Source organism: Betta splendens, chromosome 22 (assembly GCF_900634795.4).
Source record: "Betta splendens chromosome 22, fBetSpl5.4, whole genome shotgun sequence".
Taxonomy (NCBI): domain Eukaryota; kingdom Metazoa; phylum Chordata; class Actinopteri; order Anabantiformes; family Osphronemidae; genus Betta; species Betta splendens.
Window position 1 is genome coordinate 9,216,057 of NC_040900.2, and position 463,431 is coordinate 9,679,487.

Consider the following 463,431-nt stretch of genomic DNA (forward strand, 5'->3'; position numbering starts at 1 on the left):
AGCCGCGAGTTGACCGTGACGGCTAAGAACCGCCGCGGCCGCCCGGGCACGTCTGGGGCGAGGCGGGACAGGGGCATTATGGGAAATCTACTGCATACGCCAAGCCACTGTTTTTGAATTTAAAAAAAAATCCAATATGTTCGTTGGTGAGGTCACAGCACACGCAGAACCACCTGCAGAAGCTGCTGCATGTACTGATGCAGTTCTAACAATCACCTGGATGTTTAACAACCACAGACCTCAGGTGCACTTTTAAACTCGCACTTTTAAGTCTCCTGTGATCTTTTAAAGCCACACGCATTCCTTCTCTCCTCTCCTTCATGCCACACACACACACGCACACGCACACACACACACACACACACACACACACACACACACACACACACACACACACACACACACACACACACGCGCACACACACACTCATACTGCCCCAGTGCCCTCGTGTCCCCCGGGGGGTCAACGAGAGCAGCTTTACAAATCCAGACTTTATAAAAGCACTGGGAGAAGGTGCTCATGGGACTCAACCCTGCCCAGGCACCCAAAACAGTGAATTACAGGGAGCTTACATGGTCTCTGCGTCCCCCGGGGACGTCACGCAGTGAGACGGGCCCCTCTGCAATCAGAATCAGTGTTTTTCTTTGCATAATAGTAAAACTTGTATAAGCTGTGGTGGCTTGTGACAGATCTGCAAATTGTGTGTGAAAATAATAAATCAGAGATTAGATTTTACTGGCTCAGCTGTGCAGCCTCTCACTATAACCTGCAGCTCTAAAACTGCACATTTTCTTTGAGGACACACTAATTCTCTAAAACTGGAGCTGATTAATGGAGGATTGTGAGAGCCGGGTCCCGTCACTCCAGGACAACAGCTCGCTTGTGTGAGTGCTTTGTTTCCCAGCTCTTCAGTGGGGGGCGTCCCGCTGGGAGCAGATTAGCCTCTTCACGGGGGACGTGTCGTCCAGAGAGGAAGTTTAAGAAGAGGACAAACACGAGGACAAAAAACACCGCGGAGCAGACAAACAGCGGCTTCTTCTGAACTGAAGCGTCTCTTTCGGTTCACGTCCATTCAACTGCTACTGAGACAAAGACAAATAACAGAAGATGAAGTATTTTTTTATTTGTGACTTTTTCAGCATAACTTGTTTGGCTCAAAATAACTATATTTCACTCTGGGTCAATTACAAGAACGCAAAAAATGTAACTCTAATCCTGAGTCAGGAACTTGATATTACAGTCGTTTGATTGTTGATAAGCGTCAGCCTTGTTGTTGTCATGCGCTGCAGAATTTCACGACCGATAGATGGCGACAAAAGCAAGTTGATTCCATCAGGATCAATACTCTGGTGTCTGAAATAATCTCAGGTTAAACGTAAACTCCATATAAAACTTCCTGTTGTATCTTTAACGTCTACAAATACACAACACACGAGCTTTGACTTCGTGTGTTTACATTTATTCACTACCGCTATTAAAGAACAGACAGATAAACAACACCCTCGTTGCTGGGTGATTGACAGCTTGAGGTCAGACTTCAGCTCTTTCCCACGCGACCCTCAGCCGCAGTTTAGCAGATAATTAAAATATAAATCGGACAAAGACCTTTAGTCTGCGGTTAAGCGTTACAAAGGGAGCAGCCGCATCCCAGAGGTGGTAAACCAACACCTCGTCACCGAGACCACCGCTCTCCGGCAGCTGGTCGCGCGGCTGTGCTGCGTTCGCGGCACAAGCGCCCAGAAGCAGCGGGAGCGACGCTGCGTTCGCGTGCTTGTGGAAATACAGGTATCTCAAGCGCAGTATTTCGCAGCTTTCTGCTGTTGTTTTTATTATTATCTAAATTCCGGTTTAAGGTGTATAAAACGATCACCGTTATGAATATTTTATTTTAATAGGTTTTGGACAATGCAACATTGTGGTTGTGACTGCATCAATGCGTTTCACTACTCTCTTGCTCTTATTAAACATCAAGCGTCACAACAACATTGACTGAAAACTGTCCCAAGATAATTGGATGAATGTGATTGATAGACTGGAATTTGCATTTTAATCCAGTGGAGTTCATGTTCATTCAGCTGTGAATGTCCTGACTGCACCTGAATGCAACAGCGGAACTGCTCCCTGCTGAGCGTCTCACGCAGTTCAGTCCAGTCCGGTGGCTGTGAGCCCTCGGGTCCATCAGACATCGGATCTCCTTCGCTCAACCCAAACATTTGGCTTGAGATAAACCCAATAAGAGCCGCGTCACCAGCAATCACTGCCCAGTAACAGCTGCTGTGACAGACAGGAGGACGCGTGTTAATAATACGTGATAGTGACAGGTGTTTCTGTTGGTAACAACACAAACACATCTCTGTCCCAAAGATTTGCTGTTATTTCATCTTGGTGTATTTATCTGTAATTCTATATGTTTATTATTGAGCATCTGGAGTGGGTTATATTAAAATGTGGTTGTGATGCTTTGACTCATTAGTTTGCTAAACAACAAGAAGTTACGTTGAGCTATTTCCTAACGATAGGAGAATATAACTATCAGTTGTCCTGAATCTGCTTTTTCTCAGAACTTATTTAATGTATGGAGGGAAATTAGCTCCAGGTAAACGTCTGTCGCTTTAAACCAGATGAACAAATTCAAAGATGATAATATGTCATATCCTGCATCAGTGTGTGCGGGAGGTGTTGCCTTTTAAGCACATCTGTCCACGTATGATGATCTGAAGTCTATTTACAGGCAGTCGCAGCTGTTTTCGGTCTGTGTGAGCTTCAGACACGAGGACAGGAGCGTTTCATTACGTTTATCAGGGTTGAGGGACTGGACCCTGATTAGGTTTCTAATTACCCAGTTTAAACTCTAAGTAGGCCATTTGCACTGTGCTGCTTTACATGGATTCGTCTCAGGCCTCGTCTTTCTGTTGCTCTTGGCTCCACAGAGAGAGAGGCAGCTGCTGCCTCTTATTGTCCACCCAGTGTGTGTGTGTGTGTGTGTGTGTGTGTGTGTGTGTGTGTGTGTGTGTGTGTGTGTGTGTGTGTGTGTGTGTGTGCGTGTGTGTGTGGATTAGCTGTGGTGAGGTAACAGCTGTCGTTGTCAGATTCTGATATGAATCTGTGAGCCCGATGAGGAGATGATTGACAGCTCGACTCCAGGAATAGTGGAGGAATATCTGAGGAATTTCTCTTTGATGAGGCCTTAATCTCTGAGTTGAGCTTTCTATGGAAGTCTCTCTGCCATCTTGGTGATTTGGGAGGATAACATCTTAATTAGTCAGATTAGCCTGTCAGAAACAGCTAAACGTTTCAGCCTCTCGTTCAGAGCCTGGCAGGCGTGTTTATGACTCCTAGGTTTGTCTCCTGAGTGATTACAGAGTCGTCAGGGGGCCTTTAAAGCTCATATTGGTCTGTAGAGCATGAGGCAGTTTAATAAATCAGACAGAAAAATCCCACCACAAGGTCCGTTTCAAAGCTGGAGCTCTGAATCCTATGACACACATTTCATCAGCAAAGGCAGTTTGAGTACAATTGTTTAATCTTCTGACCTCAAAAATATTGTCTTGAATTGGAAATTAGTTTTGGAACTTTTAAAGTATGACTGACCATAATGACAAATTACCAATTATATTATATTATATTATATTATATTATATTATATTATATTATATTATATTATATTATATTATATTATATTATATTATATTATATTATATTATGTTATGTTATATTATATTATATTATATTATATTATATTATATTATATTATATTATATTATATTATATTATTATTATATTATCAACAGGGGGCGCTGTTGGTTTCAGCTGATGCTTTACATACTCAAAAATCAAGTCTGCAAATTATATTCAGAACAATGACACTAAAAGTTCAACTGTTAAATTGCTGTTGTGTTAATTAACTACTATTTACATGTTATTTCAGGACATTTCAGAACTGATCTCACTTCTCAGGACAATGTTTGGTGGATTATTTGTAGTAATCTGTAGTTATCAGATTTCCAATCGTCCATTATCTCAGCCCTCAGCAGGCCGTAATGGTGCATGCAAAGCGTGTTGCACGTTTTGATTTGCATGAGTTTTTTTAATGCATCATCGAGGTCAGAGAGAGGTCAAATTCTTGCAGGTTAACAGGACGGACATCTTCTCACAAGGCAACACCAAAACATTTCTAACTCACGAGAAGTCCATAAAAATTTAATAACCAGACAATTTATTCCAACATTGTGACTCTTGAAAGTGAAAAATATTTATTATTCAGTCGTCTCATTCACTTTGAAACCAGCAAACTAATTTATTCTCAAAGCTCATTATGCCTCTGCTAACATTAAATGAACAGATCTGCAGTATCTGAAGTAACACCATCACAGTGGACAAATTGATTGTGCAGAGCTGTGATGAACTTGGCTGTGTAAGAGTCAAAATGTTAATATTGCAGTATGAAAAATTAAAAACATGCATGGTTTTATTCTACTTTTGTTTGGGGCACGTTTCCATCTTCGCCACCAACTTCAGGATTTGTGAATTGGCCTCTTACCCGTCCCCACTTCAGACTCTGTGTGTTTACTCTGCTTTTACCTTGGTGGAAAATCTCAAGTGCTTCTGTCAAAATACCACAGAAAATCCCCTCAATGAAACTAAACGTATTCCTGTCAAGACAAATTGGCCCAGGAAGCAACATTTCACACGTGGGCGGCAGAAGCCTCAGTGTGAGATAAAAGCCGGCTTCAGGGACAAGCTGTGCTCTTCAGAGCTTCATTTGCTTTGATAGACCTGGTTTGTGGTTGAATCTGAATAAAAACACATGTGAGGGTCCGTTTGGCTGCACGCGGCAGCAGCATCTCCTCCTCCTATCGGTCACTGTGGGGCAGAAGTGACGAAAGGTCAAGTAAGTTCAGACAGACTGAAGTGGACCCAGGAGCATCGTCCGCTTCATGGTGACAGCTGGGAGAAGGCGAACTGGGCCTGGATGGTGAAGGGGGCACAAGAGTCATAGCAATAAAGAGTGAAGTTTTTTATTTTAGTTTGTTAAACAAGAGACCATAAATAAATACGGAATCAGACTAACAGCTTGAAAATGACTCCCTGCATATGTGATAATGTGAAGTCATGTTCCGTAAAACAAAGCACATCCCTTAAATAAGTTCTGGATCTGTTGCCATGACGACGTGAAGTCTCAGCCTCAGTTCGATTGCCATTCAAGTTCCCAGCAGATTAAACCGAAACCATGAGGATAAGCAACCATGGCTGCTTTAACAAGTGGCCCCACATGATGACTGGGACCCACAGTACCTTCAGTTCAGGTTTTAGCCTCACATGATTTAAGGCTTTTATTGAGGTAATATGAATATGTTCACTGAACGGCTAATGGCGAATAACCTTGATATATAATCATCAGTATCATCCTTTTATGTGGTACCACAGTGTATTTTGTAACTTTTTGGTCGCCTTCTCTCTCTCTCGCTCTCTATTTGTGATTCGGAGTCGAAGAGGCGTTCAGGTGCTCACTAAAAACTGAACAACGCTGTAGACGTTATTTGAGCCTGGTTTGCCTTCTGTGCATGTTTTAAATCTGTTTTGCAGCCGGAGTGGCTGACTAACAGTTTTACGGCCGCGTCCTGCGTCGTCGCGTCGCGTCGCGTCGCGTCGCGCTGCGTCGTCGCGTCGCGCCGCGCCGCGCCGCTTCGCTTCCGCGCATGCAGCCACGTGCCGCGTCGGCGCGGAACTTCCTCGTCCTGCAGGAGGGTAGAGGCGTGACGTCGCTGCCCGCAGAGAGGCCCGTGCGGCAGGAGGGAGAGGCTGGGACTCGCCGTGCGGGGGGACGGACGCTGCTGCTGCCGCAGAACAGACCGCGCACACCGCTGCGAGACGCGACCGAGCTCCACGCGGCCACTTTGCACACGCGCCAGAGCCATAATGCGGCAGCGCCCGCCGACCCGGAGCTGATGGGACTGTGAAACCCAGACGGGCACCACCACCTCCGGCGCCTCGCCTCGTTGTCGGCGGGTCTGCAGGCGGACGGGGACATGTCCTCCCCGAACGGGGCGGAGGACCAGAAATGGGTACCGACGCACGTCCAGGTGACGGTGCTGAAAGGCAGAGGCTTGCGGGGCAAGGGCAAGCACGGCACCAGCGACGCGTACACCATCATCCAGCTGGGCAAGGAGAAGTACTGGACGTGCGTGGTGGAGAAGAGCACGGAGCCGGAGTGGAGGGAGGAGTGCTCGTTCGAGCTGCAGAGCGGCGCGCTGCAGAGCGGCCACCCGGCGGCGGGCGGCGAGCTGGTGCTCACCGTCATGCACCGGGCGCTCATCGGCCTGGACGTGTTCCTCGGGCAGGCGGTGATCCCGCTCGACAAGCTCTTCGCGGAGAGCAGATGCGCGAGAAACGAGTAAGTTCGCCCGTTCGCGTGCCGCTGCGTGCGCGTGCTCTCGGGACACCAGCGGCGTCCGTCGCTGGCGCGCCTGCTTTTTCCCACGTTCAGTGAACTCACCAGGGTGTTTGGGTCCTCCACCCTGGTTCCTGTAGTGCCGCTGCTACACAGTTTGTTCCCAGACCCAAACAGCTGTCAGAGCTCCGGCGCTGCGTCGGGGCCCTGCAGACACAGCACCAGCAAACTAAGTGAGCTTCACCTTCTAGAAAGCCCACTGTTCAGGGGATGCCCCATCAGGTGCCGCCTGTGTTTGTTTTGCTGGGGCTTCTTGGGGCCTGACGTAGAGCTGGGGGGATTAGGGCCTGTCCCAAATCCAGGGATTATCCAACAGTTTCATGATCGACCAGCTCCTAGGTATTTTTAGAAAACGTGTTTTGCAAATAGCTTGTGCAACTCGGATGTTGCACGGATTCCCTCTAAACGCTTGTGCGCCTGTGCTGTCGCACAACTTCGTGATCGGTCGCGTTTCGAAACCTCCAACGTGTCAGCACCTCCAGGAAACCGGCCCGAACCTGTAGCTGCCAGTGATAAAACGGCGTGAAGGCTCCAACGTGGGCCTGAAACGACATCTGGGCCGTTTACTCCAAACCGTCACGTCGCAGCAATGCACTGGGGTCGCTTCGAGCTATTGTCAGTGGGAAAATAGGACATTGTGATTTTCTTTTGTCTCATTGTGTTTTGGTGCCAAAATACATTTTTGCTTTTGTTTCGACCAGACACAACCATGAGGTTGTTGTCTAGTTCTAAGACAAGAGAAGCCTTGTTGACATTCTCCCAAACAGTTAAATTCCTCTTTTCCAAGGTTGGTTTTAACCAGTGTTACTGTACATGTTCGGTTTGCAAGGCTGTCACATGTAGATTATGGCTAATATCATCATCTGAACGTCTGCACTCAGCACCATGGTGTCACTCAGACACAGCACACGACCTCAACCTCGCGTGTTTAGGCTCCGTTGGCTCAGCGCTGCCTCCTCATCCTCCTCTTGACCCCGTTGGAGCTCGGAGCAACGACTGCTTAGTAAAGTTCAGTACAAGCGACACAAAGTACAAGCCAAACCGGTGTTAGACGTGTTTTCACAGGACTGTAACACTGATTATCTGATCGAATGAGATCAACGGACGAGACAAGGCCCTGAGAGAGCACTCCGAGGTTTCAGAGGGTTACTATTCCACGTTTTTACAAAACGCGGACCCAGATGAAGCAGCATTTTAGTCAACAACATAGTCAGTGAGTGGAAAACTTTAAATATGTGCTATAACGGCTGCTTTGTGATGGGCGGCCCTGGAGGAGGCCGAATGAATTTGCATGTTGAACTGTCAGAGAGGAGGCGATTCTTGGAAAAGTGGGCGTCGGGTGAATTCCCCTGCAGGGGGTGTGAGGAGGAGGCTACAGCCTCACCCACGCGGCAGCAAGCGAAGCCAAGCGTGGAGAACGGCTTCTTCACCCATTTAAAACTTCAGCTCCACTTCCCTGTTTAGGTTCTGTTTCGTCACTGTCCCTGGTTGAACGTCCTCTGATGATGCTTCGGGCCTCTGTGATACTGAGCCTGGCTGGAGGGACCTCCATCTGCTGAGCGAGGCAGAAAGGCTGTGTGTGTGTGTGTGTGTGTGTGTGTGTGTGTGTGTGTGTGTGTGTGTGTGTGTGTGTGTGTGTGTGTGTGTGTGTGTGAGCGCGCGCGCGTGTGTGTGTGAGCGCGCGCGCGCGTGTGTGTGTGTGCGCGCGCGCGCGTGTGTGTGTGTGTGATGGAGATCCAGAACAATCCTGTGCTCAGAGCCAACACACTGAGTGGCTGCTGGCTGGAGGATGTTCCAGCTTATGTAACGTGGCCCGACAAGCAGCGCATGATAACAGGAACCTATTCCTGGTTTAAGTGGGAATGCATCTCCCTTAAGCCCTGACTTATACTCATGCAGGGGTTGTCATTGCATCACAGGTCTCCTGACGGAGGTGCGTCTGTAATGCAGGTTGTGTTGGTGCTGTTGGTAACGCACCTGAGCAGCGGGTGAGGGCTAGAGGTTCTGAATCCAGGTCACCGTGACAGACAAGCTGCCTGCTTCGCTGCCTGCAGGGGCTTTCCCACGTATCGCATGCGCCCCGACCCGTTCCTGCTCCTGGCCGTTAGTCGCAATGCATCACTGGCTTCACTTTAAGAGCTCGTGTTATTTCACGTGAGCGTCACAAAGATCGAGGTATTTATAAAATGCGCTGCATCCAAAATAAACAAAACGTGTATCGCATGATATCGTAGATAGAGAATGTCACAGATCAGCTTCTCTGTTAAGAACCACCACAACTACAAGGGAATATTAAAAATATCTTAATATATATAAAATATTAAAAAACAAGAGCTAGTTGTTATGTAGGAGATTTAGCACATTTATGTAAAGGACCAAATGCACAATCCAGTCCAGTCAGACACATTTGGACCACCTGCAGCATCTCCTGTTTGTGCTGATTTTGCTTTTGTAGGTCCAGTTTATTCATTTCATGACTTTGGTGTGAGGAGCTCAGTCCTGTTGGCGGTGAGGTCAGCGCTCATGGCATCCAGATGTGGAATGTGGTCTCCTCCTTGGAGCGTGTCTGCTGACGGGGCAGCGGTCCGGGCCTCGGTACCTTTATTATCCACGCTTCTCCAAGACGCTTAGTCGGCCCAGTTCATTGTATGAATCTGTGTCATACCAGTGCGTCGTCATGGGTTGTACTGGTCATTCCCTCAGGACCCTGCGCCAGTTAAACCACTCTGGTTAATTTGGAGAGAGATCAGACACCACCCAGGCTCAGAGACGTGACTACACGCAGGATAAAAACCCCCTCCCCAGTGGCCGGGACGGCAGGGAGATGAGGAGACGGTGTCGCGCTGGGACGGGTGGAGCGCCGTGATTTCCTGTTTTCGCTCGATGGGGAAGCAGATACGCAAGTTACGCTCTGCAGCTCTGTTTACAGAAAGAGATCGGCCCAGACGTCCACGCAAATCCAGCAGCATTCCAGCATAAAGCTGCGCAGCATGTGTGCGGCTCAGCAGCGCGTGCTGCCTCTCCGACCCGACCCGACTTCAGAAAGCAGCTCCTGCTTTTGTCTGTGCTGCACTTTCTGTATTTAGACACCACGTCTGTCGACCCGTGTTTGCGTCTGTTGTTGTCGGGCGTACGCCTGCATCTCCTGACCCATGAGCCCAGGTGCATCGTGCAGACTGCAGCTCTATTTTCTCCACGTGATAGCTTTTAAATCGAGCCATTCACACCTTAAATAAACCACAAATGAGCATCTGTCCGTTGAGGCCCCAACGTGCGAGTTCCGCCATCAGCGAGTAGTGAGAGTAGTAGGCGGACGCCTGCAAAAAGTCCTCCTTGGCCGTGTGCGTGGAATGTGAACCCCACCTCGGCCACAGGGAGTTGGCTGCACGTCAGGACGGGGCCGGATGCTATTGTTGGAGCATCGCTGTGAAACCCAATCCGTAGCTGACAGGCATGCGAGGTGTGCAGTAGTATTCGGCCCGCGGCTTCACGGGAATGTGGCCCATTCAAGGTGCGCGTACATCTGGATCACTGCACTCGCCCATTGTCAAGACGTGTGACGTTCTCGTCCCTGTGGAGCTGCAAAGAGCCGGCGGCCCCCTCTGTGCTGCCCGGGCTCCACCCGCGTCTTGTGTTCCCATGGGAGCTCCTCCTGGGTTTTGCTCCGCGCTCAGGGCCGACCTCGGTTCTAGCGGCACGCTGATGCACGGTGATGTTTCTCGGTGCAGCCTGCCATTATGTCCGCGTTCTCGCCAGAGCCAGACGGCGCCCGCGGGCCTCTGCGGTCGTACGGCCGCCCTACAGAAAGCAGGGATCTTGTTCCGCGCTGCCTTTTAAGACGACGCCTCAGTCGACGTGTGAAGTCGGTTTGGTTTCTCAGATCACACGTGCATCGTGGGGTTCGCTCAGGTCTCGGCTTTGGTTCGTGTTCACGCTTTCATTCTTTGCCTTTATTGTTCAAACCGCCAGTTGTGTAACTTTCTTCAGTCTCACCATATGACATTTAGATTTTCCGGCTGACTCAGCAGAACAGCAGCAGCTGTTGCAGCACAGCCTCTGACATGCTTTTTTATTCTGAGGGCTGAATGATTGCACTGTTTGGGGCCCTCTGGCCTTCAGCTGGTCGACAACCACCCTGACATTGTCCTGAAGGAGGCCTTGAAAGTTTTGGAATATATTTCCCCTGTATGTGTCCAGGCCAAGAAGCAGCCAAGGAACCTCAAATCATGCTTCTCCCTCGACTGGACTTCACCATCAGAATAATTGTTTTCGTGTTTGGTTGGAATCACATTTTCTGCAGAACACTACACCATTTTCTTCCAACTATATGTGTCACCTGGCCTGATAAACAGAATTAACAGGCATTGTGGTTGATGTGAGAGGTGTAAAATAGCCGAGCGACACAGGAAATGTGAAGATAAGAGTGGCTCTTGGTTTCAGGCCTGTTTATTCTGATAGCCTCTCTTCGCCACCAACTTCCCCATTGGCCTCGTTGAGTGTTAGAAAAACACACGGGGAAGTTTTTTCACTCAATTTGTTCGAACCCGTCACACTAGATGAGACTTTCCCATGAGTCATTTTGTGGCTTGGGTCCACCCACCCACCGGTGCATGGCATCGCCCCTCCATGCTTGACTCTGTGCTCGTCCAGTAATAGCATTTATGTTTCTGCCATATTCGATGTATGATCATTGTCCTACTTCACTGTTGTTCTTCAGCTCAGTCTTATACAGGCCGCTTTGTAGCTTATTGGGACACACTCTTGCATCAGGCCAGATTATCCCCATTCACGCAAACAATGCAGCCATTCACGTACTTCATGACCCCACTTGTTGCTGACCTCAGCTAACTGTTAGTTAAACATTTTAGACAAAAGATAAATGACTCGCTTCTGTCTTGGGTGCAGGTGGTACAGACTCAACTCCAAGACAGGGAAGAAGGAGAAGGAGCGAGGAGACATTCAGGTCACCATCCAGTTCACGCGGAACAACCTGACTGCTAGCATGTACGACCTCGTCATGAAGGACAAGGGCACCTCCACCTTCAGCAAGCTGAAAGAGCGCATGAAGGGGAAGCGGAAATCCAGCGAGGAGGACTCGTCGTCCGCTGTTCTGCCGGGAGGCTACGGGTCCCTGTACCGCATGAGGCAGCGGCTGCCGAGCGACGGAGGCGGAGAGGAGGACTACGAGGACGACGAGGGGGGCGAGGTTCGGCGCAGCAAGATGAGGACCTTCTTCCTGAGGGGGAAGCTGCGGAAGTCGTCGGACACCCGCTCCAGCACGTCGCTGGGCTCCGAGAGCAGCGAGTCGTCGTCGCGGGGCGGGAGCCTGAGTCCCACGGCCGGCATCAGCGTGGTGGTGTCCGATCTGTCCAACTCGCCCAGCAACAGCAGCAACCTGACGGCAGACAACAGCCCAGGTGAGACAAGACAGGTGTCCAGCACTCGCGGGTTAGCAGTGAACTCCAGCCCCAATGCTGGAGATGAACAGGAGGCTGGACAGCAAGCAAATGCAGCAATGTAATAAAAGTCAATCAACAAGTGTGCACTTGCATGTGCACTTGCAACGTTTGCACGTTTTAATTAAGTAAATAGTCAAGGTTTAATCACCAGATGAAGCTGCTTCAGATTCAGATTGATCACATCCGCCATTCTATCGCTCTCTTTCTTTTTATTTACTTCCTCTTGTCTTGTTTTTGCAGAGCACACAGCGAACACGTCGCCCAAGTCGGCCTCTCTCAAATGTGACTTTGGCAACGAGGCTGGTGAAATCACCATTGCAGTGCCTCAGCCCACTCTGTGCGTTAACGGAAGCCATGCTTACACAGTCCAGCCTCTGGGCCCGGGCTCGGGGAGGCCGGCGGATTTGTTAGGCGTGGGACAGCTGCACAAGTCTCTGCCCCTGTCACTGTCGCTACAGAACCTCAGCCCCCGGGCCTCCACGGACCCCCTCAAAGGCCCGGTGGGAGACGGGCGCCGCTGGTCCTTTGACAAGCCCGGCGAGGAGGAGAAGGCTGCCATAGCAGCAGCCTTGCAGCAAAGTGGCCCCATGCTGGGCGAACAGGACGAGCGCTCGGAACAGGCTGCTCCGCCCAGAGCCGCCTCCACAACAGAAGCGGAAAGCCAGGGGAAAAAGCAGAGGAGGAACTTTTTCTCCCACGGGAGGAACGAGTCTCCGGGGAGAGGGCCGAGTCACTGCAAGGATGAGCCTGAACAGGCCCCGGCTGCCGCCGAGGAGAAACACAAGGGATGGTTTGGATCCAAGGACTCGCACAGCAAACCCAGGTGAGAATGATGGGTCACAACCTGTCAGGTTCGTTAACTGAGGCCTAATGTGATCTGGGGACGTTGGTTTTGGTTTTGGTCGTGCGTTGCTTAGTTGTACAACAGGCTGCACAGAGCCAGGCTTTGTCAGTAGTAGATTAAGTGAGGAGTTTAAAAGGAAGCAAGGCTGAATTTTAAGAGGAGCTCGTGTTTGGGTTTTATGACCTGAGCGCCAGTGTGGCTGCTACAAGCTGCCTAGAGCTCTGTGCACGTCCCTCCTCAGATGGGTTCAGTTCCTGGCTACAGCAGGTGCCTGCAATGCAGATGGAGGAGCAGAGCTTATCTCGGCGGAGCCGTGTCACGCTTCAGTAATGATGTGGGTTTCGCTGGAAAATAACGATTGGAGCCGGACCATTCGTTAATGTCCACAGGTTTTTGTGTAGATGCCGGCTTCGTCTAAGGATTGTGTGCGTGGGTGGGTGGGGGGTTGTTGGGGTGTGGGGGTGGGGGGGGTCTAGCACATTCTGGAGCGGCTCGTTTACTCCGACCAACTGTTCCTCCCGCTCTCTACTTTGCCGCTTTGCTGTAGCATCAGGCCAACGGGTCCAGCGTTGTCATGTCCTCGCACACGAAGCGACGGCGAGCTGTTCTGGACCACAGTGCGTTCAGCACCTTTCTGCCAAGCCTGTAGCTATAGGACTTCGCGGCCTCACGTGCCAAGTTGGCACCGGTGGCAGCAAGTGACGGCTCCATCAGCTGCAAAAGCGAGCGTGTCAGTTTTGATGGGTACTAAACTTAAATTCACACTTAATGTGTGACGAAAGCTTTAGATGGTGTGTAGTAGAATCCTGGAACAGTTACTCACTGATGCCCTTCCTTTTCACAGCCCCGTGATGCCCGCTAAGCTAGAGCCCAGCACTGAGCCCTATCCGCCATGTGCCTCTCTGGTCTCCCCACTGCATCACACTAACCCTTTCTACCAGTCACAGACTACCACACCCACCCTGTCCCCCCGCAACCCTTTCTTTTCCTTCCTCCAGCAGATCCCTTCCGTCGAAGACGCGCTAACCCCTCCGCTAAACCCTCCGCCGCCTCCTTTGCCCTTTCTCTCCAGCTCCCGGCCTGCTATAGGTCGGTTCTTTCCCCAGGCGAGTTACGCCGACCCCACTCTGAGCCACGACCACCCAGCCACGGACGGTGAAGGTGGCGCGATAGCAAAAGCCGTGAGACAACGCCGGCCTCCGGCTCTTGCAGAAGGAGAGAGGCCTTTTGGCGGGAGGATGTTCAACCCTTTCCTACCCGCCCGAGAGCCAGAGTGGGATGACTCCTTTGAAGCGTTCGCAGCTGGAAGGCTGCACTCTCTGGAGGATACGACCCCAGGCTGCACAAACCAGCCAACCCCGCCCGGCGACCGTCCACTGGAAAACCGCAATGACGCCAGAGCGCTACCCCCTAGAACAGATGCTGATCGCGGCACAAATGTGAGTGACGCGACACAACCCCAGGCACATAAAGCTACGAGTCAGGTGAGCAGCACTAACAAACAAATGCTGGAAACCATCCCAGAGCACCTGAGCTTTGAGAGCGACCACATAACATTAAATGCCCCTTCTGACTCTCTGACGCTGGATGCATGCTCTGAAACGACTCCAACTAACGGTAGCGGCACTAACACTAATGATTCACCCAGCACTAATGTTCATCAGACTTCTCGTTGCATCTTGTCGATGCAGCTTGACAGCAGCTCCCCCGATCCCGGTTCCTCGGGTCTCGGCAGTTCAGCCGAGGAAGACTTCCCCTCGTGCCCTTCCTCTCATTCAGACAAACTCTCTGCGTCCTCCTGTGAGGAAGCTGAAAGCAGCATCCTCAGCTTTGAGAAGTCTTCTGAGCCAGCGGAGGAAATGAACGTGGAGCCCTCAGAACCCGGAGATGACGTTACTGACAGAAGAAATGACCTGTCCTCAGTTGATCTAACCCTGCAAACGCTTGTAGATCCAACCACATCACCGGATCAGCAGCTCATGGTTACTGCAGGCCAGAATGAAACTCAAGGCGAAAACACACTAAATGTTTGTGATGAAGTGGACTCCGACCTGTTCAGAACGTTCAAACGTTCAGAACCACATCTGATTTCTGACTTTTCATCACAATCAGAGTCTGGACAGCAAGACGCCGATGAATTCAGCGTCTTGATGATGGATTTCAGCAACAGCCCTGTAAACAATGAACATGTGATGAATCCAGCCGCTCCGGAGCATCAGCTTTGCTCTATGATCCCTTCGTTGTTCATCACAACCTCTTCCCCTGATGCCAGGCGGTCGTTTCTAGACTCGCCTTTAGAGAGCACTACTTTATCACAGGACACTAGTCAGCTTTTTATGCCGTTTGGTGAATTCCTCACTGCCAATCCTTTCCAAGACCTCAACGGCACACTGCTGGACTCTGTGGGGTCTGATCAGAGACCCGGCAGCTTCCTCCAGAGCCTCTATGTCAGTACTGACTCTCAGATTCACCAGATCGGGGAGTCTGAGGTCTCATCCACGTACTTCAGCGTCTTGGAGCCGAGCGAGATGCTACACTGCCGAGGAGAGGATGACAACAAAGCAACCGTAGAGACGGTTTTCTTAATGAAGGGTGACTTCAAAGAAGCACAGACGGGGTCTACTGTGAGCTGTAATCCAAGCAAGATCAGTGACGGAGGCGTGGAAAGCCAGCACGTTATCTCAGGTGGCCCCCAGGCACAACCTGCTCCACTGCAGCGCTCCCAGTCTGAGGGCACGCTGACTCCTTCCTTTGGCCAAGTGCTCCTGCCCTCCTTTGGTAGCGACCCCGGTGCCGTAAAGGAGCCACCCACGGCTCAGCCCGGCCCAGATCTCCTCTGTCTGTCATCCTGTCCTCTTTCCCTAACCCCTGACAACATTCGCTCCCCTGCGGCGCTCTGTTCCCTCCCTGCCAACGCTCCGGCGAAGCCTCCGCCCACCTCGGCACCAGATGCCGCGCCAAAGCCAAGGCCTCTGGAGCCAAAGCAGCAGCAGGCGGCCAATCAGCAGAACAGGTGAGGTTGCACGTGCTCGGCGCTCGGTCTGAGAGGTGGAGGGGAAGCAGTTTTTTCAAACTCCGTGGAATTTCTGTCCTGTCGTCTCCTGAGTTTCCCTCCGCGGCTCTGCTTCCGCCTGCCTTTCTTCTGCGCCGCCAGCTCTCTGGGGGTTTCTCCTTTTGTGCTTTGACCTTCTCTTTTTTTTTTTTTGGTCACACTCTTTAAGACGCACACAGTGGTGTTAACAGGACCTCTCTGCAGGTGTCTCGTGTGGGTCCTGGCTTCGTGGTAACGGGAGGGGAAACAGAGTCTCAGGCCAATTAACAGTTATTATTTTGCCCTGGTTCCTACCACACGCCTCCTTCCTCTCACAAACACAAACACCATCTCTACCCACGGGGGCAGCCACTGTTCTCACACAGCTACGCCTATTTGCCAAAATCCCCACCAGAAACCAGGCTTTATGCGAGGCTCTAAGAGGTGTTGCTGTGTTTCCTTTTCACCTTGGGGTAATAACACATTTGACACAGTTCTTCATGTTTGGTTGCACCAGTGCATGAAATTAAGTCTTTCAGTTGGGAGCTAATTTCATTTCGGCGTTCACAAGTGTTAATTTGCTGATTAGTGTGTTGATCACCTTTACCTTCTACGGTTTAAGAGGTTTGTCTTCTCTAGTGTTGATGCCCTGTGTCATCATGCAGGTCTGAGGGAGGATGTCTTGATTGTGGTTATATCATTGTCACTGCAGTAAGTTAGCGAGGTTTCCTTGTAAATGTAGGTCACCAACACAGGAAACTGTCCTTCCTGTGTTACTGCACTGCTGTAGTGACAGACAACTGCAATAATGTGAACAAAGGCCAACGAATGACCTGCAGGTGAATGTACTGAACAGAACTCTTTCAGACGGTCTTTGCCAAATGCCACCAAGTGGAGCGGTTTAGCTTTTAGCCACACGTGTCCAGGACAACTCCACCATGACACCGCATCGGGTCCCGCGCTGCTCTGACGTCCTGTGTATAGGCGCCTGGGGGTCCGAGAGCCTCCACCTCACCGTGTGCTGCGTTGTGTGCTTGTTCCACCCAGCCCCCACCCTGTGAAGCCCCTGACCACTGCCACGGCGGCCGAGGAGAAGCGCGCAGAGGGCCGATCTGTGCTGGCCACCGGCCTGGAGAAGCTCAAGTCCACCATCCACCCCGGGAGGAGCAGCCAGCAGAGCGAGCAGGAGCCGGAGAGAAGGAAGGGACAGGTAATACTGCAGGAGCGCTCCCACCTTAGATACAAGAAGAATGGTTTTAATATACACATTTATTTCCTAATCTTGTGTTTTTAGACACTGAAACATCTGTGTATGACTGACAATAATCAATCTTTGACACAAGTCTGTTGTGTCTTGATGCGAATGTGATTATTTAGTTTGCTGCTTAATAATTATAATTTGTATTGTTAGTAATTTGATGAATGAAAACAAATACATTGCCTGCATCATAAGCCAGTCGATATAGCTGCTGTTGCCATGAGGAAAACAAAACAATGACATGCTGCTCCGGTTATGGTTTTTAGGAATCCAGCAGATGATCTGTAGGTAATTTCATATTTCATGTGAAAATACCACATTAACATTATGACTGTCTGTCTGTGTTGGACATTAATTTAAACTGTAATTTTATTTTCTCTATCGTAATTGAAGCTGTTGATTAATTTGCGTAGCATTAATTTTGTTCAGCGTGATATAAATTTCTCTCAACGAAAGACTGATATTCAAATGCCCTCCCTCCAACCAAACGACCTGAAGCAAAGTAGGTGCCAGATGGGTGGGTGAGATAATAGAGTCTGGGGAGGCGGACCGTGGACTGTGATGCTGCTGTCCTGGTTGCAGCTTACTTCTCTGTTCTCCCACGCGGACCCAGAAGGGCAGCATTTAACAATCAGAGGGATGCACAGAGATAGGAAAGAGCAGACATGAATCTGGTTTATGGATAAAAGTAGCTGAAACAGGCAAATGGCTCCACCTACAGAAACTCATGACACTGTTCTCGGCACTGATTATTTCCTCCTCCCTCCACCTTCAGTCTCTGACAGAAGGAGCGGGCTCGTACTACCACCTGACCCACAGCGAACTGATCGCCCTGCTGGTGCAGCGTGAGGGGGAGCTGGCCAGGCACAGGCAGGAGTTCGAGAAGCAGAGAGTTCTGCTGGCCAAGCGGGAGACGGAGCTCAAGAGGCTGAAGCCGCAGGTCAGAGATCTGGAGGACTACATCGACACGCTGCTGGTCCGCATCATGGAGCAGAAGCCCACTCTCCTGCAAGTGCGCTCCAAGTTCAAGTGACCAAGAGGGGGGCGGGGTCCGCATCCGTTCACTCTAACCTCCACAACAGCTCTTTAGTGTTGTCACTGCTACGCTGTCCTTTTTGATACCAATATTTAGGCACTGAGAGACGTCGGAGCGGTGTTTCCAGTCGGCATGCTTTCCTGTACTGAAACCCGTTCTCGCCGAGGGGTTGGGTTCAGGCGGTTCTGAATGTAGCAGGTCCTCAGGTTGTTTTCAGGTTCACACAGCCAGTTTGTTGTTAGCTCACAGAGGAGTGAGCCCAGCGGGGTCAAAGCCAGACACTTACTTTGGGATGTGGATTGTAGGAACACCTCACCTGTCACTCCTATCACCTTAATGCAGGAGAGAGAAGTCGTTTCAACTGCTGTACTTCTATAAACACATGGTGGTTTTGCATGTTTTAGCCCATTTAATGTTTTTAATCCATAAAACAAAAACAGTGATTCACTCCAAACTATGGTTATAGGTGCTTTTACTTTTCCAACTTAAGCTTCAGTTAAGCTTTGGGTTTTTTTATTGAGACTAAATTTACAATTTGGGAGAATTGTTCTTCAGATGACTGGTAATTTGAGTAAAACATGAAAACCCACCAGTGTGATATATTTATTTGTTTTGTTTTCAGGGCGTTTCCGTAACGCACGACTGACTTGTTCCAGATGGTGTTTGTTACTGAACTGACACTTTGCAAATGTTCCCTGATAAATCTCGAGGGCTCTGACTAGTTATTCGAAACTACGAAAACCAAATGAGCGGTGCGAGAGTTCAGCCCGTCGTGAGCACGTTGCCGTGGGAACGTCCTGTAGCTGATGAATGTTTAAAAGTGTTCTTAGCCAGTGAGTGGACGGTTTGGTTTGCCACACGCTCAGTGCTGGTCATCTCTTGCTTGTGTCTTCCTTTTTTCTCTTCCTTTCTTCTTTCTGTTCGCTGGGCCTGTCTAGCCCGGACACATAAGCTGAGGCGTTATCAGGTGAAGACAGTATCATTCAGTATCCAGTCTGCATCCAGACCGGGCATCACGGCTTCTCTGATCTCATGCTGCTGCCTTCCCTCGTGTGTGGTTGTCGACACGACTTCGCCACAGTGAGAAAATGCCTGCGACATGCTGGTACTTGACTCGCCCCTTCCTCTGTGTCTGTGTGCCACACCCACATCTGCTCAAGCACGCGTGTCGCTACTGCTTTCAGGTGTTACAAAGGGATATATATAGCGTTTTCTAGCATATATGCCGTATTGAAAGCCAAATGCTGCCTTATTTTAAGTTTTGTTTTGACATTCAGAGAGAATCTATGAATTTATTTTACTCGAGGCGGGTTTTTTAAGAAAGAGAAGCCATCAGCTCAATGACCGTTTGTTTTGCTCATTTTTAATGCTTTGTTATGACGTTGTTTAGGTCACTGCACAATCGTAAATAGTATGCATATGAATAGACAGTGAGTAGTACCAGTGATTTAATGTGAAATGCCAAAAAAAACAAGCCTTCAGACTTCGATCGATACACCATGAAGTATTCTGATATGATGCCACCTTTAACAGCATTTGTGGATGTTCTTGCACTACTTAATCATCGGAACATAACTCTACTGTGCCCGTCTGTCTGATATTGGTATAGTTTGCTCTACTTTTCACTGTATGGCACTTTCTAATTGCTCTGTGATTAAAGCACTTGGCCTACTTTGACACCACCACAGTGACAAGCCAGTGAGCTTGAAGCATACAGAAATAACATCCTAATTTGTCTAGTCACCTCAGTTCTGCAATTTGAAATGCATAGATGACTGTAGAGACATATTTACTTGGCACTTATGCAGCGCAAGAAAAAAATGCCCTCTTTCATGTCTTCCATTTTGGAAAGGTATTATTTAAGTTCAACTTGATTGCGATTTTTTCCTTGTTGGAGTATGCTCAAGGTAGTATGTAAGACTGGAAAGTTTACAATTCGTAATGCAATTCTGTTTCACAAATTTTGTATATTTAATAAAGAATATTTTGTGTTTCTTGCTCACAGTAAGTTTGTTTGCAAATATTTCATTTGAATGTGTGTTAGTGTCAATTTTTGTTCATGATTAGTTTTTCATACCTAAACTTGTTCTGAACTAGTGAAACAATGAAATACTACAACACTCACACCCCTTTACTGACCTGTAAGCAGAACCACCACATCTGATATCTGATTAACTTGTATAGTATTGTATAGCAGGAGAGAGCAATGTTTTCACATGTAAAATATATGACTGAATATTAAATATGTGATAGGATTGGCTAGATCAAAATATTATTGGTTGTATTATGATATGGCAGGTGATAGTTCATTATTGCATCTAAATTTACACTTTGCACCCTATACATCTTTTCCTAAAACCTCCCAAATATCCATATAATGACACACCCCATTAACTCGGATTGCATGAATGAGTGAACTAACATATAATTCATCGATCTAGTATATTAATTGTTTTTACAATTTAGCCCCGACTTTAATTCAAGACCGCCACTAGGGGGCTATGTTATCGCTTTAAAAACAACCTCTTTAAAGACCTTTTCCGAGTAGTACTCTTTAATAAAAACGTGACAGATTTTGATTTTTACTCCGAAGGGAGCTTGTGAAGTTTTACCTCTCCGTTTGAAAACAAATATTGGTTTCCTGGGAAGTGTAGTTCATTATTAGGTTAAAGTTCAAAGGTATTACTGTACTGTTGAGGCAGCCTTAGAAACTACATTCCCATAATGCACCTCGGGCCGAGTATACAGCTGAGTCTTAGCAGTGCAGCTTCGCAAGCGTTTGCGAACGGCGTTTTGTATAAGTGCACTGGGAGATAACGCGTGTGGCAGCAGCATGTGTGAATATCCGAGCTTCCGGTTCGGTAAACCTCGTTTCGACCAGGTAACGGACGAACGCTAGCGGGAGTGGAGTGGCCGTGCTTTTACATGTGCGCGCTGCTGTAAACATGTGATCGGTTGCAGCTCTTTAGTTCAAGGGGGTGTTTTATTCAATGTCTCAGGGTAATTGAACATTTTAGTGTGGTTAGTTTTGCACCTTCACACTAAACCAAGACAGATTTTGTTTAACAGTAGTAACAAAGCATAGTTTAATCTACACAAGTAAAAGTGAATAATATTTCCCTTTTTCAATTTTAAACAACAATGAAACGTCGCATCGTGCTCTTTCGCTCCATTTCACTAATCTTGTGTGAACCCAATAATGACGTCAACGTTTACAGGTGAACGGGGTTAAAGTTCAAACGCTGCTTTGAAGGCATGTGCTCCAGCCAGTGAATATTAGAAAAATATTTTGCAGCACACCTTTTTGTTCTTTATAAGTCTTAAAATTGTAACTTTGAATTTGAGTATCTTGCTGACTTTTTAACCAAGACAGCTGCAACAGTCTTTAGGTAAAGATTCGCAGTCGTCCATAGTTAACGGTTGGACCTAGGTAGAGTTAGCCGCTAGCGTTAGCTAAAGTGTTTCCAATTACATACTTTTAACTTGGCTAACAATTTCGGGTTAAATTATTACTAGTTGCACTTATTTACTTTTTTTTTATTTACCATCTTTGTATAAATTTGGGTTAGAAATATTAAGTACCTTTGTAATATTTTCTTTAACTACTTTATAACATTTGCATTTAGGACTTTATATTGTGATAAATTAACATATTGCAGCTTAAAATGAGGAGTTAATTGATTGAGTCATCATATTTTGACACCATGTCTATTTAATCCTGAGGTAATAGCACTAATTTTGTTGAGCATTGTTCAGGTGTTGTTATGGGTTCTCACTGCAACAACAGTTTAAGAATTTACAGCATATAAACAAAAATGACTTAAAAAATAATCACCATATCATCATTAGCTGCTGTTTTATACAAAATATTAAAGTTAATACTTTGTTTTATCTAAAGTACTTAATTATGCAGCATTAGTTTCCCTGCTCTGAAATATGCTGATTACATTTTAATCATTGAGTCTTTAAAATGCAGTTTGTTGGTCAATACAGTGACTTGCTAAAACATTTTTAATAACATAATGAAATTGAAATGAAGGGGCCGAAATGTGACTGGTCAAAATGGTAGAACGTTCCTGAAGTGTCTAATATTCAGGTAAGGTGGGTCCTCTCTTTCCACTGCTTGCCGGTGTTTGTGCCGGCTGTTCCAGCATGGGTTGATAATTGAATAAAACAGATTTAGGAAAAAACTACACCCCCTTGACCATGTTTTTACCAACCTTCCATATGTTCAGGAAGGCACAGCAGTGAGTCAGATACCAGACTTTCATCCAAATTAACCATGTCATTAAAGTCCGTCAAAGGGACGAGGATGGTGGCGTTCCAGGCTGCATGGTGTGTTGCTGCATTCTCCAAAACCGTTCCTTATGCTCAGTTATGAATAAATGATTGAAAGGTATTTCTGGCATAGTCATTATAGAAATTAATTGCGAATTGTGTGAGTGTATTCAGGTCCTTTTTAGAAGATACGTATAGGAAACAGGTGGTCTAAGGTATTAATGAGGAGCCTCCACCTGGTGTGTTAAAACAGCTGGCACGCTCTAATACCGCTGTTTATCGACTGACAGCTGGAATTGGTGACTCTCAGCCCGAGGAAACCGAATATGATTTGCTTTCCTATAATTGAGTAAAAAATAGATGGACTTCACCTGTATTACAGATAAAAAGTAACAGTTTTAAACTTCAAATCCCTTAAGTACATATTGAAAAACACCACATAATGCATCTAACAGCTGCTGTTTAGCGGACTTACCACAATAATGTTTAGTTGAAAAGTAACCATTTAGTTAACAAATGGCCGTATAAACTTAATGAATGTCTATAGTTAATTTTGTTTTATTTGATGTGGCATTTACTGTTAATGTTTCCTTCTTCTAGAACACATTTCTGGGTCGGTTCAGACACTTTCTGGATGTGATTGACCCCCGGACACTCTTTGTAACAGAGGTACACACCTTTATTATGGATATTTATTATAAGACACTTTATGAAAACTAAACTGAACCATCTTCAGTCTGTGTTTTCCTTGGACAGTTTCTGACTATGTGCCTCACTTCAGTGGAATTTAGTATTTATGGAGTTAGACTTACAATGTTTATAATACTGATTTGTTTTGCTAAGGAATGTAAACGTATGTCTTTTTTTGCATTTAATCTTCTCCATTCATTGCTGCTGTGAGGTTAAGCTAAAACCTGCGAGGTATACATCGTGTTTATTATGTTAGCCTTTAAAATCACCTAATATGCCCCCATTTAAACAGTTCGTTGAGCTTCTGGTTTCCACATCACTCTCTCTAAAATGCTGGAGTTCTCTGTCCATCATAACATTTCTCCAGGTCCTGGCTGTGTTGTGGTAATTTTGCTCATGGAATCATCGGTTCTCTGGCGCACTGGGTAATGAAGCTGTTAGCTGGCTCATTGGTGACAGTAATAGCAGCAGTATCTCCTGGGATGTGACGAGGTGTGGACAAGTGGGGCAGCTGTGAGGGGCGAGGAGTGTGTTCGTTCTCTCACAGATGCACGGGGGCACCCTGCTGGGCCGGGAGTAGCCTCGACTTGCCACTAATGATGAGTGAACTGGGATGGACAACACACACACACACACACACACACACACACACACACACACACACACACACACACACACACACACACACACACACACACACACACACACACACACACAGTCTCCTATGCACAAAGGGAAGGTGCCCTCCTAACAGTGTTGCACACAAATGTAGAGAAAGGAATACGCACTCCTACACTCCTACTGGCACCCAGATGGCAGGCTCATTAGAACTGGACCACATGACCTTGTATTTGCTCAGTATTAGACAATGATCACACCACAGAAAGCTGTTCATTACCTTTTTAAGGAACCCATTTGTGAACTCAAAATCAGCATGACAGGTTTAATGAAACATAGTAATTTCACATTAACCCAAGTAGCTTCCGTATTGATTTCAAAACTGACCTAAACCAGGCCAGTGATTTTGATCTTGTTTCAATGCAGAGACAACTGCAGGAGTGCATCGATCTGCTCAACCTCTTTAAACAGGGAACGCTGCCTCCAGGAGTGACACATGCCCAGGTGAAGAGAGAAATGCTGTTAAACATGAATTAAGTATGCGTTTTTGATCATGCAAAGCTTCTGATTTCCTCAACATTTGTTAGTGGAGGATGCATTTTATTAGTACATTAGATACAAGTGAATTTAGTTTATCTAGAAATACTGAGGTGACTGCTGCAGCCTCTCGTCCGTATCAGACGGGTGGCCTGAGACATAAGAGTGATGGCTGTTCTTTGTTAGCTTGGTCATAAATTGCTGATATTATCACTAATCAACAACTTAGGACAGAGATTTTTTTTAATAATTTTTTGATCAGCATTAAAATTAATCAGCACAAGTAACTCCCTGTGCTCCTTAATTAACCTGTTTGTGCTTCCTTTTCCATCTGTCAGTTCTGACAAGTGCTCTGCACAAAATTCTGAATCTGCAGTCTCCATATGCTGCCTGTTTCTAGCAGGTGTGTCTACATGTGCCTCACTCATGTACTAAAGTAGAAATGTGCACGTGCATCAGTGCAGTATTTTTGGTGACTCTTCACCTGCATGTAAATGGTTGGTTTCATGTGCATTTACATTACTTTTCAGTTACACGTTTCGAGTTATTGACATCTTCTCAAAACCAAGTTTTATGTTTGTAATTAAAGAAAAGTTCACACCATCAAGAGTCAAAAATAGACACAAATGATCACTCAACCCTAGTGATTAGAGTTTGTATTTATTCATCTTTGTTTTATCTTTACAGCTTTGGCAAGCTCAGAAAATAAAGCAGGTACACACACATACAAACATTAACCTCGTCATCTGAATGTACAAAACTTTGCACTTGGCTGATTATTTACAACAAATTGAACATGCATTGAAAGACCACATTGCAGTGTTTTTTAATGAAGTGACTGAATTAAATTCAACTAAGAACATGGGTAGTGTTGACTCTGCTACCAATTAGCAGTAAGTACCTGCATCTGACGAGTAGACAAAAATTGAGAGAAGACTCACTTTTAGTAAATGATTTTTTTTAATAAATCTGCCCTAACATCACACTGGGATGTACAAGGTTTTAAAGCTAATTACTCAAACTTGAATGAGTTAGGCCATAAGTTGAAAGTATGTTGTGAACATGGCATGAGTGTGTCTGATGTGACTAATTAGTACAGAGATTTACCAGCCAAAGTAATATTTCTAGGTTTCATATCTATGAATAAGTGCATAGGTGATTTAAAAGCTAGATTAAACTGAAGATGTTAATGCTTTTGGAAAAACTGTCTTCCTGATTAACCTAATGAACCCAACCTAAATCATTCAGTGCTCATTATTTTCTAATTTTATTCACTATGCTTTTCAGGCCATCGTCCACCCTGACACCGGGGAGAGGATTCCTATGCCCTTTCGTATGTCAGGTACAGTAAGTTGGTGTGGAAACCTTGGGGGAAGTGGGATCTGAGGGCTTGTTATGTGGGCCAACATGGAGGCGTTCACCCTTGGAACTGTCATGGCTCTACAGGGCTCTTCGGGTTGTCTCGGGCCTGGAAAAGGTCACACTCAGCTGGACGCTGATTAAAACCTTCTCTCCTTTTAGTGACAGACACGCTCTCAAGGCCCCAGATAAAGCAAGCAAAATATTTAGTCTCAATTCACCTCTTTTTTGTAGGGCAACTCCATTACAGGGATGTGGGAGTGAGAAAAAGGACGAATGAAGCCGTTAACACGTTAGCCTTGTTTCAGGTTTTGTCTGTACAGATTAATATAGTAAAGACACAGAGGAGATGCATTTCATAGCATCACTCTAAAATATTTATATTTACTAGAAAAATTTGAAATTAATTAGGTGGTAGAATAAAATGATGACTGTCTTCTGCAGGTTTTATTCCCTTTGGAACTCCAGTGGTAAGATGCCTCATTTCAGATTATGGAGTTTAATCTATTGAGATTACAATCAAATGTTTGCCACTTTTTTTATATTATTTATGTTGTAGTGGATTTGTTAATTGGTGTTTGTACAGGTTGTTGGCCTCCTTCTCCCAAATCAGACTTTGCTCTCAACCATCTTCTGGCAGGTAAATACGCGTACTTAATCATCAGTAAACCACAGCCTGTCGGAATAATAACTCCATTTCATCTCATTTAGTAAGACAACACGTATCAATTAACATTTATGCTGGTGTTAGTCAGCTGATATCATTTCCAACTGCAATTCATTGGCAAGACATGTTCTCTACTGAAGTGACAGGTTAAGTAACAGGCTGATAATAAGATGCCAAATTGACAAAAGTAGCAGCGAAATTAGCATCAGCACTTGGAGAGTCCACAAACTAAGTGATCACACATAACAGAAAGCAGCAGAACATTCGTGCTGGGCTGGAATGCGATCCATTTTTCTCTCACTTGACACATTTTTTAATGCGTCAGCTGTGAAGCAGTGGATTTATGACCATGTTTTACATGCCCTTAAAAATAAGACTTTGATTATCTAAAGCTCGTTGATGTATCTAAATAAAGGCAGCATTACTAGAGCGTCCATGGACTTGTTGTGTTACATGGTTTATTTATTTACACTTTATTAGACAGTGGCGCATCCCTGTGGTGCCAGATGTGACAGGTGTGTGGGCAAACAACACGCTCACCTTCCTTTGTTCACATTCACAGTGGTTAAACCAGAGCCACAACGCCTGTGTTAATTACTGCAACCGCAACGCATCTCAGGTAAACGATCTGCCAACGCGACACGCTGGTGTTGTAGGCTTTTTATGAACTGTTGTTTTGTACTTAGCTGCATGCGTTTGTGTTCATCAGCCAGCTCCAGTTTCCAAATTCATCCAGGGATACCTGGGAGCAGTGACCAGTGCAGTCTCCATTGCTGTGAGTCCCCTTTAGTACCTGTGCCCTGACTGAGCAGGGGCCTGATTCCTGTAAAGCATTACTGAGACATAAGAATACAGTAAGTAAAGGGTCAACTCAATAGACCAACAGTTCTCGACTTCAGCTTGCAGTTTGAAGTTGTAGTGGCTGCTCCAGATGTTTTTAATTTCAAAAACCAAAAATAGCACAGGTCCATTTTTAAAAATCTATATATGAAACTTGAAGCCAACTTTCTCTGTTATCTAAGACCTTGATGTCAAAAGATTATAATACACAATTACACACCTGCCTGGCACCACTCTCAGTATGGACATAGGGCTCAAAATGAGCCAATTACTGGTCCCGCTGGGTGCTCATCCGGCTGCTGCCCTCAGGCTTGACAACAGCAACAAGCACAGGAAAAAAAAGTCATGGGGTGTCTAGAGGGCAGAATGACAGACTGGAAGGGGGGCAAGAGCTCTCCAATTAAATGTCTGCTCTGGTGACAATCCCCTGCTGGGCGAGGGAGAGCCGGGGCTTGAAGGGCATGGTGCTGTGTTGTCAGAGACCTCATAGCCTTTTAGCTACAGCCCTTAAGTGTTTTATAATACAGCCAGTTCATTTACTGAAGAGTGTATACACTGAAACCAAGAGGGTTTATAACCTTCCTCCCAATCAAGCCATTTTTCACACTCTCTGCCTGATGCAGTTCTTTTCACTGATTCTATTTTTGTCCCAGCTGTTATCGTTATAGGTGCAAAGTGCAATGCACACGAGTCATGATTTGACTCGTGTGCATTTGGTTCATAGGTTGGGTTGAATGTGTTGCTCCAGAAAGCGCGTCGTTTCAGGCCAACCACCAGGCTCTTGGTTCAGAGGTTCATTCCTTTTCCAGCTGTTGGTAAGTTCTAAAAGCTCAGTGAAACATTTAATGGATGACACAGGTTTGTGCATCTAAAAATGCCTTTGATGAATTTTAAAACCTATTTCAGACACAGACACATTGTTTTAGGCAATATTGACTAGAGGCCGTTTCAAATGTAATAGATGTTACATGTAATATTTTTTTCAAGTGGTTTTATAAATGATTGCTGTATATTGTGTCTGTCTGAGAACCGTGCACACGAGAGACTTTGTGTTCCTGTGTGATGTGACGTGTGTGTGTTGCCACAAAGCAGATTTTCGTGCCACTTTCCCGCAAACACCGTCTCACCCAGGGTTATAGACCCGTGTGTCCCCGAATGCCCCAGGCTGCTGCCTTGTAATTAAATTGTTTGCCTGCCCCCCCTTCCTTACCATGGCAGTTCTTCTAATTAAATCAACAGGTTTCCTCAGTGCAGCCTCTGGTAATTGGCTGCTCGTTAGAACTCTGCTGCCGCAAACAAATTGGATAATTACCCCTAAAGTGGCGTCTATGTCAAGGCCTCATTTACCTGATTTCTGTTTGTTCATTGTTAATGCTGCTGTTGTTTTGGTAGGCCCACATAAAAGGTAATTAAAACGGCTAATTGAAGCGAGTCAAAGCAAAGTGGGGTTTGAATTCTCACCCGCTTGATTTTATTTGCTTACTTAAGGCTAGATTTATTTATAATAACCTAATCAAGCTGTGGCCTGTCATTCATTTTAATGATCGCAACCTTAAATGGAGAGAATTTATGGGGACAATTAGTTTATTGTCTTTTGAACATTTCTGTCATTATTTTTCATATTTAAAAAGGTAATTGACTGAAATTTGTCTGATGGATTTCCATAGGTGCACTGCTAGTTATTGTTAGAATAGTAAATAGTGCCTTCATGTAATTATTTCAAATAATTACACACTGACACATATTTTAGCATTTCGCTGTACAGACGTGGTAATTATCAATTCAGTTTAGTAATTTCTACAATGCTTTTTGTTTAATTACAAACAGCTTTTTGAAATCATGATCTGTTTGCTGTAGTTTTTGTTATTCTTTGCCAAAGTCCTTCTATCTGCCGCTCTATTAATTTGATAAGAAATAAAACCCTTGTAGGTAAAAAGAGCCATTTGCTCAGTCAATTGAATTTCTCTCACAAAAAGACCTGCAGCCCCTCAGTAAAGATAACTTTGAATGCTGTTGTCTTAAATTAAAAAGGCTCGCGGCACCACCACTAAATTCTTTAAAATTAGTTTGTCTTATTTCTATTAGTCGAACAGCAAGGTCTGTTTATCTTAACCTACACTGGGGTTTATTTGGCAGTCATGAATGCATCACAGGGGAGCAGTGCTGGTGATGGTCCGGCCTATCAGTCACCTCATCTGTGATGTCTGTTGCAGTTATGCTGTTATGACACACATTACAGATGATGCATTTAGTGAGTAGCAGGCAAAGTCTAGTTTCACAGTTGTAAATAGAAATGTTTGCTGTCCAAAAACTATTAAGAAAAATATCAATATGTTTGTTATGCATTAGATGATTTTAGATTTTATCCTTCCGAAGGACTATACATTTATTCTGTCTTAATAATAAAGTACGTCAAGCTCCATCACTTATTCATCCATCACACAGGGATGTATTGTATTGTGAGTTCAGGCTCATCGCAGAATGTGCTTTACTGGCCTTTTGCCATCAGGCTCATTTACATGTGCCACGCTGTGTGAAATAAGAGAAGTCAATGTGCAATTTTTTTACAACGTCGCTTCTTTGCAGCGAGTGCAAATGTCTGCAATGTGGTGCTCATGAGACACTCTGAACTGTCGGAGGGCATCAGTGTGCTTGATAACCAAGGGGACGTGGTGGGGACATCCAGAATAGCAGCCAGGCATGTATGTTGCTTACCTCTAAAAATGTAATATCTCAAATTTTTGCTAATGTAAACCATAAACTGTATGGTGTTGATTAATACTTGCAGTACAACTCTACCTACAAGCTTGCATTTGATGTATTGACTTTTTCCCCAGGCACTTTTAGAGACCGCTCTAACCAGAGTGGTTCTGCCTATGCCCATCCTGGTGCTCCCTCCCATGATAATGGCTGTTCTGGAAAAGTAAGAAACTGTTCATTTATTTTAAAGTATTGAATTCCTCTGAAGTGCTGTTCTAAGGAAGCCCACACAGTGCTTAACCATTTACTGTATAACACTACATTTCGGTGTTGCGTGAGGTGGCTGTAATGATATCCTAATGGTGACGTCCTGAGATCGATGGCCTGACCGCGCCTGCCATGTTCTAAGGAATGCGGCCAGACCTTGACAGCACTTGTCTCGACCGCTTTGAGCAGGCGAACTGAGAAACGCAGCCAGCTGCACAGGTTTGTTTGGGATTTCTGGCAGCTCAATGACTGACTGATTACAGAGAGGCTGAGAGTGTGAGAGAGCGGGGGCCTGTGACTGTTTGAGTGCAGCCGAGTAGTGCAGAGCTACCCACTACCACAGCTCACCTTCACTGGCTCTCAATGGGGCGAAAACAAGGGGGCAGAGATGGGTCCCTGGAAGGCCCCTCAGTGATGGATGACACTGCTGAGAGCAGATGGAATACGATGTGTTTTGGTAGTTGTGAGCGGTTTCTGGCCCCTGAGTGTATTGGCAAGTGGGGTTTTATATTGGTCTGGAGATATTATTATTATTATTATTATTATTATTATTATTATGTGTATGTAGTTTTTCCTTCTGTATACAGTAGAAAAATAAATCCTGTAGATGTTCAGTGGCAGAACAAATGCTTATAGTGGAACTTTTTAATTATAACTCATTTAATTTGCAGATCTTGAAAAGCAGCCAAAAACTCTTAACATATCTAATCCTAATGCTGCGTGTAGAGGGAAATGTGCTATTAGTACAGTGAAAAGTGAACTCATCTCTGCAGCAGCCAAAGCATTTAAACACTATCTTTTGTGTTGCTGACAGGGAAGCACCTGCTGTTGTTTAATTCAGTTGCATTTTCATGTTCATAATCACCTCCACCTATCATACACCGCATTGAACATAATTACAAACCTGCTTTACCGTCATCTACAACACAGAAAACATGCATCAACAGGAAAGCGATAAACGGCACCAATAATAATTTAAAATGTGCAAAAAGACAGTTCTGCAACTAAAAGCACCACTACTTTTATCAGAGGGGAATGTTTGTTTGTTTCTTTACATCATTTAGTGGCATATTGTTGCATCTGACTCTGAGACAACATAAGTCATCATTGTTATTATTAATTGCTTCATACGTGGCAACAGAGAGATTCAGTCAGAGGTTCATGTAAACAGTCAAACCTCCACCAGAATATGGCCACTGGCCAGATTATTGGGAGCGTGTGAACACAGCCAGTATTCTGTGACATTGTGTCATTAAGTTTGACTAATATCGCTTTTTCACCTGATTGGAATGTTTTCAAACCGGCGCGTGTGCCCAAACCTACCCTCCATCGCAACTCGTACATCACATACCTCACAACTTTTTCTCCCATTGACTCCTCTTTGTCATGCAATTCCATCTAAGGTGTGTATTTGCACGCGCGTGTGGATAGGGGTGTGTGTACGGAGCCTAATTAAACCATGGCAGCCATATGTGTTAATGAGCTCCCTCATTAGGCAGTAGCTCTCCTCGTTAGGGGGAGAGGCGTCGCGGGTGGAGGAGGGATGGAGCGGCTCTTTTCTCAAGCTCCCGCTGAGTTCACTGTCCCACACGCCGAAGAGGGGATTATCTTACAACAGTGAGCCGGGAAGAGAAATACGGGCTGAAACCAGAGAATATATTTCAGGAGATAACGCTCAAACGTCATTAGACGTTCTTTGTGGGGAATGCGCAGTGAAACAGAAGCGCTGGTGTTAAACGTGATGTTTGTTGTCTCGAACCTTCTCACAGTTTTATGTTAAAGCATGAAGCAGTATTTTATTAGAAGTCGGCGGTTATAGGTCTTCAAGGGTACAGTTTTGGCAGGTTGCTGTGTAATAAAGATACTGAGCTGTTCACTCACTGATCCATATCATCATTAAAGCTTGTCTTCCTACTATTAGACTGTGGGTTTTTAATTATCTGAAGGTGCTGTGTGGAAAAGCTTCTGGGGTCTCGAGGCTACTTGTGTGTCAGGGGCTGTAGTTCATCTCCATTAGAAGGTCCTGCCTTTTTCTGTTGGTTAGAGCTTCATGTTCCTAAACGTTGCCTGAATCCGACTGCCTATTGTTTCTTTGTACATTTATAAAATGTTATTTGCTCTTTTTGATGATTGGGTGTGTAATAATAATAATAACATACCATTATTCCTCCATCTCCCTAACAAGCATATTGTAATTGTTTTTGTTCAGGCTGGTGAACATGCCAGTAGCTCTATCAAAACTATTTTGTTGTAGCGTTAATAGGATGGAGTCAGTGACTCCAGTGTCCTGTGTCCCAGCAGGCTCCCTCTCCTCCAGAGACGGCGGTGGCTTGTCCTGCCTGTCCACAGTCTGGTGTGTCTCGCTGCCTTCAGCCTGGCTCTGCCTCTCGCCATCAGTCTCTTCCCACAGATGTCCAAGGTAATTGTGCTTAAGAATGCAGCATTGTTGAGTATGACCTGCAAACGTTGCCAGACGTAGTCCTTGTTGCTCCTCAGGCGTGTGTTTGGAGTGCAGTGATAAGTTGTTTAGGTCTGAATCAGTGACTGATGTTGATGATTGGAGTATCCTGACCGTTTTTAACTTTCACTATTGAGCTTTATGGAGGCTCTTTCCTAATGAGGCGTAGCTTGCTCTGATCTGATGTGCTCAGCTTCCATGGGTTTTGTTCATCCATGTTATCAGGCTGTGATCTAACTTTAGGATGAGTGCCTCGGTGTGATTCGACTTATTAAGGGCTGTGGTAATATTTTGTTTTTCCACTTTATATCTCTTTTTGTCTTCCCTTTTGCCAAGTGACTTTGTGACACAAGCCAACGAGCGTTGGCTTTAAAATGTTTAGGATTTAATTACCACTGGAAATAGCTCAGACAGCCATATGGCAAAAAACTTCAGACATATGTGCCGCCAACAGTCCTGTGAAAAATTGCCGCCCGTTCGTCGGCGGGGCCTGTTTTTCTCTCACAAGTCCTTTTTGCACTTTCACAAGGATAGCAGATGAAGGGAAAAAGAACTCCCCAAAAAGCAACATGATTGCCCCTCTCCCCTGGACCCCCCGCCTTCTCAATTTGTCCCACTTCCCCATTTCACACCTACCAAGATGTCTGATTAGGACTCTGCCTCCAACTCCAACAGCCATCTGTCTCTGGTTCAAATATTAGGAGATGCAAACCTCAAATTAGACTTTAATCTGCCAAATTGGCTCCTTTTGCACATTAGCAGTAAATACAGAACATTTAAAGCCTTTAAAAATTATTTAGTTACGAATTAAACAGTTTCAAATCTTTAAGTAGCAGCTTGTGTTGACGCCTATAGATGCATACGCTGTATGCAAACGTCTTAAATCTGATGCACTGTGCCAAATGTTTACTATTGCACTATTGACCTTTTTCGTACGGCTTTTATTCCCACAGATCAGTGTCACTGACCTGGAGCCTGAGATCGCCATGGCAACAAATTGTAAAATTGTTACATACAATAAAGGCTTGTGAGTGATCTCACCTGCTCAACACCTGAAGATGGAAGAGTCTGCTTATAATGGTTGAGCGAATGCATTATGATAAATTTATCAACATTATTAGGTGCTTATGATACTTTTACCAGACCAGGAGTTTTTTTTTAAATAAGTAAATAAAGGTCAAGATGAACAGTGAGTTTTTCCTTCTGTTAGAATTAGCTCCTCTTTTTCTCCCCCAAATACGGCTCATAGCAGATTTGGTATTATTTACACTCTGATGTACATTGTGAAACAATATAAACCTTCAAATACAACTTCTGGCTATTTGTTAAATGTATTAGTGGTTTGGAAATTCACTGTATTTGCTTTGGCTAAAAATCACAAGGATATTAAGTAAGATTTTTACTGTGTAAATATTTTACTGCTATTAAGATGCTGCTCGGCCCATGTTGTGTGTGTGTGCTAGCACCCACTTTATATAAACCCGACATCTTCAAGTGTTGTATGATCTGTGATTAGTATGTTTGCATGGTTGCCAAGGGAACGCGCCGCGATGTGAAGTAATACTACAAGAAGCCACACACAGGAACGGCGGAGGACGCCGGGTGTAAGTTTTGGCACATAATTCAGGTGAGATAAATACTGATGAGCCACATTCATAAACAAAACTGAGGATTATGTGAATCGTTTTTATTACTGCGTTTTCATGATCTCAAGTATCAGTAGTGTCACAGGTGGAGAGAATTACCTTTGGCATCTATGGGGGAATAATGGTATTTCAACTTTTGAACATATCCACTCTGCATATTTATATGCACTATTGAAATTAGGCTTTCAGTTAAGTCAAAGGTTGTTTAGTCAGACATTTGAAAAATGGATTAAAAGAAGGCTCGTTAATTAGGTTGTAAATTGTGATTCAGTGTGTTTACTGCTTCCTGAGTGGAGCTGATACAATGTGACAACTGTGACAACGCTGCATGATTTATCACTCGACATGCAATTTTACAATAAAACACGTCATTTGTAATTTGTTGTGTTCGCCGAGAAAACAGAAGGCTGCATACCTGCCACGGAAAACGAGTAATGGCACGGTAATGATCTTCAGCAGCGGGGGTCTGGTGGCTGCGTACCCCCACCCCCCACCCATCGTACATGGCGCTGCATCTCCAGGGGGATTCTTGTTTTTGCTCAGGACCCTCCTGCTGGAGAGCTGACTCAGCCAACAAGAGGTGCAACGTTCAGGGACACTGGTTCTTCCAGGTAATGGAGGCCCATCTGTTAATTATTCAGGCCTTTTACCGTATAGATAATCACATCCCCACCTGTTTGTCAAGAAAACAACCACTGCATAAGCTTTACATGCCAGAGCTGAAAACCTCACTGGTGTTTGTTTGGTTAATCAGGAATGTTGGATCTCCTTTACTATATATTTGCACCTGTGGTGAGTATAGGATATCCTGCTGAATGAAAACAAGGCCTGTGGCCCCCTTTGCAACTGCACATGCCTGACATGTTTGTGCACCTTTCTAAAAAGCTGAGACTACTGCGTGCTCCGCTCTTCGCTTACAAAACAAGACCGCAGGGTCAGACATCAGGGCTCATCCGTGAAGCCTCGGGGTCATTAGGATGAGATTCCTTCCGTTTCTTTTGGCAGGTGATTACTGAGGCGTTGTGGTCAAAGAGCTGCTACACAATAACGACTTTTCCTTTGTATTCCTTGAGCCCTTGCACTGTGAATTGTTCTAGTTCCCCTTCTGTTGGAATGTAAAGGTAACACACCTGACACCTGTGTTATTGCTCTGCATCGTTAGTTGCCAGCTTCCCAACAGAGAGAGAGGTTTTGATGTCATTTTTAAGATGCCATAAAATAGAACTATTATTTTTAACATTTTCAGATTTAGGGATTTTTAGCTGGAAACCTTTGAACAGTTCTGCACTTCATGTGCGACAGAGGCCTGGGTTTCTGCAGGTTTCCCTTCCAATCACCCACTGCAGCAGCATGATTCACACTGATTTGCACGTGCGCTTTGCGACGAGGGGAGCAAATGAGTGAAACCATCGTTTCTAATGACTGGTGGGAGCGAAACCCTGCATGCTGAATAAATGCACCTGAAATATATGAAATCATTGCGTTTTCCATCAGAGAAATAATTTAAGTTTTTATTTCTAAAACATCTTTTTGTAATTGCACGTTCTGTTGAAAAGTATGTTATATACGCTTTATGGTACACAGTTTTATGAAATTTGCAGACATAAAACAAGTGGAGGAGATGTAACAAACATGGCCTGACAGAGGCGAAAAGCTGGGAATTAGGTTTATTATGTGGCAGTAACTACAGAGCTTTCTGCAGCTTCTCATCTGTCCAAGAGTCGTGCACAGCCAAGTACCATTTACTCTGTGGAGGATCTTAGTTCAGAAGCAAACCGGAGCGCTGCGGTGACTTTCAAGCCACCAAAGTTCAAATAGTCCTGCAGAGCGTGATCAGTGTCGTCTGCGGCCGAGGCTCACTTGGTTCGGCCTGTTCTACACACCCGGCGGGTCAATGCTGGGCCGTCACTCGGCTGACATTTGAATGGAAATGGTACACAGGTGGTGGAGAGGAATGGGGTGTTAATGACCTAAGCAGGTGGTACAAACAGCTTTAATGAAACAAGTAATCTCCTTCAAAAACAATCTTCGTGACCTATGTACAGATTTTAAAAAAACAAAAAAAACACCCAGTGATACAGGCTCATGTCGTTTCCCCTTCTTCAGAGTGGATGTCACTAAGCGGATATTTTTCCAAAGTCAGTAGTGTAGCACCTCTATGAAGAGATGTGATGATGCGCTGGTGCCGCCTCCTAATGTTTCTAATTATACTGAATGATATTAATATTACGTAATAAATAGTGTTGGTCCTCTGATGCGTCAGAAGGGGGGGCGGCGTGCAGGGTTTAGTCCTCTGAGGTCACGTCGATGTCCTCTGAGCTGGCCTGCTTGGTGGCGATGCGCCATCTGTTGATGTGGTGGCTCCCCTTCTTCTTCTGTTGACTCTCTGGCCCCTCCTCCTCCAGCTTCTGTCGCTTGTACTTGGTTCTCCTGTTCTGGAACCACACCTTCACCTGTGCAGAAAAGTAAAGCGGTACGGTGACGCTGAGCAGACCATAGTGTCAGTTCACCTCTCATCTCCAAACTAAACAGAATTAGCCCATCATCGTTATCTTTCACAAAATGAGATGAGCCGTGTGTGTGTGTGTGTGTGTGTGTGTGTGTGTGTGTGTGTGTGTGTGTGTGTGTGTGTGTGTGTGTGTGTGTGTGTGTGTGTGTGTGTGTGTGTGTGTGTGTGTGTGTGTGTGTGTGTGTGTGTGTGTGTGTGTGTGTGTGAGAACAGATGCATGGAATCTCTCCTTCACAGAGTGAGGGTGCATCAGTCTGCTACTGAAGCTGCTCTCCACAGCAGACAGTGAGTCCAAATACACAGGAAAAGGTCAGCGAGCGAAGTAGCTTCCTGGCTTGTGTTGCTACTGTGATGTTGGAATATGAGCTCAAGGCCGATATGTGACCGGTGTATTTTTAAAATGGCAGAAGATCATTTGGCTAAATAATAAAATGACTCCGTCTCACCTCTCTCTAACCTGTTCACTTGCTTGTTGTTTTGTAGATTTAGTTATAATGATTGGTCTCACCAGATATGTCTTTAACTGTTCGCTGTCATTTTGATAGATCGTGCTACTGATATTGCCTTTGTTGTCTTATGTTTTATTGCTGCACATCATCTGATTGATGTTGATTGTTGCTGGACATTCAGGTCACAGACTCATGGCCTGACGCAAATCTTTAACTAGCAAGCAGCATTGATCCAGTTCGCTGACTCAGGAAATATCACCTTTTATTGCCTGTTAGGCCTAATTGAAACCAGTGTGGACTCATTAAACTCAGTAATGCTGTTTTTCTAGCATTCTTATAAGATGCTTTAGCTTATTTAATTGTAAAACGGCTGAAAAGGATAAAACAAATTTACAGTTTGCCCAAATTTTCATGTCCACAACGTTTAAACATGCAATTCCTACAATGATCAACAACAGGGGCTATAAATAGTTAGTGCAAATAGTGCAAACTAATGTTTTAGAGTGGAAATAATGAGCGGATTGTCCTGAAATACAAAAACAATTTCACTGGAAAAAAATAATTTATTTAAATTATTTGTTTTACTCTTACCAAATATTGGCTCACCTGTAATGTAAACCATTTAAGCACATCCTACGGACGTTATCATTAAGTAGTAATTAAATTAATTAAAACACAATTTGTTTAAAATTAAAATTACTTGAAACCGTGAAGTTAACGTTAAAAAATGTGATGTATATTATACATATATAATATAATGTTTATATTATTATAACATTTTCTGTCATACTTTGTTTAGTATTTTATTTTTTGGGGCACGAGCTGAAGTATCAAAATGTGTCTCCCACACTCAGACTAAGTTTATTGTTTAAATATAGAATTATCGTCTTTACTATAGTAAGATTTTTGTTATCGCGACGTTACAGTAACGAAAAACGTAACCACAGCAACGCTTCTTAGACTCTACTACTGAACGAGTAGACGATGAAAAGGACTAAAATAGCTCAATTCTCAGTAAAGGTTTTAGAGCTTCGTTGTGTTTGTGACTGATTTTAAAAATCTGCTAGTGTGTGTTTTAATGCGGGTACAATTAATTCGTCCAGCCCTTCGTTAGTTTCACTCACCTGTGTTTCAGATAAGCTCAGGCTGTTCGCCAGCTGCTTCCTCTCGGCTCCCACGACGTAGTGGTTCTTCTCGAAGGCCCGCTCCAGGCGGAGCAGCTGGGACGGGGAGAAGGCCGTCCGGATCCGTTTGGGTTTGCGGGCGAACGGACCGTGGAGGAGCAGGCTGTCCTGGGACACGTCGTTACCTGACGGCGAAAAGACCGAGGTAACACTGTTGTTAGTTAATTAATTAACTAATTGTATTATTATTATTATTATTATTATTGTCAGTAGCAGCAGCACTTGTATTAGATAACATAAGATTGCTATTGTCTTCGTTATGTTGCGGGTCCTTTGGGCCAGTTAAATAAAGATTTAAAGCCAGTGGAAACAGCCCACAGCAAATCAAGATAAAGCGTGTGACCGTGTGAGCGGAGCCAGGCTCCATTATCTTCATTTTAACTTGTATCGAGGCCAATTGACTGGCCACTGATTCATTGGAATATATGCGTGGGGAACAATATTGTAATACTAAATATTGTATTATTACTGTTAGAGACTATTTCTATTGAACTTCTATTTGTATACCTTTATCAATAGTAGTAAATTAGTTTTATTATTTAATTTTAGTTTCGTTTTTTTAAATACTTATTATCATTTATGTTATGCAATTGCCAATATTTTGATTTTTAAATGTAGTAATAATAATGCACTGAAATGCGTCACGCCGATTAATTTAAGTAGCTGAGGTTTGTGAAAATAAATGACTGCGGACTGTGTTACAGTCTTTTGGAGTTGCCTTTCTCTTCCCATCGTTGAGGCAATTCTTTTTCTGGCGTTTGTCCACGTCGCCTGTGCACCTCGGCTGGTGTGGGCCGCTCTTTGTAGTGAAGCTCTAACGTAACCAGGGCTTCTACATCAGCGCTTATCTGCTCCCCGCCGAGGCTTTCAGCCGCGGCTGCGGGCGATGGGAGTGGAAACGTGAGAGCCGCGCGGCCTGCGCTCGTGCTGCCTGCGGCTGCACGCTATTGTTCCACTGAACCATGTCTGTCCTCACAACCCGAGTCGTGCTCACAATGTCGTGCGTGGCACCGGCGTGCCATCTAACTCAACTCGGAGCAGAGACTGAAGAAATGCGCACCGCTCGAATAATGTGCGCGTGGTCTCCGGGTAAATTCCACTTCATTTACCTTGAAATCTGTGTCCGAAAAACCTGTTCCTTAGGACCCAGGGGTAGAAGTTGAGCGGATCTCGGTGTTGCGTCCCGAAGAAGTGCGGATGCTGTAGGTGGGAGCCAGCGAGCTGGTGGGGGGCCACGGTGAGGGAGTGGTGGTTCACCGTTTCTGGGAACACCAGGTCCGGGCTCTGGTAAAGGGACCTGGCCGGCGGAGCCTGGTAACCGTTTATCAAGGCGTCTGTGGTCGGGTTGGAATACGTTAAAGCCGTCGGGCAGAGGGGTTCCTCGGCTGTTAGAGGGTTCTCTTTGGCCACCAGAGACTCTATGGTGAAGCAGCGCTTGCCTGCAGACGAAAACATCCTCTTTCGATGCAAATGGAAACCAGCACAAAAAGAAAGCGATCAGTCTTCCTCCTTCCTGCGGCTGGAAAAGAGTCCACCCCCTCCTCAGAGACGCATGGTAGTCAGCGATGGAGCGTGAGCCGAGGGTTTGTCTGCGCAGTGGAGATGCTGCTTCAGAACTCAACAGTCCTGCAAATTGGCCCGATCCATGGAGTGTGTGCGCACCGGGAGGGTTTCTGTGCAGAAGTGCGCGCTAAGTAAAGCGCCTCCAACCTGCAGTGTGACTTGACGCTGCGCAGGAAGAGCGCTGATTGGACCACAGCAACTCCCAATGGGTCTCCTCAGGTACCCGACGCGTAGATCACACAAGACAGCAGCCTGGTTAGACACGCTGAGAAAACATATGCTCCAATTGATGGAGCATCGGGAGTGTTCAGCCTTAAGATGTGGGTTTTCTTCAAGGGAAACCAGCCTGTGGCGGCGAACAGGTCCTCGCTTTTATCCTCGTCGATTCCTGGTAGAGCCGAATATTGAAGGAAATTACTTGCTGAAGTTACTCATTGGGCGGAAAAGGGATGAAGCGGTTTGTTTACGATGACACTTCACCGCTTCACTCTCCTTTAATCAGTTATGATTCAGTTATACCCACGAGAAATATGTGTACACTACGAATGAGAGACAACACAACTCTCCACTCCTCCACGTGTTTTTATTTTTGGTGGAAACACACAAGCATTTTTTTCTTCATCTGCAGAATTTCCAACATTTAATATTTTACTTAATTATCATATTTTCTCATACTAAATCTTGTGAATAATAATAATAATAATAATAATAATTAATAATTAATAATAATAATAATAATAATAATAATAATAATAATAATAATAGACAGAGATAAATGATCTCTCTGCACCCTGCAGACATCTAGGAACACGAGGCTCCGTTTGTTTTCATGAGAACAGCGCACAGCAGGTGAAAACAACCGTTCGAGGCCGCCTGTTGTCTGTGGCGCTCCGCGGCTGCCTTCATCCCTCGGCGCTCGGCCTCCGCGGTGCAGGAACCAGCCAGCTTAATAATTATCCCCTTAAAGCGCTCGTTTGAGCCGAGCTTGCATTAGAAAATCATTACCGATGGAAATTATGAGGTAAAACAAGTTGTTGATTAGGCGTTTAGAGCTAAAGGCTCCTAAAGACCGCAGGAGGTTCCGTGAATGGGTCAGCGTGCAAAAAGCGCCGTTTCCCCTGCGGTGTCATTTCATTTAATCACCACTGTAGGACTGGGAGAGAGATAAGCATCTACAATTTTCTAGGGGACTCGGAGCACATTTCCTTTTAAAGCGGTTTCCTTGGAAATACTTTTCATTTGAATGATTCATGAGAACTGAACCGAGCATTAAAAACAAAAAAAGGTGTATTATTAGAGATTAATTGTAAAAAAAATATTATGCCTTTAATTACATTGTTAATTACAGATATTTTGAAATGTTAAAATGTGTTTTTTTTTATTTTTGTCACCTTTATTCAGTGTTGGGATGTCACCAAAAATCTGCAAAATAAAGGATTAATTTATTATGAGAGTTGGTGACGATGGCGCGTCTTTGGAGCGTGTTTCGCTCATCTGTGTCTTTATTGAGATATTCTACACTCAAACCCCTGTCTGCTCCGTCTGCAGCAGGAACTCCAGGGCTGGTGGAGCGGGTTGAGTTGAATGGTGAAACCCCGCGGGCCGTTGCGCGCTGACCCTGATCGCTGCTGGTTAATAGCTGATCAGGCCGCGGAGCATTAACGAAAACCGAGCCGAGCGCGCTGCCGCTGCTGCGCACTTGCTGTTGATCTTCCCGCGGGCGGCGGAAGAAAGTTCCCGAGTCTGAGCAAAGTGATCTTCAGCCAAGAACCCGAGCAGGGTGGGAGCTTTATCGAAACCGCTTGTTCCGAATGAAGCCAGTTATTTGGTTTCTTGCGTAAAAGCTGTGGCTGAATGTGACCTTGAAGTCGTTTGCATTTCAATGTTTTGAGCGTTATTATGAAATAGAAATAAAATGGGTAACTTTATGGTTCCCGTTGCGCATGAGATATGTTGTCATCAGATTATATATTAATACTGCGGCATGGGAGAAATCGTTCAGTTGTATCGCAGGTTACTCATTGGCCCAGTGAGTTCACCGGGAAACAGCGACGGACTAAAAATGTTTATACTCCAAAAACTCTCCACTGTAAATAACAGAATAACGTTTCAGTGCCGGAAGTAAATACCCAAACGTCAAACAGCGTCTAAACAGTTGGGAAATGCTGCTGTTCCATTTGCTGCTGGAATAATCCTTCAACAACCGCATCTTTCAACAAGTTGGATTAAGAACTGAACTGAGGTTCGGCAAGTGCGTAAAAATGATATATTTTACGATTTAAGTCAATGCGCATGACGCGTAGAAAATGGAATGACCGTGTGGCTGTAAATGATAAAGATTTAATTGACATCGTTCCACAGTAGAATAATTTCTACAGTCTTCCGTTACACATTACAGCGTCAGTCTGTGCGACGTGTGTCATCACCGCTGACTGATACAAGCGATTGAGCTCAAGAGTGATTAGCGGTGACGCGCTGAATCAAAACGTTTGGCCAATGAAGCGGCTTTAACCACATACTGGCAAACGTCAAGTGTTTGTGATGGGAGCTCAGCTGGAGCAGACGGTCTGAGGCGAGTGGTGCCCCCTGGTGGTCCGTCTGACAAAGGCGCTGACGTCACACGCGCGCGCAGGATCCCAGGGTTGTGCTGACTTCTTTCATCGCTTTGAGAAAGCGACTGTTTGAATCCGTGTTATTCATAGAGATGTTTCCACTGGTTCCAGTGACCCATCCCAAGTAGACACTGTAGAAAAGCTGCGCAGGCCCTCCCTACGCATTAACGGTTTCCTGTTCACCCGCAGCTTCCTACCACAATCACACAGCCGCCTTATTTGCTAGCAATTGTCTGCGCGTGTCCTCGGTGACAGTTACGGATAAATGAATCTCTCACCAGGTCCACATCAAACCTCTATTCGCCGGAGAAGTGTCGTTTGGTAGGTCACTGCTTCCACCCAGTGGCCGAACCGAGGCAGGACAGGTTCACGGGCTGAAAAGTTCAATTCAAATTCAAAAATTTAATTCAAAACTATAAGTTTGATTAAAAAAGTACTTTTTAACATATTGATACAAAACGATACCAAAAACTACAAACTGGAGGAAGTTGAACTACTTGCATAAACGACCTTACATAACCAGTTATGTACTGGTCTGTTACTGGTTACTTGGCTACAGATGGAAAAACGCAGCATTTATCTTATTCCAGATTAATATGAATAAGTATCGTAATGCCGTTTGTGTTGCTGGTCTTCGCCTCGTGCGCACGATGTGGATTCAACTCTCAGTCTAGTCGTCGGCTGCAGCTGAAACCCGGGGTTTCACTCTCTCCTCTCGCCTCCATTAATAAACTAATTGGCCATTTTGTTTCGCATTAGCGTTGTGTGTTCAGCTAATCTGTCCCACTAAAATACTTGGAAAATTTCACCCCATTATAACGAGCCGGGAGAAGTGGCACGTCGCTGCGTTTGTGCCACCTGCGTGAGAAGTGGGGACGTTTCGCCACCTGTACAGACCCCGCTCCCCCGCCGGCTCCCCTCCTTAACATAAACAAACACGCACTGGTAACAAAGTCGCCACAAAAAACGACTTTTTTTGGAGACGCATCTATAAAAATCAGGTGTAGTAGTGATATTCCATACTGAACGTCATCGACATGTCACCTTTTAAAGCATTATGAAAAATAACGTTTTATTGTACACACAGGTGGAATGATGCGTAAAATGCGCACCTTTTATGCGCAAACTGGGGACCCAGTGACCGTTCGCGCTGCTGTCGCTCACATTTCCTCAGAGAAGCGGTTCACTCCAGGCAGCTCCTTTTGTCCGTGCCCGTGTCGGAGGCCTTTGTCCCGTCCCCAGAAGCCGCATTCGAGACGCACAAAGGGCAGCTTCGACTTCAAACGCTTGTAATGAAAGCTAATGACTATTAGATGGAGTGGATGGGCCCTGGCCTCTGCAAATAAAATGCAAAGCACGCCTTTGTCTCACAAGCGGCCGCCCTAAAAACGCGCGTCGCTCAAACGTCGGTACGCGATCGCTATTGGAGATGGAGGTTATTGCCGTGCATGAGAACTTTCACACCTTCTGCCTTGTTACGCTGACGGAACCACGGACTCTTGGAGTGGACGCACAGGGCCGTCGCGGCCCTTAAACATCCACTTGCTCCAGTTTGGCGCCGTTTGCATGAATTCTCCTGAATCCAAAAGGATCCAGATGTTGCTCAGTCTGAGAACTGAACGCAGTGTTGTTGTAGACGTCTGGTTTACTAACAGTTCATTTGACCTTTTAATTTTATTCAATAGGATTAGTTTGAGACAAAGTAATAAATAAACCATTTGTTTTAATTTTATATTTAGTTTAGTTTTAGTCATTTTTCCAGATATCAATAAAACATGTCAAATTGCCTGTTTTGTCCGATCAACACTCATTTGTGTAACGTCTCCTGGGCAAATACAATATCTGCGCATTTAAAAGATAATTCTGGACCGAATTGTCATTTAGTTCTTCTATCGTCGTTACTGCTGATGAGTTTTGGCATCAACTAATCAACCAGCGGCACAGATAAAGTACTTGTACGTGTTTGAAGTGCTCAAACGCAGCAGCAGCAGCAGATCAGGAGACAAATGGAGACGTAACTGTCGCCGTTCTTTAGGAGCTGCAGCTCAGAGCCTGTAGAGCGCGAGGAGCCCAGCCAGCGTCGTCATGTTTCCAGCCGTTAAGGTGCCCTGTGCTAATTGGGACAAGGAGCCCCCCCCCCCCCCCCCCCCCCCTTCTCTTCCTCCCCTCCCCAGGACTATCCAACTTTTCCCAGTGCTCCGGCTGCTTTCTTCTGTCCCACAATGGGATTACGTTGGGCTGTGGAGGAGGGGAGGGGGGGCTCTGACTCTCAGTTGATCACATCAGAGACGGTTCTCTGGGTTTTTTTTTTTTTACAAAAATTCATCTCCTTCAACGGAGCTCAGCTCTAATCGGACTAAGACTGGACGCCAGGAGGGAGCAGGCAGGGGGTGACGGACAGGAGACACAGAGATCAACTCTGTCACCGTTTATTAAACTCCTGTCCTGGACACTGTGACCAACTGTGCTCTCTCTCTCCTCCTGCACCTGCACCAGAGCTAGCTGCGAAATCCACACGATGAGAAAATGAACATGAACGAACCTCCAACAATGAATCAGCAGATACTTCAGCTCCGTCTGTTCACTTCCTGTTCATTTTAGCGGAACTGAGCCTTCTTGTGATGGGGTGGTGTTGTGCTTGAGTGTAGTCAGCTTTACAGTGTCAAAGAACTGTGGTAGTTTGCTTGTGATATGATTAAATCTCGTAAGGAAACCAAATATATACATGTTTTCGGTTTTAGTGTATAATACTGAAGTGTAAACCTCTAAATGGGGGACGTTTGTGATGGCTCCAACTTTTACTTAGGAGTCTTCCACAGAACGTGGAGGCCGCTGCTGTTCCTCCCTTTGTTTATGTGGACTCTCAGGCCGACCAGCCCAATTAGCTGCTCTGATGGACCCATTTGCTGCGTCCCAATCCTTTCTGCACGCTGCCTTGTCTGGCGCTTCATCCGTCATGTCTGCCAGGCAGGCTTCGGCAGACAGCAGGAGTCCCGTCCCGGCCGGGAGGAAGGACTTTGGGTCTGAATGGGTCTGGGCCCAGGACACCTGCTGGCGGTGGGTGGGCGTGTGGGAGCCCTGTGCTTTGAGAAGCAGTGAGAACCGGCGTATTGGCCATTTAAAGAGATTAAACCAGCGAGAGCCCGCTCTGTAGCGCTGAGACAGACCGACCCCTGCCACCGCAGGTCACAGATCACCCAGCTAAGCCCCGAGTGGCTTTATTTGCTTAGCTTTAACCAGAGGGGAAGGGTAACGCGTTCCAGGCTTAACGCGAGATCAGACCGGGGAGGAAACGTCTTAACGTGACTGCACTGTTTTCAAACCAGGCAGTGTGTGATGAGATGAGCAATGAGAAGAGGTGCTTAAAAAGTTTTTGAATGGGTTGGTACATGAGCCAATTCAGCGTCTGGGGTTCATTTGCCGATAAATAGTCATTAAGGAGAAGAAGCCTGGCAGCACTTTGTTTTCATGTGGGAAGAAACTCAACAGCAAAGGCTTTAACAGCTTTTACTGTGTTGATATAAATATTCAAATGTTGCACTTATGATATTACTATTGGTCCCAGTGGATGAAAAAAGGACTGGACGGGAGTTTCATTTAATGTCATAAAATATATTTGAGTTTTTCATTCATATAAACAAAAGCTGAAGCAATGAAGTGTGAACTCATCAAAGAGCAATAAATGCAGGACATTAAATATACATCTATTAAATAATCTTAGTTGGAGAAGCAGCTCCGCACTATGTACACAAGTCTTTATTCCACTGGTCCTCTGCGTGGGTTAACAGTGGTCAGTGCAGTCGTCGGACACGTCCACGTCCACGTCTGACTCGGAGAACTCCTCGTCGCCTTCATCCCCGTGGCCCTGGGACCCGGGACTCTTGGGCGGCGCCGCCAGGCCCAGTTTGGCCAGCTTGGCCTGCTGCTGCTCCAGGCTCTGCTTGCGCCACTTGATGCGTCGATTCTGGAACCACACTTTGACCTGGAGACAGCAAAAGCCACACCTTTAGAAACGTCGTAGCCGTCCCTAGATGCGCAATAGGCGCAGTGCTAACTGTGATGACGTGATCTGCTCGAGCGGTTCTGTACCTGGGCTTCTGTGAGCTGCAGAGCCGAGGCCAGGAGGAACCGCTCGGATCCCACCATGTACTGCTGCCGCGCGAACTCCTTCTCCAGCCGGGACAGCTGCTCCATGGTGAAGCTGGTGCGCATCCTCTTCGACTTTCCGCCCTTGCTTTTGAACGAATGGAGGTCTGCGCTGACTTTGGACAGTGAAGCTGTGGAGGATAAAAGCCGACACATTTAATCACAGTCTCGTGATTTTTTTTATGCATTGACACCAACGCTTCCGTGCTGCGCTCCCGGTGAACTCGTCGTTACCTTGTGCGTAAAACGCTCCGCGACACGATGTCTGGCAGGTGAAAGGTGGGCAGCAGTAGACAGGATATCCAGGTTGCGCGTGCAGCACGTTGGGCGAGTAGACGTACGGCGCCGGTGCCATCGGTAAGCCCGCGTGCCCGGTGACGGAGAGAACCGTGGCCGCAGGCTGATACTTCCCTCCACACTGACCAGGACTCGCCCGGCCGCTGCTCGTGTCCTCAGTCTTGCCGAGCAACGCGTCGATAGTGAAGGATTTCCCACTCGGAGGTTTCGTGGACGAGGCGCACGGGCTCCCCTGGTACTGCGGGTACAGCGATGCCGGCGCGTAATTACGCACGGAGTATCCATAAGTTCCAACGGGCACGGCGGGCACCTGCATTGTGGGACGTGTTACCAGGTAAAAAAAACAACCAAAGCAGGAGAGGTCCTCGCTGAGAGACGCCGCTTCTCCGAAGTGCAGCCAGAAAGTGAACGCGGCTCCTGTGCGGAGACGCCTCATTTATAGTGCGCGCGGACACGGAGGTGTCAACAGCCCCCCATCGATCCTTTGTCTTTCTAAGTAGCAGATGAGAGAGACGAACATCCCGACAACGTATCCAATTAATTGGTGGAGTGGTACAAGCTGGGATTGTCAAACATCCTCAGCCTTTGAATGACAAGGCTTTTGAAGCGTCGTGGGGGCTGGGAACCGGGCAGATTTAGTGGCCTACAAATTCTTGCATAGATCCTAAGTCCAAATGTAATCATTACCGCTGGGCAGGCCTTGATGTTACCAAATCACCTTATTTGGAGCCTTTTAAGTCGTGACCGCTCGACAGATGCTTTAAGCAGCGTAACAAGTCCCTTCACAATAGGAGCCTGCCTTAAAGCTGTGCAGTTTACAGGGAAACTGGCGCGCTCAGTTAATTGTGCTTCTGTTGGAGTTCCAACACTTTTAAACACGTTTTTAATTTTTTCTCACTGAGGCATAGTCGCGATTGTAATTTGTACTTGTCTCAAGTAGTTGTAAATCAAGACTCAGTGCCGCGTGTAAACAGTCAGTCGTTTGTTTCCTGTCCGAAACGAATGCGCCCCGTTTCCAGCGTGCGCGTTTTAACAGCAGCGGTGTCGCTCTTCAAATCGAATGAAACCGAGAAGCGTGAAATTCGGCGGCTCCGGTGACGGAGCGGTGCCGCCGCCTTCCACCCATCTGCAAGTCGCATCCCAGTCACTGCGCTAATCCACAGGTTGATCCGTTCTATCCTTTGGCTGCAGCAGCTCTGGCTGGGAAAGGCTTGAGCTCCGTTTGATTTGGTCTAAAGCCTTAAATCTGATGTGGGTTTATTTTGGTTCGGACGGCGCGTCTTAAGAATTGGGGGAAATTCAGCCTCTCACCTGCAAAACTCTTACTTTGAAATCCATTTTCACAGGAAATCATATGTGATCTTTTCTTTAATCGGGGGTTAAAGGTGAAGTGCCGCGCGGCTTCTTGAAAGGAAGTGGTCGCTTTCTGACACCGCCCGGGGACAAAGACGTCCTCTCTTTCAACTTGGATTATTGCCAGCTCTGCAAACTTTCCAGGCTCATTTCCATCATTTGGAAGTGACAGAGCGCGTCTCCAGAGCCTTAAGTAACTGTTAAAACACATTTAAACACCGAGGCGAAGCGCTCAGTCCCTTTGACCTCGGTGCGTTTTATTTATCCTCCTTCGGTGACACTAGAACGTCTAATGAAGAGGGCAAACACAGACGTTCTCAACAAAAAGGATGCTACTTCTGATGTGTCTACGGCCAGACCACCCACCCCAGTGTTTACTGGGAAGCCTCTCCATTCACATTCAGCCTCAGAGCGTTCATCAGACTCAAACTTCATCAAGGACAGGGATTCAAAGTCGAATGCGTTTGAAAAAAAAAACACTTAGTTGAGATCAGCTTTATTATTATCACTATCATTATAACAAATGGAATGAGCAAATACATTTATTTTAAACAAGGAAAACAAACTTGCAGGTTTTCTGTAACATTAAAAAAATGTGTGTTTGTTGGTTAGACAAAATGAGGCAACTGAACTTTGGGAACATGTGATGGACACTTTTTCTGGTTTTCCTTAAATTACAATCAAAAATATATAAAATGAATAAAAAATATATGAAAAAAGAACATGACCATGTTTTGTTATGGTCGCAGCGTTACTTTTCATTTCCAGTGCAGTAGATTCCAGCTCTACCTGCTCCTTTGAGGGGTTTCGACCCTCGGGACATGTTGTTGTTGTCGTGGAGTCAGAGCGCATATGAAAAGTGAAACCCCCTAAAAGCTGCTCCTCGGAGCTGCAGCGATGGCAGCGCGTCCCGCTTGTGTATTGGAGCCAGACAAGGAATACACGCACCACTGTCCCACAGAGGCCTCCTTTCATAGTCACGGCCTGAGAGGAGCGGCAGCTCTCTAATAGCTGTGGGCCATCGTCCCTAAATGAGGCTCCCGTCAAACAATGCAACTCTCTGAATGCAAAGCAGTTGTGCGCGTTAACACAGTTATTTCAAGTTTCCCGACAAGTGGAATGACTGTGAAAGCAAGAACTATTTTCAAATGAGCCTCTGTGGATCGATCTCCCTGGTTTCCCTGCTGAAGCCCTGCTCTGACGCCGGAGAAGCTCCTGTGATCTGCTCCGTCTCACCTTGTCGCAGTTCACACGTGATTGAATGGAACAAAAGCATAAAGAAACACCCATCATTACTGCCGCCGAGCTGAAAGGAGGCGTTTTTTTTTCACCTGCCCGGCACATTTGACAAGCACTGTAGTCGGTGCATGCACGTCCATCACTAATGAGTTTATGAAGCCATTCACAGCAGCGTCCGCGGCCTCTGCCGCTACTGGGACGTCACCTCAGGGTCCACGTCCAGGTTCTGTCCGGCTCCATACGCATCCAGATAGCTGTTCTTCAGACCCTTCAGTTCTAATCCTTTATATAAGAATGCACTTTGCGATTTGTGACGCTTCATCATTTCACCGCTTCACAATCACTGTCAACAAACTGTGACAGGGACTCGTGAGTGGACGTCACTTTGCTTTGAAGGATCCCAAGCAGGAAGGACAGCAGCTGCCGGAGTAGACGGAGAATCAGTGGTGCCTTTGGAAGTTTCACTCATAATCGTCAATAAGTCTTGATATTTATTACATTTAATGTTTCAAGCTGCAGGGAAAAAAACTGCATATAGCAAAAGAAAATAGATTTATATATATTGCTACACTGGTATAATGGTGCTGCTAGAGACATCTCAACTAATGATCAACTCACTCAGTGACTCATCAGTTTCCCCTCGAGTTAAACCTGTGATCAGTTTTTCACAGTAAATGAAGCCTAATTTACACTTTGAGCTAAATGATGGAAATGTGAAATGAACTGACTAATTCTAGCTCTTTTGCATGTCACTACTCAGATTGTGTGCGTCTTCCATTTACATGTGTGGCAGGAGGGGGGGTGCAGCTAATCAGCCGTTAGCATCGACGCCGGCCGCTGTGAAGCTGTAGCTGCTCTCAGGTCGGGCATCGAACGTCCCGCGTGCACTCGCGCAAATGAGCGTCCGTGTCGTTACCGGCTTAACGAGGGATCAACTCTGAACGCAGACGTGAGGATTCGGACCCGGGAGCGCCTGACGAACTGATGGACTTTCTTGTCCTCCTCCACCTTTTAGCCACGGGTCTTCGAGAGGCGTGTCCCCTCTCAGCTGATGTGTAAACTTTATGAAACCCATCACGGCGGCGTTTTAAAGGGGCCTCTGCCCAGGTGCCTGGAGGACTTTAATGGAGGTGAGAATTGGCGGGTTGGACTTTAACACTTGACCTCTGTTTACACTTCCTGTGGGTGTCGGGGCCGGTCCATAAAGCGCCGCTGGCCGGGCGCTGCTGCGCTGGAAGGAGCGGCGGCGCTGCGAGCTGAATGCACTGCTGCTCCTGGGCTGTGATTACTGGCAGAGGCCATTTCCTCTCCTCTCATTCTCTGTTTGCTTATATTACTGCCACACTTCCCCGGACGGCACCCCCCACCCCGCCCCACTCACCTCCTCTGGCCTTTTACAGGAAAACGATGCCTCGGTCCGCTGTCCGATGCACGTTCAAGGATGTTCTCAGTGGAAATGGGCTGAAAGTAGAGTTTAGTGATGACTCGTCTGTTTTGTTTTTCATTCAATTTGAAATTCTCACACGTGCTTGCAGTTTGAGCAGAAATAGAAACTATGATCAACTTGCCTTTTAGAGATGATACAGTGTCTGATTATGGTCTGGAAAAGGCTTATTGTTTTAACTGTGATTTACCTTTAGAAACACCTGCTACTCTTGAAACATTGATCCAAACTGAGCTGAATAGTTGAGACAATGAGCCACACCTGGATGAGACATGTGGGTATCAAGTGTTTCCAACATCATCTGAAGCTGTGGACAGCGTTTTGCTCTGTTGCTCCTGGTCAATAGACGAGCGGCGCCTCAAGGCCTGGTTCATGTTGGAACGTGTCACCAGACACTGTCTCAGGCTGGTGTTTGTTGTGGAGCTTTGGTCCTTTTTTTCATTCAGTAGTGGGATGATGCCTAAAGGAAGATGCTGTAAAGACCCGCGCGTTAGTGCTCACTCCTCTCCAGGTTTTACGCTTGTAGTCTGTGGGAGACAATCAGAGCCTCTGACTGCAGATCAAAGCAGCTGTTTCCCTGGAGAAAGGCCGGACAAAGACAGAAATGTGTGTGTGTGTGTGTGTGTGTGTGTGTGTGTGTGAGTGTGTGTGTGTGTGTGTGTGTGTGTGTGTGTGTGTGTGTGCTGTAATAGACTCTGACTGAAGGTTAAGTGTTGCCAGCAGTCATTAGCTCCAGCTAAAGGCACATTACACCTCACTTCCTGTCTTACTCTTATGCAAAGAGAGAGGAGAAGTGGCAGATTTAGTGTTTTTACATTAGCGGAGGGAGAACTTCAAACAGGACCACACACAGGCTGCACGTACTGGAACGTACCTGGTAACATCTGGTGACATCTGGCGACATCTAGTGGACAAGGGAAGTTTTCAGCTTCCGACTTTAATTTTCAAAGCAGCCTAAGTGGACTCACAGGATTCTGCCAACACCGCCCTCGTGTGTTCATACTACGCAACACCACGGCTCCACAGATCATTGAATCCATCCTGTCCAGCTCTATTACACGTCCAACACCGGCCATATGTGTAATAGTAGCCACTTTTCTCCACTCTTGGTAAAAATCAAATTAAATCTGTTTAAAACGAATCTTATTCGTACCTTTAACATTCAGGTTAAGATAGAATATGAGGCACAGTAGCTATTAAAATGTTTGACCGTTTGAATGTAAAATAAAGTAATAATGTACCTTAGCGGTGGTGGCGAGCTCCCTCCGCCATGTTTGTAGTTCAGAGTTTGTTGTAGTTTTTTGGTTACTTGCAGTCACATTATTTGCCTGCAGGTGGCGCCACACTGTAAATAAACCCGTCACCTCTGCTCGTCAAAACAGCTGCTGTCGCCGTCAGCTGATTGTGACACGGTACCTTTGGATGCCTTCAGTTAAGCAGTGAACTTTAGGCATCACATTTTAATGTGAAATAACATACGGCAGAACTGTGTCCCGTAGGAATTGTTGGACCTTTCAGCTTTGTTTGCGTTTAGTTTTGTTAACATATAAACTGTAACCGAAGTGTCCAGGACCAGACAGACCTCAGTCCAGGCCTGAGCTCAGGAACCTCTACACATGTGACATGAGCTGCAGCCTCCTCCTATGACTGAACCAGTGCTTTGACCCCTGCAGGGGGGGTGATATTAATCCCAGTTAATCCAGTATTAATAAAGAAGCCGTCAGTAGGGGCCTAGGACTGTGGCTCACCCCTGGTACTTGTTGAACTTCATTTTTAATCCCTGACCTCATCCATGATTAATAACTCTGGGTCGGCTCCTTTAAACAGATGGGCGTCCCAACTGCTGCCAACTGCTTTCCATGTCGTATTCACAGGACATTAGCAGCCAAACAAAGGGGCCGGCCCACAGCGCAAGGTCTCATCCAAACAGGATGTCGCTCTTTTCTCTCAGTTCATTAGCAACATGGAGACGTAGCCCGTCATTTACACGAGAAAGGCCGGCAGGCGTCACGCAGAGAACCGGGGTCGGGTTCTTGTTCTTGTGTTGGTGCTGAGCTGGTTTTTGTCACGTCACCGTCACGTGAGACCAACTCCAAACTTCCACACATGAAAAGATGCGTGCACGTATTTGGGGGGATGCTGCCAGCTAAACAATTGCTTGTGTAAGAACATGCATCACCACAGTTGACTACAGCTGAGCACGGCCCACGGGCCTCATAGATTGGGATCAGCCAATTAAGCCGTCACACAATCCACTGCATTGACATACAAATTCTCCAACTGTTTGTTCTGTACATGGTGAGAATCCACTCACCACAGATGCACATTGGACCAAACCCCTGCGGAGAGTTTTTATTCATTTTCATGTTACAGCTTCTAGAACCATCACAATCATTTTTAAATAGTCTAAATTATTTATATTATCACTATAATGAGCTCATTATTTTATAGGTTTCTCGACCTCTACTTACATTCTCACATTGATCTGTCTTTTCCTCCTCCTTTTATTTCATGGCAAAATAAACTCAAACAGTCATTTGTCATTATCAGGACATGTCACCTCTCTTTATGACCCTCCTCCTCCTCACTTCTTCCTTTCTAACCCCCACATCCAGCCTGTGCTTCGTCCCCTCCTCGTCTTTTGTTCGTCTTTCCCTCCAGAATTCCTTGCCAGAGGCCGGAGCTCGCTCCCTCTGCGTTGCCGTCCATCTGTCCGTTGCTGGGCCTCCTCTTCCTCGACCTGACCCTGGAGGGGCAGGGGGTGCTGGCTGACCCATACCAAGGAGGCACGGCCTGTAGCCCACTGACACGAGTGAGGACAATGGCGTGAAGGGTCCCCATGCAGCGCGGAGGTCGGGGGAAGCAGCGGCAAACTCCCATGTCTGCTGCAAAAGCTGCGTGGAAACAGGTTTCAGGCCGCTGTCTATGATCAGCATTAATCACAACCTGGAAACGTCGGGAGACTTTATTCATTGTTGACTGTACACAGCCGGCAGCATTAGGAACACAACATCAAATGTTTATCTGCACTAAGCTCTTATCTTCCACGTTTGCCGGGGTCTCTGTGATAAGCAGAGGTCCCAGCGTTTACACTAGGTGAAGGTTGCCTGTTGTGTTGCAGAGAGATAAACACCCTTAGTATTATTGTTATTAACATTATAACTACATCATTACTTGTGCACGTGCGTAGTGTGTTTCGTGCTCCAGTGGTTCGCTTTCCCAACACGACTCAGATCAGGTCTGGATCTAGATAAACGTTTGCTAGTGAGCCTGACGTTGCCCTTTGGATGACTGTAAAGACTGAGACGTTGCTGCCTATCCTTACTTTATTGCAGGTTTGATTTTATTATATAACATGTATCTGTATAGATATCTCAGGGAGATCATTAATTATCCTGTGAGGGTCAAAGGGCTTGGAATAATCCTGCTTTGATCTGTGTTTGAGCACCGGGGATGGATTTTTAGTGCTTTAGTTACTGCAGATCAGGCTTCAGCGTCACGCTGGTTTAACTGGCTCAGCCCACAGTCTAATATAGAGTCAGTGAGACCGGTAAGAATATCTGACATAATATCCACTGGCCCGGGAAATAATGGCCACGCTGCTGCAGAGCGAGGCTCTGAGGCTTCTCCCAGTCGCGAGCTGTCTGTGATGTTAATTAGCCAAAGCGGGAGTCAGCGGTTTGCAGCGTCTCCACCGTCCGTGGGACAGTCTGTGTTCTGTGATGCATCTGTGCTAATGACCTCTGTAAGCTGGTGTCAATGTTAACGCAATTGCACCGCCAGCGCCACAGATGAGACGAATGCAACTGCTCGTCAGCTGCCGGGACCTTGCAGAGGCTCGTGATCCGCAGTCGGTGGGTCGTCTCATCAAAGGCACCATGTTTGCTGCCAAACAAAGCGGAGACGTTGGTTTTCTTTTTACTCTGGAGTCTGGCTACACATGTGGAACCACACGCTGACGTCCAGCTTTCCTGCCATGCGAGTTCGCCTTTCACAAAGACCACTCGGAGCCTCACACGTGGAATGATGAAGCATTATTTATGAGCCTTAATTACAGCTTGTCACCAACCAACCAGCATGGGCAGCTTCCTGCAGATATCAAGGTTGGTCCTGACACTAATGACTGTTTTATAGCAGCATTCACACACACGGAAAGCTTGTTTTTAATTCTGTCTGCTTTTAAACTCTGTTCATCACATTTGTGAAGTTTAACAGGTCACATGTTGGGCACCTGTGTGAATTGTATGTTGTGTGGGTTGCATTAACCATTTATGCATGCATGCATTTGTGGATGAACACATAACAGTATGCCTTTAAGAAGTCGAGTTTGTCCTTGTTATGTCGTTGAAAGGCAGAATTCAAAGGTATCATGTCACTGTCAGTGGTTTCTTGTTTTTTTTCGCAGCAGATTGCGAATCGTGGCCCATTGTTGTTCCTCTGTTTGTGCCCGTCGATGTGAGCTTGTTAAGGTGTCGGGGGGCCTGTGAAGGTTCACCATTATTCTCTTTGAGTGAGCTTGTCTGCTCCTTTCAGGTTCGGGGTGGGGAGCCTGCAGCCACGGAACGGTGCTGGCAAATTGCTAAACCTTTATTTACATGCACGCTGCCAGTCACACTGATACTTTGACAACAAAGCCGGTCACAGCAAACAGTGATTCCACAGCCCAAAGTTCAGGAGTAGCAGCTACTTCACACCCCGTTTTATAACTCAGGGCTGCTAAAAATGAAACTGAGCATCTTGTTGGGGACAAAGCACTGTTGTGCCAGAATGCATGGATCAGATTCAAAGTGTGCATATTTAGAATATAGATACAAGTAGAAGTAGGTACATAAAAAGACTCTCATCAACCCCAGGCAGAATACAGACGTGTTTCTGCTCATGACATTAGTCCGGTTGAGCAGCCTCGGCAGTCTGGTTGAACTAGTTAATTGTAGGTATGTGTGTGCAAATATGGGCTCTGATCTATGTTTGCAGACTAAATGAATGCTACATATGTCCCAATGAAGTTGTGTAGAACCACCAAAGGAGGATGGATACATTTGTTGAGATCAATTGGAACAAGAACAGAAAATTAAATCGAAGTTAGGAAACTGTTGTCTGAGCAAAATAAGCACTGTTTTAAACCAGTTTCATAGTTTATAAGACAGCACATGATGTTTGAGGATGAAAGGTGGAACTGAACTCACTGAAAAGCTGCATCCACCCAACACCAATCGATACACAGACACAAGTTGATCAGTCAGTCCCAGCCTCCATTCATGCATTAAATATAGTAGTAGAAAGCGTATGAGGGGAGAGCGTCTGTGGGCAGCACAGCGAGGAGAGAACAAGACAAAGGAAGTCTTCATTACATCACTAACAATCATTTTCTTATTGTCTGACTCACTTTGAGTGGGAGGCACAACGTGCTTTGGTAAAATGGTGCACAGTTCTCAGGCTGAAAAGACATTTACTGGATTTATATTCCATGTTAGTGTCCTTAAAATGTGAATGCTTATTGTGCTTTTTATTTGTAGAGCTTCTACTCCAGTAAATCTATGTGAAGAGCCTATGAATGACTTGATGTTTTTTTGTGAATCACTCGTTCACTGAAAGTGAATCTTAAAAGTAATTCAAGCACAGCACAAACGTCTGCAAAAGTCTTAACACGAATGTTTTTTAAGCTGTGGACTTCAAGTTTTAGAAACCTAAACAAGCCAAAGTTTACAGTTTAGGAGAATGAGGATTCGGTTTTATGCACATCTTGATAAAATGCTGAGGCTGAACAATAGACGTTTAAGAGGAAACATTGTGTCACATCCTTATTCTTCCCCCTCACCCGACGACGGGACGAGTACCGTTCCAGCTGATTGGGCAGCTGGATGTAAGAAAGGCGCTGATTGGCTGACAGATTGCCGCTCCTGAGCTTCTATTTTGAACATAAATACGAGCCGCGTCGACTCAGTCTCCAGAACACAAGGCTGTCAGAGAAGCAGGTCGCGCCGCCGTGGCTCCCCAGCACTGACAACAATGCGGCTTTATTAATTCAGATTTTTACTTTATACCAAAATATTGAGGCGCCTACAGTCGATGTTTTTGCATCGAAGATTTGAAAATGTTTTCTTAAACTCACTCGGTAAGCTAAAGGATTAGCTCCCTGGTTAGCTTGACGTTTGGGTGGTCTTGCTAACTAGTTTAAATTATCCGATTCCAAACAAGTCTTCCACTAAGGAGTAACGTTCACCTGCAGGACTTGCAAAAATTTCCCCGCCGGCGATGGAGTCGACTCATGTTTTTGCCAGCACCAGTCCTGGTCGCTCCATTTTTAAAACTAGGCCCGACGGGATCCCCGGCCTTTCCTCGCTCGCTCTGCCCGACCTGAACACAAAGACCCCGCACTGCGGGAATCTGTTCTCCCCCGGACCCGCGGCTGTGCTGTCTCCTGTGACTAACCTGGCCCAGGACATGAACAATTTAATTGGACTCGGAAGGTATGTTTTACCTAATGCTAATGTAGCCTGGCATGTCATGTCTGGTTTACTGGTCCAGCCATTCATTTTCTAGTTCCACTCTTTTCCCACGCAGCCAGTGTGATACCCCGAAAAGAAGGAAGCATCCCCCCCTCGAGAAAGTTTCCTCCTTTGCTTCAGACGTCTCATCAGATGCTGGTGAGTGTCCCACTCAAAAGCTATTGTCTGTGCTAAGAGACAGTAGACTAATGTGCATCTAATACCTGTAACGTTATAATGGTTTTGGCTCATATATGTATTTAGCATGAATATTAAACACAAAAAAAAAATCAAGAATTACAGCTTCACATCCTTTTCTGTAGGCCTTGGCATGGATCTTCCAAGTCCCATGGATGCTGTTGAAGTGGAGGACACGTGAGTTAAACTGTCCTCTTGTCTCTTCTAGTGTGTGTGTGTGTGTGTGTGTGTGTGTCACGCACCATGTCTATAGCCCCCATAACATCTCGCACCCCCACCCAGTGCTTGGGCTCAGCCGAGACCCGTTCCAGTTCTCATCTTTAGGATTATTTGTATAGCCGTTGGCTTTCAGATTATAGTTTCACTTGGTTTTTACTAAGTAGATTAGTACAAGGGGTGCAGCAAGACACAGTACTCTGCACTGTCACTAAATCAATATATTCAGTCTTGAAAAGTTAGTTTTGACTGTGCCTCTTTTCTTGCATCTTGTCAGAAGTGGAGAATTTAACAAACAGTTTATATCAAAACAGTAGGCAAAATCCACAGACATGTATTGGGGTGTGAAATGTGTAACACTTGGTTGTACTCTGCTTTGTTATTTTGTGTATTTCATCAGCATATCCTCAGCTGTCTAATCTTGGGTGGCCCTTTTCTGAATTCTCAGTGGGGTGAGCCTCTGGAGACATCTGTCTCCGTCTGATGCGCGAGTTCCTTTACAGCAGCATTTGGTGCCTAATAAGAGGCTATTCACCTTGGCTACAGCTGTTCAGTTGCTAGGAGTGCTCCTCACTAGGGGTTAATGATAGCCCACCCCCTCTGGGTTTGGGCACACTCTTCCTAAGCACTGTTATTTCAATAGGAAAAGGAAGGCAGGAGTTTCTTCTGTCTCAGGACTATTGAAATGAGGGCACCCCCAGAAAATTGCCCTCCCTTTCTGTGGTCTGCACTGAATAGGACACGCTCCCCCTCTGCAAACAAAGAGCTTTAGCAAAAGGGGTTGGCGGCGTTGGCTCCAGCAGGCATATGGTAGATTAGCTGATCTTCATCCCTTCTTTTACCCCCTCTCCCCTCCCCTGAGCAGCACACTCAGCCCTCGACTCCTTGTTTAGCATACAGGTGGGCGCTGCTCCAATGAAAGACCACCTCTTGCCTCTGTGCATTCACCCAACTTCCTCTAGTCCAACCGTTTCTTTTGGATTTTTATAAAGCTTCAAATTCCTTATGGTTTGAGTGTGCATTCAAGGTTTTCCAGCTCCTGCCCTGAATTTATTACAGGAACATGTCACCGTACATAGAGCACAGTATTTTCCAAATTAACAAATAAGCAGGTCTAAATACTTTAATTTTTCTGTTACAGATTTGAAAGGGCTATTCAGCAGTCAAGCAGAGTTGTCAATGAGTAAGTTTCTTTACATAATAATCAACCTTTTTACCTTGTCATGTCAAGTAATACCCAAACTTAAGTGCCCTTTACATTTGTAATAATTTTTTCCTCTCCCTTCTTTCAATTATAGTAAGATGCCAATTCGACGAATCAACTCGTTACCAGTAAGTAGATTTATCAAGTCTGTTCTTTGTAGTCCAGCATGCTTTATTATGAATTATCTCTAAACCTAGATACTAATGTAGCTTTCACACAGTCTAAATTGTTAAAGTTTTTTGATCTTGTGGAATACAAGACTGCTGTGTTCATGTATAAAGCCAGGTACAATTTATTACCTGGTGGAATTCAAAAACTATTTAAAGAAAGAGATGGGGGATATAATTTAAGGGGACAGTCAAATTTCATGCTATTCGCACAAACAAAAAAAAAAGGTTTTGTATTTCTTTAAGTTGTGCAAAACTATGGAATAAATTAAGTGAGGACTTGATGTGATTGATGAGTGTTGATGTTTAAACATAAATATAAAGGCATGTCACAATCAAGATATAGGCAACAACAGGCTCATGATTAATTAGAACATTGTGGGAGTGGTGTACGAGTATTAACATTCTGTAATAATTCTTTATTATAATAATAATAATAATAATAAATAAATATGGCTCCAAAGCCTTTGCTAAATGTGTCCCTGTTGTCCCTTTTAAGCTCCAGCTTCTGGGTTTCAGTCCATGTCTAAAAGGACAGGAAACGGATTGTCATCGCTACGGAATATTTGGCCAAAAACCTTCACAAATGATTGACCCTTCATCGCATGGTGAAGAAAAAGAGAATGTACCAGAGGTCAGTGTTGCTGTTTCTGCCAGGGAACTGCTGACTGGATACAGAGGCTGCTGTGGAATGTTTTAACACCTGTTTTGTTGTATTTTGTAATTTGGCTTACAGTTGTGTCATTGTAGTATTTTTCATTTTTAACTTTTATTCTTTTTTTTCCCTCCTTTCTTTTATCGTAGGAGGGCTTTGAATTCAAGAAACCAACCAAGCCGGCGTCACGATGCCGCATGCGCTCCTTCAATGGTGGACAGTCAAAAGAGGCATTTGCCTGCCGCCCCAACTCCGCACCAGCTCTCATGGTACATTAAGTTTTGATGCGTCAGTATGTTTGTGCACAAGGCTAACACCGTTAGCAAGATGCTAAGTTGCCTTTCCTCTTTCCTCTAGTTTTCGTCACCTCCTCCAGTCCAGCAGCTTGACTTCCATGATTCAAGCCCCATGTTCCTAAGACGCTCCTCTCTAAATGCTGATGACGATGATGGCTTCTTGGATGTACTTGAAGACAACATGGAGGTACACTTTGTCTACAGCCTACCCGGAATCCATTGAGATACAAACTAAACTTTGGCTCAGGACTCACCCTTTCTAAACCTGTGTCTGCCACCTACAGAATGACTCCGACATGCCGATGGGAATGGCCAGTTTGCTCACTGCTCCACTGGTGGGAGACAGCTCAGCAGAAGACTCTGTGAGTTTGCACAATGAGAAACAAAACTCTGTAGTTCACTTTATCCAAAAGGGAAACGTAGCAGGGAAGCAGTGGTAACTGCTTTATATGCAGCATCTTAACTAGCTATCTAGGAGTGAGAAGCTTTTTTTGCTGGTGTCCAATCCTACACTCATGGCATCAATCTATATGTGACCAGCAGACCAAAGATGGTGCGTTGAGGTTAAGCATGCATCTCTCTTGCAGCCTTTGGTTCGCTGCCGGCCACGAAGCTTGTTTCGCTCACCTTCCATGCCCAGCCCAGTTTCATCACGTCAATCTGTCAAGCGTCCCGACTGTCCTGGAGACGAAAACACACCAGTGAGGGTGAAGAGGCGACGCAGCGTGGCAGGGGCGCAAGTTACAAACATGGAACAGAATCCTGAATCCCCACGACTGGTGAGTCCTCGCTCACTGCTGTCTCTAATCCTAATGTTTCCTAAGGCCTTTGGCGACTGTCCGTACCCATTAGTAACGGTAGCTGGAGGCTTTGACCACTCTCTGGACACTGATGTTACAATCTTGACATGCCTAATTTTCTTCCCGACCATTTCCTCGTCTTCTCAGAGCTGTTCAATGCTTCAGAGGTCCAAGTCTTTCTGCCAAACAGAGATTGAAAAACTGCTGGATGGGGAGGAGGATGGTTCGAATGAGCTCATTGGAGACTTCACCAAGGTAATGAAGTCTGGAGAATTTTTGTTTCTTTTGCAGCATAAATATGTGAATGTGTCTGGTCTAATCCAGTGTTTTGTTTTTCCATCTAGACATTTGTACTGCCCACAGTGGAGGGCAAACATCAAGACCTCAAATACATTACCTCAGAAATGGTGAGCAAAAAAATCTACACACACACTAATTTTAACTACTAAAGCTGTAGAATACAATTTTATAACATGTGTTCTCTGGTCCTCAGATGGTGGCAGCTCTGAGCGGCCAATTTAACAATCTAGTGGAGCAGGTCATTGTCATCGACTGTCGCTACCCTTATGAGTTTGAAGGAGGGCACATTAAGGTGAGTCAGCATCTGTTATGTTCAGTCTGGGGTCATCTGCTGTGTATTTAAATGGTTCAATAGTTGTACAGGAAGTTGTAAGTGGGGAAAATGTCTCACAATCTAGCTAACATGAGAAAAGGTACAATATTCAAGTGGGACATAAGATGTTTAGTAGAAACTGTGTCAAGGTCTTTCTACAATCTTTCTGTTCTGCTGTTTCATCTCTCAGGGGGCTCTGAACCTGCACCAAGAGGACCAAGTGGAGGACTTCCTCCTCAGGTCCCCCATCATCCCATCCTGCCCGGACAAGCGCATCGTCGTCATCTTCCACTGCGAGTTCTCATCTGAACGTGGCCCGCGAATCTGCCGCTTCGTCCGCAAGCGAGACAGAGATATGAATGACTATCCCAAGCTCCACTACCCCGAGCTGTACATCCTCAAGGGCGGATACAAGGAGTTCTTCCCACATTTTCAGGTTGGTTTTTCCAAAGCTATTAATTTTTCAAAAAGTAATCCTGATCTCTGATCAGTAGATCTTTACTGAAAGCTTCTGTTCACTAGTTTGAATGTGTTAATTTCTTTTTTCCAGGCGCAGTGTGAACCGCAGTCCTACCGGCCCATGCACCACGAGGACTTCAAGGAGGACCTGAGGAAATTTCGCCTGAAGAGTCGCACCTGGGCTGGAGAACGCAGCAAAAGAGACATGTACAGCAGACTGAAGAATTTGTGAATTGTCCTTGAGTTAGTGCCCTCACCCATTGGAAATTTTTCCTTTCTGGTGCCTCACCCATCACCAATGATTTGTTTTCTTTTTTTTTTTTTTTTTTTTTTTTTTTTTGAGAATTATGACAACAGAATGGGGATTTTAAAGTCTGAGTTTCATCTGACTTACTCAAATAGCTTTATGCAAATGTGAGGAGAGATGGGAAATATTTTACTGAGGTTTTAAGTTGCATTTTAATCTGCAGCAGTGAGATCATTTTTAGAAACCACTTGGACCTACTGCTGGTTTAGCTTTTTTTTGTTTGTTTTTTTTTTTACATTATGCTGGTGTTAGAAACGGCCATATTGCAATAATCCAACCAAAACCACACTGCCACGTCTCCTCACTGGATGTTTGTTTTATCTTGAGTTTGTCATGTCCTGTTTTATTTAAGCACTTATTTAAATACCGTGAAGTGGTGAGGTGCTTTGTTTTGATACTTTTTTTTTTTACATGGAATTGGTTTGGTGTTGTCCTGTGATTTAGACAGTGATTTAACATTATGCCCCCTCCCTCAAAGTTATTTGGATATTATTATAGTCAGGAACTTTTCCTCTTCCTGATTAGTTGCAATACTTGTGTATGTGTGCGTGTGTGTGTCTGTGGGTTCTTTCTTTTTTTTTTTTTTTTTTTTTTTTACAGCAGATGTGAAGATTTTAGATTCAAGAGAAACACCCTTGTTTTGCATTCTCCTCCTGCAGGACTATTGTCAGTTTAATGAATGGGGTGCTCTCAATGTTTTGGTGCCGGATCGTGGGGAGCTGCTGCAATAAAGATCCAATGTGCGTTAAACTGGGACTTACTGCATTATTCTCTCCTTTTTAAATGTTTTTGGATGGGGGCAATATGCATTTGTAATACAACCTTTCAAAGGTTGCATTACAAGTACAACATTTGACTCAATTGTCAAACGGAATGCCATTCAATCAAAAGATGATTAGACAAAGCTAATCTTATCTGGCATCTTATGATGCTGAGATTAGATACAGACTCTTCCCTGTATTTGTTTTCAGAACTGGTTCCGGTTGTAGGTTAGAGTGCAGCTGACTGAGTTTGACCCTTAACAGGATGATGCATGGATGAAATAATCTGGTCACGATCACATTGATCCACACGTGTTTGATGACCAGTTGTTGAGTGGATTAACTGTGGTGCAAGAGAGAAATGTTGTAAAAGCTGCAGAGAACCATTTGCAGAATAAAACCAGAGTTGAACTACAGAAGTGTCCATAATGTCAGCAGGGAGCGTATTCACCATAATAGGCCCTTGAAACAGAATTATGACCTAAACTGGCAACTGAATAGTCAGATTTCTAGTGAAATGACCTGCAACACAGTTCTATACATAACACTTTGAAGAGTTGACCACTCTGAACGGTAAATGAGCTACTAGCCCGTGACGTGTTCACCGTAAAAACAAACTGCTGAACTGTGAGAACATCGTATCAGCCGTTGTGTTTGCGCCTCTGCTCTGCGCGGCGGGAGTCGAGCAGTTCCTGTTTTTCAAATTGAGCCTCTCCAGCCAACCCTGGAAGCGGCGGCACGTGTCCCCCGCACACATTCCTGCTGCCGAGGGACTGACGGGCTCTGACAGGACAGAACAGTTGTGTTGCAGGAGGGAAAATCAGGCCCGTCACGTGCCGGGAGCATGTGACCAGTGAAATGTGGAGGAGCTTGTGAAAGCACAGCTCCCGCTCCTCTGGCACTTTCCCAGAGTTTGAAGGCAGGGCCGGCCTTTGTTTGCATTCCGCCCACCTCTAATACTAATTTACAGACCTTTCAGCTCAAGCAAGTGTGTTGGTTTGCACCAACTGTTAAATTCTTTACTAGAGCCCAAGAACAGTGACGCTCATCAGGTTACTTATCACCACCTTTGCCTGAGCAGGACTGATGACACGCACTCTCAGATGAGCTATACATGATGCATCTGCAACAGTGTGGCCTCTGAAACCTGGGTTTGAGAACATATGTTCGGCTTGTGCGACTGCTTGTTCCTCGTCTCCCGTGTGACTACAGCATGTGCACACTTTCCTTTAAAAGGGCGACATCTCTGCAGCCGGGCCACAACAACCCTGCGAGGTGGTGAAACGTAGGTTGTGACACTGTGGTTGCAGGATGGGTGGGGTCGTTGTTTTCTCAAGTAGAACCGTTTGTCCTGCACATCCTCTCTGCTGCCGCGGAGGCTCCCGCACGCGTCCTCCTGCTGGGACTGGACACGAGGGCGCGTCCGTCCCCTGCTTCTTGTTTTTAGCCTCCCTCATTTCAAACTCGCGGGGCCGCGTGTTACTGGCTGATGGTGTTTCCCTTTGCCCACATCCTGTTGTTCTTATTCAGCTGGTTGCTGCGTGACTCACGCTTCAATAATACTGAAACCTGTTCAGACCTTTCTTGTGGTGAACAGGAACCCAAGAGAGCATACGTTCCATAAAGCGATGTTTCTCAGAAGCTGTTGCAATTGTAAATAAATCGAATATTTCCGTTTCTGGCTACACCTTCACTCTAATGTGGACCTATTATTAGCTGCAAACAGTCACTGACTCTGTGTGGATGTATTCCATCAAATGTCCTGCCTTGGCTTTAACATTAACTATTGACTACTAACTACTGTAGAGGCGCAGGTCAACAGGTGGTGGAACAGCAGCTGTTTAGCAGCTGCCACTCTGCAGACTGGTCTGCTTGACATCACTGCCCCAAAAATGACGTTAGCAGTCCCAGTGGTAAGTTGGTAAGTAAGTGGTAACATATTCTTATTATGCTATTTTCCCAAAGTTACCAATGATTAACAGTGTGACCATCACATCACCTCAGTGCTCTCGCAGAGAATTGCAGTGATTAAACTTAAGAATAAAAGTGTAATGTTGATAATAGATTGAGATAGAGATTAATTGGTAGTCATAACATATATACATATATTTACTACATTGTAGGAAGGTGTTGTAAACAAATTCCTGTATTCCTGTATTGTTTTACTAAGGAAAAAGTTTGACACAAAAAGCGATGTGTGAGCGCCACCTGGTGTTCGCCTACGGAGGCCGCGAGCGGTCAGCTGACTAACGCGGAAGTGAACAGAAACATTGCGGAGCATTTTAAGCGCTGTTCGGGAGGACTGAGTGCGTTGTCTTGTGTTTTTGTGGCACCATGGTTCGGTGTTTCCTGATCCACACCGTGTGTCCGGTCTCGGCGCTGTCTGCGGGGGAGAGCAGGGTCCTTTACTCCCGGAGCTTCGGTCCGGATGAAGCCGTCCTGTCGGACCGGTACCGGGACCTCAGGCCGGAGGAAAGACGACTCCTGCAGAAGGAGAAAATTAGCTGTGGTGGCGAGGTGAGAGATTTATGGAAAAAATAAATAAATAATTAAATAAAACATTTGCATCTGTAATTTAAGGCAGAAATCATCACACATTTATCTCTGTGTTACAAATCTCCAAAACTGGTGTTTTAGTTCAACATCTGAAACTATAAATTTACTGTTGGGTACGACAGTTATGTCTGGTGATTTTTGTTTTCGTTAATCTATTCCAGACATAATCTGTTGATTATATATACTTAGGTATTGTGATGTTTGTAACGGTGGTGACCTGGTATTTAGGCAGGTGCGAAGCGCCGTCTCCCTGTTCCGTGAGGCCTCGGAGCGGCCGCCGGTGGAGATGCTGCCGGGCGACGAGGCCCTGGCTCTGCAGGAGGCCGACAGCGGAGTGGAACGCCTGCGCGCCGGAGACCCCTTCTCTGTGGAGACGAGCGCCCTGTGGCTGGGGGTCCAAAGTCTGGCCTTCACGCTGGTCTGCGAGCCCCACGAGAACCTGCTGCTGGCCGAGGGGACCCTCCGCAGCCTGACCCGGCACTGCCTGGACCACCTGCACATGCTGGGGCAGGGCAGCGAGGTGAGAAACGACGCCCAATGGGAAAAAGTTCATAAGTAGACTAGATGGAAAACAGGCAACAGCAACGTCTCCCTGTAAACCGTTTTTATATACAGTGGCAATAACAGGTATCTCAAGGTAAGACCTTGCACAATACACCTGTGTAGAATTCTATAGAAAAAAAAAACAGATCCCACTGAGCAGCATCAGGAGACAGTGGTGATTAGAACCTGATCTGGGTAGAGAGAGAACGAACACAGACGGGTTGGTTGGATGATCAGCTGCCCACAGGAAACAACAACATCATGATGGTACCAGAGAAGGTATTTAAGGTTTGACAGGTCAATAATGGCGATAGAGTTGTTGCTGAGCTACACTTGGTCCGACAACGTCACAATGTCATGAACTCATAATTCACCGTCACAGTCTCAGTCACTGTGGTCTTGCTCCAACAAGTACCTTGTTTTTATATCTAGACTTACACAAAGGCACTAAAGGTGCCTCAGATCTAACGCAGCGCTGAGATCAAGTGTAGTGTTGGTTATAAAGCTTTAACCGGTGCAACGGCAGAGAAATATTATTCTGCCTCATATTTCAAACGTGGAGACAGTCGTCAGCCTCGCTGGGATTTGGATTCATAGAGGCAGTAAGTGGATCCAGCTGGGCTGAGGTAAAATCAGTGTGAAGCAGACACATGGCGCTGCGGCCGCTTTCTGAGCGACCGCTAATAGGCTCTGTGTTCTGCTGTAAGCGTATTGGCTGAGGAATAAGGTCGAGCTGCCGCTGTTCTCCTGTTTGTAACCAGTGTGTGTGCTCGAGTTTAATGAAACGGACGTCTGGCTGTGTTCGATTTACTGTTGGCCAGTGTGTGAAGCGGGGATTAGAGGAGGAAAAGATGTATAATTGGAGAGTTTAGCTCTTCCCTTCCTCCTTGGGAGACATTTTTTATTTTGGTCTTAAAGGATAAAACTGGTGAGATTCAACAAATCCCATGAAAAGATCAAAACCAACAATGGCTTGATCCCACTAACATGTCTGTTTATCCCCAGCGCTGATAAATCTTGTTCCTTTGAGCCGTGGAGCTGCTCTGTGGTCCAAAAACAGGGATGCGGCTGCTGCAGGGGCGACATCTTCCCTCATTAGCATGAACGTAGTTCTAGGCAGAAGCGGCCGCGGCGCATTCCAACAGAACCGAGCCGCACGTGCTGCATGAATAAACGATGAGAGTGAAGCGTGAGTAGGGCTCGAGGTTCTAATCGTCCATTTTAAACGCTAGAACCACCTTCTTAGTAATAAACCTTTAGAAGATCATCACCACCTCTGACAGATTCAACTATAAACCTGAGAAACCGGATGACGGAGCAGCTGTGGGGGGTCGGATCAGGCTTTGTCTGTCTGTCTGTCTGTCTGTCTGTCTGTCTGTCTGTGTCCTCGCGGCCTCATCGCTAACACCGCTCTCCTCCAGGTCCTGCTGAGGAGCAACCGCATCGACGCCCTCCTCAGCCGCCTGCTTCCTCACGGGCAGCTCCTCTTCCTCAACCACCGCTTCGCCCAGAGCCTGGAGAAGGACGTGGCTGCCTACATGGCCAAGTGACGCCGCTGTGCGTTGAGGGCGACCTCTCCCGCTCCGGTCCCCGCGCTGCCGGCCTCCAAACACCCGCGCCCGCTGTTGTCTGCCTTCGGTGACTCCTCGGCGGCGGCAGAAGAAGCGGCGGCTGCTGGCATCTGCTGTTTCAGATTGCACGAGTTGGTAAACACACGGAGTGGTAAATATCTCCCTCAGCCACTCGCTGCTCACTGTTGACTGTTGACTGTGTGGGAGGCTTCAGTTCAAATCCTGTTTGTCAAATTGAAGAGTGGAAAGGAGAATGTGGCAGACTTAAGTGCGCGGCTGAGGAGGCCATTTAAAAGCCACTTGTCAGCATCAAAGGCTGTTATTTATCTGATTCGCCATAGTTGAAGTGCCACAGCGTGACCTTGAGCTGCCGGGCTTCACCTGCGTTTTGACAGCTTTTGGAAAAGGAATGAATCTCGAGTGCATTATTGGCTCATCCCGGGCCTCTAGTGAACTCGTTGCTGTTTGCGACTTCATGTGCAAAAGAAACAAGCAAAAACAGAGAGCGAAGCCAAGTGACAGTCAGCTGTGCTCAGTGTCAGGATTCATGAGACAATCTGCAGAGATGCTGGCGTGCAGGAAGCATCCAGACGTAACGAATACATGTTGATGCAGCTTTCATCATCTCTCGTTTTACGTTTTTTTTTCTGTACTCTAATAAAAATTAAAACTAATTTCTTGAATTACCCCGGGTGCATTGTTTGAAGCCTGTGCATCAAAAACACACACCCATGAGACGTAGGGGAGAAAGGTTTAAAACGGATTAAAGCCCAGAGAGAAGGAATCAGGTTGGAAATGTCACATGGGGAAAATAACGTTAGCTGGATTAGAGCAAATGCGACCGATGCGGTCCACGTCGCCACCAGCAGGGGGCGGTGTTTGCGTGGCAGTGCAGCAAAGGGCTCTGATCTGGAGACTGGGGTGCAGTAGGAGCAGTGAGGCAGCGATACAACAGTTGCTTTAATGTACGGTGGATTTAGCAGCGCAGAGACAGTTTTTAGCAGACGGAGGCAGGCGGCTCAACGCGATCGCGCACACCGCTCCCTCCAGTTGTGCTCCAGCAGGGCAGAGGCGTGTTTGCAGCTTGTTCTGGATGCGGCCTGGAGCCCATCCATCACCTCTGGGACAAACTGTGAGTCCTGCGTTTCGCCCCAGCATCAGCGAGCGAGCGCGTATGAATAAGTCACAGCCTGCGAGAGGCTGCTCCGGCTGCAGGCTGCGCTGCTGAGCTTCCAAAGTGCATTGAAGAGTCTCCTGAGGTCCACCTGCATTCTCCTCTAGACCTTGGATGCATGTTTGGGTCTGACTCTATAATGAATCAGACACCTCTATTTCAGGCCTTTTTGGTCTTTTGTTCTGCTGCCATTTCTCTGGTATAAAAGTCATTGACTAGTGAATTTCTAGGAAAAACGTGTGGCTACTGAGACACAACATTAGGCTTTATTGACTTCCGTAGCTCAGCACATCCAGTTGTTTGGCTTCATTAGCGCCGGTGTGTTAAACTCACTGCAGCGTCAGGCCTGAGGAGCCGGGCTTCGCCCACTAGGGGCCAGTGTGTAGCCAGGCATCTGTGGCGTGTGCTGTTGGTGACAGGAGGCAAACACAGGCAGACTCCACCGGGCTGTGACGTCACCAGTTCACAACGAGCCGCTCGACGTCAAACAAACGGCGCTCGGATCGCTCTCGCGTGCGGCCGCTTTGTAATTGCGCACGGGAAGCCGAGTTCTGTCTGCAGGCAGCTGTTGGATAACACGCACGGGTCCGTGGGCGGGTTCAGGAGCACGGACGCTAAACAGCAGTGGATGTGCTGGGTTTCATTTGCACAGGGCTGGAAAATGCAGCAGAGCGACGTCGCTGTGAAGCCAGGCCACCGTGGGGGTTAAAGGTGAAGGATGAAAAGGGTTAAGGTGAGCGGCTCCACCGAAGCCAGAGAAGTTCTGTTTAATGTCATCCAAACGCTGATTAGCACCAGACTCAAGCTCGTGTGTGAAATCAGCCGCGGTTGAAATGAAACCCCAGCGCTCAACAGCACTTGCTCAGGGAATAAACCGAAGGCCATTAACTGAAGTACGTAACGTCCTCGTAGCAAAAACAACGTTAGACTCTTCAACAACTGTGTGTTTGTGATGTCATAGAGGGCGGTGACATCCCGCAGTGACATCACGAGTCAGGAAGCTGCGTTCTGACCCGTCTGCTTGAACCCGCACCATCGTGGAGGTGAAGCTCAGCCGTCTTTGCTGAGCTCGTACAGTCCAACTGGGCAGTAACTGGTCCCGGGATGCTTTTTCGTCCCGGGATTTCACGCACTCGTTGTGGGACCTCGGGGACCGCTTCTCTAACACACAATGGGAGCTTTTCCCGCCTCTCTCCTGCCTTTCTTCCCCCGGTCCAAGGCCCGCCTCGCTCGCCCGCTCCCTCCTTTTCATTCGGTTCTCCCCCTCCCACCCGCCTCCAGCGCCAACAAAAGCTTTCTCATTGAATTTAGCGACTGGCCATTGAATATGCCAACTCTTGAGTTGAAGGATTTTCCTCTTAATATTTTTTTCTCCTGCCTCATTAGATGCCTCCCTGACTATTGTACGCCTCGTGGCGGGAGCACAGTGGAGAAAATGGGCCCAGCTCCAGCCAGGGGTTCAGTATGAATTTCAATGCGAGTTGACAACTTATTTCACTTTAGCCTCTGTCGGGGCGCGCGGCGTGAAATACCTGAACGCCACGGCTCCCATTCATATACATTAGCCTTCATTTCTATCCCCTCTCATGCGAACAGCCCCAGAATTTCAACGATTCCTCTCGCAGGCGGGAGTTGAGTGGAGTTCGTATCCGAGCGGAGGGTGAGGAATGCGCGGTGATAAAGGGGCTAAACACTATTCACATGAAGTGTCACAACAGACCCGTGCGGCCCGTGCACTCGGGACGGAACCGGCGTCGCTTCTTCGCGTTCTTCTGCCACATTTCTGCAAATTCCACCTGGAGATTTCCTAGAACGCGGCCCTTCCTCCTCCGCACCGCGGCGCAAACATAGAACAAACAAACATAGAATGGAGCTCATCCGGCCGCTCCGGCGCCGGGAGAGAGGCGTTCTCTCTCTCACCGTCTCCAATCTTGTTAGACTCTCAATTTCAAGCCTTTTATTTCATGTTTTCCCCCCAAACGTTGTCTTTTTCCACATTTCCACACCCGCCGCTGTATGAATAGGAACAGCTCGTTGCTGTGACATCATCCAATCACCTCGAACAACTCAATTAATGGGAAATACAGTAGAAGTCAATTAGTACCTAATTAGGTTCTTTCTGCACAGAGATTCCTCGGTAGGTTTGCTGCTGTTGCTCATTATCAATGAAAAAGCTGCAGTCTGCAGGGAAACGGCCGACTAAACAACAACTGCGCGGGAAGAAATGAGAACAAGGGCTCCCTCATATCTTCGATTTTCTGCTTCCTGTTTTTGCTTCTTTTTGTTTCCCTCCCATAAAATTGATTTGTTGATCTGTAAATAAGCCGAGCGATGAAGGATTCCAGTCTGGAGGGGGCCGCGTGCCCCCAAAGCTCCGACGGCGCCTCGGGGGCCTCGGCCACAAACAGGACGCCATCTGCCTCCGAACTTCATCATTCACATCACGCTTTAGCGCCGCGAACCAACGCCGGTCCGACCGGGCAGGAGACCTTCTGCTCCTTAACGGGCTGCAATCGATCCTTCATCGCCAATGGAAGAGTAATTAAAACAGCGCTGGCGCTCGTAGCCTGTCTGTGTTGAAACACCGTCATGTGGGATCATAATCTCAACAGCTCTGAGCAAATGTGATCACAGCCAGCGCAGAGAAGCAGCTATAAAGTGTTATGACCTCCTTGATTCCTTTATATTACAGTGAGACAGTGAGCCAGTGTGTTTGAGTCGGGCCGGCGGGCGTTTAACGGGTCGCACCCCTTTATTACACGGACGCTCCCTCCCTCGTCCTCTTTGCTCTTCTCGCCCACCCTTCTCCATCAGCCTTCGGCCTGCAGGGGAACGCTGGGAGCAGACACTCAACCGCTTTCCTCACTGAAGTTTCACTTCAGGTTGTTTATTCGCACATGCAAATTAAAAATAAGTGCAAACACAAAGGAAAGGTGTGCAGTTAAAAGCTGAGAAAAAGTAGGTGTTAAACAACGTGCGGGAAGGAATGGAAGCGTTTACGGCGTCTCGCTGCTGCCACTGGGCGACACCTGGACTGGGCCCACACATACGCCTCCGGAGAACCCGGAGAACCTGCGCGAAAGCCGCACGGACGTGGGGAGAGCGCGCGCACCCCTGATGCATAACTGGAGAGAGGCAATGACTGGGATCAGGCCCCGCGTCCCCTGGTTCTGATGACGGACGCTCGCCTGAGCGCCCACCGGGACAGGCCTGATGCCGCGTGCAGCGCCGGCCCGGCGCTTTTAGCCAGGAGATGCCTTTCCGCATCTTCAGGCAGCTGCCACTCTTAAGGTAATCTGCATAAATAAACCAGCCAATTTGCATCTCCCCTTAAAGTATGAACATTATGCGCGTCTCGAGCTTTTTGCCCTCACGCCAATTTACTACGGTCCATTAACAGCTTTGAATTTAACCACGCGGTTCTCACGGCACACGAGACCCGGAGTGGGAAAGTACTGTGCAAAAGTGCCTCATTATGGCTGCTTCCCAAATTAAACGGAGACGATGTATTATTCATTCGCAGAGAATCCCCCTGCGCGTGAGACCCAACAGGAAAACAGGGAAGTGTGTGCGCCTCTCTCTGAGTCAGCCAGACTCAGGGCCGCCACCAGAACCAGACCCAGTCCCCAGCCCACGTCTGGGTTTGGAGCTGCTGTGCTCTGAGCCGCCTTCTGTCTCCTCCATTGGCTGCATCATGTTTAGTGGAGCATCGTGTGAAGCCCGGTCAACTACTGCAGGACCCCGATCCATGCACCTGGAGTTTGGGTGCGTGTGGTGACTTGTCAGTGAACGCATCGCCGGCACCAGACTGATGAAAACACCATTTTGTCACTCTGCATCATATTAAAGTTGAAAATACTCCATTAATGCATCAAGTCACAGTTAAGTGTCAGTTTAGAAACTGGGTCCCGTCCCTGATTATAACTTGCACTTGTTTGGCGTTTCCAGGGCAACGTCCTGCTTTTAATCTGAAACCGTGCCTGTAAGTGGACCGGTATATTCAGCGTGTGTGGCGTCAGAAGCGGGTCGGGCCTTGTTCTAAACGCACGCGCGCACGTGTTGCGGCGTAAATACTCATGCTCCCGTGTCTTACATCATGAACGTGCTGCACTTCTAGGATCTGAGTCCCACTGGCACCGCTGCGGGCGCTGGTTGTCAGCAGCTGGTCCCGGTCACGTGGTCCCACGCCAGGACGCGGTCACGTGATCGGGCAGGTCGAACCCCACCTCCTCGTGCCCACCGCGTGTTGGATGACGGCTGTCGCGTTCCGTGCTTCCGATAACTGCATCCGTTTATGCAGATTAGAGCTGAAAACGCTGCCCTACCTGGTGTCGGGCTCGGAAGTATTTCAACGATCTTTCTTAATTGTACACACGTCGCCAGTGCGATGTGTAATTATTTGAGGACGTTCAGGACCGCGGCGGCGCCATTCACTGGCGATGACAGCTTAATAATTACCTGCGTGTGCGTGTGCGTGTGGGGGCTGCTGCTTTTTTGTCTTTCCATGTGGGAGCGATTACTCTGGAAATGACTGCTGCGTCCTCTGAACACGTCACGGATCACTGTCCGTCACTTCGATCCAGTTCAGGCGTTGGAAGAGAATGGATCCAGGGCCGTGTCTGGGGGATATTTTATAACGTTTATGCTGATGTGTAGATTGTTTGAACGTTTTCCTCCAGATTGGGTGAAAGCTGTGAAAGAACAACATTTGGCAAACACAGAGGTAAACAACGCTTCAAATGAGACACACATCAAACGAGCATCAGACAGTTCTGACACCTTTGACCCCAATACATCCATCACTGACTCCTGATCCCAGTTCAGATCCTAGACCTGATACCTCTTCTTACCATCGAGAGGCGTTGACATGAAGTTAACACCTTTTTACGCTCGAACCAGCTCCCAGTTCATATGTTTTCATCCTAGTCGTGACCTTTGACCCCATCTTGTCCCAGTCTGCCTCATTTATTCTTACTCCTGCTTCTGAAGTCCTTCTGTCAGGTCGGGTCCGTTGGGGAGCAGACAGGGACAGTACAATACATTCCCACCACATCACATCGGTGCTTCTCCCGGTATTTATTTCAATTTTCCTGTTTTTTCCCCAGTGACCTTTGACCTCACAAGTGGCCCAGTTTTAATTACTGTTGCTTCCTCTTTGAATCCAACCCACATAGGAACACGAGTATTCTTGTGGATCAGTCTTCCAACACAACAGTACAAATAACGACATTGCTGGAGTGATGATCAGGTCCACTGTTGATTTCACCTAAACACCGCTTCAATTTATTTCCTAACAACGGGGATGGATTTATAATTTGTGCTAACAATGGAGGCGGCATCCATCAACCCCAAATTACGTTCTCTTGGCTGGTGTAGACAGCGATATTTAATAGCTCATTGCACATTACTCTCGGTCCTAATGAGAGAAATTTCTGTCCGCAGCTTTCCAACTGTCACAGCTCATTATAGCAGCTTTCAAAGGTGAAGCAGCCTGAAGTTTGATGTCTTTTCAAACTGGAGCTTTCACTTTCCTGACACACTCTCAAAGTGTGCGAGTCGTCAGCGATTGCCACACCAAATATACTTTCTGAGCTCTCCAGCAGTTTCAACTGACAAATATTTTCCGTGATATGATTAATCTCCAATTAGGGACAGTTAAAAACATTCAAACGTGGTTTTGATTGCTTATACACTCACTGTGGTGTTTAAACGTCTGGCGTTGCACTTCCTTTAAACTTCTTCAGTTTGACTTAAAAGGCTTTCACTTTATCAGAACAGAGATGGTTCCTGCGTCCTTGATCACTGTTTCTTAGATAAAAGCTTTTGTTTTTTACATTCTTTAAAGCTGAACTCATCTTCAGACAATTCTTGGAAGCAATTAGAGCAGCGATTAATATTTCACAGCAACATTTGTCAGTGTAATAATTTTTACAATGAGGAATTCACACCAAGCGGGAAGGACCGAGTCATTCAAGGTGTACAAGGAGGAGATCACATGAACACATATCATCCAATAAGAGGCTTGATATGAAAAAGCACAAATCTGCCACCAGAAAGTTTGGCTGCAGGCGGCTTTAAGGTGTTTGAAGTGTAACGAGTGGAGGAAGATCACCCGCCCTGAGCCCGGTTCTGCCCGCTTTTCCTCTCCACTGTCTGCTGGTGCTGCTCACTGGGATTTGTTGTGTTCTTTCTCAATTCAATGTGTCCAATTTTACACAAATCTTAATTAAACGCCGCTTAGATCATTTGTAAAGGCCACGACAGAGCAAGGTTAAATACTCACAAAGAGATTAATGACATCTATTAATCTCTGGGTTCTGTTCTGTAAATTATAATCTGTCACGCATAAAGAAAAGTGCTAGGCGTGAGTCGATGAATTGCATAGAGTCTTCTCTTCGCCACCATGAGCTGGGCTGACGAGACTCTACTAAACTGACACGCGGCGCAGTGTGCTGCATTATTTACAGCTAAAAGCTAATGTTCGAGACGAAGTGAAAATCCCAACGCATGTGCATGCACCTGTTGTCCTGGGATCCCAGCAGGGCCTGTTGCTAAGTGCAGCTTGTGACCTCTTGACCTCCTAATTGGAGACCTGAGTGGTTCAACCACTGTGATGCCTAAAGGATGATCGTGCCTTTGTAACCAGGACCTTTCCATCTTCTGATATATTTTTGTTGCAGCTTTTAACAGATTGAAGAAAACCGCATCAACAATTGTCAACACTATTGCTTCATGTCTAAAACAGAGTTTAAGGAGGTCTTTTTTACTGCTCTGTTCAGAGCTTGTTTTGGTTCACCAGTGCACAGCTGTGCACCCAAACTCATGGTGAGAGTAAATGAGTTTATTATAATGTATTTCTCCCCACTGTGGCGAGCTGGAGGACAAGTGAAGCCCACCGACATCTATATTTGTAACCTCCGTTTGTTCTGTGCGACTTTGCCTGCCACTGGAGGCCGCTGAGGAAGGCGGCTGCAGCAGGTGGAGTCGTGGAGATGTCCTTCCTGTCGTCCCGGCTGCGATGGAGAGGCAGACAGAGCAACACAATCACACACTGGGCCATGAAAAGGAGCAAATCTGACCGGGCCACTGGCTAAAATGATCAGACAACGCTTCAAACAGCTCAGACCATTTAAAGAACTGCAAATGTGATGAATGCAAATGAGTCCCCGAGTGGAACAAAGATGGCAGCTTGTGAGCCAGCTAATAAGTAATGAATTATTAAACATGATGAAAAAAATTGGAATTGCACGTTGCAGGTGCAGTTGCCAGAAGAATGAAGATTTGAAAGTGATATATATATATATATACATATATAAATGCACTGATGCGTTGTAAATGCAGTATACTCATAAATAGAGAAGTTGTGACTTTGTGGAATAAAGACTGTATCAAAAAAAGAAAAGGTGATTTATCAGTTCCTGCGCGACATCAGTGATGTTATTTATTATGTTATTTATTATGACCAGTTAAGATGTTAACATTATTTTCTAGAGTTTAAGTGAGGACCTGATGGAAGGAAGGCTCCCCAGTGGGTGGAAAGAATGCAGCTAATGCAGGTAATTATAGGCTCCACGGCTTTAAACCCCAGGTCGATGTAAAATGAAAAAAATCCTAGTTTACCTTTTAAAGCATGAACTATTAATAAGAGCAGCCTACACAGTCATAAAAACAATCATTATTAGCGGAGTTACTGACGTGGGAAACTACTTTGTGAAGATCAACATGACTCCAGTCATAGCAGCACTCTGGGTAAATGGATGATGAGAATTTTTAAATTATTATAATTATTATAATTATTTATTCATTTGTCGTTAGGCCCTTCAGAAAGTATGGCTAAAAGTATGGTTTGTCTTGATTATTGGAGTCTATAAGCTTTTATTTTGAAAAAAATGCTCGTCTCGGTCTTGTTACGTACGTCATTAACTTACCCTACAAGCTAGCTAAAGTGATTAAAAAACAAATGTCTTAGAAGAACATTTTTGAAAAGGAAAAGACGCCCAATAAGAAGACAGATGAAGAGTGTGGAAAAAAACTCCATTTAATATTTGGAGTTTTTTGAAAGGGGAGAACGTGAACAAGATGAGGTTTGCCAAACACGACTTCCGTTTCCAACACCTTTTTTTGGGAAGCGGGAGTCTCTGTAGTGACCGTGACCAGAAGTAGACCATAAACAAGCTCACTGCTCCCATCAATTCAGCAGGTACATTGTATTTTTACGCATATTTTAGTTGTTTCTTTACCAGTCCACGAAATATGTTTGTACGTGAAACAGGTCCTTAGCGCAAAAAGGGTTTAAACGTTTCAAATTATAAATGGACAGCGGGTGGCGCAATATGGAGCCTGGCTAATGAGTCACCGCGTGAAACGGTAGGAAAAGAAGTAGAAGCAACGCCATTAAACGTGAATTAGCCGGACACCCGCCCCTGAAGGCCCAAAGATGGACACCTGTGTCGTGTTTGCGTTCTTTAGCTGCTACCGAGGAAGAACCGGGCTGTGACGCAGTTCAACGGCTTCTGGACGGAGTAAGGAGCACGTGACGGTCCGTGACGTACGTCAGAATCCAGGTAAGTTTGTTCCTTCTTTCCTGAAAGCTGATGCTCGTGAATTAATGCGCGTCAATTGCTGTTATTATATGACCAACATGATGACGTGTTTATTATTATTTTACATTTAGTCATTCTGTGTCCTGACCTTTTATTGAAATCACCTAAAACTCAACAAAGTTAGTAGCATTTTTGAATTTCTCTGACGTAATTATACGACAAGCAAAAACACTGAGATGTAATATATGTACAAAAATAAATTTGAGTTTTAGAGAGAGTCTTGACAAATGATAAACTTAAGGGATAAGGGAACAGAACGGAGCACTTAACTCTAAACGATACCAAGTTGTTTTTATATACTGCAATACTTGCTGCCAAAGACGTTCACGTATGCAAGTATTAATAGTAGGAACGTGGTAATAGGAGGATTAAGTTTTTAGTTACTGGCTGCAAAGAAACCAACATGACGGTTGTTCAACAATCTTGAATTGGGTAATTGGCTGCGCTGTTTTCTGGACAGACTACAATGAACTGGGACACACATGGATGAGCTTGCCAAGTAAAATCCAAGTGGGGAATGTGATGGTGCTGACCAGTGGGAGACTATATTTTTCCTACGTTTGTTGCATTGGCGGGCGGTGTTTTCAGCCCATGTTGATGATGAAATCATTCCTTATCGTGCATGTGCTGCAGCAGTCAGACCACCTCCACGCTGCACTGCTCCAGCGGCTCCCGTGAGTCCCACTGATTCCTGATAATGGCGCAGATGCTGTCATGTGGCCCTTCTTCACCTCACGGAGGGCCACAATTAGCCAGCAAAAGTTAATCTCAATCAATTTCAATTTCACCTTTTGTTGAAACGATTGACAACACAAGGGGTTAATTATGCCTCTGGAGTATTGACTGGTGTTACTCACTGGCCTGTTAATTAGTGTGACTGACCCGGCACCTGGGCTGGAGTGAGAGATAAACGATAAGCGTGAGCACAGGGGCCACTACAGCCTCAGCCCTCCTCGCTGTTCCTCCTCTTCCTATGAATCCAGCTGCGCTCGTGGCTGAGTAATGTAAAGGCTGCAGATTCAATCTTCTTCTTTCTGTCTTGTTACGTTTGACAAATGTGGCTTGATGGAAGCATTTTCTGTTGCTGCGAGGCCTGTGTCTTTGCATATAGTGTGCTGTTTACCTATAACGGGGACATACGCTGAAATATGTAGTTATGTATTTTTCACGAGGTGCTGCTTGCAGACGGAGGCATAAAAGCTTATTATTGTCTTCGCTTAAAGAAGATACCCCTTGGAGCTGTCTCGTTGACGCGTCTCGTTGATGGGTGCATGATATGGAATGAATAAAACCCAGCCACACAAACACTTTGTAGCTCCTCCGCCAGCGCCGGGCTGCCTGCTGCTCGGTTATGCTTGGCTACGCGGGTGACACCGCGGCTCAGGCTGCGGAAGCCAGGCGAGGCAGAGCTGCAAGGCGAGCCTAATTGAAATCCCCGCCTATGTGAGACGCTGGAGATGGAGCTGTAAAAGAGCCTGTAATTACTGAGGCCACTAATGAGAGATAATTAGGTCATATGGCAATGTCTCTACCAGGGCTCTGCTGCGAGGGATGTGTTTAGGAATAAAAAGGTGGGCAAAGTACGGACTCCTGTTGCTCATCACCATTATGCAGCACTTCATTAGCAGTAATTAGTTATAATATTGAAAAGGTCTTTTTTCATCACTAACAGTAGAGTCATGCTGCAAAGCTGGCATTGAGGTGATTTACGCAGCTCCGTGGAGCCTACAGGCCTCGAGGGATCTGCAGATAAGCCCCACGTGGGCCAATATAATGTCCTCACATCCTTTCTAACGTCACAGCATTGTAGTTTACTTTAATATAAAAAACTGTACATATAGTGGTCGTGTGAGAAAAGTATTAGTTTCTTTCCATCCTTTTACGATGCTGTAGGGGTGCAAATTTTTCTTGGCTATTATTGAACTGTTAGTTAAAAGGTAAAAATATCTTTTGACCTTTCTCAGATTCTTCCGGTCTGCCTGACCGGTGGTGGATTATCCAAAAATTCTGCAGCTGTAGAATTAAAAGGAAGGTTTCAGTTCTTTAGAGAATCACTCTACATCATGCAACATGGTTTGGATGTATATTCAACAAGAAACCCCAAATTACCATAAACTAAGTGTGGGCGATTTCTGCTTTTCATTCTCTCCTTAAAATCCTGATGAATTTAATCCGCCCCACGCAAGTGGAAGGATAAATTAATAGCACTCCTGCATTCACTAACGCACACCAGCCTTGTTCCATCTTGATTTCATTGCTCTTTAAACTGCTCCGAAATTATGCAGCTTTGTTAAACACTGATGAGTACATTTAGATTCATGTCAGATTCTGGTGGAGGACATGGAGGAAGCGTGACTGCACGTCTGAAGTGTGACTGTGCGGAGCTGCGGCGTGTTAGCGGATGAGTCCAGAGCTATGTACTGTATGTGGAATCCTGTTTGTGTTTACTCGCCTTCTCCGGCTGTATGCATTAATGTTGCAATCCATGCAACATGGCTGTTCATTTGTATACCATTTAGTTCACTGTTCCTCTAGAAGGGCTAACGGAAAAGTCAATACGTGTTTGATTTGTTTTGTGAGCAGTGCTCAGTTTGTGGAAAACATCGATTTGTTCTTTGGTATTTTTCTTTTGGCTTATCTGGGTGTTCAGGGATAAAGCTCCGTCTAGCTCAGGCTGCATGTAGCTCGGAGGGTGGAGGTGAATGGCTGATCGGTGCGTATGGATGATGGTGCACGCGGACAAACACACATGCTTGACTGCATGTGTTCTTTGCATTCAATAAAGTGTTTAACACACCGGCCAGCAGCCCCGTAGAGCACAGTCGGCCATGTGTCTTTTTACTGGAGAAACAGAAAACCAAAGTGGAGGAGTCATGGGTCCAGCTTTAGAAAGCCTTAATGGGCTTCTTCAGCGCTCTCCAAGATAATGACCTCTTCAGCTTGCCAACCATTTAAGTGATCTCCAGTTAATTGGGCAGGAACCTCAATCATGTTGGGGTGTTCCTCCCCGTCTGACCTCGCTGTCTTTTTATCCATTAGGAGTATTTCTATTCCTCACTGTCCAGGGTGCCTGCAGAGCAAAGAATTTGCAGGGTTGTGGAGTGTCTTTAGAAAAGTGTTTACAATTGGCTCAAGCAGTGAGATGCTCATGCAGACTTTAAATACCTGCTTTAACAGTGTTAACAGATCGGCCCATTGATCCTGTATTTTGGGCATCCTGCTTCTTCAAGCAGGGAAAAAACTGCCCAGGCCAGTTTTTGTCCTACAACATAGTTGTGGCTGAGTTTTTTTGTCTTTCTGTTCATGGTTCCTGCTTGGCCTGCTCAGAATTGGAGTCTGGCATATGTGGACTGGGCACCTAGGACATCCGTACTGGCCCCATGAGAACCGGGCCGAGAAAATGGTGATGAGAATCAGGCCGAGGGAACGCGAGGGCACGACTTTGAAAGATGCTTCGACTAGACGAGGGAGACAACTTGGGAACGATAATGGTGAGAATGGGAAGAGGCGCGAGGAGACGATGAGGTGGGAGAAAGGATTGCGTCGGGAAGATAACTAGACAGCGAATGAGCCAAAGTAAAGGTGTAGGAGTGTAGGAAGAGAAATGCGGTGTGAAAAGCTGGGGGCTCGCAGAGAGAACGAGGAGGAGGAGGAAGACTGAGGGGAAGTGAAAGGAATTGCTTCGGAAAGATGAGTAAATTAAAGCGATGTGAGAAAGTGACAAAGGATGCAGGGGAATGGAGAAGTGGAGGGGATGGATTTGGAGCGACGTGTCGACGCAGAGAGTGAGGGGGGAAAGGTGTGGAAGTTTGGCGGCTGTGTAAGGAATGATTTATCACCGGATGAAGACAGAAGACAGAAACTGACCCCCCCCTTCTCTCTCTCACTCTCACACACACACACACACACACACACACACACACACACACACACACACACACACACACTCACTCCCAGCCCATCCTGTGCGCTGGCTGCTCGCTTACCTCTGGACAGGCTGCTGCTGCTCTCTGGTCGAGGGATAGGTAAACAAGGCCTCTGCTCGCAGATGGGTCTGTCTGAGATGGATGGCTTTGTCTCAGGTGCACTCGCACAAGGAAATCCACACATCCTCGCAGCGTGCCAACCCGTGGCAGAGACGAAAAACCTGCACATGGACAAACGCGTCGGCCACAATCGCTTCAGGCGAAACATGTCTGTTTGTTTGTTTGTGGTCATCAGGGCCTCAGAGGAGGAAGTGCTGCGATCTTTAATTCAGCGTTTAAAGAGGTGAAGCTGGGGAAGGAGCTGGGTGCTGTCTGTGTGTGACGAAAACCAGCAAATCACATTTTAGGCTCTTAAAGTCAGCGTGTTTGTGTGTGTGGCTGGGTAGTTTTCTTTAGTTATACTGCGATTCATTACCTTTATGCTTCCCTTTAGTTCGTCCGTCTATTGTTGTATTATTCGTCTTATTTGCATAGGTACCAAACAGAGTCCCCGGTAGCATGTCTGAACACAGGCGGAAGCATGGAGAAACAAATGAAAAAGTAGTCATCAGCGTTAGATTTTTCATTTGTCAGCGAGGCGCAAGCATGACTTGAAATATGAATATAGAGAGCCTTGTCATGCTGCCGCCTCACGCATCGGTCAGCCTTGCTCAACTGGGTAAGATTGGAAAAGGGAATTCATTGTCTCAAATGTATTTAAATGCAGCCAAGTGCCAGATTTCATCAGAGTTGAAGTGCATAATATTCCAGTTTGGTTAACGTTCACATACAGTGTGCGGTGATCTACTGTAACTGGATGGCTGCTAAAAATACTGTTTTACTGTACAGGGGTATTTCATGCTTTTATAAGCCTTAAGCTTAATCTGTTATTTGGTGCAACATGCAGTTGTTTATATTTTCTCTGTTACGTTCTTTCTGTAAGTACATAGCAAGATGTAGAGAAGAACATTGGATCGGTGCTGGAAGCTGTTGCACAACAGTTGCACAGCGAGCGTGCCCTGCATTTGTATTCTGAACCCCGCCGCCTTCGACTGTCAAGATAAGATGGTCCCACCCTTCTCACGTCCCATGCCTCCATGTAAGATGGGATTTATATCAGGTGAAGGTTTTGTGATCTGTGCAGGTATATGCCAGGGTAGAAATCCAATCTTCTAATCCAGACTCACTCAGTTTGGCGCCGAACTTTGGTATTTTATCCATGTTCCAGCGTGTTACCCTGGTATCTTTCTGTATTACATCACATTACTGGTAGTGCAGGTCCCAGTGAGATGAATGCTATGAGGTAAGATCCCAGTAACAACTGTCACTGACATTGTCCCAAAAGAGTCTGACTCAGTGAGCTTGATAATGAATTCTTATACGCACTGTTAGTTTGGCCACGATCAGCATTAAACACACAGAAAGTCTCCCCTACCGTATCTACATCACAGATCAGATGAATATATTGCTGATCGCTGCACATTTCGCCATCACGACTGGGGATTTCATTTGTCTTTTACCTCCTGCATCTTTGTTTTCCTCTTGGTCGGACTTGAAGAGAGGAAGCAGAAACCGTCCCCTCCTGGTGTGACACTGCATGACTGCAGCACGGCCCTTAATTTAAAGAAAGGCTTCAGCTTTTTGGGAACTAACTTTAGTCTTTGTGACAGTGCGATGTTGTAAAAGGGTTGAAAGAGATTTTAGAAGCTTGCAGCTGTGTGTGAGTTAATAATGCCTGATGATGAAAGATTGCTTTTTTTAAGGGGGGTTTATTTTAATTGGGAAATTGAGCATAAAACTAAAAAACGGGAGGGAAGGTCTGTCTAAACACTGGCATCTTATCCACTTAGCAATCACCTGCACACACAATCCTACTTTCTCAGGGCCGAAGATTTCACAATTACAGTCTTCTTAGTTGAAATAACAGCGTAATTGGAAGCTCTGATGATGAGCCAAAATAACGACGAGATGATCTTTAGGTTGTGTTCTTTGGCGTTTACTCTTTTTATAAATTTACTATTTTATAAATATGCAGCTGGAGGTTGTTATTCTTCTTTGACCAAAGATGACGTTTAGGTTATGTTGGCTGTTGAACGGTTCCATTTACATTCTAATATAAACCACATGCTTGAAAACTCCAACGGGAATAATCAGAGCAACAAATACGCCAATCACTTCAGTTCCTATATGTTCGTGATCGTAGCCTGAATGAGTGGTTGATGGCACTGAGCAGCAGATAAACAAACAGCCAAGGAGTCTGACTCTCTGGAAAAGCCTCAGGGATGGAGACGAGTGAAATGAGCAGGTGTGTAGTTTAAAGCAGCTATCCACACACAGCACAAGTATTTGCACAGGCAAGTTTTCCTTTGCTGTCAGTTAATATGTTAGCAGATGTAGGTTACATCCCAGAAGAGGGATGAATAGAAATATCACGAATCCGGTCTTGCCGTGATTCTGAGGCGAGTGTGTGCCCCCCCCAGCGTGAACTCACCCTCCACCATCAAACCTCTTTCTTTTACCTGGAACAACAGTCAGGATGGAGACAAGGCTTTCCGTCTGCTTTCAGACAGCTCGTCCTCACAGGAGGGGGGCTCGCACCAACAATCATTCGTTGTCATTTTTTTAATTTTGGGAGCAAGGTGACGCCCAATGGGTGCTGTGAGAATGGCAAGCTGTGAAGTGACAGGTTGCCTAAATCGGTTCTCTGTGCTGGATCCTCATCGGAGGCAGGCTGTTACTGTCGGAGCCGGGTGATTTCTGGGCGTCATGTCTCGGGTTATGTTTGCAAGGCGGCTAAATCTCCAAATGCACTTTCGCTTTCTGTTTGTAACCCACAGAGGATGCGTTTTAAATATACATGGAGGCCATCGGGTTTGCATAACCGCTGTGTTTTTCCAGCTTGACTCCAGTTGGATTCTTCTACAACACAGAACCGTGACCTTATGTGTCATCCAACATTACATTTAATCCTCATCTCTGGTCCCCTGGCAGCTGACAAATGGCATGTGGTGGATGCTCGTTTGTTCATTAAAATAACATGAATGCCACCGTAGACTAGAAATAAAATGCCACGAGTTACCGGTCCCTCATGTGATCTTGTCATCTTTTCTCATAACATAATCATACGATAGTTTTTCTCAGCCTTACATTTCACTTTGGAAACTCTTTTAGTCTTTTAGCATTTTAGTTAAAAGCTAATTTCTAAAGTCTTACTATAGAACACAGACATAACCCACCTGCCCACTGCATTGACTCAAAGCCCTTTACGTTTGCTTGTTCTTCATAGACTGCTACTAAAAATCTAAAAGCCAAGCTTTGTCCAGTTATTTATTCCCAAGGACGTAGGCATGTCCTTAGGAATGAATGCACCCGAGGCCGTGACCAAGTGTACCACACCTGGATGCCTGTCCTGTGACCTACAGCTAAGCAGTGAATCCATTTAAAATGAAATGTCCCCGTCTGAAAACCCGACGTATGAGCGCATTTGATCAGGAGGCTTTTGATCCTGATCCAGTCGTTTGCTGTGGCTTCCAGGCAGCGGCTGGTATTTACTGTACCTGTCGCTGTGTCTCTGCTGTATTCGATGCGTCTCTGGGAGCAGTGTCTTGACTGCTGGAAAAACTAGGTGGTTTTCATCATGATGGAATTGAACTTGTCGCCATCAGCACTGCAATATGTAACATATGAACATCAAAGTGCAAACAATACGACACTAAAATAAAATGAAAAACTGCTTCCTTCCAATTGTGTTGTATAGTATTTATATGTTACATTAATGTATTCAAGATGTATCTTTTGTAAACGTTAAACATTATTAAATGGCAGAGATTCATCATAATCACCAGTACCTGCAGTAAGCATTGTAGATTCGATGCTCAGGTATAAACAGCCTGTCTCAGAGAAGCGCAGTATATTACGTTTATGGAGACTTCTTTATGTTGAACTGAATCGTAACTTCATTTGTTTTACGCAGGGAGATGACAGTAACGTAAAGTAAGTCATTAGAATCTGTGTTGTGTTTGCTGTGTGCAATAAAAACCTGCTGGTGTCCCTGGAGCATAAAGCTCGTAAGATCAAAGGATTGCAATAATTAATCCTTATTAATCCAGAAGCGTGGGATTGCCTCCAGATTGCAGCCCTCCCTGATTCGTTGACACCTGTCCATTGGCAACGGAACATTTTGATGATAAACATCGTCAGCGGAATATATGGGAAATGCTTTGAAATCGATTCCAGCCGCCTCTGGGTTTTCCGAGGGTTTTTCATATGTTTTTGTTTTAAATAATCTCCTACTGCTAAATAGTTCTTGATAACGTGCCACTGAACCCACTGTCCTGAAAAGCGCTGTGCCAGTAGAATGTTTTATCATAAGCTGAGCTTGAATCGAGCGCAATGTGACTTTTAGATCAGTTCGTGCATACAGTAGCACCCAGTCATGTATGACACTGATACCTCAGATATTCAAGCATATTAATCCCTTATCAAAATATTTTAGAAACTGTTGTAATGCTAAATCTCAAATAAATTCACAAGAACGCTGGATTATATAATTACTATTTTTACTACAGTCTGCATATTGCAATTTGTAATTACTTTGGAAACCCTGGATCTGCAGCATAATCATAATCTGTTCTACATGTTGAAATATACCCTGTAATTGGAACCACAGAACGTTACACTGCGGCAACAAGAAACAACTACATCATATGATATTTAATTGGGAGGCCTCATAGTTAATGCGGCTGTGGTCATGGAGACTCTGACCGGAATGGTAACAAAACGAAAAGATAAGCAACCCGAGCAAAGGTTTCGGCTGTGAAAGTGTGCTGCAGCTTCTTGTTTTTCCTTTTTTCTGCAGACGCTCTTCTCCTACGCACCTGTCACTGTGTCCCCAGGTGTAGCTAAGCTCTGCTGCTTAGTGAACTAAGTAACAAAAAGTATAGTGTCATAGATTCCAGCCCTCTGTTCGTTGCACTCGGTTGCGTTATGAGCCCAGTGGACCTTTCCCCAAATAATGTGCACAGCTCCTGCTCTCCTGAGGAAAGACCTTTTTTATTATCTTAAGGATGCCTGGTTTACTCTGTGCTTCTGGTCTGCCCGTTTTTCATTTGGTACCTTATTTAATTCATTGAATGTTCAGCAAGAAACATCACAAGTCACTTTAGAGGCTCGGACCCCCTGGGACCCCCATCTACGATCAAACAGACTGACATAAACATGTCACCACTCAGTCTCTGTTTTTGCAGTTGGGTGTCCGTGTCTGTGATGAATCCACGCTCCCGCTTTTGCCTTCGGGGGTTCAAATACCACGCGTCATTTAAATGCAGCTCAGCCAGTTGTGTTAACACTCAAGCCATTAGCTCCCAGGCTGCTCAATTATGCACGGTTATCATTATTAAAAGATTCTTTCAAACATCTTTTGTGGCTTCTAATGGAAGAAAGTACCCCTAATGCATTGCAACACACCTCTCAATCTGCTGTTCGGAAAGCATCTCATTTTCTTTTCTTCTCGATAGCCTTCATTCCCCAGCCAGCCCTATGGGAGAACACACTGCTTTCATTTAGCTTCTAAAGGAAGATTGTGTTTGGAAAATTGGAGTTTTCTGCTTTAGAAACTATATACATAGGAAAAGAGGTTCATTACAGTCCTAGACACTAGACAGGTGAGCCGATGGGTTGTAGGCAAAACTATGAGACGTTCTCCACTGAGAAGAAGCAGTGAGGAGCTGGGATGTGTGCCCAGAGAGGAACCACAGACAGGAAGTCTCCTCTGCCCCAGTGTTGATCCCTCTGCCCTGAGGTCTCCCTCAGCGAGCCAGATTGCTCTGGTGGGTCTATACAGTATAACATTTTTCTTGGGATTCTCCAGGCAGAGCCAGAGGTTGTCGCTAAAACAAGAGAGTAAATAGATAAATTAAAAATGTATGTTGCTTTTTTGAGTGTGTTTATGCTTTTTCTGGGGGTGAATAGTTCACTGTACCTTGGTGATCTTCCACACTTTTCACCCCAAGAAAGAACCTGCATCTTTCCCTTTACTGCAAACTCGAGTGTGTTATTAGCACATTGATAATTTTTTGCATATGTTTTTATTTTCACAGTTGCACATCTTGCGTTATGATATAATTACTATAGCCTCTGATCCTAGTGGACCCTTTTGGGCTGTCTTTATTCTTTCTGCCTTGTTCAGCTGGGCTTGATGTTTCCATTTCATTGAAATGTTTCCAGAACACAACTAATATTTTAATATTTCTAAGGCGTTTTTTACAATTTTTAAAAGGTCCTCCTGAGATATAATCAAAGGAGCAGTGAGTGGTGGGCGTTCAGTTCACATACATTGAAAACTTTGGTCCATCTGATTGTTTATAAAAACAGCCTCAATCAACGAGAAGAAAGAAAATTTGATATTCTGTTGCTGATGATAATTTTTTTTGTCAGTGGGAAAGAAGGATCAAAAATCTTTCTAGAGATAATTATCAATTACCATTTTCTCTTTTGTGTTTTGGTCGGCCTTTAGCTCCATGTGCGGTTGCCGAGCTCTAGTTATCCTTGACACGTAGGTGTTAAATCTCTTCTCTCTGGTGCCCTGTGTTGTTGTTTTCTGGCCAAGATTTTTATTGGAGGAGAGCAGGATGATGGATAAGGTCTATTCCCATGATCCCTTGCCTAGGGAACGCATCATCAGTATCAGGCTTTGATAGGAGCTCAATGTGACGGGTGTCAAGGGCTAAAGCTGCAGTGAGAGGAGGAGGAAGGTGTGAGATCAGGGCAATAATGGTGTCCTCCTCCTGCCGAGTCTGCCTGTGGCCACATACTGTACAGTGTTTACACTGAACAAGGGGACGAGAAGCTCATGCTATGAAGCAGATATTCCGAATGGCCTCTAACTGGACCTTTGATTTTGTGTTTCATTTGCATGTTTCTAATACAAGGAAAACAGCTTTAAGGACAAATGAACCTGAGCTCAGTATTAGAAAGTTCAGAGTTTAAAAATAAGATAAGTCATACTTTATTGATCCCCTTGGGGAAATTGTTTTCTCTGCATTTGACCCATACACAGAAAAGGAGTAGCCGCGAGCAGCCACACAAGGGGAGCTAGTTTGTCTAGTGTCTTGCTCAAGGACACGCCTCGTGGGATCAGCTGGGTTCAAACAGGCGACCTCCTGCTCCCCAGACTAATGCGCTACTCACTGACCCACCAGGCCACTAATGACTCTTTATTTTTTTTAAATCATGGGAATATAAGCAACTGATTAACTGAAACTCTATAAGATAAATTCTTGTTTGTCTTTACATTTGTTGTCTATCCAGCTATAACTACAGCTGACAAACCACCTTTAAATGCCACCTATTGTGATTTGTCAGTGAATCTACTGCCACTGTAGGTGATTTGCAAACATAACATTTAGTTGTGCTGCAGGCTTGTATCTATCCTTCAGCTCCCTCCTCCTATAAACACTGCTGGCTTTAAATAGCAATTTGCCAGTTTGATCAGTTAAGCGCTTTTGACACTGCTGTCATTGAGTAACCAATGCCCTCATTCATACTGTACTCTGTTGGTGGGATTAGCTTCAAATCCTCTCCTTGTCTAAAATCCTCTGTAGGGAGCGTAGTCATTGAACCTGCTGTAACAGAGCTCTCTCCTATTTTTATTCCCTTTTCTCTTAGTCAGCCTTGGTGCAAAACATCAAAGCGCATTTGTAGTTCCGCAAAAAAGCAAAACCAAACCCCTCATTTTTTAACTGGTTCACAGCCAAATTAATTATTCATTCAGATTACCGTTCACCGACACGGGCGCCGGGGAAGATAGGCACCGTCGCGCACAAACACGTACACAAGCTGAGCTCGGCGTGCGTCAGAAGAGTGAAGGGCAGATAATGAGAGCGGTGGCCGTGTTTTCAGTCTGCCGAAAAGCTCTCACCTTCCACAAACTGCCTGAGAGCGCACAACGTGGAGGTTTACCGCGCCGCCCAACTCCGAGGTGTTTCAAGCAGATTAGTAGGTGTTTTGAAGCAGATAAGCATACAGATTACCAGAGGAGTTACGAGTTCACGCCGTTAGTGTCTCTGACGGGTAATTGGGCTTCTGGCAAGACAAACAACATCATACATAATCGCGGCCAATGAAGAACAGATACGCGGAGCACATTTAAATTAAACAATGCAAAGTGCTACAGATGGAGTTAATGGGGTAGTCAATCAGGGCCATTTAGGCAGGATTAAAGCATACAATATGGATGAGTCATCCAGGTCATAACTGGGCACAGTCATGAATTTTAACAGGCGGCGTGGAGTCGAGCATGACGAACATCCTCGTTTTTACACAGTTCGATCTTAACGTGCATGAGCGTCACGTGTCGCCTCGCCGGATGCTACACCTGCAGCGTTTCTATGCAACGCAGACGCCACTCGTCTCCGTCATGTTCTAGTTTGCACTCGCAGCGTTTAAGCGAACTGCACCGAGCAGTGAGACGGGAAAAGAATAAAGTGCATAAAAGGCTCCTCAAATATTTATTGAGGAGGTTGACACCACTGTAGCCTGTGACATGCCTGTAAGTGCTCTGCAGGTGGAGAGCCGATGGCCGGAGGGGGAGGTGTTGGATGAGATCTTAACACTTATTTGGTAGGAAAGCCTGCCTGTTAAACATCTGCTGTGTGGAGGAGCAGTCATAAATCAGTCCAGGATTAAACGCGGAGCTGGAGATTTCTAAATGAGGCGTTTAAAACAGCCTCATTGTTAAAACACTGCCATGTTATGCTGGATACTCTGCGCTGCTATATTTAGTGATGAAATTAGGTCCTCCTGTTTACATAACTCACTTTCACCTACCTGTATCATCTTAGTCAGTCCTGTTTTTCCCCTCGCTCTCCTGCTTGTTTTACTGGATGGAAAGTCATCATCAAAATCCAATGAATTCACTGAAATGCCATTGTAGGTTGAAGGAGAGCATCGCAAATTAATATTAAAGGTTCGGCTGAGATTTGAGGCTTGGTCATCAGCCAACAGGACTCACTGTCTGTTGGGCACCATAAAGACAAGCAAAGGGCAGGGGTCAGCACACTGTGGGCCCATCCATGTTTGATGTCACAGCGCGTGTGACACGGGAATCATTTCACAATGACAGACTTTGCTGAAGTGGAGGGAAATAGATTGATGGCGCACGTCTGCTGCTTCTCAGGATCTAGTGGAGTTCTGTGTCCTGTGTCCAACAAATGAGCACAGCTGTTTCAGGGAGGACTTGTGACTTAACGTCAATGTGATGCGTGTCAGTCGCCTTCTGGACATCATTCGTCATTTCAGCACTGAAGTAGATGGAGAAATGTAGGGTATTAATACTGTATGAATATTAATTATTTTTAAATGAAATCTGATGAAATTAATTAAATTAAAAACACATTTCTATTTCATGATGTTTTTGTTTGAGAGATTCAGTATACTATTACCTTTTACATGTATTTTAAGCCATTTCTTAAAATGAGATTTTCACATTCACTTTTAATCCCCTCAGAGCAACAAAGAAGTCCAAGTACTTTTAGAATTAATATGTGGATAATTATCCAGCCTTTTGACTCTGTCTTAACAATGTACTGTACCTAATGATGTACATTACACAACACAGAGCCTATGTCTCTGCTAAACCTCCTTTCACCATCCTTATATTGTGGATCCTTATTGAAAAATGTCGAAGTTGTTTTCTATTTGCGTTGGTTTGGCTGCTTTTCTGATCTGAGGGCAGCTGTAACAAAGCAGAGCACTCCCTCCTGGGAATAATAAAGTTTTTTTTTTTTTGAATCTTGAATTAGAAACCTTAAAACCTTAGGAGTTCTGAGCTGCTGAGATTCAGCTGACACTCTGATGCTTTGCCCGTGTTTTCATGCGTCTTTTAAAAATAATCACTGGCCTCGCTCAACGCGCATTTGGCAAAGCAGGGCTCCGACTGCGCTTGTTACGTGAAATTACTTAAAGGAGGCAGCGGAATCTGAATGTAGGGGCAGGAGTCTCTCAGCAGGGGGTCTTTATGCTGCCCATGTATTTAGCTGTGCTTTGTTGTAAAACGGGTGGTGGTCCTGCACTGGTCCACTCAGCCTGGCTCAACGTACTGTACATACTCGGAGGCTAAATCCTCCTTAACAGCTGAATAAAGCTCCCGCTGCCTCTGAGGAGGAAACCGACACGTTTTTGTTGGTATTCTGCTTTCCTGCCTCTTGGCTCAATGCTGCATCCCTCCGTGGTCAGGGCGCAGACAAAGCCAGATGTGAGGCGCGCAAAGCCTCGTGAGCGGGGGGGAAACACTTGCCTTCTGTTTTCAAATCTGGCCGAGCAGGTGTTTTTGTGCTGCTCGTAGACTGTCGTTGTGTGTGTGTGTGTTTTTTTTTTTTTTTTTTTTTTTTTTTTAATGCATCTCAACCCTGCTGCCGTTTGCGTCATATCAGCTGTTCTCCAAATAATTTTCCCCTGCCTGCGCGACGGGCATCTAATGTGAGGACTAGACTGTGGCTCATTCCGCCTTCCTCTGTCTGTCTGTCTCGCTCTGCACCGGCTTTGATCATGTTTGGCTCTGGATTGAGTCAGACGTGAACACATACTAATGCACAGCCCACACAGTTCCTGCACATACATTCACACAGACGACTGGATGAGGCTTGCACAGATGCTCTGGGTTGAACATGTCTTTCCACACCTCTCTGTCTGCATCAAGGTGGGAAGGAATGTGTATATATAGTCTCTGCTGTAAAAAATATCTGGCTGTTGTTCATAAAGACTAGTCTTTTACTGTCATTAGCACATTATCACACTGTTACAATGTCACATCATGACCTGTAATGACAGTTAACTAGCCTGCTTCCTACCTTTTGCATATTTAGTTTTGCAAACCTGGACCCATGCAGGACACTGGTCAGTGGTCAGCTTTCTGTCAACTTGTTTTTGCATATACACCACAGAACCACTCAGACAGTAAAGGCCAGTGCTCCTCGTATCTACTGAACTGTAGTTAGACTGAAACGTATGCTGCTGTTGCTGCTGGTGGTTGTCGTTATTGTTATTGCTTCTATCAGAACATAATGTGGCACTTAAATGCACTAAATGGGTTTAGTTTTCTAAATGTTTTCATTGTTTGCAATTTAAGCAATGGAAATATAGATTTTTTTTCTCCCAAAAACAAACCAATTACTTGTTCATTTAGGGAATGTGTCTTAGTTTCTCTCTCTTAAATTAGTGCTGCTCTAACAAAGAAATTGGTTCTCATCAGATTACGAGATTCATTTCTAAAATAATTTATTTGAATTACTAAGAAAATGACCAGCTCCCAGCCCTAGTGTAAAAACTGTACATAACAACACCCAACTGCCACACATGGGGTGTACAAGGCACAACCTTACTGCATAATGTGGATAGTGAGAGAGAACTTGGACCGTTGCAGAAAATGGTCCAAGGCTATTGAACCTTTTACTTTTGGCAGAGGTTTTAAATGGTGGAGGTTATTTTTAGTCCAAGGACATGATCTAATGAAAGCCCTTGTGATTATTCCAGGTGTTGGTCATGCTGTTGGTTTTTTTGTTGCTGATTTGTTCTCCGTGTGTCATCCACTGCAGCTGTTTCTGTGGAATGGACACGTGTGCGTCTGACAACACTTCCTGTGAGTATGCTCCTTTATGCTAACAGTGCTGCAGTTAATAATGTCTTCATGGATGCGGAAATGACAGGTGTGTAACATTTACACGGTGTGTTCCACCATGTAAGTGTGGGCGGCACACCTTTTGGCCCAATTTATTCGGTTCTGTTAAATATTACATGGGGAACGGTCGAGTGTTCTGCTTGTAACATGATGCTGTTATGAGTTGACAGTGTGGCTGTCAAGAAAATCAGAAAAGTGACGCGAGGACTGTCAACAGTGTAAAAACTCCAGCCAGATGCAGGCTGCATTAAAAATGAATTGAGCCCATGTTTGACAGAGGCATCTTTGTGTGAATATCAAAGCGGGGGCGTGTGTGTGTGTGTGTGTGTGTGTGTGTGTGTGTGTGTGTGCGTGCCTGCACACTCGAGTGCGAGTCTGGCATGTGGTAAACAAAAGACACATCATTAGCACACCGATCACTACAGGCGGTGCTCTTGCTTGATTTTTTTTTTTTTTTTTTTTTTTTTTTGTGAACCATGGCTCCTCACTGAAAACCTACGAGCTATGACAAGTTGTCAAGTTAAAAGTCGGTCAGAGTGTTGGTGTGGACTCTTGGCAGTAGGTTAAATTTCTATTTTCCGTCTTAATGGGTCATAGCTGACAACAGTTATTTGGCCTAGGCTGTGGGACCTCCTGTGCAGAATGGAGGTCTGTGTTGTACTAGGTCCAATTTGCTCTTAAAGCAGAAAGTCCTTGAATAAATGAGCAGATTTAAGGCTGTTGTTTAGTTGTCTGTACACAACCTCTTGCTTTAAGTCAAGAAAACTAATATATTCAGGAAAAACACATGGTTTTAATTGCTTCGCATTATGGGCGGGAGTGATGGTTACCGGGGCAACGACTGCATTTTTATTTAGCATTTTATAATTCAAAATAGATCAACACCATGTGCCAAAAGTAGGAGTGTGAATATTTTCCAGACTGAATGTAAGTGGGGTTGCATGTTGTCTAATTGAATTAGCCATGGGATAGCTTGGAGAATTAACCACTTAGTGAGGTGTGACACTGCTGGGAATATGCCGCCAACATACTCTATAAACAAGGTGTTTTTTTTCCCACCACAAGTGTAAAAACATAATCATTTCTTGCTTTATATTCACTGTTGACAACGAACACCGGTGTATGCCCTTTTGATTGCGTAGCAGGGGTGGGAGACGTGCTTTTCAGACCACGTATATGCAAATCCACTAAGCAGAGTGTGAAGCGCAGAAAATGGCACCTCGTGCAGCTAAAGCCTGCTCTAATGTAGACGCCCACCTACTGTATGTCTGCGTTCTGCGTTCAGGTTGTGTGTAGGTACGGTATAAAGCCTGTCAGGTCATCGCTCATTTCCAAACCATACTACCTTTTGCCACTTTAAAGGTTTTAAACATACAGAACTATACTCGAAGAAGAGATGATTGTGTGTGCAAACAGTTGGACGGTAAAAATCCGAAGGCATCAACAGAACCCTGAAATGAACAGGCCCGTGGAATGGCAGCGCTGGTTCGATCGCCAGCATCAGAGCAGCATCCTTCTGGCTGGAGCCCTCTGTTCGACTCCGCTGCTTCCGAAGCCAACAGCCTCGCGGGTCGTTTCAAAGCGCGAATGATGTCACCGTGAATGGAGCCGTAATAAGCACTCAGAGCGCGCCCTGGCTGAGCTGAAGCGACAAAACCCCTGCACCCCCCCCCCTTCACTGCCTGAGCTATGAAAGTACCTGCAGCAACAGATGAGCTCGGCTCGCTGCAGCATTCGAGCGGCTCTGGTTCCACGCTAACGTGCCACCTTGTTCCTTTTTATGGATGGTCCGATCCTGGCAGCGCTGCCATGTGCCCCATGAGCACGCAACGCCACAAAGAGAAGGAGGACTAATCCAATAACCCTCCGCTCAACTCACCGTCTTCAGGCTGTTGGAAGCGCTGATGAAGTCGCTATCAGCTGCAGAACAGCGACTTTCCTTTTATTTATTATTTAGTATGGACTTGGCTAAGGCAGAGTGGGTAACGGGGACACTGTTAGTTTGAAAGGAGACTTTCCTGCGTGCATTTTCGTGTTCATGCACATGTTTAGTGGTTGTCTGGTGTTTGGTTCCTATATATTTTTTGCGGTTGGGGCACAAACGGTGTGAAATTCTTATTACAGCATGAATCACTTAGTGTGTGTGTGTATGTGGTTGTGTGTGCTTATCTGCCAGCGCAGCCTTTTAGGTGACCGTCTTTGCTCTTTGCTCACATGTGGCTGTGCTTTGTGTGTGGCGTGTCGACGGATTCATCCCTCCTGTGCAGCTTCCTGCTTTGATTTGTGTGATGCTCGATCCTCTTCAGATAACAAACTACGGCCTCTCAGAGAGCCCAGCCTGCAGCTGCTCTGTCTCTCGCCCCGTCCTCCATCTTTCTGCCCTTCTTCCCTTACGCACTCAACAGCTTTTATGGAGGCAATAAATAACCTCCCGCTGTCTCCATGTTTAACTTGGTTTTAGAGGCCAGTGGAGCAGGCCGTCTCTGGCAGCGTCACACATTACAAAGTCTGGGTTCACCTGGGGGTCATCAGAGTCCCTCAGAGAGCTGAGGAGGAGCCCCTTTGGGGACCACTTTGAGATTTGATTTTAGTAAATAATCTTGTCCTGCCTAGAGTTAGATGAAAGATTTATACTGTTTGTATATATATGAAGTGGATGCATGTCAGAGACATATATGGGCTGTGTTTCACTCAGTGTAACTAAAAGGCTGGAAGAGGAGATGCTGCTCTAGTCTGGTTAAAGCCTGAAGTCCAAAAACTGCTGAAAATGACTTTCAGATGTTGTAGAACTTATTACAGCTTTGCCCATTAACTTCTCCTCTATAGAACATGGCATGTCATATTTTGAAAGGCAACAAGAGAAGCCAATTTCCAATTAACCAGTGTGTCCAGTTCATCCTGCTCCGCTCCTTACGACAAAACAACCAAGACACACTCGGTGATAGTGCACAATAGCCTGCTTCATTGCAACAGACTTTAGGTTGGTGAGCATAAAACTGTGAGATTAAAGCAGCCAAACTGATTAAATATCTTCACAACCGAACTTTGTTTAGATATGGACTGAAACAAAATTATTGTGATACCGAATCGTCTGACCTGTCTGTAAAGAACCTATTGGTTGCGCATCAATTGATTTTCCCCACCGTGGAATCATCCAGCTAAGTGCATCCATCCATGCATCCATCCATGCATCCATCCATGCATCCATTCATCTATGCATCCATTCATCTATGCATCCATGCATCCATCTGAAGCATTAGAAAAATTTAATTGTTGGTTTCTAAAATCTTAATCCATGTTTATTTGTCAAACTATCCTGAAAGTAATATACACTTCATTAAAGCCCAAAGGGAAGTTAAGGTATCCTGGTGGATAATTAGGAAAGCAAAAAGAATAACTGGAAAACTGGTATTTAAAAAAAAATGAATCTCTCTACACAAAGTTAATTTAAAGTTTCATATTTGATCTGATCGTAACGTTTGTCTTGTGGAACCCAGCGATTATTTGGCCCTTTTTACCCTTTACATTCATTCACATTCACAGGTTTAGTCAGGCTAGAAAGTTTAAGAATCTAATTGTTTTGTCATCAAAACTCAGTTGAACTGCATTCTTTCTTTTAACTTTGAGTGTGAACAAGAAAAATGTCGAGTGTTACTATAAATAGGCTTTCTGTGTAAATCCCTCCTCATGTCAGAGATGCAGAGGTACCCTGGTACATCATGAATCATCCTCAAGGCACTTTCTGACGCTCGTGTCTCAGGTTTGTAAAAACTGCCTAAAGCTTCCTCTGAGGCCTTTTACCTGCTAGAGGCTTGATTAAGCCGAGCTAAAACAAACGTAGTGGTTCCTGGAAGGGACAGGTTCTAACGGAGTAGCCCCAGCTAAGTGGATGAAAAAGGGGTTTGAAGGAGGCTGAGGTTGCTCCCATTAATTGTGCAAGGATTAACCAGGCAGCTGGAGGAAGCAGCGTTTCTCTGGGTGGCCATCCAAGAGGCCCTCGTGCATGTGGAAGGCAAATACCATTTACATCTACAGGGGAGAAGAGGCAAAGACACACACATGCAGGATGATATGCATCAGCTGAGTATTACAGCCACCTCTTGACAATATTTATAGTCAAGTTTAACTTTCTAGCAAACTTGATAATACGTCTAACAGCCTCAATTACTTACTGTGTCATCATAATTGTCGTGAACGAGCACAAACCCGGTGTGTTTACACGTCTCCGGAGCTAAACCGCTCTGCACGAGCAGGCAGCTCTGCGGCAGCTTATGGCATCTTAAAACATTAGCTCACTCCTCCTGATACAAGTGTCACGTTGTTTTCCTCCATTCCTATTTCTTTGCTTTCATTGCGGCTTTTTTTTTGGGGGGGAGCGCTTTGATGTCGCGGAGAAAGCATCTCGCCTGCCAGCAGTCAGCACAATTAGCCACGTTAGGCTGTGATCAAACTGTACTGCAGGTGCAGACTGCACCATTTGTGCCTTAATGCAGGGAAGCGCCCGAGGCAGAGCGCCTCGCTAACTATTTACTCTCAAAGTTGCATTTGTCAAAGTTTTCAGGAATTCTCGCTTCTTATTTTTAACGGCATCTGATCTGATGAGCACTTTTCTCCGTTGCGAAGTATTTGGAGATATTTCGGAGATTTCAGACCACAACACCTCCTCCCTGCTTCAGACTAATGCCTTCTGGCAGGTTAGTTCATACATTAAATAAGTTCAACCTCCAGTGCTGTCGAATCGTTAACAGTTTCTTGACTCCTTCAGAGCGGTGGCCTCTTCACCATCCAGTTGATTCATTGTCTTATGTTTGGTTGGCAAAACAGAAATGTGCTGTCATGTTCCCATCTCCACTGTTATGCACGCACACGCACAGCATGCAAACACAAGGTTGACATTTTCTAATTAAACGTTTCCTTAAGCTGTGTACATTTCCCTGGGAAGTCTGAAAGACGCAGACGCCCTCGCTGCCGAGATGAAAGAACTCATTATTTTCCCTCACCCGATATCGTCCTCATGTTTCTCCCCTTTTTATCCAGATAACAGAACTATTCCATTTAATCAATGCCGGCTGCCGGAGTGTAGCAGAGCAGCCGCGGTCAAGAAAATGCACCTCAACAAGTAAGCATAAAATTCAATTCTGCTTCCCCACGCCACCCCAAAACAAACAAGCACACAGAGCAGCGGGGCATTCATCATTGCCGTTTCTGGGTTGACAACTCGCTCTGTTTTAGTATTACAATCATAAGCCCTGAATTGGATAGGGGCAGCAGGAGAGGTTGAAAAATGGAAACGCAATGGATTTGGCCCACCACCAACAGAAAATCCCCCCTTTCCTGTTCAGCCGGCAATGATAGCGCTGCACAGAAGTTGCAAGAGGTCTGAGATTATATTCTAATCCTCGGCTCACTTCAGCGACCCACGGGCATTGTGAAATACGCCTTAATATGGAGATTGTTTAACAAGCCAGGGAAGGGGACGAAAATAGTTCCAGAATGTATTTATTTACTTACTTATTCTGTTTCTGGTGTTGAGCGGCAGCAAAAGATAGAAGAGAATAATTGACAGATGTTTCTTTTGAAAAATGGATTAACGGTGATCAGTGTGTACAGGGAGGACTGGGCGCGGAGTCAGCTCTGCAACATATCAAACTCCGCTTAATGTATAATACACATTGTGGGATATACGTCTCCAAAACCAGACTATCTGCGCTGCTTATAGGATTCAGTTTGAAACTCCGTCAGATGTCTCGCTGGCAGACAGGCAATCATCGGTCCAAAGCTGAGCCTTAGGCCGCGCTATCTGTCGCTGCTAACTGTGCGTCTTCTCCCTCTCACGGCAGAAACCGAGTTTGTTTCTTAGTTAAAAAAAACAAAAGGAAGAAAAGGAAAATCTCTATTGTTCTTGCAGACTGAATTCCAGATCAGTCGCTTTTTTAAATTGGAGCTCTCAGCAGGAGCGGAGGGGTATTAAAGTTTGCCTTGCAACAGATCGCTTTCGCTGCAAACATATTGGTTATCAAAGCCAAATATATGTCTTTTACTGCCAAATATTGTTTAACAGCTTCTCACAGGGTTCAGTTCATCTAAACAATTTCATTCCAGCTTTGTATTTTTCAACCCTCTCGCCAAATAGAATATTAAATGATTGGAAACACTTCTACAGTCTCTAGCTGAAAGCCAGCTGCAGTAGGATCAAAGTCAGCTTCAGCCTAACTACTTAATTTTAATTTGCATTTAGTCATGTGTAATAGTTGCTGATTTAATCCACTAAAAACCAAACTGCAGTGTCTGGTACAGACGGCCAGGCACTCAGAGTCTAACACCTACTTAGTGTAAATTGAACTGCTTTAAACTCATTTGTACCTGTTTTCTATTCAGATTGTAAATCGCCCTCTGGGCACTAGGTGTTGAATTTTAAGGTTGGAGTTATGTGCAATAATATTATGTTTTTAATGTCTTGTTTATTTTCTCGTCATGAAGTGGTTAGAAAACAAAAATTATGTTGGCTGCGACCTGTAGCTGCATATTATTTTGTTAACAAGTGCAAATCAGCATCCCAGAAGATAAACTGACTAAATCCTAAAAATTTGTTCACAGATGATTTATTTATATAAAGTCCTGTAAATAGAACTTGTGAAACACTAGAACACGTTTCAGCGCAGGAGTAAACGAGCAAGCTTGCAACTCTGTAATCTGGCATCAGAAGCAGCATATTTAAAAGCTGCACCAAGCTTTTATTTATCAGCGCTTTATGCTTACTACCGCTGTAGTTTTAACGGATGATGCTCTCCAGGAAATAAATTGCACGGATTCTTCAGGCCTGCCTGCGACGCCGCACGGGCTAAAATCTGTTAGGACCGTTGTGATAAAAAAAGCAATTGCACCAAATAGAATATGCAAAGTAGTGGAGCAGCAGGCAGCGTTCACAGTGGCTAAACACCTTGTCTTTTCATCAGGTTCATGGTGAATTAGAGTTTAGTTTTAAAGGGGAAAGTTTCACCTGCAGCTCAGATCACAAAAGATTTTGGCATTTAATATTTTTCACACTGACACAAGCAGTATCGCTGTTTTTCAGTGTTCTACCTGTGACACAGTAGCTTCAATGAACATTAAATGATTTATTTTCTCTCAGATTTCTTTGCAGCCCAGCTGACACTTTTTCTGTTGGAGAAATTCTTTGTCATCGTATTAAGAACACCTGAAATTGCCTTTTTAAATTTTATAATAACTGATGTAGTCTAATAGTACTCGCAGCCGAAACAGCCGAGGAATCCTGCCTGTGTTTAACCCACAAAGCAGGGAGCCGGTTGTTGGAATCTGTAATAATTGAACTCCGTGAATCTGGGCACCTTTTCAACATCATCCCCGTTGTATCTGCTGCTCAAGGGCAACAGAAAAAAACAGAGATGAACTCCTTGCATTTAACTTATGAGGAGTCGTAGTCGTCCTGTTTTCTGTGACAGTAAAAACATGGGCTGGTCTCTGGACATTGAGGTTGTAGGCAAAGGTACAAAAACATTAGGATTCACCAAATCAATCAAGACCATTTAAATGAATCAGTATCATGAAAAGGTATGTTTGCCTTCCTTCACGCGCTTGATGTTCGAAACCTTTAAATCAAATTTGGAAGTTGCGTCAAGCGCACGTGTCTCTGGTCAAATAAAGACCTTTGGTGATGAGAAAACAGCTGTGTTTGAAGTGAGTTCACTTTGCTGCAGGACGGATCCGTTGGAGAGCTAGTAAACACATACATCACCCTCCTGTGGCGAGCCGAGAGAGGCTCGCCGTGGTGTGGATGTGTTATTTACGCAGGTTTATGCACGCATGTTTACCCCCTGTGTGCGGCCCATTCTCGCCGGCTATGCGCCGTAGGCAGCCAGGTGTTGGCACATCTGACTGCGGTAATAAGTGTCGTCCTGGTTGGAGGAATACTTAAGACTAAAAATGACTCAAATGATTCAGACTTGCCAGCGTGGTCTGCTGGGCTCCCACTCACCACAGCGTGAAAATATGGGCTGCAGCAGCACAGTGAGAAATGCTGGTCTCTCTGTGCTTCGACTTTGTGTGTGAGGAGTGGAGGCAATGAAAAAGGGGCCTCACACAGAGCCTGGCACACTCCAGCTACTGTAGTAGACTCACCCCTTGAGAAATTAGCACATAATGTTCCTAAATTATAATTCATAATGTTCTTTTAAAAGCTTGTTAGCGCCGTGGTTGGCTGTTTTAAGAACAAATGGCCCCACGGAGATTGTAGTGGGGTATTAAAGAGTTTACGTGCAGGCTGTTTAGAAAGAGATCCACCTCAGGAAGCGCTTGTGGAGGATGCCTTGTGCTCAGCAAAAAAACCCACCACATCTCCTAAAAGATCCAGTTCAGTCATTTCATGGCTTTAAAAAAATGAAATGATATATAACTCAAGCCCTCATCCAAAAGTAATAGATGTTAATGGACTAAGGAAGTATGCAAAGTGGTCATTCTATGGTAATGTACTTCCAGAGCTTTTATATTTCTAGTCTAATAATGTTTTAATAATTTAATCTAATTTAATTTCAACAGAAACACCGGTTGTGAATAATGGATGTGGCGCTGTCATTTTAAAGCCCACCTCACGGTTGAGAACATTTTGAAGTGTTGTGTTGAGTCCTGCGGAGAATATTTCCGTTTTAATGCTGTGAAGCTTAATTCAGCGAGTTGTATCGTTTATTCCTGTTACAGCTCAACGTGTTGAGTCGTTAAAGCTGCAGGAACCAATGTTTTTCCTAATTCTCTAAAATTCTGAAGTGAAAAACGAGCTGCGACGTGTTGTCTCTCAGCTTTTGGTTGATTGACTTGGTTGACTGCTCACACATTAACCCTTATTACCGCCAAGAGAAACCTGTGAAAACATTAGGCTTTAGTGCAGGTTGTAAGATTAGGTGATTGTAGGAGCAAAACGCAGAAATCCCAGCTGTAGCCACTTGTCAAACAATGTCGCAACGTGGACCTAGGGCCGAAGAAGCAGCGAGAGCTCAGGACAAATGGTGGATGTGGAGCAAAATGAAGCTGAAGAAGCAGGAGAGGAAGGGGCAATAGGCTAAAAGCAGCAAAGGCTTGTTTTGGTTCTAAAGTAAAAACAGCATTTATATTATGCATCAGTAGCTTGTTATTAATTCAGTGGTTCCTATTTTATAATAAGATCTACAGTAACTACAGCTATTGTGGTAATAAGAAGAGAAGTCAACCTTTTGAGATTAAATGTTTTTTTTCCACCCCCCCCTAATTAACTCTCTTTTTCCCACACTTCAGTTCTAATTAATTAAGAGACGACCTCTGAGGAGATGCGATAGTTCTCTGCCACAGACGAACAATGCCACCCCGTCCCTTCACCCTCCGCCCTCACGGTGACGAGTGAAGCTGTGGTCGATTCCTCATACGCATGCGGAAAACGACAGCGAGTCGGGGCCGTTCTCGCGTGGGAGAGACGGCGACGGACGCCGTCGTGCTCACGCAGCCGTTCCTCTGGAGCCCTGCTGGATTTCTGGCTTACATTTGCTCAGTCATGTGGTCAGAGCGCAAGAAAATAACAGTTTGGCCCAAGATGTTATTCCAACTCCAGCTCTCTGATGTTTTTCTATTCAGTCCCTGCAGACATAATAATACACTGTTTTCATACAGTTATGCAGCAGCTCAGGAGTGGAGGAGGAAAAGCAGTGACAATATGCATTAAGCTTGAGAGGATGCCACTATTATCTCTGCTGGTAATGACAGCACCGATCTCCACTGATACCAGTCTTTTACCGTTTATTTTATTCCTTTGTGTCCCCACCATCTCCTCTTGCATCACATATACTTGAATTATGTTATTTTCCTCAGAAAAGTGTGAAGCTCTTTCCTCAAATCCAATAAGATGTATTATTTACTGTTTTTGGAAGCTGTGGGAATCCTTGTAGGCCTCAAGCTTCTCTCTGCATCGTGTGGTGTGTGCTTTGAATATCGCCTCGAATATCAAGTGCGGTGGAGGCAAGTGTTTAATAGTCAGCACGACAGCTGCGGTTTAGATCACTTATTAATGAGGGAATGTACAAAATCCACAAACCTGCCGCGGCAGTAGCAATAACACAGTAGATTCAGGTGAGTCTTAAATGATAAAATCAATAATTTACAGTCTCTGTGTGTCGGTGTGGCGCGTCCGCCTGACATTCTGCATCATCGTCAGGCTTTTTGTGCTTCCAGAAACGTCTAAACACGTCAACTTGACTTAATTTTTAATGTGGGAATTATCAAACCCTAAAAGGAAACTTCTCGTGCGAGTTGAGGCTTGTCAACACACAAAGTTTGGAAAATGTTTAAAAACCTGTTAGGATGTGACTTCTAGTGGTAACAAATGTGCACAACTTGACTTATTTCACCCAAATCATTAGGATGGAACAGACACTAATGGCTAAAAAGTGGAAAGTGTCAGTTTGACAGCAATCCACATTGTCGTGTTGCTGTCATGCAGCATCAGGCTGGTTCTTAGCAGAGATCCAGAATTTAACATTTATGTTGTTCGACAATGCAATACTTAATATTTAGAATATTTAATTAACTTGTCAAAATCTGCTTTATATTGAAGCAAGCCACACATAAAATGTAGACAAAGCACGTACTGTTAGATCTACGTACGAGTGCTCAGCACCACCTTTCCAGGAAATGAACTGTCTTGATGATCTCAACTGCTGTTGTTCCCGGGCCGGGAGGATGTAATTAGTTAACACCCCAACAGGATTGATTAGCTGGCCTGAATTAAGACGCTTCCCCTGCAGATTAAACGACATGCGAGCCGACCAGTAAACCTGCAGGGTGACGGGAGGCGACGCCGAGCTGCTGTGATGAAGGGCCGGGGCGGCGCGGATCAGGAGCAGCGGCGTCGCTCCAGGTGTTGCAAAGGCAAATCTGCAGAACAGGAAAAAAAAAATCAACTTGCACGACGCGATCGTTGCTGCAGCTGCTAATTAAATATGCTCCGTAACAACACCCCGCATCCTGCAGACCTGCTGCTGCGCCTTGTGTTCTTTCCGCAGCAGCGAATGGTTAGAACACGTCCGGAGGGACCCCAGTCGATATTTATGAATATTGCTGCTGTGGGCTCTTCCCTAATGGCGCATGGTTGCTGAGGTGTCCATGCAGCAGGTCGCTTGAGGCTGGCAATAAAAAAAAAAAAAAAAACAGCTGAGAGAGAGCTATAAAGGAAGCGTATCGGGGAGAGAGGGCAGGAAAAGGGCTTCATAGAGCGCATATTGACCTGGCCTTTGCATTGGTGAAGTTGCAATCTCCTGACCTGGCCCCGGGAAAAGGAATCTGTTCAGTTTAAAGCGCAGAAAAATCCGCTTGTTGGTGTGCGAGTGTGTACTCGGCTGGAGACAGACCTTGTGTTGCAGTTCAGTACTACATTAATATAACAGTGACTTGCCTGTATTTCATTCTACCTTGAGGGAAAGAAAGCCGGTACTCCTAGAGCTCTTCCCTTTCTTTTCAGTCTCCTCCTGCCCCCATCACCTCCCCTTCTGCAGTGCAGCAGGCCAAAAAGCTGAAGCTCCGCTTAGCACGGCGGCAGATGTACCGTTGGTGGAGATGGATGTGATTACTGACATTATTTCTTCATCCCGCTAGAGTTTCAGTGTGTCATGACATAATCGTATTGAGCCATATTGACTTCTCTCCAGTCGCCGTTTAAGCGGAGCCGTCTGGGAGGAGCGCAGCTTTTGGCAGCCTCTGTTTGCTTCTACGGCGCCTGTTAAATCACAATAGCTTCGGTTCGTTCTTGGATCCGAACTTGGTTCATTACTCGTTCTAATGTGGAACTTTCAAACTAATGCTCATGTTGGTCCTAAATGCACAGATGAGACGTTTCTGCCGTTCGTACCGACGTTTTATTTCCCTCCAATCCGATTTTGACGCATCCAAGCTGTGCGTGTGCCAACGTGTTAACAGGAAGTTAATAACAGGCAGCTATTTTCAACCAGACTCTCTTGTCCGTATGCTGGGAAGCGTCATTACCTGCTGATGCACTTGCTCTGTGATTGTGCAGCTCGCTGCAGCTGTTGTCCCATGAGAGGCTGTGAGCGTGCCTTCTGATTGCCAGCCTTCCCCCGTGTCGCCTCCTTTATTAGCTGCTGAAGCCCAGTTTTGCCGCTGCTGAAAGTTGGCTTTAATTAGAGCCTGCATCTTGTGCTAATGCCTGATTTTCATTGTAGCTATTTAAGGCTCTGATGATTGTCAGTCTTTTGTGGCAGTTTTTTCTTCAACGCAAGAAAAGTCACAGCTATCCACTGTGTGTGTGTGTGTGTGTGTGTGTGTGTGTGTGTGTGTATATAGTGGACCCTTCTGAATGTCATTACTTCATTTTCATTCATCAGCTGTAACTGCACTTTACTTTCAGTTCATCTTGTTGTTGTTATGGCGTCCTCCCAAGATGCTGCAAAACTTTTTTTAAACCCCTCCCCCTCAAACAAGTGTGAAATATTAATAATGTGATCAAATAGATTAGAATGAGACGAGACCAGGCTCATACTGAGCATCGCCAAGTCGCCCGGCTCCACTCTCCTCCTCTTTCTATCTTGTCTGCTGGAAACTGCGGGAAGGAAAACGAGTCCGTGCCGACATAATAGATGAGTTCTGCCACAGTCCAGGATTTCCTTTAATAAAGTGAGCTGTGATGAGCAAACTCTAACTTGCTTCCAAGCGTGGACTCAGTCAGCCCCTAATTAAAAGCTAAAGCTGCTTCCACGCTGCTGCTTCCCGGCTAGAAACGAATATGTTAATGCACAGCCCGCGTTGACAAAGAAGTATTACACATTAATATTCAGCAGAATGTATGTATTTGTCAACACATACACATTCGAATACTGTTTAAATACTTGAGTGTAGAGAATTGTCTTACGCTCATCCCTGCAAGTGTGTAGCTGAGCGTGTGTGTGACAGACAGAGACTTTGCTGGAACAGATCATTAGCGCTAATGCATGTGGACTGTTTCTTCACCATATTTAGGTTTATTCATGTTTTGGAGGAGTCACCAGGTGAAACTAAAAGCTTGTGCAAGCACAATCTCCATGGAGGTTGGACATGTGCTATGTAGACCAGGGCTCATTATCACAACGGTATTTTAGTCTCTGCACACGGAGGAGGAGAAATAGATTTTCAGTATGAAGCAGCAATTTTGAGATTGTCTGTGCCCAAACCAGCATCATTCACTAAATATAGACTCTTGAAGAACATGGCAATAACAAAAAGGGAAGTTTTAGTATCGATATGTGATCCAGTGGCTCCTGGCTAGTCTTCGTTTAACACCACAGGTTGTCTCTTCATGTGCTAATGAAAACTGGCCCTGGGCTGGTAGGGAAGATTAATTCGAGGAAATCTTACCACCTCGTGCTGAATGACATTTCCCACTCCCACCCCGGAACCGCTCGGTGCTTTTCCTGCTAATCTGCCTTTTAAATCACACATAGACAGAATGCAGTAACTACTGTGGAGTGGAGCCTTCGCCATCACGCTCACCCACCTCGAGCTCGCTGTGTTAAGCCATGCGTCAGCTTCCAGACAACCTCACCTGATGACTGAGAATCTCCACTGACATATTAATTACAGCCATTTGGGATCCCAGTCGGAAACTCATCAAAGCCCACTTCATTCTTCTTCCCTTCCTGTCTTGTTTGCATTAAATAAATGAGGCGCGTCTTTTTCTTATATTACTGCTTAAAAGATTAGCAAAGAGGAAGACGTGTTATTAAATGTGTCCTTAACTGGCACCAAGCCTTTATTTTCTGTTCAACCCGGCGAGTGTCTGCGTGTCCTGAGAATGACACGTGTGTCATTACTGATATTCACAGGAATTATTAAAGGTGCTCACCGACTCGAAGAGGCTTCGAAAACATCAAACACACTTCTCTTCTTCACTTTGTGCGGCTGCAAAAAAACAATAAAAACGAAATTTCAGTCTGAAGGCAAAGATGACACAAGTCTAATCTTTGTAATACAATAACACGCACACTTTGTTTATCAGAAAGATAAAAGCAACGCGGTGGTGAAGACCTACTCTGACAAACAGCCTCCATTTGGCCCCGTGGAAACGGCCTCAGAGTCAAATGTAATCTTCAAAGGGACGTACCTGAGGCTTCCTCGTGGCTCGCGTGAACCCTGTGTTTGCATATGGAACAGGACGTCAGTCACGTGGCGTCTGCGTGGCGCTCCCTCGCTTCCACCCCCGGTCTTTTAATCTTTCTACTACAGTACTTTACATACAAACAACAAGAAACAAACAGAGAGCACTAATAATCCTGCTGCTTCGTTTTAGAAACGTTTGTACTTCTCCTCATTGTGGATGTAATGCACATCAGGAGGAGGATTAAGACTTTAATGTTTCCCTGTAACTGAGGTCAGAGGTCAAAAACGGCAAGCTTGGCTCTTACACAGTTTAATCACGTTTGTGTTGATTATGTTCGAAGCCTGTTAAGGTTGAATCCTGTATTAATCGATTGCACATCAGCTGTGGTCTAACAACCTGGTACTGTGGGCACAGGAAGCCATGCAGGCTCTTGGTTCTTAACGCTTAACCCTCATTGCCTTTATGCAGCTCAAGACCTGTTTAATTGGGTAACTGGATAATTAACACGAGTGCTTCCCTCGCTTCCATCTACTACACATGACACGAAAGAAGTTGTGAAAATTGCTGTAAGTCCTGAAAAACTAGTCACCGCTGCAGCATGTTGGTAGAAACTTTCCCTTACGGAGGCAATATGTGGGTCGGGCCTCTCTTTTTGCCATGGGAACGATGGCATGCCAAAGCATTTTGAGTGTTTTCCATTAGTCTGAGAAATGCTCAAGAGACATAATGTACCAGTTGAACACCTCCCGTTCGAGTGTGTTAGACGGCGAGTGAATTGCAATGTAAGTGTTCTGGAGAGGTGGAGGACTGGGAACGAGGGAGGCAGAAAGAGCAGAGCGGGGGGGCAAATCAGCGATGAAGAGCAGGAGAGACGGATCAAGTGGTCAAGGGACGATGCGGGCGAGGGAAGCGGGGTGGGGGGGCGAGGCCGGGGACATAGACACAGGCATGGACGGCCCGACAGTGGGATGTGGTCCGGATTCTGAGTTGTGCCGACAGATTCCTAAAGAAAGCACAGTGGATATTGGATAAGTCATCAGATAACTAGTGCCGAGTTGCTGCTTCTTCCGTGCGACAGCTCTGGTTGATATCGCGTGCTCTGATGAGCTGCTGTCTGCTCGTTGACCTGTATAACTAGTGAAACGATTGTGCTTAATTTTTCTTTTTAGATGCTTGTTCGCTGCCACAGAGTCGCTGCCTCTCCTCGCGCCGCGTGTGATTTCCAGCGTTATGAAAGACGGAAGACGTAATCTCTCATGTCCTAATTGTTGCACTAGAACTAGTTTATCTGCCCTGAGTTGCACGAGTGAAGTTGTAATGAGGGGACAAATAGCACCAGGAGACAAAATGCCGTGCCTGCGTCGTTTGATTAGATATGGATCTTCACTGCTGGCTTTGACAATGTGCATCCAACACTGTGTAAAATATGAACAGCCAATCACAGCCAGCCAAGGTGCAAGCACGTAAGTTGTTAATTTAAATGAGGTAATGTGCAAATTGATCACGCAGGCTCATATGTTTATGCCTCATGTTTTTGAAAACATTGCTCACCCCTAATCGTACAGGACAGAGTTGGATTCTGAAGTCGCTATGATGAGTCAGACTGGAGCAGTCGTGCCTCCAACCCTACAGTATGCTGCCTTCGCTGGCTGTCTCCCTGCTGAGCAGCTGCAGAGGCTGTTTCCCAAAGCAGCCAACTGCCCCAAACCTACTTGGGGATGCAGTCAATTATTTCTCACAAGGTGATAAAACCAACCTGGCACCAAACCTGTTTTTGCTGCTCATAGGTTTCAGACTTGATTTCACTGCAGCCTTTTCTTCAGACGAACCTTAACATTGCACCATTGGTTCATTCATGTGTTACTGCAGAGACGCCTTTGGAAAAGTGCAGCTTCACACCTTGTCTACTGGGCAGAAATGACACACTCGGAAACACTCGTTTGACATCTGAGTCTTCGTTTTTTAATCAATAGTGGGTGACTAATGTGAACTGAAGCGTTTGAGTTGAAGCGACAGTATCAGAGATGTTACACAAGTACAATGGTGGTGATCTGTCAAGAACACATTAAATAAGGCACATGCTCTATTTTTCATTTGTTGCTTTGTGTTGTTAGTGAGAAATGTGGAAGATGGAAATCAGTTATTTGTACGCACAGTTTGTCCTTTGAGCGAAAATCCCTCCACTTCTGAAACCGTGAGCTGCTGCTGTTCAGTTTTTCAGCAGAACACCTTCTTCCAGCGCACCTGACGACCTTCTGCAAACATCAGGACGGCAGCGCACGTCAAACACGATGCTTCAGCCATCATTCCTGAACACGCGGCCTCGTCGCTTCCTCCCGTGCGCGCCGTCAAAAGCGGACGGCTGTGCGTCGTGCCGCCAGGTGTGGGTCGGCTGCAGCCATCAATTTAAACCGGTGTCTTGTGAAAGGAGAGTGTGCGCTCAGCAAATCTCCCCAGGATTATAACGAAGCACGCCGCCCCGTTAGCGAGCATCAAAGGAGCGTGTCTCATGTTCTGCCTCGTCTCGTCTGACGAACGGTGACTTGGACGTAAACCTACAGCGGTTCTTCTGATCGCCGCTAAATATAGCATCACCGCGGTGCCCCGGCTCGTGTTAGACTCGATCAAAGAGACGCTGAGTCAGCATAAACATTAAACTAAATTTGCCTCCTCTGCCGTTCTTATCATTCGTGTTATGAATATATGGTTGTAATATGTGTTGTCATTTTTCTTAGCAGTGTTTAACATCACGTCCTGGGTGTTTGGTAAAGCAATGGCATTAAAACATGCCTGCGGCTGATTTCAGCCGAACGCGAGCCGGGGGAATTGGCTGCTTCGTTCTCGTGTGGCCGCCGTGATCGATGGCGAGCCGCGGTTTCTCCGTTGCCGCGTGTGCCGCTGATCTGATCTTGGTAAACCCGCGGGGAGGGAGTTAATGGCCATGCTGTAAAGCAGCTCCGGCTCCCAAGGTGTTCAGTCATGAAGGTCATTACTGTAATGGAAAAGGTTTGTTAAGCTCCACTTGTTTGTGTGCACAGACATGACGGGTAGAGTGCCCCGGACACAACAGGAGAGGGTCCGACGGGGACAGACGGGAGCACGAAGCTGGGTAAACTTTAAGACTCCCATCGCCTTTTTTTTTTTTTCTTGAGTCACTTCCGATCGGATCCGCATCCAACTGAACTTTGTTGAATCTATCTCCTAAAAAGCAGTTCTTGGCTTTATAAAATAGCAGCAACGCGCGACTGCCTCAAAGTAGCCGCATGCCTGCAAAGCAATAACCCAGGCAGTATTTAGCAGGAGGTAATTTGACAGGCAGATGTCTGCAATCTCCACGCGGCATCTGTACGCGGCGACTCGCAGAATCCTAATGAGCAACGGCGGATACAATGGCTGCCTCGCTGTTCATTTGTGCCTGGGACGGCGGCTCCAGTCGCGGCTCCAGTCGCTTAACCGTCGCATGAATATTCCTTATTGCAGATTAGCGTCTCTAATAAGCATCGGTCTGAGACGTGCGCCGAGACGGAGTTAACCACACGCCCACCTACATACAGTGCAGGGAGGAAGGGGAGAGTCTAACCGCCGCAGTCGACGGGAGGACGCCTGGAAAGAATAACAAGCACATTTTTGTATGAATATTCTCTCATTTACACACACTTGAATATAGTCCTTGATGAAGAGGAGCGGCACCAGATTACATATGGCAAAAATGGATACTGCTTAATTTATTAACCAGTGTAAATAATGTCCCTTAGGAGAAAAACCCACAACGTGAAGCCCAGCAGCAGAAGCATATAATTTAGCTAAGTACACAACCATAAATCCATAAATTCTGGATACCACCACTCAGTCATCCAAATTGGGCTTGTTTGATCCAAACAGATGTTTCTGCTCGGCCGCTCAAAGGCATCATCAAGGGATTTTCAGTATCGGAGGAACTAACAATGTTATTGGAGTGCGACGTATGTTTGCGTCCCCGGTCCGTCCGGATGAGTGGCCTCGTTTGGTTCACTGCTCCCAACATCCCTAGTACCTACGCTACATGCACGGAGACGCTGCTCAGACCTTTGACCCCGGTGAGCGATGGGAGGTGACACGGATGGAGAAGCTGAGACATGCACACACAAACCGCGCTGACTGCGATGTCCAAAAGAAAATTTGCTTCACTCGTTTTAAGAAAGAAAATATCAGTGAGTAATAAAAAATTAAGGGCTGTATTATTTAGTTTAAGCCTTTAAAATCTACACGCTGATACATTTCTCACCATCTTTGGCACCTGCTAAAAATTCATTGATCTGTTGCATGACAATTTATCACTGTCTGGAAAAAAGTCATCACTGTGGGAGGAAAAGGTGTTGGAACTTAAAAGAATCGTCGCATGATGAGTTTCCAGTTTTCCAGGCTTTTATGCTTCTGAACAGGTCGCTGTCACATTTTCAAGAAACTTATCTGCTTTTAGTCACAAATCATTGTCAGAGACATTTAAACTTAATATATTAATAAATGCTAAGTTACACTTAAAAATACAAGCAATAAGGAAATGCAGACGTGTGTGGGGACCTTGGGTGCTGGAAGTGGTTTAAAGTATTTGATTGATAAATATCATGTAAATATATGCGATGTTCATTATTCACCAAGGTAATGATGAAATGAAACGAAACCGAACAATTAGTGCAACAAGATTATTTAAAGAGTCTGACTTGGAGAATTCTAGTCGCTGCGTGGCTCCGCTAGCTGGCGACGCGCTGTGATTGGGATGGCGCTAGGCTCATCATGCAGCCGGTTGACGACGAGCGGTGGCTGCGTTAACGGCGCGGTGAAGGTGAAAGGTAACGTCTCCGCGAGGGGAAGGTTATTAGATTAGTCTGAGAGAAGTGTTTCACCAACGGGCCCCGCAGGGTGAAGTGATTGAGCTATGAAGACAGATTGTTTGCAATTACAGTCCATTTGTTCCAGCCTGACCCGCCTCCCCCCTCCTCCCCCCTCCCGTTGGACGGGACCTGGTAATAGAAGTGGCTTGCTGGCTTCCAACTGCCCGCTATTGTTTTTGACTCGTCTCTTTTCCTTCCCCGTCGTCTCCCTCCTCCTTCTTTCCTGACGAGCCAAATCACTTCATCCTCCAACTTCAACAAATGCACCAGATCTCTCTCCTCCTCCTCCTTCAGTTCTCCTGCTGGCGTCTGTCCACGCTTTGCTTTCCCCTTTTCCTCTTCTCTGTCTGGCGAAAGCAATTATTTGCCTCCCAGCTTCCAACTAAACTTCCTTTTTTGTAAGTAAGTAGCCCCATCCCTTGTTATCCCACTTGGCCTCCTACAGAGGACCCCGCGGAGTCCGTCACTGAGAGGATATATCGAGTGGAACCTAATTGGATGAATTGCTTGACACCAGCAAATGTAGAGGGGCCTCACATCGATGCAAAGGGACATGGAGAGGACATATTAATAACAGATCTCTCCACAAAAACAAAGTCCATTCTTGCCAAATGGCTGCATGTCCCGTCCTCCTCCTCCTCTTCGTCTTCATCTGGCCGTAGCAATTAAAAGCTTTGCCACTCGTCCCTGAAGCTCCTTTCTTTTAGTACTAACCCTTACTAAAAAAAAGTGTTTCTGCTGCCTCACTACAAAGCAGTTCCACTTGCTGCCTTGCGCGAGACCCGTGGTTCTCTCTGAAGGGACCCCGAGGAGTCGGACTCCTGGGATCACCCTCGCCAGAGTTGGAGTCGAGCACAATTAGATGGCGGTGGAGGGACTCGCATGCAGTGAAACAAAGAGGAAAGAGCCCGTCCTCTCATGCCGTCCCACAGTGTGTACTGTGCGATGCAGTGACTCATGTCAGTCACAATGTCAGCTCATGCAACTGTGTAACAGCAAAGTGCTCGTTATGGAAGCTCCAGACGGTGTGTGTTTAGGTGGAGGAGTGTGTAGTTACAGTTTGGCATTCTGTGTAGTGTTCACTTTACTAATTAGTTTAGTTGAGTAGTCTTTTTTTAAATTAATTGATCTGATTTATACAGTACCTGTGTTTGCATTTGATTTATGTACATTTAAGTCAGCAAAACCCTTCAAAGTTGACGTTAAATTGAGTTTTTTTCTCGGCACTTTGCTTGTAAACCAAGTAAGTCAATTTATGACGCTACAGTATTTGCATATTACGTCATGACTGCAAATCCCGAATCAATAATTGCCACATTTACTGTATTCAGTCTTTACTGAGGTTTTTGTAGCTATTTGAAATGTTAGTAAGTTTGACATGTGGTTGAAAAGTTGTGTTCCTGAGGGACGTTGATGTTCGGACAGTATCACACTCTCTGCTGTGCTGGCTGTTTTGAAGATGTTGGACCAAGTGTGATTGTGCCCTTCGGCTTTCTTTGTCTTCTGGTCTGGAACACAAATATCCTGCCTCTTTGCTAAATCCCTCTCTTTTCATCAGCAAACCACCGCTGCCTCTCTCCTCCCCTCCACCTCCGAGCAGCCTCGTTCGCCCCTCGCTCAGTCCCTCTCTCCTGCGGGCCGCGGAGCGCGTCCCCGGGGTGCGCTGCTGAACGGAGCACAATTAGATGAACTTTCCGCAGGCGTTACTGCATGTCACAGATCACACTGCTTCTTCAGTTTTAGGAGGACAGGCTCTGTCAGAGCGGCGCCATCAGAGGTAATTAGCTTCACATTTCATGTGGCTCCTTTTGACAGCGTGTTGTAACACAAGCGTGTGACTGAGGACTGAGGGGGGGGAGAAACCGCAGCCTGAACTGCTGAGGCCGCGTCAGAGTCGCTAACCTGACGCTCATAGTTGCCTCCTGACAACCTCATCCATCACATCACATCCAATACAGAGAGCAGTTTGGCGCTTTTGGCATTAACGCACACACACAAACACACACACACACACACGAACACACACCTGCTTCCCAGTCTCAGCCTCCTGTTTGTTCAGCTATTGTTTACTTTTATGATTTGCTGATAATGTTGCTAATTAGTGCTTAAACACAGTCTGCCTGTAATGCACTGGGCCGTACATGCTCCCACCTGACTGTCCACATTAAGGAGGTCCTTCTGCATGAGTTAAATAAGTTGTTGTTTCAAAGCTTGTTAAGTGGCTTCATTTCCCTTTTTATTTCCTCCACTTCTCTTCTCACAAGTAAAGGCTCATAGACTCCCTTTATTTGCACACTTCATATTGTTCCCTTGCAAACACCTGCTCTGCTTTGCTTTATTTGAATTGCTGCCCTCCCCAGACCTCCTGGGCCGTGTGCAAGCCCATCTCTCTTCCAGCCTCTTCTGTGGCTGCGTCGCCATCTCTGCAATAAACTATGCGTACAGTTCCTTCTCTTTGTTTTTGCCAAGCCATAGGTAAAACTGAGGACTTGCTCGGAGGCTTGTGTAGCTGATGCATTCACTGTCATTGCTGGTAGCAGTGCATTCGGCTTGTATTGCTCTTTTCAAATGCACAGTTGAAGTAAAAAATGAGTGACCAGCACCTGGTGCCAGAACATCCCCCCAGACTATTCCATTAGTTTGAATCATGAATCATTCAAATGAGCTACAGCTGTCCAACGTTTTGTCTGCTGCCCTGTCACGCCTAAAAGGTAAAATTGAGGTTGTTTCCTGCCAAATCCATAATCTGTCAAAGCTGTTACTTACTTTTACTTCTGATGATGATGGGCTTGTTGTAATTGCACCTGAATACATTCTAATAGTACTGTATTTTATGGTGGTTTACTTGCTCCATGTGTCAGCTTTAGGTACAGTAGGCAGTGTTTTTTCATAGTCTTTGCACAACTGTCCCAAAGTCCTGGTGTGTTTTTAATCAGCCGGTGTTTGGAAGTGGAATCTCCCCCATCACTGGCGTAATCTGTCCACAACAGGGTCCAGGTGCAGCTCGGCGGGAGACTTCTCCCTTTCCCCGGAAACCTGGTGATTACAGGACAATTACAGTAAACACTTACAGCCGAGCTCCATCCTAAACACGGGCTTTATCAGTCAGCAGCCGCCTCTCTCCAGGCAGCGCTGGGCATTTATCTCCATCTAGACAGGCAGACAACAGCTTCAGGCAACATCCTGCATGGAAATATCTTCCCTGTAAACATGCTCGTCTTAGGAAGTGGTTTATTCCTGTATTGGTTTGTATTGTCTTCTTTCCCTTCAGAGTGAAAGTTTAAAGCACATTAAATACTTTGTAGTATTTGTGTTTCTTTGCAGCTGCAGCAGGCAAAGAAACACAAATACTACAAAGAAATAGCAGGTGGAGGTCTTGAAAACAGAATTAGTTGCATTCCTTGTACACAACTTCTTTTAATGTATTTACAGATAGATATTATCAGAGACGAGACATTGTCATCAGACAAAGCCAGCTGACATTATCCACTTACTTTAAACAAACTTTGTGGTAACACTTTGCAGCAAGTTAAACATGATAAGAACTTTTTATGTACACAGACTTGTCCCTGTAATTTAAAAACAAACACGACTTTCAAACAACTTTCTCACTAGAGTTCTACTTAGTTTATAGAGAAAACCCACTTCAGTGTGACTAAGATCAACATTTCATACAACGAACACATTCAAACTAATCTTAGTTTGAGTCAAGAACATTCGAAGCTAACGGCAAATTGAATTTGTGCTGTGGGCTTAATGTGTTTGGCCTCATGTCATTGTTCTGAATCATGATGCTAAAACCAAAGCAGCTTCAATAAACAGTGCAATAAGTAAAATGTAACATTCACAGTGAGGCTGTAATTTGGCGCCGCTGCGTTCTGATGCCCTGCAGCCACCGATCAAGTAAACGGTGGAAACTTCCCCACGTCAGCCCACGCCCACACGTCGTAGGCCTCATCTGGAAGCTTTCAGGCTGATTGGTCTGAACAATTGTGTGTTTTGTTAGTTGTTCTGATTATCGTGCTGACCCTTCAGCGCCGGACAACAACAGAGCAGCTGCTACACCTGAACGGGGCTGCGGTCCGTTTTGTGCTGATTCTGTCCCGCTGCTGGCCAATCACTCTTAAAATAACATTGTAATTTAGGCTAATGATGCGCATTCATTCTGCAGCAGGTTGTGTGTGTGTGTGTGTGTGTGTGTGTGTGTACAGTATGTGTGTGTGGACACTGTACACGCCTGAGCATACAGCGTAGCCTTGAGGAAAGACGACTTCATACACAAGGACATCGCTCATCCATCTGCTCCCCTTCTCCTCCCTCCTCTGCAGTCTGTCATGTCTTCCCCCTCTGCGCGCGACACCGCCGTGAACTCTGGGAACAAGTGTCCTGCAGCTGTGTGCACGCCGGTCCTGTGGCACCCGTGCGCCGCTCGCTGATAGTCACACTCCTGGATCCTGAAGGATACAGGGCTTATTGTGTTGGGAAGCGAGAGCCACGCTGGTGGAGTTTTACCATTGTCTGCCTAGTAAATCCTGGATTGATCTGGGCGAACTGTCCTGCTGCAGTGATGCACAGGTAGTAGATCAGAGTGGCCACGGACACAACATTATTCCGTTTGAATAGTTCGGCTGAAACGGGGCCCAACTGGAGCCGCTTCGCTCCTGTGAATATCACACCGGACTCTATCAAATATCCAATCTCAACATGTCGCTGCAGCTCTGATAATAGTCCGAGCACGAGCTGTCAATCACCAAGGTTGTAAACAACCTCAGTTCTTTTTAATGCTGCTGTAGCCGACATATCCAATTTAGGTCGCAGGCCTACTTCGTGCTTGAACTGTGATGTGTTGAGTTCAGTTTTGCCTGCAGGAAGCCACTGGGACCGACATCACAGGCGAGCTGGACAAAACAAACCAGACCTCATTGGGTTAAGTCGTTGTTCTGATTGTTATTTTTTTCAACTCTGGGCCATTTTACTAAAGTTGTCCCAAGCCAGCAACTATTGATTATTTTTATGGAAGATTAATGTGCTGCATAATTTGTCAATTGATGCCTTACAGTAGATGAACAATTCAAAAGCAATCCTTTTCATTTAACATAAACATAAGTCTCACATCTACTGTAAATGCTGATTTACCTTTTTCTGGCATTTTTATAACCATGCATTGATTATCTATGGAGCTGCCAGTGGACGTGTTGATCTTGTGGTTTTGCAACTGCAGGTAAAGGAGCCACATGGTCATTCAGCCACATGCCTTGACTTACAGCAGCATCACGGCGGCCGTTTGTCCTTCCTTCCCTGCGGCAGCCTGCTCATTACTCCTCCACGTTTCCCATCCTGACCTTCCCTCCAGTTTAAGAATGACCTTCCAACCTCTCTCTGCAGTCTGGTCTCAGTACCTACATGTCCTCGCTGATCTCGCTGCCACCTCGTATGAAATCACAGGAACCACCGTGTTCAGCACAGATCAGTGATTCTGTCATTGTGGCCCCGGACTTGAGCATCATTTAATTGTTTGAGGAGCGCGTTTTCTACAAAATGAAGGCCTCTGTTTAGTTTGCCTCCTCACTCGGTCATATTTGGTGCAAACGCTCCACCACAGTGTGGATTATCATTTCTTTTTGATCACAGTCGACTGGTCAGGCAGGGAAACGGATCGCGTGTCTCCAAATTGACACAGACAAACATTACATCACAATCAAAGCCTTGATCTAAAGCTCTCTATTTAACGCCAGCCATTCATGGGCCGAGTTTAAATTGCTAACAGCACCATGCTGTGCCAAGTCTCCATAATCACAGTCACAATATACAATATTCTGGCCTGTAGGCAAGAACTCCCTCTCCAATTATGTTTCTCTTGGCCTCAGATTGAATCTATTACTGTGTAATTGCCTCTATATCTCCAACTATCACCCGCAGCACTTCCACAGATTATTTATATGGTGGGTAAATGTTTGGTGGAAATCAATGCTATTTTTAGGATGTTGTTGATGTTGAAGGAGCTCTGTCCTGATGTCACCCGCAGCGGCTGAGCAAAGTTATTGAAGGACCGTCTTATTTTAAATTGTTGACTGGGGCAGCGTCTCCTTTTCAGACTTTATTGAAGTGGAAAGAAAAAAAAAACGATTTGGAGAAGTACATATGTGCATAAAACCAGGTTTGTGACAAATCAATTTCTACATTGCTGTAATCTTCTGGTCCCAGGTGGGTGCGGTTCACTGCTTCAACCTGAGTCAGATCGCATCAGTCAGACAAGTGGACCTGACTTTCCTGTGCTGTCTGGCACAGTCAGGCTTCAGATCTCTTGCTGGGATAGACTTGAAGAATTAAATATTTATCACTGAAGTTCAAGTAGAATCATATCTTCGTTGTCTTCTGTCCTCTTCTCTCCCCACCTGCTTCCTCCTTTACTTATCTCTCCAATAGCAGCAGTGAACCAACACACACATACAGTATAGCTGACATCTGGGAAACTTGATGAAGGTGGCGGATTACGGAGAGCACAGTGAGCCCATATGGAAAGACATACAGACGTATTAAAGATGTACAGCGTGAACACAGCCACTCTCTGAGAAGACAGGAAGTCGTCATTATGCAGATTTGCCACCTGCAAATGAGCCGTCTACTCTAGGTCTAAGTGATGGTCAGGCCTCCCGGAGCCTCGGGTGAACCGGATCACATTCTGCTCCGGTGAACGTGACACAGCTGATCATTTTGTATTTGAACGTCTAGGAGGAGGCAGAAGTGCAGACACGTGGCCTGGTAATGGCGCCGTGATCCTGTCCTGACAGCTGCACAAAGCAGGAAGATGACAACGCGGGAGCAAGTGGAGATAGAAAAGTTATCTGCTGCTACTGACAGTATGTTTCTCTCTGAAACTTTTCTTTGTATGACACTTACGTGTATATAGTTGTATAACATCACCTCCTTGACTCCAGTAGCGTTGTTCTAGTTTCAGCGCGGTTGGCATTTGATTGAATGTCCTGTGGGAAAACAAAGGATGAATGAAAGAATGGCGGATGCATGCAGCTGATAGTAATAGAGGCAGCTGCTGTTGGGTGACGTGCGTAGTTGCAGCTGATGTTGTTTGACACCTGACTGATTTATTAATCTGCCTTGGCCCCGGGACTATGAATATTAAACTCATCATGTGGCCTCAGGACGGAGGTTGGAACCCCACCGCGACAAATCTAATGCTGTTATTTTTAGCAGCTCTGCTGCTATTTCAGAAGGAAAATTAAAAGGAGGCTTCAGTTGTTTACGTGACAGGAGTCGTGACCTGTTGGATGCATTTTTTCCTGTTTGAGTCCAAGCTTGGTTATTTAGCTTCTTTAGCTATGGTGCAGATGAAACGGTGCTGGAAGACGTTTTAGCAGCAGCGGACTCGATAACGATTTTTTTGTTTTACTAAGGCCCTTGTTTGCAGTTATAAATGTATGAATTGGTGCCGACGTGACCCACAGCTGTTTGTGCCTAATGAGCTGTCTAATGTATCTGAGAACAGTCAGGCCAGCACAACAACAGCAGCAACAACAACAACAACGCATAATGAATCACATCACATCAAGCAAACCATTGTCTCACTCGCTGTTAGTTTCACTACAAGTTCGGGTTAAAACTCTCAACATGAGTTGCAGGAAACAGAGGTCTCACGTAAATAAGACTGAAATAATGTTAGCATTGTAGTTTTTTTTTATGGACTGTAGCTGTACACAGTGGAAGGAAGTCATTCAGGTCGTTGCACCTTCCAGCCTTGTTTGATGAAACATCTACTGTACCAGCAACCGGTGCCACAGAAGCACAAATGTCCTGCGCGCTCCCAGGCTGCTCGGTGGCTGATGGCGCGTCTGGCCGCCCCCCGGGCCGTAATGCAGTAAACGACCCTGTGTTCTTAGTCAACGTGCTAAATAAGAAGGTAAATGCAGTAAGTCAGCGCTTTGTGCCGCTGCTCGCTGGATTGGCTTTGACGTAAACTGCTATTAGGTCGACTTCAAGCGGGGCCCTGAAGGCAGACGTGCCTTTGTTTTGCTGGGTACTACAGCGCTGCTTGTTGTTTTATTCGTATTAGTCTGGATAAATAAACATCACACTACTTCTTCAGACACATTGTTATGCACAGCGGAGTGAAACCGCAGCTACTGTACTTGCAGGGTTATGGCCAGTCGCTAACGCGCTGCTCAATGTGGTGCCACATTATTCAAACACCAGACTGGCACGGCTGAAACGCGTCTGCTGCCCGTTTGCCCACTAAGACCCGGGCTCATTGCAGTGTCGCACCATCGTATCCACTGAATAGTTCATATTCTTTGTCCAAATCCCTCTCTGTTCTACAGGCATGGCCAATGTGGCTTTAACAGGAGTAATGAAAGTAAAGCTCCCCTACAAAATTCAATTACACTGCGAGAATTAGGAGCAGCTAAACCCCTGTAATGGGTCTCATTGCATTTCATTTAGAGACGTTGCACATTTATCTTGATTCCACATGTATCTCTTCTTTTGACTTTGAACATCAGAGGTCGGTTTTATTTTTCAGAAGCGAGTGAGTGTAAACGCCCGAGGGTCCATCAGAGCGAGATGTTAAAGACGCTGTGATGTTGTCAAAGTTCAGAGTTCACAAAGCGTTTGAGAAAGGCGGCCTCAGAGAGTCACAAGCCCTTAGGGTTTGTGCAGCAGCTCCCAGGTGAATATGTCTGTTGATATTAATTAACTTGATCACTAAATGTGCTAATCCATTATAGTTTTCCTTAGCTACTGTCCAAAGGTTTAGTTCCTGCTCCATCAGGTTCCTATTAATCAGTGATCAAATAGGAAATAGTTTTGCTAAGAACTTAACCAATAGTGAAATCAAGGGCAAATTACTACGGTGAGGCTTTTAAACAAATGTTAAAATGTTGACATTACTGCTAATGAAAGAGTAATGGCTCTGAGTTGAGTTTAAACCCAGATGCAAACAAAATAACAGCCTGCTTTTCTCCCGGGTTTAAATGTATCCTCAGTGAACAGATATGTTATTCTGCTTTTTAAAAAATGTAGGAATTAGCACTTTGCGTGACCCTCTTTAAGAAGTTTTGTCATAAGCTGAAGCAAATGGGCTGAGTGCTATCTCCGGAGAGATGGAACAAATGTCCTGCCATGTTCTGTATCTTAGATTGCAGTAGATTAGACTCGAGTTTCATCCGTTGGTGAAAACGCATAGCCTGTTTTGGAGCGTCCGTGTTTAGTTTTTTGGTGCTGGCGTGAAGCTACATGAACAGTTTTTAGAGGCTCTGTGTTCTTCAGTCATTCTTACCCAGAGTCAAGCGGACCTGCCTCCAACCTCAGCCCTTCCGGTCCCACACAGATAGGGGGCGCCAGCATTGGAAGCTTCTCTGTTCTTTTCTGTTCTGTTCTGTTCAGTATCTTCAGTCCTATCAGTACTATGTCAGATATTGAGTTTGCTTTATACTGTATAGTTTTCTATTGAGAATAAAAGAAGGTAATTGTACCTCTGCCATCACATGTAAGGAAAACTGACTTCACTTTCTAGAGTCTGTGCTGTAGAAACATGGAGGCATCTGTTCATTTTTAGCTAAAACCGATCACTCTCATTTCTGCCGTCTCTCAGAAAAGGACACATCTTTAGGAGCTCCTGTGAATTGAAGGAAGCCTAAGTGGCTGCTTTGCCTTTCTGTTGACGGAGGCTGAAGTGCTCATCGACTGTGCTGGGATTGCCGCCTTTGCTTCGGCCCCTGCACTCAGGCGTTTATTTGTGCAGACTCTTTTGACTCAGCAGCACAACAGCTGTCTTTGCTCAAACTGCCTCCGTTAAGCCTCTTGATGCGTCTTATCCACCTTCATGTGGACTAAGTCTGGGGTCACGTCTTCAAGAGGCGCCGACGCCTCTGTGTCCTCGACTTTCACGTGACACTTGTTTCTGGATACACCTGCCGTGCTCCGGTTCTATCACCAATTTGCATGATTATCGCATAATTGTTACATCTCCGTGTTTGTGCCATGCTTTATTATTAGTCGGACGCGTTCCCCTGTCGTGTTTGGATGGATTGTCCCAGGTGAGAATGCCAAAACACGTCTTGATTTGACTCGCCGTGTCAAGGGGCCACAGCGGTGCGATTCCCACATATCATTGTTATTTACACAAGCTAACAAGGTTAGGACAGGATTTAGACTCCTGAATGTCACGGCGGTTTTAAAGAACAAGAATTTAATAAGCTCCCCTGTCAGGCTGGGTTGCAGCACTGAATTAATACGCATGAATATGTATAAGCGCCTCTTCCTCTCATTTAAAGGATTAGCAGCCGAGTCTGTTACCTGTTATAGAATTGCCGGAGGAGGAATATTTTGGGCTCTACCGTGGGGGGAGAGAATTACTTATCATCATTATTATCATGTACTTTGTGTGTGTGTGGGGGGGGGGCACACCACACTGAGCTAATATCAATACTTAAGGCCAGACTAGCCTTTTATTCTCTACCTCTATGGCCTATCATAATTACCAGATTTCAATTTACATATTATGATAATGCCACGTTTGCCTCGTTCTCGGTTTGACTTAATGGGCTGTGGCTGTGCTCCGCTCAGGGTTGGAGGTGTGTGTTCTTGACCCACTTGCAGCAGTCTGTGTCACTGAGGGTCCTCTCAGCCGCCCCCACCGCCTTTCGCCTGTTATCTGCCCTCATCATCACTAGGCCAATACATCCCCATGTACTGTCGCTGACAGTGGGTACGAACGGCTACAAATGTCAGCGCATCATTTATTGAAGCACCCTGAAGGTGAGAACAGTGAACAGCTTCAGCGCTGGAAGGCTGCGGGTATAAATCCAAGCAGAGGACACGTCGCCTCTCGGCAACAGTGGAGCCAGTACAGAAATCGATCCCCTCTCCCCGACCGGTCGAGGCAGAGGTCCGCCCACAAGTTTTTAATCAAAGTCAAGAATCTCACTCCTGGTCCATTAGTTACTATATGGTTTGGTTGCTATAAGGACTTGGCCTTTAGGAGCCTCAGGTTAGGTAGATTTAGTTGGGTAGATGACCTCTTCACATATACAGTACTGGCCTAAGGTCAGGTGTTTATTATGACTTTTGTGATCTCAGTCAAACTGACACCGGTAGTGATTGAGCCCGGCTTTAGTTGAGACGGTAAACATGTTCTTTTTCAATGAGGAAGGCTGCACCTGCTAAAAGCACGCCCCTGCAGCGAAACCTCAGAGCATTAAAAATACGCACCACGCCTCGCTGTCCCAGCGCCGTGGAGGAGGCACATCCTCCAGAGACCCAGCTGACCCAGTCTGACCCTACATTCCCTGTGCTGACATGTTTGGATGATTTTATTGCTTTGCACTATCGAAGCCCTTTATATCGGGTCAAAGGCCAGCATGAAGTACCTCAGCAACTCTGGCCTCGGATGTGCTTTACGACTTTGTGTGACACGAGTGTAGGTGAGCTCAGCTCAGCACAGCACAGCGCTGCGTGCAGTCAGGCTTCCCGTCGTGTACCGACACGGATGCTCCGAAACTGCAGAACCTGGAGAGCAAGCGGTTATTGGTTCACCCCTGAGACCAAACCGTCTCACGGTATTAAAACGAAGGTTAATTTAGGGAGCGAACTGCATACTGAGCGCTCGGCTTGGAGAGCCGGCGATTTGAAACAGAACACTCATCTGCAATCAAATATGCAGCGCAGGTTTTATGCACTCAGCTCAGCCACTGTAAACGTCAGGATGAGTTTGAGCAGCTCGCGCCGCCTCATGTCAGGCTGCTGGTGTTGGGACGGAGTTGCGTTTTTTGCTGATGGTCAAGCCCCTTTGATCAGGAGAATACAGTAGATGCTGGGTTAGCAGCGAGCTGACTCAGCCTCGCTGTCATAGCAATGACGACAGCGGCGTTTCAATTAGCCCGGCCGGAGGAGAGATGACGAAGGTGGTGATTAGCGCTCCACAAAGCAGCTCGCGTGAGGCCGGAGCGTTAGCAGCAGGCCCCAATAAGGACGCGGCTTCATTCAACACGCAACACCTTAAACGGACATTCACTGCATGAGAGGTATAAAAACATCTGCCGCCTGGCTCCAGGCGACTGAGCCGCAGAGAAGGAACAAGGAGAGAGTAAAAATAGGGGCGTCTGAGAGACCCAGAGGTCAACAACAAAAGCTTTGCAAGCAAAAATAGACAGTCGTGCCTCAGGGTATCGGCTAATGAGCGGGGAATGTCTTTATGTTGAAGAATCCAAGAGCACATGATGCGACGGCGAGGCTGCAGGAGCGGGCGGTTGATGGTCTGTGGCAAATGATCCTTCATTATCAGAAAAGAAGAGACGATGTGGAGGGAGAATTGAGTAACGAGCGGGGGTTGTTGGTCACAACATCAAGACATCACAACGCACAGTTTATTGTTTTAAAACTTTGGCTGAAGTTAAAACCATCAGTCCACCAGCCTTAATAAGACGATTATGCAAAGGCTGTTCCGGCTGCTGTTTGTCTGTACAGGCGTGACTCGCTGGCGCTCAGTAATGGATTAAGGTTATTTATGCTTGATATCAACCGTGAGCTGAGCTGTTACGGAGCTGAGGTAGGCGGTGGACACCCAGACGCACCTGCTGCCGTGCGCCGCAGCACTCGGCTGTGGGCCGAGGGAGGCCGTGCGCGAGCGCCGCCGAGGGCCGAGCCTTTATCTGAGGATGATAAATACCCCCCTCCGCCGCCACACAGAAGATCACCGAGGAACCTTGAGCTGATTTATTGAGCCCAGGGAAAAGCGGGGAGAGTGAAGAAGCTGTCCTCCGGCTGGATATCGCTGCCATTCTTCATTTGGGTGACGCTTCACTCAACCTTTGAGCGGAGTCCTGGGAAATACTGGGCTTTCTGCTTTTCGAGGCAACTCTAATGACACGTCGCCTTCGTGAGATGGTGTTTAGAGACAAAACACCGAATGAGGCGCTATGAGAGAGTTGAGAGGGTCGTGACACGCGACGTCGCACGTTCCTTGGGTCTGTTGTAGATTTAAATATGTCCCACATCCTCAAAGCAGTCAAGACGCTTCATAAATTGAAAAATGTGCAGTCGTTTTACCCCTATTTAGTGTCTGTCTAGTTCCCTGATTCAGTCCGTCTGGGCCCCGTCTCCCAGCACAAATACACATCGGACAAAAGATGCTGCAGTGTCTCAGCCCTTAGTATCACACACCCCAAATAAAGACTGGAGGAAAGTACAGCAGTCGCCCAAAAACACGTTTTTTCCAACCTTATTGAAGCAGCTGTTAACTGACTTTATTAGTGTGTAAACTGACCATTTCCTTTTTATTCGCTACCTTTTACTTCCCGCATTCTCTCCTGAAGGATAAAGCATTGTTGGAGCAGCAGATGGGACCGTTTGAGCTCCCGCAGTAAACCCCGGCGCATCGCAGCCACTAGAATAGAGCGAGAAGGATTCTTGCCTCCCGAACGCTGTGGAATGTCCCTTTACCGCGGTGGCGTCCTCCGCCTCCGCACGCAGCCCGCGGCGGAGGGAGGCTGGGCTTCGCCGCCGTTCCGTCGCAGCGAAGCAGGCGAGGCAGGTCGAAGGACGCCGGGCGCGCGCCGCGCCGCATCACAAAAACCCGGTGCCTCCCAGAAGGCAGCGAAACATCACAGCTCTAACGGTGCGAGATAACGGCTCGAGGTCAGCGGCGGAGTTTGGCAAAATAATTCTGGGTACTTATAGAAAGCTGGCTGCTACTGTACAAGCCCAGACTCTCATTTTCTCTTGTTGCCAGGTTGAGTTGGATGGAGGAGGGATGGATGGGACAGGATTAGGAACCTAGTTCCCATCCGCCTTATCTGCGTGGCTGTATATTAATTAGACTGTATGCATCACCCTAACCTTTATATATTTATTCCTGATTTTATCATTCATACTGTACATCAGCCCATTTTTAACGCCACTGCATGTTTTTGAACTGAATTCACTGAGTCCCTCATACATCTGGGTCGGTGACCTGCGCCGAGCCGAGGGCTAAGGTGGTGAAGTGAGCTCTGAAGGCGGAGGATGCATTGATTTATTTGGCCTCGGATGGCGCTGGCTCCTCTGTGCACTGGAACCTTGCCTCTCTTCTTCTCGGCACGGTGTCGGAGCTTAGTTGTGACGGTGATCCTTTTCCGAGCCACGTGCAATTTTCCCGCTGTCAGGGGAAACAACGGCGCACTGTGGCAGCACTTTTTCACACCGTAAATTAAGTGTGCGGCGAGTTCCTTGGCTCAGGGACCTGCTACAGTATAAAATCTACCGAGTAATCTAAAATATGGTTCCTGCAGCAGACGCCAATGAAAAAGGGACATTTCTTGAAGTGTATATTGTGTAAGAGTGGAGTCAGTCTACACAGTCTTAGCCACGCGCCTATTATGATACACTTGGACAGGTGGTTGAGCAAGATGAGGGTTGAGGCGACAGACTGCAGCTCGCGGAGGCTCTCTGTTATATGTGCTTGCATGGCAGGGTCAGCCAGGAGCATCCAGGCACCCTTCACCTTCAGTGTGGAGGTGGTGGAGGCTTGTTTAGTGTTGTCTGACGGAGAACTGGGTGTAGAGCCTTTGAAGAGCCTCGCTCACATGTTCGACTCTGTTGCACTTGCTTTTAATTGTTAAATATTTCAGCTGATCTGTTCGCATGACCTTCATGAGGACAGACACATCCAGCGCAAGGTCTTCTGTTCACTTTGACTCCTTGCCTGGAGCAAAAATGCCTTGAATGCATCAGTCGGTGTTGGACATTGTCCCGCATCAGTATGACTCGCTCATTACTACATCACAAATGGTGTTTTTGTTCACTTGGGTGTTTGGTTTCATGAAGAGAAACCAAAGCAGAGAGGGTCAACACGAACACGAAGGATTTTGGCATCAACAAATACCCTCCGCTGTTCTCTGCTGTAAACGGATCCATCTAATGCCGAACCTGAAATTCATGGACTCTTGTCCGTTCTTGTATAATGACATCTTTTGCTTGCTCTGTTGGTACAAGCATCAGAAATGGTTGTTAATTCTAATGTTAATTAGTTGCTCATCAGTCGAAGGCTAATTCCTCTGTCTTCGTAGCCTGGCTCCTCACGCTGCCCCATCTCAGAACAGACATACGTCAAGCTGTGGTGAGTACACACATTATGTTTGTATCCAGAGACAGACTGGTGCAGGTGGTGTGTGCTGTGTCCATCCAGGCTGAACAGCTGGCTCAACACACACACACACAGTACGCTAGGTGTAGGAGAAAAGCCCGTGGGAACCTCTAACATTCTGTATAATGTAAAAAGACATAATTTTGCTTCAGCAACGCAAATGGAATGTTTTTCCGAGTATTCCATTTCTACAATGTCTTCACTGCACATCATGAGTCACATTCATTCTCCAGACATGAACTCATAAGTTATGCACCGCCGCCTGCGGAGCGCCTCAATTAATTTTGTCGTCTTTTGCAGAATCGCGTCACTAAAATGAAACATGAGCATGTGCGCGGCGTCAAAGCAGCCCCCCCAACCACCCACCCCCCCCAAGAAATGAATCCAGCACAGAGAATTACCTACGATGTCATTTTCTCTGCATGATCGCACAGATTTTCCTATCGCAGGTTCCTATCGGTTTCTCTGCCTTGTAGTGGGAGCTCCTGACCAGCGTTGCTGCTGTCAGCGGTGCAAACAAAAAGCTGATTACAGCTTCAGAATTATCTAGATTGTCCGTTTCTCCTAGCATCCACAGATATCACCATATCCACACAACAGAGGAAGGTACTTGCATTGCACACACTTAAGAGATAATATCTTTTTACGATAAGCCCCCCTTCCCAAACCCCGCCCCAAACAATATAAATGTATATGAGGGAAACTAGGGCAAGCCTGAATCAGAATTTCAATAGACTGCATTTTTGTTTAGACTTGCAATTTTGGCAGCATTGCACTCAGAATATCAATCGAAAGCTGTAATTGTCATGTCTGTGAGATGTATTTTAAGTGGCGCGCATGGAGCGAAGCATCTGCAATAATCACTATCGGATGCAGAAGTTTGGATTCTTCAAGGTGCTCTGAAGTGTCGGAAAGCTCCGTGTCAACACCTGAGCGCTCCGAGGCCTCTGCGACCCGTCCGCACATTAAGCGGCGGCGGCATCATCTGCTGCTCCGCCCGCTGACTCACTCGCATGGTTTTATTGGGCGGATGCTCAGTGATATTTGGCTACGGGGGGCCGAAAATAGAAAGAGGGTCATGATGGATCGCGAAGTACTTGGTTTATTGGACTTAATGGAGCTCAGTTTATTGGTAGAACAGTGAACCGCCGGAATAGGACTGTCAGTGGCATATTATATTCATCGTAAAGTTCCCGTTTCCCTTCAGAGCACTGCATAAAAGCGGCTGAAGCATAGTGGCGCGTCTGAGAAACTAACAAATGGGGAAGCTGTGAAACAAGAGGCCTGCGGAGTTGGAATTGAGGCCACTGTACTAGTCGAGTCTGCCGCTCACGGTGTCCTGAGTGTTTTTGTACCAAGTGTGAAGGAGTCGTTTTGAACGTGTAGGTGTAAAAGTGCCACTGAGAGCAGCCACGTCCTGGTGGACGTCTCCGCTGTCTGGTCGCTGTAGTTTGAGTGAAGTTCCGTTGGCAGGTTGTGAGTGAGACCCACTCATTAGTGAGTTCACAGAGGAAACTTGGGGGGGGGGTTCACAGAGCGTGAAGGCCAAACACGCCGCTTCTCGTGACAACACCAAGGACAGTTTTCTGCCGACCGCAGAGCCGCGGCTCATCTAAAATGCAGTTCCACATAATGGGAGCAGACTGGAAACGAATAAACCGACCTCATAATGAGGCTTTCCCTCAATTTCGGTGTCATTTTTCCAATAAGAATCATCTGCGCTTTAATAGACAACAAGCATCTGTGCTGCTTGGAATCAGAATGTAATTTGTTTGGTAATTGTAGGATGAACAGAATGTGAACCAACCACAGTTTTTGTCAATAGCCATTAAAGTCCTTACAGCTGTAATAAAATGCTTATTCATTACTGTATGAACCACGCTCATGATTCAGCGCCTGCTGTAGGAGGCGACTTCTGTCCGGACCAGAACCGACGCGTCTGCTGTGGAAACTTTCTACCATCCTTTCATTTTTGGTCCAGATGTTCTTGTTGCATAAGCCAACTTTTAATTTTGTGTAACATTTTGTGTTAATTGTGAAAATACCTTAACAGCTATTGGATTTATTTGCCCTGCAGTTCTTTCAGATAAATTCTTGAACCTGATCCATTGACTCCTGTTACTATAACAGAGCTTTAACAGAGTATTTTGGCTCCACAGCTTCTGGACGCGCTAACTTTGAGTGTAAGGACACTCATCTTCATGTGAAGCGCGTCGCGGCGACATATTGAAATCTAATCGCTGACATACTGTCTAAGTGGTGGTTTTATGTAACCTGTGTGTTCAAAAGGCTTCAGAGTGGAGCTCAGTTTGAACCCAGACTCCTTTTTAAAGTCGAAATCGTGCAGTGAATGCTCACTGAAGGTTGATACCTCTTTTTGTTTTTTTTTTTATGTGATCAATGATTTTGCTTTTTTACCCTGGAATGAAAGAAGCCTTTTGAATAAAAGGCATTTTCATAGGACGGGAAACAATGCAGCACAGACGCTGGGGTTTCAGACTGAAAGATGATTATGAGACCGTGGTTTAGAATTTCAGCTGTCAGCTTCTGGACTTTCCAGGACTTTAAAGGCACTATTTCTGTTCTCATGTCCCGTTCTTCCACAGTTGTCGGCACACTACACTAAATAATACATTGTACTAATTCACAAACTCTTCTTTACACACTGTACTTGCCAGATTGACTTAGCTGTAAGCCTGATGCTAATTAGTGAGGAGAAACGTGAACACCTTCCCGCTCTGCTTGATCAGATTGTAGATTAAAGCAGGTAAACCCTGAACAGCCAACCTCGCTGTGAGATTCCAGTGGAATCTTCAGTTGCCACTTGGCCACAGAACACGTGATGTTTTACTTACATCACAAAATGGGAAATTACGAGATAAATCCTATGACCTTCGCTGACAAAATGCTTTTATGAAAAGGATCGTTTATCTTTTTAAGTGTTAAATAACAGACTCCCAGACTGAGAAATACATCTGTAGAAATGCTCAAAATTGTCATTGTCTTCACAGGAACAAGAAAAAAAAAAATGAACGCTGACATTTATGAAGATAACGCTGCAGTTCTGACACAAAGGTGACAGTTAAATAAATGCAGATTACAAGGAAAGACGTGAATGAAAGAAAAGTTATTGGACACGGGTTTAATTATCATACAGGTAAATATATGAACCTACAGCTGAAAGCAGAGTCTGTGAACGCAGCCTGATAGTCCAGTGCTTGTCTTTTGACTCCAGTTGTGACTGCTTGCTGCTTGTTTCCTGCTGCTCAGTGTAAGCTGATCTCAGCTTTAATGCCCAAGGTGCCTTCCACACTTGAGGCCTGGCTGCCACTTAACTGTCTCATGAGTTTTGATTATAGTGTAGGCACTGAACCTGCGTCCGGTACCGTTAGCGCTGATCCGCTTCTCTTCAAATGGGGGGGGTGTGGATTACAGTTTCTGAGCCTAATGAACTAGATTGAAATGTAAATGCGGCGCACTTGAAAGCAGCTGTTTAATGACGAGTCTGTGTATTGAGTTAAATGACCTTGAGCGGCGGCGGCGGCGGCATGTTGGGCTGCAGAGTCGGATGCTGTTGGACATGATTTCCCTTATCAGCACTGTCAATGTTGTATCTGAGCATTTAAACACATTTTTTTTCTGTCTCTGGATCCTTTGAAAACCCAAATTTATGTGGCGGTGACATTTTAGCAGCTGTATTGTTAAGACACAAAAAGCAACTGTGTCAACTATGTCAATTAGAACAGAGAGAAGCCTTTTATTACTACGTGAAGGCAGGACGTGAAGGTGGCGGGCCGCGGAAATAAAAGAGCAGGAGCTTGAGTTGTTTGTCTCACTAATGTCACTCATTTTACTTTTAAAGCAGGTGCATTTTGGAAAATGTGCTCTTGAACTGAGGCTGCCTTGCGTTAATGGAAGCTGTGTGGTTGGAGGTGAAGGGCTGCAGCCCTCCAGGGATCCTTGATAAAAAGCCATTAGTCTCCTGTGGGCAATAGCGGGTGCTTTACAGTATATAATGGACTTAACATGCCGCTCGTGTGTCTTTGTGTTCGTTCCGCAGAAATTAATCCCCGCAGAGTGACGGCCGCTAAATGAACATTTGTGACCCCAAACAGTGGGGGGACGCGCAGACGAGGAGCGTGAAACGGTGAAAAACGCCGGACTCTCGCATCACATTTGAATGGAAGCGCAGGTACGTGCAGCGATCGGCTACTTATGATGCCGCGGTTAGTCACACAACTCAGTGGCTTTCAACCCGTTTGCCCTTTTAGCTTTCCTTCTTTTCTCCTACACGCGCTCTCATCGGTTAAACATGCGAACTCTGAGATCTTCAGTTTATGACCGTGTCGCACAAAAGAAGGTGGAAAGTGCTTCTGTGCGGTGGTAGTTATAAGTCACACTCGTGAATGGGAGTAACGCGATGGAGCTGGAGAGGGGGACACTCCTGCTGATCTCTGGGGGCGGGATTTCTAAATGAACTGTCCGTCACTGACTTGTTGATTCCTGATTGCGTTACTTGCCCGTGGTTTGTGTCCGTCTCCCGGCGCCTCCTGTGCTGCGAGGAGAATTGGGTTTCCACACCCGGGAAAGTATTAGCGTCACGCTCTGCCCATTGAGATACACGACCACGGAGTACTGTAACCTGACAGCGCCTCTGATTTGCATTAAAGTCTCGCGTCATTTTAAAAAATCCGGAACGGCTTTCATGCAAATGGTGAAACTCTCCCCTGCTCTCGACGCGGTGCTGCTCCGCTGCAGTGGAGGCCATCAAGCTGTTTTTAACATCAACTGTTTGATGGAGGGGGGGACTGTTGCATGAAATTGCAGATGAGCAACCGGTGACACTCTGTCGTGTTGGCGATGAGAGAGAGAAGAGAGGGGAAGCAGAACAGTATCTAACACCTGCACATGGAAACTGTCACAGCTTGATAACAAACCTAGAGGAGGTTGAGCAGAATAAACACTAAGCTCTCTAGTGTCGCCGCTTAATGAGGTTTTCCGTGATACAACTCGGGCGAGATGGGAAGAAGGAGCTGGCAGTTGTGGGCGTTATTCAGAAGCCGAGTTGGATTGTGTGACCCCTGTGAGGATCTTTAAGTTGCGGGTACCTTACATCGCATTCCCCTCGGTGCCGGAGACGCTATAGAAAACCATAAAAGGAGTCACCGCCACGGCTCGGCGCTCAGCCCCGTCTTTGATTTAGCACAGGGAGATGGACGGAGACACCGGCGCAGCCTCGCATGACCAGAGACGGATGAAACGGGAGAGCGCCCGTCTCATCGCCTCAAGGGTGACCGTGGGGGGTGGAGGGGGGGCCCAGCTGGGTCTATAGCTTTAGCGTTTAACATTTAGCGGCTCCGGGGTGTCTCGCTAGCGTGATGTCAGAGTCCACCTTTTAACTGCTTGTTCTGTCCACGCTTCACCGGCCCATGATCTGCCTGGGTGGCGGGGAGCACGGGCGTCACCACCACCGCCGGGCGTCGAGCGGAGGAGCAGGACCTTGTGCGCCGCCACTTCGCTGCCTCGAGACGTACAGTACGCGGACGCTGACGGAGAAAGGCCTCGTCGTCACGGCTCGGCAAGAGCTCCAGCGCCGTTGTGCATCGCGGAGGCGCTTGAGCTGCAAAGTGCCAAAAGTGCAAAAGGATGATTTTCCAAGAGTCTGCCTATGACTAAACGGTGTAACGGCGCCATTCAGGCCACGCTTTCATCCGGAGCTCTGCAGCGCTTAAGCTGTGTGAACCCTGCAGTCCACATTCAGTTCCAGCATCTTCGGAGCAATTTATTCAAAGTCTGCTTTGCCTCCCATCCCTCCCTCCCTCCCTGCCGCCGGACGAGCTTGACAGGTTGAGAAGAGCGCGAGTCAGCGCGCAGGTCACTAACACTGCTGGCGAAACACAAGCCAACAGCAGCAAACAAAGTTTTATAGCCATCAGAGGACGCTCTTAAAGCAAGCGGAGGAACGGAACTGAATAGAGCTTGATTCTATCTTTGAACCTCTTAACCTCGACATAGACAGAGTCCCTCTTAGGCCCTTTAAAACGGAGGCCTTTATAAAGACAAATGTGGAGAGGCATCGGTCAAACAAAGCCAATTGAAAGCAGCTGTTGTGTACAGTACAGTATGTTGCTGACAGTGAACTTGGGAGTATGTTAAAGACAGCAAGCACCAATCTAAATATTCTCTTAGCGGCGCATTGACACTACTGAGAGATCTGGATAATTGCTGGAGAAGGCTAAAGGTAAATAATTAGGTGATGCCATTATTTTTTTTAATGGTTACAGTGGATCAAATGTCATGTTAATGAGATCCTTGCTCCCCTGCATGAACGTCAGGCATGTTTCATTACTTACTGTGTGGCTGGAGATCAATACTCCAGCGCTGAATGTTGGACCTTTGACATATGTGTCTCCTACAGCCATAATTCAAAAGGCCTCTGGTTTGTACTATTAGAGGAACTGCGTCTCAGTGCACTTCCCCCATTGAATTCATCTTCAGAGCTGCTGCCTGGTGAGAAAATTGGAGCCGTGGCGCCTTAAAGACCACAACCTACAGTAGGCAGCGACTCGCCTCGACCAGCTGAACGCCCTTTAATTGCACAGTTTGTGCCGAACGGTCCAAAGGTCCAGTTTAGCGAGGTCGCCTCAGGACGTTATCAGTCTGATTATGGCCTCAAGTTTATCAAAACGCCAAATAGGTGAGATCAGACTGGTGGCGCTAATTACAAGCTTTCTCTTTCATGGTATGTATAATGAATGGCCTAATCAGCGTCGTGGGGCTGCTGTCCAACGAGCATCAGCACTAAACCGTCTCTTTCGCCCGACGGACTCATTAGTTTGCTGCTACAGCATACAACATATCTATTATTTAAAAAAGGGCCTTTCCCTCCTTATTTGCTCGGCTCGCTCTTGGCTCACTGCATCCTCACCCCACCGGGCCGTGCCCAGCGAGATGGACTCAGTGCACTTTATTAGGCGCAGCTGAATAATCTTAAAGCATCTTATTATCACGGTGTTTGTGGACGTCTGAAATCTCCGACCACTGGAGCCGTCTCGTCTTGTTCTTGCCGTACACGCTGCTGAGCTGCCAGGCCCGTGCTTCCGTTCTCTTCCTCTCCTATTTCGGGGATGTTTTGCCTTGAGCTCGATCTTCAGAAATGGAAGCTGGATCATGGCCAGATAACCGACTTAGCCAGAAAGCAGACCCAACGCCAGAGGAAAGAAGAAGGGCATCTCTGAGACTATTTCTGTTTTATTATACAACAACAATGTTGGAAAAGATCCAGGCATTACTTGATGGTTTTGTTCAGAGTTTGTGAAAAGCTGCTGCACCGGTCGCACCCGAGTCCGAGGACATACTAACATCTCCCAAGCTCATTTGGCTCTTAGCTGAAAACTGATGATGGTATGATGGTGAAAACATGTACTGACCCTGGCTTCAGTAGGTTAACTACTTTTTTTCTGGCATATAAAGAGTCTTGTGAATGATGCAAACGTTGGGAATAATTGTAGCGAAGCGTTTCCCGGTCCCTTGGCGCTCACCATTTAGAGCTTGTAACTGGATGGTGCTCATCCGAGGCCCGTTTTTGAATCACAGGGTGATGCCTGACTGTGCTGAGCGCAGGCTGCCTTGTTCAGTTACGCACAGGCTGAGGCTGAGGCTGATGATGATGTGACGCGTGACCTCAGCGCTGCCTCTGGTTCGTCATGTTTGTTAGACAGTAGGAGCGAGAGGTGTCATTGTGAGTGTGCGCATGTGTGTAATGACTACTTAGTCAGCGGGAGAGGGCAGACAATGACAATGATGATACTCATGGCAACGGAGCCTTAATTTAGACATGCTGCACTTGCCAGATACAAGAGTGTTTCATAGGTTGACAGCCTCTGCCTTGTTTGGCTCGGTTTGTCTTTACCGACTCAGGGATTCAGGATCTGCTCTCACTTCTCCAAGGGCAGCACAATTAGAGCCCAGATATGTCTAGAAAAATGTTAATAGTGTTTTAAACTATGAAAGAATACACAGACAGGCACATTAGAAAGGAAAATCATTAGATTTATGTCATGAAAATAACAGGGCCCGCTTGTTTTTTTCTTCATCTCAGTAATGAATGGAATAATTAGGTCTGTGGGGCTACTGTCAAACGCACGTCGGCATTAAACTATTTCTCGTCTTGACTTTCTCCCCCCAGATGGCCTCATTGATTTATCCATTTCCACGCATCCTCGCTGTGCATCTGAAATATGCCTCTGCAAACACATCGTGAAAACAGTCCAGAGTTGCCAAGGGCACGCGGGTCTTCTTATGCTTGACACATCCTTCTGGACACGTTCGTCTTATCACCTGCCCAGCGCGATGGCCAGATATGATTACATTTACCCCACAGGCCTGTGCTGGAAAGACCAAATACACCGCCGCCTTGTCTAGGAGCTCGTCGTCTTGCTTTTTTTTTCTCGCTTTTCCATTTCTGGCTCCAGCTCCAGCTCCAGCCTGCAATAAGAGCAGAAGCGGATCTGATGCTGCAGTACGTTGGCACCACTGCAGGGGAGGCATCTCATATTCAGCTTCATCTTCAAAGGCTTTTCATTGTTGGAAGGGCTAGTTGACAAGTTGGCACTTTGATGACATGCCCTGTGATACTCCGGGGGAAGCAGAAATATGTTCTCTGCCGCACACTCTAATCATTGTTGTAGCCGACGGTAGGGATCTCGCACGTCACCCAGAGTTGTGAATAGACGGGTTCTCAGGTGAGATTTAAAGTGGGGTCAACCATGCATCACTTACAGCGGCTGCTGTCTGTATGTTGTTATAATATGTACTGAAGGACTGTGTCAAAAAGGAGGCCAGGGTGAAAAGGGACTTGATCAACATTATCCTCGAGCTGCAGCTCCCGTCACTTTGTTTTCACAAAACACTTTTTGCTCCTTGTGCATCTTTTTCTGTAAGCGGCAGCGGCTGTCGGCAACGCTCAACAACTCAGCCCTGAACAGTAGATACAGTAGTAGCTGGTGAACATGCTGTAGGTTCCACTTAGCAGCTAATGAGACGAGGTTTTCTTCTTCGTTAGCTGGTGGAGGCCAAAAACGGAGAGAACACTGGTCAAAAAGTCCGGGTGAACTCAGAACCCACCGCTCTGGAACAGCAGGGGGCCTTTGCACAGTAACTAGGCAGTTGGCTCTGTCGGTTTTAAGGACCAAGAATTCTATTTTCCATTTTATTCACTTGTGTGTTCATCTTGCATTCACGACGTACGCACAATGCGAGGAGCAAGGACTTTATGTTTCGAGGGTGAGTGCAGCGGAATGAATTCATTCCGCTCCACAGAGTGACTTTGTCACCTTCACGTCACAAACATACGCTCCTCCATTATATATTACACCTTCATTGTTCTCCTCAGATAACCAGCAAGCCTAGAAAAGTTGGGGCTTGAAACAAGACTGCAATGATTTACAGTACGTGACTCATACAGTAAATCCAGATTGTTAAGGTACAGAGGTGCGCCATTAAATGGTCAGCTAACACATCTGGAAAGGCTTCATAAGTGTTAGCTGTCATCTAGAACTTAAATTACAGTATGGAGTTTAATGATATTAGGCAGGTAGATGTAAAAGTATATTGAGGAGATGGATAAAAGCAGTTCAGAAAACTGAGGTGCCACCTACTCAGGAAAAAGTACACAGGATTAAATAAATATCATTTTTACTTTGCGCCTTTGCATATAAATTGGGTTAGGAAATGCATAAAGTCGAAAATGTAGTTCAATAAAAGCCCAGCCGACATTATCAGCACACAGATCACATTGTTTACACTTTGCATACAATTCTATCAGCTGGGTCTCTCGCACCTAAAAAGATTAAGCTGCGACATCAAATGGAACACGCTGGGTTTCATTCTCCTCTCATCTCATATCGCCGCTCGCTCGCGAAGCATCCGCTGCCTCCGAAGGCTGGAATGTTTTGAAGCAGCGTGGCTCGGTAATGCTGTCCACAGCAGGGGCAGAATTTGCAAATGGGCCCAAATCAGTGTGGTGGCCAGGAAAGGGCCATCAGTTCAGACCTTCAGTTGTTGCTCTGCAGGCTCCTGTTTCTGCTATAATTCTAGCCGAGGGGAGGAAGAGTAAAGAGTGTGCTGTTAGAAAGGCAGGGGATGGAAACGCTGTGCTTGTGACCACCGCTATCTTACGAAACCACCTTTTGGTGGGTTCAAATGCAGAGGGAATTTTGAGTGATGCTCTGAGTGGTGGACGGTTGGTTGTGTTCATATCCAGAGTGTATATATGTATAGAATGTGGGCTTGGGTCTGTCTGGGTCAGTTGACAGTGAGGATCTGAAGAAACACACAAAGGGTTTGGCCACAGAGCCTGTTGCTAATGTGCTTTATTAGATTATTGCTAATTAAATTCTCAGTTTATTAACATGCACATCTTCCATCTCTGACCAGGGCCGATGCTGATCAAACGGCCTGAAATGTGCCAGGACTCCTTTGTATCTGGACAGACGCTGTTAAGTGATAAGCGGCAACCGTGAGGTAGATGTGAGACAGGTCAGAGAGATTAAAAAGCAGACGGAGAGAGTGTTTGTGCTGCAGTCGGCCTTGAGCCATTCTCAGCTTTGCCTTCGCTGCCCATCAGCTCTTTGCTGTGCTGCAATGGCGACGTGTAGGTGGTGCAGCATTATATCTCCGTTCCTCCACTTTCTCGCATTCTTTCCTCCTCAGCCTCTCGCTTTAATTTCCCTCCGTGTGTCTCAGCCGGTATCAGCAGGCAGACAGGAAAACAACAACAACAACTCCGGAGCGGGCATCAATTTGAATACATTAACACCTCTTAATCAGCCCATGATAAGGTTTTTATACCGTCCCACATCCTCTGGCGGCCCGTGACATCAGCATCAGCACTTTGAAGGGGCAAAGGGAGCTTCTGGAGCCGCGTGAGGGAGGCAGGGGCGGCCCGCTGGATTCACAGGGCAGAGGTTCGGATCGATTCGGCATCCTTTTTTGCCACGAACTGTGACCCAGGGGTGTTGGGAGAGCGGCAGGGCTTGTCTGAACTTAAAGAGAACAGCTATTGTGGCGCCCGGTGAGTGAGGGAGTCCAGTTTGCTCTAGAGCAAAGGCGGCTGCTGCATGAACCCAGACCCCCTCGACGCCGCCGTGGCGCCCACTCGCTGCTCGGCTGTGAGCTTTTTCAAATTGAAAATGAACATCCTCGAATAAACACACCAAAAACCCCTTAATGGCCTCCAGTGTGGGGGGAAAAAAGCACTACATAGGGCTGAGAACATGCAGTGATGCTGAGGCTGTTTGCGTGCTGTGATCGGTGAGTAATTAAAAGCGGTCTTCAGGCTAAAGACATAAACACTTGAGAAAACAAAGCTGCCATGGCCTCTGAGCTATACATCTCCTGCTGCAGTGTTTTTGTTTTTTTTCCTTCACAGTATGAGCTTTGGGAAAATACAGACAGGAACAGACTGCCCACTCTGCTCAGCCAAAAAATAAAACACTGAGCAGAAGTTTGGAAGTGTCTAAGGTTGCGCGGTTTATTCTTCAGAAACTTCAGTACGATCCTTCCCACGTTTCCACGGGTGTCAGCTCTTCTTTCATGCTGCACTGTGTCCCCGAGATGCTGTTAAAAGGCGAAAAAATAAGCTCGAGGACGCAAAACGACTCCCAACAGGAAAAAACAGAGGAAAAGAAACCATTCCGAAATTAATTTCTCTTCCCGGGTGCGTTTAAACGGCTCGGAAATAATTCATGCCTGGACCAAAAGACAGCACCCACAACAGCTGTCTGTATGAAGTATTTACATATGCTCCATGATTTATGGAGTGCGGCTCCTACAAGATTAATTCAATTATCCTGGGTACACGGAACATTTCTGGTGGATAAAGGGGGAAAAAGCAGGCTGTGACTCGAAATAATAAGAGTTCAGCTTGTGTGGAGCCTCAATCAGACCCACTGTCCCCAAAACCCAGATCAAAATAGACCATCAGTTGAAAGCACATCAGACAGCAGGTAGCCTCAAACAGCCCATGTCGGCAGCAAGACGCTGGCTTAGTTTTGCCATTAGGAGGCTGGGACGCTGCGAGCCGCTCTGACTCGGTTTTTACCGTCTGCTCCTCCTGTGCGTCTGCCGCCGCCGCCGCCGCTAAAAGATTTTCTCACCTGCCTCCAAATCAATGATTCTGAGGCAAGTTGACTGTGGTAGTTTCTCTTTCGGAGAGGGAATAACCTACTTACAGAGTAGTGTGGATACGCTCTACCCACCCAGACTATGCACCATTTTGCGCAGGTTTATTGTTTCCATTTTATGGCAGTATGAAATAGACTATCGATTCAACCTGTCCTATTTCAACTTTGGCCAAGATTGGATTTTTAAACGAGCTGGGCTGGGCGTCTCCGGCCGACGCGCCCGGGAGCAGAGGATCACAGGGACCGTGTGACTCGCAGGTCGGAGTGCGCAGCGCAGCGCAGCGCAGCGCGCCCCTGTGATTCATCCGCAGTTTCCAGACGGTGCGCAGGTGGAGGCGGAGAGGCGGGGAAGCAGCGGCTCAGGACGGACGGATGCGACGGCCGCGGATGTTCAGCACGCGCGCCAGTTATTCCACTTAACTGCTTTTCCTCGTCCTCGGAGCCGCATTGATTCGGAGGCGCCGGCGACATTTGGCGCAGCTGGAACTCGTATTCTTTTTTTTTTTTCCAGCATGACAAAAGTTTGACTTTGAAAAAAAAAATGATGCTCCGCTCCGCTCCCGTTTTTTCATGCGATGCCGTGGATCCCAGCGTCTGCGTGAGTGGCCAGTCATCACTTGCCAAATAGCTGCGATTCTTTCGGTCCTACTCTAATTCCGGCGCCCGTCTGAACGAGCGCTGGGCTTTTAATCCGCGCACCGCACCAGTCGCCCGGAATTGCATCCGTTTGAATTAATGCCGCACGCCACAATGGACTTTCTCGGACTGTACTTCTTGCAGCTGGCTCTCATTGGTAAGTTAAGCACCACTTTGAACTCAGCGCAGCGTCTACGTTTGAAACTGCGCTGTTGTGCGGGATTCTCCCCGCAGCGTGTGTTTGACTTGTTCTCAGTTTGAGCGCCGCGCTAATCGGCGCAGCCGCGTCCTAACGAGCCCTCACCGCTCGCCTTGTGGTAAAGTTGCGTGATGTGCGGCTCGGCGGCGGGAGCGGATGCTGCTGCGTGGTCGCGCGCAGAGCGGGGACGAGGCTCTTCATGTGAGAGAGACCACACGGACGACACCGCGAAATCTGGTGTGATGCGTGGCGGTAATGAAGCGGCGGGACCGGATTCTGCTGCCGTGTGTTCTCCCGCAGCGTCCGCTCCGCACACGGCTCCTAACGGGCAGGTGGGGGTGGTGGTGTTGGGGGGGATCACGAGACGGGGGATGAAACGCCGCTACTGGTTTCCAGTTGAATTGCGAAAAAATGCCGACGCAAGTGTGTGTGTGTGTGTGTGTGTGTGTGTGTGTGTGTGTGTGTGTGTGTGTGTGTGTGTGTGTGTGTGTGTGTGTGTGTGTGTGTGTGTGTGTGAGTGTGTGAGAGAGAGTGAGAGAGTTTTGCGCGCGCGCGAGCCCCTGTGCTCCGGCTGCGCGCGCGCGAGAGAGCCCCTGTGGTCCGGCTGCGCCGGTGCACCTGTGTTTGCAGGTGGATCGCGTCGCGTGCGTCATGTGTGTGCTGCGGCGTCGTAGCGGGGATCAATCAGACTGACACGTGCAGACACACGTCGCCTCCAGTCTATTAATCACGCAACCTGTACACTTCCAGCTGGTGCAAGTCATTTCTGATGTCACGTTGTTTTCTGCTGGTCTCATTTAAAATTCATCTGTGGTACAAACTCCTTTTCTGATTCTGCTGCACTCCCCCTCTCCACCGACCAGCCACAGTGAGGAGGGAGGGGAGGGGGGGGGCTCCTGCTGAGAGACGTGGGCTGGAAACAGGCCGTTCAGATGGAGGGATTTGTATTTGTGAGATTTATAGCCTGGATGATGACAGTCCTACATCTCCGACTCCATTTCTCTTTTCTGCAGCTATGCTTTCAGGCACTCACGAGGTGCACTGAGAGTCGCCTCGCATGCTGGGAAATGTGGGGCTCTTACACAAGATGTTCCACCAACTTGAACCCTGAGCACACGCGCTTGCTTTGGCCCTCGTCCGCCCCACTTCCTCTGCAGAGAGTGATGCCATTATGTCTTTCCTCAATTTTCACATCATGTGAGAGTCTGTGCCGCCGTGCCGTACTATAACCCCACATATGAGTCACATGGCTGAATGGAGAGGGGGGTGGGGGGCATCCTGTCCTGCTCCTTTCTCTGCAGATATTCTCCCCCTGTCAAAGAGACGTGTCAGAATGGCAGAGAGTCTCTCACTCAAGGCCTCATGATCCCGTCCATCAGCCACACAGGGAGGCAGAGAGGATGGTTGGGGATCAAAGGGGCTGAAGCAGCTTTAGCCTGAAGGATGGAGAGTGCAGCAGGAGGACGGTCAGTGTGGACCCACGTTAAGGGAATAAATGAAATGTTGAAGCGGAGACACCTCGCGTGTTACAGACTGTACGAATGGACGGTGTGATGAGGTGCAGGACCGAACGGAAGCAGAGTCGCCATTCGTGATTCAGCGTAAACAAATGCGTGACGTGTGTTTCCTGGCGGGGGGACCTTGAAGGCAGCATGGGTCGGTTTAGCGGACCTGCTGTCATGCCTGTGGGCAGAAACCCTCAGCGGTCCACGCGTCTTACTGTACGAGAGCACGGGCTGTCCGTCGATTGCACGCAGCTTCTTCCTGCGCACATGCAGCCGCTACCAACCAGGCTTTTCACCGTCTGATGTAACGATGCGGACGCGTGGAGGACCAGCATTCCTGCGTTCACTCCGCATGCAGGCGTAGACTCATGCAACGTGGGAAATAAAGGGGGGGGGGGTGCGTGGACAAGCCTTATACTCCAGATTCAAATGATGATATTTACTGCTCAGTCTCATGACGCTTGGCTGATTACGCGCCCTCGCCGCTCTGAACATTGTGCAGTCATTACTGTAATTAGTTGACCAGATTTATCTGCATATTGCTCTGTAAACCAATACAGAGTGTTGGTGCTGCTTTCACACGCTCTGTGCTTGATTTTACACAGTGACAGTCATAAGCATACATGAACAAGAACTTTAAACTGCAGGGGGTCAGAGGTCAAGTGGATGCCAACGGCTTCAGGTGCAGAGCTTCTGTTCACAGAGCTCCTGATATTTTGGTTATTTCACAAAAACCGTGCAGCGTTGTACTGAGATGACTAATGAGTGTTTTTATACTGTACCACCGTGTTGATTTGTTTGTTGATGTCAGTAAAGCTTTTTAAACTAGTGACTGATCAAAACAAAGTTTTCCCATAGTGAGCAAAATTACCTGAAATTTATTGGTGTTTTGCAACTACAGCAGTAAACTAACCGTCAATTACTCACCCTGTAGGTTTTTTACAGTCGTACCTTATTGGATTTCATCAGTTTAATGTAATAGTGTGGTCTAATTGTCAAAATGAAGGTAATCAGATAAACACTGCTTACTACGGATTCCAGTTTAATGCTTGTCACAGTGTAACTTGCAGCTTGGTTAGGTTCTGTTCTGTTGAGGCTACTGTTGGTTTATGCAGGCAGGTCTGTCTGACTCCTGGGATGGACCGTTCCTTTGCTTATTTAACATGGCTGGCAGATACGGCCTCTACGGGGGGAAAATCACAGCTTTACACTGATTCTTGGGAACACTGTTAATGATGGGAGGTCACCTCGGTTCTTCCATTGATACTGAAGCTTTTCAGCAAATTGGCTATTGACTGCAACATGTCGAAACATAACTCGCATGGCAAAAATTGGAGCCCTGTTGTCTGTACGAGTCAGTGGCCTATGCATCATAAAGAATGGGTAAAAGGAAAGTTCAAAGCAGGTGACAGATTTGAGAGGTTCATAGACAGTTAAACATATCTGATGTGTATAAAAAAGTTTTTTGCCAGAGTTTACAAAAGCCTTGATTCAAGTTGTTTAATTTCCCAAAAGGAAACGGTAGCTTTGTTCCCATCTCAGGCCTCTCACTGGGGATCCTCTATTATGACTGTGAAATGAGATGAGGGGAAATCGAATAATTATTGTTTGAGACGCTATTTGTAAGTCAACTGACGTTGGCCACCTGCATTAGAATTAGTATAGAGCACTTAATCATCAAGTCATGTCAGTCATCAAAGGGGTCAGACCAGATGAGCCCCACAGTCATCCATCCATCCATGCATCCATCAACACTAGTTCCCATTAGCGCCACCTTGTGGCCGCCCTAACAACATGAGAGAAGTATTTAGTTCCATTGCTACTGTTTAGAGTTTTCATCCAGTTGCTGTTAAGATGATTCATCTTCTTCCTACAGAGTTGCTAAACTTTTCCTGTCTGGAAACGCGTGCTGCCAGAAGATGTTATTTATTCGGCCGTTTATTCGGAACGCGTAGTTAAACCCAGTAACATAAATCATAATAATTTTAAGGACACTGTATGTGCATATGATGACTGGTATTTGCGAGTTACTGCAGCTAGGAGATTTCCCTCCACACAAACAGCCCCCTAATTAACAGATTGGCCTCTGGCGTATCCAAGTCCTTCTGTTGCTCTCAGCAGTTACTCAGGCTCATCACCATGCTTTGTATGTGAATGAATAATCTGCTCCTTGCCTCTTTGGTAACCTTGAATTGTGACAAATAATATTATGGGTTTCTGCAACTACGCGCTTTATGCATTTATTCTGACAAATATGAAGCACCCCCCCCCCCCCCACCACCACCTCCTGACACATGTATAATTCATCCGCACCCTTCCCTCTGTCGCTGGGTCCCCATCGCTGGCGCAGCGTTGCGCGGCGTCTTGATTTCCCTCCTAGCCGATGCTGCTCCGCGCCCCTTCAAGTCCCCCTGTCAGACAGAAGCCGGTGAATATTGTCGGGGAATTACAGGAGCAAACATAGCGGGGACGAGGCGGCGTGAATGTGAATATGAACAAACCATGTGTGACAGCGAGAGGGGGGGATTTATTTTTCCATTAGGTGGGAGCTGTCGCCGGGCATCTAACACCCAGCAGATGCGTATCCTCTGCAGAGCTGGGGCCGCTCTGCTGAAACTCGCAGAACCGCCCCTCAGGTTCCGGGGCGCAGCGGCGCTTCCTGACACCTGCGGCGAGGTCCCCGAGGTCAGAGCCACGAGCTCGGCGTCTCCACGCCGTCGCTCCTGACGCCCAGTCCGTCTTTGATTGATTTAGTTCGTTTAATTTGTCAACTGTCGCCGCGTTGGTTCCTCGCCGTTGTTATGACTCAGGAAGAGAGCTGCAAGTCCGATAGCAAGCAAACATTTGTCACTGTTGCCTGGTTGACATTTATAGGCCGTTTATAGGTGCGCTAGCAGATAACAAGTCGTACTGCATGTATGAGGAGTACATGCAAGCAATTAGAGACCAGGGAGAGCAGCGTAAAATGGAGGCTCTGAGCGAACTGATGCCGATGCTGCTGGAACCAAAATGACAGTGCTCCTTATTATGTTAAAACGCTGTCATTTCACTGGCTTTTGTTGAGGGTCGATTACGCCACAGAGACAATTACTCTGCCCTTGCCGTGCTCAGAGTAATACGGCGTTTACTGCCACTGTATTCCATAGCCAGACGTTTAACTTTGTAATGAAAAGGCTGCAAATGGGCCCAGGCTGATTGTGATGGAGCCTAAAAGGCGGCAATTAATCAGAAGAAAAAAAAAGATGATTGTGAAGAAAATGTAATGTGAAGTTGGCTTGACAGAGAGAATGACAAGTGGTAATGAAAGAGCGCCAGAGACTTCAAGGCCCTGTATCAAGTGTTCACAGTGCTTAAGCCCTTTTTTGGGTGAAGGGGAGGTTTCAGTGTGTCACTGCGACTGGTGCAAACCATCACCCAGACTCACAATAGAGCCTGAAAACTTGGCTGAGACCTGAGGCCTGCACACGAACCACGCTCTCCCGCTCCCGTCCTCCTCCTGTCCGGGGGCCTCTCGGATGCATCAGCATGTTCTTTCGTTTGATGCACCCGTGAAGGATCTGATCCAGGTCACAGTTATTAAGTCGGCGTAAACCGGCACATTGTCTGCAAAACCTTGTGTGTTTATAGAGAAATATCAATAATCCTCAGACTTTTCTGTCGTGTTGCTAAGAGAGATGCTTTCAGGTGAACAGAGAAATAGATTTTTTTTTTCCACTGATGGAAGCGCAAACGTCCCTGTAGCTGTGTTCTAGTAACACGGTGTACTTCTACACAGATGTGATACTGCGGCTTTCCTGTTTAGCATATAGGAACATTAAAGTGGAAGCTGTTGCTATGGCTCCCATTGGCTATTCCATGTTCCTGCTCGGTATTCCCTGCCTGTCAGGACTTCAACAAGTAAATAGCAAACATGTTTGATAGGAGCATTTGTTTTGTAAAGTAAATCATGTTTGATATTTACAAATCATATCCGTGGATCCAGAGCCAGTCGGTACCGTTCAGATTACATCCTCGACCTTTAACCTGCGAGTGTCAAATGCAAAATGTGCCTGATTAGCTACAAGCGTGGGGCCCAGTGAAAGTCTATCCTCCTGGTACTGGAATCAGTGAGTACATCATGTACAGTGGATAAAAGTTTGTGAACCTGTTTGACATCTTTTCCATTTCTACTTCACTTCCCGACTCTGACCCCGTTTTGCTGCGTTAACTTCATCTGAACTGCAGGTCACCGTTTATCAGCCCCGCGCATCAACTTGGAGAGATTGGGCTCAATCCTCCTTCCGGAACAGCTCGGACGGGGGGGTGCTGGTCGGACCGTCTGCCTCGGGTCTCTGCACAGCATTTCTGCAGGATTAAGATCAAGACCATGACTGGGTAGAACAACACGTCGGTTGAGGGTTGTCTCTGGCTGCATGGGCTTATCTCTAGTGAGCGTCAGATGCCGGATGGCGTTTCTCTGTAGACTGGCCAAGCAGAGGCCTCCCAGGCTCCATAACCCTCCTGATTCATATTGCATCAATCCAAACACCTGATTCACACAGATATGAAACGTTACAGCATTTTCTTCATGTAATGGTTTTCTCATTTATTTAAGTGGGTGGGTTCTTATTTCAATGCTGATCCTTGAGGTTGTATGTGATCTGAAAACGGGAAAACAACCGAAGGCTTCAAGCTTCACACCTTCAGGCACCACTGTATTTGATCGAAGGGAGTCCTATTTTGACAGCACAGAAGCAAACACCGCACAAGGCTGTTGCTTTTGTACATTTAATTTCTTGTTGTGTCTAGTCACCCAGTTTAATCTAGGGTCTTCTTTCGTCCCATGCACCTCGTTTAGTGCCACGGAAAAATAAATGAGTGGAAATGTCTCCTCGCTTTTTAGACGCTAAGACGGAGTAGGCAGAGTTAATCAGCCAAGAAATACAGTGTCATACAGTGTTATGTTAGGAAATAGCATGCCCAAAATGTCTGCTAAGATTAGAGAGAGGAGAAGTGGTCCCAAAACAGACTGCTCCTTGAAGCTTGACAAGAGTGTGTCTGAGTGTAAGGCTGGAAGAGAGAACAAAGGGACTGAAGCAAACCCGACTGCCAGAGCAGCCGAATCCACTGGTACCAGACACGGCAGAGCTCCGTTTGCCAGGTGGCACCAAAGATGTTTGAGTCCAACAGTATCAACTGCAAACATTTCATCAAAATACACCGCGCTGTGGCTCAAATATTGAGAATACAGCTCCAAAGCTTATTAAGCTCTGCCTGCCACAAACTCACATGTAGGTCAGGTCAAATTAAGAAGTAGCTCCTGTACTTTCCGTCTTACTTTTCCTCGACAGCTCTCAGCAAATGAGAGCAGACCAGCAGGAAGCAGAGGGAGCGCTGAGATCACCGTCCAGAGCGGGAGCTGAATCAAGATGACATCCTTCAGCCTCTTCTGCAGGAGCCCCAGGATCTGGGGGGTAATTGGTTTCTAATCAGAGCTGCAGTTTCTGCGGTGGCGTTCTACTGAGTCTGTTGAGATAGAAATAGAGGAGGGTTGTTGGGGGTGAAATCAGGACTTAGGAGCGAGATTTAATGCCAGACTGTCAACCGACTAAGCCAAAGGGAGGTGGAGGAGGCTGGTGATGCTCCGAACGGGCCAAATCGCAGCAGGCGATCCACCCAGCCTGTCTCGGACGTGTGCCAGATAGCATTTATGAGGCCTAATGAAAGGGTTTTGGCTCCGCGCACGAACGCGCCTCCTCGCCGGTCCTCCGTTGCGGTCGGCGCGCCCGGTCGCGTCCGCTGCGGCGCACGTCCCGCGCGGCCACCCGGGCGGACACAAAGAGAACAACGGGAACTTGGAGGCGCACAAGACCTCGTCAGAGCACAAGAGGCAGGAAGCGGTTCCCTGGCAGCGAAGTCGGGGTGTTTGTGCCCCGGCCCCTCTCCTGGAACATTCATCACCAAGGGGGTTTAACCCCCGAGCTGCCGTCTGCAGGGCCTCAAAGTGGGGGTGGATCCCATGCTGCTACTTCAGGGCTGGGGAGATGAAGCTCCCTCCCTCCTATTAGTAGCAAGCTGGCGCGGTTGCGTCGTCGGCGCGAATAATGAGCAAGTGCAATAAAACAAACCACGTTCTGCGGCGAAGTCGGCGCACATTAAAACTTGACTGGAGTCAAGTGCGATGCCCAGGGACGCCCGAGAGGTGCTAGAAACGTCCAATTAGCAAACTTAGTATTTGGCTGTCCACTCAGCTAAGGGCAGACCTGAAGCTAGAAATTACACATGATAAATCATTCACCCATTTAAAATCAATTCCATATTGAATTCTTAGGACATTTAGTGTTGCTGGATCCAGCAGCAGAGTTTATCATCCAATTAATGGCTCTGTCTGGTGCTTTTGCGCAGAAATATCCAGCGGGACTCGGGGGAATTGTCAAGTTTATCATAGCAAAGTGATTTAAATGGGGTGGATGAGTGCTGCAGCGTCCGGCGCCGCTAACCCGGAGAAGCTCGGCTGGTGCAGACGAGCTGTCAAGTGCGGCTGTCAGTCAGTCCGCGAAATGACAAGTGGACAAAGTGAGATTCCTCAGCTTCGTTTTGCTCCGCCGCAGGAAGTAACGGACTTCCGCGCTCCCTCTGACAACGGGAGGAAGAAAAAGGGGTCGGATGAGGCGGCGGCTGAACTATTAAAGAGGACGCGAGTCGGACGCTGAGGAAGGTCCAAGAGGACTTTTCATCCAAGTTCAAGCGTTGTTTTTAACTATTCATACGTTTTCTGTTCTGCGGCCCTTGAAATGGATTCTGTGTGAATATCATACGCAGCCTTTTGCCAGTCTCTGCTTAAGCTGAGAATGAGATGGGGCAACCCCTTCCTATCTCGGTGCTCAGTGGATCATCTCCCTTTAGCTAAGCCGCTAAATCCTGCCTTCCAGATCTTTTGTTCCAGCACGTCTAAATACACTTTTTTTTTCGAGATTTATCCCAAAGAGGATTTCATAGGGCAGCGATCGGCACTCGCTTGCTCCTTTTTTGCCGTTTAATCTGATACATCTTTGCTTTTTTCCAGCGGAACTTGATGATATCTGCGGTGAAGGAATAATATAAGTTCCTCCTGCTTCTAAACTAAGCAGTGTAATATGGATGATACGGCTCTGAACGCGTATACTACTATTTTTTTTTCTTTTTTTTTTTACTGGGTCCTGAAGATTAGTGGAGCCAATATAACTAAGGTGAGGGAGCTTAGTAACACAAGAATGAATGTAAATAGGATTCAGCTGCAATGAAAAGTACAAAGTGGTCTAATTAAATCCCTCTCGATGTGAATTCAATTTTCCCAGGGCTCACGGCATCCTGTCAGTGACTAAGAGAGCTGCCTCGCTTTGTCTTCCTCTGAGCAAATTCCAATTAGGTGGTGGGTGTATGTTGGTGTGCCAGTCAATCAGCCGGAGCCGCTGCTGTTTTCACGCCGATGACAGTGGCTGTGCGCCGGCCTCTTTGCTGCTGCTTATGTGGAACAATAGCTGCTTAACAGAGATATTGATTTCTTCCCTTATAGGTGCTTGTCGAGCGAGAAAGCGGCCGCTGCGTTTGGAGAGCGTCCGCTTGGAACCGCGCCGCTGCGAGGGTTCTCTCTCTCTCTCTCTCTCTCTCCAAAATATTGATAACACGCGCGCAGCCTTTTGTACGGGAGCGGCTCCTCCAGCCAATTAGCGCTGGCAGCTGACGCGATTTTCATGTCTTGTTGGAAAATTGAAACTGTTTTCCCCTGGTGCTGCCCGTTGCAGATTGTTCGTGGTGTTCGGCACCAACACAGAAAGGCCACTACTGTACGGCGACTACTGGTGTGGGGGAGGACGGTCCATACCTGCACTTCACTTGTCTCATTGTGATGGGGCATAATAGAAAGTGGCAAACACAGACATCTTCCTTGGCTCTTGTTGAGATGGCCGCTGTCAGCACACACCTTCGCCTTCAAGAGCCTCCTTTTCTTTATATCTTTGGAGACAAGCTCCCTGATGCGGAAGAGTAAATATAGATAAAAAAATGAGTTTGGCCATGGCCACATCAAACGATAGAGGGAGGAAGAGGAAAGCCTCAGCTTTAATCAGCTGCCTTTAACCCTGTTTGTCACTTCCTAATCGCTCCTCTGTTATGGATCATGAGTAGATAGCCTCACACCTCCGTGACATCTTCCGCAGCTCGATAGCATCTAGGCTAATGGACAGGCTTAGGCAGGAGAGGACGCTAAATGGAGCTCGGATGGTGCTTCAGTGGATTGGGTGTCGTCGCCTCACCCCGTCAGGCAGCAGATAAAGCGAAAGGCGTCCCCCTCTTCCCGTCAGCTGCCGTGACCCCTTGTCTGATCAGCAACCTGAACAAACCCGGGGGTTGCGTGTTCACCGCGCAGAACAAGACGGGGTCCGATCTTGATAACCACCGCGCTGGATGAAAAGCTATCACTGCTGCCCGGCCTCCACAGGGTTCACAGGGTTCCAGCCCCCATCAGTGTGGTTTACTTCCAGCCGTGGACCCGTAGCCCGGCGCCTGAGTGAAGGGGGAGCCGTGCGGCGGCTGCTGAACAAGGGGGGGGGGGTGAAACGCATTAGAGGAGCGAAAGGCCGGCCTCACTCCGAACGCCAAGTATCTGCCAGGGCCAAAGCCGTGATAGATGATGAGGCGCTGCGGAGGTTTTATTGAGCCTGTAGCGCTGCTTGTCTGACAACCGCAATGAATGAGACCCTCGGCATCCGCGAGCTCTGTCACCGCCCCCGCCCCCGCCGGGCCCCCGCTTTCGTTATTACTTATCTGCGTACAGCAATAATGTCGCTTCAATTTCTGCTATCAATTTGCTGACTTGACCGTTAAACGGTGAATTATGCAACAGCCGGCGCGGGGGGGGGACGGAGGCTAATCAACGCGACAAGGCCGAGCATATTTACGAGCGACCTCCACTTCCTGAGAGATGTCTGTGGAGCCCGGCGTATGGAAATACAGGAGCGCGTCTTCCACCGCCGGCCTTCTCCATTAACGAAGGGGCCAATCCATCGTCCCCCGCGCTTAACGAGCGTGTTCGTGCCATAGCAGCCGCGCGGCGTGCGCTCCTGTCGCCCGGCGCGTCTTCATGCCGTCGCCGCGCTGCTTTGCATTATGTGATAAACACACCCGACCCCCGTGTCCCCGCGTCCACTGTGTGCGGGTCAGGCCGCCGTGATGTCTCTCTTGAATCCAGGCGGGGGCTTTTCACCGGCGTGAACTCATTTCTTTTAGGCGAAACTCATTTTGACAGATGGCAGGAAACAGCTGCTCGACGCTGGGTGCGTCAAACGGCAAATAGGAGCTCTTTCCACCCTGCATCGGTTAAATCCGCTGCCAGTCAGTGACAGCTGAGTCCCCAGATTCATTTAGATCTACTGCCTTTACTGTTTTCTGTCTGATGTAGCTCTGTATGCTAATCCTGCGGGCGTGTGCCGTGGTCAGGTGTGCCAGCGGCTCCAACCTGCAGCTCCTGGGATTTTATTCCTCCGTCGTTCGGCTACCTCCTGCCCAGCCATGTCAAACGGATCCCAACCCCATCATTAGAGCCTGTTGAGAGAGGGGCTATAGCATGTTCAGCCACGCTTGACTGGATTATTGCCATTCATCACGTTCTATGGAGATGGCCGCTCCCAGGCCTGTCTCCTGAGTTGTTAGGAGCCCCCTGTCAGCCTTGTTATGGAGCCCGCTGAGCTGTGTCCATAAACCTGTGCAAAGGTGGAGAGGCATTAGTGGAGCAGGGCTTTGCACAGCTGTCCCGTGAGTGGCTGAAAGCCCAGCTTCCCCCTCGAAGCGTGGAAATGAAAAGATGAGCTGAAAACGCATCGACATATCAGCGCGTTCCCCGTTTTTAAGTCCGTCGTTTCAGAGGCAGATGCTCGGTCCCTTTAATTGACAATATTGAATTGTATCTGAATCGCTCTGTGTAATGACCCCAAGGTAATGGTGTATGTCCACAGCGCTCAGTAAAAGCAATGAGCTGCTAACATTTTTCAGTCCTATAATCTCCCACTGTCCTCCGCCGCCACTTTATTGCATCCAGGTCTGCTGCCTTTAATATCCTGCTTTGTTAAATCGCTGCATTTCACTGCTGCCTGTGCATATTTGTTTCTGGCGCCTGCTGTAATTACCCCTCGTGGAATCAGTTTCGCCGGTGATGTTTACAAGACAAAACACTGAAAGAAAACTTCCCAGGGAGACGGGGCTGCATCTGACGCGCTGGGAATTTTGCACAAGATCAGCATCATTAATTACTAATGGAGGATTTCCATTTGATGTGCGGCCAGTGCATGTTAGGCATCCTCTGCATGCGCGTCAATGTCTAATGAAGCTTTATACCTGAGCAGTCAGTGTGTTGGTTAGTGGAGCTCATGATCTCGTTCCTCAGCTTCCTTAACCCCCCATGGTTCCACCAACACAAAGCACACCCCTCAGCAGCTCCTGGCCTGAAGTAGCAGTGTCAAGAGTCACTGGCACCGTTGCAGGGTATGGAATGCTTTAAAACGCCGGATACATTGTGCAGGCAACTGTAAAGAATTCAGAAAAGTGTTAAGATGTATAAAGCCCGAGTTTATTGTCACAGGGGCCTTTGAGAAATAACCCAGTGGGCTCACATTCCTAATGCTGCTGTGTGTGAGAAATACAGGGGCACATAAAGAAGAGGCGGTGGGTTTGAAGAAGTGGAATGAGAGACGACGGAGGAGGAAAAGGCCGTGATTCACTGTTTTCGCCGCCGAGCCGCTCTCTCCACGCGCGTCTCCGCGCTGACAGCTGAGCGTTTGGCGTTTCCCTGCATGGCTGTGTTTGCAGAGAGCGGCAGACAGCGGCGCTCGGGCCCTGCAATGCCGAAAGGTAATGGAGTCTGAGGAGGGGAGGGGAGGGGGGTGGGGGGCGAGAGGCGGGCGATGAAAGATTGATCAGCTGGGCCAATGTCTTCTCAAGGTGAGATCTGGGCTCCGGGGGAGGGAGAGACCCCGTCCTCACCTTTCCACGGTGTCACTTCGGCTCTATTCCGTTTCGCCCTCCGCCCGTCTGGGATGGAGAGGTATCTTAGAGGAGAAGCAGCAGGAAGTCTGAGATTAGGGGAGCGGGCTGTTGTCTGTTTTCCTCCCTGGCGGACTGTAGTAACGCTCCAAAGCTTCCTCACTGCAGTTTCACAAAATGTTTGCTCTCTGTGGAATATCTTGGCGAACAAGATGCCCCCCCCCCCCAACCACACTTTTATCCTTCCCCATTCAGAGCACTGAATGTAGATCTCTATTATGACTGTCAGCATCATCAAACGTGACAATAACCCCTGTGGGCGTTAATCTCCACCTTCCATCACATTTACCGCGACGCCGTTTGATCTCCTCCTCCTTTTCCGCTAATTTGACAAAACACTTCCGTTCCGTTTAAGCGAGTGTGAGTTTCCGTTATGAGCTCCGTCGGCCCTCGAGGAGGCGCACGTGAAGACGGGCAGCAGTGAACTTAAGGAAGTTCTACTTTCATATTTACTTTATTAAGTTTCCCAGTTTTGACTCCACTGGTGACTCTGGGCAATTAGGACCACTCTACCTTCCATTTAATGGCTGCCAAGGTGCCCTTAATCAAAGCACTTGCTGGAAAAATTAGCCCTTGCACAATCTCTCACCCTTGTGAAAAAAAAAGAAAAAACGTCATTTTTTCAGTCGGATTCCAGAAATGACTTTAATTTTATTTTTCTTCTCCTGCGGCCGCTTCTCCTCGGTGAGTGATTACTGCTTTTGCCACATCCTCTGGACTTGTTACAGCGATCTGCATAAGTGCTTGCGTGTGTGTGTGTGTGTGTGTGGGGGGGGTTATATTGATTTTGAGGTCTCACTTAGTGTTCAATCAGTGCTGAGATTCTGCGAGAGCTGTTTCCTGTAAATCTAACTGTGCTGTATAACACTTACGTAATAGAACGATGCGAGGCGTCAGACTGAAGCGGCTGGAAACATTCCTCTTCATATTCGAGTGTTGTGTCCTCTTGTGCGGCGCTATTTTAATAATAAGACGGCAGGAAATAGAATCAAGCAACAAATGGCTCTCAAGCTGCAACGGGACGCTAATGGCGTCGTTCTGCCGGCCTGGTTGCCCATCGACGCATTTGCATGTTGTGTAACAGCAGCGAGTGCAGGGCAGATAAGATCATCGTACACGGCCCAACGTGTAAGCTGTGTTTTATTGCTTATTTCATGCTTCACTTGCTCGTGTGGTTCAACCGAGCATCTGCAGGACACACACACACACACACACACACACACACCGGTAGCACAATGACTTTTCACAGATAGACTATTTACTTCGCAGATGCAGTAATAAACAAATGCATGTGTGTCGATGGGTGCACACACACTTGACTGTCACTATATTTAGTTGTTTGGCACCAACCTGCTACTTTAGGCTATTTCTGTCCGTCTGTCTCGTTTCATCCCGTGTCGTTTCCCACAGTACAGACCCCCGGCTGGACCTGGTCCCGGCATCCTGAAACAGAACCTAGAATTATTTTTGCCTCCTTTGGACTTGCTTGACAGCTTCTGTGATGTGTTGCGAGACTGACGCTGACAACTCCACAATCACATATTCACGTGACGCAATCTGCGAAAGCCGCGGAGCGGTGATTGATTGTGTGGCAAGGTGGAAGGGATTTATTTCCTCCAAGTCAGGGAAGAAATGACTCTCTGACTCCGCGAAGATCGGACTTGACACAGTGGAACTGGAAAGAGGAGGGAAAATGCCACGTGGCCTTGTCACAGTGCATGCAGAGCTTCATTTAATCCCATGGAAACAAAAAGGCGATGGACTGTGTTGATGGAGAGAAGCTTTGCTGCTGTTTAAATGTGTCAGGCAGCAGCAACAGGTGTGTGTCTGGCACTGGTTTGACTCCCCTTCATTATAGAGCAGTGGAAGGCCTCCATGTCTGCCCACCTTACAGTAGGAGGTCCACACACCAGCACCGCCCCCCACTCAACGCTGCTGGGTCATTAGCCATCAAGGAATCCAGGGGTTGTGTTTCTCCATTTCTGTATCCCGGGCGGTGAAATCATGCTTCCTTCAGCTGAGGACGATATCTAAAATGAAATCATTCTAAGTGCCACAGATCCTCCTCTTGCTTGAACCGCTTCCATGTCTTCAGCTGCTCCTGGACACTGATGCTCTAGAGCCAACGAGCCCCTCTTCTTCTGCTTCTGCGTACTCCTGTTCTGCTTTTACCCACATTACTTTAATTCTTTAATGTTAAGGTAGCTTTTGAGCAGTGTGGTATTGTATTTAATCATTCACTCCTTCACACTCCTACCTTGTCTCTCTCTGCTTTCAGGCGGGCGTCGCACTGTATTTACTCGGCAGCTATAACTTCCGCCGTTCGACCTCGGCGTCCAGCTTTGGCTCTTTCATTTTCTCCCTCACCTTTCCTCGGCCCGCTTCTCCCCCCGTCCCTTCGCAATGAGGATATTATTTACAGTGGTTTGAGTCCATGTCTTTGACCCTCCCAGCAGTGATGAGGTTATGGAGGCCGGCGGCTGACTGCCCACCACTAAAACCACACGCACACACGCGCCGCGTCACGTTCTGACCTGGAGAACCGGGGACAGACCTGTAATTAAGCCCTGGTGCGATCGTTCCTCTTCTCACCTTTCTACCCTCCACGTTATAATTCATTGTCTCGCTCTCTCTCCCCCTCTCGGTCACCGCTCTCTCCCTTTTTTTTTCCTCCCTTATCTGGATCTGAATTATACCCGTACTTCTTTTTCCGCAGCCCTAAATCCTCTGCTGGGTTTGTATTTGTGTACAAATACAGGACGTCAGGTTTAATCGGGCTTAATCACACATTCAGTGCCGGTCGGCGCTCTCCCTCTCCTCCCTGACTGAAGTGCAGGCTCTTATCACTGACAGGCGAATCTTTTTAATGTCATCATTACTCTCAACAGCCACTGCCATGAATTTAGATCTGAGACCCAGCACTGATCGCCTGCTGCCTTTTTATTTTCACCAAGGTTACAGCTGCACAATTAATCGTTCTGAAATTTAGGTGGGTTTTTTTTGTCATCCTGATTTGTTTGCGATCATCATTCTGAGTTAAGCTGAATTTAATGACCTGGCCTTCATAGCAGCCAGGTAAATATTTACCTGAGCTTTCTGACCGAGGACGGCTTTTTGCTTCTAGTCTCGCCAGCCTTCATCTAAATTGAGAATAGTTTCAGCTGCTTCTCATTGAGCCGCTTACAGTTCCTAGGCTGTGCTAAAAAACCTGGAAGCAGAACCTCCTAAGAGTGAAAGCCTGTTGTTGGAGCTGCTTATTGTGGTCTTTACTCTGAGACAAACCGCATTCACAGCAGACGAGCGGCGTCGTTTATTGTTCAGGGGATGTGTAATTTCTGAGCTACAGTACATTCACGGACGCCACCTTCGCTGTCATCCACCTCCTCTTGCTCACACTGGCTTTGACACTGCCGCACGGCCCCCTGACCCCACCTGTCACCACCCCCTTGTAAGCTTCGCAGCGTGCGATCGATACCCCGACACCACCTGCAGCCGCTCACAAGTGTTTGTGTGGAGACTCGCAGTGCGTTCGCGGCCGCCGATGACCGTGAGGGGTCCTGTCTGGAAAAGATCACTCTGAAAAGCTCCTGTGGAGCCTCATTCACTCTCGACATATTGCTGATATTTGTTTGCATTTGTGAAATTGATGAACTTTTCACCTGTGCCGTGTACATCCTGGTTTATGTCTGCAGCGCGCGCCCCCCATGCTTTTTCCAGCACGACTTGCCGTGACTGATCCTGGATCCGATGGTGGGTGCCTGCGCTGATGGAAATGATTTGTGCATGGAAGCAGGCGAGGTTTGCAGCGCCGGCGCCCGCTCTGCCTGTTTGCACCGTAGGTGGACGGCTTCGGAGGGAGGTGCCGCGCGTGGGCGGGGAGGCCCCTCATTAGCATATTTGCTTCACAAATTAAGCGCGAGAGATGGCACCCGCGAACCCCCCTTCCTCCTTAATTGTACCTCAAGAGCACTGCCAGCGCAGACTCGCACGCTCTTCAGCCGCACTGCATCCGCACGGTCGCGCATCTCTGCTGTTCTCGCACTATCGCGCACTCACATTAGAGTCCTCAAGTGTGCGGTTTGATAAATCTTTCCCCTTAAGTCTATTATCCATGGAATACTCGGGTGGCACGGCGAAGCGCTTTGATGTCTTCCACTCTCTTCCTGCTTATTCTTCAGTATGAAAACACAGACCCCGCTCTGCAACTCAGCTGCCTACTCGCTCTCCGATACACAATATTCTGCTTGAAGAGTTCATTTCCAAGTGCCACATATGCATTTTTGGTGAGGCTGTTACTGTATGTTACTGGTGGAAGGGGAGAGAGAGAAAAAGCACAATTTGTGCCAGTTGTTCACTAACAGTCATTTTTGTAAGAGTGGGTGGTTTTTTTTTATTTTCCTGAACATCCACCGAGGAACCTGAATAGCGAGGCTGGGCTGCACACGATCAGCTCGGCCTCAACCACTGTTAATAACCTACAGCAATGGCAGAATGTGAGCTGGGCTGCAAACATTCATGTAGGTGTCCAAAGTCTTTCCTTGCTCTTTAACCCATCGTTCAATGTTATTGTGCACAACCTTCTGTGTAATGGAAGCTTGTGACATAAATTCCAGCCGTGCCCTGTAAGTGTTTCTCAAACGGGGGGGTGGCTGGTTAATACGCAGTGTCATCATCTAACAGCTTGTGCTCCGTGCTCCGTTGGACTCCCTTCCAGGGATCTCGCAGATCTCAGCAATTAAGTTCGCATAAACTGTTACAAGTGAGAGGACTGATGGCCAGAGCTGCAGAATAACACCGACGGTCCACGTGCATTTGTGGGGGGGGGCGGTGGCTCAGCAGATGGGGAGCTCGTCCAGCTAAGTGTCTGTACCTTTTGAAATGTGCGCTCATTGATGAAGAGTAAACCACATTATGGAAAACAAAGTCGAAATTCGATACTGTTTTATTTTAAAATTGAGCCACGTTCTTGGATATTATCTCGAGAGGCGTGTCTGTGTAGCCGAGCCATGAAAGGCCTTTGTGTTGAGTTAAAAGTAGTGCATTCCCTGGCTCTGCTGCTGCGCTGCTGACGGAGGACAGTGTATAGATAAAGGCCCACTTCCCTCCCTTCCAGCCGGCAGGAGCCCAGGTTTCTGTGTTTAATGGAGGCAACCAGATGCTGGAAAGAGACACCGATATGATGAAAGGATTTTCACCACCCAGCACAACAGGAGGGAAACGACGTCACCGTGGATTTAAAGTTTAATGGCGTCTTGCTGACGTCCTTTGTGGGGAATGCAGGGGGATGGTGCACACCAAAGACGACTTATTTGTCATTTTTGAATAATTGAAGACGCACTCTTGTTAGAAAAACCTTTTGTTGTCTTGTAAGTGACTCTGAGGCAATCTAAGCTGCCGAGACCTCCCAGCAGCACTGAGTGCATTAAACAATTGCTCTCCCACTGCTGAAACTGTGCGAGTAGCTCAGGCGTGCTGCTGTCTTTAAACCGGGTCCAATGTGTCGTCTCATGAAGCGAGAATAAAAGACACCTGAAATGCAATCTGCTGAATCTGGAAAGCCATGAAAAAACCCCACCAAAGTTGAATATTTGTTGCTCGGCGGATCCTGGAGTTTTGTATTTGGCTCTGCTGTTCTGTTATTTACTGCGCGGCTCGGCGTGTGAGCAAACCCAGGATCAAAGCTGTAGTTTGGATCTCAGCGCGGGCCTCCGAATCGATTCACTTTTCCCACCCTCCCTCCTCACGACCGGCCTGTATGCTCTGTCACACTCTGCACAGCCTTCGAGTAGTAAAATGAAATCAAAGCAAGTAAAAATGCTACAAAATTCATCAAGTCTTTTGATGGAGAAGAGTCTGGAGAAATAAGCTGTGTCTTTTCCCTCTAATGCTTTGAATCCCCGACACACAGTCAACAATGAATAATGACAAATCTATAAAAATTAATGCTATGATCTGTTTGTTAAAAAGCAAAACTAAACTATTTTACCAAAACAACTATTTAGTGTTATTTGTTAGAGAATTAACCACACACTGTTATTTAAAACCTTTCATATGAAACTATGTGATGCATGTCTGGATCAAACCTGCAGCTCATTGAACCGCGTCTAGACGATGTACATTTTACCCCCTCGACTCCCAAGTGCATCAAGATTTGGGGAGCGAGGACGGTTCAGAGCCACGTCTCCGTCTGAGCCCTGGAAATCATTACGCTCTGAATAAAAATCCCTATCGGGGCGCTGCCTCTCTGTCGTGTAGAGATAGCATGTGCACCAGATGAATGTAAGGATTTACAGTGAGGCTGGTGAAGGTCGCACGCCCGGGGGCTTCCACCGGGGGAAGCGCCGCGTCCCCCAGGGCTCGCTGCACATCCCTCTCTGTCCTGCTGCTGCTAAATGATCACAAGTGCATGAGGTGGAGCCCGTTCTCCTGGGAGAACCTTCGTCTGTGGGTCCGGGGCGGACGTCACCGGTGGCGGCTCGGGCCCTTTTCAAAAAGTATAGGCGGCAGAAGCGAAGAGACGAGGCACTGAAGAGGAGATTGAACATCGTATAGACAGACCGCGCCTGCGAATGCGTAAACCAACAGTGAAATGGTACAAAGTCATGTGGAGGACATGTCAGACGTTTTATCCACAGTGACTTTCAGCCAGTTTTTGACGGCTGGATGAGCTTAAATTCCTCGATCAGCGACATGACAAGGCATCAAAGCAAGGGCCTAAAGGGTCAACACAACAGCGCCGAGAATATAGATGTGATAAATGTTCCCGTGTCTCCGAATTGGAGGGGAGACGGCGAAGTAATAGCGCAGAGTTTTCTTTTTTCTTTTTATTATGACACAAACGATGGATATTCAGAGGAGACGGGAGATACATCAGCCGGCGAGGCGAGTGCGTCACCCACCGACAGACTGATTCACCTCGGGGCGGAAAACAAAAACAAGCAGGCAGCAGGTTTACAGGCGGACGAGCAGACGGCAGGACAAACGGCGCCCGGAAGAGCGGCCTGACGGACAGTAGGAGGCGAGACGGGCCGGGCCTTTCTGCAGAGCATCAGGGGAGGGGAACGGCGATGAAGGCCTCGTCACCAGCCTGTCAACCGCCAGCCTTGCTGCGACGTCGGCCGGTGACGCCGCGCGGCGCGCCGCTAATGAATGCACAACGGCGCTCAGCGGCGCAGCTGCTCGCGGGTACGAGTTGCAGGGAACGCGCGACCCACTAGGAGCCTGTGGGCGTCGCTGCCAGGCTCCGCGGCTGCCTGTCAGCTCGGTTTAGGCATTTCTCCCCGCGTAGTTTGTGTTGACGGCGGAGGATTAAAAAGAAATGTCATCGTCGACATGTCGGATATCACAACAACAAGAATGACCCACTGAAGCAGACGAGCATAAACGCAACGTCCCACTAACGGCGTGTCAGAGCGCGTCCTCGGAGATGTTAAGAGGAGGGACGCGGTGTGGATGGAAGATTAGAGCTGTTATCTGGTGGAAGTGACGCAAAATCAAAAAGTTGTGATGCGGCTGATGTTGTGGTTTAGGCTCATCTGAGGAGGAAAGTTTGCCCCACTGCTGTCTTTTAGCTGAAAAGCTCCTTTTAGCTGCAGCCTGTTTCTGTCAGAGCCGAGTCCTGTGGTTGGAGTTGTTTGGTCGAGTTAGCGTTTTGAATCCCACATGTGACGCTGTCCAACGTCCATCATCGTTCCTGAATCTGCGCACGTCTGCGCGCGTGAGCCTCATCCACATGTTTGTGGACGCCTGAATAACCGTTCCACCGGTGTCCGCTGTGGTCCGTCAGCTTTACACTTATTAGTTCTTATCATTTTACAGTCCGTTGGCAGCAGAGACAGCAAAAGACATAAAACCCGACACGGCTCTCGTCGCAGCTGACTAATAAAAATACAGAACCAGAGGATGGACGCAGTCCAACTGGATGCTCCGGACAATATGTACAAGAAGCACTTGAAGATAGGTTTAGTGCAGCCTCACCATGCTTAATGCTTGGCCCGCTGTTTCCTTTTATAGCTGGAAATCTGACTGGTTTGGCATCAGGTTCTGTGTTCACAGGGTCTCGCAGCCACTGACACAACACGTTTCCTGCGAAACAAGATGTGACATTTTTCACAAGCAATCTATATTTTCACATCCACATCTTAAAGCCGTCATCGCAGCCAGAACTTTACGTTACAGAGCTCCCGCCCTCCTCAGCTGCTGAACCTGTGGTGACGTCACCTCGGGACTGAAGCGTTCCAGGCATACGCTCCCTACGTAATGATTTCCTCCTCAGGAATTTGCTTTAAACAAAGGGGCTTAAGATAAGAAGGGCGGTTTACCGGGTGGCTAATGGCTGCTGCAACTAGAGCTCATCTGCAGCCAGGCAGCGTCTCCATCTTCTCCCCCTTTCTTCTCATTCCTCCAGGGCCGCAGACACCCATCACCCAGTTCAGTCAAACTAAAGGGGCTCATTTGGGGCTGTTCAAGGGGTTTAGCTGCTCTTCTCCGGTGGTAAATCTCTTAAACTTAGCGTCCACAGTCCTCCTCTGCATTTCCAGCCTCCACCATATCTTCTGCCTGCCTCCACTTCCTTCCTGCTCGCTGCAGAATTGGGGCACCCCCTTGCTGACAGACTCGCCTCACCCAGAGGCAGGGAGCACTGGTTCGAGAGCGCCTGGGCCAGCTCGCGTACGTGGACAATCCATCATCCTGTCACCGCTTTTAATTCTACACGCCGCAGACGCCTTTAAGGGGACTCGACCTGAATAAGTTGTTGTTTGTGTTCTGATGTAAAGGCCAGTCCATTTACTAATGATGCATCGAGGGGGAGTGTGATTGGTGCCGGCCCCGCCGCCCGGGGGCCGCGGGGGGCAAGCGCGCTCTGGCGGGGCGCCGAGCTCTCGGCCCAAACAAGCGAAGCACAGCAGCGACCTGGCGCTGTGCGGACGCGTGTGTCTGTCAGGTTCTGCTTGAGGCGAGTGAGAGTGGCCACCGTGTTTCAGCATTCTGAGGTTAATGTCCAAATATTAACCAGCAGCTGGATTATGATATTTTAAGGTTTGGGTGCAGATGTGAATGTGTTCCTATAAATCTGCAAACGAGAGCCCCCTGTTTGGCCTATTTGTGCGTCATTAATATTTCATCTGCGTTTATGATGGTGTGTGCGAGTAGGAGACCAAGGACTGCTGTGTGCCCACTGAGTAATCACATTTGTGATGAGCTGATCCGGAGGGAGGTGAATTAAAGGGGTTGGTTAACAAACCAGGTGCTGCCGTCTCTGCGGGAAAACCGCCCTGTGCAGTCAGGACTGAAAGTCAGGCTGAAATCCCATCGTGAGACGGGCACCAGGAAGCGAGGCCTTGGGCTGTGTAGGGATTTGTGATATTTTGTAGGAAACCTGTTTATCGTCGGCGAAACACTCGACTGATCTCCTCGCCCGCTGGAATTGTGGTTTGGTGCAGTGAGAAAGCGTCTCTCATGGAAAGCGCGGCTGCCCGGACACCTCCGAGCCCGCACGCCGCGCATCCAGCACCCGGACCCCCACCCGGCCGTGCCCGCTTCCCCGTCCACCATCCATTTCACTCCCTCGCTTGTCTGATCTGCTGCCCACTGATAATCAGCCAGCCCTCGGAGGCAGCGCAGTCTTTTATCTCCATCAGCCATTCTCCACTCCACTATCATCCACACACGGACCTCCTGCGCGAGTTTACACTTTGACGCCGCCGCCGCCGCCACCCTGCTCGACTGCCTTGGCTTTCAGCCGCGAGCCTTTAATGAGTCGACATGCCTGCATTTGAAAACAAACTGTCATTCTTTCGAGTAGTGAAGGGTCTTAGCTTCAAAAATGCTCTGTACCGGAGTGTTCGTCAGATCGTGGAGGGCATGTTTGCACTTCTCACTCAGGGATCTGGGTTTTGGTTCAGGGTTGGAGGCAGTACACATAAAAGAGTGGTTTTTGGATTAACAGAGTGAAATCTTTTCTCTTAAATGCTGCTTCAGCGCGGAGCATGTGTATTTCTCCAAATGTCAAAGCTTGCTCTGCATGCTGAGGGCGTGCTGTGTGTGTGAGGTTGGGCATATGTACAGTAGGTAGGTGTCTGTGTCGGCGTCTAATCCAGGAACACTGTACCCTGAGAGCTTCGGGGAGATAATTGGGACCTTTTCCCAGGTGATTACCATTCAGAGGGAGTTAGGATCAAAGCGAAGGGGCCCCGGCAGCCGAGGAGCGAGGGCACGGCTGCCTTCAGTAATCTTTTCAGATAAAATGCTCTCCCTGCTTGACTTCCCGCAGGGCTGCGACCATCCCATCTCGTACCCGGCTGTTCCTCGCTTCCACAGAGAAGCAGACCGCACTCACAGTCGCCCCTGCGATCCGATTTTGAAGATTAGAAGATCAGGATCACACGATATTGGAGCAAATTTGGGCTTGGATCGCGGACAATTTATCGGCCAAGCAATGAAAGGACTCTTTCTAGAAATCAAGGAATATATAAAACTTGCAAAACAGAGCCTGTAGCCCTGTCACAACTCTGTGTGCAGGTTGCTTGAAGGTGGAATTGGATGGTTCCACCATTTTACTTTATTCCCTCTGACAGTAGTTTTACTGACCTCTGATGATTGTTTTAATGAGGCAAAGTAGACCATTACAGCAGTAGGAACTGTGCAAACTTGGCATATTTCTACCTTCTCTGTGAAATTATGAGTATTAGTGGAGGTTTAACATGAGCCTTCCAGAGCTAGTTTAAAGGTGGAGAATGTGAAGCTTTCCGCTGAGTCAGTGCTGAGAAAATTTAGCCAAGACCAAATGTTCTAATATTCAGGGTTCCCTTCAGTTCATCGGGTCACTCCATGATGGGTTAACCAGTGCTCTGCAGGGTCAGCAGCGAGTCATAGTGATCCAGCTGGGATCACTGTGGGTCATGTAACGCTGACAAAGTACATTCAGTGTCTTAGCGACACCCAGAGGGTCTACAATAAACCGAGGGAACTGAAACAGCTAACGACCAAAACGTCGCCAGCTGATTACACACACACACACTGTGAAGACATATCAGCACCAAGAGGCCAACACTCATTTCCAGTCTTCCTGTGTTCGTCTGGTCACGTACAGAAAGCATGCAACGCTTTGAATAGAAATACCTGTGGACCTTATCTCAAGGCTTGCCCCACCGACAGACCTCTGGCAGAACAAGGAAACCAGGCTGCATTATTCACCGGCCCCGGTGAAACCGTAGCCCGCGGGGAGACGCGTACCCGGCGGAGAACACACACACTCTTGACCTGGCCTTCTGGTCGTGCTGTTTTCACAGCTTTCGGCCCCCTTTAAAACCCTGCGTTGCTGTGGAAGCGCATACTGAACAACTCCCCACATCCCCGCGGAGGACGGCGGCGCTTGGAAAAAAAAAGCTTAGATTAGCAGCGAGGACCAGCTGCTCAGAAACTCAGTGATACTGAGCATGTGGTAGAGGGTCTCCTCGTGGAAGACGCAACATTTCCCCAACAGCGAGGCGGTCGGTGTGTATTAATCTTCATGGTGTTGGGTCTGTATGTGCAAAAGGATGGCGGCGTTTGGATTGTCTTAAATCCCACAAGTAGCACAAGAGGTACAAATCAAGCTAAGTGCTGATGCAAATAACTAGACGAATGCATTTGCTTCAATATCCAAAGGCCGAAATGTGTAAATTCCATCGTGAGTGGAAAAATTGGATTCCTGTAGACAAACTTTGCGTCTGGGATCATGAACGTTTCCAGGTTGCCAGGGGTATTGTGTGCCAGACAGTGGGGTCCCGCACGCAAGCTTCAAGTCAAATCAGATGAGAATGATTTGATTTGACCCAAAAGTGAAGTGACCCCAGTGGAGCGCTACTGTGTGATGGAAGCGCAGGGCTGCACGTCGCATCGGTTGCATCTGTGCGCTGGATGGTTTGGGGAAATTATGTTGCAGACTTTGACGTTTTGAAACTTTGCAACGAGTCGGGAAAAAGCGGTGAATGGGCGAACTGTGAAAGTGATTGTATCGGATTGTATTGTAAGAGAAGTCAAGTGTTGGAAGGCCTGCCACTCCCAGGCGGCCACATATTGACGGCGTAGCGGTGAGCAAACTGCGTGGGTTTAGTGTGAATAAGTCGCGCTAGTGAATGAGAAACGGCAGAAAGAACTGAGTCAGCGAGCGAAGGAACGAGCCGAGCAGCGAGGACATGCAGAGCGCCTTTAATAAGGCTTCTTCTGGGCCGCGAGGCCGTCCGCTCCCCGGGCGCCCGCCCTCAGCCACAGGATCCTTCTGCAGCGAGGCCTCGGGGACGGAGTCAATAAATCACCGAGCATGACTGATGTGCTTGAACATTGAACCTAAGTGTGTGAAAGGGTGGCACGTTTTTCTATAGAGTCGCATTCAGACAGTGCTGTCGTGGCTTATGGACTCTCACTGCTCACTCTCCCACTGCTGAGAGCGTCCCTGAAGCCGTGTGTGTGTGTGTGTGTGTGTGTGTGTGTGTGTGTGTGTGTGTGTGTGTGTGTGTGTGTGTGTGTGTGTGTGTGTGTGTGTGTGTGTGTGTGTGTGTGGGTTTAGAAACACGGCGGTTATTGAGTGGACTGACAGACAGTACGAGTCGAGTCCAGACTCGCACAAAGCTCCTGGACTTGTGGATGTATGTGTTCCCCAGCGCATATGTGCTGCTCGCGTCCAGATGGCTCCGGTAGCATCTCCTCAGTGTTCTCACAGAGACGTTAGCACTTCAACCGGAGAATACTAAATGCTGACGATTATATGGGGGGGGGGGGATCTGAATTGCAAATTGTAGAGGAAAGTCTAAATGAAAAGTGACAGTGACACTGGGGGGAATGGCTCCAAAGCTGAAACATTTGGATTTGTAATTACATCCTCTTTGCAATTCAAATGGCTTTCACGTTCTCGCTCAGTCTATGGCTTCCTGCAACTATTTGAGTCTGGAGACGCATTAGTGTCTACAGAACCCAGGAAGCCAGGCCTGATGCTGCAAGACAAGGTTTTACTACTGAAACATCCCTGAGAGCCCATGAGAACCTCACCTTAAAATACCTGAGTCTGGGTTAAAACTTACCTGAAATATTGTTATATTTCAGAATGCATCACATGTTTAAAGTGAACGATTTTAGCCTTGTTTATCTCAAGCTTGATGACATGATGGTGGCGTTGCGCATAAACAGGTTGAGCAAAGTCCCTAGAAGGAAAGCACATTTACTGTACCTACTTTTAGACAGAACCTGAGGGTAATGTATCAGGGCGCATGATGCAATTTATCATCGTTTACGAGAAATGTCCTCCCCCGAAATCAAGATCTGATAAGTCGGTCGTGACCTGCAGGATGCTTTATCACAGCCACTGCAGCTCGTTGATGTTTATGATGATACATGCCTGTGGGTATTTCTTATTCCTCATCATTACACTGACTTTACAAGCCATCACTTATGAGGTATTACTTGGCTTAGGCTGTAAGAAGCTACCTGTAGATATGTCCTGGGAAGAGCAGACTGATGAGTTTTGTCCCTGGAACAAAAAGGGACTGATGCACAATAGGATGTACCAGTATTGATTTGGTACCGTGGTACTGAGGCATTTAAAGCTGTACTGTATTGCATTTGGCCGCCAAGTGACGCCACTGTTTTGTAACTACAGCGGAGAGGAAACTTTGCATCTGGGACAACACTAACGCACAAAGAAGACCAACTCTCTGCGTTTGTGCATTTGTATCCATTGTAAATGGAGCGGTGACATATTCTGGCTTTAGTTGCTGAAATGAACGAGTCTTTAAAGTAAAACCAACACCGGTTGGACTTACTTATCTGAAGGCTACACTCGGGGCTTCAGTTTACATTGTGAGGGGGATTCGTTCTACTGCATTATGAGCCTGTGAACACATCATTTAATGGCTGATGTTACGTCTCCGAGCCACAGATTTCATTGTGCAGGTGCAGTGTTTGGGCCCGTATCCCTCATTTATTCGCCACTGTAGGTGTCCATCACTGCCTGTCCTCGGCTGACAGACCCGCCGCCCGTGTCAGGTGGTGACAGGTCCGCTCTGTGTGATGGGTGTAAACCCTGCGTCAGCGCCTCCGCGGCTGCTGGCTGGCTGGCCGTGTCACTCCTCCTCAGCGCCTCTCAAGCTCCATTCAGGTGCTTGACCTCCTGGCTTGGACAGCAAGTGCCGTTCAATTACTCCCATGCACTTCGTATGGTTTGGCTGTAAAAAAAATAAAAAAACGGTCTGTTGAAGCTCCTGGTTCAACGATGCTCACATCCGATAATGCTGCACGTCAAAACAGCATTTTGCCTCCTTTGCTCACAGAATTTATGGATTCACACCCATCACAGTCAATTTAGCATTTTTAGATGTTTTGAACATTTGGCCCAGAGCTATGTCAGCGCTGAGTGGACAAACAAGTCTCCAATCAACACCTGTCAGCTCCAAACATTTCTCACAGAAAACAGCACTTCCCACCTCTGGAGCTCACTCTGGATCCCTGACATGCTCTGCAGACATTCCAGAGGTGTGAGGACATCAGTTAACTGGCATCACAGCCAAAGTCTTTAGTAGAATCAAAAAATACATTAGTCCTGAAACATCCATCCAGGAGGTCAAAGCTTTCTGATCCGGAGAAGCATTTACGGGCACAGAATGTGTCTAAATAGCTCAGATGATTAATATTTTTACTGGACGCTTGTTCAGCAGATGACATTTCTAGACGCCCCCCCCCAACACACACACACACACACACGACATCACGCGAGCTGCCTGTCTTTTTGTGAGCTGATGGACTAAGATGCCTCCGATGCCTGAATATTTCATAGAAACCAGGTTGCGGGACTCTCGGTGGAACGCACACACGCCAACGTACGCAGCCTGTGTGAGTCTTTTTTGGTGGGAATTCATCCAGCCACTAATTTTAGTTCAGGACATTCATGTTATTGGAACCGACCTGTGGTGGCGGTGCTGGTACCAGCTGCCAGCTCTGAATCACAGCACGATTCCCTTGTTCTCTTTGCAAGGTGGGATGTTTGTGGGCTGCTTTCACAAGGTTAATTGGTTGGATTGGACCAGCTACAAAAAGGTCCAAACTACTATGTTGCTACTACTGCGACGTATGTTACTGCACTATATATCAACCTACTGTCCCTTGAGATCCAAGCCCTCGTAAACATGAAAAACAAAATTGAATTAGTTTGAAGTGACTCTGTTGTGTGTATGTTTTGTGGGTAATGAGGTGTAGGCGTTATGATCGTTTTAATTGTCTTTGTTGTCCCCATTGTCCGGTACCGCTTGTGCTTTTGAGCTGAGCTTGTGTGTTGTCTCTGTCTGCTCCAGTTTTCTGCCACTTCTCAAAGACATTTAGGTCAAATGAACGGGAAGCTCCAAACTGCCCCCAGGTGGGAGTGTTTGTTGCTCTTGTTGCTTTAATTTTATTACTAATGTGACAATCATTTCTATTTAAAGCCATAATCTGGACTAAATGTTATTGATATGATAATTTACTACCCAAGGATCTTGATGATGGTGACTCTGTATTGTGCTCCCTCCACCACGTGTAACTTGAAGACAGGAAATCAATGCGGCAAAACATCTTAAGTTTTGAGATGACAGATTTGGTTGCCGTTGGTTACCTTCGCTAAACGAACCCCTGCAGCAGGTCTCGTGTCACTCTCATTCAGATAAACCCACCTGTAGCCGTTCAGAGTTGGGAATGCTGTAGGTGGGCGAGCGGACGAGTGAGGATTCCTGTGTTCCTCTGTTCATGCAAAGGTGGAGGAAGCTCAGTACGTCAGCTTTAACACCTGAGGGACTGTGAACTATTTAGTCTAAGTCATGAAATCAGATGCACTGTGGGCATTTTGTAGGATAAATAATAGTCAGTAAAATCCTTTTACTGTGTCTGCAGCTGCTTCCAATAACAGTGACTCATATTTTGACTCATATGCAGTAGGAGTTGGAATTAGACGTAATCACATTACATGCGATCCAACATGGTCTGCATAATTCATCACCAGGAGCCACGACTCAAAGCAGCGCGTTAGGTCTGCTCTTTATTACTCCTCTGACCCAGCTCCTCACATAATAAATCCCACTGATGTGTACAAGGAAGCATTGATTACATTTAGTCTTTCCATCTAATCTTGCCAAGTACATGAGGCGTTAATGTTTAAATCAAAATCAATACGCAACTTAATCATTCAAACTCGTCTCTAATTTGTTTGTCACAATCGATTACCTTGGCCTGAGCGTGCCGTCTGCCTTTTCGCCCGTCAATTAAGGTGCGATGTGAGCAGACTGTTGCTGCCAGGGTTTATGTGTGTGTGTGGGGGGGGGGGGGGGGCTTTCATGATCAGTCGTCACGACATTACAGTCTATCAAATGTTACGACCTTGGGGATATTAAGTCAACTAATATAGAGCCAACGACTGAAATGAAACAGGCGCGATTCCTTGTTCCGCACACGACTCATCTTCATAGGAGTATAATTAGATCGATGGGGCTGCTGTGTGTTTACGTTTACACCGGAGCATCTGTTATACCTAGATACAGGTTTGGGGAAATCTGGGCCCAAATGTAATGCAAATTGCATCATCGTTTTTGAAAATGTCTGGAAGTTGAGTCCTGGCATCAACCTCCAGGCAGCCTCACCTGGAGAATGGTAATTGATTTAGATGTCCGTGTGAAGGGATTTGTGATGCCTGATTTTCAGTTAGATGCCAATAAACCAAAAATGAGGGAGAAGGCACAACAACAAGATGCAGTTTAACGGAGCAATTTCATTATCAAGTACAGAAAGAAATATAATTTCTCATGACTAACTGTATAAATCGTTTACGGTTTGGCTGTGTCATGTCTGTTTCCAGTTTGTTTATTCATGTTGTTTTAATTAGAGTTAGAACTGTGTCCAATGTTAGTTTGACTTGACTAACTTAAACCCATATTATATTATCTTTTATTACACAATAAAAACCCAATTCCACGTAAATTGAATCTTTCTATTGACAGCGCAAATCCGTAAACCACGACTCCAGCGCCCCCAGCTTCCATGGTCGCCGTGGGGCTGTCGGCCAGTGTCGGGTCCCTCAGGCAGCAGTTACAGCTCACATAAAACCATGAGAGACCTTTTCTTTCCCATTCTATCGTACTCATGGGCCCACGGTACCCGGAGGACACCGCCGCAGCACTTTCTAGGACGCGTGACAGAAATCCTTGCTCACTTCAGACCCATTGCTTATTAGTCCCCTTGAAACAAATTAAACAGAAGGCTGTCTGTATCAGGTAGCCTTTTAACAGTCTGACTGGAGAACGGTTTGTGCTGTGTCAGCCATTTGAAGGCTTTGAGGGAGAAGTTGGTTCCAGTTAGTCGGTACAGAAACAAGAAGCTATCACACGCTCATAAAGTCCAGTGAAGATTATCTTCCTTGTATTATTACGTTTAGACATGTAGGACCAGGTGATTCGGGGATTTGAATCACATCTTCTGAAAAAAAATGTAATAATATGATAACTATGCACAATGGATAAACTTGAATAGGCACCGAGTTTAATCTGAACACAAAGCTCATTATGATAAACCTGAAAACTGAGAGACGCACAATTATCACCGAGCCGAGGTATGAGCAACTGAGCTCCCGCCCTCTGGGCCCCAGCCAAGTTGGGTTTAATTCGGGAGCAATCGCCACCTTTTTATCCTAAGATCGAAAACATTTAATAGGTTTATGAGCAATAAAAGTGTGACTATCAGCGATGAGCCAAATACGAACCTACAGTATAGTCCCAACTTTACGTAACACCATGAAAATTTTATGTACCTTGTCCGGATGTGCTTGACAGAAGCAGTTACAGTATATGTCTTGTGTCAACCTGACGTTCGGGCAGGCGAAGTACAGTTGAGTCTGTGTGAGTTTGTGCCAGCACCCTCGGAAAGTTTGAGAGCGAGGGAATATCCTGGTGTCTCGTATCAGGTGAGGAGGCCACAGTGGTGCCTGAGCGGAGGCGGCTGTGGTGCGTTCAGGAATTCAGAGGACGGGCACCGAAAATGAATTTCAAAGAAACCAATCAATGAACAACCAGAAAGCCTGCAGGTCAGCGTTAATGTAAAACGCACATGATGTGTAGTTAATGGGCTGAAACATGCAGCCAGCAGTTCAGCCTTTCTAAATGTATTTTATGGAGGAGTGGTTCTTTATGATGCGGAAACCGGACGGACGGATCCAACGCACGCGTCCCTTTCACAAGGTGACATCTTCCACGGCGTGTTCTCTAATCGACGGCTTCTCGGGGGCTTTGACGGCGATGCGTCACCGCCGGACGCCTTCGCAGACAAAACCTTTCAGCTCCCGGGCTTCTCCGCTTTTAACAGCCTCCGAACACATCTGCATTCGCAGCGCGAGCGGCGTTGAGCAGCGGGGGGAGTGAGCACGGCCTTCGTCTCTGAGTGGAATCGATTGCTTGGACAAGTTGGGGGAAATGAGAGCGGGATCTGATCGGCCTTGGATTGGCCCCACTCACTCATGGCTGGGATCATAGGGCGAGCGTGAGCTTACCTGTCTGTGGAGCATAATGGGTGATATCTTATTATGGTCTTGTCATTTTTTTGGCCTGTTTGCATCCACATGCTTTTCCCCTGTGTTTATATTTTCTCGAGCTGAAAACGCGCCCGCGCTTAAGTGATTCAAGCAGCGTCGTGATTTTAAATCAGCCCTCGTGGCGCTTTGACATTGAAGGTGTCAGAATCCTTTCACCCAAGTGCTCGTTGAATGGCCATAAAAGTGCTGTTGGGTCCACATAAAGTTGACAGATGGCGGGCGTCACTTGGTGGAAGTCGGGTGAAACACGGCCTCTTGCCGCTGGATTTCAGGCTCGCCGTGTTGCACATTTGAACTGAGGCGAACCTTGAACCCTAAGCCTCGGCGTAAACCAGGCCACCATCTCTTATCCTGCCCGAGCAGAAATAAACCCAGTATAGGCTTTAAAAACATTTTCTGCATTTTTAGATTATTTTTGTGTTGTTCATGTTCATCAGCTCTAATCTCCAGCGTAATTGAATTGCGCTTTTCTGGGTATTACCTCCGCTCCTTGTAACTGGTTCTGGTGCCCTCTGAAAGTACAATTTAGATTTTTTTTTAGAGGAAAGAAGAGGTTCGAGTGCTGCTTTAAAGTAGCTCAAAGAACTATTCAAACAGTACTTACGCTTGCAGAGATCAATTTAAGGGAGTATGAGAGCTGAAAGGACCTGAGTCTCCGAGCAGGTTGGTTTAACAGGAGGGGACGCAGGTGGGAGTAGGGGGGCTCTGAGGTGGCCCCATTGGAAATAAAGGCCATAGATCTGTTTGTTTGGGGATTAGGCTGGATTAGGCCTCTAATTCCCTTCCCTCGTGTGCATAATTGAAAAATGTGTCCGGCCATCGAAGGCAGATGAGGCCGCGGGGCCCGAGCCACTCGCGCTGCTCGTTCGGCTTCCTGAGCGGCTAACGAGCAGCGGCGGAACCCCGCGCGGCGAGTTACGGGTCGGATCGCTCCCGACGCCCGCCGCCCGGCGCCGTTCACGCGCGCAGAGTCAATCTGCTCCTCCGACCGCGGCGACAGAGCGTCCGACAGCTGCGTCCGACCATCTTTTTGTTCCTCTGCCGTCAGGGGAGAGAAGCTGTCACCAGAGTCTGCAATGGAGGCGCTAGAACAGCGTCTGTCTCCATAGATCTTTGTGTTTTCCTGCCAGTCCCGCTCCGCCGCCAGCTGACCCACTTCACCAGAGGAAGCGCGGGCATATGCTGAGCATTTCCTGTTTCTTGGCCTTAGCAGCTGATTGCACGGCTAATGTGGACTTCTGCCTGAATCTGAGCGCGCTCCAGGTGTTTTATGTATTCATTGCTCTTTGGATACATCTAGCGTTGAGGGATGACACTGCAGGGCGGGATGATGAAGCGGCCAGAGATGTGGCGCCATAAATCAGATCAGATAGTGCCGTGCGGCCGCATGACACGCAATCTTTTATTTGTCAAATCCGTATGTAAAGATCTAGAGGGAGATAATGTGTTTGAAGTGCGGCCATAAATCCGGCGCGAGTGTCCAGACACACACACACACACACATCGTGAGGAATGTTTTCCCAGATATTCTTTCTCGTCGGTCCGAGTCAGATGCATCGTCTCTGCCTTTTATCTTAAGACTTGACAAGGTACGCCACGGACTTTGATGAGGTCGATGGCGTCGGGGCTGGCTGCAGATTGAGCAGTCACTTTTCTCATGCATCTGAAGGCGCGACACAGCCGATAGGATTACACTTTGACTCTGATACCCAATTGCTTCGCATCTCAGGGCCAAATAGACTCACTCATCTCAGGACTCAAACCTGAGAACGAGCAATAAACCACGAAAGGCGTTTGTCGCAGCTCCTCAGGCTTACTGTTTTCTCAAACGTGGACCTCCTGTGAATGTTGAGCAGAGTTTAATTTGTAAAACACCTGAATTCAATTTAAAAGTTCAAAAAAAAACTTCCACTTTAATAATTAACACTTCCTGTTTTCAAGGTGCCTCTGAGTGTCCGTGTCCCGGTGCTAACAGTGAAGCCCAGTGAATTTGGAGCTTCTACTGTAGCTGTAGGAATATAAAGCACGTTGTGTAGTGGCTGCGCAGAAGTTTAGAACCGCGGGGACAGAATTTGGTAGTGAACTCGTTTTTTGATGTGTTTGGGGATGACAGACAATAAGACCCACCGATGGTATCGTGTCCTCGCCGGGCCCGCGACGGTGAGCGTCTGTAACATTTGATCTGAGTTAATTATGAGTTAGGCTATCAAATGCTGAATTTGTATTCAGTCGAGCTTAATTAATTACGTGCATTTGTCCATTGAACCTCAGACTTTTAATTAAAATGCAGATTTGAAAGAGTGAGTTTGTCAGAGTGGCAGTAATGTTTTCACCGTTTCAAAGAGCCTGAAGGGCGTGAGATTAGAGGAGAGCGAGTGGCGGCGGCGGCGGCGGCTCTCCCTCGCTTCCCTGTGCACCTTAAACAGAAGCGTCTCACGTGGGCGACGTGCTCCTTTAACCAGCGCCTGGTCTGAGACAACGGAAAGGCTGTAAATACAAACAGCTCGGCTGTTGCTCTGGAACGAGGCGATTCATGCCAGAATCAGTCTGAGCCAGGCCCAGGTTCAGACTAAAGCCAGTAAAGGAGGAATTGGATCTAAACATACCATGCAACTATAACACAAGCTCCACATAACTCACAGTACTGTACTTCATTGGCATAATGTAGTTTTTGCATGATCCGCAAGTGGAGTTGATGATTCAAACCAAGAAGCCCAAACAGTGCGGGCGGAGAAACAACATTCCACTAATCAGATTGTAGAGGTGTCGGAGAGGTTTTCTGAGAAAATGTCCCCATGGAAACGGAGCACCTTCCAGCGTGAGCGGGGCCATTAACCCACACTCTGCTGCCGCGTACTGCGGCGCAGGGCTTTGTCTGTCATTACTGCCAGTTTGTCGGCTCTGTTCGCTTGCTGATTGGTTAGTGTACGCGGGGCTGAGAGCCTGTACGGCCTCTGCTTTTGGTTCCTCTGTGGGGTTTTGTTTTGTTTGTACAGAAGTGCCTGGAAGGCTGCAGTACTCACTACTCCTATATTAGTTCTTCAGAGTACAGAGCTGTACTGTACTTTAGTTGTACTATTTTATTTTGGTCTCTTTGTTGAACTAATGTGCAATAGAAGTTTTTATTTTTTACATTAAAATCCTTAATTAGATTAAATTATCCTGATAAAACAAACCTTTAAATGCTATTTTTTAAAATCTAATTCATTTGTGATGCTCCAAATCATAACAAGTCATCATTTTAGATAATAGTTATTACTATCATGATGGGATAAGAAACCCAACAGTCCTCCTGTTAAAAGCACTAAGTGATAGTTACATGCAAAGACACTGGGCTTTAATGAAGCACCTTTATAACATTGATTCGATTCAATAAAATGCGCAGCCATCGACTTGTGACACCGCTGTTCAGCATCGATGGGCTGCCATACACCCGTCAGGTCAACGCCGCGCACAATGGTCTCGTCAGGCTGACGACAACGGACACGCTGCCTGACGGCGGCTGCAGGGCTGCTGTAATTGGACCGGACAAGGTCAAGTGTGGCACTCCCAGCTTTGAGGGGAGCACGGTGAGCTTTCCCTCTGCCCTAACTATGACGCCGACACAGTCTGACATCTGTTGATATAACAGTGCGGCCACGCTGCCTGGCCAGTATTGAGTAGCCGCCGCTTGGTGGCATATAAATCTTGACTCGCTGAAAAATGAAGCGGACAGATTTGTGTGGCAGCGAACTGAGAAGTGCAAAGTGTGAGAAAACGTCTTTTCCAGTACTGTGAAATCGAACAGGCGTGTTTCACCAGACATCCCAACATCGGTTTGTGCTGGACTGAATAAAGGTTTGTCCTAAAGCCATTAAAGACGGTGGGCGACATCTCCAGCCGGTGGTGATGTCATAGTCACATTAACCAGATGAATGAATTACTAGGGTTAAATCAAAAGTTCACACAAAGTACACAACGATGCATGTTTTTTTTTTACTGTCTTCATGATTAGCATTCTGTGAAAAGGTGGTTTGATGCATAGGCTTAATGAATTTGCATTATTCATTGGAGCTCCTCAACCTTGGTGAGGCTGTGGGAAGCCCCCGTGTACGTTGGGGAGCCCATGGGAGAAGCCTCCCGAGGAGCTAAACGAGAAACTTTTTTGCTTGCAACCTCTAAAAACAAAGTGCTGTCTCTTCAAAAACCCCCGGAACGTGGAGGCAGTTGTCAGGAGCGTTGAGCGTAAGTGATCAGAGAGGCTGTCGTGCTGCCGAGAGCCTGATGCACGGATCTGTTCCCATACGTTATGTGTATGTGTGACAGCGGCCTGTCATGTTCGTTTTAGGGCAGAGTAGGACACGGAAGCTGAACCGCTATGACCACGTACACGTTCCTTTGTCCGTTATGGGAGCTGTATTTTCTGGGGGGGTATCGGTGGTTGGGGGCCGTTCTCAGGGCCTCGGTTTGAATCCTCCGCTCAGCAGGGTGTCATTGTGCTCCTGTTTGCTTGCTGCTGCACCCGGGGCCAACTGTGCTGTAAGTGGTTTGCCAATGTGGCGACCGACCCGTGTGACTCCGCCGCTGTTGACTTTCACCAGTTGACCTTCTCTGCTACAAACCATAACTTTGGTCTGTACTCGGACCGAGGTGTCGGCCGTGCGAAGCCGGTCTCAGTGCAGCGATAATGCGTCGGATCTGTACATTTCTGGAGGGTGGGATTTAGGCTCCGTTTTTGTCTGATTCTCCCGGATAAGTGACTCACTGGATCACGGTGCTCCGGATTCCCGTGCCAGAACACAATCTTCTCATTGTCACACTGTAAACAGATGGGGAGAGGGAATGAAACATGACAAGGCATCAAGAAAAGAAAGCACAAAACATCCTCTTTCCGTCCTACATGCTGGAGCCTTTGCTTGGGCTCTGCATTGCAGGGCTCCATTATGCTACGGGTGGGTAGAAATAAACAAGCAGGACTGTGGTTCCTTATAATGACTTTTCTCTCCGGAGATTACGAGCAGACACTCCGCTGTGGTGCCACGTTAAACGAAGCCTTTCTACTGGGGAATTGGATATGTCTGTGCTTTTTTTTTTTTTTTTTTAAACCAGGAGGTATTAAAAGTAATTATACCAGGAAGATAAACATAATTAACACAGCATGAAACTTCATGCTCTTACCCCTGAATTTTCCTTTTACTACTTATGGGTATGGTTCAAGTGTTTGTTGGCCTGTTCTCAATAAATATTTGGCTCTTGGGTCTCCATCAACGCCTCTGTCACCAGACGAACATGGTTAGGGTCCATTTCACTTCATGATATATTTATCAGTGTGCAATAAAAGTCTTCAGCCCAGAATTTCTGCTTCCATCTTCTTGTCGCGGGGGTCACCTTGGATACTGTGGAGCCGAGCGCTTGACATTAAGTTACAGCCTCTCAGGCTTTAGATAGCTACTGAAAGTACATGGCTGCTCTCCAAACCTGCCTCTAGCTGCCTTCGGTGGTGACAGCCAACAGCGCTCCTGCATGTCAGTGAATCAAGGCAAGTCGGTTTCTAGTCTATTTATAAAGTGCTTTTAACAACCGGGTTTGTCACAAAGTGCATCGCGGAGAGTGAAAACAGGGAAGTGACTCGAAAGGACGGCGACGCGAGGAAACGCTTCACCAACAGCTGCCCGTGTGGCGAAGTGACGGCACAACGTGTCACATGGGAAGATGGAAAGTTGTGGCCCGTGCAGATGTTTTGCACTTGCGCCGTGAGTCTCCTAGCAACCACAGCTGGTCCCATGTTAAAGGTCTGGAGGGGGAAAAACAACAGCAGGGCTGGTTCACGCCTGTGCGTTTCACTCAGTCCCAGATGAGATGAAAAGAAACCACGACGTGAGTCATGCTGTGGATTGTTAGAATCACATGAAGTTTATTCACCGGCTTCCTCTCAGCACACGTTTGCTTAATGATTTATTATAAACATATTACAATCTAAGACATCGACTGTCTGCACGCGGAAAACGGGACAATGACAAATTGACAATCTATTTCAAACCCACTGAGAGTGGTGACATTGGTGGAGTTATTTAGCTTCTCTTCATCTCCGCGTGTGAGGCTTCTCTGAATTCAAACATCATCAGAAAAGCAGGAAATGGTCCTTTGGTTCGTGCTGCAGCCTCTGAGTTCCCATAAAGAGCCCATACTAGTTTATATGTAACAGTATGAATGGACTGATTGACATAGTAAAGGAGTGTTAGGCCGCCTGGAGCCAGGAGGTCTCTAGCTCTGCTCTACCACGCGTTGCACATCTAAGGTGTTAGCCATTATCAAATTACTGTAATCAATTGTGCTGCAAATGCACTAATCAGAGCTCATTCTTTGAATCTGTGCTTAGTTTAAAGGCGGAGCAGTTACTCCGACAGTGGATGTTTTTCAAGGTGCTACAGAAAGGTCAAAGTCTGCCGAGCCAGGCCTCCTTCCTGGACCGCAGCCACAGCGGCTGCTGAGCCCGTGGTCCAGGCCCGAGTCTGGACGTTCGCCTTCATTCATCCGCTGACGTTTATTGTAAATCTTGTCAGAAGGCAGTGTTCCCGGGCAGCGCTCAGCCCTCCGGCCTCGGAGGAGAGCGAGTGAGAGGAGGGTCGTCGGGGGCCGAGCGGTGCAGTTTGCGTGGTGCGCGGCGCCATCGCAGGCTCACAGCCGCTCTCGTGGCAGGGAGCCTGGGAGAAAGCCGTTGACGGCGCGCCGCTGCCTCGGCCCATGTGTCACTCGGGTGTCAGCTTGATTAATGAGCCCCCGGCGCCCGCGAGTCCCTCTCGCAGGGACAACGCCGATCGATACGCAACGGGAGCCGGCTCCGGAGCAGCCTTTTCGCGCCTGACGACTCCAGCGCTCATACGCTACGGTAGCTGCGTGCCTTGTTACGTCGGCGCAGACAGAGTGCGAGCTTCTCGAAACAGCCTGGAGTTGAAACCGCTATTGAGACCGTGCGTCTCGGGAGACGGCAGACGTGTGCGGTGGATGGTGAAACCCAGAGTACAGTACAAAGAGAGGTGCCCTCCGGCACGAGCTGGGTGTGTTCTGGTAGAGGGTGAGCGCCTCTAAGAAGCTCATCAGAGTGGGATTTAGCGCTTTGATTCTCACTTTGTCGCCAGCTTTAATGAACCTTTAGCTTTTCTCGCTGTCGGCATTGATGGTTTCTCACATGAAGACTCTTTAGGAAAAGTCCCACCAGAGTTTTAATGGCTTTGCCAGGTTTTACTCCCGCTCAGATTTGGGAGCAGCCGGGTCGATAGCTCGCCGTCGATATTGCTTTGTGTGGAGCAGAGGACAGTGGGTGACAATGTTGGTATTTATGAGCCCATATTGGAAAGCGATTCTAAACGGCTGTGCTGTGAATGGACCAGGCTTACTCCTGCTGTTCCAGGGCCAGAAAATGACGGCGGCCGCCTTCCTGCCCGCTTTAAAAGCTTGTTACGCTGCGGGCTGTGGTCAATGGCGTTTCCACGCATCACATTTATTTTCAGTCTTTCCTAAAAAGCCACGGGCTGAAACCGATCACATTTTCTGCGCACGCTTCGGCGGGTAATGTTCACCGCTCCGTGCCCGTTCCAACGCCCGCCTCGACTTTCCTCCCCTTGAAATGTGCAGAATAATAAGAAAGACTTAAGTTTCTGATCTGTGGGTGTTCAGGTGTTTGAAATCATCAGGAAAGTCAAGCAGGCTGAAAATGTATCTGTTCCATCCTGGAGCTTTGTTTCCCTTTTTTCCCCACCTCAACTTTTGTCCTCTGTAAATCTGTATTTGCATGTAGCAGTTTTTTTAATGCTTTGAACTGAATATTGAAACACTTGAAAGGCTGTCAAACCAATAAAACCACACATTTGTATTGTTTTTGCCAATTTTTCATTATCAGGTGCTGTAAACACACAGTGACACGTTGACAAAGCGACGCTTCAAACGTGTTTGTTCCGTGACGATTCTTCATACATGTGGCTCCGCGGAGATTATTGCCATTTATGCTATTGCCAGCAGTTATTACTTATTTATTTAGTGCAGTTACAGGGTTGAAGTCACTTTGGCGGCTGTGAACACGTTTCCAAACCGTGCAGCGCCATCTGACCGCAAACTTTTCTGCCGCTCACTTAAGGTTACATATCTCTGAATTATAAAACGCTGCTCGCCCGTGGGACTCCTTGGAATAAGCCCGTGGAAAGAACTCATAGTAAAAATATTAAGTTTAGCTTTTACTCGTAGCTTTATCCAGGTCAGGAGCAGCAACATCCTTTTCGGAGCTGGGGGGGAATAAATAAATAAACATGAAGCGCATTTAGGAGCTTATTTCCGTAAAGTCTATTGGGAGTGTTTTTTATCAGACGCTTCTAAATTGAGTGCATTAAATCAGTGACTTTCTTTGGAGCTAAAAGTGCAAAGGTTCTAATATCCTGAGGAGAGAAATGCATTGTGTTCAGGCCCCAAGCTTTTGGTCTTTTTTTTTTTTTTTTTTTTTTAGAAAGTTTGTATTATTACAGAACTGTTTCCAGCCTCGTAGATAAGCTCTGAAAACCACTGGTCTTCATGCATTTCCTGCAAAAAATGGAGAACATTTGTCATAGTGAATAGTCCAATATAAGAAAGTCTTGATTTCCTTCTCTGGAAACCAAACCACATTCTTATGCAGCAGCTCACTTAGAGCTGGATAAGATCTCCCAGAAAAGCTCCCAGTGGGTTTTGGTGTCAGGAGCAGGACGAAATAGCTTTTATTACTTAGTTATAACAACGCTTTTTTAGTCTTCTTTTGAAAGTGCGCTAAGTAATGCATCCAGTTAAACCAAAAACCCAGATACAATAAACAAAAAATATTTAATAATCAAATTCAACCATCAGAACATTCAGGTACATCCATGATCAAATTCTAAAATGTAAAAACATGACACGCATGTTATCATTATTATATTTGAGGATTTATACATTCACTTTTTTTATACATGTCTTCATAAAAGTCTATGTGAGCAAAGTTTAAGCATGACTAGGAGATGTTTTAGGCCAAATACTCTCATTAGATTGCTTTTCTCTGGACTTGTGTTTATCTTGGGCTCCATCGTGCATAACTTTTGCTAACCAGTGACTCCTGAGATTTCCTGAAATGTTCATATCCCAGTTTTCAGAGTTTCACGGTCCTTTTTTCACTTTTTAGGTTAGTTTATTTTACCAGCTACAATATTAGCCTGAGAAGATTTGATTTTATTTTTGGATGAATTGTGGCCTTCTGTGTCTGTTGGCAGAATGCGAGAAAGAAAAGGGACCCGAGTTGAAAATATCCAGTTCTGATTATAATATGCACATGCAAAGCCATTTTATACACAGTTGAAAATGGCAAAACTGCTCTGCATGCAGATGGGACCTCATAATTCCAAGCTAATGAATTGGTTCCACAAGGCATCTGCATACATAAACTGAAGCCGCATTCACAATAGGAACGATAATCAAACCTTTATCTCTTTGTGCTGTTCTGTGATTCTGACTCCACGAGGCTTCCAGTGTGAAGGTTGCTCGCGAGAAAAGGTCATTTTCCAGAACCAGAACCTCATCTCTGAGCTCCTGTGTGAGTCCAGCTTCACTGGCCAGCAAATAACAGCTGTTCCCTTTGACCATTTGTTGAATTGCTTCCAATCTTTGCTGGTTACTGAAAAAAGGTAGTCGTGGGCGAATTGTTATCATTTCCACCTGAGCTCCGAAGCCACAAATACCAGTTTGTACTTGCTGCTAAATGTGTCAAAACCTGTCGCCATTTAAAAGCCGGTCTAGACGACGGGTCAGATCTCAGAGGTTGTATTGGTTCTGACTCAACCTTTGCTTTATAACTGGGCCAGCTTTTAACTGGTACAGTATGAGTGCTAGGGACATGTATTAAAAATAATCCGGCTGCAGCCAACAATTTTGTACAAGAGGATGGACAGCACAGTAGTTTATAACCCGAGGACCATACCTTAATATTCAGATGTGGCATAATAATTAAAAACCGCAATTTGCCGAATGTTCAGCACTGAAACGACAAGTTGCTGTGACTGCATGACAATAACCCAGGCAGCTACTGAAACAGGCATCTAATCAGCCGACTACCCGGTGTGGAGGCGAAATTCATGTATTATTGTAAAGACAAAGGGTTTTTGTGGTTTAATCAAAGGCCAGGTGGCAATCACTTGATTAAAAGTGCCTGATGTGCGCGAAACACCTCTCGCATTGAGTGGAGCGATGCCTCTTTGCAGATTCTGGCAAAGTTTTGTTGAACAGCCACTTGAGCCGGTGCAGGCTGGCCGCGCTACTTTAGCTTCCAGCTTCAGCTTCCCTCAAAGGATGGTGGATGCGGTGGTGCTTCCATTATATTACTAGTATTGGAGCAATTCTCACCAATAAGTTTTGTACAGCAGTGCTTCTTGATGGTAGGTTATTGGGTCTTGCATATGGGCCCATTAAAGATTCAAGGCGCTACAGAGCATATACAAAGCAGCCCTGCAGATATGAGTGTGTCTCCTATAACAGTGCAATAGGCTGATATTGCAAAAATCCACTTCTATATATCTGAAAACGAGGTACCATGAACTCTCAAAGTGCAGCTTTAATAAGACTGCTTCCCAGCAGTTAATTAAAAGTTCTTCCCCATAACTCACGCATGTGTTTTTTTTCCCACAAGCACATATTTTATTTGGAAACACACATCAGCGCGAGGTGGTTCTGCGTGTGACTCCAGCCTCCGCACACTCGCGTCCACCCCAGGGCAGCTCGCTTCCGGCCTCCAGCTCCCGTTGCTGCGGGCCGGGCGGGTCCAGAGCGGTGCCAGTCAATTGTTAGCGCAAAGCCTTCGTCACGACAGCCACTGGAGATGCTGCTTTGGTGAATATCATTAGCGCTGTTCTCACTTTCTCACAGGAATTTCACTCTTAAGTGTTTTCGCAGCTACTTTAGGTAACGATCACACCTGCAACAGGAATCCTTTTGAGATACACTTGTCTTTACGGGTAGCTGAGAATTTACTTTGTCATGGTTAATGTGCTTCATTTTACTGCTCAACGGCTCAGAGCTATGACGTAATAGTAACACATCTAGTAATAATACTTTAATAGTAGAGATTCCTTCCTGTATCATGAATCAAAATGTTTTTTAAGGCCGACAGTGGAGTGGGGTCCTAGATGTAGGTGAGCTGTTCACATTCATCTAGCTGAGCACCAAACAAAATGGCCACTGTCAGCTTATATTTAATAGCTTCGATTATTGTGACTCATTCATATCACTCCACGTTTGTTATCTGGTAAAGGGTAACTAGCTCCTCTGTTTAATTTGCTTTAGACCCCCTCATCAAAACTATTTTATAGCCTCATAATAAAAACATAAAGCAGAAATGATGCATAAATTGGTCAAGCAGTCCATTCATTTGTGATTCACCTACAGTAAATGATGGGTTGATCTTTATCAGGCTTTGCAGAGTGTAAACTGTTACCACATGTTTTCTCTGAGCAGTGGCCTAAATGCCATTTCAAGGTCCTCTGTGCCCTGGCAGCAAACAATTTGCGGGTGACACGCTGGTGCAGATGGAGGCTCTCAGCACGTTCATACGAGTGAACGAGGAGACGCCCGTCTGTGTGTTCTTGACCTGGCAGTCGGCAGCAGGCGCTTCAAATTGCTTCTGACACAAAGCGAGCCCAGCTAGTTATTTGTGTCCGACTTGATCTGTCTCTGCGGGTCTCACAGATTATGCATGTCTGTGGGTTTCAGGGTCTGTGTGCATACAGAACAGTGGGACGCGGCGGCGTCTTAGCCGTGGTCTGGTTCAGGTCAGCTCCCCTTCTGTCCCAGCATCCTTCTTCCTCAGTAAAAACACCCTAAACCAATGAGCAGAGAGCTGTTGAGAAAGCCCTCATCCAATGACAAGGACCACGCTAGTGCTGGGATGCTATTCCTCTCACTGGGCCAGTACCAGTCCTGGAAAACAATACAATGGAACATATCCAAAATTCAATTTCAAAGTCACTCTTGTGCAGCAACATTAAAGTCTGCCAAAGAACAAACTTCTTTCCGGAGGCTGCCAGGAGTTTGAAATGATAATTTGCTCATGCAGAATTATGTTGACAACGAGAGAAGCGTGAAAGACCAGAGTGAAGCTGTCAATACATATTATCTCTTCATCCTGATCTCACATGGAGCATAACGCTCCTGCAGCTCAGATAAGGAGACGCCAAAAGCCACCGGCGCGTATTCTAATCTGCAGCCTTACGTAACACAACATCAGCTCACCTCCGTGCTCATCACGGGTCATCGCCCAAGCAGCGTGCGACCACGGAGCTCTGCCGAACGCCCACATCAGAGCCCCGTCTATTTTTATCTGTTGGAAAAACGAACGACGTTAATTAGCATGCGTCCGCAATCAGTTATAAATGCGGAGCAGACTCCCGGCCACGGAGGGCATCTACGGCGGAGAGCGAGAAGTGATAACGCAACTCTGTAACGACGCTGCGGTCGCGGGAGCCATCATCAGCCCAACAAAGAGCTTCATTTGTCAGTTTCAAGGTTATTTTTTTCTTCCCCCTCGCTGGAAAGTTTCTTCCTCTGTGATTCTAATTGTCTGCTGACCTGTAGCCTCCAGGTTAAAACATACATTTAGGGAGCTCTTTGTAAAAGTTATAATTGGGGGTCGGCGATGCGTTCACAGCCCAGGCATGCAATCAGCCTGTCACCTCGCGTGACCTGGGCATATGTACGAGCAGATGCAGACTCGCACACGAACGCGAGCAGCGGCGCACACTCACGTCGCAGCAGGATAGAGAGTCATCACATTCAAGCAAAGAGATTTATACGTGGAAGAATTAAAGCCCCTTCACAGGCACCACTGTTACCAGATGTTTGGTGAGGCGCATGAAAATCTCACTGGGAACGAAATAGTTACATCAGCCTGGTCCTGCTGGAGGTGTCTTCTGTCTCTGACACAGTTGTGTTTTCGAGTGACTTGTTCCACACCCTGTGAATGTCTATTCAAACACCAGGCTCCTCGGCTTCAGAATCAGCACCTTGGACAGAGCTCGGAGTAAGGAAACAAGAGTGAGGGCCAATATTTCTGAATTATTAGTGTGTATATAAGATTCAAGACTCTAAAACTTTATTAATCCCAGAGGGAAATAGCTTTGCTGCTCTCTGTTCAGAATGACATAAAAGCATTACGACCAGCCTAACCAAATGGCACAAATAAAACACACACTAGAGTCCAAGAAATAGTCGATTAAATAAGTCACTATGGAAGAAAAAGGTACTGACACAGACACAAATAACTCAATAAAGATAAAAAGAATGATTGTGGTAATGGTCAGACAGTCTAAACAAAATTTACATTTTTCTACCAGGGAATAAAGCACATTAGCTTCAGTGAATGACTAATGTTGTTGCTGCTAATCCTAGCATGCAGCGTAAGCTAAGCCTCTATCAGTGCACTAATAACTAACACATCAGATGAGAAATGTTTGCCGGGGTCCATTGGATCGTGGTATTTGCTATATTGCCTCCTGAGGTGTGGGGCTAGCATTTCCAGTAAGACCTCAAACCGCGCCGTGACATTTCGAAACTGTGTTATTCTATCAGTGTTATTTTCAGTTGACACAGAAATTGTGATTAACTTCCGCCTGGAGCAGTGAAATGATTGTTTCTTCACAATTATCAAAGAAATGTATGTATATTGATGTAAAAGCTAAGTTGATGTCAGTCCTGCTTGTTGCATTTTATTCCTTAACCTGCAGGAAAAGCAAAGAAATGAATGGCTACAGAACTGGACCTGGGAGGGCATGGAACCATGGAAGAGCAACTAGCTGCTGGGCTGAGAGGTGGAAGCAAGCAAAGTGAAATTTGTGAAAATTATTTTAAGATATTATAAAAAAAAAAAAAGTTCTATTTATAAAGCCCAGTATCATAAATCACAATTTTGCTTCTTGGGACTTTATTCTCTGCAACCTCACGTTTTCTAATTGCAAGTGTTCAGAGGAGCTTTGTTTCTGAAGCTCTGCCCACTTGGGATTAACTGGAACAATAAGATTATTTCCGCCTACAGAAAAATTGTTTACACAGATGTTTGAGTGAAGAGGCTAACAGTAAATAGCCAAACATGAGGAAGACGCCCACATTACCAGTTTACAGATGTAATTCTCAGCCAACGCGAGTAAACACAGGTACAGTACAAACGCCACGTTGGTATTCAGACCATGTGTGAATGCAGCAGAGACAAAACGTAAAAAGAGGACGAGACTGTCTGGTCTATATAAAAGAATGATGCCGTCCCCACACCCATCTGCTGCTGTTTGTCTATATTCATACTCGTGTTGTGCATGTGTATCTAAATAAATAGAAGTTAGAGGAGGATGCAGAATTGAGTGAGAGTGTGTGTGTGGGGGTGTGTGTAGCTGTGTTGGCGTGTGTATTTAGAAACACAGCAAAATAAGGAGCTTAAATCTCCACATCTTTGATGGAGATTCTGACTCTGCTCCAACCCGACTTTATAGCGTTTTGTCTCTGGAGAACAGTGGGACAAGAACAGCTCGACAAAATAAAAATATCATTAGAGTGAAATGGCAAATTGCTCTGCCAGACGACCACAATGCAGCACAGTAAAATGTGCCAAATGCTAGAACAATAGCTACAGCATGGGGCGGTGGAAGCTGGGGCCAAAACAATGGATGCTCAGAACTGCTGGTGAAACTAATGTGCCTTAAAAACCAATCAGGCGTTCAGGAGTGGCTTTGACCTTTCTTTCAAGCCTTCCTCATCAACCCGGCTGTGTTTTGATGCCGTAGGATCTCGCAGTAGCGCCTTCAAAAAACTTTAAACGCTCAAGTGAGTCTCAGGCCTCGAACTGTGGGGAGCACGGAGAAGTATGGAGACTTTTTATTGGCAGCCTGATTCGTCAAGGCTGATGTGTTTGGGGCTCATGTGGTCAACAGATGTTCTGATTGAACATCCATTTTTAAAGAGGGTGAGTGGGAGTTTAGTGCCTGATCAAGAGGAATCCGTCTGATCTGTCACTGTCTGAAAGCCTATGAGTCCTGGGAATGAGATTTCAAGTTGTCCTCAGCTTGAAGCACCGATAGCTTAGATGTGATGGGGTTTTAATGAATGGATGGACAAACGGGCCAGTGTCTAGCAGTGTGGATGATAAAATGAAGCACTTTCAGGGACACCATCAGCTCAGTGGGTGAGATGATTACATTCAGCACATAAAGTAACAATGTTTCATTCTATGCTGATGATACTGTCATTTGGTGTAAATGCACCATAAGGCCAGTGAGAGACTGGGAGGTGCATTGGTCAGAGCTCATGATGTTGGGTCCTTATTGAAATGTGATTGTAGAGGGAGGTTGTGTGGGCTGCTCATTTACAGTTATCATCCCAACCTTGACCAGGACTAATCCATGGGTGGCTAGTTAACAATCCATTATTCTTTGATTCCTTTTTTTACTGTTTCAAACTAAAAGAGCAAATTATTACAGGTTAATAATTGTTCCGGAGCAGTAGTCAAACAAGGGAAGGTAAATGTCAGCTCAGTACAGAATCCCAGCTGTGTTTTCCCGATTTTGTGTTGCAGCTGGCACCATTATTCACAGCCTCTCTGTGTGGCTAAGGCTCAGGTCCATCATCCCAGACAGTACAAGCAATCAACAGTGAAGACTTCAAGTGTCAGATTCCCTTTGCTCAAACAAGACTAAGGCTTTTGGAGGTCAGAATGACAGCATCCAGACGATAGATGAAACAAATAGATTTGTTTCCCCACATTGGTCTCTGAGAAAAGTGGCAACAATTACATCTAGATTGACATTGAACTCCTACATCAGGTTCCTGGATTCACTAAAAGAACAACAAGAACAAATTCAGTTCTTGTATCTGTCCTCCCTTCAGAGTATTTTACCCACAAGCTGATGATAATTTACCCTTTTTCCTTCCTGTGCTCTGTGGTCTCATACCAACACTAACGAATAAGACTTGGAAGCGCCAAGGCGTGCATTAACACATCTATATACTGTACAGCAATAACAGCAGCTACAACAAGGAATGATAAATGTCTAGTTGACAACGGGGATCGCTGTCGTGTTGTGACTCCCACCTCTGTATGCTTGGCAGGGTGGACATGGTTCACCTGCCAAACTGCCCTTCGCTGGTCTGTAAAACCAAGCAGCTTGTGATACAGTAGTCAGGTGGATTATGGTGCACGCTAAATACAGTAATGTTGGATGTACAGCTTCTGTCAGGTGAATTAAACTCATAATGGATGCAGTACATGCAAATACATTTCTCTGACATTTCAGAGACGTTCATGGTCCCCATATGAGACTTTCTTTGCATCTTGAACCTTAGATGGATTCTGGTCTGGGTTCAAATATCAGTGTTGGTGCAGTAGTTGGACATGGACATGGTGGTTTCTCCTAACATTCATGTCTTGATGAGCCCGTTGGCGCGCAACTAACGCTTCAAGGCGACAGTTTTTGTTGTTGTTGTCCGCTTTTATGCCAACAACAGAGCCACGTTGCACACCAACATCACACACATCATCAATGCTGCTTTCCTTCATTTAGACTTTAACAGTGTCTTGCCTTTGTACTAAAGCTGCAGCTGCGCTTTTCACACGGACGTCAGTGTAGATTTGAAAGCCCACAGCGACGACAAACAAGACTTTTTGAATTGGCTCCTTTTAAAAATGGACATGGTGACATAAATGGCTAGAATGCAGGATGATGGTATTTACCAGAATAAGAAGAAGCTCCCGAAAACGTCCGTCCTCGGGCTTCTCTGCTTTTTTCTGCACACTGTGTAATAAAAGCACAAAGTTGTTGGCCCCAAAGGTCCTGAGTGAGACCATGGCCAACACTTTCAAATAAAGCTTTCACCTCTTTAGAGCCCACTCAGGTCACAGTGTCCTCCAAAAGGAGGAGGAATTCAAAATGCAACTACATAACGGAAAAATGATGTAATTATAAATGTTATCAGAAGCTGACGTCAAACTAGAAACATGTACAAATAATGACTGCAGGAGCACGGGGCTGTTATTTTCTCAGTGGAACAAATGATATCATCCAAGTTAATGCTGCATTATATGAATGTCCATGTCTCATTAGCCTGGAAAAATCTAGCAGTTGACCTTTGGTCCAAACTGGAATATTTGAGGGTTGTCACAAAGAATGAAGACTAATGACTGAGGAGATGCCCTGATATTTACAGCATGTTTACCTAGATAATGATGTGCCAATTAGCCAACAGTTGTAATTTAGTTTACTGCTAATTAGCAAATGTTATCATGCTGAAACAAGACGGAGATATGATAAACATACCTGCAGGGCTTCACCATAGTGTCCAACGTGGCACAAAGACAAACATTTATTCAGGTACAGTACGTCACGCATGATTTTACATGTACAGTAGGTCTTAAAATGTTTGCAGTCAGAAAGTGGGCAAGTTGTGGAAATGGAGCTACGTGTTAAGGTGAAGTCTGTGAACGGAAATGTCATTTTGCTGGTCTGTGTCCCCTGTTTGAGGAATTTAAATGATACTAATGAATGCAAAGAAAAAAAGCAGGAAAACAATAATCAACAGAAGCAGAGGAGGAAGGTTTAAGAGGATTATTTAATTGTGTAAAGCTTCTGAAATAACTGTATAAAAGTTAAAGTCTCGTTTCTACCTGTATAGTTTTCAAATTTTGGAAGTTTTTATCAGCTATCAATAACTTTTTTTAATATAATGCAAAATTTCAATTGACAATGTAATTGAACAAAAGCCATGTGCTGAGACTAAAGATGAGGTCTCACATCAGCCTCCACAAACTACAGGGTGGAAGCTGTAGACGTACTGTAGTAGACAGTGTAGTAAAGTAAAGCTCACATGGGAAATGTGATCGTTAAATCGTTAGTTGCTGTTAGTTAGTTGAATAGTACGAATATGACACAATACATGTGTTTGAATGCTTTCTTTGTTTAAATACTGCACATTGTAAGATAATAAGACAAAGACTGATGATAATCTGCCTTTATCTGATTAGATGTTTAAACTCTGACTCATTTCAACAAAGTTTCTCCTTCACATTGACTTTAGGCTTGACTGAAAGTCTGACTAATATTTCTAAACTTTTTCTACTTTCTAACTTCAGCGTTGTAATCATTTTCTCCCAACTCATTTTCTAAAGCAGTAAGTGTAAAATCAATTTTTATTATCTTTTGGAACATGAACATGTCTTCAATCTTTTCTATACTTCAAAAATGTAAATGTGTTTTTTTCCTGCTGGCTGTAAAAATGGGACTTTTGATTTCGAAAGCATCTTTCATTGAACTCTCAGGCCACACGCTTCCACCCTTTCAGCTGGTGTAGAGGACTAAGAAAGGTGTCCAAACTGCAGTTGTGTGTTTTTTTTCTGGAGCAGCTGTGGGATGATATTGACTTTCCTGGGATGGATTAGTCACAGAGGAACCAGAGAAGGAAATTAGTATTCTGCATCACGGCCGTAGTGGTCTCTCATTTCGCCTCTAAATTTCATCATGTTTTGCTGAATCAATGATCGAGAGCTAAAGGACCCTATCACAGCATATTTGGAGGATGGGTCACTGCAAACTAAATTTATGGTAACAACTTTAAATCGTTTTGCCACTCTGTGTGTGTGCGTGCGTGCGTGTGTGCGTGTGTTTGTGTGTGTTTATTCATTGCACTTTTGTCGACACTCCTGGGAAGAAGTGAGAGCATTATTAGCATCTGAAAGCAGGGCAGCGGAGCAGGAAGAAGCCCCACACACACACACACACACACACACACACACACACACACACACACACACACACACACACACTCTTATCATGGTTGAGAAGTGTCCAGGGAGGTGCAGTCACCTGATGAGGAAACCCAAATACAGAAACCAACGCCGGGCCCCGTGGCTCCGATCTGCTGCCGTAAACCTGGAGCCGTGACTTGGCAGCTTCACTTGGCGCAGCTCTTTAGAATGTCGAGCACTGACGAAGTTGATATTGAACGCATTCAGTCTGGAAAACATTAAACCGGGTTCATTAGCTGTTCATAACGATGTCGGGAACATCTGCAGCATCACTTTAACACTGGGGTAAAGCTGAGGATGGAGGATGTGCTCTTTAGGCTTTAATGGCTGAACTGCTGCACACACTGTACAAATGCAATCCACTGTATTAGGAACAGATTAGAAAACGGGGAGAAATGCTGATTGTTGGTGGTGATAGTCACTCTGATAAGTCTGTAAGAGTCCAGGTCCCTGGAGGAATTCATGTTACAAAGAATAAAGCCTAGAAACCAACAAACTATCACATCTGCAACTTCTGTAAATGAACAGTTCCATCAGTTCATAGAAATTAAGCACAAAGAGGTTATTAATCCACCAGCGGGATTATTTTAAGTCCTGCATTTGGATTCCTGTCTTGATGAGCTGTGCGGCTGCTGCTCCTGCTTTTCAGGGGAACTGGATGGAAGTTGATTAAAGCGTCTGATTGTAGATATCTTCCTTGTCACATCAGGGTTTTTATGTTTTTTGTGCAGTAGTTCAGTCTGTTATTGAGAACCGAGCCTTCGTGAGCTCCCTGTGTGTGTGAGGAGTCGTCCAAAGACACGAGGGGTGATGTTCCTGTGATCAGAGAACAGAGCGGACGAAGGGGACGGTCAGGAGCCAGTGATGCGTTTACTGGGGTCTCACATTTATTCGATGGCATCACTTTACAGTAGGTTAATGCTAATTTCTCCCACAGCCTCTACAAAGCTACAGGACTAAAGACATCACAAGGAGGAAAAATGTATTCAGCTTCAGTGGTTTCCTGGAAAATACATCTTTAATTTTAGTATCTGCTTCCCTGAACTGTAGCATGTGTGTTTTGTGTGAGAGGGGAGAAAACAGAGGTGAGTGGAAAGAATGACGCCAGGCAAGAAATCAAAGAGAAACACAAACAAAGAGGAAAAGGAACAAAAACGTTGAGGCCTCAGACAGATTATTTACTTCAGTGGGATAAACAGGAAGCTGTATAGGATGGAACCAATTTGAATGACAAGGCTGCTGATTCCTCCTAATTGCTTTTGACTGTCTGTCTTTGAACCCGTCCTCCGCGGTGCAGTTTCCAGGCAAACCGTTATCTGCCACGATCTGGAGTGCCGCCTAATGTCCCCGACAAATATCAAAACTCCCTCCACACCGGATTAGCTGCCATTTATTAAGATCTGCGGTGCAGCTGCTCGCCGGGCGCTTTTTCTTTGGCCTGGAAGCCGAGGGGAACCGCACCCGGCTTTGAGGTTCCTCCCCAGAACTCCCACGTGTGTGTTCCCACCTGCAGCTCCGCTCGTGTGCACAGGAGAATCCGAGTCAGTGGAAACGCGTTTAAATATTGTTTCTCTACCACCGTGTGATGGAACATGGTGTATTTCCAACTCAAACCGGTACTTTTTTTTTCTTTTGTCAGTGAGTGAAGCATCTTGACATAAGATTTTTTTTTTGGTTCCACCTTTTTCATCCTTAAAAACTCTCAAGCGCGGCTGATTTGCATCAGAAACGAACGACATTATCTCACCCTGCGCGTTCTCCTCCCTTCCTTTCTTTAGATAAAATGAATCAGATTTAGAATCCAGTGGAATAAATGAGTCGTTGAGGATTCCTTTTTTTTTTTTTTTTTTTTTTTGGGAACACTAAGTGCTGCCTGTCAGGACCTCAGCAGAGATGAGCTCTTCACATGAGTGGCAGTTTCTTTCTCCTGCTAACATCCACAAACATCCTGAACCCGCATCAACACGCTCCTCGCTTCGCTGTCTGCCTCCACTTTTACTGACAGTTGCTGCTAGATTAGCTGAGTCCTCGAAAGGTTGAGGAGCCTCCTGCTGGGCGCACGCCACTTAACCCCTTCAGTGCCGCGGCAGCCTTCAGTCGAGGGCGTCGACCTGATGCAGGAATGTTTAGACATAGATGTAAAACTCAGGAGCAGAATCAGCGCGCGCTCGCCTTTTTCGATGCTGCTTTCACTCGTTATCACCTGATTGAACTGGGATGGAATCAGATCTGATTGCGGCTTAATTACTGAACCGTCACACCAAGTCGTCAGCGAACACGATTTTTTTTTTTTTTTTTTGGGCCTGTCGAGCAATGCATAGCCAATTCTTCCCTCTTGCTTTCAGCTCCTTTCTGTCACTCCGAATAGTTATTAAACACCAGGAGAGCGGTGGCTGATTGTTCTGCAGCTGCTAATGCAATGGAACGTGCAATTTTCTACCTTTTTCATTTTCAGTAGCAGAATAAGAAAAAGTCTTATTCCATGTGTGCTTGGTTTGAGCTTGGTCCCCATAAAGTTTGAGTGAAATTTTGGTTCTAATGTCTTTAAGCTCTCCAGGCTCAGGGTTCAGGGTCGCACCTCGTCAGGCCACTATCACCATCAGCAGCATCACTGCTCTGCCAGGACTTTGTTTTCATTGAAAATCGGCCCGTCTGTCGTCATCCAACCGGATCCGCTATTATGAAAGGCATTGTGTAGTGAGATCCCGTGTTGTTGCATGACAATGCAGACCTTCATTATGATAATCATCATGTCGTTTTACCTCTTTAGCATGTTGTGCTTAAACTAACGTGTGTAACGTGTGTTATCCCCAACAAGACATAGCTGTATGAGTGGATTAAAAACTACTACTGCACAACACAACTGCTGCAGCCAGCATCTCCAACCAATATGACACATTGTTTTGACTGCAGCTCAACACTCAAGTGTTATTTTCAACATGTCTGATGTGATGCGATGCATCTCTGAAATTCTTCCTCATCCAGTTAGTGGTGTCATGTGTTTTCCATGTGACCGCTGTACGGGTGGGTGAATAATGGCGAAGGTCCTTACTCAAATGCAGAAGTGAGTCACAGCATTGATCAAATGTAATCACTCCTGCAGTCTAAAAATGCAGTACCGCTGTTGAATTAAAATCAATTCACATTGTTTTAGCAGTGATTCGCTAGAAACAAAATCACATTAATAAATGCTCTGATTCATTTAAATGAGATTTGTACCATATTTTAAATTTGTTGTAGTCAGTAACCTAAGCTTTTCTGTGGCTTTTTAATGATTAAAATTGGGTTTTTATAAGGGTGGATGTTTACCAGGATCCACAGTCTTAACTTTGTGGTTTGGGTTTAGATCATTGTATGACAATCAGGTACAGTACATTCACATTTTCTCTGATTTTGACCAGATGTAACCCTGTGTTCACACACAGCAGCCGTCCTAGACTGACTGAACAGTTACTGTGGATGGATCCAGCATCATCCTCATTCAGTTCAACCCAAGCAGCCTGTGTGGTGGGTCTGCTTCTAACCAGGGCTCCCTCCCATCTGTCTGTCTCGTAGGAGTCCCGCGCGTGGCCCTGTCCATGGCTGGGAGGGACTGCCTGCGTGCGGGGGACACCTGCTCCAGCGACGACACCTGCAGCCCGCGACTGCGCACCCTCAGGCAGTGCGTGGCGGGCGACGGCAGCGTGAAGCTGGGCCCCGGGGCGCGGAACCAGTGCGAGAACGCCATGACGGCGCTGCTGTCCACCCCGCTCCGTGGCTGCCAGTGTAAACGAGGCATGAAGAGGGAGAAGAACTGCCTGAGCATCTACTGGAGCCTGCACCAGTCTGTGCTGCACGGTAGGGCATGTTACCGTGATTAGTCGGTGCACGCGGCTCGTTACATGTGAACTGTGCTCCCAGCTCGGAACACGGGGAACGTACTGTACTGGGCTATGATGAAATGATTCCACCCAGACTCATATTATCTGATCTCTTCTGGGTTATTGGTCCATTTCAGTCGCTTTGTGTGATTATTTTCTACATTTAACTGCAAAAATGCAATTTAGATTCTTGCACCGAGTTTAGACTCTGCTGTGGAGAGCAGTGCAACAGGAAAACGCTGACAGCGCTTTGAGCCCCCTGCAAGTCCGGTGCGAGCCTAAACCACACGACGTGGAGATGATGAACTAGTCGGCCATCGTTCCCTCCAGGCTCACGGCCTGTATGTGAGGCGCAAAGCTGCAGATTGAAACAAATCACTTTGTGTGAGCAGCACTACGGGTCATGTCATTTAGCATCTTTAAATCCCAAGCTCTTCCTTGATTCTATAGCTGTTCGCACGGTGATGTGTAATATAGTGCAGATTTAGCTCTTTCTTCCAATGTTATGTATCATGGTGACGGTAGAAACCATCCTCTCTTCTGTTGGCAGGACTCAGCCTGGTGGAGAGCTACCCTTACGAACCAGAGGAGAGAGGCTCTGAATACGTACGTCTGGCCTCCATCGCTGCAGGTGACTGTCCCTCTGCTTCTTCCACTGACACTAAACATGCTCAACTGTTTTTTAGGCATCTTGGTAGCAGAATATTAAATGTATAAAAGGAACAGCAGCATCAATATAACCTGTGTGTGTCTAAACAATGAAAAGCAGCCCAGCTGAGATTTGTGCCACGCAAAGCGCTAATTCAGATGTCATTGAATCTTGTTGACAACAGATGTACAGCGTGAAGGCAGGTGGGTGCCTAATGTATTAGATGAGTCCACACCTCTGCTGCCTCTGAGCCTGAGGCCACGCCGCGGGGCTGTTACAGTATGTGCTGCTGGTCGCCCCAGAAGCGCCCATTAATTACCTATTTACTATAACGTAGCCAGACGTGCGTGGAGGAGGGATTACGGGTGGCGTGACGGGAAGACGGAGAGATCTGCCTCAGAAACAGAGAGGGAGTGGGGCCGTGCGAGACGCAGCCGGTGTGTTTATTCCAGCAACGCTGCTCCTCTGGCTTTTGGAGCTTTACAAGGAGCCGCGCACAAATGAGGTGTTACAATTGGCTCCGGAGAGGACAGAAAGTCAAGTGTTTTGTTTTCCTCCACAGTTATTATGCCTCGGATGAGCGAAGCCGAGATGGAGATGAATGAATTGGAGAATAATTAATTCAATGAACTGATTAGTACAGGAGGTGTTCGTGAAATAGGTCTCGTCTTGGAGGAGACGGCGGTCATGTGTTCAAACTGCAGGAGTCCTACAGTAAACGTCAGTCCTATTCACTGACACAGTGAAGCCTCCTGTAGGTTAAAACGCTGTGTGAGTGGAAGAGGACTGTCTCACACAATGATCCGTGGGCCCTGACGTTATTTTTATGATGAAGCCATACTGAGTAGTCTCTGGAGGCACTGGGGGATCAGTGTCACATACAGATGTCACGGTTTAACACCTAAAGTAATGACAGATGGCACTGGAAAACATCCTGAGAGGTGCATTCAGGTTGCGTTCAGGCTCTGGAACCATTTTACCCTTTCTGCTCCATGTTATAGTTGGGAACAGTCATTCAGAGACCTACATTTCCGAGGACTGGGGACCACAGCCGTCCCCTCCTCCTCCTGCTGCTGCTGCACCCTACTGCTCCCCGGGCTTCTTTCATTTTCATGGTTGTTCCCACAACATCCCAGCCAGCTATTTCCAAATTCACCGTGAACCTCAGCAGTGCATTGTAGTGCTGGTGTCACCTCTGCACCATTCACGATCCCCAGAAAATCATCAGGCATGCTGGAACGCTCCGATCCAATTAATTTTCCATGGGCTTGTTGTGCATAATTGAGTGATTTCGCTGATTAGGCAGAATGGGATGAAGCTTCTTCACCTGTTTTTAGAGGCGAACTCCGATTTATTGACTCCTAACATGCCCGATCACACGTCTGGTGACCTCACACATAAGCTGTTGACTCAGGTGGCTTTGAATTACAGCGACGCTAGAACTGTTCGGCTCAGCCTCCTCGTAAATTCCACGCCAGCGACTCTGTGGGAGGTCAAAGTGGACAAGTCCGCCGCCGCTGCAGAGACAACAAAGGCTTGATTAATGGACGCTTCTCCGCCCTCATGGCATCGCTCGCTCTGAGTGACAGAAGTGATCTGCAGCCACAGCTCATCTCATTCTGAGGACGGACAGTGTCACCCCTTCACCAAGTAATCAGTTATATAAAATCAGCATTAAAGAACAATTATTTCATAGTTGTTGGTTGTTTTAACCCGACTATGATCTTCTTTTATACTTCACGTCACAGGAAGTCACCCACTTGCAGCGTGTTCTGTGTTGGGACAAAACTGATGGAACATTTTGCAAAGAGGCCAATGATCAGTTTTGAAAGCTGTCAAGAACACGTCCCGCTCCCCCACCTCCCCCACCTGTCAGTCTCTGGTGCACAAAAGCCACGTGCAGCGGTGGTGACATTGACATCGATTATCTGCAGGAACTTTAGGACAATGGAGTCGGGCAACATTTCTCAAAGTGACAGACAGATGGAAAGTTGGAAAGGACAAAAAATGTAATAACACAGTTGGATAATGGATATAAATATGAAGCGGGTTTGGGTTAGTAGCGTGATGTTAAAAATTGCCTTTTACAGCCACGGTGTTGACGTTCGGGAGCTAAATCAGCAGAATGTGTCAGACGATGTTGATGAATATTACACAACCAAATCTGCGGCATCTGAGCAAATGCTGAGCCCCGTGTGGGTTCAGTGGCTGAGCTTGTCCTGTAGAAAGGCCAGAACGTGCAGCACAATGTTCCTCCTCCAGATAAACAGGAATCATATGTGAATGTTCTCTCACACGTACTGTAGCCAGTACATGACGCGTCATGAGCCCCCCCCCCCCTTTTGGCTGAAGTTGGGAATAACCTCTGCTTTGTGATGGGCTGTTAGCCTGCTCTCCGAGGCCATTCATATTTCATGTGACAGCTTGGCGAGAGCCGAACTCACCAGCAGACACAACTACAGGCAGTTTACAAACTAATGAGCGGCGCTGTCTGCCAGAGGAGCTGAGCGTCATCATGGCCGTATCGACTGGGAGGGCGCCCGGGGGGGAGCACATGATGATAGATCGGGAAATAATGTGGCCAGAAAAGGGCGGTTATGAAAGGGGCTTCCCCTCATCACCGCCGACGTCAGGACGAGTGCGGGCGCCGCGGGAGAGATGGACAAAGCCCAGAACAAAAGCACGGGGAGAGACAGGTGGGCTGGAGGTGATGGAAGTGGTGAGAGTGACTGGTGCATAGACAGGGATGAGTCAGGTGAGTGAGAGGTGGCCCCAGATCTGGTGGAGGGAGGTATTGGAAAGATAGATGGACGAGACGCAGGGGAAGGAACAGTAATTACTGGCCTTGTTGTGCAGCTGGAGAGATGGAGGAGCCACTTTTTCTACACTGCCACTCTGCATTAACCCAGCAGAATAAAATATTCAGACATTAGACCTCAGCTGAAACGCATCCAGTGCCCAGGCTCATGCAGCATTTAAACACCATTCATGTTCTATTCATTACAAAGGGGCCTATTACATATAATCATCATTTTGGTCCAGACTGTGCTTCTAAACACACATTTCTGTTTCATTTGTGAATGCAACACTACATGTGAGTCCAGAGGTGAGACGAGCGAGTCGGCGCTTGCGACTAGGCCCTCGGAGTCATCGGTAAACGTTGTCTGGGATGTGGTCTTGCTCGCAGCGCGCAGACGGGTGAAATCCGCCTCCCGCTTGTGTCCCGCAGAGTCGGAGGTAACGACGGTGAACCGCTGCCTGGACGCCGCCAAGGCGTGCAACATCGACGAGACGTGCCAGAAGCTGCGCACGGAGTACGTGTCGGCCTGCATCCAGCCGTCGGCCCGCTCGGGCCCGTGCAACCGGCCCAAGTGCAACAAGGCGCTGCGGAAGTTCTTCGACCGCGTGCCTCCGGACTACACCCACGAGCTACTGTTCTGCCCCTGCACCGACACGGCGTGCGCCGAGCGCCGCCGCCAGACCATCGTGCCGTCCTGCTCCTACGAGGACAAGGACAAGCCCAACTGCCTGGCTCAGCTGCGGATCTGCAAGGCCGACTACGTGTGCAGGTACAAATCAGACACGTTGCCTCGCGCGCTGCCGGGAGCGTTTTACGCTTAATTTGCTGAGCTGGTGTCACTTGATTCACTGAACTGATAATTTGAAGCAACTGTAGCATCTGGTGACAGATCACTAAGGTGTTTTTGCACGTTTTACCAGAATAGAAGTAGCATCGAGTCGACGCTTGAAATTTGTGCACCGTAACAACAAGAAGTGATTGATCTGCAAAGTCCTGGTCGACTGTTGCTCTCAGACTTTGATGATTTATTGCCGGGTTAAATGATTCTGACTGGGACATAAATGGAGAAACACACGTTGACGCAGAGTGGGTTTAAATCTAGAGCTTACTGAAAAACCGCTTCACTGTATCTCAGTCGATTTAACCTCCTCCCGTCGGAACGTCGTGTCCTCCACAAACCTCGAACGATCCTTCAGGAATATGACAACAGCTGCTGCCATTTCCTAGAAGTTAGTTGTTGTCTTTGCTGTTGAAAATGTTCACAGGACCAGTTGCCCAAGAAGCTAACACCATATTTACTCCTGCCGGTCAGTAGAACCATGTGGTGGAGCGTTTACTGGCAGAACAGAGTGCACTTTATCTGTGTTTCAACTTCATATTCAAGAGAATCCCTGCAAATGCTTTTCTGTCCAGTCCAGGCCGTGCAGCCACTCTCAGTCAGGACAACAAATTGTATTGTGTATCATGGTAGATGGCTCTGGACGCTATGAAATGTTCATTTGAATTTAATTAGTCAGCTGTGTTTAATTAATTCAATAGTTATACTCATTAACTGTGGTTAATTAGTGCAATAAAAATCTGCGTTCATTTTCTGGGAGAAGCAGCCATGTGCAGTAATTATTATTAGAATAGCCATTATCATTTGGGATTCACACATGACTCTCCTGCCAAAGTGCTCAGAAAATATTTATTACCAAAAGCCCAGGACATTGTCAAGATCAATAACTGGCTTCTGCAGAAAACGGAGCCTCCGTACAAGATAAGTCGTCTCAATAAGCGTATTTATTCAGAGCGAAACCCCCGAGGGCACACGACACTGATGAAACAAAGATTTCAATCAAATTTAAATTGATTTTAAACATCCAATCAGAAAACTAACAATGTCTTATAAAGTCATTATAAATCAGACGGTGTGCTTCCCTCCATCGCTCGAGACGGAAAACATGGCGTTCTCAGATCCATCCACGCGGCCTCCTCTCTCTGACAGCGACGCCAGCATTTAATCTAGTTCCTCCTCAAATGTCAGGAAGACAAAGGGCTTCATCTGTCACGGCTATCGATCAGGCATTATTCTCCAACAACCCCCCCCCCCCCCATTGGTTGGGGCGTCTCAAGGCCCCAGCGTGGCCCTCCAATTCCGCGCCAGTCAGCCGGCATTATCCGCCCGTCTGCAGAGGATGCTGCTGAGTTTCACGCACATTATTATAATGGCATGACAGACGAGGGCGGCGGCGGCGCCCCGAGGGGATCCGCGGGGGCCGATGATGCGATATGATGGCCCGCGATAGCCTTGTAGGATGGTGATGATGAGGCTGGATGTCTGGGCGGCTGGCAGGAAAGGTGAAGGAGGGGAGTCAGACCGGCTGTGGGAGGAAGCATTTATATGGAAGATCCATATTTGTCTAATCTCCTCGTGGCCAAGCCTGCCAGACAGCACCCACTGTATGTAGAGAGCACAACCAAGACCTGTCTTTGCCCTCATTGGCAGCCTTCCAGACGCGGACAGGCTGGGGAGCGTGAGGGGGGGGGCTGCTACCGGGGGACGGCGTGTAGGAGCACAGGGGGCGCCGCCCGCCCGCCGGCGACGGCGCGACTGCAGCAGCAACGCCGCTAAATGATGGATGGCGTGTTATTGCTCCCACAGGTCTCGCTGGGCCCAGTTCCAGTACGACTGCCAGCCCTCGGAGCTCGGCGCCAGCGGCTGCAAGCAGGACGACTACGGAGCGTGCCTGCTGGCGTACACCGGCCTCATAGGTGAGAGCTGCACTGCCCCGGGAGCGGGGGGGGGAGACGGAGCGAGTGGCGGTGATTGATGGAGCGCTGATTAATGCGCCTGCAGCGCCAAGCTGCTGGCATTATGAGCGGCGCAATTACAACTATTGACTGCTGTTTGGAGAGAATTATCCCTGATGCGACAATGAAGTGGGAGTGGGTAGAGGCGTAGAGCGCGGCTCATTGTGCCGGAGATGAAACCGGAACAAAAGATCACATAAAACATTACAAACCACTCGGCGTGAACATGCCGTTGTGGGACAACAGTGCCACGCACCGAGATGCGGAGCTGAGGCCGAAGGACACGACGAAGACCACGCGGTGGTTTTTTAAGCAATGTGGCTCCAAACATTTTTGCCAAACTCTCTGAAAAGTGCAGAATTTTTATTTCCCACCTTCTTAAACAAAAAAAGACAAATATTTATTACCCTTACCAGAGAACGACTCCACAATCATTTCCTGCTTAAAGCTCCAAAGGCAGAAAGGAAATGAAAAAGGTGCAGATGAGAGAGACTTGCTTCAGTGGTGTGTGTGTGTGTGTGTGTGTGTGTGTGTGTGTGTGTGTGTGTGTGTGTGTGTGTGTGTCTCAGAGATGCACAGAAGTGAAAGCTAAGCTGCAGCTGGACACATCTGGATCAACCACACTGATCCAGCAGGGGATGCACTGGTCTCACTGGTTCCCAGTGCAGACTCCTTTCAGACCTTTTAGCTCACTTGTACCCGACTCCATCATCTGCTCCCCGCTTCACTGACCTGCTGTCCACTGCCTCTGCGCACACACTCTCATCTGCTCCTCGTTGAATACACTTGCATGCACACTAATAACTCACTCTGTCTGATTATTCCCATCAGGAGGAATGTCACAATCAGGCTTAACATAACAAGATTAAATCAGCCAGGATTTGGGTAAATCACTCCATTTGTTGGGACATTAAGCTCCTCTGTAAGACATGGCAAGACAGGCGCTTAAAACAAGACGCGATGGCATCAGTAAATCACATGTGATCTGTGGACGGACACCTTGTGAGTGAGAGGTTGCATTAGTTGGCTGTACCTATAAATACTGTATCCTTCCTCCCCTCCGCAGGAAGCACCATAACTCCCAACTACCTTGACAACTCCACATCCAACGTGGGACCCTGGTGCTCCTGCGCAGCGAGCGGCAACCACAGGGAACAATGCAGCGACTTCCTCGCTTTCTTCCACGACAATGTCTGCCTGAGTAAGTACAGTAGCAGCTGCGCAGAGAGAGACCTCTGGCAACACATCAACAACAGCGGCGGCGGCGGCGGATCGGGCGAAAACGCGGCACAAGCTTGAGAATTAGAGCCTTCGCGTGTGAACACAATAATCCGCGACACTTGGCTCCGCTCGCGTTCTTTGATGTGCTGGTACGCGAGCCTGAAGCCTATTTAACCAAAGTTCCTACGTGCGCCGCTCGCAGACCTGCGTCTGTGCTGTGGGTCGGAGCGACGGGTCATTTAGCTCCGAGATGAACAAAAGCAGCCCAATTATGGAAACGTGTACGGTGCTGCAGATGTGACATCACAGACCTCCGCTCCTCCTGTCTTTAGGTTTAACTCACATCCACTAGGACGTGACTGAAGGTGGGTTCAGCCTGCAGCTAATGCCGCTGGAGCGCGTGGTGTCTGGACCGGGAGGCGTCCACCGCCGACTCCCTCCACGCGGACGCGTGAAGGAGGTTTTAAGAAATGACTGGCGTCGTGTCCTCGCACCAACTGGTGTCAGTGTAGCTACGCGGTAAATATTGCATAGGTGCAGGCTGTAATCTAGAGTAGCTGCCACTGATGATTTAATGATGCTATAGTCTATTATTAAACAACAGCCTCAGAAGCATGCTGCCCATACGCACTTTCCTACTTCATGAAACTGGCGAGACATCCTGCCTTGGCTGTAGTTTACCATTAAGTACAGATGTAGGAGTGGACAGACAGGCGCCTTATTGACGAGCACAGGCCTGAAAGCGCCGTTTGAATGCGTCGCCCCGTCCTGATTTCTCCTCTTTTGCCCCTGAACATCTAGACAGGACATTCCCCCAAAGGGTCGGAGCGTCATCCAGGAGTATTTTGTGGAACTCCACCTGGTCTGTCCTCGTATCAGAACCGGCCTGAATCTTCTGTGACTTCATGGATGGGTCCTTGCTGTGGTCCTGGACAAACCTCCCCATCGTGGCAGGTCTTCTATTTCTAGACAGCAGCTCTCACTGTGGAGAAAGAAAATGCAGTGGTGTTTTATGATGAAAGCCATCAGGACTCGGCCCCAGTCCTCAGTAATAATATATATTATATTATTATATGTATTTCAGGAAACAGCGCGGCATCTGTTTGAAAGGATGCTACACACTAGTCACTGGTCGCTGTGTTTCAGTTAGTGGATGGTTTGGCATCTATCAACCTGGCTCCTCCTCAGCGTCCTGTCTGGACCGGGACCGGGACCGGGCCTGCTGAGGTTTAGGCTAAGGTTCCGCCAACGCGACCAACAGCGCAGGTCGTGTTCTCGGGCCCGTTTGCCAGGAACAGGCAGGAAACTCTTCTATTTTGAGGGGAAGTGTATGTAACGATTTGGCAACGGGAGTTTGGCCTCCAGCCAGTAATGAAGGGAACACACACGCCGCTGTTTACTTAGTCCAGAGCCAAAACACTCTCCTGCCCTTCGTTGACGGTTCAGTTTTACAAGCGGACGGCGCCGGTGAGGACGAGCTGAGTCCTGGCGGCCTCGTTTGAAGGCTGCATCTTTTAGCGGCTCGTTCCGCGCGGCAGACGCCCCTGCGACACCGCTCCGAGCCCTGTTTGCTGAGACAGGACTTCAGATGGCCTTTGATGACTTTGTAATTGAGCGCAATTTGGTTTCCTGCCTCCGAACTAATGAGCTGGACCCACAGAATAGCGGCCCGGACCAATACAGTCGCTCGCGGAGAGCGCGGGAGGGACCGGTCCCTGTCAGGAGGCGCTGCAGCGAGGCTGTCGCCACCTCCTCATCGCTATGCACAGCTTCTCCGCTCCTTGTGAAGCTGCGTGCGTCGGGGGGGGGCAGAGGACAGATGGAGGTGAATCTCATTTATTTCTGCAATTATTTAAATTTCTTCCGGTGGTTAAGTTGGAAAAGTAAGCGGGAGAAGTGAGAGTAGCCGCCGACACGTCGGGGAGAAACTGAAGAGTCGTGGAGCCGCTTTAACGGGCGCGTCCCAACATTTACCAGAGACCCCCCCCCCCCCCCCCCCCCCCCCCCTCCACCACAGACCCCCCCCACCAGCTGGAGCGGCATCAGCCAGCCAGCGTGCCGCCGGGCGCTAACTGCACGCTCTCCGGCGTGGAGGGGCACTTCCCCACCTGTCCCGCCGCCGCTAATGACCCACGGCGCCATTAGCACGCCGGTCCACAGCCTCTGCTGCAAGGTGCTGATGGATACAAACCCTGAGCCCGGCTCAATGTGTCCCCCCCCCCCCTCGACTCGCCGCGCCTGCAACTTGCAGATTCCCTCATTAGAGCTGGGAACAGAGGCGCCCGCGTCCCCGGCTGCTGGCTGATCCTCGGCGTTCGCCGCATTGGTGGCAGGGAGTAAAATCAGGATTCTGCATCGATCGCCTGCGATTTTTTTCTTCCGCAGCGGCAAAGTACCTCTAGAGGATGGATCAATTTGTTATGATCCTGTGAGAAATCAATAGCTGTGTCACGCCCTGATACTCTACTGAAGGCTTGAAATCCCATCACTAATAACCAGTCACTCCTGAAATCGCAGGATTTTTTTTGGGGGGGGGCAGATGGAATAATGGTGCGCTTTTTTACATCTACGCAGCCACATCCATCTTCCAACGTGAGCTTGGGATAGTAATTGATGACTCTCTCATTCATGTCTTCATTTCTGCACATTTTAATTGAAATGACTTTCATGCAAACGTAATTGCTGCCGAGCAGCTCATTAGCTGAATGAAAACGAATGCCTATAGAATGTTCATTCGTCATCCTGGCAGTGGTGAGAACCTGATCGACTGGGTTTCCTTGACCCTAGCAGTGAATGATACCAATATGATATCATTCACTGATATACGATCAGACGACTGAAGACGCACATGGAAGCCAGTTTTGGGGACTTTGAAAAATTAGGGTTTCCATTGTTTGACTTTTCCTCTTTTCTGTGTCATCACCCACAAAAGTAAAGTGACTCAGCTAAAAACTGGCAGGTCCACAAAATGTGGACACATTGACTTACAGTAGTCATAACTTGTTTTTTGTGGTGAGCGAAACCTTTTTTCAGTCAGGTGAGGATTAAAACTCAAATGTCCAAAACATCTGTTTCCTTTTTTTGTTTTTTTGTAAGTCTCGCATTTCATGAATATGCAGCTGCTGCAGTGGCCGAGCAGCATTACAGGTGATTCCTAGGGATGCTGCCACTTTCCCAGCTCTGTGCTCTGGTTGGATGTTGTACCACTGAAGCAGAGCTGCTTTAACAGCAGCTTTAACAGGTTCTTGTTGTCTGGATTCGATGAGAACAGACCTGAACGAAGACAAGAGCGAGTATGAGCTTCACAGGCCTTTTACTAACTTTGCTGCTTTTGTTCAACATAGTACAGTAGTAGAACATAGAACTACATAGAACAGTAGTTCATAGACATGAGGCAACTTCTCAAGAGCCTCTAATAATAGTGACTGAGTGAAAAGTCGCCTTTGTGAATCTTCATTGCTGCACGTGTTTGGGTGAATTGTTCGTATCACCTGTTTTCACTGCTCGCTTCTCTTTTCGGAGCAGGTGCTTCGTGTGCGTCAGCGAGCTGCTGCTCGTGATCCTGTGCAGAAGCTCATACCTCACCAAAGACAGAATCCCGCTGTGTTGAGAGGCTCTCTGAGTTTGTGTCCTTGCTTTTCACCCAGTGAATAAAAGCAGTGAGAAATATGAAAGTCCAGCAGCATAATACGTATGATTTTGACCTTACTTTCAAATCAATCATTGGCCGTAACGTCCAACTTTTCGTGCATCTAATTTTCCTCCATAGTGAGGTTTGCAAAAGGCATGAATTTAAAGACATTATGAAGGACCTTCAGTTCCAAGACTATATCAGTCATCAAGTACGTGCATTATGAGCAAATTAATCTTGGAGCCGCTCTGTAATTTTCACCTGGCTGTCCTGTTAGTGAAGGCCGTTCAGAGTGTGAGAGAGAAAATGGTCGTGTTCTAAGGGAAAGTGTGTTGAATGTGCCGGTTTCTGCTTATTGTACATATGATGTTTAGTGTTTGGGGTCGGTTGATCAAACCTCAGTCAGTCTTAGTGACATTTAGTGAAGTAACGTCTTTTATTGATCAATGTGTCAAAGTCACCGGACTCACTGATGAGTTGGCCGTAGATCATCGAGTGACCACCTCCATCAGAGCCTCAGTAAACGGATGCCGTGACTGGTGTCCACACGCGATGACGCCTCCGCTGCTCTCGTCTCACAGAGAACGCCGTCCTGGCCTTCGGCAACGGATCAGACCTGAAAACGAGCGCCAGCCAGCCCGCGATGTCCAGCCCGGCGACGGACAAGCACGGCCCCCACCAGTCGACCACTGCCCCCAGCGTTTCCATGGAAACGGAGCAGAACATCCTGCGAGCGCAGATACCTACTCAGGTATATTATGAGTTCGAGCCTTTTCACACAGAGGCAGCAGATGGTGGGTTTATGGCTGCGACGCCACCTGTCTGTGGGATCTATGTCTAGAACAGTACGTCAGTCTGCAGCAGCTTATTTCTATTTGCTGGATAAACAGGAAACTCTTGAACATGCAGAAGTGATCGATTCCGTTTAGGTCGGGGCCATTTCATGACTCATTCTACGGTTGAGATAATGGTGGGATTATTCCCACATAATTCATCGTCTTGATGACGCCAAGCTGTTCAAGCTCTGAGGCAACAAAGCAAGGAATGCAGGGGTTTCTTTTCTTCCTGGCGTCTTGGCCTGGATGAAATACAATACAGTGAAAAATCCTCACAGATGAAGAAGATGAAATTTGTGAGCATAACAAGAAAGAATCATCATGAAGGTTTCTGTGAGTTGTTGTTACATTTATTTGTTGAGGTGAAATATGAGTAACTTGAGAAGATTTGAGAGGTTATTAGGAGCCAGAAACGTGCTGTTGTTTTTAAATGACTTTAAATGATTGACTTGAATCTTCACATGGCCCTTTAACACTAGACTGTTGATCCAGAGATGTTTCACACACATTCAAGCCGTTTATTTAGCAGCTGGACGCAGCCTTAAGGTCAGTGAACTCATGAACTGTAAAAACGAGACTCGACCTCTTTCAGTTGTGATGCCATGAAATAAGCATAAAAAAATAAAAGTGACGGCAGAACTAAATCTGAGAAGTGAAGGCTGTTGGTGAGAGAGGAGCGGGGAATCTGATAACCGATGAAGACAGTGAACGAGTGTGTTTTCTCTCAGGTCAATGAGAACGACCGGCTCTGGGGCGACGAGGGCGACTCCACCCTTCCTTCTCCGGGCCTGTCGGACGCCGAGCCCACCCGCCTGTCGCTGTGCCTGGGCCTCGGCTGGTCGCTGGCGCTGCTGCTGCTCTCTGACTAATAAGACGCCGTGGCCCCGCTGCCTCTATGGACCACACGCCAGACACAGGGGGAGGGCAGGGGCGAGCGAGAGAGAGAGAGAGAGAGCCATAAGTCCAGTGACAGTGGTGTCTGCTCCCCTCTCCCTCTTTGTCACTACATCATCCCGACTCCCTTTTTTTTTGTTTTTTTACTTTGTGAATCATGACTCAAAGCAGATGTGCCGCGAAGCCCACGTCACGTCCTTGAGAAGACGGCGCCGCAGTCGCACCACGGAGGGGATGACAACCACACCAAGCACACACCTACTTCTCGCTTTACGAACACGAACTTTACACACGACGCACACGCTGACTTCACTCATCCGAAAGCCGCATCTACGCTGCATTCAAACGCGTGTACAGTCAAGAGACGCTGACGCGGCGCGAGAAAACCATACGAGTAAAATTTAAATACAAAAGTTTTTTTTTGTCTTTGAACATTCCTTGATGTTAAAGAAATACTAAATGTGAAAATGTTCCTCAGATGAACTGTGATAAGTATTATTCCAGATTTAAGGTGGATGTGTGTGTTCGTCCACATGCAGCGCTCATTCGGCTTCACTGTTTTTTGATGATTTACTTTCTGTTCATTTGGCGAAATGGGTGAATCATCATTTCACATTTTATTGTTGTGTTTGAGGTTCCAGATATGAAGAGTTCGTTTCCAAATAAGAGTTGAACTGCAGCCTTTCAGCAGGATGAACGCGTCGCTGGAGGTCTGTGAGAATATTTTTGTCTAACTTTAAGCTACAGTAAGCTCAACTAATAGCCTTTATCAAACTCTAAGCTCTTTGGGTTTTGATGCCAACCTGGAAGGAGACTCTTCATATGTTCATTAAGCTTTAAGTGTCAGCGCCTGACAGATGTTTTGCTTTACTCCTCGTCACAAATGTAAAAATAAAAGCTCAGATTTTGACGGCAACTTTATATTTTTGAAATGTATGTGGACTTGGCTGTGGAGAGAACTTCTATCTGTCGACGAGTTCGTGTCCAGTTGTGCTTTTGCTCGATGGATGCTGCCTTGGAGGCGGTCCAACCGCTGCCTGTTGTGGCTCAAAGCATTCACAGTATGTGAGACGGAACGTGTTCTCCTCAGTTCTGCCATCGGGTTCTGTGACACACCTGCTGACTTTTTGCACCAGAACGATGGAGTGTTGCTGCGAACGGCCCCGGCGAAGGCGACTCGTCCTGGCTGAAGTTGGACCTAACACAAGCTCTCGATGATGATGAGGCACAGGAGCTGGTAGACTTTGCCTTTCAAGGTCTAAAAGATGTGTAAATTCAAATTCATGGAGTTAAAGGATCGAGGATCTCCCTCGAACAATGATGCTTTTTAAAAGTGCTTCACAACAACATCACATTTAACCTTTTCTCACTTACATCCACACAAGCAGGCACTTTGGTGCTACCAGTTTTCTGCACTCTCTGGTTCTAAACAAGTCAAAATCGGTTTACTGCAAATATCTCTCGATGTTTTCTCACTCTAGGGTTTCTAAACAATGGTGAGGCCTCCACGCTGGCATGTGGTTCCAGCCCTGAGCAGCAGACAGTTACTGCACCAGCATCAGCAGTGCATCTGTGGGGGAAGCGGTCGGTGATGAGGTGCTGCTTTTTCTCAGCGACTTCTGTAACTGGGACGTTACTAATGGAAATGTTTCCTCCTGCTAAGTCCTGGAGTTTGGGCGAGTGAAATCAAAGCTGTCTGCATGGCCTGATACTGTCCCGCGAGATGAAAGTGAGAAAGTGTTTTTCCCCCGCAATTCAGCCGAAGCGACCGTTTGAAATCACCCACAGAAAATCCCTCAACAGTGCAGTTGTGTGGTTTCACGGTGATCAGACTGTGAGTGATACCTCTGGTTTCCACAAAGCCCCCGTCTGTCATCGTGATGTGTCACCAGCTGAGCGCCGTCGCCCCGGTTTGATCCGCCCCGCGATGCGTCCTGCAGCTCCGTGAGGCGACTGACCGACCAGACGTGACACGCGTCGCCTCCTGCGCAGAGACAGCGCTGTAAGTGGAGGCGATTTCGGAGCAGAGCACGGAGGCGCTTTCACCGGTTTGGAGGTTTTGGTCCCTGATCCGCTGCAGCTTCTGACCCTGTCTGACTGGGTTCACTCAACATCATCTTTGCATTTCAGAGCAAGGACTCAATCTTCATTCATAACACATGGCGCGATTTGTAAAGATGTTATAGTGTATATACTACACAGTGTATACCATATATATGATGTCTATAAGATTCATACCTTGGGTAATAATAAAGAGGAGTGGAAGGATTTCATCCAAGTTTTGTTTTCATGTCAGAAGCATCACTAACAGGCTGATTCTGACATCCAAACTTCAATAAATGAGACCCCTGGTGTAAACGCATCTGTGTTTCTTCCGAGCTACTGTAACCTGAAGGCAACGGCGCTGCAGCTGGCAGCCGCGTCTAAGAGAAGGGATGAATGCAGCAGCCGACAAGCCGCTGCATCCAACCTCGTCACGTCGCCGGTTTGGTGACTCAGGCACTCACCCTCACGCGGCGCGAGGCTGCAGCTGTCTGCGCGCCACCTGTGCGTTGCATATGGCGGCTGTAATTGGTGCCAGCCTCCATGTTTTGGGTCAGTAGCTATGTGGGACAGACCTCCTGCTGTCGGGTCTCTGCTCGGTACAGTACGAAGTCTGAGGGAGCGGAACTTTTCCAGGTTCAAGTCCTTCATTTCCTCAATCCAAAACTAGAATAAACTTTATTTGCTGTGTTATTTAACATCGGCCGTTGAGTCACGGTGGCACAAATAAGCTGAAACGCAGGAAAAGCGCAGACGGGGTGAGTTTCGGAGTGATGAAGGCCCGATCCGCGGCACGGAGCTAAGGTCCCAGACGGGTCGGTTCGGGCCGGGAACATGATGGATGGGAGGTGAGACGTGATGAACCACTCCTTTAATGAACGTTTCACAGTCTGCCACCCTGAAGCTCGCTTCCTTAATTATTCCTACACCACAATAGGCTAATTTCTCTGAGCAGCAATCTGGAAAAAGAATACTATTAACGTCTTTACAAGCTGCAGTCCGGAGGGAACTTTTGCGTGTGCGACAGTAACGCTAAGGATGATGAGGTTACCATTTTTAATTAAAGGAAAATATTAAACCAAAGCACTGGTCTAATCTCAAGTGTTACGCTGGGTCATAATTACTGTTCTCATTGCTGCTGCACAATCAATTTACTGGTATGAAGATCTTAGCGAGACATAATCTCAACAGTGGGGGTAAATAGACGAGGTAGCCGAAACTTTAATGCAATTAAAAGTCCTGTAGTGAAAATATGAAGGAAAATGCGGCAGGATGCGTTTGCTCAGTGCTGCCCCTAGTGGTTCAACACTCTCTCTGCAGATTTTAGGCCAAAAAGCCATGTTGGGTTACTAGAAATTGGGCTCCTGTGTAGATTAGCAGCTGATTATCTGAGTTAAAGCTCAGCGCATGGTTTGAGGAACGGCCGATTAACGGGAGCTCGTCCTCAGAGTAACGTTGACTAATTGTGATAATGTGTCTAATTCTGTCAGCGAGATATATGAGGAAAAACGACAAGCGCAACCGGAAAGCACAAATGCAGCATTTCTGAGAATTACATTTCAGCACGTAACCTTTGCTCAGCAAATTTAAAATACGGCGGGGACATTCTTTTCTGGACGTTATTCCCCCTGACAGCTCTGACGAAAAGCTAAACCAATCAGAGGCACGGGAAGATAATTATATCCGACTGTTTGGTGAGAGCAATAACGACAGGACGACCCGAAAATGCGCAGACGCCTGTAAACTGTGCAAACATTCTCTGCTTATTGAAACTAGGCTCAGAGGACGTGGGGGAGGAGGGGAGGGTTTCATCAACAGCATCATCATAATGTAAAGGAGAGGAAGAAAAAAAAGTTCTCACTCATTATCAGCTGCTGCAGAACAGCAGCACCGGCTGTCAAAATGATCAGGACAGATTTAGTCAGAGCGCTGGAATCAAAGGGCAGCGACTAATCATCTGTTTACACCGTATACGGCTGCTGATGAGGAGGAGGGCAGCCAGCGGGGTCAGACACAGGAGTGAAGGGAAGGTGAGGGATGAAGGCTTGAAAGGAAATATAAGGCACAACGTAATTAGGTAAAAGAATTAATAATGAAAGAAAGCAAAAAAGAGAGGGGAGTCAGAGATCAACGTAGTAAAATATAAGTAAAATGGGAAACAGAGAGGATAGGTGAGGAAGGAGAGGGAGAGGAGAAAGAGAAGAAAAAAAGGACAAAGAGCGACAGGAAGATAGAAAAGTAGAAAAGAAAGACCAGCATAGAAAATGGGATGGAGGAAAATGAAGGTGGGAAGGTCACGGGAGGAAGGGGAGAAATAGGCAAAGGTGAAATTATCATTAAATGAATGCTGGGAGATGAGAAATTGAGAGAGGAAAGAGAAGGGAGTAGGAAGCGAAGAAGCTGTGGGAGGAAAGTGATGGAGGACGTGGTGGGTGGTGGTGTGGGGTGGGGGGTGGGGGGGGTCATAGAGAACGATAACAACTGGAATAGAAAGAGCAGCAGTAAAAGGGAAAAACAAAGCAAAGCAAAGAAAGAGGGATGTAATAAAAAAAGAGGAATGATGAGAGATAGAGGAAGGAGCAGGGAGTGGGTGTTCGAGAGATGGTAATGGGAAGAGTGGGAGGAATAAACAACTGGGGTGTCAAGAGTGAGAGGAAAAAGGATGGGACAAAGGAGAGAGAGAGAGAGAGAGAGAGGGTAAAAGAAAAGCAGAGAGAATGAAGAGAGTGAGAAGAAGGTAGTGAAATAGGAAGAAGAGTGTCGACAAAGTGGTCGAGGAGTCAGAGAAAAAAGAAGAAGAAGAAGTAATGATTAAAAAGAGGGAAAGACAATAAAAAAAGAAGGCGGCGGCAGAAACAGATTAAAGAGGGTGAAAAACACAGTGCGGTCCAGGATGAGCGGTGGTGGATTAGTCCACTACTGAGGTGGGCAGTTGGAGGTTACGATCCCACCGTCCCAGCGTGACGCACGCTGCTGTCTCACAGTTACACTGGGGATTTGTGGCCAAATAGTTAATGACAGACAATTATTTGTTTAACACACTGACACTGTTTGTCCACATTCCACAAACTATGACACATCTTTAACAACATGCACATTCTATATTATGGCACAATCTCGACAACATTGTATAACCATAGTATAGTATGTCATTGTATCGTATATTCTCATACTTCCACCACAGTGAAGCTCCAGTCCTGCTGCTTTTCCAACTCTCTGCTGATCATCCGTGAGCTGCTGATTGACTGAACACCTGGTCAAGGTTTAAACATCGTGACCTGTCATCACACAAAAATAAATGAAAAATAAGTATACAAGAAAGTCTGACAGTGTTTTTTATAATTGTATTTGCATGAGTGATCCAATTCGCTTTTGAACGCAGCGTTAGAATCCTCCGGTGCCACATCAAACTCCGCAGCACGGCAGATTGCTGTGACATTTTACCAGCACATTTGTGCTCCTCTGAGGATTTCAGTATTTAAAGACTCCCTGAACTCCATCCAATATTGAGCATTGTGTGGTGAACATTGCAGCCTCGAGGGGCGACCAGAGGCACTTGTTTTTGAAGTTACACCATCAAAGCGATGCTCAGCGCGCTCCCTTGAAAGACAGCGCGGCGGCGCGCGTGCGTGTTCTGAGGCTCCGTCCCCGCGGCGCATTCGCACACGCACAAACAACAGCACAAGTTTGGTCGTTATCAAGACAAACAGCGACGACTGGATTTTCACATTTATTAATAGACAAAAATGTTCTGTCGTTCTTTTCTGTACATCGGTAATTACAACCTCATGAGCGATTATTGTGGAGGGTTACACGTGGTTGGATCAGCGTTTATAATGCTCACTCGTCTTTACATAGAAAAGATGCTGCGGAACGTAGTCACATTTTAAAAGCCCGGAGACGCTTCGCCATTCGACACGTGTCATTCACAATACTTTCTCAATATTTACAAAAAGGAGCAACTGCTAAATTATACATATAGACAAACGTCTTCCTCAGGAATAATGCCGCTGTACAAAGACAAAGAGGGTAACGCCTGCTTTTACAATGACCTTATTCTCATGCGCCAACACGTCTATAGAGCATTTTAAATACATTAATGTGCCAGTGTTTGACAAAAGGAAAACTATAGCTGGGGCTATTTGAAGGGTTCCATTAAATAATTAAAAATCACGCCATGAATATGTATCTGCTGTGCATTTCTATCTGTTAATACAGACATTAAGAAGCTTAAATAAGGCCACTGTAAAGTTGAAGTGTTACCCAGCGTTTGAGGCTCGGGAAGCGGCGCTCAGCTCTTCCTAAACGTCTCCCGTTGCACAACTTCCACAATCCCTCTCAAATATTTCTGAGCGGCTCGGGGCCAATTCACACCGAGGCCGCTCCGAATGCTGGCGAGAGGCGACGGCCTGGAAAAGCTGAACTTCCAGAACCTGCTCCTGCTGCAGGCGGCTGAGCTGCACCCGCTCGCGCTGCAGCCCACCCTGGGACCACAAGCTCCAATTAGAACCTTCATTCTCCACCTCTACAGGTTCTCGAGGAAGAGGAACGCTCTCCTCTTGTGCCTTTCATCCCCTATAAACTCATGTGCAAACTGTGCAGCGCTCGTGTCCGTGTGTAGCAGAGGGGAAAGTCATCTGGGGTGGAAAACCTGGAGCTGCTCGACGATAGATGAAGGACCCGCCAATCAAGCGGCGCTGTACCCGCCCTCCCAGCATATGCAAAGACGGTTAATCAGCCCGAAATAAACACACGCGTCCGCGTGGGAGGACCAAGGGTGAAGGGTCTGCAGTGTTTCCTCTAATCACAACTGGTGGAGCCGCTGATAACAGATCAAATCAGTATTTACAGATTACAGCTGTTTTTTTTTTCTTCTTAAATAATTCCTGTCAGTAATGAAATTTCAAGTGAGTGACTGGCAACAAGGAACAAAACATGACCCAGAAAGTGTGTGTGATAAACTAATCATACACTAGAGGTAAAAACAATCATCTAATCATCCTAAAGACTTTTAAACACTAGCAGACCCAGGATCAGCTTCTAGAGTTCTGGCGTTGAGTATCATGAACAGATCCCGTCCAGGAGGCATCATACGTCTGTGAAGAGAGCACTGCTCCGTCGACCAGGGCCCAGAGACGACCCGGCGAGTATTCATTATACATTCATTTACAAAAACACAATCATCATTCTTGGTGGAATTATTACTACAGTACATTTGAATCAGACTTGGAACAGATTCAGAGAAAGGAGCGCTCAGCTTCGTGTGCAGCTAAATGTTTCCAAACCGCGAGCGTCGTGAACGGTTCAGAAGGATGACGTCAACGTGTTCACATGTGGGCGAGACGTCGGCTGGTGACGGAGCGTCGATCGGTGCCTTGAAACAGACCCTGGACCAGGCTGCGATCGCGTGCTCGCTCGCTCTCCCTCCCTCTCTCTCCCCTCCTCCAGCTCTTAAGCTGCAGCCCAGCCTCCAGTGCACCCAAGAACAGGTCCGGTGCAGCTCTCAGTACAAAGCCGCGACCCGACCGCGGCTAAACAGAACCACAACATGACTGATGATCAAGCTGCTAACATCAGAACACAGGCGACGCCTCTCGTCCTCGCTGAGTGCAGCGCTATAATTATACAGTGTCAACTTTGTTCATGCTTTCTGCTCTGACCTTTTCCCAGTGTTAAAAACGTGGCCTTTAAGCGGTTCTAGAAACAAACAGACGTTATTAGCTCTGTTCGAGTGGCGCTCGGAGCCTGGGACGTCAACGTCTCTGCAGAGCGGGAGGAAAAACCTCCTCCTGCCGTCGGTCGGAGACCTGCAGCTGCGACGCATGTTCAGCAAATACGGAGAGTCAACTGGAGCCCGAGACTCGGGGCCGGAGGCGAACGAGGAGGAGGCGACGGGCGCGGATCTGACACCGCGACGCCCTCAGAAAAGCCACATTTCACAGCAACAGCTGTTTCAAACCAGCAGCCTGAGATTCTGTTCCGTGCGTTTTTTGTTTTTTAAGGTATTTTCCCTTTTTCTCTTTTTCCCCAGTGGACAAAAAGCATGTCAGCTAAAGAGCTGGTAAAGTAAATACATAAGGAAAACAACAAGACATAAAGAGGACCAGCTTAGAACAACCTGAAAAAACAACCCGAGACGACGCGGCGGCATCTTTTCACCAGGCAATTTAAAGTAAAAGCAATGAGAGCTCGTCCTTTTTTAATCGACCAGCAACTTCTCCATGAGCCGCGGTCACTTCAAAAGCCCCATTTAACCAAAGGTGCAAAATGAAGAAGCAAACGCTGACGCGGACGCTTGTTCCACCAGCTGAGAGCGCGTCACGTCGGCCCAGCGCCGCTTTAACGCGGTCATTAGCAGCTAATGGGGCCGCTACACAGAGCTCACGGACAGGAAACCACCGCCGCCGAACAGGAGGGACATGTGTTCTGGTGGCGCACGTTGCATTGGAGGACAAGAGGAGCAATTAGACGCTATGGATTCCTCAGACAACGATCAGAGGACGCTCCCCTCACACAGATCTGCCCAATCGGCCGAGTCGATCGCAGACAGTGAGTCTATTGGAAGCTCGTTTCACACGAGCCCCAGGTCCAGCGCTGCCGAGAGGACGGCGGTGACGGACCGGCGCCGGCTGCTCCGACCCGCACGCGCACCCGCGGGCTGCGGCTGCAGCCAAAGCCAGAGGAGGAGTAATCAGCTGGAGGAGCTTCAACCGGCGCCGGCGCACGATGGCGCTGCCAGGAACGCTGGGTCGGCACCGCCGGCAGACGGCCCAAGAGGGAGCTCCAACCGGGCCGTGGAGACGGCGGAGGGCGACGCACGGGCTGATTAGTGTCACAGACTCTACACTGGACGCTCGTTAAAGGAAGACTCAACGTGCTGTAAACCTTACACGGCTCCGGCGACACCGGACCTCGGAACACGACAGCAGGCGACAAAGGGCTACAAATCGGTACAAGGACTCGGAAAGTTGGCCCGTGGACGTGTGTGTGTGTGTGTGTGTGTGTGTGTGTGTGTGTGTGTGTGTGGACGTGCAGCTAAAAATCTCCAGTTTGTTCCGGCCTCCGAAATAACACAGTACAAAACAATGAATAACTTAAGTTAAACGAGGAGAAAGAGGGTCACAGAGTCTCTGGGTTTCTCCAGAACTACGAGACGAGGATCTCTTCTAGCAGCAAGCCGTGGCCGCCTCGGCTCTAATGAGGCGGTGTCGACAAAATGGTTTCGTTTCTTGGGAAGGGGGGGGGGGGGGGGGCGGAGCCGCGTCCGCTCTGTCCCGTCCCCCTCTTTCTGTGGCCCAGTTCAAAGGGACCCGAACGTCCTGGAGCGGGACGCTGCAGCCTGCCGGGCCGCTCTGCTCTGCTCTGCTCTGCTCTGAATGTTCCAGCGCTGCCAGAGCAGAGCCGGCCAAGTCTGAGTCTGTGAAGGAGGGCTCCGGGGGGGTGGGATGGGAGGGGAGGGGGCCGTTGGGAAAGCGTCGAGCTGGGAATGGAGGAAAGAGACGGTGGGTCAGATGCAGGTGGACGGCTGAGCGCTGGGCTGCTGCTTGCGGCTCCTCAGGCCCCCGGACTTCTCCTTGTAGCCCACACACATCTGCTGGGAGACGTCCACCAGCGCGCTGGCCACCGCCAGACCTACGGACACACACACACACACACACACACACACACACACACACACACACACACACACACACACACAGAGGACAGTGAGATGGACGTCACACAAACGCGCCTGCTCCCTCATTTCAAACATCCCATCTCCATATTTCCGTTTTACATGTTGGCTCCGTGTTTAGGCGGCGGCTCCACGGACGCGGATGCTGAGATCACGAACCACGCTCACGTCCACCAGCCGGCGGACGCAGGTGGCGAGATCACACACCCACTCAATCATTAACTTCCAGCACACTTCATTAACGTTTATTAATAGTTCCTCAGCCATGAAATTCCACTGGGCTCCATTCATCTCCACTGATGGATGCATTCACAGGCGCACGCAGCCAACAGCTAAATATAAATTGCAAAATGCTCGGATGCTGCTTTGTTCAGAATAATAGTTCAAATCAGTGCCCAATGAGGCTCCGACTCCTCCTGGCTGTTTGGATAGAGGCCGGGGCGGCCATTTTGGAATGAGCCAAAGGGGTTAACAGATGCGCTGCGAGGTCATGCCGACGCTCAGAAGCAACGCAGCCGGAGTTAAAAGCACCACAAGTGGAGACCCAGCAGACAGGGAGGATGATGGGAACACCACTAACACGGGTTCAACAAAAGCTGCCGAAGGGGAAGTTCCACCGAGAGCCGAGGCACGTCTGTTATGACAAAAGGACTGTGTGGTAATTAATAAGGGCCTGTGGCGAGCTGATGGTCTGGGGACACAAACTGTGGGAGGCGGAGAGGCAATAAAACACAGAAGGAAAAGGAATTGCATTTAATTCCTGTTTGAATCCTTGAGTGAGAAATTGAAAGAAAAGAAAAAACTTGAAGGCATGTGAAGAGCACTCAGTCCTGGATCCTATCAGACGGTCGTGAAGGAGGAAGATAAAGAAAATAGACGAAGGATGAACAGAAGAGCAATTGACAGAGCAGGGGATGAAAGTAAGTAATGAGCTCAATTCTCAGCGCTATCAGAATGGGGGGGGGGGGGGGGGTCTGCAGGCTGCCGGTCGCCGCGGAGACAGAGATGATTAAGGGCTGAAACAGAGATAAGCAGGACGTTGAATTCACTCCACCACAGAGGAACAGGAAGGAGAGGAAGAGGAAGACAACACAGGTGAGGAAGAGGAGGGCGGGGCCTCCGTGATGTCATTACAGTAAACAAAGGTCAACGCGAGTGGGCGGAGGCTTCGGCACACTGGTCTGGAAGGTGTGAAGGAGAAACGACCTGCGGTTCAGCAGCTTCACCCAATGACTGGACGGACGACCATGACCACGTGCCGATGAATGTCCACTTCCACCGCTACCTGGGACCTAAAGCCCTTCTGCGCTTTACAGCCAGTCCTCCCACGCTTTAAACTTGTTTTAGCGTTTTTAGCTCCAGACCCGTCAGGAAGCCCTGGGCTGAAACCTGGTGATTGGGCACCACTGAATCTCCCCATCGTCAGAGGAGGGAGCGGTTCAGCCGGACAGGGAGGACCTGGAAGGGATGGAGGTGCAGGTGCAGGAGACGGGCGTAGCAGCGCAGCATCTTACCAGACTGCCCGGGAGGAGGGATGCCGCCAGTGCCCCTGGGCAACCGCACGAAGATGGAGAGCACGGCGGCTTTGTTGCCAAAGCAGGGCTCAAGGGCGATGGGCTTCGGGACCGACTGCGGGAAGAAAGAGAAACAGAAGGAAGACATTTATTACACATCACAAGCTGCTCAGATCCCGGTGAACGCACGCCGCGCTCAAAGACTGGGATAACGGGGGCTTTGCTGTTACTGTTCTCGTCTGAGTCAGCAAACAGACAGCTCACGACTTCCCGTCGACTAAACTGGACACGCTCCCGAAAAACGGAAAAAACAAAAACAGCCACACTGAGACCAGCAGAGTTCCACAGCAGCGCTGACGCCACTGGATGTGGAGTGATGACTTGCACCAAACCCGCTCCCTGACACCAATAGCTCCTGTTTATCAGCAGCTCATCCCCCCAGTAAACACTGACCCGATCTGCCGCCGCCGCTCCTCGCCTCCTGCAATATTCATGGCTTTACCTCCACGGTGGATATGGAGAATATGTCACCAGCTCGCCTGCATGCTGATAAGCTCCTATCTGCCTCCATTGCCGGAGCCGCACGGAGAACTGGGCCACGGCGTGGTTTGACACGCGGCTCCTAACAGGAGCTCAATCCATCCCTGCACCGGTCTTTATGCTGTGAAGAGTTGATCTCAATGCCCCGGGAGGCCCTCGCAGACACACTCCTCACACGGCCACACGTAAACAGGGCTCCGCTGTTCGCAGGGGGGGGGGTGGGCACGCACACACACGCAGCAGCTTACTCACGGGGACCGGGCCGGTAATGATATTCAGGCTTTGACCCATTTTACACATTTATTCTGTGCTCCGTCTCTGAGGCTTACCTTTCATAGCAGCAGGATGCGGGGCTGTCACACAGGTAGCGGGGAAGTGGCACAAAGACCCGGATTCCTGTGTGTGTGTGTGTGTGTGTGTGTGTGTGTGTGTGTGTGTGTTCGTAGCAGGAGGGAACTCTGTATTTGTTTATTCCCACACGAGCGTCGGTTGTGTTCAGGAACGATCCACAACCGGACGTCTCACCGCTTATTACACTGTGTGTACAGTAGCATTTCGTTAAAAGCTTGGGCTGCAGTTTTATGCGTGCAGATGCTTCACATCACATTCACATGCTCTGTGTGTGAGCTCCTCTACGCTTTCATCACATTTGTATCCACGACTCGTTCTCATTCGTGCCTTCGCTTCCCCCCTGCGCGACCGTTTGTTATTTGCCACATGCAGCAACGCGGGTGACGCCTAATTATACGTTTACAATATCATAATTACCATAAACAAACGGCGCCAATGCCGAGGCGCCGTCACCGCGCCGCTTCCCGTTTTAGCGACGCGAGCGGCAAAAAGAGGCAGAAGACGACTGACGGAGCGTCCGCCTCACTCACGTCCAGTGTTCGACTCAAACAAGCGTCGTAGCAGAGGATCCGAAGACGGGACGAAAGTGACCTCATTAAGCAGTGAAGCCTCATCTCGTGAACAGACGGCTGCGCTCTCACAATCGGGCTCATTTCTCTCCGTTCCCAAACCTCCGGAGTGAAAAACAGGGAATTAAGGAGTAAAGTACGGGGACCACTCCGAGCCAACATCGGGCCGCGCAATCTCACACTCTGCTAATTCTCCTCTTCCAACCGGCGCCGGCGGAAAGAGATGAAACAATTACTGGGGCCTCGCCGGCAGCGGTTCAAGCAGGTTCCGCAGGTCTGCTTTCGCCCCAGGCTCAGTGTTCTCCTCGTCCAGTGTGTTTACAAGGGGAAAAAATGAGGGTTTCCCGCGATAACCCGAACGCACCCGTGCTCTATGTGTGAAAAAAGAAGGAAAGCAGAGTGGCAGCTTTTAATTTCACAGCTTAGGGCCGACGGAGGCCTCGGGTTCGCTCCTGTGTACGCGCCCCCGTCTCGTCCCCCAGCGCCAGCGGGTCACCGCTGCATTCAAAGCCCGTCCGTCGCGGTCCCGTCCCCGATGGAGAACCACGATTATCAAGCGCGTCGACGGGGAAACTGAAATATGACAAATCCATCTGTTTCCCACGCGTCCAGCAGGAAAATTAAAGAAACACCTTGAAAGAATTCAATTATTCATCCTTTTAAACTCTTTGTGCATGTGATTATTATTATTTTTTTTTGCCTAAAACCGTCACCAAAGGAAGCGTGTCTTCGCCGCCTGCTTCACAGGCTGCGTGTTAATAACCTTCCCCAGCACTCGCCTTTGTTTTACCCCCCCCCGGCCCAGCCCGCTCCACCCGCTCCACTCCGGGGACTTATCTGGACCGGCCAGGCGCAGCGGCGAAAGGTTTTGTTAAATTACCTCCAGTAATTAGCCCAGCGGGTCCGGGCCCACACACGCCGCGTGCCTGCAGCCCGGTTCCCTGACGACGCCACTCGCCGCTCAGCTTTCATTTGACCGGCTCCTGCTGCCAGGGAAAGTGAATTGGAACGCACAACACTTGTTGCACTGTACCATGACTGCATTCATTTTGTGTTATATTAAACTGGAACCAGCTCTCGATGCAGGTACTCTCTCCTTTTAAGAGCAGGCTCACACTTTCAAACTAAGCTGCTCTAGACTGAGATCTCACTCCATCCGCTTTAATGCCTCTGCTGCTTGTCTTTAACATCACGTCCGTCGCCTCCTGGACAGCAGATGCCTCGGATCGCTACCACTTCTTCTCTCGGCCTTTCCGACCGGTGGAGGCAGATGGCCGCCCACCTTCGGCCTGCATCTGAAGGAGGTTCCTTTCATTTAAGTGCTTTTTGGAGTTTTGAATGCAAAGCTCACTGACTTCCAGACAAAGCTCCAGCTACTTGATTAAAGTGATGCAGACGAATGCATTAATAATTCTCTTCTGCTGTCATCATCCATGTTCTACATAAACCAGTACTTAGTATTCTCTGGCATATTTCTGCACAGCTCTGTTGCTGCATCTCTCACACTAAATGATCTTCACCACCGCGTGAATACTGTCAACAAACAAACGTCTCATCATCTCATTTCTGTCTCCTCTTTGCTCGGGTGCAAATTATTCACGAGCGCCGGCTCACCCGTCACACACCCCAGTTTTCAGGCGCGCTCCACATGAACTGCAACACTTTCTGCTCTCCTCAGACCAGATCTGAGCTTCCGTCTCCCCAGGAAACCAGGAGATGCTTCCGCAACGCGCTCAAGAAACGAAAAAAAACCCACTACTGCTGCTATGGAAAATGTCACACATCACAGATGCCTTATTTACACAAACAAATGAAACGTCAAAGGGTAAAAGCTTCAACTTGTCGGTTGTTGGAGGAACACTGCGCGGCTCTGTCTGCGCATATGCAACTTACACAATAGGCCACTTTCAGAAGTGATCATGGAGCGATCTCCCTCTCCTGCATGTAACACTAGTAGTCATCAGGGCACCTTCAACGCAACACACAACGGCTGCAGGGTTAAGATAATGCTGCGACCAGCGCAGATGAATCAGAGGCGCTTCCTCAGCCCAACGTTCCTTCCCTTCCTCACGTCAACTGCTAATTCCTTCTCACGCTGCCGTATCTATGAATGAAGGCAGAGCATGAGGCATCACAAAGGTAATCATCTGCCTGTGATGCCGGGGCCGCGAGCTCCATTTGGCGGAAACCGAGTGAATACATCTCACCGGCGGAGCAAGTTTGGACTTCCCACGGAGGCTATAAACAACTTTAATGATCTTCAGCTCGCCGTGCGGCACCTGGGCCACCCGTGCACGCCGATCGCAGGTCCTAATACACCACTGTAGCGTCCTGATAAAACAGCATGGAAACAAGGGGAGGAACTTGCTCCGAGCCGCTCAATTTGAGCCGGGAGGAGATAGGATAGCGCACGCTCGCCGTCTGGGCCGCCGAAGCCAAAGAAAACTGAGGAGTACGATCTAAATTGGATCTCTGCTCCTGGGCTGCTCCTGCCCTGATGGAGAGGAGGAGAGCGTGCCGGCAAGAATAGAAGAACAGAACAGGCGAGGTGGGAGAAGCAGAGGTAAAGCGGAGATTGAGGAGGCGGAGGGCGCCTCATTTCCACAGCGAGCTGCATCTTTTCTTTGGGCACAACAGCGTGGCAACGCCCACACAAACACGCTGGAGTGTGCGGGAGCGCACACACAAACAAACAGAGGCAGCGGATAAGGACAACAGAAAACCACAGACAGCTGATAGGATCAATAAAGGGTCGGTAAATTAGAGGACAGCACTGTAGTGAAGAGAGGGTGTCAGACAAGCAGACGGAGGAGAGGAGAGAAGAGATCCTCAAAAGGAGAGAAAAGTCTCAGAGAGGAGGACGAGGAAGCGGCCACTAAAAGACTAGAAACTAAGAAAACAGAAGGATAACAGCCAGTGAAAAAACGAGTAGAAACAGGAAGAAAACTAAATATTAACTACAAACAGTGAGAAAAACGGACAGACAGAAGAGAGAAGACAGCGGAAAAAAGGAGCAATCAAACGGCGCTAGACTAAAAGGAGCGAGAGGAACGAAGGCTGGATGAGAAAGAGAAGCTGGAGAGCAACGATCACAGCGGGGAAACGAGACAGAGGAGGGGACTCGACAGGAGACATGCAGGGCTCTGATTGGCTGCCGCTCCTCAGGGGCCACGCGGCCCCCGTGAGCGTCTGGGGCCCCGGAGACGGACCTAGAGAGGCCATTCATCACACGGGGTGCAGTTTCTACAGCGCTGCACAATTCCCAGGCTTAAACCGCTGCATTTCAATGCGCTCCAGCTACTTACAGGGCGTCCTGTCGCTTCCTCAGTGTGATCTCTGCGCTCAGATCGGCCACTTCAACAGACGCGAGCTCTGCCTCCAAGGCGCCACACTTAGGTTTCTTTACATTTAAATGCACTTGAGCTGCTGTAGGACTCTCGACTTGTTGAGGGAAGTCTTGACGCGAAAAACGAAAAAAAAAAGAAAAGCATTTGCCTTAATGTGGAACACGGCTCTGAATTAGGATCTAAATATCATCCGCATGCATTTAACTCTGGGGTTAAATTAATTAGGATTCACTGCCTTCACTCCTCTACCTGGTACTGAGCATTGTGTTAGAAATGATCCAGCTCTCACACAGACCTAGCAAAAGTACACTCGTTGACCTCCATTAGCTGAACTAGACCTCCTCTCTTCATCCTCAGCGATTAAGCGATCCCTCCGTTGCCTATTGAAAACGAATGCAACGACGGTAAAGAGTTCAAACCTCAGACGGCGTGAGCTAAATCTATCACTGCGGCGTGACTGTAATCACAAACCACAGCTGACGGGCGCAAGACTGAGCTCCCACTTGAGGCTGGATGAGGCACGCCGCCGATGATGGATGAGCCTCCGCCGCCCGCGGTCCCGCGATCCAAGAAACAAAAAGTGATAGATCTCCGGGGTTCGGCGGCGACTGCCTTGAGAAAACAAAAGTTCGGTCTCACCTTGACGTTTCCTCCTATCAGGTCAGGCGGCTCCTCGTCCGTCTCCAAGGCGACGTTGATGGTGGCGAAAGGCCGGCTCGCCATCTGCTGCATCTCCCTCAGCAGTTGCTAAGAAAAAGAAGGAAAGAGGAGGAGGGCGAAGGTCAGAGACAGATGAACACAGACCTCCATTATCCTGTCAGCTAAACAGATAGACTTTATTATGAAGGAAGATATCTGCGTTGGGTTCCGAGCAAAACAGTGAGTGGAAGACTTCAGTCCGTCCATAGGACGGTTTCACATCTGCACCGAGGCTCATTAAAGCAGGATATTTCACATCTGGGAGAGACAACAATCAGAAGACGACATCCTCAGTAATGAATCAGTTAATGTCAGTTCAGTTTATGTCAAGGCAGTCCAGACACTTTCCAAACTGCAGAGAAAGAAAAAAAGAGGAACATACGCTCTTTATTTATGTGTAACGCAACCTCTGAGAAGTGAAAAAGAAGACATTAAAGTGGAGCTGCCACTGAGGGGAAGTGTGCGGCGGGGGTGGCGTTCTGCGTCCAGGCAGTCGATGCAGAAAGGTTTGACCTATGGCAGGAACAAGCTGGAGCGCTGCAATTTCACATGAAAGTGCACAGAAATCACCTGGGTACTGTAAATGTGCGCTGAGGCGTGTTCACCTGGGGGCAAAGGATTATGGGAGCCGCTGTGGCCCCCGCGATGGACTCCACAACAGCTCGGGCTAATCTGCAGAGCACTCCTCAACCCCCGTGGGTATTGACACGTTAACCCTTCCCAGTCGCACCCGAGCCGCTCTCCAGGCAGTGGAGCCTGGCGAGAGGCGAGCACGTCTCCATTTACTGTCCTCGCGGAACCAGCCGGTTCATTTACAGTAATTCATGCACGGGTCTGTGGATGTGGGCCTGTGTCCAAATCACAGCTGGGACGCGGGAGCTCGGCTTCCTGAGGGGCCACGTTTAATATTTAACAGACCGCGCAAGCAGCTACATTCTTCCTGGGAAATAAAGGAGATCAATACCCGACTGTCCATATAAGTGGAGCAACAGAAAAAAAAGTTGAGGCCCAACGCAAGTATAATTCACCTTTCTGACAGCACTTTGCAGCACATCGACTCCTTTTGATGAACTCAACCCAACATCAGAGCTTCGCGAAGATGAACTTCATTAGCTGGGAATTATCTTTGACCCGCTGACATTTTAAATAACAGGATAAACCGATTAATAGCGAAAGAAAATAACATTAATTGCAGCTTCAAACCACAGAAAGCAGGTGGTCAGTTTAACAACGCAACCCTTAATTGCATTTGGCCTATAGCACGGCCCCTTCCTCACAGGAGTGAGCGAGAAATCACTTGAATGGACTCTGAACTGTCTGCAACCAGTTTAATGTCACCCGACAAAAGGCGTGCGTAACAGTTACCTGGAAACTGTAAAGATGATTCATCCCTCATTCAGTTTCCCTTCTTACTCACTCGTGTTCTGGCTATTTCAGAGATCAGGAACAACAGAGCTGTCAGGGCTCCTAGAATCCAAGGGGCTTTTCTCCAACCACAATGAGAAAGAATAAAAATAAACTAGCTGTTGCTTCAGCGTACAAAAGCCCAAACAGACGAGAATCAGCATCACCTACTGCATAAACTGCTTCTGCCTCAACGCGAGATTCCCAAATAAAAGCAGCAATGACGCGTCCGGCTGCGTTGAGGAAACAAACGAACAGAGACGAGCGGTTCATTGTGCCGAGTTCCCGCTCGTCACCGCTAAACGCCCCGCTGCTGCAAACCTGGCAACCGCTGGGCGCTGGAGAGGCGCCCCGGTGCTGCTGCGGCGGCCCACGCAGCATCAGCAGCCGCACGGGGCGAACGGCACGCAGACAACATCCGCTTTCAACAGCGAAGGCCACAAAGCAGCCCAATTGATTTAGTGGATAAAAAGCAGATGGAGGAGCATCTGAATGTTGCAGTAAACAAAACTTTATAGATCCGACGGACCCCGTCAGCCCCTCTGCAAACAGCCCGTCCGACATCCAGCTAACCTTTGTTAAAACCGCAGCATCTGCTTAAACTAATGTGCTTTTGCTGGAACTCTCACAATCGGGTATTTTACTGCGCACCTGGGAACTGTCCACAATCAATAGCCCGCGCTGCTGAACAATAAGATGCACCGGTGCAGCGGGTTCTGGATCGGGCGGGAGTGAAAAGCTTCAAGCTCACGGGCGATCGAAGTTCTGCCAGTTTTATCAGCAATTAGGAAAACGCACGACGCAGTCGTGGCCTCAAAAGGAAAGCGACGCCCCTTTAAATGTACTTGATGTCCACATCAAGGGGGAATTTAGCAGGTTTGACCAAACGATGAGTTCGTTAACCACCTTCTTCAGCTCCGTTTGCATCTCAGTAACTGAGCTGCAACACGACAACACAGTAGCAGCCAACACTGAAAACCCAAACATTCACATGGACGTCGCGGCCCCTCATAAATAGCAGCTGCTCCGCGAGTCACCATTACTGGCACCTCTGGGGTTTGCGGGGCATCTGGAACACTGACAGAAGTCAACGATGGGCCGATCAGCGCCGCACTTTGAACGGGCGATTAGCATTCAGTCCATAGGGGTTGCCTGAAAAAGCCAGCAGCTGCATTTACTTGAAGCTGTTTAAAATGAAGACCTCATAGCAGCCAGCAACTCCGTGCAGCTGTCCATCAGCAACAACGAGTGTGTGGAGGGGGTTGCAGGTAACACACGGATGGGCCACGACTCCAGAGCTGGGCAGTCAGGCAGATGTTTGTGTGCAGCTCATTCTGACATACACTGTTCACATGGAGGAGTTGTTTCTGCCTCCACCTAAACCCTGAGGGATGCATCACATGCCTAAAAGTGGATACGGATGCTGCCCGACGCTCGGAACATGATGCAGCTACAATCTATCTCCCCGTGACCGACTGGGCAGTTGGTCTGGGGCCTCAAACCAGCTGTTTGTCCACTCGTCTCAAAACCTCTGGACTGACACCATCTGGTAGGCAGAATCTGGAGAACAACAGTCTTGGAAGGAGTCTTAGAGAAGATACAATTTGCACAAATCTCATTATCCCGTGGTGCGAGTAGGCAGCTGCTCTAGAGTAAACACTCAGCGCTCCAAAGACAACCAGAAGCCAGAGGAGTTACAGTGAGAGTCCTCCTTCCTAAACGAGCTCTTATTTTTATATATTAATCAAGCTTGTTACTTATTGCAAATATTATTTGCAACAAGCAACAATGTAACAATGTAAAATTCATTAATTTAAGTAGGTTGTGATTGGAAACAGAACTTCATAAATGTGTGTTAATAGATGTTTTAGACCATCACAACAAGCTCCAAACGGATCTGCACCAAGTGCACTATTCATACACACATTAGGGTTGAGTTTAATGGTCGCATCTACACAATATCTAGTTCTTTAGATGCTGAAGAATTCCTCTGCGTTCACCAGTTGGTCCCAAATGTTTTGGCCATCTGCTTGGTGTTGGCCACTTATATGGGGGATTATAAAAACACTGTACAGAAAGCAGATGCCTGTTTAATGGCATAAATGATGTGGACGAGAGTGAATCATAACAGTACAGTTGCAAAACAAAGTAATGATGATAAAACTGATAGAAGCTGGAAACTGCACCGTTGGGTTCTGGTTTGTGAAGACTTTATAACTGCGTATCCCTTTGAGCCACTGACGGTGTGACGTCTGTTTCACTGGAGCTGCAGGTAAATCAGCGACGGTCCGAGCCGCAGCATCAGAGCACTTCCACTGGCTCTCCTACATCCCGTGTGTAGTGAGCAGCAGCGAGCCAGAGACCGAGTGCGTCAGCAGCGCACACGAGAGGAGGGAGGAAAACAGAAAGCAGGATGCAGAAGAGACGGGAAATGATGGATGAGAGAGTGATGGCGGAACACGGGCAGGAAGCAGCCTGGAGACGAGCGCGTGCGAGGGGCCGCCCCCGGGAGGCCGCGGACCCCGTTTTACCAACGCAGCGCGTGGACGGAGCTGAACAAACACGCCGTCTCTGTATTAAGGCGATTATTTATTGATGCGCGTGGTTAAAAATTCTGTCGATAGAGCTCTCAATCATCCGTCAGCCTCACTGAGGGGAAACTGCGGAGGGAGGGAGGGAAAGTGTAGAGAGAGGAGAAAGAAAGTCTTCATCTGTGAAGTGATGTTAGCTGCTCGCTGCTTCATCTTTCCATCTCTCCGGCGCTGAGGTGGGGGGTAGAGGACGCACGCTGTGAATACTGACAAGGGAGAAGGCTTTGATCCCGCCCTCCCTCTCTCCCTCCCTCGCTCGCCCACTCATCATCTCCACATCCCATTGTCTCTCTTCTTCTCTCTTCTCCTGCCATCTTACCCCGACGCTTCCGTCCGTGCCAAACGCCTCTCCGTCCATCACCCCCCCCCCTTCTGTGCAGCCGCTTCCCTCACTTCCTGTACAGTGTAAACTTTCTCGGACAAAGTTGGGCGATCAATGCTAAGAGACCACGTGAATATAAAGTTGTGACGAGATGAAAGCGGACGTGAAGGAGGATAGAAAACAAAGAAACCCTTCGATGAAGCAATTACTGGGAAGATTCACTGAGGGAGCATTTAATGGATCAACGCAGCAACCACTCAGATCTCCTAAAGTCACAACGGCTTTCAATGAACACAACCACAAAGAGAAGCACAGCAGATTTTGGACTAAAGAGCAGCAGAAACCGAGCAGATCAGATGAGAAATGAGCGTTTCTAGCGGGGAGACGTGTGTGGTGTGTTTGAATTGCCTGCCAAGCTGTCAGTAACACCTGGCCCTGCTCATACAACGCGTAAACAGCCGAGTCCTGTGTCCAGGTGACATAACTCATCTGTAACGACTCGGCGGCGCTGATGAATGAGTCCAGCATGTCATTTCAATGTGCGTCACATGCTTAGAACAACGCGTAAACCCCCGGCCCACCAGCTGCGCTGCGTGTCACGATGCGTGCGTCGTGCGTCGTCCGTCACCCGTCGCTGGCGAGAGACAGAGGAAGCTGTCACAGAACGGGAGACGCGCTCAGGGAGCGAGACAGTGGCGAAAAGTGCAGGTGGAACAACCAGCACGGCTCCATTAGCCCAAAAACAGCCATCATTAAACCACTCCATTCATCCCTGTGGGTCAGAGGTTTCCCAGCTGTTGACTTTACAGTGAGAAGAAGAGGAGACTTGAATAAGAAGGTGAGGAGGAGGAAGAAGTGAATCAAGGTAAAGTGAAGACAGCCCGGTGATGAGATGAAACAGAATCAGAGAGCACAGGAGCGGCGCTTTGACAGAGGTTCCTGGGCTTAGTCTAAGCCAGGCTCCAGCAGCTCCAGAGCGTGGGGGGGGGGGGGGGGGGGGGGGGGGGGGCTCAGGTTTAGATGCCACCAGGACAGATGAGGGTCACCTACAGTGCAGCACGTCTGGGATCATAAGCCGGCCTCTAGATTGCGAGCAATAAGGCGACTGGCGCCGATCCAAACTCTAATTCTATGCATCGTCTGGGTGGAATTAAGATTAACAGGGTTTAGAGGCGTCTGGGGACCTGGGAGGGGGCCGGGCGCACACAGTGTGAGTGACACCACTACAAACTGCAGAGAAGCAGCTATAAATCCAAGCAGACCGCACACAGACACCATCTATTATTCATCCAGCTGCACCTGATTCTGCAAACCCTGAACCTCCACAAGCCCAAAAATAGCACCGGCCCGTGCACATGCACCGCGCATGCTAGCAGGAAACGATGTGCGCGGCTACAGCGTCTGTGATCAGTGTTTTTTCTTCCGCTGACAGGGTCTTCCCTTTACAGCACGCGCGCCGTCCCGGAGCCTCGCAGCCTCCTGTGGTAGGTGACCTTCAGCGCTGCCTGCTGCTCCGTCTCATCGCCTAACCTCGCCGCTCGCTTCAGGATTGATCACCTTGGAGGTGGGCCTTTTGTTCTGCATGGTGGTGCAGCCAAACGCTGACCCTAGGAGAGAGCGGCGGCAGCAGCAGCAGGAGGAGGAGGAGGAGGAAGAGGGCTCTCGTGGAATCTTAACGCCGCGCTCTACTTAATCTACAGGCGCCTTGAAGCTGAAGCTGCTGCAGTGACCAGGAAACATGTTCCAGGGATGATGTGCTCAATAAAAAGTCACTGCCAACTATAAATAAAAGTCATTAAATGTTTAGATGCTTAGGACGAAAGTAAACATTTCCAGAGTTTATCGCTTGTGAGGCCTAAATCTGATCAGCGCCGGTTTCAAGGGCGAGCTTCCCTCTTCCATCATTTGCATTCTGCTGCACAGAATTCAATTAGCTCGGCTTTCAAACGGATAGTTTTCATACGGCCAAGTTCTGTTTCGGAGGATTGCAGAGACCGCAGAGAATTACCGCAGTATTGGTTTTAATGGACATCCTCATGAGTTATGAGCAAATAAAATCTAGGGTTGAATAGAAATGAACAGAGGACACTGCCCCAAATGAGCAAAGCTATAATAAAAACCCAATCTGCTGATAATTCATTTCCTGATAGAGCCGTTCATCATCGCGTTTTAAGACTAGGAGTTGTTCGATAATCATTACATGTCTAGAGATGTTATTGTATTAGCTGGTAATTGACTGGAGAAGCGGGTTTCACTGCGTCAGCCCCGTTAAAAAGCAGCAGATCCGTGTCGCAGGCCCAGACCCAACGCGGTGGGGAGTCGCTGGCGAGACGACAGCGCAGGGCAGCTAAGTGTGAGCTAAGTGTGAGGGATGGAGGCGCGACCGCCGGCTCAGAGCTGTGGCTTCACTGCCGGGGTCACCTTGAGCGATCCATCCACCCGCAGCCGCGAGGAGTGAAGGGAGCGGCTGGAGCGCCGGGTCCCTCCCCCTTAATGGTGCTCTGTGGAGGGTGAGATAAGGTGAGGGTCTTCCCCGTCTCCCGCGCCCGGTGCCACAGTTGCCGCCACAGCTGGAGCGGTGGGAGGAGAGATGTCCTGATAGCGCCCGACAGCCGAGACAAACAACACATTACTCTGGGAAGAATGTGTCAATGTGCTTTCACGTCGTTAAAAAAGATGAGGTGACGATTTAGTTGCTTCGCTTTGTCGAGATGTGGGAATTCTTCCCCCCCTCCGTCGTCAACTCCGAGGATAAAAGAAAAACCATTATAGTTGAAAAAGCTTTTAAACGAAAATAAAATCATCACCTGTGCATTTTTGTTCAGGTTCTAGAGGCGCAGCGTTTCCCCCGGAGAGCCACCTGCCGCTCTGCTCCACTGTCAATCACCACAACTTTGAAACGTACAGATGTGGATTTGGTGAGTGTACAAAGAGAGGCAGACGTGGCGGGGGGGGGGGCGATTCCTGCGCGTGTTCTCACCGCGGGAAAAGGGGAAGACATCTTGAACGCGTACATGACAGCTACGGAGCAGGTAATAAAGTGCGGGGGACGCCCCCATAAACCGACGCTGGCCCTCTGCAGCACAGGCCGAGCACAATATCAGTGAACCGTAGCGACGAGCCCGGCCTCAACAGCCCGCCTTCAAGGGCACGATTATTGGTGCTGAGAGAAGCCGCAGCAGAATTCAATTTGGAGGCTACGCCAAAGTAACATCCACCTCTCCCAACGAAACGCCCCTCGCAAGGTCGCGGACGCCACAGTTCACGCACAGGCTTCGAGTGTTGAGTGGGTGAGTTCACGCCGTCAACAAGAGCCCGAAGAGCTGGATTTAGTGGAGCCACAGGCGAGGAGCTTTTGTTCCCGTCTACGTCCAGGTCCAAGTCAAGTCCACCCGTCATTCTACCCTCACATTTCATTGTGTACATGTTGGTGTATTTTAAACTCCTGCTCCTTTTCCATGTCTTTCTTCTACCTACGCTTCTATTTTTGACTCTCTGAAAACGAAAACAAAATAAGAGGATTATTAAAAGAAAAAAAAAAAAGTGCACGTCCCCAGGATGAAAATGGGGCTAAAGATAAAGTTTGGCTCGCTCCAACTCTCCCTGATGTTATTCCGCACACTCCGACGCCGCTGTCGGACTGGCGTCTCGTTTCTTAAATGATTGCAGTCACACGTGCACCCGATGGGCTACGAAGGTCCACCTCACCACCAACCAGCGCTGTGCAACGCTCCAGGCAAGCACAAGCAGAGCTACACCTGAATCCCCATGATGCTCAGATTATAATGTATTATAGAGCATTATGGAGAAGTGCACCGTAAAAAGGGGGGGGGGGGGGGGGGGGGGGGGGGGGGGGGGGAGGTGGGGGCTACAGCTGCAGAGTAAAGGTGGAGAGATTGTGTTTCCCTTTCTTCCCTGCTCATGTGTGAACTGCATTCACATCCAGCCATCTGCTGCTGGGACTGTAGTGGAGGGGTCGGGAGCGGCCTCCTTATCATTACGCATGATTCTGGAAACTAATTTGATGCGGAGCTCTATGTGCTCCTCCGTATCTCATTGTACACCGGGTCCCTGCTTATTCGGAGCGCCTCGGTGCCAATCTCTCCCACTCCACTGAGCTTTCACACCGAACCATCTGCTGCCGAGCTCGCCGCGCTCGGGCTGCGCGCGTGAGAGGCAGCGCGAGAGTCAAAGCGAAGCTGGTGAAGTCTGAATGCGAGCGGGCGCGTGGGTTGATGAGACCGACTGGACGCCTGGTTACGGGCGCGTCGTTCACCAGCTAGCGCTGAAGCCACTCTATGAGAACTACAGGCGGCACAGCTGTGTTTTTAATCCTGCCACGACCTTTCGGCCGTACAGTAGCCGCTGCTATATTTAACACCGAGGAAACCTGGCTTCGATCCGATAACAGCCACACCCCGGTGCAATAAAACACAGCCGCCTCATTCATGGAGCCGGCCTATTTTTACAGCTCACCTTGTGACTGCCATCATGAACGGTATATTGGCTGCTGCTGCGATAACTTCCCAGAGTTGTAAAATCCCAGCTGAGCCTTTAAGCTTTTAACTGCGCGGCTCCGGTTACTTCAGACAGACGTGGCTTACTCCTTGGTACACACTAATTTGCAAAGTTATTCTTGGTCTGTGCCAAGGTGTGACGGGAGCATGGAAAAATAGGTTTACCTTCACTCCTATCTGACTGGAGTGACTCAGCAGTGTGTGCTCAGTACAGAGCATCACTGCGAGGCAGAGGTCAGTCTCAGGTTGAAGCTAAAAGACACTGGGACGGACGTCTTTTTGCCCGACTCCGCTGCCTTTGTGCATAAAGTCGATCAAACGGTGATGTTTGCACGTTGGAGCCAATTATCTATGCCCGCGTCGCCATGACAACGGGCCACTTTAACTTGCGATGTACGTGATGCTGCAGGATGAGCGCATGTCTCAGTTGCAGCTTTGCCCGACTCGCTCTGAGAAGACGGACCGAGGCCCACGCGCTCACGCTTGGAGGCGCTGCAGTCGCGCGCCACAGGAGCCGTCTGGACGCTGAGGGCGTGGCCACAGGTCGCACAGGTCCCCCCCCGTCTACCAAGGTGGGAGGAGATGGAAACGGACAGGGGCCGAGGTGAGGAGCTGGATGGCACAGGCCCCCAACCCACCACAAAGCTGACCATCGGCTGTGCTCGAGCGGCCGAGGAACCGCTCGACTCGACGTCTTTGCGGTTTATTTCGCAGCCGCGTTCTCTCGCTTTTTCTATACGTGAACTGACAGGAGGAGGAATGTAGGTGCATTCACCAAAGGCAAGTAGTACAAATAATTTAATAGACCTTTGCAGGGTTTTGCGTGAACATCAAAGCTGCGATGATGATCAGGGCTCAAGGACGACGAGACATCTCTCACATTCTCCACAACCATCACACGAATTCGCTTCTGCTGTAAAGGAAACAAATAACACGTGCGTGTACGCATGTTAACGCTTCCTTTTGTGCGCTCCAGTTCGTTGTATGCCACAGATTTGCTTCCAATGTGTTTTTCCTCCTTTCACGCGTGCGGCGAATTGCTTGTGATGAAGGCGACGCCGCGTCTGTTGCTTTTCTTCGGGGGGGAAAACCGGCAGGTTAATACATTCAAACAAAGCCAGCGGAATGTGTGACTTTAAGAAGCCGAGCTATTTCACAGCAACCCGTCTTGTTAAGGCCTCAGATCTTTGCCTCTGAACTGCTCTCGTTCCTTTGGAGCGTTCGCGTGCGGACCGTCCGCCTTCCACTCGCAGCATCATCAAAGGGAGAACACAAGCGGTGGCCGGTCTGCGCGTTCAGGCTCAAAGGGAGGATTCTCAGAGTGCTCTAGCTCTGCACAACACTTCATTAACACCCCACAACCTGAGCTGTATAACATTTGATTAGGAAAAAAAAAAGAAAAAAGGTTCAGTGTACACATCACAGGCCATTGAGCAGCTTTCCACTCATTTTATGGCATAATAGCAGGTATTTCCAGCAGCGGCCTGAGCCTTGACACCTTTGGTTGACATTCATATTTATAGCCGTGCAATGCAGCGGTGGTAACGGGGGGAAGGGGTGAGGAGGGCAGTTTAATGGGGTAATAAATATGTGAGGGTATCTGGAGACATTTATGTGGCTTCCTCCCTCTCCCTCCTCCCGGCGGCGGTGCCTCTGGCGTAGTGTAAAGAACCCGCAACACAGTTAATCATGTTGGGATGCGGCGGCAGCGATCACAGATATTATCACATTGTGCATTTCTGTCGATACCTCAGGGTGCAGTACACGTCTAATATATGCCAAGTTACGCGTGATGTATGTCCGCGTTAGGGCCACGATGGATGTCGGGTAAATACGCGCGCTGTCATTAGGAGGAGGTTTTCGGAGGTACAGTATGGAGGCAGCGGCATCGGCGGGATATAAGATGCTGGGGAAGATAAACCGGGAGGAAAGATCACCGGCAAAACTGACAATGAGCATCAAAAGACTGATTGTAATGTGAGCCACAGAGTCATTCTAAGAGCTTTACTGCCCCTTTATGAATCAATACGAATGAATCAACTCCTACGGCGCCAGGTACTAAAATCCCAGCCTTTGTGCATGTGAGCACAGACTTCCACACTGTGTCCTGAGGCACAGAGAGCGACTGTGCCATTATTACAGTATTTTGCATCATGATGAACAACCCCGTCACGGGATGCTAGTGCTGAATCTGCCATCTAATTAGCCCGCTCGCTCTTCTCTCGTGCTTTCATCAGTTCCGTCTGTTACGGCCTCCGCGCGCGGAGCCTGAGACCCGATGCTGCTGCAATTACGGCTGCAGATAAGAAAATTCAACTCTTTGCGACGCCGGCTTTGTATGAGGCGCATGCAGAAGTCATTCGACTGGGAGCTGCAGCCGCCGCTCCTCGCCTTCAAACGCTCCCGCTGGAATAATCAGCCAACAGGTTGCAGCGGTGCTTTATTCCCACTAAAAGGCTGGTGCCTTTGTGGCACAAAATGGCCGCCGCGGCAGGGCCGGTCTATTGCCATCTGGCAGCTCGGGCCCCTTCAAAGGAACTGTCAGGTCTCAAAGGAAGGCTTTGATTATGACTCAGGCAGGACAGGAATACACACACACACACACACGAGACGAGAAAACACACACACACACGCACACACACAAACACACCCCCCAAGCGCTTTGAAACACTCGCCGACAAGAATGCGGACCCCAACAGGTGGGTTGTTCCAGAAGCCTTCACGGGTCTCAGCAGGTGATCGTCTGCTATCACAGCGAGAAGAACCTCAAACACAGTCAGAAATGTATTTTTACTCCGCTCTAAAAATTTACAGCTGAGCGCCTGCCAGTGCCAGGATAAAAATGCATTGTGGCGGATGGCATCATCAGGGTACTTGCCAGATTTGTGGGGGTTGACGCTGAATGCCTAACCCCCAAACAACATGCAAACACGAGGCGTGACGGGACGCGCACACACACACACACACACACACACACACACACACACACACACACACACTTAACCCCTTCATGTCGTAACCTTTGACCCTTCAGAACCAAACTGTAAATCAAAACAGATGACAGATTCATCCTTTTGTGCCTGGTGGCTCAGGTCATTAAAGTGTCAGGGATTTATTATCATACGGATGAGGTCCATGATTTTAAACAGCAGCTGTCTCTGCGTTAACGTGTATAAATGTCTCATCGGCTGAAGGGCAGCGCTGGCCAACGCCTATTAAATGGGAAACCAGATCATCACATCTTTGGTTCATCCGGTTACACACACGTCGTAGGCTTTGGTGCTGGTTGCCTTTCGGAACTGTGACTCGTGGTCTGTTTTACTTCCACAAAGCTGCTCCAGCGAGGCGCTTTCTACGGCTTCCCTTAAAAAAAAGAAAGGAACTCAAAGAGAGACTTAAAGATTTAAGCTCACACGTTTTCCCAGAGCGCTCAGATGAGCAAGGAGCAGGGAGTCCGAGGCGTTGAATATGGATCGGCCACATGTGTCCCACTGTACGGGGCAGAGGTAAACACGGGAATAAGCAGATGCAAATGTGTGGCACTGTATGGTGATGCAAGCGCTGAGTAACAGGAGGGAACTGGGAGCCAATGTGGGCTGGGAGCCTGGAGGGACAGCGCCACAGCGGCTCCTGGTTGCAGACGGAGAGCGGAGTCGGGCGGGCGGAAAAATGACTCGCTTTCTGTGCAGCAGGAACGAGGCGTCACGCCGCATTTAGACCAACACGTAGACATCAAAGCAGGTCTGCCACGTGGAAATGTGTGTAAATTTGTGCACGAGCGGGATAAGGTAAAAATGGAGCGTCAATTAAAACTAACACCTCTCAGACGGTGCGTTCGGCAGCATCGCGCGTGTAGCGCTCCCTAAAACCACATGGAGTAATGAGGCTTTAAAAACATATTTTTTGGATGTAAAAGAAAAAGCTTCTTTGCACAAAAAGCTACTCGATGTCATCTCGCAGTCGGGAATAGAGTCGGTGAAAAGTTATGTCCGGGCGTAAATCTTTACGAACGCGGCGCTCGCGGCTCAGGGCGCGTGAGGAGGAGAGGTACGAGTGAGATGCCAAAAGCTGCTGCGGAGCGTTTTCTAAAGAAGTCACAGCCCTAATTGAAGCTGACATCTGTGATACGAGGCGCTCACTATATAACTAATATAGTATCTGCTTTCTCCCAACCCACGCCTTCCCCTCGGTTCGGTCTGAAGAGCTGTGATCCGTGATTCATTCCACGTCTTTGTGGGTTTTCTCTGAGAGGCACCTATATTTGAAATTTTGGTTTTTTGGAAACTTCTGCATGTGAGGAGGCCTGGCGTTGGAATTTAACTTTCAAAATAAGGCCAAATTAAGAGGAAAGAAGCAGAAGTGATGACTCCAGAGGCTGAGGACTTTGCAGAGGGAATCATTAAAAGTCCCCTCAGCTGATGTGTCTTTGTCTGGCAGGATTTTAGCGCAGCCACCTCTAAGACAGAGATATTAATCTTGGCAGAGCGGCTCGTCATTAAGGTCCCCACCTGCTGTTCCAGCTCTCCATCACGGCCGGATGGCGCTGGAACCAGGACGCCGCGACACCTACTTTGTGCGAAAAGTGATTTTTACGTCAGCGCGTCCGATGATTTAATTACACTAGATTGCAAAACTGCGCGACTCAGAAGGACTTCTCAAAAATAGATTAGAAAGCCCGCTGTTATTTGCAATAGCGGCTGGCAGAAACATCTTTATTCATTAAGCAGCGGGTCTGAAAGCGCCCAAGCGCTGAATGGAAGAATGACTCAGGTACCATTTTGACTATTGTACTTTAGGGAAGTAGTATCCGGTGCCTGTTGTGGCTTTTCCCAATATGATCGAGTCTGAATCAGCGGCGACGCACCTTCTAAAAGTCTAGATCATGAGGGTTGGAGCATTTAGTTCTAGATTTATTTGAGGTTAACACTGATATGATGTTGGTTGACATTTCAGATCGGTAAATTGGCAGCGTGATTGCTGTAATTTGCCAATCATATTTTAATCATTGATAATTTACACCAATCACACGGCTCTTTCATACAGTACAGTATTTATAAACAGGGCTGTGGCATCAGGCGTGTTTGTGTAGTACAGTATGTACTGTATGCACACTTTTCAAATTAAATAATTAAATTAAACTCTGGTGATCAGGCGTCCTTCTAATCACAGACTCCACGAACGCCGTTCCGATCAACATTCCTGTTTTTCCAGGTCCATTTTTCCCGGGGACAGCGATCCTCTCGACCGAGGCTAATTTTGTTTAAAGGTGAGCATGTAGAGGGCGCAGCTGCGGAGTGGTGAAGGTGAGGGGAGGATGTTAAGAGGCATCCAGAGGTCAGGGCGATGACAGCGCTGCGGGGCCGGGTTACAGCCAAAAGGCACTTCAGCTCGGATGGCGAGCGTGAAAAGCATAAAGCAAAAAGTTCACATTAAGCACAGCATTAGCTTTAATGCCCTCAGACGCTGACACACACACACACACACACACACACACACACACACACACACACACACACACACACACACACACACACACACACACACACACACACACACACACACACACACACACACACACACACACACACACACACACGCTCGCAGCCTTTCAGCCACTCATTCAAAAGGTGGGCCAAACCCTTCTGGAAACGCAATATGAAAATGCAAAGAGCGCTCTCCACCCGTTCCTACTCGAGTCACAGCAGCAGGTGAGGCTGCAGCGCCGTTAGACGCGCGTTCGGCCTCCTTCCTGGGCGCAAACACGACGCCAAAGCTGAGCACGTCTATTGTGGCTGCTGCCGCCTTAGGAAGCGTGATTATCATCGCGCGGGAGCTTTGTCACGACGCGTCTCCAACAACTGCTACTCGGGCGCGTCTGACACTGCTCATTTGACTTTTTGTCGTCAATCTAAACCTCTGAATGAGTTTGAAGTGAGAGATGACAACCGTCGTGTGCACTGCTGCGGTGGCGCCGTTCACACGCCTCACAGGCTGCGTTGGAACCTGGATGCCGTCCAGTCAACTAAACTAATGGCTAGAGTTTCTTCCAGTCGACTCAGAGAGACTTGAAAGACAACACGTGCTGGGCCTTTGCCACAGAGCCAGTTAATTAAGGTCAGCGCACTTCAGCGACTTCACCTGCTGACAGCTTACAAGGGAAACACTGTTAGCTCAGAGTGTGGCGCGTTAGGAGCCCTGTGGTTTAATAAATGCTTTTTGACTCTGCGTCCACACATCAACAGATTCTGAATTACTGTTCTGATAATTATCTTTCTATCATGCTCCTGCCTCTGTCCTGTCGCATGAATGGGCCGCAGTTGATAAAAGCAAGCTTTACTTTTGCACATTAAACTATCAGCGAAATGGCTGCTGATGGCCAATTGTAACAGACTGAGACTTTGTGTTTTTGTGCCAATGCACGGGGACTCTGCCGCCGCTAATGAAGTCGTCTCTTTTGTGTTCAGCTGTAGGTAATCGCGTGACATCCACGGACCGATAGGATCGCTGTACTGAATTAATTATCAAAAGGACTGCGATATCGCTGGGTGATCTACAAGTGCACAGATAGAGAAATCAATCCTGCACGGAGCCTGGGGGAAACACCACGTATGAATATTAATGGGAGCTGAAACATGGTCGCCAGGAGACACAAGTATGTCCAAAAACACTTCTAACTGTACAGCAGCACACAAACCCCACTGTGGATTAACACTGAGACGTAGTAAAAGCAGAGTTGGTGCTTTGCAATATTTTCCTTCATGAAGAATAAATAAAGACTGAGTCTGTTGCTGCGTGAATTTTCAAGATCAGAAAAATGAACCGGATTGTTTCCATGAAGTCAGAATTGTTATTTAATGCCGTGCTACTTGGTTTGATTTGTTTAGGAAAGTATTCAGTACACGGCTTCTTGAGAGTGATCATAAACCATCCCATCAGACTCTGATGAAGATAAAATGTTATGTTCCCCCTAATAAAAATGCAATGATGACATAAGCGCATGATTTAAGTTCATTTACTCAGTAAATCTGCATCAGTGACCATTTCAGAGTGTGGACCCTCAGGACATGCGTCAGCGACTTACCTCTCGCCGCCGCGACGCCCAGCAGCTCTGTTTGATCTTCCAAACCACGGCGGCCACCAGCAGCAGTGACAGGAAGCAGCTGTGGACACACGGGTAAGAAGAGGAGAAGAATCAAGAGAGAGAATCAGACGGATGCCAAAGGCGTGGGTTCAGCCATCTGGAGAAGAGAGAGACCATTGTGTCATAAATAAATTAATCACTGGTCATTTCTTCTGCTTCAAACAGGGTTTTGATCTGACAGCAGAGGTGATAACAGCTCACATTGATCTGTATTATTATTTAATGAGCTGTAGGTCCAAAGGCTGTGAAGAAGTCTGCTCTGCTCCAGTTAATACAGCCTTTAAAGTTTCCCTCCCATCAAGGTTCCTACGCTAAAAACCCAGAGTCCAGTGGGTTATGCACTGCACAGATAGAAAAGCTTTACAGGTATGTACAGAAAACATGGAGGATGGTGTAACCAGATCACAAGTGGAAAAGGGCGTCAGACAGAGAAAGCGGCTGTCAAGCCACAGAAAGAGATGAGAGACCAGAAAAGTCTGGGACAGACTTCACACTTTCCATTAAACCCCAAGAGGTGTGAGGTTGGTAGGTCACACACAGAACCGTTGGCCGCCTCAACACATTTACATGCATCACCTCCGCGAGCCACGCACCAATTAGTCGCCTTATTCTGAATGTCACCATTTTAGTACGACTGCGTTGGCATGAAGTGAGATTTTCTGTTTCCCTTATTAAACACGTCACTAATCTTCACAGCATGTTTCAGACAGGTGCTTGTTATGCACACTTCACTACGCTGCAGATCCGGAGCCCATTCCAGGTATTCGGCTTTCCGGAGCCGCGGTTGCGCTTCGAAAGCTATGAAGAGGAGCAGGTAGAGAAGACAAGGGTGCACGCAGACATCAGAGGAAGCCTCTGCTGCCGCCTGAGCGCCGTTCCCCGACTGTCATGCCTTTAGCTGCTTTTCTGTCACATTCTCACGGGTTCTCTGGCCCCAGTCTCCCCAGAGTTCACCTCGTATCAACTGGCTCCGGATGCGTGAGTATCAGCCGCCTGACGGCAAAACCATCCAAGAGTTCCCTTCCAGACAATCAACAATGAAAATACACACAAATTCACATCCAGATGTTTATTAATGCCTAAAAAGGAATCGACACTCTTAAAAAGCTTAAAACGCAGGTGTTTGACCTTTGACCATTAAAACCTGATCCTTAGTGTCAGACTTCGCCCCTGGAGGTGCTGCCGAGAGCATCGGATCCTGCCATCGCTGAGCGACGCCGATTTACGAGCAGCTTCCCAATCTAATTCACCCGTTGGTATAATTAACTCCCCGTCTTTACATTATCCCCAGCTCCATGCTTAGAAACACTGAATGTCACAATCTACACTGTTAATGCGCCTCTAAATGCGCCTCTAAACACAAACAAATATGCATAAAAGCAAGTGTTCGTTACAGAAAAAGCAGCAGCGCGACGCAGCTTAATGTACTTACATCAACCCTTATTTCATTTTATTCATTATCCTTCCGCTCACATGCGTCATCTCATCGTTCCCATTCATCCTTAGTTTGCCCGTGTTAAGCGTTTGTCCCACACTTGCGAACACGAGGATTAGCGACGCGATTCCGCACGCGAGCGGCCAAGAACGCAGCTTCCTCCAGCACAAACTACACGCACGTCGGCGCATTAATGGGACGTGTGGGATTTCGGATCCCTGCAGAGAGTCGACCATAACCAGTCGACTGAAGATTTTTTTTTTTTTATTAACTTGCCCTGGATTCTTGCAGTTCTGCATATTTACGACGCCGTTTGTTTGGCCCTTGGACGTTCCCCGTCTCAGATTCGCTGTGTTTTACAGTGCAGTCTTGCGCCTTGGTGTTTTGATGGACGGGAAGTAAAAGAACAACATGCTGGGGGATATTTTCATCAGCGGAGAAGCTGCGCTGGCAGACTACTATGCAGTGTTGTTATATTGAAAAGAGGAGAATAAAGTCAGGCTCCAAGTTATAGTACGTCTGAGCGTTCTCCAGGTCCCACAGCTACAGCAATATTCAATGCGAGATCACCTGGATTGATCAGTGGGCTTAAGAAGGCAGCCGCCTTTGATTGGGTTCTGTGTTTATTCACGCCGAGGCAGAAAAAGTGCTGGCTTGGAATTATGTTAAGCCTTTTTTGTTTTATTGTTTCAAGTGCTGCCGGTTTTTCCCTTGTATTTGAGTTCCCAGAAATAATGTATGGCAACGCTCTTCCAGGGGTTAGAAGAGAATTTAATTAGAACCTACACTTGAAGCATGACTTTTCCAGATATATGGGACTTTGTGGAAGACCGCTCGCAGAGTTTTCCTCCAAAACTGTACCAGCCATTCAATCTAAATGCTGCTGCCCATTTTAATACCGGCTGTGATGTGTTCAGATCTGTATTCATTGCTCCCCACACCCTTCCCTGCCCACCCTGCGTGAAAAAATCCCTTATCTCTACGGGCTGAGGGGGACTCTTAAGAGATCCATCCATTCAGTGGTCTTATTGATCTGGCTTCCTGCTCGCTGCTTAAAGAGCGACACGTTGCTGATGAATGACCTCAGTGAATGGGTATCAGCCGCGCATCAAAGCGCTATCTGCTCAGCAGGGTGGGAGGGAATGAGGGGAGGAGAGGCAAAGGACGGGGGGGGAGAAAGGAACAGAGGGAACAGACAGTAATGGGGAAAGACAGCGATGAAGACAGACAGGATTACGAAGTCTGAAGGCGAGGGAGAGGACAAAGTTAAGAGACCGGGACACAAACAGGAAACAGGAGCCTCGAGACAAAGATTGAAAGAAGGGAGGAACGTTCACTGTTTAGAGACCCAACAGAGGGAGATGGAAACGGAAGCTGGCCAGGTGAGTCAGCGCCGCCACACCTGGACCTCCCGCCCGCACAGGGGACAGAGACGAGGACCCGGCCCCCACAAGCACGCGTGACAATCACACGTCACCCACCGCGTTTCCAGCATCACTGTCGCACCAAGCCAGTGGTGATACTGCAATGAAACAGTGAAAAAAGATCACCATCTATTGTTCTTCTTCTGGTTCCTAAAGGCTTCTGGTTAAGGCTAAATTTGCCCGAAAGCTACAGTAGAGGCCACATTATGGGTTCTGTTGACCACGTGGATTGTGTCCAATGCCATTAATAGGCACCCACTCACCTGTGCTCATGTGGAGAGAGAGGAGAGTGTGTGAGTTGGGAGGTCGTGCATATTAAAGCTGCAGCGACGCCATTTATTTACAGTCGTCTCCTCCTCCTATTTAATTCAACTAAATGTTTCAGAAGAACTGTTGTGTTGTTTAAGGCTATGACCTGGTGTGATTTACCTTGGGTTCATTCTTCATAAAGTGTTTCACTGAGTGCTCGTTCACTTCTGCTGGTCTCATTCTGCTTCCTTTATGAAGATGTCATTTCAAGAATTTCGAGCACGCTTGCATCTGCTTCCACAGTGACCCCAGTTGTTGGAGTATTGTTAAAATATGTAACTTGGTAAAAAAGTCACATTCTTAGTTGTGTTTTTAATCAGGCACTCAGGCAACGCTGAAAAACATTATTTTCAATGTCAGCTAATTAAGGTCTTTGCTGCTCGAAATCAAATAAGGATGATAATTTGCTGCTGACATGTTTGCTGAGAGCCATTTGTGTTGCCTGCTATTTTGGTGTCACTCGAATAACAAAATTAATTTGGGTTTCATAAGCCGGGTGGGAGCCTGATCGTCAGATTGCCGCAGCGTCTGTACCATCAGCGGCGATGACTTCGCATCACAGAGAGCTGAGCTTGAATCCACATTCCAGCTCCCATAGCTTTGGGAAGTGAGCAAACGGGAGCAGAGCAAACAGACTCCGAGCTCCGCCTTGAAATCAGCTAGAGAAGTGGCGGCTGATCCAGGTTTTCTAGACAGGACCCGGGGATGGGAGTCTCTGGAAGCAGGATATGCTGAGAGAGACCCTGAGAACGCCGTGGGACCCAGGAGAACCTATTTCTGGAAAGGAGGTCAGGACTACCCTCCTGAACAGGTCGTCGCGGTCACCAGTCTCCTGATAATCTCTTCACCGTTCCCTGGCCTCAACCACGCGATGCAGATGGCTGCCCACGCCTGGTTCCTTCAGAGAACTCTCTACACAACTCTTTATTGTTGTATTTTTCTATTCTCCAAGGTCTTAAAGCTGACATTGCAATGGATGGATATTTTTATTAAAACTTTGCCACTGGAGTCGTAAAGGGATCCTGGCTCTATGAGGTATAAATAATAAAATGAACAAAAGGCCGTGCGCACTAGATGCTTTATTACCTTGGAACTCTGATTAAAAAAAAAAACTCAACAGAAGTGCAGTTTGAGTTTGTCACCAATTCTGGCAGGCTACTTTATCTCACTAGCGCCTCGTGTCTGGAGCTGACCTTTATTTGAGTTCCAGACTGAGGGTGCGACACCGCAACCCGAGATGAGCGGGAACAAATGGATGCTCAACCTTTCTAGAGTAAATCAGGTCGAACGAGAACCCGGGTGTTTGGGGAGCGGGCTGCAGAGAGAGCGTATCATAGCCATGAGCTGCTGAAGCCAGACAGGTGAGCTCTGACGTGTCATTGCCCGGTCTGACAGCGAGACAACAGCCACAGGGCAAACACCAACAGAGCAGCTCTGTTGTCCACAGCCAGCTGAATACTAATCCAACAGCCTGCCTTCCGCCGGCTTCTGCTCCGGCGTGGGAAATTAAACCTGCTCGCCAGCCAAACGCCATTTCATTTCCACTACGGCTGATAAGTTTGTCCACTGAACCAGGCGCTGCGCAGCAGTCGCTCCGAGGTCCTGTTCTGCCCCGCACTAAAGCCTGCAGCCGCGCGGGCGGTGGGACTCTTCCAAGTCTAACAGACCTGAAACACAAGGAGGCCTGGACGTGTCTGAGAATACAAATTTCTGCATAATCTCCGCAGCTTTGGATTGTTTGTTTGCTCGCTCCTCTCGCAAAGGGAGCTGCAAAAAGTGACGTGACTCTCTCTCTCTCTCCCTCCTTTATTTTTGGTTTGGGGAGGGCAAAAAGCGTGCTCATGTAGGCAGAGGGGCAGGTCTACAGCCAATGAAAAGGGGAGGATGCTGCTGCAGTGTGCAAGTCCTGCCTAGCTGGGCTTAATAACATTATAAAGAGCTTCCCAAACCGAAGCCGGGCTGCAGCTAATTAACGCCACAGCTCCACTTCTTCCATTACTGGCGGATCACTTAATCGCTTGGCACAATATCGAAACTCTTTAGTGCGAGTCCGGCCACTCGTCCATAAATTCATGGCTTGGTCTTTGCCCCGACAAGCAGCATGACTTATGTACATAAAATGGTGAAAGCATTCAAAACTATTTCACTGAAAAGTCTGGCAAAGGGGTTTTCTAGCAAACTGACGTATGGAAGAGCAATTGCATTTTAAAATGAAATGTAAAGACGTGGCTTCATAAAGCAACTGGATTTACTGTAGTCGCAGGAAACTATTCAAAGCTGACAAGTGTTAAATGTGAGTTTGTTCTGTGTAATCTCAGAAAAGAAGAATCTGTGGCGCCAAAAGCTCAGGGATAAAAAGCAGAAGCGACGATGGACCCAAAGCAGCCGAGGGGATTCCAGGATTCACACACTGAACGCGACTAAAGCAGCAGGTTGAACACGTCTGAGCAGGTGAAGAGGTCGGAAAATGACCAAAGTCAAGTGCGTATCCCTGCAAACACCTGCTTTCCCTCGTGTGAACCTGTCAACATTTATCGCCACAGGAGGAGAACGTGGCGCTTCCTGCACGTGGACCGGGGGCGTGCGTTTGATGCGAGGAAGAGGAGAATCGGAAAATGAAGGAAGATCTGCTCGCGCTTCCCACCCCGGCGTTACTGCCCAGTTCACGTTCGCCTCGCTCTCCTCCCCTCTCATTACCGCAGAGGAAAAGGTGGAGGAGGAGCAGGGGGTGGAGGCTGCGAGTCAAATTGACTGATCTGACTCCTCTATTATTTATCAGACGCGGGGCAGCTCTCGCCTCCTCTCCCACCTATCCGCAGGAAGGTTTAGCCGCGAGGTGTTTCTCGCACGCTCCCTATCGGCAACATCTCTTTCTGGCGCCGTGCTGATAACCTGACAATAAGGTCAGATACAAAGACAGTGTTAAAGAATGCAAGGGATGGGAGTTAAAGGAGGATGAGGACGAGAAAGAAAGTAGCGGGGAGAGCGAGCGTGGAAGAAAGACAGAAGGAAAGCGTGATGCAGCAGTAAATGCTCGGATGAAGATGGAGGAGGAGGAGGAGGAGGAGGAGGAGGAGGAGGAGACGCCAGCACCTCAGAGCGCCCGGGGAGTCCCCTTAGGACACACAGGCAGGGCCTGAGCGCGTTCAGCTGAGAGAGAGAGAGAGAGAGAGAGAGAGTGAGAGAGAGCTGTCAGTCAACGCCACACGGAGCGAGCGGAGGGCGAGGAGAGTGTGTTTGGAAAAGCAAGCGGCAAACCGTGCACCCACACGTGACACGAGCGGCGAAGAGCACGAAAGGCGCCCCGCAACCCGCAACTCTACCCTCAAAACTGTCTTCTAACGTAACATGTTTAGGGTGAAACGGACGTTTTCCTCAAACTCGGGCCTCGCTTAATGAACACAGAGCTACGACAACCTTCGCCTGCTTTCACATCAGGAGGCAGGAGAACAAATCAGCAACCCACAAGCATGTCCAGGGATCCAATTACTAAACCTGAGCCACGGTACTGCACCACGTTCCACTACAGTGTCACTGAGATGAATCAACTGCCTCCAACTAGATCATAATTGTTGAGTAATATATATATATTAAACCACAGAAATACTAAATTCCCAGTACTGTAGTCGGTTTGTTGTTTAAAAGATTGTGCTCCTCCATTCCAGCTTTGTGCTGCAGACCTCTGCACACTTTGTCCTGCTGTCAATCACCCATCACGCGTCCTGTCACCGCTGCCGGTGACGCTCATGCGTCCCGACGTCTGTATACAAACACAAAATGGTGAGAGGAGGAACCGCGCTGCCCCGAGAACGCGCCGCCACATCACAGTCGGGGTCAATGTCACTTTCTTTTCAACTCATCATTATGATGGATCTCTCCCCCAATTTGAAGACGGGGGAAGCTGGGCGCTCGATAATGAAGCCACCGGGAACGAATTCCACGGGGAAATGATTGAGAATGATCCGGTCTCAGTAAACAGACTGCAGTTTAACTGCTATTAGGAAGCCAATATGTTCGGCTGACCCGCAAAGACTGCAGCTGCGAAGACGCAGTGAGAAAGACAAACAGAAGGCACCTGAGTGACGGCATTTCGTCCGATGGGTCTGAAACGAATGCGGCGGCGCTTCTCAAACCATAATAAATCAACTCCGTATTTCTATTATGCACAAATGGCTGCTGAAACCAACACAAGCTAAAAGCAAAGGCAGAGCAGGACTCCAGGCTGGACCGCAGGTGTTAAAAGTGCCAGTCTGCACTCGGAGCTCGGCCACCTGCCCAAAACACCCACTCATAAATAAGTGATTCAGCTGGAGCGCGGTCCCCATCTTGGTTTTAAGCCAGCGTTGTTTGACCCAAATGTCTGTTTCACTGCTTTCATGGTGTCTCTACTAGTTGCAAATACAGAACATCAGAAGGGTGCAGATGGAGGACGTACATATGATTCTACACACAGACTTGTGAATTATAAACTGAACCGATCGGATCATTTGAATGTGTGATTTCACAGCTGCAACACAAGAGGCCCAGCGGTGGAGAGTGGAAGTCGGACCGACGAGGGTAGAAACACAGGACTGGGAGGCTGCTTCAGACCTGAGTGACAACACTAATCACCTCTTGGCTTTAATGAAGTAAACGGCTCAGGACGAGGTCAGCGAGAGCAGGTCGATGGTGGGCTCAAATATGAAACCTGGACCTGCTGAAGCTTCCGATCTGCACGCAATGTAGTAAATAATCACTCAAGCTTGTCTATCAGAGGAGAGGAGCTCAGCCCCCTGATGGCAGCAGGGGGATTCACTGGCCTATGCCAACCGCCCACACATGCAGCATCTTGGCCCAGGGCGGGCAGCCGGCTGGCAGCGCCTCTAAATGCCTGCACATCTCCGCCCTGTTCAAACAGCCAGCACCACGAATGGCTGATCGCCCGACGAGCCGCAGAGTGCGGCGAGCTCTGTCTTCATGCGGGTTCTGATTAACCCTCCGAGGATGACATTTGAAAGGTGAGCGTCTGTGCAGGTCATTTCTGGCCTGCAGTTAACTACCATGACTTGAAACAGGCTGGATAACACATGAACTTTGTAGTCAGTGTAACCGTCGTGTTTAAAACTGCAATATTAATCTTTTTATCCTTTTAATTGACAACACTGTGCAGTGAAGCCTCGTTAATTTTAAGGGTATTTTAAGCATTTGTGCTGGTAGTTCCATGTGGAGCTGCTTTACAGTGAGCTGTAAAGATTTGTGGCACCTACATTAAACTGATCTAAAATCAGAAGCCTATTTAGAAAAGTCTGAGGAAACAGACTGGAGGATCTATGACACTTCTGGGTGCTTCGCACTGCAGCTCCAGGGATTCGCATCCCACTGGGACCGCGCTTGCACTAAAAATACATGTAAGTCGGGGTGTTAGAGGGAAGCTCCCAGCACAAAAAGCACGGGCGATTGCAGCATTAGCCGTCAGGCGGCGAAGATGTGCTGAGGACGAGCGGTCTCGGGAGAAGCACAACTTTCCAGGCCACCGTGCGTCAGTGCTGCACTGACCGTCCCAGAACAACAGGTTCCCACAGACGCTGAATGAAGGAGGTCATCAGTTCCTATCAGGACTAGTCAGTGCGTGAGCCTCTAAATATCCAAGTAGCCGTAAACAAACAGCTGTTACACACGTTTATTATCATAGCCAATGTATTACTGTGTTTTAACCTTGTTTCTAGACAGCAAATGCATAATGTGTAATAGTAATAAATGCATGATGGTGTTTTGTTCGCACTGCTGTGAACTGGTTGACTCTGCAGAACGGCTACAACGAGAACAAACACTTGGCTGCAGAGGACATTAAAGTGTTCTTATGTAATTCTGCTAATTAAGTGCCATTAAATCTGGAAGACGCTTAACTGTAACCTCTGTGGGTCAAGTCCTACTTTCACATGCAGCTACTTCGTAAACAAACCGACTTCCTCCGTTTAAAGGAACAGAGCTTGTTTATCGCGAGGAGAAGGAAGATGCTGCATAAATAAGCGCAGACTTCTGAAAGTGCCACAACTCCAGTCATATTTCCATGACAAATGTGTGTCAGCCTGCAACGTTACAAAGCCGCCGCGCGCTGCAGCATCCATCCATCCATCCATCCACCCAGCAGCTTGGACTTATGTTGCCAAGAAATTTGTCATTCGGGTCACCGTTACTTCAAAGGGCAGTTGCTTTGAAAGCAGCCAAGTTTAAAATTAAAAACACGGCAGCTCGAGAGCTCAAAAACACATTTTCATTGCATTTCGCCAAGAAATATTAAGAAAATATCATATTCTCCAGGGCTTTTCCGGGCCGGGAAGAAAACAGTCGACTTTCACAAACAGAGACAACATTCCGTTTGTAAAACATTCACAAAGTTTCCCGTGAACGTGGGGACGCCGCAATGAGTCAACACAAAGAGGCCTAAGGTGAGGCGGCGCCGGACAGCTGGACGTGAATATGTGAACGCATCTGTTTGTCGTTACGGCCGATGTTTACCGCGGCTGCAGAGCGCTGGTGGCGGGATCTGTGCCGGCGCTGCAGATAACGGGATGGCGCCACCTTGATCTGTCCCCACGGGGAACGTGGCACGGCGCGAGCGCGAGATTAAGACGCCGCCGGAGCCGCGGCGGAGACGTGCAAACAATTTCCCCGTTAATTAGCATCCCTCTCCTCCCCCGCAACACAAACAATGCGGCGCCGAGAGGAAGACGGAGCGAACGGGGACAAGGCTGCGAGCTCACTAACTTTAGGGCCCGACTCATCTGCGCTGAATCAGTGGCGGCGGAGGAGACAGAAAAAGACTCGACTGTGGGATTAACAGCAAGCAAGAGGCAAGAAAAGAAGGGAGGATGGAGGAAGGAGGAGGGGAGCTGGAGATGGAAGAGAATGCAGATACAGAGGAGGAGAGAGGACAGAAGGGCAGAGGATGCAGGAAGAAGTGGACTGAAGAGGGCGACAGCGAGTCCGACGAGGAGGGAATGAAAAGGAGAGAAGCTGAGGGAGGAGGATGCACCTCATTTTGTCCGTGGACTGGCTGCTGCTCTCAGCACACAGCAGTTACATGCATCAAACGCTGACACGGAAGCATTCAAATGCTGACGCAAATGTACAAACATGCACATCACGAGCGAGCAAACTGCAGGGTCGGCGTTCGTGAGGAGTGATGCGAATAACAGCATCCAGGGGGAAAAAAGCAGAGAGCAGAGACCGGCTGCTATTCAACAGCAGCGTATTAGGGAAAAATACAGAAGTGAATGCCTCAAATCAGCCCGGACAAACCTCTCCGCCTTTGCATGGCTGCAGGATCAATACGAGCGGCGCGAGTTGGAATCGTCAGCTGTTTTTTTTTTTGTTTTTTTTTGTTCCCAGGCCAATGTGAAGAGCAAACAAACATGAAAGACAGTGGACAGAAAGAAAGAAATACGCACACACACGGCGAAGCATCGAAGGGACGACGCGTGTGCCCAGTCATTTAAAAAAAAAAAATCAATAACGCATTACAGCAGATCCTGAAAAGGCGAAAAAATACAGGCCCGGTGATGCATGAGGGCTCGCCGCGTGCACACGTCTCCAGCGTGAGCAACAGAACCAGTCACAAACCCACAACCGACTCAGAGTTTCGTTTTTAAATTCCAGTCAGCGTTCAAAGGCGATTCAGCCCAACGTGAGAGATGTGTCACAGGACGGAGACGCGCAAGACATGAAGTAACGTCCCCGCCGCGACTCGGTGCCGTCCGTCGCTGGCATCGTGGATTGCGATATCTGACTCAGCCGTGTTTATGACTTAACCAGCCGTATCATTAGCCAGAGTGACGATGCTCTTCATTCTTCCCACACGTTCTGCAGACTCAGTGTCACAGTGGTAAATCAGACTGAGAAGCCGCAAACATTTACGCATCAGCAGCTGTTCGCTGTTGCAGCGTCCTTCAGCCGCTTGCTCTGAAAGATGGACGCCGGCGCCTTCAGCAGCTACACGTGGCCATTTTTACCTGTACTTGGCAAAGATGGAAGCAGAACTAGTCCAGCTCGCACTAATGATGAACCTCCAGGTCCAGTGGAGGCCCAAACAAGCGCGTGTTGCTGTAACAGTCTCTGCACCATACTTACAGCCTGGTTGTGTGTCAGTGTTGTTTTCTGGGACGATAACATTGCCGTGTGCCATATGCTGCTGCTAATATGTCAGTCGCTAAAATATGACATTTAGTGGGAACCGCTTGGCAGGACTGTGCCTTGGCTGTGTGAGATACATGACTGACATGCATCATGTGCCAAATCCAATGTTTTCGTTTCCAGGGGGCCGAGGCGTGCACATTTCAGGGCTTCTTCATCTTCAGGCCGCTCGCTCTCTGCATTGTTTACCGAGTGGCACGCGGCCGTGCGCGCGTGCTGTAACTGGGTTAAATAACTGCCCGCGAGCGCCCACGGCGTCTACCGCCCCGGCTGCGGCACTTCTTCACAGTAACGAGTGGAGCGCAGGCCCGGCGGAGCAGCTCGGGCGATTCATCACCGCCGCGGACGCACAGGAGGAGGAGGCTGCAGCCGCCGTGAGCGCAGCAGACAGGGTGGAGCGTAGAGGGAGGCTCACCTGAAGAACGTGACGAAGAACTGCACGAGGTCCATGAAGTTACTGTGCTGGGAGAAGGCGATCTGTTAGGAGAGAGAGAGAGAGAGGCCTCAGCATTATTCACCCGAACATGAGATTTGACCTTGTAGATCTCACAACGTGTTGCAGCCAAATACACTTTAAGCTCATGTGGGTATTTTTAATAGCGCTGCCCTTGAAAATGTGCCGTGAGCATCTTGCGGGTGGTTCGATCAATGACTTTGCACGCTCCCTCGCGTTGTGGACGATCCCAACGAACAGTCTGTCTGCTTATCTGGGTTCAGCACTGCCCGTGTGCCAAAGCGACGCCATGTCGTGGGCACACGTGGGCACCAATGTTCACCATGTAATCATCCTAAGTGCAATTGTACTAATGACATTCAGTCGTACTCAAGGCTGCCAAAGGTAACACTGGCAGCGCGACACCACCCCCAGCCCCCGTCCTCCCCCTCCTCGTCGACACTTACGCCCACGGCCACCTCAAACTACCTCAACATGTGACCGTACGCCTGCCACAACTCAACACTGCCTCCCACTGGCCGAGCAGCGGTCCTGCATCACACGCCACAGGCAGAATTCCCCTCACACACTTTCCTCAGAGGTGACACCTTGGACCAGACCTCATCACTGCTCCTGCTTAATATTCCTCAGCAAAGCAGGGATTTGCATATAATTCCTCTAGAAAAAAAAAAAAAAAAAAAGAACCAAAGCAGGAGAAAGGGGGGAGAAACACAAAAGCCAAAACCAAGCTGTGTGGATGCAGGATTAGTCCATGAATTCCTAATGTGATCAAGAATAACGGCACTACATGGGAAATAAAAAAAACACTTAAATGGGAATGGGTATGAATGGGAATAAATCTACAGGGATTGTGCGCAGACACAATGCTGGGCCATAGGTGCTGGCCTCTTTGGTGAAGCGCTGTGCGTGTGTGTGGCGCCAACGGCCCGGGGTCTCATTTACTTGTGCAGGCGGCACCATCTGGCCTGCTAATGTGTTGCTGTTGATTACTGTTGAGTGCAGAAACCTCGGCGTAATAATTCGGCTCCAGACTGTTTAACGCCGGAGATAAGCTCAGGGTGTCAAACAGGCCGGAGAAAACTTTTAAAAAGCTGTCACCGGTAACGACTACGGAGGAGATTTTGTGATCAGGGCGACAAACAACGGCACCGACGCTGCCAAGATTCAAGTGCTGTCAATCAGGGCACTAACACAGCATGAAGAGTGAGCTGCCATCTATTAAAGCATCTTCAATTATAATCACTTACAGTGAACTGACTGTCAGACGGGCTTCGCTCCTCTTATGCATCACTCTGAAACTAAGATTAAAAATATAAAACCTTCGGAAAGCACCGAGTTATTCTGATCAGATTTGAGCAAGAAATTTGACAATAAATATTTTACTTTGTGGTTCAGTGAAATGAGTAATAGGATGTTCAAAGGAGATTGTTTAAAACTAAAATGGGAGAGGTTTTTATTAAAGAGCTGAATTGAATCATTAAAACACCAAGACCATAATTATTTGCTACTACATGACCAGCAGTGTCTCAATGAGAAGGTGTGACATAACAGTTATTCCAGTGTGAGCTGGGTGCTGGGAGCTCTCATCACGTGCCCAGCAGAGGGTGACTCTTTAGGGGCTGCAGGGACCTCGCAGCAGGGCCGACAGCCTGCCACCGGGCATTAAGACCCCCGTTCTGCCTTTAATGGCTTCTGACAGCCACCAGCGTAACGCTGGGGTTTTGAAGCGAAGTGCGGGTTATCAGTGCCGCTCTCAACAGGTTCCACAGAATGGGAAAAGACTGAGGAAAGTGGATCAAAACCCGGTGGGAGCTGGAACGCGCGCGCCCTCATACCGACGCGGATGCGCCGGTTCGGAGTCGTATGACTGAAGACGCCGGTTTCATCAAGTATCAGGCTGATGGTTCAGTGTTGCAAGCTGAGCTACGGCTGGGAGGCAGCTCTAATCTCTTCCACATCGTGACATGTTCACTAAGGCACGGGACAGGAGATCACAGCTCTGTAATGTAATTAGCCTGGGGTCTGCGTTTCATTACAAACATCATGAAATTCATATCAACGCTTTGTCAGGACAGAAAAAAAAAAAAAAAACAGGCGCTGACTAATCTCCAGATTCACTGTGACCAGTGTGAACCATTTTCGCTTGGAAGGATCTCTCCTGCTATTCACCATCTTGTGCTTCTCGGGGGCTTTCTGCATTTTGTGCCGCCACACACCCAAATACACGGGTTCGCTGATATATTTCAACGGGAACTAAGCCGGGTGCGGTGCCTATTTATTGCAACACACAGCTGGCGACTGCAGCCTGCCGAGTCACGGCGAAGGGAAGAAAAGCAGCATTCACGTTGTTCTGGGGCCACTTCCGACCACGTGAGGGTAAACAGAAGCAACGCAGCCTGCTCTGAATGCAGCATGTGTTTCAACTTAACATTCCACTTTGCCCTTGCTCTTTCTCGACTGCTGTTTATGAACCGTTTTCCCAGCACTCCAATCTCTGACTGCCAGCGCTGGCGGACCAACCACCTACGACTACACACACACACACACACACACGCCGAGCATTCCAATGCCAAGCTGCAAACTCGAAGCAGGGCGAGTGCAAAAAGGTAGCAAGAGGAGAAAAGCTAGAAAAGATATTGGTGGCAGGAGAAGTATTTAAAAAAAAAAGTTACCTTGCTGACGAAGGTAAAGCTCCATGAGTTCAAAGAAGGGAAATGGACACGCTAGCAGCTGTGGCTGCTTTATTTTGAAAAACAGGGACTCTCTTCTACATCATCCCACCCAGCAAGACAGAAGGTGAGTTGAGAGGAGGAGGAGGTTGAGAGGGGCAATGCTCTCGGCTGCCGAGGAGACCTCCTGAGGCTGGCCGGCGGCAGCTGGACTCCTCAGGCTAAGAGAACTCCAAACATTCACAAGGCAGGACGTGGAAGATGGAGGCAGGATTTCACTCCCCGTCGGGAGGAGGGCAGGGGGGAAGGCGCCTGCACAGCGCAACCAGTCAGATCACTGGCGGGACCGAGCAGGGGTTGCACACAAGCTGGTTGGCTGCAGGGAGCGCACAGACTCAGGCCCAGAGAGCCTTGCACGCTCACTGGCTGTGCATTTATTCTGAAGATCTGCATGCTTAAGAGTGTGCGTGAACAGTTTACTTAAAATTGTGTGTAAGTATGTAAATACATACAAAAGTTAAATTCTGAACCAGCGGTAGATGTAGTCCAAGTTAAGTCTGAGCCTGAAGCTCCATGTCGAAGTCTAAGGAGTCCATAGTGAAAGATAAATATGTATTTAAAAATTGTTTTCAACTGGTACCAGAGCATCAAGTCATCAGCTGATCGCTATCAGAATAAGATTCATCAAACAGTAACAGGGCAAACAGGCTTATTGATTTAAAGTTACGTCCTCGAAATTGTAAGGAACCTTTGATGGTCAAAGATAACTTTGTAAACCCAACCTTTCACCAACTTAAATAAGAAAAACACCCCTGGTTCTAAGTGAAAATCCTTCATTTAAATACACATATTTCCCCTGAAACGACTGGTGAACTGTTGAAGACCCGTTTGGAGGAACATCGATTGTTGCTCAGCTCTCACAGAACAACCAGTCACCAAGTCAGCAGAAACACAGTCCTATCCACCGCGTCAGCACACTGTACTGGAATCAGGCGAAAGCATTTCCAGACTGAATGAGCTCCAGTTATGACACGTGACCTTTGTGCCTTTGTTGATGCATTTTATGAATACATACAGACATCAATAATGCAATGCCTTCATTGTTTGCATAGAACTGCTTATTAATGAGCATGCGTGCAGATGTAATAAAAGCATGAGGCACACCTTGGCCCAGTTCCCTTTGTTGTATTTAGAGCTAATTGTTCTTATTCTGAAGCTGCAGCATATTTCAATCTATCTGGGAGACTCTCTCTTTCTCACACTGCTCCCATATTTCATCCAATCAACTGTGATTCGTGTCAATTTTCACTTTGTCACATTTTCCCCCTTGTGTCCTCGCAGCACCGCCACTTCTGCTTTCCAGCAATGTGGCAGCACAAAGCCTCTCTATGGACTCCTGTGTCACATCTAACTAGTCAGACTTCTTCCTGCCGTCACCAACCAGTACGCAAATGCTGATCAGTACATGTGAAAGGTAAATAATCCATTAGCATGTTCTGATTAAATGTGGTAACTGTGGATTTTCCTTTACTTATAGTAGTTAACGCTACTTTTCCTACATTTTATATACGAATATATAAAATGTCTGCAGGATGTGATTTAAACAAGTCATTTATTTAGTTATCTACGATCGCTCATAAATGAAAATGACTGTGACTGCGATGCTGCAAACATCTCTACTTGGTTCTGTGGGCACCGAAGCTTACTTGAATCTTAATGGGCCATGAGAAGTTGCTGACATAAACGAAGAACGTTATGTTCGGGTTGTTGCGGAAATCAAAGTTCTCATTGGAAAAGCTGTCTTTGAACTCCTTGATGTTACTCCGGGAGACGATGGGGATCTCCTCCCCGGTCTGGGTTCCTGCTAAAAGGCAGACATACGGGAAGAAATCAACATGTGCAGCTGACAATTAATGAATTAGCAGAATTATTAGAGTGGTTGTTTTCCCTATCAACAGTTGCTACACATTTTGAGACATAAACGAATACAAATGAACAAAACCACTTATGAGTCCAGCAAAGCGTTTGGACTTTGGATAAGTTAAAACTGACACATGGGTCTTAATTGCTTCAGCGTTACCAGGGTCCCTGCTGAGACGTACCGGTGAAGCTCGTGGCCCACGTGATGTTCAGGTTGAAGTTCTTTGAGGCATTTATGAACATGTCTAGGTCCCGATTTGGCTAAAAAAGGAGAGAGAGCAGAGAAAAAACAGGCCTCAGCATAATCATGGCTGTCGTTTCATTCTACACCCGGAGACAGATGTCCATTTTTTTTTTTCTGATGGAAAAAATGATGGAAACCAAACATTATTAGCAGCGGGTCAAAAGGCGTCGGTGCTGTGCAGTAAATGCAGAGCAGGCGCTTTTTTCCGGGCTTCCAGCTCCGGTTTGCACCTGTCTGAACCCCTATCTGAACTGCAGACTACAGCAGCTTTGCACAGCTAATGGAAGCTCAATTAGCAAAGCAAATGTTTGAACAAGTGTGGGGGATGAAAATGATGCGTATTAAAACACTAAGAGATATGAGGTATGATAATGTTAAGTAGGTGTAAGTTGACACCTGATTAATGTTGACTGACTATCTGTTAATAATTGACGAGTCTCTCAAACACATTAAACAGAAGATAAAAAGGTAAAAGGGCTAAATTATGTAAATGACAAATATCTTCTATTTACATAGGAATAAACTGCATATAATTAAAATTGTATAACGTATAAAACGTTTTGGGTTCTTTCACCCACGCTGTGCTGCATATCAGATAAGAAGTAAGACAAAACCAAATGTTGTTAAAGCTTTGTCGAGGGGGGGGGGGGGGGGGGGGGGGGGGGGGGGTTGTTGGGGGGGGGGGGGGGGGGGTGATTACCATCTGGAATATTTAATCAGATCCTTCGTTAGGGTTTCTGCTCCAGATGCTGCAGCCAGGTAAACAGGAGTGGACATGCTTTCATTTGCCGAAGCAGCAGCTGCGCGATGAGTGACATCCCGTTCAGTCTGGTGTTCGTTACCGCGCGTCTACAGTCATCAGCAGCCGACTGATTCTACAATCACCGCTTTAATTACACCGAGATCTTATGCGCCTGTGTTTGGGCTCCATACTGTAGTAGCTTGACGTACTGTAGTATTTCCGCTTATGCACTAAACTTTATTATGTACTCGGCCTTCCAGAGTCGCTGGGAGCCTGATTTTAATAAAGATCTGATATAATACTGCTAAATAGTTCCTTGTTATACGCTCTGTCCTCTGCTAAGTGGGCTGTAATGGAGCCAGCAGGGGAAGTAATCCCATCATAGCTGATGCTTGTTTTTGCTGGAAAATTAAAATCTCTCATTTAGAAGATGTTAAACCAACGTACTCAAGCTGCTATAAATAAGAGTTGCTTTGTAGATGCAGTGATGGTCATTGATGAGACGCGAGGAGAGAGTGTTGGATGCAGGAGAACAGACTCTGTTAGGAGCGTGTGACTGTGCCATCTTTAATCCTGATCAAAGTGACAGCTGGGGGGCATCCACTGGAGACTCACCTCCTCAGGTGTGGCCACGAAGTTGATGGCGGTGTAGTAGCGGTCGTCGTCCTGCGACAGGCTGAAGGTGAACTGGTAGTCGATGAGCAGCGTGTCTGTTTGAAGCGATCGAGCCGGAGGTGTGGGCGTGAGGCAGCGTGGAGGGGATTACAGAAGATGAAGAAGAATGGCTCCATCAGTCGAGTTTGAAAGTCACACAAGAGCATGTTTTCAGACAGCGCTCGGGGCGAGAAATCATCCCCGTGCGTTTTCCATTTCAAAACTCTATTGACTTTCTGGGATGGACCCGGCGATTTGGGTGCGTGTTCTCTGATAAAGGTCACGGCGGCGGCTGCGTCACACACCTTAGCACATGCGACCAGCTTAGACAGAAAGTCATGCAGCAAACGCTGAAATGGAGCCAGTCATGTGTTTCACAACTTTCTCCCCCGTTTTTTTTTTTTTTTTTTTTTAATAATAACACACCTATCGCAACCTGGAAACTTGAAAATCGATTTTCCATTCACAGTCAGACGCTATTGATCTGCTCAAGAAAACTAATTTCCTTTGTCACTTACTGGCCACACTGGCTGCCATTTTCCAAGCCCCTGTGATGGGTGGAATCGGTGCAGGACGACAACATCTGCTGCCGAGAAACATTTAACCTTTGAGCAGGAAATGCCCCTTTCACACAGTCCGTCCGCATTCTAGCTCAACGCTTTAATTATTATTAAGTGCTGCCACTCTCTCTTAGTGGATATGAAAGCAGCTCGCCGTGGTTAGACAACATGACCCATTAAATCCGGCTACTGATGCGAGCTGTGTCAGTCTGGAAGTGGAGCAAGTACATGACTCCACCGGGTCTGAAACTATTTATAGCCCCTTCAAGATTGGGTAAAAAAATGTTTTTGCATCTGAAAATAACGAGGAGTAATGGTTTGATGACCATAGAGGACGTGTTGCAGGCTGGAAGAGTTCCTACTCTCACGATCACAATTAACAGCAGTGACAGCAACAAGCGATTAATCTGCAGCGTGCGCACCGTCCCCGGCAGAATGAAGGTCAGTGCAGCAGGAGGAGAGAGAAAGCCGGACCTTCAAAAGCTCCATTCACTTTCATCTGTGTCTTACTTTCGATTTTTTTTTTTCTAACCTGCGACTTGTTTAAAAAAAAAGCCGTTTCTCCCCTGGCTGCGATTTCGTTAAACATAAAACTACTTGAGACCTACTTTGATTTAAGGGCCATGTTACTGTCTCAGCATTGACCCGAACAAGGAGGAAGAGTCAGGCCTCACTGTGCTTTCCTGCCCCCACCCCCCCACTCCCCCTTCTGTGAAGTTGGTAATTGGAATTCCACTTACAGTAGCATGTCCCTTTGAGGGGGTTGCCTTGGTAACGATTCTCGACTTCACACCTGAGAAGGAAGGTGGAAGATAGATGATCAGAAGTGGGGCAAAAAACAGGAGAAAGGGACAGTGAGAAAAGGTGGGGCAGAAGGAAGATGGATTAAGGACCACGTGCTTGAGTCATGACCTTCAGTCAGCTAAAAGGTGAAGAATTCAAAAATAGTCTCACACTGATAGTGACAAACATGAAATTTACATGAGGCATGTAGGCTTCTCCACCAACAACCCAGCGCAGTGTCTAAGTACAGAAACCAGCACTCATGATGTCAGTGCAGGTCATAATTCGGTCAACTCACAGGTGGCAGCGGTCTCCTTTGATGCCCTTGGTGGTGCAGAAGCACTTGCCGTTGTTGGGGTTGCACATGCTGGCGTGACCGTTGCACTTGCAGGCTGAGCAAAAAGACAATGAGATGTGACATTTAAGTGCACCGGTGAAGTCGGGAGATATTACGTTTCACAGCGGCGTAATAAGGGCGAGCTCCTTTTCTTCTCTCTATTCCACAGAGTTTAAAATGTCAGTGTATTTTTGATTTGGTACAGGTCCTATAACCAATCATCTAAATAATAAAACTGAAATATTTGACTAGAAAAGATCAGTGGAGTCAGGCCGCTCCTCCCAGCGACTGCACGCCTCGATATTGGTCTGTCACTGCTGAAGTTGGATTGAAGCCCCCCCCCCCCGGACCTGTCCTTTCGGAACCACACCCTGAGGCCAGATACTCAAAAATGATGTTCACGGGCAGCGACACAAGTCTGAGCAATCGGGGGCGGAAGCATCCAGCTCTGGAACAGGAGTTCACTTCCAGAGTAAAGCATGTTCATAGAGGTGAGAGCAACTCCCACAGGAGCTCCACGAGCTGATGTTCCACATCCCCAGGGACAAATTAAACATCTCTTCACAACGACTTCAAGTCCATTAGGATTTTACTAATTATTGAACCCGCGCAAATGTTAACATTTATAATAATTATTTTAATTATTCAGCTCCATGGAATAAACAGCTGGCAAACATGCTGAAATCAGAGTAACAACGGGAAACAGCTGGTGGAACAACGTCCCGTGTTACGATTTTATCCTAATTTATGCACATTTGTCATCTAGGTTATTTGCGTATTAGGGCCCGTTCGAGGTACTGACGGTGTACTTTTTATTTACACCCATAAAACCTCTTAACTCAAAGGGATGTAAATAATGTGGGGATTAGTTGTGTGGAAATGCAGCGGTCCCCGGGGAGAGATTAGACGTACAGCCAGGCAGCAAGAGAGAGCAAACAACAAACGCATAATACTTTCAAGATAAAGATATGCAGAGACAGGGAGGGTTATTGATTGGCTGTCACTGACGTAGAACTGATTACATGCAGAATCCAGAGGGACACCTGGAATTAAAAGTGCAAAAAAAATAAACGGCTAAAACTATTACATCCTTGAGAAGTAAAATGAACAGTCAAACGAGTGAATGAGTGGTTTGTCGTCTGATTGACTGCAGAGCGGAGTCAATCTTCAACGTCCCGCGGGACCACTTCATTGTGGAGCCAGAATTCAGGAAAACGGCCGACATAAAACCCAACTGTAAAATATCGACAAGTTAAATGAAGCCTGCGCGCGTAAAGCCCGTCCGGGCTGATTTAGGGCCGGAGCGAGCGACCCGCGGAGACTCACGCTGGCAGCTGCCTCCGTTGGTCGGGTCCCCGTAGAAGCCGGAGATGCAGCTCTCGCAGTGGCGGCCCGTCGTCAGGTCCTCGCACTTCTCGCACACGCTGTCGTTGACGCACTGGCTGTGGCCGTTACACTGACAGGCTGCCAAGCGGTAAACAAAAGCACGTCATGCACGGACTTTTTTTATGTTTTTAACAAACAGCCCCGGGCTCAAACAGGCACAAACGTCCAAGTTCATTTGTGGGAGAAAGTGATTCAGCCCGGGATCTGCATCAGTGACAATAAATGTACATTTGATCTCACTGTTGATATTTTTAAACTAAGAGACGTGATCATTAATGAAGTCTAAATACGCATCATGTGTAATAATAAACTGAACGCCTACCTGGGCAATGGATGAAGGACCAGTTGTATTTTGCCTCACTGGGGCACATGCTGGCGTTGAGCGCTGGCTGGGGGCTGTCAGGAAGGCCGGGCAGGGTGGACGGAGCCGGGACAGAGGTCTGGAAGGGCCCCCGGTACGAGCCCTCGATGCACTGACCCCTGCCAGTGTTACTGGGGTCGGTGCACCAGCCGCAGCCCGGCTGATCCAGGCACTGGCCGCAGGTTCGGTACCCAGAGCAGTTCTCCGCTGTAGCAAAGCACCGGTTGGGTTACACTGCAGCAGCTCCAGGAAAGGAATAACTGACAGCATCACGTAGGAACTACACAAGACTTTGACCTAATGCATGACCTCTAGGTGAAATAGATGAACATGATTCTCTGGGCAGAAACAAGTAATCAAACTGGTAAACTGGATTATTAATCCCCATCTCATTTACTGGAGGAACAAGTATTTATACCATTAAAAAACATTTAAGACGCTTTGGTCCAGAGAGCTGCGGTTATGGTAAATGTTGGCTTGTAGAGTCTACATCACTACATACTCCTCAGTCACCGAGAACATTAACTGCGACTGAAGCGTTACGTCCTTCAGATTTATGCCTTTATTTTTCACGTTTCTCCAATCATTGCAGGTCATAAATCCCGGCCGAGAGCTCGGCGGCTCTACATGCGGCCGCTGCAACTTAATCTACGCTTTAATAGCACGCCGCGACTGCCGAAAGTGTTTTTTCTAGTGGCAATTTGTTTGGACTACAAGAGGACAAGAAGTGAGTATCTGGAATAAGGAATGCGCCCAGAGAGTTGTGCACACTTAAAAGTAAACATTTTATGTTAAATCGATGCGTTTTCGACCCAGGAGACGCCGATGGCAGGCCTGCAAAGGGTTCTTACGCTGAGGTATGACGAGATCAATAATGCTCAAGTGAACTGATGAAAAGACATTATAGATTACAAAAAATAATCCAAGGGAGGAGGGCATTGCTGCAGTTTAAGGGGTCCCTGATTTCCTCAGAATGACTTCGTATTTTGGTACTAATTACAGAGAAACTGGGAAAAGAGCCATTTCAAGCCAAGTAAATACTCATCCATTATTTAAATATTACTAGAAACTTTATCCTTAATATTCAACTCTTTGCTTTACCAAAGCAGATGTCTCGCTGTGCATTATATAAAAGATTAATTAATTATTAAACAAACTTAATGAAAACAGTTTCCCCCTTAATTGTATTTTACCTTGTTTTTTAGAAAAATATAGCTCCTAAAACAAAGCTGTGTCATGAAGTACGAGGGCAATCCCAGAAGTAAGGTTGAGGCTATTTTCCAAACAACTGTTTATTTTCTATAATATTTACATCATTATAGAAATTAATGCTTATAATATTACTATCTTCAGGCTGAAATTCATGGCCAAGGAGCGGGAAGGTTGAGGAAAACCTTCAGCGGATCAGTCTGAGTGCTCTCTGCATTTGACATGGGCATTCTAAAACTGCCACAGCGTTTACAAAAATGCAACAAAGTGGCGTTTATGTAGAAAAATAAATAATCCCTCCAACTTTAAAATGATATAAATATTATAGAACTTAAAGCTTGTTTTTAGGCCTTACTTTCAGGACTGCCCTCATTCTTTTGAAGGAAGCCTGCAAACGCCATGTAAAACATGAAGCTACAGTACGAGCGCGAGTGAAAGCACTTACGCGGACAGGCGTTCATGGTGTACCACTCCATGCACTGCCCGAAGGGGAAGGAGGCCACGTAGGCGTTGGAGTCCACGCACTGCTTCATGTTGCTGCACCACATGCACTCCGAGCTGCTGCTGGTGCACTCGCTGCAGGTGCTCCTCATGGCGCAGGGGGTCCGGCACTGCTTGGCGCTGTGGTTGGCTGTGGAGGACGCCGAATGTGAGTCGCTGCATGTTCGTCCGCTCCAACCTGACATCGCGTGCGCGTGCGTGCGTGCGTCATGAGGAACCCACCTGGGCGTTCGCACAGGCTGCCGTTCACCGGGTTGATGCAGGTCTGAGCCTTCAGCCCGCTGGACGCCGGCTCAGCCAGGTAGCCGCAGAAGCCGGCGTCGCTGGGCTCCCCGGGCAGCCACTGCAGGGTGGTGTTGGTGAAGGGGGACATGTCCTCCCAGCACCAGTACGACACGTTGATTTTCCGGAGCCCCACCCACGGCGTCACGGAGGCTTTGTACTGCGTGAACAGGGATTTTACAGATCACTCCCCGTGGTTTCGAGGGGTTTGCAAAGACGGTGTCCTGACCCAAGTGCCAGTTACTCCACGGCAGAAGAGCGGCGTGACACTCGATTAAAACCTGAGTGCGCGCCGCGTTTACAACGGGCAATCACAGCTCCATCCAGCGTCTAAGCAAGCACAAACGAGAGCAGGAGCGTTTAATCTATAGCGCCGTAAATTCCGCCGCACGGACGGAGGGGCGAGGGGAGCAGCTTGACTGGAGATGCTTCGTTATCCATCCCGTCCCTAATCGATGGCCGCGCTGCTGCAGTGGCGGTAAACAAAGAAGTCGATCGCGCGCAGATGGGAGTAGAAACACGGCTGTATTGAGATTTTATTGGATTTCCGAGATTGATAGATTCTGTCTGGAAGCGGTCGGATTCACTGCAGAGCCCGGGTCACGTCGTTAACACATGGCGGGAGCCCGTGCAGCACGCGGGTTTGACAGCTGGCGGCCAGCTGTAGCTCCCCTCTACCTGAACACCAGGATCGGCCCAGTCTGGAGCTGGTCCTCTATGTATCATATTCAGATTTGGTTCCCACGTTTCATTCGCTTTTCCGCACGCGTGGCCCCGGCGAGGGACGGCGGCGTCTGCGTCCAGAGAAGCAACGAACGGAAGCAGCTGGAGACGGCGGCGTGTTTTATTTAAGTGCGGCGCGAGCGGCTGGTTGACGCCGCTCCCTCGCAGCGCTTCCCCACACACTCGGGATTACGCAACACACTTCAGTGAATTCAAGTGTAGACACATGCTAAAATATTTAGACAGAGTTGGATGTAATTAGGCCAATAATTTGAGTCTCTTCCCCAACAGCATGAAACTCTGACAGTTATCTATAGTGCTTATTAATTCAGGAAATACAAGAGCGTGAACTCAATTTTAGCTCTGTGCTGCAGCATCCCTCACGCTGCTGCTTGTTTTCAAACACTAAACAATAAGCTGATTAGCTTATTGTTTAGTGTATAAAATGTTGTCAAATGCCCCAAATCGAGCCCAGGGTGAGGTCATCATATGTCAAATGCTTAGTTGAACTGAGTGCCCAACACCAAAACACAATCTGTGAACTGACTAAATGACAAAATAAAATTTCTAAATTACCAAAACAATTCGATTACGCAGTAAAATAACGTTCATAACTCCACCGCATTTATTTCTGAGCACAGTCTCCTGCTTCAGAGTTTCAAAGTGATAGTAAACCTAAAAACACGTCTCTTGTTGATGAAGGATGAAGCACTTAATTAGATGCATTTCATTTTTCCCCCGTCACAAAATGTATTGTTGGTAATTTACACCAAACTCACAGGCGAGATCTAATTAACGGAAAGCTGCATTTAGGCTGTCTGACGCTGAGAGTACAGTATATCATTTAAATTAAAGTTCTGAAGCAAGATTCATCCAGCGTGAACTGAAATATTACCTCCTTGTGTTTATTTATCATCACCGTTACAAGGAGTAACAAGGCCGAGCAGATGCCTTCAAAGACAAGCGCCTGGTAAATGTACTGTGCGGTATGTAGCTGCCGTCAGTAAATGCCTTCACTGTACAGTGCCGCTCATTTCCCATGATGGCAGCCAACGCTGCTCATCTGCCCGGCGCTCACATCTATCTGTAGGTTTGTGACCTGCATCCGATGAGATAAACAGCGGCTTGCAGCGGCTGGTCGATGCCCGGGATGGATTTCTGGGCATTTGCTCTAATGGAGCGAGTAAGGGTTGTCTGAGTTCAGAGGAAAAAATCTGTTAATAGCAGATTTGTTTCATGCTCACTGGTCCAAATACCAGCGATAAAGAAAAAAAAAAAGACTTTGATACGGCGACAAGAGTCGCAAAAGAGGACGACGACTGCAGAACCAAGCGGGTTGAGGTGCGAGAAGATAAACCCTCCTCACCATGGCGCTCATGGTCTGCAGCTCCTTCAGGACGAAGTCCACCTTCTTCTGCGTGGTCAGCGAGGCCAGCACCGCGTTGTGGCTCCGGCAGGCCAGCTTGGCGTTGTCGTACGAGTCCTTGGCCGTGATGAACTTCAAACAGGAGTTGCCCACCAGGTGCCAGCTTTCGCCGCACACGTTCTCTGGAGGGGCAGCGGACAGGAAGCGCACGTGGCGCGGCCTTTTAGACCCACTGTGAATGGGTGTGCGCTGTGTTGTCGGTGCACGAGGCCCCGGTTACCTGGGAGGGAGATGCACTCCTGGTTGCGTGGCTCCCACTGGCAGTTCTGGTCCACGGCGCAGCTCTTGCAGCTGGTCTTCTTGTTGCACACGTACGAGGGGTTGTCTCTGGGGCACACGTCGTACTCCCCTATGGCCCCCTGGGAAGAAACGCAAATAACGAGCCCAAACTCTTATTACATTTCATGCTCCGCGAAACAGAGAAGAGGATTTCACCTTAATCGAGGCGCAGCTGCTGGAACAGACAGGCAGGTTATCACAAGTGTTATCAAATCACTGCAGTCAAAGGAAAGGATCCTTACTTATCAAATATTTTTTAAACAAGTGCCGATAAGAGCGCTGGAGGAGACACGTGAACCGTCTCTAACGCCTGACGGCATCTAAATGAGCAGTAATTTAATCACCGATTGATTCAGAGCTGCCAACAAGAACGTGCTTCATCCATTGTTCTATTCAAACTATGTACAGTCCCACTTCATGCAGCGGAGCGACCCTCGGAGCACATGAGAGGAGGGTCTGCTGCGCCGCCGCCGCCTTCTGCTCGTGCACCAAGACAAACGTAGGGACGTGCGTTTTGTTGCAGAGCATAAAAAGTGAAAATCATAAATGTTTAATTTTAATCAGGCCTTCAAGGCCACTCAGTGACGCACGGAGCCCCAGCTCAGCAGTTGGTCGGTCTGTGTTGGTTCTCTTACCGTGGCAGAGGTGCAGTTGCTTCCTAGAGACGAGCACGATGAACACCACTGGCAGCCGTTGGTATTGGCGGTGCAGCTGTAGCAGTCTGTGTACTGGTCACACCTCTCGTTATCCACGACTGAAGTTTGGAGAAACACAAATTCACAGCTTGGCTCAGACACCAGTGACTGGCTGGACGCACAACAGCTACGGCTCAAAGATCTGAGATCAGGCCAGTGTGAAGCCAGCTTTATGTTTTCACTATCTGATTACACAGTTTCAGCTGTTTCTTCTTGAAATGTTGACCTACCAACGTAAAACTAAATGTACAGCATTTACAGCCTTCATCCAACTCCATCTAGTTTTCAACAACTGGAAAAATTCAGATTCTGCAAGACTAGTCAACACTTCCTGCAGATGAGGTTTGGTGAAACTGGGGCAGGGTGACTGCCAGCCAGCAGAGGAGCAGAGGGCCCTCTCTGGTATTAAATGTGCCTGAAAGATGTCCCCGGGTGCAGTTTCCATCTGCTGGCACTTCTGTAGTTGTCGGGCTCAGAAAATGAGACGGGCTGCACTGGTGGAACTGAGGAGGTTTTTTGTGACAAATGGCAAACAACAAATGGAAGAGAATTCTCTATAGGATGTGGAGAGACCTGGCTGAACTCTCCCTGATGCTACCGCCTCCTGTCCTCTCACGCACAAAAACCTGACAACTGGGACACGCTGACATTATAAAAAAAAATAAAAAATCATGACGTGCCTTCACATACATGAGAAATACATTAATGCACAGGACACGTGCATACACACACATCGACTAATTAGCTTTAGCTAACAATTATTATCACTACAGCTAAATTAAACTTACCAGTTTGTTGATAAATGTCAAAAAGTTAGCAAGTACAGAAAATGTGTCCTTTCCTCTGGAGATGTTCTGGACATTTAATTTAAAGTTAAGTCTGAAAAATGTCAGAACATGCTAAAAATAGCATCCAAGGCTTTTCTTTTCACATGGCCTTTTATTTCCAACCAGAAGTTAGGATTCGCATATATTCAAGGCGATGTGACGGAAAACACAAGTGCCGTCGTGTTGATCATCTCATGCTGAGAAGCTGAGAAGCTGATGCTTACATGATCGCGTGTTACACGAGGGCGGAAGCTGGTCAGTGCCGCTCTCCCAGGGCAGGCAGGTCCCCTGGGTGCTGTTCCACACGCAGTGGATTCCGGGCCAGGCCTGGCCGCAGGACGCCTCGCTGGAGAAGGCCGAGCAGCTGGGGGAGGTGTAGGCGAGGACGTCGCTCAGCAGCAGGCTGTTGAAGCCGCCGAACACGTACATCGCGCTGCGCGACAAGACGGGAGAGGTTAGCGATGTCAGAGGAACATGACAGGAAGTCACAGGCTGCAAGAGGGTCCAGTTCCTAGACTGCAATTTAAAGCTTTTGTGCACAAGAGGAGATCAGGCTTGAGGTTCTCCCTCGTTCCCCGGGCTCACACATCTGCTGGGTGTTCTGCCTGGGCCCGATGTGATGTAGTTCATCCGTTATAATGATCCAACATTAAGCAAAGGTCTTATGAGGCTTACAGGTTGCATCATGAGCAACAACAAACTTCTAGTTGCTCCTAAACATGAGTGGTCAACAGCAAGGCCTCACCTGGACACATGTGGAGCTTCTTGTTAATATTTGATCGGTTAGTTTAACATGGATCAGAGCGTCCCTGCTTTGCTGGCGGATGAGGTTATGCTTACTGATCCCTTACATCCCTTCTGTTGGCAGCACCGTTACTTTTCATCCAGTAATGAAGTGTCATGTATGAACGCATTGGGGTTCCTTATCGGAGGTAACGAGGTTTTCAGCTGAACAGTCTGTTGGTTTGTCTTATTTCTGTCCTGCTAAAATATCATTTTTAATTTATATATTTCACCTGCGCGGTCAGCCGGTGAATTATTAACCAGCAAAACTAACAGAGAGAAATATCTGCTTTAAACTATGCATGAATGCAATGTAAACCATTCTGGCTTCAACATTTTCACCTCGGTGAAATTCACAATTAGAAGACAACAAACCCAGTGGGTTGTGCTGTAATAGACTGAAGGGTCTCATCCTGCAAACATGTCTTTTCTTAGATTCATGACTCCTTTGCCAGCAAATGTTTCAATTCAAAATGTCAGAGCCCCATAATCATTTCCTGTAATTTGTCCCACAAAATAGTGGGTCTCTCTGTTTAGTTTATTGTATTTTCACTTTTATTCCCCTTGAATTGCTGCGACAGATCAGGTGCAGTTTGCAGATTGTTTCCTAAACCATGAACGGAGTCGTGATCATGAATAAAAAAAAAAAGCTAGAAAAGCTAAGAGGCCCCTGAATGACAAATCCTGAACCACGTGAGTCAAACTGGACCCGTCTGTGGCAGCCACATATTCTATTTGCCTCCTGGCGAGAAGTGAGCACACACATATTATGACTGTTGAAGTTTTAGTCAGAGTGTGGAATTTAAAGATGCAGGCCAGAACCTGCGCGTGGAAAACGACTGCTTATCTCATCTTTCAGTATTTGAAAACGTGTTGTATAATATCGCGCTTCAACGATTACCTGTCGCTGAAGACTGCAGAGTGCCCAAAACGGTTGACGTCATGGTAGAGGTCTGGTCGAGGCAGCACCGTCCACTCGTCACACGCTGTAATGAAAAGCAGACACGCAGAGGTCACACTGCTGACCTGCTCCCAACACTGCTCATGGGAAATGGCCAGTGAGTCCTTTATTTGTGGGCATCTACGAAAAAAAAAACATCTTATACAAATGGTCTTATATAGAGACTAGAGAGAACGACACACGAGCACCTTCTGTCAGAAGAACAGAACTGAAAACAAAGCACAACGCCAACAGCTGGCGTGTGAGGCTGGAAGTGAGAGCTGCTGGGACACAGTACTGTGACTGCAGTCCATCACCTTCACTCAGCACAATGCAGTGCAAGTCATCATGCTCTCCCAGAGGAGACGACAGCGAGAGCTCCACGTTCAAGGGTAGACACTGCCCTCTGGTGCTGCGTCCGGGCACTGCAGCCGCTGCGGCGCATCGCCTCTGGAAGTGGAGATTTATTACGACACCATCTACTAGTGTCAGGACAGCGGACGACCCTTAAATCCCACGCTCTAATTGAGTTCAGCCTGTTAAGGAGGAGCAATTAGTGCAGGACGTGCGGCCCATCGACTGTAATTAGCACACAATTACAGGGCTGGTGCCGCCGCCGCCGACCCTGCAGCCAGCTGGCGAAGGTGGGGGCAGGTGGTGAAGAATAGACGGACAGACCTGTATTCAATTACAAAATCATAGAGTGCATGAGGAGAAAAGAGCTTGGTGCTGAGGAGGTGTGGAGACAACTGACAGCCATTTGTTTCCCCACAGTGACCAGCGAGAGATGAGGACATGTGGCCTCAAAAGGTGGATAAATAGGACACTACACTGAGAATTAGACCGACGCTCCTGCTGCATGTGTGCTGCTGACGCCTTCACCAGCCGCTGCTCTTAACCACGGGCATGAAAGGGGATGTTTGCCGGAGACATTTCACCGCCACCATGTAGCTCTCGTGAACAAAAGCGGGTTGCGCGGGGAAGAGTGCCTGTGCCCCTGAGATTGTAATTTCGCTGCCCGTCAATCATCTCCATAATGACGGAGGAAAACACGGCGTCCTCGAGCCGTTCCTCGGCCTGCGGGGAATTCTCCCTCCCGTCCAGACAGCCTGAAAGCCTCCCATTAACGAGCGGCTTGTGACAGCGCTGCAGAAGGAGTCCGCTGGCAGCTGACAAAATGACAAAGCTGTGCTAACATCTATTAGAACTCAAAATGGGATTAGAGGCCCAATAGTACCTCATACAGCAAACATGTATTAAATACAAGCCGTGAACCTGAGAGCATACGTGTACGCTCATAAAGTGCCAACCAGATGGTGGAAGGTTGGGAAAAGTCTGACTTCCAGGAGAGAAAGAATCAGCTTTAACCACATGGCCTGTACAAAATCCACAAATCTGTAAATAGTAGCCTCCACAGCTGGAAACAAGTTTAATGTGCAGGAAACACTAACTTGTGTTGATGAATATCATCTATGAAGATGGTTTCTGGATGTGCGGTGGATATTACAGAGGGGGAGCAGGGACCGGCACTACGCGGCCGGAAAACTAAGCACCACATCATCATGGGGCCGCTGCATCGACGTGTCCTGTGGCTTAATGCTCATGTACACCGAGCGGCGACATTTGACCTTCTGTTGCTTCGGCGGCGCAACAACAAAACACTGTGGTTGTAGCGAGCAGCTCCCAGGTGTGGGCGCGACTGCATGAATGCAAAGCGGCCCGGAGCAGGAGGAGAGAGGGAGACGATGCTCCAGGCGGCTGCTTTACTGACCCAGACTGTAGGCCAGGAAGTCCGACGAGAAGCACTTGGCGCCGTGGCTCATGGACGTGTCGTTGTGCGTGTTCCCTCCGAACACCAGCATGGACCCGCTCACTATCACCGCCGTGTGGAGGTAACGGAAGAAGCCGCTGTCTCGCAGGATGGTCCTGGACAAACACGCACGGGCGCCGCTCAAACAAGCGCTACTGTCGGCCCACGAGCTCAGAAAACAGAGAGAAAACCACGCCTCACCACTTCCTCTTGTCCACGTCAAACTTGTAGAGGTCTCCAGCCAGGCCGTACTTGTTGGCACTGAAGGCCTTGTAGCCTCCATGGATGTAGATGGCTCTGGTGTGAGGGTCAAAGACACTGCTGTGGCCGTAGCCTCCCTGGACCAGCGCCCCCTCAGTGGGCACCAAGCTCCACGTGTTCTTGACTGAAAGGTCAGACACATCTTAGGTACAGTTTCAGTGTTTACAGGGGATGTAGAGGGAGTTATTACTGTTATATTAGTGACATATTTAAGCTAGTGTAAATGCTACTGGCCAAACTGCACAAAGCAGCATCAACCCAAATAAGATCTCATTGGTGCTCAGTGAGGGAATGACAGCAACCAAATGACTGCACTTGTGTCTGTCTGCTATTGCTGCAGGTGAACTCATTCTTTCCTCAGACAGATTCCCTCAGCCTTTTAAAAAGACAATTAGAGCCCTTAATGAAGTCTGGTCGCCTGCCAACAAGCAGACTGGACTAGATTAAAAGCAGCACTAAAGTCCGGAACTCTCTTAATTTGCTATAAGTGGACGTTAGTTGCTCACACTTACAACTGAAGGGTTTCAGGTCAAACAAGAGAGGAGCCGGGGCAGGATCGCTCCCTGCTGCCACGACAGCACAATCAACGTACCGATGTTGTACTCCTGCACCTGGCTGATGTACCCGTACAGAGGGCAGTGTCCGAACAGAACCAGCATGACAGGACTGGCTCCCTCCTGCAGCGGAGGCACGATGTGGGCTGAGTGACCCACAACAGCATACTGGTCCTTGGCCCAAGGACTGAGGAGGACCCAGGTCTGGTTCTGGATGTGGAAAACCCACAGCTGGCTGGAGACGTTTCCTGTGGAGTCGATCTTTCCCCCATACATGTAGATCTTCCCCTAATGGAAACAAAGGCAAAGAACAGAGTCCACTCGAGGTATCCTGTTCGGATCATGACCCGTTTACCATAATTAGCCCTATTTAAATCGGAAAGATGACCAGGACCATCGTGACAACATTTTAATTCTCACTTTAAAAAAAAAAAAAACACACGCACACATGAACTGAAATCTTACTAGAAATGCTAAGAAGGGAACCAAAGCCTGGCAGCTTCTCAATGGTAATCATGAACTATCATTTTAATAAAACCTCAACCCACCAAAAACCACCAGGGATCATCCAAACCACATTCAAATACTTTGGTATCAATAACCCTCCAGTATAAGCATAATAATAATAAGCCTGTGTCTCCTTTCCTGCAGAATAGTTTCCACTCTGAAAGCGCTAAGGGCATCCTGGAGGTCAGCCAGAATAATGGTCGCCTGGTATTAAAGAGGCTTTTACTTTTTTTGATTTCAAACAATACTAAACACGGGCGATATACATTCATACACTTTATTATAAGCAGTCTGAAATGTGGAGGGGAGAAAAAGCCTCGAGTTAGACTTGTGAACAACGTATCCTGCACTTAACCTTCGACAACTGCATCCACTGTGTTTCCCAGACCAATAGAAGCCACACAAAAGCTTGTACTACTTTTCACAAATGCCTCAGCGACGCAGCTCCATCCTTTTATAAGCCAGCGAGTGTACGTGTACTGAACGAACCTGAACGAGTACATCATCCGTGGCTGCGAGACGCATCTCGGCTCTGTTATGTATCAACACCGATTTGATTTCAGATTTGTCTTGCAAGCCCACGCTGGCAAATCACACACTGTGATGCAATTTGAGCGTTACAAACCCTCTGCAGCTCAGACTCTCCTCTCTCCAACCACAGCGCAGACAGACTGCGTCTTCTCCGAATCCTCCTCTCTCGTAATTTATTATTCCATCAGCGGCTCCTAACAGTTTTTCTGGCTGAGACAGAACTGCTTTCGCCACTTCACTGCGGCAGATCAAAGCCCAGAGATTTATATATTAGTTCCAGACAACAAAACAGACACGACTGAAGGCATGAATAAACCGATGGCAGTTTATAATATTTATGATAACTCCGCCATTTATTAAGATGTCATCTATTTTGAAGTTATGCGCACGTTACACTGAACCTGAGCTTAGTGGGGGGAGTTGGAGCATTTCACCCATCTACAGTACGTACCTCGTGCAGAGACAGCGAGTGGCCATAGCGTGGTGTGACGGTGTTCACGGAGGGGTCAAGGGTCAGCCAGCTCTTGCTGCTGAGGTTATACCTAGAGAAAACAGGACAATTTTGTTTTAATCTCCGCATGGGAGTGACATGAAGGAATGAGGATGAAACTTCAATATTAACGTGTGCAGATTTTCCGATCACGCTGCTAAAGCCTGATCATGCCCAGATGAGTAGAGGGGAGATTTTCCATCTGCTGTTTGTCAGAGTTCAGATAAAGGCACGCTGCTCCTTACATGATAAAAGCCCTCGACCTGCTGGCAACCCATAAAACTAAAGGGAATAAATGTGATCTTCCTGGGTGGAGCTCAGGGTGAGAAGGTTCCTGTAATTTTATGATTTTAATCACAACCTTCTGAGTCCAACACAGGGCCGTGTTCTTTTTCCATGTTGATTTTGAGCAAACAGGAAGTCCTGTGGTGTGTTCCACACATTACTCTCTCTGTGCAGCGGCTAAAGGTCAAAAATATTTTAATTCACTGCAACAAAAGCAAACCGCTTCTGTTGCATAGCAACAACAGGATTCGCGATTCGTGGTCTGTTGGATGAGAGCAGCAGCCGACTTCCTAAAAAGCGCAAATACTTACGCTTTGACCATGTGATAATCAGAGGCGTTGAAGACGTAGCCGCCAATGATCCACATGATGCCTTGGTCGACCACAGCCTTGTGGGAAGCCCTGGCGAGCCCGGCATCAGTGTACTCATCCCGGCTCCAGAACGGGGAGCTGGCCGGCACCGAGACCGAGCAGTCTGGACCTGGAGGGGGAAAGAGCGCGCAACATCAGCGCTCCACGTGAAGCTAAATTATTCCGAAAATTATCTTTGAACACACACTAAAGAGAAGACGGACCCTTTAGTGGCACAGGCCAAAACACAACTAATGACTCTGCATTAAAGGGAAAAAAAGAATTCCAAGTTTAATAAATGCCTCCTGCATTAACAGAGGATTAAGCTTTCACTGGCTTCATTTTTTCACTGATGTCCTGCAGCCAGGCAGACAAAGAATAAATAAATTCTGCTCAGTGACTGAGTGGGTGAAATAAAGAATAAAAAAAACACATGATCCATTATTGATTTTACCTCCTAAACTATGAAAGTGAGATGTGGAAACAGATAAAGAAGCTTAAGCTCAGGCTTTAGATAACGGAGTCTGATGTGTGCAGGGGTGGCGTAACGTAGCTTTGAATTTTAACAGACCATCGCAAGTCGGCGGAACGGGGTCGGGTATAATAACCGTTTAAAAACAGGTGCCTCAGGCCAACTCGGAGTCCAGAATCGTGTCCAGTGTAAAATAGACAAAGAACATTATTCATTCCAAAGGGACGTGAAACAACAAGATCTACATAAAGTCACGGCTAGGTTGAAAACAGACAGAGTGAATCACGAGTGGTGGTGTGGTCAGAGGAGGAGGCCTGGTCCCTCCAACCTGATACATCATAAAACCAGTCAGGAGAGCAGAGGTTCACCCACCAATTAGTGCCATCACTGAATCATGCCGTGGAAGCAGGAAACCAACGAGTGGAGGGACTTTCCCATCAATCATTATCAAAACCATGCAGAAGCAGCAATGAGAAAGGAAGGAAGTGTTATGATTCACCGTGACAATGAAGGTCAGCTAAGCCAGTCTGTCCTTTTGTTTATAGGCCAAATAAAAGCTCCCTGGTGGCTAATATGCTTCAGCCCGACTCCAGCCTCAACAAGTTAGAGGAATGTACTCTGCACCTTGGTGGCGCTGCCATAAATAAAACAAACGTGGCCTTAGCCTCCTTTAAAGATGCAATTTGTTGAAGGCCAGGCATCTGTGAAAGAGGGATTAAATGCAAGGCTGGCTTGACTAAACAGGCATCTGTCTCTGCTTTCTCGCTGGCTGCTGGAGCAAATGAGGAGAGCATTTGGTATCTGGCAGCACGAAGTACAGCGAGCGCGCTATTCCTCCACTGGAGCAGCGTGACAGGGTAATAAAGGCTAAAGAAAACGCCAGTCTGTTTTCCCGACGCCCTCAGCTTGGCTAATTAGGGCTGCGAGCGCGCCGAGTCGCTAATATAACTGCAGTTAAATTAAGCCGTCGCCTCTGCATATGTAGAGCAGCTCAGCGGAGCTGTTTAAGAACTAACAGAGCGGGTAAACGCCCATATGGCGCGATTCAAAGAGAAACGCCTGCGTCAGCGTCAGACCAAACGCGCTCCATATCCAAAAGCGATGAGGAAGCTGATCCGGCAAAAAGTTCATGTGAAGTCCACCGCGCCACGGCAGATGGACTGGAATGGAGGTCTGATGCTCTTTACTGAACGTCCAACTGCTAATTGTCCAGAGACAGCAGATGTCTGCTAGATTATTTTGATAGGTTTTATTTGTGCTTGTTTTTAGGACTCTTGGATCCACAGAACATAAAAAACTATTACAGATTTCAGAATATGGACTCGACACTAATGTGCTGCGATCAGACAGTATACAAAGTGAGAATTGATGACCTCAGTGAATCATTAACCAAAACTTTACTTTCACCTCAACAACAGAGAGGTTGTGTTTGTTCTCCCTCTAGGTCTGAGACCAGGTGAAAAGTGTTCCAGTGTCTCATTGGACTAAAATCTAATGGCGTTCATCTTTCAGACGCCAGGGTCAACAGCTGTGACAGCTCACCTCCGATTGTGTTTGGGAAACCAGGTCCCGATGCCCTTTATTACCCAAAAGATGAGAGAGGGAGAGAGAGAGAGAGAGAGAGAGAGAGAGAGAGAGAGAGAGAGAGAGAGAGAGAGAGAGAGAGAGAGAGAGAGAGAGAGAGAGAGAGAGAGAGCGTACCACTGTCTGAAACGTCAACACTCCCACTTGGTTGACAAGTCATTACAACTACGCTGTATTTTCATAACACTCCTGTTTATTAATGTGAGCAAACTCTCCTGCGTCACCCAGGATGGTTGACTGGGCTTGTTAGAGCTACCTTGATGAGTGGGAGTAGTTCAGACCAGAGAATGAGCCCACCTTGCCACCCCGTTTTACAGACGCAGGCCTTGTCCTGGCAGTGGCCTCCCTCCGGGTAGCTACAATTGGCCAGGCAGTAGGGAACGTCACAGGCCTGTCCTTTCCACCGGTCCTCACAGTCGCAGTACACCGAACCGGTGCTCCCCGCGCGACACTCCCCGTGGCCAGAGCAGTTGTTGGGACACGTATTCACCCTGGGAGGAAAGAAACACGACGAGAAGCTGTGACTCAGATCCTTCCTAAAATACAGACTTAACTAAATAGCAGTTCTTAAGAACTTGGTTGCACGTGCTCTTGTGCAATAAGTCTTCAGGCTCAGAGCCAAAACAACCAAGTGCATTGTTGCTCGCAGACATCAACGCACCCTTGAACGTGACCCTGAACGCAACGTTAAGCATTACTGGAGTAGAACTGCACCTAAACATGAGAATGGTCAGTCAAACACACTGATTTCAAGTCATGTTTATTGTATAAGTTTATATATTATTATCTGTTATCCTCTCATTTACATACTAATGATTTAATGACAAAAACAAACCTGTAAATCCAATGAATCCCATGTTTCATTATTATAAGCCGTTTTCTGTAGGTTTTAATTAAAACCTCCTTTGAGCAAGGCTACACTGCTGATTTGCTGCCATCACTCATTGTCTGTGCAACATTCACTTAACATTCACCTGTTCACCCTTGTTAGTGCATTATTTTCTATTTTACCGTTATTCATATTTTATTCATCCATAGCAGAAAAATGACTTGAGATGACCCAAGGTTGTCTTTAACACGCGTAAACAAGCCAGTATCACACACAGCAGGTTGTTATCCATCAAAGCAAAAGGCTGATGCGAGACGCTTCCCTCAACCACACAAACAAAACAAAGATGTTTGGGAGCGAGACAGATGATGTAAAGGGTCCTTGTCATTCTTTTATGTTCCTTCAGAATCCTGATGGTTTGATGTTTCAGCTCCTCCACCTCTCATACACACCAAAAGGCCGAGGGGCCCAGGGCACTTTGCTTTCATCCGACAGAACCAAATTCAATCCCGTTGCTATGGTGACACTACCAATAAGTGAGACAGAGAGAGACGGGGGGGGGTCTTTGTGTCCCTTGCAGATGTTTAAAAGTGATGAGCTTCACTTTGCTTATAATATTTTCCTTTTTAATACCAGCAAGGCCAAACTGAGACAATGAGCGACACCGTTTCTTATGTGAAGGTCTGATACTATCTGTCTTAGGGCATGCTGTCACTGGCCAAAACAACAAATACCAACTTCTAAGCAGATCATTTTCTGTTCATTTTGCGACAGAGAATATAAAAGAATACATAAAATTCTTATAAAAGAAAATCCTACATGTGCTGTGACATCAGTACTAGACTCGTATCCCTGCTTCACCAGCACATGACGGTGACATGATCAGACATAAAACACGCTACTGCTTCATCCTCTTCCTAAAACTACTGTCACCTGACAAATAGATGAACAGGCGGAATCTGGCGCTTAGTGATGGGCTTGTGATTCACTGCGTCCCAAGGAAAAGGTGTGAAGTGGTCTCTTCACCTAAATAATTCTCAAGAGCCAGTAAAACAGAAATGAGGTTCTCATCTCAGGGCTCAGCACTGATGTGCTTGTCACCAAGTGGAGGCTTTTATCCGGTGATTGACGTTATCTGGAACACGTGTGTGGAGAAGCTTAAAAAAAAAAAGAGGCTTTTGGTAACAGACTATTTTTATGCTGCACATGTCTCACCTGTAGGAAATGTTGAAGCCCGTCAGGTTGTAGGCAGCATCACTGAAGAAGTGCAGCAGGGCGAAGCCAGACTGAGACACCACCTCTGGAACCGTCTCGTTGCCGTAGCGCTCGGGGACGATCAGACCGCTGCAACGGGAAAGATCCGTGTCCAGAAGTCAGGCTGTGGCTGAAGTCACATTAAACCTGGAAACGGTAACGGTAACTAACGAGCAACGTCGCGTACCTGAAGGCTGCGAGGAGGGGGGAGTAAATGGAGTCTCCGTCGTACACGTACAGGTGGTCCCAGCTGCACTCGGTGGCAAAGTGGTTGAATCGTAACCGGAGAACGGTGTTGGGCCTGGACACACACACACGGACACACACACACGTTACTATTCCAGCTAAAGAGACTTTAAACGTAATAAATGAGGATAATCAACCAGTTACAGGGTGAAAACATTTACCACCCATAGCGATGTCATCATAATGCTGCTTTGTGTTTAACCACCCAGAATATTAGCTAAATAATCAACTAAATATTTTGTTGACTCCAACAGCTGCGCTGTATGGCAAAGCACCTTCCGTCTGACAACAACATGGCAGAGCATCCTCTACACGCTGTGCTTCCACGTTTCCACAGTCGAATAAACAAGCCGCTTGAATCGGTTTTCGATTCTAGACATTCGTGAGATTCTTAAAGCTCCAAAAGGAAAGCATTCAGAGAGAGGGAGGCAAGACAAACGGGGCATTTAGTGCATCTACGATGAGGCTTCGAGATTAGGGGATGTTATGAAAAGTCGCATTTTATTCCTTGGCAATTTTATTTATCACCGAAGCAGATGCAGCAGAAAAACAGGCCGAGAGACGGCAGCAGCCTGGAGGCGCGATTGGAAACGCAGGCTCGTGACCGGGAGACAATAAATCCAAAGTCTGCTTTCAGAACCACCTCAGAGCTTCCTTTCAGTTCAGATGTCACAAATCACCCAACACTGTCTATCAGGGGTCGCATCCTCCTCAAGCCTCTGCTCATAGACGCATGCGCCTCCAGCCTTGCGGTCATTCTGATGCAAACAGAGCCCGTGTGAACGGCATCAACCTCGTGGGTCCGAAGACGGGACGGAACTGTGCAATTAGCAGGCGATGAGCGCGGCGGACGACGGGGGCCTGGAGCATCAGAGGCCACCGAGCAGCAGGCAGCGCACAGATGCCCGTCTGGGGCCCGGCTGAACACGGCGTTGGCTCCACGCCTGCACGTCAGCGAACGCAGGCTTTATGACGCAGAGGAGCCGGCAGCCTACAATTAAGACGCACTGCTCGGGATCGATGCCGCGCTGAGCTTGCGCTGACTTCAACGGGGGAGCGGGCGTATCCGATTCCGCGCCGATACTCAGCCATTCGCTTTCATCCAGCACTTTCTGGACGCAAAGCGCTGCGCTGATATCGGTGCGGGGCTCCAGCGGAGGCCGTGCATGAAAGAATCATTATGAGTGCTCTTAAAATATTGAGTTGCAGCTTCGCATTTCACAATCCATCAATCAACTGCCTCAAAAGACTGCCCATAGACCTGAAGCCTATTTGAGAAATGCCATCAAGCGCACTTCAGGCCAAAGTACATGCGTGTTTCCTTAATCTCTCATCACTGAAATGATTCCATAACTCTACTTGAAATAGAGGTAAACAACTAATCAGGGTGTATTCACTGCGTTGTGGTCCTGAGCTGGAGTTTGTATATGCACAGCACTTACTGCCCCTCAATGAGCCACGTGCACTTGGTCTTGTATTTGTAGTTTCCTGGTCCATCGGTGAGGTAGCCAGAGGGTCCCGTCAACCTGCACAGAGGGAAGAGATGGTCGGGTTACACACCAGGATGCAGCATTTCTGAGCCCTCAGCTGGATGTGGGCATATCGAGACACAAATCAGTCTTCTCTCAATTACGACGTTAAACAAATCTGCATCACAGGAAACTTCATATTTATAGATTTATAAAAGTACATATTTAAAAAAGGTTACACATTGTATCTTGAAGTATGCTCTTGTTTTGTATTGCTGCTGCAACGTGGAAATTTCCCCATTGTGGGACGAATAAATCTTATCTTATCTTAAATTCCATATTAATACAATCCGAGAGCTGAACCCGTCTATTTTCTCTTTGTTGTGACCCAGTGACTTTCTTTCTGATTCAATATACGACTGAACACTGGTTCAGATACATTTCATGAATTAAAACAACACTGCTGGATGAGAGTAGCTGAGCTGAGCCACCAGGTGAACTCCACTTCGCGTACAGTGACCTGCGGCTCACGGAGCGGAGGATGATTAAGCCTCACAGCAAATGATTTTCATGGCCAAGACCATGACGGGCGGCCGCAAACGCTCTAATGGCAGCGTCCGGCGCCCGGCCTCTGTTATTGCCTGATCAATCCCAGCCTGATGACACAGCAGGAGAGGAGCTGAGTTACACAGGGAGGCACTTAAACGCAGGCACAGATTGTGTCATTACTTACGCAGGTCTCAGGGTCAACACACCCAGTCACAGCCTTTCAGACCGGCGTTTATCAGGCGAGGGCGAGGTGGGACCTGCAGCAACAGGACGCCATTCATTCACCCCAGCGCATGTTAAAAAGCCGTGCACACACACACACACAGAGTCTGTGGGGACGTCGCCTCTGTGCATGCGTGCGTGCGTGCGTGCGTGCGTGCGTACGTGGGCCGAGCGGCTCAAGGTCCAAGGCCAAGGGTGCTGAGTTAACAACAACTTTAAAAACATGACGGCGCTGGTGAGCGGCTCCTCGCGGTGACTTCACGTAGCAGGTCTCAGCGGGCGGCCGGCGCGTACGCCAGCATGTAATTAGAGACGTCGCAGCGCTGATACCGCCGGGTGCTGCAGCAGACAAACAGGGCTCGGCTCCCTCCCGATACAGGCCTCCCATTAAATACAGCTCCAGCTGTTGCACGTCGAGCATACGGCGCTATTAATCCTACAAACTCTGCTGATGCAAACGTATCCGTTCCATTCAGGGTTATGGAACGAACAGGGAGGCAGAGATTCAAGAGGTTGCAAAACCTCCTGCGTGCATTTTAAAAATGAGATTAAACTGATGAAGGTCAATTGCACAAGACCGAAGGTTTACTAGGACAGAGCTGGAACAAAAAGCGAATCTAATGAAAGTCCGAGTCTGAACGACGCTGAAGCGAAGCCTTAGAACTCTCAGTGAGTGGAGCTTGTTTATTCACAGTACACATCGTACCGTCTCAGATATGACATGTACTCATTAAAGGTGACGCATATTAAACGAAGCACAGACCAAGTGCTTTCACTGGTGATGATGATTCACCCAGGAGTCAACGCTTCATTCAGCAAGTGACCAAACAATCAGGGATGAATTTTACAGGCAGACGAATCAGAGACAAAACTGTTTCTGTCTCTTTTAAGCACTGAAATTCATGTTAGGCAGAAATAAATACTAAGACGGGCCGAGTCTCCTTCCTGCTATTAGGCTCACTAATACCAGCACTGTCTCCGCGTCCAACAATAGCTGCTTCTCATGCAAACAGTGTCCCTGCAGCGAGCCAAGTGGTCTGCAAACGGCAAAAGCGCTGCAGCACGAGAGCCAAGAGGCTCCAGCGTTTCTGCAGCAAACGCGCTTCCTCATTCAGAAGCAACGACTCGGGCTGCGCGCTACTCACACCGGGCGGAGGCGCAACAGCCTGTCTGGGCAGGCGTCAAACCTGCTGATATGAGACCTTAAATCAATTAGGGAATATCTGGCGAGGCTACACTTGTGTCCCCACGCGAGGAAGCGCAGCAGACATAATGTGACCGCTTCACAGAAACACGTTCGCCTCGATAACGAAATCATTTCGTGGTAACAGAGAGATGTTTACGGCACATAGTGCAGGCCATATCAGCAGCCGTATAAACGAGTGGGATCCACTGAGTTTACTACAATGAAACCACATTTCCTGGAAAGCCACCTCCCATCCCCTGCTGCACAGGCAACAAAAACACACTCATCAAGCCATCAGTCACTTGTGTTGTGCAAGAAGGGGTTCAGGATTTGTTACAGTAGCAGGGTTCATCGTGAGTCGCAGCTGCTCCTAGTTCAGCTTTCAGCCCAGAGGCTGCAGGTTCAACGCTGCCCTTTGGTACAGAGCATCCCAGACGTACAGGAGGCGTGCAGGATGCAGGATTTCTGTAAATACTTGACTCATTGCTGTTGGAACAAACAGCCGTAACTTTCTGTGTCTCTCCAACAAAAAAAAAAAAAAAAAAAAAAAAAAGATAATATAAACAAGGTTGACATAATACGACTTATTAGTGTGTGCAGAGGGCAGGTTGCTCAATGGAAGGGCAGCCTTGGACTAGACAAAAGATGACCACAAAGGTGCGAAAAGGATGAACTCTGAAGCCCAAAACCCCACAATCACAGTTAACGTCAGAACTAATCAATCACAATTACACTGGCTCGAAAACCCAATCACATTCAGTACACGAGGAACTCAATTTGTCCTCTCTTGGACTTGACCGGACACACGAAGACGTGGAGACGCCCCACTGGGCGACTACACACCTGGCAACAGTTAAAGGGGCTCTGCCACATCACAGCTAACCAGCAGAGATGAGCCTGGTGAAAACGCATCCAAGGAACTATTGGAACTACAGTATTCAACAGCTTAACTACAGATAATTTTAAGAACCCAAAGTCCCGCTTTCCTCACAGGCAGACGAACCCGTGTTTTATTGCAGGTAAAATGAGGTCTGGAACATAATTTCTACCTATGCAGCCGGGTAGCACTGAACTATAATCAACTTTATGCCAGTCCACTAAAAGTTGAAACCTGGGGGGAGCTTAACACGATGCTGGCGTGTGTGTGTGTGTGTGTGTGTGTGTGTGTGTGTGGGTGTGGGTGTGTGTGTTCATGCTCTACTACTGATCTTTATTCAGACGAGGACGTGCAGTAAGTTGTTAGTTAATCCTAATGCAATTAATGCAGAGAGTTTGTGCCAGGACATGAAGATGCATCACAGGTTGCGTTGGCTCTCAGTGCCACAAAGCAGCTGCTCACAATAGACCCACTCATAACCCACAGGACACTCAAATAAAAAAACCTTTTCATACTAATAAAGAAGCTCAGTCGAGTGTCTTTGGGCCTCTTTGTGCAAAAAAGCAAATAGCTGTCTTTTGTGGACATAATCTGATCGAAGCATGAATATGAGACACACTTTGGCCTCATGGCAACAGTCACCGACATTACGAGCGACAGACACAGGCAAGGATTTACAGAAACAGAGACAAACAGTTGCTTCCACGGATCTGCGGGGAATCGCAAAAGTGCCGATTTAGCATTTTAGGCAGCAAATCTGATTTCACAGCAGCAGGAAAGTCGCCTTAGTGAGATTTCCGCCTCCGCCGTAGCTCGGCAGAGGGGAGCAGGACCTCGTTCGTGGTGGACTAGGAGCACGGCGAGGCCGGCGTGAAGCAGCTGCCGCCCTGTTGCGCGTCATCCCTCGCTTCAGCCGAACCCCCTGCTTTTAATCACGTCTCTGAGAAAAGCCATCAGACAAAACATCTCAGCCAGCAGCAGCTCGTCTGCACAGCCCACGGACCCCCCAGTGATTGTTGTCAGAGCGACAGCACCTCATCTCTGTTTGGAGACAGTGCTGCTGAATTTTTTAAGTTGTCATGCTGTCATTTTTTTTTTTTTTAATCTGAGTAACACAAAGAAGCTGCTCGTCATCTTATAGATGGATGGCTGCCTCTCAACCCTGACAAATACAAACGACAGCTTGACAGGAGGCAACTAAAGGCAGGTTTAGCTTGCTTATATTGTTCTGGGATTATTATGATATACGCTACACTTTATGTAGAAGATATGAGACATTCAGCCAAAGCTCAACAACAACACACACACTGCGTTTGTCTCCCCCTTCCTTCATGTTGATTTTGGAGCCAGGGCTCCATCTTGGCATGAGGCTGCCACAGAGAGCTGCTCTTTACCAGCGTTCAGCCGCTTGTATGGCAGCATTGTCTGTATGCTAAACACGGCATCAGACCACAGGCTCCCATCAGCCCTTTGACCGCGCTAGCAAAACAACACGGCTCGGGGTCCACTTCAGTGTGAAATCACAGACGAGTAAGTGACAGTGGCTCGTCTGACGGCATCTCAGCGAACGCAGGCTTGAGCCGGTGAACCACCTGCGAGTCAGCGTCCCGCTATGTTATTAGTGGAGTCCAGGGCGGATGTGTCACCACAGCGAGAGGACGACTGGGCTGCATGTTCCCTCCACGACAAGAAGCTGACAACTGTTAAATACTTAGCGGAGTCCAGTGATCGGCTTCGAGGAGAAAAAAAAACAATGCCACATAAACCAGCAACGGCTGTAAAACAGAAACAGAAAATAAATAATGAATTTCCAATCTGCACGCTTGCGTTTCACAAATTTGTCCGACTGCATTCCACAACACCTGGTGGTAGATGACACCTTGGAAACCTGTGCCAAGCATTGGTTCCAGCTTCCTGGTTATCTGATTAATCAACAACTCAGTCCACAGCGCTCAAATCAGAGACGTTCGTGCTAGAACCGCTCCCGTCACGCAGGAAGCCGCTGAGGCCAGTGATGTTTTCCCCTGTAGCGTTCGACTGCCACAACGGCATCCGTTGGCCCCGCGACCAAGAGGAGCGCTCAACCCTGCCTCACCGAAAAGCACAGCAGCCATCCAGCCTCCATTTTACCTGTACAGATACGCTCAGCAATCAGCTGTGTTAATGTGCAGACAGCCCCAGCTCCTCTTCAGCTTCAGCCACAGCTACTCTGAGGATGCAGAGCGCCGCAGGCCTCCTGCCGGCGCTGCTTTATGACCTCTCGGGCTGGCACCGAGCTGACTTAGCACAACAGAGTACAGAATATTAAAAAAAAAAATGGACAAAACAGCCAGGATCTTATAAAAGCTGAGGTTTGGTTATAGGACAAACCCTGATGGAGACATTTTAGCTGCACAAAGATGCCAGCTCATCAAATTGCTGAAACAGGATCAGCTTGCTAACAAGCAACAACAGCAGCAGTATAATATTACTGTTTAAGCACAAATTTAATGTGGGGTATGGTTTTTGTAAATAAAAAAAAAACAGCCTTAAGGTACTAAATGTAGCGCTCTAACGGACAGTGACTTGTGACACTCATTTGTTCACAGACTAGTAGTTTAGATAATGTGTTCTTTATATTTATTAGTTTATTTGCACACATCTGACATGTAGTTTCACTACCTTTCTTTGAATCAGTACCTCCACACATGTGGGCAGAAAGGAGGTCAGTAGGAGCGGATGTGTTATTGTTTCCATATGTTTCCATGAATTCAACCAGCAACAATAACCTAAATGCATCAGCTGGAAACACGTGCTTCTAACAAGGGAGCAGGCAAAGATCCCACACGTTGACCCTGAACTGCTGCTGTTGTCCTGTTGATTTAACGTTTAAGTGAGTCAGATACGCCGATGAATGCTGTATGTCAGAGCATCATCTGCCCGCGTGTCCCCAGCTGCTCCCACATCTGTACGTGTTACTCTGGGTTCAATCACCTGGTGCCAGAGCATCATCACTGAAGACAACACTGAAAGGGAGTTAAAGCTCAAGTGACTGGCTTATTACTCCCTAAATGTGACACCATAGGACATATAATTTTTAATAACGTCACAGTAGATATGGGGGCTACAACATCAGCTGACAGGTGAATGCCACCAGTGGTGAGTTAAGTGATGATGATGATGCTGATGATGATGATGGTGATGATGGTGACATAGCTAACGTTTCATCCGTCAAATCCCACAAACTTCTTTCGATGAGGCAGAGCTAAGCTAGCAGTAGTAACAGCAGCGTCTACGTGCCTCAGGTGTGCGCTGCCATCTCCAGCGCAGCATCCTGGGCTCGGAATTAGCACCTTTAGCACAGATTAAAGCAAACGCGTGATAAAGGCAGCTTTATTTAGCAGCTCCCCGTACCTGAAGCGCCCTCCGCAGTGCTGGCACTGGTCCCCGACCCAGCCGGGGAAGCACACACAGTTGCCCGTGGCGGCGTTGCACTGTCCGTTCATACACGGCTTGTCGCACTCCTTTGCCTCGGTGAAGCCGGGCAGCGCGGAGAGCAGCCCGATGATCGAGAGCAGGAGCGCGGTGGTCAGCATCAGCAGGCTCCGGCCCCGGCCCGAGTCCGAGTCCGAGCAGGCCCGCCGCGTCGCCGCGGACATTCTCGCACAAAAGACGGCTGCGTACGGCAAACGCTCCGCTGCTAGGGGAGCAGGAGACGGCGGAGTGACGTGTAGTGTGGTTCCGTTATTCGGAACGGAACTAGAGAATCCCAAGAGGCGACGTTCGGTGTCTTCCTGGAGCCTGGTAGTCGCTGGTTCCTAGCTTTACATCTTCCCAGCGGTTGTTTCCCAGCGCCGCACCGAGCCGCATATTGACATCCAGAAGTGACGTAAGCGCGACGGAAATGCGCAACACCTTAAACCACGCCCCTTCCAGCTAGCTGGCTAGCTAGCTAGCTGGCTTCTATTACTTACCATTTTCTTATCAGCAGTTGGTTTTGCAAGTAATAAATCATTCAAACTACACCACCCCTTACTATGAGAGACAAAGGTTGAACGCGACCGTCTAACACAGAAATCGATAAAATGATAAATAAATCGACGGCCAAATAAAATGCGAACTGTTATTTGTGCCACGGGGTCCTTACCGGACACCGTAGAACAGTTGAACAATGTAGGCATCTTACCACATCTTCTTAGAAACGAGTATTTGTGAGTAATCTCAAAAATAATGCATATAAAAGTTGCCCACAGATGGTTATTAAGTTATAAACTGTATGTCTCTATAATTGAATATGCATAATTCCAATGATTGTAGTATTGTATGATGTCATATTTATGTATTTCTATGTATTTTTCACATTTTATTCAGTTACAATATTTATTAAATATAAACTCAGCTAGTGTGTTTTGTGAAGGTAGCGTTTGCCTACCATCAGAATCCAATGGCCCAACACAAAGTCACAGACTGCACACCAAGGAGACCAAACTGTACAAACGGTATAGAACAGTTTATTCAATTTAGACTTGTAAGAAGTCATCATTTCCGAAGCGCTCAGTACATGAAGCGCATTCGTAATAACACCAACCCAAAAAAGGATTGATCGCGGCATTAGAACATAAATACAGCAAATAAACATATTTACAATTCAACATGGACACAGTGGAGTTTCTGCAACTACACGTCCAGACACAGGCCTTAGAGATGAGGAGAGGAGAAGGATTTCTGAATTTAAGTCTTTAAAGAAAAACTACCTGAACAGCAGGCGTGGAAGGTTAACCACAAAGCATACTCTACAAACAAATGTTCTTCGTTTAAGTAAAAAGAAAAAAAAAATAAACTCTAGAACCTCTGAAAAAACACTATTGTTTATAATGCTGTTTTCAGTTTAAAGGTATTGGATGATAAGCTAGTTTCTATGTTAGGTGAATTAAGCTGAAAATGTCCTTCTTTCTGTTGTAAATCAGTCACATACAAGTCTTAAATTCACTAAGGAAACAACAAGAATTATGAAAAAGTCTCCACGTCTTTTCAGTTTATTTTCTGCAAAGGAAGATTTACCCCAGATCGTGAAGATTCCTTTGAAATATCAAACTTTAGTGTTATAAACTTTTCGTCCGGTCCTTTATTCAGACAGCAAAGGACTTTAGTAACAGTACTACATGCTGTACCTTTACCAAAGCAAATTTTGAGAAGATTTTGCAGCATGAAGTTTCACATTATTCCTCTGTAATTAGAGGATATGTCACATATGTCAAAATCTGTCATTTTCCACCGCTATGGTGGTGGGAGTACAGTTTGTAAAGTTAACTATTATGAGAGGATGACTCATCTTTGGTGGGATGAGTGGACGGACAAACAAACAAATCTGTTGGACTTCCTGTAAATTACAGTAATCAAAAAACCCTGCAGTGTATTCAAAAAACTGCACTTGATAAAAAAAGAGAAAGAAGTTCTTAGAAAAGTACAATCATTGAAAGCACATTACAGTTAGCAGTTTGAATGTGTGTAGCAGTTTGAATGTGTCACAGGTCATGTGACTCCCCCAGCACTTCTTATGTCATGTGACTCCCCCAGCACTTCTTATGTCCATTAACCAAAGTTTACGTGGATCATATGACCACCATCAGGTCCAGTTCACAGTAGACAATCTAGAGGGGAGAAAACAGTATCGCCTTTCTGACTAAATGCTATTTTTCCTGCACTATGGGAGAGTGGCAGACCTCAGCTCTGGGTGCCTCAGCAGGAAAACCAGCTGGATGGGGTTTGGAGCACAGTTGTACAACTACAAAAAATGTGAGGTGAGTTAATAGTTAGAGAAAAGTACACTTAAACTGACTTTCAAATGGCACTCTGGTCCTTCGGCTTTCCTCCAGTGCTCAAAGCAGCGCAACCCCCTCCGCGTGGTCCCCAAATGTGTGAAAACAAACACTGAAAACAAGTTCCACCAGCTATAGGCGGTGACCACCATTATTCTGTCTCTGGAGGTCACACTGTAACATTCAGCTATCTGTTAATGGCAGAGATCGGCTCCTCTTTGTTTCCTCTCCCCAACTATATTATATCTTACAGTTGCCTCATGAAAAAGCCATTTACAAGCAACGGCGCCCTACATTATATACAGGATTGACCAAATGTATCTTCTCAAGGAACTAAGCAAAATTATGTACAGTGGACAAAGAGGAGGTGTTGGAAAGTGATTAAGCACCTCAGAATCGTTGTATTAATTTACACACAGAAAAACTGCGTCCAAGTACTGGCTTCAAGAAACTCACACTCACCCCTTCATTTCCCTATCAGATGCATGCAAGACAGGAGCCAAAGGCTCTGCATTCATCCATAGGGGGCCATAGGTCCCTTTCTAAAGGCAAACTGTATCTTATCAACTGGATTCATAAATTCCTCTCTATGCAATACATCACCTTATATTATTAAAAAAAGACATAGGAAAAAGATGGTCTTTTTTGGTCTCCCAAATCAGGCATATCAGGTGTCAGAACACCAAGTTAGTGCTCGTACCAGTGATTAGTACTGGTCACTAGTAGATGGGATGATCAAGCTTCAAAGGTCCCTTGGAGTCTCCTCTTGGTTGTGATACCTGAGGTGTAGCATGGGTGAGTGAACACTGGCTAAATGTTGGGGACAAGCAGCATGTTGTGACCAGACAGGGATCAAATCTTTTTCAAATCAGTATTTCTTTACACTCAGCCATCTCAGAGTACTCGGATGCTCATGTAAAAGTGAGGAAATGCCAGGTGTTTAAGACATTACATATAAACATTATTATAAAATCATGTAGCTACAATGTGAGGACTGCAGCTTAGTTCACACAGAGCAGAAAGGCTGCAGTCAACACTGCCCATCTGGCACTTAGAGCCACTCAGAATAACTTCCAAAAATTATTTGCAAGTACCTCCTGAGCCAAGTCTGATCATCTGATATAGAACGGCTTTCACTTTTAAAATACACTTACACTTGTAAGTGAAGTGTAAGTGTGGTTAAAATTGGGACCATGAGTAATATAATGGCGTGCGAACATTTAACGGCATGTGAATTTGCCAAGCAACAGTATTTGTGCAGGATTTTGTCTCAGGGATAAATTCCTGCACATTTCTTGTACTTGGCATTAAAGTGAACCTGTCTGAGGCAGTGTGTGATGTCGGAGCGGGGCTGTGGTGTTTCGTTTGGGCAGCAGACCAGCAGGGGGGACGACAGAAGGAGGATCGTAGAACAGAGGTTATACATCGTGTCGTGGGGTCGTCAGGTAGTCGATGTCTGGCGTGACGGGCGTCCCATAGAGGAGGCGCTGTATGTGCGGGAGCGCTGCCTCACTGCCAGTCTGCTAGGCAGCTCCAGCTCCTGGAAGAGGGGGGTCCCTGTGATGTCGGCTGCTTCAGGACGCTCGCTGGGGCTCAGCGACAGCATGCTGCGCACCATGCTCAGCTGCACACACAGAAAAAATACAGCACAGTGAGTGCTCTATCTAATGTACTAATCTTGATTTTTGTCAATTAAGCATCGGAAAACTAATTTAATCCATCCTTTTAAACAGTGATCAAGTGATTTTCTCTGATGGGATTATGGGTTTAGATAAAGTTATAGAAAACGGGGCAGATAATAATAGCAGCTGTTGATTTTATCTGCAGAGGGCCTCCCCCTTTGGAGAATTCCCTCTGTATATGTTGGCACAAACAAAACGTTTTTCCACTACTGGTTCAGGGTCAGTTTGAACTCGGAGCCACTAGGTGGCAGCACAGAACCACTCACCTCCTGAACGTTGTTTTTGGAGAAAACCTCTGGGAAGAGCAGCTTTCTCACCTCTGTCAGTGTCTGGAAGAAAGGATGTAAACACCTGTGAGCAGAGCTGTGTTGCTGGTTAATCAGGTCCTTTGTTACCGAGACAAAGGCAGCCTGGTCAATCACACAAGCCACAATTAAAATTGGCAATCATGTCTGTTTGAATAATGATAGTGACTGGGTATTTGTTTTATGGTTTTCCCCAAAGGAATTTTCGGAACCAGGCAGAAAGATAAACTTTAATAAATAGCAGCAGAGACTTTCAAGTAAACAGTATTTATAATAAATAGGGAAACAGACAAACATGCTCTAAGCTGACAATTACTGCATACTTTACTTCAGTGTCAGGGTCCTTTAGGGAATAAGTTCTTAAGAGAAGAAAATCAAGTAAATTACGACGTGTTTATCCATGCATGTGTTTGCTGACTCACCCTCACTCTCTCCATCTGGGTCCTGAAAGGATACAGCAGCTCAAACAGGATCAGTCCCAGAGAGTAAATGTCCACTTTGTGAGAGTAAGAGTTTCCAGACAGCTGCCAGGGGAAAATATGATACAATTCTAGATCCAATTCCACCTTATATATACATTTAAAGTTAAATGCAGGTTTTTTAAGTAAACAATCTTCTGCATGGTCTGTGCCATGTTATAACTGGGCGACAGTTTGACTCACCTGCTCTGGGCTCATGTAGAGCTTGGTGCCGACCTGGCCTGTGTGACGGGTCAGCAGTGGTGCGGGCGTCAGGGCACTCGTCTCCTCATCGTCTTCCTCCTGGTCCATGGCTGTCACCAGGCCAAAGTCTCCCACCTTGACGACGTCATCCATAGTGAAGAAGATGTTGGAAGGCTGGAGGGCAGACAGTGACAGGTTATGTAACGTGTGGCAAACACATTACCACCGAGGCTGCAAGCATGAACCTGTTCAACTCCCAAATACTCCACAAAAATCAACTTACACAAAGTAAGGAGGAAGCTGAAAGAAGGTTTCACTGAGAGTTAGTTTAAACGTCTCTCGAAGCATTTTGTTTTTGCATTCCCCACTTTCAAAACACCTGCACATTTCCTGGTAAATCTGAATTATAGTAGACAATACTAATGTCTATGTTCACCTTGAGGTCCCTGTGCATGAGCCCCTTGCTGTGCAGGAAATCCACTGCCTCTGCAATTTGGAGGAAAATATCCAGACACTGGTTGTGCTCCCTGTGGTCTGGGAGGTAGCGTTCAGCCATCCAGTCCTTCAGGTTCTCCTTTCGACAGAGCTGCATCTGGATGTAGAGGTAAACCTGAGGAGAAAGAAGAGAGTGTAACGTACATTACATCATGGTACAGACGTATCACATTATGTATACAGTCATAAATTGTTATTATTTTCATTATATCAATATCCACACTTACTGCAGAGAAACCTGAAATTAGGAAGTAAAACCTCCACATAAGATCATAACTACAGTATGTGTGAATGACAGACTGACCTTGGGAGAAGGCTGTGCCCGCCGTGTTGGAGGAGATGTGGCTGGAGGCAGGGTAAGTGAAGTCGGACGGGGCGGAGAGGATGAGGAGGCTGGGACAGACTCCTGTAGTTTGGTGTGCGAGGAAGACGAGCTGTTCTTCTCCGTCACCGTGGCCGGACTGGCTGCGCCGGACACCGAATCCGTGTCCGCGTCCGCATCGCGGTCGCAGCCAGAGTCCTCGAACACAATGTCGAAGGAAGAGGAGGTGCAGTCGCAGGGGCCGCGAGGGGAGCATAGCTCAAAGGAGTGAGGGGGGTCCGAGGCGTCGGGGTCGGCCTGGCTGTCGCGCTCGGACATCAGGCTGTCGTGGCCGAGGAGCGGGTGGAAGGACAGGTCTCCGTCATCGACGCCAAAACCTACAGTACTGCTGGAGAGCAGCACACGTGCGTCAACGGAGGACTCCAGGACGTCTCCTCCTGTCCCACAGACGGGTGAGACCGAGCTGGACACGGGCACTTTAACCGACAGCGCCTCCATGTGGTCGAGAAAGCTCACAGGCCAGTCTGTGGTACTGAGAGAGAGAAAAAGGCAGGAGTACATTTAAGGAAAAGCGCAGGGTTGCAGCGTAATAAATGTCAGAAATTTTTAATTATTATTAAGTTGAGTAAGTTAATGAGTAAGTTAAATATTGGTTGGTCTAAAAGCTCGGGCTCACCTGGTGTCTTTTAGCCACCTCTGATCCTGCTCCTCCTGCCAACCCTCAGGAGGGCTCTCCTGCCAGGCGTTGAAGTAGCGGATAATCCCCGGGTGCTCCAGCTTGGCCAGGGCCTTCACCTCTCGCATCACCTTCTCCCGGGCCAGTTCTCTGAATGATTAGGGTCCGAACAAACAAGTCTGGTGAGTTCAGAGCAGAGCTCTACACCTCATCAAAATGTCACACATGCCTCTGAGCTCATGCAACTCAGCTTAACATCATTAAAGAAAACCTGGATAAAGGAGGAGACAGTAGCCTCCGGCGTGAGGAGCTACCTGTTGGGCAGACGGATTCTTTTGATGGCGTAATTGCAGTCGTCCACTTTGTTGCGGGCTTCGAACACAACTCCGAACCCCCCGCGGCCGAGGCACTGCACCGGCTCAAAGTCAGTCAGGTACCTGGGTAGAAGATGCTCTGGGTTAAAAATGATTGATGAATTTCAGAGGCCAGGTAGAGAAGGGTTTACTGTGATCAGGGGAAGGTGATTACTACCAGATAAATCCCTGTCAAAGCTCACGGCTGCTGATTGGGTATATAATCGAGTTACCCCATGAAAACGACTTGGCATATTGTTGTATACTATTGTTACAGTGCTTTAATAATAATCCTGCTGAAGACACCACCCTGTCAAAGCATCCCGGGAGTCTCGGTTCTGAATCACATGTGGCCACACATGCTTTCCATCCCATCTCACACCGTCCCTGTCACTCACGCGATGCCGACTCATGCCTGCTGCAGCAGCTGCCACAGCCACTGGTCCTATTTAAAGGGAAGCATCTTAGGCAACAGCAATTTGCATGGACTGCGGGATCAGCTTTAAAGGAAAGAGACAGTTGGGATGCTTGTCATTTTAGGGCGTATCACAAATAGAGAACTCACGTGGGATGACAGCAGGAGCAAACGCTCGACTGTGTTCGGGCTAATTAAGCCACGATATTCAGGGGGAAAAATGTAGAGATGCAAATGTAATCAATCAGACTACAGAGGCTTGGTGGAGACCCTTACATTAAGCCCATTAATCTTATCTGGGATGTCCATAGAAATAAAAAACTTTTGGAAATGTGCTGACAGTGATGTGAAGTGACCGTGTGGCAGATGCTGCTGCTTGGGTGTGGTCTGCAGGGGCCAAGGTCATTTTCATTTGATGGCAAACAGCTGAGCCATCCAATCATGCACCACCGTCTTCCCATCGCAGCCTTGTCCTATCAAAGCAGGCTGGAAGACCAGTGGTCACCATGGTAACAGTGCCAAATCTGTAGCTACACCTTGAAAGTGTGAGACTCGCACGTGACTTTCGAGTGTGGGGGCCCACGACTCCTCGCACGGTGCCGGTGTTACGCGAAGTTCTCCTGAGTCATGACAACACAAATGGCGCCTCAGCTTCAGCGCCGATGCCGTTACCTGGATACGTATTCGCTGGAACGAGTCTCCATAGAAACCGGCTCTTTGGATTCCACAACCTCGAGGTCAAACTTGCTGTCCGTCTGACACTGCGTCTCCGACTCTTTCCGCTGCTGTGGGGGAGACAACCGGGACAAAACAGACCCAGTGAGGAACCTGAATGAATCTGACTTGATCTCATACTCATACTATAGGTCTGATCAGCGGCTGGCTGCGTGTCTGAGGTCTTACCCTCACGTAGGCCACAGGGGCGGGGGGGTGGAAGAACTTGCGGACGATGTAGGTGGTGGCGGCGATACAGAAGACGATGGTGCCGAGGATTTCCTTCCACCAGGGCAGAAGCAGAACCGGGTCCTTCCTCCTGCGGCTGTCAGCCCCCGCCTTGTTTCCTTTGATCAGGCTCACGGCGCTGTCGCGTTTCCCTCGATAACGCTTGCCATAGGGGAAGTAGTAGCCGTTGTCTGTAGAGAAGAGGAGGGAAAGTTACATTCATTCAGCTCCTGCAGCCAACATGTCCCCTGTCACACACTCAGAGGTCTTTGTAGAATGCAAACCTTCATATTACGGTTTTACGCGGCGCCTTCAAGGCAGCATTAGGCTCTTACCGTATGGATACTGAAGGATGGATAAGGCTCCGTTGCTGTACTCCTCGTGCGAGAACTTGTCGTTGTTCAAACACTTGTCAAACTCATCAGAGCCGACCAGGGCTGGCGTCCGAGATGGGGAATCTGTGAAGGACAAGATGTGGGTGAGTTATTGATCCTGGTGGAAGGAGGGATTGGGGCTGAATAACACTCCAAGGGTAGACACATACTGTACATAGGATAAAAAGTAGCAAAGCTGCCATGATACAAGGACCACACTTTAATTATGAGGCCACAAGTTCAGCTCGTTTGGTGATTAGACAGAAAACCTAACGACTAAGTGGTGTGCGCTTACGGATTAGAGGCTTCCATTTCACGGTAGGTAGAGGAATTATGTCCTTCTGTGATCCAATGGCTGTAGAGGGGAACTTTTCACTGATCCTCACTGAGGACTGGAGGTAGAGCTGGCCCTGAAACATGCCTGACAAAGTAAACATAAATGAAAAATCAGCTGTCTACATACGAGGGGGGAGCACAGGTGTGGGTTGAATGTGTGTATGCTTGTGTATGAATGTACCCAAGTACACGCTGGACTCAGCAGCACCTCTGGCCTTCACGTCGCCATCATCCTCCTCGTCATCGGTTTCTGCCTGGTTGCTGTAGGTGGTGTCATCGAACAGGCTGATTGGTGTGACTTTCCCTCCACCCACCAGCCAGGCCGAGGCAATGGGTGTGCAGAACTACACAACACAGACCGGGCGGGATGAGTTGCTGAACTGACAGAGCTCAAGCTGGGTTTTAAAGAAACCACTGGGTTTTAAGATCTGACCTGATGCTCCCAGACCACCTGTCCATCATGCTCGGTGCTGAAGGCCATGACCTTCCAATCGGGGACCGACACCTTAATAACGAGGTCCAGATTCTGGTTTTGCTGGTTCTCCGTGTGCTCTGCCTCTGTTGGTTCCTCGCTGATGACCCGCTGACTCTCCCTCCAGGTGTCTCCGTTTGCCACGTCTCCCTCGAGGAAGTTCATCCCAGACTGGGACTCCGGAAGAAGCCTAAGCTCAAAGTTCCCAACACTGAAGTTCCACCTTGAACCAAGGGAATATCAATTTAAGTTTTGTTTTATCCATTAAGGGAAAGATCAGGTTCGTTTTAAACCACAATAGAAGCTCAGTGGGGCGACTGGGACCATTTCTGAACCAACATGCTGCATCCCCTTCAAGCCTGAATGACAAGGACAGGAACTCACTTCTCCATCCCTGACCGAGGCCTGATGGCTCGCACAGTTTTCTGAGTCCTCTGCAGCAGGAGCACGTCTTCCGCCTCCATCTCATCCTCCCCCCAGCGGCTGCAGCCCACCGCAGAGCAGATGTACCGCAGCTGAGGCGAACAGCAGGAGGGAAATTAAAGAGAGACCAATTCCACTGTCAGTACATTTATTACTAACTTTTTAAATCTTAATACATGAAGACAGAGTCTGTTTTTTGGACTGACCTTTCCGCTGTAAGCCCCCAGGCCATAGGTAGTGAGGGATTTGCCCCCAACCAGGACCGTGTCCTCTCCGATCCGGTAGGACGACTCCAGCAAGGACTCCACACTGAAAGGCACTGCTTCCATTGTCTCCCTGTCCCGGTTCCACTGGAACAAGGCACCGTCCAGCGAAGGGATGACCATCTTGTTTCCAAACACCTGCAGGGTGAACCACATGCACACTGTATCACGCCTGTACAGAACTTGCTATGCCAAACCCAAAACTGGGCTCTCTTTTTAGGAATAGGATGAAGTGATGAGCTTTGCCACGACTGTGACAGGAGAGCACGGTATTGCAGATGAACAGCTCAATACCGGTCAGAAACATTCCCTCCCAACTTTGTTTCATCCATCTGATGCAATCGCTTTTAACACATATCAACCCCTCTAAAGTATCCTTTTCAGTTTGAAAAGTCCTTTTCAGTTCAGACAATCGTTCAAACGCAAAAACACTTGCCCACACAGACAACACTGGCCGACACACATCCGCCCACACAGCAGCAGCTTTAGCCCCCGCACACTTGGACTCCATCCATAAGCTTGGGACCATTACACAACCAAGAGCCTAAGTAATTAACCTGGATCCGTTTGAAAGTGTGCAACCCTGGATAACGAGAGTGTGTACGGCTAGGCGCTCACTGCCAGGGTGCAGCCAGGATGACATCATTGCAAAAACATGAGCCCAAATCCAGACTTAACCTCCACAGCTTTAGCTTTAGCTCATCAGGGGGTGGAAGGACAATTGCCCCCCCTCCTCAGTTACCACAGTCGTGATTTTATGCAGCCCTCCATCAAAAATCACTTTATTCCAAGTTCAACCTGTGACTCACCAAGTGTCCATGAATATAAAAGTAATTTCTGTTAGAAGCCCCGTTTTTTTTGATGAAGGCAGACTTTTAAATAGAACCCTGATCCGGGTCTTCTGGGGTTGAACATGAAAGGTTGCCCTGTCAGTCATTTGTGATTTGAGAAACCATCAGACTCCCATCAGAGCCCTTTTTATTGCGCCTTAAGTGCTGGAGGGACTGAAGTGCGGCTGCACGATTAAGGGGAGCACCGGCGATGTCATCTTTAAAGAGGGAGGGGCTGGCTCGGTGACAAGAGGAGGACTAATTTAGCAGGTGACAGGAGGAGGGGATAACGATCTGACCATCGCATCACGCCGTGCTGCATGGGCCGAAGGGGCGCAAAGAGGGTTACAGCGGAGAGGAGCTCCTCTGAGCCGCGGATGAGTCATCCTGCTCCTGATGCCTTAATCCACGTCCCTGATCCGGCCTGGGGTCGGGATCCCCTCCGCAGGTGCATGTTAACACAGACACAACAGGCTTCCATTAAAAGCATTCCATCAGTGACCTGATCCCGCCACTCTCTGAGACGGCATCACAATATTTATCGCTTTGTATTTATGAACAGAAATCAGATTACTGGTGCCAGTGCCTCCACCTTCACTGATTTGATTTTACACGCTGCACTTTGACAGGTGTAGCTTTTCTTTTGTATTAGGTTGAAGAAAAGCCAAGTGGTGGTCTGCATCTCCTCACTCCTTTCTCCTGCATTACCATCACACCAGCTCTTTAAAAGTCTGCCAGAGATGTCTTCTGAATTATTAACCTTATCTCGGCTGTAACCATGTTCCTCAGGCCTTGAAACTCATTATATCCCAGCACAGTGTAGCTTCCACGGGTCCACAGAGATTCTTGTGGCATGTGAGCTTATTCACATATTTAGACTGCTTTTAAAGCTCAAAGCCACTGGAAGTTCACTGTTATGAAACCACTCTTCACAACATTGCCTTCGGTGAAGTCGCTGTGCTGTGACGTCCAGATCTAGATTCAAACAACAAATTATCAAGCGCTGCTAAAGTCTAAATGTGGGTTATCAGTTCACCATGTCATGTATGACTCCTAGCAACAAACTATGCAATACATCCTTCCCACATCTCCCAGTTAATCAAATCTGAAGAGAGGCCATGCTGTGAAGTTTATAGAAAGTCTGCTTATCTTAACTGAAACATGACTTTTTTTATGATGAAAAGCTGTTGCTCTGCCAATGGGAACGCAGCCGCTCAAAGCTTCTGGCTGTGAATTATTCCAAGAAGAAAAAAGGTATAAGGAAAAGACATTTAGATAGGGAAGGAAGTCCTTTCATGATTAGAAGACCCAACCCCCCCATCAAAGCAAACGAAACACATCCTTTGATGAACGGCGTATGAATGTAAGATCAGCGGTCCACCCCCACTCTGTGCTTTTTGCTTTTGTCTTTGTCTCATCTCTTCGAATAATATTGTTTTTGTTATATTGTACTTGCATCGGAAACAAGGGAAGAACATTCTAAATCAAATAATTCAGAGGCCCTAGATTTAGCATTTTTCAGCCTAGATGATTCAAAACAATAATTTAATGATTAGATGATTCAATGCCTTTCTTCTTCTTGGTCTGTTTTGCCATTAGGGTTAAATATTTATTATGTTGTTCATCTCATTCAAGTCTTCCCATTTTCTGAATGTGTGGGTGAAAATCCACTATCACTGCAAGACCAGAGCCATTCAGCTATTTTGGGATATTGATCTGTTGGCCACACAGAGCACCCAGTGTGCACAAATATTGTTTTTTTTCACATTTTTTGTGAAGGCATTCAACCCGAGCCGTGCTAATGAATGTGATGTTTCACGGTATTATATCGTGCCCGTGGGAACTGTGGGGCTGCTGCTGTGGGTGGGAGGTGGGGGGAGGGGGGGGTGGGGTGGTCGTGGTGTAAGTGGATGTTTGTGTGTGGCTGCTGACGCTCCAGCGATCCTGTCAAACAGCGTCAGCTCTCAGCCACAGATGTTGGCCCACAAGGCTACTGCTCCACTTAAAGGCGGCAGACAGGGTGAGCGGGCGAGCGACACAGAGCACCAGAGAGAGAGCGAGAGAGAGAGAGAGAGAGAGAGCAGTATGAAAAATAATCAAAACGAAAATCAGAGCGGCCAGAAAAGTATCGACTTCCTGCCAAAAATATCACCCATGTGTTCTTTTTCATTTCCTTCACCGCTGCAGGAGAATTATTACTTGTCACATTAGTGGCTCAGAGGTGATCAATCGCTAAGTCGTTGTGTAGCAATCAATCAAAGCCTCTCATTGTTCATCCGTTCAGAGAGCCAGCAGAGGTATGCAAGTGTGTGTCTGCTGGACTGTGCACGTGAAGACTGTTTATTATGTGATGACATCATCTTTGGTCTACGGCATTACCTCACCCCGCTAATCACTCACCCCCCCCTTATCTCCCCGGGATGAGTCACTCCACACTGGCAACGATTCCCTACCCCCCCCCCCTGCTAAACACACACACCCCTCACCCCTCGCTCTTTAGACCCTGGAGCAACTCTTGGCTTTTTGAAGTGATGGCTTCTTTTTCTGCAGACAATGCTGTTTGTGGCTCTGCTGTCCCTCATTCCACAATAAAAAAAAGAAAAACACACAGACACACTGCAGGATGCAGCAGGTGACTGGCTGCTTCCTCCCCGGCGTGCGGCGGCCAGCCAATGGCAGGGTGGCAGACACCCCCTAGCCTCTAATCACCGAGCAGACTGGTGTCTCAGGAACCCGGCGAGCGCCAATGAAACCGCCGTGAAGCGCGCGCAGCAGACAGGCAACCCGGGTTACCGAGGGTAGGGAGGCCAAGGCTGGACTTACAGAAAGTAGGAAAAACACACTCCATCCAGTAGTCACAACATGTGACGTCACAGTCAGCCACTGGGCTCAGAGCTGACAGGAGTCTTCCCTTGTCCTGTTCTGTCAGCCCAATTAAGAACAGGTTCACAACACAGCGCATGTCCATTTATGAATTTCCTGACTCTCCTCCTTTTAAACCAAACAGATAATAAGATCACGTAGAATCACAGAAGGGACGATGAAGACTTCATTTTCCTTCATTACGGAACTTGCATTTTTTTGCTTTGACGAAATATAATAACACAATAATGACTATAAAGGTACATTTGTACTAATGTGTGACATTTCATTCAACATTGAAATTTTATTTAACAGTGTGTATACACATATATCAAAGTAAACTATTTGTTAGAATGAAATTTATCAAATCATATGTAGTTTTGAAAGCAAACTGGAAAACGCTGCCTAGTTTTTGCCTTATGGAAGTTTTCAAAGTATTTCCTAACCCAGTGAAAGACCTCCATCACACCAGAGATTCCATTAACTAAAGGAATAGAAAAAAGGAACCCCACACATCCTGCTGCTTCCATATAACAAGTGTGAGGTCTCGTAAGTCAGTATAGCAAGGTGCAACTGTATGTTCAAGGTCAGACTTACAGAAGCTGCTTCAACTCTATGAACTACCAGAGCTTCAAGCAGCCTTTAGAGGCTCTTTACATCTAACCTCCGAGGACTCCAGAATAACCCATTCATCAATTCTGAGTTTCAAAGACTTTAACACAGCAGAAGGACAGGGTTGAGTCTAAAGACCCCCACCCCCCTTTAATTTTTCAGATCTGAGCCCATATTACCGCAGCTGTGATGTGGACTGTTCTGTAATTTGCTCCATCGTTCTAATTGTGGGTTTCCTAATCAGCGATTTGAGTTCCTCTCAGGGTTTAGCTGCTCACACGCAGACCTCTTAGGCTCAATGGCACATGCTTAAAAACCCCTTCATTTACACTTGGGAGGTGCTAAAACACCACTCAGATTCATCAGTAGTGAGCTCTGGAGTTGCTATGCTTGGATTCTTGTATAGTAGTTGAATTCTTTCGTTTTTTGTGCTTGCATTTCATTTATATTTGCGATTCTGCTTTTTTACAAAGCTCATACTTGTGAGCTGCCAAATAGCTTTGATTGGCTTTTACGTACTATGGGAAGCAGAAAGAACTGTGAGCTAGAAAATAGCCTTTCTAATGGATTCCTTTTATTGCTACAACATACCAAAGCAGAGACATGTGTTTATGTGCCAGTGTGAGAGTTCATTACTCCAATTCACCCATTCCCAGCGTGAGCCGACCAGCGCTGAACTGATCTCAGCAGCCACCCAGACCTTTGTTAGTATCAGAGGCTTTTTCCCTGAGGCAAATCTCAAACACAGAGGGTCCACATCAAAGTGAGCCACGAGCACATCTATGCTACGTATCTGGGAGAGCGGCGCTCTGGTCTCGCTCTGGGCTACACTTCACTTTCAGCATGTCAGCGTGGGCGGTTTAAGCTTCTGTATACATGTACACGCGAGGGTCTCGCCGCGCTCGTATGTGTAAACCACCACAGTCAACAAAGAGGCTAATCCTCCGGGCGAAGCAGCCAGTCGCAGATTTATGCGGGGGTGTACGGTATGTCTGCTGTGCATTGTGTATGTGTGTACACGCGGTGAATGTAGGCTACAGCAGCCCTCGGCTGACTGTTCAAAGTGCACCCAGTTCAATTGCTGCTCTTGTGCTCTTGTTCTGAGGCAGAAAGTGAAGACAAGATCAGATGCTTAACCTTCCTTGACAAGTCAATACTGTGGAAATCGACTTATTAGCTCCTGGTACTATTAATCAGCCGTATAATGTCTGCTTAACCTCCTGGGTCTCTCATTATTACCCATTCAGATGAACCACAGTGTAAACAGATGCACACGCACTGGTCTACCTCTGGTTTGCTGAGGCTGGAGGACACCAGGCAGCCGGAGCCCACATCCAGGTCCCACTGCTTCCTGCCCTGGTTGTGTGGATCCAGAGCAGAGATCCGTCCATCCAGGGTACTGATGATCACAAGCGACCTGCGAATGGAACACAATACGTGGGTTTGTGGACACCTATTACACGTGTGTAGCGTACGCACTGGCGAGGACGCGGCGCCGGCACGGACGGACTCTCGCCGCAGCGTTTCTCTTCACAGCGCCGTCGTCCTTGCACGCTCGCTCTCCTTTGGGAGCTCCAGCCGGCGTCTCCCCTTCTAGTCCAGCTGTGTTTGAACAGTCAGGGTGACCTTCATCTGCGGCCCTGGCACACCTGTGCCGCGACTACCGCCGTCCACGCACGTGCAATTAAGAAGGCTGGAAGCGACTGTTTGTCTCATTATTTTCGTTTAAATAGATTTTAGCACGGTTCATTTAAATTCAACAAACACTGACAATTACAGTAATCGCGTCATAATTATATAACTGAATTTATTATTACTACTTCTGATGATGCCGTTACACATTTTTAACACTGAAACTTTTACTCAAACTCAAAAACATGTTTAATATTATGAAAATGTGTTCAAGTAAATATCCTAAGCCAGTTCAACCAACTAAACTTTATATTGTAATATTCTGCTATTAATTAGAAAGTTTGGTACTAATATCTACATACAGAATATTTGTACTGCTAAATAAAGGGGCGACATTTTTATTATTACCATCGGTACCTATTAAGTCATTAATAAGCACTACAATAGCAATAAGATAAAAATAGGAAGCAGGGGAAACAGCATGCAGGGGGTGAACGCTTCCCCTTAGATGATATATGTGTTGAGACTTCTCGCAGCAGCAGGATACTGTGCTCCTGTGCTGCTGAGGCAAAAAAAAAAAAAAGTAAGTAGTTTTCCTCCCAACTGATTCTACCACAACATGGACTGGCGGATAGGTTTTCCTCCATCACTGGCAAAATACAAATTGTCCAAATGAGCTTCATTCTCTTTTATGTGCCCACACAGCAAGGTCTTGTAGCAGTTCCTCTCTCTCTCGCCTTGTAACTGATGAACTGACGTGAATGGATTGAGATGCCCAGCCCTGCTCTTTTGCTGCATTGCCTGTCAATCACGCCCCACGCGCTGGCGGGGGCCACATCCCGACTATTGATCGGTATCTGTCCAGAGGAGATGCTGTCAACGGGGCTTTTAGCTTTATTTAACCAGCGAGGGTGTGCTGAGCTTACACCCACCGCTGCGCAGGCACACAGCTGGGACCCAGGCAGCCTCACAGGGGCATGTGGGGTTTTAACGGCCTCCCCTGTGTACCACGGGGATACAAAGATAGAAGTAGCTGAGAGTGAAGACAGTGTTACGCTCGTTCACTCCAAAAACAAGATTAGGAAAAGCCCAAACTTGGCCTGATCACAATCAATCATCTTCATTTTTTCACTTAAACAGACTGTATTTAATATAAACACCAACTGCTCAATCCATCATTCAGACCCAGCAGGTGAATTGTTATTGAGCAGCTATAATTCCTTATTGAGTCACCGTATTGAGCGATCTTTAGCCATGGAGGGAAAACAGCATGTTCAAGGATGTTTAAGACTTAGAACAACTAAGGAATTGATTGTTTTAGGGGATTCAAATCAATTTGAGGAAAGCTTCTCTCATGTTCCACAGGAAGCTGCACTTGCTGCTCGGGTCCAGCTACTTGTTCGGCTCAACTGGAGCTGGAAGTTTGCATAAAAATGCAAATAGGATCACTTAACAGTAATGAGCCATGTGTCTCGCAGCCCCATCAGAGCCAAGATTATCTCCCCAAATCTCCTCTTAGCACCATCAGCCTCGCCACTAGCACTGAAGTGTAGCATACTAAGAAAAACATTGTTTTTCCTTTCAACCGCCAATGAAAACAGAGAGCTAAAACCTGCTCACACCCCCTCGATTGGCTGCGAGACCCTGCCAAAAATATTAGGCTGATTGGCTGTTGCTAAGCAGTCGGCTCTCTGAGAGGGTAGAAGCTTTGGCGGCCTTCACTGGTAGCGCCCCCCCCAACCCACTCCGTGTCCTGTTGTGAATGTAGAAGTGAGGAAGAAGTCACTGAGAGTATCGAGTTCAACTTCAGACATGGAAGGAAGGCGAGGGAGAGATAGAAGAATTGAATTCTGAGGGGGAGATCAAAGGCTTGTGGACTCTTTGTACTCCAGATCCAAAATAATAAAAAAAAGGAGTGGGGGGGTGCGAAGGGGCAGTTAACTGTACAACTTAGGCATCGGGATGCTACTGGAGAAAACAAGCAGGGGAGGAGCAGCTAGACGGAAGCAAACAATAAAAAAAAAAAGAAGTCAAACTAAACAAACAGCCCGACTCATTTGGCACTGGAGGCAATTTATTTTCCATGTCTGAGCCCCGGGACACCGCTGCTCTGCTTGTCACCAAAGGGATCACATGTAGCCTGTGGGGCCGCTGCTGCTGCTGACTGGAGCAGATGCAGGCGGCGAACCCGGAGACGTAGGCAGCGCGAAGGAAGAGGCAGCAACGGGGAGAGGGGTGAGGGAGCCTCCAGACTGGGGGTTGTTAGCGTCCTCGCCTGCAATGTTGTCAAAGTGTCATAATAGCGCTGAGTGCTTCTTCAATCACAAAGCATGTGGTGGAGCGGGGAGCCAATTAGCCCCGCTCTCACCAGACTCCGCTCCTCAGAGACGCTCAGCCTCAGACTGCACACACCGGCAAAACCCCGCCGCCGATAAACACGCTCCATTGAAAGAAGCAACCAGGATGTTTACACGGGGCCGAGTCTCCAAGGAGCCGGAGCCGGGGAGCCGGGCCAATCGCGGGCGCCTGCCGCTTCCCGGCCGCCAATGGGCCCGGCGCGATCCGCCCCGCTCAGCCAATGGGCGGGCGGCTCGGCAGACTGCGAGCCAACGGCAGCGCGGGGCCGCCTGTAACCATGCAACAGCGAGCAGCACCCAGCGCAGCGCTGAGGAGCCACCGAGAGGCAGAGCGAAAATACCAGAGCACGTGGGGAGAAAGTTATGGATGCGGCTCGGAGCCGGCCGCACCCAGAACCACCAGCTGCAGCCAGCAGAAAGAAAAAGTGCAGCGCATTCCTTCAAAGTGCTCAGGTTGTGGGGAATAATGTCAGGCGGGTGACTCCAGGGATGATATGATACAAGTTTTTAACCTTGTTGAGCTCGCTGTGCCTTTCAAACGTGATAATCCTATAATTCAGTGAACATTATTTCACGGCTTAGGAGCTACAGGCAGTAAGTCATCATGGGTTCGGCAAACATCACTAAGCTCCCACGTGGCCCGTAAATTGGAAGGTGTCACACTGGTGCGTGACAGGTTAACAAATCATACGGGCACATGACATAAGAGCCTCGAACAGTGTTGGATGGGACCTCACTGTCCTCTGCACCTGCCACACGAACTCGTGACGCTCTCTCCATTCCTGGCAACAGCAGCTGGAGGCTGAGTGACGGGGAGCCTGAGTGACAGACCTGCAGTCCGCTTTGGAATTGACCTCACATCCGTCAGGGTCACTGCAGCAGCGACCGCCGCAGAGCGCGAAGGGTGCGGTTCGGAGAAAAAACTTCTCGTAGTGGCATAAAAAAAACATTTAGAAGTGCTGCCATCGCCCTCTCTCTCTCTCTCTCTCTCTCTCTCCAACCCATACCGTCTCACACGTGGTAAAATCCAAACTCTATGGCGCCACGCTCCTGCTGGCTGATTGGCCGGCGTGTCGTGCGGAGCCGAGGATGCGATTGGTTGTTGCTAAGCAGTGAGGAGCCGTCGAGAGTGAAAACAAGGCAGCGTGGTCCTACGAACTACCAGCTAGCTGCTTGTTTTAAGGCTCCCGTCGCTCTCTCGGCGTATCCCACCTTTTTGCCTCTGCCCCACCCATTACTGCAGTGCTGCAAGATGGGTGCTGCCGCCTCACCGAAATAGCCACTGACCTAATAAATTCACACCTACTAATAATCCCATTCAGCACCGGTGTTATTTAGGAAGAGCTGGCGGCTGTTTCTGCCTGTGCACGTGTTATGAAACAACCATCTTCACAAAAAGGTGTCTGAGGGCGTTGTGTAGCCCAGACAGCAGACATGAAGTGGAGAGAAACAGATGAATAATGAAGACACTAAAGATGATCAGGTCTGAACATCACCTGAGGACAGGCATCACATCCATACACGCTTAAACACTAAAACATGCTTACGTAAGAAAACACCAAAGATATAATTGGGTAGAAGAGCTTATATAAGCTTGTTTAAAGTGACCCTGAGTCGGGCAACTGCAGTTATACATTCAGACCTTTGCACAAGGACCGAGTTTAAAGAAGTGGTTTAAGTGCTCAATTAAATCTCCTGGCGGGCAGTTTAGCCAACTTCATCCTGACCTGTTATTTTGGGGACAGGATCTATTAATAAAAGCACAACATCTCCCTAGTTACAGAGAGTGGACCGGTGAAACAAAGTGAGAAAGATAAAAAAAAAAAAAAAAAAAACACAACGGAATGAATTCTCCCATCCTAAAGAAAAAAATTCTCCTCCTCCTTTACCTAACTATAGCAAGACCCATGCGGCCAACTCAAATTCTGAGCACTAGGCCACCGCTCCGTCGCAATTGGCCAGCAAGTCACTCGGCTCGGTTGATTGGCTGTTGCTAAGCAGTGGGGCTGGTGGGAGCCAGCCGGCGAACACGGCGGCCCAGAAGAGCTGTTGCCGCTACAAGGCCCTGAGGGGGGTTTGGAGGGGGGGGTACAAGGCGTGGAGGGGGGGTGGGTGGAGGTGGGGGTGGCAGGTTCCAACTAAGCCGCCGTCCTCTCACCTTCAACAGCTCCCCGCGGTGCCGGAGGCCCCGGCGGAGCCCTCAGCCCGGCGCACGCACGATCCACGAACGCAGGAAAAGGACTCGGGCGCACGCGCGAGGCCGACGAGATGTAAACACAGAGTCCCCCAGGCGACGCATAGCATATAGACGTCTGCGTTAAGAGGTGAGGCGACGGCAACGAGGCGGCACGACAGCCGCGCGCGTCTCAGTGAGGGACGCATCAAAGCCAACATCTAGAATATTTATAGACTACAGGATGGGGAGCAGATGAGAAGAAAAGAAGAAATAAAACAAATCACACGTGCGCAACTGACTGAAAACTGAAACAGTTGACTGTTTTCAAACGCTGTGAGGCGTCTGAAGTGTTCCTCTTATGAAGCCAATTTAGAAGGAAATAAAAAAAAAAAAAAAAACAAGTTCTGCGCTCACAACCAGACGGATGCAGCTCAATGTCCACAAATCGCCAAGTTCTCTGGATCCTTCAAGAGCGCTCCATGCGTTTTTGTGCGGATATTTGCGTCATGAAGGTCAAGTATGTTTTTGTACAAAGTAAATGACTTGGCACATCTGTAAAGTTGTGCCAGGATCACTGCTGTCAGTGTGTGCACACGAGTAAAGGTTGCAGAAGGAGGTTGGCGATATGTTTTCAAAAGGCCGACCTAATTAACGCCGGGCGTTCAGACGGCGGCACAATAACAATAGTCAAGTTTACTGTTCTATAGCGGTGTTTTCTCCTCAGTCCTTCACCACATGTAATAAAAACAACAACTCGCTCCACATTAATGTGTGTGTCAAAACAGTTCCTGGCATTTACATGCCGACGGCTCTCTCGTTTTGGAATTGGCCCGTTTCAATGGAAACAATCCTAAATTGAGATTTGTTTCTTGTGATGTTCCCAAAGTTCAGCAGCAATTCTCCTGACAGATGGCTGGAAACAGAGCGTGGAGGAGAGCATATACTCGAGGGGCGGCATTAAAAAGCAATGTGTGCGCGCGGAGGTAGGGGAGAGCCGAAGGGAAAGGAACCAGGGTTGGATGAGAGCGGGGAGAGTAAATTCAAGAATGACACAAAGAGAATAAATGCAGGAGAGAAACGGGAGCCGGCAGACGGAGCGTGATCACAGGTCGTCGTTTGTTTTGACACGCGAAACAGGAAACCTTCCACAAGTTCATTATTTTCTTAGCTCTGCAAAACTAGTGTCATATGTTACATCTTTGTTGCTGCGTTACAGACAGGTTTTCAATGAATAATTCACCTGTTCCATCTACCTCACAAGCTACTTTGTTAATTCTATATCTTGTGGACTTTCACTTTATCGGTGTTACTGTTTGTTATTGTGACGCCAGGTCATTTCATAGTTACTGTTTTTGTTCTGCCACAGTGGCTGAGTGTTGTTACACAAACAAGTAAAACAGCACATGTACAGTATAACAATTTAAATATAATATACTGAAAACAGCTATTTAAAAAAAAAGTCTGCAAAGGATGCTTAAGAAGCAAAAATTGTGGGAAAGTGAAAAAGAAGAGGAGACAGCGGCAGAAACAAGCTGTTACATACTTAGATACTTTGGGGGTTGCTTCAAAGTGAGCCTCAGTAATAAAGAGCACTGGGAAAAAAGCTGCATTTTACCACTGAATAGTTCCAGTAGGTTCCAGTATAAAATTCTCCCAGATGTTTGACTTTAACATTTTCATTTTGAAGACCGACATGGATCGAACTGGCTCTTGAAAAAGCAGACAGCGCGTTGATCACACTACACAGAGAATAATTCAGCGATGGGCCTGATCTGTTTCAACAAAGCAAGGCACTGAAATAACAATGACCCAAGAAGCTGCAGCACAGGCAAAAAGCTATGTAATGGACCAGGTAAAAAAAAAGCCTAAAACGGATGAGGAGAATGGAAACCACAAAAAACACACTGCGCCAAACATCTAAGGTGGGCGTCAAACCTACTGTTTACCAAGGAAGACAAAATCAATGCCCTTCCCACTGCGCCAACAACATCTGACTTTGGGCAGCAGCATCAGCCTAACGGGGTTCACTGTGGGAAGCAGGAAGCTTCCGCTGGCAGGATCCAGCTACTGTGACCCCGTGTCATGAATGGACACCACGCTCACAGCGTTGGATCTGCATCATGGGCGCACGAGTGGGTCTCCAGCTGCGTGTTTGCTTTGGATTTGTGCAACAACACAAGTGTCGAGCTGAACTTGTGTTGTGAACACGCTTCCTGCTCAGGCAGCGTCACAACATGCGAGGTGAACTCGGCTTTAAAGTGTGACAGCTATTCTGACTGTAGCCTCAGACCCACAACAAACCGCCTCTACGGGATCACAGCCGGACCCTCTGCCAGAGGCCGAGCGGGTGGGGAGAGGACCTGTGACCTGTGCCGCTCACGTGCAGTAAAGGGGCGCTTGAACGCACCACGGAGCGATGAGGCTCAGCGAGAGGGGGAGCGTCGGCGCGAGCTCCCGGAAGCAAAGCAGACACCTCTGCTCGGCGCAAAGCGCTTGTTTGTGTCTCGCGCACACGAACGGGAGCGCGGCTTGGAGCCCGACTCGTTCGCCTGCATTTCCAGGACGCCTCGCCTCGTGACACGTCGCAGCTTCACGGGGGAACTTTTGGGAGACTAGCGTCGGTTAGCTGAAGTTTGCGTGGACGACCCCAAACGCGTCTTGCCCAGACATGTCGAGACACAGCGCCTCACTGCAAACGCTTTCACTTTTCTCAGCATGCTCCATAACGAACGTGCAAAAACGCCACAAGAACCCCCGTGATTGTCTGCGTTGCTAGAAACGTGTCAGCGTTTCAACGGTCAACGGCGAATAAAACACAGATGGCGTTTTGCGTGTGTCCGATAATGGGTGCGCAGCTGCTGCGTGTCCGTTAAGCCAGTGTTTTGACTGTCAGTTACCTCGCGGCTCGGACGTTTCCGGTACTTTCTCCATAGAAGTCATCCGCCTCCCCCGTCGACCCGTTCTCGTCGTCCTCCACCGTAACGTCTGCTCCAGTGACCGGGGCGCCTAAGCTGTCCAAGCCCCGCTCCATGACTCTTGAACCATCTTCCACCGAGGTCGCAGCCGCTGCCCGGGTGGCGGACTGTGGGTCCCTGCCGATGGCGGAGCCCTGAGCTTGCGAAGTCCCGAATCCGATGAGAGCTTTGAGCAACAGCAGGAGCACCAGGGAAATGCTCACGTTTCCAAAGTGAAGCCCCCTTTCCATTTGTAAGACTGGCACATTAGTGAAATAGGAGATTTACATGCCACTATGGCCTTGTAAATCTTAACATAAAACCTAAAGTACAAAAGCTGTTAAACGACCAAGAAAAATCCGTACTGTGCTGCAAAACGCCCTTTCAAATCTGTTCTTTAAACTAAGTAAACATAAACAGCCACTGGGACACCATGTTATTCCCTTTATACTTCACTCAGACTTGCCTTGGTAACGCTAAGTCCCGCCTTGTTTCTAAACTAGGATTGGGCCGTAAAATGGCTACGTTCGTTAAAAAGTCATGCAGCCGTTTCTCATTGGGTCGTTCGACCTCAATCACGGAGACTCGCATACTAAGCAAAATACGGTTGCATCAAATGTCTGTCACTCAAAAGGGAGGGCGCCGAGTGCTCCAGCCCCCCAAACAATGCATGTCATTGGCTTATCCGCTGTCGGTCAAAACAACGCAGGCGCACTAACGGCTGCCACACAGCTAAAGCAAACGGTGACGCAAAAATGTCCCTGGTGGCTATTCCTGGGGCGCGAGTGTGATTGGTGGAATGTGCAGCCGTCCGTCCAATAGAATGATACTTACGACACACAGCGACGCTATTGGCCAAAATGTGATTTGGTGATCAAATACACGTCCGTGATTCGACACTTGGTCTGTCATTTGTGAGTAGTTGTCAAGACTGTCGACATGAAAGCATCAACGTGGCTGCAGTGCAGATGATACGGTTCCTGTTCCTGATCACGAGTTGTGTCTTTTCACTTTGTTTTTCCTCAGCAGGAAGGACAATGACGTCTGTTTTGTGAGATACTCTAAGGATTCATTTAGTTTTGAAAGACAAACTGTCTGCAGTCACCAGACGTTTCTTTTTAGATGTGCACGCGTTAAACACTTGAAGCACAGAAGCCGCACTTCTAGCATCAAACTGCTTCTAAAGCGATAAAGACATTGCGCACCCAGTTGGCTGTGCACACACTTCGAGCTTATAGCGCCCCACCGTGGCCACCATGCACAACATGACCAGCATGCGGTGGTATTTGCGTTCAACGTTCAATTTCTACACAAACATGTTTTTTGGGCTTGCCAATATTTACACCTCCAAGCTCCACCCAGGAAGTTTTCATTATTTTAGCTTCAGCATCTGACTTGGACCCCAGTCTGTTTTGAATCATTGTGCTGAATAAACAAAGTCAAACCATTAGAAATCAATCAAGGAGGCACACTGGAGTCATTTTGGTCCTGTATTGGTTGGCAAAGCATTGTACCGTCACAGTGAAAACGCAATCACAGTCACACTGGTAAGAAAAGAAACAAAACGACTGCTGGTGCAGAAATCTCCAACGCAATTAAACAAAATAAGCACATTTTCAGTCCAGTTAAACACTAGTGTCTACAGGCCCGATGTTAATAAACCTGACATCTTCCTTCCAGTAGAACAATACAAATAATAAGACTGCTTGTAGTTATTAAGAGTGAAACTGCTTAATTGTAAAGTTTTTAAAAATCTAAAGGCGTTGTGGAAAAAAAAAATAGAAACTTTCAGACAAACGTTGGTTGCTCTGGACAGTCAAGAAATGTGTGTAAAGAACTAGAGTTTAGAAATGGGGGGGATTGGTAAAATATTTAAGGAGATTCAATAATTCCTGTGCAGCCAACATTTGTATGGTTCAGCTGGAGGTTTAGCATTGTCAGCATGGCCTCCATACAACTCTATATTAAAATGAATTCATGGCAAAGGGTTTCCTGTAAACAAACAGCTTGTGTTTAAAAAAAAAGCGTCAGAAGTGATGTACAGGCACAAAGAAAAAAGACATACAAACAGGAAAGTACAAATATTCATGGTTTGTTCTCTGTTCAACAGTGGGTGCAGCCTTTAAAACCCGCTGACTGACTAGTGTAACTCTGCAGGAACAGCTGTGGAAACGGAGGAAACCACAAATATTTCCACAACTCTGTCTTCATAGTCGACACCACCGCAGAACAGAAGACACAGCACTGGTCCAACGGTAAGGGTGTGAAATGCTCTGTACTAACTGCTGTCCAGCTCGGTGCCATATCACATTATCACAGCACTACAACCAAATGATGGAAGTAGGACTCATGCACCACAGGGTGTCTGCAGCGTCAGCCATCTCATTCATTTTGAACCTTGCTGTTTAAATTAGTCTGTTAATTAGAGAATTTTATTCTTTGCTACACATAAATGTTTTCTCAAATTGTTCATACTAATCTCTGTTCTGTGGTCCAATTAAACAAAGGTAAATCAGCTTTGTTACTGCTCACAGCGTCTTTGGCTTCACTTTAGTAGCAGAACCTTGCCATTTGCTGCAGATGAACAAATGATAGTAGTTTCATGGATCATTATAAGCTTGTACCTTTAATGGCATAGTGCATTTTAATAGATTTGAAAACATAATCTCAAGGCCTGCCTTAGTTCAACTTAGCGGCACTGTTTTAATTCACCGAGCTGGTTCAGAACCACAGTTGTGCAGACATTCAGTCAAACCCACCAATTACTGCGCACAAAAAGCCCAAACTCCCAGTTTGACCACGCAGTAAATCTAGACATGAAGCATATCAATGGTGATTTAACTCAGGCACTTTGAAACTCTATAATATGCATAATCAGATGCAGCATCTCCCAGATGAGAAAAACTAACCAATGCTGATTTTGAGATGTGTGAAAATGTCCCTGTTCCAGTTTTATCCAGCTCTGTCTAAACATGGTCTGAGACCGGGTGTAAATTATTAACACGGCACTTGTGGGAGAAATGAGTTCATCTGAAAAGAGGAGGGACTGTGATTGTGGCGAAGGCCTCAGTTAACGTGAGGATCTCGAACCTGCACGCTTCCATCCTCCATGCCAAAGTAGGCCCGTTCAGCCATGCCGACGAAGAGGCCCGTCTCCACCACACCTGAGGAAGTCAGCAAGAGACGTTTACGGATTACACACACACACACTCCTCTTGACTTTATAAACCAAGAGCCGGAGTGTCTCCGCTTTCCACCTGGAATCATTTTAATTGCTGTGTTGACCTCCTTCCAGTTCTGAGCCTGCGCAAACTTCCAGTCCAGAATGAAGTTGCTGTTGTCAGTGACCACAGGACCCTGGGAGACAGAAACACATCCAGCATATTTGACAATTCTATAACTACAGAGAAAGCAAATAGATCTCTGGCTACAAAAGCAATGTGGACAATGAATTACTACTGTTGAGGTGATCACTTGTGATGCACAGGAAACAATTAAATAGCAGCACATCTGTGACTAGGGCCTCCTTAATAAACATACTGCATATATGCACTAATTAGCAAAGCAACCATTTCCAGGATCAGCAGTCAAAGAAATAAAAGCATCACAAGCATGTGTATCTTACTGCAGGAGTTGGTAATTCAGTGAAGTTCTACACTACAGACAATCAAGTAAGTCTGAGGCCAATTCTCCACTCACAGCTTTACTGACAGCCATCCGTAGGCTGGCTTCCCCTCCGAAACGCTTGGCTATGGTCCTGGAGATGGGGACGTACGCCATGGGGATCACCTCGATGGGAACTCCTTTCTTCCACTGTTGGCCCAGAGCCTTGGAGTCTTTCCTGAGAGGAGAACAGAGCATCATAATGAAGAGAATACAAAGTGAATGATCTGTGGTCAGTCCTGACATAACTTACTCCTCTGTGTTTCAGTAGAAATGCAAAATACCAACCTGTAGTCGGCAATGACAATAAAACGCTTAGCACATCCGGCCACAATCTTCTCCTGAGTTAAACAGCCGCTGTGAGACAGAGAGAGAGAATCTGAGACACACACTCAGCGAGAAACAGCTGCCCTGTCGTTAGTAAATTGGACTCACCCTCCACCTTTAATCAGCGTCAGGTCTGCGTCCACCTCGTCTGCGCCGTCGATTGCCACATCCAGCTGACGGGTGTGGAAACAAACACAGCAACTTATTACACAAGCACACAAACCTATCGACTGAAGGCTGCTCCGCATCTAGAGCCTCCAACAGTCAGCTCCACCGTTCAGGCTTTGCTTTTAGAAGGCATCACTTTCACAGCGCTCCAATTCAAGCTGACAAGGTTTCAACGCCAACATACTGTGGCTTTCAGATTCATTTGTAACAAGCTCGTCATACTTCTGGGTGCCTGTCCAGATCCGACAGCGTGAGGCCGTGCTGCAGAATCAGCTGACGAGCCTGTGGAAGGAGGGGGGGGGGCAAAACAGCAGCAGAGAAGATGAGTGTTTATACTTTCCGCATGATATAAATATATAAATGAAAGCTGGAGCCTTCAAAGTCACCACCTAAAGCCACAATGTTGCAGCTTTGTGTGGTCATCAGTCCTGTAGGGTCTCACCTGGAAGGACGTGGGGACACACACGATGTTCAGCTTCTCCTGACGCACCCTCTCAGCTGGAAGCAGGAGAGAGAGAGCCGCGTGTTTACACTTTACACTCTAAAAAGGTCTGGTGGCCCAACAGTGCGCCTCCTCACCTAATCTGTCCACAGCATAGACGATGGTCGAGCCGCTGCCCACTCCGACCACCTGGTTGTTCTGCAGACAAACACAGAAGCTGCTCAACACTGAGCGCCAGATTCTGGAAGTGAAGACGGGACCGCAGTTGGGTCCAAACTATATTTAAGCTGCATTATCTGGACAGTCACTTGTGTTGGATCCTGAACTGACGCAAAGCAAATATCAACGCCAAAAGTGGTGTGTGACGTCATCACAGTGTAAACACGCTCCAGGTCCGCATCTTCACGACCTCCTGACCCGCAGCCAAGCGTCCGGTCCGCTAAATCCACTGATTCGTCGCGTTGCCCTAGTAAAGTCAGCTTCGCTCTGCGTCCACTGTTGCATTCCGCCTCCCGCCCGTTTCTAACCACGTAGCCGGTCAGCATCAGCTAGCTGTGTTGCTAGCAGCTAGCACACGCTCTAAACGACCGTTGGCTAACTGGTCTACAATAATGGACCCAGTTGGCCGCTGGCAGGACGGGTATTAGCTCGCTTTGCTAACCGCAGCTAGCTCACTGCTAACCATGCTAGCTTACGGGACGGGGGCATGCGGCTGGACAAACCGCTATTCTAAACACAACCCGGTATCAAACGAACCGCCGGGTGCTGGTACCGGTGCCGTTACCACCTCGCCGTCTCTCCGCCCTCCTCACCTGCACGTGGTTATCCACAGCCGCCACCGCAGCCAGCTTCTTCGCCTCCTCTGCCATGTTTACCGCGGACCGACCGAACGCACGCACGTGCTCCTGTGCGCCGCGCGGACCCGATGACAGAGCTCCAGCTGTGATCTTAGCGAGGGAGACCCACCCCCGCAGTGTCATGGCCCGGTCCGGCCCGGCCCACAACGCACCACACACTAAATGGAACCGACGGTGGTGCAGCGACAGCAGCGACGTCACCGGGACGCTGCGCCAAAAGGAAGGTCCACGTAGTGATCAGCTTACGATACAATAATGGTTTATTTACACACGACACCTATGAAGTTATAAGAAATAATACTAAACATGAAGCTGTAAAGTGTCATATTATTACAGCTACAAAGTATGTATGCATAAATATAATAGGAATAAAAGAGGAATTTGCTGTAAATTGTATCAGTTTAATCCCATTTGAGTAAATTAAAATATATCGTGACACTTTTTAAACTCACTTTGAGGAATATAAATGTGTTTGTTTTCTTTGTCAACATTTTGTTAAAATCTTTGATCTGGACAAGAGCCAATATTTGCATTTAAACCAGGGTCCACAAGAGAACTGGACTCGTCTCACATGACGTAATTCTGTTCGGAGGTTCCTGGTTTTAAACACCATGTTCCTTGACTTCACTTAATAAACACAAGCAAACTGACGTTTACATCACTACTACTTTTTATTTGGCAAACAGCTTGAGATAGTCTCTTTTTCATTGTACAGTATATAGTTATATACTATAGTAAACCAACACATTCTGTTTGATTACCATTTTTTCATATTACAGCTTACAAATATAGCTGATCTTTTTGACAAAATTACAGATTCTGTTTGACACCCAAATTAGTATGCTATATAAAAATCCACACATCTTACATTCATGATTAGAAAAAGGAGGGTTGTGAAATCAGGAAACGAAAAACGGAGGGGGGGTCAAACACCACAGTACGCGATTCCAGTCAAATCCAATTAGGAGGAGGGGGAGTCGGGGATTCACAACAGAGAAGCGTGTCTGAAACCAACGTCGAGTCCTGTGAGAAAAGTTTGCTGCTATTCCAAAAATCATCAGTACAGAGAAGATATCAAGGAACAACAACAATACCGGCACATAAGAAGAAGAATGGGTAAATCTCTGTACGCAGTTAGAAACTAATACCGCTCTGTGGATTCGAATGGACAGTCCGTAAAACTAAACTTTGCTTTGCAGTCATACCCCACAGCTCCTCTCTGACCGCCGCGGTCTTAAGGCTTAGTCCGAGGATTATGCAAATGCTCCCGAGCTTTCCTTTCACGCCTCGCTATCTCGGCATGAGGCGTCTGCCTAAATTGGACGTCTTACTCGCATCTGTGAGACGACGTTGAACAGAAGCGCGTGAGAGAGCTGCCATGTGGATACTAATGCCTCCGCTCCGGTGACCCGGCGGGTCAGCGCAGCAGGTGTCTACCGTGAGGATGGATGGAAAAGTTGCTGTTAGAAACGCAGCTGGTTTGTCATTGGTCCACTGATGGGTCAGCTTCAGCGGGAACCCATCACCTCCCAGCTGAAGCTCTGCTTTATACACAGTATTGCTGGATACTGAGCGTTGCATTCGGCTTGTTGACCTGTGTCCTGTGTGGGATACACGTCCATTGGCATCACATTGTATTATCAAAACCCCAGAGGAGGCATGCTTTAAGCAAAGTTTTTTTCTTTTTGTACTGTAGATAACAAGATCATCTGGATTATTACATGACAACATTGGCAAGCATCAATCTACAGTGTAATCATTACATCTAAATAGAAAACAAGACCAGATTCTTCTAAAACGGATCTTTGAACACTTGTTCACAAAAACAAAAAAAGAAATGAAGAAGGGCTGTGTTTTGCTGAACCCATGTCGTTTGGATTGTTTGACCCCGGCGTGACTCCCCTCTTCACCGACAACGCGCCAGAACTGAGCTGCACTGTGACATGGAGCTGAAGGGACTGATGTGTAAACAACATGTAGGACGAACCACTCGAAACAGGGAGTAAACACACCAGATAAGCGTTCGTCATGATAAATAAATATGCTATTTTATTTGAATCAAAATTATTTCTTTATATTGCCATAATATATTCTAATAACATCACTGTATGTTTTGGTTTGTGCTGTTGTTCTAAGGAATGACCTGTGGAATGTGTTGTATTGGGGTGAGCACAGGAAGCTGCACACGCTCACGCACTCACTCGCTCACACGTTCATGAACACTTAGATCTGTTGGAATGACTTGAAGTGTCCACAGCCACAAGGTGCAGGAATGTGAAGGTTAAAATTCCCTTTACAGGGGCCTGAACGCAGCACTCTTACCAGGACACGTGGAGACCTTCCCAGACAGTATTAGCAGGTACTTTAAGAACGTCCCCGTGGGTTCTACGCGAGGAGCAGGCTGCAATGAGGACGCTGTAAAGGGGAATCCTACAAAGTAAAGGAGTGAGGGAGGATGAGGGGCGTTACGGATAAATGGAGGTCAACCAGGGACTTCTGGACAGTCCTCTCTTCCTTTTCCTCTAGCTCTCATCTCCTCCTTCTCTCTTCCCACATTTCCAGTGCTGCACCTGTGAGAATGTTCGTATCAGATACAAAAATCCAAACAGTCGGCATCTCTCCTTTTTGCTTCCGGACAGTTTTGCATTGAAAAATATGTTGTTTAAATCCTTTTTTTTTCTTTATTAATCTTTGTTGCAGATGTCTTTTTGCGGATCCAGAGTCCGTCTCCACCTGTAGCTACATGTGTTGGGCGTCCATTATGTCCAAGTATTTGGCCTCAATGATATGAGGAAGCACGTTGTTCCTAGACACACAGCAGACAGAGGTTAGGTTTAGGTTCTGACGATGGAGGGAACTCAAGTTCTCATGAATTTAAAGTGTGTTTTTTATTACTAGCTTCATTACTTTGTGAAGGTTTTTCACTAGTCTGGCACTCGACGGAAAGTGTGTGGTGAATTTACACTTATCACAGGTATCGCACAGATGCCGCCTTCACACAGATGAGCCGCAGCCCGAGCTTATTTTGACATTTCAATATGTAATTAGGAAAAGCTTAACTCGTTCCCCCACAGACATCCCAGAATCAGACGCACATTCAGCTCATCACGCTTTTAAAACAAGTCAAAGGTTCCGAGACAAAATGGCTGCAGTCGTACCTAATTGGGATTAGCAGGATCATGACCAGAGGGAAGATCATCTTCATGTACGGTATCGGGTACATGCCAAACGTGCACAGCACCAGCAGCTGCATCATCTGCAGGAAGGTGAAGTAGTGGATTTTCCTCTGGGGCACTTTGCGGATGTAGTGGGTGGGCGGGTAAGACGTCTGCAGGAGGTGAGAGGATCAGGACAGATTAAAACACGCTCTTCCCTCGAGCCTCGCTTCCTCCCGGTCCTCCGCTCTCCCGCTGAGGGGAGTCAACTCAGAGTTTTAGATAATAAATAACGCGGGGCTGTGTATTTATAGCGTGGGGCGTGAGCCCGGACGTGCGAGGCCGGCACCGGCGAGAGAGCCGTTAACCTGAGATTTCTATATAAAGATGTTGTTTCCGGCCTCGGCGCGGCGGCGACTGAAAAACGAGCTCGTCTCCCCTAATCTGCTGTCAGATATGGCTCTTTACAGCAGCAGCAGGTTATCTCCCGCTTACCTCTGCCAACAGTCCCTGTTTACCACCTGAAATGATTTGGGGAAAACGTGGCCTATCTGGAATGTGCAAAAACAAGATGCAGAAAACCTGGAGTGGCCTGAACGTAATACTGTATTTACAGTAGAACACATATATATAAAGAACAGATTAGAGATTATAAAAACAACCCAGCATTAACTGTCTGTTCCAGGTTTATCTGAAACCGTTTCCTGTCTTTCTACCTTATTAGTCCTTAACATTTATTTATTTCCACAAATTGGCAGAGTTTCACATTGACATTGAGCACGGTGAGATTCAAGCATCCAACAGGAGCACGGAGGGCTTCTGTAACAGTTACCCATGGGAACCATGTGGGGGCGCTGGTGTGTGAGGTTACTGCAGCGTGAGGGGAGGAAACGGCTCATCTGTTGATTAAGACAGTAGGCAGTGAAGAGGTTAACCCCAATGCAGGGCAGGAAACAGAGAGGACGTTACTGTAGGTTTGAGATGAAGTCGGTCCGTATCATTCTCTAAATCACATCCATCTAGGATTCTTAATAAATCCAACACAAATAATTATATTTGCAAATCATACGGTATGTGATTCAGGTCTGGCATCGAGTCAGCCGTTTGATCTGAGGACATATGGGCGCGCACACACACACACACACACACACACACACACACACACACACACACACACACACACACACACACACACACACACACACACACACACACACACACACACACACACACACACCTCACCTGCTCCTTGAGGAGGAGAGCCATGCGGTCGCACATCTGGTTGCCGTCGATGGAGGTGAGGGCGATGTAGAGGAACAGGCCGTACAGCACGGGCTTGGGAATCCACTGCAGGGGCACGGGCAGCAGCAGCAGCGACACGCCGATGAAGATGTTGGCAGCGAGCGACGTCAGCCGGGTCTCCTTCACCTGGACGATGCTGAGGAGGAGCACGCGCACAATCACGCCCATGAACGAACGCAATGCCACGTTTCCTGGGATTTTCTTATCAGTGTACCTGCACATTTTCTATTTATCCATTATTATTAAGTGACTCGCTGGATCCCGAGGAGCCACGTGGACACGCTCAGTCTTCGCCTGCTTAAGTGCCATCTTATTTAATGCTCGCGTGTCTGCTCAGCCTGACTGTCCATGCGTGTTTGAGCCTGTTTACGGGGGACGAGGGACACTTCATCCCTTCTTGTTGTTTTTACAGCAGTGGATAATAAAATGTAAAACCAGATTTTATCTCACTAATAAAGTCAGTAATGTATCTTGGAGGGGTGGTAAATGTCCAGCAGCAGGTATCAACACAGTGCTTAGATTTAGAAGATGCTGATTCGTCTCTGGATGCGTTTTTATTTTAGCCAGTGCTGTTTGTACTCTCCTTAAGTGTTTTTTTATTGGATTGTTGTTAGTTGCCACGATTATTTACGACTCATAACATGCAGGTAACATCTTTGCTCTATCCTGATGATGTTCCTGTTGCGGTGCATTCACATATCACACCTTACGTAATCCTCATGCTAACTACCATTCTACAGATATCGGTGTAGCCACAGTGATGAACTTAATCCTCTCATCTCTTAAAAACTCTCTCCCATCTTCCCCTCAGAAAAAAAGGTTAGTTACATAGCAATCAAGCAATCAGAGGAGAGCAGGATACAGTAGCTACACGCTCTGAAGGCGACCTTTAATTGGGCTTCTGATTAGGCGGCGGGCGACTCACGTCTCGTAGAGGTGCCCCCCCTCCACGCGCTGCTCCACGAAAGCCAGCTGCCGCACGTGGAGGGTGGAGTGGGGGAAGGCAGCGTGCATCCAGGGCAAGCCCAGCAACGACATCAGGATGTTGATGAGCCCCGAGAGCATCAGGTCCCAGTGATACGCGGTGCCCTTCAGCAACCTCAAAGAGCAACACAGCTCGGTCAGAGACAACAGGGAAGAGAGAAATGATCTATTGGCAGAGTAGACGAGGGAGGCAGGTTCGTCATCAATTCACCATCATTGTCAGACATATGACCTACATACACTTAAATACATGTGAGTTGTAGAGCAAAAGTTCGAGGTCAAACTGGGAAAAGCAGATCAAGCATCAAGGTGAGTTTAATCTGGATGTATCTGCAGGGTCAGTGCAACGCTTTAGTTGAAATTCACTCTACGTCCCCGGCGGCTACTGGAGACACAGTTACACAAACACAGGAGCTGCATCAACACTTGATGACATTTTAGGAAGAAGGAGTCTGAACCACTGCGTCCATTCGCTATGCACCCAGGGATCTGCATATGCAGCAGCATTAAGACGCCAGATCTTACATAAACACAAAGGGCGTCATCCTCCTAGGGTTAGCGGTGGCCTTTAGCACGACCCGAATCAACCTGTCCACGTGTCCCACAAACACACGGGAAGAGTGAATGCTCATGCTTCTACTCAGAGAAAAGTCCGTATGGAAACAAACCCAGCGTGGTGTGACTGTAAATCTACATAGAAGACAGACTGTGACCCTGCTCTGGCCCCGTGTTTCCTGCTCATGTTAGTGAAGGATCACTGCTTCTGCAGCAGACCGTGTGTGCGTGCGTGTGTGTATAGGATCTGTGTCCACATACAGTCACTGATCTCTAATCACATCTCCTGTCCTTGAACGTGACATTGAAACCACTGCATACGGTAGATTGCCCTAAGTAGCAGGTGTTATTGGTAAAAGCGTCAGAATTACTGCAAAAATAATTTGTTTAGTGGTTTGTGTGGTATTTATTTATTTGCATAATGTTGACAGATGCAATCATCAGGAAAAAGATCATTATGTCTAAGTAAAAAAAGAAAGCCAAATGTCAAACACAGAAGAGAAAAGCAGGAACAGAAATAGCCACACATTTTCGTAGCTTTCACGCTGAGCGATGGAGTGGTCAGGATGGGAGTTAAAGCTGCTGCTGCACCATTTACACACATCAGGAGCTTCCAGCCCAGATTCAACTCTAGTACGACTGTTTTGTGCTAAATTAAACGCCACCAGTCACAAAAGTTGGCCACATCCAATGTTTAGGGTGAGGCAAAAGACCAGAGGCCGAGGGCCGGCTGCTGCCTCTGAATTCTTTTGTCCAGCGTAAATATAGAAGTCAAATCTCCACGTTGCATTCAGGCTCTGGGGCTTCTCCAGAGCTCCCCGGTTGTGACAACTTGACTCAGATGTCAAGTTTCTGGCTGAGTTCATCCGGCTGCCCCAACACAGCGGGGCAGCAAGGATTTAAATCAGATACAACAAGCGACTCCCTTCACAGGACATGCATAAACAACGGTCCTCGGTCGGTGGACGCGTGTGGGCTGTACCTGTTCTCCGGCGCGTTGGTCAGCGACACCACAATATTCTGGTCGATGAAGATGAGCAGCGCCAGGAGGAAGCCGAGCCCCATGGCGCTGAAGACGTTCATGATCGTCAGCCGGTTGAACTGAGCCACGTTGAAGATGGGCCGGTCGTGAACTTTAAAAACGGGCACTGTGCAAAAGGAAAAGGGAAAATGACTGTTGTCTTCATAAACATTTCCCACTGAGAGGATTCCGTTACGTGTGGAAGTGTGTGTGTCAGATTAGTGTGTTTAAATGCGGAATATCTCATTTGGGACTGCACTCTCTCTCTCTGTACTCCTGCAGAATTAAATGCAGTTGGGTAAATTGGGGAAGAAATGACAATATAATAATGGGTCTATTATCTCATGACTTCCTGTCTCTGGAGGTAAAAGAAGGGAAAATTGGCCAAGCACTTAATTTTAAATTTGTTTGAGGGTTTGGCGCTCGTCTCTGTGTCGCCGCATTTCTTTTTTTTTTTTTTATGTCGACCCCCGGAGAACAGCTGCTGCCTTGGCAACAATGAATGGAGACTGGAAATGATGCTAAACAATGGGGGATAAAAACTGAAAATCCCCAATGTGCTCTGGCCTGATCCTTGATTAAGCAACATGAAAAGCCAATGAAGGAGCATCGCAGGTTGACAGGCCGTCTCAGAGGTGGAGCGGGTTCTGTATGGACGTTCAATGGGGATAGAACCTGAAACAGTCCTGCATATACAGAGAAACATCATGTGTCTTATAATAAGAACTATATCATATTCTGATTTTATTACTATTTTAGCTTTTGATTCAACGGTTTGATGACTTCACTGCTAAGTGTTTGTGGCTTTGTCTGTGTGCCGCTCATAAAGGAGGATTTATTAGACAGCCTCAGTTGCAGACTGGTGTATCTACGGTAATAAACCAGCTTTTAAGTGTATTTGCCTGCGCTGCTGGTATAAGACTGTAAAGTTCATTTCCCCCACAGGCCACGCTGAGTACGTAAACCTCCCCAGATCAGTTATTAGTGCGAGAGCAGTGTTAGAAGATCCTGGTTCCTTGATAAGCATTCAGGGTGAAAGCCTTTACGCTGCGTATCAAACACTGAATCCGTCTGTTAAACGCATTTATAACAGTGAGCTGAAACCAATGATCACATTTTCAGGAACAAATAATTTGATCAGGTGCGTGAATAAATTGAATTTTGGCTTGTGTGGACTGAACTGGACACCAGTAACAGCTGTGGAGCGGGGGGTACCGGTAGGTCACCCATTAATCATGAGGAGGGTTCCTGGTTCACAGCGCAGCTAAGACTGTCATGAAATCTGACAGAGACAATGAACTTTAATCACTTCTGATGGAAGTATGTGTCCTGTGCAGCAGCTGGACATGAAGCAAAGCGCCGGAATCCGCTGCGGCTGTCGTTTATGACGCCGACAGCTTTTTCGCCCAAGGCTGGTGGACGTTGGAACACACACCTCCTTGGAAACGCTGGATTACTGGACCAGGTCTCTATCTGAACTACAGAGAATTCATGAAGACGTCTGACTGGGGTTTTCGCTGTGTGCAGGGCTCTGCAGCCTGAAACAGGCACTGTGCGATCAGACCGTGTTGTTTTATTTAACTCTCCATTCAGTCAGCTGAATAACAAATAATACTGAAATAATACTAACGCCCGATGTCACTGAAAACGTAGGAACCGATGATGGAGAACAGCAGCACGGAGATCGGCAGGGCACAATCCGACAGCACCTCCCTCACTTTGGCATGCAGGAACGGACTGAAGGAGAGGGGGGGGGAGTGGGAGAGAGAGAGAGAGAGAGGGAGAGAGAGGGAGAAATAATAAAGGAATACAATTACTGTGGACAAGACAAGGACAATGGCTGCAATCCTGACACTGCTTAAGTACCTTGGTCCTGCCTTTTGCTTACACAATTTAATCCGTCTTTGAGGTTGATTTGATTACTGGGAGCAATCAGAAGTAGAATATTAAAGCTTATTAAATCACACGCTTCAACTGAAAACAGAGCTTTGTAAAAGCTTTCTGGAAAGTTCCTGCGAGCTCAAGCAGCGGTTTCAACTTCCCCAGTGGTCTCTCTACCTTCGTTTAAACTGGTAGAGGGTGTAGCCCATCCACAACGTGCCGAGCATCAGCAGGAGGCAGAGGACAGGTCTCTCTCGAGTGCAGTGGATGAAGGACTCGGGGAGGGAGTTGAGCACCAAGCCAGCCGCCACTTCACTTCGATTTCTTCCCAACATGTCTCCGCCCTCAGGGAGGCCCTCCATGCTCCGGTTGTCCAGCGTCGGGGGACGATAGTATTTCTGAAAGACTGAGCCACAGCCACAGTTTTCACATAGTCAAAGAGGAGATGTGGGAAAACCAAAGACGACTAGTGGACCCAGATGTAAGACTACGCATTGTGGTTAGTGATGTAGTGAGGTTTAGGTTAAAGTTCCATTTCTTAATTATTATTACCCATAGCTAATGTAAAGAGTGCTTCTTCCGGATCAGCATGATCAAATGACACGTGTGAGGATGACAGATCTGTCAACATCAGCTTGTTAAAGCTGCCGCTGTAGGCATCCTTCTGCTTAAAGGACTGCTGTGAATAAGTAACACGGGGAAAATGCTAATTCCGAGAAGTGTGCATGAAGAAGCGGGACCTCTGCAGGGGAGCTGGAGGAGAGAGGAGTTGATCAAAATGAGACAGACCTCAGCTGCGCGCAAGACGAAGGAGGGCACGGTCTTATAAGAGTTCCACAAAAGTAGAGATAATACAGTCGGAGCGGCACGTGGCTCCCTCCGCAGGCGTCTTCGTCAAATTAGGAGGAAGTTATGGAACAGGGGAGTGGATACACGCCCAAAACGCATTAATTCATATGACTGGAAAACATTTTGGATGAAGCGCGTCAACAAAATAGCAGCGGTTAATGTTATGGTGATGGCGCATGAGCTCAGAGCGTATCTTACAAATGGCTTGGGAAAATTGAACTACTGCAATCTCCAGAACAGGACGACGCTATCTAAATAAATTGCATTCTGCTGGCGTCATCTGGTTTGGCGCCGCTCCGCGACGAGGTGCAGTGGAGCTGGCGTACGGTCCACGGGGGCGGGATCGCTCGTTTAGTATGTATGAACCGCAGTCGCAAGCCGTCGGACTAATTAACGAGGAACCCGCTGAATTATGATCTCAAACAGGCTTTTTCTGTTACTGTAAAGAGACTTTTCATGAATTCCCACACGTGCTTGAGGCCGACGCTGAACTGGGACTCGTGGCAGATCTGGCAAAGGGTCCACGGCAGGAATTGGTCACGTTGGGGACAATGGGACGCTGAAGACGCAAGCCGCCGGCGGAGCTGGAGGAGAGACAGTCGTCGTGTGTGCGGGGAACTTACTTTTCACTGTGCCTTTCACTGCATCGACCACAAAGGCAATGGAAATAAACAGAGCAATGACCTCCTCAGTTGACCTGAAAACAGAAATATTACACAAGTCTATTAGAGGCGACACAGTCTAGGCTAAGCAAATGTAAGAATAAAGGCTTTTAAAGAACTGATTGCTGGTTGGGGACGCTGTCCTGTCCTGTCACCTCCTGTGATATTTCCCTTTGGGAGAAACGGAGCATGTGAAAGGGAAGTGTCTCAACTTTGTTGGCTAACGGGATGTGTTAAAAAAGGAGGCCAGAAGGCGAGATCTGAAACTCCGTCACACAGACTGGACTCTGCTGTCTCTAAACACAGAGCGACTTCTGGTGGGTGCCAGTAACTATGAGGCTAAACAACCAATTTGCAGCATATGTCCGTTTCACAGAGCGGCAACAGATTCAGCAAACTGGGCTGTGATGAAACAGAAATGAAGTGTAAATGTAAAAGTTGTGCGTGTGTGTGTGTGTGTGTGTGTGTGAGACCTTTTGAAGAGCTTCATGAGCAGGCTGACATTGAATATGCCCCCCAGTATGAGGAAGAGGCAGTTCCACAGTCCGATGCAGGCGTAGAACGCCGGGAAGTCCAGGTTGTAGTCGTCGCAGATTCCTCGGATCACTGAGAAGTCGCATGCGTGCACAAACACAGATCAGCCCTGGTCGTAAAACATCTGTCAAACCGCTGTGATTCTGCTCCTTGTGTTACTGCCAGCAGTAAACAGAGATCGCTCATGTGCAACTCATATGTATCTTTAAAGTCGTGTCCAACCCTGGTCCACAAGACCACAACCGTGCCTGTTGTACCACTACCTCCTGCTGATCACCTGAGTCAGGTGTGTTCAGCCAATAAGATGGAAAAACAGGCCCCTAAACAATTAAATGGACCAAAGTGCATATTTGAGAATGAGAACACAGGTGAACATTAAATCAGAAAACAAAAGCTGACTTAAAAAAAAAAAAGGACAAATTCATAGATTTCAATCAAAGACGTGTAACAGCTTGGTCATAATCTCGAGCAGATTTGTGTGCAGATGAGTTCCAGCTTCACAAACAGGCCATTGTTCTGCCGGAGACGTAGTATAATTATCTCCATGCGAACGCGCTGTTTCGGGCCCGATTCTGAAGCGTCCGCTTCAAAGAGCACCGCGCCACAGAACCCAGAGCGCGGCGCTGATATTAAAACCGCGCCCTGGCACCGGGGTCAGCGCGTTTCCTCGCCGCTGCCCGCTTCCGCAGCTTCCAGCCGTCAACATCGTTCAGATTCCAGCCGACAAAACACTGCTGTCGGGTAAAAAGCGTATAACAGTTTATGTACTGTTGTCTCTCTGGACTGAATATAAAGTTTACATGTTTGTGTGTGTGATGAGTGAGTTTCCTGACCCGTGGGCTTGTGAAACTAAGCATTACGTAACGCCAGAGAGGGGAAAAAAAAAAAAAAAAAAAAAGCTTTTCCCTCATTCCTGAAAAACATTTTTGGAGATATAAGCTTGTTGCTCAACTGAGCTAAATGCTCATCAGGTTCATACATGTGTGAGAGAAAGCTCCTGGCTGCTGTTCCACACAGCTGGGTGCCTCCCTTTCAGTTGTTTGACCCCCGGCCCGTCTCCTGAGTCGCTGTGTAAAGACTGGCGTGTTGCGTTTGAGAGCGGGGGGGCCTACCGCTGATGAAGATGGCGAGCGGGGCCGTGGTGAGAGGGATGACTAGGGGGGAGCCGGCAAACAGCGAGTAGATGACGCCGCCGATGCTCTGCCCGATGATGGTCTTCTTCACATCTGAGAGGACGACACACACAGAGGCCACTTAGGGAGATGCTGATGAACTAAGGGCACAAAGTGAAAGTGACTCATTTGAACGCCTCGTTAGCGGCAGTCTGCCCGCTTTGGTGTGGACGTTAATTAGAAACAAATAGGCAGCCTCGCTCCCGGTAACGATCCCCACTTTCATGCAGCGGCTCCGGGAGAATGTCAGCGGGCGGTGGCGGCCTTTGTTCTGCACGCGCTCACTGGTAGCCTGGCTACGCGTTGGCACGGCAGAGTCCTTCAGGAGACACCTACCTGGGGACGAACTGTGAAAGCCCACGGTGACTGGGTTAAAATGCACCACAGGCCGCTTCCTACAAGTTATCCTTCTGCCTTAAATCATTAAAAACTTGGAATGCTACAAGTTAGTGGGCACTAGAAACACTCACACTTAGTGTCCCTGAATGCCCCACCAGAGCTAAAGATCACAGACTGGTGTCGTGCCTTTTAGTACAGTCAGTAGGAGGTGGCTGGTTTCAGAACAGCATTACTGTGGGTACACACTGTTTTTTGTTTTATAGATTCCTCTCTGAGCTTTACATAAACACAATGTCCTCATTCAGCAGCGCTCATACCGATCTCGCCGCGCGTGCTCTCGTCGTTGAGGGAGCCGAAAGCGATGGCGGGGAGCAGGATGGCGATGTAGAGGAAGATGGCTGTGGTCATGTACTTCAGCAGGGTTTTATTACTGCCAACTACACCTGAGGGGAGACAAACACAAACACGAGTCACACTCACCTCCTAATGAAGCGAAGGAGGCTCAAAATGACTAAAACGTTCATCATTCGTTGCCTCAACGCGGGAACATCCAACCAGCAACAGTACAGCTATTAAAAGGAGGCCGTTCAACAAGACAAGGAAGTGCACTTTTATTCGAATGACGATGAAAATAAATGAATCTGCCCCTTTAATTGGGCTCTAATGAGATCATAATGATTTTGGTCCTGTGACCTTATCAGATCATCATTAACTGATGACACGAACAAGATGGAAATATCGGAATGATGCCACAGTCCAGTGTTTGTGGTTGTCAGGACTGGAACAGAGCAGCAAAGCATCTGCTCGGAATAATTTGATTTAATCACTCATTGTAAAACACATACAACAATCTCTATGACAATGAATAAGATTTTTGTCTTTTGAGACACTAACACCTGACATTAAAGGTCAAATCATATGTGCACAATCACTGGAGAGGGGAAGGAAACCTTTTCCAGAGTTTGTCGATAAAGATTATCATTTGTTCAGCCGGCTGGAATTGCACTGGGACTGTATAGGGCAGTGTCCCCGTCTCATGACCTAGAAAATCCCAATCACGCTGGACATATGGAGCAGTAAGACACTGGTGGGAGTCTGACACAGACGCAGCACAGATGCACATCAGGTAAAAGGTGACAGACAAATGAGGAGCTGCCAGAGGCGACTCAGTGTGGCATAATAAGGGAGATGATTCACTTTCACTACAGGTCCAGGTTCAGCCTACCATCTGTGAAGTCAGAGGGGTAGAAAGGCAGTCTGCGGCAGAAGTCCTCATAAATCCCCCGACCGGCTTTGAAGAAATCTTTACACTGTGAACAGAAGGGAGAAGGTGAGATTTCCAACAAGGACAGAGGGTTTCCTTGATGCGCGGCAGCTGAAAATATGATGAATTTCACACACTGGAAAGAAAAGTGACAGCAGCAGCAGCAGCAGGCAGAGACGTGACCGGGTGCAGCCTCCACAGCACCGCCACTGCAGGTGTTACACTTAGCTCACCTACAGCTAATGAGCACCACCGCTAGGTTCCTTTGTGTCATCGTGTCCTCTGCTCGTAAATAGACGAGATCTCTGGTTTAAGTGAAGTCAGTTAAAAGCACGTAGGTAGTGTTGTAAAGTTTCCAACTTTGCTCCAAGGCACGTCGCTGTTTTAGTTTGACCCCTCCAAAAATAAAATATCAACTGCGTGAAAGAGCCCAAGGGCCACACCGGATTCTGACTGGTCTGATTTAGAGAATTAAGAAAAGGTAGTGGCTCTGGAAGAACTTATTAAAGAATCCATGTGTCCTCAGAATGATCAAGAATGACAGAAAGCTGACAGCAACAGGGCCGAACGGAGGCTTTGGTGTATTTTTAGAGAAGTCGGGAGGAGGACGCTGGGAAGGGGCCACGAGATTCACACAGAGGACAGGAAGTGCTTCTTAAAAAACACGGGCTTAAAGCAGATCGGCAGTAAACGTGCAGTCCCGGCTGAGCTTATTAAGGAAATTATCCAATTACCAGTGGTTCATTCTCTTGCTGAACACAGAACGGCGACGAGGGAGGGACACGTGAGCAGGAAATGCACCGAGAAAATCATCCCTGCTTCATTTGTCATTTTAAAATGTTTTGACAGCTTGTGGCAGAACAAAGCAATTTACTCCAACGTAAACAACAAGGAAACAAACACAATCAGCATTTTCTTTTTCAGGATAGTTTTATGAAGCCACATACGCTTGTTCAACCCAGACTGTTCATCCATTAAATCCCTATACATCGTTGACTCATTTATTATTGCAAGGAGGCCTGAGTGTGTGTGTGTGTGTGTGTGTGTGTGTGTGTGTGTGTGTGTGTGTGTGTGTGTGTGTGTGTGTGTGTGTGTGTGTGTGTGTGTGTGTGCGGGGCCTGATCGCCAGCTTTTGGCTCAGGTTCGATAAACAAACGTCTCCGAGAGGAATTACTGTCCACCTGTTTGCCATTCGTGGTGAGCAGTCGATGGTGAGGCAACGGGAAGGGAAACATAAAAACACAGTAACGCTTTGGTCTTGATTCTTGGAGTCTGTGAATGCTGCGCTCTGCTCTTTCAGGTGGCGTCAATTTTAAACCTCGAAGAAGCTTGAGAAGGATGCACGGGGTGGTCTCTCTCTCTCTCTCTCTCTGCCTCGTTCCTTTCTCCTGATTCTACCTGCCCTCCTTTCCAGCTTCCATCTCTTCTTCCCCCTTTTCCGCATCTGTCTTTTACTATACATCTCTGTCCCTGAGTGGCAGCGAGCCTTTCAAACGCCAGCATAAACACCTTAAAAAAAGCTAAAAAACACAAGGGGATATGTCTGGGAGCCCTGGCCTGTCAGCAGCAACATTAAGGGTAGACGCTGGTCCGTGGCACTGAGCAGAGTCCCTCTGCAGGCATGTGTTAATGTGTGTGTGTGTGTGTGTGTGCGCGTGTGTGCGTGTGTGCGTGTGTGCGTGTGTGCGTGTGTGTGTGTAGCTAAGGGGTGGAGAGTCCTGACAGGACTGTGAGAGATGTAAGGTCATTTACCCACTGAGGAGGCCTGGCAGGAGTTGATGCTGATTGATTAGGGGGGAGAGAGAAGACAAGAGAGTCAGGCCAGTCGAGTGAAGAGAGGAGAAGGAGGGAAACGGGTGTTAAAGGGAAGAAAGAGATGAAGGAAAGTTTTGTTTCTTTGAAAGGTTGAAATGCTCAGATGGACGCAGTTAATTTTATTTCACTGTACTGAAATGAGATGAGGAAGAAAAAGGGGAAGAGTGAGGATGTGAAGCAGTGAGGATGACATAATGCTGCCTTGTAATGAGCCCAGTCACGTTGGGGCTCTCCCACATGCTGTATTAAACGCGTGCTGCCCACCTTGAGGGGCTTTTGGCTGCGAGGGTCCGTCTCCTCCTTCCCCAGGGCCGTGGGCTGCTGGTTGACCGCCGTTAGCTGCTGCCTCTGGAACACCAGCGCCTCCTTAAACTCCTCCTGCGTCTTGGTCTCCAGCAGCTTCTGCCTGAAGGAGATGTCAGAGAAGAGGGTGGCGAACGTCCGGCCCAGCTCCATCGCCGTCTTGGTGCTTTTCTGCGAAGGAGCACGTGGGAAATGTTAGCGCACCTGCAGCAGCATGTTGCAAATCATGCTGCCACAAAGTGCAACAGAGTGATGGTATTGTTGCGATGCCAGGCAAGGCCTGTTAGACAGGTGGTGATGATGCCAACCATATCCAGGCTCAGCGCGAACAGCAGCAGCTGCAGCAAACAGAACGAATAAAGCCTTTAAGCTTCCTCACAGTGGTTACTGAAATTCAAGCAAAGCTGAACGAGTTGGGAGAATGGATCTTGATTAATCTGACGGCACAGCATCTCCCACCTTCAGTCACACTGCAAGTCTGAGAGGAAGCCTCAGAAGGGATAAGACATCAAATATCTCCATGATGAGTATGAAATAATCCCCAACTACAGTCACAATGAACAACTGTTTCCTTTAGTGAGCGCCAGTCATTAGAATATATCCACTGGGAACATTGAATGCCAGTGAAGTTCAGTGCTAATCTACACTGTACAGGATGAATGAAACCTGCTGGTGGCACTGCAGGGGAAGTCGGGGGCTCTTTAGATTCAGTAGGCTTCCGCCTCTGGGGAGCACAAAAGCCTGTGCAAAATTACACGGTCCATTCTGGACCTAGTGGCCGTCAGACAGAACGATTTTGCCGTCTGTAGCCTCCTAAGTCTGCTAATGCATTTCTGTCCTCTGTGGGGGACATGGGTCGCTCTCCTGCATTTCAATAACCATGGAGCCTACAGTGTTGAGAAATGTAGCCCTTTGTAAAGGACACGTTGGCCTTTCCTGCCTTACATCATTTGTAGGGTGTCCAATACATCAGAGGTCCGGCTTTAAATAAAAAACAGATCAAGAGGGTTTTGGCACTAAAAAACAAACAAAAAATACAAAACAGAAAAGATGGGGAAAAAACATACTGTACAATTCCAATATTTATTAAATATCAGCAAATCATATAGAATAAACTGAATATCATAGAGTAGGCATGTTATGAGGTAAATGTCAATATGATCTGAAATTATTAAGTCTAAAAATACTTACAAACTAGAGAGATGAGTAAAACCGTAAGAGAAAAAAATACATGTAGCACAAAGTCTGAGTATATAAAGTGTCTTATTTGTTAGAAATCTACTGGAAATTCACTTTTTCAATAGAGGAGCTACTTAAGGTGTGAAGGTTGCGAGTTTGATTAACCAAGACCGAGGACTCAGAGGTCAGAGCCTCCACCAAAGAAAAGAGCTAAACCACTGTCTCAGTATGTCTCACTGAAGGTGTTGATGGGACTGGGATTCAATCCAACACTAGAGTACTTGAACAAAGCATCTTTGAGGAAAGTTCACGTTTGTTTAGCGGATTCACTTCGGATGAAGAAAAAAGGGTAAAGCTGCCATAAAGCTCTACCAAAGGTAAGTGATGTAAACAGCCCAGCCCTCCACACCACACTACATACATATACCAGCAGAAGGATCTCCCATTATCATTATCATTATTCCCCTTCAAAGATTTTCTCTTGTAGAAGCAGTCACCATCAAGGATAATTGAGATATAATGGTGCCTTGTGTTTACTTGGGGCTCAGATTAGTTTCTGAGAATGCCATTAGTGGTTGCGATTGCTGCCTTGAAGGCGGGCGAGAAGGGCACTGGAAGCACCGAGGGGCGGCCACCACACTGACGGCTCACGAGGGAAAAATAAGGCCGACACCCAGCGCGGTTCGGTTAGTAGAGGGATTACTGACAGCCAGGATCACCTAAAAACCGGCGGTTGCACAGTTTGACGGTGCATTGGTGATCGTGGTCAAACCTGTGGGACGACAACCAGATCCAGGTCTGAAGACAGGGGAGGCTAACCGTGCATGTACGCGTGCACGCGAGAAGCAGAAGCGACGACGGGAGGGTTGAGTGGTCGGATGGGAAGTGGAGGGAAGGGCTATTACGGGGTGTGGGGCACTCTCCGTCGGCCGCAGCGAGCTCTTCACAGCTGAAGAAAACAGCAATCCTGCTCACAACACTGACCCCAGAGGTCCCGCCAACAGGACACTCATGCCCACACAAGACACTGAGAGGCTCTTGGGCATAATTCAGTTGAGCCGACGTTTGGCAGGGTGAAGTCATTGTAGAGAGGCAGCATTTCAGGGTGTTTACAGATATTTTAGCAGGCTGGAAAATAGATGAAAATCAGCTGCTTCAGATCTGACTTACAGGAAGCTAAAAAAAACAACACTGTCACTATCAGACCATCCACACCGAGTCCAGGAGCACAACAAGTGATCCATGAAGTCAGAAAAGAGAAGAGGAAAACACCAGCATGTCACCCCAGTAAAGGTCAGTGATGATGACTCCAGCGCCCAGTCAACACTGGGTACAAATGGAGGTCATTCTGGTTTGAGCTCAAACCTCTTGGGAGATGGTTCCATGGTCTGATAAATCCATAGTTGAACTGTTGGGCGGACTGTGTCAGTATGCTGACTCTCTGCTCTCTATAAGAGCAGCGGGGGAACATCAGGTCATCTGTCTGTGAGCTCAAACCCAAATGTAACCCCCCAGGCTTTATGCTTAGTAGACTCGTTACAGTCACTGCTGAGGGTCTGGAGAAGGCGCACACCTGATGGCGGAGCAGACTGTGAGCAACATGCTACAGTACATAACTGCCTGGGAACAAGTTCTGGCAGCGGACATGTCTGCAGATCCCACAGGAACGGAAACGACCACTCGTTCGTGTGCCAGAACAAATAAATGAACGACAACCAGCATCTTGTTCGTTTCTAAACAGCACAACTTGTGCGACACTGGCTTCAAAGTTGTTGCTTACGTAAGTGTATCCCAGTTCAGATGTCTTACGAGTCTAAACCCATTTTCTCCACCGACCGATCTGAGTCAAAGACCACTGTGGTCACCGAAGAGACAAAGCCCACAGGTGATTTCCTCCCTGTGGGGGCGGCAGTTACCATTTTGAGTGGGGCCAGTATCAGGATGACGTAGCGGACCTCGCAGCAGTTCTCCCCCCAGTTCTGCGGCCTCTCCAGACGGGAGATGCACACGTGTCGCCTCTGGAGATGCTTCACGTTGCAGCTGGAGCAGAGAGGGAGAAGGATGTGAGCAGGAGCGCCCTTCATTTCCATACATGACCCTCTTCCTCGGCTGCTACGGTTAGACAGCAGCCAGTTGCAGGGCTGCTCAGAGGGTTTTTATTTTATTATGGGCCGAGATGAACAAACACATTACTCTCCTGCAATCCAGTACAATCCATTGGAATTCAAGACAGCAGCTCTGTCACAAAGTGCCGGAGTGAATAACATTAAGAGGTGTTAACAGGACCGTGGCTCCACCATTAAACAGACACACACACACTTACAGGATGCAGAGCCAGGACTGCTGGTACTGGACCCCGGTGGCCGTGGCTGTCACCCCCTGAATCGTCTCTGAGAGCAGGTGGACTGTGGGGTAAAGGTCAAAAGGTCAAACACAGCTGAGATGGATGAGATGGACAGGCTAATGTGCAGAATAACCACATTTACTGTACAGGCGTCTCTGGTTTGTACACATTTCAAAATAAAACCCTGATTCCTTCAGCCCGACGCCTGAGCTGCTGCACAGAAATCTGGTGACTTATCCGCCGTGCCAAGCCTCTCGATGTGATGTCTACATCAGAAGCGTCTAACGAGCTGGCCTTCTGTTTTGGACGCGCTGCGAGCAAACACCACACCACCACAAGCTAATAACGATGTCCATCCAACGCTTATGGTAGCAGGTTTCAAAAAAATGCATGTCATTATGCTGCCTCGTTTCCAGTACAAATCACTAAACACAGGCATGTAGGGGCACAGACAGCCTGTTGCCTGCTAATAAGGGGAATATCCCCATCGACTCCTCTTGCTGAGAGAGAGGAACAGCAGCGTTTGGGGGATATTCTTTAGTGGCCTGACTATCCCCAACCCTTCAAGCAGATTTTGCGTGCTTTGGTGTGTTTGGTCTGTCTTCTTTTGAATCATCAGCTCTGAGCAGGGGTGGAAATGTTTTGCATCATAAGCAGTGGGGAAGATCATTTCCATATCATTCTGATTTTCTCTGCCAGTGGTTCCTCTCTTTCTTTCTGTCCGTCTTTGTCTTTTTCTCTCCATCACTCTCCTTTTCTCTCCCATCTCATCAATAAAGTATCCTCCATTCATGCCAGAAAATGATGGGCGTCTCCATGACAACAGTATCACAGTGCTCAAGGAGGGAGAGAGCTAGGAAGAGAGAATAACAGAGAAGGGGGGCAAAGGAGACGAAGAAATATGAGGAAGAGAGAGAGTATGTGGATGAGAGCGAGAGGGGCAGAAAGGAAGAAAATCAGCCAGTAGAGGAAAAAAAAGGGGACAAAGACGAGAAGAAACAAGGGAGACAGAGACAAAAAAGGAAAAACAAGGAGATGACATGTAGAGGCAGAGAGAATGAAACTGAGGAGGAAAATGCAAGCAATAGGAAGAGTCAGAGGGACCATAATGAAAAAAAATCATACATAAAAAAAGGACGTGACAAACGAAGAGGAAAACCAGACAAAAGGGGAAGAGAGAGAGAGAGCAAGAGCGAGCGAGAGCAAGAGAGAGAGAGCAGAGACGGGAAAGTGAAGGAGATGGACTAGGATTCAATTCAATTATTAGCAGTGAGTCTGACAGCCATGTTATAATCAGAAACCTTCCCAATTTCTGATTGACGTCAGCAGAGAGCGGAAGGGGTGGTGGGGGGTGGGGGGGCGAAAGAGACATGCAAACAGCAGAAAAGACTGATTGAAAGATAACATGAGGGGAGAGGGTGGACGAGGAGGAAGGACGCCGGGGTGACACTGGCGCAGGAAGCTGGAGGCCGCGTGTCCATACCAGCAGACTAGCGCTCCGCAGGGGGCCGCTAGCAGCGCAGCGCAGCCGCGCGGTCACCAAGGCTGCCTTCGCTAAATGTGAGAGACTGCTCGACGGCCGGGGCACAGCGTGAACGCCGGACGGCTCACAGGTGGAAAACAAACACCAGGCGCTGCGACCGAATGACTCAGCCTGGAGTACAAGTACCTTCAAGCTAATTAGGATTCATCTGTAACACTGGACCCATTGAAAGTTTCCCCTTGGAAAACGAGGAAACCAGTTACATTAAATTACCAGAACGAGGACACAGAGTCCACAAAGTAGTTGGTTTTACAGATTCTGGTCAAACCCAAGCCATAAAAATGATGCTGCTAAAAGGTGAAGTATCCACTTTACATCAGACTTGTGTGACTTCCAAACTAGCAACCTAAGGAGAAGTACATCCAGTCTAAACGCATATGAGAGGGGGAGAACTTGCAGTCTGGTATCGGCTGAGGTGAGCAAACCTGATGTGGATGTCACGGGAGGTGAAGCGTGTGGGAAAGGTTGACGGCGAAGTGACTAATTAAGACGCACGCACATTGGAGTCTTGTCAGATTTCTGCACAGTTTCGTCAGCTTTTTCTATGCAAACGCTGCTGTTTTTACCCAGAAAAGGAAAGAAGAAAAAACACAGATGCTCACACGGAGCATATCAAATGTGACAAACTTCAATGGAAAGTGATGAAAAAATATGAGGAAGGCAAGACTGGATGGCTGGATTGGCCCTTTTGATCTTTTGGTTTTCGTGGGGAATTCTTTAACGGCGTTATCCGCACAGTTTGCTCCGAGGGTGACAAACAAATTGCAATTCCTGTAAATCACATGGGTTTTAATGCAGTCTGTCACAAATAAGGAGAGAGAAAATAGAGAAATATGCCAAAGCGCGCAGAGAAATGTGGTGTTAATATTTCTCCTGTTGATGTAGCAACCCACAGCAGAGGCTCTGCAGAGAGGTGCAGGTAGACAACCCGTGGCTCCACAGGGCTGGGGACCCCTGATGCTACTGTACACTCGGAGGCGGCCTCAATAAAAACATCTTGATCTTCCGTGGCCTGAACCATGGATGCGAGCACTGGTTTCCTTCAAAGCGTGGGCGGCAGGGGCCACTTTGAAGGAGGTGATTAAAACACAGAGGGGCTCCAGACAGCTGTGGCAGATGAAACACTTAATGTATACTGAGCATCCATCACGGCACACAGATGCATGATGTCATGTGGTGATGATGAGAGGACCACTAGGACTGGGTCAACTGGAAAACCTTTCCACTAGCTTGCAGCATCAATAGCTGTCACTTATTAAAAGCAGACTCGGTGGTTATATTCTCAAGGGCGAAGCACCGAACACCAATCAGGCATATCATCATAACTCCTGCTACTTAACTCCTCTCCACGGCTCCTGTTGGAGGGTGGACCCATCAGGCAGAGATGGAGCCGATGCTAGAAGCAGGGAAAAAAATGGGCAAGTGAAGGATTTGATTGTCAGTTGACTTGGCTCCAGATCTCCAGCATCTGTGGGATGTGCTAGACAAACAGGTCCGATCTATCACCACGTACAGGACTTAAAGGCTCTGCTGCTCACATCGGAGGATCAGATACCACAGCACAGCTTCAGGGCTCCGGTGGAGCCCATGCGTCAACGGGTCGGGGCTGTTTGACAGCAGAGGAGCCAACAAAATATGAGGCAGGTGGTCAAAATGTTCTGCCTGATCGGTGAACAGCTACCTTTTGAATATATAACGTATGAGCAAAGGCGCCTATTTATGTGTTTAAAGTTCATCCCTCGATCAAAGGAATTCATAAAAGAACCCAATGGGACAACGGGTCCACTGGACAGAGGACGCTGATTTGAGGGGCAGCTGAAGTGGCATGGATATCTGTGCCACGGGGGGGTGGCTGCTGTCTGTAATCATTTGATGACTCAATAGATCGACCCAGTCCCGAGCGTGGAGAGGAACACAAATGCCACACTGATGGTGATTGGTACAGGAGCACGGTGCTGATTGCAGCCGCGCAGCCACCGACGCTGACATTTCCATCCAATTAGCGCAGCTTACCGTCATCAAAGAAAACGAAACTTTGAGACTTGTCTGCATGGGGAGAAGAAGGGAGGAAGAAAAGAAGCAGCAGTCAGTGGAGTCACCTTTTCTTATCAACAAGTGAGCAGTTTCACACGTTTTACAGTAAATACACAAAGACACGCGTGCAGGAACACACCAGCTCTGCTGCTCGGCTCAACAGCAGCTTCATTTCCTGCCCTCCTTTACATCGTGCATATTAAATATCATTTTCCAGAGAAAATCCTTCAATGTCTCTTATCTTGATTACCTTCTACAGGCTATTACCAGAAATTGGATTTTATCACTGGTAGCGGTTACGCGTCGGCGCTAGTGCAAAGAAAGCCAGGGTGTGCGTCAACAAAGGAATGCAGATGAGAAAAATGACATATACGGCCACCATTAGTCATGTGGGAAAGGCTTGAATTAATGGGTCCAAGTGAGCACGCTCATCAGCCCTGCAGAATGTTTGGAAGGGAATGTGGATGTGCACAGGGGAAGTTCTTCAGAGGAAGCACAGACGTGGCATCCTCCAAGCAAGAGAATGGATTCATCCAAGACAAATATCCCTCAGTGAGCTGCGCTTGCTTTGCTGACCTCAGAGCCTCCTGGGTCACGCAAATTTTTAATGAGTGTGTTTCAGACTGATCCTAATTGTCAGGTTCCATTTATCATTTTAAAAAGGACAAAGTTGCACCAGTTAATTCATCCTTCGCATGCCTTTGAAGTTCGCTCCCCATGCGTTTAGGTTCTAATAAAAGCCTGTTGGATTTGTTTGTTGGGCTGTGCTCACAGCGTGTTAGAAATACACATTATATATTAAACATTACATTTAAGGATTAACCTTAACACAAAGTGAGATCTTAATTTGGTGGAATTTCTTAACATGAATCTCAACGCAGTACTTTTTTTATTTTGATTAATAAAGTGAGCTACACCAGGTTGGACAGTAATTCATACAGTAAAAAACAAAAACTAGACACGTGCGGCTGCTTTTTACACACAGCAGGTTGATTTGTGCTCGCAAGTAAAACAATTACAGGAGGATGATGCAAATGGAGGTGAAGAGGCGAGCCGGTCAGATCGATCAAAGGGTGACAGCAATTTATGGAGAAATGATGGTACAGTCATCACCAATAGGGCAAACCATCATCAGCAGACAAAGCGCCGGGCGCTGGAGCCGGTTACAGAACCACAGGGAGGAGAAAAAAAATACGCAATTAAGCAACACATTCTACGGCCCCTCTCATCCCCGACACCATCACCTTCATTTATGTGCTCAGATAAGCTGTGTTAAAGGGCGATTTCCGAATCAACAGCAGCTTGAGTCTGTGAAGTCGGAGCTGAGGCGACATTAATATCAATGCGTTGCATCATCGCCGGCGCCGCTCACTGTCCCTGCGCACGACGCGCGCGCTGCGCTGTATCACCGGGTCCCAAGACAAAAGTGAGGCGGAAAAACAGCACACGTTGGCCTCCAAAAAGCGCCGCCGCTACGAGTTGAAGCAGGACTAATTATCTCTGCGGGCTTTCATCTTTTTTCATTTTTGTAATTCGCTGTTCTTTCTGTGCCGGTTATAATCTCGCCCTGTTCTCTTTATCGCACAGCTGTACAGTATTACGCTCCAAATGAGCTGCTCTCCTCGCCAGCCGTATCGCTCCGGCGTGGCAGAGTTAGTGGAGATATGGCAGAAATTAATACCTGCAGAGATGTGTCCTGCTGATAACATATGTAGGTATGAACGTATTGCCCCTGGATGAGTCCTCTGCCTCCAACACACTTTAACCTCTGCACTGTGTGGATGTTCAGTGTTTTTACCCAGAACCTATGTGGGGATTTTTACTGGGTGTGGGAGACTCATATAGAAGGTAAGTTTATAGAAGTTTAAGTTCAATTTCAAATGTGTGTAGGAGCCTTTTGACTAAAACATCAGCCTCTGTGTGTTTGTGGGGCTGCCTGAGAAACAAGAAGGCACCTCCACATCAGCCGAGAGTCTCAGAGAGCCTTCTGAAATGCTGAGTGAGTGATCGATGACAGAAGTCAATTATCACCTTGCGGATCTGTCACAGGCATCTTCACAGGGCAGGTGTCACACACCGCCCACCTCAGACTTACCGTCAACAGCTGGACACTGAGTATATGACAGGCAGCCTGTGCTGCACCGTAACCTCCACATGCCCCTGAGTAGCAAGAAAACCCCTCGTGTGCTGCACAGCTTCATTAAACCCACGGCAAACGCTTTGCAGTCGGGGGGAAAAGAGATTAATGTAGTGAGAAGCGGTCTAATTCTCTGTCACATCACCAAGAAGCAGAGCAAAGTTTGATTCGCAAAACAATGACATTTGTGAACGCAGAGTTCAGCAGCTTGCGGCTGCATACGTTATGTAAGAGGGCAGATTTCTCCTGCTCTAATGGTCTGAGGAGAGTCTTCTTAACCGACAGGCTTTGGTGTGTAACATTAGGTGCAGATCAGGACTACGGACAAGATCCTGTGTCCACTTGAAGCGTAGGTTGCGCACATCAGGTTTGTGGACAACCTGTAGGTCAAGTGACTGTACTACAGTATATAAAGCCTACGATGGAGACAAACTGCAGAAGCACATTCGGTTTGTGAGCAAATGCTGCAACCTGCTCCATGTCAAAAGCAAGAAGAAAGTCTGAACTGAACCACCATGAAATCAGCCATGAGGTGGAGAGACTTCCGCATCGAGCAGGGTTCTACACTCGTGTTCCCTGTGTTTGTGCTTAAACTCCTGGGAAGTCCAATGTGTACACATGTAAACACCCTTGTGTGTATTTAAGGAGCCACACGACAAGCTCAACCTCACGCACTTTGCTTTGGATTCCAAAAGCCACCTCAACCCTTCCCAGGCTTATCTGACACTTCTGCTCCTGAGCCTGAGGTGAAGCTGTTGACGTGTGCAGATGTCGGATGTTTGGGTCAGGTGTCAGACGTTGAGTCTGGCAGTTGTGTGACTGTGACTAGGCATTTTTTTTTTTTTTTACAAGCATAAAGACAAGTGCCCTGCTTACCGCTGACCTCCTGAGCTCCCGCGTCTGTGAACAGCATGCTCATCACCTCCTCGAAGTTGCAGCCGGGCTCGGAGACGTGGTTGTCCTGACCCACGTGGTGCAGCATCCTCTTCAGGACGTCGTCCAGGGAGGCGGCCGTCTCGTCCAGCAGGATGCTGGCTCTGGCCAGGAAGCCATCGAGGTCCCGGTGAGCCCGAACCTCCTCCTCAAAGTTCATCAGCTTCACATACTGGAGAGATTGAAATAATGATGCATTTCTGATGGCTTTTTAGTCTAACAATTACTTTTTTCCACCAAACTGCAGCTGAATTTTTGTTTTTATCAGTTTCATTATTAGGAGCAGATAGGAAATAAAGAAACTGTAAAGGTTAAATGTGATTTTATTTATATTTTATAAAAGGAGGGTTTTATTATATTATATTTTTGTATTAATTTAAGCAAGCAATGGCATTGGCCTTCAGGGTGAAATTGCGTAGTAGTTAAAACTGCAACAGGCTTTAACCCGCTAAAGTTCATCACAACCTGCTCACTGGAGCATCATCTGAAAGCCAAATAGACTGAGAGACGACCACAGCTCTATTAAGAGCCCAGACACCCACCGCTCCTCGCTTTCATCGATCATGTGATTGACAGAAATTCTGAGACAGCGCATTCCCTGCTGCTCTTCTAAAAACTAAGCAAACCTTGTCTAGAGTGTAGGTAGTGATCGGTGTATAGAGCTCTGGTAATAAAGATAGCTTTAGTTGTTGGAAATGTAAAAAGATCTACTGTAAGTGTTGAGAATCGAAAATTGAAATACTGTAATAATAATGATAATAAAAGTTTAAAAAATAACCACTTTCTGTAAACAAGCTGATCCAAAATTTAAATTCTGGCTGGATGTGATGTGAGCATGTAACACCACGTCTTCACGTCTGCAGAGAAACAGCCGCATCTTCTACATCCCCTTAACTACATGTCTCTTACCTACAGTATCTAAGGCTTCCCGACTACACTTTGGGGATTAATAAAGTTGATCTTATCTTATATAAAAGAGCTCAGCATTTCACATGAATAATGGCTGAAACCCATATTTGATTATGCAGATAGATGCTGCTGTGCAGTGACTAAGCGACTGACTCATTTCTGTGCCGTAGTCACGGATCCTTTCTCATTTGCTGTATTGATGAACTGGTCTTGGACAGGTTTGCTCTAAGGATCCTACAGGACTCCCAGAACTAATGACCAGAGGTGCCAGACAGATGGTAATGCAGATGCTCAGAGCCGAGTTACATTTTTGGTTGACTTTCCATCTGCACACTAGACAGATTTTATCACCTTGGGAATATCCCCACTGTAAAACCGATCCTCTTTCAGTTAGCCTAAAAAAGGCTTGATCACTGTGACTCTCTTTTGTGTGTCAACCCTGGAAAAATAAAATGGAGAGAACTGACAAAGTTAGCGTCTTACATAATTATTTTTGTTCTATTTTCAATATTTCTATTTCCTTTAGTTCTCCTGACAGGATTGATGTCTCTGGCCATGAAAGATATTGCAGCTGTTCTGCCTTTCTTTAGATGAAAAGCATCCTGACCATCCTCCTGAGACTGGGAGTCATCTTTTCATTTACTATTTGGGTAAACAACCCTGAATTCACGGTGGAGCTATAAATTTGATTTCCAACACACCTTGTGCCCTGATGCAGCCCCCGGTGTCCAGTCACTGTGGTGGTCCCAGCCAGGTCTGATCTGAACTCATTTACTTTGGTTCTATCTGATGAACGGATGTGCTGCCAGTATTCATGAGGCTACTTTATATGATAATTGTAAAGTGGAATTGGGCAATTTTGGGCCAATTTGTAAGTTATCTTCTTTAATATCTTGCACAGAGGTTGACGTCATAAGCTCAGACATTAAAACAGGGCTTCAGTTTCACTGTATTCACAGTATTATGGCTAGTTTAGGGCCTCAACTTGGCTTTACTGTCTATCATGTGTCGCATTGCATGTGAATATGTAGCATGTAATAATCAGTGAAATTCCGTTGCAGTGAAATGTATCCTGGTCATTCATAAATAATAAGTTAATTAATGTGACAGAAGCAATGCAGGAATGGTAAACAGTGAGGACCTGAGGCAGGCCATTAAATCTCCATCAGACAGACACTACATGTGCATGTGACCCAAACAGCACCAACAAACAAAAGTTTGGATGGTCAGATGTTTTACACTTTACCACATGATTCATATTCATATTTAGATCTTCTTTACACATCAGGTTCATAAACAGCCCAGCGTTACTGCTGCCTCTGCGTAAATGGAGCGATATCAGTGGACCACCGGGAGAGCAGCGTGAGCAGATAAAGCGCAGCAGACACAGAGGACATTCCCACTGACAGCAGAGCTATTCAGTTGTCAAGCGTATCTAGCGCTTTACAAACCCCGGCGCTCACTAGCAATTTGATTTTCACGTGCAGCAGATAAACGTCTGCCTTGTTTAACTAGGACTGAATTACTATAAAGTCTTAATACTCACCCTTCTTGATGTGTTCAGCAACACACAACCAGAGTCATCAGCATCTGAGGACAAACAAGACAAGAGGTACAATTAGAGTCTGAAGTGTCACAGACTGTGATGAAACATTGTAGACTCTGCAATTAATGGTGCTGATCTAAACAGTAGAGCATCTAGCTCTGCATGTCTGCAAAGTTAATGTGTCCTACTTGTTTTATTTGAATTACTGGTGAATTCTCCCCCATATCCTTATATATAATGCTATATACACACACTGCAGTGCACGTGACAGGCGTTTATTAAGCAGCACACATGCACACCAACAGCGCTCATTACTGCATAGCCTGAAATAACAATCACAAGTAACAACCACTGAGTCTGTAAAGAAAAGGGGCCCCGTTAGGAAAAGTGATGAAAATGTCAAGAGGCAAGTCTCTAAATGCTCTCATTGAACAGGGATTGGAAGTTCTCTGCTGATAAAGCTTTAATACACACGTCCATGGAGCCGAGGCGAGAGCTCAGATAAAGTACAAAAGGTCTGGATTTTCCACTGCAGGAAAAGAAAGCAAAAAAAAACTTTTATGTTCAAAAACAATACATGGACAAACCGAGGGGAATGATGTATTCAACGCTCGATCCGTGCTCTGCCTGCCGGTACCATGCTGACTCTAATGAAAGCGTCCGCCACTGGGGTTACGTAACACACTTATCGCCGTTTACTGTGGGGAGGACGTTATTAGGTTACTATGGGCTTTCCTCTTCTGCTCCGCGTGATGCACTGTGTCTGCTCTGTCTGGGAATCAATCAGCGCTTAACTACATCCTCCAGCACAGGATGAGGAACCCCCCCCTCCTTTCCCCAGCCAATAAGCCTCAGGAAAGCGCCAGGATGCCATAATATCAATAATCCAGCCACAAGTGAACACGGTTAAGTCTGCAGAAAAGGGGGGCTGGGGTCTTTGATCACCACACAAAACACCTTGCCATCATAAAACGCTGCAGGCAGCCGAGTCCCCGCTCCTACAGTACCTCTCTCTGATGAAACTACAGCAGGGGGCACGTGTCGGGCGCACTGGATTTGGCTCATCAAAGCCTCACAATCAAAAAAGCACATGGCTGGGATGATCCGCTCCCAAAGGGCAGAGGAAGCCGCGGCTCTAATTGCCGTTAGGCTGTAACCGTAAGGAGATATTCATATATTCATATAAGATTACCTCAGCCCTAGCGATCCCGCCCTTGCGTCTCAGTGTATGTGTCTTAGAGTAATCCAGGGATGGGGAAAGGCAAGGGTTAAAACGTGGCAACGAACTGGGACCAGTGCAGCACCACACTGGTTATGCTGGACAGTCACGTAGTGGAACAACGTGCTGGTTGCCGCTGTGTATGAAAAGAGCTACAGACTTGACATTCAGTTATGTAAAGTCATTGTTTGTCAGGGAAGAGACTGACAATAGCTGAGGATGGACAACATGATACATTCCAGGTGATTTTAATTCAAAAGTCATGGAATTCTTTTATTTTCATTGGTTGTTACAGCCATTGTTTGATACATGGACGCTTTGTCTAATCTTCCATGAAGTGTCAGGGAGCTACAGACACATGAATCCCTGGTACTGTATCATGTTACAGTGCTTACATTGCACAATAAGTGATGAGAAGCATTATCTTAACGCAGGTCGCAGGTCAGTGAATTCAGTGATTTACTGGATATTAGATCTCCTTTTCTGTAAAAGCCAATGACGCATCTTACCTAGAGAGATAAGATCATAACAGCATTCGTCTTAACAGAACTCACCAGATGCCAATGAACAAATCTGTCTCCAAAAAAGTAAAAAGGAAACTGTGTTTAGACTTCAAACACAACACTGCCCTGCATGAAATAATTACTTTAGAAAATCTGCTAAAAGCCTCAATAACAAAACAAAACCTTGACCTCAGCAAAACAATATTAGGCATTTTTTATCCCAGCGTCAGTATTTAATCACATGTCGGGTTATATAATAAAAACACATATGTGTCACTCTGTGTATTATGATGGAGGGGTGCAGGTATGAGTTGGGACGTTCAAGAAAATTTGCAAAAGCTTTACATTAGCTTTTGATCAGTATCTGTGTGATCTGTGCCCAGTTCCCTGCATGTGGCGGAATCAAACCACCCACGGTGATCAAGGTCCTCGGTCAAAGCCGCGCCGCCAGTCGTTCAGTGTGAGCGACGGCTGCCCTTCCTCATGACTTTTCCACTTCACTATTCGGCCAAATTGATTGAAGTGAAGTGGAAGTGAGCCCAGTGCTGGCAGAAAAACAACCATCAAATCAATTCTACTTATGAGAGCGTTTGACAGCTTTATGACAAAGTGGATAAGAGAAACGGATAAGATCATGTCAAAACGATAAAAACAAAGAGAGACAACAACAACGTCAGCCTTGTATCACCACTGAGCTCGACAGTCACCTGAAGAGCTGCCATCGCTCCTTTTGTTTCATCCTCATCCACAAACACTGGGCAGAATAAATTAGCGGCTCTTCATGCCTGCAGCAAGACGAGCTGAAGTTGCTTTCTTTGTCCTAATCTGTGTGTAATCTATTAATAACCAATAAGGAACTCTGCAGATGACAGACAAGTGACACTAAAGCGTTTATTTTTTGTGCTTCATTAGGTTGCTTTTGTTAATATAAATGACTCACCTGTTTCATAATGTACCTTTAGTGTGGTCCAACATCAGGCACAATATGATAAAGGACAGTATTAACTGTCCCAGATACCAGGCTGGTATCCAAGACGTGACAAAAATGTTAGATATAGGCCCAGATATGAAATATTAAAACAGCCAGATGTTTTTAAATTAGACTGCTGTCTCTGAATCTGATATCTAAGCGCTTTGCTTTTCCAAACAACTGCCCTTTTAGTCAGACAGGATGTGAAACAAAGTCTTTTTCTGAGTCTTCCATCGATTTGATACGGGGGACATGCTGCACAGCAGCCTGCTGTAAAATCAAAAGCGCCAACAGCCATGAAAACGGCCAACGACGTGGAGATCAAATGTTGTAACGAGTAAAACATAACAATGATCAACCTTCACCTGCACCGTCACTGTAATAATGAGTCTGTCTGTGGGCAGATACAGAAGGGGAATGACAAACATTCTCCCGATGTGAGGAGTGAAAATTCTTCATATTGCAGCTGTGACTGATGGTTCACTAAAGCCAGAGGTACACACGGTCCAATTAATTGTGCTAGTCTAGCATTTAAATGTCCAGAGAGAGAGTTCTCCTCGTGCACGCCAGCTCTTTTGGCCCTAAGTGTTACTATGTATGGAGAATCAGCCCAAGTGACATGGTCACCTGTCACATTCAGCATCTCTCCCTCTCTTTCCTCCTTTCTCCCCTCAGTGCGCACCTGTGACTGTTGCCACGGCAACGGCAACCTGTTGACCCGTGGGGATTCTGGCGATGGGGGTCAAAATCATCTGCACCTGCAGCTGAGGAGCTGTCTGTCAAGTCAGCGCCTGTCATCAGGCCCTGGATGGACTTTTTACCCCAGCAGACCTTCACAAAATTAGTTTTAAGTTGTGTGAGGTTTTGTTTGAGCAGCTTTTCCTCTTGAATGACCCTCGGGGAATCTGTTATGACTGCAGACATGCACAAACTCAACGATAGTGCCTCACGGGAAGATATAAGGCAAAATATCCAAAACATGAAAAAAGGCATGTGAGGATGTTGTCTCGCCATGTGTTGGTCAGACGTGTTGCCATAGCAACAAAAGAAACAAATTCAGGAAAAAGATGAAAATGTGAGTTGTATTTGCATTTGGTTATTTAGTTCTCACCAGACAAGGCAGAAAGCTGATAATAGACTAGAGTTTAGAGTTTAATTTAAGCAAACTAAAGACGTAAAGGACCATAAGCCAACAACTTCTACAGCTTAAACACCCAGTTGACAAAAGACAGTTCACAGAGCCGCACAAAACACACTTTACCTGAACATTTAACCTGAGGCAGCACAACTATCGCCTTAAAATGCATTTGCCTTTAATGGATGTGAATGTGGAATTCCTAAATTGATATGATGGCATTAAAACGGAAGCCAGCATGGATCATATTTACAGTAAGAGCTGAATTTTACAATTAAATTTCCTTTCTATTTATTCATCCCCTCTATCTTCATTCCTCGCCTCTCCACCTTTGCTACCGCCTCTTTGTCCAGGTTTATCCTTGTTCCTTATCCTCAGTGCCCAATCTAACCCTCGCCGCCCTCTAAATCCCTCCCTCTCTTTCTCTGTGTACTGACCTGGGCCAGGGCTGATCTGGTTGTCATAGAGGTGGATGTCATCTCCGCAGGCGATCGGCGAGTCCTGTCCCTCCTCTCGGCCCTCGCTGCCCTCCTCCTGCTCCGCCTCCCGCTGCTCTGGGGACACAACAGCACAGGGTCACCTCCTGACTCCTCCCTCTTGGGCTACCGGACAGGACAGCAAACTCACGTGACGCGCTAGAACAGGTCCCAGACTTTACTGTACATCACTGTTACGGTACATCAGTCATTGTCTTGGGCCAATCACAAACATAAGTTTTTGATAAATTTTATCAAATGTGCATTCAGGTTTCACACCAGCTCTGAATTTAAAACCAACCCCAGGGAAAAATATTTTCCAATCATGTGAACATATGTCAGCTCATATTTATTCAAAGTGTGATAATATAGAATGGAGTTTTATTAAAAAGAATGCCAGGAAAAAAAACTAATCTGTATCAGTTGCTTTTGGATTTTGAGTAAAACCGGTCTGGACAGGGTCACGTACAGTATGTGATGATGCTACTTCAGGCTTTCGTGTCCTGTCCAAAGACACAAGGAAACGGCCCTAATTGATGTGAGGACAGGTCTGTCATGACTCAGCAGGTCAGGGTTTTTTTTTTTGTGCGTGTTGGTTCAGGACGTACGTTACAAAGCATCACAGAAAGCACCCCGGAGCCTGTTCGTATGACTCATCCCATTCTCTGTTCATCCTCAGCCCTTAGATCCAATCCTACACTACCCAGTCAGCTCCCAAAATTTATCCAGGGATCGGTTTGATGTGATGAGAACAATATCTCACACTCGTGCTTTTTTTTATCTGTTGACCTAATCCACAAGGAGCCTCCAATTTCAGCTCATTCAGTTTGTCTTGCATCAGTATCATCCCTCAGCGCTTGACATTATTTGAACCTTGCCCGCATGCTTCTGTGCCTCACACTCACCGGCTGAGCTCTGACTTTCAAATCACCTTGAAAGAGGGTGGCGGAATAAACAGACCAAAGGCAGCGGTAACTATTTTGCAAAACTTATCAAATGTCTGGGACTTATTTTTGTGCAGAAATACATTTTTATTTTTATAAAGCAATATCTATTTTATATGTAATCTCTGGTGTAGCATCTGAATTCAGATGAGCTGCACAGGAAGCCGGCTCCCCCTCAGTAGCCGTGTCCAGTTAATACAAGCAACATGTGTAAGGAACAAGGGCAGAGGGACGAGGTGTTTGATATGAAAACGCCGAATGATTGATGTGCTCCCTTCAAACGCTGTGCAGCCTTCTGCAGCAGCCTTTGAGACGTGACATACTCAAACACTGCGGTGTTACAGACAACAAATCAGAATCAGGAGCTTTTAAACTTTAATACCTTGGTTTTATATCTACTGAAGTCTGTCAACAACCCATGGCTTACAGATTCATGAATTGCTTCGATTAATGTGATACAGTTATAGGGGAAAGATTAACTGATTTCTGTTTACTACTGTTTACTAAATTACAGTATCTAAATTAAATTCTGATGTTTATTATTAACTGATTATTACAGGCTGAGAGTGTAATAAATAATCCAGGAGACAGTTGTCAGAACAGTAACAAAGGTTAAGTGTACTTTCTTTGAATTAAATGACCCGATTCCTTGAAAACACATTTCCATAAAAACAGTAAAGCTGTAACCTTCAGGAAAAGGCTCAAGTACTACATCATATTCTACATTCAATATCTACCCTTTAATCAGAGCAGCTACTGTTCAGGCTGTTAGTAACCAAGCAGATTACAAGGTGAGATGAGTCAGGATCCGTGCGGCTTCCCCCAATATCCACGCGAAGCAATGAACTGCAACGGAAGGTTCAACTCGAAGCCCGGGAAGCAGCGGCGACTGCCAGACGTCACTTCTCTGCATTAATCAGACAGGCGTCGCTGCTTGGATGCTGCTGGACTAACTTTTTAACGCCATGCAGCCCAAAACAACTGGGACAACAGGCTGAGGTTAGCCAAAAACATGATTTAATGAAAAAACTAAAAGTGTAAACAACAATCCAAGTGTTGCCCACCACACTAGAAGCAGGATTCTTTACAGCATTTAGTGCCATCAAAGGGAAGCTGGCTCCTGGACAACCCCGAGATGATACTGCTGGATCATGCCTAGTGGTCAATAGTAATACATCCTGGTAAATGGCCGCCTAATAAAGACAGATATGTCCGGCTGCAGCGAGGGGGCCCTTTGCGAATCTGCTGACTGCATTTGTGTGTGGCAGGATGGGAATAATTGGCTGGGGGAGACGGGGAGCTTCCAGTGCGAGCATCTTCTGTCCTGGCTGCTTGTGCTCACATACTAATTGGATGCCTCTCCTTGGCTTGAAGGTAATGAAACTGCCGTTATCATAACAGCCGGAGAAAAGTTCATTATTTATATGCAAATGCAGCGGGGTGTGAGAGTCGCCGTCGTAATCTCAGAGCCACATCAATATGCCTGTACGGTGCTGTGCAACACACAGAATGGGCACCACCACGTTTTGTCTCCACTCATGATTTCATTATGGTTTGCAGTGTGGCGTGTGTGATGGTGGCACACACTCACCCATTTCTTGAAAGAAGTATCCATTTTTGGACATCCCAGAGGGAGGCACCTCTGCAGGAAGAAGCAGAAGAGAAGAAGACAATAATCACATAGGTGAAGCTAAGCAACAGTAAGCCATCAGGCAGGAAGTGGTTTCTATTTAAAATGTGAACCATGAGACATGGTTCGAAATACAAGTCAATATCCACAATATCCAAGCTCTGCTATAAGTAGGTTTACTCTTTAAATGGAGGAGACCTGCAAATTTGAATCACATACGGTAGATGCTGAATTCAATTGAATTCACACACACACACACACACACACACACACACACACACACACACACACACACACACACACACACACACACACACACACACACACACACACACACACACACACACACACACACACACACACGTGATATTTTATTATGATGATATTACCGACAGTTTAATTTAGTTTATTCAACTTTCCCACAAAGCTGCGTTATTGTCCAAAATAATGGCTGCACTGACAGACATTGTTCCGCTACACACGCACACACAGTCTATTTCGAGTTAATACCACACAGTCCTGTTGTTGTAAATCCTCACTAGTCCACCAAATGTGTATTAATCCACGGTTAAATATAAACAACAAATGTTTGGTCCTGTAGGAAAAACTGCAGAACTCCGTGTTCTCGAGTGTTTGTGTCTATTTCAAGGTTCTGATGGTCACCAACAGCGTAGATCGGTCTCTGCTGTTGCTTCTCGGGCTGTTTGTTGACTATTACAGGCATAAAAAGCAAGATCAGGCCTGACCTTGTTTCATTTGTTTTTGCCTCATATCATGTTGTTATGCAGCCATCTATACAGCAGCATATTCCTCGATAATATCCCACAGGCGCCTCTGGTTTCAACTCCGATAAAGCGTGACCCGTGTCCATTTACATCTGAAGTCCCCCTGAATCAGAACATAAGCCACTACTTTGCATAAAATTAGCAGATATTGTTTCGTCCCACAAAGCCAAACACGCGTGGGAGGTCACAAGTCACTGGATTAAAATGACACACAGGGAAAGTGTGGGTAAAAAGGCAGGTGTGCAGGTGCAGTAGGTAGGAAGTTCACAGATGGAACACTGTGGGGGGGAAGGGCCACATCCACGCAGCGCTGCAGGATTAGTTTAATCGCAATTGTGATGTTCTGTGTTCTGCTCTGCAAGTATTTAACCGCAAAAGTCTCTGTTTCAGCACGTCTGCAACCATTGCAACACGACCTTTTCACAACACTTAATACCAGCATTACTTGTTTTATCAAGTCAGGGGGAACGATTCTGATTGTTCTCCGACTGCCTGCATGTTATTTAGCGTGTCACACAATAAAGAGCAGACGAGCCCCAGGAAGCGAGGACAGAGTGAAGATTTGTCAGTGAACAGAGGCACAAACTGGCGGAGCTGGAGTTCAGCTGGACGTTCAGAGGCAGAAATGCCTTCAGGCAATAAATAGTGTTATCAGGAAAGTTTAGAAGCTCCGGTCCTAACATGTTAATTAGGTGGAAACATGTTAACAATGCCTACATGGAAAACAGACTTTTCATCTGCTAAGGTCCTGACTGTGCTGCTACTGTACGTTGGGTGATAATCCAGTGGGTCTCGCTCGCCGGAGGCAGGCAATCATTTTGCAATGGTGGGGTGCAGCTTTTTTAAAATGGTGGATATCTCATTTTGAAATGAAACTTAATCTGCTGGAGAGTTCCACTACAAATGCTCAGAGAGGGAACGAGGAGTGTGTTTGTCACGCGGCCCTGTGGATGTGTGCAGCATGCGGATAACAGGAAGACGAGGCAGATACACGGCACGGATACTTTGAAGGTTACTGAGTCACTGTGGGAGGGGGAGGCGGAGGGGGCTGAGGCGCTCTGGAGCATTAAGCCCCATATCCTTACATTTTTATCAAATAGCCAATTATCCACAGTATTTCCCCGACTTGTCTGCTAAAAAGAATCTAAGCAAATCCAGATAAAGGGATGCAGACTGGGGAAAAGTGGCTGGCACTCACACTCTGTACAGCTCCACGCTGCACACAGACCCAAAGTCAGACATGATGACAGACTCGTATGGAGGAGCGATGTCAAGATGATGGGAGGAGGAAGGCTTCTCCGATGTGCCCCGGCTCAGCAGACAGTACACGCAACAAAACAGCACAGTTTGAATATCCTATTATACCTTATCAAACCAAACAAAAGTAAAGAAGCTTAAAGCCTTTTTTAAAACCTCTCCTCCATTCCGCCGTCTTCTCCCTTTCGTTAAACTCCCATCCTTTCAGTTCTACTCCTGGCACCTCGTCTAATGGTGGAAGTGACAAGGTGGTTTTGAATCCTCACCGGCCAACTGTTGCTCTTTTCATAAATGTTAAAGAGTCCCGCACTAAGCTAGGAGCTGCTGGTGGGTCGTTTTCACAGGATGGTACCCCTCTAAGAGGAGAGACTGACATTTAACCCAGCTTCACCGTGAATGCATACTGTGAGAGCTTTCAGGTTCACCAGGCTCCTGCGCCTTTAAAACAGGGAAATGATGTTACCGGGTGAATGGAGGTTGAGTCTTGCTGTGACGAGCAGCTGAAAACAGGATTTTTCTGTTTTCCAGTTCTGACAGATGACAGAAGTCAGCCGGAGAAAGTCACGTAAAAACTCCCCCAGCGGCGTCTTTCCCCTCCACCTGCCTGCCTCCAAGATCCGAATGGGAGACACAAATCGGTCACGTGGCCGCCGTCGCCGCCGTGCTCACGTTCCGTCCGCGTGCTCGCCCGCATCTGCATCCTTTAATTACGATGTCAGTCACATAAACACTTCACCTGCCTATACAGCACAGGCAGGTCAGTCCCATGGCGGCTCTGCAGGCTGCACCTAATGCATTAAACATATCTCTGGCAGCAGAAACACAGCCAGACTAGGAGTGTAATGGCTTTGCACAAATCCTGCACGACGTTGGACGTTTGCCTCCAGTCCCAGGTAATGACGAGCGTTTTTACGTGTACAAATAAATAAAGCCAACAAGTCGAGCCATGCGCAGAGCTCCACAGCCCGAGGAGCATCCTGGGTTCTCTCATTGTTCACCTGAACTTTGTTTTGCATGATCGGAAACATTATTAGGTAGCTCTCAGCATGCGCTAACATAAAGATGTTGCCCATTTCACATCCAATTATAGAAATCACGTGTCGTAATAAACATGTAACTCTGATGATCTGTCCTTAGTGACCTGATTATACAAAGCGTTGTTAAGATTGTTGAAGGAAAAATTCCACAAATACTGAATCCCAATTTGTCAGAGCAAAATATGACCGAACTCGCTTTACTGCAATAAATCATCAAATCAATCGAAAAATGAATGTTATGTGTATAGTTTTTCGATCCTCATGACTTTTGCAGATAAAGAAAACCAAGGGCGTCTTTAGTTTTCTTTATCTGCGAAGTGTTTGGATACTAGATTAATACAGTACATAGCGAAGTCTACTTGAAGGGACAGCGGGTGAGGTATTAATTAGAAGACAAAAAGGTTTTTCAAAGCGCTACCTTAAGCCAGGTCTAGCTCAACACCCTCAGGGACTCTTCTAGTGGATGCTCACTTATTTATGTGGCATATCATGCAAGCTTCCTGCAAATGCTGGGTTTTAAACCACAAGCTCTGACTGCATTGAGTTGTTTGGCACTGACTGATGCAGAAGGAGGTTTAGAAGAATTTCTATTACTATTGTCATTTTCTTTCCCTGTCTTTGAACTAATGACCCAGTTAACTTGTTACTACCTACTGTAGAGTTTATGTTCACGTTATTTATGACATGCTATTAAAATAATATTAACCCATTACTGACTTACCAAACGTAAAACCTTTTATAGCGGTGATACCCTACGTAGCCAACAGCAGACACAGGGTAATATAATGTGTAGTGATAATCAGAGCTCAAGTCTAATGTAATATTCCTTCACATGCTAATTCCCTAAAGCATTAACAGGCTTCTTACAACAACTACGAGATTTGGGGAACGTTCCACCACAAGTGCAGAAGCTGTGCTCGTTAAATGAGGCCATGCACAATTAGCTATTTATGCAATCTTGCACGGAGATCAGGCAGGTAAATGCTTCTGACCTGACTATATAACCTGCGGCAATTGTGTTTCAGTGACCGTTCTCCATGAAGGGCACTGCTTGGTCTCAGCCTCTACTTGTGCAGAAAGAGGGCCAATACTCAGAAACTGCACTAAATTACTAGATGAAGCTTGGCCAAAGAACACAGAAAGACGCTTGATGAATCCTGGCAGCACATTTCAGCCTTTGATGAAAATGAATGAGTGTAAGTTTGGCATGGATCTGGCCAGGACCACCAGCATACAGTATAGGGAAAATGTTTAGATAAGTCCCAGTTTTGACTTTATAACAAAAAAATGTGAGAACTGACCTGACCAACTTTGTCCTCTGACTTGAATCAAATAAAAAAAAAAACCCTTTGTAATATTTTTGAGAGGAAGGTAGAGCAGCAAAAACCCTCCAGCAAAGAGCAGTCAGAAAAAAAAATAATCTATGAAGAACATCTCTCAGATTTGTGCAGGCCCAGGGGGATCTAATCTGTCATCAAAAATAAAGGCAAACAAACAAAACACTACAAAAAAATAAATGGGAATAGAAAGAGCCAGGATCTGAGCATGGCACAGTGTCACTGCACGGCTCTTCAACGTCGTCCCTTCCGCAAATAAATGCCCGTGCATCTCAGACGAGAAACATCAAATATTCCATTTCCGACACATGAAATGATATGTCAAGAGTGTGTGAACTGCTATAACACATTGCATAGAATTACAATATATTTTGTCATCGTCTCCGGCTGCAGCGGTGGAGGAGCAGGCAGGAGATCGTGGGCACGTCTATGTGACAAACACTGTTTATGCATATCTGGCGTCAGTGCGTGTAAGCTCACATGCACAGCAACAGTCCCAGCTTCTCAACCTAGTGCTTCATGTGGAAATGTGATGACTGAATTAACTCTGATGAGTTTCAAAAGCCTGTTTTTAGGTTTGGATTTCTTCAGTTGACCCATGAAACATGACTAAATAAATGTAGAAACAATAGTCATGGTAAGACAGCTCCTTCAGGAAACAGCACATGCAAGAAAAAAAAAAAAAATGTTGATAAGCTTTTGCAGAAAGAGGAAGCGATGTGCTTCAAGCAGGAAGTCAGAAGTGTATCACACAAACATACATCGCACATCCATCTCTTTACTTCCACCGTGTGCACATGTGGGTGTTTGTTTACGTGAGTCTGCTCTGCTGCTGAACTCAGCCCCTTCGTCATCGCCCAACTGGTACAGTACATGCAGAAATATATGTCAGTCAGCTGAGTTTACATGTCACAAACCCACAAGCAAAGCAGCATCTGCTGTGCTCTTCGCTTGATGTACGTCGTTTCACTACAAGCCACATGACAGACTGCTGCTTCCTGACGGACTCGCATCTTCGCGTGATACGAGCTCTCTGCTAAATGGACGGCAGGCGAGCGCTCGCTGCCTCTGCAGAAGCTGTGGTTTTGTTGCATCAGGACGGGCGACACAGCAAGTAACAGTTGCTTGACGGAGGCAGGCCGAGGCTTTCAGCGGTGCAAATGTTACCCAAGATGTTCCTGCGATTACTGCCTCTGAAACCGCAGATACCCCCGCGGGCTGCGAATCAAACAACAGCTGACCGTTCTTTCTGCTTGGAATCCACTTTTTGATCTCTGCGTTGTCAGAGAAGGAAGCAAAGAGAACACAACTTGCCAGTGTCCTGAAAAAAAAAAAAGAAGATACCGTTTGAAGTTCATGCAGGGATTGTGTTACTAGTTTGATGAAGAGCATGCGCACAAACGCTGTTAAGATGATTTGCCACCTCTGTTGCCAAGTCACAGTCCCGTTACAGTCAGACACTGTGGGAACCCCGCTCGTCCTCTACCTGGCGTGACCCAGTCACAGAGAACAAAAGTGTTCGCAGGCAGCTTGCCTCAGTAAACACATCCAACTGAGAACTCTCAGCAGAGAACTGTAAACGCTCATCACTGGGTTAGAGCAGACACTCAGGCAAACGCTATTACAAACACATGTCTGTGGCATGTGAGTAAAAGTACGGAGAAACCAACAAAGGGGGGAGGACCACGAGGACACATTGGCACAACCTGAAAGAGGCTCGAGACGGATGAGAGTATTTTTAGTTGGGAAGTATCAGCTCATGAAGTAGGGCAGAGCTCAAATAATGGTCATCACCTCTAATCCCACCCAAAGGCAGCATGTGCTAGAGTGCAACACCAAGCGCATGTACCAGGATACCCGCGTCCACACGGATCCTGCACCATGTGCAAAATGCAGCAGAATCAGAAGAGTTTGTGACAAATTTGACTCAGACGTCTTCATGCAGCCATTTTTAAAGCAGACTGGAGCAGCAGAAGGACACTATTGTAGAGGGAGGCACCTATGCTGCCTGACCTTTGTTTAATTACGATGTGCTGCTCAAAGGCTGCACATGTAACACTCCTAAAATTCCTACTGCTTTTTGATGGGCGTAGGTGTTTAATCAACTATTCTACTCCTTCGAGCAGCTGGGGTCGGTTTATTGGTTGGAACCGCTCGTTGCTCTAACCTAGAGTAGACGTGGCCTTAATTACATCCAAAAATGTGTTCTGCGGTGTGTTTAAACGCTGGAAGACAAAAGGAAGTCAACTTATACAACCTTCAGTGTGTATATAAACTGGCTGGGCTGAAACTACGCCAACCTGTCTCCCCATGCAGGCTGATCTATTGCAGGGCAGTGCGCTGCAAAACAGATGCTCGAACCCCCAGGAGGGACAAACCCTGGAATTTATGGGAGAGGTGAGGCTGAGACTGAAGTGAAGAGGGCAAGAGATTAAAAAGCACCCCTGCTGAGTTTGTAAGGGAATCTACGAGGCCCGGGCCGGTACCGAGAAGAAGGCTGGGCCTTTTGTTGGCTAATTATGCCCAAAGGGTCTCTTGGCACTCATCCTCTCTGGAGCGGTGGTCGCTGACAGATCCCAGGCAGAGAGGGAATTCCTCCCAGTGCTCTGCTCTGGGTCGCTCCAATTGCTCATATACACATTTTAAAACCCAGACACACATTTGGCTTTTATTCATCCTTGTTTAAGTTCCCAGGAATATTAAAGTATTTCTCTCAGGATGTTAATTAAACAGGCTTGTAAATAGCAATTTACTGTATGTATTTCTCATAGGGTTTCAATGAGCTGCAGGCAGATCCTGAGCCTGTGAAAGCCTCAGGATCCACCAGGAAGAGCTGCTGTTGAAATGGCTGCGCTCTTATAATTCGGTCTAAAAATGGATCCGCTGATTGCTCGGGTGGGAAGCCACACCTGTGCTCTACAAGTATTTGTGCCGCGCTGCCTAGAGGGCTGCTGAAGGCAACCACGACAAATGTGGTGCAGATATCACATCTGAAATGGGAAGAGACATGACTAAGCTTGATTCCTCAACTCATCAACACAATAACAACACAAGGTCTCAGTCAGCTTCTTCCCAGCCCACCGAGACAAGTCCTTACTCGTGTCTGATCAGATTCTCACACTTTAACTGCAAAGTGCCAGCTGATCCTATCAAAACTTGAATACTGGAGTTGCAGGATTGTTATTGCTAAATTAGAAGTGACGACTGACTGCCGCAGTTTGCTCTGATACGTCAAATGCAGGTTAGAAATGCAAAACCTACACAGACAGGACTTACAGTCTTGAGAAAAGTGCAGGAGACTTGGGGCTAGTGTTGTCAAAAGTATAACCCTAAGGTTGGGAAATCACAAGAAAATCACACAGCGGCCCAAAATGCAACAACATGGATTTGAAATTAAGTCTCGTGGACGGATAAGTCCAACTTTGAGGTGCCGGGATGCGAGCGAGAACAAACGGGACAGAGATGACAGATGCCTGACTGGTCAAAATGAATGAAGAAAATAAAGGCTGCAGCTCCTCACGTCTCACACGGTTAACAGGGAAATCTGGAGACATTTTCGTTTGTAACAACACAACTTGACCAGTCACTGGCAATAATTAAAACTAGAAATGTCAAAATATCACGTTTCATTCTGAAGTGTCCTGTAAAAAAACCTAGAGCAAGCTTTTCATCACGGACTGCTTTGTCTGTGACATTTATTATTTGGGAGGCTGTTGTCAACTGGAGCTTCTAATCATGTGTTAGTAAAGACACCTGGTGATGCTGCACTGGCACAGCACAGGTAGCCTGGGCCGATGCTGGGCCGACGCTGGGCAGATGCTCATAACCAATGAGCCTCCACGACAGGATGTTTGTGCGTACAGTATCTGCTGAGATCAGGCTCAACACGTTGGTGTTGCTGCATGTCTATGTATGTAAATCTGCCAAAGCATTTTGCAGGGTTGCTTCGGGCTAATGTGAAGCAGAGCGCGCGTGTTCAAAGGACAGCGCCACAGGCCGGTCGGACCAAATCAGTGAAAACACGACCATGTATCAGATTTAATTATTTAGCAACCTAAGAACCAACACTGCTAATCCTAAGAACATCGCTGTTTTACAGCGCTGCGCTGCCCTGAGTGTGATTCATCGTGAATAACTGTCTAATTGAGAAGCTGCATTTGTGCAAATTAAATCCTGCTGTATTTCATTTACCTCAGTGATTTTAAGACCCGGCTCTTGATGTCGGTGCACTGAAAAGCTCTGCAGTAATGGTCTGGTCCTTTCACCTGAGAGGTTCTGGCCGTTGTTAGGCCCGGTCTGCAGCACCGTGAGCCGAGGCGTCGTGACTGAGGTTAGCGCTTCAATTTAACAACCTGCCCTCCACTCCCCCTCCACTCCGCTGTCTCCGGATATTTGGATTCTAAATTTCTCGCGTTTTCCCACTTCCTGGCGGACGCGCCCTCCTTTCTGTCCGTCCTCTCTCATTCTCTAACAATCACGCACAGGTGGGGGATTACGTCCAGCAGCTCCGTTGCGCTGGTGTGTTTGTAGGAGGATGTTAGCCTACTACACACTTGCTCTCACGCAGCCAATTGCTCACTGCAGAAATTGGCTGCCTCAATTTTCATAAAGGGGGAGGTGGGAGGGGAGCGAGAATGCCAGAGCGAGGGGATTCCTGCTAATTGCTTGCACATTCGTGTCTTCCTCCGGCTCGATTAAAGTCGGGCCACCATCTCCCTTTTAAGCCGGCGCTCCTCTAGACAGCCCCCTACTGTCTGCCGCTCCAGCAAGCCCGTCGCCCGGCAGCGCGGCTCCCCGCTTTCTATTTGTTGTGCTCCCCTCACACAATTTCAGCCGAATCAATGTGAGGCGACAACAGAGAAGATGTCGGAAAAGCCTGGTCCACCACAGGCGCCGCGCCGTCCATTTACGCCCTGATTGAGCCCACCGTTTGGACTACGTATGATCCTGTCACATGCAGAAACGACTCGAATGCAGTCTGTTGTTTTAAGGAGACTTCTCATACAGCCCAATCAAAGAAAGACGTTTCTAATCAATGAGTGAGCATTCACACCTTTTTAGCATTCGAGGCACTGGTGAAAATCAAACTAGTAACCTTGCGTGTCAGCGTGCCCTGCCCTGTTTAGTAGCACTCTCTTTGCTTAGCTTAGTATCCTGCTCCACGCTGACAGAATTTAAATCAGCAACCTTGGGTACCTACTGATCTCTAGCTTATCATCCACCAGTAAATCTCCCTGATAGCAGGCCAGTTAAAAACGCCACCTCACGCGGGCTGTAGATTGGTCTGCGTCCATTTTAGATCTTGAACGTTCCTGCCACAGAGCAGACGGGATGCTTTTGTCCTTATGCCACTCGGCGCACTGCGCGGCCATGCTGATGAATCTCTGCTCAGCGCTGCAATGTCACATTGGTCTCCATTAGCCGCAGACATTATAGCCAACGCACGTTGGGATGTGGTGGTGAGGCTGCAGCGCACGGAGGGCACCGCAAAATCCAGCATCGCCACGTGAGGCAAGGACAAAAAGGACTTCAGACCCAGTGTAAAGAAGGTGCAAAGGAAACGCGTTTGGACCGGACTGACAGTTACAGCAGCACGGCACAGAAAAGGTGGCCAGGACTCTTCATATAAGGTGTCTGGAGCAGCCCATGACGCCTCTCGATGTGATAGAGGACAGCTCAGTATGTGTCTGCTTGCTGTACTGTACTGTTCATACTGTACAGTACTGGAGCAAGTTTTACAGAGAAGGTTTGGGGATTGGTGGACGCGGCTATGCTGTGACTTCCCAACAGCAGAGCCATGTCTAGCACTCCGCTGTGTTCTGTTTGTTGCTTTTAAATTAAATTCGCAGCACAGGAGAAATTGTTCTCTGCTGGCACCGCTGCCCAACCTTGATAGACTATACAAAAGCAATACTGAATAGGAACTGAAACAAATACCCGCCTGTGCACAGCACTGCTTCCTGTGCTCTAACCTGCGCACACACTTTATCTGCAGAGAACGGGTGAAGGCTGGGTTTCAGCGTCTAAATATGTCGATCACTAAAACGGAGACGCATCCACTTCATCTTGCTGCTTGCTGTGGAAAAGATTACACGCATGTTCGGGTCTGCACGCGCTCACTCGGTGAACCAGCCTTTGCATTATTTCAGAAGGGAAGGACTCATCGCTTTTAACCACTTGAACATTTGTACATTCCAACACGCAGTCCACCGTCTGTAAAGACAAACATCCATATTTGTGAATAAAGGGGCATCGATGTCTGAGGCTCTTAGCCTTTATGGTCGGGGTTAAAGAGGACGGGTGTAACATGATTTATGATTGCTGGTTGCTTTTCTAGGAAGCACCACACGGCTATTAACATCCCATTTTATCCAACCATTGAAGACTTCCGTATAATAATGGATGCTTTTTATACATCTGCATCTGTAGGGGCAGATTAAAGGCTTTATGAGAGTCACGTGTTAGAGGCCATGTATGAACTACAGCACACAGCTATTTTTATACTGGTGCTAATAGTAATGGGCAGCTTGCAAAGCTTGAATGAGAATCTATGAGAATAGATTTGACTTATTACCCAGAAGACAGATTCTCCAAAACACAAGAGATGTTATGGATATGTGAACGATTAATATTAATTACTATAATGTAGTAGCACAGAGATCCATGGATCTGACCAGACTTCTATTGCTTTTATCAACGGCACAATGAGGCCAGACAGAGTCGGCACCAGCTGCTGGTTTTACTACTGTCCTAATGTAAGGACGATGCAACACTGGCTTTAATTAACAGGTATTTGAAAGTCAAACTGATGCAGGACCTCACTGGTTCTCTACAAGTGATGCACAACACGGCAGGCCTCTCCTCTTTTCCTCAGATTCCATACAGATTCCATACAGTAGTGTCTGTCATTCTGACAGGTACCAGTCGCATGATTACAGGTTTCAACCCGCTTTGGCCACTCACTTTGGTCTCTGTCTGCTGAAAGTGACCCCCACACACAACCAGGTTTGCTGTGAGCCCGTGTTTGGCAGGACTCATCCAAACCTCAGCAGTCTGCAGCAGACACTGCCCTGCGGCATCACCAGGCCACCACCACCTTTGATTGCAGGGACGGCAGAAGCCAAACGTGACTCAAACAGAGGAACTTTACCCAAAGGGTTTATTCAGTGAACGCTTCATACCTGTTTCCTCATGCTCAGTCTGTTAAATGCCAAGCGGCAAACCTGTCCTGAGCTTTTACATAAAGTGCCTTCCATGCAGCCACCCACCCGTAAGAGAAGAACGCTCAGATGGAGCGTTACTTAGAGTGACCGTTGGGTTCGTGGTCACCTTCCTGAACAATGTCCTTCTGCCCGGATACTCAATTTGTCTGGATGGTCAACTCAGTTCCAAAGTGCCACGCGAGCATGTGTTCAGTTAACACTTCAGAAACGGTTTCATTATCAGTTTGTTATCATAGAGTTCAACAAACATTACAAATAAATAAATAAATAAAATATAAATGCTTCTAATTTTAAGTTCCAACATTGAAAACTTTCCCAACTCTCCAATTTATGGGAGTTAAGGATTGAAGTCAAAATATATTTATTGAAATAATCATAAGTTACTATCCTTAGTTAATCAATCAATCAGTCTTCATTTTCCATATTGAGAGTTCTTATTGTATCTACTGCGTGTGAGCTGCCAGTCTTTCTACTATAGGTATAATCCACAGTCCAAACTCCTGCACATACTGCTCACACCAGAGGCTTACAACCACTCACTCACTCTAATCTAAACAACAGTCTGTCACTTCTGCATTTCTGCAGATTTGCTTACTGGGTGGTTGTGCAGACAGAGCCCCAAACGTCATCTCATAAATACCAGGCTGCCAAATCGACAGGAAGCGTTGTGATCACACTGTAAGTGCCGCAGCCCTGATGCTGGTGATGATGTAGGAAACGCAGTAACTTCGTCTTAACACACGTGCACACGCAGCTGTGATGTGGATTCACATGTCATGGTATGTAAATGTGAGCAAAGATGAGGAAGCGTAAAAGACTAAACAAGGATGGAGTAAGACAGACATACTGTAAAACCAGAGAGGGTGTGTGTGTGTGTTTGTGCTGTAATTGTGATGTAAGGCCTTCCTCACTTGTGTTCCTTGAACTGTGTATGATGAGTGCCTGTGTTGACACATCTGCATAATTGTTTTGTGTGTAAACCAACAAATGATGTAGATAGAATGAATTGTGTATGTAATTATGTGCATGTGTAAGTGTGTACAGTACTTGCATCAAAGTGAAAACCAAAAGACGTATTTTCCTACCAAAGTGAGGGCATTTAGGCCTGTCCTCACTTCTTTGAAGGCCAGTTTGAGGATTAAGATGTGAGTTGTGGTTCAGATTAGAGAAGGGTTAGACGTCTGCCTTTAGGTGTCATGGTTAGTGTTAGGGTGAGGGGCTAGGCAAGGCATTGTGTCAATGGAGGTCCTCACTGCAACGCACGTACAAAGATGTGTGTGTGCGGCTGTCATGGAGGCGTTTTTGTGATATTTCAGTGCTAGTGTGTATTTGTACGTATGTATATGTGTTGTACTGTATTATCATTTGTATGTGTGTTTCTCCTCTGCCCAGATGGCTGTGCTCAGAGGTTGGAGCTTCCGAGATCTGCCAGCGGTGAATACTGATCAGAGATCACTGTCACATCCCCGGTGCGCGTACACACACACACACACACACACACACACCATCCATCTTCCCTCACACACACCTCCACCTCCACATGGCCAAACTACTAATGCACACAGCCACTGCACCCTCCATGCCGATGCTGCGTGACTGCGCAGGTCACAGCTGCACCGCTGATTATCAGACTGTCTGTCTGTCACACCTGAGGAATGACACCCTGCAGAGCGGCGCCGGGAGACTTCACATATAGGCAGTAATTATGACATTCAATCAGGACTGTTTAAAACGGCAGCGGTTTGTTGTCACAGAGCTCAGCGGGAACTCTCAGCAAACCCTCTGCAGCAACAATACACTCTCACAGAGCACGCAGAATGACAGCAGTTGAAAACTAGTCGAATCATCAAGTAATAAGCAGTTCAGTCATTCAGTAAACAACTTTTTGGACTGTTGGGGAGAAAGAAGTGACCTTGGAGGGGAAGTAGTTGTTGATTTTAATGATTTAGACTTTTTTTGCAAAAAACTACACTAAAGATATATTGCTACAGTTATACTATCATAATATGGCAAAACTATATAAAGAAGCTATACTAAACAGTAAACCTATCAGGTATCACACAGATACACATTTAACCTTCACTGAGAAACTGAAACAATATTTATAAGATTTATTAACACGCTTGCAGCCCAATCAAGGACTCAGCAAACAGAAAATCAATCTACAGCTCAGTATTAAATCAGGAAGTGGCAGCTGTATTATCACATTGTGTAATTACATGTGGAGGCTTGGTGCAAATTTACAGCTACGTAACGTGAATCCCATATCTCCTGACCTCCTCCCACAGCGCCACCTGCTCCTGTACCTGCTAGCAGGTCGCCGCTGATACTCGCACCATCCAGAAGATTACTCACAACATGCTGCAACGCCACGATAGCACAAGAACAACATGGCTGTCACCGTATGGACAGCTGCGTCCGAACATTGTGACGGGCGTCGCGTCCCTGCGATGGGCGCTCGCTGCGATTCATTTAAAAACCCAAAGTGAATGGAAGACCTGTTTGCACAACCATGTTGTGCTGCTGCAGGAATGAAACCTGCCCTCCGCCTCTAATCAGATCCCAACTAACTGCATGCAAATTGCTCTTCAGAGGACGTCCATCACACCCTGAGATGCAGCTACTGCGCAGACAGAAGACACGTGTGCACGTTCCCTGAGCACGGCCGAACTCAACACAATGCACACGTCTGTCTGCTCGCAAGCACACAGATGACATTCAATACACTCTTATTATCCCACATACAGACGCAGTGCCCTGCTCTGCCTTCCTAGACAATATGAAAGTGAGGAGGCAGCCGCATCACACCTCCAAATGGGCTCCGGGTTCTCCAAGGACTTTCAGCGAGGGGAGAACTCGCTGCACTCCCGTGTCATCAACACTAATCACACACACACAATGAGACATGGATGCACTCGTCGCTTTTCCCTGACTATTATGCACGTGCAGCACACAGGTACATGTGCTCGTTCACGCGCTCTTCTCCTGCCGTGTCGCTCGCTCTCTGTGCACGCAGGCTCCAGATGTAAAAAAAGTGAATTTAAGAAGCGAGGGTTTCTCTGCGCTACAGCGGTCCCTGCTCGACAGGTACGATCCTGGCTTCAATTTGCTGTAACTGTTTCTCAAGGTTCAGTCCCTGAACTGAAGGAACACGATGCAGGAAGCCCCTTGCGTCTCACGCCAGATGGAAAAAAAGACACACGAGAAAATCAGGGTGAAGACGCAAATGTGCACACAAATGCAAAAACAAGAAACACACCTCCCTGGCAAGAAAAGTAAAAACAGATTTTTAGTCACAAACAATGACGCTGCCACATTCCTAAGTATGCAGAAAGAGCAAACACAAAAGAAGCGCAGCTGAACATCTGCGGTGACTCCGAGGAGGAGGAGGCGGGCTGCACACTTTCACCAGGTAGGGAACCCCAAGGTTCTCCGAGTCAGTGCCGTGTTGCGCACAGCTGAAATGCAGCCTTCATATACTCACCCGAAGGCACGAAATGAAGAACTTTGTTGGTCTCCATAGCTGAGCAAGTGGTGGCAAAACGCACACTTCCTCTCTCCAACCGCGCCACCCACCCCCCAAGTCAACCCATCATGTTTGTGTTATCCTGTGCTGATGAGTGCGAGATCACCTCTGCTCCCCTGCGCTGCTCTGTTTCTGACTGCCTCTCAGACACATGCAGTGACTCAGCCCCGCTCTGCCAGCCTACTCGCTGTGGCGCCGCTGGGTCCTAGTGCCGCCGCGTTCCCCCCTCAGCCTCGTTAACCCGGCCCACCAGCCAGCAGCCTATGGCGGGCGAGGATGCAGCCAGGAAAAGCACACGTCAGGACACACCCCCGTGCTTTTCTCACAACACTGCAAACCCAAAATGCAACATGTTCTCTTGTCAGCAATGGTGACGTGCTGTTGACTGTGATGCAGCTGCAAGAAACTTAACTAGTCACGTGACGAAGGTAATTTAATCGTAATCACAGAAAAGGCAATTATGCTAACTTAAAATGTCACTGCTTAGCACCAATTGAACGACAACAGACGGGCTGACCAGACTGAAACCTGGGCACTCTGGTACCAGCCAGAACACAGAGACTCATTTCGCCTCACAGCCAAGTTCATCACGACTCGCTGAAGTGACAGGTCTGGGATCAGATGTGTCTCGACACCGCCACAAAGAGTTGCCAAAATGTCTTACTCTGGCATTTTCGCAAGTTGGCTCTACAGAAATCGTGCTTCGGAATTTTTCACTGATGATTCAACTCGCAACATTTATTGACCGAACAATTTGGCTTTTGCCACGTGGTGAAGTCCCAGCGCACGTGTCAGCTCTGCACTATGGAGTATCAGCTTCAGGTACACTCTTATTAGGCTGCTGTTTTGTGTTAAATACAGAAATGTAATTCTGATTAAAACCTGCTCGGCTGCAACGAATCATTGCTCCCAAACATTTTGGTTATGGGGCATCAGGCTCTGGTTGATAATGATGCGCTTTTAATAGATTTTTTCATATATCATTTACTAAAAATATAAAACCCCATACAGGGCAGGGTCACGTTTCACTTCTGATCTATGAGGCTGCTTCGAACAGTGCGAAGTTCTTTAAAGAATAAGAAGATTAAAATGAATACAAATATTAGAAATGTGATCTTTAAAGTAAACTGAGAGATTTCAAAATTTCAGTTGAGGTTAAGTTGAATTTATTACCTCACCAGACAGAGGCTACTGATGTTAACTCCACTCCTTGATGCAAACGCTTTGTGAAAGGACTGTGATTTGAATAAGCCTGCATATATAGAACAACGGTGTGTGAGGTATGGCCAGTTGGGCTGCTTTGCATAAGACCTGTTATACACTTCGGGGTAAAATGTGTCACACAGTGAACCAGGGTTCATTTCCCTAGAGGAGAATTCAAGTGCTTTCACCCACCATGAACCTGCAGCTCCAGCGTTGTAATCATGGAAATGCATGACTTAATGCTGAACACCATAACTGAGGTATAGGTCTTGTGTTGAGCACACCTAGTAAACCTGTAAAACTGCAGACCCTCATCTTCCCGAGTCAAGTCCTCATTTTCTAAAATGCAGTACTTCAGTACTATAATCAAACTCATCATGTACTTTGTGACTTTCCAGTGTTGACTGTGTGTTGCAGAGGGAAAAAGTCGATGAACTCAGCCTCTCTCTTTCTGTGTACTCTGCATCAATCTTGAAGTAACACATGTAATCAAATGTAATAACCTTCCTCATCCCCTGTCTTTGTAAAATTATTCTAAATTACCTCAGTATAACAATTAAATACTGCAATACATTATGTATAACACTAATTAATTCATTAGAATAGAATGCTTTATTAGTCAACAATGGAGATAATAATCTCAATACATAAGTATACAGTATGAGGAAGCATATTAGCCTTGATCACAGCTAAGGACACCGTTTTCATATCTGATCAAGTACATCAGTTCTGACCACAGTATTTCCTGGGAGTCATGGTCTGAAACTCTCCACGTGGCTGAGGAAAATGAACAAACACACGCCGCAGGCCACGGTCTGTCTTACATGCTTGTTTTTGACCAGTGGTCTCTGCAGTCAGTTTCCAACAAAGAGACCTGGAGGAATGATACCACAGCTATAGGCTGAATCTGACTGTCCCTCACACATACTGTAGCCATTTATGTCTACAAGCATATTAAGAAAAGAACACTTTAATTTTTAGTCTTCGCTGGGAGAAGCAGCATATGTTTAAGACTGAAGCTCTGCTGATGTGTGCAGGTGTTCAATGCTTTTAGTAGGAGTGCTAAAGTACAATAGGTGCACTTTAGGTGGCTCCCTGCCTGACATAACAACACAGTTACACTTGCATCTGCAACGTGCACTGTCTCTTCTCTCACTGGTTCCCCTGTCGCTGTATAAAAGCATGACAAACACAAACAGGTATTTGAACACTGTTTTCGCAGCTACACATCTAATCTGTTTTGAAAAATGTTTCCGTCCTAGACCAAGATGCAAGCAGAGACTCAAGGATTCAATGCTACAGTATCAACACAAGTACTTGTCTTTAGAAATCAAATTTCCTAATCAAAGCTACCTGACTTTGTATTATCCATCCCTGCCTGTATCACAGTAAACCAATGTAAATTTAAAACATGTGTCTTCTTGCTCATTCTGGCTGATACATAATTGATATATGTCACTGGATGGGATGTTCTGCAAAGAACATCTACACAACCAGTGTGAAGCCTGGTTTGATTAATGTTTTTGCTCACAGCGTAACTCTTGCTAGCTATTTGGTGCCAAAGTGTATTTCAATCAAATGTGTGGAGTGAGAGCTCCCTGTGTGCTGCCGGCACTCTGGAGCTGGTCTGGAGCAGATGCTATGAGGCGGGAGGTGCGAATGGCCTCCAGGAAGCTCACAGCTTGGTGTGTTGCTGTGTGTGTCTGCTGAATCACCACTCGTCTAAACAAATGAAACGCAGAAGCATTTAGGGCCCCCACCCCTTGAAGCACCTGGAACCTGGCCTGAAAATGAATGGTATTTACCTACAGTAGTGTTCATTTTTTCCCAATCAAAAGACACGAGGACACATTGTCTGCAGTTCCTCATCACTGCCCCCATTGCTTTTTCGTGTTGGTCTATAAGTGGAGTTATAATTATTAAATTAATTTAAAAACCACAATAAGGCTTTAGAACACACAGCCAGAGCTGACAGTGATCTGGTTTAACAACCACTCACACAGTACAAATAAACCTGTAAAAGGTAAGTAAACACAGGCTTGATGTTCTTATTGTGGACTGGACTGAATGGACAAAGTTGTGAAATACTATTCCTCCTACTAAAGTATTTATATATTGTTTCCTTTTTACTTAATGTTCACCTTTAAATTTTATCAAGAGCACAATGTAGGCGTCTACAGTCCCTGGTAAAATGAAAGAAAGATGGAAATCAGGATTACTGTATATACCGTACACTTAATACAGTGATTATAACTAAACAGTCTCCTGCTTTGCTACAGTATACTATCATGACTATTAATATATGGCAATATGAAATTTAATTGGCTACACAGAAATATGACAAGTACATGTACTGTACATGTTAAACATGAGCAAAACCTGTTAAACCTGTCAGAGATCAGTGAATTCATGCCAATGATAAAAGAGCACTTTAGTAATATGACACGGTTTCAGACACTGAACAAATAAAGGCCATTAACAAGAGCTGGAATTCATGGAACTGTGGGAAAACAAAACCCCTCCACTAGCACCTAATAAAGCACCACAGGTGGCTCTTTAACAAGTGGACTGAAAGTACAGCCAGTGACAATCTAGTAGCAACAAAGTACTAGTTCAGACCCGTTTGTGGCTGATACATCATGTGAACAGACCCCGTGAAGGCACCGGGGGATAAGTAACACCTAACCTGTCCGCTGGATGCGGCCACGCATTTAAATCACAGGAACAATTAGGATGACGCACACACGAGCCTGTCAAGAGCAATGTCTTCATTCACATTTTCAGAGCCATCGCTGCATTTGATCCCAAGGAATCTGCAGCGATTAAGCAGAAAGGCCCAGTCCGGCTTGTCATCTTAAATCGGTCGCACAGCCATGTCCAGCAATCGATAAGGATCAAATGCAGTGACCAGAGAGGGCATTAAAAACCTCATTCAAATGCTGGACAGGAGAAATACAAGCCACACCTATCTTATCTCATCTTGTCTTATCTTATTAAATAAAGCAGACGAGCTTGCATGCAGGAGTCATCTGTAGGCAACACATTATCAGCAGCAAGGAGGTGACCATCAAACCTCTGGAATGCCACACAGCACCTGCTAGACTACAACAGAGCTGAGGGGCCTTTAAGTGGGTGCAGCACACTGGTAAGAATGTGAATGAGCTGAGAAAATGACTTTAGCAATCAAAACAAATATCAAAAGATCATATTTACATTTTCCAATTCACACATACCTAATAAAGGGGTTATTTTTTCAACAACATATTACTACACATATTAAACATGATCAAAGCGAGCGCAGAGGTCTGAAATGTGATTTCTGCTTTGCAGGCTGGTTGAAACAAATCCTAGACTGTAAGTTGATCCCCCTTGATAGCAGTTCTCTGCAGCTCACCACCATGATGAGCACAGGCTTGAGGAAATAATGTGATTTAACTGATTAGTAGTCTGGTATTGTACAGGACTGCGCTGCAGCATTGTATGGCGCGTCCTTTTGTCCTTGTGCCAGATGTCGGGATGTGGAGCACAACTCATTAGGATGCCAACATGACAGTGTTCCGACTTTTCACTTGGTGATTCTAAAGCCTGAGGCTCTGTGTCGAGAGGCCACGGGGCTGCTTAGGTGGTTGCATCTGCAGTACCGTGGTGTTAATACAGCATAGCGAGTAATGATGCACAAACAGCGACGGCTATTGTCTCTGAGTCATCAGTGAGTGAGGGAATCCTACTCGCTGCTTTTGACTGGGTACAACCTTCATTAGCGGATCTGTGTGTGCGTCACATACTGGATGTGTGTCTGCAGGCATAGGCATCGCTCATGTTTTCTGTCAATGTGTGGGGGTCTATTTTGTCTGTGTGTGTGCGCGCGCTATGAGCAGGTCTGACAGTCACTCTTTGTGTGTGTTTGCATACATTAGGGGAGGTCTGTCTCTTTTTCCTCAACCACCGTCTTTGTTGTTTATGCTGTACTCGAGCGAGAAGCAGTGATAATCATAATAATACTCAGAAATAAAGGAGAGGAAAGCGATGAAATAAACAGGATGAAGGCGATGAGGAGGAGGAAGAGAAGAAGGAATAAGAAAAGGGGCAGAATGAGGGGAGCAGCTGGTCCTTGTTACTCCACTGCCCATACACATCCCTGCAGGAGCTAGGAGAATATGCCCTGCTGTAATTCCCTGTATGGGTATAGGTGTGTGTGTGGAAGCATTCTGTACTGAGCTGTAAATACTGCCGGCGCTGTGAAGGCATATTTCAGGTCACAAACTAGCTACAGATTTAATTTGGAGAACAACAACTTGATTATGTTCGCTCTGGGAAACGTAACGGAGAAGACGCAGGTCACATCAAGGCCACGGCGTAACGACACACTTCATCCCACAGGCTGCGTGCAGGGGCGTATCTTCAGCTGAACACATCATTCATATGGCTTGTTTTTAGTCCACACAGTACAGTACCTCTTCAAGGTTTAAGATAAATTTACAGCACAAACACTTTAAATCGCGTGCAAAGCAAAAGAAAAAAAAGTTGCTCTGAGATTCTAGTTCATGTTGAAATTAACTCAATCAGGCATTTGATGAAACGATAACATGTACAGTTTTTACCTTTAGAAAACAATTAACTATGCATGAGGACCATTAACAGTGACTGAATGGTCCGACAATTAGGCCGACAGCAGAGCCCTAATACCCCACTCATTTCAGCACTTTCACTCCCCTTAGTTCACCACAACAAATGTGTCTCAAATCGTATCACAAATTGCAGCTCGCATTGCTTAAGGTTTGGTCTGGCAGGGAAATAATAGATGCAGGGGGCAGCCAACAGTGTGACAGAATCTATCCCCGCGTGTCCAATAACAGCCATGTGCCGCAGCTAAGTGCTGCACCACAAATCCCACCTGCTCACCTAATGTAATCTGATGTGAAATCTGAATGACATACACTAACTGCCTGAATTGTGAAGTGAGAACAAGCATAATAAGTTTAGTCCTTCACACAAATAAGGACAAGCATGGAGTGTTGCTTGCTCAAGGGCAACTTGACCTTCTTTGGTTGAACCGGCAACCCCCTGATAACACACTTCTCACACTTCTTGGCTCATTCTACATCCATAAATATTCTGTAAAGTGTTCTAATAAAAAATGTGACAAGGGTGGATTTTATTAATCCCCAAGGTGAGAAACGAGCAGCAGAGAAAAAAAGACATTACTGTAAGTGATAAAGTAAAAGTGTCTTCATGCTAAGGTATGTTTTGCAAACTGGAAGCCACTGACTGATGCCCAGCAGATGTTAATTCAGAGCATCTGCTGTATGTGTGTACTGATTAGCTACTGAGCTACCCGTAGGTTGGTGTGTGACTAAAGCTACAGTACAGTGTCAAACAGCAACGCCAATGGAGTAAGAAGTTGTTTAATTGAGACACTTACACACTGCCCTCTGCTGGAACTTGCAGCAGAACAGGTGTGTTGCTGTAGCTTTGTCAGAACACACCTTCTCATTTCATCAGACCAAACATTGGAGAAAAGCTGAAGCAAAATGAGTAGTAGCTGAAGTCACAAGTCGAGTAGAGCAGCCAGAATATCAAAGAAGATCCTGAATTGGCCAGATAACAGAATGTGCGGAGTGGAAATGACACTGGATTGAAGGCAGTGGCCGTGCCCTTTGACCCCAGTTTCCCCTGCATGCAGACAAACGCCTCCACAGGAAATGTTTGTTGTCTTTACTTTTCCAAAAGCCCTTTTGGGAAAGCAGTGCTGACACAGACACTTTTAACTTGAGTCAAACCATCAAATCAGCAACATAGATCACGCCGTCTCCTCTGCCGTCACTGTAAATCACCCGGTTTTACAGGAGGAGTGAATATCACTGTTAAACCGCTGCAGTGAAGATGGAGCTACATGGTGCACTATTAAAGCGGTCACGCTGAAGCCTGGACTAGCATTGGACGACAATACAAAGTGGCCTGGCTGGTCGCATTTCGATACACCTAATTAAATGTCAAAATTATCATACATTAATAGTCATGAATCCAATAGTATTGCACATGATATTCAGTACTCATACAGCATTTTTAGGCGATTCATACACTATTTTTAATGCCACTACTGCGGATCAGGCTGCCCGTCTTTAGAAGAATGCCGCCTTTAGCTTTCCAGAGGAGCTGGGAAAATAATGTCACTCTGCAGCGAACTTTAAAATTCTGTGCACCTACGGAGCACATTAAAAACGCAGCAATAAACTGCGAAGGGCACCTTGCTGTATTGTGCTCCAGGCAGGAAGACACGGTTGGTGGACAAATACTGGGTGGGATTTCCTCTCCTCCTGACTGATTCCTGCCTCACATTGTCCATTTGCTGATGCTGGCCAAGTACAGCTTGCCTGTGACAATAATGCAACATGTCTATCATTACGCCACACACACAGCAACTGGATAGAGGCTCTGGCGAGCACACAGTAACTGACAGCGGCTCACAGATATATTAGTGTGCCAGTATTATCAACCATATATCATCATGATGATTTATGTGTTTTTACGTCTTCAGGATATAGTGTAACGCTGCCTGCAAACTGTTTGTTACATCAATGTTCTTCAGCTACTTGTGTGAGTATTGTCATGTACAGGAAGTCATAGAAATAAGTGGTTGCTCCAGGTGCCAGATCCTGCTGTATTACCTTACCACCCATTCAACCAAGACCCAAACCTGCACAGACATTGGACACTGCCCAGCATTTAAAGATTCAAGGGACGGCTGCCCTTTGTGTGATGCACCCAAATAACCCCGAGATTGTTTCACAGGCATCTTAGATGCAGCGCTGAGCATACTCCGTCTTTTACACAGTTATAATCTACACTCACAATCGCCAGACTGTTAGCAAGTTACAAACTGGGATTATACAGTTAAATATTACGTCAAATATCAAGGAGAAAGATTTCCAGGTCACATCAAGCATCAAGGTGCAGGTTCTGAAGAGGTTATACATGCAAAGGCAGATGTTATTCACACTTTGTCCAGAACAGCAGCATCTGTCTTTGCTGTCTTGGTGTCTTCCCATACAGAATAAAATCTATCAGTGAGTTTGACTGTGCTTGAAATAAAAAACTCCACATGCTTTGGACGCCATTCTGTTGTTTCCTTAAGGTGAACTAAGGGGTACTAACAGGGTCACAGCTGTATTCTCCCCAGTATGTGAACATGGAGAGAGCACGGCTTTAACAGCATTCAGGAGAGAGGTTTTATTCCCACTGGAAACAAAACAACATGTGTCCACTCTCGAGTCCACGAGGATCTCAGGATGAATGCGTCAGCCAAATGCCATGTGGGAAAAAAAAACTAATGCTGGTCACGACAGGTAGTTAGAACACGCTGGAAACTGTAGAAAAAGGTGCTTGTTTGGGGGAAATTCAAGGTCACAGGAATACATTAGGGTTTCAGACCAGACTTTGAACTTTACAAGGATTTACAAGTATAATGCTTCTGTTAACAGCCAATTAAAAATAGGAGATAAGGCCAGGGATGGTTCAAAAGGCTAATAGCGTGTCTCTCTGTGAAGAGTTCCAATTACAAGCACCGCGATTTCATTTTACGATGCAAAATGTGATGTTATTAAAACGCGCGATGGGACGATGATGTTTTATGAAGTGTCATTTTGTGAGCATGAAAAGGCGGCAAATAATAATTTGCTTACTTCCAGTCAAACCTGTGAAAGAAAGCAGTTTTTCTAAAGGTAATATTTCAAATACTGGTTGTGAGTTATTCTAGATTTTAATTGTCTGAAAAATCTGCACTGAACTACATCTTGGATGAAAACGTGCGACACTGTCAGTGAAATTAGTTGTTGTTGTTTTCCTATGATTCTGAACATCATCCACTTCATTTACGTACATCCAGATATGTAACTCAAAGCACAAGGCTGCTTTTCAAGGATGCGGTTTCACGTCAACGCTGACTCATTCTCCTCTTTAGAGCACTGACCTTCCTCTGGTGCAGTATTTGTGTCACGCTTAATTAAAACGTACTCACACAGCAGCTAACGCTAACGCGACTAGCCGCATCGTTGCTATAGTAACGAGCCCACGACTTACTGTAGCCTACAACATACAAAACTTTTAAACAGAGTTGAAACCTTGTAAATGAGTTCTTTATGTGTAACAACGGCAAACGAGGCGAAATGTGTGTTTTAAAGAAGTTTAAAGCGAAATGTCTCCTACCTGCTGTAAACCGATTAATCAACGCTCCGCTCGCATCTTCGTCCTCCCGCACAGTTTTCATGACGCTCCCGCAGCCGACGGAAACCCCGCGATGTCTCCGCCCGCTGTCTCTCACGTTCTTTATAGGGATAAAATCGGAAATTCCGACGTGTCGACTGTCCGAAACGTCAATCGACGGGCGTCGCCAGGTGCCACTGATGGCACGCGCTCAGCGAGCGCCTCAACCGGCGACCACGCCCACTCCACGCCGCCGGCACGAGACCGAACGAAAAACATGAATAAGTAAACACGAGGCGCACGCGCTCGTTGATTCACATAAATAACGCTCCTGGTTAGGTTTAGCGGCTACAGTTCGCGTGCAATCAGGTAGTAAAATAACCATGTTAACTGTTTGTTAAGTTAGTGACGCTGTTTGGCGCTGGTTTGTTCTACTGGGTGAACTTTTTCGCACCATGCCCTTGATTGGCTGGCAGCTGATCACGTGATTCCAGGTACGCGAGGTGGATGCACTGGGTGCATTAACGCCTTTGTTGCCTCTGTTATTGCTGCCTTTTGCCGTTTTTGCAAGTTTTCTTCACATTCATTTTTAATATTCCAGGAATTTGCTTTGGATGGTTACATGTAAAAATTATTTTTATCTTATTGTTCCACTATTCTGACCGATGGATCACACCTGATCCAGCCTGTGAGTACAGTACGGCTGGATACTTGAGAAAAAATGTGAAGAGAAAATGTCACATGCTGCCGACTGATGGCTGAATATCTGTAGCTGCATCTACTGTATCAGAATGCTTTCAATGTCAGTCCTTCACTCCTTTACATTTCTGTCTATTTGATTTTACCATGAATTCATTCCTGTGACTTGTTTTCTAAGAAAAGCAGGCCTGTTATATTGTTGTTCCACATATTGGCTTCCCACAAATACTAAACATGGAAATACTCGTGTTTACTCCCTTATTTCATTGGAACGACTACAACAAATTTTCCAACAACAAAAGTTAAAGAAAACATCAGAACAAGGACAGTTTGGTGGAGTGGAAGCCTCTTGTTTCCAGTTTAATTTTCATTATAAATTAGATTTGTTGTGCTGCCCCTCGTGACTGGCTTAGCTGCTCACACAATTAAAAAAAAGAACAGAAGAACAGTTTGATCATCAGATTTGATCTGATGCTCTTTAATTACAGATGCACTACATTAACTATGATTAGGCACATTGTACTGATTTAGGCCACAGCATCACTATACACATTACAGTTGTATGGTTGTATTATGGTATTAGACTATAAACCTGGATGTTCAGCTATACAGTAGGTCATTAAGCATTAACATGTAAATATCATCACAACTCTATCCAATAATGCAGTATAGTAAAGTTCCTATGAGGCGTTTACTGTACTGCTGTAGTGGTGGTATTATGTGCCCATTTGCAAATGTTTTTAAGAATGGATGACAAAAATTACAAATCATATCCCACCCATTAATAGAATGTATTTTTAGAAAGCAGCTGCCCAGATCATGCAGTTGCTAATCCGTTTTCACCAGCTGGTTAAACGGTGGAGTAAGGCTGTTATCTGTGGTGCTGGGTGTTCCCGGCAGCAGGTCTGGACGTGTGCTGCCCACCACTATTAGAAGGCCGCACGCCACAGGCTCCATCGCATCAGGCCTGTGTTTTATCGGTTGGGTGGAGTGAACCTTATCCATCACATGTTTTTTTTTTCCCCACATCAGTGCTGTGAAAATCTAAGTTTGTAGCTGTGCACAGAAATATCGAAATTAGCTCTGTATCATCTAAGAATAGCCGGAGTCAGAGGTCCCGCGTCGTCAGGGGATTTAAAGAGACTCGCTCGCGCCTTGATCTCCAGCAGGATGCAATCATCTCCTCCGCTTGATCATCCCAAACAGACGAACTGCACCAAATTTCAACTGCCGCTGCGAGAATAACGAGAAGCGAGGCAAATGAGCACGAAACGCCATCTCAGAGTTAGCTGCGCAAATGACATGTGTTCTATCAGTTTAAACATCACACAACAGCCAACGGCCAAAATATGTCGGGGTAATAGAAACCAGTGGATCCGTCAGATCTCAAGGAAACATTTTTCTTTGCCTCTGGTTACAAGCGAACACGGACATAAACGTATTCAGAGATGAAAGAGTTGAGGCAAATACTCGAAAGGGGCAAAAGTAATGTTTTTTTTTCAGGAGCAAAGGTTTATGGGCCTCTGGAACGACTCATATGGAAAATGTTGGCCCTGTTTTTAATGATCGCTACCGTGGAATCACAAATAGCTCCAGAATATCATTTGTGTCTTGTGAATTTTGGTGTAACACTCCAATTCACGACCCAAAAAGAATCTGCGTTTTCTCTTTCATCCCTAGAAGACATTCTCTAGAATGTAGCAGCAGATTAACATCACGCCTTTTTCAGCCCGGAGTGATTTCCCTTTCATTCCTCTGCCACGGCGGCGCTCCCTGAGTTGCAGCGAACCCCCCTCTGCTCTCCCTAATAAGCCAGAGTGACATTCCTTGGCTGACAGCTGTTCCAGATGGCATTATTACTCCAAGGTTTCACAGTCAGCTGGCCCAGGATCCACCACCGGCGGAGGTGGCCGTCCCTGCGCCGCGCCCGCGGGTCAACATCAACACTGGCATATGGCGCGTTGCGCAACGCCGCCTCTGCCGGGCGACACTGTACACGTTACCGCGCTCGCATTCCCCCTCTTCGTTCGTCGTGGCGCTTTACTTTTTATTTTATCTCCGCTTTCAGACAATGAGGAGGACAGATGGTGTGTTTGACGCTGGACACAATCGCATGAAAGACGCCGGCCTTCCTCCGACGCCCCATTACACGCGTCGACCCGCACATTTACCGTGCACTAAGCGACGCACACTTGCCCATGTGCCCAGATATGCTGCGGCGTGTGCGCTCGCTGCCAAACACATGTACAGAATCCATGCGAGCGCATCAGGATACGCGGTATTAATCTGCCAGCCGCAGACACCCTCACAAACACAAACACGTCACGCTCCTCGGCCGGGGCTCGCGGGCCATTGGCCCGGTCCTAAATGCTTTGTAGTATTTTTAGGCCTGTTATTCTGGGGCTTGTCCTGGCAGGCCACTGGAAAGTATATAAGCCTGTCCCCGTAAGAGCGGACCACCAGAACGCACAGTGGAAACATCTCCGCTCGACACGCCAGCAAACACCCAGCGAGCAGTTCCACTCCCCTCAGGGTGAGTAAACGCCTCGGCGGCTTTTAGCGACGCAGGCTCACCCACCTTTGGTTTTTAAGGCCTCGATCCGACATGAATCAGCACTTTTGAGTTTCCATGTAGCAGGAAGTACGTAGCTGTGCAACAGAGAGCCAATCAAAACGACGGATGATACATTTCAGGGCCTTTAGGGATTTTCACACTCTAGGAAGGTCAAAGGTCAGGGGCAGCTGCAGCCGTCTGCACACAGAAGAGGTAAAATCCAGTAACTTGAGCTCAGCAACACTAGACTTCATTCTTCACCGTCTGTGCTTTAACTTTAAAAGATTGAGACGCGTTTGACAGTGTTTTTCAGCTTTTTGCTCATGTTTGGTTTTTAAATCATCCCATTCATCTGCATGGTCATCACATCACAGGAAGTTCGATGTAAGACGTTACTAATCCGCTTAAGGCTTCTTCTTTCTGCGCTATCCATGACAGAGACGGATGATTCCAACCTTTGCCTTAATTTATAGTCACAAATAGACATGATTTAATTGCCAATTCATCACTGTCTTACGGTGAATGTATAGAATATACTTCCTGCATCATTGCTTTCCACAGCAGCAGTGTGTCTCATTTTAAGTCACTGTACAAAGCCATACTCACTCACAGGAGTAAGTTAAAAATAGCTCAAAGAAAATGGCGATTTTCTTGTGAACAGTATCTCCCCCCTCTCTGCTCAGGATGTCATGCTCCCACTATGTCTGCTGAAGTTGCAGTTGAGAAGTTCTCCTTCTCCTGTGCTGCGCGTCTTTCCCAGCGCGATGCGGTGACCCAGCGGGGACGCGTACAGGTCGAGGCCCTGCAGCTCCATGACTTCCGGGGGACTCCAGCCTCAAGCAAACCGAGCCCGGTCGCAGTGGTAGGAGCTGTGGTGCAAAATGAGAGCCGGGCCCAGGGGAGGGCGGAGCCTCCCAGCGGGGGGGGCGCGGCCGCCACCGCCCGGAGCGCGGCGCCCTCCCGGCCGAGGGCGTTCGAGAAACTGCTGGTGGAGAGTGAGGACCAGCGTCCTGCCGCGAAGAGGCAGCTGTCCTCGGAGAGCGCGGCCAGGACCATCACGGTGGTGAAGAAGAGCACGGTGAGGAAGGAGGCGGAGGAACGGAAGGAGCTCAAACCGAAGGCCCAGCCGGGACCCAAGGCCGCGGCGTCCACGGCGGCACCGGCGAAGCCGAGGCGTCGGAAGGACCTGTTCGCCAACTTTGAGGTCTTCCATAGGGTTGATTCACACGCCGTCCGGGCCGGAGCAGAGGTGAGGAGGTCAAGTTTAATCTATGACTCCCACTAATCCATGATAGAGGCCCACATGTACTAACTCACAACCAGCGAAAACAAGAGCTGGGTCCAGACATCAGCACCAGCAGAAGCAAAAGCACAACTGAGCTCTGCTCATTTACTGCAATAAAGCCATAACACACAACTGCTCTCGGGCATCACCTGCATCCAGCAGCGTGGAGCAGAAGGTAACCTTGGTTTATATGTTACACTCTGAATGACGCCGCAAGGCGATAAAACTGTAGTAGTGGTTCATATAAAGGCTTAATGTGGAGACATAAACTGGCAATGCTGTGTTTGGAAACTTCACTGTGACTGTGTGTGTGTGCGTTGCAGCTAAAGGAAAAGCGTGTGTATGATGTAAAGGCCATCGTACAGAGGATCACGCAGGGAGCCAGAAACGAGCTGGAGAAGCTCCGCGCCATCTGGGTCTGGCTGTGCCACAACATCGGTGAGACTGACGACCGCTAGCCTTTCTGTTCAGCACTTTCTCCATTCAGACCCAACGCTGCGTTCCCTGTGCAGAATACGACGTGAGCGGGTACCTGGGCCGGTCCGAGAAGCTGAGTTCCCCAGAGCAGGTGATAGCAGCAGGCCGGGGGGTGTGCTGCGGCTACTCCAACCTCTGTACGGAGATGTGCAGGTCGGTCTGTGTCATATGTTATGTGCAATTACAGAAATCCATGTCATGGTGCAAGCCTCCGCAAGTTAAAGTTGCAGTGAGTGGTGCTTCTGGCCACTTGGTGGCAGCAGAGAGCTCCACGATCACAGCGTTGTCTTATAAAACTGGACATAAAGCGACACTGGAGGAAAAGTGTAAAAGCCTTGTGCACCTGTTGGATTCGTGTGTGCAGAGAGGTGGGCATCGAGTGCCAGGAAGTACCAGGGCACAGCAAAGGCATCGGCTACAGATGTGGTCAGAGCCTCCAGAACGTGAGGTCCGACCACCTGTGGAACGCGGTGCTTCTGGGAGGACAGTGGTTCCTGCTGGACGCCTGTTGGGGAGCAGGACGAGTAGATATGGAACGCGAATGCTTCGTCAAAAGGTTCGACGAGGACTTCAACCCAAAGAACTGTAGATCCATTTAGATTGAATCTGCTTTCCAGTAGGTGCAAAATGTTCAGCATCCTATGCTGTGAGTCTCAAACCGCTCTCTCCATCTATTACCACCCAGATTTGACAATTTCTATTTCCTGACGGACCCAGAAGAGTTCATAGACTCACACTTCCCAGATGACGAGAAGTGGCAGCTGCTGGACACACCCATCCCCCTGCAGGAGTTTGAGAGGAGGGTCTTCAAGACCTCCACCTTCTTTACCATGGGGTTACGGCTGATTCAGCCTCATCACTTCCACATCCTCACCGGTCTGCCATCAGCTTCGCAAATGAAGTTAATAATACAACATACACAATAACTGCTTTTGTTTTCTCTGCTACAGACGATGGCGAGGCCAACGTCTCCATCGGCTTCTCCAGACCCGCTACGTTTACCTTTGAGGTCACGCAGCACCAGGACCTCCTCCACTGCGGCGCTTCAGAGCAGAGGGAGTCCATCAACCCGTCCTTCGGCCTCCTGACGGTCTCCCATCGCAGCATGAAGCTGCAGCTCCTGCCTCCGGCGAGCGGCACCTACGAGGTGAAGATTTTCGCCCGGCCCGAAACGGCGAGCGCGCCCCTGAACTGGGTCTGCTCCTTCACGGTGGAGTGCGTGAAACCCCGGCCCATGGAGGAGATCCCTCACAACCCCTTCCTGTCCTGGGGGCTGCAGCCGGCGGCGGAGTCGCTGGGCATCGCGGGCAGCAGCCTGGGCAGCGAGGGCGCCGAGGTGGAGGACGGCGCCCTGGAGCTGGTGCTGAAAACCTCCAGACCTCTGATGGCGCTGTGTGAGCTGGTCCACCCGGAGCTGGAAGCTGCCGCGGCCAAGCGTTGCCTAGCGACCCAGGTTCAGCCGGACGCGCTGACCTGCCACGGCCTGTGCCCGCTGCGCGGCTTCTACCGGCTCTCGGTGTTCGTGCGGGACTACGAGAAGCCGGAGGCCAAGTTCCAGAACGCAGCCAACTTCCTGTTGCACTGCAAATCCAAGGTGGCGGCGCCGGGGGAGCTCTTTCCTCCCAACCTGGGCTCGGTGTGCGGGCCGGGCACGCGAACAGCCGAGGCGGGCCTGTCCAAGTTCAGCCACACGGCGGCGGTGGTGGGGACGCCGCAGGGGAGGTGTAACATCACCTTCTACAACCAGCGGGACCTGGAGCTCCACGCGGTGCTCGGCCGGGAGGAGGCCCAGACCGCCGCTCCGCTCTCCCGACACCTCTTCTGCACGTTCACGGAGACCAAGGTGACGGTGAGCGTCAGCCTGCCCGGCGCCGGGGTGTATCGGCTGGGCCTGTACGCCCGGCTCAGCCCGGGAGGAGATTTCAAACCCATGTGCGACTTTGTTCTGAGGAACCGGTGCAGCGAGCCGGGGCCCGCGTTCCCGTGCGTGTACTCGGCCTGGAGGAAGGGCTGCGTGCTCTTCGAGCCCCGCGTGGGCCTCCTGGAGCCGCGGTCCTGGACCCGCTTCAGGGTGAGGGTCCCCGGGGCCCAGAGAGTGAGCGTGATCGGGGAGACGCGGGCCGACCTCAAACTGAACAAGAGCAGAGTGTGGGAGGGGGAGGTGTGCAGTGGGAGTGGGCTCCAGGAACTGAAGCTGGCTGCCTGCTCAGGGGAGTCCAGCGACATGGCCGTTTTGATGACCTTTCAAATTAAGCAGTCGGAGGAGGAAGCGGGAAACCAAGCGGCTGCACGGACACCTCTCAAAGATAGCGCTTAGCTGCCAAATGAAGTTATTAATGGACTAATACAGGTCAAGTCAAGCTGAGATATGTGAATATGTAAACTTTGTAGCAATGAAGTGACGTGATGGTACAGTATAAGAAATATTTGTTTGGGCCTTGGTCTCAGATTCAGTGTTATCACTTATCAAGGGTGTATCTGTGTATTATAATGTTATTGGATGACGGCATGCAATAAACTCTAACGTGAAAACACTGACATGTGGATGACATTGTCCTTTTCAACCAGTCAAGGTTTAATTTCTGAGTAATTCTGCTACCACATAGGTTCACCATCAAGGCCTAATAGATAACTACACTACTAACTAGGTACGAGCAAACGCAAGCATTGTTGCAGGAACCCACTAAGCCGGCTTTGGCAGACGCCAGCGAGAGTGATGAGTGTTTACATGTGGCTGCCATAATAGCCCACAAATAGGCAGAGTAAAAATACAACGGGCAGGCGGGCGAGAGAGAGAGAGAGAGAGAGAGAGGGTGCAAGCCATGTTCTAAGTGTGCTACAGTAAGTGAATGGGGGGTCAGAGGTGAGGAAACGCTGATGTCAGAGGTTGGCCATGCGGAGGACTGTGTCTGCCTGGCAACAGCACTCCCAGACACTCGCTGTGAAGACGCGGGGCTGAACTGAGCTATGTGGGCCAGGGTGCCTCACATTCCCCTTTACAGCCCGACCTAAAGATGCACGCTGCCCTGCTCACGCTGGGTTTGGATGCAACAGTCAACGTATGTGACAAATCCAGCACTAAGCTGAGCTGGATCCACGTGTGCCCGACATCCGGCAGTAAAACCGTTACTGAACGTAGCTCCAACCGCGTCAGGAACAAAGAACACACAGCGGCCAGTCGTATAAATATTTAATGGAGTCAGTGGTGCAATAAGTACAACCATTAGATTATAAAAGCATCAGTCACAGGAAAAAAAACTGAAGTTACAGTAGTTTTGTGCAAATGCAATTCAGTTTGGTTCACTTTGGATGAACACCCTCAGAGCAACACGTGGAAGTCAGTTTGGCTGAAGGTGCTTCTCATCACCGTGGAACCAGAAAAGTTCTTTTCTTCCTACTTTGGACGGATCGGTCATTAGCGGACAGAGAAGAGCGCTCTGCTTCCTCCCAGATCTAATTCTGATACAGTGGTTAGCGTTCCTAATGTACACCTGAACCACTTCCTCTTACTGTGTGAGGACTGCAACCTCCAACAAAACAGCCTAAACTGCTATTATCTGAGGCCTGAGGGAATTTTGGTCATTTAAACCCTATTTTACTTAACCAATACGCATGAAAATACTATTAGAACATCACAAGTAGTGCCTACAGTCCACAACACCGGCTGCTTTGAACACTGGAGCAAATCTTCAGGAGAAAAAAGCCATCGAGATGCTGCAGCGTCACGTTAAGCCCACTTCACGTGAAACCAATTCACACCAAACTTCGTTTTTTGTCCTATAACCTTAGCTACAGAGTAAAGACACCACGGTGCTGGCTCGGCCACAGAGCTGCGAAGCAGTCACACTGGGGGGCTGGTGGGGGGCTCTCTGGGCCCCTAATGTGCAATGAATAAGGGTTACCCAACTTTAGTCATAAACCCGATCCGCCATTTTGGACCTGGGCATGAATAAAAAAAGTGCAGCTTTCGTAAAGAAACAGAATAAATACAAATAGAGCAGCACTGTGAATAGAGATTGGAGCCGCGTGTCACGTGTTCGTTTGTAGGGATACCTGAATGGTCCTTAGCCCGCCACTGACCTTCCCACATGTGACCTTGCTCTGGCTTTGTAAAACACATTGCTTTCCTTTCACCAACACTGCTGAAGGACGGATCCTCCCCCTGAGCCAGACGGAGGGGGGGCCGAGGGACGGCGCTCTGAATGCAGCTTTAATCTCTGCTCGCCTCGGCTGCAGTCAAGGCACTGCTGGATCAGAGAGACCTCATGTCTCACAACTGATCATTTTCTTTGCGTCTTTTTTTTTTCCTTCACTACATAGAAAATTGCATCAGCTTTCGCTTCTTGTAGCTTGTGCAAGGCGACGCGCCTCGTTTCGCTTGCATTTAGCGTGTTCAATTCACAGTCTTACAAAAATACCATTTGTTGTTTCGAGGTAATTAAAATTCGTAGCAAATATGCAAAATAGATGTGATCATTTCGTGTTAGTCGTACCAGTTTGGTGAAAGGCAATTCTGTCAGAATATACTGCATGTGGCATCATACACACATGACACATGCTAAATAGTGTAGACATTTGTAACAGTGGTCATGTTTGTGTGTGTGTGTATGTGTGTGTGTGTGTGTGTGTGTGTGTGTGTGTATAAATGTGTTAGTGGAAATTTAAATGCTTACACACCACAAACGTCTTACATAACTCTCGGCTCTTTAATGACCACGTCTGGATTTCTTGGGTTAATAGCGGTTTGGTCGTCTGGGCCGCGTGAAGCAGGTTCCCAGTTATGGCACATCCAGCCTCTCATACATCAGCCTCACTGTCAATCAGGGGAACCCTCTGCAGGGTTACGTAACCACAGAAAGACAGCAACTGTTGTTCAGACAGGCAGCTTTGGACAGCGCATCTCTGGAGCACTAAACAGAGGATGCAGCTTAAACCAGAGTTGTCGTTTTGTCCACAAAGGATTTACTGTATGTAACATATTACGACGCTCCGCTCTGAACAAAGCGCCGTCGTCTGTCAGACTTTTGTCCCGTTCGTCAGACAGGCAGAGCTTTACGTGGCAGCTTCGTTCGAAACACAATCCTTTTCTTGCTGCTAAGAGCTTTCACGGCGAGCTGCAGCGCGAGCGCCCAAAGCCGGAGCGGCCGAGAGCTGAGCCGGACGTTGTGCGTTTGTGCGTCGTCGTCCTTAAAGAGCCACGTGAGAGTGCCGTAAGCAGAATATATAGACACGCAACACAGTTGTGAGAGAGGAGCGCTGCAGGGAGGAGCCCCTCCCCTCCATGTGCGCCCCTCCTCGGCTGGCAGTCTGCAACATGCCAAGGTACGCCAATACACAGTACCTGGCTGCTATTATATGCTATTGAATGCAAGGCATCCTGTCTAAATAACAGCGGTGCTTCTAGCGTAGGACCTTATGGCCTGTACTGTACCAACCTCTGCTGAGAGGAGGGATGGGGCCAGCAGTGAGTTCAGGCTCAGGATTAAATGACTCTGCTCCGATACACAAAGGTCGCCCGGGGGAATGTAACGAACTAACAATGCTATCAGTGCTTGTCCGGCTATTGAAAAAAAAAAAAAAACCCAACAACAACTTATTATTTCAATTTTGCGATGCACTGACAGCGCTTTGAGACAGACGTACGGAGCAGGAGCAGGAGCAGGAGATAGCGAGCGCTGGGAATGACAATCACAGTATGTTTGGGTGAGACTCATCGTGAATAAGTCCACATCACTAATAAGCACTTCCCCCATCTGCTCTCTTACTGCCCTGAAATGGGTACGAGCCTCGGAATACCTGAGCAGAAAAAGAACACTGTACAAATCTCAGAGGACTCACTTGTATCCTCGCTTGTATTGAGTGGCTTTAGATGTACCGTTATCAGTATTATTGGACTCAACAGGAGCCCGGCGCCACTTTGTTCAAGCTTTTGTAAAACGAATTCTTGTTACACTGCTGACCCCAAAATCACTAAAAGCCATCAAACTTCACTGGAACCTGCAGACTGTGACCTACACATTTAGAAATTCCACTTATATATCACGCCTTTACTTTAACCATATATACTGTCACACTGGGCTTTACCCATTTGAAACAAATATGGAGTGTAAGAAAAACAACAAGTCGGGCTTTCTGCCCAAATTGCCGACAGCTCATGAAACCCCATTGTTCCACGTTGTAGAATTTCAGAGCTGGGATGGAGGAAACAAGAGTGTGAAACACGATCACAGAGCAAACAGTAGCATAACTACTAATTAGGGAAAGACACAAAGTCACTGCCCTGCAACAACACAGCACTGATACAAGGAATGGTACTTGAAGGGGTTCTTCTCATGTTTACCCAAAAGTAATGAAGTAAATGTTTTAATACTTTATCTTCCCCTCACTGTCTCAATGATATCAAAAAGTGCATATGAATGTAGGCCTTTCTTTTCCAAAACGGTGAAATCGGTGACTCCCGCTAACACGCCTGTGTTGAATAATGTCCCTCTGTGAACTAGCAGCATCCTGACAAACAGCTGAGCTGCTTCACTGTTGCACTTTGCCGCAAGTGAAGTCTGCTTTATTACACTTCATTAGATTCGAGAGTTCTAAAATAAAGCACTGGGACGGTGTACGGCAATATGATTAATGGCATCATTCGTCAGTTGTCTGCAGCGAGCGGGCTGCTGGATGTTTACAGCTCCATGGCCAAGCGCTCCCCCTGCTGCAGCGTGGCACGCAGACAAGCCAACAGGTGGGCCAAGGCTTGGGTGACAACAGAGGAGGAGCAATTCTTGAGAAATCCCACCAGGGAGCTCACCAGAATCACACGGCCATCCATGCCTTTCCACAAATAGAGGCCCTAATTTGCCAACTGCGATAAACAGAAACCCAAAAGCTCCCGGAGTGTGTGGCTGGAAATACCCTTCGTTTGTGAAAGTCTCACAGCTCGCAGGCTTAGTTGGCATAATCTGATTGGTTTGAATCACTTTGATGAATACGATACCTCCGATAACCCCCCCAAGTGCTTACTATGTAATTATTGGTGTTGCAGAGGAAAATGAGGTGATACCACGACGTCACCCACTTTTCATCTGATTATATAAAAACTCACGTCTACTCATCCGTTTTACACCACTCAATTAAAAGATAGAGCCACATAGATAGCTAATTAATGGACTTCTATCAGCAGCACTTTCTGCAGACTTGTGTAGTGCGAACCCACATGGACCATTCCAGTGAAGTGTTTTTAGTGCCTAAACCCAGTGCCCTCCCTGCCCCTCCCCTAGTGGTTCCCTTAGTGGAAAAAAAAGATGGAGGCAGTGGAAATACACACAGATTCTATCACGGATCAAACAGGTCAGGCTGTCCCTGCAGCTCCAGCTGCCGGTTGAAGAGCTCAATCTCCTTGTTGGCTTCAGTAATGTAGTCTTCGATAAACTCTTCCATGTCTGCAGCAAACAGAAATATAAGGAAAACAGCGCGATCAGCACACACAAATCTGAATGCGCCGCCAAGGCTTGATGGTTGACAATTAGCTGCTTTTGTGCATCAAATTCTGCAGTAGTAATCATCACGGCTTAAACTGTCCAAATTAGTTCAATCTGAATCTGAAAAACCCTGTGAGATACATTAGCTGTAGATATATTTAATATCAGACAGTACACAGTAAAAGGATACTGGGATGAAAGTTGTTCTTTTCTCCAAAGATGTCAACAAACTGATAGCCATTGTAGAAATAGCCCAGTGGTAGTGGATCCAAGTGTCTGATCCTCTGGATGGAAGCAGAATATCAAGTTATCAGCAAAGGTTACTGGGTGAAAAGGTTCACATCACTCAGTCCATTCTGAGCTGTTTTACACAATAAGAAACTTAACACAAACCAACAAGTGTCAGACCAAATAGATATAATTCAAGATAAATAATCAAATCTTTGTTTTGCTTCCTGGGTGTTTTCCTGGGAGCAGATGAACAAATCTGTGGATTCCGTTTCAGTTTACATGCATTTATTTGTGTCATCCTCAGACAGGCGTGAAAATCATTAGCAGGGACGCCGTGCATGATTCAATTTCATATAGATAGAAAGCAAGCAGGTGGCAGAACAGGAAAACCCAGCACCTGGTCAACAAAACTAACCATAATTACACAGTTGCATTATTGCAGTAAACACTCACATGTATGCTCTTGATCTCCTGGGGTGAAAGGGTGTCTTTAGTTTTCTTAGGCCTCTTTGTCTGCCTCTTTAAACACAAACAGCCTTGTGGTTATCACAATAGCTTCGCAATTCACTTACGTATACTGCAATAAAAATAAAATGACTTTTATGTCTCTACCTGCTTGGCACACAGTCTGAGCCAGTCCTTGAGTGCATCTTCAGTGAGGCCGACACCATCAAAGACCAGGAAGCAGGTGTTAGTCTCTTTGGGGCCCTGGGTCGCCGGGCCAGTGCCCTGGTCTGGGAAAATGCTCAGGCACCCGCTCACGACGTTGCAGTTCACCTCCATTAGCTGGTCTGAGTCTGGAAGGTCCAGAGATCCAAGCTCACATCCAAGCCGCACACTATTCACACTCAGTGAAACATCTGCTACAGCAGCTTTATATGGTAACAGCATGCTGTTGGTGGGGGGTTAATGTTTTAACAGCCATACATCACCTCCGCTCTCAAAATGGCTCACAGAACTCATGTGTGAGTATAAAACAAGATAAAACATGTCAACTATGTCCTAAAGTAAAACAACTTAACATAAAGTGATGTCAATGATACACGTCCCTTGAGACAGTGACTGAGATACACACCAAGGAAATATGAGAATTGCTGTCAGAGTCATACGGCTTCCACACGTGTCCCACACTACGTTATCTCTCCAGCACTACAAATACCTGCACACCCTCTGCACATCTCCCCGCAGACACCTGCACTCTCTCCTCATGCAACAACTAGACACAGGCCTTAAAATGAAAAAAGAAAAGTATGTGGCAAAAGCAACGGAGAAACCGGTGAACTATGAGCTGAATTCTAAACACCAGACACCAGAGCAAAAATCGAGCAATATCCCTACTGTCAGCAGCGTCCTGCCTGCCTTGAGGGCAACCTTTCTCTAATAATATACAAAACTGGGGAAAGCAAATGCAGGTTAAATGTTTATCATGGAAATAAGTCACGTTATTCAGTAATGCTTAACAAAAGAAGTTGTCTGAAATTCAAAATGACAATAGTTAGCAAATGTGGCAACAAATCTATACATTGAAAACATTCAATTCCTACCGGAAAATCTGAGTTTTCCCCAGACATTGTACACGTTTCCTACAAAAGGGCTCGGCCTTAGTGATGACTTCAATGCTACAAAAAAAAAAAGAAAGAGAAAAAAGATGAGAGTAGTGAACAAATAAGATAAAGTGCATGGTATGACAAGCAAAATTAGCTGCCATAAATCACAAGTGCATCCTTTAGCAATGCAGATCACTTCAAATTGGCTGACAATTACTGCGGGACCTCAGTTGTTTCCATATTTGGAAGGAAAGACAGCTTATGTAATCCTCATCAAACGCTGCCAGCTCATATCTGGGGCTCTTGTCACGTGTAGCGGTCAAAGAAAAAAAAAAAAAAAGAGGGGAGGCTTTTCTTTCCGTCTCACCTTTACAGCGGCTGACAAATAGAGGCCTCTCTAGGGGCTGTTTGAAAGCCACTCGCTGCTGGGTGAGGATCAGAGACCCAGAACCAGAAGAGAAGCACCCTTTGCACCTGAAACACAGAACACATGCACACATGCACATTGCACAGATGGTGATAAAGTCCAGAGCAAGCCAAATGTTTGTGCTACGTTTTGTCTTTGGCTGGAACGTTGTTTACTCTACCAGCTGCCAGTGTATAGGAGTGAAAGATTCATTTATTCATGTAGGTACTATCAAATAGAAAACAATAGCCCTGTCTTGTCCATAGTGCATAGCAACATCACCCAAACTCACACATACAGAACATAAAGGTACAGACTAGTAAAGGTATGGATTAACAGGGAATGACTCTGCCCAGATATCAAGTGTAAGATCTGAGAGGAGGATTTAGCAAAGGTTCATATTAGGCTGACCACTAAGGCATGAAGGCTGAATGGACCACATCCAAAGGAAAGGAGATTCCTCTGTGTACATGGCAACTGTACCACCAACAGCTTGTTACTGTGCTGTCAGGGAGCAGCTAGTGATAGAGCACAAGATGGCCTGAGGGGCTATACGACAGTCGGCATCCGATTCCACGCCACGGCAGCTGAGCGGCAATTAAACTAAAGGGAGGGTCCCAGTAACGCAGGGGTGCATTTTAACGCCAATCTGTTTTCCGGTGGTCGAAAGGTTGAATGTGGAAACAAAAGGACACGTGGGGGTCACAACGAGCAGAGTGGAACGCAGAATGAGGTTCTTACCATCCAGGGTAGAGGACGTAGCGTGCTCTCACCATCTGTGGCTCATTGAAGCTGCTTTCAGACAAGATCAGATTCACATCTTCACTCCTAATTCAGCAAAACATGTTTTGTGTGTTAAAACTCTATAAACATATGCAGAAGCAGCACGCGAATGCAAAATGAGCACTTAAGCATGTGACGGTTGTGTGCGCCTAATAGGCCGTTAAAAATAAAATAACAGCTTGTTCTTTTGGTATAAAAAGCAGCGGTAATGGAGCAGCAATAGCTTTAAACACAGCTTTAGAAAGTGGAATAAAATGGGTGGAGTGAATGTTGGTGACCAAGATTAAAGCTGTTAAATGACTGCTTGCTGTATTGATCATCATTCTGCAGGTGCCTACCTGGTGACAGCTCCTCTCTCCGCCAGTATGAAGGCTGCAGTGGGGTTGGCAGAGCGTACCAACTGCTGAACATGCTGCATGAGAGGGTGCTTCTGCTCTGCTGTTAGCCCAGTGAACACCACTGTACTCACAATACCTGACACACAAAATGTACATTTCAGGGAGAAAAACTGCCGGGCTTTCCTGAAAGTGCAACATCTGTGAAGCCGCGGCGGAAACGGCAGAGATTATAATAGGCTTTTGCCAGCATTAGTGCTAGGTGCTCTACCAGCAGAATGCCAGCTTTAGGGAGTTTGACACTCACTCCTTCAGAGTGATAGTGGTAATGGTAAGAAACAAAAGGTTCGGGATGATAACAATGCTCACCTTGACTACACTGCTCCAGTAACTTAGGAAATGCAAACCTATAGAGAAATATACGAAGCAGAGTTAAATATTTTTCACAAGATGACATCATGCAACTGACCAATGTACAATTTTTCTATAGACTTAACATAATCCATCCAGAATCAATCTGTGTTATACACCACTTTCTGAATAACCATTCTGAGCCATCCATCTCCAGCCACCAGCCACCCTCTGCAACGAACTGGAGGATTAGCAATTTGAAAGACATTTATCTTCCCCGACCTGATGTAATTAACTGTCTGCATCCATCACAAAGAATAGATCAGGACTGACTGATGAGCTTCAGTGAGGAGGGCGTATTGGTCACACACATGGGTCTGGGGGATTACAAGGCTGTGTTGAGGGGGGGACAGGCAGGTCCGCTCCAATCTGAGCTGACCACATCCCACTGATGCCTAGTAGTGGTCTGCACACTCCTCCTCATACAGCAAAGTCACTAAACATGATGTGTTAGTGCACAAAACTGCTTCCCAACACCTACTGTACTGGTTGCAATTCAATTTCAGGCGAAGACAGACAGTGGCAGTTGTTCTCTGAACACGCTGTAAAAACTAAACCTTTCAAATGTGCTTTATCTGAGCATCACTAGACAACCCAGCATGTCTGTGCAATGGAAGGCAGCCTATTAACCGGAGTGGTATGTCATACTGTGCAGAGCAGCTTGGTCAGTCCATGACAGTGTGAAGCTCTGTAAGCTACACCTAAAGCCTGTAACAAAAGAAGAGTGAGATTAAATGCAGGATTGATCTCCTCTGTCAAAGCGACCCGACGTTGGGATTTAATAGCTAAATGTGTCATGTGACTGGAAGGTGGAAGGCTCTGGTGCTTTAACGATTTATCAGCATCTGGCCCCATCTCTCATCTCCGCGTCCATCCTCTGTATGCTACAGTACGGGCATTAGGAAAGTCTATTCCAACTGTTATTGCATCGTCACATCCATCTTTGGACCATTATAATAATCATTATTTAGGTCATCTCGCCTGTTTATTGCACTGCATTCCACTCCTGACTACTACAGACCATTTTTAGGTTGCGACTTCATTTGACTCATGTCTAATATTAACGTATGCACAGGCAACGAGAATTGGTCGAGGATTAGTGATTTTGGCTCATCATTGACCAAGTACTTCAACCTCTTTAAGTGGCAGATGGATTAAAAATGGTTTCAAAACAAATAATAAATAATTAACTAACAGTAGTAGCACAAGAGGCAATCTGCAGTTTCCAAGCAAACTATAGTATTAATGCAGTGCAGTGCATCCAAGTACTCCACTGACTGGCCAGTCAACAAAGGCTTCAAAGAGGAGCGAATAAAGACTTGGCCCTAGTGTTCACCTGATTCAGATCCAACTGAAAACTTGGCCCTCCTCTAACAGTGGGGTTTTACGCTCAGGGAAAACAATATACATCTCTAAGCAGCATCTGGGAGACTGTGTTGGCAGCTTCAACTAAAACTGGCCAATGAACAAATAAAAAAAACAGCGATTCTATGGATTTCATGGAAAACAAAGGCGGCTACATCTGCATGTATACCTGTGCTCCGCACAAGAGGTAAGAGGGTTCACGCAGGCAGTGACAGCGCCAATGGTGAAACAAGCGTGGACAACTGGATCGGGATGGAGAATCACAGCCTGGACCACATCCAGGACATCTGTGTAGCTGCACAAACAGAAATATTTATGTTAAAGTTGGTAAAAATGTTAAAGAAGAATAAATCATTCAGATGCTGTGATTTGTTTTCTGTACTAGTTTGAGTCTTACCAGCATTTTAATACACTGTTTTAATTGTACAACTAGTTCATACCCTTTTCTATTGTGTGAGTTTTGACTACTCACTTCCCAGCTGCATGAAGCAAGAAGTGACCTGCAGAGTTCTTACCCAGGTGAGAGCACTAACAGACGTGGTTTGCCTCCTGAGCTTCGCTGGGTCTTGAGGAAGCAGGACAAATATTGCTGAAGGTGCGAGGCTGAGTAGGTGTCAGGCTCATAAACCACCCATCTATGGGTGCAGCGAAAAAGAAACCAGTATTATGTAAGTTGGTGCTTCATATTCTACATGAGGAAAATGTTCTTGTAAATTGTGTGACTTAAAGAACACAACTAAAGCAATACGCAGGCATTTCTTCTTACCGCTGACGTTCCTTGTTCAGCTGGACAAGGAAATTGCTGAGTCTCTTCTTTTGACTTCCTGGCAGCCCAGTTATGATGGTAATAACAACCTTTTCACATATTAAAACCATCAGCTTTGACACAATAGGCTAGGACAGTTACGTTGAACTGGACCAGTCAATATGCTCACCTTGTCTCTTTGGTCGCTGCCAGGATTGCTTAGCTCTGCAGAGGGGAAGAGCACCCCCAGGTGGTCATACAGAATGGGCTCCTGACCAATGCTGCTCAAGGCAAAGTGCTGACGAAACCTGCAACAGACCAAATATCAGTAAATAAAGGTCGGCAGAACTGGAATATTCTGACTGTCATAGAATTCTTATTCCCGACATTTTTTTTACAATTTTTCAGATCAAATGTAAAACAATAAGATGATAATAATAATAATGCAAGTGACTGGAGTGTATACTAACATGTCCTGCTCTGGCAGCTGAGAGTATGAGGCTTTTAAGCTGCCTCTGCGTTTGGCCATAGGTGGCTCCTGGCTGTCGTGAAGCTTCTGTAGTCGGGAGTGCCTGAGACAGAGGCCACTGATAAATTAGAAATGCTGCATGATGCTGTACTGTATGTATGCAACATTAGACAATCTGAACTGATTGTTGAAAAGACAAAGGCAAGAATTTATTGCTTTCTTACATATTTTTCTGACTTAATTGCATCTGCTCTTGGTTCATCGACTGTACAGTTAGTCCAGAGTTCTGCCACACAGACAAAACCTGAAACCATTCAAGACAAGCATTATACAACTGGACACAGTAATGCTGACAATAGTATCAATGCCACTGAATACACTGTGTTTATCAGTGCTACAGAAATTCTCAGATTTAGTTTAAATACATGAATTTATATTGATAATTGAGGCCTGAAACAGATCAGTACTCACAAATGCTACAGTATCAATACCACAGGCCTCACCTTCGAATAAAAGGCCCTGAGACTCTTGGACCGTGGTTGAAGACCAAACACCAGACACTGGTCAGAGCTGTGCAAAGGGAATGGGAGATGTGGAAGAAGGCTGCTCTTGTACTCCAGAAAAAGCGACGCCACAGCACTGGAGTCCTGAAAATACAGAATAGATGCTAAGGGACACAAAAGTACAAAAACAGAAAGTGTTTTGATTGCTCATACATTGATTATCATCGTTTCAAAATGCAAGCTAATTAAGACATGTTCTTTAAATCTATTAGGTTTGTTTATGCGACAACTATTGCTTTTCTTATCACGTCACAAGTATATAAGTGATATCACACTTGACTAAAATTCATACCGAGTCATAGAACTTGATGGTGCTGATATGATCCTTGCTCAGAGTAATGCTTCCATATTGAGAATGAATAAACAGAAGTCCCTCAGAGAAGAAAACAATTTTTCCTGAAATTACATTGAATGAAGCATACAAATTATACAAAGCCATAAGGTATTGTGACAAAACAAAAATATTTCCTAATGACCCACATATCCTGCAGCACGTGTGTGTTACTGTACCTTCTTCAGGTGTGGAGAGCTGGTTGGTGGAGAACAGGTACGCAGCATCTGCTACAGTCAGAGCAGATCCCAAACAAGTGCCTTCCTCTTTCTGTTTTAGACGCACATAGCAGACGTCTCGTCATGACAAAAACTGATGCTCTTAACAGCTCGAGACAGATGATGCTTCTCAACGTACCTTAATAAGATGCTGGGCTTGCTCAGAGACCTTTACATCAGACTCCATCTTTAAGTGTACAACAAATAAAATAGGGGTTTACATATAATAATAATAATAAAAACAAAAACAACAACAACAACAACAATAATAATAATAATAATAATAATAATAATAATAATAATAATAATAATAATAATAATAATAATAATAATAATAATAATAATAATAATAATAATTAACATTGTCAGCTCCCCTCATACCTGCCAGCAAGCATAGCGAGGAACAGTTGTGGTAAGGATGGTGTAGCAGCTATCTGAAGACACAGCGCCATCTGCAGGACAATGCATTAAGTTCCATTAAACTGAACATACAGTAAGTGATAAATCAAGGGTTATTGAACCGCTAATCCTTCAACAGTCCTTTACCATGTTCCCCTTAAGGTGGCCTAACCTGATCAGTATTTTACCTTTCTGCTGAATGTTGATGCTTGACTCCAAAAAAGATTCAGAGAAGACCACAGAGCCCAGATCCCCCCCCTCCCACTGCAGGTCTGGGATATCATGGACGATCATGGAAGCCTCAAAAAAAGTTAAATTAGTAAAATTAAAAATATTTTAAGTGTAAACTGTAAACTTTTTTATTTTATTGCAAAGAAAACAAAATAATACTGTTATCTAACTTACTGTTTTTACTACATAACGGCTTTGTTCATCTGTCAGAGGAATGACCCTGAAAGAAACTCAGCTTGTTTAGGTCTGAAATCACAGCTTTGTACACATTCTATGGGTATAAGGTGTATAAAAGATGCCTTTCTCATACATTTCTAATAACTCGAATAAAAAGAGCTGCAGTAGAAAGAACCAGAAAAAAGTGATAGAAAATGTCCAACAAAGGGTAAATAATGTAAAACTCACCTTCCTTGCTTATTAACTGCTTGAATGGTAAAGTTACATTTGGACCTGAGCAGAAAAAACATAAAATCAAACTGACTGAAACAATATATTAAAAGTCAAGCTTTGGCGAAAAAAAAACGGAGTACCTGAGAGCAGTGCGGTACTGGCTTAAATTCATTAGGTCCAAAGTAACTAGAAAGATGTTCTCTGCTACATCCTTAGCCTAAAATAATGAGCACATGTAATCAGCTACTAAACTGCAAAAAGAAATCAACAACGTTAGAACAAATGTTTCTCTTTTACCTTGGTAGAACTGGAAGTACATGAGTAGCACTTGATTCCTGAGAGCACTCCTTGAACAGCAGCTGAATAAATCTGTGACAATAGCCTGAAAAAACAAAAGACATTATTTCAACACTTCATTAAAAGAAAAGAACAGGAACTGCAACATTCCAAATAAAAATTACTTACAAGACATCTGTTCTCTTACTCTCTGAGCTTTGATTTCCTGCAAAATACAACGGTTGTAAAACAATTACATACTGTACTAAAATGAAGGAGACTTGGCGCAGGAACAGATAGTGTGACGAGTGTGAAATATAAAAATTCATAAAAGGCTACATTACCTATATTATTTAATGTTATTATATATTAAGTCACATAAAACCTCACCAAGGTATGGAGTGTGGGTCGTCCCAAAGAAATATGTTCGAGAGCAGGCAAGAGGGCCTTTGGGAGCAGCACACTGCAGGATCTAAAAGACAAACATGCACAGTTGTGGTATGTGTACAAGTCAATAGATACACACGACCAAGGTGGCACAAAATGGTGACCTAATATTTAAGAGACATAAAACCACCGGCAATACTTTATATTTCAGAAATGTTCTCAGTGCCACCACAGTGTCTGACTACAGTTACTCTGCTTCACTCAGCTGCTGATCTCACCATGTGTCTGGCTGTGGAGCCTCGAGGCCCGGTGTTCCGGACCTGGTGACTCTCTGAGGCAAAGCTGAATGAATAGTTCTCCAGATCATCCAAGGAGGAATGCTTCCCAAACAACACAAAAGGCTGCTGGCTTTTACTGAAATATATGGACAATTCTTTTGAGCACCAGTATGATTGAGATCATTTCAGTTTGCTGAATTTGAATTGAATACCTTTTTTCTGTAATGTTGCTTGAGATCAGTCCATGGGAGTAGTAAGTACGGAATGCCTGTGGGTCCATGAGAACACATAGACATATATTTATCAAAGTACAACGATTAAACCTCTCATCATATATAGGCGTGTAGACATTTATGTCACATGTGTCCCAGGGCAGTAAAAGATAGTCTAGAAAAGATTCTATTGTGAATCTGATTCTATCTGTGCTTTAATACACTCACCTCCCCTGCTTGCGCTTCAGACAGCTCCAAGATGGACAAATGGTTCTCCAGGTCCATGCTGGAGAAAAAGCCACTCCACTGCTTCTCAAAGTTAATCAAGTCCTAGAAACACAAAATAACACTACACCAATTACCACATATCACATGGAACAGAGTGCTATTCACATTGATAAAAACAACATAATAATCCATGAAAATTAATGGTACCTCGGCCAGAAGTCTGTCCAAGGAGACTGGGTCGAGTCTATTGTACACCTGCCAAAGCTTCTCACTCATATCCATAAGCTGAAAATCAGAACTGAATTTACAAACACATACTAAAAACAATTTAAAGATACAAATACAAACTGTTATTTAATGGGATCTGGAAGGAATGGAATCAATAGAACTTTTATTAACTGGAACATACCATGTACTTAATGGTAAAAAAGCTTCCTCCACCAATTCCTTCTAGGGCAAAAGCTTGAATAAGGGGCCATTTTTCCACCATAAACACATCAAACTTCTGGGCGTGTGCTAAAAAACAGTAGGGCAAATTTATGTAGTGTCTTGGGTGTAATTACACTGTAAGTACAGAACATGCTGCCAAACGAGCATCAGTGTACACACGTGTTTATCTAATTGTAGTAATATGTACCCTGGGAGCTGAAGGGAACTCCGATCCGATAGCAGTTCTGCACCATTGTGACGAAACTGGAGATTTTGAATTCCTCTGCTGCTTCCTCATCTTCATACTGTGTGTGGAAATAAGAAGGTTAAACAATATTGACCTCTGAAGAAGCAAATCAAAATGACAAACATTCAAATGAATAACACGCACACAGTGCAGTACGCAACTACATATGTTTGATAAAGCCACTAATCCTAATAGATCCGTACAGCATAAAAACATTTATAACCTCTGTCGCTGTCATGCAGTAGAGATGCAGGTTCCTCCAGTGAGACACGTAGGGCAACAAGTAACTGTAGTTCAAAGGGTTGCAGTACAGATGAACACACTCTGCCTTAATCAGCAGGATGACATCTGGCAAGAAGATAAGAAACAAACTACATAAAAAATACTATTAAAAATGAGTGTGTCTGAAAATATTGAACAAAACTCACCATCCAGCATTTCTTCGGGAAACTCATCAAGGACATTTTCCATATTTATCTGATTTCTTCCATATAGTCCATAGAACAGGTATTTAGCCAGTTCAGTGCATCCTTCATTATACCGGCTGTCAATGCCTAAAACATCAAAAAAATCAGTATTTGTTGGTTTATTTGGATAATATAAATGAGTTTGCAACTTTATGTACCGAGAGAGCACAAGATGCCGTCAGGGGTGGCAGCACCAGCACCACGGAGCAGAGACTGGACCTGACGCAGGCGGCAGCAGCTGAAAAGCACAAGACGATCACAGTTGTCACGGTCCTCGCACAGATGTGCGCATGTAATATATTAGGTTAAAAACTGTTAATATTCAGCCACAGCTGGACCAACAGTCACAATTCTGTACGTGGCGTAGTAACAAAGAGAACTTTACCAAATGTAATGAACAATAAGTTTCCCCAAGTTAATCTCTTAAGAAACAAGTTGCTTATTTATGACAGAAACAATGTTATAAATCTATAAGTCATCACTTATGCTTGATTTTATACATTTTTAGTAAGCTAGCTTGTTATAATGTTAGGATTTTTCATTAGATCCTCACAGCTGCGTGTCTGGTTAATGTCATCCTAAGGAGCTCACTAACTACTGTATCTGTGGTTGAAGTATGACTCAAGCGTCGCCTAATTAACGTCGACGAACGGTGGGCAGCCGCGGCTGATGCTAACCTTAGCCGTGCTAGCTAGCTGGATTCCAGTAAACACACTATAATACCCGCGTTACCTGACTGCGGGGTTGATGCCCGAGACCTTCCCGTTCACTGCTCGAATGCCGGCCATTGGAAAACGTTGGCTCGGTGCGCGCAGCAGTCGTTATTAAACGAACGATAACGGCTGTGTGTCTTTGTATTTTCAGCACACAGCCTCCTCCATCCCCCTGGAGAACGACCACAAGCTAGCATAGTAACGGAGCAGACCACTGGACGCGACGGAGGGGGGCACGGGACAAACTAGCCATGTTCTGACCCAGTCATAATAGATTTTACATCTAGCTATTAATATTCCTCGCACCGGTCATTTCGCTGCAGTACTGTTAGTTTTCAAAGCCAAACGATTCCAATATTATAGTGCAGTTTATTAAATCTTAGTAGACGATGTCCCCCATTTGAGGCATTAGAACAGTCTCGTTTTGGCCGTTTTGACAGCGGGTAAATGGTGCAACCCAGTGAAATATCAACGGACGAACAAATTATTATTATTATTATTATTATTATTATTATTATTATTATTATTATTATTATTATTATTATTATTATTATTATTATTATTATTATTATTTCAGCCACTTTTTAGATGTCAACTCTAACCACTTTATTATTACAGCTTTTCATTTTTTACAGTATTTCTAATTCGTTTTCTCTTTTAAATGTGCAGCACTTTGTGTTCGGCGTTGATTAGTAATTAGTATTAATATAGCCGTTATTATAATCACTATTGTGCAGCTATTTCTCCCACTAGGTGGTGGTACAGTCACACATTGATAGAGAAGATGGCCATTAAAATCAGGGCTTTAATTTGAGCTGCAATGCACGAGGCATCCAGTTTAAGGTAAAATAATCGATACCAACCAAGATCTTTGGATGTAACTTTGCTAACTTTTCCTTTGTCCTCTTTGTCTGTAAATTATCAGACTAAGTCTTAGGCAATCTATGATTAGCTCTTAGCTGATCATTTAAATGTTAAATGTAAAAAGGAGCTGCACCACTTGCAGATATTTGCCAAACTGGTAATCTAAATATTTCAAATGTTACCATTATTCTCATTAGATATTCTTTAATTATATAAAATGTATTTACTGTATAGGTTATGACGATTCATTTACTGCACAGTAATCGTAATACAATCAAGTTTTTAAACATCTTTTAGCAACAGATGTTTTGGATTTTTTAGTGTTTTCTCACTACAAGCACAGCTGAAAAGACTTATTATTTACATCTGTGTCACTGGAGGAGACGGGGGAAAGAAGAAGAAGAAGATTATGTGCTTGGTATGTGGATTCATCTGCCAAGTTCACGATTGCTTGTTGATATCGTGATTGTGTAATAATAACATCCTTAAACACCATCCCTCACACCCTGATATATGTGATACATGTAGTGGAATTTTCCTTTTAGAAAAACTGTTACTCTGCGCTGTTTGCGGTTTAAATAAATATTTTCTTCTTTTAACCTGGCAAGACATCGGAATGTGACAAAGTGCAATTTATTGATTTCCTTCATCATAAAGTAGATTGATACAATGATGTAAAATAGGATGTGAACAATAATATTTTTATGCATTAATGTAGTCAACACACTTAGGTTTCATGTCCAGGTCTAGTGTTCTGTGGCTAAGCAGACTCGTCTGTAGCGTGCTGGTATTAACTGCTCCCCTTCATTCAATCCTAGCGGGCGTAACAGGCGGCGGATTCATGATGCTGTCAATCCACTCAGTGTAGTGAGAGATGATAGTGTAGACTCCAGGCTTTTTCAACTGGCCACACTTCTTTCCCCCGTTAGATGTGATGCCCACTACAACACCATTGTAGAGGAGCGGCCCTCCAGAGTCACCCTGAAAGACACAAGGAGTAGCGCAAGTAGTTCATCGAGCTCTGTTTCTCACGGCGACAGCAGAGTCGAGTCCAGAGGGAAACCACTGGACGTGGAACTTACATCACAGCTGTCCTCCTTCTTCTCTGCTTGAGTACAAGGCTCTGGGCAGAGTTTGTAGGCGCACATCATGTTCTGTGTGAACTTTCGGCCGAAGTAGTCGGCGCGCTTGCATAGTTTTGGGTTGACCACCTCAATGTCCACCTCCTTCAGCTTGTCCGGCCTGTTCTCCAGGTTGTCGGTGGATCCCCAGCCAGCCGTGTTGACCCCTGCGCCGGTGTCGGGGTTTGTGCCGCCCTCTCGCAGGAACTCCACGGTTTTTACGGCGTCGGAGGCGTTAAATGCACGGTCCAGCTGTGGAAAACGAATCACACGTGACAGCCTTCTAAAACCTCATAACAAAACAATTAACATTTTAGAAGTCTTTAAACAATAGAAATATTTGCCTTAATTAAAGCAATGTCATTATCATAATTATCTGGGTTGAAATCTGGGTGGTTGTGACGTTCCAAAATCTCAAATATTTGCTTTGTCTCCTCCGGTTCGCTCAGAGAATGGGCGCCCAGCACCACCCTCCTTCCATTCGGTCTGTTGGGAGTTGAGAAAAACTCCATTCAGGCCACCGAGTTGTGGAACGCTTCGGTTTTGACTCAGCGCGACGACCACGAAGTGTGGGGCAAGCTGCAGAATAAGAATGATTCCCTCACCCGGTCGGCAGGCAGTGTGCGGCACTCATCACCCACTGATCCGCGACCACGAAGCCCCCGCATTCGTGCTTGAAGCTGTCCTCGTGGGGCATCTGGATGGAGGCCATGTAGGGTCGGGAGTGTGCAGCTGCCTCCCTGCCTCCGATGATGCCCTCACCTAAAAGAAGCAAAGGAGAAGGTGTAAATATTCAAAAAGAACACCTCTGGTTACATATACAGTACTGCGCAGTAGAACAATAGTGATTAAAAGACTCCATTACAACATACAACAGTAATCTGGTAATATTTCATTGTCATGGGTTAGTAGAAAATGTAAATGCAAACTCACTCTGTGAGATGAGAGCGACCAGAAGCACAGCAGCAGACACAAGCTCCTCTTTCTTCGACACCATGGTGCTGGTTCAACTGAGCCAAGCTGCACAAACTGGGCTCTTTTAAGGACTCCGCTGGAAAAACAGGAAACATAAATCAAGTCGATATGGTGCAAGGCACAAGTGGGAGTCTGAAAATCCTCCAGGTCTGTTTCCCGAAATGGAAAACAGGAAAACATTAAACATCCCTGACGTCCCTGACATCTGAGCGCGCTCTTTCCTTCAAAACCGCCTGCTCATTGGGTTCTTTACATTTTTCCCTAAATTGATCGTTAATTTAAACAAACACCACGAATGCACATTGGTTTGTCACCAGCAAAACCAAATAGCAGCGATTACTTAAAGCCTGAGGACAGAAGGCATCAAACATGGCCGTTCTGGAGCAGATACATTTGTAGTAGTGGTCATGTAATAGACTTTACAGTGGTTGTAGATACAAACATCTGGTACAGAAAACACAGGCACAGGGGAGGAGCTCTTTGACAACCGCTGGAAGAGTTAAGAGTCCTTCAGAAATGGAATAAGACCAACTCTATTATCAAATTCTAGTCTAGTGAAAAGCTTTGTGTTTCATAATTCTAACTGGCAAATCTCAACCTGTTATTTCTGTTTCCACAGCCGCTCTGAGGAATGATTGATCATCTGAAACCCTCATGGTTTCCTGCTGGAAGGAGTAATCTTGAGAACCACTATCTGTTTGGCTGATTGTATCTAGAGTGGAAATACAAGGGAAGGGAGTCAACAACTGTAGATTAGCCACGGAAAAGTTACGGATGTTTTGTTTTGATTGAACATAGGCCTGTTAAACCTGCTAATTACCTTCTATACATCAAACTGTGATGCATGTGTGTTGTAACAGAACGCTTGCCTTAAGATGCCCACGTGAACAATTTACAAAAGATCTCAGTTGCATATAGGCGCCTCAGTGCATTCTGGGTAACTTATATTAAAAGTGAGTAGGTACTGTAGGTAGAGCTTCAACCTGGGAAGCAGAAGGTCCCAGGTTGAAGCCCTGCTTCCGGTACCAGGTGTGTCCTTAAGCAAGGCACTCCCTGGGTGCTGCTCTGTGGCTCACTGCTCCCCCAGGGACGGGTTCACATGCAGAGGTTAATTCCCCCAATGTGAGATCAATAAAGTTCAATATAACTAATTATATTTATACTGAATGTATCCTATGACCTGCATTGATGAGTCTCCCGTTCTTGTCGTAAATGTGTCACAGTATCACGGAGTTAAAGGCTTTGACTCGGCTGTTGTTCACGTCTGTGGAAAATGACAGAGCTCAGACACTTTCCAGCCCTGCACTGCCCTCTGCAGGCTCAAACAGCACACATTCAGCACCAATAGAACTTCCAAGTCGTCGGTGTGAATAAATAAGAGCGAAGAACTGACTGGAACAACTTGTATTAAAGAGTCACCAGCTGCAGATGAAGTGATCGTCACATAACAAATGTTAGTTCCTACTGATTGAAATCAATGTTGTCTGTCATTAAGCCACTTCCCACAGAATAGAAGATTATGATGATTAAAAGTACACTGACGCTCACAGAGAGCATCTTCCTCATGTCTTAGGGGCTTTGACCTGTCAGGGGATCACCATCATTCATGTGTATTTCTCATGACTCACGAGTTACTGACTCACAATTGCATTATAGGGAGAAGATAATAACTGTAAATTACAGGTTGAATCTGACAAAAACATTTGTATCAACATAGATGACGGGTTCATTTAAGCTAAAGGAAGACTGGCTGCAAACCTGCATGTGCAGGATTCGGCCGATTAAAAAATACAACAATAGATGTGAGGATTAAATATTTATTATAAATAGTGGATGCCTCTATTAACCTCACAGGGACTCACATAAATAAAATGCAAGTGTAAAACAACTACAGCACAGTTGGTAAGTTGATTAACCGCTCGTTATAATCGAGCTGCTGGACTGGTCAGGTTTCAATTGTTGTTGCCGCGGCGACGAGTTACGACTTTTTAACAAACTAACGATTGTCGCCTGGAGCAACCAAGCCCACCCAGCCAGGCGTGGAGCGTGTCTGTACGTATGCACACGCGTGCGTGTGTGTGTGTGTGTGTCTAGAAATCCATATCTGCTCATCCATGTGTGTGGTCTGGCAGCCAACCAGTTATCAGAGGTGTGTTAACAGAGCCATTTTCTGAAAGTTTCATTACCCTCCCGCGCTGCGCCTCTCCTCCTCCTCCTCCTCGCTCATTCCACCTCTGCCTCTCATTCTCAGACACTGAGTCAGCAGGTCTGTCTGTCTGTCTGTCTGCGCGTCTGTGTGTCGACACTGGTTGCGATCCACGGATTGTGCAGCGACACACTGGGGGAAACGGACAAGCATTTGTTTTACGCGAAGTCCAGATGTTGACGTTTGTGTGTTGTGATGCAGATGCAGAAACAGGAGAACGTGTGAGTGAAGCATGATACACAGAAACACTCAAAAACCAGCTGTTTTTGCTAGAAAAACTGATGAAAGGAACAGAATGAGGATGGTGGGTTTTCTATTCTATATATTGAACTGGCACTTTGAATTAAATGATAGATAAACACGAAGCAGTGACAGCGAAGTCGCAGGCTGCACACATTTAACCTGCAAATACTGTACGAGTCATAAAATGTTGACAGGTTTGGTCCAAGCTTCACATTTTGAAACTTGATGTGCACCTGCTGTGAGGGAAAGTCAGACTTTCTGCGGGTCACATTTGAAAATATGCTTCAGAGAAAATCAGCAAAACAGTTTCAGCGGCGCCAACTACAAAATATCGGGGTGAAATAGAATAAAAACTGCTTCAAATCCCAGCGAAGTGTGTTGGAACCAGGCCGCCGGGTCTTTGTGAAGCAGCCGAGTGGAGGTCTCCTGCTCGGCGCTGGCGTGGCTCCAGAACAAGGGGATTACTGTTAAACGGGCCTAATCTCTGCTGTTTCCTCCAGCAGCCCAGGCCCATCTGATGGGAGCTGGTGTTTAGAAGAGGTTCCACAGGACGAGATGCTGTTTAACTGTAATCTCCCTAATCTCCCGTCTTACTGCAGGCTGGGGTCGCACCAACCTGCAGCCCGCGCTCGTATTCCTCCCCCAGCGCCGTGGAAAACCCTGACAGCCTGTGTTTCGCGTTGGAGACTTTTTAAAATATGATTTTTCGGAAACCCATAAAAAGTAATTATGGTGCTTTTAGTCTGCAGAATATACGCTTCAGAACATAATGATGATGAATTTTCAGGTAATGAGTTTGGAAAGTGCTTTATGAAAAGGTCACAGTGTTGACACCTGATGTTTTTCCCCTCATCATTTGAAAATGAAGATATAATATGTATGTGGTGGGGCGATTACATCCATAGAACATCTTTTATCTTTGGCTTCTTAAACGATCGGGTGAGGAAATAAATTAGACCTGGATGAAGGATAAAAAAACTGGACGGAAGACAGAACCTGATTCCTCTTAACTTATTGTTTTAAGGTGGAATAGCTCTTTTCAGCGCCGTGACCAGAACCGGGTGCGTGTTCATTACGTTTGTTGAGTTTTCCCAGGAGCTCCTGAATCCGGTAATCTGACATTGTTGACATCTGACAGCTCCGTGCGCGCGCCTGTGTGTGAAAGCCCTCGGCCTCGGTTTCTCAGGAGCGGCCAGACGCGTGAACGCCGGTCGGCCATGTTGCCCCCGGAGCCGTACGTGCGGCGAAGGCCGGCGTCCTGGGCGCGAGTGCGTCACAGAGCCGCCGTTTCCCAGGGCCGACGCGCCGATCCTGTAAATCGCACGTCTTTTCCCGGCGGTGGTCCCAGGAGGATCGTCGGGGAGATTCCCCGTTTCCCACATCGCTCCTTGATCCACCCGACTCCTCCTGGCCGCGCCCATAAGCCTGCCTTTTGTCCCCGTCCGCGCACGCCGTCCGCGTTTGTTTGTACATCCAGCGAGCGCGGATGAGGAGCTGCGGCGGCTCCGCGGGCCCCGAAAACACGCTCGCGTTCCCACAGAGGCGCCGGGAAAAGGAGGCTGCGTGTGTAATTACCCAGAGGTGGTCGCTTATTAAAGGCCACTTTATTAGGAACGCCTGTCCAGGCTGTTCAGTCTGAAGCAGGAGGTGTGGTGAATAATAGGTGTTTGTTACTGACGTGACCTTTCTAACAGCTTCAGCTGCAAAGGTATGAAAGTTGGGACGATGCAGAGAAGACAAACACAGAAAAGGGCACGGAGGGAAACGACGCCAGCGCGAGCGCAGCGCTGTGAGACCGCAGGGCCTCGTCTCAACACGTCGTCAAAGTGAGGTTTTCAGACGCTGTAATTTACGCAGATTCACATTCAGATCACTTTGGCAGAACCTCGGACCACCTGCGCTCCGGCTCCGAGAGCCTGAGAGCCGAGGGCCGCGTTTGGGTGAACAGAACCTGCGTGAGCCTCGCGCTGGAGTTGGGTTAAACCAGACAAAGTGGACCGGAAGCTGTCAGCGCTTTAACGGAGCCACGGCTGGGACCGATTCAGCTTAAACCCACTCTCATTCTGTAGCTCGATCCGAGCTTTAAAGAAGAACAGACATCACACTCAGATCCCCGTCAGTCAGTTTAAAACAAGTGTGCGAACAGATTTCAATGCATTCTGCACGCGCAGCTTCAGCCTGTGAGGTGTCATTGGCCGTGACCGCTCACAGCAGGTGGAACCCCAAGTCTAAAGCAGAGGCGGCCTCCGTGGTTGGAAGGTGTGAGCAGCAGAGGGTTCTGGGACTAATTTGTCCAACACGGTTGCAGCTGTCGAGGCAGAATCTCCTTCCCTGCGTTGTTTATGTTGGAAGCGGCCGATTCCTCTGCCTCCGGCGCTGGAATCGCTGATCAACCGTCACGGCTGCAGAGGAGGAAGGAACCGGCCCCGTTTGCCCTCGCCGCCGATTTTTAATTAGCGCTAAAATAAAATGCCTTGTGTTGAAACGCAGCGACCGGCGGCCCAAAGAAAACAGCGACGGGTGGCATGATGGAACACAATCGCGCTCTTCCGACTCGCGAGGTATGCAAATGACGCAGGCCCGGGACACAAAGGCGCTGTTAGCAGCTAATTAAAAACATTAGCGATGCGCCATCCATTCTGCTGGTCTCCCAGTGCGCGGGGACGCACCTAGCTCCCACCTGTTCCCCCCGGGGCTCGGCGCTGAACAGGCCCTCCTGGGGAGAGGCAGCAGGCTGCGATCCCAACTGGTAACAGATACACGGCAATATTAAAAGCACTTAAAACAAAAAAAAAAACACGCTCTCGTGCCCCAGACAGACAATTGCGCCATTGTGCTCGCCCGCCGCCCGTGTTTTTCTCGGCGGTTTGCGCTAATGGGAGCGGTAGCGGCGGCGCTGTGAGCGGCTTCGCTCTGGATGTCTCTCAAGCACAACACCTCCACATCCAGATCACGGACGCAGTCAGAATAAACTCACCTGTGTGTACACAACAATCCGAGCCCGGTGCCAGAACTAACAGTGATTCAAACATATGTAAGGCATTTATATTAGTTACTGCGGGCCGTGTTTCTGGTGTTGATAGCTTCCAATAAAGAGACTAATTGAAACAGCTCCGACTTTCGTCAGGGTCGCATTAAAAGTGCTGCTCCTGTCGATTAAACCTGAACCACTGAACATTTTTATGGCAAAGCCCAATTTGTCGCAGGTTGTCAAGCCAAGAGGCCAGTGGGCCTTGCTTCCATATTTTGGCTGCATCTTCATCCTGGTTCTGGGGAACTGAAGGCCCATCGTCACTAGAAGGACTGTTTTGCAGGTTTGGTACAATTACAATTACAATTACTGCGCTGCGATGAAAAATTCCCCGGTGCCTGAACCCCACCAAATTGCTCTGTTTGCACGGTTTCTGTTCAGTTTCAGGGTGGGCGGCCGTCTGCCTTGACTGGCTGGGGCGAGGGGTCAAAGGTCGGACAAACAAGCAGGTCAACAAGTCAAAGCAAAAACCAAAGCAGGGAACCAATCGCCTGCCTCCTCCGCTCCTGGGCTCCGTGCACGCCTCACGCCATGAACAGCCTGTTTGTTCAGACTTCGTTCGAGCCTGTCAACGAGTGCAGGAAGCTCCACTCTTACCTCTCCTCACCCCGGCTTCACGCCGGGGCCCCGCCCCCACCCGCCCCCTCTCACCGCCCCGACACCCATTTGATTTATGGGCCTGTCAAGCTACCTGGTCCAGGACAGCAGGTTATTTCCATCACCGCTGGGATTGTGGGTAATAAGGGGCTCCGATGTAATGGCACAGCGCGAGGGCCAGCTGTCTTGTCCCAGCTGAGCAATAACAACAGACGTGCAGCAGGAATATGCCTGCGCTTCTGTAGCTGCACTGTTTTACTCCTAACCACGCTCAGTTGACTCATGTTCATCAGTAATTTATTCTAACTTTACTTGGTTTCTCCACAAACTTGCCGCATCTTCTAACAAGATGCTGAACGAACGCCTCCTGTACAGGACCACTGTAAGTGGGCCTCCCAGCGCCGTGTCCATGGCGACCCGCAACCACTCACAGATCAAACGGGCTGAGCCCAGAACTTCATTAGGAAGTGTAAACTGCGCATTGACAAGTCTTTGGCGTGGGCTCCTGGAAAACTATGCCACACACACACACACACACACACACACACACACACACACACACACACACACACACACACACACACACACACACACACACACACACACACCTCAGCACTAATCACGCATTAAAGACTTGGCTGTGACGAGCTGCCGACCGCAGCCCACAGTGAATCACGGCACTTATTAATAATGGGAAGTTGTTTATGACCCTGAAACGGTGGATGACTTATTGTTTTCATCAGGCCGTTGACAGATGAGCTGTCTGCTCTGTCTGCCTCACCCTCCCGCTCTGTTTGTTTACGCTCCTCTGCTCTGCTTCATTAGGTCACGGGCAGCGCAACACCTACGTTGTTTATACTAACGCTGATCACAGTAAATTCCTACTGCAGCTACGGTGGTTTCATGCACAATTGACATCCTTAAAACCGAGCCTGTCACTTTGAAAACGCGTTGTACCTGCTCTGCTTATCTGCTGAAACTGTAGAGTATCACAAGGATGAAGGGTTTAGTCACCACCGCTTTTGATTCGGTTTCTGGAGCTGCTTCGGTTGTTCCTGCTCGTTTTATTTTGAAAATCCATCCCACGGCTAATAAAGCAGTGACACCTCAGCTGGCGCCTACCAATGACCTGCGCCCAGGTTGATGCATGGCTAAAAGGCGCCGGGCGCTGCCGGCTCCTGCAGAGGGCGGCATGCGGAGGCACCGGCGCCTCGGCACAGCCCGGGCTCCGGTGCGGCGCCGCTGCCTGGGCTCTGACCTGCTCGCTCGCTGCTGCTCCGGCTTGGAATCGTGCGGTACACCAAGAATCTGACTGCATTAATTGGTGCTGGCACACGACCGCGGGGTTAAACAATGCACGGCGTTAAGGCACAGAGACCGCACATAGAGCAGACGGTAGACTGAACACAAACACGTGCTGCTTTCAAAGGCAAAGGTGCATCCGTGGGGTTTCTACAATTCAAATCTGAATGAGCTTTATTGATTAATTACTGTAATCTGACTGACCTGAGATCTGATGATGAACAGGACACAGCATTTGGAGCAGATTCCAGGGTCACCGTGTGAATGACCTCACACTGAGGCCTAGTGACAGTGCTGCCCTCACCTCAGCTGTCAGTCATATTACATCATCTTCAGCATCTCCATCATCTCCATCATCTGAGTCAAGCCCCACACTGTGGAACCTCCATCCATTCCAGGCTTGTACCTGTAGAACCAACATGGATGTGACGCCGGTGCCTAAGCTGCTGTGGCTGTTTCCCGTTCCTGTGATAATTCTCTCGGATAATTCTCTTTCTATGAGTGCTCCATATTATTTGATATCTTTAGCATTTGAAGTGCTACTGCAGCTCAGCTAGTCCACAACCCACCTGGCAGAGCCCCTCCGGGCCAGGGGGCGGCCGGCACCGTGGGTGTTCTGCAACATCTGGGCCGGACCTGCTCAGAGCTGTCTGTGGCTCGGCAGGAGGGAGTGTGTTGTGTAACCCAAAGCTGTGGTCGGATGGGTTTTTTTCACACACAGGCTGTCAACTGGCTTCATGGTACACAGCGAGACGGACCGACCCGGGCCTGAGAGGCCAGCTCCTTTTTTTTTGAGTGAGTAAGAACATGTTATATCTGCTTGGAAAAACTCCCTACCCTTTAAAAAGACCGTAAAGTTGAGTGAGTGACTGTCAGTACGATGTCATTTGGTCCATAAATATATTCAGGCCTCTTTGAGGTCTTTGAGCAGGTGCTTAGTTGGGTTTAGCCTCCATTTCACGTTTATAATCACATTCCGTCGCTCCTCTGGCAGAAATCAAACGCCGAGCTGCGGATTTGAACCAGCAGCCGCTCACGCACTGATAAAAAGGCTGTGGTTGTGCAGCTGTAAAGGGGAGAGGAGTGTCGGGTAATTTGAAGCTGAATTAGGACCTTTTATACTGATGCCATATTGTCAACACGGCCCGTAAAACCTCCCCCTCCACTCCTCCTCCTTCACGGCCGTGCTTCCCTCAGCTCTTCTTTATTTGTTCTAATTCCAGGGACCGGCTGGGTCTTGCCTGGATTTGGAGAGTACTTGGTTTCAAAGGGTAATTGACACCTTACCTGTAATTTCATGGTTTCACTCCACCTGCCTTTGATGTCTGGGTCTGGGGTTGGGGCCGGGACGTGGAGGGAAGCGACATCGCTGCACGCTCTGCCGCGAGTCTCTTCCAGCCCCACTACGCTTGTGTTGTGAACGTGAACGACGTCTCATGGTTATTAAAAGGAGAAGGGAGGGTTCCTCGGGCCGCGCAAGCTTTTCTTGTGGTGGCAAATAGTCGCTCTTGACAGGGACTCAAGGATCAGAGATGATGATGACCTCTCTCATTAACTATCTAACAATCAAAGCCACATAAAAATCTACTTTTATGGGATTCTGCCAAAAAAATGGATTCATCTTTTTTATAATATCTGGCCATGCAAAGAAATCCACCTCCACAGTGGTGACAGAAACAATAGGACTAGGTAGGTAGCATCCCACTAAGCTAAGCTACTAGCTCATCCTGGGCTGTTATCACCTTAGCGATGCCTGCAAGCTCACACATGCACGGAAGCGCGTCAGACCGCGCGTTTGAACCGTCCTCCTCATTGTTTAGTGGCTAATTGTGACATCGGTGAAAGGAGCAGTTTGGGCGCGAGGGGTGGAACCGGCGGTTTGCGCCGGGAGCCTCGGCGATGGCCTTCGCCGACCTGCAGCCCGAGGTGAGCAGCCGAGGGCAGTGAGAGGGGAGAGACAGGAAAATTGCAAATGTGCAACCACGAATCATTACAAACAACCGCTCACAGTAATTGCCTCCTCTGCCGTGGTCTATTAGGGGGCTTTATTGCCTTCTAATGCTACGCAGCGCCTGCCTTGGCAGATGGAGGACGCCCGGCAGGTGAATCCACCAGACTGTTCTTAGAAAAGAAGAGGAGCATTACGTAATCTGTGACTTGTTGATGCAGCAACACTGACAGACCGCAGCTTCCAGTAGCCTGAAGCCAGTAGAGACACTCACGTCATATTTCATGATACAAATCAAAGAAATAGATCAACAGAAGATACTTGGTTCAGTCAAGAACTTTCAACCGAGCTTGCTTGGACCTAATTAGATGGTCGTCTATGTATTTCTACTGTCGATAAAGCGTCCAGATGAATTCAGGCAGACTAAGCCGATCACGGAAAAGCGGATCAGCACAGGAAGAGAACGGGGGCGAAAGCAGGAGGAAAAGCAGAATGAATTAGCGAGGGAAAACACATTGTTCATCCCGAGTTCAGCCCCTCTCCCCCGTCGCGAGCCCCAGCCCGCGGCCTGCTTCACTGCCCCTGTGCTCAGGCTCCGCTGGGCCGCTGGGCACGCGTCCAGTTTTCTGTCCAAATCAGCAGCTCCGAACGCCAGCGGGGTGAGAAGATCTAACCCCCGACCCCCCGCCTCCCCCTCGCTGGACCGGCGCGAAGCTGACGGAGCGTCGCGGATGGCCCTAGATTGCACCTGCACTGGGCTTTCCAGCCCTGACCCCAACGCAGCCCCCACCACACACACACACACACACGCACGCACGCACGCACGCAGGCACGCACGCCGCACGCACACACACGCACACACACACACACACACACACACACACACACACACACACACACACACACACACACACACACACACAATGCTCATCAGTGATGGAAGCCAACGTGGTGACTGTCAGTAGTGCCACGGTTTCTGTGTTTGATGGTTTTTCTGACTTCCAGCTGTGACTTCCAGGCTCTAATATTTACCCGTTTTCAGGATTTCTTCGTTTGTGATCTCACAAAGCTGCAGAGATGGCCCTGGCAGGGTCTCTGGGGACCAGAGAGAAACAGCCCCACACCCCCAAGCTGTACGCAAACATGCAGGTCTGGATTGTTCAGAGGGTATGACTGAACTGCGTTTCAGTGGTAACTAATATTGAAGCATATTTCTCCAGATTTCCTGCAGACATTTCGAACCTTAAACTTGAATTGTCGAATCCCGTCATCGGATCACACACGAGGTTTGTGCTCGCGTGGACGTCGCCCAGTGACATGACTTTCTGGGCCTTCGCTGTTGTCCAGGCCCCTCCTGAAGGTTGGGGGTTGTGTTTACTCCATAACAAAAAGCAACATGGTTTTGATGCGCTGCCAGCGTGCTGCTGGGTAAACTGTCAACAGCACACACACACACACACACACACACACACACACACACACACACACACACACACACACACACACACACACACACACACACACACGCTGGATGTTGATGAATGTCCAAGCTGTCTGATTTTTCTCTATTGTTTTATTATAAACTTAAAAATCACAGTAAGGGAACAAACATGTAGCAACAAATATTCAAATCAAATTCATTAATCAAAGCTTCATATAAGTCTCCGTGTTAAAAACACGCTGAGCATGAAGCGGTACGTGACCCTGCCCAAATCTGTAATTATCCTCCCATGTTCCCCAGCTGCTCTTTTTCTTCCCCTCCACAGCCCGTGGCCCCGGTGCTCCATCCAGGAGCTGACCAGCCGCTCGGCTGTGACCCCGGAGCACACACCCGGGGCAGTGAACCCAGACAAATGTGAGTGAGGAACCTCAAAAGCATCAGGCAAGATGCTGCCTCTCGCTCTCACAGCCTCGCACACATGCTCACTCCTACACACTCCATCGCTAACCCCCCCCCCACCCCTTCCCCCACCCCCACCGCGCCTCACTGAATGCCCCCCAGCTCCTGCTCCGCCATGGAGGCTGATTCCGCCCTCTGGATGAACCTTTCCCCAGAACCCTAAGCTCAGAGGGGGCTGGATTAGAGGGTGTGCTCGTATGTGAAAAAGGAAAGAGGGGGTCCAGGGGAACAGATGTACATCACTGCACACACATATATACAGTGGTATATACAGGCAGTTGTACAAGCGGTTCACCCCACCACGCGGGTCACACTGGACCCCCGGCGTTCCCCCTCCCAACATGCACCTGTTCTCGGTGGCGGCCCTCCCACCTCCGCAGCGTTCCGACAGTCGCACAGACTCTTCTCCTGACAAACAAAGCCGCGACTCGCGAAGGGCCTCGTCTAAGCCCCTGATTTCCTGCCCAGAGGTGTTGGGACTTGTCGGGGAGACGTAACCTGGCTGCCGAAGGTTCCCACCTCAGCGCAGCACCGGGTTCCTCTCGGTTCAAGGATATCTGATGAACCGTCTGCACAACAAATGGGCTTGGGCGCATTAGTAAAACAAAGCGGGACATAAATTACCAGAAGTGGCCCAGCTAAGTATGCTAATGGTAGGCCGTATTACTAATTGCCGGCATTTCAGCTGCCGGGGGGTCCCTCGTGTTCCAACAGGTGCTCCATTGTTTGGGGACGAGGCAGAAAGTCATATTTTTGCCAAAGCAAGATGGCTGAACTAAAGGTGTTACAGTTTGTTTTGTTGTTTCCTAGGGGGCAGCGAGAGTGAGTTCACCTCTCCTTGATCTCCCCCCTGTGTTTACCGCTTCCTGGATGAGGGTGGGGAGGGGGCGAACCGGCCGCTAACAATAGTCGGACTGTGCTGCCCCCGAGTCCCAGTCGCACACAATGACCACGTCCATGTGAATTAGCGTGGGGAGCTCGGTCCAGTTGGGGCTAATAGCTTATTACGTAGTGTAAAGTGACAGTGTGATCTGGAGAAGTGCCAGAAGAACGGGCCCAATTAAAGGAAAAAAGGAGGCGGAGGGACTGCGTATGTGGCGAAAGGTGGCGGCGATGGCGGCGGGGGCCTGAGGGCGAGGGCAGCGCTGTGCATTCCTCTGATTCGCCCACCACGGGTTCCCTGGGGACAGGCGCCCACCCTCCAGCATCGTCCCGCTCACATGTGAAACAAGCCCCAAACACGCTCGCAGGCTTGGTTACCAGCGCGCAGTTGTGGGTAAACAGCAGTGTTTACTTGTGGACACAGTTTGAGGAGTGGGACACGGAGAAGATGGACGCGTCAGGAGAAGCATTGGGTCGAGCTGACAGCGTATCAGTCAGATGATGCTCTTAAAGAATTAGCTTAAATGGCAGCGTTTGTATGGAGTCTGTTGAATTCTGTTGCAGTTTAGCGGCAGAGACCAAATATTTGGCCACGGGAGGATAAGACAGAATCAAGCTGTTGTAACAAAGTGTTACCAGGATTCTCCTCAATGAGATGTGGAGTCTGTCAGTTCGATGTTTAAGCTGCAGCAGGAAGGACAACAGAAGGGGTTAATGTAATCCATTTCATTGGCGGGGGCCTCTAATAACTGGTCTCTCCCTGCGTCTCCATTGGCCCGGGGAGTTTCCATTGTGCTGCCCGGTGCAGGTGTGGGACATGCTTTGTTGATCATAATCCCCCAGGGAAGGGGAGAGGCTTTGAGTGTGTTTGACGTACCCCACCGGCAGGCCCTTTGCTCCTCGGCCGCCGAGCAGCCACCGTCTCCAGCGGCCGCTCATGGGATCCGACAGGCGGAAAAATAATGAACAACACCTCAACCCGGAGCTGACCTGGCTCCAATTCACCAGCTCCACACGAGGGGTAAACGAACCACTTAATTGAGCCTTCCAGGATCAAATCATACTCAAGACCCCCCCCCATCCTCCTCCTCCATGCTCCATCCTCAGCCTCCATCCTGGAGACGCAACCCATTCCTCCAAACACCCCCCCCGATTTCACCATGTTACAGTTTCACAAGTATTAAATGTTTAATTACAACTTCTTTTTCTAATAATTCTACAAATTTACCAAATTTATTTACTTTTACTACTACTATATGTGACAAGCAGTGGTGATTCTGGACTACAGAATCAAAAAGGGCAAATAAGGCACCTCAGAAAGGTTATACTCACTGTCTCTGTTCTGTTCTCCTTCCCCAAAGGCCTTGTGACTACTTTCAGAACCATAACAGAACCAAACTCAACCACAGTCCTTCACTCCTCAGACTGTACCTTCACTTCCTGTGAGCGTCTCCTTCATGCATTTGAAATGAGAGCTCTGGTGCTGGACGGCCCTTCGTGTTTGGCGAGGTGGCAACCAGCCCGCATCACCATAGCCCAGAATAAGCAGACACCTGTCACAGTCAGGTTGAATTCTCTCCAATATGCCTTAAGTTACCTCAGAATGAGTTAGAACCTGTGGACTGGAGATCATTTGGGGACACTGGCATCCTGTGGCCTGAGCAGTGAAGATAGCCTCCAGCTCCTCACATCACGCATGTGACTGAACTTGCGTTTTCATAATCTGAGTTGGGGGTCACGGGGGGTCATTTCAGGACATGAACCTCACACTTCACATTCACCCCTCGAAATAGCAGCCGCGGTCCCATGTTCGGCCTGCTTCCCAGCCGGACCAACAATGACGCTTTTCAGATATTACCCAGTGGAGCTGCGCCGGTGCCAAATTAGAACGGGTGCCCGATTTTCCAGGCGCAAAAGAAGGTGATCAAACAGAGCATGGGTCAGTGGATCCCTTCTAATTGAGAAGTTCACACTTGGCAGCTGGGACCTCATTCACCGTGCAGAGCCGGCGCAGTGGAAAAGTTCTGGAAGGGCCTGTGGCAAGAAGGCTTGACCTCTACGACCAGAACTGGGCCATCGGATAGTTGTTCTGGAGTCATGACTGAGAATGGACCTCGATGGAGAGACACCAGAGGCGTAAAATAAGTTCCCTCCTCTGGGTCTCCTGCAAATATTAATGCACTAATTTGACCCTTTGGCTATAAAGTGGTGTTGATGAATTCATGGGCTTTAATTAGCAGGTCATAGCATTAATTAATCAAGGGTCACACGAGTGCACGGCTTTAGGTGAGAGGCTTTAACAGTGTTTGATTATTCTCATATCGCTTACCTAATTATGGCTTTCAGCACTTCATTACGTTGATCATCAGTTAAATACAGATGACATGAGCTGCTCTTCCTTTTATGTTGGTTATTGCTTTGATATTTATGGATTTTTTAATTCACCAAGGTCCAAAACAAACAAATCCCAGATGACGGTTTTATGACGCAAGTGTGCGAGGTGTCGATACAGTCAATGTTTACAGAAGGAATTTCTTGACTTGACGGTGCATAACAGGAGCAGATCTCGACGGCCGCCGCTCAGTTTGAGGCCAACGCGGACAAAAGAGGTTTTTGAAGTCCGTCTGTCTAAAGGGAATATGTTCAGAGTCCCTAATTGTTACACAGGGACGGGTGCGAAGGACTGAGGACAATGGCTGCATTGTTTCAGGTTTTTTTCTGAATCAAGACGTCTGTCAACTGCTGCGTCTTCGCAGGGAGCTTGGCTCAACTCCAGGCTTGAACTTTCCCTCTTGATCTCGCAGATACTCTGCCCGAGGCCTTGTCGGCCGCGTTGACGAGGTGTCACACGAGAGCAGCCGTTTGTCATTCAGCAGAGGACGAACCCGCTCGCGTACACTACGAACGCAGGGATCTAACAGCTGACCACCTGGGCATCAACCAAGAGACACAAACACAGTCTCGCAGCTCCTCTTGGGGCGTTTTACAGATGTAAAATGTAATAATTTTCACATTCTCAGATTTATGGAAGGAGATTGAAGGTGAATAAAGAGGCAGCTGTATGGGGCTCAAACAGTGTAGAAACAAAACACTGTTTAATAGTGGCTCTGTCTAATCCAGCAGAAATTATTAAAGCCCATAAAGCCTCATAATTTTGTCAACTCTGCAGCCAGATGTTGTATTTATTATCAGGTACAATAAACTTTTATAAACAGGCTGCATGAGGAGACCAGTGGGTACGATTTCAGAACCTTCTGTTCGAGGCACCGAGGAGAGAACCAACATAATCCATTTTAATTCCACAAAATGAGATGAATGCTCATTTAAAAATGATGCGTGACAAAACAATAAAGACGACATAATATTTATTTATAATCACAGCTGACACTGCCTGAAAGCTGCATGACTGTATAAAGATTAAAAAAAAAAGACCACAGTTATAAAAACCATTCAATGATTGTCACATTGAATCCTGAGGAACACCATCATATAGAATATAGTTTATAAAATATACATCTATTTATATAAGACATCTGGGTATTAGTGATACTGTTTCTGGTGCAGTTTGTGAGCTACAGGAATAATTGGTTTTAATCAAACTACGCTCTGATGACAGTATAAATAACATAAATAGGGAACTAGCTTTAGAATTTACAAAAATACAAATTCATTACTTATTTACACCAGACGCAGTCGTAGAGTTGTGGTTTCAGTCAACGTGGAACATGTAAAGATAAGGCGAGCCCCAGTTCAGGTCATGGTGTTTTTAATGGATTATTACTGCGGATGGAGAATCGTCTGAATACAATGAAAGTCAAGCCGTTGCAGCCGGGCGCTGTCATCTCATGTAATTCATGTGTTTTTTGAGGTAATGTCGGTCTCACAAAAGGCAACTTTGGTGCGGCGATTTTGATTAAACCAGTTTCTACGCATGCAATCGACTGAGGATGAGGCCACTCCATCAAAAGACGTCTAAAATTAAAAAAGCAAAACAAACATTTAGTGATTTAGTGAGTTTAACAAAAACCTGGTAAAGTTTCTGTTAAAACTGCCCAGATATGGACAAATAAATGTTGTAAAATAAAAACCAGGTGTTCAGTAGTTTGCCGAGGTTTTGAAGACCTAGAGCAAAGAAGTCATGTTTTGTTTGACTTTCTAACATTCGAGCGCTCAAACATTCACTGAGCAGACCGATCGGTCAGGCCAGACAGGAGGGCGTCGTGCAGCTGGAATTCACGTCTCAAAAAATGGGTGGTTTTTTTTTGCAGGAGCCACTGAGCAGCAAGTCCCTAAAGCGAAGCGGCTCCTATACTTCGGTCCCGTCCCGGGGGTAAATCAAGCTGTTGACGCTGAAGCTGTTGTAGAAGTGGCCGTTGAACTGTCCGCTCTGGCCGCTGCCAAACGTGTTGTAGTAGACTCCGCGGTTGAAGGGCAGGCCCTCGCTGTGCTCCGACAGGCCCGTGTCCTGACCGCCGTGGCCGGGGTGGTAGGGGCTCAGGGCCGTAATGTTCCTGTTGGACAGTTCGTTCACCAGTCCGAGGGACCCCTGGCGGCTGGGGCCCCCCGAGCCCATCGAGGACATGCTGCTGTAGAAGGTGTTAAAACAAGGGGGGGCCGACGCCAGTCCGGGCGGCGACGACGCCGTCGAGCCCTTGGGGTTCTCGCTCATGCCGTCCATCTCTGGGGAGGAGGGTCCCGGGATCTGGGGGCTGTCGGAGGGCTTCAGGGAGGCCCCCGGCGCCGGCCTGCCGTCCTCTGCTTTGGCGGGTCCGGATGCTGCCATGGCGGCTCCGCCAGCGCCGTTCAGGTCCGACCGCCTTTTCCTTTTCCTGCGAAAATTCCCATTGTCAAACATCTTTTCACAGTTTGGGTCCAACGTCCAGTAGTTTCCTTTACCTGCAAATCAATAAGAGACACAGCAACAAATCAGATCAGGCAAGACTTCACTTGATGAAAGCAGAGAAAAATATATATTTTTTTGGTTAATATTTTTCGTTGTTGTTTTGTATTTATCTATTACTTTACCTATTTTTGCATATTTCTGCTTAAAACTCATTTTGCAATTGTGAAAACATTTCTTTCTGTGCTTCTTCAGCAAAAATAAGTTTTTCACATTTGTTTTTGTTTGACTAAACGGCAACAAGTTAGACACTGAAACACAAATTAAAACAGTCTGGTCAGTTAAATAACAGGGCACATAAAATATAAAATATTGAAAGTCCTATTTCTAGAACACTAATTTTTGTATATTTTTATTAATTTTATTAATCTAATATATTTATTAATCTTATTCCAATAACCAATCACTGGCGATTTTAAGGCTGATCAATCACTTTAAAACATCTGCTTGTGTCACATTAGAATTAGACATTTTTTAGCTTTCAAAACTTTTTACTTTTTCAAATGCAGCGAGTATCGAACCCGAGGTGAGATCAAATAGAGCTAAATGCGGAGGGAAAACATGAACGATTATTTAAAATTCTCTTTAAAAATAAAAAGTGTCAATTTGAATGACAGTCGCTCAGTTTTACGCTGCCTGGAAAATTAAACATTTGCGCGTTATTATGCGCCTGGTGCGTTCGCGTACCTGGATCGTCCTCGTCCCTCGGCACCTTCTTGAAGCAGTCGTTCAGAGACAGGTTGTGCCGGATCGAGTTCTGCCAGCCGGCTTTGCTCTTCTTGTAAAAGGGGAAGTTGTCGGCGACGTACTGGTAGATCTGGCTCAGGGTCAGCTTCTTGTCGTGCGCGTTCTGGATCGCCATGGCGATGAGCGCCGAGTAGGAGTAGGGCGGCCGCACCAGCTTCAGCAGCTCCTCCTGACTGGCGATGGACAGCCAGCCCAGGTCGGGTCCGCCGAACCCGGGCGAGTTGGCGAGGAACTGCCGCTGCGAGCCGTAGGAGGGCGGCATGAACGGCGCCGCGTTGCCGCCGTGCAGGTAGGACGCGGAGGAGTTGACGCCCGGCCCGTTGAGCCACAGGTACGGGTTCGGGGACGACGCGTAGTCCCCGAGGCCGTAGCCGCCGGGCCGCTGCGCGCCCTGGAGGCTCTGCTGGTGGTACATGCTGTTGAAGCTGTCGCAGTAGACGGCGGCCATGTCCGGGGCCTCCTGGGCGCCTTTGGGCGGGAGGGAGCCGGCGGTGGGAGAGGTGTGCTGCTGGTGCTGCTGCTGCTGCTGCTGCTGCTGCTGCTGCTGATGGGACTGAGGGTCGATGGAGTTCATCACTCCGCGCGGGCGGTCCCCGAGGAGGACGCAGGAGCGGTGCGGGAGGCGCGCGGGCGGCAGCAACAAGTGTCGGAGCGCACGACGGAGTTCGGCCACTTTTAATAGTATAAAGCCTTGATGGCAATCACGTTCAGGCACCGGATAATTCCCAGCAGCCAATGGAGTGGGGCTGAGTGAAAAGGGGGCGTGGCCACGGCCCGCCACCCTCTGCGCACACTGCTTCTTCTGTCACAGGCTCCCGCTGAGGTCACGGTGGACGTGGAGACTTCGTTCCAGCCCAGAGTCAAACATGTGGAACCCCTCAGTCACCTCTTATGTGTATGATTTAGTCTGGGCGCTACTGACGTCCCGCTTTCGTCCCGCTTTTCCTCGTTTTGACGCAGCTCCCGCTGACCGTTCAATGTGACGTTTATGAATTATGATTGTCTATTCCAGGGTTTGTTTTGTTCCTAAACCTGATGCACACAAGAAAAAAGTTCATTTGGTTCTGCTTCTTAAATTTAAATGGAACATTTTTAGGCAGCTGCGTGGGCCTCGGTGAACGCAGGACGTCCCAGACGTGACTCACACTGATCGAACCACATTTTCAACCACATTTCGCCTCAATCTGAGGTGGAAGAACAGGAGCAGACACACCCCCAGGAAAGCCCCGATGGCACACGAAGCAAGGCACATTCACACAACTAACGACAACCTGTGTAAAAGGCTTCTTCGTTATGTTACACAAACAGTGTAACCTCCCCTGTGTGTGGTTTGAAGCACACACGTGTGTATAAATGTCACCTCTGGCTCGACTGGAGTTGTGAGATCACGTGAATCAGTGCATGGAAGTGTGGTTGTGGAAATGTGTGTGCTCACACGCATCCAATCCAAATGTACACGTAGTGATACTCAGAACCAAGGGCTCTGATCTTCACTGTGATGTTTTCATACTGTTCCGCATCCTGAGGCCGGAGACGGCTGAAAAAACCTCTGTGAACCGAGATTATTGTTGAGGACGACATAAAGTGTTCTCCTCTTAAAACCACCAGCAGCCAAACTTGGAGCAGGCGCAGGCATCGTTTTTATGGAGCTGGAGGAGAACGGGTCCAGGTGTTCTCCGACCCCCTGACGTGGAAACCGCTCCCACCAGTCCCCAGTTACTGGAGCAGCACTGGCTCCTGGTCACGTTGTGTTCTTCTGGCTCAGGAGCCTCACTTTTGGAGCCACGCTGCCACCTAGAGGCGTGGTGGCGCTACTGCATCTGTGTAGCATCGGGCCTCGGCCACAAGGTGGAGGCAGCCGACCGCTCAGTGCCTTTGACTGAGGTTCTGCTCCAGTGCAGCTTTTCCACCAAGGAGTAATTGTTGGAGATGCTCCGTCTGACTGCAAGTCTGTAATATGAGGGTTGACTGTGACAATAATCCCCAGGCTCATCACTAACGCCGACTGCCTCACGCACCCAGAGCAGGGACGGACCTTTGCTTCGACCCCTGGGCTCCAGGTTCATTCCACGCCCGTTGTCTGCGGCCGGGACCCCATCTGTCAATGACGTGGAGTTATTGACAGAAGACGCAGCTCCAGGAAACAAACGAGCTGGACGCTCCCGTACAGACGCACAGCAGCGCTGGCACCGGACGCGACCGCTTAATTGTTTTCAGACACTGTCGTCCGCCGCTCGTTTGTCTCCTCCGAGCGCCGCTTCCTGTTTGTGATCCAGCGGATAATTAAAGCGGAGTAGCTGCTTTTGAACATATACATCCTTTAGAGCAGGCAGAACAGCAGCCGCTCGTGCCTGTGATGTGCCGTCCAACTCCAAAGTACAGCTTTGCAGTCTTTATTTCTTCTTCTGTGGTTGTTTTTGTCCTTTCCTGCAGCAGCAGAAAACATGCAGAAACTGTGACTCTGCTGTTTGGGCATGTGGATCACTCTTCTGTTTAACATTCGTCTCAGCGAGTGATCAGCGTGAAGAAACCCTCCTTTTATTGGCTTTGACTCGGAGGCCTAATGGCTTTTTAGTAACAACATCATTAACCCAGACCATTGTTATTCTAATCCTCCTCTGTCAGTGCCCTCAGAAGCACAGACTTCATCTGGTTGAAACAGTTTCCTCATTGTACGTCTGCAGGAGGAGGAGGAGGAGGGGGGGGGGGGGTTCAGTCGCTGCCACCTGAGTGTCCAGAGACGCCCTACGTGTCGGGTGGTCCGACCCGACACCCCCAGACCCGTCGGGCAGACTTTCAGAAATCCTGAACCACTTTGTGGAGCTGGTTTTGGACACCCCCCCCCCCCCCCCCCCACACACACACACACACATCCACCCCCTCCCCAGAGACACACAAGAAGAGCCTCGCCCGTCTCCTCCACGGCCCGAGCAGGTGCAGAGACAAGGCTCAATGACATCTTTGTGCCTCATGGAAGGCGTTTGGGGGGTCTCACAGCACAGGGTCCGGGCCCGGAACCAGCTCCCCTGAACGTAAGAAGGGGGGAAATCATAAATCTTCGCAGACACAGACCAAAGGTAGCTGGCTTGGTGGCTGCCGGTCCGGTTGCCGGGCGCAGTGACTCACGCTGGCCCGGCGCCTCCTCCGGGCCCGGCCCACAACCTGCTGCTCCACCATCAGCCTCAGTAAGAAGACGGGCTCTCCGAGTGTGAGGCTTCATTATGTTTGGAGCCGGTCCCACGGCCCGGGCCGCTGCAGCCCACCCTGGATTTCATGGAGCTCTCGGGCGGTGACCTCGGGAACAATGCGGGTTGCTGTGCTGATCCGCGGGACCGGGCGAGCCCAGCTGCACCCACCTGCTAGCGGCTTTGCTGGAGCGTCTGCGGGGCCCAGAAAAAAAGACCATATCTGTGCTTCTGACGAATCCAGAACTGGAGGGAGTTAATGGGGCGAGCCATCAGGTCCAAGCTCAGTTTCCCCCTTCTTCTTCTTCTCTGCTGTTTGAAATGCAGTGCAGCCGCGACTTATCGGGCTCCGCATCTGCTGCCTATCAGATTGTGTCACATCTGTGCGTGGTTACAGCGAGTGCGACGCTGGCGTGATGAACTCGCCCAGGTGCAGACGCACACGCGCCGCGTGAATCACTGTGATGGAGGGATTTCCTCTCCGGAAGCGACGATGAATTATGTTGCGACTGCATCTGGACTGTGGGAAGAAAAATGAAACGCCCTGTGTTTTGTATCGCGTTCACTAGCGGAGCCTCCGGTCCAGGCTGGTCAGTCCCCATAGATTCATCTATGTAATACATTTGAGTTTGCATCGGTTGGCTGATAAAGACAATCACATATGGGCAGAGTTTGTCCATGTGATGGCTCATAAAACACTGGAGCAAAGCAGCCACAGTGTTTAATGATGGGAAATGTGAGTTTAATAGAAAAACATCATCATTCTTTGATCGGCTGCAGTAAAGAATCAGCTCATGGCTTTTGTTTGCTAACAGTTACTGTACTGGGGCTGTAGTAGCACAGTGACCTTGACCTTTGACCTTTCCTGTAAAATCAAAGCGACCGTGACACTGGTCCGGATGGACGCTGGTCTTACACCAGTAGAACTGACCTCAGCCCAGCACCGCGCTGAACACGCGGCTCTGCCAGCACATTATTCATCCTGACTTTACAGGGTGAGAACACGCTGGAGCTGGAGCTGGAGCTGCTCCGGAGCCGATCTGTTAAAACCCTGGCACAAGACGCTGCGCTGGTATTTTTAGACGCTAGAAGTCCTGGAAGGTAAATGTCTCCCCAGTTCCTCAGCAGGTGATTAAAACAGGAAGCTCAGGGGCCTCTGAGGCACCTGACACCAAAACGCAGGACTCGCTTCCTGTCTGACAGCAGCACCTGTTGAACGGCGCCATCAGCTGCTTCAGCTCGGGGTTAAAGAACTAAAGCAAACTGTTCATCACCTGCGACTGAGTGGAAAACAGACCAAAAACAATAAAAAAGTTATGATTCATAAGCATTTGTGTTTTCGTTTTGTTCCCTTTCTTATGAATGTTTTTTACCTTTGATGGATTCTGTACAGTCACTGTGATTGGAAGTTATGTGACGACCCTTATTTGTTTGTTCAGTGTGAATAACGTCGTTTCTCCGAACATCCATCTGCGGCACATTTCTTAGGAAACGACTCGAGGTTTGGTCTAGTTTATTTTGGCGTTGGGGGAAATTGGATTAAACTCTGTGGCGCTAACTCGGTGCCGACCGTAAATCATGCCGGCCGTTTGGCAGAAGTCATGAATCACTGTACAATGGTTAATTAAAGCCAGATCAATCTTTGTGCCACCGGCTCCTTTATTTACACGGATCTCCAGAGAGCAGTCCCACGGTACCTTCAGGAGGAGGAGGAGGAGGAGGACGCGGCCTGTGATGTGGACCCAGCGCTGAGGAGAGAGGCTGCCACTCATATCTGTGCAGGACAAAGCCTCTCCGCTCTCTGGCACCGTATGAAAGATGCGTACAGCCAATACGACTGCGTACTTTTTTTTTTCTAAAAAAAGCTATGACCATATTTCAGAAAGACGGGGCTTGTGCCAGTTGCCATGGCAACGGGTCAGCGCAGCGGGCAGAGGATAATTGTGGGTAGCTGAGGGGGGGGGTTCACAGGCGAACCCCGTATGCGCGTTGGTGATGATGTCAGGATGATGAAGAAGAGGGAGCAAAGACGAAGAAGGCGAGATGCCAGCTACTGTAGCGCTGTCATCCGCGTGACGTGGGTGAAATGCCACGGGTGATGGGCGGCGTGACAGGCCGAGGCCTCCCACGACGACGCGATTGAACTGGATTCAGTGTATTCGCAGCGCTCCAGAACGTCTTCGTAGATGATCTCGTCAGCGCGTCGTTCATCTGCCGCTCGACTGCGGCGCGTCCTCCGAGCTCGCGTCCACGTGACAGCCGGACGAGGCGGACGTTTAAACTGCGGGTCGGAACGTATGCCGGCGGCGGCGGGCGGAGCAGGCGCGTCTTCACGCGTCGCCATCTGGCTGACTCTATTACGTCATCACGCTGCGTTAATGAAGCGATCCAGAGGTGGAGCTGCTCAGCGGCACACCGCCGGCGGTCAGGCTGCCGGAAGCTCCGCTGCGCGTGCGCATCGACATGAAGTAATGATCAGACCGGCCACCAGCACCGCAGCGCCGCGTGAAAGCGTCCGACACCTTTGTCTGAGAGTCATCAGCTGACTTTGGACACGTCCTGATCCGGGCCACGGATGATTGATCACCGCGTATCTGCCCGTAATTGAGTGCGGGACAGTTACACGTCTCCTCCTCCGCCCGGGACCGGCTCGGCTGGCACCCGGGCTTCTCCTTGGCGATGAATGGCCGCATTGAGAACCGGGCCGTGCTACGGCCGGGCCTTTGTCTCCCTGACTGATGGCTTTGGGTTGTTGAACAGCTTCCAGGGATCGTTACTGACTTGATCTGACAGCGCTGGTGAGAGCCAAGGCCTGGCTGCCAGCAGGGACAGCTGCAGAGGGGGGTGGGGGGGGGCCCGGGCCTGCTGACCCCCGCTAAAACAACTCCATCACCCACCGCACCAGCTTTGGTTGCAGATATGACCCCGGGTCAAACCGACCCACTTCAAAGTGGGGAGAGACGGATAAAAAGATGGATTCTTTACTTCATTTCACCAATAAATACCTACAAGTTTTAGTTAATTAACTAATTAATTTATTAATTAATTAAGATTCTTGCTTTTTATGCTAAGCTAACATGTCCAAGGGTGACTCCTGCTCCTTACTGATCCGACAGTAAGTTTTACTGTTTGTTACTGAACAATCAAACGCGTGCACAGCTTATCTGAGAAAAACAAGAGCTTCCTGTTCAGAACGAGGCCGGCGGGAGGAGTGTGGCTCCTGATGAAGGTCGCCCGCGGGGCTGCAGAAAGCTATCTGAACCCGAACCTGCGTAGAAAAACACAGCTGCTGCTTTGTTCCAGCGCCAACGGAACGCTAAGGAAGTGATTAAGACAGGTCCCAGCAAACGTGGCTGCCGCTGGAGGCCGAAGAGGGAGCGAGGCCTTCACCCGGCTCCTGGTCCGGTCCGTGGGCCGCAGATGGAGCCAGGTTGTTTAATGAGGCAGTTCGGGTCGAGGCTCAGGTTAAGTGGCGTCTGTTTCACAGCGCTCGGGGCGCTTGAACCCGTCGCCCTCGGCTCATCGGCTCCTCATCAGCTGATCCGAACACAGTTGACCCATACATCAGCACGCGTCCTAACCTGGGCCGGGTCGTCCCTGTGTAGGCCCCGTCGGCCGGCACCGGTCCCGTCTGAGCACCTGTCTTGTAGAACTGTACGGCGCGTGTGATCCGCCGTGACTGCTCTCAGAACAGTTGCGCGCGTTAGTGTAAACATTGCTCTTGGCCGCGGGCCCCTCCATCCTGCCGTCCAGCAGCTGAGGCTGAGCAGAGGCCGACCCCAGGGGCCCGACGCACAATCAATCAGCTTTTTCCGCCGGATCCCTCGCTGCGTGCGCGCTGACAGCTGGAGCCGATGCGGATAGCTGGGCACACGATGACGGGCCGGGCCTTCTTCCAGCCTCCTGCCTCCGACTGTGTAGGTTTGAAGATTTAATAGGTGGACTGGGTCCGTGTGGCATCTCCTCAGTCCAAACAAAGCCTCTGTGGGTGCGGAGCTGCCCTCGGTTCCCGGGTCTCCAGGAATAGCCCCATTCTGGCATCTGTCAAGGCCTTATAAAGGCAGGTTCGGGTCCGGATGCCAGGGATGGAGCTGTCTGTGAGACGGGACCGCGGCTGAGACAGCGCAGGGCCGCGCCACCGTTCTAACAGCCTGACAGGAAGCTCTGCGATGGATCAGGACCCGTCCGACCCACTTCTCACACCCAGACACAGAGCTGGATGTTCTTTTGTAGCAGTCTGTGTGATGAAAGCTGCTGGATCAGTATTCACCACATATTCACGGTAACTTTAAATATCAGACATTTAGAGTTACATGACGCTAACACAAGATTCTGCTTGTTTGACTTTGTCACGTGTTGTGAATATGTGACTTTTTTTATCACATTATGTTTCGTTGGGAGCGACGCTTCCTCTCCAACTGAACTTTATCTCCGTGAGAACCAACTCCCTCGTCTCCCGACTTCAGAGTCTCGCAGCTTTTATTACTTTGTGTCGGAACAGGAGGCTGATTCAGGCACAAGGTCAGAGCGACTCCGGCGGTGGCGCGGTGAGAAAAACAGCTCCAGAACCGGATGAGGACGCTCTAACGATGTGGGAGCAGGGTTCTTGGGCCGGCCCGGTTTCCCGCTCCGCACTGCAGATAGTCTGGTCTGCCTCTCCCACTCAGGCTGAATCATCCTCTGAAGGTACTTGAAGGGTCTTCTAGTCAAATCTGACCCTAAAGAGCACAATTCACCACATCTAATAATATAAACGCTGCCACTGAAGTTCATCATCACTGACACATTAGAAAGCGATGAAGAGGGAGGAGGCCGAGAGGAGAAATATGGAGGTGGACTGGACCCTCGTTGCCTATAGATGCTGTTAAATGGCCTTTTACAAGCACAGAGGGCCTTTTAGTGATTTCTAATTATTTGTGGCAGCGGCGGGTGTAATTACGTTCCTTAATCTGATCTCATTAGCCGCTCCCAGTCTGGAGCCCTGATTTATATTGATCACGAGGACTCACGGCTCAAATGCTGGAAGTTAATTAAGCGATAAACGAGGAAACAATTCAGTCGCACCCCTGGCGGCGAGCGAGGGCGCAGACCGCTCCAGAGCCGAGCGCCAAAACGAGGTTTCACGGCGGAAATCAACGCGTTTCTAAGCGAATGTCACGCACTGTGAGCGCCACGTCGCCGGCCGCGTGTTTCCCATCATGCTTTGAGAGCGAGTGGGGAGCGACTGCAGCGCACGCCTCCAAAAACACATTTTCAGATGTGGAGGGTAAAAAGAAAAACTGGATGAATGAACAATGGAACGCATGAGTAATAGTGGGATCGTGTGCGTTTTTGTGACGACATCTGAACACATTGTTTGCGGCTAAAGGGGCACTCGAATGAATGATTTAAAATGATGTGAATTAATAACAATAAAAAAAAACACATTTTCCAAATGACTGGTTTGAATGGTGAACTGGCTCTTACTTCAAAACGGCGACTCCCTCAGTTCAAGACCGAGAGGATGCAATATTTAGAAATGCGCTGAGTATTGATGCACTGCAGATTCGGAGCCGTGCGATCTGACACTTTGTGACACAAGTAAATGGCATGAAAGGGAGAAAATGGCGTCATTAGTGAGAAAATGAGGGGCCGTACATCAAAGTGGGACACGCGTGTACAGTAGAACGCATGCTCCGTCAGAGATTTACAGAAATGACCGGAACGTTACAGGAAATGATTACTTTTTCAATTAATTTCTATCTGTTGAAGCATTAGCCGTCAGGTTGACACCACCAGCGCTGCCTGAGAGGGACAATGCCGACTAATACGTGCACCCAGGAGAAAATAATTGAATTTTTATCTCGGCCATAATGAATCCTCAGACATTAGCGCGGGGCGAGCGCCGAGGACGCGGAGCGGGGGTAATTACCAGCCGGAGCCCAATCTGTGAGCTCCTGGAGCGAGGCCACGGAGGTTCCTGCAGCCGGACACATTCATCCCCACGAGCGGATCAGATAAAAGACTTAATGCAAACTCCACTCGCTCGCGTTTCCATCTCGGGACCGAGCTTTGGTGATTAGCGATTGTGTGCGAGAGGGAGATTAAAAGCCGCATCCGTCACCGCCTCGTGATGTCACCGCATTCCAGCTGTTGGAGACGCGGTGAGATTCATTAAAAAGGGCCTCGAACGGCCGCTCGACGCCTCTCACAAACACAACAACTCGGCTCGAACTGAAAAACTAAGCCGAGCGAGCGTGTTTTGCCGCTCAGTGGAGCGTCGCTTATGAAATCATCTCCTAAATCTCCACAGATACGCAACTGTTGTCAATGGACCCATCGGCCTCCCCTCCCGCCCCACCCCTCGCCCTCTGTTCCAGGAGAAAAGGCCTCGTCCTCCTTCCCTCCTCCCAGAACCCAGAGGGGGATTAAGACGAAGGCCCCGAAACAAGACAGCGGAGGACGGGTGTCCTCGTGAAGAGTCTATTTCACACATGAATGTGCCTCCATCTCATGCTGTTGGCCACTGTTTGAATGGGCAGGGGGAGAAAATAGGGGAGGGGGGGGTTCCAATTGATCTCTTTAAGCCGTTGGGGCTTACTTAACTCATCCAGGAGCGGCTGAAGGTATGGCCAAGGCCCCACTTTGCATGAGAAAACCAGGATTAATCCAAATATTGAGATGTTTTCCCAGTCTTTACGTCCCAGAAAGAAGTTTGCACATTTCTTTGCCTTTTAAACTGCAAGATTAATACAGTGGCTGCTGCTGGAGGTCTAGTTTGCTTTGTAGCGAGTGTGGAATTTTAAAATAGAAGCCTATGAGTGAATTGGAAATGACCAAAAGGAGCATGAATATTTCACACACGCAGAGTCGCCGTATCGCTGGAAGCGCCGAGCGCGCGGCCGTCCCGCGGGGCCGCGCGTCTACCTGCAGTCCGCGGCTGCTCGCGCTCGCGAGGCGCGGCCGATGTCGGCGCTGTCGCCGCGGCCGCGGCCGCGACGTCACTCGACAGCTCTGTCAGAGGACGAGGAGGAACTCCCCGGGATGCCTGCCGCTCCGCTGTGACGTGTCCATGGCAACGGCGAGCCGCTGTACTGTGCGCGCGCGCGCAGCCTCTGCTTCCATCTGCCTCGCTGTGTGCCGCTCTCCATCACTCTCTCATTAGCTGTCATCGTCCGTGCAGAGATTTTCCCTCTCATTAAATCTCCCATTGTGTTCGTCTCCTACACCACTAACATCTATTGTCGAGCGGTTCTGCTTTGGGATCGTCTCACGAGCTGTTGTCCATCTATTATTGTACTCATAATATATGCAATTCATATATTGTCAGATAGATAGATATTAATAATTAAGATGTTAAATTATTACCCTGTGAAGATGGATTCAAAGCAGATTTCTCGTTGCTCCTTCATTTAAAGCAGCAGAAACATCTGACCAATAGGAGACAAGCACCGGGAGCCAACATCATCTTCCTCTGTTTTCCACAATCGGAACCTTTTAGTCCAGAAACTCCCAATGCAACACGTGAAGCAAGTATCTTTAAACGCGCTCGTAAGCGACAACAATTGCTGGATTGTGTGTTCCTTTGTCCTCATTGTCCACCATCCTTCCCTGGGTTCCTTCTCCTCCCCCCCTGGCATTTCTCGGCCTCCCTGCCCGTGTGAACCGCTTGCTTGACTCCAGCAGCATCTGAAGCTCTGCCATAAATCGTGCTGTCAGACACCCGGGCTAGCGCTGGGTCAACGCGGCGGCACGGCTCTCCCCGCTTTCTTCTCCCTTTCTCCCCTCTTTTTGTGTTCGCGCGGACCCCTCTCCTCCGCCGCTGCGGGGCCGCTCTCCCGAGGGCCCTCGCGCCTCCGCTCGGGGACTCAAACTGGGCCATTGAGAGGGGAGAATGGTCCAGCCCGCGCCGCGTGAGCCGCGGCATCATGGGAAAAGGCGCGGCGCTGACCCCCCCCCCCCCCCCCCCCCGCTCTGTCAAACGCACCACAGAGAGTCCCATCGGCGAACAATGCAGCGCTGGAGCAGGAGGGGAAACAGTAGCAGGCAGCCGGCAGCACCGTCAACCAGGTAGAAGGAAACCTCATTATATAACGATTAGCAAACCACTGCTCGTGGTTGTATTTTATAAACGTGTGACTCTATGACAGTTTGATGTATTGCAGGACCGCTGATTGTGTCATAAAGCAGAACTAATGTCGACCATCAGTAACCACGGCGCCGTTCTCCTCTCAGACACCGCTGGGCACAGCTGTAGCGGAGGGACGCCTCCGCCGCCAGTAGAGGGCGCTTGAGTCACATTCCTGTTGGTTCCCGCGTGCCAACGCACACAATCACCACACCCAGCGAGTGGTGTATGTACTGTAGGCAGGACACACGCGAGAGCTCAGATCTGCATTCACTTTCCCTTTTCCGCTCACCTCCAGCTTCCTTCAAAGACCCACAGTCTGGAATCGTATCTGACTCTGATCCGGTGGTTTCTCATCAAGGCGACGGGACGATATTGATCTTCGTATCCAATCGCCGTCCAGAGCCTAGAAATCACACGCACTCTGGGTTCAAACGTACAGTAATCGCTGTCATTGTGCGTGAAGCTGATTCCTGCAGCAACCGGAGGCAGCAGCTTTTAGGGAGACGCCTGAGTTAAAGTGTAAAGTAAAGCACAGGTCATTTACAGCATGTCCAGAGACCTGAATGTCTCATACACAATGACAACGTGTGGCCCAGAGCTCACGCTGGCTTCTATGGAACACTTCCAACTAACGGCGTCAGGCTCTTCGACTGGTGACCTCTGGCTGACATTGTTCATCCTGTCACGAGCAGCCGACACAGGGACCGGATCACATCTAGCAAACCTACATAAAGTAGTAACCAGACAAACAACACACAGCACAAGAACGGCAATAAATCCCAGAGAAACCAACATTTACAGCATCACTGAGGGGCAGTCCCTCCTAATGCTGCTCCTAATAAATCAAATCAATGTTGTGCTTGATAAGAGTCCGTGTTGTTGCAGCACGCAGCCTTGCCCAGCGTGGCGTCCCTGCAGAGCCCTGACGCGTAGGAAAACACGAGTGGAGCCCGGTGGAGGAGCTCCATCGGACCAAACCGGACCCGAACGGCCCGGCTCATCTGCCGAGCGCGTTCCATCGATCAGGCTGTGGGAGCGAAGACGTGTGTGTGTGTGTGTGTGTGTGTGTGTGTGTGTGTGTGTGTGTGTGTGTGTGTGTGTGTGTGCGTGTGCGCGTGCGCGTGTGTGTGTGCGTGCGTGTGTGCGTGCGTGTGTGTGTGTGTGTGTGTGTGTGTGTGTGCGAGCGTCAAGGTCAGCTCTTTTCCAACTGCGAGTGTTTTCCTCCGTGGCCTAGCAACAGCATCTGTCGCCTAAAATGAAATATACGCCTTGACTTCTGCACCAACACAGGTGATTGGATCAAAGCCGCGTAACGGCGGCCTGTTTTGTTAGCAGACGGGAGAATTTACTCCTCGGCAGCGTAATGATCCCAGAGGAAGCGATTAGGCCGTCAGGGCGAGAACACGGCCCACCTTGGAGCTGAGGGGCCACACTCACTTCAGGGTTCACTTCATGAACCAGGCATCTTTCTCTAAAGGACTGAACCGAACAATGATGCATCTGCTCTTTGTCCGACTACACAGGCAGGTGTGAACTGTATATGAAACCAGTTGAGTCCAGATGACCCAAATTCTCTTTTCTTACTTTACTTAGTCAATGAATCAAACTACTGTAAAGCAGCAGGTTTGTGGTGTTGTGGTCGACTGAATGGGCTTCACAGTGATGTGTGATGCTGTGATCCTGCGTGAAAAGAACAATTGCCTCATTGTGTTTGTACCTACTGGACCTCCCTCCCCCCAGGATGAGCGTTTGTAGATGCAGCAGGTTGAGGAACCACCGCCCGTCCTCCCCAGATCAGAGGTTATCTGCTCGTGGCTGACAGCAGGATGATGATGATGATGATGATGCCAGACGCGATGCTCGGCCTCACGCTTCCATCCATCACCGTCCGCTCAGAGAGACCGGTCCTTTGAACTGGAGCACAACCGCATTCACCAGGCTTCAGCGGGGTCGTCGGCCCAAATGAATGCTGTCCATCATCTTCCTTGTGGCTCCTGGTCTCACACATGTGCACTGAGCTCAGCTGATCCAGGTGATCAGCTGAGGGTGGCGCGAAAACAAGCAGCGCTTGAAGCTCCAGGCTCCACTGATCTGAGAAACATCATTATTATCATCATTATTTCCACCTCCAGATGCAGATTCTGTTTGCTGCCACTTCCCTTTGTGGCGGCAGAAGATTCTCCGCGCTGCTGCCGACTGCACTGATCAGCGCGCACTTACATTCAGGTTTGTGAGGTCTTTGATGCCGTGACTCACAACCTCTGCTGCCATAAATAAAGCAACTAAAAGAATATTCCAGGCTACAGATAGAGCCGTTCACCCAGGAAAATAAATATAGGACCGCGGAGCCGCCAGCTCCTCTGTAGAGCGAACCCTAAGACCCACGGACCCACAGGAACCAGACCAGGTCACAGCACCAACACGCAGCATCTGGGGGAGAAGCGCTGCCTGGGTGCGTTCAAATCTCCACCCTCTCACCCTGAGCCTGGGCCCGCTGGGATGGATGGGTTTCCGCCTTCCTGCTCTTGAAGCGCAGGCTTCTTTTCATTTGGCGCTGTATGAATTAAACTGAATGTGTAACTTCATACTCCGAGTGGCTTCTAATGGGAAAAGTGACCTGAACCTCCAAGAATAGAAGCACCCAGCGATGCCGCCGATTGTTGGCGGGGAAATTGATGGCGAAGGCTTGTTTTGGAGAAGTCCCCCGACCCCCCCAGTCAGGAATAAAATGAATTACAGCCTGTTTTCATCCCTGCTTGCATTCTTTAATTCAGAAAGCAATTACTTCAGATTTTCCACTTCGGGAGAGAGACAGTGAGCGGGATGAGACGCGAGAGAGCGGCACAAGGACAATCCTTCTCGGAATGAGTTTCACATGGAGCAAAAGGGTTGCGTGCGCTGCCGGTCCGTGCACCGCGATGATGGAATGACATCACACGGCATCTGAGCGGCGCACTCGCCGCTCAGCATCACGCTGCCTCCCGCCTGGCAAGGTTCACGCATTCATCCTCACCTGCAGCCTAGGAACTAGGAACACGGGTGCTCACACACATCGCAGCGGCGGTGTTTTTGTGACGCACTAACTGCAGAATAGGCAAAAAAAAAGAGACGTTACATTATGTATGACGGCAGGACTGGATCGACATCTAACATTTCTCCCAGATGAAACACCCCTCCGCTGCCGCCGCCCCTCCCCCTGTGATCTGCGGTAGGAAACCCCAAACTCCAATCTCGCCTCTCCTCTCATCCACGCCTCCCCTGCACAGCTGGATGCGAGCGGCGGGACGGTCTCCTCTGCTGCTGCGCTGCCTTCCTTCAAATTCACCTTTGAACACTTGTTGAGGAAATTACACGCGTCGGGGGAAACCAGAGAGACATCCTGGACTCACGTCTCGAGGCTTTGAACCCAGATGCTTTTTATTACTGGCGCCATTAAGATATACTGACGCTTCGTAGAGTATATCACTAGTTACAGACTGCTGTTAACTGGCCCTGTGTATAGATACCTATACAGAACTAAAAACAAAGGGCTGTTGTCATAATATTACTGTAGCATTAATGTGTTTTTAGAGACGATTTTCGTCTAGTAGGAGCTGAGCTGAGCAGCTGTGCACGAGGCATTAGGACTCATTCCCAGAAACGGAGACCCAGTGTACAGCTGGCAGCGCACTGGTGTTGTTCCGCACATAATTGGATATTGTTCTGTTGCCAGCAATCGTGCAGGGAAATTGAGAGGGACGATGCAGGCGTATCACGGACCCACCTGTCTCCGAAAACGAACACGATCCCTCTCGGAGGCCGGGTGGGCGGGGGCAGGATGGGGATCGGGGAACGTGGCTAATTCGCTCATTTGGACCCTTTTATGTGGTGTAACTACAAGCGACGGAGCTAATCAAGCTCTAAGATAGTAAATCGAGTGAGCGGATGCAGCGGGAGGGTTCTGGGGCATCTTTCAGGTTCATCGCGCTGATACGACCCATCGAAATTTACAAGGAAGCTAATAAAAGGACATTCCAACGTGAGGAGGCCTAGTGTGCTTCAGTAAATCAGGGCTTCAACCACAGACAAGCGGGCTCAAGGTCAGCGACCCCTGCCCTGTGTCACTACATTCCTAAAGCCTGATGGTCTCTGCTGCTCGGCAGATAAGGCCTCAGCCCAGGCCTGAATTTTACAGACATGAGGGCTCACGCCCGAGTACAAGCGGACTCGTGTCACACCATCAGCATTGCAATAAGCAGACAAAATCCATTATAATTAGCTTAAGTCAAACATTCCTTCGTGTGTCTTGGCAAAAAATCGATGACAGCGTCTCTTGGTGATGTGGTCCTTGCTTTTCATCATAATGTTATGTTGCCCGTCCAAGTGACAACTCCAGGAATGCTCAGACGCTCGGGCCACAGAGCCACAAACAATGCTGAGGCGATAAATAAGCCAAATAGCTCCGAAGCCGCGAGCAGCCCACAGGTCCATTTGGGTGAATTTATCCCTGTAGTCTGAAGCCTGGGGAAGTTAATTGAGGCAATATAAATGTGTTGGACAACCACAAACTGACCTGGAATGCGATCTAATTGTAGTTTGCGCTGGGGACGTCATGTAACTGTGCAGTGATGGGTTCTTGGCAGACGGAGCGCAGTTCCACTTTCACAGACACGAGACGGCCTCCCAATAACTCTGACTATTTCCAAACGGAGTGTTTGAGCTCAAATGGACGCTGTTGTAAATTCAGCAAACAGTTGGGACGATGCCGTGGCGGGACGGGCCGCGTCACGCGGCAGCGCCCGGCTCATTAGACGTCAGCATTTTAAAGGCAGTGTGTCACGCGTTACTCAGGGAGGAATCACTGACTAATTACCATCATACAGTAATAACAACAGGCTAAAAACTACCAACGAAGGTTAAAACGCTGGCATCCAAAGCTCATTAGCTTCACTGCAGTGACACTGGAACAAGATGTCGACTCCAGTAATCAACAGAAAGAGGAATTATCAGGTGGATTTCTCCAGATGGTGCATCCAATTCATTCAGAGATGGTTTAAACCATCAGGAGCCGATGTCTGATGGTGTGTGGAGGCCCAAGAAATTTGTCGTCTCTGTATGAAAAGCAGAAATTAGGTCACAGAATCTCAGAGCGTTGATCCCCTGGGTGCTCTAGTCTTTAGTAAAGTCATGACAGTCTTGAGTGACTGAAATGAAAAAGGAGCATCGCTTTGCTCAGTAAATCCCCTCTGAATGTACTTTTACATGCTCCACCCAGCAGGCCTAGATATTCTGTCCATATGGTAACTGATGACATAAACAAAGGCAAAAACACTTAGACAGTGTCAGATTTTGTAACTTGGATATTTTTCCTTTAGACACATCTAAGCATCCAGGATGTCTGACGAGCAGGTAGCTACAGTTGCGTGTATGTGTGGGCCTGAAGACAGAAAGGGAATCACTCCATCTATCTAAAAATAGACGGCACCATCTTGGGATGCCTTTGATGAGCCACGGCTGCAGGAGGAAACCACTAATCCTCATAACTAATGTCCAGAGTGAAGAGGAAGATTGTTTTGGACCATCATCAGAGCAGAGCTCTTCTACAATAACCCCAGAGTCGGGCCCAAAGCGGGGGGGGGGCTACAAAGAGAAAGTATTCAGCCGTGTGCTCTCCAGATGCTTCCGCTTCCAACAGACCCATCTCTCGCCATCATTCCTCCACTATCACCCTCTGCTCCAGCCTCCGATCGGGGCGAAAGAATAGAGGGGAAGGAGATGAAGCCGAGCTTTAAAGGCCTGACTTGGAAAGATACCTTTATGCTTCACAGGACACGCACACGGATAACAAAAGGGGAACGAGAAGCTAAATTGGAAACAGTGTCAGTGACAGACGAGGAGCTAAACGAAGAGTGAATGGAGAACAACATGGTAACAAGAGGACGCCAGTGGAGAGGAACCAGCGGAAGGGCACCAGGACCTCCTCATGAGGAGGATGAGAGGAAGGAGCACATGTCCTAAAAGTGATGTAAATACAAAGAACAAAAGTAAAAACCTGGTGTTTTATGATAAGAGTGCAATGAATGTGTGACATCTGAACACACCGTGAGAGAGGCAGCGATTAGACGGGACAGATATACCAAGAGACCGCAAAGCAGTCTGGGAGGCTCCAAAGTGCTCTGCGCGCGCGCTAAGCGCTCACGCCGGCTTTTACCCGAGGCCGCGGCTCCCTGGGAGAGATGCGGGGGATTAGGACGGTCCACTTGACCAGCCTGAGCGCCGCGTGACCCGGAGCGCCGAGGCAGGACGAGGCAGAGACGCTAAACAAGAAGGCGCTAAGCTAACGAGGCCGTTTTGAGCCGCGGCAGCTCCAGTTCGAGGCGGTCCCGCCCAAAATGGCCGCCGATGCCAAGCGTCACGCTAAGCAACACGTGTGAATGCACTCACAGGCCACTTTATTGATCTCATGTGCCTAGATGTTTTTGGCCTCGTTGCGTGTTCTGCATTATGAGCTCGATCGTGCTATAATTCCGGTGGAACGACGACATGTTGAGACGTGAGGTTAGACGCGAGCGAGAAACATCACATTACAGACATTGCCGACATACTTCCAGGCCAGAGGGAGATTTTTATTGTTTCCTAGTGGTAACTCTCTGCAGCTGCTGCAGTGTTGGTGGCGGCGAACAAAACAGGCGCGTTTATGTTTGCTCCGAGTCGAGGAAGTGTCACAATCGTCAAGCGATCGCTCACCACCGAGGAATTCTGGGAAAGCGTGGAATCCCAGTTTCTGCGAGGCACAGACACAATGAGGGAGACGAGCACGCGTTGCCTCGGTAACGTCTTGATTTCCTTTCGGTAAAGATGCTGGGGAACCGCTACAGGTGTCAATGCAACTCCCGGAGGTGCCGGAGACGACGGCCCCCTGCTGCTACGCGGCTCCTTCTCCTTCACGGTTCACCACAGGCAGCGAATGGTACATCAGAGTCATAATTCAGCCGCGTGGGAGAAAAACAAGGAGGAAACATTTGATGTTTTGTCTGAACAGAGGCGAGCGATGCGGGATGCTCCCACACCTACATATGTGGTGGTGGTGGTGGTGGGGGGGGTGCTCCTGCGTGTGGGATGCAGACTTATGGAGCTGATGGAGATCATGGAGGCATCTCGTCTCAGCCTCCACATGCTTCAATGTTTCCACCTTTACGTTGAAATAAATGCGCCATAAAAGCTGCAGCGAGCCTGTTTTGCATGTTCCTGTTGTTATGTGCTGTCGCCGAATCCAACCGTTTATTTACCATCAATAAAACATCGATGATTTGAATTCTTTATGTCGCCGAATAAATGATTGATAAGACAAATGGAGTAACATTAAAAATTGGTTAAAAAAAACTGCAGAAGAAAAGAGGCGACAATATATTAAATGAAACATCCACTGATGCACAAAACAATGAATATTCATGGGCCTCATTTATCACTGTCATCAATGACACCAGGCACCAGTTTGGTTTGGTTTCCTCTCCACTGTGTAAAAACACACATACACATGGAGGTTTGTTATATTTTGTATCACATGCTCATGCATATTTAATGTTTTTTTGTGTTTTGCACACTGTTGGATAAGAAAGAATTGAGGATTGGATAAGATAGATTTGTTAATTAGGCATTTTCTGCACTTGGGGCTGAGTGGGATGCGGCTGCTTACTGAGCGCCTCACGCGACGCCGGCATGGGTTCACGCTGGAACGGGGCGAGGCCAAATAAGCTGAGTTTTCCACAGTTTCTGTTCCGGGGTGTTTTAAAGTTCGCCTGTGCTCTCTAACAAATGGACTTAAAGCTCGAATGAGGCCCGTGACATGGCTTTTCCACAGCGGCGAGACTCTCAGGGTGATGGAACATGACAAGGAACGAAAACTTATTATTAAGCTTGGAAATTCCTGGAAAGGTTTCGCGAGATTCGGTGTGAAAACTGCGAGACCAGGGATGACGTAACGTTTGGGAAAACTGATTATTAGCGATTATTAACTCTCCGGCTCCTCGCTGCTGAACCTGAGACGGTCACATGATGTAAACTCTGGCTGACTGACGCAACCGGGACCCCCCCCCCCGGCACATTGGGACCCTTTAAAGCACGTCAAACACTTTGTCGAAGTTGTCAGAACTGCTGGAGTTTTGCAGTAAGGCCGCCTTTCAGCGCGTGACAGGCTCTGCCCCATCTGGCGCCAACGGAGGCTAACGCTAACCACAGACATGACTTGCAAACAGCACTCGATGCCTGCCCGGTCCGGCGGTCCAACTTTTTTTCCTCGCCCCAACGAGCCGGCTGACTGATGACATTTCGGCTAATCGGGCTAAAAGCGGCGCTCGGCACAGGAGAAGGAAAACATTAGGATGTGAAATGTTTAACGTAGCGTCTTTGTGTGTCTGGGACGAGTGAAAAGTTCAGCCTGTGTTTGGACTCTGAGTCAGACCTGGGCCACGAGCGTATGTGCAAATACGTCTTTTATAGTAGTTTGATTTAACCTACTTTAAAGCCAGATGGGTGGGTTTCACCACATGTGACAACGCCGAGGGCCAAGGAATTATTCCGCAGCCACAACAGAGAATGTGAAGCTTAATTCGAGGCTGTTTGCTGTGACTGACAACTTATCTAACAGAATCTGATGCTAGGAACTCCGCCCATCTGCTCTGGCCGTATTGGCAGATAAACGCTGTGAGAACCGCTCGCCGATAGGATCTAGGCGGGTTTCAGCCGGGCTTCAGCCGGGCTTCAGCCGGGGAGCAGCAGAGGAGGAGCGGTGTGGTTTTAATTAGGCGGCTGCTGCAGCGTTGCGGGTTGGGACGCGGTGCCAGGACGTCCCGGGAGAACCGGCGCTGACGCCTTCGAGGCCCGCCAGGCGCGGCCACAGCCTATCCCAGAATGCCTCTGTCCCCGTCACCGTGGGGAACGGCGGGGCCACAGAACATCTGAGAAAACAATCATTTTCCCCCCGTCGCCACGGAAACTCTCCCGTTTCCCGGCCCGGGGGGAGACTGGGACCGGGCCCGGCGTCGGCTCGGTGGACGCTCTGGCTGCGCCGCTCTGACGTGCTGCAAAATGATCCGTCACGTTTGATATCGCAGCCGCTGACGCGTCGCATCCCAAAGACGCAGCGCTACAAGAGGGGAAAGCGCTTTTACAGCTCCCTGTGAACAAGCTGTGGAGAAGGAACAGAGGAAACGACGACTCTGCTGTTGGTGAATAGGAGACAGTAAACAGAGATTTACCGCACTTTAGGGTTTGTTTTTCTATCGATCGCTCTCAGAGACAGGGTTTGGCCCAAAACCAATATTTACACCACTTTCATCGATATTTCATCTCATGATGCATGGAAGAAGTGACCGGTAATGACAAACCTGCAGAAACCCATCAGCCTCATAGACTCCTCCCAGCTCCATGCAACGCTTTAGTGTCTCTCAAGTCCCCACTTCGCTTTCTGACAACAAAGACAAAAACACTTTGGCACCGCCTCACTTTTATCCACACATCGTCGCCTTTTCCAACAGAGAAGCGATTCTCTCTGGTTGTTCCTTGAAGCGCTGCGTTTCTCAGCGCAAATCAATAATGCTGACACTTCCCATAAAACACATTTCTCAATAAGAACCCAAAGTGGAGACATTTGTGGAGCCCTGCAATTACATGAGGAGTGGGGAGAAGGGGGGATGGAGAGGGAGCACGAGGGGCCTGTGGTTGACTAATGAATCCCCCGGGGGCTTCGCTCCCATCACACGGGGATATGAGCGTATGATGGTGCGAGCAGCGTTTAGGCCTCCTTTTATGTGTGACAGGTCCCTGCGTCTCCTGAGCGGACGTCGACGCAGGATGAGCGCGAGCGCGGAAAACAAACGGGCAGCCCTCGGCTTTGATTATAGGTTTGAGCGAATTGGGACGCGGCAACAAAGAGAAAAGCCACTTCAGTGAGGAGCCGTAATGGATCCATCTTCATCACGGCCGTTGTTGCGCGTCTGTGTTTGCTTGAACGTCTGATAAATGACAAACTTACACACACTCGTTGTCAAACACCCGAGAGACAAATGTTTGATTCAGTCTTGGATGGGCTCCACCACTGCTCCCATTTAGTGCGACTTCAGCTCACTTCGTTTTCTCATCACTGAGAAAACGCTGTGTTGCGGTACCTCATCGAGGTTTGGCGCTTTTTGCCAGTTGGAGTGATGGAGGTTAACAGGGCAGTGGGTGGAAGAAACACAGAGCCGAACAGTGTGAAGAAAGCCTTCAGAATTCAGCCTTAAAACGTGCTGGGCAGATTCACACGAGGCCTCACTGTGCGCGGTGGGCAGCAGAGTCTGGTAGTACAGTGGAGGTGGTGGGGTGGGGTGGGGGGCCCCCAAGCAGCGCCGCCGAGGGACAAGAGGTGAAATGGAACCCACGCACTGAAAGGAGACCAGAGATGGGACCCCTTTTTTCCGTGCCATCACACCTGTTTACGAGAGGAAGCGATGATGTCACCCACTTCACACTCGGGGGGGGGGGGACACAATGGTGGCTGGAAGAAAGCAACAGGTCGCCAGGGGGCGGCGGCGGGGGGGGGAGGGGCCGTCGAGGGGCTTGAAGAAGCTCTCGGTTTTATTTACCATGGAGACTATGTTTTGGCCCCTCCGGCTCCAGCACAAAAACACTTGCAGGTTCAAGTTCCTGCCGTGCCCCCATTCCGTCCTTGCTTTAATTCCGCACCAGCCCCTCTCTCATGCGTCATATGGCTGGAGCTCAAAGACGCAAATTTCCCATCTATTGAGACTTCTCTGTAATTACCTTCAGAAGAGGAGGAGGTGGGGGGGGGGTACATATTAAAAGTGCCTGAAAAAGAAATACTCTGCATTCTTCTATCACTCTTCACAAACGCAATGAAAGAATGAAGAGGGGGGAGAGGGAGAGGGGGGAGAGGGGGGGGGGGGGGGTGCGGGGTGTGAGAGGACATAAAAATGGGGTGCGTTCCAGTAGAGTTGGTCCCCGGAGGGAATCAGAATAAATTAATCACAGCGATTGGCTTTTTTTCCTCCATCTCGCCTCGCTTCCTCCGGACCCTGCCTCGACGCCGGGCCCTGATTGGCCGAGAGGGAATGTGAGAACCTGAAGACCTCGGCCAACGGGGCTGACAGGAGCTCAAAGGGCAGCTTCTCTCCCCAACTTGAATGGGGACGAGCCGGGGATGTAGAGGAGGGGGGGGGGGTGGCTATTATAGCGCTACTAATGGAGCGGCGGATTTGGAGTGGGATAATTAAAGCCAATGGAGGGGTGTGTGTGTGTGTGTGTGTGTGCGTGTGTGTGTGTGTGTGTGTGTGTGTGTGTGTGTGTGTGTGTGTGTGTGTGTGTGTGTGTGTGTGTGTGTGTGTGTGTGTGTGTTTTTATATGTTCACATGTTTGCAAGAGCGGAGGAAGGAGCGAGAGGGCATGAGACGCAGAGAGCGAGCGAGGGAGGGTGACGCCGGCCAACAAAGGCAGGGATGTGTCACCCCCAACCCCCCCCCCCCCCCCCCCCCCCGTGTTGCTGCTCCCAATAGCCAGACATCTGCCTCATTAAAGCCTGCACTTCACTGCATGCTGCCCATTGTCCGCGCCCATTCTTGTTTGTGCACAGCATCCCGAGGCGGCGGAGATAGCTGCACAGCCTCAGCGTGCCCCCACACGGAGCGAGCGAGCGCCAGGGAGGGGGCAGCGCTACCTGCAGCACTGCATGTAGCGCCCAGGATGGAGGCAGCTTCACAGAATGAGGGAATGAGGCGGATTTTACTGCACGCAAGTCGAGTCACATGGCACAAAAGGCTCAGAGACTCCAGGCCTCTGAGCATCAAACAGCGCAGGAGGAAACAGGCGCACAGACAGTCACGCCTGTTTTAGATCGGCTAAAGTCTCAACATTCAAATACCGACCCTCCGCTGTTGCTGAAGTGTCCTTGAAGAAACTGCTGTGATCAGCCACAACATTAAAGCCAGGAGACAGTCAGCGGGTGGATGCACCTGCGTGAGGACGGGAGGGGTCCATGCTGCAGCAGCTGCTCACAGGTTCACAGGTAGTCACAGGTCAGTGCTTCAGTTCAGTGCAACTCACAATAATAGAAAAAGGGTGGAGATAATATATAGAATTAATGGAGAAGAAGAAATGTCCTGTTGGCATCAACAGTACTCGTAATCTACCGACATTCTGCTAAGTCCCGCACTAATTACTTTTGCTGTGAGTTGGTGTTAAAGGTGCGTTTGGCTAATTAAGCGCCGAGGAGGAGGCTCAGAGATGTGAGAGGAGAGGAAGGGGGGGGGGCACCTTCATCGTTGCAGATTTTTAAACTTTGGGTCCACAATGACTGACTCCAGCTCGTCCTTTTGATTCGACCCGCTGATGAACAAAACCAGCCGAGCGTTTCCTGCGAATATTTAAACAAGCGAAAAGCAGCTATTTCATTTCCCACTGCTTCTCTGTGCGTTGCCTCCGCCTCATCCGCGCTGCTCCTTCTGACGACCCATCGTTGAGGGGTGCGTCACTGCCGACGGGAAGTCGTCAGACCTCCGAGGCGCATCTTGATTACTGAGGAATGTCACTAAAAGAGAAGCAAATGCGTGAAAGCACCCAGACGACCCTCGCCTGCGCTCCGCACACCGCGCTCCCATTCTCCGCGGGGCCGGAGGTGAATGCGGCCTTTGAGAGGCGAGGGAAAGCAAACATGGAGCCGGCAGCTCCCGCCTGGGAAAAGAACATCCACGCTGAGTGGGCCGTCGTCAGTGCGACAGCCTGAGCAAACAACCTGAGAGGGCTTCACGAGAGCCGGGGGCTGCTGGGAAACCGAGGGGCTTCAGCTGGGGTCCTGCAGAACCTCCTGCGCAACAGGCCCTTCGGGTCCCAGCTGCCGCAGCTGAGGTGCGATGTGATCCAAAGACCCTAAAACTGACATAGCTGCTTCGATACGTTTTTCATGGCGACCCTGTAGACTGGGACGTTCCTCACTTTCCCTATCAGTGACCCAGTGAGGAGCTCCACTGTGGCCCGATGTGTCTGTGCAGCTTCTGCCTTGTTTACCCAAGTCATGTACTGTTCACGCTGCCGTATCAGGACCCACAGACCAGGGCTTTGGGTCTTCAGCCCATGGATTAGCTGTTGTGCTGGGTTTGCACGACCGCCCCCAGACAATACAGCAATTCACAACGCCACGGTGGGCACGCAATCCCGATGGTGTGGGGTCTCTAATCCCAGCATTCACTTACAATCAGGGAATAGCAGGGTTGATCTGATACCAAACTGCTTTAGTTTAATGGAGCTTCTAGAAGACACTGTTTGTGCCCCAGGATGGATTCAATTAGGACACTATCGATCGAAGCGAGAGAAATTTACTGATCAAATCTTGTTTGTGTTGGACAAACTGAAACCATGAATTATTTCTTTAAATCCTGTGTTGCAAATAATTTGGGAGAAGAAGAAGAAGAAGAAAAAGAAGAAGAGAAAGGCATTCTGACCAGTTGAGACTGGATAAAGCTTTTAAATCATTCAATAAAACCTATTCAACATCTGTACCTTTGATTCAGGGATTTAACAGCGAGCGACAAACATTTTTTTACAGCACTTCATCACCTTTAGCAACCAAAGCGGCAACTCGTGCCACATAGCTGCAGTGACGGGGCGACGGCCTGTTTGAGCGCCGGGGGCAAACAGATGGTCGACAGCAGCCCAGGAGAGGTGTCTTTGACCGGGCAGCCGCGCCTGGAGCTGCCAACAAAAAGCCCTCCAGCCCAGGGCCCGGCGGACCCAACAATGGGCCCAACACAGAGCCAGTGGGCCTTCATTCACTCATCAGCTGGCTGAGAACCAACAGGTCAGCACACTCAGCACTCCACTTATGGAACAAGGGGGGGGGGGGGGTCGGCGAGTAATCAAACCCATCGGAGCTCCACTGGCCAACGGTGTAATCTCACTCCTCTTTGTTGGCGCCGGCTTTTTGTTGTAGCACCTGTTTGACGCGTTAGCGCTTTGATCGCCCAGGTGCTCGCTCCTGGAGAGCGAGCCACGCGTTTCGTTTACTCAGAACGCCTCGAAACGCCAGGATCGCACCCCCCCCCCCATATTTATTTGTCACGCGAGACATATTCAGCAAATGTTTAAGGCGTCCATTTATGTTTGTGATGGAATGGGGGAGAACGAGCCTCACCGGGCTCCAATCCATTCACATTTTCATAATTGTCTCTCCTGGACGAGTTACAAGCAGAATTTAACTCCAGCTTCGCTTGCGTTTGCAGCCCTCGACCACAACTGTGAATTACCCCGGCATTTACAGGACACAGACTCCGGTGGAAAGAGCCACCTTGTGTATTTGAAAGGGACTGAGAGGTGATTTACGCTGCACAGCGAGCCGAGTGTTTAACTGCCTGTCTCGCTGTCTAATGACTTTTACGCCCACGAGTCTGTCTCACCCTTTTGCGCGACTGCGTAGCCTGACTGAGCCCAGTAAAAGTTAATAGCTCTTCACATGCACAGGAGCCCAGACAGGCCAACGCCAATAAAACTCAAGCAAATTATATCGGAGGAGCCACCGAGGAGTCATTTTGTGACCGGGTTCAGCGCTCGGCAGGAATGGCTCCAGCGCCGTGAAAACGGCCTCGACGCATAACTGAGATGCTGCTGAGGCCCCGGCTTCAACACCCTGAGAGGGCGAGAAGTGCGCTGGCAGAGGTCCTGGCCGGCCGCCACCACGGGACCCGGCCGTGCGACCCGGTCGCGCGTAAAGGCGGCTCGCCGCTCATCCGAATCCCCCGGCGCCGCCTCTGCCAAGCGCTGTAAATATTTACAGGCACCCGTCGCACAATGGAAAACGAAAGCCACGACTCTGGCGCTCTGGAACGGGCACGGCGGAGACGCATCTGCCTCTGGGTTCTGTTTCCCTGAAGCTCGTGTCGCTCCTCGGTTCATACCTTCTACTTTGACAGGAGGCAGAAAGCGTTGTCTGTCTGGTGTGGGGGTTGTGGCATTCAGGGGCTTAAAGCGAATCACCGCTGGAGGAGAAGGACTCCAGAAAGTCCAAACTCCCAGTCCCCTCTTCCTCCGTTGACCTCCTCAAGCCGGTAGTTGAAATAAATGATGTCAAAGAGAAGATTTTGTTTTATGGATTTAGTCAAAAGAGCCTTCGCCGACAGCAGAAGGTCAGAAAGGTTGAGATTCCTGATATATTCGCACATGGGAGGAACACTGCTTGCGATTCAGGGAGCCGGGGGGAGCCGGCTACACTGGGAGCATTTACAGGCCCTTTGAAAGGAGCCTCAGAAAGTTTGCGACGAAAGGAAAACTCGCTGGAGACGCGGGAGGATAAATATAACTCTGTGCGTGTGGGCGGTGGCGGACGCTCGGCCGCGCAGCGCCGGAGCCCAGAGCCCCTCATTCACGGGCGGAGAATGGAAACGCTTTGACCCCACAAGGAGTCGGCGCGGGCTCCGACCCGGGCCCTCGCTGCTTTATCGCCGCTCAGCGCTTTTTACAGGAGGCAGGACGAGGTTCCAGCGTCGCGTTTGAAACTAATTAACCCTGGGCAAATAAACCGCGGCAGAGAAACCCGTGTTTGTCGCCGGCACCGTACACCTTGAATGGGCCGCATTGAGCCGGGACGCTAACAGGGTCCTCCTGTGCTCCCTGCACCCTTGACATTCCCAGCTACACTCACCCTGCTCTGACCTGAGCGGCTCATAAACAGAGGCATTGTGGGTTTAGAAGACTTATCAGGATGTGCGGGCGGTGCATTAAATCAGGGGGGAGTCACAATATTATAGCGGCCGCCTACAATCACGCTATGGAAACACCCTTAAATCAACCTGACTCCAGGAGGGCTGGGCCGGGGTTCTATGAAGCCACGCGTTGTTGCAGATAGAAGCGGGTCGCACTGGGTTCTGTAGCATGAAAAGGAAGCTTGTTAGGATGTTTCCACAGTCCTTCTCTTCTTGTTTCTTCTCTCTCCACCGACCAGTGGAGGCCAATGGCCGCTGTCAACTCATGTTCAGCTGTCAGTCACATTACAGTTGGATGAAGGTGCTGCACAATATCAATATGATAAGATATTCAGATATTATTATATAAATGACCACGTGATGAGTTGACTCTCTTTATTATGTGACGTGTGACAAATACAACCTTGTCTCCTGAAATTAAACGTCCGTGCATCTAATCTGCATATGTAAATTTGTATTTGCATCCAGCTCATATTTTCTAATGTCATGATAAAAACACGAGGAGAAATAACTTCACAAATGAATGTTCCCCGAACATCTGGATGTATTTTCCCGCTCTGATCCTGCAGTACAATGTCATTTTACATACAGCGGTATTCAACGTTTTGGCAGTGGCCGAGTTAAAACTATGCAGATGCTTTGTTCTGGCTTAACAGATATAGATGTAACATGCAAAAGCTAATTTGTTAAAACAACAGTGAAACCACATGTTTGGAATCACGAAGCTTGATGTTCAAGTGATGATCAAGTTAAGTGATGATCAAGTTAAGCTTCTGATAAGACGTAGTCATGGAACCTCGGAGCGCGTCCTCCTCATTTCCCAGCGGTCAGATGAGCCTGCGCGACGCTCGCGGTGCAGGCGGCGAATCTAATCAGCTCCCGACGCCAGAGGTGATTGATGAGTCCCAGGTACAGGAAATGGACCCTCGTCAAACGGGAACAGCGGCTTGGCCCAACGCGGCGCTAATCTTCGGCTCATCTCTAACCTGCCGGGTCCGGGTATCGGTTCCTTGGCAAAAATCGAATGAGCCGAGCGTTCGTTGAACAGCACGGACGTAGATGCGGCACGAAACGGGACCGGGACGCGGTGAGTTAACGCCAGTCGGTACGTGAAGGAAAACAAGCGCCACGTGAGCCTGAGCCACATGTTGGGTGAAGTCCGCTCTGCTGCTCAACGCCAGGCCGCTCTCCCTGCGCTTTGCTCTGGAAACGCCGCTATATCATTTTCTCCAAGCCGGCCGAGTCTCTGTTTGTTTCCAACCGCTAATTAATTATAATTCAGCGCAGTTTGATGCAGTCAGGCCAAAGGAATGCCGCGGCCTGCGAGTGGAGTTTGAGGCTGAAACGGGGACGGATGGAGGAGGCCGTGGTTCCTGCTGCTCAGAGGCCGGAGCCCATCGTGGGGATGAATCACCTGTGTCTCAACGCGGCAACGGTTGCTGACGAGTGAGCAATGGCACCGCAGCTACTCAGCACGGCAGTTAATTACTTTGTTTATTAATAGAGAAATAAAGAAGCGAGCTGACTGAACCCTCCAGTTGGATCACATGTCATCAGACTCCAAACGAGGCATCTGTCTCCGTCGTTGAATAAATGTGTGCTTTCACCGTCTGCCTGTCTAATAATATGTTGTTCATGCATTGCTGACTGCCGCTGCGTGGGAGCGAGAGAAGACAAACGACGGAGCCCCGTTGGAGGTGGAGGGCCTCATTGTGCGTTTGCCGCTCGGAGCAACAGAAATCACAGCAGAGCCTCCGCGACGCGGGGCCATATGCTTCAGCCCGTCGCCCATCAGCAATCAGCGCCCGAATCAGGCCCAAGGTATGAATGGATTTACATAAGTGGGCTTAATTGGCCGATAAAACCGGGGAAGCTGGGGCTGTCAAGTTGTGCCGCGCTGTAGCAATTAGCGCCGCGATTACGTCCTTAATCGCGCCGAACGCGCTGGAAAGCGACGTCTGTTGAGCCGCTTTGTTTTCTGAGCGTGACGCACGTGAGAAAATGAGGCCTTTAAAACACTGTGAACATCGTGTTAGTCTCTAATCGAGCAGCATTTAGAAGTTCCAGATGGAAATAGATCATCAAAAAACATAGTCATAATCATTTTCACCACAAAAGCAAACAAGTTTACAGGCTGATCTGAAGCTGCATTAAGGCTCCGTCTGCCTGGAGCGCTCGCATCCTTCAAACAGGGACGCGAGCCTCCATTTTCCATGTCTGGCATTTTTGTGGTGATGCTACTTCGTTGTTCGCGGCGGTTCAGCGGCCTCAGTAAACAACGGCGGGTTCCGATCGGAGCCCGGCGCGGGTGGCCCGGCTGGTGGCGTCACGCGGGGCGACGGGGCCTCGGCGGCCGCGCTCTCTGGGACTGAGGGCTGTGGACACGTTTCTCACCGGCGCCTCAGGTCGTAGCGCCGCTCGCTTCTGATGGAGCGGCCCAGTCTGTAATGAGAAGCTCTCAGAGCTGCGCTTCCCCAAACAAACAGGAAGTGGATGAACCAAAATAAAAGTCTGAGGTGAAAGTCAATTGTAGATGATGACAACTCTTTTTATCGTTTATTCCAAATATTTGAGTGTTACTTTCACAAACCAAACCGTGCTGTTAATATGAGGACTGGTCACATTTTTTTTACTAAATGTGTGACAGTTCGGCTCCATCTTTTCCTTCCTGTATATGACGTTTCTGCTCATTATCAATCATCACGGTCATCTGAACAGACTCACATTTCACACCTTTGCCTGTTTACTCGTCCGCGTGTTGTTTTACTCCTTATTCTGAGCCCGTCTGAGACCGCGTCCGGCTGCTCCTCCTCCGCGGCCGGGGCGTCAGCGGGACCGGGGGCTGAATCCAGTAAAGTGGAGCCAGGGTTCTGGTCGGGGGTTACGGTAAGAAGCTCTCGGCGTTGCTGTCCAGTTATAGCTCAGCCAACCAGAATAACACACATGGTTAGCATCCTGAATAGCACTTATGTCCTGTCGTGCCAGAGCCGTCAGTTTTGCTCTCCCGCTTTGGGGCCGAGCAGCTGTGCCCGTGGGCATCTTCACCGCAGGGTTGTTGACTCCAACCAGTTCGGGCCCGTTTGCTGGGTGACTAACTTCAGCCTCGTCCCGTCACTGTTGCGCCCCACGGAACCGGATCACGGGTACCTGATCCTTTGAATCACGGGCGGAGGCTCGGGTCGAGCGCTTCGGTCGAGTCTGGAGGAGAATCTGTTTTCTCCGACTGAGAGGATCATTACAGCCGGCTCCGTGTCTGTACTGTAAAACCTGCACTTACACCAAACCTCGTCCGCTGTAATTGCGAGTATTAGAGAACTTTATAAGGAGATTTTAAATGTGCACATTTATCTGAATTGCAAAGCAGGCACAGGACTCGGAGTCCTCCCTCTGTTTTTATAGATAGAAATACACACCCACTTAGGCGGCAGTAAACCAGTTTTATTGGGACATAAAACTTTTTTCCATCAACACCATGCAACTGCTGCTGCCGCTGCACACAAGGGCATTCAGGAGGTTTATATTGAAATACCTCCACTCTGGCTCCAGAGGAATTCGTCCATCACAAATTCACTAGAATTACTGAATCACAATCTCCTCATTGTTTCCCCGACTCGCCTCTCGGCGCTGAAAGTCTCCCGGAGCTCTCGCCTCACTTTCCGCTGCACAGATTACGTATTTAATCTCCGAGAAGTGTGTCCTGGAGGAGAGAAAGGGGAAAAAAGGAGCCTGGCAAGGAATCCACCGGTATCAGACGGCTGCATCGCTGAGGGCAAAGTGAGGTGCAGCGAATCAAGTGCTGGATTAAGTCACTATAAATAGATTCTCTATGGATTAATATAGAGAGTCTTTGTTATTTAAAGCAGTCAATCAAGTCGAGGTCGGTGTTGGAGTACACTGTAAATAAAAAAAAACGACTCAAGCATCTAGAATGACGCTTGGCCCTGAGGGAGATTTGTCATTTCTGAGAAAATTACCTTCACCGTGTCACTGGGAAGGAACCGAGGAGCTGTCAGTTAAAGTAGGTTACGAACAAAACACCCGCTCACCGCTCACATTACGACGGGAAACAGACCCAGTTTGAATTCAAAATATTCCCCGTGAACCATTAAGAGCCGAAGTCCAGCTCCAGAGCAGCTCCGCGTCCCACGCCGGGTCCGTGTGGTCGGCCGCTCCGGGTGGGCGGCCATCTTGTGCTAACGTGGGCGTTAGCGTGCAAGGTTACGTGTGATAGAGCAGAAAGTGGAGCTTTTTCCCACGTCCTGCAGAAGTCGAACCCTCGAACAGGCGCTTAATGCGATGGGATGAAGTGGACGGCAGTGAGCAGGTTCTGACCACAAGAGCAGCAGGTGGAGCCTCTAAAACACACCGAGAGTAAAATATGCAGCAAAGTGGGCGTTTGCTGCCACAACGTGCTGCTTTTACCTGTAGTTATTCCCGCTCGCTGAAGCTGAATGAACGGAATCAAACATCGGACGTTTTTCAAGCCCGAGGTCAAAGCAGCAGCGGCAGCAGGTAGTTATGACGAGCAGCGCTCTGTTTAAAGGACAGACGTGCTAAACGAGCGGCTAACGCTAACGCAGCGGCGCTCGTTAAGCATCGTTAGTGGAGTAGATGTGTTATGTGCAGTGAGTCACGCCTGGCGAATCAGGTCGGCCATTTTAGGGGATTATCTGGAACATGAAAATGAGAAGTGCTGTGTTTCTCACTGATTTCCTTCTTCTCGGTTGTTCTGTCCCCACTCTCCTTTTCTACCCCCCCATTATCTTCCACCGTTCGTCAGCATCATTCATCTACCTCCTGGGCGGACGTAATAAACAAAACAAACCTGAGGGCAGGGAGAGAAAAATCTATTATGGAAAACTTAGTCACATGTAATGTTGCAAACATTGCTTTTGGGATTGTTGAGAAACATCATTATTGTGCAAACACAACATCAGGTGGTTGCGAGAGAAAAGCAGCTACATAGGAAGCGTATATAGTTCTGGAGGAGCATCATTGGTGCGTTTAAATGAGAAATACGATTTTTGATAAAGAATAATTAGAATATGTTGATAATAAAACGCAGCACAACATCCAGTTCTGAGACACGGGCGTTCTTCTGTTGCTTTTGCTGTTGGTTTCAGGTTCTTGGATGAGAGATATCTATTATCAGGGTTAATAGGGATCCACGTAACGCTGACACTAACTCAGGCAGGAGACTCCCAAAGTGCGGATGCCTGGTTTGAACGCCGCTGAGACGCGTCTCGTTATGAGTTTTACGTTTTCAGGATTACACTTGTACGTGTAATTGCTGTTCCACTCGGAGCTCAGAGCATTCTGCTAATTATCTGATCAGCGCTTGTGTGGATGTTTGGGTTGATGATGTGAACAGAAGGTAAAAGCCTGCACATCTCTCTCTCTGCAGCTGAGGTGCACACACACATTCATTCCGCTCTTCACTCACTCATTTACTGTTTACTGTTGCAGATAAACGTCTTCGCCCGTCGCTTCGTTCTCCGCGGTCGCGTGACAACGACTGGAGAGGAGAGGAGCCTGTGCGTCCGCGGCCTCGAAGGGAAAGGAGAGGAAACATTCAGTCTGGAACCGCTCCAGCCGTTCCTCTTCACGGCATTTAGTGCAAGAACACGATATTCCTGCTTTTATTGGTCGTCTCGTTTGTGCTAAACCCTTAAATCCTCCCCACCTCAGCCGTTAGAAAAGCAGTTTGTGCAGCATTCATCTGTTACTGGAGTAAAGCTGAGCGCAGGATCTCAGGTGTGATGCAATGCAGCGGCCTGAGCTCTGCTGTGTTGACAGTCAGTCTTCCTGTGGATGACAGTCGCTAAATATCACAACTCAAAGCTCCACAACTAGGGAAGGTTTCCCAGTTTAAGCCCAGAACCACGCTGGCTTTCTCATTTCACTGTCCGTGACCTCCCGGTGTTTCCTCTGGAGCAGAGGGGTCACCAGTTCAGCTCACGCCTGCTGGTACCGCCCTGCAGTATTAGCTCTGAGGCTGGAACCACTCCGTTCGACGCGTGTTTTACAAATTAAACACCTCTTCCTCCTGATTCCCAGATTCAGCGGTTTAGTTTGGATCTCGAGACCGCCGCATACATAATTACGCACAATGAACAATCAGAGCCCAGAATCAAAGAGCGCCACATTCCCCAGCGCTCTGATTGATTTCTGATGACCTGAAGGCTCCTGGGAAGCCTCAGATGTTTGAGTCAATAATAGTCTCCGCAGCTGCTGCCAGAGTCTGGTCTCAGTGAAATTAGGCGTGTGCAGCTAATAAATAAGGCTTGCTGGGTGTTGTCTGGGTGCAGCCTCACTGCTTTTACTGCACCTCATATTGTTCGGGATTCAAAATAGACAAGATCTTGGCGCCGCGTGGCTTTTAAGTGCAGCAGGCTTCGACTCGCAAAGCGTGTCGTTACCAGTGTCGGCTCTTTTAACAGCAAGCGTTTCATTTTATTAAGTGTTTCTTCTGTCTGGCGTGTGTCTGAGTAGCGCTCCGAGGGGGGAGCTGTACCGTAGGGAAACCCGCGTTCAGAGGTTTGTGTCGGACCAAGATCACACAGAACCAGAGGAGCAGAGAGATGTCTGTGCTTAATTCACTCTGGGCCTTGAGTGCATGAAGGCAGCGCTCGTGGCGTTGCACCAGTGGAATCCCCACAAACCACAAAGCATTTAATAGCACCACCTCCTCTGCATCGTCCGTGGCTTCGTATCGAACCCAACACATTAGCTTTACCTGCTGAATTTCTGCTGTCGGGCTCCATCTCCGGCTCTGCAAATCCACCGCGACTGAAATGCAATCCTTGTGTGCTTCAGAGGGGAAGCGGCTGACTGACAATAACAGCCCCTCTTCAAAGACGCTGCGTCTTCAGCACCCAGTGGTGGACGGCGCTAACAGCGGCGCCCGCTGCTCAGAGGAGCAGTTGTGAAAACAGCGGCCCAGGCGCCAGCGACGTCACAGGGCTTTTTTGACTCAAAACCAAGATGCTCCGGCTGAGGCCGAGGGGCTGAAGTGAAGACGAGGGCGTGAAAATTGGGGAAGATTATTGTCCCAGACTTTAATCTGGTTTCGAGGGCTTCACGGAGGAAGCGCTGGAGTCGAGTAGGTTTCGGCCTGTCTGGACTGCTGTCAAAACAAAAGGGAGAGGATTAACGAGCACTGGTGTCCAGTGAGACCAGTAGGAGTGCACAGATATGGATGAGCACAGTCATCTGAATGTTTACCTGCAGATCGAGCTTTTCCTTTATTACTCTCGCTGACTTTTCATGTGTTACTCGACATGAGAGCGTTTGAGGAACCGATGAGCAGCTCCGCAGTGGAGCTGGTCCCACTTAAGTGCCCTCGGAGCTCTCAGTCTATTACCATGGGTTATTTGCGGTCTTCTATTTTGGATGCGACCCATTTAAGAGCAGCGTGCGTGTCTGCGCAGTCGCCCTCACACTAATGCTCAGGTTACTACGCTGCAGTAATTACGCTCCCCGCTTTTAGCTGTCATAACACTAAATGTTTGGGCTCCGGGGGGGGTGAGATGGGCGAGGTTGACATGCTGAACAAAACCACCAGCCAGACATAGTAACCTGTGTTTAGCTGCAGCAGCTGGGCCAAAGTGGACCGCGGGGGCGGGTTCTGGTGCTCAGTCCGTCCATCTGGGTCCACAGGCGGTGCCGAAGGTGCTGTTTGCAGACGATGGAGGATCCTATCATGTCTATGTTGTGTTTTATACCTTTGTCTCAGTAGCTAAAGGATCTTTTGGCCTTGAGTCTGTGCATTAAATCCCAGCATCCCTCCTGATCAGGACCGTTGTCTTCTGTTTCCACGGTGACGGCATCACCTGCAGCGCGACATGAACATTCTTTACGTCGGCGAGTGGATGTTCACCGCGTCGTTTCTCTGGGGACTGCTGAGAGACTGACAAATTAATTTAGAGTATTATCACGCTGATTGCTTCAATGAGGCAATTTTTATCATCAGCTAATGAAGCGCAGATGATTTCACGGTGTGTTTTGTGTCGCGGGCTGGCGTTCGGCCCGTCGTCCCGCTTTCCCCGCTCTGTGGAAGCGCCGTTTGCTTGCGTAGGACACAAAACCAGGGTCTTTGAGTGAACGCAACCAGAGATCAGGGCGAGTGGGGACCTGTGGGTGGCGGATCGACTCAACACAGAACAGAACTAAACACTGGCGCGTGCGTTCTGAACGGCTGCATATCTGGGATTCCTCACTCCGTTTCAGAGGCCTCGGATAAAACACTGACAGTCTCACCTGAAGCATCACTGAGCGTCTCCGGTCGCTTGTTTTGAGCTCTGAACTTTAAAGCTCGGCGGCTTCCGCTGGGAACCACCTCCAACAAAACCATTCAGAGTCTGTGAGTCCAGGTGTGAAGCATCGAGCCAACAATAAACCATCCAACACATAACGCACGCTGCTCTTCATCCTCATCTGCATTGTGAATAATGTATGATGCAGATTTCAACCACCCTTTGAAGGTTATACATAAAAGGTGATGTCTTTCATAGATGCAGCCTAAAAGTGCTTTATGGAGAGATCTGTCTTCTTACTGAGCTCTAATTACTACAGTCTGTAATCATTACTGGGGATCTGGGTGTCTGATCTCCCCCGACCTGAATGATTCATCTCAATCAAGGGTCCACCTTGTTTCCATACTCATCTGCATTTGTCAGTATTTGCCGTATTAATACAGATGTTATCATCAATGGCTTGGTTGGACTTTATAAATTATATGTTAGACTAAATAGAGCAGCCATCACTTCTCTATCACAGTGTTTCATGCAGGTTTGACTCAGAGCTGTAGTTGATCCTGATCTGAGGTCAGCCCTCTGCCAGTAATGCTGGCATTCCTCCACACTTTCCCACAGGTCAGCCCCGAAAGGGGAGAATTAGCCTGATCCCGAGCGGCGTTATGACACATGGCCAGTGGCTTACCTGATTCGGGGCCATCTTAAAGATGTGAGCGGAATGCTGTTCCCCAAGGTAAACAAAGGAGACAACGCTCGGCCGATATGGGAAAATATCGACAGCGCTGACCTCAGAGCTTAACTGATTAAGGTCACTAACGTCTCACAGCTGTTTACACAACAGCTACATGTGTGAGTCGAAGCCAAAAGGTCGCCTTCAGGTGAGGAGCATCCAGGACATGCTGATTTAGTGCAGCTGTGGCGGTTCTGGCCACAGGGGGCGCTATATGTGGAATACGGGTCAATTCTGAGCTGATTGGGCTCCAGGAGAGCGGTTTAGTTCCTGTGTTACTTCATATTACTGACGCATTTCTCCCCGTCTGTCTGCGAGCTTGCCTCTAAAACTGTAACAGACTAATGGGCCTGTACCGAACCGCCGCAGAGTCGGACTGGGAATTTGTCAAGATCTGAATGAAGACGAACGACAAACGGCGTCGAGCGCAGCCTGCGGCGTCGCCGGGCTCCGCCGCGTTGTGGCAGCTCGAAGTCCTCCAGAGCTTCATCACGTTGGAGCTGCAGATGTGACGGCACAAAGGCTGTGAACCATCGAGGTGGGTGTGTGTGTGGGGGGGGGGGGGTCGATGGAGCCCGGAGTCTCTAAAGCAGTCGCAGTCTTGAAAGAGACGTCTGTAATTGACAGCTCACTCCTCCTCCGGGTTCCAGAGGGCGCCTCGTCGGCGGTTCTCCTGCGTTCTCTCTCATAACGATGCAAACTTCCACTCAGGCCTGCATGCGTCACCCTGAGCACAAGGCGAACACACATCTCTTGCCTCCATCTCCAACACACTCGCTTGCAGGGAGGGAGGAGCCAGCGCTAAAAGACTTGTAATTTGTGTTTTGCCAACAAAGGCTGGCTAATCCTGTGTGTGTGTGTGTGTGTGTGTGTGTGTGTGTGTGTGTGTGTGTGTGTGTGTGTGTGTGTGTGTGTGTGTGTGTGTGTGTGTGTGTGTGTGTGTGTGTGTGTGTGTGTGTGTGTGTGTGAAAAACCCAAGTGAGAGTGTGGAGCTGCGTGTGTTTGTGCTGCTCTTTGTCCCAGCTGTGTGTGCGTACCTGCGGGGGGGGTGAGAGTGTGTATTCATCACCTCCCCCGCCTGCACTTTTCTGCATGACGGAGCTCATTTCACTCCGTCTCCCCCTCAGCCGGGCCCACGCCTCTGCTCCTCGTTCGACCCGTGGTGCCGAGGGGTCGCGGAGGGTCGCGAGGGGGCGGGTGGGGGGGTATGGTGGGGGTTTGACGCTTGTTGGGGTGGCTTAGCCTGAGACGCGGATGAGCTCTCTGATATCCAGCGGGGGGTCCCGCGCCGAGTCGAAATAAAGTCACCAACGTGTGACAGGTGGAAAGGGAGCGAGCTAATAGCTTCAGAGTGGCGAGTGGCTTTGCCCCCCCCCGTCCCCCCCCACTCACCCGTTGACAGACTTAAAAGAAATGACTGAGCTAAACTTACCTTCCAGCGACCAACAGAGAGGGTGCCCAGTGGGAGGCTAAGCAGAATTAGGCAAATTCATCAGCTGTCATAAAGGATCTCCAAAGGCTAAAGTGCACATATCACAAAGCCCCTTCTCCTTTTATTCTCCGTTTCAGAACAACTCAGCGTGTCGGGTCTTTGATAAGCGTTAGCTGACGGGCGTGTGTGATCGATCCAGAGGCCTCGGGGAAGCAACTGTCTGCACATTTTGCTGCTGAGTTGCTCTCGGCCAATTCCTTCCTTATGGGAGCAGAGATCACGGTTCCTCATACACACACACACACACACACACACACACACACACACACACACACACACACACGCACACACACACTCACACACACACACACACACACACTCACACCCTGCTGCTTATTTAAAACAAGCACAATAATTAGCCTTCAAGTGAGAACACTTTTTTATAGGAAGCTAAAATGCAAAAATTCTACTGGAACTGAGCTAAACGTTGAACCGAACCTCCTCTCAACTGTACTTTCAGCCTCGGCCGCTGTGTAATGTCTCGTGAACAGCACAGTTTGCCTCCTGTATCAGCGGCGCGGCGCTGGAAGTGACAGATCGAGGGCAGGAGAAGCCGAGCGATGACGGATGAGTGCCGCGACGCACCCTCGCATGCAGGTGACGCCGCCTCCCGACAGCCGCACGCGTAATGGCCCTTTAATGGCGCCCCACGGCCCCGTTCTGGTTCTGATCCTGCCAAGAAAGCCTGGACCCGACCCAACGTGCAGGACGGGTGCTGCTCAGCCAACGGGCCGCACACTCTCACTTTGGCAGATTCTTTCGCTGACTTGTCGCCCGCGAAGCTCCTGTTTGCGCAGGGAACGCACGCGGGTCCGAAGCAGGTGATGCACTTCACGCTAAGCTGCAAGTTTGAGTGTTTGCTCAAGCAGTGATTAGAGGAATTAGACGCGGAGCTGAACACTTGTCGCGTCCTCGAGCTTGGACGTAACGAGGCCTCGCGGATGAGATAACGCCCGGTTTGATTGGCAGATTGAGGGCTGGAGTCGGTCCTCTCTCTTTCTCTCTCTCTCTCTCTCTCGCTCGCTCGCTCGCTCTCTCTCGCCAGTTTCTTTTTTCACGAACAGGTCCGACCTGCTGTGTGAGTCCCTCCTCCGCCCACGCTGCAGACGAGCCCTGCAGTTCTGTGTGAAAAAACGAGAAACTCGGGGGCAGGGATCCACCTCTGGCCCTTCACCCAGTCACGATCAGACTCACGTGTGGCTGCTGTCAGCTCACGGCCACCTGTTCTCTAACTGCACGCCAGCGCATTACAGAGACATCACATTCATAATTTGCCTTTCTATACAGCGAACAACACACGCACATCCTGTGAAGCGCATCTCGCCTCAGTCGCAGCAGCAGCTTTGTGATGTCGGGAGGATCCTGAGCGTATGAAATAAAGAGCAGAACTCAGAATAGCTCCTGGATCCGTATCAGGCAGAAACAGCCTTTGATCTGTCTTCGTACGACAGACTAAAAAATCCTAAACTGAGAAATCAAACGTGACACGAATCACATGATAACGGATTATTAGCCAGGATGAAACGCACGGTGGAGAATCCCACATCATCAGGTAGGTTCTGCTGGCGAAGCGTTCAAGGAGACGTCATCTGTGGACGTGCAGCATCATCAGCACCGGATTTCATCAGCCCATTGTAAAGTCCTCCGTGGTAACAACGCAGTCGTAACATCACACGGCTCCGTCTGAGTCTGGGAGGGAAGCGTCGAGTCGATCTCAGCCGCAATTTCCACAGTATTGCTGTGAAAGTGGCCTCCGTGCATCCGCCTCCGTGATATCCTCCCTCCGTTTCTGCTAAACATCGGCATGAAATTGAAGTTCGGGAAAAGTAAAATGGGCGTCTGTGGCTCGGAGGAAGTGACACGATGACCGTTGGAATCTTAAACATTTCATCCTCGCAGGTCCAGTTGCAAAATGTGTCGCCTGTGTTGGGTGAGAAACGAGGAGAAACGTGCCACCAAACAACCAAGGTGACCAGATGTTACATCACCTCTGGTTAAACAGGCTCCTCTCTCTCTTCAGTCCACTTTCGCCTGACGTGATCCCAGATCAGGGTTGTGGCCGCCGTCACCTCTTTGGTCCAATGAAGCTCAGCAAAGCCTTTTTAAATGGCTGTAACAGAACCGCTGAGCCGTTTTTTTTTTCTCATTTCATCTCCAGAAGCAGACGTTTAACCCGCTCTCCGGCCTCTTCTGAGAGTTGAGCGTTGAATATAAAGGGATCTGTGTGGCTCCTGTTGTTTATCGTCCGTAAACAGCACATTTCTCTGGAGAAGGCAGAAAATACCAGGGCTGCTTTTAGACTAGAGCTGTTGCTTCTTCTTCTGTTTTTTTTTTTGTTTTTGAGGGGTGAGTGCAAATGCAAACACAGCTGAGGGCTTGTTTTGTTTGCCCTGTTGACTCTGAGTTTTACACCCCGGTTGATGATCGGACCCGCGTGTGCCAAGGCCGAACAAGCGGCCACTGTGCGCCGGAGCAGCGGGAAAGATTTAGCGTCGCGCTGCTTTTGTGCGGAACCTGCCCTGAAACACCAACTCCTTTCAACGCGCCTGGAAAAAGCACATGAGGGGCTTTTTTTTCTGCACCGGGAAGATTCAAATCTCCAACTTCAGGAGGTGCAGGCAGCTTTTGAGAGTGAGACCTCAGAGGAGGCCCTGAATCATATTTCATAGGAACTTCTTTGTTTTATTCGGGTGTGATTGACTGAAAGAATCCCATCAACAGCATCCGATGAAACCTCACAACTTCCATTCCAGCGACTCTTCGATGCCAAACTCCTTCTAACTACATGCTCTCACGTCTCAGTTCCTCGTTGCCACCAGACAACAGCCTCCACCCCAGAGCTCCCGTCTCGCTGCGGCTCCATTTTGCAGCGTTTTACTCTCTCGGTGCTCAGATGTGTTTCTCTGAGCGAGCGCTCGGAGCGCCCCCCCCCCCGCCCCCCACCCCTCCCTCGCCCCTCTCTCTCCCAGCGTGGAGGAAAATGTCAGGCCGCAGAACACAAAATGACTCTCCGCTCGGTGGTCTTGGAGAGGAGCGCGATGAGAGACGGGCACGGGCGCGTCTCCTCCAGAAAAGAACCTCCATCACTGAGGCCATTAGACCCAGAGACGGCCGGCCGAGCGTCGGGACCCCCCGCGGAGCCTCGGCTCAGCTCTCGGCTCTCGCGCGTCCCGTTCGGCCTTGACTCGTGGAACTGCACGCCGCCGATGCTTACACACATATAACCATACTAGCGTTTGAGACGTAGCCCGACCCAAACAGCTCAGCCAGCGGAGGCAGACGCCCTCATCCTGGTTCTGCTGCAGGTTTCATCCTCTCCACTTGAATCAAAAGTTAGTTTTAGTTGATGGAGTGGGAATCGTCCTGTGCCGAGCGTGCAGGATTCAGGTTCAGGTCCTGTTTGCACCTGAGTTTCGCCCCCTCTCCGGTTCTGAGAGGCCTCGAGGATCCGCTCCCTCCCTTTGTGCTGCATCTTTGTCCCAGCAGAATCCCTCGCGTTAATCATTAGCCGGCTCCGTTGTCCACCTCAGACAAAGCCAGTGCAAGTCAATTGGCTGCTGGCCACACAGGCAGCGAGCGGGGAACGGTTCATGCTCTGGCTTATCAGTGAAACTATGCACCAAGATAACAGCAGCTAAACGGACTCAAGCACAACAGAAAACACTGAGGTCCTATTGTTTTCTGGACACTTACTATTTTTGGATTCTCACAACTTGCTCATCAGCCTGAACTCCAAGGCTGTTGTTTAATCTTTAACCCAGTTTTAAGTGAACAGGCCTCACCTCTCCTCTGCCAATATCTGGTCCCCCGAGGGGGTCGGGGGGGAGGACGGGTGAGGGTCTGCACACGTGATGGCGTTTGTTTGTGTTCATTTAGATCTTGGGGTGTTGCAAGGGTGCGAGGAGGAGTTTTGTTTTTCCTACTAACATAAGCAGGGGTGTGTGTGTGTGTGTGTGTGTGTGTGTGTGTGTGTGTGTGTGTGTGTGTGTGTGTGTCTTTGCAGAGGTCATCTGGTCAGTTTGCCCATCAGGGCTCGAGCTGTCTCACTGAGCATTCTCACCATCTGCATGACCTCTCCTCCTGACCGCCCGGCTTTTGTTCTCCTCCCACTCGCATTTCTCAGCGCGCCGGGGACCAGGGGGTCACGGAGCGCTGGCCTTCATCGCCAGTCGGACCTCTCCTTCGCAACGTAATTTAATGAGGACCGTCGGCCGGTGACTCACAGTTTGACTTTCCCATGAGAACAGGCCCGCGAGTCACCTGAGCCGCAGAGAGACGTGTCAGAAACCATTTACTATCAGTTGGGAGTGTGGTGAAAACACACAGACAATGAAAGACGCCAAACGGAGGCTCTTATAAAAACTGATTGCCCAACTAACTGCAGCAATTATGATTTCCACTCTCCCTTGGAGGGAAATGCTCCCGACAGGGTGTGTGTGTGTGTGTGTGTGTGTGTGTGTGTGTGTGTGTGTGTGGGTGTGGATTTGTTCTGCACGCGCGCTACCAAACACGATTACAGCCTCCTGACAGTGCTCCTTTGTTTCTCGCGTTTGGCTGAGCAGCAAATACAGCTACTTATCTGGCGCAGCCGCGGCCCGTCTGCGCAGACCCACGTCCTCCGGCTGCAGCCTCGACAGGCTCCTGCGGATCAGCCGGCCTCGAGGTGCGTCCTGGTCAACGAGCAAACACGTGTTTTACAGGAGCGCATTAGTGCAGGGATCTGCTTTCACTCTGGGTCTTGGCCTTTTCGTGGCGCTTCGACCGCGCTGTAAATCAATAGAACGCGCTTCCTCGCGCCGTTGTTCAGTGGGAAGTCTTCCTGCTGATGAGTGGAACGTGTAATTAAACAGGAGAACGTGGATTGGAACCAATGGCGCAGGTGCACTCCTGGGTTATTTATGACGTGTTGACATAGATTGTCACAAATCACAGCGGGGGGCCCAGCCCTCGCCGGTGGCACACGCCGCGCGCTGCTTTATGGCGTCATAAAGTCGCCCTGTGAACACACAGCTGAGGAGATGAGGGTAATTAGCAGCTTGTTTGGAGCAGCTCCGTCCTGACAGGCTGCAGGTTGAACGGCTCTTTTGCTGTTCACTCACACCGCTTTGAGTGTGACTGATCAAACACTGGAGCAGCTCCTTGGTGGTGTGTAACGTCTAACAATACCAGCAATGACGCGAATGGGGATTTTACGGCATCTCTGCGTCCGCGGCCAATTAGGCAAACGAGTATCTTTACTGACTGGATGAGCCGCCGTTACACAGACGGACTTCATGAAGCTGCTTTTACTGCAATTCACAGCACTTTCAGTTTGATTTATCTGAGCTATAGGATCAAACACACACACACACACACACACACACACACAAGCCTTATCCCTGACATGTTCCAGAGACCCTGTGCAGCTCCAGGCCCCTGATTCCATTAAGGTTCAGGACGAGTTCTGCTCATAATCGCTGTCTCTGAGTCGAGTCTTTAAGTCCCATTTCTGCAAATATATTTCTCTTCCTGCAAAGGACCACCCGGTGTTGCTCCAAACCACGCACAGGTCTCTCTCTCTCTTTCTCTCTCTCTCTCTCTCTCTCTCTCTCTCTCTCTCTCTCTTTGCGAATGATTCTGATGATTGGCGTTCAGAGGATCGGTCACTCGCTGCCTCCAGCGGCACCCGGAGGGAAACCTGAATCCCCCACCCCCACCCACCCCCACCCCCACCGTTCCCCCCCTCCTTCCCCGCTGATCACAGCGGCGCGCAGCCAGGACGCACTCTGGAGCGCAGTGTGACTGGATGGCAGAACAGGATCGTGTCAAGTGTGCAGCGCAGCTAAAACACACGACACGGTTCATCCTTCAAAATAAAACACTCACAACCGTTGACGACTTAATTAATATCTTTCACTTAACCGTATGTTTATAACAGTTTTATAAGGCCGAGGATTTAAGATTTATTCTTGCAATTTTTTCAACACACTTTTATGTATTTATTAGTAATTAATGTAATTATTCATGATAAATAAACGCATTATGTGTATTCTAATATTTTTATTATTTTTATTATAATTATTATTTTTCTCACTTTTATCATTTAGGAATCCTGCTGCTTGTTTTCCAACCATGAGCTTGATTGGCTGAACACACCTGATCAGCAGCAGGTCGACTCCTATCTGCCTAAACGCAAAGAAGCATTTTCGTGTTATCTGTCTAGTTTTATTCAGTCTCTTCTGTGTCATAAATATAATAAAACTGATGCCGATGTCTATGTTGACTGAAGCGATTTACCTCCGCTTAGCTTAAATTTGTTATATTAAGACATTAGAAAACCATTGCGTCACCCATGACGAATTGCGGTTTTATTTTGAAAATCCACATCAGGGCTCTTGTTCCCAGTCGCTCGGTCTTGACGGCAGCGCTCGCGCGGCTCCTACTTCTCCTGCAGCGGCGGGAGCGGAGCCACCAGTCTGAGTTGGTTGATCGGAGGCGACGTTTCACACCGACTGGCACCGTGCGC

The 463,431-nt window shown here is 47.6% G+C and overlaps 16 protein-coding genes and 1 long non-coding RNA gene across 53 annotated transcripts in view; 8 read left to right on the forward strand and 9 right to left on the reverse strand.

Moving 5' to 3' along the window:
* Positions 1–5,725: 5,725 nt before the first annotated feature.
* rab11fip5a (RAB11 family interacting protein 5a (class I)) lies at positions 5,726–20,088 on the forward strand. Of its 2 annotated transcripts, XM_029139092.3 has the most exons (6): positions 5,726–6,395; positions 11,358–11,869; positions 12,152–12,734; positions 13,600–15,768; positions 16,834–16,996; positions 17,820–20,088. In XM_029139092.3, the coding sequence occupies exons 1-6, from the start codon at positions 6,031–6,033 to the stop codon at positions 18,075–18,077; spliced, it is 4,050 nt and encodes a 1,349-aa protein (XP_028994925.1). In that variant the 5' UTR covers positions 5,726–6,030; the 3' UTR covers positions 18,078–20,088. The 2 variants fall into 2 exon arrangements, with proteins under 2 accessions (XP_028994925.1, XP_028994926.1); XM_029139093.3 differs by lacking the exon at positions 13,600–15,768 and having other exon boundaries at positions 5,732–6,395.
* A 702-nt stretch (positions 20,089–20,790) lies between these two features.
* On the forward strand, positions 20,791–33,991 carry sfxn5a (sideroflexin 5a). 9 transcript variants are annotated; one of them, XM_055505733.1, is made up of 15 exons: positions 20,892–20,961; positions 22,959–23,027; positions 23,416–24,170; positions 24,542–24,606; positions 24,891–24,917; positions 25,491–25,545; positions 26,007–26,032; positions 26,149–26,202; positions 26,792–26,848; positions 26,939–27,004; positions 27,794–27,884; positions 29,656–29,771; positions 29,907–29,992; positions 32,335–32,455; positions 33,448–33,991. In XM_055505733.1, exons 6-15 carry the CDS (start codon positions 25,527–25,529, stop codon positions 33,523–33,525), a joined length of 714 nt encoding a protein of 237 aa, XP_055361708.1. In that variant the 5' UTR covers positions 20,892–20,961; positions 22,959–23,027; positions 23,416–24,170; positions 24,542–24,606; positions 24,891–24,917; positions 25,491–25,526; the 3' UTR covers positions 33,526–33,991. The 9 variants fall into 9 exon arrangements, 8 of the variants coding, with proteins under 8 accessions (XP_028994981.1, XP_028994982.1, XP_055361708.1 ...); XM_029139153.3 differs by lacking the exon at positions 20,892–20,961 and adding an exon at positions 21,022–21,469 and having other exon boundaries at positions 24,093–24,170; XR_005897217.2 differs by lacking the exons at positions 24,542–24,606; positions 33,448–33,991 and adding an exon at positions 30,109–30,255 and having other exon boundaries at positions 20,791–20,961; positions 24,093–24,170; positions 32,338–32,455.
* A 1,618-nt stretch (positions 33,992–35,609) lies between these two features.
* emx1 (empty spiracles homeobox 1) lies at positions 35,610–39,740 on the reverse strand. Its single transcript, XM_029139159.3, has 3 exons — positions 39,392–39,740; positions 38,223–38,407; positions 35,610–36,593 (listed from the first exon to the last, which is right to left on the reverse strand). Exons 1-3 carry the CDS (start codon positions 39,735–39,737, stop codon positions 36,426–36,428), a joined length of 699 nt encoding a protein of 232 aa, XP_028994992.1. The 5' UTR covers positions 39,738–39,740; the 3' UTR covers positions 35,610–36,425.
* Positions 38,289–41,292, forward strand: LOC129603599 (uncharacterized). Its single transcript, XR_008693665.1, has 2 exons — positions 38,289–38,427; positions 39,426–41,292. It is a non-coding gene; the product is annotated as an uncharacterized LOC129603599 (long non-coding RNA).
* Positions 41,293–46,136: 4,844 nt separating this feature from the next.
* Positions 46,137–47,673, reverse strand: noto (notochord homeobox). The gene is made up of 3 exons (XM_029139156.1): positions 46,838–47,673; positions 46,547–46,734; positions 46,137–46,439 (listed from the first exon to the last, which is right to left on the reverse strand). The coding sequence occupies exons 1-3, from the start codon at positions 47,334–47,336 to the stop codon at positions 46,239–46,241; spliced, it is 888 nt and encodes a 295-aa protein (XP_028994989.1). The 5' UTR covers positions 47,337–47,673; the 3' UTR covers positions 46,137–46,238.
* Positions 47,674–54,131: 6,458 nt separating this feature from the next.
* On the forward strand, positions 54,132–63,231 carry cdc25b (cell division cycle 25B). The gene is made up of 15 exons (XM_029139135.3): positions 54,132–57,406; positions 57,501–57,583; positions 57,748–57,799; positions 58,980–59,021; positions 59,137–59,170; positions 59,709–59,843; positions 60,014–60,133; positions 60,222–60,347; positions 60,445–60,522; positions 60,748–60,939; positions 61,108–61,215; positions 61,305–61,367; positions 61,454–61,552; positions 61,764–62,009; positions 62,124–63,231. Exons 1-15 carry the CDS (start codon positions 57,192–57,194, stop codon positions 62,262–62,264), a joined length of 1,734 nt encoding a protein of 577 aa, XP_028994968.1. The 5' UTR covers positions 54,132–57,191; the 3' UTR covers positions 62,265–63,231.
* A 2,081-nt stretch (positions 63,232–65,312) lies between these two features.
* ap5s1 (adaptor related protein complex 5 subunit sigma 1) lies at positions 65,313–68,453 on the forward strand. Its single transcript, XM_029139160.3, is given in 4 exon segments — positions 65,313–65,602; positions 65,604–65,617; positions 65,885–66,176; positions 67,621–68,453. Coding segments are annotated over 4 exon segments (603 nt in total). The 5' UTR covers positions 65,313–65,434; the 3' UTR covers positions 67,750–68,453.
* Positions 68,454–76,895: 8,442 nt separating this feature from the next.
* gfra4a (GDNF family receptor alpha 4a) lies at positions 76,896–209,316 on the forward strand. Of its 10 annotated transcripts, XM_029139140.3 has the most exons (12): positions 76,897–77,144; positions 77,217–77,311; positions 77,414–77,508; positions 93,104–93,147; positions 131,376–131,507; positions 193,830–194,111; positions 194,685–194,765; positions 198,013–198,352; positions 200,228–200,337; positions 201,443–201,577; positions 205,810–205,979; positions 206,793–209,316. In XM_029139140.3, the coding sequence occupies exons 6-12, from the start codon at positions 193,853–193,855 to the stop codon at positions 206,931–206,933; spliced, it is 1,236 nt and encodes a 411-aa protein (XP_028994973.1). In that variant the 5' UTR covers positions 76,897–77,144; positions 77,217–77,311; positions 77,414–77,508; positions 93,104–93,147; positions 131,376–131,507; positions 193,830–193,852; the 3' UTR covers positions 206,934–209,316. The 10 variants fall into 10 exon arrangements, 9 of the variants coding, with proteins under 9 accessions (XP_028994974.1, XP_028994975.1, XP_040924978.1 ...); XM_029139141.3 differs by lacking the exon at positions 131,376–131,507 and having other exon boundaries at positions 76,896–77,144; XM_029139138.3 differs by lacking the exon at positions 93,104–93,147.
* Positions 209,317–212,718: 3,402 nt separating this feature from the next.
* On the reverse strand, positions 212,719–286,132 carry atrn (attractin). Of its 2 annotated transcripts, none has more exons than XM_041069041.2 (29): positions 285,656–286,132; positions 279,402–279,485; positions 277,901–278,014; positions 277,675–277,803; positions 275,928–276,121; positions 273,536–273,704; positions 272,901–272,991; positions 271,450–271,699; positions 270,798–270,981; positions 270,558–270,712; positions 268,748–268,832; positions 267,288–267,496; positions 266,177–266,295; positions 265,483–265,621; positions 265,203–265,384; positions 263,054–263,273; positions 262,776–262,961; positions 261,083–261,328; positions 260,701–260,838; positions 259,336–259,429; positions 258,995–259,047; positions 257,656–257,750; positions 256,237–256,315; positions 255,841–255,995; positions 251,427–251,488; positions 239,612–239,690; positions 223,637–223,744; positions 218,191–218,305; positions 212,719–216,633 (listed from the first exon to the last, which is right to left on the reverse strand). In XM_041069041.2, the coding sequence occupies exons 1-29, from the start codon at positions 285,898–285,900 to the stop codon at positions 216,509–216,511; spliced, it is 4,104 nt and encodes a 1,367-aa protein (XP_040924975.1). In that variant the 5' UTR covers positions 285,901–286,132; the 3' UTR covers positions 212,719–216,508. The 2 variants fall into 2 exon arrangements, with proteins under 2 accessions (XP_040924975.1, XP_028994923.1); XM_029139090.3 differs by having other exon boundaries at positions 255,841–255,998; positions 285,656–286,131.
* Positions 286,133–286,736: 604 nt separating this feature from the next.
* eif2ak3 (eukaryotic translation initiation factor 2-alpha kinase 3) lies at positions 286,737–309,878 on the reverse strand. Its single transcript, XM_029139100.3, has 18 exons — positions 309,147–309,878; positions 301,372–301,501; positions 295,724–295,918; positions 295,479–295,609; positions 295,056–295,317; positions 294,804–294,966; positions 294,582–294,707; positions 294,248–294,370; positions 293,874–294,103; positions 293,643–293,755; positions 292,517–292,639; positions 292,203–292,352; positions 291,509–292,058; positions 291,146–291,319; positions 290,710–290,883; positions 290,470–290,571; positions 290,009–290,071; positions 286,737–289,684 (listed from the first exon to the last, which is right to left on the reverse strand). The coding sequence occupies exons 1-18, from the start codon at positions 309,452–309,454 to the stop codon at positions 289,502–289,504; spliced, it is 3,300 nt and encodes a 1,099-aa protein (XP_028994933.1). The 5' UTR covers positions 309,455–309,878; the 3' UTR covers positions 286,737–289,501.
* An 801-nt stretch (positions 309,879–310,679) lies between these two features.
* rpia (ribose 5-phosphate isomerase A (ribose 5-phosphate epimerase)) lies at positions 310,680–314,882 on the reverse strand. The gene is made up of 9 exons (XM_029139158.3): positions 314,616–314,882; positions 313,941–314,001; positions 313,804–313,859; positions 313,584–313,643; positions 313,302–313,366; positions 313,155–313,223; positions 312,903–313,044; positions 312,461–312,560; positions 310,680–312,367 (listed from the first exon to the last, which is right to left on the reverse strand). The coding sequence occupies exons 1-9, from the start codon at positions 314,781–314,783 to the stop codon at positions 312,270–312,272; spliced, it is 819 nt and encodes a 272-aa protein (XP_028994991.1). The 5' UTR covers positions 314,784–314,882; the 3' UTR covers positions 310,680–312,269.
* Positions 314,883–315,312: 430 nt separating this feature from the next.
* On the reverse strand, positions 315,313–374,820 carry slc4a11 (solute carrier family 4 member 11). Of its 11 annotated transcripts, none has more exons than XM_029139113.3 (22): positions 374,572–374,817; positions 355,656–355,735; positions 349,960–350,010; positions 347,386–347,497; positions 343,122–343,165; positions 340,610–340,838; positions 337,576–337,608; positions 333,999–334,080; positions 333,592–333,715; positions 330,458–330,667; positions 328,340–328,424; positions 327,432–327,557; positions 326,716–326,829; positions 325,543–325,675; positions 325,031–325,104; positions 323,736–323,964; positions 323,308–323,414; positions 321,639–321,804; positions 320,043–320,216; positions 319,058–319,253; positions 317,819–317,988; positions 315,313–317,466 (listed from the first exon to the last, which is right to left on the reverse strand). In XM_029139113.3, exons 1-22 carry the CDS (start codon positions 374,630–374,632, stop codon positions 317,400–317,402), a joined length of 2,667 nt encoding a protein of 888 aa, XP_028994946.1. In that variant the 5' UTR covers positions 374,633–374,817; the 3' UTR covers positions 315,313–317,399. The 11 variants fall into 11 exon arrangements, with proteins under 11 accessions (XP_028994946.1, XP_028994948.1, XP_055361656.1 ...); XM_029139115.3 differs by lacking the exon at positions 355,656–355,735 and adding an exon at positions 372,614–372,740; XM_055505681.1 differs by lacking the exon at positions 337,576–337,608.
* Positions 374,821–377,676: 2,856 nt separating this feature from the next.
* On the forward strand, positions 377,677–382,118 carry ky (kyphoscoliosis peptidase). Its single transcript, XM_029139123.3, has 7 exons — positions 377,677–377,800; positions 378,505–379,070; positions 379,430–379,544; positions 379,619–379,736; positions 379,948–380,139; positions 380,269–380,459; positions 380,534–382,118. The coding sequence occupies exons 2-7, from the start codon at positions 378,522–378,524 to the stop codon at positions 381,898–381,900; spliced, it is 2,532 nt and encodes an 843-aa protein (XP_028994956.1). The 5' UTR covers positions 377,677–377,800; positions 378,505–378,521; the 3' UTR covers positions 381,901–382,118.
* A 638-nt stretch (positions 382,119–382,756) lies between these two features.
* On the reverse strand, positions 382,757–398,940 carry dnaaf9 (dynein axonemal assembly factor 9). Its single transcript, XM_029139099.3, has 37 exons — positions 398,736–398,940; positions 398,162–398,241; positions 397,965–398,090; positions 397,760–397,884; positions 397,498–397,594; positions 397,270–397,376; positions 397,068–397,145; positions 396,861–396,962; positions 396,633–396,688; positions 396,421–396,556; positions 396,146–396,227; positions 395,945–395,981; positions 395,777–395,861; positions 395,620–395,696; positions 395,495–395,539; positions 395,264–395,309; positions 395,047–395,158; positions 394,841–394,911; positions 394,599–394,646; positions 394,421–394,511; positions 394,203–394,306; positions 393,851–393,994; positions 393,572–393,651; positions 393,349–393,450; positions 393,069–393,186; positions 392,900–392,988; positions 392,649–392,768; positions 392,303–392,428; positions 390,727–390,764; positions 390,361–390,496; positions 389,981–390,067; positions 389,201–389,307; positions 388,831–388,905; positions 387,899–388,083; positions 387,740–387,805; positions 387,246–387,339; positions 382,757–387,016 (listed from the first exon to the last, which is right to left on the reverse strand). Exons 1-37 carry the CDS (start codon positions 398,789–398,791, stop codon positions 386,910–386,912), a joined length of 3,435 nt encoding a protein of 1,144 aa, XP_028994932.1. The 5' UTR covers positions 398,792–398,940; the 3' UTR covers positions 382,757–386,909.
* A 1,257-nt stretch (positions 398,941–400,197) lies between these two features.
* cfd (complement factor D (adipsin)) lies at positions 400,198–401,788 on the reverse strand. The gene is made up of 5 exons (XM_029139157.3): positions 401,635–401,788; positions 401,307–401,463; positions 401,046–401,187; positions 400,663–400,953; positions 400,198–400,561 (listed from the first exon to the last, which is right to left on the reverse strand). Exons 1-5 carry the CDS (start codon positions 401,696–401,698, stop codon positions 400,385–400,387), a joined length of 831 nt encoding a protein of 276 aa, XP_028994990.1. The 5' UTR covers positions 401,699–401,788; the 3' UTR covers positions 400,198–400,384.
* A 15,345-nt stretch (positions 401,789–417,133) lies between these two features.
* On the reverse strand, positions 417,134–420,140 carry foxi2 (forkhead box I2). Its single transcript, XM_029139144.3, has 2 exons — positions 419,373–420,140; positions 417,134–418,681 (listed from the first exon to the last, which is right to left on the reverse strand). Exons 1-2 carry the CDS (start codon positions 420,004–420,006, stop codon positions 418,092–418,094), a joined length of 1,224 nt encoding a protein of 407 aa, XP_028994977.1. The 5' UTR covers positions 420,007–420,140; the 3' UTR covers positions 417,134–418,091.
* A 43,199-nt stretch (positions 420,141–463,339) lies between these two features.
* Positions 463,340–463,431, forward strand: part of fgfr3 (fibroblast growth factor receptor 3) — a 39,578-nt gene continuing 39,486 nt past the window's right edge. For 4 of the 8 annotated variants that reach the window (XM_029139126.3, XM_029139128.3, XM_029139129.3 and 1 more), the window contains exon 1: positions 463,343–463,431. This exon is cut by the window's right edge and continues 356 nt beyond it. The gene's annotated coding sequence lies outside the window, so the exon portion shown is untranslated. The other 4 variants (XM_029139125.3, XM_029139127.3, XM_055505650.1 and 1 more) reach the window with 3 other exon arrangements.

What these genes read in the sequence shown, in the direction of transcription:
- foxi2 (XM_029139144.3), bottom strand. Translation starts at nt 420,006, where the DNA reads ATGAACTCCATCGACCCTCAGTCCCATCAGCAGCAGCAGCAGCAGCAG. An exon ending in GAGGGACGAGGACGATCCAG is followed by an intron (nt 418,682 to 419,372) that starts GTACGCGAACGC and finishes ATTGATTTGCAG; the next exon opens with GTAAAGGAAACTACTGGACG.
- emx1 (XM_029139159.3), bottom strand. Translation starts at nt 39,737, where the DNA reads ATGTTTTCGTCTGCAGGCAAGCGCTGCTTCACCATAGAGTCTCTGGTG. An exon ending in TTTCGGACACAGATTTCAAG is followed by an intron (nt 38,408 to 39,391) that starts GTAAATGAAGTG and finishes TTTCGCCGTCAG; the next exon opens with GTAACGACGTGTCCCAGGAC. An exon ending in TGAGCTTATCTGAAACACAG is followed by an intron (nt 36,594 to 38,222) that starts GTGAGTGAAACT and finishes TTTTCTGCACAG; the next exon opens with GTGAAGGTGTGGTTCCAGAA.
- rpia (XM_029139158.3), bottom strand. Translation starts at nt 314,783, where the DNA reads ATGACACTGCGGGGGTGGGTCTCCCTCGCTAAGATCACAGCTGGAGCT. An exon ending in ACGCTGATTAAAGGTGGAGG is followed by an intron (nt 313,224 to 313,301) that starts GTGAGTCCAATT and finishes TCTGTCTCACAG; the next exon opens with CGGCTGTTTAACTCAGGAGA. An exon ending in ATTGTCATTGCCGACTACAG is followed by an intron (nt 313,045 to 313,154) that starts GTTGGTATTTTG and finishes TTCTCCTCTCAG; the next exon opens with GAAAGACTCCAAGGCTCTGG.
- cdc25b (XM_029139135.3), top strand. Translation starts at nt 57,192, where the DNA reads ATGGAGTCGACTCATGTTTTTGCCAGCACCAGTCCTGGTCGCTCCATT. An exon ending in AATTTAATTGGACTCGGAAG is followed by an intron (nt 57,407 to 57,500) that starts GTATGTTTTACC and finishes TTTCCCACGCAG; the next exon opens with CCAGTGTGATACCCCGAAAA. An exon ending in GACGAATCAACTCGTTACCA is followed by an intron (nt 59,171 to 59,708) that starts GTAAGTAGATTT and finishes GTCCCTTTTAAG; the next exon opens with CTCCAGCTTCTGGGTTTCAG.
- slc4a11 (XM_029139113.3), bottom strand. Translation starts at nt 374,632, where the DNA reads ATGAAAACTGTGCGGGAGGACGAAGATGCGAGCGGAGCGTTGATTAAT. An exon ending in GATTAATCGGTTTACAGCAG is followed by an intron (nt 355,736 to 374,571) that starts GTAGGAGACATT and finishes TTTTTTTTTCAG; the next exon opens with GACACTGGCAAGTTGTGTTC. An exon ending in CTCATGAAGCTCTTCAAAAG is followed by an intron (nt 325,105 to 325,542) that starts GTCTCACACACA and finishes TTCTGTTTTCAG; the next exon opens with GTCAACTGAGGAGGTCATTG.
- rab11fip5a (XM_029139092.3), top strand. Translation starts at nt 6,031, where the DNA reads ATGTCCTCCCCGAACGGGGCGGAGGACCAGAAATGGGTACCGACGCAC. An exon ending in AGCAGATGCGCGAGAAACGA is followed by an intron (nt 6,396 to 11,357) that starts GTAAGTTCGCCC and finishes TCTTGGGTGCAG; the next exon opens with GTGGTACAGACTCAACTCCA. An exon ending in GACTCGCACAGCAAACCCAG is followed by an intron (nt 12,735 to 13,599) that starts GTGAGAATGATG and finishes TCCTTTTCACAG; the next exon opens with CCCCGTGATGCCCGCTAAGC.
- gfra4a (XM_029139136.3), top strand. Translation starts at nt 140,236, where the DNA reads ATGCCGCACGCCACAATGGACTTTCTCGGACTGTACTTCTTGCAGCTG. An exon ending in GGCGTACACCGGCCTCATAG is followed by an intron (nt 200,338 to 201,442) that starts GTGAGAGCTGCA and finishes TCCCCTCCGCAG; the next exon opens with GAAGCACCATAACTCCCAAC. An exon ending in GAGCGCAGATACCTACTCAG is followed by an intron (nt 205,980 to 206,792) that starts GTATATTATGAG and finishes GTTTTCTCTCAG; the next exon opens with GTCAATGAGAACGACCGGCT.
- dnaaf9 (XM_029139099.3), bottom strand. Translation starts at nt 398,791, where the DNA reads ATGGCCGGCATTCGAGCAGTGAACGGGAAGGTCTCGGGCATCAACCCC. An exon ending in CTGAACAAGGAACGTCAGCG is followed by an intron (nt 392,769 to 392,899) that starts GTAAGAAGAAAT and finishes CTGCACCCATAG; the next exon opens with ATGGGTGGTTTATGAGCCTG. An exon ending in AGGAGATCAAGAGCATACAT is followed by an intron (nt 387,340 to 387,739) that starts GTGAGTGTTTAC and finishes GCTTCCATCCAG; the next exon opens with AGGATCAGACACTTGGATCC.
- noto (XM_029139156.1), bottom strand. Translation starts at nt 47,336, where the DNA reads ATGAGGCGTCTCCGCACAGGAGCCGCGTTCACTTTCTGGCTGCACTTC. An exon ending in CGGAGCGTTTTACGCACAAG is followed by an intron (nt 46,735 to 46,837) that starts GTAACGACGAGT and finishes TATCCTCCACAG; the next exon opens with CTTCACTGTCCAAAGTCAGC. An exon ending in TGCAGCTCACAGAAGCCCAG is followed by an intron (nt 46,440 to 46,546) that starts GTACAGAACCGC and finishes TGCTGTCTCCAG; the next exon opens with GTCAAAGTGTGGTTCCAGAA.
- sfxn5a (XM_029139148.3), top strand. Translation starts at nt 20,914, where the DNA reads ATGTGTGAATATCCGAGCTTCCGGTTCGGTAAACCTCGTTTCGACCAG. An exon ending in AAGCTCAGAAAATAAAGCAG is followed by an intron (nt 24,918 to 25,490) that starts GTACACACACAT and finishes TATGCTTTTCAG; the next exon opens with GCCATCGTCCACCCTGACAC. An exon ending in CCAGAATAGCAGCCAGGCAT is followed by an intron (nt 29,772 to 29,906) that starts GTATGTTGCTTA and finishes CTTTTTCCCCAG; the next exon opens with GCACTTTTAGAGACCGCTCT.
- ky (XM_029139123.3), top strand. Translation starts at nt 378,522, where the DNA reads ATGTCTGCTGAAGTTGCAGTTGAGAAGTTCTCCTTCTCCTGTGCTGCG. An exon ending in CCGTCCGGGCCGGAGCAGAG is followed by an intron (nt 379,071 to 379,429) that starts GTGAGGAGGTCA and finishes TGTGCGTTGCAG; the next exon opens with CTAAAGGAAAAGCGTGTGTA. An exon ending in TCACTTCCACATCCTCACCG is followed by an intron (nt 380,460 to 380,533) that starts GTCTGCCATCAG and finishes TCTCTGCTACAG; the next exon opens with ACGATGGCGAGGCCAACGTC.
- atrn (XM_029139090.3), bottom strand. Translation starts at nt 285,900, where the DNA reads ATGTCCGCGGCGACGCGGCGGGCCTGCTCGGACTCGGACTCGGGCCGG. An exon ending in CTTCCTGGCCTACAGTCTGG is followed by an intron (nt 268,833 to 270,557) that starts GTCAGTAAAGCA and finishes TTTTCATTACAG; the next exon opens with CGTGTGACGAGTGGACGGTG. An exon ending in GTCCTTCATCCATTGCCCAG is followed by an intron (nt 260,839 to 261,082) that starts GTAGGCGTTCAG and finishes ACCGCTTGGCAG; the next exon opens with CCTGTCAGTGTAACGGCCAC.
- cfd (XM_029139157.3), bottom strand. Translation starts at nt 401,698, where the DNA reads ATGGTGTCGAAGAAAGAGGAGCTTGTGTCTGCTGCTGTGCTTCTGGTC. An exon ending in GCACACTGCCTGCCGACCGG is followed by an intron (nt 401,188 to 401,306) that starts GTGAGGGAATCA and finishes AACTCCCAACAG; the next exon opens with ACCGAATGGAAGGAGGGTGG. An exon ending in AGAAGGAGGACAGCTGTGAT is followed by an intron (nt 400,562 to 400,662) that starts GTAAGTTCCACG and finishes TGTGTCTTTCAG; the next exon opens with GGTGACTCTGGAGGGCCGCT.
- eif2ak3 (XM_029139100.3), bottom strand. Translation starts at nt 309,454, where the DNA reads ATGGAAAGGGGGCTTCACTTTGGAAACGTGAGCATTTCCCTGGTGCTC. An exon ending in CCCCTGTGGCCTACGTGAGG is followed by an intron (nt 293,756 to 293,873) that starts GTAAGACCTCAG and finishes TCTCCCCCACAG; the next exon opens with CAGCGGAAAGAGTCGGAGAC. An exon ending in AGAATCCGTCTGCCCAACAG is followed by an intron (nt 292,353 to 292,516) that starts GTAGCTCCTCAC and finishes CTAATCATTCAG; the next exon opens with AGAACTGGCCCGGGAGAAGG.